At 38.2% G+C, this 576,716-nt stretch overlaps 2 protein-coding genes and 1 pseudogene across 3 annotated transcripts; 2 read left to right on the forward strand and 1 right to left on the reverse strand.

The window, feature by feature from the left end:
- Positions 1-25,385: 25,385 nt before the first annotated feature.
- LOC133047843 (5S ribosomal RNA) lies at positions 25,386-25,494 on the forward strand (annotated as a pseudogene).
- Positions 25,495-81,449: 55,955 nt separating this feature from the next.
- On the reverse strand, positions 81,450-360,738 carry CCDC102B (coiled-coil domain containing 102B). The gene is made up of 11 exons (XM_061130691.1): positions 360,658-360,738; positions 324,641-324,712; positions 312,977-313,583; positions 311,387-311,607; positions 302,739-302,847; positions 280,658-280,762; positions 259,508-259,717; positions 155,404-155,574; positions 121,901-122,004; positions 85,939-85,977; positions 81,450-82,059 (listed from the first exon to the last, which is right to left on the reverse strand). Exons 3-10 carry the CDS (start codon positions 313,565-313,567, stop codon positions 85,968-85,970), a joined length of 1,521 nt encoding a protein of 506 aa, XP_060986674.1. The 5' UTR covers positions 313,568-313,583; positions 324,641-324,712; positions 360,658-360,738; the 3' UTR covers positions 81,450-82,059; positions 85,939-85,967.
- Positions 360,739-409,394: 48,656 nt separating this feature from the next.
- On the forward strand, positions 409,395-449,365 carry TMX3 (thioredoxin related transmembrane protein 3). Of its 2 annotated transcripts, XM_061131231.1 has the most exons (16): positions 409,395-409,549; positions 410,448-410,502; positions 414,786-414,825; positions 416,061-416,184; positions 422,323-422,368; positions 423,646-423,726; positions 425,773-425,872; positions 426,541-426,618; positions 429,240-429,306; positions 430,716-430,814; positions 435,195-435,252; positions 435,452-435,505; positions 438,541-438,597; positions 443,046-443,175; positions 444,352-444,420; positions 445,940-449,365. In XM_061131231.1, exons 1-16 carry the CDS (start codon positions 409,504-409,506, stop codon positions 446,198-446,200), a joined length of 1,365 nt encoding a protein of 454 aa, XP_060987214.1. In that variant the 5' UTR covers positions 409,395-409,503; the 3' UTR covers positions 446,201-449,365. The 2 variants fall into 2 exon arrangements, with proteins under 2 accessions (XP_060987214.1, XP_060987215.1); XM_061131232.1 differs by lacking the exons at positions 409,395-409,549; positions 410,448-410,502; positions 414,786-414,825; positions 422,323-422,368.
- Positions 449,366-576,716: the final 127,351 nt, after the last annotated feature.

The raw sequence follows: 576,716 nt of genomic DNA on the forward strand, positions 1-576,716 counted from the left end.
TTCTTGTATGTTTTTTCTTACATCAATATGTACATGGATACATATGCATGCAGGAGTTTGAGGGGGGACTGAATATATTCTCTTTTCTCTCATTTAACACTTTAATAAGAGGACAGTGAGAAGTAAATGCTTCTAAATCTGTCAGTAGAGGAAAATTAAAAATTGACATTATAGAAAGTATTACCACTTATAGAATACAAGCTCTACAGACATTACCTATGACCTGCAATGGAATACACAGCCCTGGATTTGATTTAAATGAACAGATATCAAACTCCCTTACCACATGTCACCCAGTATGATTCCAAAAATCATCTTCTCTAAGAACAGGAGATAAAGACAATGTCATGATGCTACTTCATCTGTACAGTCCATCAAATGAACTTGCTTTTGAGGAATAAGAGAAAACTAATGTGCACATATTTTTATTATGTACCTGTAGACTTTCAGTATAGGTGTACCTTTTCATGCATATTTTTTGTAGTACATGACTCAGTTTAAATATTCAAGGAAATTACAAATACTATCATCTTTTATTTGTCATCATTTGGTAACGTAGAAGGCTCAGATGCTACCCAAAAAAAGGAGAAAGGACTTCCAAGGATAGCATCTGTCTCATTGGCAAAGCCTGCCCTTCGTGCGATTGTAGCCTTGGAATTGCCGTGGAATTACCATTGGGTTTGGCTCTTCTGAGATTACAACCCGGTGGATCTCTCTCTCTCTCTCTCTCTTTAAAGAAACCACTGACTTCCAGGTCATGTTCGTATTCTGACAAGTGAAATTGTGTTTTGAAAAAGGTAAGCAGACCTTCTTTACATTCTTGTGCATCTCACCATGATGTCAAGCCCTTTATCTGATAGACAATAACTAGAAGAGGACAGACCATGGTTGCCATATTCTTAACATAGAAGTGTGCTGTGTGGGCTGGGTGCCACTCACCCTCCCACCTGGCTTGGCTTCTTTTCCAGCTCACATGCTTCCTTTCTTAATTAGAATTCAAATACGCCGACAGTTTTCCTAGCTGTGAAATTGTCTCTTTTTCTCTCCTTAGTGTGGACATCTGCATGTTATTTTATTATAAATTAAATCTTGGATCTCTTACTAAAATTGGGTCTTTCTGACAAGAAAAATGCATGCCTGTCTGCAAATATCATCTCATTATTTCAGGTAGCTTACCTAATTACATATTCCTATGTGTATCTACTGAAAACTGAGGATATTTTTTCCTAATGACTAAACTGAATCAGAGGAAATATCTTCATATTCACCTTAGCTTACCTAAATGGATATTTCATAAACTTGGAATGACTTAGATGTTAAGATAGAAAGACAGCACAACCTGTAACATCAGATTTCTTGAGTCCTTTAATTTATTGCATATAGAATTAAAAGAGAAATGAAGACTAATGGTTAAAAATGAACATACTGATGAGGTAAAATTTACAAGCACATTTAAGAGCTTGTAAATTTTACCTCATCAGTATAGTAAAAACATTAAAGGAATGGTGGCACAATAGAACATCTGATTTCTGGTTTAATCAAGGAACAATAATGAAAGGAACTCACATTACTCCAAACTAAATAACTAAATAATGTAGCTGAGTGGTTTGGTTAGAACAAAAGACACTCTTTTTTCCCCTCTAAAGGCAATTTCATAACAACACAGAGATACCAAGATGGTAAGTGACATATCAACTTTCATGTGGATCTGCAGATCATAGATTCTTTTTGATGAGTTCTGAGTTATTAAGTACTTCAATATTGGGTTACATGTCTTCTGAAAGTCAGAGTATGTACCCTTCCGCTAAAATAACCCTCAAGAAAAGCCATCCTGAAACCTAACGGAAATTCACAAGCTTAAGAACAAAGCACCACCTTTGCAAAGTCCACTTATGCTCCACTTTAAAATGCAGCTCCAACAGAGAATGCATTGTCTTGATCTATTTTGAGAAGAGGTGTCTCTAATATCAACTGCCACCTCACGAGTCTTGGGGCAGAAAGAAGTGGAGAGGAAGCTGGACACACTTTTCAGAGCTAGTTTTAAGCAGCACAAATCTATCAGGTACAGTTCAGTCCTTTAGCAGATGAAGGTATTAAATCCAATCAGATTTCCATCAATGTCTTCCCTGATGTGCAAACAGCAGCTTTTAGACATTATCTCCACAGTCATGAGAACCTAACAAAACTGCCCCTGATGGAAGCTTTCAGTCCTAAAGAGCAACCGATTAATATAGCTTAAAAGAAAGGCAACTAAGGATAGCCCTGCTGACATGCTAGCCATCAATAACTATTTGAAGTAGTTATATTCAGTATGCTAGTACCTAGCATACTGAAACCTCCTTGTTTCTACTAAGAGAAAAACATAAACTGTTGTATTTGTTAGGCATGGAAATGAGGCACAAAATTGGTCTGTTTTGTTGGTTCTCTGAGAAGACACTTGGACCATTCTGAGACTTCACAGAAATTATGTACCTGAGGGGTACTCCTGTGTTATTAAACTGATAAAATAACAAGGGCAAGTTATTTTTTTTAAAGGCAGGTTACCCTCCTCATTCTCTATTTCAATTCAGTCTGTCTCAACTGTCTGGCTGGATGTCTGGTCTAATGAAACTTGCTTTTCATTAAGTGGCTGGTGACAGCTTGAGAGTCACTGTGCTGTGATGCAGCAAACGACCCGCTTTTAAATGGGTTAATGATCAAACGGTAATGGGACAACTCATTGAAAACAAGCCAACTTCTATTCGTAGTATTGACCACACGATGGTCAATTGCCTTCTTCCCACCTTTTAAAATAGAATGCTTCTTTTAACACACAATTCCAAAATGCATGCTTTCCAGGTTCTTGTCCACCCCATCTCTGTTTGAAATACTAACTCCTCTGGGTTATTAAACCAACCCCCTCGTGCCCTTTACTCTCACATAGGTGCACCTTGCTGGATCCTGTTCACTGCCATGCTAACCACATCACTCCCTTCGCAGAAATTTTTCTAATGGATTCCTCTCCACCTTTGCACATCTCTTTCCTTCTTCTGTCTTCACCTCTTGGCATACACAAGGAGAAGGACCACATTTTGACCCACAGGCTGCTTGCTATTCTGTCATTTGGATCCAGACATTGGATGCACATCTAAAAGTCTGGAGGAGGAGCTCATGTCGCTTTGATATGACCAGTGTGGATGGCTCTAACTGAGGACGTAGTTCCCATTTGCATTCACAAAGTAAACATACAAAGGAAGTTTTCTTTTCCCAACTTGTCATATTTTATAGTTCCAAACATGATATGACTTCCTCTCCCAACCCACTTTCCCATCATTTTGCTTACAGAGTATTTTGTGGAGCAAGAGACCTGGTGTGAGAGGGAATTCACCAGGTTGGAGCGGCAGTGAGGTAGGCTCAGACAGTCAGCTATATGGAGGTCGGGGGAGCCTTTTCTAGAGCAAGTGAACAAAAAGAGCATCCTTCTATCATGCCTTTCTAGAACAATATTTGAAAACTCTATTACATAAATTTCCCTCACCAAGAGAGCTTTTTGTGCTCTCCTGTGCTAAGAAAATCAATATTATCAGTGACTCCATTCCTTTGGCTGCCCAAAATATGGCAATCTGACTCATATAGAGTTACTTTCATCAAGAGATAGGAAAGTGAAACCAGTGTACATCCTTTCCTTTCATTACACGCTCCATGATACAAAGTGACAATATCTAAATTCTTTCTTAGCTTTAAAAAAAAGGCACACATGACTTCCAAATCCTAGCTGTTTTTCAATTCTCATTCTGTATAGAAAGTTTCCTTCCCAGATTTTGATTATGTACATGATGGGATCTATAACCAAGATTGGTTATAGTATGTTAGTAGAGTCAAGTCTTTTTTTTCCTTGATAAATTATTTACTTCCTTGCTTTGGGGTTAAGAATAAACAGAGTGACCTATGCATTCTTGGTTGTAAATATCAGATCCTTATTTTTGGATACTGTCAGCAGAGATGAAATTTATGAAGCATATCAGAATCTCACAGAAGCAACATAAAGCTGACAAGCTATTCTAAGAAAGTAGGGGAGAGAAAAACAAAAACAAGGGAAACTTGGCTATAGAAACCACATTCAACTCATGCTCTAGGAAGCATCTAAGGACACTGATGCTGGCATGTGGCCCCAGGGGCACTACCCGTGAACACATGTGACTGGCAGGGTGAAGGTTATATGGGCCCAGCCTGGCCACCAGGATGTAGAGATGAGTTAAGGTCCATAACAGGAGGTGGGAAACCCTTCTACCAATAGTCTGCCTGAAGTCAAATACCCACATATAGGAAAATACATTATGGGAGGCGAGCAAAATAAATCACAATCCATGAACACATACTAACCAATGGAAACCCTCAGGGCCTTTCCTTTCCACCAAATAGTCACACCAGTTACATGCTGGATAACTCTTCAATGTGCGGCAAGTTAAGAGAGGACTGGTCATCATCTGTGACTCCTTATGATTCCCTAGGTCCTGCCATCCAATGCGTGTTTGAATACATTTGCCGAATCAATTTGTTCATCTTCAAAAAACTCTGATCCTAAAATAACCCATTATAATGCATCCTTATAATAGGCAGAATAGTGTCTTACCCTCTACCCCCAAATCGCCTACCTTCTAACCTCCATGATAAGTGACTGTTTCACCTTACCTGCCAAAGGGACTTTGTTGATGGGGTTGATGTAAAAGAGTTGATGGGGTGTACCCTGGATTATCTGGGTGGGTCAAATTGAATCAGGTGAATCCTTCAAAAGCAGAGATCCTTTCTCAACTGTAGTCAAAGAGAGATATAATGAAGTGAGATCATATAGATGAAACATTACTGGCTTTGCAGATGAAGAAAGGAAGCCACAAGCCAAGGAGTGTGAGCAGCCTCTAGAAATTGGAAAAGACAAGAAAAAGGATTCTCCCTGGAAACTTCAGGAAGGAACACAGCCTTGCCAAATACCTTGATTTAGCCCAGTGAGACCCGTTGAACTTCTGACCCTCAGAACTGTGCTGAATATTTTTTTGAGATGCTAAGCTTGCGGTCATTTGTTACTGTGGTCATTTATTATGGCAGCAACAGAGAATAACATAATCTTTCTTCTATGAAGTAAACATGGTGTGTCTTCTGTGTTACAGCCAGAGTAGGTGAGTCTCAGGGAGAGTGAAGATTTACTTAATGACAAGTGAAATTCAGATAGAAGCAGCTAAAGTGATCTGCTTCTCTAGTAGTCTGAAACAAATTTGCAAGGGTTAAATAATGATATAAAATAATAGATAAGGGTTTTTCTAGTAGTCATGTACAGATGTGAGAGCTGGACCATAAAGAAGACTGAGGGCCAAAGAATTGATGCTTTTGAACTGTGGTGCTGGAGAAGAGTCTTGAGAGTCCCTTGACTGCAAGGAGATCCAACCAGTCCATCCTAAGGGAGATCAGTCCTGAATATTCTTTGGAAGGACTGATGCTGAAGCTAAAACTCCAATACTTTGGCCACCTGATGTGAAGAACTGACTCCTTGGAAAAGACCCTGATGCTGGGAAAGATTGAGGGCAGGAGGAGAAGGGGACGACAGAGGATGAGATGGTTGGATGGCATCACCGACTGAATGAACATGGGTTTGAGCAACCTCCGGGAGGCAGTGAAGGACAGAGGAGTCTGGCATGCAGCAGTCCACGGAGTTGCAAAGAGTCAGACACGACTTAGTGACTGAACACAATAGACAATAACACTCTCATGCTGGATATTATTATTATGAAATTATCAGTTTTGAGGATTACACATCATTAGATTTTCAGAAAAACATATTTTTGAAGTTTCTCAGTAAAAATTCAGAATTCTTAAGGTTTAATATAACTAATTACATTTTGTAATTAATGTACATACCTAATGTAATTAAATAGTGTAATTAATGCCATCAAATTTGGAAACTCAGCAGTGGCCACAGGACTGGAAAAGGTCAGTTTTCATTCCAATCCCAAAGAAAGACAATGCCAAAGAATACTCAAATGACCGCACAATTGCACTCATCTCACACACTAGCAAAGTAATGCTCAAATTCTCCAAGCCAGGCTTCAACAGTATGTGAACCATGAACTTCCAGATGTTCAAGCTGGATTTAGAAAAGGCAGAGGAACCAGAGATCAAATTGCCAACATCCATTGGATCATCGAGAAAGCAAGAGAGTTCCAGAAAAACATCTACTTCTGCTTTATTGATTATGCCAAAGCCTTTGACTGTGTGGATCACAACAAACTGTGGAAAATTCTGAAAGATAGGAATACCAAGACCACCTGACCTGCCTCTTGAGAAACCTGTATGCAGGTCAGGAAGCAACAGTTAGAACTGGACATGGAACAACAGACTGGAGTATGTCAAGGCTGTATATTGTCACCCTTCTTATTTAACTTATATGCAGAGTACATTATGAGAAATGCTGGGCTGGATGAAGCAAAAGCTGGAATCAAGATTGCCAGGAGAAATATCAATAACCTCAGATATGCAGATGATACCATCCTTTTGGCAGAAAGTGAAGAAGAGCTAAAGAACTTCTTGATGAAAGTGAAAGAGGAGAGTGAAAAAGTTGACTTAAAGCTCAGCATTTAGCAAACTAAGATCATGGCATCTGGTCCCATCACTTTGTGGCAAATAGATGGGGAAACAGTGGAAACAGTGACAGACTTTATTTTGGCGGGCTCCAAAATCATCGCAGATGGTGACTGCAGTCATGAAATTAAAAGATGCTTGCTCCTTGGAAGAAAAGTTGTGACCAACCTAGACAGCATATTAAAAAGCAGAGACATTACTTCGCCAACAAAGGTCAATCTAGTCAAAGCTATGGTTTTTTCAGTAGTCATGTATGGATGTGAGAGTTGGACTATAAAGAAAACTGAGCGCTGAAGACTTGATGCATTTGAACTGTGGTGTTGGAGAAGGCTATTGAGAGTCTCTTGGACTGCAAGGAGATCCAGCCAGTCCATCCTAAAGGAAATCAGTCCTGAATATTCGTTGGCAGGACTGATGCTGAAGCTGAAACTCCAATACTTTGGACACTTGATGCTAAGACCCTGATGCTGGGAAAGATTGAAGGCAGGAGAAGTGGATGACAGAGGGTGAGATGTTTGGATGGCATCACTGACTCAATGGACATGAGTTTGAGTAAACTCTGGGAGTTGGCAGTGGACAGGGAGGCCTGGTGTGCTGCAGTCCATGTGGTTGCAAAGAGTCACAAACGACTGAGCAACTGAACTGAACTCAGCTGAATGTAAATGTTAACACCAAGTTAGGGGAATTGCTATTATGCAGAGTGTGCTATTGGTTTTACTTGAAAACAAAATATGCAGACAAAAGACAACTGTAATTCAAGCTAAAATTTCAGTATTCCAGTTATGTAATCATATAGAATTATATCATCCCTTATGTAAAAATTTTCAGGCATGTAAAATTGAGGGGTGATCTCTACCTCAGGGTGCATGCTGCATTACAGGCTACGCACCCTACAGTACAGGCTTTTAGAGTCAGAAGTTATTATCTAGAAGCTAAACAAAGAAATATTAGTGCGTACCACATTTAATGAATCCTAGAGCTGGTAGGTTGGAGAAAGAAATGGCAGCCCACTCCAGGATTCTTGCCTGGACAATCACATGGACAGAGGAGCCTAGCAAGCTACAGTCAATGGGGTCACAAAAAGAGTCAGATATGACTTGGTGATTAAAAAGCAACAAGAGCTGGTAGGAAGCATAATGACAATTTGTCTCCAGTACTTACCCATGGTAAAATTATATTATATTTGGTAAATTCACTGTTCAAAGACTAAAATACAGACAATTATTCCTTCCTGTCAGTCAGTCCCTGATAATGTGAAATGTTGTGAATGGGTTCAATGTAATATCCTACACAGTGGCATTGTTAACACTTGAGTTTATGTATTCCCCTTCTGTTTTAATGTAGTTTTATAAATTTGTAGTAATAACCTCATTTCTCAAACTCAGGGAAAATACATAGGAAAAGAATACTTATACTGAAATTGCGGACTTTTTCTTGTCAAAGGAAGATTAACGGGTGAAATATTGACAGGTCAACTTCATTCTTAATATAAACAACATTTTAAAAAATCAAATTCTACTTAGCAAAACCTTGATTCATTATAACTGAGAATAAATCCATAGAAATTTAGTGAAATATACCAAAAGAGTATTACATACATGTTTTTCCCACATAACAACTATACAGTTTGATGCTGTGAACCTACATTCATATAATTGGAATAAATAATATTTTTGAAGTCATAGAGGTTTACATACTGCAACTATGGCTTTTTTCCTGTGTACCTGTGACTTAATTATACCATTAGTTTGATTGTTTTTACAGTTAGTTGATTTAAATAAGAATTTTGAAAACAATTTTATATATAAATCCAGGAGACCAATTCTATATTCCTCTGAGAATCTGAATGCCAAGCACGTTATAGTGTCTTGTTTTAATAATCTATTTTTTGGAAATAGGCTGTATATAGATAGATACAGAGCAGGCATCATGGTTGTACCGCTTAAAGAATTTTAACCACAAAATAACATCTGGATCAAGGAATGGAATATTTTCAGCACTATAGACCATCTCTCATACCTTTATTCTTTCTCCAGTCCAGAAGAGTATCCACTATCCTGATTTCTAACATCAGAGATGAATTTTGCAGATTTTTAAGTTTTGTATATGTCACATCTGTGTCTTCTTTCATCTCTGTCATCTTAACTGGATGCTTCTTGAGACATCATATTGTAGCAGTTTCTAGTTTCATTTTTATTGTTATTTTTCATTTTATGAATATACCAAAGTGTATTCGCCCTTTCTATTTTGCTGGGCATTGGCGGTGAGTTTTGTGCTTGTAGTCTCATTCACGTGTGTCTGTTGGCACATATAATACGTGTTTCTGTGTCCATATAGCCAGGAGTACAGTGCTGAGTCACAGGGTATACATTAGTTCCGATTCAGTAAATATTGCAGATGGCTTCCTAAAATGGAAATAATAACGTCCATTTCAACAGCAAGGCATGTGATTTCTGGCTACCCCAAGCCCTAGTTGACACATACATTCTGTGTTTTGGCTGCATGGTGGTACTTTGTTATTGATTCACTTGATACTGAGTTTGAACATCTTTCATATGTTTATTTACAAGTCCTGGGCAAAGAGTGTTTAATTCAAGCAAAATGGTGGGGTCATAGAAATTTGAAGGAGGTGTTTCAAGGGAGGCTGCATGTGTGTGTTGCATGGGGAAGAACAGAGACAAGAATTTGTTAGGCAAAAATGACATTGAGGGGAAGAGAGGAGGACTTTAGATATGAGATGGTTCAGAGTAGTAACGGTTGTGGTTTAATCACTCATTCGTGTCCAAGTGATAACTGGCATGAAAAAACCTCATGAAATGTTGTTGCACAAGGGTCCAAGGTGTCTTGAGCATAAAATAAACAAGGCAATTAATGGGAGAAAAGATTATGAAAGAAGATTTGAGCTTCTTTCAAAGGGGTCGAATGTCCTTAGTAAAGAGATGAGGTTCTACTATTTAGAAAATAAATATGTAAATTTGATGTTGTTGTAAATAACACCGATTAGAAAAACAATCATAATAATTGAAACCTGATATAATTTCTGAGGAATAAAGAACATATTTTATGTTCCTCTTAATGTTAGATTTATTTTGCTTATTTTTGCTGCATGTAACATTTCTATCTTGTAAAAATCTGTGCGTGCCCATAAAGTAGACAGATTTAGATCCCATTAATGATTAATAATGTTTCAAAATTGAAATCCGTGATTCATTGTTTGTACAGAGTAAGCTCTAATATCATGAATGAATAATGGAAAATACTACACAAAGGAATTCATACTCATTCTATGAATAAAATGGTAGACAGCTTTTGGATAAGCCACACAAATTACTTCACCAAAGAAACCAGTGTGAACACAAAAAGGAAAATTGAGTTTAAGGCTACTAGATGAAAATGTTAAAAAACAGTGGAATTTTCCATATAATGAATATTTAGATCAGTTCTGCTTTCAAAAACATTATCTTGCTTTAATTTGTCATAAATTTTTAGAGTTAGACCACCATGGATTCAGCTCTTACTAGCCATATATAAGTCTATGACCTTCAAAAAATTGCTTAAATCACATGAGCCTCTCAGTCCTACTTGTGATATGGAAATATGACCATTTACAGAAAGGTTTGCATTTTTAAAGAAGAAATGACTGGCAGAAAACAACATTATCATGTTAGTTGATGGTTCATTTTTCTAATTATTTTTTTTCTCTGATTGTTCAGGCAACCTCCATTTCACTCTCAAGTACTTCAGGAATTCTTGTTTGAAAGGAAGACAAATATAGCTGTCCTGCTTTTATTCCACAAAGTCAGTGACAGACTAGATATGTTGAAATTTTAGGGCTTTCAGTAAAATCCCATAACTTAATAAATGTGCCGTGGAAATACTATAAAGTTAAAATATCTGTTGATACTTGCCCAAACTTACAGGACTCAAAAAAGTGCTCTGCAATCACTATGTTTTCTCATTTCCTTAAAATTCTTGACTAGTAGAGGAATAGTTGATCCATAGTTTTATACAGTGATAAAAAGAATTTATAGATTTTCATTTTAAATTGCCAGTTATGGGGTTCTGATTTTTAAAAAAGATAGTGTGATGAAATGCTTCTCCTTTTTAAACCACTGGTTTTTATCAGCCTCAGGATAACATAGGATTTAATTTTTTAAAACCAACTTAGTATGTAGTAAGTAAAAGTGATTTCTGGTGACATATGGCAGTGTTTATTGTCTTCTCATTATCCAAACACCTCGCTGGGCTTATTTCTTTTCAATTCTCTAACATACCGTCTCAGTGTTCTTTGCCCAAACTTCTGTGTTTACTTCCTGGGAATTTGTCTTCTCACTTTATAGTGTCCTATGAAATCTCTTTTTCAGCCACAAGTCCATTTAGTATCTGCTCACTGATGACCCTGAAAAATGCCCACACTCTGCCCTTCCTCCTGAAACCTGGCTTTTACATCTCTCTTTGCACACCTGCACGTAGGTGAGGAGTCTCGGGTCCAACTGATCGTGCACAGGAGCATACCTCGGTGTCCTTGTGATCCATCCTAGAAACCAAAAGATGCCTTGACTTTCCATTTCCCCTCCCTGCCCATCCCCTTCGGCTCCGTTTTCTGAATCACTGAATCTTGAGTACCTCCTAATCCATCTTTGACTCTCAGACCTTGCTGTAATTGCCCAAATGACACGATTCCTTATCAGGTTTTGCAACAGACTCTATTCATTATTTGTATTCACACTTGACACATCACCCACACATTCTTCTCTCAATAGCCTGAGTGATGGTCACTATGTGAACAATCTATTATCCACTCTCCTGTTTAAAATCTGTACGTTAACTTACTTTTAAATTATTTTGAAACACAGCTAATATATAAAAGTATGTAAAACATGAAATAAAGGTAAAGAGCTACAGTAAAATAAACAGCTGTGTACTTACAACACCAGGGCTTCCCTGGTGGGTCAATGGTAAAGAATCCACCTGCCAAGGGGACACGGGTTCGATCCCTGGTCAAGGAAGATCCTCTGGAGAAGGAGATGGCAGCCCACTCCAGTATTCTTGCCTGGGAAATCCGTGGACAGAGGAGCCTGATGGGTTATAGTTCATGGAGTCAAAAGAGTCGGTCATGACTTAGCAACTGAACAACACATACAACCAAGTCAAAGCTTAGGAGATTAAATACCAGTTCCAGTATCCACTCCCAGATTACTCCTTTTCTCTCCTTGAAATCAACCACCGTCTTGAAACCTATCCTGCCCTACATCCTCTTATTTCCTTCCTCATCCAACTACGCCTCCCTAATTAAAACTCTATCAAGTGTTGTGTACCTTGGATACTGTATAACTGGAGATCACACTTTATCATCTAAGACAGACTTCCTTCACTCCATAATATGCTTCTGAGAATCAAGGCATCTGAGAATGAGGTTTTATTTCTTTTTTTTTTTTTCTATGATGTATCCATTCTAGACTGATATACATTCTGTTTGCAGTATTTTGCTATTATGACCATTTTTACTATTAATGCTCTTGTAACTATCCTGGTACACACATGTGAGAGATTCTCTAGCTACATGCTCCATAGTATGTAGCTGAGCGACTTCACTTTCACTTTTCACTTTCATGCATTGGAGAAGGAAATGGCAACCCACTCCAGTGTTCTTGCCTGGAGAATCCCAGGGACGGGGGAGCCTGGTGGGCTGCCGTCTATGGGGTCGCACAGAGTCGGACACAACTGCAGTGACTTAGCAGCAGCAGCAGCATCCAAAGCTCCCAATGCCCAGGTCTCATCAATTAAGTCAGATTTGCTGGAGGTAGAGCCACAAATTACAAGTTTATAAAGACCCCAGATGATTCCTGCGTGCACCCCTGTGGGAGCTGCTGAGATAAGGGTCAGCTTTGCAGGGTGTTGCCAAAAATGCTTTTCAAATCGGTCACATTCATCTCTCCAACTCTGGCGGCAGTGGGTAGGTGTTTAAGATTTTCCATATCTTCAACAAAATTTTGTATGAACTGATGTTTTAAATTTTTGTCAAGCTAGCAGATGAGCAATAGCATTTACAGGGGTTTTAGTTTGCATCGCCCTTGGTTTCTTGGGAAGCTGAACATGTGTTTTAACTTTTAGGTGGGCAGTTTCTGTTTTCTCATCCTTAAAAAATATTTTTAGGTGTCTGCTTGGCATTACAGAGGTTTCTTTCTCTAATTGATTTTATAGAAAATATTTGTATTTTATGGAAAATATTTTTATATTTATACATTTTTATTCAGCTATCAGAGTTCTGCCCTATTCCTAGGTTTTTAAATTCCTTCCCTCCCCAAATTATGAACTTGATCAATTTTCTGGAGACAGGAGAATTTGTTATGTGGATTATTATGCTTTTACGCCTCAAATCTCAGTGGAGTCTAACATTTTTAAATTGAACTATCCATGTGTTCCTTGAATAAGCCTTCTGTGTCTATCATATTATTTCAGTGTACAGCTAAATTCTGTTTGCTAATATGTGGTAAATTTGCATCTATTATTTTGAAGTGATATCTGTCAATAATTACATGTGCATTTACATGTGGTATTTATTTTTTCAGGTTTATTTTAATGCATATTACTATTTTTTTACTCCAGGAGGCTTTTCTTCTATATTTTTAAGAAAATAACTTATTTTCCAATGTGGAAAAGTTTTGTTTATAAGACACTGAAGTTAAACAGTTAGGTCTACATGATAGGAAGCATCCTAACTCACTAGATAAAAAGTCTAGCTTTATTTTCTAGCCATGCTACCTTCTGCAATTCACATACCAGCTGTATGTGGGTGGGTGCTATATGATAACAAAGCACGAAAAATTAGTTAAAAGCATTCTCCGTGAGCTTTTCTTTTTTGTCTGTTTGTTCTTAAAGGATCATGCTATGCACGCTAAGTCACTTCAGTTGTGTCCGACTCTGTGCGACCCTAGGGACAGCAGCCCAACAGGCTCCTCTGTCCACGGGATTCTCTTGGCAAGAATACTGGAGTGGGTTGCCATTTCCTTCTCCAGGATCAAGTAAAGGTAAACGTGATACATCTAACCAAGTGACGGTGTAGAAGGAACAGGGCAAAGGTTAAGACCGCGGATGGTGGAGCCACAGTGCCTGAATTTAAATACTATTTCTGCCATGTACTAGCGCTGTGATCTGGGGGAGCTTTTGTTCCTGCGTGCCTCTGGTTTCTCGGCTGTAAGATATGTCAGGTGGTAGTAGCCAGAATATACGTTGGCAACGTGGATTCAATGAGTTCTTACTTGCAAAGTACTTAAAATAGTTCTCTGCTGCCCTGGTGGCTCAGCGGTAAAGAATCCGCCTGCCAATGCCAGAGACGAGGGTTCAATCCCTAGATTGGGCAGATCCCCTGGAGGAGAAAATGGCAACCCACTCCAGTATCTTGCCTGGGAATCCATGGACAGAGGAGCCTGGCGGGCTACAGTCCATGGGGTGGCAAAGAGTCGGACACTGTTTAGTGAATGAACAACAACCACCACAAATAAAGTCGTTTTTGGCACAGAGTAGTACTCCATACACGTTGCTAAGTAACTAATGAAGAGAACGTGTGAATTCCATTTCGTCTCCCTTGTCTCCCACCTGAGGCTGCCTGCACCACCTTCTAGAATCCTAACTGGGAGATGAGTTCATACACTTGGCTTTTAATCTACATGTTAAGTTCTATAGGAGTATACCTAATACAGAATTTTTTTTTTTTTTTCCTGTACTGAGATAAGTTGAGTAGCTATCTGGCTTGTTTCTTGGCTTTTGAAGTATTTTAGAACTAAAATAATTTCTTCCCTAAGGATACTTCCCCTCTCCTTTCTGCCATTACTTGTTGAGGACACCGTTAGTTCCGGATGGTTATTCTCCTCGGCTGTTTCTCACTTTTTCTTCCTCAAAGACACAAGATGTGTGTCCAGCTCTTCTTTTGACTTCCGAGTGTTCACATCTTTGGCGCTGGTGAGCAAGGGCTTATTTGGAAAGAGACTCTCAGTCTTTGCACCAAGACTGAGTCTCTTCTCTTCCTCCATTTTTTCTCAATTAGAGGCGGGCATCCTGAGGTTTGTTAAGATTCTTCATCTGGTGTGGCTTTCTGATTTGGGATTAGAGAAGCTACTTGTCAATTCTGTCAGTTTGATTTTAGGATTAAAAACTGTATAAAACACGTCTACCAGAAAAAATACCCAAGAGGTGCCTAAACATATATAGCAAAACTAATGGTGTGTAAAATACTAAGTTTTATATCAGTTTCTCATTAAAAATAGCTAGGTCTGGTGAAATGTGCAGGTGAAATTTTTACCTAATATGTATGGAAAAAGAGATCTTTATTTCCTAGTGACTAATTGTTTTGTTTAGAGTTGCATATGCACACATGTGTTGTCCATCACAGTAACAATACCATTTTTATCTGATGTCCTACTTCTAAATAGAGAAATGTCACAATGATAAGTTCCTGGCAACCAGTGTATGTCCTTGTAACTTACATATTTACAGACTCATCCTAAGGCTCATCCTAAAATGTATTTCATTTTAGGAATAGAAATACACCGCTTGAAAATACCTTGCCTGCATTTGGCATTTTCAGAGTAAGGTATAATTATCTTCCATTGTCTCTTTTCTGACTTAAAAATAGTTTTAGCTCATCTATGCAGACTCTAGAAATTTCTGCTTAATGGTAAAGGTCAGTGAAACAACGGAAATAGAGATACTTAGAAAAAAGACAAAAACTCCTTTTACACAGGAAAGTAATCAAAACTTTTTATGATAGGCCAATTGTTGCAGAAAAAGAAACCTATTTTGAAAATGAAAAAAGAGAGGCTTCATCAACTTGGTTCTTACAGGGTACATTATCTTATCAAGTCTTTCACCAAGTGTTTCACTAAAGTTCATTTCCATCTGTGTCTAAATTTCAGTATTATTTCCATTTCCACAGTTCTTGAACACTGGTGCCCTTTCTTTTTTTTTTCAGCCCTAAAAATGGAGTTGTCAGAACAGCAAAGAAACATAGCATCTGACAGAACTGTAGGAGCCAACGTTACTTCATTAACTGAAAAGCTTCTTTAGTTATAAAATTGTGAATCTAAATCCATTTGAATGAAATTCTCCTCAGGCCAGATAAGAAATATAACTTTGAGGGCTTACCCTGTTCTTCGATCTATGATTGATCTCTAGATGTCCAAATGAAATAGGTGATTTTCCTTAAGACTCTAAAAATCACTATTCTTTCAGTTCACGAACTACAGAATTTGTTGTCTTTACAGGTACACTTGTGTTTTAACATAAGCTTTTGTTTTAACTGCTCCCAGAACTATTCAGTTATGTTAAGAAAGCTTCTAGCCTTTTTATTGTAGAAATCAGCCTTGCTCTTGATTGGCCAAATTAAGATTCAATGTAGTCATATATATTTCAGCTGTCTCACCAGGCAGTTAAAGGTTCAAGAGAAAACACTCATGGCCACAGATGAAGACCATGGATATGTCTTGCAGTAACTAGTGGAAAAAGTCCTGTATTCTTTTTAATTTAACATCATTGACCTTGAAGATAATTTTCTTGTATGACTATCTATACCAATTTGTATTTTCACTTCAAAGTTATTAGTTAAGAGATCCATAAAAGTGAACATATACAGTTGTATTCCTATTTATATAAAGTTCAAAACAGATAAAATGAATGGTTAAGGAGACATAGTGATAAAAGCAAGGAAGGGATTTCTGGAAAGATTAGGGAAGTGACTGTAATTTAATGGATGTGTTCAATAGCAGGAGCTATACTGTTGGAATGAAAGCTATATCTACTTCTTGACTTGGGTGGTGTGATAATGGTGTTCTCTATGTACTAATTTCTCAAGATGCACATTTTTATTTTACGATTTCCTCTATTTATATTTTCTTCCAATTAAAATTTTAATGGTAACAAAAGATTACCTTATAGAACAATTCTAATACAGTCAGAGCAAAAGTAAAGTAAATTTGATTGAAATGTTAAGCATTTTATTGATTAAAAACAGGTATAAAATAGAATAAAATTTCCAGCTCTATTTAATTTTAAAGAGCAGAAAAAGTAATCTAATGCCCTTATTTCTCCAGTTCTGGCTTGCCCTTAAAATTCAACATTATAAATAGAATTGATAAAAAAAAGTTGTAATTGTTGTCAACTTCGGCTATGTGTGTATGTGAGATTATATGCTGAGACTGGAATTATAGACAACAATATAAATTATTTTACCAGACAAGCATCTCTTATTATAGTTTAAACCCCGAGTCAAAATAAAGAAGCTTAAATTTAGACAAATATAGATCAATATTTGTTAGTTTGTTGATATAGCATCAGGTATCTAGGAACTAACCTTAAATTCCTCAATCTTTTTTTATATTTTCAATTTTTTTTCATAACTGTAACTCTCAACTGACAGAATACTAGATATCACATGATTAATAAAAAACACTAGCAAACATTTCCAAATGTATATATACTTTACAGATAATTTAGAGTGGAAGTTCTTAATGTCTGAATTAGATGTTTGAATTGATATTACATTTTATGTTATAAAATATTTTTGATATCAAAATAGCACAGCATTTTAAAAGGAAAATGTAGAATCAATGACTTGACAATTTAGACATTAAATACTTCAAAAGCTAATGATTAAATTACATTTATTTTTATTTTTTATTTTTTTGTGGTTTTTGTCATACATTGACATGAATCAGCCATGGATTTACATGTATTCCCCATCCCGATCCTCCCTCCCACCTCCCTCTCTACTGAGTTAAAGGACAGAACACATTTTTCTTGGCTGATGTTGATTTATATAAATGTTTCTTGATTGAAAACCTCTGTTAACTCCTATAGGATTTGTAGAAGACAGTGAGGTAAATGTAGTGTTCTTACTCAAGCATTTGGAGTTGTTTTTCCAGGCTGTATATGCTACTTAATACTCACTTAGATAGGACTTTTGAGCAAGAATTTTTAAGTGCGGTGAAGAATCTAAATTCAAAATTATAATTCATTTTAAAGGTATTTATATCATTGGTATACACATCAAAAACAAGTTAATGACTAAATAGAGGTCAGTTAAGTCCACTGAACTATTGTGATAATGATCAAAATAAGAACAAACTGCACACACTTTGATAAAGTTTCATATGGGACCCTGTACCTTCCAGTTTCATCTACAAACAAGCCAGAAAGTATCAGGAAGAAATGAAAATGTTTTCCCTGTATTTAAAGATGATTTTTTTCCAGAAATAAAAATAGTATTTATACTTTCACTTGAAAAATGAGTCCCCAGATCTTTCTTCAGTACAAAAATTAGGCATAAAAAGAGGCAGGGGGGAAAATTGAGTTTATGTTTGAGGCAGCCTAATGCAACAGAAAATGCCAAAAGCTAACGGTGTAAGGAAAAAAATTGCCTTAGGTCATACCTGAGACATCTCAGCAGAGGTGAAGAAATCTGCTTATCTGAGACTACATGCAGGGTGTAGGTACCTTGTGTATGATCTGAATCAGTTGTCCCAGGGGCAGTAAAGTTGTTGGTAAGGGGTGAGGATGCTTACCTTATTCTAGAGTAAGTGGTGACTAACTAAAATAATAGAAAGAAAAAAAAAAATAGCTCCCAAACCTGGAGTTCTTAATTAAAAAAACAAAAATGCTTGAATATTCTTTCAATCATAACAAATGCTAATCAGATAATAGGTTTAAAGAACTTACACCTAAAGAAGCATTTTTTAACATAGTAGAAAGGTATTGTTGAATTCTTCAATAATTTCAAGTCTTTCACTGATACTTGCATTCCTATATGACCAGGATCCTTGTAAGAAGAGACACAGGGAAGTCACATGAGGATGGAGACAGTGATGCCTAGACGATGAACCCCAAGGATGGCCAGTCGCTGTGAGAAGCTGGGACAGGTCAGAGAGGTTCCTCCGCTAGATCGCTCATAGCAGGAACCAGCCCTGCTGAAACTCTTTGTTTTGGACTTATGGCTTCCAGAATTGTAGGGCTTACAGTTCTGTTGCCTTAAGCCATCCAGGTTTTGTTGCTTTGATTTTTTCCTCCCCATTCTGTGTCACGTGAAACTAACCCAGAGCTGACACAGCTGCCATCGGAAACCAATACAGATACCTGGGAATATCTTCCCCATGAGCAGAAAAAATCTAGAATAATTGTGGTGGATGGATATATTCCTTCAGTGTCTTGTGTGCATGCTAAGCCGCTTCAGTCATGTCAGAGTCTTTGCGACCCTCTGTGGACTGTAGCCTACGAGGCTCCTCTGTCTGTGAGCTTCTCCAGGCAAGAATACTGGAGCAGGTTGCCATTTCCTTCTTCAGGGGAATCTCCCCAACCCAGGGATCAAACCTGCTTCTCTTACATCTCCTGCATTGGCAGGCCAGTTCTTTACCACTACCACCTGCTGAGAAGCCCAATCAACTCTAATTCCATAAAGGAAATCATTGTTGCTCCTCAGCTCCATCTTGAATGCCTCTGATTCTAAAATTCCCATGGTTTGAGCATTGCTTTGAGAATATTTTTGTATTAAGTAGATTTTCTGAGTTTTAGAGCTATAGAGCGTAAATTTACCTTCCATTAACATTACAGCTTTTAAAATATTTGACAGAGCACATTCTCTATGTCCTAACTTTTCTTTTTTTTTCCCCCCCTCAGGACACTTTGGATATAAAGGACTGAAATGTTTACAGTCATATATTAAGGGGTGTAACTCAGTCATTACTAGTGCATGCACATATAGGTACACACTTATTTGTTTTGTAAAGCAGATTTTAAAAGAAATCCATTCAGTCTTAGCAAGTGATATGAAAATCTGAAAGAAGAGCATGAAAATTTTGTCATAAATTTTTAAGTCTTTTCTTGTTACAAGAAGCTACTCTCAGCCTGTGGGCATCATGGAGTCAAGATTAAGACAAGCCTTTGAATACTTTTGAATATAGTGGTTTGTGCTGAGTGCATGCTAAGTCACTTCGGTCATGTCCAATTCTTTGAGACCCTCTGTGGATTGTAGCTCACCAGGCTCCTCTGTCCATGGGATTCTCCAGCCAAGAATACTGGAGTGGGTTGCCATTCCCTTCTCCAGGGGCTCTTTCAAACCCAGGGATCAAATCCCAGACTCTTAAGTCTCCTGCATTGACAGGCAGGTTCTTTACCATTAGTGCCACCTGGGAAGAACAGTGAATTCTCTGTAAGTGCCCATTCAAATTGATTGATAACTTGGGTCATATTTGGGGGGGTGGGGAAGAAATGCAAAGTAATATTTGCACTTTCTTTTGCATGATTATTTGTTAGAATCTATAAAGAATAAAAAATCATCCAAAAAAATCACAGTACTCTTAAAAATACATGGATATGGAAGGGCTACCAAGACAGATCGAAACCACAGGACTTTGCTCTTTACCCTTGGTACAAGCGTCTGGTTCTCCAGCCCATGGCGTGTTTAGACACAGAAGTATAAAGGGTGAATGTGCATCTCTGTTAACTACCAGATGGTGTTCCTTCATAGATTCATTTTTTTCTATATGAGATTCTTGATATATTCTCTTACTACATCAGTCTCTTATAAACGATCTTCAAATTATGAAGAGAAGCTGTGTGTATGTGTGGGTGTAGATGGATGGATGTGTCTGTGTTTTTGTAATAAATAGTCTTTGTTATGAGCATTTCCCTGGAGGCTTATTTTAGGACTGTCTGACTTGTGATCCACCCGCTGGATGAATCTGTGGTTTAATATCACTTGCCCAGATAGTCTGTCCTGCCTCGCTTTCATATGAACTTCTACTTCCTGCTTAGGTTATGCATTTTGACACTCCATCTGGTGTTGAGATCCTTCACAGAGCTCACAGTAGAACAGCCTGTCTTTTTAGAAGCTGAAAGTTCTGAATAATCTGTAACAGGGGTTACAGGGAGATTTGTTCCCTGTCCTTCTAATGATAGTGAGCCCTCAAGAGCAGCACATGTGATTGGATCTTTGGAATGTGTGAGGGCACACGTCTGTTTCTCTGATAACCTGCAAGTACCCTGGAGCGTGTGGAAAAAGCATAAAACCCAGAGGACTTGAAGGAGGCAGTCAGCTGGGAATACGCTGTTAGGGTAGATGTAACTGTTCATATTTATGCATAATGGAAGTTATTTCTTAACAAATGTTGGGTGTTTATTAGCTATCAAAGAAACATTTGTTTTATAATCTTTATTTCTGAGTTGTTGATATGTATGAATAGCACACTGAAGTCTTTGATCATTGGTTATTTTCTTATTATTGGATCAAAATATATGGCATGGATAATGTTCAGAATATTCCCAGTATTTTAAAAAGTTGTTATTAAATTTTAAGACATTAGTCAGCTATTCAATTTCCTGAGTTGCAGTTTGGGATATTTTATGACATACATTAATGATTTTAATTTTACTTATTACCCTTTTCACCTTTGTTCATTGAATTGGTAATAGCATCAAACCATTATTGCCATATTTTTTGCAGAAACTTTAATGATTTCAATAATGAAATTGCTTATAAAAATGTTACATGTAGCTTACTTTTCATTTTAAAAATTAAATTTTTGAAAGTTTCCTTATTCAGTTATAAGTAATGAAAATCAGTTTTTGTCTTTTTATGAGTTTTATATTATAACCATTTACCAAATAAAATACAGAATGAGCTTTCTCATATTTTAGCTATGGATATTAATAAGTGTATATCAAGTATGTTTCAGAAGATAAAGTGTTTTATTTTTTGCTTAGTTACATTTTTTCCTGATTACAAAATGTAACTTCAGAAAAACAAATTATATAAATAAAAATCATTCTGAATAACACCACTGAATGTTAGCTTCTATAAATCTTCTAGAATAGTGTTTTATTGCACACACATGTATGTGTATTTCTATCTGTATGTAAGTAATTCAGGATTTTTCTGGTCGCTTAAAAAACTTTTACTTCTGGTACTAACAGAAGATGTTAGCTTAACAAATTCCAAGACTAGAGATTTTTAACAAACTATCAACAATTATGAATCTTTATATCTTTTTCTTTCAGCTTTATTCTTTGGAATATTCATTTTGACTTTCAAAATCAGTCCTTGGAGTTCAATATTTTTTTATTTGAAAGTATTTTTCTTTTAATATGTTAGACATTTGTTGATATAACAGGTACTCTTGGGATTATATTTTATAATATATTATGCTTTAAAATATTTTTATGGGTTTAAAGTTTTTGGTTTGTTTTTATTATTTTGATTGTGTGTTTTGAAGGTTTGCATTTGTTTTCTATTTATTTATAAGTATTACTTTATGTAATGCTCTTAATCCTCTGTTTTAAATAGTATCTGTTAATTTCCTTCTATGAGTAATAAAATTAGGTAGTTCTTTTTCCTTCCCATTCTTTTATCCATTCTCTTTTCCATTCATTTTGATTGATCATAATATATTTCTTGGGGCTTCCCATGTGGTGCTAGTGTAAAGAACCCTGCCTGCCAATGCAGAAGACATTAGAGATGTGGGTTCAATCCCTGGGTTGGAAAGATCCTCTGGAGGAGAGCCTGGCAACCCACTCCAGTGTTCTTGCCCTGAGAATCCCATGGACAGAGGAGCCTGGAGGGCGCCAGTCCATAGGGTCACAAAGATTCAGACATGACCGAAGTGATTTCACACACACACACAATATGTATTTCTTAATGTTTAATTTTTACTGTTTCATGTTCTTATGACTCTATTATTTTCTACATCTAAGTAATGTACCTTAAATCCCAGCTACATTAAATGAAGTTGTCTAACTGCTATATTGTCAAAATTTATGCCACTTCCACTTGATTCTATAAACTTAATCCCCCATCTATGTTACTCTTGGTCCTATGGTTTTATAGGATAAATATTCACTATTTCTTTTCCTTATCTCTTACTTGGGTGAATTTCTTAATCTGTCAGTTTTTTTACATTTTCAAAATGGTTTATGTGCTGTTATATTAATATGTGGGTGATAAGATGGCCAGCTAAAATTTTTATTAGGTGGCATTGTCATTTTTCAGTTCTTGTAGACAATGCTCAATTTTTAATGACTGGGTCAATACGCGCATACACTCCTGCACGCACAGAGTGATGGTCATCAGAAACCAATCTAAATGCAATCTCTTGACAATTCTCTAGCGTCTCTCTGTCTAACCATAAGTCTGAGGACACTTGCATTCATATAATCACACAAACAAGGAGGACCTGATGAAACCATGGCAAGTTCTAGAGCCATGCTTCCTAAATAGCTGAATCTCCTGGTGATTTTATTAGAGTGTAGATTTTGATTCAGTGTATCTGCAGTGGAATTGCAGTTCTAAAATGCTGCCAGGTCCTACTGTTGCTGCTGATTCTAAGACCGTATTTTATGCAACAAAACGAAGTAAGGCAGTCCTGTTGAGTGGAGCCTGGATGGGCCTGTCATGCTCAGCACTTCTTTTCTTTTTTAAAAATTTTTGTTGGAATATAGTTGATTTGCAGTGTTTGTTAGTTTCTACTGTAGAGCAAAGAGAATCAGCTATACATATACATATGTCCTCCCCCCACCTTTTGTTAATTTCCCTCCCATTTGGTTTACCACAGAGCATCAAGCAGAGTTCCCTGTGCTGTCCGGTAGGTTCTCGTTACCATGTACACAGTAGTGTATATATGTCAACCCCAATCTCCCAGTTTATCCCACCCTCTCTTTCCCCCTTGGCATTCGTATGTTTGTCCTCTATGTGTCTGGCTCTACTTCTTCTTTGCAAATAGGTTCATCTGCACCATTTTTCTAGACTCCACACTTATGCATTAATATACAGTATTTGGTTTTCTCTTTCTGATTTCACTCTGTATGACTGTCTCTAGGCCCATCCACATGTCTGTTAAATGGCACAATTTCATCCCTTTTTATGGTTGAGAAATACTCTGTTGTGTATACGTACCACATCTTCTTTACCCATCCCTCTGTCGATGGACATTTTGGTTGCTTCCATGTCCACTATAATACAACACTATTGTAAATAGTGTTTCAGTAAACCCTGGGGTGCATGCATCTTTTTGAATTATGGTTTTCTCTGGGTATATACCCAGGAGTGGAATTGCTGGGTCATATGATGGTTCTGTTTTTAGTTTACGGAACCTCCATACTTTTCTCCATATTTGCTTTATCAATTTACATTCCCACTGACAGGGTTAAGAGAGCTCCCTTTTCTATATACCCTTTCTAGCATTTATTGTCTATAGATTTCTTAATGATGGCCATTTTGACTGACATCAGGTGATACCTCATTGTACTTCTGATTTGCATTTCTTTGACAATTAGTAATGTTGAGCATCTTATATGTGTTTATTGGTCGTCTGTATGTCTTCTTTGGAGAAAAGTCTTTAGGTATTCTGACCATTTAATAATTGTGTTTTTTGTTTTTTTGCTCTTGAGCTACATGAGCTGTTTGTATATTTTGGACATTAATCTCTTGTCAGTTGCTTCATTTGCAAATATTTTCTCCCATTCGTATTTTCATTTTGTTTATGATTTCCTTTGCCATACAAAAGTTTTTGAGTTTAATTGGGTCCCTTTAGTTTTTGTTTTTATTTTCAGTACTCTAGGAGGTGGATCAAAAAAGATCTTGCTGTGATTTATGTCAAACAGTGTTCTGCCTATGTTTTCCTCTAAGAGTTTTATAGTGTCTGGCCTTATGTTTAGGTCTTTAATCTGTTTTGAGTTTATCTGTGTGTGTGGTATTAGGGAGTGTTCCAGTTTCATTCTTGTACATGTAGCTGTCCAGTTTTCCTAGCAACACTGATTCAAGGGCTGTCTTTTCTCCATTGTATATTCTTGCTTCCTTTGTCATAGATTAGGTGGCCATAGGTGTATGAGTTTATCTCTGGACTTTCTATCTTGTTCCATTGATCTATATTTCTGTTTTTGTTCCAGTGCCACACTATCTTGATTACTGCAGCTTTGTAGGATAGTATGAAGTCAGGGAACTTGATTTGTCCAGCCCTGGTTTTCTTTAAGATTGCTCTGGCTATTTGGAATCTTTTGTGTTTTCCATACAAATTGTAAAATTTTGTTGTTCTAAGTCTGTGAAAAATGCCATTAGTAATTTGATAGGGATTTCTTTGAATCTGTAGATTGCTTTCAGTGGTGCATTCATTTTTATAATATTGATTTGAACATGGTAAATCTCTTCATCTGTTTGTGTCATCTTTGATTTCTTTCATTAATATCTTGTAGTTTTCTGAGTACATATCTTTTGCATCGTTAGGTAGGTTTATTCCTAGGTTGTTTATTTTCTTGGTTGCAATGGTAAATGGGATTGTTTCCTTAATTTCTCCTTCTGATATTTTGTTGTTAGTATATAGGAGTGCCAGAGATATTTATGCAATTTTGTATCCTGCAACTTTGCCAAACTCATGGATTAGCACCAGTAGTATTCTGGTGGTCTCTTTAGGATTTTCTTACTATGGTATGAATTTGAGCAAACTCTGGGAAATAGTGAAGGACAGGGAAGCCTGGGGTGCTGCAGTCCATGGGGTCACAAAGTGTTGGATAGGACTCGGCAACTGGAAAACAATGTATAGTATGCCATTTGCAAACAGTAACAGTTTTAATTCTTTTCCTGTTTGTATTTGTTTTTTTAATTTCTTTTTCTTCTCTGGTTGCTGTGGCTAGGATTTCCAAAACTATACTGAATCATAGTGGCAAGAGTGGACATTCTGTGTTCTTCCTGATCTTAGAGAAAATGCTTTCAGTTTTTCACCATTGTGAATGATGTTCAAGTCTACAGCCATGCTACCCTGAATGTGCCTGATCTCAGAAGCAAAGCAGGGTCAGGCCTGGTTAGTACTTGGATGGGTAACCACCTGGGAATACTGGTTGCTGCAGGCTTTAAAAAAAAATAAAAGAATGATGTTTGTTGTAGGGTTTTTTATATGTGGCCTTTAATATGTTGGGGTAGGTTCCCTCTATGCCCACTTTCTGGAGAGTTTTTATCATAAGTGGGTTTCAAATTTTGTCAAAAGCTTTCTCTGCATTTATTGAGATGATCATGTGGTTTTTATACTTTAATTTGTTAGTATGGTATATCACATTGATTTGCATATACTGAAGAATCCCTGCATCCTTGGGATAAATCCTACTTGATCATGATGTATGATCCTTTGAATCTGTTGTTGGATTCTGCTTGCTAGCATTTTGTGGAGGATTTTAGTGTCTGTGTTCATTAGTGATACTGGTCTGTAATTTTCTGGGGAACATGTCTTTGGTTTTTGTATCAGGGTGATGGTGACCTTTAGCATGACCTTGGGAGTGTTCCTCCCTCTGCAATTTTTTGAAAGAGTTTGAGAAGGATGGGTATTAACTGCTCTCTAAATTTTTGATTTAATTCACCCATGAAGCAATCTAGTCTTGGATTTTTGTTGCTGGAAGATTTCAAACCACAGGTTTCAACTTCATTATGTGTGATTGGTCTGTTTATATTTTCTATTTCTTCCTGGTTCAATATTATGAGATTGTGCCGTCCTAAGAATTTGTCCATTTGGGGCAGGTTGTCCATTTTATTGGTATATAGTTGCTTCTAGTCATCTCTTATTAGTAGATTATCAAATAAAAGCATCCACATTTATGGTTTTATAAATACAGTATGCATACAAAAGTCAATACAAGGGTATAGTGATTCTCATTTTGTTATACACTGTAAACAATGTAATAAACTGGTAAACATGGCAGAGTATGGAACATGGAAGTTCGGTTGAGGTTTTATGGCTTACAAAAGGAAGTTTGTGCACGTGCGCACACACACTCATACCCATGAGCTAAATTTAATGAATTCTCGGGAAGAAGTGGTTGGGATCATAGCATATCTAGCAAATGCCCTTTGGGGGTTTTCATTCATTTGGTAGGACTCAACGTGGGCTTCCCCAGTGGCACAGTGGTAAAGAATCCACTTGCCAATGCAGGAGATGCAGGAGACTTGGGTTTGATCCTGGGTGGGGAAGATCCCCTGGAGAAGGAAATGGTAACCCACTCCAGTATTCTTGCTTGGGAAAGCCCATGAACAGAGGAGCCTGGTGGGCTACAGTCCATGAGGTCACACAGAGTTGGACATGAGTAGGCATGCATTCATGCACAATAGTTTGTTCTCACTGAGATAAATACCAACCTGCCTTCTTACCTTTTGGGAAGAACTAGAGATACTTGAGATGTCAGGCTTAAGTTGTATCCTCCATCTCCTGATATCTGAAAGGGTGCATCATTTGAGTTTATTGCAGTCAAGTATAACCTCTGCAGATTTATATAGCAGATGCTCAGTTTTGGGAAGACTTCAACCCAGGTATTCATGGCACTTCATTTGAAAACCTAAAAATGATCTCTTGGTTTGAGCACTAGCAGGCTAAAGATAGAGAAGTGACCTCCTAATTTTTGGAGCGAACCTAAGTCTTGGACCCCTGGTAGCTCAAGATCTTAGAGACTTATTGGTACAGTGTCATGGGGAACCAATTATATAATTTATTTATGCTAGAGATTCAGTGTGATGTCTTTTACTGTGGATGTTCTCATTTAATATTTATAACAGACATATGGATATGGTTCTTTTTTATCTTTCCTTTTCTTATGAAAAGTCCAGAGTCAGCAAGATTGTCACTTGTCCAAACAGCATGCCAAGAAATAAGAGTTAGAACTTGACTAAGTATTTCATGTAATAAGTGGTAGTGCTTTTTAAAATGAACTATCCATTCATTGTTCATTTGATCATCTGCTTCCTTGTTGTATATTTGTATATTTATTCATTGATTTATATTATGCTTTGCTGTCTTTCCTAGTGTGATAATTGGATAATCTTTTACATACACACACACACACACACACACACTTGCTTTAATGAGGGTGGTAGCTTGGTAGTTGGGTTCATATAAAGGGAAATCTCCAAAAGGTGCCCATCCCCAAATATACACATTATAGATATATGTTGTCTAGTTAGAATGTATATGCTGCTTGATTAAAGATTTTTCAGATGATCCTACTGAAAGTTTCCATTCGTGCCCAAGAATGGAGAGTAGGTATTTAAGGAGAGGTTGTCAGGGGGCTTGTCAGAGTTCCCTCGGTACCAGCTGTCAGCCAGTAGGATGAGAGGGACCAGGGAGCTGCTCGGAAAGATGCTTCTGTACCACTCTGCCATGTCCCAAGACAGGCGGTGACATGGAGGCTGTGAAGCAAGGGCCCTGTGGTGCCTTATTATCAGTGCGCAGACCTAGTCTCGGACCAACGCTGCCCAAGTCTTTCTTGCTTCCTGTAGAACATTCATTAATAAAGGTGCACTGGTTTGAAAGTGTTGTGGGGAACTTTTACCAGGGTGCTGGATACAGTATTCAAAAAGAATAATGTGGAAAGGTACTTGGCAAAAGTGTAGGAACAAACAACTAAACTCAATTTCCATAAATGGCTAGCATCCATTTATAGTATAGTGTTTTATTCCCTGCAGATGCTGTAGCTCAATTTTCTCCACAAGATTCAACACATAAAGGTGGCTGGTTAGCTCAGTTGGCTATCACATGGTGCTAACAACAATATGTCAAAACTTGAAAAATGAGAATATTTGAGATGTAGTAAGCTTTAAAGACAATTTGGAGGAAGCTGCAATACTTATTTTTATTAAATGTACGTGTTGAAGTAAAGAAGAATAATCTTAGAAGAATGGCAATCTTGGTGTTGCAATGCAGTTTACAGGCAAATAATTTGAGACAAATGCACTTTTTCTATCTTATAATTAAGATAAAACTCTTAATCAGGAAAATATTACCAAATAGACAAAATTATTTCTATGCAAAGGCTACTTTAGGTTTCTTATGTGTAATAAATTTTGTGTAAGAAATAGTCCTTAATAACAAGACTGGTTATATGCTTTGTCAGTATCCAAGACCTTTGGCCACTTTTTGCTACTTCCTAAACCCATTGTGGGGTTGTGGGGGGCGGGCAGGCAGAAACTGCAGAATAAGTTATAAACAACAGTACACAGAAAAAAGAGTGGATAAAACTCAAATTCATCCATTTTGATATTTCATTAAAGATAGCAATAAATATCTAACAATAAAGACAATTGACAGTTTAAATGAATTTTCAGATATTTTGTGACTTTAAGTTTGAAACAAATGGAAGAGAAAATTCCTTTAAATCAGTTTAGAAAAGAGTATTATATAATAAAATATGCAAATATATTTCACATTTGTCATCACTGGTGCTAAGAATTCAACTCAAATGAGTGTTCCTACCTGTGGTTTGAGTCTGCACACAGGAATTCAAGCATCTGTTGTTTACAGCAAAGATATTTTTACTCAGAGAATATTAACAAAGTTCATACTTCTTGAAAAATAAATTAGTACGAGTTGCGAACATTTTATTTTATACTGCCGTATCATTTTTATACGTCTCAGTAGCAAAAAAGAACTGTCATAGATGATTTCCAAAATTTATGCTTTTTTTTCCTACTGCAAGGAAGCACTTACCTAAGCAATGGAAACTTCCAATTAATACTAAAGTATTTCTAATGAGGACATGAACAAATTTGGGGTACAAAAGCTCAAAAAGTGATTGAGCACGTAAACACTGCATTTAAATAAGGGACTACAAGTTCCCCTAAGATATCAAGCAACAACACACATACATATAGGATATTGCTACCCCGTGACAATCCTCCCCCATTTAGAGATGGAGGACTTATTTATTCATTTATTTTTATTTCATTTTCAACCTTTATTGATACATAATTGACATGAAACATTGTATCAATTTAAACAATGGTGTCAGTTAAACACAATGAAACGTGTACAACGTGATGATTTGATGCATGTATGTATTGTGAAATGATTACTGCAGTAAGGTTAGCTACCATCCCGATGAATCTCACTCTCACTAAAGCATGGTCAATTCAGTTCAGTCGCTCAGCCGTGTCCGACTCTTTGTGACCTCATGGACTGCAGCATGCCAGGCTTGCGTGGTATTATGGTTCAACCTAGTCCATTGTGTTCCGGTGGCTATGAAACAATTACTCTCAAATTAGTGCCATCAAACAACAACCTACTCAGATTCCATTGGTTAGGAATTCCAGAAGGGCACAGAGTGGGAATTGTCCATGTTCCTTGATGTGTGAAGCTCCTTCATAAAGTGTGAAGACTGAAGAGTGGAATCTTACAACTCACTCACGTGTCAGTGTCTGGTTCAGTACTGATGCTCTAAGACGCAGCTGGGCTGCGGGGGCATCTGTCTGTATTTGCGTTGGTCTTGGGATCTCTCCAAGAAGATCGCTTCAAGGTCACCAGATTTCTTACACAGTGACTCAGGGCTCAAAGTTGTATTCTAAAAGAGAGAGTCAGGAGGAACCTAAATCACCTTTCCTAACCTGGCATTAAGGCTGGCTCTCCTGTATTCATTAAATAATAATAAAAGACAAGAACAAATGCATGAGATGTTTTTCAGTGTTTATACATGTGCTCTTTTCCAACCTACTGAAAAAGCAAAAGTAATGGCATGACATCCCTGACAATCTTCCTGAGATAAAAGTGAGAGGTGAGTTATTTTGAGACCAGGAAGCTGTGATTAGATCATGCACAGGGAGAGAAATGCATTTTTGTTGCTCCTTCCTATCGTGAACTTGGGTGGGAGGATGGGAAGCTTCAACTTCTGCTGGAAATTAAAAAAAGAAACATTTCAAGGAAAACAGAGGCTTAAGAAATTAGAGTAATATCAGATCCTTATTTTCTGTTACCAGCAGAAAATAAAGGGAATTTATTCACAGAAACTTGCTGGACAACTGTAACTCCCAACTTTGACTTTTTAATTCATTGCCTTTAAAATATACCCACTGATTAATTTGTAACTTGCAAACTAGACTAGAGTTTCTCTTCATCTTTGGTGGTAAATTCCCATAAAACATGAGGGAGTTTGGCTAATATAAATATCAAGAATTTGTGCCCAAATTTGGACATTCCCATGTGTCATGTTTCAATATCTCAGACTTCGCCTCTGTCTCTTGTGCTATTTAGTAAGTAATCATTAATTACACGTGTCTTTCAAGACAGGGAAATGTAGATGTATAGCCTGATCGTTTTTTAGTTCATTGTTGTTGTTTAGTGGCTCAGCTGTGTCTGACTCTTTTGCAACCCCATGGACTGTAGCCTGCTAGGTTCCTCTGTCCATGGGATTTCCCAGGCAAGAATCCTGGAGTGGGTTACCCTTACCTTCTCCACTTAAGTAAACATGCTATTATTATTTGGTTACTTTGTATCTCAAATTAAGCAGTAGTATCTGGGAATGGCTATAAGAGCATGATAGCTTAAAAATTCAAGAGTTGTAAGAGCATTGCAAGTAAAAAAAAAAAAAGTTAAATGTAGATGGGCATTTATACAATTTGAAAAGTGATAGCGAGTTCAACTATATGCCCTGATAGTAGAATAAAATGTGAGATAAATAAAATTTATTTCTTTAAGGAATTTATTAAGAACATATTTTATCCTCAGTGTGAAATCCTGCTACACAAATATTACAAGTAAAAAAAAAAAAAAAGGATGTTTAAAGAATTTTAATGCAAATTATTGAGTGTAAGTTATTACATAAATACAGTTTCTAAAAAATCCCTATATAGGTTATATTTTTAATGTATCATATGGCCTTTTTCATACTAAATTAAATGTCAGAAATGTGAATAATTTGGGTCGTTTAGTTTTGCCAAAGGAATACCTGTGTATACAAACAGGTGGCCAAATATGCCTGTATATGTCAGCTTACTTTAAATTACATTTGTTTAAGTGAGTTTTAGATTTGTAAAGAATTCTTTTTTCCTAACTGTCAATTTTCAATTAAATAACAAATGTAATAGTTTATAAGAAGTCATATTGAAAAATGATACCTCTATAGGAAAGGATAGCATTAGTCCATCTGACACTAAATTGTGGAAACACAGACCAAAAATCATGGCATTTTTTGCCCACAAAGTGCTGAGTATACAGGAGACAAAATAATATCGAAATGAAAACATTTTCAATTGGACTACTTTAATTTTATGTAAGGGTGCAAAGTCTATTTATAATGACTAAAATATTAGATAGTAATATTCCTTATGATGGAAACAGTAGAAAACTCAACACTTCAAAGTCGGGAAGATCCCCTGGAGGAGGGGATGGCAACCGACCTCAGTATTCTCGCCTGGAGAATCCCGTGGACAGAGGAGCCTGGAGGGCTACAGTGCGTAGTGTCACAAGGAGTCGGACAGGACTGGTCACGAGGCACACAACCTGAGTGTTCACGCAGAACGCACATCCTGCATTTTTAACACAGAGTTCCTCTCCTGCAGTGAGTTGAGATCCAAAACGCCATAGAAAGTACGTTTTTAATGTTAAATCACCGGGTGATGAATAACTGCTCTCACTGTTATGCACCCATTTCCTCCCTGTGTTACCTTCACCTCAATGACCCCTATCTTTCAGCTTAATGGAGCACTTACGGATTTCCTGGAAAAAATTAAATTGACCAGACTGAAACCTCCTTGGAGGTAGAAAGTGAAGTTGCTCAGTCGTGTCCGACTCTTTGCAACTCCATGGACTGTAGCCCACCAGGCTCCTCCATCCGTGGGATTCTCCAGGCAAGAGCACTGCAGTGGGTTGCCATTTCCTTCTCCAGGGGATCTTCCCAACCCAGGGATCGAACTTGGGTCTCCCACATTGTAGGCAGATGCTTTGTTGCTAATAAATACTTATAATGACAACAGAAATATACTTAAAATTTAGTGTATTGTGAATTATTATTAGGTTTCTGAACAGAGCTTGGTTTGTTGAAAGTAGTTTGTATGTATATTCACCAGAGATATTGTCCTATGATTTTTCTTTTTGTTGTTGTTGGAATATCTTTACCTGGTTTGGTATCAGGGTAATGATGGCTTCATAGAAGGAATTTGGGAGTGTTTCCTCCTTTTCAGTTTTTTTTGAACACTTTGGGAAGGATAGGTGTTCTTTATGTATTTGGTAGAATTTCCTTGTGAAGCTGTCTGGTCCTGGACTTTTGTTTGCTTGGGATTTTTTTTATTACAAATTCAATCTCACTGCTAGTGATTGGTCTGTTCTGCTGACTTATTTCTTCCTGATTCAGGAAGATTGTATGTTTCTAGAGGTTATGTAAAATAAACTGTAGTATGAAAACTTGAGCTGAAATTCTTCATCCCCCTTTGGAGCACAGAGGAGCATCTGTGTCAGGGGAATAACCTTAGGTAGCCCTTCGTGATGATTATAATTGAAACAGTGAATTTTTCAAAGGCCACAAATTGAGCTATCAATGAAATTTACCTAAAAATCATGTTCCTTAAACCTACTTGTTTTTTGCCTTCACATCATAGGGAATTACTCTTAAATGTCTTTAATAAAAATAAATGGCCAGGCCAGCACAGTGTGGGCTGCAGGCAGTGGTCTCGTCACCATGAAGGTCACTTGATTCACACAGTTCAGTTCAGTTCAGTCGCTCAGTTGTGTCTCACTCTTTGCGACCCCTTGAGCTGCAGCATGCCAGGCCTCCCTGTCCATCACCAACTCCCAGAGCCTACCCAAACTCATGTCCGTTGAGTCGGTGATGCCATCCGACCATCTCATCCTCTGTCGTCCCCTTCTCCTCCTGCCCTCAATCTTTCCTAGCATCAGGCTTCTTTCCAATGAGTCAGCTCTTTGCATCAGGTGGTCAAAGTACTGGAGTTTCAGCTTCAACATCAGTCCTTCCAATGAACACCCAGGACTGATCTCCTTTAGGATGGACTGGTTGGATCTCCTTGCAGTCCAAGGGACTCTCAAGAGTCTTCTCCAACACCACAGTTCAAAAGCATGAATTCTTCGGCACTCAGCTTTCTTTATAGTCCAACTCTCATATCCATACATGACCACTGGAAAAACCATAGCCTTGACCAGACAGACCTTTGTTGGTAAAGTAATGTCTCTGCTCTTTAATATGCTGTCTATGTTGGTCATACCTTTCCTTCTAAGGAGCAAGCGTCTTGTGATTCACACAAGGGTTTCCCAAAGGACTGTTCCTAGAATTAGAATTTTAAGAAACCAAACTTTTAAACAGTTGAATAAACTGCTTGATGATAGATAAAGTAGAAATGATATTTATGATAGCAGTAGGTTTGTTGTCTAAAGTTTTGGATCCTGATACATATTTTACAAAAAAAAAAAAAAAGGAACAAAATAGATGGTTAGAGAAAACTTTGTCTTGTGTTGTCTTCATGCAGAGATAATTCAAAACTACTTCTTCAGATTTGGGCAGAAATGTTCATGTGTGATTAAAGACCAAGGATGTTTCCTGATAATAAAATGCTTGGACAGCTTCAATTTTGGTCTGAAACATATTTTAGACACATACATTCATTTCACATTTTTGTTAATTTTGGTTCTATTAGTGGTAGTGAAAGTCGTGTCCAACTCTTTGCAACCCCATGGACTGTATAGTCCCTGGAATTCTCCAGGCCAGAATGCTGGAGTGGGTAGCCTTTCCCTCTCCAGGGGATCTTTCCAACCCAAGAAAATAGCACTTTAACATATCATCACTCCGCTGTGGCAGTGTTGATTTAGATGCACACATTTCTTCATCTCTTTTCTTTACCGGGGGATGAAGTAGGATGCTAAATGACCAGCAGGCTTCTAGAAAGGAAATAATGTATGAAGATCAAGTATTTGTATGAACTTTTACAGATACTAATAATTAGTGGGAAAATATCTCAAACTCATATTTATAGTATGAGTCTCTTATATAGAGAGAATCTTATGGTTCCTTCTGACAACTTTCCTGAATTACGTGGCTGAATTTGACATAGTACCATTTTAACTCTCTCTGCAGGAAGGCTCATGCCTCTTATCTCTTGACCAAAATTTCTCTAAAAGGGAAAGAAAGCAGTAGATTCCTTGATTATAGAGCTGACATGACAAGTATCTGCCAAAGAACGGCACATATTATATGACTACATTTCACTGTCATCATTAATAATTCCATAAGTGCTTTGTTGTCATGGGTATTAAAGCATGGAAGGATAAAGAAATGCTAAGGAGGAAAATAACCAAAAAGAAAGATTGGGAGTGCTGATGGACTGAAAGGACTTATCAGTGTTCAACACTGAGAATATTGTTCAATCTTTTGAACATTCAAACAAGGTTCAATCTTTTCAAATGCTTTCTTCATCATCCATCCACGTCTGTGTACACACACACACATGCACACACACACACCTGGAATGACATTCACCTGATATTTATAAAGATTATCTCTCAATGACAGCATTTGGGGTTTAATTTGTTTGATGAGTCTCAGCATTTTAGAATACTTTTATGATTTTAATAGTGCAGAAAACTGTGGTATAAGAAACACATATTTCTCTAAAATGGTATGATTTTATTAATCTTAACATTTTCATTTAAAAGAAGTTTGTTACCCATTGTGTGCTAATTTTCATGGGACTGTTCTCTAAAAGTTTTCATAAAAGCTAACACAAAATTCATGGACAAGCACAGAACATACCAAACAGGATAAAGATGATAGTTTTAGAAATCTGTGGACCTTTCAACCTGCTTGACTTTCAGTGAAATAAAGACACTTCTATACCTTTGGTTAGTAGAAATCTTGCATATCTAACTAAATGTAGTCTTAACATCTTTAAGATATAATTAACGTATGAAAGTGAAAGTGAAGTTTCTCAGTCGTGTCCAACTCTTTGCGACCCCATGGATTGTAGCCTACCAAGCTCCTCCATCCATGGGATTTTCCAGGCATGAATACTAGAGTGGGTTGCTATTTCCTTCTCCAGGGGATCTTCCCAATCCAGAGATCAAACTCGGGTCTCTTGCATTGCAGGCAGAAGCTTTAACCTCTAAGCCACCAGGGAAGTCCAAATTGATGAGTAGTGAACTCATATTTAGATTGTAAAACTTAAACTTGTTGTCATATGTGTACACTGATAAGACCATTACCACAATCCGCTAAATGAGTCTATATGTCATTCCCCCAAATGTCATGCTCCTTCCCCCAAACACCCACCTCTACCCCAGGCAACTGCTCATCTGCTTTATTTCTCCATGACATTCTAGAATTCTATAGAAATGGAATAACATATACTTCAATTTGCCTGACTTATTTCACTTACCAATATTTAGCATAGATTAGCAACATCTTTTTTAAAGCAGGCCTTTAGACTAATGGTAACCTTATATTCCCAATTGCATATTACTTTTGTGTGTGATGGATTTTTGTGGTGGGCAGAAAAATGTCATGAAATGTTATTCTCTTGGACAGAACAAAGTATTGAAATAAAACAGTTTCATAGCTACCTTACAGGCTATAATTACATTAAGAAAAAATATCAACTCTATTAGTTGGTGAAAGATTGGTTCGCCTTAAAGCAGTGACTTTTTTTTTCTTTAAAGCTCTAAGGTATTTCAGAAAAAAGGTATGTTATTGGAAGGCCAACATATATAAATATATTTGGGCTTACTTGACAATTAAACCCACAAATTTATAAATGATAATTAAAGGTTCTTCCTATAATCCATAATTTCTGTATAGTTATAATCCTAAATTGAGGCTTCCCGGGTGGCTTAGACTGTAAAGAATCTGCCTGCAATGCAGAATCAGACCCAGGTTTGATGTCTGATTGAGAAGGTCCCCTGGAGAAGGGAATGGCTACTGCTCTAGTATCAGTGTATCAGTTCTTGTTTTTGTCCTGCTACCTGGCATTTTCTCCTGCCTTGTCCCAGCAGCATCCCAAATGGATTCTCTGCATCTGCATTCATCCTCCACGCTCTGTTCTCAGACAGATGGGTCCTTCTGAAATATGTTGTTAGGTCATGTTGCTGCTCAGCTCAAAACTCTGCCACAAGAGCTCTTCATTGTTCTCTGGATAAAAGTCAAATTTTGTCACTACCCTTACTTTCACCTATGTCAGTTTTGGCAATAAGATAGCCAGGTTTGACAGAATCATTTTATCCAGAGATGTATGGATCTTAAACAGGGTTGAAGAGCTAGTATCATTTTCACCAAATGAGATTTATTACTTTGTACTTTTCAGGTGCATTGAAACAAAGCAGAAACATAATTTTACAACTTTCAGAGAATTCCCTTAGCTTGCCCATAGATGAGCAGAAAAGTTCATTATGCAAATCAATTCACTTTTGATTCATATTAAGTGTTTTCCCCATTTGCAGAATGTTGGAAGCTAGTTTCAAAGCCATGAATGGTGACCTGGTTTTAAGAACATTCCCCAGGAAAATGTTGCATTTTCAATGATTTATTAACAGAATACAAGAAAGAAATCAGTGTCCTTTAGAATTAATGTGGCCTCTACTATGCTTCTCTCTTGTAAGGCATTTGGGGATTGGTAGATGCATGTTCATCAGGTTAGCACAATTACTTGGAGGTAAAAAATGAAGCACTGAAATGGAAAAATCAAAGTAAGATAGAAAACCTTAATAGAAAATACCATGCAACTTTAAGGTTGTTTATTTCTTGTGTGTTATCAATGTGTAAAGAAAAACACCAGTTTATGAGTGAAAAGCAAACACAATCTTCTTCCCTAATTTCCATTTATTTACCTCTCAGATGAGATCGGGTGCATTCAGAGTGATATGCTATTGTTCAATTGCTCAGTAGTGTCTGACTCTTTGTGACCCCATGGGCTATAATACACCAGGCTTCCCTGTCCTTCACCATCTCCTGGAGTTTGCTCAAATTCATGTCCATTGAATCAGTGATGCCATCCGACCATCTCACCCCCTTCTCCTCCTGCCTTCAATCTTTCCCAGCACCAGGGTCTTTTCCAATGAGGAGGCTCTTTGAATCAGGTGGCCAAAGGATTGGAGCTTCAGCTTCAGCGTTAGTCCTTCCAGTAATTGGAAAATCCTTCCAAAGGGTTGATTTCCTTCAGGGTGGTATGGCCATAGATTATTTATTTACCTCTTAGCATACATGCTGTCACACACACACATGTGCTCACACTTATGTGTAAGACCATGCAGACTGAAACTGGAAGGAACACAGTTTTCTTCAAGAAGTTTAACTTCACGAGTCAGTTGAAGGACTGATACATAGAAGTGTTTGTGTGTGCACGTGCGCACACACACACACACACACACACACACAGAGCTTAATTTTGTCTTTTTACTTTTGACTTTTCAAAATTCCTCATTCCAGTAATTCGCATGATTGAACTAGAACAAAAAAAAAAACAAATGCACACAAGAAACACTCAAATGTAAAGATTTACTGTGGTCTCTAATACAATGAAGAGAGAGGTGACTTCTAAAGTTGGTAATTGGAGAAAGAGTGAAAGAGCACGGAGCTCCAGTCTATGTGAAGCTGCAAATCCACACAATGCTTGCAGTTTGCATGGGTCATTTACTTTCTCTGGGTCTTTGTTTTCATACTGACACACCTTAAATGATGGGGGACAAATGGTCTCTAAAGTCCAGTTCAGCTAGGATACCCTCATGTCCCTGGTTATGCTGAAAAATGGCCTAAAACCTCAGCCTGTGGTCTGCGCGAAAAGTTCCCCAAATTCCTTGACTCCTCTTACTTCCTTGTGATCTTGCTGATCAGAGTAAGTATCTCAGTGATGCTGCCTGAAGATATCCACGCCTTCTTTTGTTAAATGCTTTTCTTAAAAATTGGCATATACTTGCCTTATAATGTTGTGTTAGTTTCCGCTGTCCCCCAAAGTAAATCAGCCGTATGTACACGTATATCCCCTCTCCTTGAGCCTCCTCCCCTCAGTTCCGACCCAGGTCATCACAGGGCATTGAACTGAGCCCCCTGTACTGTGCAGATGGTTCCCATTAGCTATCAGCTTTGCACATGGTAGGGTATATATGTCAGCCCTAATCTCCCAATTCATCCCACATCCCCCTTCCCACCCCACATCTGTTCTCCATGTCTGTGTCTCTAATCCCGCGCTACAAATAGATTCATCTGTACCACTTTTTTTAGATTCCACATACATGAGTTAATGTAGGATATTTGTTTTTCTGCTTCTGACTGACTTCACTTTGTATAACAAATTCTAGTTCCATCACATCTGTACTGATGACCCAGTTTCATTCTCTGTAGTATCCATTATATATATGTTATACATCTTCTTTATCCGGGCACCTGTTAATGGACATTTAGGTTGCTTTCATGTCCTGGCTATTGTAAATATTGCTGCAGTGAACACTGGGATACATGTATCTTTTTTCCTTTCTGGTTTTTTTCAGGGTATATGCCCGGTAGTGGGATTGCTGGGTCAAATAGTAGTCTTAGTTTTTCGAGGAACCTCCATACTCTTCTCCATAGTGGCTGTATCAGTTTAGATTCCCACCAACAGTATAAGAGGGTTCCCTTTTCTCCACACCCTCTCCATCATTTATTGTTTGTAGATCTTTTTGATGATGGCCATTCTGAGTGGTGTGAGATGATACCTCACGGTCATTTTGATTTGCCTTTCTGTAATAATCAATGATGTTGAGCATCTTTTCATGTGCCTCTTGGCCATCTGTATGTCTTCTTTGGAGAAATGTCTAGGTCTTCTGCCCATTTCTTTTTTCTTTTTTAAATTTATTTTTTAATTGGGGGAAATTGCAGTGTTGTGTTGATTTCTGCTGTGCCCTTGTTTTATTGGCTTGTTTGTTTTGATATTGGGCTGTATGAGCTGTTTATATACTTTGGAGATTAATTCTTTGTCACTGCTTCATTTGCAAATGTTTTCTTCCATTCTGAGGGTTGCTTTTCATCTTGTTTATGGTTTCCTTTGCTGAGCTGAAGCTTTTAAGTTTAATTAGTCCCATTTGTTTATTTTTCTTTTTATTTTTCATTACTTTGAAAAAGATCTTGCTGTGGTTTATGTCAAAGAATGCTTTTCCTATGTTTTCATCTAAGAGTACTGTAGTGTCCAGACTTATATTTAGGTCTTTAATCTATTTTGAGTTTATTTTTGTGTATGGTGTTAGTGTTCTAATTTCATTATTTTGCATATAGCAGTCCAGTTTTCCCAGCACAACTGATTCAAGAAACTGTTTTCCATTGTATATTCTTGCCTCCTTTGTTATAGATTAGGTGACCATAGGTGCTATCTCTGAACTTTCTATCCAATTCCATTGATCTGTATTTCTGTCCATACTGTCTTGATAACTGTAGCATTCTAGTATAGCCTGAAGTCAGGGCTCCTGATTTGTCCAGCTCTATTTTTTCTTACTCAAGATTGCTTTGGCTATTCGGAGTTTTCTATGTTTCCATACAAATTGTAAAAAATGTTTGTTCTAATGTGAAAAATGCCATTGGTAGTTTGATAGGGATTGCATTAAATCTATAGATCACTTTGGGTGGTATAGTCATTTTCACAATATTGATTCTTCTAGGCCAGGAACGTGGTATATATTTCTATCTGTGTCATCTTTGATTCCTTACATTAGTGTTTTATAATTTTTAGAATACAGGTCTTTTGCCTCTGTAGGTAGGTTTATTACTAGATATTTGATTCCTTCTGTTGCAATGGTAAATGTGATGGTTTCCTTAATTTCTCTTTCTGATCTTTTGTTCTTGTATAGAAATGCCAGAGATTTTTGTGTTTTAATTTTGTATCCTGCAACTTTACCAAATTCATTGAGCTGTATTAGTTTTCTTATAGCATCTTTAGGATTTTCTGTGGATAGTAGCATGTCACCTGCAAACACTGACAGTTTTATGTCTTCTTTAGTCTTGTTATTCTGATTGCTATGGCTAAGACTTCTAAAACTATGTTGAATAATAGTGGCAAGAGTGTACATCCTTGTTTATTTCCTTACCATATAGGAAATGCTTTCAGTTTTTTTGAGAATGTTGTTAGTTGTGGGTTTGTCATATGGCCTTTATTATGTTGAGGTATGTTCCCTTTATGCCTACTTTCTGAAAAGTTCTTTTTTAAATCCTAAATAAGTATTAAATTTTATCAAAAACTTTTTCTGCATCTGCAGAGATGATTATATGCTTTTTATTCTTTAATTTGTTAATATAGTTTATCACATTGCTTTGCATATATTGAAGAGTCTTTGCATATATTGAAGAGTCTTTGCATACCTGGGACAAATCCCACTTGATCATGGTATATCATAATTTTAATATGTTATTGGTTTCTGTTTGCTAGAATTTTGTTGAGGATTTTTGCATCTGTGTTCATTAGTGATTATTTTCTGTAATTTCTTTTTCTGTGATACCTTTGTCTGGTTTTGGTATCAGGGTGATGGTGGCCTTGTAGAACGAGTTTAGGGATGTTCCTCCTTCTGTAAATTTTTAGAAGAGTTTGAGAAGAGTAGGTGTTAGCTCTTCTCAAAATGTTTGATAGAATTTGCCTGTGAAGCCATCTGGTCCTGCACTTTTGTTTGATTACAGTTTCAAATTCATTACTTGTGATTTGTCTGTTTATATTTTTATTTCCTTGTTCAGTCTTGGAAGGTTGTACCTTTCTAAGAATTTGTCAATTTCTTTCAGGTTGTCCATTTTATTGGCATATAATCGCTTGTAGTAGCCTCCTATGATCCGTTGTGCAGTGTCAGTTGTGATTTCTCCTTTTTCACTTCTAATTTTATTGATTTTAATCCTCTCCCTTTTCTTCTTATTGAGTCTGGCTAAAGGTTTATCAGTTATGCGTATCTTCTCTCAAAGAATCAACTTTTACCTTTATTGATGTCTGCTATTGTTTCCTTCATTTATATTTCATTTATTTCTTCTGTGATTTTTATGGTTTTTTCCTGCTAACTTTGGGGTTTTGTTTTATGTTCTTTCTCTAGTTGCTGTAGGTGTAAGTTTAGGTTGTTTATTTGAGACATTTACTGTTTCTTGAGGTGAGATTGTATTGCTATAAACTTGCTTTTTTGAACTGCTTTCGCTGTATCCCATAGGTATTGGGTTGTTGTCTTTTCATTATCTGTTTTCATGTATTTTTTATTTCCTCTTTGATTTCTTCAGTGATCTCTGAAGAATAAAATTAGCTTTTATTTAGTAGTGTATTGCTTAGCCTCCATGTGTTTGTGTTTTTTATATTTTTCCTATGATTGATTTCTAATTGTATAGTGTTGCTGTTAGAACAGATGCTTGATATGATTTCAATTTTCTTAAATTTACCAAGGCTTGATTTGTGATCCTAGATGTCATCTATCCTAGAGAATGTTCCATGTGCACTTGAGAAGAAAATATGTTCTGCCGCTTTCAGAAATGTCCTTTAAGTATCAATTGAGTCTATCTGGTCTGTTGTGTTTCCCTATTTATTTTCTGACTGGATGATCTGTCCAGTGGTGTGATGGGGTGTTAAAGTCCCTCACTATTATTATGTTACTGCCCACTTACCCTGGTTTGGCTGCTGGCATTTGCCTTATGTATTGAGGTGCTCCTGTGTTGGGTACATAGGTATTTACAATTGTTATGTCTTCTTCTAGGATTGATCCCTTGATCGTTATATAGTGCCCTTTCTTGTCTTTTGTAACAGTCTTTATTTTAAAGCCTATTTTGTCTATTTGAGTATTGCTATTCCAGCTTTCTTTTGATATTTGCATGAAATATCTTTTTTCCATTCCCTCACTTTCTTTCTGTATGTGTCCCTAGGTATGACCTCCCTATGTCTTATAGACAGCAGGTATACAAGTCTTGTTTTTGTATCCATTTTGTTTTGTGTCAATTCCATTTTGGTTGGAGCATTCAATCTGTTTATATTCATTATTATTATTGATATGCATGTTCCTATTACCATTTTTAAATTGTTTTGGGATTGTTTTGTGGGTCTTTTTCTTCTCTTGTGTTTCTCATCTAGAGAAGTTCATTTAGTATTTGTTATAAACATGATGTGATGGTGTGTTCTCTTGGCTTTTGCTTGTCCATAAAGCTTTTGATTTCTGTGAATCTGAATGAGGTCTTTGTTGGGTAGAGTAATTTGGTTGTAGGTGTTTCTGTTTCATCACTTTAATCCCACCACTCCTTTCTGGCCTGCAGAGTTTCTGCTGAAAAATCAGCTGATTACCTTATGGGGATTCCCTTGCATGTTTTTGCTTTTCCTTTGCTGCTTTACATACTTTTTTCCTTGAATTTAATTTTTTAAAGTTTGATTAATACGCATCTTTGCGTATTTCTCCTTGGTCTTCTCCTGTTTGGGACTCTCCGTGCCTCCTGTACTTGGGTGGCTGTTTCCTTCCCCATGTTAGGGGAGTTTTCAACTACAATATCTTCAAATACCTTCTCAGACCCTTTCTCTTTCACTTCTTCTTCTGGGACCCCTGTATTTCTCTTTATTGCTTTCAAAAACTGCTCATTATTATGGGACATGAGGACGTGGAGTTGATAGAATTCTATTATTCTAATCTCTGAATTAGAATAATAATATTCTAATGTCTGGGTAGGGCTGTTTTCTTACATAAATCTTCATACTTGAATATATAATTGTCAGACAATCTACATTCCATATTGTGTCAATGTCACTGGTTGAAAACATTCTTACTGACTCACTTTCTTTAAGGGACCTATAAAGTGTGAGATTCAAAGAAGTATAAAAATGTAAGGAAAAAAAAAGTCAAAAAAGACCCTCAACAAAGAATGTACAGTTTGGCTAAATTTTAGAACCCAGTGTATCTGCAGGAATCACAAAGGCATAAGAACCACTTTTTTGTTTAATTAAAATGAAGGAGTATTTAAGAGTTGACACCTCCTTAGAGGTGGTAGGTGCTGCAGGCATGCTGTAGTTTTATTAATAGTTGTACTGTGTTGCATATGTAAATTGACTTAGTCTGAGTCCATATGTATAATGAAGACTTATAAAAAGTTACATCAAGTTCTCAAAATCTTGGCTTATACTCTTACTCTGAATATAGATGGCTGTCTCCATTGAGAAATCATTAGATCTAAAATTGATTCAAGAAGTGGCATCTTTCTTTGTTTTTGCTTTTGTGTGGTTGTCACTTCTTAACATTCATATATATTTTTTAAAAAATTAGAAATCATTCAGAGTAAGTCAATCCGTCTCATTTTGCAAATTGGAAAATGAGGCTCCAAGTTACAGCTTGGTAACTATTCTGTATGGCTTGTTCCTAGAATGTGGGCAAGAACCCATACCCTATGCAGGGACCTTGCTAGCGTGCTCCCTCACCCTCCCAGCATATATCTAAGTATTCATACACATGAGCCATTCTCCTTGGCAACTTTTCTGCTCACACAGAGTTTACCTTTATCTATAGCTATAGTTATCTATCAAATATTGTTCTTATATGAATACATTAAATTTGCCAAATGTTTACATACTTACATATATATAAGATGAACGTACTTTTGTATTTATCTGCTTTTAAATACTCATCAACTTACCTATTTTCTAGAAGATACATTTATTTATATGTTTAATCTTATCATAGGAAGTATCCTTGAGGGAAACATGTAAGCCACCTGCAAATATAGGCTGATGTAATATATTCTTAAGAGCCCCCAGGGAATCAGCTAATAAATATTAAATATATGATATATATAATGTCCCTATGCATATAGGTATATAGAGGAATGCATGCACAATTATAAGCCAACTATCAAGAAGAGTAATAAAAATGCTGATTATGCTAAGTGGCACTCTAAATCATAAAGTATATATTCTTAAATTTAGTTCACAGATATTTCTATCACCTGTTTTCTTATAGCAGATCTGCAGAGCAACCCAGCTAGTAGGGTTTACTTGGATTACTTGGGTTTACTTTGCCTGCTTGGACATTTGCAGACCCTGGGGTACTATCTTATGTGCACAAAACAATCCACATGTTGGATTTACTGACCTTCAGTGCTGAGAAATGATAAAAAAAGCTCAGACCCTGTTCATTTTTTTTTCCATTTTATTCTATAAAAACTGAGCACAATAATGCAAAATACTCTCTGCTTTGTGACTAAGTTAAAGGCAAAGATAGCAGAACAAACTTGAAGGAATCAGGAACCCATTCTCTGCTATGTAAACAAATAGGCATGATTGTTCAGAATACATTCATTTTCAGAGAAAAGGGCAAGAAAATCACAGCCTTGAAAAGTGTACGCATTGTTAATTCCCCCATATAGACACATCTCTCTAGTTAAAGCATCCAGAGAGAGATGGAGACCTCAGAGAGCAAAGAGGGCACATTCTGGCTCATAGGGAAATGTTTTCGCAGAGATTGTTTGTGAGAGATGACATTTCCATTTTGAATTGAAAGGGAGGGAAAGTTATTATTTAAGTGGAGGTAGTGAAATTCTTTGATAACAAAATGTAGGGGTTTATAACTGATGTGGAAAATTTGGAACCATCTTAAATGTTAGTTGTGATTATGGCATTTTAACATTAATTTTAAAAATGCCAAAGTGGAAGAAATAATTCCTTAGTGGGTTTGAATAAGTTTTGATTAAGTTTACCATTACTGTATAGCAAAAGGAGAAGAGGGCAGCAGACGATGAGATGGTTGGATGGCATCACCAACTCAGTGAACTTGAATTTGAGCGAACTCGGAAATAAGGAAGGACAGGGAAGCCTGGCATGCTGCAGTCCATGGGGTCTCAAAGAGTTGGACATGACTGAGCGACTCAGCAAGAACAACAGATACTGAGAAGACATATTTTGGTTGTGTCAACTGCTGTTGCCTCTCAATATCCATTTTCACTTTCTTTAGTAACAGTAACATCCCAGCTCTTACTCCTGTGCATTACCACTTAATGAAGGCAGAATTTCCAGACTACTTGCTGTTCCCTGTGGCCTGTGCCTAAAATCTGGCCCCGAGAAGTCTGTGCCATTGTCAGGAGTGGTCCTGAGAAGGCCCCTTAGAATAGGGCACCTTCTTTTGCATTTCCCACCTCCTTCTCTATAGACAGACACACAACAGCTCTGTGTCTAGCAGCTATCAAAGATTATAGAGATGCAGAAATTTGGAAGCCTGATTTCCTGTCAACAGCATGAAACTACTTTGCCAGGAGTGGACTGCCAATCTGCGAGAGATTTTCACTGTAAAATGCTCTTTCTTATTTTCTTATTTAAGGGTTCCCTCCCCGCTTGAAGGTACACCTATCCTAGTTAGGTGTTACTGTCGATATCTCAAAAGATACAACACTTACAATCAGATGATAGTAGTTCTCTAACAAGTTCATAAAACAATAATATGAAAATTTATATTTTTATGGGGCTTTAGATTATGAGTTAGGTTACATGTAATATCTTTAAATTCCATATTCTGTCACTATGGGAAACTGGCAATAATACAAATTTATGAAAATGTACTAAAACTTCACAGATTCTGTTTCTCTGGAAAAAATACCCCTCAGAAGGGAAACTCAAGGCAAATCTGAATAATTTCCTGTTTGTAGTATTAAGAGGGTTCATTCTAGCAGATAAATCTCAATTATCACAACTAACACTTTTTTCCTCTGGAATCTCCTAAAAATACCCATTTCTATTCTGTTGGTTAATACCATTTAATTTTCAGTATAGTTGCAGATCCCTATAAATGGAAGGAATTGCCATTCCTTATAGATACAAGTGAATTAGGTCATCACATACAAAATACTATTTATATAACTGGGATTAAAAAACAAATGCTGAATCTTGTGTCAAGACCCTAGACACTAGGATATACCAATTCGATTTAATCATGAGGCATAATACATAATGTGAATGTTGACAAAAAAATGAACAGTGTGAGAGTTCTAGTTTTATTTGGGGCAAAATGAGGACTGCAGCCCAGGAGACAGCGCCTCAGAGATCTCTGAGAGACTGCTCCAAAGAGACGGTGGGGGAAGGTCGATCGGAAAGATCTTGGTGACGGGAGAGTTCAATGCAATCACGCCCTTATTTTAGGAAAGGCTTTTTGCTAGTGATGAGGAGCCTAGTGCTTTTCTAGATATGAAGAGATGCAAGGATTAGGATCAGGAAATCATTTCCTGAAAATATCTCTCTAAAGACCTGTTCCACCAGTTCCCTTGGAGCAGAGTGCCTTCCTCTCCACCCTGAACTCCCTCAGGGGGTGTTGAAGGTCATCAGCTGCAGCGGCACAGGATTCAGCTCCTGCAGAGGCAGATGGCAAATGCCCTTGGCAGGCGCCAGTTTGTAGTTGACATTAAAGAGAAAAACTAGCTCTGATACTAATGGGACTAGTAAAATCGTAGGATGTGGCTGTCTTATATGCAATTTGCCTACCCCTATTAAAGAATGTTCTGCTAGAGATTTGAATTCAGTGGAAAAGATAAAAGGGATTTTTGGACACAGTTAATCTTAAATCTTCCTATAGTTTGTTCACCATTATCATTAAGGTTGTTTTTTAATACCAAGAGCAGAAAATCTCCATCATTTCTGGTTTAACAAAGAGATCAATATTGTGATGCATATTTACATTTAAATTGACTTCAAAGACCCTATCACCACTCATGTGTTCCTTTTACTTAAAAAACTCTTATCTCCTGTTTAATTATGTGATTCTTGTGCTATTAGGAAAGGAGTATAGTCAATTAATTAGTCACTTCAATAGAATATGACTTTCTTAAAAGTTAATTATTAAATGGAAAATCAGAGCTGTCAGCAAAGTATCAGCTTTTCCTCTTGATATTAATTTTAAAGTTGATATGTCTTAAAAAAGATAGTTGAATACTTCATGTTATATTAGTTTTATTGTAATTTCCATTCTAAAATTAGATTAAGTTTTTAAAATCCCTCCTTAATACTAATTCAAAGACTGTAAAGCTTCTTAAAGACACACATTCAGTCTCCTTATCTTTATTGAAAAATTCTGTTTACTAGTTGTACCAAGGTAAGATTTCTAGAAAAACTGGTGAAGGATTAGTAGGCATAACATTTTTTCTGTAGCTTTAAAAGTAGTTAATTTTTACTTTTTATGCAAATAAAAAACTAAATTCCTTAACATTCAAATAATAATTTCTGGTCATTCCAGTGATTCCTAATGCATATCTACATTTAGAAAAAAAAAATACTTGTTATGTAAAATGAAACACTGACTTCTCAAGCTATGAGGATGATATTTAAAGAGAAAAACAAATGTGTATACCAGTGGTCCCCAACCTTTTTGGCACCAGGGACCAGTTTCATGGATGACAGTTTTTCCATGGGGAGGGGTCAGGGGATGGTTTAGGGATGATTCAAACACACTGCATTTATTGTGCACTTTATTCCCATCATCATTACATCAGCTCCACCTCAGATCATCAGGCATCAGATCCCAGAGGTTGGAGACCCCTGGTGTATCCAATGAAATTTTTTGTTTCTTGACTTTTTAAAACAACTTTACTGAGGTATAATTTACATGCCATAAATTCTCCCACTTGAGGAATAGCAATCCAGATTCAATAATATCTAGTAAACATTGAGTCATGCAACCATTTCACAGTCTGGTTTTATTTGCCAACACAAAAAGAATAATGTGGCCAAGGACCCTAGTTATTTCAGACGATATTAATAGAAATCCATGTGAAAGCAAAGTGTAGTCCTGGAGAGTCGGGGAACAATCTTCATTTGATAAATCAGTATATCTAATTAGAAGTTGTACTTCAGTGAATGATGCCAACTTAAATTTTATGGTGAAAACCTTATGGCCATGTCTCATGTAAAGATTAAAATTTTAAAAATAAAATCAAATGGCAGACTCCTGCTTTCCAGTTCTTCATGTAACGAGCTTGGAAGGGGCCACTTTATCCTAACAATAAGCAAAGAGCTGAACAGACTGGAAAATCAGCAACTCTTCTTTGGTTCTGTAAGAAAAGTAGCCATGTATGGATGTGAGAGTTGGACCATAAAGAAGGCTGAGCACTGAACTGATGCTTTTGAACTGTGGTGCTGGAGAAGACTCTTGAGAGTCCCTTGGACTGCAAGGAGATCCAATCAGTCCATCCTAAAGTGCTGCAGTGCATGGGGTCTCAAAGAGTTGGACACAACTTAGCGACTGAACAACAAGAAAGGAAAGAGGTGAGGTCAAATAACTGCCCCCAAGACTGGAGAAATTGATGGCTATGATGAGTCAGGGCTTCTCAGAACAGAGATGCAGAGGCAGAAACATTCTGGGAACCCAGGTTGGGGCATTGTGCTTGATGAACTGTTGCAAGTTCAGTGCAGTAAACTCAAGTTTTAAACACCAAGGAAACCCAGGCACAGGAGGGTTCAGATAGTATTGTGAGATTTACCTCTGGAACTTGACCAGGTTCCCCTCTGACTTCCTAGGGGGAAGGGGAAAAGGAAATGTTCAAAATATACCTGGGGCACTCTTCTTCCTATCAAATCCTGCCCTCAGGAGAAACTGGTTAGCTCCTGACTGCTGGGTGTTATCTGACCCTCATGTACCTTCAGAAAGGCAACACCCACCTCCAGTCTTCCTGTCCCACCTGAGTGGGGAGGAAAAGCCTCAGAAACTGAGTCTTACATTCCAGAGGCCTGTCAGGCTCACTGGTGACTGAGACCTGGCTGCAGGATTATAGAATGCGTCCCCTCCACGCGTATCTTGCTGTTGCGCTTAGTCACTCGGTCGTGCCCGACTCTTTGTGACCCTGTGGACTGTAGCCTGCCAGGCTCCTCTCTCCATGGGGATTCTCCAGGCATGAATACTGGAGTGGGTTATCATGCCCTCCTCCAAGGGATCTTCCCAACCCAGGGGTCAAACTGGGGTCTTCTGCATTTCAGGCAGCTTCTTCACCAGCTGAGCTACCAAGGAAGCCCCCTTGCACATCTTATCACCATGTAACTAAAGGTTTATTTGTGGGCTTCCATGGTGACTCAGACAGTAAAGAATCTGCCTGCAATGCAGCAGACCCAAGTTTGATACCTGGGTTGGGAAGATCCCCTTGAGAAGGGAATGGCTACCCACTCCAGTATTCTTACCTGGAGAATTTACCAGTTCATCATGTCCAGTGAGCAATAAAAAATTATAAGGCAAACCAAAAGCAAAAAACAATGTGAAGAGGCAGAGCAAGCATCAGAAACAGATATGGTAGGGATGTTAGGAGTTATCAAAGCAGAGATTTCAAACAACTATGATTAATAGAGTGAGGGCTCTCCTAGAGTAAGTAGACAGCATACAAAGACAGGTGAGAGAGGTGAGGATCCTAAGAAAGAACCAAAAAGATATACTAGAGATTTATAAATATATATAAAATAAATGAATGCATTTCATGGGCTTATTACTGATTAGTAGACTGGACATAACAAAGAACCTCTGATCTGGAGACTGTATAAAAAAAATCCTCAAACCTAAAAGTAAAGAGAACAAAAATTGTAAAAGCTAGAACAGATCCAAGGACTAGGAGATTAACTGCAAAAGGCTTACTATACTGGTCATGGGAATACAGGAGGAGAAGAGAGAAAGGAAAAGAAGAAACATATGATAAAATAATGCCTGAGGATTTCCCAAAATTAATGTCAGGTATCAAACCACAGATCCAAGAAGCTCAGAGAATACCAAGCAGGATAAATGCCAAAATAATAAAAATAACAAATTAAAAAACAACTATACATAGCTCATAAAGCATAAAGAACTTGCCTAGACAAAAATAGGAAAATACTGATCTTCTGTGTATTTAATATATTCCTATGTCATAAATTTAATTTTATATAAAAATGTCAAACCCCAAACCTCAAAATAGTGAAAAATGGTATATTTAATGACATAGTCCTTTTAAATTATCACATTAAAATAGAGGTGAACAAGTGTTTTTATTAAACAGTTACTGTTCCGATTTCTGACTCCCATGAGACCCCATGGCTGTTGATAAATGAAAGGGCCCTAATGCACTTCTAATTGATTCTACTTGAGAGGGTTTGTGCACCTGGTGAAATTCTAAGCAACATTTAAATGGTGCGAATCTTCAAGAATATAAATTGACAAGCAGCTGCCTCCAAACACAAGTTATTAAAACAAGCTGATTCACACAATTCCAACACCTCCGCACCTTGCACTGCTTGTCTGCTTGTCATTTATTCTTTTTGTAACAAAGTAGATAAAAATAAATTAATATTTCATCTTCTTTGAATTTACAGACTCTGTCCATGTGACTTATATTATTTAGATACCTCTATTTTAACATCTTGCATAAAACAAGATCTAAAGAAGGAAATGGCAAACCACTCCAGTGTTCTTGCCTGGAGAATTCCGTGAACAGGGCGTCCTGGTGGGCTACAGTCCCTGGAGTCAAAACAGTTGGACATGACTGGCTAACACTGTCTCATTTCACAAAGAAACATCTAAGAATTTAAATAGGATGTTATGAACAGCTTCTTAATACATGGACATTTTTCTTACAGCTGTCAATTCAACATTATGAATATATTTGTGCTCATTGGAATGTGATTTATAAGTGGAATTGGAAAATACATGCAATCTTGTGTAGATTAGGTAGGGAAATCTCAAAAACAATTAAAAGTGTAGGCAATAATAGGAAACACCAAATAAGTTGCTTTGATATAGGTTTGAATTACAGAGAAAATCCTGAGAAGCAGGACTGGGTGTCTTGAGAAAATTACAAGTTAGTTGACCTAGACAGAATAACCTGGGAAAAAGAAGGCAGGGCGCAGGAAAGGCTCGATAAACAAAATAGTGTAGGGGCTGGCCTGGGTTTCTGAACACATTGTGATAGCACCCTCGAAGGTGATGAGAGTGGAAAAGAGGGAATAACTTGATTGAACAAGCAGAGAAAGATTTCAGAGAGACCATCTTTACCAGCTGAACCTAACCAAGCAGGTTTCTATGAGTAAAATGTGTCTATGAATGGCTCATAGCACACTTTGTCCATCAAAAAAAAAAGAAAAATGGTTTCTTATGCTCTAAATAAATAACTGCATGAAAGATAAAAAGAATAAATACTACACCTTCTAAATTTGAATTTATAAATCTGACAATGTGTATTGTGGGTTGTTTGGACCCTCTATTAAAATATGAACTGGGTAAACACATAAGAACTGAGATGGAGTTGGTATTCCTTAAGGTTCAGTTTTCTCTTAGGGTAGAGAGAGCTCTGCATGAAAACAGCTCTCCCAAAGCAGAGAAATAATTTCTACTTGATTGTTTATGAGGCTGACACTGTTTACAGGCTTCAAGCATTTTAGCATTTGATTAGACAGGTACATAAAAGAAGAAAATGTAGGTGTATTGCTTGATGACTATTATTGGATGTTTTTATATACCATTCAGTGAAATGATGGAAATGCAGTTAAATTTCAGAAATTATCTGTTATGACTGCATGAAAAGAACAGATGGCAGGTACTGTGTGAATTCATACTGATGCTTCTGAAGGTTGACAATGACTGCTCCGTTTCAGGTTCTGAAGTAAACAGTAATCTAATTACCAAAATGCCTGCCCATTACAATGGGAGAAAGTGCAGTGGGACCACGCGACTTCATTTTCTGTAACAGCTGCAGACGCTAATCGAACCAAACGGTGCTAATTAAAACTGGAATAGAATAGAGCAGTGACCAAAAAAAAAAAAACTGTAGGATAACAACCACTGAAAAATGGACTCCTTCTGACAAAGAGCTAGCCAAAAATATCATATATAGAGGAATAAAGAGTAACATATTTATAAGTGAGTGAAATGGATTGAGCAGTAGTCTATAGGTAGGAAACTGTTTCAAAGAAAAAAACAATACAGAAAAAAATTTGAAGATTGAAAATAGCACTAGTTATAGATGGAATTCTATGAGCATTGAGATCATCAGAAGGCTTTGGAGAGTCATAAGAAGAGAGAGGCTTCAAGAGAATTATGCAAAGAAATTTCAAGCCTTCAATAAATAGCCATGCAAGTCTCAATTCGATTTTCTGAAACCGTGATATTCAAATCATGGATTGCAGATTGATGCTGGCCCTTCAGTAAGATAAGGAATTTGTGCCAGAATATAAAGCAACTAAGTATGGTGTTTACTTCATCAATAAACTTATTGTTTATTGATAGAGAAATTAGTATGTTGGTTTACATCCTAGAAGATCCCTATCTTGCTGCAGAGAACATTTAAGCAGTTGCCTCAGTAGTAGTACCTTTAGAATTCATTTTACTTCGTAATGACAGTAATAATACTGAAATATAATGCTCCTTAAGATATAGTCTTTATTTTTAGATAGCCAATTAATGCTTTAGGTATTGTAGCTTTTGTTACCCATCAGGGTTTATTTCTAAAGTCCCATTATGTGGTGTAAAGAAACAGGATGAGTAGTAAGAGATAACATTTGTTGAATATGTGTATCAGTTAGAGTCCAGTCAAGAGACAAAAAAACACCACCAGTATCTGAACAGAAAATTTAGAAATTCTAAACTTTTATGCAGTATAGAAATAGGAATAATTTCCTTTTAGGTAAATACAAAGAAAACAATTAGGATATGTAATAAACTTAATTTTTTAAGAAAATATTGACCATGAGGTCAAGTATTTCTGATACCTTGAACTCCAAAAGTCAGTATCATTGAAGAATAAATAGTTTCTCAGAGAAAATCAGAGTGACACCATTTTCAGTACCACCTCCCAGGTAAAATTTAGTAGTTTTTTAGATTTTCTATGCCATACACTGAACTTCACTTTTAATACATTAGTATCTCCCAACCTGGCAATTATTCTCCGTCTGCATTTTGCTTTAGTTGGAAGATCCTAGTACCTAAGGTCAGTGATCCTAGATCCAGCAAAGACATTCATTATATGAACTCACTATTTGTTTGAAAACAATCCATGACATTCTCAGTCCTTATACTTTTTAGCTACCTCAGATTTTGTCCTGGAGCAGATAACTCATTCACAAACAGAAAACCTTCTATATATTTATTGTAAGCCATCATCAAGCCATACAAAATGACTTTTCTATGACAGGATTTTTTGACAGAAGTCTCCTTTGTATTTAATTAATCCTCTTAGATTAGAAATTATCAAGTAAAACTTATATATATCAAATGAAGTACAAAAGGATTGTTTTGGTTATGCAGTCATTATGACCACATATGTGTAACACCTATGCCTTAACAAAGATATGTATAGACTTGGATCACCAGGGTTTCTTTTGAAATCAGTTACTGAATGAACATGCAAGTATGTAACTCATTCTCATGATCTCATCCAACCACACAGCAGAGGAGTGTCCACAATCTTATAATAAAGTCCATTTATTATAATAAAGTTCATTTATGTTCTAGTCCATTTGCCCAAGGCTCACCTTTGTTCAAACACCAGTTGTATTATTCCCTATTGATTCTTGTGCATCACCCTTTGATAAATTTACCATCCCCTCACACTTCTTAAAGAATTTTGAAACTTTCTGAAGAGTTTGCATTCTGTGGATCAGAATAGATCATGGGACTTTTAAGGCTCATATACTTTCTATGTCACATTATCCCCCAAGGGCCTGTGTCCGACATAGTTCTTGTATAGTAACCATCATAGGGCAAAGCGTTGGACAGATTACCCACAGCTAAACTCAGACTCAGAACCAAAATACCCTTAGATTTCCATATTGACCTGTATGATGGGAGATACTATACTCATCATAGACAAGTGGATTTTTTGTTTTTATCCAAAATGATAATATGTAGCCACTGCTACAGCCATTGGAAGCTCAGTACAAAGCAAGAGAACCTGTGATGTATCACTAGTTGTCATCATGTTACAGGAACTTGAAGAATAGCAGTAGAAAAAGACAGTAAATAGGGGTAGTTATCTCTCCATGTAATCAAGGCAAAATGCTTGTGTTAAGTAATGAATTCTGAGCATTTAAATAATTCCCAGAACTTTCTCATAGCATAGAGATTCTCTCAAAGCATTTCTTCATATAAAAATCTGTCATCTTTCTAAACACAACAGAATTTAGAGGAGTATATTGAAGTACTTTTTGGATACATATTAGGTGGGTTTCATTGGTGGCTCAAATGATAAAGAATCTGTCTGAATGTAGGAGATGTGGGTTCAATCTCTAGGGAAGATCCCTTGGAGAAGGAAATAGCTACCCATTGTGCTCTTCTTACCTGGAGGATCCACGGATAGAGAAACCTGGCAGTCTGTAGTCCATGGGGTTGCAAAAAATTGAACATGACTGAGTGACTAATACTAGCAGGTGCTTTATAAGGGGCTTCCCAGGTGTTTCTACTGGTAAAGAACCCACCTTCCAATGCAGGAGACATAAGAGACATGAGTTCAATCCCTGTGTTGGGAAGATCCCCTGGAGGAGGGACGGCATGACAACCCACTTCAGTATTTTTGCCTAAATCCTGTGGACAGAGGAGCCTGGTGAGCTACAGTCCATAGGGTTGGAAAGAGTTGAACACAACTGAAGTTACTTATCATGCACACACAGGTGCTATGTAAACAAGAAGATGAAATCTTTGTGTTATTTTTTATTATTAAAAAAAGACACAAAAGCAAATTTATTGATGTTAGATGTTAGAAACGTAAACCAACCAAGCAAACCCCATCGTAGCATGGATTTAATGAGGCCCATTTACCAAGCTTCCCTCATTGCTCAGTTGGTAAAGAATCCACCTGCAATGCAGGAGATTCCAGTTTGATTCCTGGGTCAGGAAGATCCCCTGAAGAAGGGCTAGGCTACCCACTCCAGTATTCTTGGGCTTCCCTTGTGGCTCAGCTGGTAAAGAAACCGTCTGGAATGCAGGAGACCTGAGTTCAATCTCTGGGTTGGGAAGATCCCCTAGAGAAGGGAAAGGCTCCCCACTCCAGTATTCTGGCCTGGAGAATTCCATGGACTGTATAGTTTATGGGGGTGCAAAGAGTCAGACATGGCTGAGTGACTTTCACTTCACTCACTTACCAAGCAATGTTAGTTTAAGTGTCTGAAGTGTGTTTGGTTGTGTATTAGGGGGACCTCCCTGGTGCCTCCGAGTGAAAAGAATCCGCCTGCAATGCAGGAGACCTGGGTGGGATTCCGGGCTCAGGAAGATCCCTTGGAGAAGGGAATGGCGACCCAATCCAGTGTTCTTGCCTGGAGAACCCCATGGCCAGAGGAGCCTGGTGGGCTACCGTCCAGTTCAGTTCATTCAGTTCAGTCGCCCAGTCATGTCAGAAGTCCATGGAGTCCCAGAGTCAGACACAACTGAACGACTAACAGATCGGTATGTATGTATTTACCAGGCAACTTACAGTGTCAGAATACACTGTGGTTTTACTGTAGCCGTGGCAATAACTGAATTACCTGGCACATCTCAAGCCTGCTGTTTCAGGTTTGGAAACTTTGGGAAAGACTCTATAAACTTCTGATCTTTTTTATTAAAGAAGTGAACACAGGATTGGAAAACAGTAGTGATCTCCAATCTAAGCTATGCAGCTTCAGTCCGTGTACTGTTTATAGTGACCAAGTCCATCAGTTCATAGTGTGGTCTTATAAGAAATAAAAAGAAAATGAAAAACAACGTGATGCCTCTCCTCCATTCTGGGAAGACTTCTGTGGCATGCGTGCAGAAGGTATATATTCCATAGAACAGACTGTATCTCACCCCCAACACTCTTTCATCTGCTCTTGGGTGTGATGTTTCCAGCTGCATGCTGGCGGTGTTCATAGCACAAATGGACGTTTCTAATATAAAGTTGTGCATTTCTCCATTCTCCACATGAAACTTCCTTTACTTGTTAGGTCTCCGTTTCTCTATCCTCATCCATTTTGTTGTTCAGTTGCTAAGTTGTGTCTGACTCTTTTGAGACCCCATGGACTATAGGGGCCTAAAATATAGGTTAATACTATAAGCTTGGTGTATTACTTCATTCTGTCATGTTAAAGTGTTTTAAAATAATTTGAGTCAGTGTTTACTGATGGAGGTAGCAAATTTAAAAAAAAAAATGTAGTTTTTTCATTAAACCACCTAAACTAATTGCTGCATGGAAGACTTCTAGCCACATAAGTATTATCATCTGTTTTTCCCTCAATAATCTTCTACTCCTGGGACCAAAACCTTGAGACTGGATAGTTTTTTATAACCAAGTTGCATTGATTACATGGGGACACTTTGCCATTGTTGAGTATAATAGAGTCAAGTGGATAAGTGTTGAGTTAGGAGCACTATATATATTTAGAATCAAAGGCACATATGTGTTCTTTATGGGCATTGCAATATAAGATTGGATTTTGATGTTGGTCAGATATTTTATCTGAAAACTGGAGAACTGGTGGAAAATACACTTTCCTACTTGAGGTTATAGTGAAACATAATAAGTGCAAATAATTGAAATAGTTACAATATTCTTCCAGTTCTTCATATACCTAGTTTTATTTTCAAAATAATGTAAGGTGAATTCATAAAGCTTGCCTCTAGATATAGAAATTAGGTTCTATTACATTCAACATATTTTTGCCAAATATTAGGTTCTTATATTAAGTGCTAAAGTGATACTGTTTAAGTATAATTAAAATGTGAGCAACATGATTTAATTTCACATTAAGTATTCTCAGAATGTTGAAACAGCAGTGAGCTTTAAAGGCTCAAATATCTATTATAAGAAAAAGAAGGAAACATTTAAAAAGAGAAGACAGGATTGATATTATAATCATTATTAATGTGTCCTTATTGTTAAAAAAGGAAATGACCTGAGGAAGTTAACCCCCAAATCATTGATTCATCTTCTGTTATGTGCAGTCCGAGGTGTGTATTTTGTGAGCTCCTCTTATTGGCTTCTGTCTCTTAGTTTGATTTATTTTAATCATGTTTATATAATATAAGAGATACTGAAATACAAAGGGTAAAATAAATTTCCTTAATGTTATACTTCATTTGTTGATTCAACTTATGTCCAGGTAAATAAATGATGATTCTTACAAAGTGATAATGGTTTTGTTTAATTACATCTCTGGGGGAAGAAATGTTCTTTGCAGCTAAGCAGTTTGTACAAACCTGGGCTGGGAAGAGAGGGTTTAGTAATAGAAAAGGTGTGGTGTTTGAACTGCATCCACTATACAGATTTTTTTTCAATAGTACATGCTATAGTACTGTATAATCCATGGTTGGTTGAATCTGCTGATGCAGAGAGCAAAATGTAAGTTACACACATGAACCTGGTGGATGGTTGGTGTCCATAAGCCCTGGGTTGTTCATGGGACAACTCTACTTACAAATATCCCAAGTATAACCAAACACACACAAGTTTGGGACCAGTGTTCTGTGCAGACTTTTTATCACATTTTATTGGAAGTGTTAGATTACTTTTCTTCTTCTTGCTCTAAACTATGAATTCCAAAAGCCTCAACATTTGTCACTGTTTGTTCACTGTTCCTTCCCTAGTGCGTAAAAAATCTTGGCCTATTGTGATGTCACAACAGTTATAGAAGGATGAATGGAAGAATGGAACATATGAATAAATGAATGGAATGTATTATGAATTACTCATAAACCAGATGCTTCCCACATAGTAAGTGTCTAGTACATTTTTTTTTGGACCTGTTTTTGGCTCTTTTATCCAAACTGAAAAATCCCAAGTTGCTTATCAAATGTGTAAAGAATGGGACATTAAAACACAGCTTTAATTTCATTTGCTTACTTATTTTTTAAAAATTTTCTTGGAGTGTAGTTGATTTACAATGTTGTGTTAGTTACAGGTATACAGAAGAGTAAATCAATTACAGATATACAGGTATCCACTGTTGTTAAGGTTCTTCTCCCGCATAGGTCAATCACAGAGTATTGAGACGAGTCCCTTGTTGAGACGAGTCCATGCAGTCGGTTCTTACTAGTTCTCTAGTTTATACTCAGCAGTGTGTATACCTCAGTCTCAGTCTCGAAATTTATCCCTCCTGCTTCTTACACCCTGGTAGCTATAAGTTTGTTTTTTACCTCTGTGACTCTGTTTTGTAAATAAGTTCATTTGTACCATTTTTCTAGATTCTGCATATCAGTTCAGTTCAGTTGCTCAGTCGTGTCCGACTCTTTGCAACCCCATGGACTGCAGCACGCCAGGCCTCCCTGTCCATCACCAACTCCCGGATTTTACTCAAACTCATGCCCATCGAGTTGGCATCGAGTGATGCCATCCAGCCATCTCATCCTCTGTTATCCCCAATCCCTCCCAGCATCAGGGTCTTTTCCAATGAGTCAACTCTTCACATGAGGTGGCCGAAGTATTGGAGTTTCAGCTTCAGCATCAGTCCTTCCAATGAACACCCAGGACTGATCTCCTTCAGGATGGACTGGTTGGATCTCCTTGCAGTCCAAGGGACTCTCAAGAGTCTTCTCCAACACCACAGTTCAAAAGCATCAATTTTTCAGCACTCAGCTTTCTTTATAGTCCAACTCTCACATCCATACATGACCACTGGAAAAACCATAGCCTTGACTAGACGGACCTTTGTTGGCAAAGTGATGCTGCATATAGGCAGTATCATATATTTGTCTTTTTTATTGCAGTATAGTTCCTTTACAAGGTTATTGTTAGTTTCTGCTATACAGGGGAATGAACCAGCTATATGTGTACACATATCCCCTCCCTTTTCAGCCTCCCTCCCACACCCCTCAATCCCACTCCTCTAGCTCATCACAGCGCTAAGTTGAGCTCCCTGTGCTGGGTAGCAGGTTCCCACTAGCTATTTATTTAACACGTGAGTGAATGAAAGTCACTCAGCTGTGTCTGACTCTTTGTGACCCCATGGACTATACAGTCCATGGAATTCTCCAGACCAGAATACTGGAGTGGGTAGCCTTTCCCTCTTCCAGGGGATCTTCCCAACCCAGGGATGGAACACAGGTCTCCTGCATTGCAGGTGGATTCTTTACCAGCTGAGCCACAAAGGAGGTCCAAGAATACTGGAGTGGGTAGCCTTTTCCTTCTCCAGGGGATCTTCTCAACCCAGATGTCAAACTGGGGTCTCCTGCATTGCAGGCAGATTCTTTTCCAGCTGAGCTACCAGGGAAGCCCTATTTTACACATGACAGTGTATATGTCAACCCCAGTCTCTTAGTACCACCCTCTCCTTCCTTCCGCTGTGTCCCCAAGTTTGTTCCCCACGTCTGCATCTCAAGTTCTGCAAATAGATTCATCAGTACCATTTTTCTAGATTCCATATATATATGTGTGTTAATAAACAATATTTGTTTTTCTGACTTCACTCCATGTGACAGACTCCGGTTCATCCACATCTCTATAAATGACCCAATTTTGTTCTCTTTATGGCTAAGTAATATTCCAATATTCCATTGTATATATGTACCATATCTTCATCTGTTCACCTGTCCATGGACATTTAGGTTGCTTCCATGTCTTGTCTGTTGTAAATAGTGCTGCAATGAACATAGGGGTGCATGTGTATTTTTGAACTGTGATTTTTCTCAGGGTACATGCCCAGTAGTGGGATTGCTGGGTCATATGGTAGTTTTGTTTTTTTAAAGGCACCTCCATACTGTTCTCCAAAGTAGCTATATCAATTTACATTCCCCCCAATAGTGCAAGAGGGTTCCTTTTTCTGCACACCCTCTCAAGCATTTATTGTTTGTAGATTATTTTACGCTGGCCATTCTGACCGGTGTGAGGTGATACCTCATTGTAGTTTTGATTTGCGTTTCTCTCATAATGAGTGATGTTGAGCGTCTTTTCATGTGTTTGCTGGTCATCTGTATGTCTTCTTTGGAGAAATGTCTGTTCCAATCTTCTGCCCACTTACTGATTGCGTTGTTTTTTTTGATATTGAGTGTCGTGATGAGTTGCTTGTATATTTTGGAGATTAATCCTTTGTCAGTTTCCTCACTTGCAAATATTTTCTCCCATTCTGAGGGTTGTCTTTTCACCTTGTTTATGACTTCATTAGCTGTGAAAAAGCTTTTAAGTTTAATTAGGTCCCATTTGTTTTTGGTTTTTTATTTTCATTGCTCTAGAAGGTGGATCAAACAGGATCTTACTGTAATTTATGTAAGAGTTTTATACTGTCTGGCCCTACATTTAGGTCTTTATTTTCTCAGGAATGTTTTGCTGAATATAATGTGTATTTTTAAGTGTTGCTGTTGGGTTAGACATCTATTATTTTCTTGGTGCCATCAATTTATTTGTTTGAATCTGTAAATTGGAGTGAATAATGATTAAAACTGACTTTTTACAAATGCTTTTCAAGAACAATAATTTAGGTGTTGAAAGAATTATATATATGTGTGTCAGCTTTACCAACTTGCTTGTTAAAAATTATTTACTCTAGCTGGGAGAATGGATAATACATATTTGGGGAATTAGGGAAAGATACATAGAAAAGCCTTGGCAACATTTTGATTAGAATATTAGGGGGTAAAAATAATGAGTAGAGGCAGATTGTATAAGTTTATTGCATATGTTCAAAAATTGGGTTTGAGAGAACAAGATGGTGGAGGAGTAGGTGGACGTGGAGTACGTCTCTCTGCAGTGATGCATCAGGAATACAGCTTCAGATACAGAAGTGCACGCAGAACAGCTGAGAGCGGACAGGAGGACCTGACCAGTGGAAAAGAATATATAGACCCACGCAAAACTCGGTAGGAGGAAGGAACTGGGGGGTGGGGGTGGGGGAACAGGAGTGTTAGTAGGACTGCACCTGCCTTCAGTGGGTGGGGGAACTGAAGCAGGCGTCCGATCCCCACATTGGGGCAATTATCTGAGTCAGATGAGAAACATTTAAGGCTGAGAGTGAAACAGCTGATCTGTGGCATCTTAAATGGAATGAAAATTAGACAGTCCTTGCCTCAGCCATACATACCCCAAACGGGACACAGATCCCGTGGAAGGTGCAGCGGCTAGGAGCTGAAGTTCAGAGATTGTGAAGCAATCCCAGGGCGGGGGCTGCTGTTGACTGTGGAGAGACGGATCGAAGGGATGTGAGGGAGGAGACTGTGGTGGGAAATGCCTGTGGAGGAAAGCCGGCCAGCCATGGAAGCCAGGCGATACTGCTGAGTCACACTAGGGGGTGGAGCCGTCACCATAGCCTCTCTCCCTACACGCCAGCATCAGCAGCTGAACGATGGAGAGGCTGGCCCCTCAAACGCCTGACGCACTGAATTCCAGGGTAGGACCCCACCCAGGGGGGCCCCTATGTGCCTGATGCGCTGAGCAACAGAGGAGGACCCCAGGCAAGGGAGCCCTCTAAGAGCCTGAAAGGGCGGAGTTACAGAGAAAGACTGGCCAAAGGGGCCTTCTGATCGCCAGCTACAAGAGGCTTGAAAAAAGACTCTGAGAGGGCCGTAACTCCTGCAGCGGAGACAATCCGCGACACCTTCATGCTCGACTCTCACTGGGGCAGACCTGCCACAGGCCGAAAAAAAACCTGCATCTATGCGCGCAGGCTCGCTTTGGTCGCGTACAACTCTTTGCATCCCTGTAGACTGGCCTGCCAGGCTCCTCTGTCAGGGGAGTCCTCCAGGCAAGAATACTGGAGCATATTGGCCAGTACAGGCTGCCATACCCTCTGGAGCACTATATTTCCTGCTGCCCTGGCCGCCAACTCCCCTGAGTTTCTGGTGCTGCCAGAACCCCTGCGACCCAAGCAGCTGCCCCACCTCCACGCCTGGCCCTCACAGGGGCAAACCCGAGTCCTCCAGGGCAGCCTCAGGAGCAAACCCCAGTGGACGACCCACATGCAGAGGTGGAAATAAAACCACAGTTGAAACCCAGGGGCAGTGGGACTAAGGAAGAAGACCCAAAACCTTCCCACCAGCTGCACAAGCTGCAGATTCACACGATCGGTTAGGCAGGCTCTGTGTCTGTGGGACATAGAAAAGGTCTCTGAGAGCTCCCACAGAAGAAAACACACTAGATCTGAGGTGTGGACGTTGGAGGCAGAAAACCAGAGGAGTAGGACCAGGTTAGAATCTGAGCTGCCCCCAGAGCAGGTCCACAGACCCGCGCAGGGTTGGAGGGCGTCCTAGGGAGGTGCTGTGGATGGTGACTCCCAGCGCGGGAAGGGGCTCTGACAGCAGTGATTCAAGTAAAACATTTATCCTTATGTTTTGACTTGTTCTGTAGATTCTTTTGGAAATATTTTTCCTTTTTATTCCCCCTCTGTTGTAGTTGTCGATTTTATTGGCACTCTGAAATCTAATTAAGTTTTTAAGCTTTTTTTCCCTCAGTCACATATTTTATTGTGGTCATAAACCTCTGCCTTTACATTGGGCTTTTGCAGTTCTGTGGACTTTTCCTTTATTCTTTTCTTTTCTTTTTTAATTTTAATTTTTTTAAACTAATTATTATTTTTTCTACATTTATTCCTTTGTTTGCTTTTCCTACTGTTCTTTTCCCCTTGCAGTTAATCTTTAATGTAAATAAATCTTTATTTACCTCTATTTAACTTTGCATATCTCATCTTTCTTTTCTTTCTTTCCTTTCCTCTCAACATATTTTTTATTTTCATTGCTTTATTCCCCACTTGGCACCTTGCTTTAGTTTTGTTTTCAAGTTTGTGCTTTAGTTAGTTTTATTCTTAACTGGTAGATATAATGTTTGGTTTCCTTTGTTCACTAGGTCAATCTATTTTACTTTATTTTTGTTGGACTGTTTTGATTTTACTTATGGGTGTATATGTGTATATTCAGTCACACTTTTTACTGCTGCTATAATTTTAATTTTTAATTTTTTTAAACCTATTATATTTTTCCTACATTTATTCCTTTGTTTGCCTTTCCTAATATTCTTTTCTCCTTGCAGTTAATCTTTAATGTATATAAATCTTCTTCATCTATCTCTATTTAACTTTGCATATCTATTCTTTCTTTCTTTCCTTTCCTCTCAACATATTTGTTAGATTTATTTTCATTGCTTTATTCCCCACTTGGCCCCTTGCTTCAGTTTTATATTCTGGTTTGTGCTTTAGTTAGTTGTATTCTTAACTGGTAAATATAATTTTTTATTTCCTTTGTTTGCTGGGTCAATATGCTGTACTTTATTTTAGTTGGACTGTTTTGACTTTGCTTATGGGTATATATGCATATATTCCATTATTTTAACTATTATTTGCCTGATTTTGTAACTGCCATTTGTCTGGGGTTCATCTTTGGTTTCTCACTTTTGGGTATTTGTTTTAATCTCACTTAATGCCATAACAAACCACTTGTGGAATCTTCATTCCTAACCAGAGATCAAGCCCTGAGCCTTTGGAGTGGGAGCGCTGAATCCAAGACTCTAGACTATCAGAGAACTAACCCTGGGGATATCAAATAGTGAGAACTCACACAAAGGAAACCACTTGAATACAAGACCTGGCATCACCCAACCACCAGTAGCACCCTGTGCAGGACGTCTCATCTAAACAACAAACAAAGCAAAAACACAAACCCAGTCATCAGCAGACAGGATTACCACTTCACTCAGCCCTGCCCATCAGAGGAAAAATAAACAAGCCAAAAACTCAGCACAAATCTCACCGTATATGAAGCTTACACAAACAACTGGACCAACCTTAGGAGGGCAGAAGCCAAAAGGAAGAAAGAATTCAACCCTCACACTGGAAAAAGGAGACCTCAAACACAATAAGTTAAAAAAAAAATAATGAAAAGGCAGAGAAATACTACACAAATGAAGGAACAAACTAGAAACACAGAAGTCAAAATAAATGAAGAGAAAACAGGCAAACTACCTGAAAAAGAAGTCAGAATAATGATAGTAAAGATGATCAAAAACCTTGAAGACAAAACGGAGAAAACGCAAGAATCAACTAACAAAGACCTAGAAGAACTAAAGAATAAACATACAGAGTCAAACAACACAATTACTGAAATTAAAAATACTCTAGAAGGAATCAATAGCAGAATATCTGAAGCAGAAGAACAAATCAGTGAGCTGGAAGATAAAATGGTGGAAATAACTTCTGAAAGCAGAATAAAGTAAAAAGAATGAAAAGAACTGCAGATAGTCTCAGAGAACTCTGGGACAATATCAAACACACCAACATTCAAATTATAGGGGTCCCAGAAGGAGAAGAGAAAAAGAAAGGGTATGAAAAAATTTTTGAAGAGATTATAGTTAAAAATTTCCGCAACAGGGAAAAGGAAATACTCAATCAAATCCAAGAGGCACAAAGAGTCCCAAACAGGATAAACCCAAGGAGAACCACAGCAAGACATATACTAATCAAACTAACCAAGACTAAACACAAAGGAAGAATATTAAAAGCAGTAAGGGAGAAGCAACAAGTAACATACAGGGGAAACCCCATATGATTAGCAGCTGATCTTTCAGCAGAAACTCTGCAGGCCAGAAGGGAATGTAAGGATATATTTAAAGTACTGAAAGGGAAAAATCTACAACCAAGATTACCGTACCTGGCAAGGATCTCATTCAGAGTTGATGGATAAATAAAAAGCTTTTCAGACAAGCAAAAGTTAAGAGAATTCAGTACCACCAAACTAGCTTTACAACAAATATTAAAGGGACTTAAATAGTCAAGAAATACAAGAGAAGGAAAAAGATCTACAAAATCAACCCCAAACAATTAAGAAAATGGCAATAGGAACTACACATCAATAATTACTTTAAATGGATTAAATGCTCAAACCAAAAGACACAGACTGGCTGAATGGATACAAAAACAAGACCCATATATATGTTGTTCACAAGAAGCTCACTTCAGACCTCATGACATGTATAGACTGAACGTGAGAGGATGGAAAAATATATTTCCTGCAAATGGGAAGCAAAAGAAAGCTGGAGTAGCAATCCTCATATCTGACAAAATAGACCTTAAAATAAAGAATATTACAAGAGATAAGGACAGTACATAATGATCAAGGGATCAATCCAAGAGGAAGACATAAGAATTGTAAATATCTATGCACCCAGCATAGGAGCATCTCAGTACATAAGACAAACAACTAACAGACATAAAAGGAGGAGCTGACAGTAACACAATAATAGTAAGAGACTTCAACACCCCACTTATACCAATGGACAGATCATCCAAACAGAAAATTAATAAGGAAACACAAGTCTTAAATGACACATTAGATGAGATGGATTCATTGATATCTTCAGGATATTCCATCCAAATGCAGAAGAATACACCTTCTTCTCTAGTGCACATGGAACATTCTCCAGGATAGACCACATTTTGGATCACAGATCAAACCTCAGTAAATTTAAGAAAGCTGAAATCGTTTGAAGCATCTTCTCCAACCACAATGCTATGAGACTAGATACCAATTACAAGAAAAACAACTGTAAGAAACACAGGCACATGGAGATTAAACAACACGTTTCTAAATAGCCAACAGGTTACTGAAGAAATCAAAAGGGAAATAAAAAAATTTCTAGAAACAAATGATAATGAAAACATGACAACTGAAAACCTATGGGATGTAGCAAGAGCAGTTCTAAGAGGGAAGTTTATTGCAATATGATCCAACCTCAAGAAACAAGAAAAACATCAAATAGACAACCTAACCTTACACCTAAAACAACTGGAAAAAGAAGAACCAAAAGCTCCCAAAATTAGTAGAAGGAAAGAAATCATAAAGATCTGAACAGAAAGAAATGAAAAAGAAATGAAAGAAACAATAGTAAAGATTAATAAAACTAAACCTGATTCTTTGAGAAGATAAACAAAATTGACAAGCCTTTAGCCAGACTCATCAAGAAAAAAAGAGAAGAATCAAATCAACAAAATTAGAAATGAAAAAGTTAAAACAGACAATGCAGAAATACAAAGGATTAGAAGAGACTCATGAACAACTATATGGCCATAAGATGGATAACCTGGAAGAAATGGACAGATTCTTAGAAAAGTTCAATCTTCCAGGACTCAACCAAGAAGAAATAGGATTTATGAAGAACCTAACTACAAGCACTGAAATTAAAGTTGTGATAAAAATACCTCCCAAAAAACAAAAACTCAGGACCGGATGACTTCACTGGAGAATTCTATCAAATATTTAGAGAAGAGCTAATGCCTATGTTTCTAAAACTTTTTTCAAAAAATTACAGAGGAAGGAACACTTCCAAACTCATTCTATGAGGCCACCATCACCCTGATATGAAAACCAGACAAAGACAATGCACAAAAAGAAAACTACAGGTCAATATCACTGATGAACATAGATGTAAAAATCCTCAACACAATTTTAGCAGGCAGAATCCAGCGACACATCAAAAACTCATACACCATCTTCAAGTTGGGCTTATTCCAGGGATGCAAGGATTCTTCAATATATACAAATCAATCAGTGTGATTCACCACATTAACAAATTGAAAGATCAAACCCATAGGATCATCTCAATAGATGCAAAAAGCCTTTACAAAATTCAGCACCCATTTATGATTAAAACTCTTCAAGAAATGGACATAGAAGGAACCTAACTGAGCATAGTAAAGGCGATATATGATAAGCCTTCAGCAAACATTATTCTCAATGGTGAAAAACTGAAAGCATTCCTCCTAAGATCAGGAACAAGACAAGAATGTCCATTTTTACCACTGTTATTCAACATAGTTCTGGAGGTCCTAGCTACAGCAATCAGAGAAGAAAAAGAAATAAAAGGAATCCAGATCAGAAAAGAAGTAAAGCTCTAACTGCAGATGACATGATACTGTACATAGAAAACCCTAAAGATAGTATCAGAAAATTACTAAAGCTAATCAGTGAATTTAGCAACATTGCAGGATACAAAATCAATACACAGAAATCACTTGCGTTTCTATATACTAACAATGAAAAATCAGAGAAATTAAGGAATCAATCCCATTCATCATTTTAACAAGAATAATACAATATCTAGGAATAAACTTACCTAAGGAGACAAAAGACCTGTACACAGAAAATTATAAGACATTAATGAAAGAAATCAAAGATGACATAAACAGATGGAGAGAGATTCCATGTTCCTGGTTAGGAAGAATCAGTATTGTGAAAATGATTATACTACCAAATACACGCTACAGATTTAATGTGATCCCTATCAAATTACCAATGACATTTTTCACAGAACTAAAACAAAAAATTTCACAATTCATCTGGAAACACAAAAGACCCTGAATAGCCAAAGCCGTCTTGAGAAAGAAGAATGGAGCCGGAGAAATCAACTTCCTGTCTTCAGACTATACTACAAAGCTACAGTCATCAAGATAGTATGGTGCTGGCACAAAAACAGAAATATAGACCAATGGAATGAGATAGAAAGCCCAGAAATAAACCCATGTACCTGTGGGTAGCTTATTTTTGACAAAGGAGGCAAGAATATACAATGGGGCAAAGACAGCCTCTTCAAGAAATGGTGCTGGGAAAACCGGACAGCTACATGTAAAAGAATGAAATTAGAACACTTCCTAACACCATATACAAAGATAAACTCAAAATGGATTAAAGACCTAAATGTAAGACCAGAAACTATAAAACTCTTAGAAGAAAATATAGGCAGAACACTCGATGACATAAATCAAAGCAGGATCCTCTATGACCCAACTCTTAGAGTAACAGAATAAAGACAAAAGTAAACAAGTGGGACCTGATTAAACTTAAAAGCTTTTGCACAGCAAAGGAAACTATAAGCAAGGTGAAAAGACATCCCCCAGAATGGGAGAAAATAATAGCAAGTGAAACAACTGACAAAGGATTAATTTCCAAAATATACAAGCAGCTCATACAACTCAATACCAGAAAAACAAACAATCCAATCAAAAAGACCTAAACAGACATTTCTCCAAAGAAGACATACAGATGGCTAACAAACACATGAAAACATGCTCAACATCACTCACTATTAGAGAAATGCAAATCAAAACCACAGTGAGATGTCACCTCACACTGGTCAGAATGGCCGTCATCAAAGTCTACAAGCAATAAATGCTGAAGAGGATGTGGAGAAAAGGGAACGCTCTTGCAGTGTTGGTGAGAATGTAAATTGATGGAGCCACCATGGAAGACTGTATGGAGATTCCTTAAAAAACTAGGAATAAAAGCACCATATGACCCAGCTATCCCACTCCTAGGCATATACCCTGAGGAAACCAAAATTGAAAAAGACACATGTATCCCATTGTTGACTGCAGGACTGTTTACAATAGCTAGAGAATGGAAGCAACCTAGATGTCCATTGACAGAGGCATGGATAAAGAAGTAGTGGTACATACACACAATGGAATATTAGCCCTAAAAAGGAACACCTTTGAGTCAGTTCTAATAAGGTGGATGAAGCTAGAACCTATTATAAAGAGTGAAGTAAGTCAGAAAGAGAAAGATAGATATCGTATTCTAACACATATATATGGAATCTAGAAAAATGGTACTGTAGAATTTACATACAGGGTAGCAATGGAGAAATAGACATAGAGAATAGATTTGTGGACATAGGGAGAGGGGAGGAGAGGGTGAGATGTTTGGAAAGAGTAACAGGGAAACTTACATTACCATATGTAAAATAGATAGCCAATGAGAATTTGCTGTGTGGTTAAGGAAGCTCAAACAGGGGCTCTGTATCAACCTAGGGGGTGGGGTGGGGAGGGAGATGGGAGGGAGGTTCAGAAGGGAGGGGATGTATGTATACCTGTGGCTGATTCATGTTGAGGTTTGACAGAAAACAACAAAATTCTGTAAAGCAATTATCTTTCAATTAAAACATAAATTAATTTAAAAAATTGGATTCTCTGCTCATTTCTGGCTTCATCTATTTTAAACAGCCTATCTGTGGCCAAATTATAATTCTGAGCCAAGCAAATACTGTGGTGGAAAGGTCATTCTGCAGAAATAATAGTATTTTAACTTTCTCTTCTCTGGGTGAGTTAATGCCATGATGTGGATACCTTTCCCATTTAGATAAGAGAAGATAAAAGAAATTGTATTGCAATTTTAATATTTCCTTTGTCACTTTGAATAAAATCTATTAATGCTTGGGCCTTACAAAGATGTCCTAAGTGAACAAAAACTACAGCCAGGTTATTAACTGAATGTAATTGCCTGGTGATAACAGACTCTTTGAGTCTCTATTTGACACTATTTCACTTGAAAAAGGCTATCAAGTAGGACCCCACATTTAAAGCAAGTGGAGAAATTATGCACAGACACTTTTTAACAAAAAGGTGACGCTTGCATAAAATAGTACATGTAATTTTCAGAATACCAAACCCCTACTGTAGCATTGTTTAAACAAGGAAAACCATGGTGCTTTTTTTAAAAATGTGTCCCCAAGTGCCAAAAGACATCAGCCCACTGAGCATTCAAGTGCCAGGAGACATGAGGTAGCTAAGTATGCCTGGGCCTCAAATGCTGTGTAGAACATGTACCAAGAAAGTCGTTTCCCTTTATCCTGGTGAATCTGCTCAAATAATTCAGATGAGGATGATAAAATGTGTGTGTGTTCTAATGGTTCTTAGTAATGAAGCATAATAATTAGAACACTGAAAGTATTATTGGCTTTGTAAGTCAGATATTTAATTTTGAAGTCTCGAATCCAGAGCATGTTGTGTTCACAGATGTCATTCATATTTGGATTCCTTTGGGGGGAGGCAGCAGAAATTCATGGAAAGACACTGACTCTGGTAGAAACCTGCTGCTGCTGCTGCTAAGTCGCTTCAGTCGTGTCCGACTCTGTGCGACCCCGTAGATGGCAGCCCACCAGTCTCCCCCATCCCTGGGATTCTCCAGGCAAGAACACTGGAGTGGGTTGCCATTTCCTTCTGCAATGCATGAAGGTGAAAAGTGAAAGTGAAGTCACTCAGTCGTGTCCGACTCTTAGCGACCCCACGGTCCGCAGCCCACCAGGCTCCTCCGTTTGTGGGTAGAAACCTAGGCCCAGACTATTAGCTCTACGGAATGCCTTTTTAAAAGTTTTGAGAGATTTGTCTGTTACCAGCTCTTTTGTAAACACGTAATAAATATTATATTCTGAATTTAGGCAAGTCTTTCTAAGTATGAGTTTCCTTTTTTATAAACCGGTAAGGGTATGTGAGGGGAGACATTCTGAGCCCTACTCAGTGTGATTCTTCCTCTTTGCACTTGTTTCCCACTCCCACCATGAAACAGGGAACTTAATCTGACCATCCCAATGGGCAAGCACCATATTCAATAGACATAGTATATGTTTAGAGCTCAGTTTGAGGTTATCATTTCCCTCCAATTGTGTCATGGCCTCTATTTATTGTTGCTTTTTTATGACCAGGCGTCCTGCTCATCTTTGGATGAATTGTGATTTGACATGCCTTCATGGTGTTGGGGTCTCTGTGTCACTCTTGCCCTTACAATCAGATTACTTTGTTGACCCCTGAACTGTTTCTCTGGGACAGACCTGGCATTAATCTTTCTTCTCTCCATCCCACTGAGTAACACACAGTGAAGGCCACTCCTTCATCACGTGCCCTTTTTATTCTCCATGGACCAGACCATGAAAAACTAATCCGAGCATCCTTATTTTGGGCAAGCTTAACAAAAAGAAAGATCTTAACAAATATTTCACATGTAAAATTGGTAGTTTTATCAAGCCATACAAATTAAATGGGCAACATATCCAGGCAGTAGTTTGAGATACATTTTATTCTAAAATCATTTTGTTGTTATTTCCTTTTCAAATCTAATTTTGGATTGACACAACACCTTCATTTTCTTTATAAGAGAGATAATAGGGTCTGTAGTTTTGCAGCTGAACAGTTTTAAACTTGATCACAAAGCAAAGTATCTTCTGGAGATGTCTAGAAGAACACATCAGGGTCTTGTAGGGAAGAGCCCTCAATCCAAAGGGGGTTAGCAGCAGCTTCCTGAGCTAATGGTGAACGTCGTAACATATTACCGTTAAGGGAGCTTAGAAGTGTAAACCATGACAGCCTGCCTATTTGAGAAGGCTCATCCATTTTTCTTTTCCCAGAAGCCTCTGCAGGGATGCCCAGCCCACACTTAGGAGCAGGATGATCTATGACCTCCATATGCCGTTGACATTCCATCCATCCAACCTCATATCCTGCTTTTCCTCCAACATCACACTGGAGCAGTCTGTTGTCCCTTTGTCATGCTTCTGCATTCTCCCCTCATTCTTTGCTGCAGGTCTCCATCTTTTTATTTACCCAAAGTTTTTCTTATATAAATTTATTTATTTATTTATTTTTGGGTATTTGTTGCTGTGCACGGGCTTTCTCTAGTTGCGGAAAGTAGTTCGGGGCTACTCTTTAGTTGGTGGTGCAGGGGATTCTTACTGTGGCGACTTCTCTTGGTGCCGAGTGAGGGCTCTGCACGCATGGGCTTCAGTGGTTATTGTGCACAGACTTAGTTGCCCTGCAGCATGTGGAATCTTCCCAGACCTGTGTCCCTCCCCTGCATTGACAGGCAGGTTCTCAACCACTGGACTCCCAGGGAAGTCCAACCCAAAGCTTTTTGATACTTAAGCATGCCGTTTTAACTCCCCTCCTCCACAGATCCTTTCCAAAACTGTCCATTCCACCTCGACCATCTTGTCTCTGAACTCCCATAACACCTGTTCCATATATTTAACACACAATAACCTATTTCTCTCTGACATCTCTTCTCATTCTGCCTTGTGGCAGAGTTTCTGGAATGTAATGGAAACTTACACACCTATACAGCTCATCTTCTCTGTCAGCAAAGGAACTCCTCAAGTCCTTCAAATGAGTGCCTGGAATACAGCTCCACTGTATTCTGAGACCATTGATAGTAATTTTGTTACTGTGATTCCAAACAACATGTTTCCAACTGTTTTGGATAGGCCATATTCAGTATTTATTTCGAACATGTGAGAGGCACAGACTCTCACAGTCAACATAGGAGCAGAACTGATGCATGCCTGTTTATTATACGCTGAGAGAATACAATTCTTTAAATACTAACAATAAGAACTAACATTTATTGAAAAGGATCCCTGGGCTAAGCTGTTACCCATTTTTAGGATGAGGAATCTGAAGCTTAATAAGCTTTAAGTCATTTCTCTAAGTCATACAAATAAGGAGGAGGCAGGACTTGAACCTAGGTCAGACTTTCTTCAAAGTATTTGCTTCTCCTTGAAAACAGTTCTCTAGGGCATAAATGTGTTGTTGAGACACAGGACACCAGATCTCCTGCTGACACTTAATCCATTGCTGCTGCTGCTGCTAAGTCGCTTCAGTCCTGTCCGACTCTGTGCGACCCCATAGACAGCAGCCCACCAGGCTCCACCGTCCCTGGGATTATCCAGGCAAGAACACTGGAGTGGGCTGCCATTTCCTTCTCCAATGAAGGAAGGTGAAAAGTGAAAGTGAAGTCGCTCAGTCATGTCCAACTCTTTGCGACCCCATGGACTGCAGCCTACCAGCCTCCTCCATCCATGGGATTTTCCAGGCAAGAGTACTGGAGTGGGGTGTCATTGCCTTCTCCACTCAATCCACTAAATCTGTCTAAAATCTAAGGTGATTTTTTACACTGCTGGCTGTTACTCACTAGTGGCTGCATAGACAGCTATCACTAACCCACTTTTGAACATGAGGAAACTAAATGATCAAGTAGCCACAGAATATGCCTACTCTGACTTTTCAGTCTGAGATGAAATCTTTCCATGATTCTATGCAGTTTTTCCAACAAATTGATGTACTTCATGTATGTCAAAAGCCTTTTCCAACCCTGCTTACCCTGACCTAATAATTGCTTCTTAATCCCCAAAAGATTAGTCAGATATCATTTTCATTATGTAATTTTTTCCTGAACACTTTCTACAAAGAAAGTGTCTTATTTATTTTGTATTGTCAGCATACAGCAATTCCACAATAAGCTTCTTGGGTTAAAAATGATCCTGTAATTTCAAGTGTGTACTTATTTAAAGTTCGTCTTTCTTTTTACTTATTTATTTTTGTGGCAAAGTCTTTTCTTAGTCACAGCTTTCAAGTTTAGATGAGGGCTGATTTTCCCCTTTAAACATTACTAACATTTTATTCAGGGATATTTTCCCTCAGTGAGAAACAGTAGAAATTGGCAGCATACCAAGTAGTCTGATTCAGCAAGAATGCACCTGGCAAACTCCAGTAATTTTGTTTCATCCTTTAAGATTTTTTGCTGTGAAAGCTATCATGGGTCACATAGTAGCTGGAGACAGAGTGCTCATGCAAATTTGACTTTAGTTCTTAACTGTCTTATATCAACTATGTTGATTCTTTCATCTGTGTAAAAGCCATACGTGTCTCTTGGCTATATGAGTCACGTAAGCAAGACTTTTAATTATTTCCCTGTATACATTCCTCCCTTTGTAGAATTAAAAATTAAGCTACACATAGGAGTCAATGGATAGGTAGTTGATTTTAAATATAGAAACACTGTTTTAAATACAGGGTTAAGTTTCATAAGAGACTGAGCTTTAAAATACATTTATACAGGCATATTCTAAAAGTCAAAACCCTAAAAAGCATTCTCTGTCGTTACTGTACACAGTAGTTCAAATATTTTCACCAGCTTTTGGTTAATATATAAGAGTGTGCTATAAGTCCTCAAAATAATCAACAGTAAACTAAAATGTATTGGGTTTCTGCAGTGTCCCAACAATTAGGCTACATTTTTAATATTTTTATACATTTCACTGTCAAAATAATTCATTATAGTAGATATGATATTCATATTACAGATAGAGAAGCAGAAGTTAAGATTAACTTCTTAAAATCTTGCATTTTCTAAGTAATCAGGTATGTTGGACTCTCGAATCTATGCTTTATGCCCTCAGTTTGTTAGAGAAAATGTGATACAGTTGTGAGATTGAAAATTTTTTGTTTCATGAGCATAAAGATTGTGACTCTGAGATTCATCTATTTTTTTGGAAATATGATTCTTAAAATGGTCACATAAGATAGTGATAAACAACATCCCTTGGAATCCCATTATTTCTTTGCTGGAAGAAGTGCAAATTCAGTTAAAGACTCTTAGTTAGCAGCACCACCAGTAGTGCTGAAAATGACAATATGTATGTCACAGAATAAGATGAATGAAACCACAGCCTCAACAATACAAAAGACTGCTGATAGTTCTTAACATTTCCAAACAGAAGTTAAGTATGGAATGGTGGCTTAAAAGTTAAACCTTTCAAGGTTAGTTGTTTTTTTATTTTTTAAATGTGTATGAGAGTGATGTTAACATTTAGAGGGATTTAATGTTGTTATCGAAAACAGCAGGTAACTCCTAGCTATGGGGAAGAGAGGATTTATTTCTGGCCAATGGGAAAGAATGTGGATATATATTTTGGTATTATACTACTGAAGAAAAAAGTGTCAGCTGGTCAAATTTTGAATAAGCAAGCCAATCTTTGGTTTATGGTCCTTAAAAAAAGTGCCCAATAATGCCATAACTAGTAAAGTTATTCTTAAGTTTTATCAATATGAATTAAAAACTTCCCTGCCAAAAAAATACGTTGATTTCCAAAATCCTTTTTATAAGAAAAAACTTAAATTGAATATAATTTGTTGCTGTTTTATTAAGAAAATCTCCATTTATTTAATGTAACTTCCCTTATGAAGCTTTATGATTTTAAATAGATCCTATGTAAAAGTAATATAGAATGTAAAGTTTCTAAAAATAAAATTTTGATATAAATTAATGCAAAACACCAAGGATTAACAATGTAAAGGATGATAAAATATCATTCATTAAAATTACTAATCACAGACCTGAATTCCATGCTGTTTATATTTTAACAGTTAGCATTACCTAATGTTTTTCTGGTGTGAAATTTTAATGTTGAAATAAAGGCTGTATACATTTTTGTATGTTTATTAAATGTAAATTTTGTTGGTTTAAAAGCAAGATAGAAAAGCAAAATCATAGGTGAGAAGCTAAGTCTAATTTTAATGGAGGGTCATATCTATGACAGATTGTTTTCAATAATTAGAAAATATTCTGAATCAAAGTAGAATTTTTTATTCAGTGGCTACAGTGTCACAGGGATTCCTCTCATAAAAATAAAACTGAGCATCAGATTTCCCACCATTCTTCCTCATATGGCAGGGTCTTTATACTGGACCCAGAGTTGTAGTGCAACAACCTGGATAGAAAATGAGCCATGGGATCTGGAAGACATGGGCTTGGAAGTCCAGCCCACAGTGTTCTACCCATCTGTAGCTGGCCAATTCCAGAACATTTGTGAACCTTGATTTATTTGTCTCCATAACATAACAGATAATAACCCTACTCCATGAAACCTACTGAGTTCAGTGGGCAGCACACAGAAGGAATTAAATAAGGGTGGCTGTTTTTAAAGCCTGTTGCAAAGTGGTCTTTTTATATGATGAGGTCACCTTGCTGCACAGGCATTTTATGCCTATGGCAGCTGTGAGGAGCATACAGAGGACTAACTTGGTCATTAGGTGAATTCTTAGTATGAATCCTTGTTCCCACATCTTGCCATATAAATACATGTTTGTGTGAGTCTTTCTAGTAGAATATTTATAAGTATAAAGTGAGCCTTACACCTGTATTTGGTATGTACAGCTGGAAACTCTTTCCAGAAAAACATTTTGTGTCATCAGCTCAGTGATCTAAAGGGAAGGCAAGTCTAACGGAAGCCATGATTGCCTATTGGTTAAGCAATATACATATAATCAAATACCAAGTCAACTGTACTCTGCTTTCAAAGTAATTATGAACAGGCTTATAAATCTTTTAAATGTTGTATAAATGTGTTATGCCACATGATACAAGATAGAACATCTGCTTTTCCAAGCAGAATAAGATGATTAAAATAATTCAATATGATAGATCCATGGTACCATTCATAAAATATGATAAAAAGTGAAATAAAACAATAACAATAAAGTTAATTATTGAGTCCCTAATATAAATCATTAAACACACAGAAAAACACTTAACAAGTTATTGATTATAAGTGAAGGGGGCTTCCCTGGTGGCTCAAATGGTAAAAAATCTGCCTGCAATGTGGGAGACCTGGGTTAAACACCAATATAAATCATTAAACATTCAGAAAAACTCTCAGCAAGTTACTGAACATAACTTCACCTGAATTCTTAGCTTATCTGAAAAGAGGAAATCTGCATAGAAGAATATTAGTTGACACTTGGTGATCTACAAACAGTGAGGTTGTAAAGGCAGCAATTCCGCAGAGGAGAAGCATTAACAGCACCAAGGTAACAACCACAAAATGGACAGTACTTAAGCTTTCCTATTCTACTTATTTTTCAGCTATGCCACATGGCACGCAAGACTTAGTTTCTCAACCAGGGGTCAAACTCGAACTCCCTGCATTAAAAGAGTAGAGTAATAACCACTGGACCTAGAGGGAAGTCCCTTTTCCATTCTACATTTAAACTTGGCAGAACAACAGTCTTACAGCCAAAGGCATCAGCTAAAACAAAAGAAAAATGTTAATGCACTTAAGCCAAAACATTAATAATGAAGTAGACAAATATAATTTCTTTATTGCCTTCATGAGTCAATGTCAAACTAAATTTTGCTGTAGCTTTAGCATGTATGTGCTCACAGAAACAGCTAGAGTCTCATCTAGATAACATTCTCCAACAGGGAATATGGCACAAGTAACCTGGAGGACATGCTGAATTTTAGACTAACTTATAATTGTCTATTTTGCAGATAGATATATCTAACTTTGGATTTTAGCTCTCTGAAAATCATATGTCAGAACAAAATGTAATCTTATGCATACATAGAAACAGCCTGCTTGTGGTTTTGAATACATTATCCAGGTAGGAGTAAAGCTGTTAGTCAGAAGATGGGCCTGGGACCCTGAGACAGAGGTGCTGTGAGTTCTAACTGTGTGGTGAGAAGAGATGCGTCAGCGCAGAAGCAGTGGTGTCAGAACATGGCAGGAGTTTGCTTTGGCCTCTCTATTTTGGATCTCAAATGACAGGTCTATTGAACTTAAACTTTAATTGGCATTGTGCAGCTTCTTTGAAACCACTCAGGTTAATGCCAGCCCTGAGAGGTAAGAAAGTAGAATAAGAAACGTTAGATTTAGGGAGGATGTTGCTATGGTCTGAATGTTTGTGGCCCCCAAAACTCACATGATGGAATTCTAATGCCCATTTTGATGTATTAGGAGGTGGGGCCTTTGGAGGTGATTGGAGCAGGAGAGTGGAACCCTCAGGCATGGGATTGTTGCTTAGTGGCTCAGTCATATCCAAGTGTTTTGTAACTCCATGGACTGTAGCCCACCAGGCTCCTCTGTCCATGGGATTCTCCAAGCAAAAATACTGGAGTGGGTTGCCATTTCCTTCTCCACATGAGTGGGATCACTGCTCTCTTAAGAGAGACCCCACATTGCTTCCAGCCCCATCTCAACCCATGAGGAGACAAAGAAGTCTGCCTTCCCCTGACCATGTGGGCACCTTCATTTTTGACTTCCATCTTCCAGAATTGTGATGAAATCACATTTTGTTGTTGATAATGAGCCCCCCCCCCCAAGTCTGTGATCATTGTTATAGAAGGCTGAGCACATTAAGGCAGAAATGGAGGTGGGGTTATTGAATGTATTTTCAGGAATGAAAGCAGAAAGAAAATGGGATGGGATATATTGATAATTTGTGCTAGCTGGTCTTCCCCGCCCCCCAGGATAGAAACAAAAGCATGAAAAAGGAAAAATGATTTATTTTTAATGATACTAATGCTCTATCAATTTGATCTTACCTTATTTCTTTACTAATTTTCACTTTAGATTGAGGAAAACTCTACTCATTGTCGCTAGAGTGTTTTGAACACTTTTTTTCATTGGAGGATGATTGCTTACAATGTTGTGTTAGTTTCTGCTATACAATGTGAATCAGCTACACGTATAGGTGTGTTCCCTCCCACTTGTGTCTCCCTTCTACCCCATCCGACCCCTCTAGGTCACCGCAGAGCACCAAGCTGCTTCCCACTACCTAGCTGTTTCACATATGGTGGTGTATATATGTCAACCCTACTCTTTCAATCTGTCCCACTCCCTCCTTTCCCCACTGTGTCCATAGTTCTGTTCTCTACATTTGTGTCTCTCTTCCTGCCCTGCAAATAGGTTCATCAGTACCATTTTTCTACATTCTGTGTCTGTGTTAGTCACTCATTTGTGTCCAACTCTTTGAGACCCCCGTGGACTGCAGCCCACCAGGCTTCTCTGTCCATGGGATTTCCCATGCAAGAGTCCTGGAGTGGGTTGCTATTTCTTTCTCCAGGGGATCTTCCCAACCCAGGGGTTGAATCTGGGTCTCCTGTACTGCAGGCAGATTCTTTACTGTCTGAGCCATGTTTGATATTTGTTTTTCCCTTTCTGACTTACTTCACTCTGTAAAACAGGCTCTAGGTTTATGGACCTCACTTCAACTGACTCAAATTCATTCCTTTTTAAGGCTAAGGGTCCATTGTATGTATGTACTACAGCTTCCTTATCTGTTCATCTGTAGATGGACATCTAGGTTGCTTCCATGTACTGGCTATTGTAAATAGTACAGTATGAGTACTATATCTTTTTGAATTGTGATTTTCTCAGGGTACCCAGTAGTGAGATCGCTTGGTCCACTAACTAGATCTTAAAGATTTCCAACACACATGCAGAAAAAGTAATTATGTGAGATGATGGAAGTGTTAAACTAACCTTATTGCAGTAATCATTTCACAACCTACACGTGTATCAAATCGTCACATTGCACACCTTAAAATTCCACAATATTACATGTCAATTAGATCTCAATAAAAGCTGGAATTTTTTTTAAAAAGTATCTTTTGATGCAAGAAATATTTAAGTATGTTTGACTTTGATAGCTTACGGTGAATGGTGTTGGATTCATGATCTCCAAAGATTTAGCTTTGGGACCAGAGACCAGGCTCGACCACTCAGGGCTCTCGTGTGGCAGTTTTATTACAGTGAAAAGGGGCAGAGAAATATTCTGACATAGACATCAGAAGGGGGTGGAGAATGCCCCCCTCGCTAGTCTTTAGCAAGGGTATTATATACTTTTTAATTAGTTATTACTATAAATCAAAAGAAAGTCTCAAGTTTGTGAAAATTTTACCAGACCCACTCCCACAATTTACGTTTTAGGGTAACAGGATTAGAATTTAACAATAGAAAGATCCTACCAGACCCACTCCCATAATTTACATCCTAAAATACCAAGATTAGTCAAAAGGTTTTCAGGAAGGAGAAACTGTCCTCAAGCAGAATACATTTTTGTTATATAATCCGTAGTACAGAGTTTAAACTGAGTTGTTTGTTGTAAAATCATCAGTTTCGAGCCTTTAAGCTTATGTGACTAAGACTAAGGAATGTAGAGAGGGGAAAATGTTCGTCCTTTCCTCCTCCTCATGCAGAATTCTAGACCCCTATCTCCTCCTTGAGAACCCCAGACCCCTCTCTCCTCGGGGACCCCTGGACTTCTTATCAACCTGCCTCGGAATTGACTCTCTCAATGTTAAGGCTATATATTTTGGGTAAAGAAAATAAAACTAGGAAAGGAATTGGTGTAGTAAGACTGATTCTGTAAGGCAGAGCAGGTGAGTTTTATAAAGATTAACAATGTCCTGTGTTCTAATGGGACATCCACAAGCTATTCCTTCCTTTGGTTTGATCCAGATTACTTGAATTCTTTACTTTTTGTAGTTCTGTTGTTCTCTATTTTTCTCTGCCTCCCTGAAAAATAATTTCTGTATGCTCAGTCATGGCAGAGTGTAATTTCCTTACAGATGGGAGCTTGTCTTCTGAAGAAATTAAACACACTGAGCAGACTCTCACCCATAATAAAAAGCTACCAGAAGGTCTAACTGCAGTCACAGACTCAAGGAAGTAGATGAAGCATCATTTCCTCTTTCTGCTTAGTATGTAAGAATCCAGAATAGTTTCTTGCTTCATGACTCTGAACATAAACACCATTTCCCTTTACAAAAAAGAAGCCTACGAAGAAAAAAAAAAAAAAAAACGTTGCTTTTCAAAACACTTTTTAGTGGTGGACATTTTATTCGTCTTGGGATGAATGTTTTACTTCCCTTGAATTGGGAAACCACTCTCAGGGAATTTGAGAATAATTATTTCAATATAAGGGTGTAGAGCTCCTGAACTTGCATAATTTCCCATAAGAAAAATTAAATCAGGATTATGTAAGTATATCACTGCAAGTCCAGTTGGCCCTGAGGCAATGCCTGGGAAGAAGTAAAGATGCCTTCCATCAGCCACAAAAATCAGGCTAGCCTCAAGCTCTGCTCACCCCCAACAGTCTTACTTCAGTGATCATTTGGAGTAAGACCACAAATACATAAACTGTCCATGGTGTTGAAGAGATTTAAACATGAAAAGCAATAGACTATTTTACCAAAACCCAAGCATAGAGCAAGAAAATGAAAGGGAAGAAAATCACTATATTAAAAGCAAGAGAGGTTGGATAATACCTAATCCATCTAGACTTGGCCCTCAGTGGAGCCAAGTGATTCATGGAAGAAAACAGAATCAACAGTGAGGCTAGGATTATTTGAATGAATAGCCTACATTCATCAACTTTTTCATATGGATGGTCATTTTTCCTTTCCTAAGACACCCCAGGAGGAATTATTAGAAGCCCTTTAGATTCCCTAGCTAAACTATAGTTCTTAGCCATGATATTTTCATGTTAGTACAAATGATATAAACCATCAGCTAGCTTCTCCTCTCTCACTACTGTCTATACAGTATACTGATACTTCCTGTCCAGCACTCAAATAGTATGGGATCTTACTCATATTTGCACCTGTTTTTTTCTCCCTTCCTGCCATCCCCCCACAAACTCCCCCCACACTGACTCACTAAAACACCCAAACATCAGTGACTGTGTCTGTCTCCTCTGTCCCCAGAGTATTCTTAAGTTAATAATGAAAAATTACAACAGAAATTTATATGCATAGATGTTTATTGCAATAATATGTATAATATTTAAAGATTTGAAAGAAAAATGTTTAACAATGGAATAACATCCAATAATATAATCATTCCTTAGAATATTATAATCCAAAAATGGTGCTTTAGTAATGTTAAATAGCAAAATATTTAAAAATAATTTTGGATAAAAAGCAGGGTCAAATCTACATAGATATAATTGTGGTTATATTATGTAATCATATAATTAGCATATAGATATATTTTTATTATATGCATAATTCTAAGAGTGTTTGTGTGTGTCCAGAGAGAGGTTGTATAGAACAGACATTATATACCTGGGTATGGACTCCAGAGTCTGGCTGCCTGAATGTGAATCCCAGTTTTGTACTTAATAAGGAAATTACTTAAGCTCTCTTTTCCTCAGTTTCATCCTTTTTGAAATGGGGAAAACAAACACACGGTTGATATTGAGATTAGATGGTTGAATTCTACTTGCTGTTCATTTGTCAAGTTGTGTTCGACTCTTTGTGACCCCATGGACTGCAGCAGGTTTCCCTGTCTCTCACTATTTCCTGGAGTTTGCTCAAACTCATGTCCTGTGAGTCAATGATATTATCTAATCATCTCATCCTCGGTCACCCTCTTCTCCTGCCTCAGTCTTTGCCAGCATCAGGGTCTTTCCTAATGAGTCAGCAGTTCGCATCAGGTGGCCAAAGTATTGCAGCTTCAGCTTCAGCATCAGTACTTCTACGCAGAATTCTACTTAGAACAATGCATAACAGAGAATAAATATGCAATTCTTAGTTCTTAGGATCATCCAAATACATACACACATTATAAGTAAACAAAATGAACCTATGCATACACATAGACACTTGCAAAACTATGCAAAATCGAGCAAAGTGTTACTAGTATTTTTGACTTTTGAGATGGTGAATAACTTTTGTGATTACATGTTTTTTCTATTTTCTGAGGTTTTCTGGAATGCAAAAATATACTTTCATAATCAAAAACAATTTTGCATGGTATTTAAGAACAGATGGATTGAGTTATACACATATAGTACATATGCTTAAAATACAATATTATATTAAAAATAAAATACTGCTTAAAGCAATGCTCAGCATATAGGATGCTGTATTAAGTTAATATAAATGGTAAATTGAGGAAATGGACATAGTAATTAGTAACTAGAGAATATTTAGCCCAAGGGATCTACAAGAAAGGAAGTTAAAAATGGAATCGTAGAAGGCGAAATCAGTCAAAGACTTAAGTATATATTTGATAGGCAGCATCAAAGAAACTTGTACAAAGTCAGAAAATCTGTAACAAGAAAAAATAAGCCTCATGGCCAAATTTAGATTCCAGATAAATTAGGAAAATAAGATCAGAGTAAATGGGGTTAAATTTGTTTGAAAGAGGAAAAACTTTTACATGATCCTGGAATAAGGAATATAGGGTGGGGTGTCGGTATGTAAAAATTTGTATTTTAAAAAGCCAAAAGGTAGTCCTATTTTTATTTTTTTGAGGAACGTGCATACTGTTTTCCATGGTGGCTTCACCAATTACATTCCCAGCAACAGTACTAAGCTTCCTTTTCTCCACATCATCGCCAATGCTTATTATTTCTTGTCTTTTTGAAAACAGGCATTCTGACAGCAATGAGTTGCTGTATCATTGTAGTTTTGATTTGCGTTTCCTCGATAATCCAGCAATTCCACTCCTGGGTATTTATCCAGAGAAAATGAAAACAGTAATTCAAAAAGATATATATGCCCTGACATTCATAGCGGCATGGTCAAGATATGGAAGCAACATAAGTGTCGTTCAACAGATGAATGGCAAAGATGTCACACACATGCGTGCGCACACACACACACACACACACACACACATACACACACACATACAGTGGTGTATTACTCAACCATAAAAGAGAATGACACTTTGCCGTTTATGACCACATGGATGAACCTGGAGGGTACTATGCTTAGTGAAGTAAGTCAAACAGAGAAAGACAAATGCAGTATATTTTCACTTACATGTGGAATCTAAAACATAATACAAATAAATATAATAGAAACAGGCCCAGAGAACAAACCTAGTGGTTACCAGAGATGAGAGTGAGTGTAAAGGCTGACAAGATAGGCAAAGGGGATTAAGAGGTAGAAACTACTAGGTATAAATTAAGATAGAAGTATATAATAGATAGCATAAGGAATATAGCCAGTATTTCATAATAGCCTTATAAACTATAAAAAGTCACTGCTATACCCCTGAAACTAATAGTAATAGTATAAGGCAACTCTACTTCAATAAAAATAAATAACAGAAACATTGAAAATGAATAATCCATACACTCTGAGAAATCAAAAGCGAGGTGGGTGGGTGCAGGTTGCCTCTGGAGAAGGGCAAACCTGCAGAGAATGCTGATGGCTCCAGGTGGAGACTGTGGAGAGGGGGCTAAGGATGGATGAAGACCTTCAGCTCCAGTAAAGATCAAGTGAGGACACTGGTCTAAACCAATAAACTTCAGAAGTGGTAACTCATGGATATATACATACATATGAAGAAAATACATAAAGGCAAGGCTGGACTTTCACGGGGTGGATCATTTCATTCCCATTTATATTTCCCTGACACAGTCATTCTGTAGCTAATTAATAGTTTTCAGGCTCTCAAATACCTCATATGATTCAATGAAAATCTAGCAAAGTTTGAAACTTTCTCAATAATTCTATTTGTTGATATTACTAACAGTATAATATATGTTTTTATAACAAGCGTCTAGACGTATTTTACATTTAATCCCCTGTCCAAATAAGTTTCTCTAATATATGACTAGTTATGAAAGAATTTCAGGAATTAAATAAAAAATATCAGTTGGCCATCTATAAGTTTTAATATACTAATATTATAGTCTCTTATTATCATAACCAATGTTTATTAGATCTGTAAATATAGTGCTAATAAAATCCACCAGATACCATTGGCCCCTCAATGAAAATATTTGTGGGAATTCATGGGTCCATGAAATTACATCTGAAAATTTTATTAATGCTAAGTCAACATTTCAGATTTTTTAATTTGATATTTTAATTTAATAAAAATACACACTAAATTTTAGATTCTATGGCAAAACTTTAAAATTTAAATTATGTGGCCAGAATTAATATTTGATTATTTGATTTAAAGGGATGAGATATTTATCTTTATATACCCAAAGGTAATAGATTTAATAAATTTAGTAAATAAAGCTAACATAATGAAATGAGGTATAATATAAGCAGAAGATTTGGTAGTATAGGTTGATTTTAATTCTTAACTATCTTAGAGGAGTTAAAAGCAACTTAGCTAATCTTCATTTCTTCTCTCCCTCCCAGAATCACATTTTGTTCTTTGTTTCTGCACTAGCAACTCTATTGCAAATAGATAAATGAGGCAAGAATATTATAGTGATTTGACTGGCCTTATTTTCCATAGAGATAAAAAGTAACAAATACAATTAAATATAATTTTGTGGGAGTTCTATCAGAAATCAGCTGGCATTTATGAGCTTGGTATTATTTTCAACCAAAGGGGAAATTCAGATTTGTATGGGTCTCTGAGATTTTTCTGCTTACAGTTAAAAAAATGCAAATTCTGTCAACTTCCTGCTTACACACATGCAAATCAATCTATATAACTTAAACTACTTCCTTTTTACTTAATCTCTTTTCAAAATGGGAATTTCTAAAAGCAGAAGACATGTTCTTAAGAGTTGAAATGACGTGTCATCATTAATTTTTGCTATTTGAGGTTGTCAATTGCATATGTCATAGAAATGATTAATCATCAAAATTTAGTAACCAGAAGTAAACACGGAACATCAACTGTGCTGCTAGAAAATTATCTGTGATTGAATCAATATTTTTGTCTTCACATTTGAATGTGTAAGCAAGTTTTACAGCCAGAGTTCTGTAGTGTTCTTGACAGACGTGGTGATAATAATAAGATCATATTGTAAATCGCAAAGAGCCGTATGATTCTACTACTCAGTTTCTTAGGCATCAACTCTGAGGTGCCAACTGATGATATAAAACTCAAATACAAATCTGTGCAGTATCAATGTCAAAATTAAATCTTAAATCATGAAAAACACACCAACAATGGAAATCACTTAAAATGTAAAATTCAACAGAAATAGTATAGTTCATTGACATGATCTGCATTTTCTCCTAATCAGGACAATTTCAATAGAAACATTTTTAAAATTATAATTAAGGTTATTTAGCATGTAGCTATGGAAGGAAGAAAATACCTTATGTAAAATATTTAAATAAGGAAATGTAAGTCTGCACATAAAGGGCATTTTCAAAGTGTAACATATGGAATTTATCAGAAAAATGAAATTAGAATGTACAGAGTTTCAGCTTAATTTTAAAAAGACAAAAATGTACCAAAAAGATGTTCATAAATATTATATAATAGGTTGCAATTTAACAATATACATTCTAGATGCCTTAAAGGATGATAGACAGTATTTAGGTGCTAATGGTTTATATTAGAATTGAAGAACAACACAGAATCTAATTGTTCCATATCCTGCATAATTTTTAGTTAGCTTAATCTGGTTATTGTGAAGAGTTAGACACTTACCCTTGAATTCAAGGCCATGTCTCTTGTCTTTAGAAGTCGCTATGGGTAAAAAAAATGGGGAGATATTCCCTTAGATCAAATGCCGTGCTTTCATATTCTGAAGCATATTTCCATGCAAAAATGTATCAGTGAACTAAGATATTATAAAAATGAGGATAATATATAGAGCAGTATTTAGCATTTTGAGGACCTAAGTAAATGGGAATACCATAGAAGATGAAAAATATAATGATAAATTATATTAATCCATCTATAGAGATAAGTTACATACTAACTATGTATATAAAGATCTTTTGTTTAAATCCATATCTTTTACCTGCCTCCAATCCTTTAATTCTTTTCACCAAGTTATGCTTTTATATATTAAAAGAATATCCTGGCTATTGTAAACAGTACTGCAATGAACATTGGGGTACACGTGTCTTTTTGAGTTACGGTTTTCTCAGGGTACATGTTCATTAGTGGGATTGCTGGATCATCTGGTAGTTTTAGTTTTTTAAGGAGTCTCCATGCTGTTCTCATAGTGGCTGATTCAATTTACTTCCCACCAACAGTGCAAGAGTGTTCCCTTTTCTCCACACCCTTTCCAGTACTTATTGTTTATAAATTTCTTGATTATGGACATTCTGACTGTTGTGAGGTAATATCTCATTGTAGTTTTGATTTACATTTCTCTAATAATTAGTGATTTTGAGCATCTTTTCATGTGTTTGCTGGTCATCTGTATATCTTTGGAGATATGTCTATTTAGGTCTTTCGCCCAATTCTTGATTGGACTGTTTTTTAATACTGAGTTCCATGGGGCTGCTTGTATATTTTGAAAATTAATCTTTTGTCAGTTGCTAAGTTTTCAAAAATGCTTTGGATCTAACAGAAGCAGAAGATATTAAAAAAAAAAAAAAAACAAAAAAAAAAAAACAGGCAGCAAGAAAACACAGAAGAACCATGCAAAAAGATCTTCATGACCCAGATAACCATGATGGTGTGATCACTCACCTATAGCCAGACATCTTGGAATGCAAAGTCAAGTAGGCCTTAGGAAGCATCATTATGAACAAAGCTAGCAGAGGTGATGGAATTCCAGTTGAGCTATTTCAAATCCTGAAAGATGGCACTGTGAAAGTGCTGCACTGAATATGCCAGCAAATTTGGAAAACTCAGCAGTGGCCACAGGACTGGAAGAGGTCAGTTTTCATTCCAATCCCAAACAAAGGCAATGCCAAAGAATGTTCAAAGTACCACACAATTGCACTCATCTAACATGCTAGCAAAGTAACGCTCAAAATTCTCCAAGCCAGGCTTCAGCAATACGTGAACTGTGAACTTCCAGATATTCAAGCTGGATTTAGAAAATGCAGAGGAACCAGAGATCAAATTGTCAACATCTTCTGGATCATCGAAAAAGCAATAAAGTTCCAGAAAAATATCTACTTCCGCTTTATTGACTATGCCAAAGCCTTTGACTGTGTGGGTCACAACTGTGGAAAATTCTGAAAGAGATGGGAATACCAGACCACCTTACCTGCCTCTTGAGAAATCTGTATGCAAGTCAAGAAGCACCAGTTAGAACTGGACATGGAACAACATATGGTTCCAAATAGGGAAAGTGGTATGTCAAGGCTATATATTGTCATCCTGCTTATTTAACTTATATGCAGAGTGTATCATGTGAAATGCCAAGCTGGATGACGCACAAGCTGAAATCAAGATTGCCAGGATAAATATCAATAACCTCAGATACAGAGATACCACCCTTATGGCAGAAAGTGAAGAACTAAAGAACCTCTTGATGAAAGTGAAAGAGGAGAGTGAAAAAGTTGGCTTAAAACTCAACATTCAGAAAACTAAGACCATGGCATCCGGTCCCATCATTTCATGGCAAATAGATAGGGAAACAATGGAAACAGTGAGAGACTTTAGATTTTTGGCTCCAAAATCACTGCATATGGTGACTGCAGCCATGAAATTAAAAGATGCTTGCTCCTTGGAAGAAAAGCTATGAGCAACCTAGACAGCATAGTAAAAAGCAGAGATATTACTTTGCCAGCAAAGGTCCATCTAGTCATAGTAATGCTTTTTCCAGTAGTCATGTATGGATGTGAGAGTTAGTCTATAAAGAAAGCTGAGCGCTAAAGAATTGATGCTTTTGAACTGTGGTGTTGGAGAAGACTCTCTAGAGTCCCTTGGACTGCAAGAAGATCCAACCAGTCTACCCTAAAGGAAATCAGTCCTGAGTATTCTTTGGAGGGACTGATGCTGAGGCTGAAACTCCAATACTTTGGCCACCTGATGTGAAGAACTGACTCCTTGGAAAAGACCCTGATGTTGGGAAAGATTGAAGACAGGAGGAGAAGGGAACGACAGAGGATTAAATGGTTGGATGGCATCACTGACTGGATGGACATGAGTTTGAGCAAGCTCCAGGAGCTGGTGATGGACAGGGAAGCCTGGTGTGCTGCAGTCCATGGGGTCACAAAGAGTCACATGACTGAGCAACTGAACGGAAGTTGGCAAATATTTTCTCCCATTCCGAGGGTTGTCTTTTCATCTTGCTTATGGTTTCCTTGACTGTGCAAAACTCTTAAGTTTAATTAGGTACTGTTTATTTTTTCATTATTCTTGGCGGGGGCGGGGGGGGTGGGTCAGAAAGGATTTTGCTGTGATTTATGTCAAAGAGTGTTCTCCCTGTGTTTTCCTTTAAGAGTTTTATAATGTGTGACCTTACATTTGGGTCATACAGAGTGAAGTAAATCAGAAAGAAAAAACAAATATATTAAAAGAATAGAAGTAATGACCACATGTGTGTGTATATTTCTGTATGTCTGAAAACAGAACATTAAAAAGTGTTTCTGGTAGCTGCTCTAAGAATGCTCTTAAAAGCATAGCTTCACTGAAGTGTGAATGTGAGTTTCTTAGCTATACTATAAAATACAAGACAATATTTAATGTACAATGTAGTTATTCATTCATGAGGTTGATGAAATTTAGCTCTAATTTCCTTTTCTCACTGTACCATGAAGAAATAAACAGTCACAAGATGATTTCATATTTTATAACTTCTCATTCATGGAAATAAGAAAAAATTTAGAAATATACAGACTATATAGAAAAGAGCAGATTAGTTCATTCACATTGAAGTTTGTCATCTCTAAATCAAAATAAGAGAATGATGAAGAAAATCTATTAAGAAACAATATAAATCAATATTAAATGCAAACAAGTAAGTGAGATGATTACCGGCTCATGTTCTTGTAAATAATGCAAGCATTTGTGTGCAAACACACACGGCCAAGAAAGATTAGAATCTTTGTTTGCTGTCTTGGAATTCCATCTTTTAAAATGTCAAAGCTTTCCTATCACAATATTCACTTTACCTTCAAAACTTAAATATAAGGCTTTACTCACATCAGCATTTGGATTCTGAACTCAGAAATAAAAGAACAGAAATTGTGCTTCTGCTTCTATAGGTCTTATATACTATTACATTTTCAACCTGAATAGTGTAGGTTTCGAATATCTGTTAACTTATAAGTCTAGAAAAATTGGTAAATTGACACTGAGGTAACATTTCCTTATTTCTACTCTCTGAAATGTCTTACTCAGTTTCGCCACCAAAAAGTTACCTTTTGCAAATGTGAAATACACAATATGACTTCTTTTATGAGATTTCAGCACAGAATTATCCAATCCAGCTGTCATGATAGTGTTTTTAAGTAAAGGGAATGCAGTTAAGTATATAACATTTCTTTAATGGTAAATTGGTATTTTTATATTAAAATATTTCTTACACATGTGGAATGTTCCAGACATTGTTCTAAGTGTTTAGTATAAAGGAATGAGCAAGACAAACTATATTCTTGAAATAATGGAATTACCTTTCTTTCTTTTTTCCTTCTATCTGTCTGTCCATCCACCGATCCATTTATTTATCTATGACATATATGTGTGGATAACTGTTTATCAAAATAGCAAAAACATTACAGTCACAGAGGAAAAAAAAAGAGTCGGTGTTTAGTTATGTTCACTGCATTAGTTCATTTTTAAAGTAATATAAATTGTCAGAAGACATAATGCTCACCACCTGGCCTTGTTTTTAAATTTGTGATTTTTAAAATAGCTAAAAGAAATGTTCGTTGGAAAATGTTGTAGACATCCTTATAATATATTTGATTTTAATTGAAATACTGTCCAGGGGTGTTTATCTATGAACAAGTTGAACACATTCTATTTGCTAGCTATGCAGTTTTCCACAAGGTCAGAACATGGCTTATGATCTATGAAGCCAACATCCATTACCTTAATTATCATAGCTCTAAATGATTATCAATATCTGATAATGATTGAAGGCACTTCCTTTTTTGTTTTTTGCTTTCAGAAATAGCATACCTATTTTTGAAACTACTTGCTTTACTCTCTTCTATGTGAATATCAATACAATTTGATAAATTCCATGCAGATTTCTGTTGATATTCTGATTGGAAATGCATGAACTTAAAGATAAGTCTGGAGAGAAATGATATCCTTATTATAACATGTTATCCATTGTTTTGGTTTGTTCAGAGCCATATTTTAAATATTTTGTTCATAGACTTTGAATTGTTATTGGAATTTTTTCTTATATCTTTAGTTAATTGAACTTTTATCAAGAAAATTTAACTTTTCGTATTATGAGTCTGAACCTTGTCTTGGATATATATTTTGTCTGTATATAATAGCACGATTGCCTCTCTCTTCTTGCTTATTCATCTACTGTGGTACAACTTTGAATAGCAGATTTACTGGTTATTTTTGCTATTTTGGTTTGTTTCTGAACTCATGAGTTTAAATGATTCCCTGTAAATAATAATATTTGATATCTTTAAAGTAGAAATTCTAAGTAGAAAATGGAACTTCTCAGATATTCTTAGTTTTAACCATGAATATGGGTTAACATTTTAAAATTGTTTTATTATTTTTTATAATAATCATCCCATTTTCTGAGTTGAATTGGTAGAATATATTAATACATTTTTGATAGAGAACCTTTCTTGAATTCTGAGGATAAACACCATATGGTCATGATGAATATTTTATAACACTTCTAGGTTCCATGTGCCAAAATTATCACTTAGAATTTTTTCGCCCATAATCATACATAAATCTGTAATACTCTTATACTATTTTTATCAAGTTTAAGTTTTAATAATTTCCTGTCTCATAACATATGTCAGGAAATGTGCTTTTGAATTTCTCTAAAATGTTCTTTATCTGTTTCTTAAAGTTGATAAAACTCACCTATAAAAATAGGTGTTTCCTCCTTTTTTCTTGATCAGTTTTGTACAGGCTTTTGATAATGATGAGAAATTTGGGAGATTCTTCAGGTGTCGTGAATGTCTTTTCTCCCTTCTTCCCCACTTTATAAGTGATTCTTGCCACTCTGAGTCATATTCATCATGGCCCACATTTGGATCCAGAGACAGGCAAACTCTTGCCTGCAGCTACACTGCTGCTTTATGTTTCTCTGTTGTTTCTGGCTAATGGAGAGTTTTATCTGTACCACTAAACATGCTTAGGTTTCTTAATGACTTTATAAAAACAGGTCTTATTTCTTACTGCTATGTTTAGAGGAAGCACGATCAATGTATCATCTCACCATAGCATTCTGAAAAGGACTGCTTACATAGTCTCATGTCAGCATTTTACATATGAATGTGTAAATGATTGGTGCTATTAGATTTCAGTATGATAGCTAAAACACCATTATATCATATATGGTTTCTATTTTTACTCACCCAGAATCTTAAAAGGATCCAATATGTAATTATACCACCAAACACTTCCATTTCCCCAGATTAATGAAGATCCATTGGCAGCAATTTGGAAAATGTAACTTACTGTGCTGAAATAATAACTCATATAGTGACCCATAAAAGTTAATACAATTTTAGAAGGGTCTAATATAGTCTCAAAGAAGAGCTGGGAGAAAGTGGGTCACTCTGTCAGCAAACCCAACAAATACATCCCAAAGAATAGCGGTAATAAAAATGATTCAGAAACAGGGACCACAGTAACAAAATAATTCAGTTTTGCAAATTGCTTCATGCATATAAAAGCAAACATCTGTGTCTATGATTAGTCTTTCATTTTACTTATTTTAAAAATATATATAAAAGTTCTTTAAAATTATTAATGATTAAGTGGGCAGTATTAGAACATTTCACTTGAAAACTAAAAATGCTTTCAAATGTGTTTTCTCACTTGACTGTTTTACAATTCTGTGAGACAGAGTATAGATACGTTTCTAAACCATGCACGCACACTGAGCTAAAGTGTGTTAAATAGATTTTCTATGTTTCATGAGTCTTCTCATTCAAAACAGTTACTGTTTACTGTAATGCATACATACACACAAAGATTTTCATTTCTTTTTTGACAATAATGGCCAGATGTGAACACTGTAGTTAAAATTTTTCACATATCTTTGTTAATGTTAGCTAAAAGACTCTCCTTTCATAAATTTGTCTTTTTAAGTCTATATCTTGACTCACATTCAAAATTCTTTAATGCAAATATGAATCATTAACTATGCACAGTGATAAATAGATCTAACATATAGCTCAAAGAATGCCAATAATGTTAAAGCATCCAAAATGGAATGTCACTTTGTAACACAGTAAGCTGTAAGAATAATTTCATTTTTAATTATGACTTTGAGTAGTTGAATTTCAGAACAAATACAAAAGGAAAAAAATGTGTGTATCATTGTTGTCAGAATTCTTTTGTGAAATGAGAGGCCACTTGCCATAAGATTATAAGTAAAACATTTCAATAGAAGGCTTAAATTATATAAATTTTAATAATTCTATAAAATTTAATAAACTATATAAATTTAAAATAATAAGAATTGTCTGAAAATATAATATAATTCCTTGTGAAATAGTGAGTCCCTGATTCTGGAATGATTCAACTATAGGTGATGTTATCAAAGGGGTTATTAAATCAGTATGGTGGTTGGATAGGTAATCTTTGCGATTTCTTCCAGTTCCAATTCTTAAAGATTCTTTGAAAATTTTAATTATTAAACCTCCAGATGTTGACTTTGGAACCTCCTTCTTTCTGAAGTTAAATATTATATATTTTTCTTTGATTCAGTGAATATTTCTGTAACACGTATTATGTAACACATACCATGTAATATCACTGGGCACAAAGTGGTAATTAAAACAAAGACGTGATCCCTGTCTTCATGATGTTTACATATGGAAAATATAGATATTAAAAGCATACACCTATATATAAGTGGGAAATCACATTATGATATGTGGCTTGAACTAAAAGATTAGGATGCTGTGAGATTAAGGGTAAAGTTCAATGGGATCAGGAAATGCCTCACCAAGAAAGTGACACTTAAGCTGTCACCTGAAACTACAGAAAGAAGTCAGGGAAAGAATGATGAGCATGTCACAGTCATAAAAAAAAATCAGGCTGCTAAAAGTATAGCTGTGGGTAAAATTTTGGAGATGCAGAAATTTAAAAAAAAAAATTGGTATTGCTGAAACATAAAGAAGAAACAGAGATGTACACAGAAAACCATTTAGAAAGCTTACATCATTCCAAGTATTGGAAGGAGTTCAAATATTTACTCATAAGTTTAATGAGAAGCTACTGAAAAATTTCACCCAGAGAGGGACATAATATGTTATATTTCTAGAATTCTACTCTCTAAAATATGTGCTGAAACTGGAGCTATGAGTTGAAAGTTAGTGTAGGAATCCAGGGAAGAGTTTATGATAATTTATTTTTTTTTTTTTTTTATTTTTTTTTTTTTTATTTATTTTTTTTTTATTATTATTTTTTTTTTCCAGTGGGTTTTGTCATACATTGCTATGAATCAGCCATGGATTTACATGTATTCCCAATCCCGATCCCCCCTCCCACCTCCCTCTCCACCCGATTCCTCTGGGTCTTCCCAGTGCACCAGGCCGGAGCACTTGTCTCGTGCATCCCACCTGGGCTGGTGATCTGTTTCACCATAGTTAGTATACATGCTGTTCTTTTGAAATATCCCACCCTCACATTCTCCCAGAGAGTTCAAAAGTCTGTTCTGTATTTCTGTGTCTCTTTTTCTGTTCTGCATATAGGGTTATCGTTATCACCTTTCTAAATTCCATATACATGTGTCAGTATGCTATAATGTTCTTTATCTTTCTGGCTTACTTCACTCTGTATAATGGGCTCCAGCTTCATCCATCTCATTAGGACTGGTTCAAATGAATTCTTTTTAACGGCTGAGTAATATTCCATGGTGTATATGTACCACAGCTTCCTTATCCATTCATCTGCTGATGGGCATCTAGGTTGCTTCCATGTCCTGGCTATTATAAACAGTGCTGCGATGAACATTGGGGTGCACGTGTCTCTTTCAGATCTGGTTTCCTCAGTGTGTATGCCCAGAAGTGGGATTGCTGGGTCATATGGCAGTTCTATGTCCAGTTTTTTAAGAAATCTCCACACTGTTTTCCATAGCGGCTGTACTAGTTTGCATTCCCACCAACAGTGTAAGAGGGTTCCCTTTTCTCCACACCCTCTCCAGCATTTATTGCTTGTAGACTTTTGGATAGCAGCCATCCTGACTGGCGTGTAATGGTACCTCATTGTGGTTTTGATTTGCATTTCTCTAATAATGAGTGATGTTGAGCATCTTTTCATGTGTTTGTTAGCCATCTGTATGTCTTCTTTGGAGAAATGTCTGTTTAGTTCTTTGGCCCATTTTTTGATTGGGTCATTTATTTTTCTGGAATTGAGCTGCAGGAGTTGCTTGTATATTTTTGAGATTAATCCTTTGTCTGTTTCTTCATTTGCTATTATTTTCTCCCAATCTGAGGGCTGTCTTTTCACCTTACTTATAGTTTCCTTTGTAGTGCAAAAGCTTTTAAGTTTCATTAGGTCCCATTTGTTTAGTTTTGCTTTTATTTCCAATATTCTGGGAGGTGGGTCATAGAGGATCTTGCTTTGATTTATGTCGGAGAGTGTTTTGCCTATGTTCTCCTCTAGGAGTTTTATAGTTTCTGGTCTTACATTTAGATCTTTAATCCATTTTGAGTTTATTTTTGTGTATGGTGTTAGAAAGTGTTCTAGTTTCATTCTTTTACAAGTGGTTGACCAGTTTTCCCAGCACCACTTGTTAAAGAGGTTGTCTTTTTTCCATTGTATATCCTTGCCTCCTTTGTCAAAGATAAGGTGTCCATAGGTTCGTGGATTTATCTCTGGGCTTTCTATTCTGTTCCATTGATCTATATTTCTGTCTTTGTGCCAGTACCATACTGTCTTGATGACTGTGGCTTTGTAGTAGAGTCTGAAGTCAGGCAGGTTGATTCCTCCAGTTCCATTCTTCTTTCTCAAGATTACTTTGGCTATTCGAGGTTTTTTGTATTTCCATACAAATTGTGAAATTCTTTGGTCTAGTTCTGTGAAAAATACCGTTGGTAGCTTGATAGGGATTGCATTGAATCTATAGACTGCTTTGGGTAGAATAGCCATTTTGACAATATTAATTCTTCCAATCCATGAACACGGTATGTTTCTCCATCTGTTTGTGTCCTCTTTGATTTCTTTCATCAGTGTTTTATAGTTTTCTATGTATAGGTCCTTTGTTTCTTTAGGTAGATATACTCCTAAGTATTTTATTCTTTTTGTTGCAATGGTGAATGGTATTGTTTCCTTAATTTCTCTTTCTGTTTTTTCATTGTTAGTATATAGGAATGCAAGGGATTTCTGTGTGTTAATTTTATATCCTGCAACTTTACTATATTCATTGATTAGCTCTAGTAATTTTCTGGTAGAATCTTTAGGGTTTTCTATGTAGAGGATCATGTCATCTGCAAACAGTGAGAGTTTTACCTCTTCTTTTCCTATCTGGATTCCTTTTACTTCTTTTTCTGCTCTGATTGCTGTGGCCAGCACTTCCAACACTATGTTGAATAGTAGTGGTGAGAGTGGGCACCCTTGTCTTGTTCCTGATTTCAGGGGAAATGCCTTCAATTTTTCACCATTGAGGGTGATGCTTGCTGTGGGTTTGTCATATATAGCTTTTATTATGTTGAGGTATGTTCCTTCTATTCCTGCTTTTTGGAGAGTTTTAATCATAAATGAGTGTTGAATTTTGTCAAAGGCTTTCTCTGCATCTATTGAGATAATCATATGGTTTTTATCTTTCAATTTGTTAATGTGGTGTATTACATTGATTGATTTGCGGATATTAAAGAATCCTTGCATTCCTGGGATAAAGCCCACTTGGTCATGGTGTATGATTTTTTTAATATGTTGTTGGATTCTGTTTGCTAGAATTTTGTTAAGGATTTTTGCATCTATGTTCATCAGTGATATTGGCCTGTAGTTTTCTTTTTTTGTGGCATCTTTGTCTGGTTTTGGAATTAGGGTGATGGTGGCCTCATAGAATGAGTTTGGAAGCTTACCTTCTTCTGCAATTTTCTGGAAGAGTTTGAGTAAGATAGGTGTTAGCTCTTCTCTAAATTTTTGGTAGAATTCGGCTGTGAAGCCATCTGGTCCTGGGCTTTTGTTTGCTGGAAGATTTTTGATGACAGTTTCGATTTCCTTGCTTGTGATGGGTCTGTTAAGATCTTCTATTTCTTCCTGGTTCAGTTTTGGAAAGTTATACTTTTCTAAGAATTTGTCCATTTCATCCAAGTTGTCCATTTTATTGGCATAGAGCTGCTGGTAGTAGTCTCTTATGATCCTTTGTATTTCAGTGTTGTCTGTTGTGATCTCTCCATTTTCATTTCTAATTTTGTTAATTTGGTTCTTCTCTCTTTGTTTCTTAATGAGTCTTGCTAATGGTTTGTCAATTTTGTTTATTTTTTCAAAAAACCAGCTTTTAGCTTTGTTGATTTTTGCTATGGTCTCTTTAGTTTCTTTTGCATTTATTTCTGCCCTGATTTTTAAGATTTCTTTCCTTCTGCTAACTCTGGGGTTCTTCATTTCTTCCTTCTCTAATTGCTTTAGGTGTAGAGTTAGGTTATTTAATTGGTTTTTTTCCTGTTTCTTGATGTAAGCCTGTAATGCTATGAACCTTCCCCTTAGCACTGCTTTTACAGTGTCCCATAGGTTTTGGGTTGTTGTGTTTTCATTTTCATTCATTTCTATACATATTTTGATTTCTTTTTTGATTTCTTCTATGATTTGTTGGTTATTCAGAAGCGTGTTATTTAGCCTCCATATGTTTGAAGTTTTAACAATTTTTTCCCTGTAATTGAGATCTAATCTTACTGCACTGTGGTCAGAAAAGATGACTGGAATGATTTCAATTTTTTTGAATTTTCCAAGACCAGATTTATGGCCCAGGATGTGATCTATTCTGGAGAATGTTCCGTGTGCACTTGAGAAAAAGGTGAAGTTGATTGTTTTGGGGTGAAATGTCCTATAGATATCAATTAGGTCTAGCTGGTCCATTGTGTCATTTAAGGTTTGTGTTTCCTTGTTAATTTTCTGTTTAGTTGATCTATCCATAGTTGTGAGTGGGGTATTAAAGTCTCCCACTATTATTGTGTTACTATTAATTTCCTCTTTCATACTTGTTAGCGTTTGCCGTACATATTGTGGTGCTCCTATGTTGGGTGCATATATATTTATAATTGTTATATCTTCTTTTTTGATTGATCCTTTGATCATTATGTAGTGTCCTTCTTTGTCTCTTTTCACTTCCTTTATTTGAAAGTCTATTTTATCTGATATGAGTATTGCGACTCCTGCTTTCTTTTGGTCTCCGTTTGCATGAAATATTTTTTTCCAGCCCTTCACTTTTAGTCTGTATGTGTCTCTTGTTTTGAGGTGGGTCTCTTGTAGACAGCATATATAGGGGTCTTGTTTTTGTATCCATTCAGCCAATCTTTGTCTTTTGGTTGGGGCATTCAACCCATTTACATTTAGGGTAATTATTGATAGGTGTGGTCCCGTTGCCATTTACTTTGTTGTTTTGGGTTCACATTTATAAAACCTTTCTGCATTTCCTGTCTAGAGAAGATCCTTTAGCATTTGTTGAAGAGCTGGTTTGGTGGTGCTGAATTCTCTCAGCTTTTGCTTATCTGTAAAGCTTTTGAATTCTCCTTCATATCTGAATGAGATCCTTGCTGGATACAGTAATCTAGGTTGTAAGTTATTCTCTTTCATTACTTTCAGTATGTCCTGCCATTCCCTTCTGGCCTGGAGGGTTTCTATTGATAGATCAGCTGTTATCCTTATGGGGATCCCTTTGTGTGTTATTTGTTGTTTTTCCCTTGCTGCTTTTAATATTTGTTCTTTGTGTTTGATCTTTGTTAATTTGATTAATATGTGTCTTGGGGTGTTTCGCCTTGGGTTTATCCTGTTTGGGACTCTCTGGGTTTCTTGGATTTGGGTGGCTATTTCCTTCCCCATTTTAGGGAAGTTTTCAGCTATTATCTCCTCGAGTATTTTCTCATGGCCCTTCTTTTTGTCTTCTTCTTCTGGAACTCCTATGATTCGAATGTTGGGGCGTTTCACAGTGTCCCAGAGGTCCCTGAGGTTGTCCTCATTTCTTTTGATCCTTTTTTCTTGTTTTCTCTCTGCTTCATTTATTTCCACCATTTTATCTTCTACCTCACTTATCCTATCTTCTGCCTCCGTTATTCTACTCTTGGTTCCCTCCAAAGTGTTTTTGATCTCATTCATTGCATTATTCATTTGTAATTGACTCTTTTTTATTTCTTCTAGGTCTTTATTAAACAGTTCTTGAATCTTTTCAATCTTTGTTTCCAGGCTATTTATCTGTAATTCCATTTTGTTTTCAAGATTTTGGATCATTTTTATTATCATTATTCTAAATTCTTTTTCAGGTAGATTCCCTATCTCCTCCTCTTTTGTTTGACTTGGTGGGCATTTTTCATGTTCCTTTACCTGTTGGGTATTTCTTTGCCTTTTCATCTTGTTTAGATTGTTGTATCTGGAGTGGGCTTTCTGTATTCTGGAGGTCTGTGGTTCCTTTTTGTTGTGGAGGATTAACCCAGTGGGTGGGGTTAGACGATTGGCTTGTCAAGGTTTCCTGGTTAGGGAAGCTTGCATCAGTGTTCTGGTGCGTGGAACTTGATTTCTACTCTTTGGAGAGCAATGGAGTGCCCAGTAATGAGTTTTGAGATGGGTCTATGTGTTAGGTGTGACCTTGGGCAGCCTGTATGTTGATGTTCAGGGCTATGTTCCTGCGTTGCTGGAGAATTTGCGTGGTATGTCTTGCTCTAAAACTTATTGGCTCTTGTGTGGTGGTTGGTTTCAGTGTAGGTATGGAGGCTTTTGGACAGTCACTTATTACTTAAAGTTCCTTGTAGTCAGGAGTTTTCTGGTGTTCTCAGGTTATGGGCTGAAGTCTCCTGCCTCTGGATTTCAGTTTTATTCTTCCTGTAGTCTCAGGACTTCTCCAACTATGCAGCCCTGATAAGAAAACTTCTAGGTTATTGGCTAAAAGATTCTCCCCCGTTAGGGACACCCAGAGAGGTTCACAGAGTCACATGAAGAAGAGGAGAGGGAGGAGGGAGATAGAGATGAACAGGAGGAGAAAAAGGGGGACTCAAGAGGAGAGAGACAGATCTACACAGCTGTCTGTTCCCAGAGTGTTCTCCGTAGCCCAGTCACCTACAAAGATTCACAGAATTGGATTGGGAAGAGAAGGGGAAAGGAGGAAATAGAGGTGTTCTGAGGTAGAAAACAGAGAGTCAAGATTGGGAGAGAATAATCTTCGGTTTAAAAATAGGGCTTCTCTTCTTTTTTTTTTTTTTTGTAAGGTTATAGTGTATTGAAAATGAAAATTAAGGAGTAATAGAGGAGTACTAGAGGACTTTAAAAGAAATAAGAGAAAAAGAAAAATAGAAAATAGAAGAGAAAAAGGAAAGAAAAAAAAGAAAAAAAAAAAGAAAGAAAAAGAAAAAAAAAAAAAAAAGGAAAAAAAAAATTGTTTTTTTCCCCCTAATTAAAAAATCGTAAAAATCTATGGAAATGAAAGTTAAGGAGTAATGGGGGAGTAATAGGGGATTTTAAAGGAAAATAAAAGAGAAAAAAGAAAAAAGAAAAAAAGAAAAAAAAAATAAAAAAAAATAAAAAAAAAGAGAAAAAAGTAAAATTATATCTAGGAGTTTCTCTGGAGCTGTTGCGGTCAGTGTGGGTTCGGCTCAGTTTCAGATAGCTCCTCGTTCCGGCTTACGCTCCTCGATATCTACAGGCTCCTCTGGTGTAGACAATGTTTCCTAGAGGGATTTTAATCTGTTGCACCAGTCCCTTCTGAAGCGGTTCCCTTTGTTTATTTGGCTTCTGTTTGCCGGTCTCCTCAGAGCCTCATTTCCGCCCTGACACAGGCGGGCGGAGGTGGACTCTTATTCAGGTAGCTAGTTCCGTCGCTCTGCGGGGAGGGGTTTGCGCCGCGGGGCTTGCGCCGCGGGGATGGGCTGGGGCTGTCAGGAGGGGCTGACGCTGCTCTCTCCTCTGCGCTGCTCAGGCTCCTGGCTGTTCTATATGGAGCGCGCACCGCGCTGCGCGAGGTTCCAGCCCTCGGGTGTTCCACAAAAGCGCGGAAGGAAAAGCTGCGCCTGCTCTCTGTGCCTTCCCCGTCAGAGCGGTCCAGGCAGCCAGGGGCTCGGTGGGCGCACTCTCCCCAGGTGTGGCGCGCCCCCGCCCTTCCGCGGACCCAGTCTCAGTTTCCGCTGGCGCCAGTCGGGTGCGCGCGCCTTCCGCCCTCCGCGTCCCCAGCCCCAGTCTCCGCCCGCGCCGGTCGGGTGCCTGCGCCCTGTGTCTCGCCGCGACCTTCCCCTCCCCCCTGCCTCCTGCCTCCGGCGGAGCTGGGCCGGTCCGCAGCCTGCGAGCTCCTCTCTGGGCCCTCTCGGTCTCTTTGTTCTGCGAACGGCAGGCAGTGTGTTCGGGCCGGCTAATTTACTCTCTCTCCTTTGGTCTCCCACAGTTCACGTTGGCAACTCACAGAAGCTCCCTCCGATTGTCCTCAGGGCACTCAGGCCCGGACCCTACCCCAAGCAATGCCGCCTAAGAGCTCTCGGGACGGAACTCCGTCCTTAGCTCTTTTGTCTCACTTTTTATCTTTTATATTTTGTCCTACCTCCTTTCGAAGACAATGGGCTGCTTTTCTGGGCGCCTGATGACCTCAGCTAGCGATCAGAAGTTGTTTTGCGAAGTTTGCTCAGCGTTCAGTTATTCTTTTGATGAATTTGTAGGAGAGAAAGTGGTCTCCCCGTCCTACTCCTCCGCCATCTTGGCTCCTCCCCCCCTATGATAATTTAGACCTGAGTAGTAGCAGAAAGATGGGGAGAAAATTTGAGCATAAAAGATTTAATTGAATTTTCCAATTTATTGGGAATGGCTGAAATATATGTGAAGAACTAATAGTTTCTGAGCAAGATGAAATAGCTGGTATCAAACTTACCCAATTGCTGTAAATAGTTATAAAAATGGGACAGAATGTATAAAATATATATAAAAACACATTTGAAAGCAATGGATTATGCTGTGAATTTTAGAAGGGAAGTATCTGAAGTGGGACCTACACTAAACCTGTACGTCTCATGAGGAACATTTTTCAAAATGCTGCACAGAGAATAGAGTCCTACAGAGAACACTGGTCTCGGTGAGTGCAGGAGACACAGATCAGAGTCCGGGGCTGTGGGACTGGTGGGGTTTAGGTGGCAAAGTATCATGAGAAGAGGAGACAGACACTCTCCAAACACCTGCATGGACTGTGTCCTAAGTTCTCTAACAGGTCCTGTGTTGACCATGTGCAAGACTCGACTCTGGAAGGTCCTGCAGAGAACAGATACCGAGGAGCTGAGAGCTTTAGAGATCTCACTGTTCTGGGGATAAGCTGAGGTTCCTTCCTGGTTGTCCTGGAGAAACCCTGATATACACATTAAGACTTGCACTTGAGACACCAGAAACACTATTCCTACAAGCAAAATCATGCTTTAGTTGTAAATTGTTGTTCAGTCACTAAGTTGTGTCCAACTCTTTGTGACCCCATGGACTGCAACATGCCAGGCTTCCCTGTCCTTCTCTATTTCCTGGAGTTTGTTCTAACTCATGTCCACTGGGTCATCCAAGCACCTCATCCTCTGGGGATCAATTAAAGTACACCAGTGCTAAAATGGATTAACACCAGGCTCCGACCATGTCTTAGTCTGTTGAGGCTGCCATAACAAGATACCACAGGGTAGCTTACAAACACACTTACTGAGATACCTTATAATGGATGAATATTATACAATTTGAGGGGCATGGAGTAAAATAATGAAATGGACATACACTTGAATTTGAGTAACTCAAAATTTAAATAATTCTGCATTTAAATAAGTATTTGTAAGGAATGCACTGTAAAATGTTATTGACATATATAACTTCCTTTTCCACACAATGTATTTCCGTTTTTCAGAGGACAGACATTCCAGAAATTCACCAGTCACAATCAAACAACTAGAACAGTGTTATGACTATATTTTCAATAGAATATAAGTAATCTCTACAGTTTATTTACATGCTCCCATTTTGGAGGAAGAGCACTGCAGACAAACTTTAACAAAACAATGCCATATGTTTTTTTTATAAGCGGTAGAAAGGGACCATTTTAGGTTGCCCCAGTGGAAGCCAAAATTAATAATAATTAAGGAACATAAACTTTAAAAGGTAATCCCAGACAATAAACTTCCCAAACAGGAAGGATCAGGTTGTTAGACTGTGGGTCTCCATCTCTCACTTCTTCAGTTCTTAAATAAGACAAAGGTCAGTTAAATCACAATAGCTGAACAGGGAAAATATATTTTCACCTTATGTCTTGATGATATCCATTTAGTATTACTGAAAATACATTGTCAACAGAAAATAAGAGGAAAACCTATAATAACATAATCTCCAAAAATAGATCTAATTGTGTTCAGTGATGACTGACCCAGAGACTTCTGCTCCACCATAGCTAAAACACAGAAAGGAACAGTAAACAATATGTTTCATATATGCATCCACTGAACAGAAGTATTTTTAAGTTCTAAAGATTATTAACATTAATTGATATAAAGACATTGCTTCGCTGTCTCAATACAGAGCAGACAGTAAGTGGTAGCTGTTACTTCCTCAGTTATAATTTCAGTTAATTACATATGTTTGAGATTTTAAAATGTGTGTGCATTTTCCTATTATAGATGCCTAGAAGTACTATAATACTTTAGAAAACCATTTAGTTAATTTAGTTTATCTAGAATAGAAACTGGCTGTGCTTTCTCTTATATGGAATATGAGAATTAGTACAAAATAAATTTTGCTTTTCCTCAAATGTTTATTGCTATTTCTAGAAGGAAAGGATTTAAATACTCTGCCTCACAGCTTACTTCTGCACTTCAAGTGGTGGTCATTAACCCTATTTGTCTATCAGGCAACAGTCATGAGGTAGTATAAATTGAGATGTATTGCTCTAAGTATAAAGTAAGTATCAAAAAATTACAGCAGCCTTTTGTTATTAAGGTACAATTGACATATTTCAGGTGTACAACCTCATGATTCAATATCTGTATATATTATAAAGTAATTGCCACAATAAATCTAGTTAGCATGTACAACTACACAAGTTAGAATTTGTTTCTTTCAATGAGAACTTTTAAGACCTATTTTCTTAGCAACTTTATGTGTGCAGTAAGTGTGCAGAATTATTAACCCTAGTCACCATGCTGCACACTGCATGCCCATGATTATTTATTTTATAATTGAAAGTTTGTACCTATTGACCCCCTTCACCCATTTGACCCCTTTCCTCACCCTTAGAATCTGTCAACCACCAGTCTGTTCTCTGTATCTGTGAGCTTCATTTGTTTGTTTAGGTTCCCATCTAAGTGAGACCATATGGTTTCTGTCTTTTCTGACTTCTGTCACTTAGCATAGGGCCCTCAAGTTTCATTCATATTTTCCCAAATGGCAAGATTTTATTTTTTATGAATACATAATAGTTCACTGTATATTTGTATACACAGTATTTTCTTTATTACCTTATCCAGTGACGGACACTTAGGCTGCACCCATGTTGTCTTGGCTCTGCTTCCCGGGTGACTCAGACAGTAAAGAATCTGTCTGCAATGCAGGAGATCCGGGTTCGATCCCTGGGTCGGGAAAATCCCCTGGAGGAAGGAATGGCTACCCACTCCAGTATTCCTGCCTGGAGAATTTCATGAACAGAGGAGCCTGGCAGGCTACAGTCCATGGGGTCACAAAGAGTCGGACACAACCAAGCAACTGACATTTTCTTTCACTTTCCTATCTTGGCTACTGAAAATCATACTGCAGTAAACATAAGGGTGAAGAAATTCTCTTGTTAATGTTTTCATTTTCTTCAGATAAATAACTGGAGGTAAAGTTGCTGGATCACATGGTAGTTCTATGTTTCATTTTTTGAGGAATGCCACTATTACTTTCTGTAGTTTCTGCGCTGATTGCATTCCTACCAGCAGAGCCCAGAGCTCCCTTTCCTCCACATGCTTGCTGGCATTTGGTGTTTCTTGTCTTTTTGATGGTACCACTCTAACAGATGTCAGGAGATAACTCACTGAGGTTCTATTTGCATTTCCCTGATGATTAGTGATGTTGAATAGTTTTTCATGCACCTGTTGGCCATCTGTATGTCTTCTTTGGAAAAATGTCTATTCAGATCCTCTGCCCATATTTTAATTGGATTGTTTGGTGTTTTGCTATTGAGTTTTACGAGTCCCTTCTATGCTTTGGTTATTACCCCGTAACAGAATGATGATTTGCAGATATTTTCTCCTGTTCCCAGACTGCCTATTTATTTTGTTGATGGTTTCCTTTGCTATGCGGAAGCTTTCCAGTTTGATGTAGTCTCACTTGTTTATTTTTGCTTTTGTTTTTGGTGTTAGAATCATTGCCAAGACCAGTGTCAAGGAGGTTACTGCCTATGTTTTCTTCTAAGAGTTTTATCATGTCAGATACTTACTTCAAGTCTTCCATCCACTTTAAGGTATTTTGTGTGTATGGTGTAAGATAGAGGTCCAATTTCACTCTTTTGCATTTGAATTCCCGGTTTTCCCAATACCAGGTATGGAAGAGACTGTTCCTTCCCGAACATATATTCTTGGCTTCTTTGTTGTAAATTAATTGACCATATATGTGTAGGTTTATCTGTGAGCTCAGCATTCAGTTCCATTGATCTGTGTCTGTTTTTATGTCAAAATCATAAATTTTTTTGCTTACTATCACTTTAATATAATTTGAAATCAGGAAGTATGATGCATCCAGCTTTGTTCTTCTTTCTCAAGATGATTTTGGCTATTCAAGGTCTTTATGGTTCCATACTAATTTTAGTTTTTTGGTGTGTATTTCTGTGGAAAATGTCAGTGGAATTTTGATAGAAGTTATATTGAATCTGTAGATTGCTTTGAGTAGGATGGCTGTTTTAACTGTTAATTCTTCTAATCCATGATTATGGACTATCTTTCCATTTATCTTTTTTATATTTATTGTACGTTGATAGTTGGCAATATGTTGAATATGTTAAGTTGAGTAAAATGTAATTTCAGAAATTCCTTCCTTTTTAAAATGCAGCTCGTATCTGGCTCACATTGTATTTCTGTTGCACGGTGACATTTGAAACTTTAATTTTTAATACTGAAAATAAGGAGAAGCAAGGATAGGTATTTTTCTGGTCAGCTCCTTTTCAGGAAACTCTTAACATTCTTTAGTAATGCTAATCTGCTGATCTAATCCATTATGGAAGCCACGTAAAGTCTTAGAAATAAGAGCTGATGATGTACATTAAACAATTTTCTGTATTTGTTTTTAAGGTCATTTATTACACTGTTTTATTATCTATTATTTGGTATTGACAATGCACTGCATTAAATCCCAAGTAACATTTAATTTACCTACAGCAACCACAGTGCAATTCTAGACCATAAACCATAGGAAAAAAATAGCAGTTGACTGTCATTACATAACACACATTTATGGCTATAAAAGACTTTTACTCCAAGTACCAATGGGATTATTATACCATAGTCTAGCTGTGGCAGTATAAAGCATACCACAGGGAGAGCCAAGGAGAAAACCTTGAACACAGAGGGTCTAAAGTCAACTATTTATGCCATATATCCTAAAGTCGTTCAGAGTCTTTTTCTTTCTTGCCAAGAGTTCCTGTCAAAATAGGAGGAGAGGATTATTCTGGCAGAAAAGAGATAGAAAGCATGGGTGGGAGTTGGAAGCCATTCACTGGGTGATAGAAGGGCTGCCAAACTAAATGATGCATGCTCCTCTGATACAAAGGGTGAGGAAAAAATTAAAAGTAGCACAGAAAGCAGACAGGCTAAGCAGGGCTGCGTGAGAGCCAGAACGACAGAGAAGGAAACCAAAGACCAGATGATGCTTGGGTGGGCAGCTGGGTCCTGCCATTTCCTAATGGAAACCCTGTCTTCTCTCTATACCAAAAATTACCCTTTCCCAGTGCTGCTCAAATGCTTTAAAATTTTGCAATGTTTAATAGGTATTTTAATAGGAAGGTGTCAGAGTATTTCAAATATGACAAAGACAGTGCTGCCAAATTGCTATAGATCTCCTTGCTTAAAAACCAACAGCTGGAACAAATTTTATTCTTCCCCTCAGTCTCTCTGACTCACTGTTTACATTGTCAAGGTAACTGTCATTTTGTGATACGCTGAACTAGTGATGTTTTCTCTATTGTTAGGATCACATGTTATGAAGGCTATGGAACCTTTAGAAAATGAATTGATAATAATGTAGGTACTTTGACCTGAATAAATATCTCCCCATATTAGAAGAGTTAAGTCAACAAAACACTTAATAGGAAAAAAAGAAAAAAAGTGAGAACATTTCATCCAAGGAAAAAATATCAAGATAAGGAAAGGATATAATATTGTGAGAAGTTAGAATAAAATAAAATAAATACCCAAAGGAAAGTTAAATTTTGAAATTCTATGTGTGTGTGTTTAATTCTGTTAGGCATCTCCTACAAGACGTGATGTGAGATGGCCTTTATGATAGAGACATGGGACATTATTAGGGAAGCTATTGTAGTTAATGACCAAAAGGGGGGCGAACCAAAAAAAACTGTCTAACATAAGAGAAAGACAAAAGAAAACCCATAAAACAGATTTTAAAATTGTCTTGAGTACAGAGTACTAGCAGCTACGAAAACTGAACCAAGTTGAAAAGCTGTCTCAGTATTCAGAGGAAACAAGTATCTAAGAGTTAAAAGTGCATGGAGATAATGTAATTGATACAGTGAAAAAACATGGCAAAGCAGACATCTACTGACACTTCTGAAGGAATAATGAATGGTCTTGAAGTGGAAAGAAAACATAGAAAAATAAAAATACACAAGAAATAATATCACATCTCCTCTCTTTCTCAACTGAAATTTAAGGACTTGCACATGCAGATTAAATGTACTCTTCACAATTACATCTAACTTAAATCAACTATACTTCAATTAAAAAAAGCTACATCTAACTCATTAGCTACAAATTTACCTTGGAATAGTTTCTTTTCATAGAGTCAAAGAATAAGACTAATGTTAGTACTTATGTAGCAAAAAAAAAAGAGAGACAAACATTAAATTAATGACAGATATCTCTTGTATAACATCAGCATAGCAGAACGGTGTTTATTGATGGCACTATTTTCTGAACCTAGAATTATATTCAACCCCAAGTTGTTTTTCACATATAAAAACAATTGGAGGTGCTTATCCTTCTTGGACAAATTTATGAGACATGTCTCCCAGAAAACTGAGTGAGGAGCCAAAATAAAGAGATCAGTAAGAGCCAGATCAAATGTCAGTTAAACTTTACTACTAATTAAGAGTGCAAATAAAAATACTTAAATATGCTTTCATTTAAAAAATGCAAATACCAAAACACTTAAAAGTATGGTCAACACAGAAAATATGGATCTGAGTCTGATCCCTGGTAAATAAATTAGCAAATATGAATTGGGAAGTGTCACACTTAGTCTAAGTTTAAATTTATATGAAATTATGACTTTATTTTGCTGTATGGAAAAGATAAAGGAATTGTCTCTCACACAGAGACCTCAATCACCTGAAAAGTGACATAAATTTAGGGGCTCAGAAATACCAAAAGTGTGGAGTAGGTTGACTACAAATATCAAAAATGGTGAGTCATTGATTTAAATCTAAAGTGTAACAATTACACGGGCTTCCCTGGTGACTCAGTGGTAAAGAATCTTCCAGCCAAGCAGGAGACACAGGTTTGATCCCTTGGTCAGGAAGATATCCTGGAGGAGGAAATGGCAACCCACTCCATTATTCATACCTGAGAAATCCCATGGACAAAGAAGTCTGGCAGGCTACAGTCCATGGGGTTGAAAATTGGACAAGACTTTGTGAGCAAACAACAAGAGTTATAAACTGAAAATCAGGGTAAATGTATTTAATAAAACTATAAATATATATATATATCTAGTTTATGTATTTTTACTCAATTTCTAGAAGGGCAGGAGGAACAAAGTCAAATATTACAACAGATAATTCTTCATGGGGGGGATATTTAAAAAACGTAATTTTATCCTTCACTTTAATTACAGAGATATAATCAAGGGGGTCAAGATTTTAAAAATAACTTAAATGACTTTTGTAGAAGTGAAAGCAAGAAATATAACTCCCAGGCCCAGTGCAGAGGAAAAAACATAAAAGCAATACTGCGCGGCATGATCCCTATAGGAAAACACAGAATGCGTAGACAACATCAGGCATGCCAAAGTAATAAAGAAAAGAATGCATACTAATTTGTGAGTTATGACATTTTTGTTAATATTTCAAAACCTGTAGTAAAGGATGAAACATAGACTTCAAGTAACATTATTTATATTCCGTATAAAAGAGGCACAAGAGTGGATCTGGGGAAAGATAACATCTTACAGAAAAACCCGAAGAAACTTTAGGGCCACCCCAATGTGATGAGACAGGGAAAGAGTGGTTGAAGTTGTGGTGAAGAAGGGATTAAGTCTTCATCCAGTAACGAGTTCTCAAGAGAGAATATAAAAAGAATAGTAGGAAAATCATGTCATATCGGGCTTTCCTTGTGGCTCAGCCCTTTCATACTGTTCACAGGGTTCTCAAGGCAAGAATACTGAAGTGGTTTGCCATTCTGTTCTCCAAGGAGATCCAGCTAGTTCATCCTAAAGGAAATCAGTCCTGAATATTCATTGAATATTCACTGGAAGGACAGATGCTGAAGCCGAAACTCCAATACTTTGGCCACCTGATGCAAAGAACTGACTCACTGGAAAAGACTCTGATGCTGGGGAAGATTGAAGGCGAGCAGAAGGGGACGACAGAGAATGAGATGGTTGGATGGCATCACTGATTCAATGGACATGAGTTTGAGTAAACTCCGGAAGTTGGTGATGGACAGGGTGGCCTGGCGTGCTGCAGTCCATGGGGTCGCAAAGAGTCGGACATGAATGAGTGACTGAGCTGAACTAAGCTGCACCTGCAATGCGGGAGACCTGGGTTCGATCCCTGGGTTGGGAAGATCCCCTGGAGAAGAGAAAGGTTACCCACTGCTGTAATTCTGGCCTGGAGAATTCCATGGATTGTGTATAGCCCATGGGGTTACAAAATCAGACATGACTGAGCAACTTTCACTTTCACTTTCATGTAATATAGATACATGAGAATAACTAGCAGGAAAAGCACCTAAGATGCTTAAAAGTAGTTGGCTCTGAGGAATGAGCCTTTGATTAAAATAAATTTTAAAATTTCACGGAATGAAATGTTATAATTTATAGCTTCTGAGATGTGCATTTGCTTAAAAAGGCCTTTCCCAAATGACAACAAACTCTAATACTTTCACTGTTTGCTTTTGTTCTCTTTTTAAAATTTACTTGTAGTTTATTTTGTATGGCTCGTTATTGATGCTTCTTTAAAAATTTTTTATCTAACTCTTTCAGATTTATTTTTAATGTTACTAATTTAAATGATCTTAGGCAGAGGGCTAATGACCTCATTCTCTCTGTCCAAAATCATAACTCTATGTTGTAATGAGGAAAACATGAAAAATTTAATCTTTAGTGTTCAGCATTATTTTACAGGTATCATAAATATCACCAATGACATTATCATTGCCAAATAGATTTAGTCAAATTAAAGCATATTTTTTTTGTAGTTGTTGCAGAGTTTGAATTTTTAAAACGTAAAGGGAATTTTATGTAAGAGGGATCAGTAATCCTTCCTCAGAGGCTTAACTCTAGTCCTCAGTGGGTTCCTGTAAAAGTTTCTCACATTAGCCAAGTGTCAGTAGAATGATGTAATCCTACTGAAATCTGTGTTGTTCATACTTTCCTTCTAGATGTTTTCCAGTCTCTGAGGCTGGGGCATCTGCCAAGCTATCAGGTCACAAGCACTGATACTTCAGCACAAGTGCACTGAGAAACACCCAATTGCCTGGCGGCAGGCAGCACTCGTTGACTGTTTCCCAGGTCCCAAATGCTTGTACTAACCATTGCCATTTTGGGTGTGGTGACTGAGATAAAAAACCAGGTTATAACTGGCATCAGAGTCTGCAGAAATTATTCTCATTCCGACCATTTGATGGGAAATAAGTACAGTTGATTAAACCAGTCCATCCTAAAAGAAATCAACCCTGAATGTTCTTTGGAAGCTCTAATTCTTTGGCCATGTGATGCAAAGAGCCGACTCATTGGAAAAGACCCTGGTGCAGGGAAAGATTGAGGGCAGGAGGAGAAGGGGATGACAAAGGATGAGATGGTTGGATGGCATCACTGACTCAATGGACATGAGTTTGAGCAAGCTCTGGGAGATAGTGGAAGACAGGGAAGCCTGGCGTGCTGCAGTCCTTGGGGCTTCAAAGAGTCAGACATAACTTAGCAACTGAACAACAACAAAAGTACAGGTGATCCTTAAACAACTCAGATTTGAACTCTGTGGGTCTACTTGTATAAAGAAACTTTTTTGGTAATAAATAGTATAGAACTACAGGATCACTGGTTGGTTGAAGCTACTGATGATGAGAAACCAGATACAGAGGGCTCATTAAAATTATATATGGATTAACCCTAGAGTTGTTCAAGGGCCAAATGTATTGTCATTCTTACATTTTCAAAAATTACCTCAATTTTTGTTACTAATGTGTATACAGTGTGTAGGCTCAGGGTGATTGTGACATTTGAATGAGAGTATTTTTTAGCTTCCAAATAAGCTTTCATACTTTCCTTTCATAAATAATGAGTCAGATTCTGGAAAACTTAATCCCCTCATAGCACTGCAGGAATAACTATTAAAATTATATATCAAAGAACTGAATTCTATTCAACAGTTAGACTGAGAGCTGTTTCTTAGATGTCACAATTAATCTCAGAGAATTTAGGCCAAAATATATTTAATATCTAGATAAATTGTTAGATTTTGTATAAAAGCAGTATTTTCACTCAACCAACATATTCTGAGTTATCATTCACAGAGAATAAATAGACCTAAAAAAAGAGAACTGATAAAATCTGATTTTATGTAACTGAATTGATCATACCTCTAAGAGTATAATAAAATGTTCATTCACAAAATTCCAAATTACAGATCTGAATACTATTATCTATTTATGCTAAATTATAGCTTAATGTTAAAATGTCGTTTTAGTTTTTAGTTCAGATTCCTCTACTTAATCATCTCTTGTTACAGAGGATTGTTCAGCATCTTTCCAGAAAATATTTAATTTTGTTTGATGGTAACAGACAAATTGGAGAAACTGTTAAAAGTAACAAACTTAACTCCTTCTAATGTCCCTCTATAGAAAACATTCTGAAACCTACTCATCATTGCCATTCTTCCTGAGATCTTCTTACATTTATTTGTGGTGACCAGAACCAAACAGTATGGTTAGACTTAAATATTAAAGAAAAATGTATTACATGAATAAATTTTTTATTTTATTTTTTATTAGTTGGAGGCTAATTACTTCACAACATTTCAGTGGGTTTTGTCATACATTGATAGGAATCAGCCATAGAGTTACACGTATTCCCCATCCCGATCCCCCCTCCCACCTCCCTCTCCACCCGATTCCTCTGGGTCTTCCCAGTGCACCAGGCCGGAGCACTTGTCTCATGCATCCAGCCTGGGCTGGTGATCTGTTTCACCATAGATAATATACATGCTGTTCTTTCGAAACATCCCACTAAATTTAAAAAATTATTACTGAAATCTTGGCCAATGAGAAACATTTCATTGATGTAGTTCTCATCTTTATTTAATATCTTTAATTTAAGCCTCATGAAATAATAATTAAACACGCTGGACTTCTTTAAAAATGGCACAGTTCAGTTCAGTCGCTCAGTCGTGTCTGACTCTGAGACCCCATGGACTGCAGCACGCCAGGCTTCCCTGTCCTTCATCAACTCCTGGAGTTTACTCAAACTCATGTCCATTGAGCCGGTGATGCCATTCAACCATCTCATTCTCTGTTGTCCCCTTTTCCTCCTGCCTTCAATCTTTCCCAGCATCAGAGTCTTTTCCAATGAGTTGGCTCTTTGCATCAGGTGGCCAAAGGATTGGAGCTTTAGCATCAGTCCTTCCAATGAACATTCAGGGTTGATTTCCTTTAGGATGGACTGGTTTGATTTCTTTGCAGTCCAAGGGACTCTCAAGAGTCTTCTCCAGCGGTACAGTTCAAAAGCATCAATTCTTCAGTGCTCAGCCTTCTTTATGGTCCAACTCTCACATCCATACATGACTACTGGAAACACCATAGCTTTGACTATATGCTCCTTTCTCGACAAAGTGATGTCTCTGCTTTCTAATATGCTAAGTTTGTCATAGCTTGTCTTCCAAGGAGCAGCATCTTTTAATTTTGTGGCTGCATCCACCATCCGCAGTGCTTGTGGAGCCCAAGGGAAAAAAAAAATCTGTCACTGTTTCCACTTTTTCCCCATCTATTTGCCATGAATTGATGGGACTGGATGACATGATCTTAGTTTTTTGAATGTTGAATTATAAGCCAGGTTTTTTACTTTCATCAAAAGACTCTTTAGTTCCTCTTCTCTTTCTGCCATTAGGATGGTGTCATCTGCATGTCTGAAGTTGTTGATATTTCTCCCGGAAATCTTAATTTCAGTTTGTTCTTCATCCAGCCTGGCATTTCACATGATGTACTCTGCATAGAAGTTAAATAAGCAGGGTGACAATATACAGCCTTGATGTACTCCTTTCCCAATTTTGAACCAGTCTGTTGTTCCAACAGTTGCTTCTTGTTCTGCATAAAGGTTTCTCAGGAGACAGGTCAGGTGGTCTGGTATTCTAATTTCTTAAGAATTTCCCACAGTTTGTTGTGAGCCTCACAATCACAGGCTTTAGTGTAGTCAATGAAGTTGATGTGTTCTGGAATTCCCTTGCTTTTTCTATGATCCAACCAATGTTGGCAGTTTGATCTCTGGTTCCAGTTTGCACATCTGGAATTTCTCTGCTTACTTACTTACTGCTGAAGCCTAGCTTGAAGGATTTTGAGCATTACTTTGCTAGCATATGGTTTATAATAGGATTACTGAATATAGTTCTCTGTGCTGTGCAGTAGGACCTTATTGTTTATCCATTCTATACATAAAAGCTTATATCTGATAACACCAACCTCCCACTGCATTCCTCCCCAATCCGCTCTCCCTTGGCAACCACCAATCTATTCTCTGCATTTGTGATTCTGTTTCATAGATAGAGTCATTTGTGTAATACTTTAGATTTCACATTTGTAATATCATATGGTATTTATCTTTTTCTTTCTGACTTAATTCACTTAGTAATGATGATCTCTAGTTGCATTCATGTTGCTGCAAATGACATTATTTCATTATTTTTATGACTGAGTAGTATTCCATTGTATATCTGTAGCACATCTTCTTTTATCTATTCATCTGTTGATGGACATTTTAGTTTGTTTCCATATCTTGTCTATTGTGAATGGTGTGACTATGAAAATAGATGTGCAAGCTATCTTTTTGAATTATAGTTGTCTGGATATATACCCAGGAGTGGGTTTGCTAGATCATATGGCAATTCTATTATCAGATTTCTGAAGAACCTTTATACTATTTTCCACAGTGGCTGTGGGTTCCCTTTTGATCACGTTCTCTCTCGCATTTGTTATTTGTAGACGTTTTAATGATGGCCATTATGACTGATGTGAGGTGATATCTCACTGTTGTTTTGATTTGCATTTCTCTAACAATTAACTACATTGAGCATCTTTGTCTCTTGGCTATCTGTATGTCTTCTTTGGAGAAATGTCTGTTTAGGTCTCCTGTCCCTTTTTAGATAGGGCTGTTTGGTTTTTTGTCATTCAATTGTCTGAGCTATTTGTATATTTTGGAAATCAAGCCTTTGTCAGTTGCATCATTTGCAAATATTTTCTCCCATTCTGTAGATTGTCTTTTCATTTTGTGTATGGTTTCCTCTGTAGTGCAAAAGCTTGTAAGAGTGATTAGATCTCATTTGTTTTTATTTCTATTGTCTTGGGAGACTGACCTACAATAACACAGGTGTGATTTACATCAGAGAATGTTTTGCTTATGTCCTCTTCTAGGAGTTTTATGGTGTCATGTCTTAGGTTTAAGTCTTTGAGCTGTTTTGATTTTTTGTGTGTGTGTATATGGTAGGAGGATGTGTTGTAACTTTGATTTGCATATGGCTGTCCAACTTTCCCAGTACCACTTGCTGAAGAGACTTTTTCCTTTTTGTATATTTTCCCTCCTTTGGTGAAGATTTTGACCATAGCTATGTGGGTTTATTTCTGAGCTCTCTATTCTGTTCCATTGATCCATATGCCTGTTTTTGTGCCAGTATCATGCTGTTTTGATTACTGTAATTTTATAATGTAGTCTGAAGTCTGGAAGGGTTATGTCTCTTGCCTTGTTCTTTTTCTTCAGGGATGCTTTGGTAACTCTGGGTCTTTTATGTTTCCACAGGAATTTTAGGATTATTTGTTCTAGTTCTGTGAAAATATCATGGGTAATTTGATAGGGACCACATTAAACCTACAGATTGCTTTGGGCACTATGGCCATTTTAACAGTATTAATTCTTCCAATATAAGTGCTTGGGGATATCTTTCTATTTCTTTCAATCATCTTCAGTTTTCTTTATAATGTTTTATAGTTCTTAGTATATAAGTCTCACTTCATTGGTCAGGTTTATTCTTAAGCATTTTATTTTGGAGGTGCAGTTTTTAAAAGTATTTTTTTATGTTCCCTTTCTAATATTTTATTGTTGGTATAAAAATGCAATCAACTTCTAAATGTTAATCTTTATCCTGCTACATTGCTGAATTTATCAGTTTTAGTAGTTCCTATGTGGCATGTTTAGGGTTTGCTGTACATAGTATCCTGTCATCTACATATAATGACAATTTTACCACTTCCCTTCCACTTTGGAAGCCTTGTCTTTGTCTGATTGCTGTGACTAGTACTGTGGGTGAAGAGAAGAGGTGAGAGGGGCATCCTTGTCCCATTCCAGACTTTAGTGAGAAGGCTTTCAACTTTTCACAACTGAGTATTATATTGGCTGTGGGTCTTTCATAAATAGTTTTTATTGTTTTGAAATATGTTCCCCTGTACCTATTTTGGTAAGGGCTTTTATTAGAAATGGATGTTGAATCTTGTCAGATGCTTTTTTTGCATTTAGACGATCACATGGTTTTAGGCCTTTATTTATGTGGTGTGTCACATTGATTATTCTGTGTATGTTGAACAACCCTAGTGAACTTAGGATGAACACCACTTGTTCATGGTGTATGATCTTTCATACATGTTATTGATTTGACTTGCTAATATTTTGTTGAGAATTTTTGCATTTATATTCAAAGATATTGGCCTGTAATTTTCTTCTTTGGTGATGTTTTGATACTAGAGTCATGGTGGATTCATAGAATGTCTTTGGGAGTGTTCCCTCTTCAGTTTTTTGGATGAGTTTGGGAAGGATCAGTATAAGTTCTTTGCATGTTTGGTAGAGTTCACCTATGAAGCCATCTGGTCCTGGACTTTTGTTTATAGGGAGTTTTTAGATTACAGGTTCTGTATCATTTTTAGTGATTGGTATATTTAAATTACCTATTATTGATTCATTTTGATGGACTGTATGTTTCTAGATACTTGTCCATTTCTTCCAGGTCACTGAACTTTTTGGCATATAATTTTTCATAGTATTCCCTTGTAGTTTTTTGTGTTTCTGCAGTATCATTGCTGTGTCTCCTTTTTCATTTCTTATTTTATTTGGGTTATCTCTTTCCTTCTTGGTTAGTCTGGTGAGAGGTTTGTACATCTTGTTTATCATTTAAAAGAACAAGCTCTTTGTTTTATTGATTTTTTTTCTCTTGTTCTTTTAATACATATTTTATTCCCTCTCTGATCTTTATTATTTCTTTCCTTTTTCTGACTTTAGGTTTTGTTTGTCTTTTTTCTAATTCTTTTAAGTGGTAGGTTAGGTTTAACAGGCATGGTTAACTCCATTTTACAGGTGAGAAAACAACAACTTTAAAGGATGAAATGAATTGCTTAAATGTCTTATGCATGCCTGACAGTTTCCAACCATCACTTCTGTAATTCTGACAGGTCTAAAGTGAAAGGTCCTTTCCAGTCCACAGACTTGCATATGACACTTAAGTCAGTCATGTATTCATTAAAGCCACTGTTTCTCACCTGTAAAGTAGAGATTCTAATTTCTATCTCATAAAGCAGGTAAGATAGTGCCTATAGGGTGAAAAATGAAATCCAATGTTAATATTTTATTTGTGTTTCAGCAGCCCTTTCTTATGTCAGTATATTTTATTATGTGATTTATTCTTTAAATTTTGCCTGATTACATTCTCTTTAGAACCATTTTTATTTCTACTTCTAACACAATGTAGAATTATATATTTGCTACTTTTGTTTATCTGAGGCATCAATGTAGCTGCTGAACAGGACAGTCTCTTTCACATTATATCTGCCAAAGATTGATACCTCACTCTAATAAATATGGTTCAAGCTGGACGGAGGAGGTTTTTTTTCCCCAATAGAATACATTCAAAGGTGAGATATGTTCAACATTCAGTATAGAAATTGTTTGCCTAGTTAAACTTGCCAAGCTACTGGTAGAAATAATTATGTTGGTCTGTTGGTTTGCTTTTGAATAAATCTTTCTAGTGTTTTTGTTTTTTTGATGGATACATGCATATAATAGATGTATGAACACATCTCTAAATGTATAATACATCTCTAAAAATTATTCTTTTCTAACCAGCAGAATCTTCCTCCATGAGAGTAGAAATTTTCAAATGTTCCTTCACTAGTTGTGTTTCAAAATGAATATAAAATTCCTTCATTTGAAGATATAGAAACCAGATATTTGAAGGTAACATTAGAAAATATTACTATCTTCACAATTTATAAGGTGGAGAAAAATAGTCTGTGTACATCTTTAGAAATGGATCATGCCAACAAGATGAAAATGTATTCAGACTAGAAACAGTATCATTCTCATGCTTTTCACTGTGTCATACCTGAAGTCCAGCCACAGTGAAGAGAGTGGTACCAAGGCTACCCACTCCAGCATTCAGGCCTAGAGAATTCCATGGACTATAGTCCATGGGGTCGCAGAGTTGGACATGACTGAGAAAGTTTCACTTTTCTTCACTTCACTTCCCAAGGTGAGAAGGCTTTGGAGATCATTCCCTTCCCACACCAGTCACGGTTCTCAATTTTATTCTTAGGAGTGAGTGACGGCCAGGCCAGGGGGCACACAGAAGTTCTTTGCATTTTAGGTACAATGTGTATGTTAGTTGGATACCAATCTTTAAAGTCTAACCTTTAAGCTCCTCTTGGGATCTGAAGACAATATCGTATTTTCAAGTGTGATTTATTTTTTTTTAAGTTTTTTTTTTTCCATTTATTTTTATTAGTTGGTGGCTAATTACTTTACAATATTGTAGTGGTTTTTGTCATACATTGACATGAGTCAGCCATGGATTTACATGTATTCCCCATCCCGATCCCCGCTCCCACCTCCCTCTCTACCCGATCCTTCCACACATGCACCCCAATGTTCATCGCAGCACTGTTTATAATAGCCAGGACATGGAAGCAACCTAGATGCCCATCTGCAGACAAATGGATAAGGAAGCTGTGGTACATATACACCATGGAATATTACTCAGCCATCAAAAAGAATTCATTTGAATCAGTTCTAATGAGATGGATGAAACTGGAGCCCATTATACAGAGTGAAGTAACCCAGAAAGATAAAGACCAATACAGTATACTAACACATATATATGGAATTTAAAAAGATGGTAACGATAACCCTATATGCAAATCAGAAAGAGACACAGATGTACAGAACAGACTTTTGGACTCTGTGGGAGAAGGTGAGGGTAGGATGTTTCGAGAGAACAGCATCGAAACATGTATATCAAGTTTGATTTAAAATAAGCTAACAACCCATTTCCTATATTTCTCTAAATTTCTCCAAGAGCACTGTCATAAGATGGAAATCACATATTCTTATATATCATTTCACATTTGACATATATCAATGGTTTTGCAATATAATACTAAACATTCCCCATTGTGATATCATTTTTTTAGGTTGTTCAGTATAAACTATGCTTAAGTTACTATAGTTCTGTTTTTAAATGTTTATATTTAAAACTGGTTAATAATACAATTAATGCAAAGGGGTATTTTTTAAAATAGGATTGAGGTTTCTTCATTAATGTGATTATGAGTGTTCTAATTAATGAAAATATTTAATTTCAGTTTTCTTTTATTCTGAGAGTTTTCTGATACTTAACAATTCTAAGTGTTTCCTTTACAATGAGAGTTAACAATATTTAAACAGAAAAATTTGACATTTATTTTTACTGGTTAATGCCTATCTTTTTATATCATAATATTGTTCCTGACATTTTTCTAGCCTAATATATGGAGTTTCAGGTATATAATGTCAAGATCATTATTACTCTAAATGCTGTCTAGTGAAAATGTGAATAATCTTACAAAGACATTTCAAAATCAGTAAGAAAACATACCTAATGTTAAGATTTATGTAGTTGAATTCAAGGGCAAGTAGTATTAGTATTTAACATTTTTCTGGGAGGCATTTCCAAGATTTCTTTCCAGTATATTTTCTTTCCATAAAAATTTGCTTTCTAAATGTATTTTCTCTGGAGGAAATTGCCTCTTAAAAAGTAGAGTGAGATGAATAAACTAATATTTGTTGCATATTTATTAATGTCATGTGCTGTGGCAGATGTTCCTTAAACATTATTTTATTCAGTCCTTAAGGGGGTGTTCTAGCGTTTTATAATAAGTAACATGCTCAAGGTCACAGAAATAATAATATAGCAAAGCGTATCTGATTTAGCCAGAGGAATGTGGGTAGGGGCAAAGTCTAATGAGCTGGGGACTAGAACTGTGAGTTTTTGTTGGTCTGATAATGCATATAGCCATTTTGCAGGAAGATGTTTTTTAAAGAGATTTATAAAGTATTTTTGGATAAAATGTCATGATACCTATGCCAATAGAATCTGGAGGAAGGGGCACTGTGAAACTCCCCAGGGCAATTCCTCAGGACAAGGGAGAAACCCAACAAACAATGGCCATTTCTTACCCCTGCTGAAGTTTCAGGTGTAGGAGTGAGGTTATTTTGGACATTCTAGCTCCAGAGAGCTCCCTGTGGAATGCAGCTGCCAGAGGAAACCACCCCCTCATCTACGTGAAGGAGCAAACCCAAAGAACTGTGGTAAATGTTTTAGGCAATTAAATATTGGGGTTAATTCATTTTGTAGCACTAGAGATCTCAAACAGACACTGGTATCTGGATGTGAGATGCTGCCACAACAAGACAGGTGGCATTGGTTTAGGGGCATCACCAAGTAGACACTGGAAAGATGGTGAAGAGGCTGTTAGCGCTGGTGTCAAAGCGGTGACGCCATTGTCACCGGAGACAGGGAGACATTTATGCATTGCTGCAATGATGAGCAACGGTGTCATCTGTGAGCACGTGGAAACTAAAATGTGATCAACCTGTGGGTCTACTCCGCAAGAGTCCCAGGCAGAGTGTCAGAGCCTGTAGGATGAGTGTTGGTAAGAGAAAAATAAATGAAAAAAATAAAATTTTAAAGCAGATTTCAGAGGAACTAGAGAAGGCAGTCTCAAAGTAAGAAAGTCTCCAGGTAAAAATAAAATCAAATTGGCCGAACAAGTTTTGTTAAGAACTAACCGAGACTGAAGACAAGGCTTAATAGAACTTTACAGGTCGTGGGACCCATCCTGGGACCCCACCCCGGCCAGTGCATATGCAGTGGTCAGTGGAAGGTCACGACTGGCCTCTTTGTCCGCAGGCCTAGAGGTAATGATACAGTCTTTTACAAAGAGACAAACTAGGTGATCAAACAATAGAAAGCTTTATTTACAAAGCAATTAGTAAATGTTCATTCCCACTAATGGGAAAGGAGGAAGACCAGGTATACTATTGACAAATTTTACAAGTCTGCTTCTTTGGAAATAGCTATTTGGGATTACATAATGTCGTTTAAGTAAATTTCTTTATCTAACAACTAAAATATGAATGAAGCAGTAAACTATACTGTATAAAATCTCAAATACTCCTATATGTGCAATTTTCCGCTTTGCTTTTGTTCATGCAACTGAAAGGAAATCACAGCTTTGTTTCCACCTGATTTATACCTTGATACTACTTTCCAATACTGGAGGACTTTTCCATGATGTTACTGCAAACTGTTTACCCCAATGAAAGTCAGAAGTCCTCTCAGTTTGAGGAACTTTGCTTTTCCCTAACATCCCTCCCAGGTGATTCGCTACTTTTCTGAGATTATTTGTATCAGCTGGAGTGCAAATCCATAGTGTTTTGACACCTCTGTCCACTTTTACCTTTTATGAAGAACTATACCAAACGTTTTCCACAGAACATACCCCTTCTACCATGTAGATTATGCATATGTGTCTTTGTCTATCAGTTACTTAAACCACTGCTTTTCTTAAGTACAGTGATTCTCATATCAACTGTCCAGCAAACTGAATGGCTTACAACTTATATTTTCTTACAAGTATTATAATGCCTTCTATTTATGTAAAATGTATTCTGAAAGCTCCTTTTGTCTTTCAGAAATTTTATTCCTTTAGAACTAAAATTGATTTTGTGTGATATTTAAACTATCATAATGTAACATTTATTAGGGAAAATATTAAGAGCTAAGCAGCCTATATATTTAAGTTTCTTTTAATGTTTCTAATATCTATAACACATTACTTTTTTTTTTGTTTGTTTTTTGTTTTTTGTTACTGGAAAAGCTTTACAATGTTAGTGTCTGCTCTATAATGAAGCATACATAAGTCCCCTCCCTCTTGGGGCTCCTTCCCTCCGCACCCCATCCCACCCCTCTGGGTCATCACAGAGCACAGGCGGAGCTCCCTGTGTTTACAGGTCCCCACTAGCTGTTTTACACACGGCAGTGTGTATATGTCAATCCCAACCTCCCGGTTTGGCCCACCCTCCCCTCCCCCCCACCTCATATCCACATGTCCATTCTCTATGCCTGTGTCTCCATCTCTGCCCTGGAGATAGGTTCATCTGCACCATTTCTCTAGATTCCACATGTATGCGTTCATGTATGACATTTGTTTTTTCTCTTTCTGACTTAACTTCATTCTATATGGATGGATGGACTCTGGGTCCATCCACATCTCTACTAATGAACCCGTTTCATTCCTTTTAGTGGCTGAGTAATATTCCATTGTATATATGTACCAAATCTTCATTATCCATTCATCTGTCATTGGATATTCAGGTTGTTAAGGAAATACGAGGGAAAAAACCATCAAGATTTCCTTATCTAAGGTCCCAATCTTGAATTCAACATGTTTTATGAAATAATTACCGATTTTGTAAGTGCCTGAGTTTAATTTCCAAGTTTTCATTTGTTTCTTTCTGTTCATTCAAAGATCTCTGGAGCTTATGGATCTGATTCAGGAAATCATCAAGCTGAAAGCAAAATAGAAAAATGCTTCAGGTATGATGACTGAAATAAGAAAATCTCTAAAAGCAAGCTCTATTTTTTGTGTAACACAGTCTTAGGCATGAAATTATTTTGTATATATGCATGAATACATAGTCATATTATTTTTAATTATAAAATTAGTTCACATAGTTAATAATAAACATCCACATGGATTCTAGAATATTTGACAGAATCTTTTCCATATTGGCAGTCTTTCCTTGTTTCTAACACAGGCTCCCCTACCTTGTTATTACCATGACTTTGCAAATGGTCTGTCTTCATATGTATATTTATACATATATTTAAGTATAGTATATATATATGTGTGTGTGCGTGCTCAGTTGTGTCTGATTCTTTATGACCTCATGGACTACAGACCACCAGACTCCTCTGTCCATGGGATGTCCCAGGCAAGAATACTGGAGTGGGTGGTCATTCCCTTCTCCAGGGGATCTTTCCAACCCAGGGGTCGAATTCATGTCTCTTGCATCTCCTGCACTGACAGGTGGGTTCTTGACCACCGCATCACCTGGTAAGTTCATATATACAGGGTACAAAATGGTACAAACAGAAACATCCTTTAAAATGTATTCTTTTAGTTGTTTTTAACTTACACATTAAAAAAAATGGGTATTATGCTGTTTGTAATCATCTGATACTTCAACTGCTAAGACTCATCTACATGAGCATCTCACTGTAGCCTTGTTGTTCTGTTTTACACAATTATACTGCACAATAATGCTAAGACAGCAACCACCCTCCTGTTCATGAGTAGTAGACTGTCTGCAGCCTCGAGCTGCTGTGGATTTTTGTGTGTGTAACTCCTGATGTTTATGTGCAATGTAGTCTCTGAAGACATATGTAGGAGAACTGTCAGGTTATATTTTTTAATGTTGAATTTTATAAAAGATAAAGCTAAAATGTCTCCCAAAACAGTTTACTAACTTACCTCCCAAAGGCAATTAGATGGTCTCCTGATTGTCACGTATTGGCAAAGATGTGCTCAATGTGAGATATGAAAATTTTGCCAATCCTTGCTAAATAAATTATGGTCAATACCTCTTTATATTTTTATTGGTTCAGTGTTTTTCTCTCATTCCTATTCAGGTCTCCTGCTCATGGCTCTATTTGGAGCTCTTTTCTTTTCTTGTACATGTTTATGTTGTAATCTCGATACTAACACTTTGTTAGTTGTAAGTGTTCCAAGTATCTTCACCAAGTATTATCAAGTTTTATAACTTATTTTTTCAATTTTATTTAAGAGATCTTTGGGTGAATAAATGTTATTTTACTAAACATAATTTATCTATTTTCTTTTACAGTTGGGATGTATGTAATGATGCTAAAAATACTTCCCTATTCAAAGCTTAGAAAAATATTAATCTATATTGTCAACTAAAATTTGTTAAGGCTTTGTATTTGTCATTTAAGTCCTAGATCAGGATGGGATTTACTTTTCTATATGATATGAGGTATTGTATTATTGATACAATTTTTTCTCTAAATAAGTACATTTTAATAGTTAATTGTCAAGTTGTTAGCCTGATGAAGTTTCCATGGGGTAGGTTTTAGATAGTTTTACTGTCATCTTCACAAGATCTAGCAACCATATTCATCCAGTTGAATATTTCAAAGTCTTCTGGACATTTTCATGGATATACATACAACTTTAAGACAATCTTACCTCTCCACACAGACTGCTGAGCTATGGCACTATAGTAAAATAAGGTCAGTATGATAATTTTGATTATTCTTATTATTTTATTAAATATGAAATCTTTCTTAGTATTGTACAGAGTCAAAATACTGCTAAATATGAAAACTGATCCCAATTCTCTGATTCCTTGGCCAGTGTTACTCAAGTTAAAACATTTTAAACAACAGAATTCTATAGAGTTGAGTAGGTGTTATTATCTTCCAGGAGTAAAAAGCTATTTCTTTTCATAACTTCATGGAGTAATACCATTCTATAAACCCTTTCCTATCAATTATTTGTGCCCATGAAGTAAACATTGTTAAAGTATATCAAAATTAACTCTGAAATAATTTTTTATTTCTGAATGTCAACCATTCAGACAGTTTTAGTAATACCCACACTCTTTTGACATCCACAATTCTTAAGTTTATTTATACACCTAATAGAGTTACTTTTATACACTAATCCAAGTTTATTTTCTTACCATAAAAGTTCTCTCTTATCTATCCTGTGCAGGTTTTTGTGGACTTCACTTTTTCTTGTTTCTATTTTATATAAATGTTGAACCAGAAAATTTTTTCAGATCTTCTACATTTCTCTAGTTCTCATTTTTATGCAGTTATGTAACATGTATTTAATATATTAGGCTTATGTTGGATTTAATCATTGTATTTTACTTGAAGTTACTCAAATCAATAGACAATGTTGTCTCTTTTGTTAGATAAGTGTTACAGAAGTACTTATTAGAGTACAAATATCTATGTATTACTTAAAAGTTCTTATAAAATTTTAGTTCAGTTGCTCAGTCATGTCCGACTGTTTGCAACCCCATGGACTGCAGCATGCCAGGCCTCCCTGTCCATCACCAACTCCCAGAGTTTACTCAAACTCTTTTCCATTGAGTCGGTGATGCCATCCAACCATCTCATCCTCTGTCATCATCCCCTCCTCCTCCTGCCTTCAATCTTTCCCAGCATGAGGGTCTTTTCAAATGAGTCAGCTCTTCATATCAGGTGGCCAAAGTACTGGAGTTTCAGCTTCAGCATCAGTCCTTCCAATGAAAATTCCAGTAGGCCCAGACTATTTAGCATACAGACTAATTTTGCCTCTTCAGATACAGTCTTATAACCAATTTCTTTATTTAGGGAGGAATCAATGCTCAACATTCATGCCTCATTAAATATTTTCTATCAGGATAAAAATTACAAGAATAAAGTAATAGGCTAATAATAATTGACAATTATTATTCTGGACTATTTGATTATTTCACATTTTTGTACCTCTCCAAATATCTACTTGGAAAAAACCTGTCTATTTGGCATTACCTGGGGCAATTCCCAGATGATTTAATGAATCAATGAGAAATATTACCTTTTTGTATTTTTTTTCAGTTTATAAATTTTCAGCTTTTATTCTACTCTTTTGGACTTTAGGAATGCCAATGTGGGAATATACAGGAACTAACTGGAAAACTTAATTACAGATAGGTATTATGAGATATTTAAGGAATATTTGGTATAACTAAGAATAAAGAGCTTAACGTAATACTTAAGTTATTATATTTGAAATTGGGATAATCAGAATAAATTTGTAATGCATTTTGGAAATGTATGCCAAAATTCTTGACATGTTTTTAAGAAATCATGTATTGAAATGTCTGAAAAATAATATGAGACACACAAAAGCTCTTTTGCACAAATATTTTTCATTATGTTCATGAAAAAGTCAAATTGACCTGAATGGTTACTGAAAGTTTCATGTTTAATTATAGTTCATCATTCTGATAGAACATTCTGCTGACATTAAAATGTTTTATTAGGCTTCATAATGCTATTTTATGATATTTAACTTCGGAAAAAAAGCTCACAATATTATGAGTAATGCATGACATTTCTTATATGAAATAACATATAAAGAAAAAACAAAATGATACAAAATACTGGTGGAAATGTTATTTTTCTAAATCTGTGTTAAACCTTTATAAAATTTACAATAAAAAAAAAAGGATGTTGAAAATGCAATGGAAAATGCCCAAGGTGGAATTCAGTCCTTACCTCAAAGACTTGGCTACCATCTGATACTAATCACACATGCTATGCCACTTCAGTCACTTCTAACTCTTTGCAACCCTATGGACTGTAACCCATTAAGTTCCTCTGTCCATGGGATTCTCCAGGCAAGAATACTGGAGTGGATTGCCATGCACTCTTCCAGGGATCAAACCCACATCTCTTATGTCTAATCACACACCTATGGTCAGTTAATCTACAACAAGGGGGCAAGAATATATGATGGAGAAAAGAGTGTCTTCCATAAGTGGTGCTGGGAAAACTGGACAGCTGCATGTAAAAGAATGAAATTAGAACATTCTCTAACACCATGAATGCATGGAAAGTTGCTTCAGTCATGTCTGACTCTTTGCCACCCTGTGGACTATAGCCCACCAGGCTCCCCCATCCATGGGATTCTCCAGGCAAGAATACAGGAGTGGGTTACCATGCCCTCCTCCAGGGGATCTTCCCAACTCAGGAATTGAACCCAGGTCTCTTAGTCTCCTGCACTAGCAGATGGGTTCTTTACCACTAGTGCCACCTGGACTCAAAACGGATTAAAGCCCTAACTGTAAGCCCTGATACTATAGAACCCTTAAAAGAAAACACAGGCAGAACACTCTGACATAAATCACAGCAAGATCTTTTTTGATTCACCACTGAAAATAATGAAAATAAAAACAAAAAACTAAACAGGATCTAGTTAAACTTACAAGGTTTTACATAGCAAAGGAAAAAATAAGCAATAAAGACACAACCCACAAAGTGGGAGAAAATATTTACACATGATAGGACGAACAAGAGATTAATCTCCAAAATATACAAACAGCTTATGTACCTCCAGAGCAAAAAAATAAAAAATGGGGAGAAGATCTAAATAGACATCCCTCTAAAGAAGACATACAGATGGCCAAAAAGTAAGTACATGAAAAGATGCTCAACATCTCTAATTATTAGAGAATGCAAATCAAAATGACCATAAGGCATCACCTTGTACTATTCAAAATGGCCATCATCAAAAATTCTACCAACACTAAATGCTGGAGAGGGTATAGAGCAAAGGGAACCCCCTACACTGTTGACGGAAATGTAAACTGGTGCAGCCACTATGGCGATCAGAATGTAGGTTCCTTAAGAAACTAAAAACAGAGCTACCATCTGATGAAACAATCCTACTCTCAGGCATATATCCAGAGAAAGTGATACTTTGAAAAATTCATGCACCCCAATGTTCACTGTGGCACTAATTACAATAATCAAGACATGGAAGTAACCTAAATGTCTGTAGATAGATGAATGGAAAAATTAGATGTGGTACATATGTACAATGGAATATTACTGAGGCATAAAAAGGAGTGACATAATGCCTAGATATGGATAGATCTAGAGATGATCATATTAAGTGAAGTAAGACAAAGACAACTATCCTATGGTATCACTTGTATGTGGAATCTAAAAAATGATTCCACATACAAATGATTACACTACAAATGAACTTATTTACAAAATAAAAAAGACAGTCCTAGAAAACACACTTATGGTTACCAGAGGGGGCAGGGATAAATTAGGTTGGAATTAACATATTTATCCTATTATATATAAAATAGATAATCAACAAGGACCTACTGTATAGCACAGGGAACTCCATTCTGTAGAACCTATATGGGAAAAGATCTGGAAAAGAACAGATTAGATATATGTATATGTGTAACTGAGTCACTTTGCTGTATACCAGAAACACAACATTTAAGTCAAATATGCTCCAATATAAGATTTCTTAAAAGTGAAAATAATCTAATTAAAAAATAAAATCTCTATCAAATAAAAGTTACAGAAGTTATTTTCCTCATTCACAATTATAAATTCTGATATTAAGTAAGAAACGAACTGTTGATTAAGGTCTTCTGACATTTACTCTGTTCTTAGGCATAATATATGAGAGAACATATATTGTTGTGATCCCAAAGAAAGGCAATGCCAGAGAATGCTCAGACTATTGCATAACTGCACTCATCTCACATGTTAGTAAGGTAATGCTCAAAATTCTCCAAGCCAGGCTTCAGCAATATGTGAACTGTGAACTTCCAGATATTCAAGCTGGTTTTAGAAAAGGCAGAGGAACCAGAAATCAAGTTGCCAACATTCGCTGGATCATCGAAAAAGCAAGAGTTCCAGAAAAACATCTATTTCTGCTTTATTGACTATGCCAAAGCCTTTGACTGTGTGGATCACAGTAAACTGTGGAAAATTCTGAAAGAGATGGGCATACCAGACCACCTGACCTGCCCCTTGAGAAACTATGAAGGTCAGGAAGCAACATTTGGAACTGGACATGGAACAACAGACTGGTTCCAAATACAAAAAGGAGTATGTCAAGGCCATATATTGTCACCCTGCTTATTTAACTTATATGCAGAGTACATTATGAGAAATGCTGGACTGGATGAAGCACAAGCTGGAATCAAGATTGCCGGGAGAAATATCAATAACCTCAGATATGCAGATGACACCACCCTTGTGGCAGAAAGTGAAGAACTAAAGAGCCTCTTGATGAAAGTGAAAGAGGAGAGTGAAAAAGTTGGCTTAAAGTTTAACATTCAGAAAACTAAGATCATGGCATCTGGTCCCATCACTTCATGGCAAATAGATGGGGAAACAGTGGAAACAGTGACTGACTTTATATTTTTGGGCTCCAAAATCACTGCGGATGGTGATTGCAGCCATGAAATTAAAAGACGCTTACTCCTTGGAAGGAAAGTTATGACCAACCTAGATAGCATATTAAAAAGCAGAGACATTACTTTGTCAACAAAGGTCTGTCTAGTCAAGGCTATGGTTTTTCCAGTGGTCATGTATGGATGTGAGAGATGGACTATAAAGAAAGCTGAGTGCCGAAGAACTGATGCTTTTGAACTGTGGTGTTGGAGAAGACTCTTGAGAGTCCCTTGGACTGCAAGGAGATCCCACCAGTCCATCCTAAAGGAAATCAGTCCTGAGTGTTCATTGATGTTCGACTGATGCTGAAGCTGAAACTCCAATACTTTGGCCACCTGATGCGAAGACCTGACTCATTTGAAAAGACCCTGATTTTGGGAAAGATTGAAGGCAGGAGGAGAAGGGGATGACAGAAGATGAGATGGTTGGATGGCATCACCAAATCAATGGGCATGAGTTTGGGTGGACTCCAGGAGTTGGTGATGGGACAGGGAGGCCTGGCATGCTGCAGTTCATGGGGTTGCAAAGAGTCGGACACGACTGAGCGACTGAACCAAACTGATATTTTTGTGAAGAACAAATAAAAGCGTCTTTTTGTTAAAAAAAATACTGCTATCTCTGTTTACCTTTACCCTTGATATTAACCTTCTTAAACTAAATTATAATAGTCATCTGTATCTCTCAGAGACTGTGAGCTTCTTGTAACTGCTGCATACATATATACTTTCGCTGTCCCCACTTGGGCAGCAGATCCCATCCTCTTTCACCTACTCAAGGGCACACATACTTTCATCAATACAGGATGCGCTCTCATATATTATCCTGTTTTTTCTTTTTGTTTTTTTTTCTATTTAGTCATTCTCATCAGGGACTTTGTACTCACTGTTCCTTTTTCCTGGAACCTCCATTCAACAGTTATCTAGATGATTAACTTTCATTAACATCTTCCATGTATTTATTCAAATCTGAGGCCAGACATCATATTTAATATTGCAGCCTGCACCAAAAGCAAGAAAACATATTTTTTTTCCAGGAGTCATATGATTTATATATGAATTGTCTTGGTCTCTCTCCATTTGAATGAAAATTCCTTGTAGAAGGGATATTCATTTTTTTCATGTATAGATTTCAAGTGCTTAGAATAGTGTTTGCGTGTTTAAAAAAAAGAATAAATTGATGCTTCATAGGCGGCTAAAGCAGCAGATGCCCTTCTACTTTTGTTAAATGTCTTTGCCAAGAAAGACCATAATTTGCAAATTCTATAGCCATGGTGTCCTGAAACTTCCATATGACAGATAAATTCAGTTCAATATTTACTGCTGAGTACATAATAACTGCATTGTTCCAATTGCTTCTCTGGTAAGGCCCTAACCAGTCTGGCCAAAATCTGGGTAGATTCCCCAAAATTTACAATTCAAGAAAAATATTCTTAAACCATGTAAAAAAGCTGATCAAAATGGCAATATAATAAGGTCTGGTCATAATCTAAGACCTGGTAATATGGAGACAGTGATTTCAACAAAAAGGACTTGCAATTTATGTAAACTATTTATCTCCATCATTGAAAAGAGAGGAAAATGAAACAATGACTAGAAAAGGAAAGCCTGTTAGATGCAGCAGACAACAGCTGATAGACCCATTTTTATTTTTACTATAAATCCTTACCTAAATCTAACTGGAAATGAATGATAATCAGTTTTGATTCATCTTTCCATTAGTAATGGAGCAGGACCCATTCCTGTTAGTGAAGTGACATGTTTAGTATTGGGTCTTCCGGCCAGTCAGCTCCAGGGCATCCATGGTGAGATGTCCTCATAAACTCTCAAGTTCAGGATTTGATTAAGGTAATGAAGGATGCCACAAATTCAGGTTAAGTGTTGTTGCTGTTCAATAGCTAAGTCATGTCCGACTTTTTGTTGGTGGGACTATAGCCCACCAACCTCCTCTCTCCATGGAGTTTTCCAAGCAAGAACACTGGAGTGGGTTGCCATTTCCTTCTCCAGGGGGTCCTCCTGGACCAGGGACTGAGCTTGCGTCTCCAGCAATGGCAAACGGATTCTTTTACCACTGAGCCACCAGGGGGGCCCTCAGGTAAGTGACCTGTTAATAAATTCCCTGAACTCAACTCATGGAGTGAAGAGTCTTTGTAAGGAATAAGTGAGCACAACTTGCTGACTGTAAATGATTAATATAGACTAATTTTCCAGATATTTTTCATTGGAACTGAAATATTCTAAACCACTTAAGGAATATACCACAATATGCTGTTTACCTAGGGGAAAAAAGATCAAAATCAATAGGAACATTTTATTGAAACTTCTTGGTGATCTCTGATGGAAAGTGGTTGTTGCCTTTTGAGAAGTTTGCTAAGTATATAGCTTATGTTACATAATTCTACATATTTTTCAATATCAGAATTAATTTCAAGTTACAAAATATTGCTACCTATATGAAAATGATGAAATGATTTATTGCCTACTAGATCATTGTTAAATGTTTTAAAAAATGTGAAACAAGTAAGCTGTGCATTAATGTAATTGTTGAAATAATTTGTTGAACTTGAGGTCTGTAAACTATAAATTTGCTAATGAGGTAAAGTAACAGTACAATTGCTCTAGGGTTCACAAAACTAGTATATCTCAACTGAGTAACAATTAAACTCTTTAAAGCAAAAGGAATGTTCACTTTTAAGTGACCAGTTCAACTGAGTAATTTGATAAAGTGAAACATGGTTCAGATTTGAGAGATTACCATTTTATGGAAACTATATTTTGGGAAACCTGGAGACAGTTTCTCTAAGTGGATCTTATAGTGAATGAAAGATAAAAATTTTATTCCCAGTAATTTAAATCAGTTGCTTTCCCCAAAGGCTTTATTGTCATCTTAGTGACAAAAGCAAACAGACAAAAAAAAAAATCCAAAAATACCAACCAAGCCAGAATAATTTACCAATTGACTATATTTTCTTCTTTTGGGGAACACATGTGGATATATCTGTGAAAAACTCAACATTCTTAGCAACAACAGAAGTATAAAAACAGTAATAGAGTTAGACAAGAAGAATAAATGTGGAGAACTGACACTTTCTGAATTCAGTACTTACTAAAACTGTAGTAATCAAGACAATGCAGAAGGATAGACATTTAGGTCAGCGGAATAAAAGTGTATCAAGAGTCCAGAAAAAAAGGATTACATTTAGGGTCAACTGGATTTTGACATGAGTGTCAAGATATTTCAATGGGATAAAGAATTATCTTTTCAACAAATAGTTCCAGGACAACTAGATAGTCACAAGCATAAATTTGAAGTCAAACTCCTATCTCACCTCAGTTAAAAAAATTAACTCAAACAGGCTTCTCTAATGGCTCAGCAGTAAAAGAAGCCACCTACGATTCAGGAGACAAGGGTTTGATCCCTGGGTCAGGAAGATCCCCTAGAGAAGAAAATGGCAACCCACTCTACTATTTTTGCCTGGAAAATCCATGGACAGAGGAGCCCGGTGGGCTACAGTCCATGGGGTTGCAAAAGAGTTGGATATGACTTAATGACTAGTAATAAACAACAACAGGTCAAAATGAGTCATAGACCTAAATATAAAATCTAAAACTGTAAAATGCTAGGAAAACAGGGTAGTACATCTACAGGGCATTGAACTATTCAATCTTCTTTTACACAAAACACCATGAGCACAAGCAACAAGAGGAAAAAATAAACTGGACTTGATTAAATTATTTCTAAAAGTTTCAAATGAAACTATCAAGAAGTTGAAAAGATAATATAAATAACAGAAAATATTTATAAATCATGTATCTGAGAAGGGGCTTACATTTAGAGTATACAAACAAAAGTCAATTTTTTAAAAAATGGGCAAAGAACCTGAATATAAATTGTTCCCGAGAAAATCTACAAATAACCGAAAGTCATTAAGGAAATTCAAATCAAAACCACAATAAGATACCACTTCACTTCCATGACGTTGGCGTAATAAATAAAAGATGAATTCTGATAAGTGGTGGTGAGAATGTAGAGAAATTGGAACCCTCAAACATTGCTTGTGAGAATGTAAAATGGCACAGTCACTTTGGAAAAAAGTTTGGTGGGCCTTAAAAATGTAAACACAGTTACTATATGATACAGCAATTCCAAAGGAAATAAAAACGTACATTTACACCAAAGCTTGTAAATAAATGTTCATAGTAGCGTTATTCATGGTAGCCAAGGAGTACAGCAACCGATATACTTACCATCTGAAAAAGGAAAAGCTGTAGTATAGCCATACAAAAAGGAAGTACTGATCTGTGCTACAATATGGATGAACTTTGAAGACATTAGGCAAAGTGAGAGGAGTCGATTACAAAGGCCATCTATTCTATGACTCTATGGAGTGTCTAAAACTCCACAGAGAGAGAGAGTAGACTAGTGATTGCCAAGGGCTGGGGATAAAGAGAAGATGGGGAATGACTGATAATGGAAAGCTGGATTATAGTAATTGTTAGACAACTCTATGATTTACTAAAAGCCATGAATTGAACACTTCAATGTATAATTTTATGGTATGTAAATTAGATCTCAAAAATGTTAAAATAGACAATAAGAGTAAATATGGCATATTCCCATTGCTGTAATATTTATAAAAATTAATTTATAAAATTATATTATGAAATTAATTCTAGGGTAGCTATAATAGAAGCCAATTGAATATATCCAGTAATTCCAGATCTCTTAAGAATGTTATCTTAAATAACTATATCACTTGAATCTAGAATATTTCATTGCTTTACCTCTAAATAATGAACTTTTGAAATATTCAAGAATTGGATGGACTTGATGCCTTAAAAGTCTAATAGTTACTGGCACTGCTTGAAGATGTATTGACCTACATAATCTTATGTGCCTATTTATTTATATACAAAGCATTCTATTAAACAGTTCATTTTAGCTCAGTTATTTTTCTTTTCAATAAATTAAAGCCACATGATGGTCAGTGAGAGCTAAGCGTTTGGCATCCTACAAGGCTGATGAGTCTTAATTTATGCCCTGAGGGACTAATTCTGAGAATTTGTTCAGAGTACCATAGCAACTGCAGAATCAAAGCCATGATATTATGTGACAAATTTGTAGTTGAGAGAAAACTACAGGATTCCATTGGATCACCTGGGGCAGCAATATTACAAGTGTTTACCGTGTAGCATCTTGATAAGGGAGACTTAATTGGTGTTAATTTTATCCAAATTACAGACAACTATAGAGCATCTCTTTCCATAGAGTGGAATAGTCTCATCAAAATGTGTGACAAAACGCTAAGGGTATTTAATTTGTAAGCAGTATCTCACAAGGGTTTTGATATGGATCTTTATTAAAACTGACTTCAAGTTGCATTAACCTGACCAATATCTAATATGCACAGAGAATAATAATATCTTGTCTAACAACAAAGGAAGGCAAAACATTGTCACGTAATATTAATTTTCATGACAGCAGTGCTTGTATTGGATCAGCGTCTTGATGTATATATTTCCCACTTTCCTCTTTGAGAATCTCAACAGCTGAAAACATTATAAAAGTACCCAGGGAGCCAACAGTCCTTCCTTCCCTGTTGTAAGTTACTTAATTAACACACAACAGATGTCTACTTTCAGAAGGAAGCTTTTCAAGAGCAGTGGACTATGTGCCTATTTGCCCTTGGGTATTGGAGTGAATTCCAGCATCATGAAACTTAATGAATAAATGAAATTGCCATTTTTATCCCAAGTTTTAATCTCTTATCACAGGTATAGAATCAGCAGGTTTAAATCCCAACTAATATTGAATATGGGTACAAAAATACAATTATTCCTCATCATTTTAACTGAAAGAAAAGGAAATTGCAGAAACATCAGTTATAGAAATGCAAAGATGAAATGTGATTAGAACTGGAGAACTCTTAAAGTAATATAAGCATTAAAAACAAGAGAATTCAGTACAAAACCACTCAATTTTACCTAACATCGTTTGAAACCTCTTTATACTCAAGCAATTTAGCCCACTTGAAACAGTGCCTGCCACCCTATCGGCCACATATACTGCTGACAATATACTAGTAGTCAGAGAAATCTGTTTCTATTAATACAAATGTGTGGTGAGACCTTCATAAAACAAAGGAAATAGCAGCCTTATAAAAAAAGCCACATGATTTCTATCCAAAAAACCCCAAATGAAGAAAAACTTAGAAACTAATGGAACATTTAAAAACCAGCAAGTACTCTTGGTTAATTGATTACAACTCAGGTTCAAACTCTTATTAAAAATAATTAGATACCAAAAATTAGAAAGAGAAACAATGCTATTTCAAAATGAAGTTTAAGTAGAAAAGAAAAAGCCTTCAAGAAGATGTTTTATAAAGACTACAAAAATATAGTAAGATTTATAAATTAAGAGGAGAAAACAAGTGATATTTTAATTGCTAAACCAAAGACTAATGCTTCATTTTCCACAGAGGGTAGGGAGAGTATCATAATCTGATAATCAGTTTTGCTAATTTAGAAGAAAACGTCTAAGTGTCTGAAATGGACCACAAGGACTAGAGAGATAACTATAATGATAAAAGCAAGTAATGTTTTCCTCTATGATACAAACACCTTTCCAGATTACAAGTTTTCCAAAAAGACAAAAATGTATGGAGAGGAAGTTACTTATCCTGAAACTTCCCTAAGAATGAAACCAGTTCACCAATACACACCTAACTATATGGGCCATGTTCCTGGCATAGAAAATAAGACTAAACAAATGAAATCCTTCTTTAATAAGATTCAAATAAAAAACTCTATAATTAAAATATATACTCTTCCATTAAGGGAAGATACAAGCTGACTAGGGCATGAACTTCTGCATACATTATTAGCCCCTTCTTATGAAAGTGTCAAAGAACTAGAAGAGATTCCAAAAGTGCAGTGTTTCTAAAAATATTGCTGAAACAGAAACGGACACCTCATCATTTGTTGAATTACATTTAAGTTTCTGAGTTCCAAACTTCTGCAATTGCCTGTATTACAATTTTGGTTTATTTTGTAACTGAACCAACAACCATATCGTTCCAGAAATTGCTTCACCAAGAAACTTTAATTTTGTCTGAATAATTTTGATGACTATTATCTAAAATAATCCACAGTTACAGCAGTAGCTGAACTGTTTAACATAAGAAAAAAGATTAATGGCACATCAGGATAAGTGTTTCAGACATAGGAAAATATTGTATTTTGTGTATTTCCTAGTAAAAAAATAAGTTTATGATCAACTTAGTTTCACAGTGATGGTAGGGAAGTAACTATTTAAATAACAGCAAGGAATAAATACATGGAAATGTAGTCATGATTTACAAAACTTATACAATACTGAAATAAAGACAACATTTCTTCCATTAAATAGTAAGTAGAATGAAGTTAGCACACTTTGATTGCAATGCATCATTACCACCATGGCCTTAGTAATACTACAAGTCAGTGGGGACTTACAGGTAGTGATGGAATACAGGTGGGGAACCAATATTTAAGGCACGTTCCTTAAAACAATATTCTGATTCTGTACATACGAAAACCAGTGACACAGTAGTAAGCATTCCTTCACTAGAGTAACACTGAGATTCCAGATTTTCAAAAAATTTATTTCACCTTTCTTTGAATAGAATCACTGCCTACCATCTGAGTCACTAAAACCAACTTTAAACAGTTTTGCTGTCTCAATCACTGCAGATGCTGACTGCAGCATGAAATTAAAAGACACTTGCTCCTTGGAAGGAACGTTATGACCAACCTAGACAGCATATTAAAAGGTAGAGACATTACTCTGCCAACAAATCAAAGCTATGGTTTTTCCAGTAGTTATGTATGATGTGAGAGTTGGACCATAAAGAAAGTTGAGCACCAAAGAATTGATGATTTTGAACTGTGGTGTTGGAGAAGACTCTTGAGAGTCCCTTGGACTGTAGGGAGATCCAAGCAGTCCATCCTAAAGGAAGTCAGTCCTGAATATTCATTGGAAGGACTGATGCTGAAGCTGAAACTCCAATACTTTGGCCACCTGATGCAAAGAACTGACTCATCTGAAAAGACCCTGATGCTGGGAAAGATTGAGGGCAGGAGGAGAAGGGGACGACAGAGGATGAGATGGTTGGATGGCATCACCAACTCAACGGACAAGAGTTGAGTAAACTCGGGGAGTTGGTGATGGACAAGGAGGCCTAGCATGCTGCAGCCCATGGGGTCACAGAGTCGGACATGACTGAGAGACTGAACTGAACTGAACTCACCATTTATAGTGTGGTGGTGGTGGTGTTTTAGTCGCTACGTCATGTCTGACTCGTGCAGCCCCATGGACTGGAGCCTGCTAGGCTCCTCTTAGTACAAAGTCATTTTACAATCCCTAAGATTCTTACAGGCTAAAAATCTACAAAGTCTGTAGTCAAATATTTCTAAGTCTTAGGTTAAGACACATGCAGAGCTGAAGACATGAAAACAAGTTTGAGATCAGGAAGCACAGCAGAAGGTGAAATCCAAGAAAACACTGATTTTTCTAGAAGCCCGGAGAGTAAGTTACTTTAAGAATGGGATTGATTGTGTCAAATTACTATGATATTTTGAGAAAGATGAAACCCAAGAATGGAGCTCTGGCTTTAAAAATGTGGAGTACATTTGTGACCTTGACAAGTTTGCATTAGTAAAGCTGCAGAGATCAAAAGTATCACTGTTATGATTAGAGAGAGAATGAAGGCTCTGGAGATAAGTTAATATCATACATCTCTTTCAAGGATTTGCTGTAAATGGCGGGAGTAAAATTTAATAGTGGCAGCAATGAGGTATGTAAAGGAAATTGGTTTAAACATTATATACATAAAATATACACACATATGTATATACATGTGAATGTGTGTGTGTATATATATATATGGTATCTATTATATATAGGTATATATAAAATATTTGCTGACCACATATAGATATTGAGAAATTTCATCCATAGTGCCAGATACACAGGCAGAATATAGGTGTTCCAGTTGATATAAATTCGTTGAGTAGATGTGATGGTGAGTGCATATTCTGTATTCCACATTCCTGTTTGTCTTTTTCCCTCAGTAAATTCAGCAGAAAGATTATCAGCTCAGAATGTGCAGGAATGAGGAGGGATTAAAAGAGAGAGAGGAAGTGAAACAGTCATTTAGAAAAGTTAATGCTAGAACACTAAGATGCTACTTGAGGTGAATTTAAACCAAGACCTGTTAGCATAGCGCTCGGTTCTCTAGTGCCACATGCAGCTGCAGACAACGCAGAGGGCTGCATTCAACCAGAGCGTGAGTTTCACAAGTGACTGTCTGCCAAAGACATGGAGGCAAGGAGATGGAGGTATAACGCAGAGAAAGGATTGTAATGTTGAAACATCACAATTACACATGAGGATTGAAAGAAAAAATGGAGGTAGATAAATGACAGTGTAAAGTGGTATCAATAGACTGTATGCTCCAAGGGGTTGAAGTTTTGTGCTCGATACTGAAGAAATTAAACTGGAAAGATAAGCTTATGTTTGGAGAGTTTGAGACCCTGAAGAAGGTGTAGTAATTGATGAAGGCAATGTCTAAGTGTGACCTCAGGAGTAGGTTGGTAAAGTCGAGTGAAGAACAAGATAATCAGAAAGAAAGAATTTGAGGAACTGAGAGGGCAGAGCCCTAAAAGCTGATGTTTGGGAGACTGTGCTCAGTGATAGACTCAAAAAGAAGAGAGGACTGACATCACCAAGATGGCGACAGAGGGTGTTTCTGATTTCACACCCCTCACAGGATGAACCACTGGCAACTCTTCATGGACAAGGCACCACCAGAGAAAATTCCAGGACACAGGAATGAGGCTGAGGTGTCCCCTGCACCAGAGACCGAGACAGACAATGTTGGAAGGTAAGAGGACCCGCCCCACACTGACCACACTGCCCTGCCCCAGGCTAGGGCAGTGCCAGATTCCTGTCAATCTGAGGCCATGATGGAGTGTGACCGTCGTCTTCTCCTTCAGGAGAAAAGTGAAAAGTGAAGTTGCTCAGTCGTGTCCAACTCTGTGTGACCCCCTGAACTGGGGCCTACCAGGATCCTCCGTCCATGGGATTTTCCAGGCAAGAGTACTGGAGTGGGTTGCCATTTCCTTCTCCAGGGGATCTTCCCGACCCAAGGATTGAACCCGGGTCTCCTGCATTGTAGGCAGTTGCTTTACCATCTGAGCCACCAGGGAAGTGGAGATCTGCCCTAAAAACCCCACCCACATGACTGCAAAAGCATTTTGTGATGGCGATGACTGCACACCAACTCCAAGGACTCCTGGATGCTTTAGAAGCATAAGAACAGGCATTTTGGATTTCTCTGGTGTAGACTCTGTACCAAAATGGTCTCAGTCTAGATCTGACATCCTGGTTCTGACTTCCCCCACCCCAGCCTCCAGAGAAGAGTTCTGGATCTCAACTCTGACTCTGCTCTACCTTCTACTGCTCAGTAGAGTCCTGCCCCATTGTATTCGGAAATATGATGATCACCTCTGAAACATACAATTCAGTCATTTGATGCACCAATTTAACTCCCAAAAGTGATTGCTTTCAATCAAATATACAATTCCCAAGAAGGAACAGAATTATACCTCTTCCTTTCCGAAGCTAATCAGGTACTTGAAGCAAACAAAAACACCAGAACTCTAGTGTGCTTTTTTAAATTTATAACTTTAACCAAAAATAAAATATTTTCTGCAAATTAAAGCAATAAAATATGAAGATACAGTAAGAACATAGATATTATATCTTTAGGGGATGGCTGTATTTATTCATCTTGCATCAAAAAACACACATTTTTCCTCCCATGAAAGGAAAAATAGACCTGTTTGTTGTGCCACTATAAATTTTAGTTTTGCATTTATAGTCATTAAGTTTGAAATGCATCAAATTACACATTTAAATATGCCTAAATTTGTGTGGTTTATAGTTTATCTGCTTTTTGAATTACAGCAGAGCCACAGAAATGAATAGTTATAGATCTGGTTTGTCTGTTTTTAAGCTTCTCAAGTTGTTAATTTATTATAGCATAATGGAGAAATGACTCATAAGAATTTCATAGCCTTAGAGTTCTGAGTGCTTAAATACAAGTAGTCATTCCTTTTTTAATTATTCCAGTTTCAGCAACTCTAAAAAAATAATTTAACTTTTCACATTAGTTAAATAACCAAAATGTCTTATAATAAATGACTTATTAAATGTCTTTTTAAATGACAAAACTTCAAAATAAGACAAGAAACATGTATACTTGAAATATAATTCCACTTGACATTTGTTTTTATAAACATAATGTTAATACCCTAAATATATAATTTTTCTCATTATATATTCTATATGAGAAAATTTTAAGGATTTTAATTATTTTGACACAATAGAATGGCCCTTGTTTTATCTTACCAAAATATTTGGAATGCTTTACTATTAAGCTCAATTATGATATTTGCAAGGCAAGAATATTCTGATTACAGCAGGAAGAAAAATTATTCCTGAATGTTCCCTTTAAAGTGGCTTACTAGGAACTTGAAACACTAACCTTTTATCAAAATGCTTTGTAATCCAATATAGAAATCAAGATCCTAAATAAAACTCTCTCTTTAAATGTTCAATTACAGAGAATAATATTGAATGCAGTGTTGCAAAATTACTGTGCAAAGAATACAAAACTGTATAAAACCAGAGGATATATTTTTAATATGTATTTCAGCACCTGAGTTGGCATCTTAACTCTTCCTCTCCATGTGTGACTATAGTGTTGTCATTTACTCACTCAGATTTCTATAATTGCTATAATTAAGGGTATAATTTCAGGACTGTAGTAAGATTTATATGAAATAATAACATATTAATATCTATATTAATGAATGAGTATAATTTATGTTTAGAAGTTTATAATTAAGATTAAATATTATAAGATATTATGTTAAATACTGGAACATTCAATTAAGCACTGTTATATACTATAAGATTACACCCTGAATATTTGATCTGAGACATAGATTAATTATGCATAATTTTTCACATTTTAGGAGATGGTGTTTTACTTTTCCCAAAGGTTTCATTAAGTCAACTACCCCCATGTCAGTGGTAGAATTTATGTAATTCCACACATTATTCTTCACAGACAAGGAAAGGGTATCCATCCCAGAGAGGCTAAGTGATTAGCTTGAGATCACACCACTTGTAAATGCACGTGTCAGTTTTTTTCCAGATCTGAATCCAATCCCACTCTACCATACGTGGTATCAAATACTCAGAAACTAGATATGAGTAGTGTTAAGACAGGTGAAAAGGATTTACTCAGTCATGGATCAGGAAGATATTACCTTTTATAAAATCATCTGCATCTCTTTTCACTACACACGACTTAAGATCCCTGGGCCTTATGGCGGGTGTGTGGCATCCGCTCTAGAGCAGAGTACCCCCTGGTGCCCGTCACAGATGTGATGTGTCCACTCACCCTGTGACCAGAGGCCCAGGTGCTCCTCTTCTCAGCCCCCGGAACATCCTGTACTGATCCCCTCTTAGATCTGTGTGAGGCTCTCCCTGGGGTATGGGCCACACAACGAGTTAACACAAGTTAAAACACATATACATGACACAAAGAACATAATATACAAAAAACATGTTTAAACAAAAGCATTCGCAAAATCTCATTAAGTGGCTGCACCTGGAGAGAAGGGGATGGGAGCAGGATGTCAGTATAAAAGGAAATATGTAAATAGAAAAGATAGATTTGCATGGTGCTGAGAAGTGAGACTAACTCAACCAAAGAGAAAGAAAAAAAGTGATTATTCTTTGCTGTGTTGTCTATTGGTATTGTTTTCCTAATGAGGTTTATACCACTTCCATTTTTCAGAACGTAAATGAGTGGGAACAATAGAACTGGATGAAAAATGCTAATAAATCAGACATTGTTCAAAAGAATAAAAATATATTATTGTTGTTGCTCAGTTACTAAGTCGTGTCTGACTGTCACCCCATGGACTGCGGCACGCCAGGCCGCCCTGCCCTTCACTATCTCCCTGAGTTTGCTTAAACTCATGTCCACTGAATAGGTGGTCTAAAAGTGTTGCCTAGAGAGTTAAGAAGAGACGGAAACACTAACGAACGATCATGCTCTAAAGTCTTCCATGGAACCTGTCCTTAAAACATGCTGATTTTACTGAGTTTTTATCTCACACTACATTTTCTACACACAAGTCAAAAAAGTTTCAGCTTAGAATACAGCACACATGATGCATTTGGTTTGTTATTAGGTTCTGAAGGGGATCTGACTTTCCCTTTTTTTTCCTTCTAGTTTTTTGATTGGCAGGTAAAATAATAGAAGGTATTTAACATGAGAAAATACAATTTATAATATGCACAGCACGAATGGACGTAAGTATAAAGAATTCCAGAGCAAGGCAAAGTGAAAGTCACTCAGTCATGTCCGACTCTCTGTGACCCCATGGACTGTAGCCTGCTAGGCTCCTCTGTCCATGGGATTCTCGAGGCCAGAATACTGGAGTGGGTAGCCATACCCTTCTCCAGGGGAGCTTCCTGACCAGGGATCTAAGCTGGGTCTTCCGCATTGCAGGGAGATTCTTTGCCACTAGTGCCACCTGGGAAGCTCCAAAGCAAAGCAGAGAGAGAGAGGTATATATTATTCTGGATTAAGAGATGGAGGATTACCAAAGTAATGCTCAAAATTCTCCAAGTTAGGCTTCAACAGTACGTGAATCAAGAACTTCCAGATGTTCAAGCTGGATTTATTTATTTATTTATTTATTTTTTCAAGCTGGATTTAGAAAAGGCAGAGGAACCAGAAACTAAATTGCCAACATCTGTTGGATCATCAAAAAAGGAAGAGAGTTCCAGAAAAACATTTACCTCTGCTTTATTGACTAAGCCAAAGCCTTTGACTGTGTAGATCAAAACAAGTTGTGGAAATTCTTCAAGAGATGTGAATACCAGACCACCTGACCTGCCCCCTGAGAAAACTTTTTGCAGGTCAAGAAGCAACTGTTAGAACTGGACATGGAAAAATGGATTGGTTCCAAATTGGGGAAGGAGTACATCAAGGCGGTATACTGTCACCCTGCTAATTTAACTTATATGCAGAGTACATCAGGCAAAATTCTGGGATGGATAAAGCACAAGCTGGAATCAAGATTGCTGGGGTAAATATCAATAACCTCAGATATGCAGATGACACCACCCTTATGGCAGAAAACAAAGAGAACTAAGGAGCCTCTTGATGAAAGTGAAAGAGAATGAAAAAGCTGGCCTAAAACTCAACATTCAGAAAACTAAGATCATGACATTTGGGTCCATCAGTTCATGGCAAATAGATGGGGAAACAATGGAAGCAGTGACAGACTTTATTTTCTTGGGCTCCAAAATCACTGCAGATGATTTCATCACTGCAGCCATGAAATTAAAAGACACTTGCTTCTTGGAAGAAAAGCTATGACATACCTAGACAGTGTATTAAAAAGCAGAGCATTACTTTGCTGACAATGGTCTGTGTAGTCAAAGCTATGGTTTTTCCAGTAGTCATGTATGGATTGGAGAGTTGGACTATAAAGAAAGCTGAGCACCAAAGAATTGATGCTTTTGAACTGTGGTGTTGGGGAAGACTCTTGAGAGTCCCCTGGACTGCAGGGAAATCAAGCCAGTCAATCCTAAACAATCCTAAAGGAAATCAGGATTTCCTGATTATTCATTGGAATCTTAATATTCACTGGAAGGACTGATGCTGAAGCTGAAGCTCTAAGACTGACCACCAGAAACGAAGAACTAACTCATTGGAAAAGACCCTGATGCTGGGAAAGATTGAAGGCAGGAGGAGAAGGGGATGACAGAAGATGAGATGGTTGGATAGTTTAAGCCAAATTCAATGGACATGAGTTTGAGCAGACTCCAGGAGTTGGTGATGGACAGGGAAGCCTGGTGTGCTGCAGACCATGGGGTCACAAAGAGTCAGACATGACTGAGCCACTGAACTGACTGAAGGAGATGGAGGTAGGGGCTCTAAGACTTCAGGGGAAAGTAAAACCCAGGAAGAAGCTATGTTGTATTCTTTTAGATAGTTAGAGGGGCAGTTCAAAAGTTCCAAGTCTTTGGGCTTGTTTTCAGTTCTAAATAATACACATGCCAGAGTGGCACAAATTGGGATGGTTTGCCCTAAACCCCATTAAGGACAATCTAGGTGGTTGGTAGGGTAAAGAAAGAGTAAGATTATGATAAATAATCTTACTGCAGGAAGTTGTACCCTTCAAACTATCCACAGAAAGAGGGTTTATTAGGATTGAGATTAGCTGTGTCCAGTGATGAGAATGCAAGACTTCTGCTCATGTTATAGTGCCACAATGTCTTCATTTTAGGGGCACTTGAGACAGTTTTGGGCTTCCCTGGTGATTCGATGGTAAAGAATCTGCCTGCAATGCAGGAGACCTGGGTTCAATTCCTGGGTCAGGAAGATCCCCTGGAGAAGGGAATGGACAGTTTTACTGAAAGCTGGCCCAGTTAGGGGCACAAACTGTACTGGTCTTTGCCCATAGATTCCAGTTGCGATGACAGATGATAAATAATTAAAACAAACACATAAATAGCCCTTAGGCACTGGAAGGAAAAGAAATATGGCCAATTCTTTCTTTCATCCTATAAATACAATCATCTTGACACTGATTTGGCACATTTAACATCAGACATTTATGTTGGGCTATCCCTAGCCACATTATAAACCTTTTCTGGGGAAGAACTCAAGTGTATTCTAACATCTAACAGAGAAATTCAGTTCAGTCATTCAGTTGTGTCTAACTGTTTGAGACCCAATGGACTGCAGCATTCCAGGCTTCCCTGTCCATCACCAACTCCTGGAGCTTGCTCAAACTCATGTTCATCGAGTTAGTGATACCATCCAACCATCTCATCCAGGAAGTAATAAATGGACTGGGCTGGTTTTTGCAGTTCAGTTCAGATCCTGAGTCAGTGGTCACTGCTTCTGTCCCCACATGAACCTGAAACTGGCCTCTTTATTATTTATTTTTAACCTTAACCTGAAACACTTACCACATCTTTTTCATAGATAAATGCAAATTTCAGTCTATCACCATTCTCACAGTCTTAAAATTAGCAGAGTGTAAGTTAATGAGATTTCACCAAAATATATTTAGGGCTAGGAAAGAAGGTCTGTGTCCTTCCAAATAAAGGCTTATTTAAAAATCAGCTGTTAATTTAGATAATTAATGTTCTGTAGGTTTAAACAAAGTGTCTGTCACATTCATCATTGCTGATGATATCAGACTTTTGAAAAGATACACCTTTTTGACACCAAGAGCATTAAAATGCAAAGCCAGAATTAGCCAAACTGTAATAAGGTGATTAAGGTGATAATTACTAAGTGTAAAGCTACACCGACAAATGCATTTAGCAAAACACTAGCATTTTGAGTGTGAACTTACATTGTTCATAGTATCTTATTCATTCCATCTGTTTAAGTGATTTTCCATTTTTGAACTTCTCTCAGAACTAGAAGATCATATCAATCAGTTTTGCAAATTACTATGATACAGGTACAAACTACAATGGACTAAGAGCCTGGTTTCTGTAGCAAGCCATTTCATTTATACTCTGCTGGTAAAATCTGTTACCATAAATGTGTGTATTCGGTGGGGACCAAAGTTATGAATTTGAGTTTCAATGATGGCAGTCTTTTCTCCTGAGACCAGTGGTTCTGATAAATCACTAGAAAACAGAATCATTTAAGAAGTTTTTTAAAAATACTCATGCACAGGCCCCACCCATAAAAATTGACTTGGCTACTAGAGATAAGTCTTGAGTATTAATATTTTTACAACCCAATCAGAAAATGAGCAGAAGACCTAAATAGAGACTTCTCCAAAGAAGATGTACAGATGGTCAGCAGGCGCATGAAAAGATGCTCAACATCACTAATTATAAGAGAAATGACAGTAAAAATTACAATGAGATATCACCTCACACCAGTCAGAATGGCCATCATCAACGTCTACAGACAATAGATGCTGGAGAGGGCTTGAAAAATGGGAACCCTCTTGCTCTGTTGGTGGGAATGTAAATTGGTGCAGCTGCTCTCAGCAGCAGTACAAAGGTTCTTTAAGAAACTAAGAATAGTTACCATATGATCCAGCAATCCCACTCCTGGACATATATCTGGAGAAAATCATGGTTTGAAAGAATACATGTACCCCAGTGTTCACTGTTGTGCTGTATACAATAGCCAAGACACGGGAGCAACCCAAATGTCCACTGACAGATGAACAGATAAAGAAGATGTGGTATATTTATACAATGGATGTTATTCAGCCATTAAAAAGAATGGAATAATACCATTTGCAGCAATATAGATGGACCTAAAGCTTATCATACTAAGTGAAGTAGGTCAAATATTATATGACATCATCTCTATGTGGAATCTTAAAAAAAAAAGAAGTTGTTTACAAAACAGAAACCAATTTACAACCTCAGAAAACAAAATGATTACCAAAAGGAAAGGTTGGAAATTTGACCTTGACATAAACACACTATTATATTTAAAATAGATAAGCAGCAAGGACCCACTGTTGGCACAGGAAACTGTATTCAAAATTCTATAATAAACTAAATGGGAAAAAATTTGAAAAAGAGCAGATACATGTATATGTGTAACTGAATCATTTTGTTGTACACCTGAAACACACCATTGTTATTCAACTGTACTCCAATATAATTTTTTTAAAAAAGATCTAAAGTTGAAAAAAGTAAAATATTTCAAAGGGTTTTTATTGTGCAGACAGGTTATACAATCTATATTAGACTGTGACCTTTACACTGGGAATATATTTGATTTATAGCTGAGTACTTACACCAAATCTTAGTTCAGTGAAGAACTCCATGAACTCCTGGAAGTATGAAAGTCATCTCGAAGTTAACTAATTCTTCTTTCCCTCACCAAAGAGCTTTTATTTGTCAGTTACCATAGGCTCCTTCTCACCTGCTTCGTTTGTGAATTGTAGGTATCTAGGACTTCTCTGGTGGCTCAGACAGTAAGGAATCTGCTGGCAATGCGAAAGAACTAGATTTGATCCCTGTGTTGGGAAGATCCCCTGAAGAAGGGAATGGCTACCCAATCCAGTATTTCTGCTGGAGAATTCCATGGAGAGAAGAACCTGGCAGCTACAGTCCATGGGGTCACAAAAAGTCAGACATGACTGAGCAACTAACACACAGGGACTAAGAACTACTTGATCCCTGATTTACATTTCTTTTAACACAGAAGAGTCACTAAATATTTTCAAAGTCCTCTTATTAGTAGAATCTATCATTAAAAAAATATATATAAAAATCAAGAGTAGGTATTAAGCTACAATAAGGGAATAATCACAACAGATGGGACTGCAGACATGAAGTTAAAAGACGCTTGCTCCTTGGATAAAAGGTATGACCAACCTGCTGCTGCTGCTAAGTCGCTTCAGTCGTGTCCGACTCTGTGCGACCCCATAGATGGCAGCCCACCAGGCTCCCCTGTCCCTGAGATTCTCCGGGCAAGAGTCCTAGAGTGGGTTGCCATTGCCTTCTCCTTTGACCAACCTAGACAGCATATTAAAAAGCAGAGACATTACTTTGCCAACAAAGGCCCATCTAGTCAAAGCTATGGTTTTTCCAGTAGTCATGTATGGATGTGAGAGTTGGACTTATAAAGAAAGCTGAGTGCTGAAGAATTGATGCTTTTGAACTGTGGTGTTGGAGAAGACTCTTGAGAGTCCCTTGGACTGCAATGAGATCCAACCAGTCCTTCCTAAAGGAAATCAGTCCTGAATATTCATTGGAAGGACTGATGCTGAAGCTGAAACTTCAATACTTTGGCCACCTGATGTGAAGAACTTATTGGAAAAGACCCTGATGCTGGGAAAGATTGAGGGTGGGAGGAGAAGGGGATGACAGAAGATGAGATGGTTGGATGGCATCACTGACTCGATGGACATGAGTAGAGTAAGCTCCAGGAGCTGGTGATGAACAGGGAGGCCTGGCGTGCTGCAGTCCATGGAGTTGCAAAGAGTTGGTCACAACTGAGCAACTGAACTGAACAAAATAATATAATAATAATATATACAATATATAATATATATAATAATAATGGCCACACTAAGGAAAGAGTTTAACAAAAAGAAGAAGCTTGACAGTAAATCCAAATAACAAGTTGGCAAACTGAACAGTTAACTTCTTAGCTTTATAAATACATCATTTGAGATTTGAACTTACTTTCCCAACAGTTAAGATGCAGTTAAGATTTTACATAACAGCCAATATTTCCACAGTTTGACCTGTCATTCAGAAGCAAAGAAAATTAGTAATTCTGAATGTATCAAGAGCCATATTATATTCATATCCTTTAACTCAATAATCCCACTTCTGTTCATTCAGTTCAGTCTCTGTCGTGTCTGACTCTTTGTAATCCTGTGGACTGCAGCACACCAGGCTTCCCTGTCCATCAACAACTCCCAGAGCTCGCTCAAACTCATGTCCAATGATTCGGTGATGCTATTCAATCATCTCATCCTCTGTCGTCCCCCTCTCCTCCTGTCTTCAATCTTTCCCAACATTGGGTCTTTTCCAATGAGTCAACTCTTCCCATCAGGTGGCCAAAGTACTGGAGTTTCAGCTTTAGCATCAGGCCTTCCAATGAATATTCAGGACTTATTTCTTTAGGATGAACTGGTTGGATCTTCTTGTAGTCCAAGGGACTCACAAGAGTCTTCTCCAACACCACAGTTCAAAAGCATCAACTCTTCAGGACTCAGCTTTCTTTATAGTCCAACTCTCACATCCATACATGACCACTGGAAAAACTATAGCCTTGACTAGATGGGCCTTTGTTGGCAAAATAATGTCTCTGCTTTTTAATATGCTGTCTAGTTTGGTCATAGCTTTTCTTGCAAGGAGTAAGCATCTTTTAACTTCATGGCTGCAGTCACCATCTCTCACTGTTTCCATTGTTTCCTTGTCTATTTGCCATGAAGTGATGGGACTGGACGCCATGATCTTAATTTTTTGAATGTTGAGCTTTAAGCCAACCTTTTCATTTTCCTCTTTCACTTTTATTGAGGCTCTTTAGTTCTTTGCTTCTGCCATAAGGGTGGTGTCATCTGCATATCTGAGGTTATTGATGTTCTCCCGGCAAACTTGATTCCAGCATGTGCTTCATCCAGCCTGGCATTTTGCATGAATATTCTGCATAGAAGTTAAATAAGCAGAGTGACAATATACAGCCCTGATGTACTCCTTTCCCAATTTGGAACCAGTCTGGTGTTCCATGTCCAGTTCTAACTGTTGCTTCTTGACCTGCATACAATTTCTCAGGAGGCAGATAAAGGTGATCTGGTATTCTCATCTCTTTAAGAGTTTTCCACATTTTGTTGTGATCCACACAGTCAAAGGCTTTGGCATAGTCAATAAAGCAGAAGTAGATGTTTTTCTGGAACTCTCTTGCTTTTTCGATGATCCAGCGGATGTTGGCAATTTGATCTTTCGTTTCTCTGCCTTTTGTAAATCCAGCTTGAACATCTGGAAGGTCACGGTTCATGTACTGTTGAAGCCTAGCTTGGAGAACTTTTAAGCATTCCTTTCCTAGCATGTGAGATAAGTACAGTTGTGCAGTGGTGTGAACATTCTTTGGCATTGCCTTTCTTTGGGATTGGAATGAAAACTGACATTTTCCAGTTCTGTGGCCACTGCTGAGTTTTCCAAATTTGCTGGCATACGGAGTGCAGCACTTCCACAGCATCATCTTTCAGGATTTGAAAGTGCTCAACTGGAATTTCATCACCTCCACTAGCTTTGTTTGTGTTGATGCTTTGTAAGGCCCACTTGACTTTGCATTCCAGGTTGTCTGGCTGTAGGTGAGTGATCACACCATTGCAGTTATCTGGGTCATGTAATCCCACTTAGAAAACTTTTTTTTTTTTCCCTCAGTGGGGGATAAAAGGTCTGTACCTTTGAATCTTGAAAAACATGGAAGTTAATCATCTTATAACTTAGAGTTGGCTGTATATGTCTGCACTTTCAACCAACCATGGACTGGGTTGTACTGTAGTATTTTCTATTGAAAAATATCTTCATATTAAGTAGACCCACACAGTTCAAACCCATGTTGTTCAAGGGTCAACTGTACATGAAAATAGTCATGGTAAAGTTACGTTGAGAAAAAAAAGTCCAAATGACATTCAGTAAAGAAGGGTTGGTTTATTAAATAATTTATATCCAAGGAGATAAATATTACATGCTCCCTCCTTGAAATACCAAGAATGAAAAGTACACAGCACCAAGAAAGCTATGGTAACTGACTGAGTATATTACTTGCAAATGATGACTGCAATTCTGCATAAAATTGCCTGGGCATTTGAAGTTAATATACACTGAAGTAATAGGAAATACCATCTTATGATGGTAAGATGATAGTTGATTTTTTTCCTTTTATTTTTCCTACTTTACATGATATGGCATTGCTTTGAAAAACTTAAAATAGTCCTTGGCAAGCCTTATCTCATTCAGCCCTTCAGTCTTCTTGATTCTAGTCATACAGTGTAGAGTACCCATGTGTCTTAGTAACTGTTTATATTATACTCCTTGCTTCTTAGGTACTGCCTTTTTTGTCTCTATTAACTTTGATTATTGCATCATTATATTATTCATTAGGCTGCTTTTCACATCATATTTATTACAGTGGTCAGTTATTTTGGTATTTTAATGTGGATATATATGTAATTATTTCTGCCTTACAGTAGTAAAGTCTCAATTAAATTTTACCATCATATAGTGTAATATATATATTCACAGAAAGATTTCAATGAAATGACAAGAAAAGAATGTTTAACTTCTAACAAACACATGTCAAATTAGATTTGGGGGGTAAATTTGCTTAAAGAAAACCAACTTGTTCAAGAAAAGAATTTTTAAATTTGCTCCTTCCTTTAATCAGACCCTGGGTTTTCTCTCATGGGCCTCCAAATATCTATTTCTCTCTATTGTATAGAGGATTAATATCTCATTTTCATTTATTTAAAATTTGTTGACTTGTGGGAGTCAGGAACTTTGTATTTGACAGTTCCAATTAAACATTAATCTCAACTAATTGCAATTTGAAGAATTTGCTACTGTGAAATTAAAAAGCTCAGCAGTGAAACTGAAAGAATTTTATTTGCTTCTCAGTGATAAGTCAAATTATAGAAATGTTGACTGCTATCTAATGCGAAATCTTATTTCCACAAGGAATATTTTCATGCCCAGCCATCAGAAAGAGGGATGACCTTTAATCAGAGAAAAACTGAAGACTGACAACTGCAATTAAATAATCCAGATGACAAAACCCATATGAGTTGATCCTGCTTTGGATCAGTCACCTCCAGTGATCAACTGGATCACCTCCAGTTGGCTGGATGTAGAGGTGCAGAACACTGAACTATTTTATGTTTTGAACATGTATTTTTAATTTTCAAACATGAAGAATATCCAAATACTTATCCACATGGAATTATAGTTCCAAAAGATTCTATTTCAAAGCCCCACAAATTCCATTTGCCAAACAAGTCACAGGACTATGCCCACCATTTATGCTTAGAAACTGTATTCCTTGCACAGATGGGGCAACAAATAGTAAAATACACACACATACCCTTTCACTCCTTCCCCAAGAGAAATTACCCAAGCAACCTTCCAACCACAGCCTAGGCCTCGAAGATCTCCTATCTATATCACATCTCAATATGCCTTCTCTTGTTCCAGAAATGTATGTGCTCAAAAAGCAAGTAATTCATATACTCAACATACTACAGTGCAACTAAGGCAAGAAAATTGCAATAAAAACTTTCATACTGATAAGAGAAATAGAAACTATTTATAAAATCTAACTTGGCAGATATTTCAAGAAGCTCATATCCTATTCATGGGGAAAGCTGTTGTGTTTTGCCTGGGCCTTCCCAGGTGGCTCAGTGGTACAGAATCTGCCTGCCAATGCAGGAGACCCAGGAAACACAGGTTCGATCCCTGGGGCGGGAAGATCCCCTGGAGGAGGAAATGGCAGCCCACTCCAGTATTCATGCCTGGAGAATCCTGTGGACAGAGCAGCCTGTCAGCCTACAGTCCATGGGTCACAAAGACTCGGACACAACTGAGCAACTAAGCCTAATGCATGCTGAGCAAGCCTCCTGATGATAGCTGCCGTCACTGGTTTTCTAATGTGCTTGGCTTTGCTCTGTAGTTGGTCCTTCCTCACTACACACTGTGTCCGTATTTGAATACAGCTCTGGACATTACTTCCTGTGTTCTGGTGTTGACAGCATTGCTCAGCGCACAGGCTTTGGAGAAATTGAAGGTTCTTTTAAATCTTGAGAAATCAGTCTCTTTTATGCCAGGCTGGAAACTCATTTGTCAGCATATTTTTTTTTTTTTTTTTACAGTTCATAGGATTTATTTTATTTTATTTTTTTTTAATTTTTTTATTAGTTGGAGGCTAATTACTTCACAACATTTCAGTGGGTTTTGTTATACATTGATATGAATCAGCCATAGAGTTACACGTATTCCCCATCCCGATCCCCCCTCCCACCTCCCTCTCCACCCGATTCCTCTGGGTCTTCCCAGTGCACCAGGCCCGAGCACTTGTCTCCTGCATCCCACCTGGGCTGGTGATCTGTTTCACCATAGATAGTATACATGCTGTTCTTTTGAAACATCCCACCCTCACCTTCTCCCACGGAGTTCAAAAGTCTGTTCTGTATTTCTGTGTCTCTTTTTCTGTTTTGCATATAGGGTTATCGTTACCATCTTTCTAAATTCCATATATATGTTAGTATGCTGTAATGTTCTTTATCTTTCTGGCTTACTTCACTCTGTATAATGGGCTCCAGTTTCATCCATCTCATTAGGACTGATTCAAATGAATTCTTTTTAATGGCTGAGTAATATTCCATGGTGTATATGTACCACAGCTTCCTTATCCATTCATCTGCTGATGGGCATCTAGGTTGTTTCCATGTCCTGGCTATTATAAACAGTGCTGCGATGAAGCATATTTTTCACAAAACCTTAAAGCCTTTTTGTTTTTCTTTTGATTTCAGTAAATTCCACAGGTCAGCTGTCCCATGTATAATTCTTTGGGAAACGTTGATTGTTTCTGAGCTACCTGTAGTTGCCTTGATCTGTGGGATATTCTGGGAGAGTCACGATCTGTCTTCTCCCTGTGCCATTTTATTCAACTTCAAGGATTTACAGAAAATGACCTTAATGAAGAGCTTTTAACAACAGGCTTGAAAGCCACACCACTGAATTGGCCCTTGCCTAAAAGCTCAACCTTAAATAATGTTCATTGCTCAAAGCCATGCTCAGTCTTCTGTCTGAGCACTTGCAAATGAAAATCAGAGCCTGGCAGTCACAGAAGTACTTAAATTTCTGTATTACCTTACACAGCTCTTTGAAAATTCAACCAGTCTTTTCTGAATTCATCTTTCCTTTGGGCACTTGTCAAATGCAATAGTAGCAAACAAACAAACCAAAATATTAGCCACATACCTATTCATCTAAAAACCACAAGCTCATTCTGTCCATCATCTGCTTTCCAAGGCATTATAGGAAATAATGTACCAAAGCTTTTGAGACTCCACAAAAAGGGCTGTCTTCATTCTCACCTGCAATAAGCTTTTCTTACCACTTGCATATAAGCACTGGAGCCAATGCCATGTCATTTTAACAGTCTATTTTTGTTTGAAGGACTGTACCAGTCAGCCTTAGCTAAGTTTTCCTATGGTAACAAACAAATCCAAAATGTCAGTGGCTTACCACAATAAATATTGATTTTTATTCTACCCATGTGGATCCATCTGGGTCCACAAGGGCTCTGCTCCATAGCCTTCCGATTTCAGAATTCGTGCTGAGAGAATGATGTCAATTTTGGACCTGCTGGCCCCATGACATGAGACACGGCAGGAAAAGACACATGGGAGAAGAGGCATGTTGGGTTCACAAAGCTCTGGATGGTGAGTGGTACATGGAGCTTCTGCTTCTTGGGCAAAGCAAACATCACACGTGCCAAGACTGACATTGATGATGTGGGAAGACTGATTCTCTTACAGGGAGGGGCAACTAATATAATTCTTCTGAAGACCACAGCTGTTTTTAACATTCCACAAGTAGACGGCTGAATTGGATCTCTGGGAACTAGTACTTCATTAGCCCTGGAACACTGTGTATTATCACAGTTTCTTTCCTGATGATTCAGTCCCAAGCAATTTCTTAAAGCCGATACTGGCAAACACAAAGGGTTATTTACCACCTCCTGCAACAAATGCATGTATATCAAAACTATTCCCAGGAATAAAGGCTACAATCAAATAAAAGCCCCAAACCACTCTCTTGAGACTGCCTCTCTTCCTCTCCTGACTTATTCTTCCACAGTCCAGCTTCACCATCCATGTACATCATTAAAAAGAACATGTACGTCTTCATTAAAAGAGACATCAAGGATAAAATGCCCATGGACAAGTCAGCTATAGTAAGATCAGGGGGTGATATATGAGCGTCACGCTGGCCAAATAATTCTATTTTCATGGATGTTATTAGATAAGAAGATCTGGTTTGCTTGACTGCAACAGATTGGATGAAAAATTAAATCTTCAAAGGGGGACTGTGCTCTGTTATTGAATCACCCCTTGGAAAAACAATTTCCATTTTCTTTTTTTAATTTCCAACTGTTTGGCAGTATCTGCAAACACTCTTTTTAACCAGCGAACTAATTATTTTTGCCTCGAAAGTTGGCCGACAGGAGCAGACGCACTGCCTGGAACCCCATCTGAAGTAGCTGCCGCCATGGGTGATGAACGCACTCACACTGATGGGGGACTGTTTCTCTCAAGAAAACTCTCTTTGTTGTTTGTAACTGTAGCTGAAATCCTCCCGGTCACAGGTGTACCATCAAGGTATCACATTCTCAAACATGCCATAGACCATTAGGTAGGTGGTGTTTCACAACAAAACTGAGATGCCTATGCTCTCTGAACATCAGAAAGCACTGGAGAGGATATATATATATCATAACATAATCACAGCATACATCATGTTTCTATAATATGTAAAATTAAAGCTTAAAACACCAACTTTTTTTTTTGCAAAACAAATAGGAGATATTTATTATGTGAATGTGTAGGAAGGACAGGAGGGACTGTGCAAGGGGCTATATTTTAGTAGACACATTTGCCTGCAAATGTAGGAGACCTGGGTTCAATCCCTAGGTCGGGAAGATTCCCTGGAGAAGGGAATGGCAACCCACTTCAGTATTCTCGCTGGAGAGTTCCATGGACAGAGGAGCCTGGTGGGCTATAGCCCATGGGGTCGCAAAGAGCTGGACACAACTGAGCCACTAACACTTTTTGTTCAAAGAGTCCCAAGGATTTTATCTATTATTTGTTCTATTAATAATCTCAGCCAGTCTTGTGGTTTTAAATATTGTGTATTAACACATGATCACCACCAGATTTATATCTCCAGCATTAACTGCCCCTGTGGATGTCTCTATATATCTGATTTCCATTAAAACATCAAGTTTTAATGATACCATGCCCACCCACACACAGCTCCAAGCTGAAACGCATTTGAAGCTATAGGGCATATGGAACAAATGCCCAACTAACACTACAAAAAACAAGCATGTTGTCTATGTAATAGTTTCCTCTTTCCTTATGCGTTTTAGTTGATTTCAAATTTAAAACGTGAGGTTTTTATATCAAGTAATGCCATTTGCTAATGAAACAGAAAATGCTTTTTCTATGCTATCAAATACTATTTTGAATCTATCTACAATGTGTCCACTTAAAGAGTACCTTGTCTTCTTTTTGGTTGAGTCCCCATTTTAGTTCTTCTACTTGAAGTCTCAGTTGTTTCACTTTGGCTTCATTTTGATCCACGAGGTTGTTGGCGTGAGTCAGTTCTGCTGTCTTTGCCTGGTACTGTCTGCTTAGCTTGCAGTAAGCATGCTGAAGGTCCAAGAGTTCCTTTCAAAAGAAAACAAGGATCCCATTATTTATAGCTTGCTCTGATAAAATCAGAAGATGGGCAAGTTCTTTTGAAGAAACAGAAAAACACTTCAGGAAGAATTCAGATGGGCATCTTTTCATCTGGAACATTTCTGCAGTTAAATATTATGATTGTCATTGTTCAGTCACCAAATTGTGTCCAGCTCTTTGTGACCCCATGGACAGCAGCATGCCAGGCTTCCCTGTCCTTCACCATCTCCTGAAGTTTGCTCAAATTCCTGTCCATTGAGTCAGTGACACCATCCAACTATCTCATCCTCTGTCACCCTCTTCTCATCCTGCCCTCAATCTTTCCTAGCATCAGGGTCTTTTCCATATTTTCTATATTATGATTAGCATATGATGATACGTGGAAGATGTATTTCTGTATGGCTAGAATACAGTGCAACTCTTTATGCACTTGAGTGAATGATCCATTTTTCATATTATGCAAATTTAGTTTTTATGTATGCTTTCCAAAAGAGGAAATCTTGTACCCATTAAGGAAGAATTAGATGTAATAAAAATAAGAACAAGAAGAACTGTTCATCTGATAAATCAGTCTAAGTATTAAAAGTTAGCAGACTATCTGCTTTTAATTATTTCTCTAAGAAAAAAGTTTTAGTGCTGCCATATTCATGCTGAAAGCACGTGAATCTGGCTCAGAGATTTGAAGTAAGGGACCCATCTGGGAAGAAACCAGAGTGAATACACCATGAAGGGACTGATTCCTAAACAACTTTGTTATAATCAATACTGAAAAGAAATGAATTAACAGGTTACATTAATTGGCCTCAGATTGGAACTAACATAGCTTTTCATTTTTCGTTCAAGTTTGCTGTGCAAAATTAACAAAATTGTTATTGTTGAAAACATCTTTATTAATACTATGAAGAAAAAAAAATAACCTCTAGTTCCTCATAATGTTATAGTACTTTAGGAAAGTCTTAGAACATTTAACTTCCTGAAAATCACTGTCATAGTACTTATAAAAATAATGCATACAAAATACAAATAATATATAATACACATAGAAAAGCACATGAGAGGGCACTCGTTAAAAATGTGTGGTCAAAAATTCGGGGACAACTAGGTAGACAAGTGGAGACCTTTATTCATATACTACTACTATCGTTGCTACTAATAAAAAAGAATCAGATTTAATAGTTTTAAAAAGCCATAAAGTATTGGAAAACCCTGGAAAAAATTTAGATACCTTCTTTAAATTACCAAATGGGGGAAGGTTTTCTATATACCATCATGAGATTACAGAAAAATAAATTTAATCATAATGGGTATACAGTGTGTGTATAGCTAAAAAAATAGCCTGTCCTACACAGAAAATGCTGTAAGAAGGGACAGGTCTCTTCCTAATGAGTTATATGACGTCTATACCAGTTAACTTGATATAAAATACGGAAGGTCAGAGTTCACAGGAAAACATCATTCATCCTCACCCAAAACTCAGGAAACTCCTTTCCAATTTCTTTTTTTTTTTTTTTTTCATTTATTTTTATTAGTTGGAGGCTAGTTACTTTTCTGTAACATACTAACAAGACAAAACTATAGAAATGGAGGAGAGATGCATGGCTGCCGGGGATCAAGGGTGGAGGGAAGGGGAGTTTCAGGGGAGCAGGGGGCGTGGTGAGGGCAGATCAGGGATCCTTGTCTTGATGAAAAGTTCTGTGTTTTGACTGTATTGATGTCTATATCCTGACTGTAATATCTGACCAGAGTTTTGTAAGGTGATACCATGGGAGGAATCTAGAGAAAATACACACAGATCTCTCCATACTACTTCTTATGTGAGTGCATACTAAGATGTTTCAGTCATGTCTGACTCTTCGTGACCCCATGGACTGCAGCACGCCAGGCTTCCCTATCCTTCACCATCTTCCAGAGTTTGCCCAACCTCATGTCCATTGCGTTGGTGATGCCATCCAACCATCTCATCCTCTGTCACCCCCTTCTCCTGCACTCAGTCTATAATTATAAAAAAAAAAAAGTATAATGAAATGGAACACATGAAGATGCTATTCCTTATGTCTTCAGACTGGCAGGATTAAGTGTGATAAGATAACCTGTTGGTAAAATGTCAAGAAATCATGATTCATTAATGGAAAAATGTTGTCAAATTCTTTAAAAGGAAAAATGTATGTAAACCCCAACCCAGCCATTCTGCTTCCAAGAATGTGTCCTACAGATAGACAACACGGCTGGGTGAAATGCTGTGTCCATGTGGATATGTAGTACGGCATTCTTTTTATGTTAATAGTGAATGATTAGAAACTAACGTCATATCATCATATAGAGCTGATTAAATAAAAAGCCATTAAGCCATTAAATAGAATATGGCAGCCTTTTGTATATGGACATGAGATCTCCAAATATTCTACTAGGGAAAACACAAAAGAGTGTGAAGTATGTGTTATTACAGGGAAGAAAGCGGGTGTGAAGTGAACTGTGTTATGACACCATTTATTACTGGCGGCCTCTCAGCCTCTATGAGATTCAGAACTCCAACTAGAACAGGGGCAAGTCCTGCAGAGGTGGGAAGAGGGTGTGGACTGGAGGGCAGGACCTGGGGAGAAAGTCCCGACCACTCTCAGGAACAGGCAGAGAAGGGCTCCATGCCAACCAGTCACCCATCACACCTCCCGGTGTCCCCTGACAATGTGAATAGCAGACAGCTGAGAGACTCCTGGAGTCCTGCTGCAGTCCTGCAAGCCCTGGCCCCTCACAGGAGGCAGAATCACAAGCAGTGATATTTAAACCTCAGCAATGCGGACGGGCAGCTGGAAACAGACCTCGGCAGGTAGCTGGACGCTGCTGACAAGGCAGACCACGGTCCCTTCCCCTGCCTCACCGTGACGGTGCAGGTTATGGTTCACAGCAGTGATTTGTCAAATCATACCCCAAACCACAGTTATTAATAGGACACAAACAGACTTCTCCTTTCTTCCCTTCCGAATACAATTTCCCAATGCCAAATTATATACCTGATGCTTTCACATTGAGATATGCAACAGGGAACACAGTTCTATTATTTGGAATAAAAATGGAGCATTTAATGAAAGATTTTCTTGATCTGTCACAAACATAAAGAATCTGCCACAAAAATAATGCAGAGCTTAATAAGGAAGAGTTGTCACAAATTTGTAAAAGGATGACTTTTTCTCAGGAATTATGCACCTAGTTGCAACTACCTAAATACCTTTGCAATTTAGTAAAACTATTTCTCCATCCATGCTGTGGGTTTAGGCTTGTACAGTTCCCTTAATTTGGTTTAAATGGAATTAAGTAAACATAAGTGGCTTCTCAGGCGGCACTAGTGGTAAAGAATCTGCCTGCCAATGTAGGAGACTTAAGAGACGTGGGTTCAATCCCTGGGTCAGGAAGATCCCCTGGAGGAGGAAATGGCAACCCGCTCCAGTGTTCTTGCCTGGAAAATTCCATGGACAGAGGAGCCTGGTGGTCTACAGTTTGGGGGTCACAAAGAGTCAGATAGAACTGAAGTGATTTAGCATGCACAAGTAAATATAAACAACCTTAGAGATGTGTATATAGGAAGAAAGGAAAGAAAAACTTTGCTGTTTGGCAATACAAATTCCCCCCAAGCATGTGTCATCCTTGTAGGTAGATCTGTGGCCTTTGCGCTCCACTGTGAGGCCATTTTCTCAGGAAAGATCACCTTATTCTCAGACCCATGAGGTGGGTGTGTTAGTCAATGTCTATACCCTGTGAGTGGTCCCCAAGCCTGCAGCATGGGAACGCCATCCAAGATTTACTTAATTATTAATAGAAGCTCAGGACTTGGGACCCAGCAACACTGGGTTTGACAAGCCCTCCAGATGTTTATGACTCAACATAAAGTTTGAGGACTGCTAGTATATGCCAATTGTAGTAAGCTTTACTCTTAACAGTAATTGTTTTAGAAAAGTAGACAAAATGTAAGTGAGCAATGAAATGTGAGCAGTCTCCTCAGATGGGAAGAGGTGATGTAGAATTTTTAGCACTTAGAAGGAAGATACATGCCTGGAGGTACAACAGTCTGGGCCAGTAGGAGAATCCTGCTTACAGCTGAGGTTGAGCAAACCTGGCCTGGCCTGGGCACATTTGTTATGGGGAAATATATCAAATGGTATCTACAGTCAAAATATTTAAATTATGTTCATAAGACACATTTTACTTTCTGTTCTAAAAAAGATGAAAACTGAATTTCACTTTGGGAGAAAAATATTTCATTATTAAAGATATTTTTTAAAAATCAGTTTAAAAATACAAATATAAAAATAAGTTCAGGGTGACGGTATGCTCAGTCAGGTCTGACTTTTTATGATTCCATGGACTGTAACCCACCAGGATCCTCTATCCATGGAATTTTCCAGGCAAGAATCCTGGAGCGGGTTGCCGTTTCATCCTCTAGGAGATCTTCCCCATGCAGGGATTGAATCCAAGCCTCTTGCATCCCCTGCATTAGCAGGTGGATTCTTTACCATTACATCACCTGGGAAACCCAACTCCTAGACTATTTACTTAGGGTGACAGATTTACCTGCCTCCCGAGAAACTGTATGCAGGTCAAGAAGCAACAGTTAGAACTGGACATGGAACAACAGACTGGTTCCAAATTGGGAAAAGAGTACATCAAGGCTGTATATTGTCACCCTGCTTATTTAACTTGTATGCAGAGTACATCACTTGAAATACCAGGCTGGATGAAGCACAAGCTGGAATCAAGATTGCCAGGAGAAATATCAATAACCTCAGACATGCAGATGACACCAGCCTTATGGCAGAAAGTGAGGAGGAACTGAAGATCCTCTTGAGGAAAGTGAAGGAGGAGAGTGAAAAAGTTGGCTTAAAGCTCAACATTCAAAAAGCTAAGATCATGGCATCTGTTTCCATCACTTCATGGCAAATAGATGGGGAAACAATGGAAACAGTGACAGACTTTATATTTTGGGGCTCCAAAATCACTGGAGATGGTGATTGCAGCCATGAAATTAAAAGATGCTTGCTCCTTGCAAGAAAAGCTATGACCAACCCAGACAGCATACTAAAAATGGAGACATTACTTTGCTGACATAGGTCCGTCTAGTCAAAGCTATGGTTTTTCCAGTAGTCATGTATGGATGTGAGAGTTGGACCATAAAGAAAGCTGAGTGCCGAGAATCGATGCTTTTGAACTGTGGTGTTGGAGAAGAATCTTGAGAGTCCCCTGGACTGCAAGGAGATCCAATCCATCCTAAAGCAAATCAGTCCTGAATATTCATTGGAAGGACTGATGCTGAAGCTGAAACTCCAATACTTTGGCCACCTGATGTGAAGAACCGACCCATTGGAAAAGACCTTGATGCTGGGAAAGATTGAAGGCAGGAGGAGAAGGGGATGATAGAAGATGAGATGGTTGGATGGCATTACTGACTCAATGGACATGCGTTTGAGCAAACTCTGGGATCTGGTGATGGACCGGGAAGCCTAGCGTGCTGCAGTCCACGGGGTCGGAAAGATTCAGACAGGACTGAGAGACTGAACTGACTGATCAGGTATTATCACTAAATTCTTCACATACTTTCTCCTTTTCATATTTTCCCTATTCAGTTTCTGAGAGGCTATGCAAATTGCCTATGACTAAACTAGCTATAACCATTCCTTGCTCTTTTCATTGTTTCAAAACAGTATCTCAGCTGTGTGGCATTAATCTTGTTTTCAGGCCTTATCTTCTAAGACTTCACAAATTCTTTGACATTTAATTCCATTAATTCATCACCTCCCCCATTTTACTTTCTGGAGAGAAACTGATTTCTTCTGTAATTTTCAAAGCTATGACCTTCGCTGCTATAGACTCATACTTTTTTTTTTTCCTCGAGATGAGATTCTCCTACTACCAGTTCTCTCTGTATATATGAAGGCACTCAGGATCACAAACCATATAATCCCACGCATATGTTGTGTTTGACGCTTTTATCTGAAATCTCAGTTTCCCCTGTGGTTGCTGACAGGCCTTCAGTTGGAAGGCATCCAAATGGATATTCATTTAAAAAGTTAATAAAATGCAAATTAAAAGAATAAGTCACTAATAAAGATCCATATGGACTTTTAGAGCAAGCTTATTCTAATATATTTTTAAAGGTAGAAATACATAAAAATCTAATGTGATATATTCATATTTTATTTTGGCAAGGAAAATTCTGAATAGAAATTAAACATATGTAAAAATATACAATACTAGAGAATATTTGTCAGTATGTAATCCTCCATAAAGCCAAAGCTATAAAACTGAACAGTAAATAATTCATGCTCATTTTTTAAGTCGATATAATTAATAATGTTGGGTCTCAATACAGAAAATAAGCATACACAATATGTTTGTATACATATATTTTTGATAGGGTAACATTAGTTCCTCAAATAGATTGACTCTATTTCTAACAGTGTGAAAAATTTGATAGCAAGTTTAAAAGTGACTTATAAAATCATGTATTAGTTTCTGCTCTTGTAAGTAAGGATATATTGCTTTCTGAGAGTGAGGTGTTAGTTGCTCAGTTATGTCAGACTTTTTATGACCCCATGGATTGTAGCCTGCCAGCCTCCTCTTGTTCATTGATTTTTCCAGGCAAGAATACGGGAGTGGGTAGCCACTCCCACTGAGAAGAACCAGGGGAGAAGAACCAGGAAGAACCAGGGGCTCTTCCCGACCCAGCGATCAAACCCACGTCTCCTGCATGGCAGGCAGATTCTTTACCGTCTGAGCCGCCAGAGAAGCCCATGGTGCTTTCTGCCTAGCATTAACATTGTAGTTAATACATGAAGTGTTGAAGTTTAACTGATTTCTGTTTTTAAGATTTTCTTTTTAATGTGGGCCATCTATAAAGTCTTTATCGAATTTGTTACAATATTGCTTCTGTTTAAGTTTTGTTTTTTTTGCCATGAGGTATGTGGGATCTTAGTTCCCTGACTAGGGAACCCACGCCTGCTGCATTGGAAGGTGAAGTTCTAACCACTGTACCACCAGGGAAGTCCCTGAAGTTTAACCGATTTTGATTGTGCCAAGCTGGCAGAATTAAAATGCATTTTCTTATAATATTAAATAACAAGTGAAAGGCTGGTAAAATGTATCAAATAAGCTCATTTGCATGCATCGATTTGAAGGAAAAACAAAATGACATTGGCAAAATTTTAAATTATCATGTTATTTTGTTCAATTTTTTAAAATAATCATAGAAAACTAGAAAATTTTGGCATCTGTAATTTCAAACATGCATAACAATAGTGTATTGATATGTAGAGAACTTGAAATTCACAGTACATGATTCAACTATATTTAAAAGAGAGAAGCACTTAGAAAATTGGAAATAACTTGCTCATGGTCTGTTGATAGCCTTGTTAGACTCCAGCTGTGAGTAATAATGCTATCAACAAGAGCAGATTCTCTCTTCTCAAAACTTGACTCAGACACATTGGATGGTTATTACAATCAAATCCATGTACTTGAATAAAGAATTCACATGCTCATCCAAATTGAGTACATTATAAAAATATCTTGCACCACCTGCTTATTAGGATAAATGTCAGTATCTATTTATATCTTCAATTCTGACCTCAAGAAGTACAGAAATCAAAAGAATGTATATTTATGCAGAATTCAGTGTTATCCGTAAATATGTATGATACTTGGTGACCAATAACACGTGTAAAATGAGAACATTTTTGTGGTCTTAAGTGGCGTCTTTAGAGGACTCACTTAATATCTGATAATATCTTTGTCTAATATAAATAGAGTGGTTTTAGTGTTCACTGTAGAATTGACACAATATCAGTCATTCATTCAATGCACATTTACTGTCTACCATGGGCCAACGACTGGCTTCTACATCCATGCATAAATGTAAACAAGGCAGACACAATCTTTAACCTCACAGATGTTAAATTCCAACAGAAATAATAGGTAGAGACAATCAAACAAGCAAATTTTCCCATTATGACAAGTACTAAGAGATAAGCCAATAAGTGGATAGGAGGGAGTGATTTATGAAAGGTGGTTGAGAAGCAGGGAAGACCTGGGATGAGAGGATGCTGTCCTGGGCCCTCCAGGGCCACCTTCAGGAAGGAGGATGGATTCCACCAGTTACTGGAAATGTCTAATCACTGCCCTTTCCCCTTGGCTGTAAGAAACCTCCTTGCTAAGCCTCATCCCCTCCCGGGGCAGCCTGGTCATTTGAGAGCATGAAGGAGCTACTCTTCTTACCCCAGTTTGGTAGCTCCAGAGATCTGTGTGCTTCCAGTTGACTCAGATGGTAAAGAATCTGCCTGCAACGCAAGAGACCCAGGTTCGATCCCTGGGTCAGGAAGGTCTCCTGGAGAAGGGAACGGCAGCCCACTCCCGTATTCTTGCCTGGGAAATCCCATGGACAGAGGAGCCTGGTGGGCTCCAGTCCATGACATCGCTGACGCAATGGACACGAGTTTGAGGACACTCTGGGAAGACAGTGAAGGACAAGCATGCTGCAGTCCATGGGGTTGCAAAGAGTCAGACACAAGTTAGTGACTGAACAACCGCCACCGAAGATCCACCCCAGCTTCAGAGGTGCCCAGAGGTACTACTGTTATCACTTTACGCTGGCCCTATTCTCTCAGCCCTTTGCCACTGGTCTCTTTCTCCATAGGTGCTGTCCTCCCTCATAAACTTCCTACAGTTTGTTATCTGTCTCAGAATCTGCCTTCCAGCTGGCACAAACGCCAACACTCATTTTCCTATGTCTGTCACTTGGGGAGATATGACTATAGTCAAAATACTGTATTATATACTTCAAGGTTGCTAAGAGACTAGATATTAAATTTTCTCACCACAAAAACTAAACAGTTATGTAATATAATGTTTGTGTTAATTAACACTATGGTGGTAATCATATTACAATATATAAATGCATAAAATCAACACATTATACCCCTTAAACATTTGAAATTATTAAGTCAATTATATCTCAATAAAAACTACTCTTTCTACAAGAAAAAGAAATGTAATACAAACACCATGGATGGAAAGTAAATGATGGAAACTTTCCTGAGAAAGTTATGCAAAAAGTGTGCAAAGTCACAATATAGTAGCTACATGTGACATCAGTCTTTTGTATGTATAGATGTGTGTGTGTGAGGGCCACAGGTTGCAAATCAAACACTGGAGTTTGTGTGAATTCAGTGCCATTAGTGCTTATTCAGTACGACAGATAACTAAGCAACTAATCAAAAAAAATGTTTGCTGAGCATCTACTAATCTCTTAAATAGTCATGCCAATATTCCCAATAATATTCAATTTTTTTAGAAAATATAAAAAAGCTTCATTAACTTTGATTTCTTTTTAACTCCCAGTTTCCTCATCTGTAAAATGCATACAAAAGCAATTTCACAGAACTGTAACCTTTAAATGACACAATAGGTATAAGTCATTTGTGAAACATTAAATATAACAGGCTAGGAAGATAAACTGGCTAGGCTATGTTAGTTAATTATCAAATGAAATAATAAGGCGAGGTGTCAGTAATGCAGAGGGAACAGAACAACTCAGCGATTGCCACCAGAGGTTGGGTTCTTTTCACCTTTCTGCTTGGTCACCCTTAGCTCCTATGTGGACTTTGTTCTTAAGCTTTATGTATTATAATCCCAAAATATCTGTTGAATCTTGCTGGGAAGGAAACAGGAAGGAAAGAAACAAGGATAAAAGTGGTTTTCTCCAAGTGAAATTTTGCCTTTTTTTATTGACAGGGCAACCTGTCAATGCTAGGTTATAGGGGGGGAAAAATGACCAAAAAAATTTGCACAAAAATACTAAGCAGAATAAAAATATAAAAATATACTCAAAGTTAGTCATATTGTAAACAAACTGAAAAACAAAAAAAAAAAGCTAGGAGAGATTATTGAAGCATGGACAGATAGTGGGAAATAAAAACATATAAAGAAATGAACAGTAGACTTATAATCTGCAGCAACAAGAAACTTTATTACAATAAATACAATAATGTCTTTAGTTGCTGAGTAACCTAGAATTCTAAATCCAGCTAAACTAATATGTGAGAGGCAGGGAAAAATCAATTTAATTTTAGGCAGAGACAGGGTTTTCCATCCACATTCTCTTGATGAAAGAACTCAGACAGGATGTTCTTTGGGAATTTATCTTTTCACAGTTCTTGGAATTCATCAAATCCTTTCCTGTCTCAGAGTATTCAGAGATGCTTTTCCTTTTGCCTACAAAGAGCTTTTGCAACTCCATACTCATCTGCCTCCTAATTATCATTCAGGTCCCAGTTTAAATATGATTTACTCTGAAATGCTTTCTTGATTACCCAAATGTGAATAATGACTGGCAGTATTATTTTCACTTATTGTTCATTTCCTTTGTAGTTTTTATTGTATGTTGAAACTTATACCTGTTTTTGCATTTACTTAAGATTCTTTTATCCTATAGGTAGTCCCTGGTGGATCAGGCAGTAAAGAAGCTGCCTGTAATGCAGGAGACCTGGGTTCCATCCCTGAGTTAGGAAGATTCCCTGGAGGAGGAAATGTCAACCCACTTCAGTATTCTTGCCTGGAGAATCCCATGGACAGATAAACCTGGTGGGTTACAGTCCATGGTGTTGCAAAGAGTCGGACATGACTGAGCAACTAACACACATAGTCAATGTATATTTAATGCACCTATCTACATAGAAAAGAAACAATTTAGAGTCAGGTGGGAAGGTGAAAATTAATTAGTTGTCAGGTCAACAGAAAATTTGAGCTTTAACTGTAAAATTTTGGAAATAATGAAATACAGTACAAACTTTATAGAGATAGTCAAAGCTGTTACTAACAGAAATATATGATCTTAATTTAATGACAAAAAGATAAATATATATACACACACATATAAAGGTGTGTGTATATATATATATATCTTTGTGTATAAAGAGCAATCAATTCCAACTGTTGGATACAACATATCAAATTATCTGAGGAAAATTGAAGGAATGAATTATTAAGAATAAAAATACTCTATTACAACAAAAATACAAAAAAATAGATTAAGGAATAATTAGCATATTGGAAAACAAGCAGAATATTACAGAACAACTATGAGCTAACCTAAAGAAAATTTAAGAAACAACACCTTGGGAATATTCAAAATTGGAAATGAACTGGTATATATATCAAATTAGTAAAAACAGGAGTTATTTTGTTATGCCTTGCCTTTCAGTGGGACACCGAGATTAAAGTCTGCCTGCTAAAATGTGGAAGGACGTGGTTTCTATCTCTTCTAGCTCTAAAAAGGAGACACCCCATGGGAACTTCCTTACCTAAGTATCTGGAACTGAAGGGCTATAAAATGATGAAGCTAAAAAGCTGACAATTACAGATTTCTGAGTCACTACATGGAGAAGATACAACACAGAGAGCCTCCTGACTTCACTGGATTAAGAAATGAGCAAAAAGTAGGCTTGTCTCAGCGGCAGAGATCTGGACAGTTGTCATGTTCTGTCCTGACTAACGCATGAACGCGTGCTTAGCCGTTTCCGACTCTTTTCGACTCCTTGGACTGTAGCCCACCAGGTTCCTCTGTCCATGGGATTCTCCAGGCAGGAACACTGGAGCAGGTTGCCATTTTCTTCTCCAGAGGGTCTTCCCAACCCAGGGATCAAACCCACGTCTCCTGCTTCTCCTGCAATGGCAGGCAGATTCTTACTGCTGAGCCACCTGGGAAGCCCCATCCTTACCAACAGTCTAGCACAATAATATTAAGTGAAACCAACTGACATCTTTAAAAAAATTTGGACTTAATTCACTGGCAGTTTTAGTGCACATCAAAAGGTACTAGGCTTTTAGTCATTTTTAAATTGACTCATTCTGCAAAAGAAAAAAAATGTCTCTCAGATACACCATCAGGGTTATTAGGATAGGGCTTTTTCTTTTTGTGGTCTTTCCCTTTTAACTGTATACTCCATTGATTATCTGAAGAGTATAAAATAGTGTCTGGAACAAGGAAGGTGCTCAGTAAATGATAAATGAGTGTATGAACAGATGAATATATTTACAATGTCTCATTGATTGATGAAGCAAACAACAAAATGTGTTTATGATTCTAGACTATACGCAGGCTGGATTGTACAGTGCAGGGGAAAAGAAAGAAGTTTCCTCTCAGACGGTGTGAGGCAAGTCAGAGGCAGTTAGGTGGTGTCTATCAAATCTGAAGAGGGTTATACACAGCTGGCCCCAGGCCAAGTGAAAAGAAATCGAAGAAGCAGAAATGAACGTGAAGAGTCCAGTCAGAAGGCGTCTCAGCTAATCTAAGAGGTGACTCGGATCATCCCCCTCAGGTTATGTCAATGTATTTTTATTTGGTTTGGCATAAGGATAGCGGCCAATAACCACTCAGGACCTGCAGGAATGAACCAACGAAGGAGACTAACGGAAGCACAGCGGCTCTGTTCCTTACAGCGGGCTTCCCAGGGCTCAGTAGAAAAGAATCTGCCTGCAACGCAGGAGATGCCAGTTCAATCCCTGGGTCAGGAAGATCCCCTGGAGGAGGAAATGGCAACCCACCCCAGGATTCTTGCCTGGAGAATCCCATGGACAGAGGAGCCTGGCGGGCTACAGTCCAGGGGGAAGAAAAGGAGTCAGACATGTCTGAGTGCCTAAACAACAGTGGTGACAGGTAATTATTTCCCTTTAGTCAGAGAACCAAATCAAGGAGAAAGCAACAAGAAAAAAACATCAAGATATTCTATCTGGCAAAAGTAAGACCTCTGTATTGGTGTTCAAATGTACCTAGAAAAGTTGCAGAGAAAAACTGTAGGACCTAGTCAGTAAGAATATATTTATATCACCTTTATGTATGTGTTTGTATGTGTACATCCTGAGTATATCTCTAATGTAACTCATATGCAGACACAAATTAGTTCTTATGACATTGGCTGAATAAAAATGTCTCCTTAGACTCATTTTCTCTTAATAGCAGGTGCTAATCACCAATTCAATCTACACATAATAAGGTTTTCTAATAGTTGGCAATATATTATAATCTCTATTACAACATATCCTGACTCTGTGATATTTAAATATTTCCAAAGAATTGCAAATATGACTGTTTAAACCCTAGAGCTAAACCATAAGTTACAAATATAATTTAGTAGGCATACAGCATTTCGTGTCTCTAGAGAACATACAGATATTAAGTTAAACCCTTAATGGTTAGTCACCAAAACGGTAGATGGAATCAGAAGTTCTTTTTCTATTTTACAGGCCCCCATGGGGAAATAAAAGGAGAGATCACTGACTCACCCTCAGTGGGGAATGCTCACTCCCACACAGTTTTTTTCTTAAAGCCGTGCACACTTAGCTAAGTAATGCTTTATAACCAAGTTTCCAACCCTCTCTCTACCCACACTGAGAGCCCTGTAATTGCACAAAGCCACAAATGTTCAGAGAAAATACTTTCCTGTGGAAAATGCTTAATTTCATTCGATAAATCAGGCTTTCTCCAAGTCCTCTGTGCAGCCCTTTTATATGAAAATGGCTCTGCACAAACTCTCTGGATAGATAAAGGCTATTATTGCTTTTGCTCATAATTCTAGAGAAATAAATTATTTAAATAAAATAAATAGACTTGTGTTTTGAAATTTACAGACCCAATAGCCAAACAACTCCTTTCATTTGTGTAAGAGAAAGAGCATAAGGAGTCAATAATGGAGAGAAAAAGGAGATGATCAGAAAGGCCAGGAGACTGACGGGAATTTGCTGTAAGGCTCAGGAAACTCAAACAGGGGCTCAGTGTCAACCTGGAGGGGTGGGGTGGGGAGGGAGGCGGAGGGGGTTCAGGAGGGAGGGGATATATGTGTACCTGTGGCTGATGCATGCTGAGGTTTGACAGAAAACAGCAAAATTCTGTAAAGCCATTATCCGTCAATAAAATAAATAAAAAGACAGACGCAGGGAGTCAGAGTCAGTAGTGGATGTGACGACAGAAGCCACACAGGCAGATACCAGGGAAGGGCCACAGTCAAGAAACAGAGGCATCTCTAGAAGAGGAAAGGACTCTCTAGAGCCTTCCGGAGGGACTCAGTCCCACTGACACCTGATTTTAGCCCTGAAGATGCATTTTTGGACAGTAAGAGGAAATCTGCTTTCAGTCACTGAGTTTGTAGTGATTTGTTGCAGCAGCAGTTAACACAACACTGTAAATCAACTATACTTCAATAAAATAAATTACAAAAAAAAAAGGCCAGGAGAAAGAAAACCAGAGTAAGTGTTCATAAAAATTAATAGGAAGTAACTTAAGATAGACAAAGGAAAGAAAATTCTCAGAAGAGGAAACCCAATAATCCAAGAAATGAAAAAATAGTAATAAGAATGTCAGTACAGAAATGGTAAGAAAGACACTCTTATACTGCTGAAGGAAAATGTAAAATTTCAGGACATTTTGGGGAGGATAACTTACCAAAATAGATCAGCAGGTTTAACTCTGTTCTAGATTTTATAACAAGAAAATTATTCTAGGAAAATACTATATAATATACATACATATGAATGAATGTGCATATAAATAAAAGTTTTGAGTCCAAAAGTATTCACTCTGCATTCCTCCTAACAACGATAATATGCTAGAAATAATCTATATGATTGGGTTCTTATTAAATAAGTAATAATTAATCCTTATACTGTAATATTATGAGCATTTATATGGGAAGAATTTTGATGACACAGGAATAATGAGGCTAATAGAATGTAGAATAATAAAGCACAGTGCGTTTTATATGCATAAGGATTCCAATGATGTATGTATACACCACAAACACACAGTAATAAGATATACGTGAAACAGGGGTTTAACTTTTGTCCAGTTTTGCCTAAGACCTCAACCCTGAGAACAAAATATTCTTAAGTGCCTCTCCTTCTAAAGCAAATGACCAGAAAGAAAAATAAAAGTGTGGTAGAAAGCTGGTCCCGCAGCCATCAGGCCCCGACCATTACAGGTGGGCAGGGAGACGCCGGGAAGGCCTGTTACCGGGCCCTGGGGCGGGTTCAGTCCTGAGAAGCAGGGTGAAGTTCCTTGCCCCACGTGAAGACAGCGAGGGGCGAGGAAGCAGAGAACCATGTCACATGTGCCACCTGGCGTCTGGGGGACAGAGGGATGCATACTAGAAAAAGTACAAGCAGATGTTGCCACGGAGCAGGGGCGGTCTCTCGTTGGTAACTGCCTGTGCTTTCGGAATTTCTGGGAGCAGGAAGGCGTGAATGTTTGGAATGAGTCTGAGCGAGTGGTCCCTGAGACAGGAGCTGGAATTGCTTCATTAAAAAAAAAAATCCCCCACCCCAGTGGGATGAGTGAGATGACCGCAGCAAAACAATCCCACATGAAAGGGTGACGGCTGGTCAGGGACTGAGTGAGGAGGATGCCAGGCAGAAAGAGCCGGCACGGAGCACTAGCTCACGGCCTGCCTGCTCCCCCGTCCTTGCTTCCAGCCCTCGGCCACAGCCCTGAGAAGCGAGAGGCAGACAGGTGGGGGGAAGGAGGGACCAGCATCCTCACCGCTGGGCCACCGGCCTGATGGCAAACTCAGGCAACGCTGCTCTGACCCCAGCGCCTACAGATGGAGGGGATTTTTTTCTTTACATTAAAAAAATTGGAATATAATTGCCTTACAATGCTGTTAGTTTCTGTTGTACAATGAAGTCAAGTCAGCCATATGATTACATACCCTCCCTCCCTCTTGGACCTCCCTACCTCCCCATTCTAGATCATCCCAGAGCAAGGAGCTGGGCTTCCTGTGCTTAGAGCAACTTCCCATTAGCTCTCTCTTTCACACATGGTGGTGTGTGCACGTCAATCCCAGTCTCCCAGTTTCCTCACCCCCCGTCCCACTGCATCCACATGTCTGTCCTCTATGTCTGGTTCTCTATTCCTGCCTTGGAAATAGGTCCATCTGTACCATTTTTTCTAGATTGCACATACCTGTGTTAATGAATGATACTTGTTCTCTGACTTCCTTCACTCTATATGATAGATTCTAGGTCCATCCATGTCTCTACAAATGGCCCTCTTCCAATCCTTTAAGTGGTGAGTAATATTCCATTGTACATATGTACCACATCTTCTTTATCCATTCATCTCTTTACAGATGGCCAAGAGGCACATGAAAAGATGCTCAACATCACGAATCATTAGAGAAATGCAAATCAAAACTACAAGAGGATATCACTTCATAACCGTCACAATGGCCATCATCAAAAAAATCTATAAACAACAAATGCTGGAAAGGGTGTGGAGAAAAGGGAACATTCTTGCACTATTGGCAGGGATGTAAATTGATATAGCCACTGTGGAGAGAAGAGCTGAGGCTCCTTAAAAAACTAAAACAGAACTGCCATACGACCCAGCAATCCCAGTCCTGGGTACATGCCCTGAGACAATCATAATTCAAAAGGACACATGGACCTCAATGTTCACTGAAGCCCCGTTTGCAACAGCCAGTGCCCTGTGATAACCTGGGATGGGGAGGTGGGGAGGTCTGAGAGGGAGGGAATATATGTATACATATGACTGACTTCATTGTACAGCAGAAACTAACACGATATTGCAATGGAAGCAACCTAGATGTCCAACAGAGAGGATTTAACAGAGCATTTTCCATCTACTTGACCAGGCCCTCACAGATACCAACTGCACGTTTTATGATGGAAGTGGTTTCCTTTTAACTCATTTTTGAATTTTTAAATCTCTTTCAGTGTCTACAATGTATTACATGTGGATGATATTTCAAAAGGTGTATATCAAGTTGAAAAATGAATTGCTGATATAGAAAAGACTGAAATGTGTAAATCTATGGCTGATTCATATCAATGTATGACAAAACCCACTGAAATGTTGTGAAGTAATTAGCCTCCAACTAATAAAAAAAAAATTAATCCAGGTACCCTCTCCCCCAAAATTAACAATAATATTTTTAATATTATCATATAATATTAAATGTTCAAATGTCAAAAAAAAAGACTGAAATGGACTTTTTTTGCTATTGTAGTCCTAAAAAATATTGTAAAATTTGTTATTAAATAAATATTGCCCTCTAAAATTTTACTCTTTCCTAGAATACCAACGTGCCATCATTTTTGACAGAGTATTTGCTTTAGAAACAAGATGAGTGATCACAGGTGTACAAACTGAGTGCGCCTTTTACTTTCTGTTGAAATAACCAACCATAGATATAGAAGCCCAAGGTTAAACTCAGTTTTCCAATCGATCTGAGAAAGATACAGCATGTTTTATTCACAACCTCTGATTGTCTCAGAACTCGAGAATTAAACACCTATTCATACCATTTATTAATATTTAATTCTCGAATGCCTCCAAATCCAGAAATCAATATCTATTACCTACATGAAATTATCAAAACTACCCTATAGGTTAACATTGATTGGCACGTTCAGGCAATCTCACAGGGGGTCGGGAAGTATACACCTGTTTAATGGGTGATCAACTAAGGCACACAAATAAATCCTTAAGTGTGGAATAACTGAATTGTTTCTCCTCTCATTGTGTTGGTGTTTCTAAGAGAGAAGCATTAGAGGCCAAAGTTAGGTACGTTAAAACAAAATTAGGAAAACAAATAAGTTAGCTGATCTAAAACTAAAAGTATCCCCATACTTTACCCAAAGGTGGCCTCCTATTCAAAGAAGGTCCCTCTGTGGTGGCCGTCATGGGTCATGAACTCAACAATGTGGTGTTGCATGGCTTAAGGAATAGAGTTTCCTGGGGAAGGAGCCCGTTAGGAAGCTTGGATCAACAACAGAAGAAAAGGCGCGGGTCCCACACATGTCAAGGGAAACCTCTGGAGCTAGCAACACTGTCGGGACAAGCCCTCCAGTCGAGGGATGGCACTTGCTTCTTCTCTGCTCAGCGGTGTGTGGCGATGGGAACCTGGGTGCTGGCTGGGGACACAGACAGGTTTCCCAGAAGGTCGAAAGTCTGGGTGTCTCAGAGAGCTCATTAGTAACTTTGGAAAATGTCGTCAGCCCTGGGTTACACATGTTACACATTTCTGGCCTAAGGGAGCTCACATTCCATTTGTAAAATGAGATGAGTTAACACACATGAAAACAGAATACGGTTGAGAGCTGTGTCAGGGCTGGGAGTGGTCGCTATAAACACAGTGGAGAAAATCTGAATAACTTTGAGCTTCCTTGGAGGCTCAGACAGTAAAGAATACGCCTGCAGTGCAGGAGACGGGGATTCCATCCGTGTGTTGGGAAGATCCCCCTGGAGAAGGGCATGGCAACCCACTCCAGCACTCTTGCCTGGAGAATTTCATGGACAGAGGAGCCTGAGAATGGCTGCTATAAACACGGTGGAGATAATCTGAGTCACTTTCCTAGACAGAGAACTTATTCTAACTCCTGTTACTTATGTTACATTTACCTATGTGACTGGTAATAATCATCTCATTTGTTCTTTTTAAATTTTGATGCTAAAAACAGGAATTTGAGTGATTTTAATATCTGTCATCACTACCTGATAAATGTGCTTTATTTGTACATGTTCTTGTCATCTTTGCAAGATGAATAGTCCTAAGTCTCAGGAGGGAAAAAGTGCTTATACAAATACGTTCTTGATTTCTATAGGCCACTTTAAGCATTCTCCCAAGTTCACAATTGAAAATTAGGCTACAGATAATGTTTATATATTCTCTTTTTATATTCTCATGCTATAGCTATTCAACAAAACTCAGGGAAAGCTTATGTAACACACTTTTAAATATAACTCTGTACATATAATATTGAACAAGGTTCAAGGGTCCCATACTGAACATTATACAAGCATTCTGAGTTCTGGATGCTGCCTTATATGCCCTGTTTATATAAGCCTCCCAGGTGGTCCAGTGGTAAAGAACCCACCTGCCAATGTAGGAGATACAAGAGGCTAGAGTTCAATCCCTGGGTGGAAAATACTCCTTGGAGGAGGAAATGGCAACCCACTCCAGTATTCTTCCCTGGAGAATTCCATGGACAGAGGAGCCTGACGGGTTACAATCCATGTGTTTATAGCACCCACTCTCAGGCTCCCCTCCCCTGTCTTAAATACACATTCTCTGAAAATAATTTCTCAACCAGCTATGTTTTCAATAGACTCAAGATTTTTAATTTCAGTGGAATTCTGTTCATAATTTTTAAATAAGTGAAATATATTAGGGGCTATCTCAGTCTGTGTAAACCCAAGTGTTACACAGACAGATACTAGCACAGTCTAGCCCAGTTGCAAGAGCTCCCAATAGAGTATTTTGAGCCAGTTGTAATGAGGTAGATGAACCTAGGGCCTGTCATACAGAATGATATCAGAAATAGAAAAACAAGTATCAGATACTAACATATATATATTCCATATACATATATATATATATATATATATATATATGGAATCTAGAAAAACGGTACTGATGAACCTATCTGCAGGGCAGGAATAGAGACTCAGATGCAGAGAACAGACTTGGACACACAGGGGAAGGAGACGGTGGGACGAAATGAGAGAGTAGCACAGACCTATGTACGCACTATATGTATAGCACATACAGCACCACATGTAAATAGACAGCTAGTGGGACTGCTGATTAGCCAGGGAGCTCAGCTCGGCGCTCTGTGATGACCTAGAGGGTGTGATGGGGGTGGGCTGAGAGGGAGGCTCAGCTGGAAGGGGATACGTAACTACTTATAGCTGATTCACACTGTCATACAGCAGAGACTAACATAACATTGTAAAGCTATTATCCTCCAATTAAAACTTTTTAAGAAAGGTAAAAAAAGAAAAAGTTCCTTCTACCATGAAAATGGTATATTTCTGCCAAAGGCATAAATGCCATTACAGATGCAAAAGTAAGGCAATGATAAGTGCAATTCTGTTAGGCAATTTTCCTCTAAACTCCTTAATGGGGAAAATTTTCTTGAAATGCTATAAAAATCAATATCATTGGATTCATATTGCTTTGATTATGCCTTTGTGTTATTCTTCAGAATAATTTTCACTCTTTCAAAAATACAGCTGTAATCATTCCCCAGTCAATAATTGCACAAAATCAGTTTTGTACCATCCAAAAATCAGATGACTTTAATTATCTAACATTTTATGAAACTAACTTCAACTTGCATATATGAAATGAAGTTCATTTTTAAGGTTAAAAAACAATCAGTGAATAGGTTTTCTTTTGTCAATAATAAATGTTAGCTGCTACTCAACACCTGGTAATTGAGTATTTTAGGTGATCCCTCCATAATACATTTTTTTTCCAGAACTTTTCACTTTAGATCATGAAAGAAGAGGACTCTGTCATTATATTGTTTCACGTGTAGTTGAAAAAGAAATATGCATATCGTTGCATATGTAGTTGAGATGGAGCCAATGCATTTGATCATAGGCTTGTAAAATAAGAAAAGTTGAAAACACTTGCTTGAGCTGCAAATGTCCAACTACCGGCATTTTCTGTGAATTTTATAGGGTCAGTTCATCTAAGGTTAGGAATAAACTCTCCCTGCAGTTGCATCAAACCATTTGGTCCATTAAGACCCGAGTTTAGCTGCCAAGTGACATTTTCCCCTGCATAATGTTGTCTGGTGTCTGCATTGATCAAATTAACTGGTCACTTGCCAAATGTCCACTCCACTTTGGCACAGAGATAAAGACTATGGGAGTAAGAGAATGATTTACTAAATGTCTGAAGTTTACTAAATGTCTGAAAGAGTTTATATATTCACCCAGATTACATAAATTAGACTCAAAAATAACAATCACCCAATAGAGTTCCTCTCAAATTAATCAATACTTCCAATTCTAAGGAAAAAAATAGTAAAAATGGAAATTGAGTATTCTGGACACAAACAGATGATAAAAAACACTTATTTTAAAAACTGTATTTTTTACTTATGGTGCAAATCTTTGTGGTTTGTGGTGCTAAGTAGAAAAGACATGCATACATTTAAAACTTTTCCTCTACAGAGTCAGTTCAGTTCAGTCGCTCAGTCATGTCCGACTCTTTGCGACCCTATGAATCGCAGCACGCCAGGCCTCCCTGTCCATCACCAACTCCCGGACTTTACTCAAATTCATGTCCATCGAGTCGGTGATGGCATCCAGCCATCTCATCCTCTGTCGACCCCTTCTCCTCCTGCCCCCAATCCCTCCCAGCATCAGGGTCTTTTCCAATGAGTCAACTCTTCACATGAGGAGGCCAAAGTATTGGAGTTTCAAGTTCAGCCTCAGTCCTTCCAATGAACACCCAGGACTGATCTTCCTTAGGATGGACTGGCTGGATCTCCTTGCAGTCCAAGGGACTCTCAACAGTCTTCTCCAACACCACAGTTCAAAAGCATCAATTCTTTGGCCCTCAGCTTTCTTCACAGTCCAACTCTCACATCCATACATGACCAGTGGAAAAACCATAGCCTTGACCAGACGGACCTTTGTTGACAAAGTAATGTCTCTGCTTTTTAATATGCTGTCAGGTTGGTTGTAACTTTCCTTCCAAGGAGTAAGCATCTTTTAATTTCATGGCTGCAATCACCATCTGCAGTGATTTTGGAGCCCAAAAATATAAAGTCAGCCACTGTTTCTACTGTTTCCCCATCTATTTCCCATGAAGTGATGGGACCAGATGCCATGATCTTAGTTTTCTGAATGTTGAGCTTTAAGCCAACTTTTTCACTCGCCTCTTTCACTTTCATCAAGAGGCTTTTTAGTCCTTCTTCACTTTCTGCCATAAGGGTGGTGTCATTTGAATATCTGAGGTTATTGATATTTCTCCCAGCAATCTTGATCCCAGCTTGTGCTTCTTCCAGCCCAGTGTTTCTCATGATGTACTCTGCATATAAGTTAAATAAGCAGGGTGACAAGAGACAGCCTTGACGTACTCCTTTTCCTATTTGGAACCAGTCTGTTGTTCCATGTCCAGTTCTAACTGTTGCTTCCTGACCTGCGCAGGTTTCTCAGGAGGCAGGTCAGGTGGTCTGGTATTCCCATCTCTTTCAGAATTTTCCACAGTTTATTGTGACCCACACAGTCAAAGGCTTTGGCATAGTCAATAAAGCAGAAATAGATGGTTTTCTGGAACTCTCTTGCTTTTTTGATGATCCAGCAGATGTTGGCAATTTGATCTCTGGTTCCTCTGCCTTTTCTAAAACCAGCTTGAACATCTGGAAGCTCACGGTTCGTGTATAACTCCTCTATAGAGTAGTTATGTACAATTTTGAAAGAAAGCAGGTGTATATATATATATATTTATGATACATTCTTTTATATGATTAAGAAATATGTGATTAAATTGTTGCTGTCATATTTCACTAGGTTCTTAGTCATTTAACAAAAGTTATTGATTGGCAACTATTCTTAAGACTGTAAACCAGTCAATACTAAAGGAAATGAACCCTGAATATTCATTGGAAGGACTGATGCTGAAGCTGAAGCTCCAATGCTTTGGCCACCTGATGTGAAGAGACGACTCAATGGAAAAAAACTGTGACGCTGGGAAAGATTGAAGGCAGTAGGAGAAGAGGACGACAGAGGATGAGACAGTTGGATGGCATCACTGACTCGATGGACATGAGTTCGACCAAACCATGGGAGAGGGTGAAGGACAGGAAAGTGTGGCATGCTGCAGTCCATGGGTCAGAAAGAGTGGGACACAACTGCGTGACAGAATAACAACATGACTGAAAGAAAAGCAAATTGGTCTTGTAACAAAAAAGTGGAACTTATTTGTAGTCTTATTTGTTTAAAATATAACTACCCAGTTTTTACTAAAAATAAAAAAATTATGTGTACTAGAAGATAGAAATTGCATTGATATGCAGACAGAGAACATTTAGATGCATCTGTTGTCTTTTAAGAGGGTAAAGCAATTTTCCTGCAATTAAAAAAAAAAAATATGTTCAGAAAAAAAGAGGAATACACAGTCCAAGAGAGTATGTTTGGCTATAAGAACACCACAACCAACGTGTTTAGATATGTACACATGCATGTGTGTGTAATTCTTCAAGTCACCATATCATATACATATAAATGCATATATTAATTCTGATAAATCATAAATTAAAATATCCACATATTGGACTTAGCTTTTTCTTACACTGTTGGCAATATATAAAAGAAGATAATATTTTTGAGATATTGAACTGTAGCAGTTAAGCATCTCGCATGCTTTCAGAAAAAAATTTGTAAGAAGTTTTCTCTAGAATAGGCTATAATCTTATCATGAACAGATAACAGTGATATCTCACACCACACTAACTCTTTTTCAACCTCAAAAGAATCTCCTTTCTGTTTGAAACGTTCTCTGACCTCCCCACTGTTTTTTTTGTTTTTTTTTCCCTAAATGATTCTAGATTCTACTTCTTTTCAAACTCCAGCTTAAATGTCAGCATCTCATCTCCTGGCCAGGATGAAAAGGTTATGATATAATCTCAAAAAACTCTGCATTGGTTCCTTTCAATACACTGATGAAACAGTAAGTTTTATGAAGCCAAGGGTGTCATGCATTCTTTCATGGCCAAGTTCTTTTGCTGCCAAGTTCTTTCATATAACACAAACAGCTATTATAGACACTAAAAGATGCTTGCTTTGTTAACGAGTTAATGGCTTAGTTATAATAAATCTTGTTTTCAAACCCCTCTGGTCAATAAGTCCCAACAGTTGGGTTCAACGATTCCAGTATTCCCATGTCAGCAGTTCTCTGACTGTATTGAGACCTGTCAACAGTCAATACATTTTGCTTTACTTCCCTGTGGCCTTCATATCTCTTCTTAACCAGCATAAGTGCACGTTAGTTCAACAAAATTTCTATCTTGCAAACAAAATAGTTTTTCTCTGAATCTTTCTCACCACTGGTTTGACAAATGTCAAACCAACTGTGCTGAACGCTGCTCACTGCACATTACTGGAAGATTCATTTCCCTAACTTCTAAGAGATTTTGTCATCAAATCTCCACATTTTCTCAGCCTCACTCTCACTAATCATTTAAGTGCATACATCACAGAGAAATGGAAACAGACAAGAAGTCCCTCTTCTTTCTGCTCCCAAGTCCACTCCAGACCTGTACCTGTATCTTTCTTTCTGTCTTCTCTCCTATGGCAAAGGAAGAAACATATTTTGCTGTTAAGACCATGTACCCCTTATGGTCTGAGGACTTCTCTTCTCACCTGTAACATCACGGATTTTTCATTTCTCAGGAGACTAATCCTCTTGAAATATATATTTTTAACACCTTTAAATACTTTAGGGAGATATATTTGATATATTTAAATATACTAAGATATCTAGGTCATTAAATATTTTTAAAATATCAAAATGCCCTTTCAAGAATCAACCTGATTTCCCTGCCATATTGCAACAAAACTCCCAGAAAATACATATTCACTGTACCATTGTCTTTCTTCTAATGATATTATCAATCAATATTAATCAGGGTTTATTGTCTCTTCTCCAGCAAAACAAGTCTTATCCCGATCACTGTTGTGTTACAGCTAGCCAAGATCCTGTCCTTGTTCTAACCCATCTAGCTGAACTTGAAGATGGCTTTGGTCCTTCTTTTTTTTTTCATTTATTTTTATTAGTTGGAGGCTAATTACTTTACAATATTGTAGTGGTTTTTTGCCATACATTGACGTGAATCAGCCATGGATTTACATGTGTTCCCCATCCCGATCCCCCTCCCGCCTCCCTCCTCATCCCATCCCTCCTTCTTAAAGGATTTTTGCCCCTTGATTTCTGAGGCAGCTCTTTTGCCTGGTTTTCCTCTGCCCCCGTGTCTCTTTCTCATTTGCTCTTTGTTCTTTCTCTACTAAAATAAAGGATGTGATGCTCACTAAATTTCCCAGCTTAACCTTGCAGTTAGTCTGAAGGTTAACTGATCTGGTCTAGCAGTCTGTCAGCATGGTTCAGAGGCGGGCGCCGGCCTCAGGGAGCTCGGAAGAAAATGCTAAGATGGCTGCTTCTCAGAATGGTCTAAGGATCTCTCTCAGAGGGTCCCTGAGTGAATAAGAGAAAAACAGACCGCCTCCACATGTAGTGTACAGTGAGCAAGAAATAACCATTTGTTTGGTAACTCTTGAAATTCTGAGGTGGTTGTTATTGTTGTTATTATTCACCAGCGCAAAGGCTACCATTACCATTTAAAATGGGTAAGTTTTGTGGTAATTGCACTTCACTGTTATTATAAGCTTTGTTTCTTTCATCTCTTCCCTTCTCCTCCCTCCCTCAATGTCCATGCTGAATTTTACATTATTTCAGAGTTTAAGTGCACCTGTATTTTTCATCCAAAGCAATTATAAGTTTCAAAGGACTGTAGCTAATCGTAATAGAGTCTAAAGAAAATCATGTTATATTAATTCACTAATTTATATAAAACCAAATCATAACTCTCCTTTTCAAAAAGTAATCAAGTACATTAAAAGGTTGTTGCTATAAATAGTATCTCATGTACTGTCACATCCAGAGTAAATTTGGCTGTTAATGTGATGATAAAATGCATTTTCTAAGCTATTCAACAAATATTTCAAATAAAAATAAGCTTTTCCAACTGCATATGGAAGCAAATTAAGTACAAATTGATAAATCCAAACTAAAATAGTAGCAAATTGAATTCATCAGTAAATTAGAACATGACAAAGAAGTGCTTACTCTAGAATGGCAGAAATAGATTATTACTATTAGGAGGTTATTTAATTTATTCTATCAAATTTTAAATGTGAGGGAAAAATCCTAAATTGTCTTAAGATAAGCCTAACAGCATTTGATTTTTTTTTTAGCCATGGACGTTTTTGTTTGAATATCTGCAATTATTATTCTATACACAAATGTTAATTTCTTTCAAAACTCTGTATTCCGTATTGCTAGGTCATTTCACTCTTCATTTTATGCCACATTTCCATCGAGAACTATTTCTCCAAATCACAATCTGCCTGATCATGTGTTGTTGTTGTTCAGTTGCTAAGTTGTGTCCAAGTCTGTAATGCCACTGACTGCAGCCCACCAGGCTCATCAGTCCATGAGATTTTCCAGGCAAGAATACTGGAGCGGGTTGCCATTTCCTTCTCCAGTGTGATTAAATTTTTTAAGGATAGTTTGCACAAACATAAACTCTTTAGTATCAAACAAGCAGGAAAAAAATCCAAATTTCCAGCAAACATTAGAAAGACAGTCTTTTTTGCTTTGTTTACAAAAACAAATCTACATCAAAGGCATCACAGCTGCCTTGTTCTAGCATTGCATATACGTTAATAATGATCACTTTTTAAAGAATGATAAAAATTATTTTTGGGGTAAAAATTCCAAAAGCTATTGGCCGTGGCCTATCAGTTTCTGAATCACTAGACTATTATAGAAAAGAATATCATAGCAGCCGCAGACCAACACAACAAATTAAAAAGTCAATGGATGTGGATAAAACAACCTCTTTCAGCAATAAAGAAAATTCCCAAAGCAAAACTAATTGTCCTTTACATTAAAAAGGAAAGTTAGTAAAATAATTTTCACGCCACCAACTTCTGACATAGCTAACAAATGTAAAACAAATGATTAAAAATCAATATAGTGACTGAGAAATTTGTTCAAAGAAAATACACGGCTTTGTTTCCAGTTTTACTGCTTAGTCTTTAATATAAAGTCCTGATTTAGCACTGAAGCTATTCATTTTCCTTTTTATCTATTTTGTGTGATCTCATATTTGTCCTGTTTCATCAGGACTTCTTTGCTGTACCATCTTACAGGTGTGAAATTACAAAATTCAAATGACTTGCGGTAAAAATCAGTGTCAGTCCAAAATATAAAAATTCAGTAAATTAGAAACAGGATATTTAGACTCATAAAGTCTCCACAGAGAAAATGTGTTAGTCACTCAGCCACGACCAACTCTTTGCAACCCCATGGACTGTAGGCCACCAGGCTCCTCTGTCTTTGGAATTCTCCAGGCAAGAATACTGGAGTGGGTAGCCATTCCCTTCTGCAGGCGATCTCCCAAACCCAGGGATCAAACCTGGGTCTCCTGCATTGCAGAGGGATTCTTTACCATCTGAGCCACTAGGGAAGGCCCACAATCAATCATCAAATCACCTCATCATCACGTTTGTTAAAACACAGTGGGAGGGAAGCTCAAGAAGGGACGTGTGTGTATTTACAGCCAATTCAGAGTGCTGTAGAGCAGAAACTAACCCCACTTGTCAAGCAATTGCCCTCCAATTTAAAATGAAAGAAAAAGCACCAGATAGCTAGCCTAAAATACCAGAGAGAAGCTTAGAATGCCCCTTTTCAACCCTAGTTTTTAGTGTTGCCATTTAAACTTTGGCCAGGCAAATACTTAAAAGTTACAAATATTAAAATACGGGGGAAAATCACCATTTTTTGCATGTGAGTATAAGAACATGAAAATACATTAGGATCAATCTGATTATATGTTAGAAAATAAATATATACAAACCATACCATTTTTTGTGATCCAGAACTGACCTGAGAGGAACTATAATTAAAAGAAGATACAATTAATATAAGCCAAAAAGGTATAAAATACCTAAGAATAAATTGAATAGGAAATTCATAGTTCATAAATAAAGAACCTTCTCTAAAGGGGGAAAAAAGACCTGAATAATGTAACAGTTATTAATGATATATACAGACAATCTCCAAATTCACAAATTTACTAAACCAGTCAATCCTAAAGGAAGTCAACATTGAATATTCTTTTTTTTTTAAATTGCATGAAATTTCTAATTTTTAATGAAAATTAATAGTGTTCTTATTAGACTATATAAAGAATCAACCAGGAAAAATATCTGTATGGACATGTAAAACAATCTATAGAGAACAAAACCTGAAAAAGAAGTCTACCAATAATAGCACAGTCTATATTAACTGGAAAAAAATTCTTGAATAAGAAGTATATCTTGAATTTAAAGTAATGTAGGATATAAAGTAACCCTTTAGAAATAGCCTCTTTAGACAAAAATCCACTAAAAAACAGCTTCATGGATGATTATCCACAACTGAAGGCACAAGGAAATCACTAACAATTTATTTGAACCTGCCCAATGGATGATAAACTAGGTCAGTTCTGGGCAAAACTTAAATCTGTGAAGTTTACTCTTTTTTTTTTTTTTTTTTTTTTATTAGTTGGAGGCTAATTACTTCACAACATTTCAGTGGGTTTTGTCATACATTGATATGAATCAGCCATAGATTTACACGTATTCCCCATCCCAATTCCCCTCCCACCTCCCTCTCCACCCGATTCCTCTGGGTCTTCCCAGTGCACCAGGCCCGAGCACTTGTCTCATGCATCCCACCTGGGCTGGTGATCTATTTCACCATAGATAGTATACATGCTGTTCTTTTGAAATATCCCACCCTCACATTCTCCCACAGAGTTCAACAGTCTGTTCTGTATTTCTGTGTCTCTTTTTCTGTTTTGCATATAGGGTTATCGTTACCATCTTTCTAAATTCCATATATATGTGTTAGTATGCTGTAATGTTCTTTATCTTTCTGGCTTACTTCACTCTGTATAATGGGCTCCAGCTTCATCCATCTCATTAGGACTGGTTCAAATGAATTCTTTTTAACGGCTGAGTAATATTCCATGGTGTATATGTACCACAGCTTCCTTATCCATTCATCTGCTGATGGGCATCTAGGTTGCTTCCATGTCCTGGCTATTATAAACAGAGCTGTGATGAACATTGGGGTGCACGTGTCTCTTTCAGATCTGGTTTCCTCAGTGTGTATGCCCAGAAGTGGGATTGCTGGGTCATATGGCAGTTCTATTTCCAGTTTTTTTAAGAAATCTCCACACTGTTCTCCATAGCGGTTGTACTAGTTTGCATTCCCACCAACAGTGTAAGAGGGTTCCCTTTTCTCCACACCCTCTCCAGCATTTATTGCTTGTAGACTTTTGGATAGCAGCCATCCTGACTGGCGTGTAATGGTACCTCATTGTGGTTTTGATTTGCATTTCTCTAATAATGAGTGATGTTGAGCATCTTTTCATGTGTTTGTTAGCCATCTGTATGTCTTCTTTGGAGAAATGTCTGTTTAGTTCTTTGGCCCATTTTTTGATTGGGTCATTTATTTTTCTGGAGTTGAGCTACAGGAGTTGCTTGTATATTTTTGAGATTAATCCTTTGTCTGTTTCTTCATTTGCTATTATTTTCTCCCAATCTGAGGGCTGTCTTTTCACCTTACTTATAGTTTCCTTTGTAGTGCAAAAGCTTTTAAGTTTCATTAGGTCCCATTTGTTTAGTTTTGCTTTTATTTCCAATATTCTGGGAGGTGGGTCATAGAGGATCTTGCTGTGATTTATGTCGGAGAGTGTTTTGCCTATGTTCTCCTCTAGGAGTTTTATAGTTTCTGGTCTTACATTTAGATCTTTAATCCAAACATTGAATATTCATTGGAAGGACTGAAACAGAAGCTCCAATACTTTGGCCAGATGAGTTTAAAGAAAGGAGAAACCCAGAAATATGTCTAAATAGACATAAGATTTATGTTAGTTGTCTGTTGCTAATGAAAGTAAATTCACACTTTTCAAGTGACAATTTGGCAATGCAAATATAACTAAAATGGGTCCAACTTTTGATTCAGTGATGGCAAAAGTAATAATCAGGTATATGCTAAAGAGAACCTAAATATTAATGTCACTTATTGAGTTTTAGTTAAATGCATTACTCTATGCACACTATGGGGCTTCCCTAGTGGCTCAATATGGTAAAGAATTCGCCTGCAATGGGGGAGACCTGGGTTCGATCCCTGGGTTGGGAAGATCCCCTGGAGAAGGACATGGCAACTGACTCCAGTATTCTTGCCTGGAGAATCCCACGGACAGAGGAGCCTGGAGGGATACAGTCCACGGGTTTGCAAGGAGTTGGTCACGACTGAGCGACTAAGCACAGCAGAGCACATGCACATTATAAGGCATTCTTTACAAATAATTTTAAAATCATTGTAATTTCAGAAGAAAATGCAGTGATTTTATAAAATACTCCTTTTAATTAATGTTTGTGATATTTTCTGTAATTTTGAAAAATTTCTACTTAAATTTACCTTTTTGTTATCGAAATTAAAAAATTTAAGAGTTGTTTAAAAATAATCGATTACTATTCTGGGAACACTTAAGTAATTTTTTAATGTTGATACTTAAGGTTTGTAAAAATGTGTTAGATTTTTAGTACAATATTAAGTTTCATTAGTAAAATAGTTTGCTGTTTTTGTACAGATCATGTGCAAAGAAATAGGAATCCAAAATCAATTATTTGACAGCTAAACCAAACCTAAAGAGAAAATATTTTATACTTTATAAAACTTATGCCATTTAGCAATGAATAAAAAAATGTCCTTTAACTAAGGAAAGGCAATTTTTTTTTTTTTTTTTTTTATAATTCAATGTAGGTATCTTTTATTTATTTTTTTTTTTTTATTATTATTTTTTTTTTCCAGTGGGTTTTGTCATACATTGCTATGAATCAGCCATGGATTTACATGTATTCCCAATCCCGATCCCCCCTCCCACCTCCCTCTCCACCCGATTCCTCTGGGTCTTCCCAGTGCACCAGGCCGGAGCACTTGTCTCGTGCATCCCACCTGGGCTGGTGATCTGTTTCACCATAGTTAGTATACATGCTGTTCTTTTGAAATATCCCACCCTCACATTCTCCCAGAGAGTTCAAAAGTCTGTTCTGTATTTCTGTGTCTCTTTTTCTGTTCTGCATATAGGGTTATCGTTATCACCTTTCTAAATTCCATATACATGTGTCAGTATGCTATAATGTTCTTTATCTTTCTGGCTTACTTCACTCTGTATAATGGGCTCCAGCTTCATCCATCTCATTAGGACTGGTTCAAATGAATTCTTTTTAACGGCTGAGTAATATTCCATGGTGTATATGTACCACAGCTTCCTTATCCATTCATCTGCTGATGGGCATCTAGGTTGCTTCCATGTCCTGGCTATTATAAACAGTGCTGCGATGAACATTGGGGTGCACGTGTCTCTTTCAGATCTGGTTTCCTCAGTGTGTATGCCCAGAAGTGGGATTGCTGGGTCATATGGCAGTTCTATGTCCAGTTTTTTAAGGAATCTCCACACTGTTTTCCATAGTGGCTGTACTAGTTTGCATTCCCACCAACAGTGTAAGAGGGTTCCCTTTTCTCCACACCCTCTCCAGCATTTATTGCTTGTAGACTTTTGGATAGCAGCCATCCTGACTGGCGTGTAATGGTACCTCATTGTGGTTTTGATTTGCATTTCTCTAATAATGAGTGATGTTGAGCATCTTTTCATGTGTTTGTTAGCCATCTGTATGTCTTCTTTGGAGAAATGTACCTCCCAGAATATTGGAAATAAAAGCAAAACTAAACAAATGGGACCTAATGAAACTTAAAAGCTTTTGCACTACAAAGGAAACTATAAGTAAGGTGAAAAGACAGCCCTCAGATTGGGAGAAAATAATAGCAAATGAAGAAACAGACAAAGGATTAATCTCAAAAATATACAAGCAACTCCTGAAGCTCAATTCCAGAAAAATAAATGACCCAATCAAAAAATGGGCCAAAGAACTAAACAGACATTTCTCCAAGGAAAGGCAATTTTTTATGGGCAGTGTCTCTTCAGAGCAAACTTTCTGAAAGGTATCTGAATTTCTACTGAATCTTAATAACATAACACTTCAATTGTTGCTAAATATCCCAGGGAAGAAAAGAAAAAAAATACTGATTATGAGAAAGTTTGAAGAACTGAGGTCCCATGGAGTTAGTCTACACAGATTCATGGAGGGAATTTTTTTTTTAATGGGCCACTTTAGGAGATGAGATGTTCTTTTCTTCTGCACATAATAGGTAAGGGGTTATTTAATTACTGAATGAAAGAAATCATTTGTATAATGGCCAAAGACAAGTGAGTGCAAAGTTTCTAGGCAACTGCTACGAAATTATATTATGAGGTAACAATGATGGTACACAGAAAGCCCATCAACCTCAGAAAATATTCTCAAACCACATACGTGAACTTGGAACAGGCCTGGAGTTCATAGCCTTAATTTATCATGTTAGCATCCTCTCCACAAGACAAAAATATCCAAAATATCCCAATGATGCACTTCAAAAGACTCAGAATCAGTTTGACTACATCTATGATAATAACTGTTTGGAGATTAAATTAGAAAAATTAATTCAGAGAATTCCGAAACATTATTATAAATTGCACAGTAGGTACCCGCTTCCCTCCTCCAACATTTGGTGAGAGTCCAGATGCACAAGGCTTCCCAGGAAACTCAGTGGTAAACAATTTGCATGCCGATGCAGGAAACGCCCAAAGCGCAGGTTTGACCCCTAGGTCAGGAAGATCCCCTGGAGGAGGAAATGGCAACTCAATCCAGTATTCTTGCCTATAAAATCCCATGGGCAGAGGAGCCCGATGGGCTATAGTTCTTGGGGTTGCAAGGAGTCGGACATGACCGAGCAACTAAGAACCAGACGAATATACAATGAATTGCTCTATAATCTTATTGTTTCCTTAAGACACAAGTAATAAATGAAGTATTTCATAACCAAACTTCTGCTTTCCCTTGACCTATGGAATGCTCATGAGAAAATAGTGACTACAAACTTTAGCCATAAGAAGACAGGGGCGTTCAAAATTCCCAGAGTTAATCATGAAAGATTAATCTCATAGTATAAAGGTATAAACAGAGTTGGCATTGGTGCCTTGGGTAGATGCTTGTATTTCCCATTTTACTTTTGGGGCACTGCTTCTTGTAATCTTTCCAAGATGATATGTTTTAAATTCACAACTCATTTGTATATCCCTGGAGGGACTGTGATGTCTTATAAACCTTTAAATTTCTCATAGCTTTTAGCACAGTGCTCTTCAACATAGCGTAGGGATGAAGGAGATAATTTTGACAGAGTATATATATTGCCCATTAAAAAAAAGCCTATCTAAATGTTGTAAATGATTTCTATTAAATTTTACTTTTAATAATGATTTCTAGAAAAATATCTGACAGTGTTTATTTCAGATCAACAACTTCGATATTTTCTTTTTTTTAAAAAAAAAGGTTTCAAAAGAACAGCATGTATACTATCTATGGTGAAACAGATCACCAGCCCAGGTGGGATGCATGAGATAAGTGCTCGGGCCTGGTGCACTAGGAAGACCCAGAGGAATCGGGTGGAGAGGGAGGTGGGAGGGGGGATCGGGATGGGGAATACGTGTAAATCTATGGCTGATTCATATCAATGTATGACAAAACCCACTGAAATGTTGTGAAGTAATTAGCCTCCAACTAATAAAAAAAAAAAAAGGTATTCAGTAGTTGAATTTTATTTTAAATTTTATTAATAAAATGGTTAAATATAAATTAAATTAACAACATAAATGACGATAAAAGTTTGTAAAGTCAGCAGTGGTTCAGATTTGGTTCCATGTAATAAGCTTGAGTTTTTTTTGTATCTTTTATATAGAGTGGCTCAGACCTTGCAAACATTAGGTGCTGCAGGAATTAAAGATGCAGTGGATTCAACGTTTCTGGATTTTGCAAAACAGCAAAAAGCAAATCTGTGACTATTTTGTGTTAGAAAAAAAAACATTGTTAGCACTTAAAAACTAGTTCCAAAACAGTAGGCATCTTTGTCATGATTTTGAAGGTTTTATTTTTTTTTTTTTAGTAGTAACCTTTGTGTGGGGAAAAATGCTATTTATGCAAAAATAAAACGGCTGAAAGAATCTTAAATGTTATATATTTGTGAGAACTAGCAATTTAAGGTCTTGTGAAATAATAGTTACAAAAAGTTTTAATAATATGTTATATTAAGAAGTGTATATAAAACCAGTTTTAAGCCTCCTGGACTGATACTGATATCAGATATCTTGCTTTTGGTTGCTCATCTTTATGTTGTTTTCTTCTTAGGCTTGTTGAATAAACAACAAGTCTGTTTTGAGTCTGGTTAATCCCAGTCAACTATATCCCACAGTATTATAACTATTGCTAAGATAAAAGCAATTTACTATAATATTTTGTGGTTGGATCAATGAAATATACCATTTATTAAGACCATGTCTAATTCTGGATACAAAGCAAACTGGAAGATAAGGATCAAATACAACTCAGAGAAATATATAAATGGTTGTATGCTCAGTCGCTAAATTGGATCAGACTCTTTTGCCACCCCATGGACTACAGCCCGCCAGGCTCCTCTGTCCATGGGATTTCTCAGGCAAGAATACCAAAGTGGGTTGCCATTTCCTTCTCAAGGGTATCTTTCCAACTCAGGGATGGAACCCATGTCTTCTGCATTGGCAGGCGGATTCTTTACTGCTGAGTGACCAGGGAAACCCATTACCAGACTACTATTATGCAAATCTCACTAAAAGAATATTAGAAATCTACTGCTTGTGTATGAAATCCCTTTTTAAAATGAACACAGTCCATGACTAAGGAATTCATAAAAGTCCTACATGAGATTGAAATATATGTTCTTTTTCCTTTACTATAGGGGATCTGTTAGAAGTTCTCCTTAACCTTTAAGCAGAGACAACACTTGTTCAAATAGCCAAGAAAACTATACAAAGTAAAGAGACAGTGCTTTCAAAAAGAGCAAAATTCACTGTGTCAATATTTTTTCAGTTAAATATGAATATGATCAATATAGAATCCCCCAAATTTTTATTGTTACTAGCATTAAGTTAAACTTACAGTAATAAGTATTATGCCACTAATATCGAATGTCTTTTCATGCACATTTCTGAACCAAAGATCAATTTAGTGAAATGTATTGACAAGCTTGTTCAAAGTATTAGCACCTATTGGGTTAATGGGATTTTTAAGAGGTGTAGGGCTTCCCAGGTGGCTCATTAGGTAAGGGGTAACAAACCTTTCTCAATAGTTCACAGCTAGCTGAGACTGACAAGTTTGGACAAATGGAAATCAAAACAAATGGAAATCAGAACTCTGCTAGGGAAGCTGATTTAGTTGCAGGATAATAATAGAATTCCTAACATATGTGGAAACAAAAGACCACAGTTTTCCCTTGAAACCAGGAAGTGTAAAGGCATGTTCCTTTATGGCTCAGCTGAGCAGTCAGGACAGGGGCTGTGATGGCAGGCAGACCAGGGGAAGGGAGGCAGGGACCTGTGCGTGCCTCTCTCCTGCTGCCAGAAGTTATCATGAGATGACCTTCTCCTCTTCTATGACTATGGAGACTCACAAGGAAACATGAACCAAGGATAAAGAGTCCAGATCCCAAATTCCAACACTGCCTTTGAAGAAAGAATTAAAAATACTATTCCAAAATGTGGCTACGTTTTCAAGTATTTCTAGTCACCATTCTAACATTTCTAATGACTTTGTTCTGTGACAAAAGGAGAAGCATCACCTGCATGTTGACTTATCTTGGCCTTGGGTACTGGCATTAAGTTTATCTGATATATTTGCTGGAGACAGTGTATTGAAGGGGATAGAAAAAAAGGGGAGAGGGAAAGATAGAGGGAAACAGAGAAGAAAAAACTTTTTACAGAAAGTGATCCTATATTTTAATAATTGGCAGGGTCAAACTTCAAAGTATTGACTTTTCCTATGGAAGTACTTGTGTGTATTTACATGTGAATTTAACTTCACTAGATAATTGCTGGAAAGGACAGAGAAACAAATGGATGAAGACATGAAAGAAAAATTGTAAGCAAGTAGAAGTGAATGTTAGTATGAGAAGCAATAATGAATGATAGTGATAGTTGAGTGATAGTTGCTCAGTCATGCCTGATTCTTTGCAACTCCATGGACTGTAGCCTGCCAGGCTTCTCTGTTCATGGAACCAGTTTCTTAAAGCAACAGTCAGATGAAGAAGCAATTCTAATTACTTAGAAATAAGTAATTTGAATATACTATAATTATATAATTTGAAGATACTTTTGCAAGCACACTTTTAGGTTCATCAACCAGTAGCAAAAAGAAGTATGGAAAAATTGGAGCTAATCAGAATAAATTTGATAAAAAGTTCATTAAGAACAAATTTTGATAAAAGATATTTTAATATGACATTACTATTCCTACAGTGTTCTTTTCAGAAGTAATGTTTTTATATTCCAGGTACTTATTCCACTTTGTTTTTCTTGAATATTGCTTCCTTGATTGTAATATTTGTGTTTAGATTTATATATATATTTTGCTACACACTAAAATCACATTTAGTTTATTTCCCCCTTGAGTCAAATTACAAGATTCATACATAACATTTTTCATATTGCACCTTTAATCTAATATGCAAGGATTATCCCAGGTACCTACTACCAAAATCATCGCAAATTCCATACATGTTGTATTTAGCTTATTGAAGTATTTCATATTAAATAATTTAAAAAAAGAATTAAGCATACTGCATTCAGAAAATATTAACATCAATATATTATTAATCACTATGTGCTAGAGACTACTCTATGCTAAATACAAATGGGAAATCATTTAATTCTCATAAAAGAATCCTGGTACTATGAACATCACAATTTTACAGATGAGGAAACAGGTAAAAACAAGTTAAACATTTCCAAGGGAACACTGAAATTTTACAGGAAAGATAGGATTAGAAACCATCAGAAAAATAAAGAACACAATTTGAAAGATGAAGTCTATATGTACATATTTTAAAAGAATAACATATAAGAATCTAAGCATATTATCTTCCCAAGTTTGGTGTGAAAACAGAAGCATCAGTTGTTTTCCTAACAAGATATGAAAAAATATTTTTAAAAGAAAAAATATGTGAGATAGAAAAACATGAATATTTATACTACTTCTAATTTATAGAAGCTCTTGTTCCTTATGTTTTGATTTATTTAATCTAAAAATAAACCCCTAGCTGTATTCTTCTCATAAGAAATGGGATATCCAAAGAACTTGAAAGATAAAGAAATAAGTGCTCTTTAAAGATTTATTGCTAATACTGTATCTCTGTTTGCTGTTGAAATACAGTCAGTCTATGATTACCATAGCAATAAATATGCTAAGTATTTCTCATTTGCTAATATATTTTATGAAAGTCTCTCATCCTGACAGCTTAAAAGGAATCTAAATTTCTCGTTCTCAAATTCAATAAGGGAAATAGCCAGGGCTGATGGATTTACATGATATAAGATTTGCTGAAAAGTAATGAAATTATATTTCAAGGCTATATAATTTGCTCTTACCAGAATACATATGTATATGTAAGTGACAAAATATTTTTATTCTTGTTGAATTATATAATTTTTATACCTATGGATAAGGGGGGCACTGGTATTTTTGATGATGATAGATGAAAAAGATCATTTATCAAAAAAAAGTCTTGTTATACAAATTGATAATGCAAAAGAAAAATTCTAACTAAAGTACTAAGAATAGTTTTTGTCAACCTATATGTATGGAAAAAAATAAGACCCTGAAAAATAACACCCCAAAAATGAATTTGTGGCACATATTTTATCACTGTATATACTATGGTAATTAAGAGATACTGATGGGACTACCCGGGTAGTTCAGTGGCTAAGACTCTGTTCTTCCAATGCAGGGGGCTGGCCCCTGGTCAGTGAACGAAGATCTCACATTCTATGTGAGATCACACACACACACCAGAAAAGACACACACAGACACACACACACACCTTATTTGCTGGGTTAACAAACATTTAGGCAGCTACTGTGTACTAAGCCCTGTGTAGTTATGAACAAAATAATAGGAATTGACTTTTTATAGCTAATGACTGTGGATAGGGAATTGGGAAAAAACAATAAAATACAAATCTCTGCTGAGGGAGAGGCAGGAATACACGTGACTCCATTGTCTTTGGAGAAAGGACAAGAACCCTAGAAAAAGGCACTTCCCTCATGCCAAGTTCTCAGGGTGAGACTCAATCCCAGCCTGAGACTGAGGTTCAATCAGAACGTTACCCTCCCATTCCTCAATACTACACATAACAAAAGAACAGTCAGACATTCACGCCAAGCATCCAAGAGCTGAAAGAGCAGACTGTCTTTGGGGAGCAGTTCAGAGGGATGGACCAAAGTCAAGGGTTGATTAGATATTGAGATGAAACTTCTGACATATTAACCAGCACCCAAAACACCCCAAATCAGAACAGATTAATATAACACACTCTATGTATGTGTGTGTGTGTGCACTCCTTGTGTCCGACTCTGCAACCACATGGACTGCAGCCCACCAGGCTCCTCTGTCCATGGGATTCTCCAGGCAAGAACACACTCTGTAGGACTTATCAAAGGAAGGGACTGCTTATCTCCAGACATAAGAGAAACAAGAATGTATGTATTTATTGTGCTACACTACTTGTCCATCATTCAACAAAAGATCATGAGTTATACAGAATGGCTACGATCACAGTCTGGAGAGAGAAAGCAGTCCTCAGAATGACACGCAGCAGAGCTGTTGGAATTATGGAAAGAACCACGACACTGAAGACAGGCCATTAGAAATTAACCGAACTGAAACAGTAAGATTAAACATAAAACTGGGAAAATGACAGAATATCCAAGAACTGCAGGGAAGTGTTGAACAGTATCAAACACCAATGTGTCAATGGAGACCACGAGGTGTGTGTGTGGTGGGGGGTCCTCAGTTGTGTTGACTCTTTGCAGCCCTGTGGACTGTAGTCTGCCAGGCTCCTTGGTTCATGGAAGCTTCCAGGCAAGAATACTGGAGTGGGTTGCCACATTCTACTCCAGGGAACCTTCCTGGCCCAGGGGTCACACCCGTTGTCTGCTTCATCTCTTGCATTGGCAGGCGGATTCTTCACCACTAGCCTCACTTGGGAAGGCCCATCAACCAGTGTCAAACCACACCAAAGCGTCAATGGAAAGCAGAGGGTATGCAGTGAAAATGAAACCCTCCAGCCATCAGTGGATGCTAACAGAAGAGGCCTCACGGGAAGCCTGAATTTCTACCCCTGCTCAGCAGTAATGGGAAGCTGTGTCAATCCCATGTGAAAACAGGGGCTGAACGGGGAAACTGGGCTTTCTCCAAAACTTGGAAGTACCAAGGTGGTCTACCCCTCCACCTCCTGAGGTAGTGACAGATAAAGCCAGATTAAAACAAGTTTAAATTGAGATCCAGAGTCTTATAACGTGCCTCAAACGTTCAGATTTCAATAAAAGAAAAATCACCCATCCTCCCAAGAACCTGGAAAATCTCAACTTAAATGAGAAAAGATCATTAACAGACATTGGTACTGGGATGACAAACAGAATTTTCTGACAAGGGTTTATATATACCACCATAAAAATATTTCAACAAGCAATTACATACAGTTGAAACAAATGGGAAAAAAATAGAAACTCTCAATAAAGAAATAAAAATATAGAAAATAATCTAATAGAACTGTAAAGTGAAATGTATAATAAATAAAATTAAAAATCAATGGATGGGCTTGATGACAGAATACAGAGGAAAGAGGGGGGGAAATTATTGCATTTGAAGATGGAACAATAGAAATTACCCAATGAACAACAGAGAGAAAACAGGCTGGAAAGAAATGAACAGAGCCTCTAGAACTTGTGAGATGAACATGGAAGGTCTAATATTTGTTATCATTGGAGGCCTAGATAAGAGGAGAAAGAGATTGAGGCTGAAAAATCACTAAAAGGAGTCATGGCAACAGTTATAAACTTAGAGACTCAAGATGATGAGCAAAGACCAAACAAGATAAAGTCAAGGTAATTCATGCCAAGACACATCATGGTGAAACTTCTGAAAACTGAAGACAGAGAAAATCTTAGCAGCAGCCACAGTAAATAACCCCGTGCCTACTGGGGGGAAACCATAGAAATGACAGCAAATTTCTCAGAAGAAACCAGTAAACAGATAGAACGAGACTCAACATTTTTCAAGTGCTGAGGATAAAAAAGATTTGTCAGTCTAGAAATCTATTTTAAGCAAAACTGTCCTTCAGAAATGATGAAAAAATTCTCAGACAAAAGAATTTGTGTGCAGTAGACCTATGCTAAAAGAAGGCTAACAAAAGTTCTCTGAAAAGAAAGAAAATAATTTAAAAAATAAATCTTAGAACATGAAGACAGAAGAAAGCCTTTAAAGGAAGGGGGGAAATGTGAGTAAGTGTCGTAGACTCTCCTTCTCCTTCTGAGTTTCTCAGATTATGTTTGACAGTTGAAGCAAAAATTATAACTGTCCAATGAGGCTTTCAAGGTTTATAGAGAAAATACTCAGAGTTCTGCTATAAATGAATAGGTATACAGGGATGTAAAGGTGAGTTTCTATATACCAATTGAACTTTAAATGGTGACACCAATAGATTATGTTATATATGCATATGATTTTTTACTGTTGTTTAGTCACTAAGTCAGGTCTGATTCTTTTTGTGACCCTATGCTCCCCTGTCCATGGGATTCTCCAGGCAAGAATACTGGAGTGATTAGCCATTTCTTTCTCCAGGGGATCTTCCCAACCCAGGGATTGAACTTGCATCCCCTGCATTGGCAGGCAGATACTTTACCACTGAGCCACCAGGGAAGCCCTATGTTATTGATAATTTCACCCAAATAAGATTATTAGGAACTGAATGTTTGTGCACCCTCCCTTTCCCAAATTCATATGTTGACACCTTAACCCCTAATGTGATGGTATTTTTAGGCTTAAATAAAGTCAGAGTGAGGCCTCATGATGGGGTTGGTGGCTGTATAAAAAGAGGAAGATCTCTCCCCCTGCCCGAGCCCAGGCACAGAGGAAAGGTCACATGAAGACACAAGAAGCCTGCAGTCTTCAAGCCAGAAGAACGAGTCCTCACCAGACCCCAATCATGTTGGCACCCTGATCTGAGACTTCCAGTCTCCAGGGTGATGAGAAACCGATTTCCACTATTTGAATCACCCAGTCAGTCTATGGCATTTTGTTATGGCACCCTGAGCAGATTAAGACAGGGATGAAACTGGAAATCTTAAAAACGAAATTCACAACTGATTCAATTTTACTGAATTCAATAATTATACTGATTCAAAAATTTTACTGATTCAATAATCAGTAAAAGCCAAATCATATAAAAGAAGCACCACATTAAACACAACGTATTCCATTCAAAGAAATGGAGATAAAAGCAGAAAAAATTTAGATTAATATCAATAACCTCAGAGAGATGCAAAAGAAATTTATATCAATACATTTTTATTGACCTGAGATTTTGGAAACCGGGATTTTGGTCCTGGAGCTTACAATGATACAATAGGTGAGCTGAGTAACAGAAAGGCACAGCTGAAGAGTACTCTTGTTAGCTAAAAAATCAAGCCAAGGAACCCCCCTAGGGCCGTCCTGAAAATGACAACTTGTAGAAAGCATAAGGTGAGACTGGAAAGAAACAGAGGCCATATCAAGAACTTTAAATATCTACCTAATTGAATTTCCAAAAGAAGAAACATTGGTGGTTATACAACATGTGAAGCCACAGAGATAGAAGCTTTCCGTAACTGAGGACACAACTTCCTGTTCTGAAAGAACCTTCCACGTTTCAGATTTGACATCTCCGCTGCAACATATCTGGTGTTCAGGGCCTGAGAGTCGTCAGCAACATCTGAACCTTCTTGGGGCCGTCATTCAGCTCTCAGGTAGAAAAAGAAAGGCCTCTTTAGGTGCTTAGACTGTACCACTCTGGGCGACACCATCTACGGAATTTTTCCAGAAAAGCAATAGAAGATTGACTAAAATAAGCACGTGTATGAGAGAGTTTGTATCTCCAAATATAGTTGTTAGATGTTACTGCAACAGCTGCTATTTTTTTTTATTATTAAAAAAAATATTCTCTAAGTAGAATCCCAGATGACTGATGATGGAGCGCAACAGAGAACAGATGGAGATAGAAAACAGGAAGACGTAAATGACGCCGTGGTGGGCAGGAAATATGCTTATGAATTAACATGGGGTAATAAGAAATATACCTTTTATGTTAATATTTAAAGGTGATCACATATATATAGGATATATTATTTGCCTACTTTTAATAAACATATTCTATCTTTTTTTCTGGCTAACAGGAATCCCCTATATAGTCTATAGACACTTTTTCTTGCTGACTTTAAAACTGCAAATATCTTGTCCCAATTGGTGGATGTGTTTTAACTCTCACTGAAGTTTCATCCTACAGAAATCTTTCATTTTTATTCATACAAACAGGCCATGTTTTTCCTGTGATTTTTGCTTTAGAGTTTTCAGAATTTCCTCCTCATGACAAAGTCATGAACATATTCAACTAGCTTTTTATAACATTATGGTTCTGCTGTTCATAATCAAGCCCACAATAAATCTGGTCTATCTTCATGTACTATGTGACATGTTTTTCTCCATACCATCTCCTGAAGAATCCTTGCTTGTCCCACATGAATCAACTTATCAATTTTATAATGTATCAAGTTTCCATATACACGTGATCCATCTCCACTAACTTTAGTCTTCTCTGCAGTCATGAGCCAGCACTGCAATACCTGACAAAAGACAAAAGCTAATTCTCAAGGAGGGAAAAACAAAAAGGGTTGATGTGTGCCTGCAGAAAACCCAGTGGATCAGACAGTAAAGAATCCGCCTGCAATACAGGAGACCAGGGTTTAATCCCTGGGTCAGGAAGATCCCCTGGAGAAAGGAATGGCAACCCACTCCAGTATTCCTGCCTGGAGAACCCCATGGACAGAGGAGTCTGGTGGGCTACAGTCCATGGGGTTGCAAAGAGCTGGACACAACTGAGAGACTAATAACTTGTTTAACTTTCAGAGAAGAAAATTCAAATTTACTAGTCAGCAGAGAAACCCAAGTAAAACAATGAGATGCAGTTTTTGTTTCTATAGAGAAAAGGTCTGAAAAGATGCAAAACAAACTGAAAATACTGGTCAATTGCTTCTGAAATGAGAATAGAATGAAGGGTATTTATTCTCAAGGGTTAACTTTTGTTTAGTCTGTATTATTTGAAGTTCTTAACAAAAAGTTTTAATGTCTGACTTGCATGATTACATATAATGTGAAATTAACTCAGAGATTCTCTCCCTCCCTCTCTCCAATCACCCCTTCCCACCTTACAACTCATCCTCCCTCTAACCTCTCTAGTATGTAAGACTAGTACCTATTTTCTCTATATTTACTATGTCTCACCTCCTGGGAGCTCTCCATAACCTCCTGACTTATTGAAGTCACAGCACTCCAGATTTTATGAGCACAACCAATCTCTCACTGACCAGGCCTTTGGGTTTACAGATCTCCTCCACAAATACCACCAGTCCCCCCTCCAGCACCTGATATATGGATATGTACTAAAAAAAATGTAACAAATGAATGTAAGGACACAAGAATACAGGAGTGAGTCGAGGAAACAATGCCTTTAAAAACAGATACTTTGGATATGTTGGCAGGGTAGGAAATAGAGTGCCATGTAATGCCTTTGAGGACTGCCCTGGTGGTCCAGCGGTTAAGAATCCGACTGCCAATGCAGGTGACATGGGTTCAATCCCTGGTCCCGGAAGATCCTGCAAGCTGAGGAGCAACCAAGCCTGTGTGCCATAGTTACTGAAACCCGTGCTCTGCAAGGAGAGAGGCCACCACTGTGAGAAGCCTGTGCCCCACAACTAGAGAAGGACTGCCTGCAGCCAAAAATGATGCAATTGCTTAAAATAAATAAATAAATGTTTTTGATTAGAGGAAAGGCACTAAAAACAACTGCTGGAGCCAGTGTGTAGGAATCATCAGAAGCAAGCCTAGATCTTGCCACCAGAGATGGGCTTGAATTATTGATGGGAAGATAAAACGTAGAGGATGGACCCCTGACATGTAAGGAACACAAAAACAGGATTTGAACTGCACTTCCCCATTTGACTCTAAGCTCCATGAAAGCAACGACTTCGTTGGATTTACTGTTATGATCAATATATACTGGGCCTATTCCAGGACCTAAACGTATGTGGCTAATATATAATTATCGAACACTGACTGGAAAATGGGGATAGACTGACTAGGAGATGGACAAAATAATAATCAGTAAATCAATACAAATCAAATAAATTTCTGCAGATAGGCAATAGTATAAAAGGATGTTATAATAATAACTAAAATATTTTGAGTCTGAAATAAAGACGAGTATGAATGTCGTTATAAAGCATGTTTTGCATGGAGATAGAAATAAAGAATAGATCGTGTATTGACGTGTTAGTGAGTCACGCAAGGACATTCACTTCTTGAACAACTTGAGGTAGGGAGTTGACCTGAGCATGAGAAAACCAGACCGAAGACATGGGTTTTTAAGTTGCCTCCATCGAGTTCAGCTTCCCAGGTGGCTCAAATGGTAAACAATCTAGCTGCCAGTGCAGGAGACATAAGACTCAGGTTCGATCCCAAGGTCCAGAAGATCCCCTGGAGTAGGAAATGGCAACCCACTCCAGTATCCTTGCCTGAAACATTCTGTGGACAGAGGAGCCTCATGGGCTACAGTCCATGGAGTCACAAAGAGTGGGGCACAGCTGAGTGACTGAGCACCCGCACCTTGTAGAGTTCAGAGCTGGATCCAAGGAGACTCCAGGGGGTAAATGCAACAAAGCTATGTTTGCTTTCCAAAACTACATCACAAAACCAAGGAAACACATTACCTCAAAATACTTAAAAGAAACTAAAGTAAAACAAATCTTAGGATGGGGTACATTCTGGAATACATTGGAAAATATGAGAATTTTAGAAATGATTCAGAATATCACTTCAAAATAATATTTATGGCTGCTCTTTGGAAAAGCAAAAGCAAATTCTCCAGGATACTGTAGCAGAAACATCTAGTGAAAGAAATGTTTATACAACATATACTCAATATACAAAAATAATGTTTGCAGTAAAATGTTCAGAGATCCTACATTTTATGAAACTTAAAAATAAGCTTAGAGTCCCACAGAGGGAATTCAACACTCATTTATGATTAAAACTCTCCAAAAAGCAGGAATAGAAGGAACATACCTCAACATAATAAAAGCTATATATGACAAACCCACAGCAAGCATCACCCTCAATGGTGAAAAATTGAAGGCATTTCCCCTGAAATCAGGAACAAGACAAGGGTGCCCACTCTCACCACTACTATTCAACATAGTGTTGGAAGTGCTGGCCACAGCAATCAGAGCAGAAAAAGAAGTAAAAGGAATCCAGATAGGAAAAGAAGAGGTAAAACTCTCACTGTTTGCAGATGACATGATCCTCTACATAGAAAACCCTAAAGATTCTACCAGAAAATTACTAGAGCTAATCAATGAATATAGTAAAGTTGCAGGATATAAAATTAACACACAGAAATCCCTTGCATTCCTATATACTAACAATGAAAAAACAGAAAGAGAAATTAAGGAAACAATACCATTCACCATTGCAACAAAAAGAATAAAATACTTAGGAGTATATCTACCTAAAGAAACAAAGGACCTATACATAGAAAACTATAAAACACTGATGAAAGAAATCAAAGAGGACACAAACAGATGGAGAAACATACCGTGTTCATGGATTGGAAGAATTAATATTGTCAAAATGGCTATTCTACCCAAAGCAGTCTATAGATTCAATGCAATCCCTATCAAGCTACCAACGGTATTTTTCACAGAACTAGACCAAAGAATTTCACAATTCGTATGGAAATACAAAAAACCTCGAATAGCCAAAGTAATCTTGAGAAAGAAGAATGGAGCTGGAGGAATCAACCTGCCTGACTTCAGACTCTACTACAAAGCCACAGTCATCAAGACAGTATGGTACTGGCACAAAGACAGAAATATAGATCAATGGAACAGAATAGAAAGCCCAGAGATAAATCCACGAACCTATGGACACCTTATCTTTGACAAAGGAGGCAAGGATATACAATGGAAAAAAGACAACCTCTTTAACAAGTGGTGCTGGGAAAACTGGTCAACCACTTGTAAAAGAATGAAACTAGAACACTTTCTAACACCATACACAAAAATAAACTCAAAATGGATTAAAGATCTAAATGTAAGACCAGAAACTATAAAACTCCTAGAGGAGAACATAGGCAAAACACTCTCTGACATAAATCACAGCAAGATCCTCTATGACCCACCTCCCAGAATATTGGAAATAAAAGCAAAACTAAACAAATGGGACCTAATGAAACTTAAAAGCTTTTGCACTACAAAGGAAACTATAAGTAAGGTAAAAAGACAGCCCTCAGATTGGGAGAAAATAATAGCAAATGAAGAAACAGACAAAGGATTAATCTCAAAAATATACAAGCAACTCCTGCAGCTCAATTCCAGAAAAATAAATGACCCAATCAAAAAATGGGCCAAAGAACTAAACAGACATTTCTCCAAAGAAGACATACAGATGGCTAACAAACACATGAAAAGATGCTCAACATCACTCATTATTAGAGAAATGCAAATCAAAACCACAATGAGGTACCATTACACGCCAGTCAGGATGGCTGCTATCCAAAAGTCTACAAGCAATAAATGCTGGAGAGGGTGTGGAGAAAAGGGAACCCTCTTACACTGTTGGTGGGAATGCAAACTAGTACAGCCGCTATGGAAAACAGTGTGGAGATTTCTTAAAAAACTGGAAATAGAACTGCCATATGACCCAGCAATCCCACTTCTGGGCATGCACACTGAGGAAACCAGATCTGAAAGAGACACGTGCACCCCAATGTTCATCGCAGCACTGTTTATAATAGCCAGGACATGGAAGCAACCTAGATGCCCATCAGCAGATGAATGGATAAGGAAGCTGTGGTACATATACATCATGGAATATTACTCAGCCGTTAAAAAGAATTCATTTGAACCAGTCCTAATGAGATGGATGAAGCTGGAGCCCATTATACAGAGTGAAGTAAGCCAGAAAGATAAAGAACATTATAGCATACTGACACATGTATATGGAATTTAGAAAGGTGATAACGATAACCCTATATGCAGAACAGAAAAAGAGACACAGAAATACAGAACAGACTTTTGAACTCTCTGGGAGAATGTGAGGGTGGGATATTTCAAAAGAACAGCATGTATACTAACTATGGTGAAGCAGATCACCAGCCCAGGTGGGATGCACGAGACAAGTGCTCCGGCCTGGTGCACTGGGAAGACCCAGAGGAATCGGGTGGAGAGGGAGGTGGGAGGGGGGATCGGGATTGGGAATACATGTAAATCCATGGCTGATTCATAGCAATGTATGACAAAACCCACTGGAAAAAAAAATAATAATAAAAATTAAAAAAAAAAAAATAAAAATAAAAGAGTATAGAATAAAAAAAAAAAAAAAAAAAAAAAAAAAAAAAAAAATCAGGTACAACTCTAGTAAAACCTATAAAAACGTATGTTAGTTGATATCAAATTATACCCTTTTGGAGAACTTAAATTACCATAATATTTCTTCAAAAATGAAATTCTTATATGTGCATACACATAACACCATAGGCATAGAACATTCCATTTGAAAAGACAGCTACAATTTGTAGAACGATCAAGTATAAGACAAACTTTAAAGCCTCCTATTTAAGAATTCAATTTTGTTGGCATAATAGCTTGATTATTTTATAGGTACATTCTAACTTATAACAATAAATGCTATCCTAAAAATTCATATAAATTTAACCACATACTAAGAAAGTATTATGCAAAGAATATTGTTGTAAATTCATTTTTTAAAAAATTAATATTTGTCTTAATACCAAAGTGTGAATGTTTGATAATAACTGAAATTTTTCTCATCCCATTTTTATCTGTGTTTGAAAACATAAACATTATTTCCACATTCATGTGAATTATCTTGTACACAAACAATTCTGTATGAAAAATAACCCTTTCATACGTGGAAAGCTCTTTTGAGAAAATCCAAATTTGCATTTATTTCTATGTGTGGCAATGCATTTAACACATTCCTTTTAACAGCAAAATACATCTGTTTTATAACATCAGTTAGGTAGTAATTCATTTGTTTTCTAATATTTCAAACTTAGACAAAAATCTTTCACTCTTAAAAGCCAATGGAGGATTTGTTTTGGGGCTTAGTTCAGTGAGGTGAAGTTCAAAAAAGGAAAATGATGTGTCATCATGTTTTTCTCCACTAATGGAAAATATGGCCTTCTGCTCCTGTGATGAGAGGCAGGTGAGGGTCAGTGTCAAGGAGAAACATCCAAAGTCAGGCTCTTCTGCCAAGATTCAGGGCAGCAGCAATATTCATTACTAAAGGACCCGGCAACTTTAGTAACATTTCACTCCCAAAATGTTTCAGGAATTCAGTGAAATTCGTAAGAACATTTTCCATTTAAGTAAAAAGGTAAAAATCACTCCCTCACCAACTTCTAAAATGATTAAATAAAGTTTGCATTATTTATTATATTCAAATATAGAAGGTTGGGGGTAGAGACATGAAAGAAAGAATTAATTTCCTACATAAGTAGCCAAATGGAGCCCATATACTCACTGCATGGAACTCATGTGTGTGTTCAGTCGTCTGCCGCTCTTTGCAGCCCCACGGTCTGTCGGCAAGCTCCTCTGTCTATGGAATTTTCCAGGCAGGAATACTGGAGTGAGTTGCCCCCCATTCCCTACTCCAGGGGATTTTTCCCCAACCCAGGGACTGAAACATGAGTCTCTTGTGTCTTCTGCATTTTAGCAGGTAGATTCTTCACCACTTGTGCCACTTGGGAAGACCCTACTGTATAAAATGAATTGGTAACTGATAATGTGTAATACAGGGCTTCCCATGTGGTTCAGAAGACAGAGAATCTGCGTGCAATGCAGGAGACCTGGGTTTGATCCCTGGGTCAGGAAGATCCAGGGAGAAGATCTGACTGGAGAAGAGAATGGTTTCCCACTCTAGTATGCTTGCCTGGAGAATTCCATCAACAGATGGAAATGACAACTACTCCAGTATTCTTGCCTAGGAAATCCCATGGACAGAGAAGCCCGGTGGGCTACAGTCCATGAGGTTGCAAAGAGTCAGACATGACTTAGTGACTAAACAACAACACAATTTACTGATATACTCCATTGACTTTCCTGTATGTGCTTTAAAATACAAAGTAATCACTTCTCTGCCCCACTATGCAATCCTCTGAAAGTATACAGATTTTTTTAGTAGGATGCTTCCCTAACATGAAGTACACTTTTGTGTGACTATCTAGAGTACACCTAGTAAGCAAAATCTTTTTTTTTCATTTATTTTTATTAGTTGGAGGCTAATTACTTTACAATATTGTAGTGGTTTACAGTTTATAAAGAAGCAACATGCTTTGCTATGCAGCTGAAACTATCACAACACTATTAATCAGCTAGCCTCCAATACAAAACAAAAAGTTAAAAAAATAATACTAAATGAAGCAGAATGAGCTTTAAGAATGATTCTAAATCAATATTTGCTTTACAAACAGGTGCCTTTTCCAGTTTTAAATTCAAAGCCATATAGTATTGGCACTGCTTTCTGATGAAGAGGAAAGAGAGCTATTAGAAGCATTTAAGTTTGTCTTCGCAGGAGTCATCTTGTCTTATAATATAAATTAATATATACTAATAAAATGGGAAAATATAAACTATAAATGAGTATAATATACTAAATATAAACTATAATATAAATACTAAATATAATGGTAACTATAAATATAAAATACTATAATATAAATAAAATATGAACTATAATGTAAAATACTAAAATACAAACTATAATATAAACTAATATATACTAACATAATACTGAAATATAAATGAATCCCAAGTAGAGATTGTGGAAAATTATTTTATGCAGCAACAAGATAGGCTCACAATGTTAAAAAAGAAGATATACAAATTTTGGTTACTAATATTAAAATCTACATACATAAATGAAGGGGCTTCCCTGGTGGCTCAAAAGGTAAAGAATCTGCCTGCAATGCAGGAGACCCGGGTTTGAGTCCTGGGTCAGGAAAATCCCTGGAGAAGGGAATTGCAACCCGCACGACCCAGATAACCACAATGGTGTGATCACTGACCTAAAGCCAGACATCCTGGAATGTGAAGTCAAGTGGGCCTTAGAAAGCATCACTACGAACAAAGCTAGTGGATGTGATGGAATTCCAATTGAGCTATTTCAAATCCTGAAAGATGATGCTGTGAAAGTGCTGCACTCAATATGCCAGCAAATTTGGAAAACTCAGCAGTGGCCACAGGACTGGAAAAAGTCAGTTTTCATTCTAATCCCTAAGAAAGGCAATGCCAAAGAATGCTCAAACCACCGCACAATTGCACTCATCTCACACGCTAGTAAAGTAATGCTCAAAATTCTCCAAGCCAGGCTTCAGCAACACATGAACCATGAACTTCCAGATGTTCAAGCTGGTTTTAGAAAAGGCAGAGGAACCAGAGATCAAATTGGCAACATATGCTGGATCATTGAAAAAGCAAGAGAGTTCCAGAAAAACATCTACTTCTGCTTTATTGACTATGCCAAAGCCTTTGACTGTGTGGATCACAATAAACTGTGGAAAATTCTGAAAGAGATGGGAATACCAGACCACCTGACCTGCCTCTTGAGAAACCTGTATGCAGGTCAGGAAGCAACAGTTAGAACTGGACATGGACCAACAGACTGGTTCCAAATAGGAAAAGGAGTACGTCAAGGCTGTCTCTTGTCACCCTGCTTATTTAACTTCTATGCAGAGTACATCATGAGAAACGCTGGGCTGGAAGAAGCACAAGCTGGAATCAAGATTGCCAGGAGAAATATCAATAACCTCAGATATGCAGATGACACCACCCTTATGGCAGAAAGTGAAGAGGAACTAAAAAGCCTCTTGATGAAAGTGAAAGAGGAGAGTGAAAAAGTTGGCTTAAAGCTTAACATTCAGAAAACTAAGATCATGGCATCTGGTCCCATCACCTCATGGGAAATAGATGGGGAGACAGTGGAAACAGTGTCAGACTTTATTTTTGGGGGCTCCAAAATCACTGCAGATGGTGACTGCAGCCATGAAATTAAAAGACGCTTACTCCTTGGAAGGAAAGTTACAACCAACCTGACAGCATATTAAAGAGCAGAGACATTACTTTGCCAACAAAGGTCCGTCTGTTCAAGGTTTTTCAAGTGGTCATGTATGGATGTGAGAGTTGGACTATGAAGAAAGCTGAGTGCCAAAAAATTGATACTTTTGAACTGTGGTGTTGGAGAAGACTCTTGAGAGTCCCTTGGACTGCAAGGAGATCCAACCAGTCCATCCTAAAGCAGATCAGTCCTGGGTGTTCATTGGAAGGACTGATGCTGAAGCTGAAACTCCAGTACTTTGGCCACCTCATGCGAAGAGTTTACCCACTGGAAAAGACCCTGATGCTGGGAGGGATTGGGGGCAGGAGGAGAAGGGGACAACAGAGTTTGAGATGGCTGGATGGCATCACTGACTCGATGGACAAGGGTTTGAGTAAACTCCAGGAGTTGGTGATGGACAGGGAGGCCTGGCGTGCTGCGATTCATGGGGTCACAAAGAGTCGGACACAACTGAGTGACTAACACTTTCGCTTTACTTTCATACATACATGTATCAGCATTTGGAAGTGCTGCTTTAGCCAATGGTTACCATGGTAGGGCAGATGGTAACTAAAGCATTTAAAAAAAAAAGAAAAGAAAAGCTGAAGACATTTAAGTTTATAAATTCCTTAACCAGAAGCGAATTCCAATGTCTCTCCCACGGCAGCATGGAGAGCAGAATCTTAATTGGATTTAGCACGGAAGACTTTGTTCAGATGATTCTTTTTCCATTGTGTGAATAACTGTTGGCATAGGTCATTACTGTCTCTAAATCTCAAGTTTTCCTTTTGTAAATCAGACTGTTAACAACAGATCCACAGCGTTATTGTAGATTCATAAATATTAAATTATATAACATATGCAAAATGCCTACCACAGAGTATGGAAGATAATGGATGCCTGAAAGTGTCTTTTAATTTTACGTCTTCTTCTATGTAAATACTATTTCTGTATTATTGAATGTAAATATATCTTTGTTATAGTCTTCATGCCTATGAAAGGAATAAATAAAAGTTTATATTTTAATCATTTTAAAGCTAAATATAAATGCTGTTGTTGCTTAGTCACTAAGTCATGTCTGATTCTTTGAGATCCCATGGACTGTAGCCTGCCCATGGGATTTCTCAGGCAAGAACACTGGAGTGGATTGCTATTTCCTTCTCCAGGGTATCTTCCCGACCCAGGGATTGAACCCACGTCTCCTGTTTTTGCTGCATTTGCAGGCAGATTCTTTATTATTGCACCACCTGGGAAGCCCCAAAATACAGCCCTTTAAAAGTCATCATATTTGATGCTTCATTTTATAGGTATTGTCTAGTACATTTTTATTAGCTTTCAGACACATGGAGGAAGTGAAATAAAGCTGGGAGAGTAGCTCTAGTCTTTGTCAGAACAGCTGGCGAGATGTTTCCCCAGATCGCATTTCCTGTGGATGTTATGTCATTGCTATAAAGAGGCACTGCATATCAGCCCTGTGTCACTGATGGGATTGTACTCAAGGGTGTGATGTTTTCACACTGAAAACGTACACAAGTATCACTGCAAATATTCGAGTCAAGAATGCCAACGAGGAGGCAAAGAAGTCCTAAGTCCGACATTATAGGGTGAAGCAATTCAATGAAAACCACAGCATTTTAACGCCATGTAAATAGATTCAGATAACGCTCCAGAAGTTATGAAATTATCCTAGAAGTCAATTTTCTCCTTAGAGCTTCATGAAATCACCAGTTAATGGCGGGAGATAATCACAGGAAAGTAAGATTTCTTCAGGCGTCACCTGGTGTTCTTCCCCTTTGAAGATCATATTTGGTCTCCAGAGGAAGCATTTTTATGTTTACTTGACTTATTCCAAAACAGCAAAGTGGTTCAGATGGTAAAGAATCTGCCTGGAAGGCAGGAGACTAAGGTTCGATCCTGGGGATGGGAAGATCCGCTAGAGAAGAGAAAGGCAACCCACTGCAGTTTTCTTGCCTGGAGAATTCCATACACAGGGGACCCATGTGGGCTATACTCCATGCAGTTGATACAACTGTGGGTGACTAACCCTTTCTTTTCAACTTACTCCACAACAGCAAGTAAAGGAATACAAAACAAAATTTTTGCAGGCAAAAATAATGAAGCCAATTGATCTAAGCAAAGCTTAGAACAGATCCCAGAACAAGCATTTAAATTATTTGTTTCAATCTATCTCTTTCCTAGGATGCAAAAACTGATCATTTAAACAAAAATGAATTCCTAAATGTAAACATGACTCCCCTTTAGTAAAGACTCAGTTCAATTGCTCAGTCATGTCCGACTCTTTGCAACCCCATGACTGCAGCAGACCAGGCCTCCCTGTCCATCACCAACTCCCAGAATTTACTCAAACTCATGTCCATCAAGTTGGTGATGCCATCCAACCATCTCATCCTCTGCTATACCCTTCTCCTCCTGCCTTCAATCTTTCCCAGCATCAGGGTCTTTTCCAATGAGTCAACCCTTTGCATCAGGTGGCCAAAGTATTTGAGTTTCAGCTTCAACATCAGTCCTTCCAATGAACACTCAAGACTGATCTCCTTTAGGATGGACTGGTTGGATCTCCTTGCAGTCCAAGGGCCTCTCAAGAGTCTTCTCCAAACCACAGTTCAAAAGTATCAAATATTTGGCGCTCAGCTTTCTTCACAGTCCAACTCTCACATCCATTCATGACCACTGGAAAAACCATAACCTTGACTAGATGGACTTTTGTTGGCAAAGTAATGTCTCTGCTTTTTAACATGCTGTCTAGGTTGGTCATAGCTTTTCTTCAAAGGAGCAAGCATCTTTTAATTTCATGGCTGCAATCACCATCTGCAGTGATCTTGGAGCCCACGAAAATAAAGTCTGCCACTGTTTCCATTGTTTCTCCATCTATTTGCCATGGAGTGATGGGACCAGATGGCATGATCTTAGTTTTTTGAATGTTGAGTTTTAAGCCAACTTTTTCACTCTCCTCTTTCACTTTCATCAAGAGGCTCTTTAGTTCCCCTTCACTTTCTGCCATAAGGGTGGTGTCATCTGCATATCTGAGCTTATTGATATTTCTCCCAGAAATCTTGATTCCAGCTTTTGTTTCATCCAGCGTGGCATTTTTGTATGATGTACTCTTCATATAAGTTAAATAAGCGGGGTGACAATATACAGCCTTGATGACTCCTTTCCCGATTTGGAACCAGTCTGTTGTTCCATGTCCAGTTCTAACTATTGCTTCTTGACCTGCATACAGATTTCTCAGGAGGCAAGTCAGGTGGTCTGGTATTCCAATCTCTTGAAGAATTTTCCACAGTTTGTTGTGATCCACAAGGTCGAAGGCATTGGCATAGTCAATAATGCAGGAATAGATGTTCTTCTGAAACTCTCTTGCTTTTTGTATGATTCAGTGCATGTTGGCAATTTGATCTCTGGTTCCTCTGCCTTTTCTAAGTCCAGATTGAACATCTGGAAGTTCATGGTTCACGTACTATTGAAGTCTGGCTTGGAGAATTTTGAGCATTACTTTGCTAGGGTGTGAGTTGAGTGCAACTGGATGGTAGTTTGAGCATTCTTTGGCATTGTCTTTCTTTGGGATTGGAATGAAAACTGACCTTTTCCAGTTTTGTGGTCACTGCTGAGTTTTCCAAATTTGCTGGCATATTGAATACAGTGCTTTCACAGCATCATCTTTTAGGATTTGAAATAGCTCAACTGGAATTCCATCACCTCCACTAGCTTTGTTCATAGTGATGCTTCCTAAAGCACACTTGACTTTGCATTCCAGGATGTCTGACTAGGTGAGGCATCACACTATTGTGGTTAGTAAATACAATTACACAGTAAATTAAATTCTTTCTACTATTTAAAATGATACATAAATACAACAAGTTCTCCCATGACATTTATGGTGGTCATGAACCTAGTGTAAATTTTTTAATCTAAATTTTAAATGTGATATTGGACTCTTTTAAAATATAGGAAAGATATGATACCAAGGAGATCAAACCCATCCATCCTAAAGGAAATCAACCCTGAATATTCATTGGAAGGACTGATGCCTAAGCTGAAGCTCCAATACTTTGGCCACCTGATGTGAAGGGTGGACTCATTGGAAATTATCCTGATGCTGGGAAAGTTGAGGGCAGGAGGAGAAGAGGGCAGCAGAGGATGAGATGGTTGGATGGCATCACCGACTCAATGGACCTGAGTTTGAGCAAACTCCAGGAGAAAGTGAAGGACAGGGAAGCCTGGCATGTTGCAATACATGGTGTTACAAAGAGTTGTACATGACTGAGTGGCTGAGCAATAAATAAAGCACATAATGAATACTCACGAACCCAACCAGAGGCTTAAGAGCTGGAACCTTACCAGTGCTTTTACGTTTCTGTGTGCAGGTGTGTCCCATATTCTGTCTGTCCACTTTCTCCCCAAAGTAAACATGATATTCAATTTTATGTTGATCATTCTTAAGGTTTGTAAGCACCAGTTTCTCTCTTACATCTATTACATGTTACTAACAAACGCTGTTTGATATTGGGTTAACCAAAATAGTCATTTGCGTTTTTCTGCAACATCTTACAGAAACCCAAATGAACTTTTTGGTCAACCCAACATCTGTAAAACCGTAATTGTCATGGATGTTGTATTATGAGACTTTTTTTCTCGCTCAGTATGTCTCTAAGATGCATCTATGTTGCTGCACCCAGCTTTAGTTTATTTTGTTCTCATTCATCTAAAATGTCCTGTTGTATGTCTGCGTCACTATTTTTCCACTGTATTTTTAGAGGCGTTGCGGTTTTTCTATGTTACGCTGCTTTATACAGTACTTCCACATCTTTGGTCTCCATGTGCAAGGGTTTTGGTATGACTTGATGTCTAATGCCAAAATTGTTGATTCACAAGTAATGCAAACTGAAACAAAATAATTAAAAATTTCTCACAAAGTGGTTGCACAGTTTTAGCTTCCCAACACAATTATAACAGTTTGTTGACATAAATCCTTGATGGCACTTGGCAATAATTATAAAACTTGATAATGCCAAGTCCTAATAATACTGTGTCTCACTGGGGTTGACCAGGGAGTAACAATTGCCATATTTTTCTTTTACCTATTGAACTTCAGCTTGAGCAAACTTTAGTCCACCTTCTCTCACCACAGGCACTTAAACTTTCGTTTATCACCAAATGTGATCAAGTACTGAATCACGAATGGGGTAGATCATATTAACCCCCATACTTAACCCCCATAGATCATACTTAACAACAGCTCATTCTGAGAAATTTATTTCTTGCTCAATGATTATTTTATCCAAGACAGATGCGTACTCTGTTTCTCTGCTCATTTTTTGCAAGTGTTTTAAATGGTAACTAATAGAGCAATAAAATGCTTAGAAATATGTAAAATATATAAAATCTTAAACTCCAAAGAATTGTAGGAAAAGAAAACACTTACACAAAAAAACCACTAAGAAACTGCTCTCAAAAAAATTTAATCTATGTGGTGGTTTGACATTTCTTAACAAGGGAGTCAAATTATTAAATCGTTGACAATCAGTATTTCGCTTATGTGTTGATGAACTTAATTCAAAGATGAATTTGGATGAAACAAATTGCTTTTAAGTGAGAAAACAGCGATGTCCTCTTTTTCTTATTAAACTTGATTAATTTCCAGTTATGGAAAAAATACACATAATAGCTCTATAAGTGATGTTCAGAACAATTAAACTTTTTAAAAATATGAGCTAAAACTATAGTCCAAGCTTATATATAACAACAAAAAAATTGGTGGGGAGAAGGGGCTTTACAAAAGGACCTTGCTGGGTTTATTTTTTTCTTAATACTCTTGCAATTTAAAATTAAAATTTGTGCATTTTAAATTGCTGCAAATAGGGTGATAAAATATTTCATTTTCAAGCCTATTAAATTACCTCATCACGATATCTACAGGCATAGATTTAACAGTTGAAAATTGGCCCAAAATGCTTAATATAGAATATTAAAGCAAAGCAGTTACCCTCCAATTAAAAATAAATTTAAAAACTAGAATATTAAAATTACTTGGTAAAATGTATCCAACATTTCTCTAAAACTGAAACTAAACACTTTCTATTTTTTAAAATAAATTATAATTTAAAATATTTATTTACTAGATTATCAAAATTTTGAAGAGTTAATGTTAGCTGTGAGTAACCCCATTTTAAAGAGGGGCATACAATTTGCCATCCTTAAAGTTACACAGTTTGCTGAAAACTACTTCATGAGTCAGTGGGGAAGCAGAATTAAAATTCAAGGTGCCTACCTTTTAGCCTAATTGATCTATTACAGAGTAGTATAACAATATAGTTGTTTTTTTAAAGTTTATATGTATCTGTGGATACTGATGGAAGGGAAATTAAAATAAAAATAGGAAGATATTGACTTTATCAGTATCTTCCTGACCAAAAAAGAGTTTCAGTAAACATATAAAGAAATTATGTGTATGTACCTCATGTTGTTGTGTTGTTTTATGGTATAAAAGAGAAAACATTAAATGTTTCACTTTAGAATCATTTAATCTTTTCAAGGGGCTTCCCTGGTGGCGCAGACAGTAAAGAATCTGCCAGCAATGTGGGAGATGCAAATTTAGTCCCTGGCTTGGGAAGATCCCCTAAAGAGAATGGCTACCCACTGCAGTATTCTTGCCTGGAGAATTCCATGGTCGGAGGAGCCTGGTTGGCTATAGTCCATGGGGTCTGAGAAAACAAAATCATCCTTGTTTTAAAATATTTTACAAGTGAAATACTTTGAGTGCTTTCAAGTATTGTATTCATTAAGTGGATAAATTAAAACCTGAGGTCTGCTTACCACTCAAATTTAATTTCCCAAAGTAGACTGAATTCTCAAGTAGGACCAAATCCTCAATCAACTGCTTTAGAAACACCCTGTCTGAATTTCTCATTTCTGCTTCTTTCCTTATACTGTACATTTTTTTCCCCTGGGACCCTCTTCCCATCATCTGTGTTTATTTAAATTCTAATCATCCCCCAGGCAAAGTTAAAAATTGATTCCTTAACAAAATCTTGCAGCTAATTCTGTGTGCCCATTCCTTCCCTACAATGTTTGAACTCTGCACTGTCAATTGCACTCATCTGACTAATCAGTCTGAAATTTTTTATGCTCTCACACATATATTTACATTTCCAATACTAAGAGAGTATCCTTACTTAGCTGATGATGATTGTCTATATTTCATTGTGTGGAAGTATATAAATAATTCAAATTAGCTTATGCCTTATGTCCATAGTTAATCATTAGCATGTTTAATTTTCACACAAAAACATACTACTTAAAGAATGAGTTTGTTCTTTTAGGTGATTAACACATCACTTCTGTAATAAATCAACCTAGGACCTGTTGCTATTAATATATTGATAAACATAAGAGGCTTATGCATATTTTTTTAAGAAAGTGGACAGACTATAAGAAGGATTTTGCTTCTTTTACTTTTCCCACACACCTAGTTGTTGTTTTTCAGGTGTTAAGTTGTATCTGACTCTTTGTGACCCCATGGACTGTAGCCCACCAGGCTCCTCTGTTCATGGGATTCTCAGGCAAGAATACTGGAGTGGGTTGCCATTCCCTTCTCCAGGGGATCTTTCCAACCCAGGTATCAAACTTGGGTCTTCTGAATTGCAGGCTGATTCTTTACCACTGAGGCACCAGAATATATATATTCAATAGTTACCTAACATATAATGGAAAATATATATATATATATATATATATATATATATATATATATATGACTCACTTTGTTGTACACCGTAAGTTAACATGATACTGCAAATCAACTGTTTTTCAAAAATTTTAGTTATCTTGAACATCCTCATAATCTAATGAGCCAAGTAGGAAACTGATTTAGAATAAAGAATAAAAATACCATCATACAGAAATATAATAGAAATTCCAGAAAAGAAAATTAAAAGGCAAATTTTTAAAAAATAGTTCAGTTCAGTCGCTCAGTCATGTCTTACTGTTTGCAACCCCATGGAATGCAGCATGCCCAGCTCCCCTGTCCATCACCAACTTCTGGAGCTTGCTCAAACTCATGCCCATCAAGTCGGTGATGCCATCTCATCCTCTGTTGTCCCCTTCTCCTCATGCCTTCAATCCTTCCCAGCATCAGGGTATTGTTCAATGAGTTGGCTCTTCACATCAGGTGGCCAAAGTATTGGACCTTCACCTTCAGCATCAGTCCTTCCAATGAATATTCAGAACTGATTTCCTTTAGGATGGAATGGTTGGATGTCCTTGCAGTCTATGGGACTCTCAACAGTCTTCTCCAATACCACAGTTCAAAAGCATCAATACTTTGGCACTCAGCTTTCTTTATGATCTGACTCTCACATCCATACATGACTACTTAAAAAACCATAGCTTTGACTAGACAGACCTTTGTTGGCAAATAACGTTTCTGCTTTTTAATATGCTGTCTAGGTTGGTCATAGCTTTTTAAAAGTTATTTAGCTCAAATACATTATTTTTTAAGTCTGGCATTTATCTAATAGTATACATGATATCTGGAGAAGGAAATGGCAACCCATTCCAGTATTCTTGCCTGGAGAATCCCATGGACAGAGGAGCCTGGTGGGCTATAGTCCACGGGGTCGCAGGAGTCGGACACGACCTAGCAACTAAAGCACCATACATAATATCGGGCTTCCCTGGTGGCCCAGGAGTAAAAAGAATGCCTGCCAATGCAGAAGAATCAGGTTTGATTCCTGGGTCAGGAATATCCCCTGAAAAAGGAAATGACAACACACTCCAGTATTCTTGCCTAGAGAATCCCATGAACAGCAGAGCCTGGCAGGTTCTAGCCCATGGTGTGACAGAAGAGTTGGACATGACTCCACAACTAAACAACAACATATATGATATTACACCTTCTTCAACTTTAATTTTTACTACTTCTATAAGTTATATCACTAAAACTTTGTCTCTTGAGTATAATATAGAAAGAAGTTTTGCAGCTTTCAAATGCTGTGAAAACATACAGAAGCCCACATATAAAGCCTGTGGATGGAGGGTTTTAGCTTTTGATATTTTGAAATTTACTACTTCTCACATATTAACACCTCTGCACATTCAGAGGTGTATATTTTGAAGTTCTTCTATAGTCTGCAAAACTTTCTCATATCTACATTAGATAAAAACATTTTAGAATAGAAAATACCACCAAGAGCATTCAGCAAGATCCAGCTACATTCAACCCCTGAAAGTAAGGATCATAGGATTTAATGTCATCTCTCTTGCATAGAAAAGAAAGTGAAGTCACTGAGTCGTGTCTGATTCTTTGCGACCCCTTGGACGGTAGCCTGCCAGGCTTCTCCGTTCCTAGGATTTTCCAGGCAAGAATACTGGAGTGGGTTGCCATTTCCTTCTCCAGGGGATCTTCGTGACCCAGGGATCGAACCTGGGTCTATCCTTGCACAGAAACCAAGTACTTTATAGCTAATGTAACTAATTCTAGGTTGTCAGCTTCTTAAGTATCATCATGCCATTATGAATTGATAGGAAATTAAAATACTTTAGCAATGACAAAACCAATAAACTGGTTAAGGACATTTCTCTCATATTTTGACATCAGAAATGCTTCCTGTACTTCAAGAGGCACTTGGAGTTAGTATTTAATGTAAAATATATGTGGTTAGTCCAATAACTTATTTAGTAGTCACAAATTCATAATGGATGCTCAGTCAGAACTGCAATAGTGTGATTGAGGTATAAGCTTTTTAACATTTTATTTTTATGAAATGAGCATTAATAGGAAATATAGAGTAGAAAAGGATAGCATATATAAGACACAGAGAATTACATATGGGTGACACTTCTTAGTTAAAAAAAAGGGAGAGAGAGAAATAGTATTCCTCGTGGACCATGGCATCTAGTCCCAACATTTCATGGCAAACAGAAGGGGAAAAAGTGGAAACAGTGACAGATTTTATTTTCCTGGGCTCCAAAATCACTGCAGATGGTGACTACAGCCATGAAATTAAAAGATGCTTGCTCCTCAGAAAAAAAGCTATGCCAAACCTAAACAGCATATTAAAAAACAGAGACATCACTTTGCCAAAGGTCCATGCAGTCAACGTTATGGTTTTTCCAGTAGTCGTGTACAGATGTGAGAGCTGGACCATAAAGGAGGCTGAGCACCGAAGCATTGATACTTTCAAATTGTGGCACTGAAGAAAACTCTTGAGAGTCTGTTGGATGGCAAGGAGGTCCAACCAGTCAGTCCTAAAGGAGATCAACCCTGAATATTCATTGGAAGGAGTGAAGCTGAAGCTCCAATACTTTGCCACCTTATGCGAAAAGCCAACTCATTGAAGAAGATTCCGATGCTGGGAAAGACTGAAGGCAAAAGGAGAAGGGGGTGGCAGAGGATGAAGTGGTTAGATAGCATTACTGACTCAACAGATACTAATCTGAGCAAACTCTGGGAGGTAACGGAGGAGCGGGGAGCATGGTATGCTGCAGTTGGACATGACTCGGTTACTAAACAACAACACGTTTCTCCCGGAGGAACTGGCTTCTGATGGAAGGGTTCTCTTGTCATCAGAGCAGAAGGTAAAGAGGAGAGAGTGGATGGCATCCATCATGAACTTGGGAGATGAAGAGATGATTAAATACTCACTTGAGGGAGCCTGTTTTCTCTATGAAATATAAAACAACATCTCCTGTTGCTCAGATGAACCAAGCATGGTCCCAACTCACAGTATCAGCACTTGCTGCTTCTTCGATGTGAAACTACCCAGACCTGGGGAATGGCATGGATTGCTCCCTCCCTTGCCAACTGTACTCAGGTGACAAGATGCTTTCCCTCACCCTCCAGCGCAAAAGGCATGACCGTCATATCCTATCTCCCACGACTTGTCTTCATCTCCCCTGATTGATCACCACCTAGTATATGAGTCCTTCCTTATGAATGGACCATAATCTGTATGAGAGCGCAAACTCCCTGCAAAGTTTGAGTCACATGTATAACCAGCACCCAGCACCACCAGTGCCAGGCTGACAGGTATTCAATAAATATTCTGCTACTGGTAGAGAGGACAGAACGGAGGAGAGGAGGGAGAGGAGGTTGTTCAGAAGATTTGAAAAGGTTTTAAATGGAAGGGTGTGCAGTCAGTGGGGAAGCAGGAGATCTGGGGTCAGTTTTCCAGGCAATTTGAGGATGGATTTGAGCCCCTGGTCATACAGTGATCACGCATTGATGGTAGCATCATTTTCCATGTTTCATTAATTTCTCCAGATATACTTCAATTATTTGGCTCAGCATGGATAAGGCCAGAAATGGAAGAAAATAACATAAAGTGACAAAAAGGGATAGCATAGGTTAGATAGCAAATAAAAGAAAAAGGCATTATCACTGAACAGTAAAACCTATAGTTGGTAGAATTTAAGTAGTGCCTTAAAGGAAGTTATGCATTTTAGTTTTAATGGACGAAGGAGATTGATATCCTGAATTTAAAGGGGGGAAAAATAAACAGGTGCAAAGCAATTTCTCTGTACATCAACAATGGGACTTTTATTGTAATTCTCATTTATTTTTATAATAGTTACATGAAAGCAAATGCGCTAACTTCTTTCATATTGTCATGCGACAGTTCAGAAGCCGTAAATTTCTAGTTTAGTTTAGCACATAAATACACATACTCACACATGTTCTAATTAATCAGAACTAACTTAAAACATATCGAGCTCCTCTTCTTGCAGAAAGAAAAATAAATATGTGTGGAATTACTGGTAGCAGGTGTGGGAGCTTACAGAGGAAAGGCTAAAAATGGTTATTTGTCTATTAAGAGGAAACCACTTAAGCAAATATATCACACTTAATTTCCTGAACTTTACATGACTAATAAGTAACTGTGAAATAATACAGAGTCAAGAAAACTGCTGGATCCACTGTAAACTAGTGACACATGGCCATCTCTTGTCTTTTGCTTATTTTTAAGCTCCACAATTCCACTGTGTGTGCAATCACTATATTTTGGACCCTATAAGCAAGCACCAGGCATATTGCAAATGGGAGCTACAAATTCCATTCAGAGCTCCTAACCTGAAGTCTCTTTACTTACTCCAGTGATTCTATGACTTGATCGCCTATATCACTGACCATATGTGAGTGACAGGTAGCATTAGATGAGATGACGGTTTCAGAAAGTGTAGGTCACTGATACTCCTTTCTCTAGAAGGGTGCAAAACTACGTTACCCCAAGGTCAGTTCTGTCGCTGAGTCTGACTCTGCGACCCCATCGACTGCAGCACACCAGTCTTCACTGTCCATCACCAACTCCCGGAGCTTGCTCAAATACATGTCCAGTGAGTATGAGAAGGCTCAAACCATTCACCCATCTCATCCTCTGTTGTCCCCGTCTCTTCCTGCCCTCAATCTTTCCCAATATCAGAGTTTTTTCCAATGAGTCAGTTCTTCACATCAGGTGGCCAAAGTATTGGAGTTTCAGCTTCAGCATCAGTCCTTCCAATGAATATTCAGGACTGATTTCCATTAGGATGGACTGGTTGGATCTCCTTGCTGTCCAAGGGACTCTCAAGAGTCTTCTCCAAACACCACAGTTCAAAAGCATCAATTCTTCGGCACTCAGCTTTCTTTACAATCCAACTGTCACATCCATATGTGACTACTGGACATGACTACTCTGACCCCAAGCTCAGAGAGAAATAAATGCTTTGGTGGTGGTGGTTTAGTTGCTAAGTCGTGTCCAACTCTTGTGACCCCATGGACTGTACCCTGCCAGGCTCTTCTATCCATGGGATTTCCCACGCAACAGTACTACAGTGGGTATTTGTTCCTTCTCCAGGGGATCTTCACAAGCTAATTATCAAACCCAGGTCTCCCGCATTGCAGGCAGATTCTTTACCATCTGAACCACAAGAGAAGCCCATTAAATGCTTTATTTCACGTAAAAATGCCACATTTATATTTGCTCCTTTTCTCAAACCAGTGTTAAGGCATTGTTCATATTATGTTTATATAATAATGTGGGTTTTTTCCTGAAACACACATTATGTATCTAATTCTACATTTCCCCTAAAAATACTGCATCATGTATAATTGACAGGCCCATGGTGTATCCACTGGGGATTATTATCACAATAATTAAAGTGTAAAATGCAGATGACACCACCCTTATGGCAGAAAGTGAAGAAGAACTAAAGAGCCTCTTGATGAAAGTGAAAGAGGAGAGTGAAAACGTTGGCTTAAAACTTAACATTCAGAAAACTAAGATCATGGCATCTGGTCCCGTCACTTCATGGCAAATAGATAGGGAAACAGTGACAGACTTTATTTTTTTGGGCTCCAAAATCACTGCAGATGGTGACTGCAGCCATGAAATTAAAAGACACTTGCTAACTGGAAGAAAAGTTCCGACCAACCTAGATAGCATATTAAAAAGCAGAGACATTACTTTGTCAACAAAGGTCTGTCTAGTCAAAGCTATGGTTTTTCCAGTAGCCATGTACAGATGTGAGAGTTGGACTATAAAGAAAGCGGAGCACTGAAGAATTGATGCCTTTGAACTGTGGTGTTGGAGAAGACTCTTGAGAGTTCCTTGGACTGCAAGGAGATCCAACCACTCTACCCTAAAGGAAATCAGTTCTGAATATTCATTGGAAGGACTGATGCTGAAGCTGAAACTCCAATACTTTGGCCACCTGTTACGAAGAACTGACTCACTGGGAAAGATTAAAGGTGGGAGGAGAAGGAGATGACAGAGGATGAGATGGCTGGATGGCATCACCGACTAGGTGGACATGAGTTTGAGTAAACTCTGGGAGTTGGTGATGGACAGGGAGGCCTGGCATGCTGCAATCCATGGGGTCACAAAGAGTCGGACATGACTGAGCGACTGAACTGAACTGAAAGTGTGAAAGCAAAAGGGTTAGTCGTTCAGTTGTGTCCGACTCTCTGTGAGCCTGTGGACTTAGCCTGCCAGACTCCTCTGTGCATGGGATTTCCCAGGCAAGAATACTGGAGTGGGTAGCCGTTCCCTTCTCCAGGGGATCAAACTCCGGTCTCCTTCACTGCTGGCAGATTCTGTACTGTCTGAGCCCAGGGAAGCCCAGGCTGTCCTCCAGAGGCTCTTCCTGACCTGGCATCACACACACGTCTCTTGTGTCTCCTGCGTTGGCAGGTACATTCTTTACCCCTAGTGCCACCTGGGAAGCTCAATAATTACATATATGAATACAAAACTACTGAAGCATAATTCCAGTCACAGAATGGATTTTCCAAGTAAATAGTATATGATTGGCTGGTCCAGTTTGGAATGAAAATCTTTATCTTAGTAGTTTAATTTTTAGTTTTAAGAAGCCATACTGAAATATAATACAACAAGTATTTCATCTTCAGAGCTCTTACATTCAGCCAGATAACAGTTTATCAGATGGGAACACCTTACCATAGGTATATCCAAAATGTAACCTTTCCATGCCTCAAATAATCAATAATATCTAGCTTGATTAGTTATATAAAAATGGAGAAATTTTTCTAAAGTACTTAGATATACACTCTATGTAATTTATAAGTTCAGTTAAAAGTTATTTTAAATGGTATCAAAATAAAATGGAAGATCAGTTTATACTTGTGTGTGCATGTATATATTTACATGTGTGTATAAAGCAAGTACATGAATTTTGGTTACAGGGATATATATTTCTAGATGGAAATCAGAGGCTAAACTCGAGTTTTTTTTTTTTTTTTTTTTGAGTATGTGTATATGTATATGAGAAATAATTTGTACACATCAACACAGAAAAGTCCTAATAGAATATCTAACAAGTTTAATGGTGGTTTGGTCTAGATGATAGAATTATGTATGAGTTTCACTTTTGCTTTAGTGTATTCTGATTTTTTAGTCTGCTGTTATTTTGGAATATGAAAAGTAATAAAGCCACAGAGAAACTGCAAAGTGTTTATCGGCCAAAGATACTTAAGAGCAACTAAGCCACTAAACCAAAATTTCAATAAAATGTATTGGGGAAAAAAAATAGGAAAATGATTACACACACTATGTGGTAGAGAAGCAGAAAATAAAGTGATCATTTAAGGAAGCCTATATTTAACAATGCCTCTCCTCCAAGGCAGCCATACACAAGGTCAATCGTTTTAATATCTATGAATTAGATCAGGAATATAGTGGTATCAGCAATATCAGGCTCCTATTACAATATCGACATTAGAAAGGGCAATTCTGAAAGGATCCTGTCATCAGAACAGAGTATATGGATGTGCTCTCCAGGGAATAAACAAGGACAAATTGCTCTACTGCTGTTGTACAAGAGATTTTCCACCACATTTATGAGGGTACCTTGAGGTTACATTGTAACCGCATGCTTCAGTAACCAACACTATTAAAAACAGCTTCAATCCATTATCTACTGAGAATCAACAAACTATAAAATACAAAGTCAGGTCAAATAAACTAGGTGGCTAACTTTTATATTTGTGTTTCTTAATTGTGGAATTAAAATGGTCAGTAAGAAATGATTTGTTCTGCATCAGAGATGTGGGTGGTGAAAATGAAGATATGGCTTTTAAAATTTTCATTTGCTCATGATAAGAAAACCATACACATGACCTTGAAGGTACTCATTTTGCAATTTTATTTGGTTATTTACACTGATTATTAGATTTTTAACTTAGAATAGAGCTTACAAGGCAGATTATTCAGAGTAATTCTTTAATCAAAAGAATTTTCCCATACTTTTTCCCTAACTCAATTTCACACCTGTGAAATACGATACTGATACTGATTTCACCGTTACTATTGATATGATTAATCTTAGATGACTGAATCCATATAATGCACTAATAGCTGCCCTCAGTAAGGTGGATGTAAGGAAGCTTTCGTTTTTGTGCATGACTCAAAATGTCTGTTTTATTCAAATTTTTTAATAAATCCGTGTCATGTTATAAAGGAGAAGGCAATGGCAACCCACTCCAGTACTTTTGCCTGGAAAATCCCATGGATGGAGGAGCCTGGTAGTCTGCAGTCCATGGGGTTGCTAAGAGTCCCGACTGAGCGACTTCACTTTCACGCATTGGAGAAGGAGATGGCAACCCGGTGTTCTTGCCTGGAGAATCCCAGGGACAGAGGAGCCTGGTGGGCTACCGTCTATGGGGTCGCACAGAGTCAGACATGACTGAAGTGACTTAGCAGCAGCATGTTATAAAAGAGACACCTATCCCCCCTAAATTTTGTTTATGAATAGTTGTAAAGTAAGCAGGAAATGTGTCCTGACACTGTAAACATACTCTAGAGCCTAGTAAAGTACCATACTAGACATTCAATAAAAGTTAGAGAACTGGCAACACAATTGTTTGCACAAAGATATGGGTAATATCTGCCCAGTAATACAACAAGCCACTCGAAAATCAACTTAATATATATACTGATTCTATCAGAAACTTTATAAGTCATTAAGAAATACATGTACCCTTCAAGTTGAAATACTAGTAACTCATTATTTGGTTCAAAAAATATGTCTCTACAAAATCAAGACATCTCCACCGGAAATTGAAATTGCTTTCTGCCTTTTAAATTTTATGTCCACAAAATCATTTCATGCCTACATAGTTCACTCCACTATGACTTATGGTTATTTTAACAAGTAGTAGGGGCTTCCCAGGTGGCGCAAGTGGTAAAGAAGCTGCCTGCCAATGCAGGAGACCTAAGAGACACACGTTCGATTGCTGGGATGGGAAGATCATCTGCAGGAGGGCACGGCATCCCACTCCAGTATTCTTGCCTGGAGAATTCCATGGACAGAGGAGCCTGCTGGGCTACAGTCCACAGGATCACAGAGTCAGACACAACTGAAGTGACTTAGCATGCACACAGGTGACCTTTTTTAGTATGACCTGGCAAGTGTAGGGGTCTTCTTTTATGGTAAGAGGCAGAACAATTAATAAGACATTGCCCTTGCCTTAAGTAGGCCACAAACCACTGGGAAGGCAGACAATATACAAATGATGGTCTAATAAGGTAAAATCAATAAAGGAAACATGGTCTTTTTATCCTCTCGTGAATCATTCTCTTGAGTATAAACTGCTGTTGCGTTGGTTATCCTGCATTGTGAGAAAATGGGGTAACTCCTCTGCATCTCACATTTATAAAATTATATTGCATTTTAATTTTTTTGTATCTAATCCATGATTTCTCAGAAGTATTTATGCTGTCTATTGAGTATGCAACAAGTAAATATGTCAATACTGAACATCTATCTAAATTAAAACTAACTTACAAGAGTGACTTCTCAAATACCCAACAGGCCCTCATTCACGGTCAAGTATACTATGGTTACCAAGGAGTTCTGCTACCTTGGGAATTAATGCAAGAAACTTGTAGAAGCAGAACTATGTTAGACGTAACAGATACATTTCACAAGTAATTTGTTCACACTTTGTTATACAAAAATATGTTTGGAAGAAATGAATTTAGGTTTAGCTTTTACCACATTCTCTATTCAACCTTTGGCTCACATCTTTAATAAGGTAAGTTCTAATTTAATTAATATACTAAATATTATGCAATGATTTACCTGCCAAATGAATCTGTAATTATCTGACTCATAATTAAAGCAATGGTTTACATTTCTAAACTCTAAAGTTTGGCTCAGCATGGTTATAAATGAATTTCTTAGTTTTCCTCGCCTCTCTACAACCAGTTTTAAACACCATGTGCTTTCTTAGAGTTTAGTTAATAGGCACATGTCTCTAGATTTTTACTTTTTCTTCCTATTAAAAATTACACATAAATATTATGTGTAATGCTAAGTGCAGGCCACTGTGACTAGTGCTATGATCTGAAGGAACAGAGGATAGCAGATATTTTCTCCGAGTTTTGAAATTTGTTAAATGTAATATAATTATAATGATTATAATGCTGTCTGGTCAGGGGAGTTGGCTTTTTTTAGCACTTGATCTAACCTGGATGAATCATTAATTTCTTGAAAATAAGGCTCAGTCTTGGGAAATATACTGACCTCCAGTTTATCTCTGTTATTGAGTCACCTGTGTTTTCTATTTTCTGTAAGAGGTACTTCATTGACTACTATAAGCCAAAGAAATTAGCCAATTTATAATAAGTGCAATAAAATTAAATTGTATACTTAGATCCCATGCTTCTATGACTTAAGTGTCTTATTATATTTTTTTGTCATAAAGATGAGTGTATATCCTTTTCAAATGCCCACTGAAATAATAATTATCAACTTTATAAATCTATAAATTATAATAATTTAGGTTAGATTATGAATTATAATTTATAAATTATAAAATTTTGTAAATTATAAACTCTGCTCCAAGTTTACAAAAGCAAAGAAAATTCCTATGTAATGAGGAATGACCAACTCCTAATGAGAATTCATTAATTTATACATCACAAGCTTCTTTGTGAGACTTTTCAGAGCAAATTTATATATAATCAGAGTTAGTAAGCATTTCCTGTAATGGACCATGAATTAATGTTAGCTTTCAAAACATGACTTTTCCTGTGTACAGTATGATTCATTAATATAAAGAAATAGCTTTGCTGAAAGATGGAATTATCTGTGGAATACTTCTGACTATAAATAAAAAGATGGAAAACATAGAAAAAGAAAAGATAAAAGTATGACCAGTATTATTTTCTGCTTTATTTGTAATACACTTGAAAATTTAAGCAGTTTATAAATATATTTCAAGGGATAAATATTTATGATAATAAATGCTTAATATATAAAACTACATAATTCATATGCCAAGCAAATATTCAGTAAATCATTATTAAATGTACTTTAAAAAATTGTGCCTCTTTGTAGAATTCTTATTTCACTACTTTTGTTTTTCAAATATTTCTAAATTCCCTTACTTGGTGTCATTTAAGCTTTCTTTCTCTATTCTCCAGAAAGATATCTAAAAGAATACTGAAAATGGTACTTGAATTTTGATGTGGAAAAAGCAAAAACAAAACTTATTAAATTATGTCACAAATAAAGTTATCCACATGGTCACTAGATAAGTAGATACATTTGTGGTAGGCAAAAATATATGTGAGAATTGGCAAGCCGGTATGTTCAAATGATTCATTATTACTCAAGGGTTTATGTATACTAATCAAGTGAGTTATTTAATACTGCCACTTAATCATAAAATATTTTTAAAAAGTCTGCATGTTGAGTGCATTGGGTTAATTTCATTAGAGTTTTAAACTATTGAAAAGGCAACTTAAAAAAAATGAGACTTCACCTCAAGAATGACTGCCCCAATCTTAAGGACCTGTGGCTAAATAGCCTGTCAAAATTACCCACTTTCCCAAGAAAGTCAAATGTTACCAGTTAAAATATTAAGGGATCTAAAATTTTCTCATGGAGAAAATAAAAACCCTGTATTATTTTGTTTAAAATTCAGAATATGTGTTCTCCAAAACTCTGGGTAAAAATGAATTTATCTCCTTAAAATTCAACTTTAAATTGTGAACAAATTCACAAAAAAGAAACACGAGAGTTGCCTTTAAGTGCTTACAGAAAGGTTATGGAGGAATAATTCAGAGTTATGGGGAGAGTGGCCTTTAGAATCAACCAGCCTTGAATCCAAACTTCACTCTCCTCTGACAAATTTGGGTCTTCCTTCTACCTCACCTTCCTCCTTTATGAAATGATGATGCTCAAAGAAAAACCTCTCCAGAAGATTTGATGAGGAGTAAATAATACTTTTTAAGTATTAATATGGAGCTGAGGAAACTGTAGTCATTCACCATACATTGGCAGAAATACAAAATAAAAAAGAAGGTGCACTATATTTTCAGCTGAAACACTGAATACCTAGCTTAACGAATAAGAGTAAGTGTCTGCCCTCAAGATGCTTAGTAGGCTTTAAATTTATTTCTCTTGCCATCCTAAAGCAGAAAGGAGGTTTAGAAAGAGCAGGATCTTTCTGTATCACCTGTCAGTATAGCAGTGTGAGTATTCCCAGTCATGTCTGATCCTTTGCGATCCCATGGACTGTAGCCCGCCAGGCTCCTCTGTCCATGGAATTCTCCAGAAAACAATACTGGCGTGGGTAGCCATTCCCTTCTCTAGGGAATCTCCAACCCAGGGATCTAACCCATGTCTCCTGTGTCTCCTACATTGGCAGGCAGATTCTTTACCATTCCATCACCTGGGAAACCCATTCAATAAAGCAGAAGGGATTATAAAGTTCATCTGAGTGCAAAAGCTTTTAAGTTTCATTAGGTCCCATTTGTTTAGTTTTGCTTTTATTTCCAATATTCTGGGAGGTGGGTCATAGAGGATCTTGCTGTGGTTTATGTCGGAGAGTGTTTTGCCTATGTTCTCCTCTAGGAGTTTTATAGTTTCTGGTCTTACATTTAGATCTTTAATCCATTTTGAGTTTATTTTTGTGTATGGTGTTAGAAAGTGTTCTAGTTTCATTCTTTTACAAGTGGTTGACCAGTTATCACAGCACCACTTGTTAAAGAGGTTGTCTTTTTTCCATTGTATATCCTTGCCTCCTTTGTCAAAGATAAGGTGTCCATAGGTTCGTGGATTTATCTCTGGGCTTTCTATTCTGTTCCATTGATCTATATTTCTGTCTTTGTGCCAGTACCATACTGTCTTGATGACTGTGGCTTTGTAGTAGAGTCTGAAGTCAGGCAGGTTGATTCCTCCAGCTCCATTCTTCTTTCTCAAGATTACTTTGGCTATTCGAGGTTTTTTGTATTTCCATACAAATTGTGAAATTCTTTGGTCTAGTTCTGTGAAAAATACCGTTGGTAGCTTGATAGGGATTGCATTGAATCTATAGACTGCTTTGGGTAGAATAGCCATTTTGACAATATTAATTCTTCCAATCCATGAACACGGTATGTTTCTCTATCTGTTTGTGTCCTCTTTGATTTCTTTCATCAGTGTTCTATAGTTTTCTATGTATAGGTCCTTTGTTTCTTTAGGTAGATATACTCCTAAGTATTTTATTCTTTTTGTTGCAATGGTGAATGGTATTGTTTCCTTAATTTCTCTGTCTGTTTTTTCATTGTTAGTATATAGGAATGCAAGGGATTTCTGTGTATTAATTTTATATCCTGCAACTTTACTATATTCATTGATTAGCTCTAGTAATTTTCTGGTAGAGTCCTGCCCTGGTCTAGAAATAAGGTTTCTTACTTCTCATAACAGTGTTATTTTTCTCCCCAAACCCCATTACCTCAAATCTAATTCTAAACATTTTTTTGAAATGGATAGAATTAGTCTCTAAAAATTTTTTCAGAAGATTGTGTTACATAAAATAGAATAAAGGAGAAAGAAATATTAACCCAAGAAATATACTTGAAGTAATTATATGCACCAGTATGCATACCACAAAATTACAAAATGGAAGGTGTCAGAGTCCAAGTTAGATGGCTAGATGAGCATGATGTTCACTCCAATAATTCAAGTCATTATACTTTTTAGGTCCAATATGTTATAGCAGTCTAGACTACCCTAAGTAGGCCAGCACAAATGGAAGAAAGATCAACAACCTCAGATATGCAGATGACAACATCCCTATGGCAGAAAGTGAAGAGAAACTAGAGAGTCTCTTGATGAGAGTGAAAGAGGAAAAGTGAAAAAGCTGGCTTAAAACTCAACATTCAGAAAACTAAGATCATGGCATCTGGTCCTATCACTTCATAGGCAGTAGATGGGGAAAAAGTGGAAACAGTGACAGATTTTATTTTCTTGGGCTCCAAAATCACTGTGGACAGTGACCAAAGGCATAAAATTAAAAGATGCAAGCTCCTTGGAAGAAAAGCTATGACAAACCTAGACAGTGCATTAAAAAGCAGAGACATCACTTTGCAAACAAAGGTCTGCGTAGTCAAAGCTATAGTTTTTCCAGGAGTCAAGTATGGATGTGAGAGTTGGACCATAAAGAAGACTGAGCTCTGAAGAAATGATGCTTTTGAACTGTGGTGTTGGAGAAGACTCTTGTGAGTCCCTTGGACTGCAAGGAGATCCAACCAGTCCATCTTAAAGGAAATCAGTCCTGAATATTCATTGGAAGGACTGATGCTGACGCTCCAATACTTTGCCCACCTGATGCAAAGAGCCAACTCACTGGAAAAGACCCTGATGCTGAGAGACATCGAGGTCAGGAGAAGGGGATGACAGAGGATGAGATGGTTGGATGTCATCACCAGCTCAATGGCGATGAGTCTGAGCAGACTCCAAGTGATGGTGAAGGACAGGGAAGCCCAGCGTGCTGCAGTTCATGGGGCTGCAAAAAGCTGGACATGAGTTAGCAACTGAACAACAAGAACAGATGTCTTTAAAATGCATTTATATGAAGTGCAATAATATGCCTTGTCTGCTTAGTTATACAATCTAACAGTTGGCCAAAAATAACAAACTGCAAAGCCTCTAAATATAAAACAAACAAAATATAAATTTTCTGGATAATATTGATGTACAGATCACATTGGCCTTTAAAAGTTAAAGTATGACTACAATATCATCAGGCTATTAGTTTCTCCATTCAAACACAGAACTCTCTTCAAAACTAATGTAAGGGGAAGGTGCTTTGGGAGATGAAGGCCTTAATTACCACCCAGTAACTTTGTTAATCTCAGTGTCCTCAGAACTGTCTCTCTGGAAAATGAATCATCATTTCATAGACTGTCCAAGAAATTGTAAACATAGTAGTAAAAATATTCTGCATTCTGAATAGTTAACTTTTATATTTCCACAAAAACATTTCCACATATACATAGAACAAAATGAAATAAACTTAAGAATCCTTTAGGTTCACATTTACATTAATTTTGGAATATAAAATAAATGCAACATTTATAGAGATTATTGAAATGAAAGTAACATTACTTTTAAATTTTAAATTAAATTGTATAATCTAAGTACAATGAATGCTTCCTGAATACAAATTGTCCTGATAAATTTAATTAGGTAATGAAATATTATATCTTATTACTTTTGACAACTAAATTTCTGTTATTAATGTTTTCCTACATCACTTTAATTTTTCAAATATAAACGCAAACGAAGGTTCAGCTGAAATTCTATCAACTAATGGTAATTTATGTCATTTTTATTTTAACTGGGAGAGAGGAATGGCAGATTTCCCAATTCATCTAATTATGGCTTCATGAGTGTGAAAAAAAATATTAAGCTTAAGAGTATATGTCACTTAAGGAACTAAATTTATTGAATAAAAGTGACCCTTTGATTTTCCAAGTATACAAAAATGGTTTCAGATTAATATAAGAAAAATCTATACCAAGAACTTGCGTTATGATTAAGAAAGTTGATAATCTCATGAACAAACAGTAGAACCGACCTTAAATTGTAAGATGGCTGGACTATTGGCATGTAAAAAAACTAAACTGATTGATCACGTTTCTAAATGAGCTATGTGATGTAAAAGGAAATCAGAATAACTGGAGGGTTCTCTAACTGGTAAAATAAAACAGGCTTTTCAGTTATATCACTTGTTTGAGAAAAATAAAGTGTGTGTACACATGCATACAATTGCTATAGTGATTAGTGTTTTCTACAGATTTCTTGACATTGTACCTAATCAATATTCACTTTTACTAGGCTTTAGTAATATAGTATCCCTAGCTGTAACCAGAGTCATTTCTGGGATATAGAAAAATGAAGTAACCATCCCAAATGCTGACTTCTGATAATTTTCAAAGGAAATCCCTTAGTCAGTGCTAAAATATTTTGACCTTTATATTTATACAATTTGACAGTTATGGGCAGGTAGCTGACATGGTGCCTTACATTGATTAAAACAAGATATTCCCCAGGCAGCACAGAGTAGAAGCCCTGAACCCATGACAGGAGGAACTCAGTACATCCTTAATTTAAGCCCCTTCACTACCTGGACCAGGTGTCCTTCCACAGACCCAGCCAGCGCCAGTGACACAGAGCAGATCCACCTGCATGTCGGTCATCACCACCTTTTTCCAACATGAATTATTTTCCTCCAGATAGTGACTCTTGCCAGTTTATCATACACTAGGATCCACCTTTACTGATGTTCTGAAAATATCTGTAATAAAAATAACCTGTAAAAATATTAATATGTCTTGCATACTTAAATGTGATGCAAATATGAATCAAAATACCTGGGTCCTTATCAACTTGCATTGCCCTAAGTTTACTCATAGATCTTTCCAGCAAGGTCTGTGTCATAACCACAATTCAGCCCTAGGAAACTTCTGATGTTACAGGAGAAATTAAAGAGCAAAACAAAAACGATAAACCAGACAAGTAAAAAAACTAATGCTGATATAGGAGAAAACATAATTATTCTTTTGATTTTCAGAATTATGTGAAACTATAGTAATAAATTTTGTCACAAAATATTAAAGATAGGGTAGATTTGGGGGTTCTAGGTATACTATATGCACACATAATTTGTTCACTCTTAGAAGTCCAACTATGTTCCATATATTCCACCCCTAGTTGGTCTAACAAAGGTAGGATCCAAGACAATTTTATCGAATTATCAGAAATTTATTGTCTGAAACACTTAGCTATTCAGATGGTTTCTGCTTGGAAATTTAAAATCAAATGACGTCAGTGTAATTGACATACTAACTTCCAGAAGTTTCCAAATAAGGTGGAAAGAAGGATTTAAGTTGAAATACCAACTTAAATTTCACACTGTTTTAATGCTTAAAATACTCAGGTCTCCTGGTGTTTCTTACTTGCTGAGGTGGGAACTGAAGCTTCACCGCATCCACCAGCAGGGGCTTCCATAAAAGCCACTTTCTTGCCTCAGTAAGGCCAACACAAAGGCAGTCTGATGGAAAAACGGATGCCTTTATTTTATAAAGTGGAAAACTTGGCGGAAGGTTAAAATGTTTCCATTTCAGGTAGGAAACTCTTTATACAACCTTTCCATCCATTTGCTCAAAACTGATGTTTTTAGTCTTGTGAGACACTGAAGGGTGAAATTAAGGCTTTACTAGCTTTGATACCCCTGCTGGGTGGAGTTTTTGAGAGAGAAAAACCTTCTGTTAGGCTAAATTTTCTTCTCAAATTAAGACCTCTGTTCCAATCCAATAAAATTTTCATTGAGTTTTCAACGTCCTTTATAGGTTTGAAAAATGTATAACTTTATATCTACTAATCTTTAGTTGTGATTTCAGAAATATCCGATTAAAATCCTAAATAACTCACTGAAAACCAGTTTCTCATCTTCTAGCTGATCTGCCTTATTGCTCTCACCACTACCGCTGAGCACACACCTATTCTGCCATTTCACCATGACTTCCAGCCCATCACCCTGTAATTCCTCCATTTACATTATTAAGCTTAAGTACCAAAAGCCATCAGTTAAACTAAGTGCCCTACAGTAACGGTTGTTCCTTCTATTCCACATGCCCAGAAGGGATCAGTCAAACTCTTAATGGAAAGATGCCTGTATCAGCCCAGGTCCGCTCGTCCTCCCAATTTTCTCCAATAGAACAGGTGACAGCATCTGACTGGGGCCAATGCATCCATCTACGTTCAGAAACTTGAAAGTGAAAGTTGCTCAGTCGTGTCCGACTCTCTGCAACCCCATGGACTATACAGTCCATGGAATTCTCCAGGCCAGAATACTGGAGTGAGTGGCCTTTTTCTTCTCCAGGGGATCTTCCCAACCCAGGGATAGAACCCAGATCTCCTGCATTGCAGGCGGATTCTTTAGCAGCTGAGCCACAAGGGAAACCCAGGAATACTGGAGTGGGTAGCCTATCCCTTCTCTAGTGGATCTTCCTGAACCAGGAATCAATCAAACACGTGTTGCCTGCATTGAAGGCAGATTCTTTACCAACTGAGCTACCAAGTTCAGAAAACTTGAAGTCTTGGTTATCTCCTTTCTGCCCCATAATTCTAAACACTACCTCTCTATGCATCAGCATTAAAAACTCATGTCTCTAATAAAAATTTACTCTACTACTTAATATAAACTGTTTCATTTCATTTCAAAGTGTTTTCATTTTGTAAAACTTCACAATCAAGGGCTTCTCTAGTGTTTCAGTGGTTAAGAACCTGCCTTGCAATGCAAGGGACACTGGTTCGACCCCTGATCCTGGAAGATCCCACATGCCACAGGGCAATTACCCCAAGCAGCAAAACTACTGAGCCAGTGCTCTAGAGCCAGCAAGCTGAAACTACGGAAGCCCAGTCGCCTAGAGCCTGTGCTCTTGAGAAAGAGAAGCCACGGCAATGAGCAGCCCGGGTACTGCAACAGAGAAGCCCCCTCACCTCATCTAGAGAGAGCCAGCATGCGGCAACGAATAACCACCACAGTCAAAAAAAAATCTTTTAAAAAATTTCACAATCAAATATCTTCAAATAGTGGTGTACCGTAGTGTCTTCCACTTCTTCACCTCTGCCCCAGTCTATTCCTTCTCCATTCCAATGACTTCTGCCCCTGTTTCCTCTCTGAGAAGCTCCCACCAAGTTCACCGCGGACTCCTAAGTCCTCAATCCAGAGGACATCCTTCGTTCCCCATGTTCTGTCTCAGCAGCACTTGGCAGAGGTGACCACTTCCATTTCCTGGAATCAGGGTTTTCCAAGCAAAACCACCTTCTTCAGTTTGCTCCTGCTTCTGATGCCCCTCTCTCTTTGACCACCTCTACTATGAAATGAAAATATCTCCTGCCATATTAACAAGAAATGTCTCAGCCATCAGCGACTTTGGCCTCCAAATGTGAATGAGGGCTTCCAAAGCTGCGATCCAGGGGACGCTGCCACCCCCAGGGTGACTGCTGAGGAGCTGGGAAATGCGAGAAGCAGCCCTCTACCACTCCTTAGGTGAACAGGGAAACAGGGTTGGCCCCAGAATGGCCCCTGAGGTGCGTTTGAAAGGGATGAGTTCAGTGAGCCCAGAGGCTTACATCTCCCATATACAGAATGTTAATTCCTTCATTTGATATATCATCTTTGACGTTCAGACTGCCTGCTCACTTTGTTACAAACTTGGATACAGCCTGACTTCCCCACTGCCTCCTCAAAGCAGTCTGTCAGGGCTACTGAGATGCTGCCTCCGGGCTTGGAGTCCCTAACATTCCCACCAAACAATGTAACTCTCTACTTTCAGGTTTTGACTGTATTTTTCAGTGGCCACTACCTCCTGTAACTTATCATATATGATTTCTGGGGGATCAGGGCCAGTCTCTTATTTTTGCTTCCTCCGTTGTCAATTACTAACCTTTCCAACTTCCCATAGGATCATCACCTGTTTGAGTCCAAAATTCAAATCCATACTTATCAACAAGAGAACACTTCTCACGTCTAAGCCTATATAATCCAATGATAATGATGATAATACAATGATAACTTCATAGACAAAACGTTCTGAGCCCTTCGTTTCTGTTTAATCATGAAGTCATGTCCAACTCACTGCGACCCCATGGACTATAGCCCTCCAGGCTCCTCCGTCCAAGGAAATCTCCAGGCAAGAATACCAGACTAGGTTGCCATTTCCTCCTCTGTGGGACCTTCCTGACCCAGAGATTGAACCCACGTCTCCTGCTTGGCAGGCAGATTCTTTACCACTGAGCCCTTACTCTGTGCTAACTGAGAGGAGGAGTGCTCTGAAGTTATCTTGTGTAATCCTCACTAATGCCCTCTAAGGTAAATGCTATTATTATCACCCCTTTATAAGGAGAATACTGAGTCTCAGATCAAAGATGTCCTGGTGGAGAAATCAGAATTCAGTGGCATCCCAAGTTTGAGTAGTTAAAACCTAACCGCCCACTTATTGTCTGCAAATGAGATGTTTGTTGTGCTCCAAACCAAACCCACATAGAGAGAGCTGGTGCATGCCTTGATCCCCTCTCCCCATTCCCTCAGAAAAAAAACCATTGCCAAGTCCTGTTCTTTTTTTTTTTTTTAATTTAAATTATTTATTTATTTTACTTTATAACATTGTATTGGTTTGGCCATACATTGACTTGAATCCACCATGGGTGTACATGTGGTCCCCATCCTGATCCCCCCTCCCACCTCCCTCCCCATCCCATCCCTCTGGGTCATCCCAGTCCACCAGCCCTGAGCACCCTGTCTCATGCATCGAACCTGGACTGGCGATTCGTTTCACATATGATAATTTACATGTTTCAGTGCCATTCTCCCATATTATCCCGCCCTCACCCTCTCCCACGGAGCCCAAAAGACTGTTCTATACATCTGTGTCTCTCTTGCTGTCTCACATACAGGGTTATTGTTACCATCTTTCTAAATTCCATATATATGTGTTAGTATACTGTATTGGTGTTTTTCTTTCTGGCTTACTTCACTCTGTATAATAGGCTCCAGTTTCATCCACCCCAAGTCCTGTTCTTACCAACAGACCACTCATTTCTCATCCTTAAATTATCTGCAGGTTATATAAGACCCTGCTTCTCTAGCAAGCTTTACTAACCAATAGTGCATTTTCTTTCTTGGTCACCAATATATTCCCAGAGGGAGGGAAAATATTTAGAATTACTTGACTTAAAAAAAAAGTCTAACCAATAGACTAACTCTATTTACTATTGATGTTACATCATGTGTAACTATAGAAAAGTAGAACTACAACCTCTCATCATTTTTAAGAGCTATCAGGCCATTTCTCAGGTAGGAAAATTTTGGCTCAATGTATCATATACTAGATAAAATAGACCAGCTACATGAGGACAGGGAACAGGGGAGGTAGAAACCAGAGTATTGTCATTTAAACGCTCTTAGGCAGAAACTAAGTTTATCTTATTAACACAGAGCCTTCTGTGCCTGCCACAGTGTTCTTGCATTAGAGAGGCTCACACCCATTGAATAAATGAATACAGGCTTACATAAGTGAATGAAAAAAACTTTGTGGCAAGCATTATTGGTGTAATAGACATGATCTTATTTCATGCTCACAATATTTCTATGAGAATTTTTAATCAGGTATCTAAGACTTGATGAGGTTTAAAAAAAAATCTATCGAGATTCTAAAACAACTACATGTCCGCTTCTGACGTCTACATCACACTGCTTTGCATTCCACATGCCACTCCACTCATCTTGCCCAAATATTTCCAGGTAGTAGAAACTATTGAAATGTCAAATAAACTCTAACCTTTGATTTGTTTATTGTGTGGACTTTATATTGTAAACCATCAGCAGGAGAATATTATTTTATTTTATTTTTTTAGGAGAATATTATTTGACCTGTAAAAATCTTAAAGAATGAGCTAAAATTGAATGTTTTCCAGATTCTTTCTTTTTTTATCTTCCAAATGCTTTGGATAATAATTTGTAATTTAAATTTAGAAAACAAGCATACATACTTCACTTTAATAATGTACTCTATAAAGAATGGACACAAATTAAGCCTGAATAAACCTTAGAAGGAAAAGTATTTCAAAAATGAAATGCACCTTAAAGAAGATATGGAAAAAAGGCAGCACCACAAAGATATGCATTACATAAGGAGATTTAATAATAACAAGAGTCACTCATAGAAATAAGGGCAATCATTTTCATTATTTTCACAGTACCACGGGTATTTATGACTTTTAATGTATGTGAAAGAACACTCATTTTCTAACTTTAAATCAATTGAACAATTACGTCTATTATTGTTCTAAAAGAGAATTATATACTCATTAGATCTTATCTCCTTTAAAAGAGGTAAACAAATGGGACCTAATGAAACTTAAAAGCTTTTGCACAACAAAGGAAACTATAAGTAAGGTGAAAAGACAGCCCTCAGATTGGGAGAAAATAATAGCAAATGAAGAAACAGACAAAGGATTAATCTCAAAAATATACAAGCAACTCTTGAAGCTCAATTCCAAAAAATAAATGACCCAGTCAAAAAATGGGCCAAAGAACTAAACAGACATTTCTCCAAAGAAGACATACAGATGGCTAACAAACACATGAAAAGATGCTCAACATCACTCATTATCAGAGAAATGCAAATCAAAACCACAATGAGGTACCATTACACGCCAGTCAGGATGGCTGCTATCCAAAAATCTACAAGCAATAAATGCTGGAGAGGGTGTGGAGAAAAGGGAACCCTCTTACACTGTTGGTGGGAATGCAAACTAGTACAGCCGCTATGGAAAACAGTGTGGAGATTTCTTAAAAAACTGGAAATAGAACTGCCATATGACCCAGCAATCCCACTTCTGGGCATACACACTGAGGAAACCAGATCTGAAAGAGACACGTGCACCCCAATGTTCATCGCAGCACTGTTTATAATAGCCAGGACATGGAAGCAACCTAGATGCCCATCAGCAGACGAATGGATAAGGAAGCTGTGCTGTGGTACATATACACCATGGAGTATTACTCAGCCGTTAAAAAGAATTCATTTGAACCAGTCCTAATGAGATGGATGAAACTGGAGCCCATTATACAGAGTGAAGTAAGCCAGAAAGATAAAGAACATTACAGCATACTAACACATATATATGGAATTTAGAAAGATGGTAATGACAATCCTATATGCAAAACAGAAAAAGAGACACAGAAGTACAGAACAGACTGTTGAACTCTGTGGGAGAAGGTGAGGGTGGGATGTTTCGAAAGAACAGCATGTATATTATCTATGGTGAAACAGATCACCAGCCCAGGTGGGATGCATGAGACAAGTGCTCGGGCCTGGTGCACTGGGAAGACCCAGAGGAATCAGGTGGAGAGGGAGGTGGGAGGAGGGATCGGGATTGGGAATACATGTAAATCCATGGCTGATTCATATCAATGTATGACAAAACCCACTGAAAAAAAATAAATAAATAAAGGAAAAAAATAATAAATAAAAGAGGTAAGATTATATGTTTATAATCTTGTAAGTTTAAAAAATTATATAAATAGATACCATTCATCAAGAGCAAGTCAAAGAAAAAAATAGAGATTTTAAAACACTCCCTAACATCATACACAGAAACTCAAGATGGAATAAAGACCTAAATGTAAGACCAGACACTATAAAACTCTTTAAGGAAAACAGGCAGCACATTCTTTGATATAAATCATAGCAATATCTTTTTTGACCCACCTCCTACAATAATGAAAACAAAACCAAAAATAAATACATGGGACCTAATTAAATTTAAAGGCTTTTGCACAGCAAAGTAAACCATAAATGGGACAAAAAGACAACCCTTAGAATGGGGGAAAATACTTGCAAATGAAGCAACTGACAAACTATTAATCTCCAAAATATACAAACAGCTCACAGAGCTCAGCATCCAGAAAACAACCCAACCAACAATGAGGGGATGACCGAAATTGACATTTCTCCAAAGAAGACAGAAGATAGAGAGATGGCCAACAAACACATGGAAAGACGCTCAACATCACTAATTTATTAGAGAAATGCTGATGAGAACTGACGATGAGGTGTCACTTCACACCAGTCAGAATGGCCATCATCAAAACAGTCTAAACAACAAATGCTGGAGGTTGTATGGAGAAAACGGTACTCTCTTGCACTGTTGGTGGTAATGTAAATCGGTACAGCCACTACGGAAGTTCCTTAAAAACTAAAACTAGAACTACCATACGACTCAGCAATCCCACTATTGGGCATAGACCCTGAGAAAAGACAAGTGTACGCCAATGTTCACTGCAGGACTATTTACAACAGCCAGAACACGGAAGCCACGTAAACATCCACTGACAGATGAATGGAAAAAGGAGATGTGGTGCATATATACAATGGAATGTTACTCAGCCCTAAAAAGGAACACATCTGGGTCATTTGTAGAGATGTGGATGGACTTAGTCTGCCATACAGAGGGAAGTAAGTCAGGAAGAGACAAACATCACATATTAGTGCATGTGTGTAGGCTCTGGGAAAATGGTACAGATGAACCTATCTGCAGGTGGGAACAGAGACCCAGATCGGGGGAGCAGACATGTGGATACAGGGGCAGCGAGAGGGGTGGGATGAACTGGGAGACTGAAACTGACTTCTGTCCTGCCCTGTGTAAAACAGCCAGCCCCTGGGAGCCTGCTGCCCCAGGAGCCACAGCGAGCTTGGCCGGGGGCTCCTGAGGACCTAGAGAGTGGGTGGGGCAGGGGTCCATGAAGGGGGACACAGGTATATACACACGATCCACTCTGTCGTGCAGCAGAGACTAGCGAACACTGCAAAGCAACTATACCCCAACAAAAATAGCTAAAATAAAATCCACTTCTCCCTAATGCATGTGTTATATAGGTATCTGATCTCATAATCTGATTCATTATTGATGATACAAAGAAATAATAGTCATTTTAAAAGGCAGAAGTACTAATTAATATAAAATTGTCAAGATGGGGACCACATTTGACTAAAAGGCAAAAAAAAAGTTTACATTTCCCCTTAGTTACCTTTCTAGGTTACAGTGTGAAATTTTTCTAGCTCTTACATATTTAAAAATAGTCTACATTGCTAGAGCCATTATTATAATGTACAATATTTAAGAAAACATAATGGAATATTCCTGCACTACATTTCTCACCAAATGCTGGCAAAAGCCATAATATATCTGTGTTGGCTTGCTTTCTTTTCATCCTGATTTTTCATCCAGTTTTAGCAACGTTTTGTTAATTTATTATTCCCATTAGAGGAAACTCTAAATTTATAAATGTAATATCAGAATGTTTCTGCTTTAAGTGGTTTGTTTATAAAATGCAATGTGTTAAGACACTGGTATTTTATCAGTTCAGTCTTTTAAGAATGTCTCATACCTTTAGTATAGCTATTACGCTACCAAAATAACTGAATGATTAGAACAGACGTGTGTCCACTGCAATGGAGCTCCCCAGTTTAAACAAAATTAAATAAAACAAAAATAAACAAAAATGTTAAAAAAATCAATGCGCCTCATCTGAATTAGTGTAACCAAGCAGGACCCTATGGGACCATCTTAGAAGACTCCCACCCACATCCTTCACCTTCCTTTTGTCTGTAGAAAAACATCAGCCAAAAATAAACTTGAGAGAAAATGCAGAAGGAAGAAAATAGTCAAGCAAGATGAAATAATAATAATTTAGCCATTAAACAAAGATAAGGACCTTTAGTCCTTCCTCAAGGACTATAGATGACGTTCTGAGAGATGTCCTTTGAGCTATTCTGCAGATGCTTTCCTGCTTCCACCAGGTGGAAGAAGTTCACTGTCTGCTTCTCCAAAGCACGCAGAGCCCAGATGGCTTAGAACCGAAGGTTGAGGATGCTGACTCCCTCTTACCTCACCATCAGCCAATCAGAACAATGTCCACGAGCTGATCACGTCCAGCTCCTCCAACACAAGACTCCTCAATACCCACTCCTGGATGGGTCATACAACCTTGAGGGCACGGGCTCGCCAGGGCTCCCCCTGCCAGGCAAAGCAATGAAACTCTTCCTACTTCACCCCAAACCCCGGCTCTGAGATTTAACCTGACACCAGTACACTCCAAATTTTGGCAGCATTAAAACCACACATGAATACAAAATGGAATACTTGATGCTACAGTCTGGGGAAGTTCTGGCACATAATAGAGGCTCAGGAAACAAGAATAAAGAGATGTTATTCACAGACACAGAAGGGAGGATGCTTTGGGGTCTAGAGCACCATGAATGAAAACTGGAATGAGGACATAGCTTACCTGGGGCTCCGTTTCTTTTTCTGATTTGACACCCGCATCCCTCAGTGGAGGACACGGTGAGCAGAGAAGAGCAATCCTAGAGAGGAATAGCGTCTGGAGACGCCCACTCAGAAGAGGGCTGGAGGGACAAAGAAAATGGAGACCCGCGTCCTGGGTTCTTTTCAGCCCTCTCCTGCCCCTCCCTCCCAGTGCGGGCTGGAGGGCAGTCTACTGGGCGTAGTGTGGTGATTGCTAAAATAAAAAACAAATGGAGCCTGACCTCGAAAATTCCCCGAGCAGACAAAATCAATTTAGTCACACACACAAGCTGAATACACCTTATTTGGCCAGATTAGCACGACTTGGGTGATTTCTTGCCTATGTGCCTGGAAATCATAAGAAAAACTTAAAACTGTTCCCCTCAAATTGATACAAGGTAACAAAAAACCAGAAATGGTATGGACCTAACAGAAGCAGAAGATATTAAGAAGAGATGGCAAGAATAAACAGAAGAACTGTACAATAAAGATCTTCATGATCCAGATAATCATGATGGTGTGATCACTCACCTAGAGCCAGACATCCTGGAATGTGAAGTTAAGTGGGCCTTAGAGAGCGTCACTACGAACAAAGCTAGTGGAAGTGATGGAATTCCCGTTGAGCTATTTCAAATCCTGAAAGATGCTGTGAAAGTGATGCACTCAATATGCCAGCAAATTTGGAAAACTCAGCAGTGGCCACAGGACTGGAAAAGGTCAGTTTTCATTACGATTCCAAAGAAAAGCAATGCCAAAGAATGCTCAAACTACCACATAATTGCACTCATCTCACATGCTAGTAAAGTAATGCACAAAATTCTCCAAGCCAGGCTTCAGTAATACGTGAACCATGAACTTCCAGATGTTCAAGCTGGTTTTAGAAAAGGCAGAGGAACCAGAGATCAAATTGCCAACATCTGCTGGGTCACTGAAAAAGCAAAAGAGTTCCAGAAAAACATCTATTTCTGCTTTATTGACTATGCCAAAGCCTTTGACTGTGTGAGTCACAATAAACTGTGGAAAATTCTGAAAGAGATGGGAATACCAGACCACCTGACCTGCCACCTGAGAAACCTGTATGCAGGCCAGGAAGCAACAGTTAGAACTGGACATGGAACAACAGACTGGTTCCAAATAGGAAAAGGAGTATGTCAAGGCTGTATATTGTCACCCTGCTTATTTAACTTATATGCAGAGTACATCATGAGAAACTCTGGGCTGGAAGAAGCACAAGCTGGAATCAAGATTGCTGGGAGAAATATCAATAACCTCAGATATGCAGATGACACCACTCTTATGGCAGAAAGTGAAGAGGCACTAAAAAGCCTCTTGATGAAAGTGAAAGAGGAGAATGAAACAGTTGGCTTAAAGCTCAACATTCAGAAAGCTAAGATCATGGCATCTTGTCCCATCACTTCATGGCAAATAGACGGGAAAACAGTGGAAACAGTGTCAGACTTTATTTTTGGGGGCTCCAAAATGACTGTGGATGGTGATTGCAGCCATGAAATTAAAAGACGCTTACTCCTTGCAAGGAAAGTTATGACCAACCTAGACAGCATACTAAAAAGCAGAGACAGGATGTGAGGGCAATGTGGTTGCAACATCTGTCACCCCATTGATTGCCAGGGTTGATTCGGCTGATCTGGCCAGCTAGGCTGGTGTCCCCTTCCTCCCTCACCGCTCCATGTGAGTCCCTCCCGAAGCTGCACACTCGGTCGAAGAGGATGACCATCCCCGATAGAGGAGGACCAGTCTTCGGTCAAAAAAAAAGAAAAAAAAAAAAGCAGAGACATTACTTTGCCAAAAAAGGTCCATCTAGTCAAGGCTATGGTTTTTCCAGTGGTCATGTATGGATGTGAGAGTTGGACGGTAAAGAAAGCTGAGCGCTGAAAAATTGATGCTTTTGAACTGCGGTGTTGGAGAAGACTCTTGAGAGTCCCTTGAACTGCAAGGAGATCCAACCAGTCCATCCTAAAGCAGATCAGTCCTGGGTGTTCATTGGAAGGACTGATGCTGAAACTGAAACTCTAATACTTTGGCCACCTGATGCAAAAAATCGACTCTTTGGAAAAGACCCTGATGCTGGGAGGGATTGGGGGCAGGAGGAGGAGAGTACGACAGAGGATGAGATGGCTGGATGGCATCACCGACTCGATGGACATGAGTTTGAGTAAACTTCGGGAGCTGGTGATGGATAGGGAAGCCTGGCGTGCTGTGATTCATGGGTTCGCAAAGAGTCGGACACGACTGAGCGAGTGAACTGAACTGAACTGAACCACTAACCAATTCCCTATCACTTAAAGAAAACTCTAACAGTATAACCCACATTAGTGAAGCATCAACTGTCACCTTCTCCTCACTTATATAAACTGCTTTTCAGATGGTAAAGAGTCTGCCTGCCAATGCAGGAGACACAGGTTGGATCTCTGGGTCGGGAAGATCCCCTGGAGGAGGGCATGGCAACCCACTCCAGTATGCTTGCCCGGAGAATCCCATGGACAGAGGAGCCTGGTGGGCTACAGTCCATGGGGTCTCATAGCATCAAACACGACTTAGCGACCAAGCATGCATGCATGCATCACAGTATAGTCCTGAAGCTCCATCCATACTGGTTTGAGGGCTCTTGGTTTATGAACCGTCTCTGGTCTGCACACAGTAAGCTTTTACTAATTGCTGCCTTGGTGCTGCGTGGGTTTCCTTCTGCTATTACTAGACTTTTGACCTGATATGCGGTTACACCTTTGCAGATGAGCTCTGCACTCAGGAGAGGGGCAAAGTCTCCTTCTGAGGTCATTCACTGTGTCATCCTTTAGGGAAGAAGCATCTCTAGGGAGAGAATAAACAAGTGAAAGAACTTTCAGCTTGGGGAAACCTTGGATGTCTGGGCCACTGTGATGGGAGGAGACCATGGAAGGTCCTCCAGGATGAAGGAGGAGGAGGGAGGAGACCATGGAAGGTCCTCCAGGATAAAGGAGGAGGAGGGCTCGCTGCTGGAGGTCCCCTGGCTGTGCACTAATTAGAATCCCCTTTAAAGGAGGGGTCCTTTAAAAAGTGATTGACTGGATTGAACTAATGACCATCTGGGGAGTGGGATCTGAAACTTAATATCTCCTCCAAGTGCGTTTCATATGAAGCTAGGGCTGAGGACCAATGGGATGGAAGACACTTCTCAGAGAGGCTGCGGGTGCGTGGAGGGTGGGAGGACTTAAAAGAACGCTTATCCATGGCAGGATCAGAGGACTGTCACGTGGGGGAACGTTTGTTCTTCCTCATTTTTCCATGCTGACTCTCTGAATGCAGCAGCTGTAGCAGTGGTTCCTAACGTGTGGTCTTTAGACCAGCAACATCAGCGTCACCTGGGGCCTTGTGAAAAACACAAATCCAGTACTCAAGCCCCACGACAGACCTCAGCAATCAGCAAGCCTGCGGATGGGGACTAGTAATCTGGGTTTCAGGTGCTTCCCCGGCGGCTCAGTGATAAAGAATCTGCCTGCAATGCAGGAGTCTCAGGAGATGCAGTTTTGATCCCTGGGTCAGGAAGATCCCCTGGAAAAGGAAATGGCAACTGACTCCAATGTTCTTGCCTGGAGAATTCCACAGACAGAGGGGTCTGGAGGGCTATGGTCTAGAGGGTCTCAAAGAGCCAGACAGGACTGAAGCAACTTAGCATGCACACATGCACAATCTGGGTTTTAATAAGCTCTCTGGGTGCTTTTGGGCATCACTAAAACTTGAGCATCACTGGCCATAAGTAAGAGGTTGCTACAGCTCAGCCAGGTTAAGGCAGAACAGGGTCAAGAGAAGAATTCATTTCTGCGGGGCTTGGCCAGAGCTCACAGGTAGAGAAAACCCAGTGCGAGCTAAAAGGTAACGGCAGTGGGACTCGACATCAGAGACCAAAGCGGGGGCCTGGTGGATAAGAGTCAGTGGTCTGCCTGCATCCTCCTGCATGAAAATGTCCTTTCGAGTCTGAAGAGCTGTGGACCCAACATGTTTTGATGTTTTCCTATTGTTGATGTTGTTGAGTCGCTAAGTTGTGTCCAGTTCTTCTGTCCCAGGGACTGTAGCCCGCCAGGCTCCTCTGAACATGGGATCTCTCAGGCAAGAATACTGGAGTGGGTTGCCATTTCCTTCCCCGGGGGATCTTCCTGACCCAGGGATCAAACCCACATCTCCTGCATTGGCAGGCGGACTCTTTAGCACTGAGCGACCTGGGAAGCCCTTACTATTGTTGACATTGCCATCCAAATCTGCTATATAAGGATAAACAGGAGTGAGTCAGTAGAATTAGAGAATCTGATATGTGTTGGGGAGAAGGAGGGAGAGGAGGGCAGAGACTGTATCAGAAGTTATAAGACTAACTTCAGTAAAGGAGGCAGTTCAATAATTTCACTCCCAGGAGAGCTCCCCGATGGTTATGCCACCGACAGCAGTAAACAGCACAGAACAAGCACGTCACGAAGCCAGCTCTGCACAAACAGCACGTTTTGCGGATGAGCCCTTGTCATGGTCAGTAATTTAAAAGCCTCCCCCTGGAATCCACGTATTCATTACTATGAGTCCATCCACAGCACATGCAGGCAAGTCAGATCCCCGGATGCCATGGACTCTGTGTTGGCGGCTACTCATGGGTGACATCATTTTCCAGGTGATATACACACAGCAAGCTTAATGTGATTCTGTTACCAAAGTTGCTTCAGCTTTTTAATTTCTAGTTCACAGGAAAGCAACATGATTCAAATAATGCTTTTTCCCCTCATCATCAGTGTAAACCTGCCTTTGAATACAGGTTCCTTATTTATTGACTGTGTTACTTAATGTGTTACAAGATGTCAAAAGCAAAAGGAGAATGATAAGAAAAACACCTATCAACATATTTTATACGATGTCATGCTCGGACTGTACCTAGCTCAAGGCATGGTACCTAATGTGTGCTCAATTAGTGGAAGCTCTGTTCTGTATATTATTCTGGTGGCTCAGACGGTAAAGTGTCTGCCTGCAAAGTGGGACACCCGGGTTCGATCCCTGGGTTGGGAAGATCCCCTGGAGAAGAAAATGGCAACTCACTCCAGTACTCTTGCCTGGAAAATTCCATGGACTGAGGAGCCTCGTAGGCTACAGTCCAAGGGGTCTCAAAGCGTAGGACATGACTGAGCGACTTCACTCACACTTTGTGTAGTTTGCAGCGGTATTACAGATAGGTACATCCCAACCCCGGCAGAGCATCAAATTCAAGGGGAAAGTCATAGTACCACATAGTTCCCTCTTGTTGCTGTAACAAATTTTAACACACTTAGAGGTTTAAACCACACAAATATATCACCTTAGAATTCTAGATAGCAGAAGTTTGACAAGGATCTTATTTGGCTAAAACCTCCACTTTGAACTTCAAGCCTCCAGAACTATCAGAGAATAAATTTCTGATGTTTGAGCAACCAGGCTTGTGATGATTTGTTATGATAACCCTAGAAAATGAATATAGTCTTCTCCTTGGGAATCCTATTACTTCCAGCTACAATCATTAAGTTGAGGTTCTTCCTCATAGAGAATACACACTGACTTACACATTTGTAGGTTGTTATCTGTATCACTATAACGCTTTTCCCTTTTCTGTTTATATACAACACACACTTGAGAGCTAGAAGCCAAATATCACTTGTGTATCCTAATTCCCTGATTTTTCTTGAAATAGAAGAGTTTTTTTTAACTTACTTAAACTACATTTTCCTTAAAAAACCACTTCTTGTAAAGAATATATTTGCTATTAATATTGCAATAGTTTTAATTTATTGGGAAATAAATTTTGAATTATGGAATTTTATTGGGAACTCAAGTCATTCTTACATGAAGAAGAAAATTCCTTGACCCAAATAATTGAAAATCCCAGGGATATCTTTTTAAGTGTGGTGACCTCTGTTCCAGGCTGGAACTGGGGAGACATCCATCTCCTCTGGGTTAGGGTGAATCCTGACAGTAAGATGCTTGGGGCAAGAGGGCAGGCCGCTTTCTTATTTTAACTTTATTTTTTTTTGGTCTTGCTCCACGGCATGTAGGATCTTAGTTTCCCAACCAGGGATTGCACCTGTGCCTCCTGCAGTGGAAGCAGAGTCTTCACCACTGGACCACCAAGGAAGTCCCCCACAGACATCTAAATGCAGACCACGCTGAAGCCAGAGGCTCAGTGTTTCTCCTGGGCCGGTCCCTCTTCCGGCTCCTGCTCTGTCTTTCCCAGGTAGCTCCATGTGATGATAAGCTACAGTTTCTCAGGCCTAATTTTAACTGACAAGAAAATGTGTCTCTCTGAAAAATCTAAGCATCATTACACTTAATCGTCTCTGATATGGCTACTTGCTCATACTAGTGTGTGTGCCAAGGAAACTTAAATATTTTAATTAGCTAAACATGAATCACCTACTCAACCTGGAGGAAGAAGGGATATAAGTCCTAATCCCAGGTTTGGGGATGGAGTTGAACATAGAGGAAAATCAATGCATGTTTTAAGTAGAAGCCGGTGAATAGAAATGCTGCTTACTCGCTAGGTTTTATTAGACTCTTTGGGACCCCAGGGACTGTAGCCCACAAGGCTCCTCTGTCTATGGGATTTCCAGGCAAGAATACTGGAGTGGGTTGCCATTTCCTTCTCCGGGAGATCTTCCCAACCTAGGGATCAAACCTGTGTCTCCTGCATTGGCAGGTGGCTTCTTTACCACTGAGCTATCAGGCAAGCCTGAATAGATGTGAGAGGCCCCAAAATACCAACCATCCCCGAGGCTTTAGAAAATAGAATGGGTGCTGAATCTCCAAATGTATTTCATTTTGTAATTTTTGCTTTGATAAAATGGAGATTCATATGTACATTTTATATCTTCTGATCTCAGATGACAATATCATTCATTATGTTAATAAAAAATTAGGAACTTCCTAATTGTCTTTACCACCTTAGATTTATTAATACTTGGCCTACCACATTGTCATGTGCATATGTGATGATTTCTTGTGTATATGTAGCTCTGCATGTCTGTGTACATAAAGAGAGGGGAAAGGTAATATGTGTTTCCATCCTGTGGGTGTGGCAAACAAAAGGGGTGGGCAGACTGTCCCGCACTGAGTGTCGGCCTGTCCTTTTTCTACTTGGTATACAACTATACCAATAAAAACAACTGTATTTCCAGAGTAAGGCAAACACTGATTGTACTTTAGGATGTTTAGAATAAAAATAGATGAGGATTCAGAGCAAAACATAGCCATTCTTAGGTAAAGAAATAATCGACAAGTATTTTGCAGAGCATGCTAACAGAAAGCTTTCAAAATACCCATTTGACACAGGCTTGATAACTCAAGAAGCTATGTTATATCATTATCATACTCCAAGAATAATCTGAATTGATGGAGAAAGTCCCTACACCAACCTAGAAAGGTGCTCTAATTTCAGGGCTGGTATATTTACACAGAGGAACAATAGGATCTGAGGGTAAAGTAACTTGAAAAGGTCATAAAATGACAATTCCTTAGCTGCAGCAAGTATAACTGTCAGATACTCCGAGGGGAGCACTTCGGAGCTTAATTTAGGAAATCTCCCGACCCTTTCTTTGTGCTTGCCCTCCACTTCCACAGCACGTGAACTTGGCCGAGCTCGTCTCCTCCCTACACTCACCAGCCTTCCCTGAAATTCTCTCACCCACTCAGGGACTTGGGAGGGAGTAGACACAGATTGTAGAGCCTCAGAGCCTCGGTTTTCTTCCAAGTTTCTTCCAAGTTCAAGTCGTTAGCTTTCTTTGGGGAAAGATTCCTCAAATCCAGCGCTCTCCCCCTAACCCTGAGACAAAATGATCTCAGGAAAGAACATCCGTAGTCTTCAAGGAACTTGTTTTCTCCCCAAGGGTATGAACTTTACCAGCAGCCATGGAGCTCTTGCCCCTCTTCATTTGGTGTGGAATGCTCTCCTATCACTCTTCCAGGTAACAATTTCCTATCATCTTTCTCATCTCCCTCTGAATCATCATTGCCCAGGAAGAAGCAATGACATGAATCTACGAATTTGCAGCGTTTAACAGAAATGCTGATTCTCCATTGCAGATATCTTTGCTGAGGATTCGACTTGACTGTAGTTTTCAGGACAGCAGTAACAGCTGTAACACTGCATGTCTTGCTACCCTTAAATCCCCATCTAGGCTGTGACTGTCTAAAATATACAAATAGATGATGATACCTACATTTTTTTTCCAGACTCCTTCTAGTTCTCCCTCTTGAAATGCCAGACATTTGTATTTTCCTGAATCTCTTGTAGCTAGAGCTTCAGATTCAGATTCAGATGCTAGAAAAGAGATGCATTCAAGCCAGACTTGGATTTGGAGTTGATTTCAGTGGAGAGAGAGGCAACAGAAATTACAAGGCTGGGAGGCCCAGTCCTCTGGGAAGTCCTCTGACTTCCTACCTCAGCTTGCAGCTAAGTGAAGGATCATGGAGGTGGAGGAGGAAACAGGGACATCCAACCCCTGAATCCTCCTGATACCTTCCTAGCAGCGGGGATGGGAGACCAGTTTTCTAGTTACGTCTGTTGCATGGTAGTCTACAAGGAGTCTTTCCTGTATGTCCATAGCAGAGTCTGCTTCCTCAATCTTTCAAGATCATCTGATTCCTTGCATTATATGCTTTTCTGTTATTTAATCTATTTTCTGATACCTACAGTCAAACTCTGACTGATATAGTACTTGGTAAATGTTTATTGAGCAAATCAATAGACTAATGAAATGGTAGATGCTACCTGACTTAAAATGAAATATACTATACTAGACGAGATGAGATAATTTGAACCTTTTATAAAGTTGTGTCTTAATATTCTTCTCTTATTCTTTATAAATTATATTTCAAACACATGAAATAAGTAGTAAGATGGATTACAACATTTGAAACTTGTAGTCCCCACATCACAGAAAAAGCTGAAAATCTTTTAAACTCATTTTTAAAAATTTTTCATTTATAGTTTCCTTACAACCATTAAAACTAAAAGCAGACTGGAGCTGATTTTTCTTTCTTAAAATGGATTACATGCTAGTAAGCAAAAAGTGAATAAGACAAATCTAATCAGAAGAAAGAACGAAAGGAATATTTCTATATGGTATGAGTTAGGCTAATAAGCAGTAACTCATTCAAATATAAAGACTAGAAAGCAATAAAACTCAAATAATTATCTCAAGAGTAGGACACATTTGGGTTTTAAAAATTTGTAGATCTGAATTTTCTCCTTTCCCTATCCTGTGTATAGATCCAAATGATAGGTCTAATTATAAGATGCTTGTTAATATCACCTAAAAAAAAACAAACAAACAATCCAGCTACACCCCTTTCCCAGTCATTGTGCCAAATAAAGTTTCTTTGGGGAGAAACTGAATTAAATCTATGTGTCTTAAAGTAGGATAATTAATTTCAACTGGCTTTAGGTAAAATTATTCTTGTAATACAGACTCTGCCACCTAATTATTTCTCCATATGCTACTGCTCCCTACACCAGCCTCAGCTTGGCACCGTGGGCCTCTCACATGTCTCTGCCTGTCCCCCACACTCTCAAGGATGCGGCGCCGAAACAGCCCCTAGCCTGCCTCCACTGCAGAGAGAATCAGGTGGTCAAGCAGCGGTGCAGTAGATCAGAAAACAAATTTCATTTGTGATGTTTATTTCAATTAACCATAACGTGTCTAAAATGTCCTTGAAAAGAAATAATTTAAAATTACCATTAACAGAAGATATTTATCCCAATCACCTTCTTTCCTAAAGTTATACACACACATACACATACATACATACACATAAATACACACACATGCACACACTCTTGCACATACATATATACACACACACGCACTTCAATAACGCCGTATCAGAAACAACCTGGAGTCATTTACAGTTATTACAAAGGGTAATATTACAAAGTATCTTGGGAACATAGATGTTAATGGTGATTTTCCAAATCTTAGTGCACATAAAAATCACCTAGTTTATTGTTTTAAAATATATACATTTCTAATTCCCAAGTCATATGCCTGTTAATTCAGGATTTTTATTTTCAGACAGCAGCCTATGTGGGACAGATAGGATCAGGATCCAATGTTAAGAAACACTGCTCTAGGAGATCAGAACATCTAATCTATTTTTAAATTCCTTCTTTTCACCATGTAAATTCTACCAAGCATACATGGAGTAACAAGCTTTCAGAATAATAGAAAAGAAGTGAATGTGAAATATGCATGTGATATGTAATTATTGCTTCTTGATTGATTTCCTATTCACTTTGCACTGAAATAGAACCACCCACACAAAAGAAGGAAAAAAAAGGAACTACATAATGGAAAATTAATCAAAACTGGTTTAAAAGCAAAGAAATGATTCTTGTTAGTTAGTGATGTATTGGTGCTTCCTCTCCTCTTTTTTCCTAGAATTTAGAGAGAATTAGAAACGCTGCCAAATGCTGTGGATATTTAAACACCATTAAATTAAGCATAATAAAATAATAGGGAAACAAAGTGATGGCCAGTGGCAGAGAAATATGAAATGAAAAATCTCTCAATTATGTCAACAACCATATTAAATTTAACTGTGTGAATTAAAAAGAAATAAATCCAGAAAGTGGAAAGAGTACACGAAATTGTACTAGGAGCCAATAGCTATTTTAGTAAAAATAAACTGAAATTCCAAAGAAATATTACATTGTCCTCATGAATCTGAATTAATGTCTTTATTTAACCAGTAGCTAAATTTTCAAAAACATAACAGGATTGTGAATTTGGATGTTGGGAGCATCTCAGGTATTTTTTCCAAACTTTTTAAATAAAGTTTAAAAAAATTAAACAACAAAGATTATTCCTTGACCAAAATCACTCAAATATTGAACATGGACCCAGGATAAGAGTTTCATTGTTTCACTCTTTAATATTTGGTCCTATTTACCTGTTATATATGAGTTGAATCACACATTTAACAGTTACCACTTTCATTGAATAATAATGCAACACGCTCTCTGGAGCCTCTTTCATAAGGGCAATAATTCCTTTCATGAGGGCTCTGCCCTAAGACCTAATCATCTCCCAAAGGCCCCACTTCCAACACCATCACATCAGAATTTAGGTTTTTATGTCTGAATTTTGGAGAAACACAAATATTCAACAGATCTCAATATTTCCACAAGTCATCTATAGATTCAACGGAGTCCCTATCAAAATCTTTATGGCATTTTTTGCAGAAATGGAAAAGCTCATCCTCAAATTCATAAGGAATTTCGACTGTCCTTGAATATACAAAATGATGTTGAAAAAGCAGAACAAAATTGGAGAAATCACATTTCCTGATTTTGAAACTTACTATAAGGTGAATTCTCTGATATAATAGTAAACTTGTAAACCAATGGAATAGAAGTGAAAATCCAGAAAATAAACCCATACATTTAGTAACAACTGATTTTCAACAAAAGTGCCAAGACTATTCAATAGGGAAAAAACAGTCTGTTAGACAAGTTGTGCTGAGGTAACTGGAAATCCACATGTAAAACAAATAAGTAGGACCCCTACCTTACAGCCATACATAAAAATTAGCTCAAATGAGATCAATGATCTAAACATAACATGTAAAATTATAAAAGTCCTAGAAGAAGACATAGGAGTAAATTATCATAATCTTGATTTAGTGATAGATTCTTAGAAATTACACCTTAAAAGTACGAACAACAAAAGAAAAAATAAACTGGCACTCATCAGAATTAAAAACTGCGTGCAAAAAAAAAAAAAAACTGCATACATCAGAAGACACTATCAAGAAAATGAAAAGATAAGCTAAAGACTGGTAGAAAATGTTTGCAAATCATATATCTGAGAAAGGTTTAATATCCACAGTATACAAAAAACTCTCGCAACTCAACAACAAAAAGGCAAACTGCCTTATTTAAACATGGGCTAATGGCCTGAATAGACATTTCTCTGGAGAAAAGACAGAAGTATCCAAGAAGCCCATGAAATATTTCCAACATTGTTAGTCATGAGGGAAATGCAAATCAAAACCACAACAAGATTTGCCACTTCACACCCAGTAGGATGGGTATAATTTTAAAAAGACAGAAACAAAACCAAAAAAGAACAAGTGTCACGGAGGATACGGGAAAATAAGAATTCTCACATGTTGTACTGGAAAAGTAATGGCTTAGTCAATGTAAAATAAACACTGCTGGTCTCTCCAAAGTTATATAATTACCATATGACCCAGAAATTCTACCCCTGTCTATACCAAAAAGAAGTGAAAACCAGTACCCAAATAAGTACATGTACACTCCTGTTCTTAATAGCCCTGTTCAAAAGAACCAAAAGATGGAAACAATCCAGGTATCCATCAGCCCATGAGTGGATGAACAAATTGTGGTCTATCCAACAATCAAATACTATACAGCCAACAAAGAAAGAAAGAAAGAGCTGATGCTTGTTGCACAGTTCCGGGACCCGGGAAACCCTGTGTTAAAGAAGCCAGCTACAAAAGGTTACATGTTGTGTGATTCCATTCATGTGAAATAGCCAGAACAGGTAAATCCATGGAGATAGAAAGGAAATCTGTGGTTCCTGGCATCTTGGGAGAATTCCTATATAATGCTTACTGGATTTCCTTTGGGAATGATGAAAATGTTTTAGAATCAGTAGTGGTTGTACATCATTGTGAATTTATCAAATGCCACTAAGTTATTCACTTTAAAACAGTTAACTTCAGGGCGTCCCTAGTGGTCCACTGGTTGGGACTTCGCCTTTCAATGCAGAGGGTGCTGGTTCGTCCCTGGTAGGGAGCTAGGATCCCACATGCCTTGTTGCCGATACACCAAAAACAGTTAAAGCAGAGACAATATTATAACAAATACAATGAAGACTTTAAAAAATGGTTAGCTTCATGTACTGTGATTTCACTATAAGAAAAAAAAAAATTGGGAATGTCTCAGCCCCATTAAAGCTATTTGAATTTTCCTCTAGTCTTATAGCTTTATTTTTAATTTGGTTTTTAATTTTAAGAAATATTATAACCATAGCATTTTGTCATTTTAAATAAGAAGCTAAATATTATTTTTAATCACTGTTTTAAATCAAACTAATATATAAATCAACTGATAACAGCTATGGGAACTGCCAATCATTTTATAATAATGTAGCAGATTATTAGTATGCCAGTCATATAAAATACAAAATGAGATGTAATTTCATATCTGAATATCACAACCTATAAAATTTCATGAAGTTCTAATTCTGTAAAATATAAGTGACCTAAAGAGTCAAAATTTGCATCTTCATTTTAATTGGTTATGGGATAAATATTATTTATCTGATACATAAAAAGGAGGTTTAAAAGACTGATAAAAGATCCCATTAACCCTACAGACTTTGTTGCCCTCTCACACTTGCCTTGTAATAGAATAAAAGAGAGAGGATAAGAATTGAAGATAAATGAAAATATACAGTAAAATTTAAATAATGAAAATCAAAACATAAACACACACATTCATTTAATGATCTGCTAGACATTTGTGAGGATGTGCCAAACACGTGGCCTGAGATTTAATGTTCATGATTTTAATTTCACAAGACATGACAGCATTTGGTGTTTTAGGAAGAGAAAGTAGAACTCCACACGCAAATAATTTATTCCCAGAAATGCTGCTTTGTGCATATAAAATCTTACGTGTGCACTTTTGCTCCAGTAGAGAATCACAAAAGGGGAAGAAAACTAATACTCCTAGTTTAGTATTAGTTTTGTAGAAATCAATTCACTTTGTGCGTGTGCATGTACGTGTATGCCTGCTCATGTGTGTGTATTTGAGAGGAGGTGAAAGCAATCATATTACATTAAAGTAAATGCCACCCTATTTTGCAATATATTGATTTATTTCAATTCAGTGGGACACTTTCAGTAGATATCATCCTTATGATATTTGTAAATGGTACTTAAGTATCTTTATCTCTGCTAACTTCAGGATTTCTTAGGCAAAACAACATTGTTTTGCTCAATCTACATAATTCCATTCACCTTTGTTAAAGTGGACACAAAACCGTGGATGTATTTTTCAGTTTCATGAGTAAATAATTTATTTTGAAGAATGTCTTCTGTGTGGCCTAGGGTTTAATAGGGTGGTATGCATGCTATTCTTCAAAATAAATTATTCATTTTATTAATAAGATATAGCATATTTAACATACTTTTGTTATATTTTTCCATATCTAAACGTCTCTATAGCTATATACGTACTTACACTTGATCTTAGCCAAAAGGCCCGAGAAGCAATACAGTTATATAAGTATTTACTAATAACTATTTTAAAAGTTGAAATTTCTAGTGTATCTCAGAGCAAAGTGGAGTAAGAACAGCTAAAGGAAAACATAAGAAGATAATATAATAAATCTAATAACATCAAATTATAGTGTTCTATATTTATTACTCCAACAACAAAAGAATAGGTATAATTATTGTTTATTCTTAAATGGTTCAGCAAATTTATGAGTAGAAGAAAGCTTTGAAAGAATGATAATGAATGGAGGAAAGTTAAAGTTAAGAGCCTGCTACACCACTGAATGGAAATAATACGTTTCTGAAGACAAAGTTGCTAAACAAAATATACATAATGCCAATTCTGTTCAAAGAATGGACACTTTCATTAAAGTAAATTCATTAGGAATTGACTTTGATGGCCTTTCCACTTTGGGATTAATTCATCATTTTCCTGAGACACATCAATTACCACTCTGTCACATTAACTTTCTGAGAATGACCCCGTATGTGACCTGAATGAAGGGAACCAGTTGCCAGAATGATTTAAGAAAACAGGCTTCCAAAGCCCTTCATGAGAGGCATGTCGACTAGCCATGGGGCCTTGCTCGGTAGAATACTGACCACTTTTTCCAATGATGTTTCACTTGAAAAAGTATGGTTTGCAGTGGAAAATACCTATACTGCACATCAAGAGAATTAAGGCTTCACAAGCACAGACATCTCCGCCATACGCTGAAGAAACCACATGAGCCCTTATAGGGTACTCTATTTTCCGAAATTGTTGGGAATTGCACTTCTACTTTTCCCCGTTACAGCAAAATCATGACATATTTTGATAAATATTAGGTAATGCGTGCTTGTTTCCTCTTCGATTGTTTTATGTTTCATCACTTTATGGTGGTCGCAAACCCCACTTTTCCTTTCCTTTCCTTTCAATCAAGTTCTCTTACCTTATTCTCTGTCCTGAAGTTCAAAGACATGAACAGGAGGGAGAAACAGGACAGGTAAGAGCTCAGAAAAGGATTCAAACTAGTGAAGTCCTTACAGCTGTTTATTTGGCTTTTTTTCTTCTCACTGAGCCCTGGGAAAGATGGCCCTTTCTAACACCATTCTCCAGCTAGGGTTTTATCACTCTGAGGGGATCTGCAGCTTTCACTGTCTGTAGGCTATTGTACACACAACCGTGTACTTTCTAGATAACCCACAGCAATGCATATAACTCTCATCCACAGAGATGCAGACTAATTTTGCCTGGTGGAAGTGCAATCTATTTCTTTATCCCTTGTGGGAAAAATAAATCAGCTTTGCATCTGATAACCAAATTCATTTAAACATTTCTGGTTGCCCTGTCTGTTACTTAGAGCCTTCTTTCAACTGGCTATATTATCTTACTGGTTGACTCAGGAGTGGATGGATGAAATAAAACCTTTCACATGTGTTCATTTTATGTTTGTATGAGATTTATGAGTTTATCATTTTAAAAATGACCATATTGATTATCACTCAGTCGTGTCTGACTCTTTGACACCCCATGGACTGTAGCCCACCAGTCGCCTCTGTCCACTGGGCTCTCCAGGCAAGAATATTGGAGTGGGTTGCTATGCCCACCTCCAGGGGATCTTCCCAAGCCAGGGATCGAACTCACATCTTTTACGTCTCCTGCTTTGGCTGTGGGTTCTTTATCACTAGCACCCCTGGGAAGCCCGTGTCTCTTATATGCCAGCATCCATTTCCTCATCTTATTCATACACAGTATTTTTATACATTTAGATATATGCTAATTCTATAGGGCACTTATATACATATGTATATATACATATATATACAAACATGTTATTCCTATATGGTACTGATGCACATAATTTTACACATACAGATTAGTTTTATTGAAATAATGTTAAAACCACAATTTGGATTTGTGTTATAATAACATCTACATGATTTCCTGGACTTTGGCTTGTTCTGTATGAAGCTTTGATTCATTTGATATTGAGAGACATCCGAACCTTGATATTTTGATCTGGAAAGATTTCTGTGGCCCCAAGGATTATGACCTGCAGCTGCTCCACGACAGGTAATTGTTTTGGTTTAAGTGAGTGCATGCTAAGTCGCTCACTCCTATCCGACTCTCTGCAAGGTTATGGACCATCGCCTGCCTGGTTCCACTGTCCATGGGATTTCCCAGGCAAGAAGACTGGAGTAGGTTGCCCATGTCCTCCTCCAGGGGAACTTCCCCATCCAGGGATTGAACCCAAGTCTCTTATGTTTCTGGCATTGGCATATGGGTTCTTTACCACTAGTGCCACCTGGGACACCTTTAATTTAAGTAGTGAGTCTGAATTCTTAATGAAGAAGGTTAAAAAAAATTCACTAACACCTTCTCCCAGTCATCAAAATGCTATCAGTGCAGTTCAGTCGCTCAGTAGTGTCCAACTCTTTGCGACCCCATGAATTGCAGCACGCCAGGCCTCCCTGTCCATCACAAACTCCCGGAGTTTACCCAAACCCATGTCCATTGAGTTGGTGATGCCATCCAGCCATCTCATCCTCTGTCATCCCCTTCTCCTCCTGCTCCTAATCCTTCCCAGCATCAGGGTCTTTTCCAATGAGTCAACCCTTTGCATCAGGTGGCCAAAATATTAGAGTTTCAGCTTCAGCATCAGTCCTTCCAATGAACATCCAGGACTGATCTCCTTTAGGATGCACTGGTTGGATCTCCTTGCAGTCCAAGGGACTCTCAAGAGTCTTCTCCAACACCACAGTTCAAAAGCATCAATTCTTTGCCACTCAGCTTTCTTCACCATCCAACCCTCACATCCATACATGACTACTGGAAAAACCATAGCCTTGACTAGACAGAGCTTTGTTGGCAAAGTAGTGTCTTTGCTTTTAAATATGCTATCTAGGTTGGTCATAACTTTCCTTCCAAGGATTAAGCGTCTTTTAATTTCATGGCTGCAGTCACCATCGATATACACTTAAGGAATAGTCTTGTGATTGATGAGCACACCCAATGAGTTGTTCATATCTTCCAAAATCTTCCTGGTTTCCAAGCTCTGTCTACTTCTAAAGCAAAGAACTACACTGGTCCCAAGAGCCCAGGTCTAAACTCAGAGTGGTCTGCTAACATGATAAGGCACACTGGCATATATACTAGCTCACTGGGGAACCGGTGGCTCGGTGGAGCTACAGGAGACATGGGTTTGATCCCTAGGTCAGGAAGATCCCCGCAGGAGGGCATGGCAACCTACTCCAGTACTCTTGCCTGGAGAATCCCATGGACAGAGGAACCTGGTGGGCTACAGCCCACAGGATCGCAAAGAGTTGGACAAGGCGGAAGCGATGGAGCATGCACACACACATCAGCTCCAAACAGGCCCCAGTCAGCCCTCACACTTCCTAACTGACATGCTTTATGCTATACCAGCTGGATATAACCAGAAAGGCATCAAAGTGGAATAGAATGAAGTACTTCTTCTTTCATGTTCCCATTCCACTTTGCTCTTAGCCATCATCACAATGTGTTATTGATAACAATGGATGTGTAATATCTTCCCAGACAGACGCTAAGCCCATGCTGGTCTAGGATAATGATTCAGTCATCTCCACATCACCAGCATCCAGAGCAGTGACTGGCGCAGGGTATAATATAAATAAGTGCTTGCTCTGCTCAGTGAATCAAAGGGAAACAGATATTTTGATGATCGAAACTTGCCCCATAATTGAAATAATTCTGTGCTTTCATGAGTGGCAAGCTGCAAAACAGTCTCTGCAGATTTATCCATTGTGCATATGTTAGAAGCATATACCATTACTGATGGCTTATGAATCTGTACAATAGAAAATTATGATCACTGACTATAACACTTAACTTTAGATATTTGCATCACCAAGTCATGAGACACTAATTCAATTTAATCTTATATTTGCAATAAATCCCTAAAATCACAAAGAATAAAGAAAAGTAATATGGAATTCAATTTTTCTGCCCATTTAGCTTTTACAGCTGATATGAATATGAACTATTTATATGACTCAAAAAATATGAACTTTTCAAACTCATTTTTAACTCATCGTTAAAGGAATTGAGTGAAAGGAACATTAAGGTACCATAGCTACTTTCATGGGAGAAACAGAAACAAGCTGTGTGTGTTTTGCAACATATTGACACTAACACATATACATTACAACTGCCGCTAAGAGAATGTTTGAAAAGTCTAAAAGCCACGTATCAAAAAAATTACATCCAGAGCAGTAAATATGTCTATTGGCTTTAGGACAAAATTCCAAAGCAAGCTAACTTTTCCAAAGTCAAAATGTGACTGTAATTCAGGTTTTAACATTTATGTCATAGCCTATAAAGGTTATTTGTAACATGATGTGTTTAATTGACTTAAAAATAATTTTTCTGAGACTAAAAAGAAATCGAAGAGGAGTGAACCAGCTATGTTTAAATGTTTATGTGGCTATTTACCTTAGCCTCCAATAAATCCGAATTGTATAGTTGCCCAAACTGATGGAGAAAAATACTCACTGAAAAATAAGATCAACTGCTTGGATAACTGAGACAAAACTGTAACAGGAAGCCAAACAAACACACAGAGGTCGTTTCCTAAGTTCATGCTTTTCTTACTTTCGAAAAAGCTTGAAACTCTCAGATTTGTCATACTCTTAACATGTTCACACAAAATTAGTCACGCTCTCTTTTCCTATGCATGAACAACATTTTAGATATACTTTATATTACCATGGGAAAAGATCAAACGATCAGATATGAGATAGCACAAAAAAATGTATTCAGACTTGAAGTTGTGAAAGGTAAGGTGGTGCCCACCAGGCCTCAGGGCAGAAATACAAAGGAAGTGAGGACATTTGCTTCCAGAGAGCTCCCATACCTTGTTTTTCTCCTGTAGTTCAACTCCTGGTGTCTTGGAATCAGGACCTTCGGAGCTCTCACCGAATCTATCTCTCCCGTGCAGGAGCTCTTCCATTTCTTTCACCCGGACCTTCAGCCTTCTATTTTCTCTCTCCAGGCCTTGTTTGTCCTTTTCAAGTAGCTCCCTCTTGTCCCACTCAGATGTATGTTCAGCCTGCAATCTCTCTAGCTAAACACAGAAAACGCAGAAAAGCAACACGTAGACTTTGCAATTGCCAAAGCGAATATGTCCATTTACACATTAGTTTTTCTATGTTTTGGCCACACCCAAGGCATGCAGGAAGTTAGTTCCTCAACCAGGGGTTGGACCTGTGCCCCCCATGCAGTGAAAGTGTGGTGTTTTAACCACTGAACCACCAGGGAATTCTCTACACAATTTTAAAAAAGAGAACTCTATTTGTCTGAAAAGTTGAGAACGACACAAAAGCCCTAAGACCAGATCATGCACTAGATAAATTTACCCTTTCTCTTGGTTCATGGGACTATTTCTAGAACCAAACAGACCATATTTGTCAAATAAGTATATTAAATGAAACATTGATGATATTTTGCCATCAATCTCAACTCAGCTGATGAGAATTTACCAGTTGAGAAGGAACAAAATCACTTCTTGGGCAATTTTGGTTGGATGGATATAGTCCGTATATTCATTCACTCATTCACTTATTTACTATACCTTTCAACTTCCAGGTACTATGCTAGTCATTGCAAATATAGACAACTGAATGTAATATCATAAATGCCATGATTAAAGTACTGTACAATATAGTCAAACTCACCTGAATAAATGTCCAATTTGATTTTCAGGGAATGGAGGTTGGCAACATGATAAAAATCAGAGGTATTTTAAAAGTATTTGTTATGGATCAAGGTTGAAAATTACTTACTTTTACATTGTTAGTTTTAAATGGCTTGATGGCAAAGTATTGAATAGTATTGCACTATTATAAAGTAGTTTCCATGACTTTAAATTTTCAAAGAGAAACCAACATTAAGAAAATGTTAGACTTCAATAATATCTTTGGAAATTAATTTTGATTAAAAAGTCTGAAAACTGCTTTTTCATACACACATAATTGTGCCACTATTGTAGAAAATGTTCTGTTCCCAAATCTAAGTGAGGCTCTGGTTTCTGAAAAAATAGGAAACTAAAATTACATTCTTGGCACTACACCTTCTCTACCAATTAAACATAATAAACTAAGGGATCAAATTTTAGATGACGTGATTTGACATTTGGGGTGCCTGTTTGGGCTATGAGGTGAAAACAGTATTTCACAATCCAATTTAGAACATGACATGACTTTAATTATTAAGATTAATGCTTAAACTTTTTGACTAGCATCACATCACTTATCAGAACGAAAATAATAAAGTTGTAATAAAAAGTCATCAACTTAGTGATGAAAAATTAATTTTATGAGAATAAATGTATTCTTGGTCAAGGACAAATAGGATACTATGTCAAGTCTTTGTAAAACTTTAGGCATTTAAAAGACATTGATGAAGTTGAATTTATACCTAATAAGAGATAACAAGTAGAAATAGGATTTTAAATAAATAATAGATGGCTTGAACGAAAAAAATCTAAATTAAAAAAGTTGAAGAAAGGAATTATATTAATGGCAATAACAATAAAACTTAAATAATGATGTGTTATTATTTACTATTTGAAGGTTCTTATTGACATACCAATTATCTGATAAATTTAGACATACAATAAACATCAAAATAGTATGGGTTTGTGAAAACTGGATCATAAATTTTATTAGCAGTTTTATTTTTTATTTCATTTTTAAAGATTCTTTCTTGTCAGATTATTCTTTTCTAAGAATCATACAAAATCTACCACCTTAAAAGCCTTTCAATTAAATGTGAGTTAAAAAGATGAAAGAACTATCAGGTACTACGTTAAGCTTTCAGAGTATTTTGTAAGTAGTTCTAACAACTGGTCAAGTTGAAATGGAATTCTACTGATTTACTTCCAATGATCAACAGAAAAATTCTAAAACATTTTAATTCTACCTGTAAAACACTATGAATTTTAACTAATAGTCAAAGTGTTAGTTTCTTAGTCAAGTCTGACTCTTTGCAACCCCATGGACTGTAGCCCACCAGGCTCCTCCATCCATGGAATTGTCCAGGCAAGAATACTGGAGAGGGTTGCCATTCCCTTCTCCAGGGGATCTTCCCAACCCAGGGATTGAACTTGGGTCTCCTGCATTGTAGGCAGATTCTTTACCATCTGAATAGCCAGGGAAGGAGAATCAAGCTAAGAGTATCTCAATAAAAGGAAGTAGGAGATGGATTTGAATATTCTAAGAACCAAGAGTCTAATCATGACATATTAGAAGCTTAGGAGAGTAGGTATGAAAGCAAGTTAAACAAGCAGATACTTAACACTTAGAAGGAAGTGTGATTTAAAGGATCATTTGAATTTCTTATGAAAAAAATACAATATTGTGATTATTCCCAAGGGCCAAATTGAGTCATTTCTTTTATTCATATATATGTATATAAGTGTTTATGTATTTGCTTCCTTCCTTCCTTCCAGTTTTATTGAGATATGAGTGACATGTGTACACAGCCTAACAATTTGGTCATTTCTAATCATATTCATCTATAAACTCAATCTTTGCCCCTTGTCATTGCTTAATACTGCTGAAAGGACATCGGTAATAGATTGCAATGAACTAAATAACTAGAACATAAGTTTTATGAAACCAGAGTTGGGCCATTTTGCTCATCATCTGGCACCTGACACCTGCAAGGTCTGTGCTTCACAAGGACCTGTTGAAGGAAGGAAAACACATTCCATGTCTCTAGGAAGAAGCTCCTTTGTATTTCAGTCACAGCGACTGGCCACAAAGTGAAATTAAGATAGCATCCAGCAGAGCCAGTTATTCACTCACCAATTCAACTGCCAGCAGAATTTCTCAGGACATTTACTCTTAACTCTTATTACTGTTGTCATAGTTGCTTTGTATTTTGTGATAGAAGTGAGGTAAAGACAGGATTTTTCAGTAGAATGACCTAAAGTTGAGTCCCAATTCTTTTTATCCCGAGACACTATTTTTCATTTATAAAATATGGAAAGTATTTCCTACAACTTAGTATTATGACATAGGAATGATTAAGGGAAAATAATCATTAAAACTTTCAAACTCAACATAAATATTTCTTGTCATAAACATGTTTTCTAAAGAACAAAGCATACCAGCAGCCAATTCAAATAATAACAGGTGAAATAGTGCATTATTTTTCAGCACATGTCATCAAGACAACAATCATTTTGTAAATGGACCTTGTCGACTGAGAAAACCCCCCATCAGAATGCACTATGTGGCATTCTTCAGGCCAGCGAGTGTCACGTAAAAACAACGCCCATGTTCCAGTAAGAGATGTGCAAATATTCAGAGTTTTCATTTCAGACAAGTTAGCTATAAAACCTCATCACAAGCATGGTGCTTCTGAAAGGAAGAGATAAAAGGCAGGAAGCTTGTTACTCCCTAGCAGTAAAAGATGATTACCCTTTTACTGAGGACCTAGTATGTCCCTGGTAAATAGCTGTATAGGTTATTTCTCATCCTTACCACCATCCTGTAAGTTTGTGTGTGCTATACACGAGGAGGGAAACTGGGATTCTAACAGTAGAAGTAACGTCAAGGTGGACAGAGAGTTCAAGCCATGGTTCACCTAAGGCTCCTCTCTGATTTCAATGAGTTCATCCCACCCACAAGACTAACAGATACTCACTTATATATGGATACAGCCACATTCTGAATCCACTGTGCCGCACTGTAGTAAGGAGATCAAACCAGTCCATCCTAAAGGAAATCAACCCTGAATATTCACTGGAAGGACTGACGCTGAAGCTGAAGCTCTGACATTTTGGCCACCTGATACAAAGAGCCAACTCATTGGAAAACACCCTGATGCTCGGAAAGACTGAAGGAAAAAGGAGAAGGAGGCAACAGAGGATGAGATGGCTGAATGACATCACCAACTAGATGGACTGAAAAGCTGTGTAAATATAAAATACGTAATAAAATCTGCACAGGAAATTAAGCAAATCATAAGGGTAGATCCTCTTTATTCACAAAATCTCTCCTAAAAGTAATTTTAGAAGTAGATAAACTGGATGGTATTACCGACTTGATGGACGTGAGTTTGAGTAAACTCCGGGAGTTGGTGATGGACAGGGAGGCCTGGCATGCTGCAGTCCATGGGGTCGCAAAGAGTCGGACATGACTGAGCGACTGAACTGAACTGAACTGAGTAACAGCTTGTGGTCATTCTAGTCATCACTTCCTGGTTGACCTATACATTTTGCAGGTCATGAGATGGTTCCTTATGATTTCATACCTTTTAGAGTATCTTTATAATAAGTAAACATGAACTTGAACAAACTCTAGGAGACAGTAAAGGACAGGGAAGCCTGGCATACTGTAGTCCATGGAGTTGCAAAGAGTTGGACACAACTTAACGACTCAAAAACAGCAACAACTAGGAAAAAGCTGTGTAAATATAAAATACGTAATAAAATCTGCACAGGAAATTAAGCAAATCATAAGGGTAGATCCTCTTTATTCACAAAATCTCTCCTAAAAGTAATTTTAGAAGTAGATAAACTGTCTTGCTCCAGGGATGGTCTTCTCAGAGATTTTGACAGTTCTCAGTGTCTAAAGAACACGAAATCTGTGCAAATCACCTAAAGTAAGGTTTTCCACTCAACTGAGATTATGTTTCATGTTAATCAATGTATTTATTTTTTCTAAAGGATTAACCACCATTTTAATTAAAAGTTATATTGACTATTGTATTATACTCTGATGGTTCAAATAAAATAGAAACTTAATTTTAATTATTAACACTGAGCTGTAAAGAAGGAAAAAGTAGATAGTACATGATTTATTTGGGGGAAATAGTAGAAAAGGAGATGGTAGAATGAATTAGATCTAAAGGATGATGATAAAAATGAAACAGTGACAAAAGTATTAATGAGAAACCCCTAAATTACCACTTTATGTCAAGAATGACTTAGTGTAACAATTTTATGCTTTAATATTGCTTTTTTAATATCTGCTTTGGGGGGAAATTTGACAAAAGAGATATACTGATGAACTCTTTCAAAAAACTTAGTGAAGAATAAAAAATGAGTTTGTTTCGTTGATCAAACCAGAATCACACAAACTTTTTAAGTATTAAAACAAGACTGTTCATTAAGAAGGCTAACATTAATATTGTAATAAGCAAGTTAATTCCTTCCATTCATCTTTAATCTAAAGTCAGTACATCTTACAGCCTCCTCTACTTACCACCAGCTTCCAGTGACAGCTGTTGATAGATAACTGTCCTTATGTGGGTGATGTTGGGTCTGGGCTCTTACTCTGCTCTTTCTTTAGTCTCCCAATCCTTACCCAGGTACTACTATATTTATAATACATATATATTATATTTATAAATATGATTTTTTCTGGATTTTATATATATATATGTATATTTAATTGGTCTTATATCCAGCAGTATCCTTAAACTTTCACAAATTATATTTTATAGATTAGTTTGTGTTCTCTAAACAGATAATTACACCTTCTGTGATCATTACAATCTTGTATCTTTCCAATTCTTATCACTTTACTACTTTTCTTCTTTTGTTGCTGCCTGGCATCTGAAATAAGAATATTAAATAAAAAGTGGTACCATGCTTCTGATTTTGTTGTTCACTCACTAAGTCATGTCCAACTCTTTGTGACCCCATGGACATACCAAGCTTTCTTGTCTTTCACTATCTCCAGGGATTTGCTCAAATTCATGTCCATTGAGTCAGTGATGCTGTATAACCATCTCATCCTCTGTCGCCACCCTCTCCTCCTGCCTTCAATCTTTCCCAGCATCAGGATCTTTTCCAATCAGTCAGTTCTTCGCATCAGGTGGCCAAAGTGTTGGAGCTTCAGCATCAGTCCTTCTGAGTGTTCAGGGTTGATCTCCTTTACTGGTTGGATCTCCTTGCTGTCCAGGGGACTCTCAAGAGTCTTCTCCAGCACCACAATTTGAAAACATCAATTCTTCAGCGCTCAGCCTTCTTCACGGTCCAACTCTCACATCCATACATGACTACTAGAAAAACCATACAGACCTTTGTCGGCAAAGTGATGTCTATGGTTTTTAATATGCTGTCTAGGTTTGTCAAGCTTCTAATACTTCATCATTAAATAAAATATTTGCTCCACAATTTTGTTACTCTTTCAGGTTTAAAAAGTTCACTTTGAGTCCTAGTGTGCTAAAATGTTTTTTCCAATAATCATGAACTGAGTTGTAGCAACAGTTTTTTTAAGCAACTTTAGAGATAACTACATAATTGATTTTTTCTTGTACTCTGATTTGTCCTGACTTACATAATAAAAGATCTAATGTTATAGTATACCTTGTATTCCTGTGACAAATTTTTTATTCATCATAATATTAAGACTACTCATATTTGGTTAATATTGTTGCCATTATATTTATGTGTGAAATTGATTATAATCTTCCTTGCTTTTATTACCCTTGTCTAGAAGTATAAGGATTAAACTAATACAATAGAAAGAATTGGGAAGTCTTCCCTCTTTTTTGGAAGATGCTCTATAAAATTGGAATTATCTACTCGGATGGTAGAACTTAACCATAAATATTCTGATGCTAGAGTTTTATTATAAAAAGTTTTAATTCATTAATTTTTCATTTACTTTATTTAATGTTATAAATCGATTTCAGCTTTCTATTTTTACAAGAGACATACTGGGTAAGTTATATTTTCTGGTCAATAATTCATTTCATGTAAGATTTTAATTTTTATTAGAATTCTCTCTGCAGCGTGGTTTCCTATCTTTGTAAACCACTGCTCTATCTAAAATTTTGTCCCTTTTTTTATTACTAGAGTTTTTAAATTATAGCTCTTAATTAATTTTGCCTGATTGCTTTTTTTTTCCCCGAAAGACCAACTTCTGTCTTTGCTAACTCTATTCTACATTTTTTTGGTATTAATTTCTCATATTGACTTTCCCTCTTTCTACATTCATTGTGTTTTTGTTTTTTTCCTGCTAGGATTTAGTTTGCTATTTTTTGTCTTTGATATTGGGTTAATCTGGATATTTCAAGAAGCAACTCTTACAACCGGCATTTAAAATACCATAAATTTACTGTGGGGACTGCATAGGAGAGAGACTGGGGGGGAGACAGGAAAGGCCAAGAACAGTCAGATTGGGATCAGGAATGACACCGCGTAAGGGAAACAAAGGGAAGGAAGGCAGATTGGGTTCAATCACCTCGGACATCAGTGCCTTCCTCAGAAAGGTAGGTGAGGACACAGAGGAGCTTTTGAGTCAGTCATTAGTGAGAAGGGTTGCATGTCCCAACACTAGGCGGCCCGTCTTTGGCTGGGAGTTGTCTATGAGAAGCGTACTGTCATTCCCTGGATTTCAGACGACGGCAGCTGGGGTTCTGGGTTAATTACACTCATTGTAATTGAGATCTGAGAAGCACTGTCCCAAGGAAGACATAACCGTTTCCTAATATAGCCACTGATGTTAAAAATATCCCTGAATTCTGCAGCATCCCTCAAGATTTCAGTGTTTTTATCCTTCAGCCTTAAATTCCATTAAATTTCTCTTTGACCTATGTTACTTAAATGTCTGTTTTACAATATCAAATAAATGAGTTTCTTATAGTTATTTTTCTGTAAGCAATGCTATGATAAATGACCACCTGGGGTCAAAAAAGAGTATCCTTTGGGGATCACATCGTTTAGAAACATGACCATAGACTAAATCTTTCTCTTTCAACATAGCCTGCAAAAATCAAAAATGGAAAGAAATAAAATCACCTATTCCATGAGTATAATTGGGAGATGGTATAGAAACCTTGATTCACATGCAACAGAGGAAATAAATATCCAAGAGTCGCAGAGCATTCTCTGGAGACCAGGTGGCACAGTCAGAGAGAGACTGTGCAGAAGAGAGTACAGCAATCAGGGGGGACTTCCTGCAGGAGGAGACACACCACCTAGAGAGGGAAGTATTGATACTAACAGGGGACTTGAGACCTGGAGGATCAGAACTAGCCACTGGTTTCTCGACATGTCTGGCCCTTAAAACATTATACTCACCAGGTGGTATTAATAGGCACATAGGAAACCAATGTATTTTGAATACATCGTGCATGCTTGCTCAGTCGCTCAGTCAAGTCCAACTCTTCTGCCATCCACTGGACTGTAGCCCACCAGGCTCCTCTGTCCACAGGATTTCCCAGGCAAGAATACTGGAGTGGGTTGCCATTTCCTTCTCCAGGGGATCTTCCCGACCCAGGGATCAAACCCAGGTCTCCTGAATCTCCTGCATTGGCAGGTGGATTCTTTACCACTGTGCCACCTGGGAAGCCTATTTTGAACATATCAAATGTAGTCAAATATAAACACATCAAATCATACTCCCAAGGAGTATGTTATGCTCATTATGCGCTCCTCCCATTTTGATATATTTTTTTTCTTTCAACCTCACAGAAGTTTGAAACAGAAGGCTCTCGTCTTTTGGATATGTACCTTGTCTTCTCATCTACTCATCTAGTTTAAGGCACATGTTTCCACAAGGTCTCTCTTGATACGAAAGCATGTTTTCTAAGGGAAGCATTTTTGAGGATGATAATAGGAAAGTTCTCAATCAAATGCCGCTAGCATGAAACAGAGTATTTCTCTCTACTGGAGATTTGAATCCTGATTCAGTGCAACTATATTGTAACACATGTAGGAAAGCCATTTTGAATTTGAAGCATTGAGGGGAATATGAAGACACAAAAATGCTAATAGCATTTTTAAATGAATTAGCTAAATTCCGTTATTGCCCCCATGGAAAGCAGTAAGCAGGATCTTGAAAAAATTGTACAGAACCTGCAGGCCAAAGGAACAGAAGTCCTAAATGCATATGTGTGAACCAAAGAGAATAAGACCCAGAGGGCATCACAGTGGAAATCTTAAGCCAGAGGACACTGGGAAAACCCAAGGTGCCTCGAGGTTGGGATTTCAGAAATGCGCAGGGATTTCTCAAGACATAGGCTGATCCTGAGACTCTAAAATATAAGAGTTTTGATTAACCCAATTTCTTCTATTACCTCCCACATCCCAATCTTCAGTAGACTGTTCTCTACCCAACGAAAGTTAGTAAAAAATTTACAGTTAAATACATTAAATCTCAGACTGTAATTAAACCATCAGCTCAATGGATGTGAATTTGAGCACACTCCAGGAGACACTGGGCTTCCCTGGTGGCCCAGACAGTAAAGAATCTGCCTGTAATGCAGGGGACCCCAGTTCAATCCCTGGGTCAGGAAGACCCCCTGGAGAAGGAAATGGCAACCCACTCTAGTATTCTTGCCTGTAGAACTTCAAGGACAGAGGAGCTTGGCATGCTGCAGTCCATGGAGTTGCAAAGAATTGGACATGACTTAGTGACTGAACAACAACAATTAAATCATCAATCTAACTTAGCCAGAAAACTTTCCCAAAGATCTAGTCACCCAGAAAAGATATTGCTGTTGAGATACCCAAGCAAAGACATTCAAATCCTGCATTTCACTACACATCATTTAAAACCCTTTCTGAAAAAATAAAATCTGTTACTTGAGGCACTTAACACTTCCCGGATAAATGATCTCTGGTTTTCATCCATTATTCGGTTTTATATTTATCAGCTTTCTGTAACTCCAGGACAAGTGACAGGTTTCATCTTGGATAATTGAACTATTTAGACTCATATTTGTCTAAATGACCAGAATGCATATCCATGTGTGACAGTTTGATTTTCACTTTTCCCAGAATATTATTTTTCTCTGATGGTTTACTCATATCAAATATCTTTTTATAGATCCTGGTTCCTGAGTTTCATCAATAAGAACTCAGAATCTGCCAGAATGCTTAAATCCATAACACTAACAGGCTTCTAAATTAACCTGCTTGCAAATGTCAATATCCTCTTTCAAAATTATATAATCATTTCTGATACATTCATCGTATTCTCAGTAATCTAGGTCTCTTTGCTAGAACATGTAAAGTCAATAAGAGGTACGTGATACAAGTGATTTAAATGAATTCAAATCAACACCTATTGTGGCAAGCTCAGAAAATTAAATTATGACGGCACCAGATTTCTAATTATATGACACCCTTCTCATTAAAGAAGATTCCATTTAACTATGTCAGTAAATAAAGTCTCAGGCTTTTCTTCATCTAAAATTCCTAACTAGCCCAACTCCCTCACCATCACACACCTCGACTTTGTAGCTCCCCTAGAGTTGAACATATGTATGATTTTTTGATGAATGCTGTGTCTCTCATTGAAGGCAGTTCTCTGAGGTCAGGCTCATTTCTACGTTGGACACCAATGAATTACTAGCATGTGCTAAGTCGCTTCAGTCCTGTCTGACTCTTTGTGATCCTAAGGACTGTAGCCCACCAGGCTCCTCTGTCCATGGGATTCTCCAGCAAGAATACTGGAGTGGGTTGCTATTTCCTCCTCTAGGGGAACTTCCTCACCCAGGAATCGAACCAGTGTCTCCTGCCTCGGCAGAAAGATTCTTTACCTCTAGTGCCACCTGGGAAGCACAGTGAAAGTCACTCAGCCACATCTGACTCTTTGTGACCCCGTGGACTATACAGTCCATGGAATTCTCCAGGCCAGAACACTGGAATGGGTAGCCATTCCCTTCTCCAGGGGATCCTCCCAAACCAGGGATCAAACCCAGGCCTCCTGCATTGCAGGCGTATTCTTTACCAGATGAGCCAGGGAAGCACAGGAGGACCATACACTATTTCCAGAATTAAAAAATTGAATTTATAATGTAAGAAAACACCTTGAAAACATTTTCTCTTTTAAAACAGAGGACAAAACACTTTCTACCCTCTGTGTTCCCCCGCCCCCACCTTACCTCGAAAAAAAATTGGAAATGAATTGCTCCTCATTAGACTATGTTCTTCTCCTAGTAATCAAATTATTTGCACAAACAACATAATGTATAGTTGAGTAAGAAGAAAAGGAGAAATTTTTATTTACTGTCAATATCCCAATATGTTAAAAAAACAAAACCCAACTCTTCAATATATTCTCCTACTCAACAAAAATGCTCTAATTTTTTTTTACAGGTCAAATTATGAAGTTAGACATGAGCAACACAGGGTGGTCTAACAGAAAAAGATTCAAGATAATCTCTAAACCCCACCCCAGATACCCTGCAATGTGGCCCAGGAGAGCTCATGGATAGGCTATTAATATAAAATAACCACATATTTTTTCAACTCTGGGGCTCTCTAGGCACACAGTGGATAAAACTAACCACAGGGGCTTCTCCAACTTGGGCACATGACAACTTGATGCACAGCTGTGTCCTCAAGTGACCTTAGGCAGCCCGGAGCCTATAAAAGGCTCATAAATATTCTATACATGCCTACGTCTAATTAGGACAGACTGAATTATGGGAAAGACATGAGCAATAGAGCCTGTTGCTTTGCAACTTGCAACAATCAATCAAAACTGTCATTCCCCACCCACCTATATGAATATGTAAAAGCCTTGTCTTAGAAACCATGTATCTTATTCCGTTGCCAGTCCCTCTTCTGGCTTGGCCCACTTCTTCCTTGAGGTGTTCTTTAGTTCTTTCTTCAATGAACTAGTTTTTGCCACTGTAAGATTTCAGATTCTTCTTTGCGTCCTTACTAGGAACAGAGGCCCACGAGGAAGGGTCCTCTTCGACCCTCCCTGTTGGGTAACAGTCAGAACATCCTTTGTATTACATTTATTTGCTGGCAATACTGCAGTCTTCAGCTGTCTCACCTGCTACTCCCTTTGCCACGCATAGTCCTTACCTCTACCTTTCCTCTTTACGTAACTTAGATGCTATTCATCCTTCACATCTCATCCTCAACACCTTTTCTATGAACTCACATAGATCACTATTCTGCACATCTAAGTATGTAACACACTGGGTTTAACTGTCTCGGTTGGTTGGGTTTGCTTCCCAAGGTGGCAACCACTCTACTGAACCCCAGTGCTTAATTCTAGTGCCAAGAATACCAGATATTATTGATAAATATTTGCTGAATAAATGATCGAATTAGACAATGAGTGCATGAGCATATAAACTATGACTTCATTGCCTGGCTTTGCTTTTCATTTCACTGTCATTTTGAGAATCCAGTTGGTACGCACACTTGGAGAAAATCTGCCTTAAACCCCAACAATGGCACAATTGCTGAACACAAAAAAAATCTTATGTTACAAAATGTTTATGTTTTATCCTGCATAAGCAAAATAAAGAGGACTACTTATATAATCACAAGTTAAATTTAACATGTTACCCATCTGGGCCTTTTTGTCTTAATAAGCAGCATTTTAAAAGTAAATAAATATAGACATTCTGAAAAAGAGAAAAATGAGTATATTTGGTTCCTTCAGCTTATGTCATACTGCATTCAGTTAGGATTAAGAAGAAAAAGAAATCATTTAAAGAGCATTGGTGGGAGGGAGGCTCTAGAGAGAAGGGGTATGTATATTCTTATGGTTGATTCATGTTGTACGGTGGAAACTAACACAGCATTGTAAAGCAATTATCCTCCAATTAAAAATAAATTAAAAAATAAAGAGCATATTCTCACATGGTGTGGACAGATTTTAATCCTAGGGAAGCATCAGAGACAATGTGTCAAAGGCATGGGGAGGTGGACATATCCAGTACCACTGTGGGTAATTCACTAAAGTCAGAAAGGGACCCTGTGAAATGAAGGACTAGGTGGTAACTTTTAGGTTCTTTCCAGTTCCAGACTCTCATGGTCTTTGTCCATATAATCACTGAAGATTTGCCTAAGTGTCAATGCATGAAAAGATACAATTCAAAGCATTTAGTGACTGAAGAATGGGAAAGGATTCTACTCCTTTGGAAGGTATACAGACTAATTTGGGAGCCAGATTATTCACATTAAAAGATGCAATCCCCCCAGCAAACATGTATTGGAGACCAATTTGGCACCAGAAACTGTGGTCAGTGCAGTACTGTAAGACAGTGCCCTTGATTTCAGAAAGTTTACAGCTGAGGAGAGGAAGAACACACGCATACTATAGAAGTATTCTGAAGTCTTCTATGGGATATCACAGAATTATCCAGTGTTACTAATGTGTAAAAACCTGATTGTCATTCCAATATAGGATCTACAAAATGAAATTTGAATGACAAGGGAGAAACTGTGTATTCCTTACGTGCCTACTACATATATATAATGTACAATGTTTAGTACTTCACACATACGGATGAATTAATCCTTTAGATGAGCTATTACTTAAACTCTATTTTGCAGACAATCAAACAGACTCAGAAAGCCTACGTAGGGACTTCCCTTGTGGCTCAGAGGTAAAGAATCTGCCTGCCAATGGAAGAGACATTCGTTTGATCCTTGGGTCGAGAAGATCCCACAGGCCACGGAACAACTAAACACGAACCCCACAACTACTGAGCCTGTGCTTTAGAGCCGGGAGCTGCAGCTACTGAGCCACACGCTGCAAGTACTGAAGCCCATGTGCCCTGAGCCCACGCTCTGCAACGAGAGAAGCCACTGCCTTGAGAAGCCTGGTCACTGCAACTAGAGAAAAGCCCTCACAGCAATGAGACCCAGGACAGCCAAATATAGATAAATAAAAAGTGTTTTTTTAAAAAAAGAAGAAGAAAACCTATGTAGTGGTTAGGAAGCCAGATGGCAAGAAAGTGCCAAGATAAGAATTTGGACTCAGGTCTCTGGGACCCCAAAAGTGGAAATAAAGCTAAAGATGCCTATTTTCAGAGGGGTATATAGAAAAGGTGGAACTTGTCATACATACTGTATGACATATGTCATGAGAGAAGACTGGAAGTTTTTAACTGTATTTTTGACATAATTGTACATTCTTAAGCAGTTGTAAGAAATGATCAAAATAAATCCCAAGTGCCCTATATCCTGTTTGGCCCAGTGGTAACATCTTATAACTCTATAGTTGTGAGAATATAACAACCAGATGTCAACAATAATATAGTAAAAATAGGGTCCATTTTCATCACAAGGATGTATCATGTTGCCTCTTTATAGCCACACACACTCCCCTCCCATCCCTCCTTCATCCCCTGAAACCACTAATCTGCTCTCTGTTTGGAAAATTTTGTAATTTCAGTACTGTAATACAAATGGAATTATGGGCTTATGTTATCTTCTAAGATTTTTCACTCAAAATGCTTCTCCAAAGATGCATCCAGATTGCTGTATAGATAAAGAATTCATTCCATTTAACAGCTGAGGGGTATCCCAAGGTATGGTTATAAAGGCTTATTGTTTCCTCATTGAAGGTATTATTTTTGTATCCAAGTTTTGGCATTTACAAACAAAACTACTTTAAAGATCCATGCGTAAGTTTGTGTGGATATATGTTTGCCAGTGTACATTCTCATTTCTCTGAGAGACATACTCAGGAGTGCGACTTCTTGGTCATACGAGAGTTGTCATTTGGGAACCCACCAGACTGTTCTCCAATGTGATTGCATCATTTACATTTCCTGCAGAAAGCTGCGCAGCCAGTAGCTCTGCATTCTCACCAGCATTGCCGTTGCTACTAATTTCTATTTTAGCCATTCTGATAAGTATGTAGTTACAAGCCCACTGTGGTTTTCATTTGCATTCCCTTGATGGCTCATGTATTGACATCTTTTCATGTGCCTACTTACTGGAGACAATTCATCTTAGTTTTCTTTCATCTGAGAATGTCCTAAAGGACACGTTGACTGGATATAGTACTTTGAGTTGACAATTCTTTTAGAATTTGGACAAGTATGTGCTACTTGTTTTTCTGGCCTCCATGGTTTCTGATGCAATTTCCACTGTCATTTGGATTATTTCTTGCCTATAGCTGAGGTGTAATTTCCTTCTTGTTGTCAAGATTATTTTTTCTTAATTCTCCACACATTGACTAATGTGTCTTGATGTGAACTTGAGGTTATGCTGATTGGGGTTTGCTAATAAGCCTCTTGACTACAGATTTGACCCTTTTCCTAAATTTGGGAAATTTTCACTCTATTTCTTTGAGTAACATTCAGCCTACATAATTTCTCCTCTCACACTGGCCTCCAGTGGCTTAAGTGTTTGATATTTGTTAGCATCCCACAGGCCCCCTACCACAATCCTTGTTAGCAAAGGCTTTTTCTCTTCCAGACTGTTTCAGATTGGATCCTTTCCCCTCTCCCTTCCATTCATAATTTTTTTTTAAATTGTGGTTACTATGCTTTTCCCTTCTAACCTTTCCATTTGTTTCTTCTTTGTATTTTCTAATTCTCTGGTGGGATCAGTGGTAAAGAACTCACCATCAATACAAGAGACGTGAGACTTGGATTCGATCCCTGGTTTGGGAAGATCCCCTGAAGCAGGGCATGGCAATTCACTCCAGTATTCTTGCCTGAAGAATCCCATGGATGGAGAAGCCTGGTGGGCTACAGTCCATTGGGTCGCAAAGAATCAGACATGACTGAGCGGCTAAGCACAATTGGCTAAGCACGGCTACTTCTTCTATTTGTTTCAAGCATGGTTACTATTGCTGATTAAAGCATTTTTATGATGGCCACTTTAAAACCCTTGCCAAGGAATGCAAACATCTCTGTCTTTGTAGTATCAGCATTTGTTACTTGTCTTTTTCATTCACTCTGAGATATTTTGGTTCTTGATATGATGAGTAATATTCGGTTGTGTTCTGAACATGTTCGGTATTATCTTATGAGACTCTATTTTATCTAAACATAGGTGGGTTCCTCTGACACACCATTCTGGAAGGCAAAGAGGCAGCACTAACTCATTACTTCCAGATGAAGGGACAAGTCCAGGTTCCCCACAAACCTCCACTGATTCCTGGGTGAGGTCGCCCCTTGGCTCCTGCTGGAGGGGGATGGGAGATCCCGCTTCCACCAGACCTTGTTAGCTGGGAGAGGGTAGAAGTGAAATACAGGCCCCACACATGGTTTTCACTGACACCGGGGAAAAGGTCTGGGGGTCTCATCATAGCCCAGTGGGGATGAGACCCTGGCTCCAACTCAGTCTTCGATGCCACCACTTCAGAAGACAGGACTTAGCAACTCCCTGCTGCCTTGCAAGAGTGGAAGTGTAGGCTCCCAGTCAGCTTTATTAACGGGGGTTCAGGTAGCGCACCACTGTTTTCTGTAGTTATTTGGTGGGTTAGAACATTTCTCATCTGGAAGTTTCCTGTCTTGCTATTCCCTAGCTGGCTATTCCCAAGCTAGCCATTCCCTAGTCCTTTGATTACAGCAAATGGATTTCAGATGCGTTTTGTCGTCATCTGGTTCTATCGTATTCCCATGTTTCTGGCCTCTTCAGTTCCAATTCTGGGATCTATGCAGGGGAAACAAAATCAGGCAACTCACCTCACCTCATTTCTTAGGTTCCAAGGTAGCTGGCTGAAGGCCACTTCTCTTCAACTTGGAGAGTCCTTTATGTTTGCTTTACATATAGTGTTCAGAGTTTCTATGTGACTTACTAAGTAGGGAAAACTATGGGAAGATCCCCTGGAGTGGGAAATGCCGACCCGCTCCAGTATCCTTGCTGGGAAATTCCATGGACAGAGGAGCCTGAGGTTACAGTTCATGGGGTCACAAAGAGTTGGACACGACTGAGCAACTAAACTACAACAACTGAGGGAAAAGCATATCTGCTTAATCTTTCTGATTTCAAATGAAACAGGAATAAGATATAAATGTGTGAATAGGTGAGAAGAAAAAACAACAAACCACAGAAAAGAAATACGAAATGAAAACTCCTGAAAATTTGAAACAGAATTGTAAGTGATACATTTTTTTTTTTAGTAATATGAGATAAACTATTTTCTCTTGGAAAATAATTATCCCAGTGATACATTTTTTTTTTTAGTAATATGAGATAAACTATTTTCTCTTGGAAAATAATTATCCCAAAAATTTGGCCTAAAAATGTAACATGAGTGTTTCCTGATTATGAGTTTGCTTTCAAGCAGGATCTAGGTTGTAGAAAGAAGTAATGATTTCTTCACTTGGAATGCCAGTCCATGTCCATTCTAAATAAACTCTCCTTTCTAGTTCAAGGGGTCTTGATCTTAAATGTGGAGAAAAGATGAAATGCAGCAGTTATGCATATGCATGTATGCATGGTGGTGTTAGTCTCTCAGTCCTGTCCGACTCTTTGTGACCCCATGGGCTATAGCCCGCGAGGCTCCTCTGTCCATGGAACTCTCCAGGCAAGAATACTGGAGGGGATAGCCACTCCTTTCTCCAGGGGACCTTCCTGACCCAGGGATTGAACCCACATCTCCTGCACCGCAAGCAGATTCCTCACTGTATGAGGCACGAGGGAAGCCCCATTAGCACATGTACACGTGCACATGTTAACATACATTTATCAGACACTCCTTGCCTAGAGAATGCACCTCATCACACACTGACCAGAAGAGTCAACTATTTAAATACTGCGGAGCCTTGTTATAAATCAGGGCTGCATTTTTAATTTCTTTGACCAATCCGATTTCCAAGAGCATCATCAAACTACTTCTGAAAGAGGCTGGGCAGATTGAGAGACAAGAAAAACACACTCAAAGAGTCAGACACGACTGAATGACTGGACAACAGCAATCTCTGACTCAATGCGCCTGAGTTTGTGCAAATTCAGGGAGATAGTGATGGACAGAGGAGCCTGATGTGCTGCAGTTCATGGGGTCGCAGAGTCCGACATGACTTAGTGACTGAACAACAGGTGAAAACAACATTGTTTTCAAATTGGTGAGTGTTAGCAACAAACAGTTTCAAAAAAGGTGTCCACGATATGTAAGAATCATCAATGGTTAGAAAATCATGATGTTTGATATGAAAATACTATTTTTTAATTCTGACAATTAAAATCAATCACATTTCCAGAGTCATTGCTTTAGTAAATCCACAGGAAGAGGAGAGACCAAGGTAGCCATGTCAGATACTGGCTGCTGCTAACACATGGCTTCAGGATTTAACTCAGAGCTTTAGCCTTTGCTAACTAAGCCCCTAACCTGCTGAACAATCTGACCTGAGTGTGAACTCCTGAGAAATTGGAACTAAAGGAGAACAGGAGTAAAAGATGTCTCAGTAACATTTGAAGGTGTCTTTGGGACCATGAGCAAGGTTAAGTTTTCTAAGATGCTTTCCATTAAAAGTAGCTAAGAATACACAGGACCTAAAAGTGTTAAAATATGAAATAAGGTTTTATATTTCAACAACCCAGCAGTATATATTGATGTATGCAGTAAGTTCTCAACAAATGGTAGCTATTAAAATAAACATTATACTAATAAAAATGAGCAAACAACTAGAAGTGTATATTTAGCTCAATAAAATACAAATTAAAATGATCTTTTTGGCCTATCAACTAGAGAAGTATTAAAAAACAATAATATATATTGTTGGCTATACAGTGAGCATGCTTATACATTGCAGGTAAGTATGAATATAAATTGATACAATTTTCTAATGGACAATTTGGCAGTGTGTATAAAATACTGAAAAAAATAAACATCCTTTTGAAAAAGCCTACTATTTCTAGGAATTTAACCTAAGCCATTTTTTAAATGTCTAAAGATGTATCTGCCCACGCATGTTTCCTGCACTGTTGATTATGTGTGAAAGTGAAAGTGTTAGTCTGTCAGTCGTGTCTGACTCTGAGACCCCACAGACCATATCCTGCCAGGCTCCTCTGTCCATGGAATTCTCCAGGCCAGAATACTGGAGTGGGTAGCCATTCCCTTCTCCAGGGGATCTTCCTAACCCAGGAACTAAACTCAGGTCTCCCACATTGCAGGCAGATTTATATGTCTAATAATAAAAGTAAGCAGATTTTTAAAAAAATAATTATATTAAATTACAGTATAATCACCCAATGACTTTTATGCAAACATAAAAAGTCATGATATGATCTTAAGACCTAAACATAACCAGTGTAAAAAGTGAAACACTGCAATGGTTATGTCTTCTTTTAAAAAAAAAAAGATCATAGCTACTATCCTGGTTTAAAATTCAAATGAACACATACACCCACCTCCACACCACACACACAGGGGCTCACTGTTTCTCTAGGAATTTGTCCCAATATTTGTTTTCTTTTGAACAAAGTCTTCTTTCTTCGGTTTAATTCAACTGAATATAGCATTCAAGTGCACACAGCCAAAGACACAGCCAATTCACGTCTACATTAGCTTTCAGCATTAAGAGCTTCACTAAGAATTTCAAAATAGCAAAATTATGTCTCATAGTGCTTGAATGTCTTGTGGGAAAGTATCTTTAGGTGGGCAAACTGTATGTGAATTTAAGATACATAACTGAGCTCTATAGAGGTGAAATGGTTTCCTCTGAGTCTCAGAACTTTATATTACACCAAACTAAAAAAGTTGCGCATCAGAGATCCTGTATTGCGATGGTTCCCAAAATATCCTGAAAATGAGGATCTAAGACAAAACGGCCAGCTTTGAGGAGAGTAGTAATACCCATATGTGACTTCCGTGCATTTGTCTCTAACTCCTAAATAAGCCTGTATTGTACCTGCTGTTCAGTAACTCATCAAAGATGCTTCTCAGATCTCAGGGCCAAGGAGAAGTGGTATCTACCCTGATGGTTTGCTTCTTCTTAGAAAACTAAAGTTAAAAGAGCCATCATTTTTTTTTCCCCCCTTTGACGTAATTGTTAGGAAGAGATGTTTTCAACAGTTCAGTCTTTCTCATCAGGGTGTCTCCATATGCCCTGCCTCACCCAACACCCCTTATATGACTCAGAAGAGGTGACAAGCGAAAAGCTAATCTCAGGCGGAGCTAATTACTTCGGCTAATTCCCAACAGTAAAGCACTCTGCCTCTGACATTTTTTCCCCTGCAGTGTGTGATCTTTTGAAAAATCCTGTGTGGTAACCAGTATTTCCTCTTACTTCCTTTATTACAACCCGCAAACTGAGACTCAGAGGCTTAAGCAGTGGACCAGGATAAAGTAATCAGTAAGTGATGGAGCCACTTTTGCTCCAAAATCTATGCATTTTCCACTGTGCTCTGTTCATCTGATATAAAACATACCATGGTGTGAATTCAGTCTTGACAGAATTTTATAAGGGAGAAATCTTCTAATACAAATTACTTTCCTCCCAGTCTATTTTTCACTTGCTTAATTCCATTTCCTGAATTGTTCCTACACATTTGTATCTAAGACATCTTCCAGAATTACCTGTTACAAAATAAATAATTTATGATTTCCCACTTTTAATGCACTAACACAATGTTCTATAAAGTACAAACAATTTATTCTCCCCTCCTATCTCTAAGGATAATTCCTTCTTTATCAACAAGGCAAATAAAACAAACTGTATCATCTGAAAATTAATTTGTTGTTGGTGTGGGAGTGGAATATAGAGATTTCCACTATTTCACTTGGTATATCTAAGAAATGGATTAACTATAACCAAAATGACATTGTTCTGCCTACAGCTAGTTGCCAAAGGCCATGTGAAATTCAACCAGGAACTATGTGCAACAAATCTTGTATGTCATTGTCCCAGAGAATACCTTAACATATCAGAACCCAGGCAGCTAATAAAAATTGTAATACGTGTTTATTTATAGTAAAATGTAGCAGCCTATAGTGTGGTTTTTTCAGTCAAATAATGTCTTTGTAACATTCAGATAATCCAGACATAGTGTTGGGCCAATATAATTCCACAGCATTTTAAATCACATTTTAAGTCACCGGACTTCTCTGGTGGTCCAGTGGTTAAGACTGTGATTCCACTGCAGAGGGCATTGGTTTGATCCCTGGACAGTGGACTCAAGATCCCGCATGCCTTGCATTGTGGCCAAATAAATAAGTAAATCATATGCAAACTGATATATTATCTTTTATTTTCAGCAGCATTCTTTTTCATAAAATAACCAAAGACTTCCCAGTTTTACTTCTTAGGACAGCATATCATTTAATAACCTTCAGATATGTTTTAGTACACTACCCTTTATCCAAAATCTTACCTCTGCTCTTACCTCATAGGCCACTCTGTCATTGCTGTTTGGAGATTTTGATTCTTCCCTTACAAGTCCTGATACTTCTTCCATTTCATTTTTATGTTGACCATGAAGAATGTCAAACTGCAAAAAGAAAAAGTCATAATCACAAATTACAAAGGCTGGTTCCATGATAATTCATATTAGTTTTTTATTTTGCTTTCAGTTTCTTTTTTTGCGATGTGGAGTCTGATAGGTTTTGTTGTTGCTATTACAGTTTTTGGAGTTGAACTGCGTAGTTTTCACACTTGCAGCTGAAAAATCCTGTATTATTGGAAAAGCAAATCAGCAGATCTTCATTAATCTAAATCCACCAATTGAAAATTAGACAAATCTTTGTTACCTCCACAGATTCTTAATAATTGACCAACCGGATTCTAAACTAATCCAATTAATTCTGATCTTTCAGTCTTGAATATTAGTACCATAGTACTCTTTGTAATCCTGCTTATGTATATTTGCTATGAAATATAAATAGTGCATAGATCATAGCAGAGATAAATTTAGGCACTAGAAACAATACATCTATATGACACTCAAGTTTGTTAAGACATACGTAGAACGTCTATAGAAGATGCCAATTAACTGCCATAGAAAACTGCGGCAGGAAAAACAAACTCTGGCACATGCAGACAACGGAATATTGTCCAACACTAAAAAGAAATGAGCTGTCAGACAAATGAAAGAGACGTGGAGGAAATTTAATACATATTACTAAGTAAAAGAAGTCTATCTGAAAAGGCTACATACTGTATGATTCCAACTTTATGACATTATAGAAAAGGCAAAACTGTGGAGACAGTAAAAAGACCAGTGGTTTCCAGGGACTGGAGGAGGAAGGGATGAATTGGTGGAGCACAGAGGATTTTTAGGGCAGAGAAATTATTCTGTATGATACTCTAATGACGGATACATGTTGTTACAATAGTTAAGGTTACTCAGTTGTGTTCAACTCTTTGAAACCCCATGGACTGTAGCCTGCTAGACTCCTCTGCCCATGGGATTCTCCAGGAAAGAATACTAGAGAGGGTTGCCATTCCCTTCTCCAGGGGGTCTTCCTGACCCAGAGATTGAACCTGGATCTCCTGCGTTGCAAGCAAATTCTTTAACGTCTGATCCAAGAGAGAAGCCCACGTAGTTATACATGTATAACATGTTGCTATATATTTGTCTAAACCAATAGAATGTATAACACTGAGTGAACCTTAAAGTAATTTGGGTGACTGTATGTCAATAAATGAATAAATGGGGTGAAGGATTTTGATAATGGGGGAAGCCACATATGAATGTGGGGTGGGAATTATATGTAAGTAAGTGTAAGCAAAAGTCACTCAGTCATGACCGACTCTTTGCAACACTATGGACCATGGTCAGCACAGTCCATGGAATTCTCCAGGCCAGAATACTGGAGTGGGCAGCCTTTCCCTCTCCAGGGGATCTTCCCAACCCAGGTATCGAAACTAGGTCTCCCCACTGCAGGCAGATTCTTTACCAACTGAACTATCAGGCAACACCACCTTCCATTCCATCCTGCTGTGAACCTACAACTACTGGGGAAGAAAATAGTCTATAGAAAGAAACATAAGAATGAGAAAAATCCTAGAAATGCAAGCAATGATTTTTCCCTGCAGCTGTTCTTATAATTAGAAGTTTTCAGCAGAATCATAACATTTGATATACATTTAATATGTGGATATATGCACATGTGCTTTTTGTTTTATTAACATGTTTTCCCCCATACTATGTAGGTAAACATTTCCAGAATTAAAATTACATAATTGGCATACAATCAGACAATAAATCAGAACATAAAAGCTATCATTATATCACTTACATAAAATTTTAAAATAATGTTACTCATGTTATTGTTAATAGTAATAGTGCATGCTCAGTCGCTCAGTCATGTCCAACTCTTTGCGACCCCATGGACTGCAGCTCACCAGGCTCCTCCATGGAATTCTCCCGGCACGGATACTGGAGTGGGTTGCCATTTCCTACTTCAAATAGTAATATTAAACATATACTAATCTCAAGAAACCAGGCTTGATATATAGTTCCTTACTTAATGCTGACAGTAATCCTTTGTGTTAGGTCTGATTATTACCCCTTAAAGAAAAATAAACCGTATTTTTACTAGGCTTAAGTAACATTCCCAAATTCACAAATAACTGGAGGAAGAAAATTTGAGAACATTCCTGCCAAATTCATTACCTGAGTTATTAATCATAAACCAACGCTCCATCTATAATTATAAAACTAAGTGTCTTAATAATTTTCTGATAGGCAATAAGCTTATAGAAATAGATAGCGGAAGGAGCTTATCAGAAGACACCATCACCCCAACATACTAGAAATGGACCACAGTGAAAGGAGGAGCTGATTTGCCAACTACAGAGGCTCCACGTTCAGAGCTGGTAATGTGGAAAGCACAGCATGCAAGGCATGACCGAAACAGGACATCATGTAACAAAGTCCACTAAAAGGCTGTCTCCACATGTTTCACTCCACTTTCATGTCAGTTAAATAGACAGCGTGGCATTAATCTCTGGCCAAAATAAAATAAGAGTCACTTTTCTAATAAAAGAATAACAAATTGCAAGCAACAGGTTTGGGACTGTGTTCACCAGAGTAAAATTTAACTCATGCTGGTAACTGAGTGCCCCTCACTTCACTTCTGAAATCTTGGTCATTACTTCCCAGGGAACTAGATCAATAATGAGCCCTTCCATTGTCAACATAACTTTCAATAAACTCCTCAAAGGAGAAAAGAGGTAGGAAAATACATTTTCACACACAGCAGTAAAGGGGATCCACACAGTTACCTAAAATAATTCCATTTTCATTCATCATTGTGAGTGGAAAATCGAGGATATCTGGACATAGGTAGAACCTCAAGAGTATGAAAAAAATGTGACCAGGACTAAGGAATAAAATGTCTGATGGAAAAAACAAAACAGGAAAAATGATACAATTTAAGATATGAATGAGAATGTTTTATTAAAATTGTAATCACGATCTTGAGGAAAAAATGGAAACATAATTGTTTTTGTTGTTCAGTTCCTAAGTCGTGTCCAACTCTTTGCAACCCCATGGACTGACACACGCCAGGCTCCTCTGTCTTTCAATATCTCCTGGAGTTTGCTCAGAGTCATGTCCATTGAGTCAGTCATGCTATCTAACCATCTCATCCCCTGCCGCCCTCTTCTCCTCTTATCCTCAGTCTTTCCCAGCATCAGGAAAGAATGCCTTTCCAACGAGTCAGCTCTTCGCATCAGGTGGTCAAAGCATTGGAGCTTCAGCTTCAGCATCAGTCCTTCCGGCATCAGTCCTTCCAGGGTTGATTTCCTTTAGGACTGACTGGTTTGATCTCCTTGCAGTTCAAAGGACTCTCAAGAGATTTCTCCAGCACCACCACTAGAAAGCATCAATTTTTCAGTGCCCAGCCTTCTTTATGGTCTAATTCTTACACCCATACATGACTACCAGAAAAACCATAGCTTTGACTATACAGACTTTTGTTGACAAAGTAATGTCTCTGCTTTTTAATATGCTGTCTAGGTTTACATATTTAATATGCTGTCTAGGTTTAAATATTTATAAATACATATTACATTCCTAAATTAAGGACAAAGCAATTTCAAATTTCAAAGAACAATAAAGCAATGTTTTTAGAATATGTTTAGTCATCCTTCCTTCAGATAAAATTTACTAGAAAAGTTAGAAGACAGAGTTAAATACTGGAGGGTAGCCATTCCCTTGATGCACTCAGTCCTTTGGACAGCTCATGCACACTCATGGTATTGCACGTCAATCAGAACTCTAACAACCTCCAAATGTCTAGTTCCATCCTGAAGGTGTTCCCCTGAACTCCTGATCCACACACCCAACTTTCTACTTGTCACTTCCATAGGATTCCAAAGCTTTAACACTGAAAAGACTTCTCCTTCAAATGTTCCTCTGCTGTGCTTAGTCACTCAGTCATGTCCAACTCTTTGTGATCCCATGGACTGTAGCCCACCAGGCTCCTCTGTTCCATGGAGATTCTCCAGGCAAGAATATTCGAGTGGGTTGCCATGCCCTCCTCCAGGGGATCTTCCCACCCCAGAGATCGAAGCCGGGTATCCTGCTTTGCAAGTGGATTCTTTACCATCTGAGCCTCCAGGGAAGGGCAAGAATACTGGAGTGGGTAGCCTATCCCTTCTCCAGGGGATCTTCCCAACCCAGGAATTGAACCGGAGTCTCTTGCATTGCAGGTGGATTCTTTACCAGCTGAGCTACCAGGGAAGTCCTGTTCCTCTGCTATCTTTGCCATCTCAGCAAATATCACTTTCATCCTTCCCTTTGAGCAAGCCCAAAATATTTGACTTATGCTTAATATTTTTTCTTTGATGTGCCATATTCAGACTAAAAACAAATCAACTGAACTTAGCCTTCACATAATTTAATAAATCCATTCACTTTCTAACTTCACCACTACTGCCCTGGTCAACCACCATGACCTCGGTTATTTTAATAAACTGCCACACTCTCTGCTTCTCTTTGTGGATCTGCATTTCCTTTCTCAAAACAGCAGTCAAATAAAGCTTTTTATAAAGTGAGTCAAATTATGTAATTCCTGCATTCAAATCTTTCCTCAGGCTTCCCAATCCAATCAGAGTATAAATCAAAATCTTTATTAGCCTCTTGGTTCTATAACCATCAGTTCTGGTCTCCTAATCCAACCCTTGATTCTAAACCAGCCACTCTGACCTCCTGTTTCCTACAGACTTCAGACAAGCAAGAACAAAAAAGAAAATAAAAACAAAAAGTAAAATATTATAGAGCTAAAGCAATTAAAACAATATAACAGAAAAAATGATTAGCATATTAATGAAATAACTATACTCCCTCCTATTAAAACAGTGAGTTATTTTCTTTAACAGGTTCTTGCTGGGGGCAAATCACTGAATTCTTCCCAGCCTTGTTCCAAATAATGAAAACGAAAAGAGTGGAAAACAAAATGGAACTCTAGTTTCCTTCCTACTCTGAAAGATTCCAGAGTCACATATTTAAGTTCCCCCACCACATTGCTACATTATAAGTATCTTTGCTACAAAAGTAAAGAAAAAAATGAGTTATTTTGATCATTTAAAAATACTATGAACTCAAAACCACCTTAATTTTGCCACTTAGCTCTTCAATTTAAAGTTTAAATTAATGGTGTGTGGTTAGTCGTTCAGTCTTGTCCGACTCTCTGCAGCTCCATGGACTGTAGCCCACCAGGCTCGTTCATGGAATTTTCCAGGCCAGAATACTGGAGTGGGTTGCCATCTCATACTCCAGAGAACCTTCCAGACACAGGGACTGAACCCATGTCTCTTGTGTCTCCTCCAGTGGCAAGTGGATTCTTTAACACTGGCACCACCTGGGAAACCTTTAGATTAATGGAGCTGTAACTAAAAATCTCTGTTTAGCAACTGAAAAGTTAAAAGTCATGGACAGGCAGATGCTAAAGGTTATTAATTCAGCAGAATTATGAATGTCATCCACAAATGATATATCACATTAGTTAAATTGGATATGACAGACATAGGAGGTGTCTGATGAAGTGAATGAGTCAGCATCAGAAAACATTTTCCAAGTTTATGTCCTTTTATGTAAAATTCATTTAAGTGTAGTCTCTTGCTGCAATAGTTTTTTTTTTTTTTTGAAATTGCATCATAATTCCAAAATTCCTCTTTAAAGTTCCTCTTTTCGTACTGTAGTATTTGTGAACGGTTAAATCAGGCAACTTATCATATCTCTGACTTCAGAAATATCTGCCATAATTTGCTTCTGGAAAATTAGCAACATTACATGTAAATATTTACTCTAATACATTTAGATTAGCATAGAGTGGAAAATCTTTCTGGGGACGATGTCTAGAAAACAAAAATATTGTATAACATAAACTAAAATATTTTCTTATTTAATCAGATAATACAGGAGAAGGAAAATGCATGCAACATTCAGTTAATCACCAAACATCATGATTTCTTTCACTTGTATATTTCTCAACTTTCCACATCTCTGTACATCCCCCACAAAGCTTAGGGTATCTGATTATTTCTTTCTGGACTACCATTTTTTCATCATCCATGCCTCCCAATTTCTTCTTTACAAGAAACTTTGAGTCATTTTTTATTATAATCAGATTGACCTTGGTCAACACACTTCAGTAGCTCTTCCCATTGCCTTCATGTTGATACATACATTTATAATTTGGCTCTGGGGATAAGTGTTAATTATCATCCAGTTCAGAATATATGACCAAGTGTTTAACAGTTAGGCAGGTGAGGATACCAGATTCTCATGAACAGTGAGGAATGCAGGATGGAGACTGCCCCCCAATATAAGGCCACGCAGGCACCTCCCTGGTGCTCCAGGGCTTATGACCTCACCTTCCAATGTAGAGGGCGCGGGCTGCATCTCTGGATAGGCAGCTAAGATCCTACATGCTCAAAGCCAAAAAAAAAAACCCAAAACAAAAGTAGAAGGAATATTGTGACAAATTGAATGAAGACTGAAAAAAAAAAACTAGAAGAAGGCTCTACAAATGCCATGGACCCAGGGAGAGCTAGCAACAAGGTTCAGTTCAGTTCAGTCGCTCAGTCATATCCAACTCTTTGTGACCCCATGAATCGCAGCACGCCAGGCCTCCCTGTCAATCACTAACTCCCGGAGTTCACTCAAACCCATGTCCATTGAGTCAGTGGTGCCATCCAACCATCTCATCCTTTGTCGCCTCCTTCTCCTCCTGCCTCCAATCTTTCCCAGCATCAGGGTCTTTTCAAGTGAGTCAGCTCTTTGCATCAGGTGGCCAAAGTATTGGAGTTTCAGCTCCAACATCAGTCCTTCCAATGAACACGCAGGACTGATCGCCTTTAGGATGCACTGGTTGGATCTCCTTGCAGTTCAAGGGACTCTCAAGAGTCTTCTCCAACACCACAGTTCAAAAGCATCAATTTTTTGGTGCTCAGCTTTCTTCACCGTCCAACTCTCACATCCATACATGACCACTGTAAAAACCATAGCCTTGACTAGACGGACCTTTGCTGGCAAAGTAATGTCTCTGCTTTTTAATATGCTATCTAGGTTGGTCATAACTTTCCTTCCAAGGAGTAAGCATCTTTTAATTTCATGGCTGAAGTCACCATCTGCAGTGATTTTGGAGCCCCAAAAAACAAAGTCTGGCACTGTTTCCACTGTTTCCCCATCTATTTGACATGAAGTGATGGGACCAGATGCCATGACCTTAGTTTTCTGAATGCTGAGTTTTAAGCCAACTTTTTCACTCTCCTCTTTCACTTTCATCAAGAGGCTCTTTAGTTCTTCTTCACTTTCTGCCATAAGGGTGGTATCATCTGCACATCTGAGGTTATTGATATTTCTCCCAGCAATCTTGATTCCAGCTTGTGCTTCCTCCAGCCCAGAGTTTCTCATGATGTACTCTGCATATAATTTAAATAAGCAGGGTGACGATATACAGCCTTGACGTACTCCTTTCCCTATTTGGAACCAGTCTGTTGTTCCATGTCCAGTTCTAACTGGTGCTTCCTGACCTGCATACAGGCTCCTCAAGAGGCAGGTCAGGTGGTCTGGTATGCCCATCTCTTTCAGAATTTTCCACAGTTTATTGTGATACACACAGTCAAAAGCTTTGGCATAGTCAATATAGTAGAAATAGATGTTTTTCTGGAACTCTCTTGCTTTTTTGATGATCCAGCAGATGTCGGTAATTTGATCTCTGGTTCCTCTGCCTTTTCTAAAACCAGCTTGAACATCTGGAAGTTCACAATTCACGTATTGCTGAAGCCTGGCTTGGAGAATTTTAAGCATTATTTTACTAGTGTGTGAGATGAAAGTTCAGCTCATTCAAATAACTTGAATTAACCATAAGCATACAAAGAAGCCTCCAAAATTTCATCACTTATAGATTCAAAACTTAGTCAAATATTCTTTTAAGTAAACTTTACCTAATTCTCCCCCTCAGCCTGAAAGAATGGCAGTAAACAGACTAAAGAATGTGTAACTACCATTAACACAAATGTTATTGTATCTTTCTAGTAAAAAAAACCCACTGATTTTAGTGGTCTTTAAACACTTTTGCTCTCATGCTAAAGTATCCGTTACCTTTTTAAAGTGTGTCTTAAAATATTATATTTATTTAGATTCAAAAAATAAAATTTCTGGTGAATTTTAACTACTGACATTTTAAGTAAAATGGTTATATCATGCTTCACGCAATGACATCTAAAAACCACAGAAATGTGATATTCACTCTCATCTGTTAAAAAAATTATATTGTTAATTTTATTTCTTAAACTTTTATTTCTATTCTATCTCTTTCATGTCATCATATTGTAGCATGTTTATACTCGAAAAGGTTTTTACTCTATAAGATGCAATAGAAATATGTACATGAAATATGTATGCATATATTACGATTGTAAGGTTCCAAATGTTAAAAAGTGTATTTTGGATTGAATTATCTTAAAGATTATTTCAGGTACATGGTTTCGTAAAGATAAGATCCAATAGCACATATTGTGATACATAATTGTTAAATATAAATTAATCACTTACTGGCAATGTATCTTTTAATGAGATGGACACATTTTTCCAATTAGTTTGTGTATCCATGGATGAAATTACTTATTGATAGAAATGAAATAAGAATTATCATCAGTTTTATTTATACTTTTTTAAATATGAACCCTGAGAAAGTTGATCACACATCAGTTTGTTAGCACTACGGGGACATCTGAAAACCACGGGCTTCTTAGGGAAGAACACACTGCCTAAGAGAACTGCCTGAAACAATTACTTACATTAAACTTCTTGGTCCCACCAACCTTTTACGAGAAATACAGCGGGCAGAGAAACATATTAAACAGCACCACAGGATGCAACCTCTAAAATCCAAAATAAAACTTTGTAAGATAAATGACTTGGCTTTTTAAGTAAATTATAAGACAGAAAAAAGGATAAAGAACTATAAAGAAAAACCTATGTATTAAAACACACAAAGATATATCCAATTAAAATGTCTGAGCTTCATTTGAGTTTTTATTCAAATGAGTCATCTGTGAAAATAAAATTGATGCTTATTTAAAAACTGGACATTTGAACACTGAGTATTTGATATTAGCAAAGTAATGTTAATTTCTTAGGTTTGAAAATGATATTGCTGTGTTTAATAAGAAAAGAGGCCTTATGTTTTGAGATATAAATGAAAATGCTTCCAGATGGAATAATACAGTTGGGAATGGGGATGAAGATCATAGAGGTAAAAAAAGTGTGGCCATGAGACAATAATTATTAGTGTATGGGGTTCACTGGGGTTCTTTTGTATATAGAACTGGGTTCTGTTTTTGTATATAGAACGTGAAACTACAGAACATTAAAGTTTTTAGGGAGGCAAAAGCGTGTTTTAGATTTTTAATTTTAGAAAACAGGATTTTTAAGGATTAGCATCGTTTAATTCTTAATTAAATATTGCCTGAAGCTGCACATAATTACCATAGTGTAAGACTAGGAAAAATCAAATACTCATGTTTGAATACATTTTATTAGGGCTAAAGTTGTGATTTAACTTCACCAAATAAGAAATCAGTACCAACTTTGGTAATAATGAAAGAATATCTTTTTTTTCTGCAAAGTTTTAGAAACTGAAATGTTTTCTTTGTTTTCCGGTTTAGTCTCGGTCTCTTGATGACCTATACATCTTGATGACCTATGTATCAAACCCTGGTAACTCAGTTCTTTACCTTTAGCTTTACCTGGTAGCTCAATTCTTTACCCTGGTAAAGAATTCTCCTGCAATTCAGGAGATCCCAATTCAATTCCTGGGTGGGGAAGATCCCCTGGAGAAGGGATAGGCTACCCACTCCAGTAATCTTGGGGTTCCCTAGTGGCTCAGAGGGTAAATAATCCACCTGCAATGTGGGAGATCTGGGTTGAATCCCTGGGTCTGAAAGATCCCCTGGAGGAGGGCATAGCAACCCACTCCAATATTCTTGCCTGGAGAATCCCCATGGACAGAGGAACCTGGCGGGCTACAGTCCATGGGGTCCCAAAGAGTCGGACACGACTGAGCAATTAAGTATATGCACCCGAACACCTGTCAAAATCAAAGCTTTCATTTAGAAAAATCATATCATTTTAAACTGTTAACCTCTTGCTTCAGACATGCACAAAATAGCTAAATGTTAATATATTTTCTTATGGGAAACAGATGGAGTAGGAAATGGCAACCCACTCCAGTATTCTTGCCTGGAGAATCCCGTGGCCAGAGGAGCCTGGCAGATTATGGCCCATGGGATCACAAAGAGTTGGACACGACTGAGCAACTAAGCATGCATGGGAAACAGAAGATTATGCCTCCTGATTTTTTTTGTAAATGAGGTTTCCATTAAAAAAATCAGCATGTTTATGTTCATTATTGAGTTGTCATAGGAGTAACTGGTAGGAAGGCAGATTGTAGAAACTCAATTTAAAAATCTACATAAGCTGAAAGAAGCCATTTAAAGTTGCATTGCTATGAGATGTCCAGCATGGGTAAACCTACAGTATTACATTAGATCAGTGATGACCTAAAGCTGAGGGGATTTCAGGGAACTAAGAAGTGACTGCTGAAAGATCCGCTTCCTTGGTGGCATAGATGGTAAAGAATCTGGCTGCCAACACAGAAGACATGGGTTTTATCCCTGGGTTGGGAAGATCCCCTGGAGGAGGAAATGGCAACCCACTCCAGTATTCTTGCCTGGAGAATCCCATGGACAGAGGAGCCTTGTGGGCTACAGTCTATGGGGTCACAAAGGGTCAGACAACTCTAAGCATGCATGCATGCTAAGGGATCTAGGGTTTCCTTCTCAACCGATGATGATTATGGTGACAGATGCACAAGTCTGTGAATATATTAAAAACCACTGTATTATGCTCTTTACAATGAATTGCATGGTATGTGAATTATATCTGTTGTTGTTGCTTAGTTGTTAAGCTGTATCTGACTCCCAGTGGGCTTCAGCCTGCCAGGCTCCTCTGTCCATGGGATTCTCCAGACAAGAATACTGGAGTGGGTTGCCATTTCCTTCTCCAGAGGATCTTCCCAACCCAGGTATTGAACCCACATCTCCTGCACTGGCAGCTGGATTCTTTACCACTGAGCCACCTGGTAAGCCTGAATTGTATATAAATAAACCTATTAAAATAGGTAAAAAGGAAAGATTAATTTAATCAAAAGAATTACAGCAATTAAATCTTCTCATTTAAGTCACAAAGAGTGTCTGTTAGAAGCATTCTTAATCAAACAATCTGAAACACAATACAAGTTTTCACCTCTTAATTTGTCTCCTTGGCATCCCTATTTTAGGAAGAATCAAGAGGCCTCCTCATCCATTTTTCTTTGTAGATAATTTATCATTGTGAATGTGATTCAAAATCAATTCAAAGATTTCATACTTAAACTCTCTCTGTCAATATTAAAATGGCACTTGAACTTTTGCATATGATGCTGTTTGTAATGTAATTATGCTACTCTTGGAAACATTCCATTTTACATGATTTTTCACTAATTTGGTGACTTGAAACTTGTTAATATGTTCTTCCTTTCCCCTAACATATGGCATTTCAAATTCATTGGAGATTTGAACCTGATTTGTATAAGTCTTTCCCACGATGAAAGAGCTGACAAAATCAGTTTTCTTCTTTGGGACTTTGTGGCTTTTACATAAACAATGCATTATCTAGAATCAGCGAAAATTACCTATATAGTGAAAAAAAGTCAGAACAATGGAAAATAGGCCAGAAGTAAGATGTCATAAACTATATAAAGTATTTATTTCTTTTTATTATTGATGTCACTAACTAGGAGTACATGTAGCTCTTTCAATGCCAGTTATATTAATACAACTGGAAAAGAGAAAAAAAATCATTGAGCAGAAAGAAACTAGGACTTTCAGAGAGAAGATATGGTCAGGTTATAGCTTTTTTGGTAAAGTTGATGTATTAAGGTTCTTTAGAGAAACAGACCAAGATATGTGTATGTGTGTGCATGAGCACACACACGCTTAGTCACTCAGTCGTGTCCGACTCTTTGCAACCCCATGGACCCCTGGCAGGCTCTTCTGTCTATGGGGATTCTCCAGGCAAGAACACTGGAGTGGGTTGCCATTTCCCTCTCCAGGGGATATTTGTGACCCAGGGTTGAACCCAGGTCTCCCGCATTGCAGGCGGATTCTGCCATCTAAGCCACCAGGGAAGCCCAAGAATACTGGAGTGGGTAACCTATCCCTTCTCCAGGGGAACTTCCCAACCCATGGATCAAGCCAGGGTCTCCTGCCTTGCAAGCAGATTCTTTACCAGCTGAGCTACCTGGGAAGCCTATATATATGTCCATATAGTCAAAGCTATGATTTTTCTGGTAGTCATGTACAGATTTTAGAGTTGGACCATAAAAAAGGCTGAGCACTGAAGAATTGATGCTTTCAAACTATGGTGTTGGAGAAGACTCTTGACAGTCCCTTGAACAGCAAGATCAAACCAGTCCATCCTAAAGGAAATCAACCCTGAACATTCTTTGGAAGGACTGATGCTGAAGCTGAAGCTCCAATCCTTTGGCCACCTGATGCAAAGATCCAACTCACTGGAAAAGACCCTGATGCTGGGAAAGATTGAGGGCAGGAGGAGAAATAAGCAACAGATGATGAGATGGTTGGATGGCATCAATGACTCAATGAACATGAGTTTGAGCAAACTCTGGGAGATAGTGAAGGACAGGGAAGACAGACATGCTACAGTCTTCAGAGGTCATAAAAAGTCAGACATTACTGAGCAAATGAACTGAACTGATACATACATAGAATTTCATTTATTTTTATTTTTCATAAAAATGTTCATCATAGGGAATTGGCTCACTTGATTATGGAGGCTGACAATCCCCAGTATGTACAGTCAGCAAGCTGGAGACCAAGGAGTCCCAGAGGTAAAAGCTCCAGTCCAAGTTAAAAGGCCTGAGAACCAGAAAGGCTCATGGTGGAGCTCCAATCTAAGCCCAATAGGCTCGAGATCCTCCATGAAAACTGGTTTCCATTTTAGTCCAAAACTAGAGAACTGGTATTCTAGGTTAAAGACAAAGGTAAAAGGAATTCCCTGTTACTTGCATGTAGGTCAAACTTTTTGTTTATTCAGGCCTTCAGCTTATTAGATGAGGACCACCCACATCAGGAAGGGCAATGTGCTTTACTGAGTCTACTCATTCCAATGCTACTTTCATCTCAAAACACCCTCATGGACACACTCAGAATGTTTGACCAGATACATGGGCACGTGGTGGTGGCCAAGCCAAGTTGAGCTTTAATGTAAAATTATCACAATGGGTTTTGGGGATTTCCACACTTCCCACCCTCCTCTCCAAGTCATGTTTTAGAGCAGCAGATATCAATTTAAGATGCACACCAGGATAATGAGCTTCTAAAAACACAGATATATAGTCAGCACTCCTAACCAATTAAATCAAAATCTTTCAAGAGATACCTGGGCATACATATTTTATTTTCTTTTTGGACATACATATTTTAAAAAATTATTTTCAGTTGAATCTAATGCATTTTGCTAACTTGGTACAACTGAAGAAAAAGATTATTTACTATTCTTTTTATAATATCCAGACTATCCATGTGAGAACTCTCGTGAGATTTCATCAGCACCTCCTTTTGTGTATACTAGATGATGTTAACGCGAATACAGAATTATATATTCCATTGGCTTTGATCGCAACCTCAGAACTATATTACAAAAGAAAATTGCCTCAAGTGACAATTACACATTCTAAAGTGCATTTCAAAGAATCCTCTTTGTTCTGGTATGTCATCTGTGCCTTCTCAGTTCTCCCATATGATCTCTGTAAAAATACCAGCTAAAGGAGCCTTCTGTCCTTATGATTTCTCCACTCTCTTGAAAACTACTGGTACTAATTAGGATGCACCAGAGCCCAGCAGAGGAGGGCGTGATGCTCTGAGTCTCCACCACGTCCAGAGCTCCCTCTCATCTGAGCAGCTACGCTCAGGGCCTCCCACATAACTTGCCATACTTGGAGCTGCTATCCTGGACACAACCCTGAGGATGCCTCATTCAGATGCTGCAGTCTAGAAGGTGATCAGTGACCTAGAAAATAATCTAAGACAGGAACCCATTTCAGCAGGGGGTAATAATTAGGGGACACAGTGGGGGAAGGAGAGGGGGTACCAACTGAGAGAACAGCATTGAAACATATACATTATCATGTGTCAAATAGATAGCTTCCCAGGTAGCACTAGTGGTAAAGAACCTGCGTGCCAGTGCAATAGACATAAGAGACTCAGGTTCAGTCCTTGGTAGGGAAGATACCATGGAGGAGGACATGGCAACCCACTCCAGTATTCTTGCCTGGACAATCCCCATGGGCAGAGGAGCCTGGCAGGCTGCAGTCCACAGGGTTGCAGGGAGTCGGACGTGACAGAAGTGACCTTGGCTAGTGGGAAGTTGTTGTACAACACAGGAAGCTCAGCCTCACACTCTGTAATGACCTTGAGGGGTGAGATGAGGGGAGTGGGGTGGGAGGGACGTTCCAGAGAGAGGGGATACATGTATACTTATGGCTGATGCATGTGTGTTGTACGGCAGAAATCAACACAACATTGTGATTATTCTCCAATTAAAAACAAATGTGTGAAAACTGAAAAGGGACTGTGGAGGTGGTGGTTTAGTCACTAAGTCACGTCCGACTCTTGCAACCCTATCAGGGTCCTCTGTCCCTGGGATTCTCCAGGCAAGAATACTGGAGTGGGCTGCCATTCCTACTCCTGGGGCTTTTCCCAACCCAGGGATCAAACGTGGGTCTCCTGCACCACAGGCAGATCTATTAATACAAGCCATGGAATTCTCCAGGCCAGAACACTGGAGTGGGTAGCCTTTCCCTTCTCCAGGGGATCTTCCCAACCCAGGAATCAAAGCGGGGGTCTCCTGCACTGGCTGAGCTATCAGGGAAAAGAGATTGAAAACCACATAAAACCCTGGACATAGAAGTCCACACCAGCCTTGTCCATAATTGCTAAAACTTGGAAGCAACCAAGATATCCCTCAGCAGGTGATTGATAAACTTTGGTACATCCTTTCAATGGAATATTATTTAGCAGTAAAAGAAAGGAGCTATTAATCCATGAGAAGGAAGACATGGAGGAAAGTATATCATTAAATGAAAGAAGTCAATCTAAAAAGGTTACATACTGTGTGATTCCAACTCTATGACATTCTGAAAAGGCAAATCTATGGAGACAATAAAATATCAGTGGTTACCAGGTGTTGGAAGGGGTGGGGCAAGGAAGGATGAATGCATGGAGCAGAGGATTTCTAAGACGGTAAAAACACTACATTTGATAGCATCATGGTGGATATATATCAGGTCACAACCCACAGAACATATCCTAAGGTACATTCACACTGAGACTGAACCCTAGGGTAAATGGTAGACTCTGGGTGATTATGTGTCAATGTACCTTCATCCTTGGTAAAACGTGTATCATTCTGTTGAGTGATACTGACCATTGGAAAGGCTTGTATGGGTACGGACAGGAGGTATATGGGAAATCTCCACTATGGAGAACAGTTCAGGGGTTCCTTCAAAAATTAAAAATATCAGTACCATGTGATCCAGCAATCCCACTTCTGGGTACATAACCAAAATAATTGAAATTAGGGTCTCTAAGAGAAATCTGCATGCACGTGTTTGGGTGCATGCATGCATGCTGTCACTTCACTTGTGTCTATTTGCGGCCCCAGGGGCTGTAGCCCACCAGGTTCCTCTGTCTAAGAATACTGGAGTGGGTTGCCCTGCTCTCCTCCAGGGTATCTTCCTGACCCCGGGATTGAACTTGCAGCTCCCGCATTGCAGGCGGATGCTTTACTGCTGAGCCACAGGGGAAGGCCATCCTCCTGTTTACTGCTGCGTTATTCACAACAGCCAAGACAAGGAAACAAGCCAAAAGTCCACGACAATGAATGAATAAAGACAATGAGGTATATACATACAATGGAATCTCATTCTGCCTTACAGGTAGGGAAATCCTGCCATTTGCAACATGGATGAACCTAGAGGAAATTATGCTAAGTGAAATAAGTCAACAACAGAAAGACAGATGCGGCATGATGCTCATATGAGGTATATCTAAAACAGCCCGAAGTACAGAAATATAGAATAGAATGGTTACCAGGGGCTAGGAGCAGGGGAGGGCAAAATGAGGAATTGTGTTTAAATGAATAGAAAGTTTCTGTTGAGCAAGAAGAGTAAGTTTGAGAGGTCTGCAGTACAGCATAGTACTTGTAGTTAACAATAAAATATTGAGGTGGTTGTTTAGTTGCTAAGTCACGCCCAACTCTTTTGGACTGTAGCCCAGCAGGCTCCTCTGTCCATGGGATTCTCCAGGCAAGAATACTGGAGTGGGTTGCCATTTCCTTCTCCAGGGGATCTCTGTGACCCAGGGATTGAACCCACATCTCCCACTTGGCAGGTGGATTCTTTACCACTCCGTCACCTGGGAAGCCCAACAATATGGCATTGCACCCTTTAAAATGTTCAGGTTTAAATCTGAGCACACCTTTAGGTCAACCCAATGTGTTAAAAGGATAGATCTCATGTGAAGTGTTCTTACGACAAAACAAGCACGCACACACAAGAACACAAGAGAAATGTTGGAAGTGATAGACAAGTTTAGTGCTATGTCGTAATAATGGTAACATGAATGTCTGTCTAAACTCATCAAAATGGATACATTGTGTGCAATTTTTTGCAGATCAATTATACTTTCATAAAGCTAAACAAAATCATTAGAAACACTTGGAACTCCCCCCACCAAAAAACATGCCACCTTCTACCCCCAAAATATCACGAATTCCTAACTCCAATCTCTGTCTTCAAAGTGTATATTTGAAGAAAAAGAGATGTTTACAGAGTTACAAAATGATAATGTAGATGAAAACAATGGACACAAATTTTTCATATTTTTTTATATCACAGTTTTTTAAATGGTGTACTACGCATTCCTGTTTTATAGCTGCTTCCTTCACTCAAGTGTATACAATCAATACCTTTGGTGTCAGTATATACACAGCAGAGCTGACATGAGCAGAATGCCTTGATTCAATCTGCTTTTCAACATGAAAACTGCCTTGCTGGTAAAAAAAAAAAAAAAAAAGCTCATGCTGTTTACTAAAAGCAGGCTCCTTATCTCCAGAATGGTCTTAACTAATGGTCTTAACTATCCCTGTATAGGGATTTCTTCTGGGAAAAGATAAAACCAGAATTTTTGGATTTATGAGGCATGCATCGCTGGAAAGTGTCCCATCAGCTGGAATGGAGAATAAAAATGTTCACAGATAGACTATTCCCCACTGTGTGGGGCAATGGCCACTGTGTAACTCCCTTAGAGACCTTATCTTTTATCTTTTCAACCTACTTTAATCATCATTTTCAAAGTATTCGTTTGTGTAGATTAATTAAATATCAGTTGACTTTTAAATATATTACAAATCTTTGTAATATATTTAAAAATTTAAAATAGTATTGGTTAACTTAATCAGATGCTAAAACATCTGATTTCAACCTAACATTTTTCTTTACCATTTTATGTTTCTATTAGTACAAGTAAAGTAGGTTCTGAGTAGCCTAATTTTCTTTCATAATACTTATAATAGCCTCAGAGTTAAGTCAGTCATCTCAGTGTTCTGAGGGTTACCTTGACGATGTCTATAAATTATCCACTAGTAGTTCAATTAATTCTGACTTATGTAATTTAGTGCTTACATTATTCTTAACTATGTTTGTTTTAAAGGTCTTGAAGGCACTTGTATGAGCAAAGTGGTGTCCCATAGGCTTCATTGCTCATATACATTTATAGAATTCTAATATGGTATTTTATCAGTCTCACTCTTTCTCCTGATAAGCTAATTTATGTCTTGCAAAGAACAAGCTGAACAGATTTTCATGATGCATAAAATGATAGATGTGACGGTTCACTTCAGTGCCCTGGAAAAATCTAAAATCTTCAGCAATGTAGGGCAGTAGCCTCTCAGGTAATAAAAAAAACTAGTCTAGGATTTCACCTACTCTCCCCGGTGCTACAGTGTTCAAGAACCTGCCCGCCAATGCAGCAGACTCGAGAGACTGGAGTTCTACTCCTGAGTCGGGAAGACCCCCTGGAGAAGGAAATGGCAACCCACTCCAGTCCTCTTGCCTGGAAAATTCCATGGACAGAGGAGCCTGGAGGGCTACCGTCCATGAGATCACAGAGTCGAACACGACTGACCGACTAACACTACAAGTATTTAATACAAATATTTATAAAAGAACACTGTAAATAATAAGCTACTAGGAACATTGCTATTATCTCAAGATAGAAGATTTCTAAATAAAGTCCCTAAAAAAAAACCAGGTAAAAGAATAAAACTTTCAAAGACAGATTAAAAAGATACAATTTCATATTTTAGCTTAAGGCCAATTTTATTTCTCTACATATGGTAAAAAAAATCTTCAATTATGTAAAGAGTGAGTCATTTATTGTTAAAGCAATGTATCATACTTATTTGTAATTGGTAATACTTACCTGAATATTTGATTCTCTATATCATGAGTTTCATAAAAATGGTCATTACAGCACTCTTGGAATTCATAATCTAATTTCAAATCAATATTCACAGACTCACAGAGGGAAGCTAAGTATTAAATTCAGCATGGGAACAGCATTTCGAATATAACCATCTCTACTGCTGCTCACTGTCTTAGTTGCATTTTAAATACCTATTAGATTTTACAATTAAATTCTCATATTTACTTTTCTCTAAATGTCAGTGATTTAAGAATGATTTCCCTCTAAAACACACCACACTTTAAAATACATTTTTAAAAAACCCGGTCTATTAAGCACATCTGTTTCCAACTCTAAAAATTGCTAATCTTTCCATCAGCAGTTTTTAGCCAGGCATGTATTTGTTTGTAAGTTTCAGGCATTTAAAAAGAATTATGCAATATTCAAAAACTTTTATAGATGAAAAGCTACAGTGAAAGGAAGGGTAATTTATCAGAATTGTTGAGAAGTAGAGCAGGAAAGGAGAATTTACATGAAGTTCCAGAGGATGTATCATGCTAACTTTTTCTGACTGTCAACCAACTTATTTGAATTTTAAATATTTCACACTTATAACTACCGTACAATGACCTTTCTAAATGTACTGTAAGATTCCTGTCTCTGACAATCTATCACAAAACAATTAAACAAAGAATATATAAAAATTACATGTGACTAAGTATGTTTTATAAAAGTAAATGATATGTATATACCACATGACTTCCAAAGTCTCTGAATATCACAAATTCCCTTTTAGGAAGTGGAAAGAAATATTAAAAAAAAAAAAAATCCCATGTAGGGATTTCTCCAGTGGTCCAGTGGTTAATACTGTGCTCCCAATGCAGGAGGTGTAGGTTCCATCTCTGATCAGGGAACTAGCTCCCACATGTCACAACTAAGGCCTGCTACAGCCAAATAAATAAACAAACATATTTTAGAAAACTAATTCCCTGTAAATAATTCAAACGATATTTTTTTAAATCTCTGTTAACTTTTCATCCCCTGCAATAAAAACTCTTTTTTTCATTCATTGCCAGTTTTCTTCATTTTTCAGATTTTTAGTTCATTTAACTGAAAGATGCATTCAAAAGTTCAAATATTTAAACAAATTTTCCTCAACAATTTTGAAGCTTCCTCTGTTCCAAACATTCTGTCATTTTATCTAGTAAAAGGATCACATATGTTTTAATATATATTCCTGCATGGGCATAAAAATATAGACCCTATTTACACTGTGAGATGCTACGTTGGTTTTATTTTTTCTCATCGACAAAGCTGTGTTAAGCAATTTAAAGTATACATTTTCCAATTTGAAACCCTCAAATATCATCTTTGAATAGAAATCACTAAATGTTTTAAAATATAATTATCATTTTGTAAACCAACTCAAAACCATGAGCTTTTTCAAAAACAGTTGCTTTGGAAAAGCTAAATTGATGTTATCAAGTCTGCACTGCCTACTAGTGGCAGGAGATTGTAAATGCATGGTTTCAATTAAAGATGCATTCTATCTTAAGCATTAATTTTCTCATTCAGATTTAGAACTCATTCTAAGACAAATACACATACATCCTAAGCATAATATGGTTTTTGCATTATGAGATATTTTTCCTATAGAACATCAATTTACTTTCAGTGTTCACACCCAGAGACATCATGTTCACTTAGGTACCTGTGAATATAAATACGGTGAATCCATCATAAATGTGTCTGTATACACGCATACATCACATACATACCCACGGTTTAAGATGCAAACAAACCCCTCTGACAGTATAACATGAATCCATAAGGCAGAAATAAACTTTATCTAGCTTAACTTTTTCAAATTTACGTCTCATTGAGAAATGTTCCCAAACTGTCTGTGGTTCTCACAGTTTGAAATTATCTTTATTTAAAAAATAATTTTTAGGCAGGAGACGTTGGGTTGAAGGAGCAGACTAGTTGTAAACCTGTGAATGATGATAACTATGCTCTACGCACATCAGGATGCCTGCAAATGACCCATAATAAGGAAGGCATGTGCGGGCAACAGAGGTTCGTGCATATATTCCCTCACTGTATCTCGGCAGACTTGGGTCAATGACTCCACACTTTATCACTTGCTGGAAAAAAACCTGCAGCAACATTCACATGGAATTTCATAAACAGAAACTATTGCTTCTGATGAAACTGGTGGAGGAGTGTTTTAGATTAAGGCATAGTTACATAATATTTTGATACACAGCTTCTTTAGATAGCTGTCAGCACACCAACAGATCTTATGTGTATTGGTTGCTGTTCAGTCACTCAGTCGCGTCTGACTCTTTGCGACCCCATGGACTGCAGCATGCCAGGCTTCCCTGTCCTTCACTATCTCCTGGACTTTGCTCAAACTCATGCCCATTGAGTCAAGGATGCCATCCAACCATCTCATCCTCTGTCGCCCCCTTCCCTTCTCCTCCTGCCTTCAATCCTTCCCAGCATCAGGGTCTTTCCCAATGAGTTAGTTCTTTGCATCAGGTGGCCAAAGTATTGAGCTTCAGTTTCAGCATCAGTCTTTCCAACCAGCATTCAGGGTTGATTTACTTTAGGATTGACTGATTTGGTGTCCTTGCAGTCCAAGGGACTCTCAAGAGTCTTCTCCACCATATATGTGTATGTATGTATATAGCACACATATGAACTAAACTGTAATTCATTTGAGAGCATTTAGCCTGTCAGTGCTTTTGTTCAATATTTTGCTTTACTTTGGTCTCCTTATTATTCTGCCTCACACACTTGCCTAGCACAGTGTCTTAGCACACAGAATACACATAATATTATTTAAATAATGAATATTAATAAATCATGGAAAGCATTCATGACAGCATTTTACTGATGAAAGCACAAAGGAACTGTATAAAGGCTAATGGCTAATTCTGAATAACTATAATGCCAATATAAAAAGAACCTAAATACATTTAAGATAAATGAATATTTTCAGACAGCTTTATAAAAGAGTAAGATAAAGCTGTTTATTATAGATGCTCGGATAAGACGGCATCTTCAGCTGTCTATCTCCTCATGTGTGCCAGAACTGGATAGTTAATTGTGTCATGTGGTTGATAATTTAAACTGTGTGTTATTTTTAAAATATTGTAGAACATTTATATATTTATATAAATATATAATATATATATAATATATTATATATATTTAAAATCTTGTAGAACAAGATTTCTTATGGCTCAAGTTTGATTCCACGGATTCCACTATTGATACAGGAGTTGAAATCTCTCTCTTACAGAAGGAATTCAATCTGTCAACCTCCTTTCTCTGTCTGCTCAGCCTTCTGCCCACCAGGTTACACATGGAACAGAGAAAATACGTTCATGCTCCCTTTATATCGTTCACCTCCCTACCTGTTTCAGACTTTTTGCCTTTGATTCTTTCAGTTCTTCATACTTCCATTTCCACACAGACAAAGCCGACTCCAGTCGTTCTATCTCTTTTTCCAAAGATAAGCGCATTCTAAACAGAGAAACAAAAGCGAAATAGTCTTACAATTTAAAAACAATTTTAGGAATGCATTCAATTTTAGATTTTCTATTTTCCTAATTTCTGATATTTGCATATGATCATTGTCATGACAGAAAACTTTCTTTTAGCTTATTAAAAATAGCAAATATTGGATAAAAGTCAGTTTAATTTGTTTTTCTGCCAACTGGCTTTACAGTAGTTTAAATATATTTAATTTGGCTTTGCCAGTATCAAATAATTGACTTTCTGCCTACTTTCTCCTGCATTGTTCATTCATTTCTTTCAATGTTTCTTATTCATATTGTTTCCTTACACAGGAGGTATATATGTTTCTAAGTTTAACATGGTTTTAATCCAACTTCATACTGTGACTGTATATGAAGAATTCTTTGATATGACAAAGAATACTAAGGAGCCCACCTAATGATTTAAGTAATCAATCATTTATTGGAGATACAAAAATACTGTATTTTTTGCAATTCTGTTTTAATAAAGTAATTTCCCTGGGATCTTTAAATTAGTTAAAATAATTGAAATTAATTTCTCTATTTGTAGAATAAGTGACAAAACTTGAATTAAAATCTGGTCCTTTAGTATCTCATCACTGATTATTTTTCCCATGCCCACGTCTGTTACAGTGAATCACTGAAAATAATTGTTTATTTCCAGTTGTAATTAACAAAGGTCAACCTTTGCAAATGGCCAGTCCTCATCCGTGTAGTAGATTGTATGGGGTGCATGGTAAATTGCTTCAGTTGCGTCCGACTCTTTGAGACCCTATGGACTGTAGCCCACCAGGCTCCCCTGTCCATGGGATTCTCCAGGCAAGAATACTGGAGTGGGTTGCCGTGCCCTCCTCTAGGGGATCTTCCCGACCCAGGGATCAAACCCGCATCTCTTATGTCTCCTGCATCTGCAGGTGGATTCTTGACCACTAGCGCCACTAGATTACTGTTACAAATACTCATTCTCTCTCCTCTACTTCTATGGACAGAGTTGCTTTCCCCAGCCCTCGATTCTAGGCTTTGACAATGAGATATTAGCCAAAGTGACAGACTGCAGAAATCTGAACTGAATTTGTGTGGTTAGGCTTCTTGTCTTATGCCTCAGCCATCACTGTGGAAAGAGCTTCCCCGGGAACTTCTGTCCCCTAAATAAACATAGGAAGCAGATCTGAGTCCAACCTTAACAAGAAGCCACGCCCATCTGGGCCAGTGGAGGTCAGCTGACCTTGCATCCACCTGAACAAAATACAATGTTGTCCCAAGCCACTGAATTATAATTATCTTTTTATGCAGCTGAAGAGAGCTGATAAAGGAAATGATTCTTACAGAGGGTGGCTGCAATAACAAAATGAAAAATACACAGACTTAATTTGGGGATCAGATGGTGGACAGAGGCTGGAAAAAAAAAAAACAGTGGTAAAACTTAAGAAGCTAGAAAAATAATGATACATGTTATTTTAAGGTGAACACATGGCAAAATTGTCACTTGCTGTGACTTGGAAACAGAAAATGTGCCTGACATTACCAACGGAATGTCATTTCCATATTTACAAGAAATATGAATCTTCCAGCTAGCAATACTACGGAAATAATTTAAAATAAAGCTAGGCCATAAACATATTAGTTTAATTCAGTCAATGGGTAAGAAGCCCACTGAGGGTGCTCCCTGATGACTCAGGGATAAAGAATCTGTCTGCCAATGCAGGAGGCACAGGTTCAATCCTTGGGTCAAGAAGATCTGCTGCAGAAGGAAATGGCAACACACTCCAGTACTCTTACCTGGGAAATTCCATGGACAGAGGAGCCTGGTGGGCTACAGTCCTTAGAGTTGCAAAAGCAAAAGCGACCAAACAACTAAAGTTGTTCATTATTATATTTGCATTAATCAAGTCATAAAATGAGAGGACGTAAAAGAATTTGTTATGGCTTTACTTCACCTCAAAAGACTCAATTGTAAAAAAAAAAAAAAACAAAAAAACACCAGCACCATTTATAGGACTATATTTTGGAATCCCTTATTAACACAGAAAATATATTATAATGAACAAAGAAAAATGTTCAATATTGAAGTTGAGGTCCCACAAGGACTCCAAAAATTCTGACAGATAAACAGACTTAGCCAGCGGATGACACCCCAGCTGCTTACCACACTATGATTTTTGCCTTAGCAACTCTGTCTGGGATTTCAAGAATAGCACCAAGTACAGAAACAATGAACAAGCTTCCAAATACTAATATTTTGTGTTGAATATAGAAAGAATATATAAAGTCAATTGTACATCAACATATATGTTTGGCATTTAGCTTTTGAAGTTTTAGATGATAAGGCATATTTAAATATTTGGAAGTATTGACTTAAACTTGGAAATTTAAGTTGAAAATATAATAAAATTATACTGTTTATGATTTCATTGAAATGTTTATGAATCACTGTATTTACAATTTTAATTTATCAGAATTACGTGAGGAGAAAATGTTTTTATCAGTAATTGATAATTTTTAAAAGGAAAAGGAAAATCTTAAATTAATAAAATAAGTTTATTAAGGGATATTAATCAACTATATTTGTGTAATGAAGTGTACAGTGATAAATTTTCTCAAAATTAATTTTGAGAATTATTGTTATTTATAAATAGAATATATAAATTATACTTGAAAATTTGAGAAAAGTCTAAATTTATAAACTCAAAATTACATGTGTTGAGAAATCATTGTCAGCTTATAACATTACACTTTAATAAATCAGATTATAATGTTAGCAAAAGAAGCTCATATTCACATTAAAATGATTCATAATTACTGTAGAAGATGTGCTGATCCTCAAAAATATCATAAAAATTATTGGGGTAACTATTCTCTCAGGAATTTTATAAGAAATTCAAGAAGAACCTTTCAAATGATATGTCAAGCTTTTAATCCTAGTTTGATATATAAAATATAGATATAGTCTAAAGATACAACTATATTTAGATTATATCTAGACTCAGAATAAGTAATCAAAGCCAGTTCATGAAAGAAAAATAATGGAATTTTGCAAAGCATATTAAAATGAATTACATAACCATTTGTATTCTTTATTTAAGGTAGATTAGTCACATTTAAAATACTGTATTATTTCTCTCTTTAGGTATGCATCTTAAATAAAAACACTAATATTTACTAAAAGTTATTATTATCTACTTATTATTTAGTAAAAAATAGAATAATAGATTATTTCTGTTATTTAGTAAAATAAAATTATACATTTTATTATGTAAAATGGTACAATTTACTCAGAAAAGTGAGAGAACAGACAATTCATTAAAATGTATTTAATAGCAATGTGATACTTGAATTTCTTTTTAGCACAGCTTTATTAAAAAAATTTGTGACTCTTTGTTTCAAGCATTAGGACATAAGGGCTGTGAATACTTAAATTTATGCAACAAAGTGCATTCTTTAAATCTTTAATTTTCTGGCCTAATCCATTTATTCTACATTTCAGAGAGATTTTCAAAGAATTTAAACTATCATCATATTATTTGAACTACAAGAAGGCAAAAAAGAAAAAAGTAAACCTAATTTACTTTAAAGGATATTGCATCTTTTATGTACAGATTCTTTAAAACAACAAAATTACTAAGACAAAGCTCAGAAAAAATAAAATATTTTAATATGATGATATAAACTTTTAAAAATCAAACTGCTAAAATATATATTTCATGATCTAAAAATAATATGTGAACCAAAATGGTTTTATAAACAGATATGAATATATGATTCATATATTCATGAATATATGAAATCTTTTGATTTCATGAAATCTTTTGATATTTTGTTAACTATCCCATGATGATCTCAATAAGTGAGCATAAATTTTAAACATCTAGATAAGATTAATCAAAATATTTTTCAGAAATAAAATCCTTGAAACATTACTATCTGGCAATAGATATTAATTCATTTTTGAAACCTGTGTGAAATTGCATTGTAAAGTATCTAATCAGTATTTTCTTAGAGACCTATAAACGTCCAATTTTTTGCCAGGCAAAAATAATTAATTTGTAATAAGATCTAGATATACATTTTCTGTTAGTCTAAAAGTTAATATTACATGATGGATAATAAAAAATTATACAAGTATACTTTTAATAAGTAACATATTTGTCACTTTGTGTTTCACTATTTATAACTACATCTTTCAGCAGTAACATCTCTTAATACCTTTCATTTTCAGCATTTTCAGCATCTTTCAACAAACAGTCAAAGCTATATATAGGTAATTTAATTAGAAAAGAGATGACTTTAAAAAATACTGTTAAGCTCGGAGATGCCCAAGAGGATCAGAGGCCAAGGCGTGGAGGCACACAGCCAGGAGAAAAACCACCTCACGTCACAAAGGTGGTCCTTAGATGCCCCCAACTGCCTGTTGCCTTACATTATCCTGATATCAACTATGTGATTGACAAACAGTACACTCTAATCAGCTCATTTAAGTAGAAAGGGATATTAATGGCACAAGGCATCCCTGGGAGAGCCAGAAAAGCAAATGGGGAACATGCAGAATCAGAAACACCAGAGATAAAGCCACAGAAAATCTTCCTGTCAGCACCACACTGCAGCCACCTTTTAGGCACAGACATCACAGCACAACCTCAATACCCCCAACTCAAGTCATGGGGTGGTGTCACCAGATCGGCTCTGAAAACAAGATGTGACCACATCCACTGTCTTCCCCCCTCACCAGGTTGAATTCCAGTGCACTCTTCCTTTTGGAGTAATGCCGTCTGCTAAAATATCCAGACGGCTATGTCAAGGGTCTGCAGCCTACCTGCAAAGGAAACTGAGGGAGAAACGTACTAGCGTTTTTATAGTCCATGCAGAGAGACAGACTCTCTCATAGGTATAGGACTGCCCAAATACAAAAGAGATACTTTACAGTAAAAAAAAAAAAAAAAAAATACAAATATTAACTTGAAATAGATCAAAGGCTTAAATTTAAGTTGCACTTAAAGAAACAGAGATGTACATATATAACCATGGCTGATTCATGTTGAGGTTTGACAGAAAACAAGAAAATTCTGTAAAGCAATTATCCTTCTGTAAAAAAATTAAAAGAAACAGAGAATAGAGTGGTGGATGCCAGGAGCTGGGAGGTGGGCAAAGCAAGGCGATGTGGTCAAAGGGCGCAATAAAATGGGCTTTCCCTGATGGCTCAGCAGGTGAAGAATCCACCTGCAATGCGGGAGACACAGGAGATGCAGGTTTAATCGCTGGGTCGGGAAGATCTCCTGGCGGAGGGAATGGCAACCCACTCCAGTCTTCTTGCCTGGAAAGTCTCATGCACAGAGGAGTTTGGCAGGCTAGACTCCATGGGGTCGCAAACAGTCGGACACGACAGCACACATGCACATTACCAGACTTGCATGAAATTTTTCACTGTGTTAACTGAGGAATACACATGTACATTCACATCCGTGTGTGTGTGTATAGATCTATATTTCTATCTCATGCTAAATCATTGGAACATTTTCAACTTGGGATACCATCTCACCAAGATTTAAAATCTAATTTCATTAAGGAAAAACACAACACTTAATGAAGCAAAGCAAAACTCTTCTTCTATTGAAAACAAATCAAGAAACATGGGTAAACCTATGGCTGATTCATGTTGATGTTTAGTAGAAACCAACACAATACTGTAAAGCAATTATCCTTCAATTAAAAATAAATAAATTTAAAAAAATAAAATTAAATAAATAAATTAAATTAAATTAAAAGGGAGACTAAAACTCAGATTAATCAACACAAAGCCAGCATTTTTCTAAGGGATGCAGGTGCCATCTGCAGTTTAACTTTAGAACTAATTCTAAATGCTAAAACACTGCATCAGAATAGTTCATCTCATTGTCTCTCTTACTTACAATGTGATTTGCTAAAGTTCCTCTTCCTAAATGTTTAGGTACACCTGTTCTATGTGAGGATCAGTTTTCCCTCTCTCATCTCAAATTTTCTACCTGTGAAGTCATTTTTTAAAAGAGATCATAAATATACAAGTTCTCAGTACACAAGCAACTTCCAGATACTGAGTGATTATTTATCAAACTGAACAATACTCAGAGTACAAATAACAGATAAAGTTAAGTGTTTTCCATAAGGAGGTTCTGGTCAGTGACAGTGTTGGGAATGAGTCCCTGAGTTCTCTAGCTTAATTGTTGTACTCTAGTCAAGAGAAGTTTCCCACTAAGTGGGAACATAGAAAAAAATACATTCCCATATTCTCAACTCCAGCCACCCACTCAGTGAGATTCCAGGAGGAGGAATTTCAAAAATTAGACAGATTTATTGTAACAGCGTATACTATATCCTTGGGAAACATTCTCTTGTATAGAAGAAAAAAAAAAGACTTTGCAATTTCCTCCTGTGGATTGCTGGCTAATGTTAATTCATGGACTCATGGGACTGTTTCTTAAAGGGGAGAATAAGAAAGCAAAATGGAATCAAAAGTCCCATTTCCACCTTCATTCTCTAGCCTGTCTTCAGTTTATATAGAGAAGGTGCTAAGAACTGGAGGATTTACTTACTATGGGAATTACTTATCCCAGGAAGTCAAACATACACAATTGTATACATGAGTACATGTGTATAGTGAGAGTGTAAAGACACAAAGGTGTATCACTCAAGCTGGCACCTTGGGGAGTTTACATGTCGGAAACAGCATTTTCACATTATTCCTGTTACGATATGTTGGTGAGGTAACGTGAGTGGGTTGGAAAGAAGTCTATAACCACTAAAAAGTTAAATCCTTCAAGAGATGAAGCCCAGAGGTTAGAACTTGACTGAGACTTGTAGTTCCAGAGTAAATTAATTGTTAACATGGGTGCAGGACTCTTGCCCGGAGAATCCCCATGAACAGAGGAGCCTGGCGGGCTACAGTCCATGGGGTCACAGAGAGTTAGACATGATGGAGTGACTAAACATGGCACATGGGTGCAGGCATAAAATTCAATCTTATTCTCTTTTGCTACTAATGTTGATCACCTCTGTTAGGAATTTACACTTTGTAGTAGACTAATAAATATTTATTACCTACACAGATACTTGTGTTATCACAATCTGCATATGGTGAGGTACAGACAAAGAATCAGAAAAAGGGAATTAGAGGTAGGAATAAATTTCAGAGGGACTCACGAGAGGCTTGTGGCTGACAGAAAAGGATTGACAGGTATAGAGCTTAGAGTATTTGTGAGAGGTCTGTGTGCATACTTATCACCGTTTCAATCCATTTAAACCAGGGGAATTAAAACTATTATATAATATATAGTTATATGCATACTTAGTCATAACATACATTACTCCCAGTATTTTTTTATTCTGTCCATTAAGAATCTTATAACAAAAGAGAATTGAAAATTATTTTCAGATCTAGGGGCCACATTTTAAAGTACCATCGAATACTCCACACAATGCTAATAATTTCCTAGGGTAATCAAGAGGGAACAACAACAAGAAACTCATGTTGAGGCTGCTTTCTCAGGCATCGTGTTTGATCCTCATAAGATTTCAGTGCAGAGGGCAGAAGTGGTACTATGTGACTTGTGAAGCAAAGTCATTAAAATACCATCTATTTCTCTCTGTGCCCTTCAGATGTTCACTTTCAGCCAAGCCGTTATGCCACGAGGAAGCCAAGCAGCCTCACAAATAGGCCACGTGAAGATGTTCCAACTAAGACCCAGATGAGAAAAAAAGATCAACTGCCAGATCTGGGAGTAAGTGAGGCTTCAGATGATCTACTACACCCCCACACACCTAAAGTCACCCTGTCCTTTGAGCCATCCCAGCTGAAGACACCTGTAGCAAGAGATGAGCTGTCGATACAGATTCACGCTCATGATTCATGAGCAGAATACCTGGTGATTGCTATCTCAGTAATAATCATCATTTGGGAAATTCTGTTATAAAACAATAGACCATTGGAACACAGGCATCACTATCCATATTTTTATGAAGCTGACAATAGCACACTCTTGGTTAATTCACTATCACAGAGTTCAGAGTATGTCACAACAAAATGAATGTCAGGGTATATTAATCTCAAGTCTAGTGTCCTTCCTCTATAACCCAAATGGTAAATGAAGAAAGCATCTTTTTTTGGCAATCAATACCTCACAAAATTGTGAACTGTCCATTATGAATATTAACATATCCAATTTTATTGATTCACTGAAATCCATGAGTGCTGTAAAAGTTAGATAATACACAGGCTACTTTAACCATATACATTAGTAATTCAAATATAATAAAGGTGAATCTACCAGAGATGATGAGAACAAGGCTATGATAAAAAAAAATGATAAAAACTAACATCTTATAACTTTTCAAAATTCAAAAAATGAATATAAAATTCAAACACATTTTTAAATATTAGTAATTAATATTTTAGTCATAGGCAAAATACTTTCCCAAATGGTCAGCTTACTAGACTTAACAATTTTAAGAAGTTTGAAAGACAGACTTGATTAAGGAAGACAGTGATTAGCACTTACTCCCTTTCTTTCCATATGACTTTTTGGAAATCTTCCAAATGCCCCTGCAAAGCTGAAATTTCAGGCACTTCATTCTCCAGAGGCAGATTTATTGCCTGCAGTCTTAATCCAGGTCTCACTGTACAATTTTCAGAACCGCCATTCTTGAATAAATCAGGACAGTCTAGACTGAGTTTCATCTCCTCACTTAATTTTAATGGGTCAATAATCAAACTTCCTTCCTGAAAGAAAAAAAAAATACAAAACAATGATTAGTGTTGAATTTTAAAATTCAATGTAGAGAAAACATGAAACAAACATTTTTGAATGGAAATAAAATGTTATGATTCAACATCAAATTTTTATTTTCATTTATTTATCATTCTCTAATAGTAGTATATGGTCAAAGTTTAACTTATAATTTCTCAGGCTTTTTTTCCCTTTCAATGTTCTACCTTATTCTAATAAAACAAGTATCCCCACAGTGTTTTAAAAGTTTTCATTTACAATGAAATCTACATTATATCTACCATAAACCCTACATATCACAGAAAAGCTTAACATTTTAGATGGACTCATAGAAGAGCAAGATACTAATTTATTTTTTTTTGTTTTAGAGGTAGAATTAAATAGAAAGGAGTAATAATATAAACAGTAAATAGTGTAAACTATTTAAGGAGATAACATGAATTCCTAGTTTCCTTAAGCATGTTCTGTGAGTTGTTAATGAAAGAAAGTGAAAGTGAAAGTCGCTTAGTCCAGTCCATCTCTTTGCAACCCCATGAACTATACAGTCCATGGAATTCTCCAGGCCAGAATACTGGAGTGGGTAGCTTTTCCCTTCTCCAGAGGATCTTCCCAACCCAGGGATCGAACCCAGGTCTCCTGCATTGCAGACGGATTCTTTTACCAGCTGAGCCAGAAGGGAAGCCCAGTATTTATCAAATTACCACATGACTCTACAATCCCACTCCTGTGAATATACCCAGAGAAAAATATGGCCCAAATTATACATGCACCCCAATGTTCACTGCAGCACTGTTTACAATAGCTAAGACATGGAAGCAACCTAAATGTCCCTCGACAGACATGGATAAAGAAAATACATGTATACAAGGGAATATTACTCAACCATTAAAAAGAATGAAATAATGCCATTTGCAGCAACATGCATGGACCTAGAGATTGTCATGAAAAACAAAGCATGTATATGTATAACTGAATCACTTTGCTGTACAGTAGAAATTAACACAACACTGTAAATCAACTGTAACTCAAAAAAAAAAAATTTTTTTTAAAAGAGGAGGAAATTTGGACAACAGACACACACCGAGGAAAAAGCATGTGAAAACACAGGGAGAAGACGACTGTCTGTGAGCCAAGGAGGCCTCATGGGAAGCCAGCCCTGCTAACACTTTGACCTCAGACTTCTAGCCTCTAGAATGGTGAGAAAATAAATTCCTGTTTCGCAGTCACCCAGTCTGTGTGACTTAGTTCTAGCAGCCTAAACAACAAATCCAGTCACCACTGGCGTTGCTCTCTTCCCGCCCCCTCCTTATGACTAGACCCAGCATTCACATATGCACGCAATCTCTGGATTCTTCTCCTGACCTTACTATTTGCGTTCTCCTTGGTGGGAAATTCTCTTTTTCCCAAACACTCTCTGACGGACTCACACGTTTTGGGACCAATTTGCAATGGGTCTCTGTGTGGACGGGCCGCTTCCGGGAAACCGGGCAGCTTCCGGTCCTGGGCGGCGTCCGCCGGATGCGGCAAAGGCCGCTTCTTTTTCAGAGCACTCAGTTCCTTCACGGCCATGTCTAACTTGATTCTGAGTTGCCTGCCTTCCTCCCTGGCGCTGTTCCTTTCGGCTCGAACTTTACTCCACTTTTCTCGCCAGTTAGCGGTGCAGTCCGACCACCACCGCATGGTCTTCTCCATCTGAGCGGCGCGGGCCTTGACCTCCTCCAGCTCCCGCAGGCGGAGCTCGGCGCCGATATCCCACTCGCTGGTGCTCCAGGCGGGAGCACGGCCACTGGGAGCGGCTGGAGACTGCTGCCCGAGAGGAGACGGACAGGAGCTACCGGGGCCCCCGGGGGACGGGGCAGGTGCCGCCAGGTTGCACGGTGATCTAACCCCCGACTGCTGCATCCCGAAGATGTGTGTTTCCTCAATTAACCGATGAATGGAATCTAAATTCATGTTTATCTTTTCAGGCCTAAGAAAGGACAGAGAACATAATTGCATTTGAATTTTCTCTGCAATGATAAGAGCAAGACCTACCTTAAGCTGACAGAAACAATGCATCTTTTCAACACTGCATATTTTTCTTTTCACTGTAACTAAAAATATACAGGAATTTGTGCGTTCGTAACTATCCTCAAAGAAACAGAAATTGCTCCCATTTAATTTTGCCGAATACAAATAAATACGCAGAGACACAATTGGGGCTAGCGTGAGACTTGAATAATTTATTTTAACAAATCCGGTTCTATTCAGGTGATATTTATTGCAACACACATTGTCCGTTAACTGCTCAATGGGCCCCCTTTCCCTGCTGACTAAAGCACGATTTGTTCAAGTAGAAGGCAGAAGCTATTGATCTCTGGAACGGTAAAACCCTATTTCAATCCCAGGAGGGGCTAAATAATGAGTGATCTAAGTCTTCCATGACAGACCCTCATTTAACTCTTAAAGCAACATATGACTTGGTTCTGGCTGATGAGATGTGAGGGGAAGTCTGCTAGAAAAATGTGAAGATGTGAGAATGAGAACGCTTTCCTTCTGCCTTCTTCCTACCTGAACCAAGTCATCATCTAGAAAGACAGCAAGTGTAAAAGGCGTCCTGCAACGTTAAAAATGGTGGAACAGGAGAAAAAGCACCTGATGTAATGATGGAGCTGCAGCATGGAACATAGAAGCCATGCCTCTAGTCTCCTTGCTATGCCAGAACAAGTACCCATATTTATTTAAGCTATGATGAGTTTTCTGTTACTTGCAGTCATAATAACATCTAACTGATACATGAACTAATTTCCTGCCATGGCTCATATCATTATAAGTTCAAAAAATAAAATATTATGAGTAAGATGTAGTCTTTGTCCTTAAAGATTTTATAGTCTAAATTTAAAATACTTAATATGCCTGTAAAAATACTTTTAACCAAATTTAGTATTACATTATGTGTCAAATCAGTGTTAGCTTCCTAGGGTGTTTACAGGGTCCTCTAGAGAACACTGCTAAAGAAATGATGGACTGTTCTCCAGAAATTAAGAGGCTTCACAGATGACATAGAACAGAGTCTCAGCAATTTCAAAGCTTTAAAAGGGAATTAAAAACAGCTTCAAGTATAAGTAGCAAAGACAAATTAATTGGTAAATGTAAACCTTTCTTATCAGTATGTACACCCATTACCTTATTCAATATAGCAGCATAGCCACATTGAGGATTTAGCAAGTGGAACATTTTCTTTAAAATAAATGCTCAGAACATGCAGGTTACTTTACAAATTCATAAAGTTCTGTGTTTGTATGAGATTACCCATTTTTATTATCAAAGAAGATTTTTCTGGTGTAAATAATCTTAGATAACATTTTATATTCATGACATTAGTTACTTTTTCATTTCCTTTTATATAGTTACAGATCATAAACTGCCTTTTTATGAACCATCTATTTAATCAACTGAAGGGGTTTCACTATCTCAATTAAGTTACAAAATAAACTTTGATTCACTGGAAAAAAAAAGACGATATAATATTAAATGCATATTACTTTCAGTTGTAGTAAAAAAAAAAAACCACACATTTTAACAAGTATTCTGTAGAGATGCCAAACCAATTCACTCCTTATTATAGCATTTATGATAATAATACAGATTCATGGTAATTATTTTTGTTAGTGTTAGTATATGTCCAATCATATTTGAATTAGTGTTGACTTGGAGTAAATGTTCCTTTCATTCACTGTAATTTGAGGTAATGGTAATATAACTGACCAAGTTTCTTGGATCTTTAGTAAACCAAGACCAATATTAAAAAAAAAAAAAAAGAACTCTTAATTACAAGCATGTACTGTGCCATGCTCACTTGCTCAGTCGTGTCTGATGCTTGGCAACACCATGAACTGGAGCCCGCCAGGCTCCTCTGTCTGTGGGATTTTCCAGGCAAGAATACTGGAGTGGGTTCCCATTTCCTTCTCCAGGGGGTCTTCCCGACCCTGAGACTGTGACTTGTTTCTCCTGCATTGGCAGGTGGATTCTTTACCACTGCACCACCTTGGTATCTGTATATGTATATTTTTATACATATAAATATTTAATGCTGTATTTCTTTTTTTTTTTTAATGCTGTATTTCTTTTGGTAGAAATTTCCAAATGAAGACAGAAATTTTATTTCAACATATTAAACTTAACCTTACTATTTTAAAAAATAAATCAGTATCATAAAATTGTAATGTCCTTAAAATATCTCATTAACTTTTATCTCACTAGTTTTCTGATGACTCGATAATTGGATTCTGGTACATAGAGATCTTACCTGTCAATTAACTTTGTATTTTTTCACATCTGACTAAACAAAATTGAGTGGGATTTAATTATTCAGCCCTTGAACTTGAACAATATTTCCTGTCCAAAAGTGTTTCTCAAGCAAGTGGGGATATGTAATCCTTATGCGTATTTATCAAAGCATTCCTTCTTCTCTATACATTTGTACCTAATCTTCATGTTTTATTTCAGATGACTATGAAAGCATTTGTCAGTGTTTGTAGCATTTGATATATGGGGAAATATTCTAATGCTTTTGAATCTGGTTTCTTATATTGATTTTTGCATAGTTTTTACCACACACAAAAAAAGGAGTGAGGAGCACCAGGAAACTCTTGGAGAAGATAGACATGTTTATTATCTTGAAAATGATGGGTTTCATGAGTGCACACATAGGACCAAGCTCATCAAATTGTGTACAGTGAATACATGCAGTATTTTATACCAGTGACACCTCAATAAAGCTGTTTTTAAAAATATTAGGCTGCCATCATTACTGCAAGTAGTTTTGGGTGCAGTATATAGCCATATTAATAAAATTTGATGGGTGCACAATGTATAGACTATATTACTAAATGTATTATTTCTTGCCCACGAGGGGTTTTCTATATGAGACATTGGACTCCAGAATCTATTGGTGTGAGTTCTGATTGTCATTTTCTAGGTAGGTGATCGTGGACAAATCACACAAATTGCCTTTGACTCATATCCTTATTTGTAAAGGAAAACAGAATTATCATGTGCCTTGTTGAGTTCTTGTGACCATTAAGTGGGAAGCTGCGTATGGAATGGCTAGCCCAGGCTGTCTCTTAGGCAAGGTGACTGTTATTCTCAATACTACACAAGTCACTCATATGTCACCGTGGACAGTTGTACTATTAAATTTTTTCAGTTTCTTTCCTCTATTTTGGTTTAGTTTAAAAAAAAAATTGGCCACATTGTGTGGCATTCAGGATCTTAGTTCCCCCACCATGGATCAAACCCATGACCCTAGTACTGGAAGCAAGGGGCCTTAACCACTGGACTGCCAAGGAAGTCCCCTCCTTCCCTCTCTTTGGAAAGAGAAAAGTAAAAGTGAAAGTCGCTCAGTCATGTCAGACTCTTTTCAAGTCCATGGACTGTAGTCCACAAGATTCTCCAGGCAAGAATACTGCAGCCTTCCCTTCTCCAAGGGATCTTCCCAACCCAGGGATCGAACCCAGATCTCCACATTGCAGGCAAAAAGCTGTGTTAAAGATTAGGGATAGCAACAGATAAATGTGATTTATAAGAAAGGTCTTAATGTCGTGGAATAAGGGGGTATAATCTCAATTTTTTAACCTATGAATATTATTCAGTGAAATGTTCAGTACTATAATTATCTCTATCCCAGATATGAAGAAACTAGGGCTAAGGGTCCTGATGCAGGTCAGACTTGGTCCCAGTCCAAGTCACAGTCAGAAGGAGTCAACCCACAGAAAAACATATCGTTATCTAAGTGAAAACAGAGCCAGGGGAGAAATAAATTAGGAGTACGGGATTAGCAATATAAACTACTATACATAAAACAGATAAGCAACCAAAACTTACTGTATAACACAAGGAACAATATTGAATATTTTATAACAATGTATAGTGGAAAATAATCTGAAAAAATGCATGCATATACATATAACTAAATCACCTTGCTGTGTACCTAAAACTAACTCAATATTATAAAGCAGCTTCCCTTGTAGCTCAGTTGGTAAAGGATCTGCCTGCAATGCAGGAGACCTGGGTTCAATCCCTGGGTCAGGAAGATCCCCTGGAGAAGAAAATGTCAACCCACTCCAGTATCCTTGCCTGGAAAATCTCATGGACAGAGGAGCCTGGTGGGCTGCAGTCCATGGGGTTGCAAAGAGTTGGACACGACCGAGCGACTAACACACATACTTTATTAAGGGAAAAATTAAAGAAAAATAAAAGGAAAGATTAAAAAAAGAAGAGGTCAGTCCGTTTGGGGAATTAAGAAATCCAGGGTCAATGCCTTTCCATATCCACTCTGGTGAGATAATCTTTTAGGTTAATTCATAAATACGTTGGGCAGAGTTCCATTCTGGATATTTTCATGTTCAGATAGCTCCCATTAAACCATCTTACAAGTAGTCAGCTGATCCTGATGTTGTGTTTTGAGTGAATTCAATCTCCTCCTCATTGCTTAAAGAAGCTGCAAGGTCTGGCTTGTCCACTGCTCCGTGCTTCGACCACCCTGGTGTCTATTCCTTGCACAGACCTCGCCTCAGTGATCTCCTCTGTGCAACCCAATTGCTAGGCAGGAGCCCGGTCCCCTCTCCCCACACGCCCACCTCCCCACCCTTCAGGTAGCAGCTCGTGGGACCTCTTGCCTCTGTCCCATCCCCTGGAGGCCCTACATCTGAGGTCCTCCCTTTGGCTTCCTCTGTGATAGTGACATGTCTTCTGCCATCTTGGGATCTTGCTAATTACCAACACCAACCAATCAAGCTAACCATCACAAATTTTAACTCTCTTTGAAAGAAATAAACAGTGTATTGTGATTTAACACACACCTACGTACTGAAAAAAAGTCTCTCTCAAGTGATGTCTTATGTTATCAGAAGAATGGGGTGGACTAGAAATAAAAGCATTTTTGGCAGAGGTTACTTTATCAGAGCAGAACAAAACCAGGTCCAAAGAGATTTTTGTTTCATTGTTTATACTTATTGCTTTCCATTAACCTATAGGAAATGAATTCTAAATGAAACCTGTCTTGGGTTTTTTTTTTTCTTCCTAAGAAGTATAGGATCTCTAATGCACATGCAATAATGTTAATAAAAGCCATAAGCAAGGAGAAAATAGATTGATTCAGATACTAAAGATAATGCTAAGGAACATTTGTTGCTATATACATGACACCATTCACTGGGATAAAAAGAGAAAAAGAAGAACCAGTTTTTAATATTCAGGAAAGTAAAACATCATATTGCACTATAAAATGTGGCCTGTTAAAAATGCACAAGTGATTAGCATGAAAACCTATGCAATTTGTACAGGTCAAAGCAGAAAATACAACACATTTTTAGGAGTGTTTTGCAAGAGAACACTAAATATTAAATGTAAAGACTGCAGTTGTGATAGTCAGGTAAATGAAACAATTACAGTGAATGACAATATAACATCACATCAAGATAGATCAGGTGTTGCCCACAATATTTTTAAAATATAATATTTTAAAAATCCATACACAGTGTCAAATTATACAGACAGTTATAGTCTACATTTGTTGATGTGAATGCAAGATTTTAGAATCATATAGAAGCAGGAAATACTTGAACAAAGAAGGCAACTAAATAATATAAAATAAATATGTACAGATTGCCTATAAAGTGTACTTTATTTTCTAAAATCAGTATAGCATAAAATAAGCACAAATGTAAACATTTTAAAACACGTATATTTATGTTTTCCAAAAGTCATTATTGAATTTAAATTGCATTATCTGATCAAATAGAAATTATCTTTCTTTTAAAGAACTGGAACTCAAAAAAAAAAAAAAAAAGAACTGGAACTCATGTGATAAGCCCTGCCTTTTCTTAGCTAACTATTCATTGCTTCCTATCTTTCTAACTTCTTACTATTCCTTAGAATTGTTGAAGCCATGTATCACTATTTTATGTCAATGACATGTCTTTTGTTTAGATTTTCAGGAAAAAATATTTGAGAAAAATAATGTTTCTAAGATAATGCTTCATGATAAAAAAATTAATCTCATTTCTCATAAAATAAATTATTTGAGAATAATCTCTCCACATGGCATCTTGATATTATTGTTACCATTTCCAAATAATATCAATGTTTTCTACATTTTTAGAGGCTAAAAAAAAGAATTACTGTTACACATTAAAAGAATAACCTTTTGGGTCACAGGTAAACTTATCAATCTTACTTCTTTGGAATGTGATTGTAGACATAAAGAAAGATCCAAAATCCACAATCTACTTTATAAAGTACCAAGGTATCGTTTGTAATGAGTCTTGGAAAAATAAAACTTCTGGGGTTTGGCAGGCTGATCACCTTGAAGTTTTTGTAGTGCTCTGCCTGCCAAGCACAAATTTAGGTTCAGATAATTTAGAATTTCTTGGAGGATAGCGCATAATTTAACAACTCCTCTGTAGTACTGGGGACATCAATCAGGTTCAAGAAAGTCCTGGTTTAAAATATCTATGAAATGTCTCACTTGTAAACAAATATTAAGATAGAAAGATACTTTATCTAAGAGTTGAGCTCATAGCTTAAGTTTATTTCTTCTAACAATACATATAAAATCTATGCTACTTACTACCTATTTGTATAGAACCCTGACACTTGTTGAATTCCTTAGCATTTTCTAGTATTTACCTTATTTCAAGGGTTCTGTGAAGGAAACTACAAACTACCCCAATTTTCTCATGTAATATAATCCAATTTAATAGTGCCAAATAAATAAGCCAAAATGTCCATTGAGATTTTGAGTCAAAAACTGAAATTAGTATTAGCTGTGTTAGAACTAGAGAGCCCAGTTGAATTTTTTTTTTTTTCATGTAAGAATAATCTTGCTACAATTTCCAGGTGTCTCCAGGTGGCTAACAGGGTGCACATTTTATTGGAAAGAACAGCAAAAACCTGGTCATGTCAAAGATCCTACCACCTTCCAAAGCTGAGCAGGTGACACTGAGTCTGGAATTTACATCATGATGGACCTGAGTTTGAGCAAACTCCAGGGTCCCCCTGTCCAGTGAAGGACAGGAAAGCCTGGCATGCTGCAGTCCATGAAACAGCAAAGAGTCAGACACAACTGAGCAACTGAACAATGGCAACAATGTTTATACCATTTTGTGTAATTCCATAGACATTAAATACAGAATGGGAAAGACTAGAAATCTCTTCAAGAAAATTAGAGATACCAAGGGAAAATTTCATGCAAAGATGGGTTCGATAAAGGACAGAAATGGTATGGACCTAACAGAAGCAGAAGATATTAAGAAGAGGTGGCAACAATACACAGAAGGACTGTACAAAAAAGATCTTCACGACCCAGATAATCATGATGCACTCACCTAGAGCCAGACATCCTAGAATGTGAAGTCAAGTGGGCCTTAGAAAGCGTCACTACGAACAAAGCTAGTGGATGTGATGGAATTCCAGTTGAGCTATTTCAAATCCTAAAAGATGATGCTATGAAAGTGCTGCACTCAATATGCCAGCAAATTTGGAAAACTCAGCCGTGGCCACAGGACTGGAAAAGGTAAGTTTTCATTCCAATCCCAAAGAAAGACAATGCCAAAGAATGTTCAAACTACCGCACAATTGCACTCATCTCACACGCTAGTAAAGTAATGCTCAAAATTCTCCAAGCCAGGCTTCACCAACACATGAACCATGAACTTCTAGATGTTCAAGCTGGTTTTAGAAAAGGCAGAGGAACCAGAGATCAAATTGCTAACATCCGCTGGATCATAGAGTTCCAGAAGAACATCTATTTCTGCATTATTGACTATGCCAAAGCCTTTGACTATGTGGATCACAATAAACTGTCAAAAATTCTGAAAGAGATGGGAATACCAGACCACCTGACCTGCCTCTTGAGAAACCTGTATGCAGGTCAGGAAGCAACAGTTAAAACTGGACATGGAACAACACACTGGTTCCAAATAGGAAAAGGAGTACGTCAAGGCTGTATATTGTCACCCTGCTTATTTAACTTCTATGCAGAGTACATCATGAGAAACGCTGAGCTGGAGGAAGCACAAGCTGGAATCAAGATTGCTGGGAGAAATGTCAATAACCTCAGATATGCAGATGATACCACCCTTATGGCAGAGATTGAAGAGGAACTGAAAAGCCTCTTGATGAAAGTGAAAGAGGAGAGTGAAAAAGTTGGCTTAAAGCTTAACATTCAGAAAACTAAGATCATGGCATCTGGTCCCATCACCTCATGGGAAATAGATGTGGAAACAGTGGCTGACTTTATTTTTTGGGCTCCAAAATCACTGCAGATGGTGACTGCAGTCATGAAATTAAAAGACGCTTACTCCTTGGAAGGAAAGTTATGACCAACCTAGACAGCATATTAAAAAGCAGAGACATTACTTTGCCAACAAAGGTCCATCTGGTCAAGGCTATGGTTTTTCCAGTGGTCATGTATGGATGTGAGTGTTGGACTGTGAAGAAAGCTGAGCACCGAAAAATTGATGCTTTTGAACTGTGGTGCTGGAGAAGACTCCTGAGAGTCCCTTGGACTGCAAGGAGATCCAACCAGTCCATCCTGAAGGAGATCAGTCCTGGGTGTTCATTGGAAGGACTGATGCTGAAGCTGAAACTCCAATACTTTGGTCACCTCATGCAAAGAGTTGACTCATTTGAAAAGACCCTGATGCTGGGAGGGATTGGGGGCAGGAGGAGAAGGGGACGACAGAGGATGAGATGGCTGGATGCCATCACCGACTCGATGGATGTGAGTTTGAGTAAACTCTGGGAGTTGGTGATGGACAGGGAGGCCTGGCGTGCTGCGATTCATGGGGTTGCAAAGAGTCGGACACTAATGAGCAACTGAACTAACCAACTAACTAAATAGTGTAGAGGACTATAAAGCTGTGTTTATAGATATTAGTTAGAAAATTAAAATAAAATCCAGAAAAGCATATACCCAACAACTCAAAATTCTAATTATTAAGTCATAACATGAGCACAAATGAACCAATGAAATAACTCCTATCAGTTTTGTACAAGCCAAGTGGTACTGAGAGGACCTATGACTTAATGTTGTTTTTTTTTTCTGTTTGTTCTTTATTTAACAAAGTTATTCCCTTGTTAAAACTGTTTTAATAAATTGTTAATTTCCTTTAATATAGAATTTATCAATATTTTCCATTATTTATGTTCATTTTGCAGTGAATAAGACCACTTATTCAAGTGGTCTTGACAAACCATCCCAATTTTGCTATGCATTTCCTAAGCAAAATTCCTAAGCCATTTATGTCATTCCCACTTGCTCTTAAAGAATGTGTGCGGCTAAGTCAGAAATTCCTCATGGATCTGGTTACTACTTTGTTGTGAACAAGAGAAAGCTCTTCTCATGTCAGTAAGATTCAGTGTTTTCTCGCACCCATTTGATGGAATGTGTGTAGCTGCCAAATTGCTCTGCATCAGCTGACCAGCAAGTTTTCACAGGCTTAATAATGAAATTTGGAGCATACAACCCAAATGGCTTTCATATTTACTTTTGAAATGCAGTTATAAAAAATTTTAATAAAAATATTTATTCTCAGTCTGTCTGTTCATCGCTCAGTTGTGCCCAACTCTTTGTGACCCCTGTTCAATTTTCCCAACAGCATATTGTTTACATTAATAATCCAAATTGACTAAAATATATCCCACTTCAAAAGCCAAGAGGAAAAATTTAAATCAGAAGCAGAAATGTTGTAATGTAACCACATATTTGTGAGCTATACCTATACATGATATTGCTAAATACTTTGTTTCATTCACCCTATTTCTCACTAAGGGCTTCCCGGGTACTTTAGTGGTAAAGAATCCACCTGCAGTCCAGGAAATGCAGTAGATGTGGGTTCCATCCCTGGGTTGGAAAGATCCCCTGGAGGACGGCATGGCAACCCACTCCAGTATTCTTACCTGGAGGATCCCATGGAGAGAGAAGCCTGGCGGGCTGCAGTTCATAAGGTCACAAAAAGTCAGACACGACTGAAGTGACTGAGCATATACGCCCACTCTGCACACTAAAGCAAAACAATATTCACACAAAGGCTGCATGATATTGTTCGTGAGGCTCTATTTCTTAAACATGATCTGGAATTTAATTTTCAGTGTGAAGATCTATGACCATATTGGTGGCAGAGATTAAAATTCACCCTTTAGAATGATCAAAGTCTTAAAAAGCCCAACTCATGGAAATCACAATACTATCGATTCATCTTATGCTATAGGGAGCATATAGGCAAGATAAGTTTTATTCTGGACAAGAGAAAGACCAGACTTAAAGAACCCACACCCCGTAGAGTTCAAAAGGGAACTTGTCAGCCCTTGAATTTGCAGCTACTCTTTGTAAGAGCTAATGAGGACTTTGTACCCAAAATATTTGCCACAGTAATCTTCAGAAGTTTCAAAATTACCCCCTAAGAAGTTGTCGAAGGTTGACAAATAATGTCATCTTTGCCTTGATGGTCACGTAAAGCAGTATTTTAAACACAGAACTGAGTACTTAATTTCGGGCTTCCCAGGTGGCAGTGGCGGTAAAGAATCCATTTGCCAGTGTAGGACACACAGGACACATGGGTTCGATCCCTGCATCAGGAAGACCCCCTGGAGGAGGAAATGGCACCCCACTCCAGTATTCTTGTATGGAAAAAGCCATGGGCAGAGGAGTTCAGTGGGCTACAGTCCATGGGACCACAAGCAGTAGGACACAGCTGAGCACAATTTATTTATTCAGCGTAATCATTAGACAGTGCCATGATAAAATACACTTGCGTTCAATTCTGCAAATAACTACCATAGTAAAGGTGGTATATTGGGGGCTTCTCAGGGGGCTCAGTGGTAAAGAATCCACCTGCCAATGCAGGAAACACAGATTTGATCCCTGGCTCAGGAAGATCTCCTGAAGAAGGAAAAGACAACCCACTTTAGGATTCTTGCCTGGAGGGAGGAGCCTTGCAGGCTACAGTCCATAGCATTGCAAAAGAATTGAACATGACTTACCAACTAAACAACAACAAAGGTGGTATATTAGTTTTCTGTTGCTCCTGTAGCAAATGACCACAGACTTAATGCCTGAAAAACAACACAAACTTATTATCTTACGTCTCTAAAGTTCAGAAGCCTGAAATAAACCTGTCTAGCTAAAATTTCCATCCCTATTGGATCATTTCCTTTCACACATCAATTGCATCTTTATCACCTTCCTCACCAAGTAAACGTCCTATTTCTCTATTCTCAGGATCAAAGAGACAATTATCACTCATGTTAGTTTCCACTCTTTTCATTTCCTCATATCCCGTTTTCTCACCTACCCATTTCAACTGGAAATCTGTACACACCACTCCATAGAAATCCCACTTGTTAAGAACACAATTGCCAAGTCAGATACTCATCTTTTCCCTTGTCTAATGTGACTTCAGTAACTTTCAAAACAATTGAAATTTCTTGCTTTTTAAACACGTGTGTCTTTAGTTCTCCTTATCACCACCTTCTTCTGATTATTCCAGCACTTCCTCCTACTTGTTCCCCTTTGTTTCTCCCTGCTGCTCCTCCCCACATAGTGGAGAGTCAAAGCTTGTTGACACTGAAGAGAATGCCTTTGCCGTTGACTATCAAATTCCTAACTCCAGTCGCTCCATTTCACCTCAGCTCTAGACTAATGTAGTTCAGTTCAGTTCAGTTCAGTCGCTCAGTCATGTCAAACGCTTTGAGACCCCATGAATCACAGCACACCAGACTCCCAGTCCATCATCAACTCCCAGAGTTTACTCAAACTCATGCCCATCGAGTTGGTGATGCCATCCAGCCATCTCATCCTCTGTCGACCCCTTCTCCTCCTGCCCCCAGTCCCTCCCAGCATCAGGGTCTTTTCCATGAGTCAACTCTTCACATGAGGTGGCCGGATTATTGGAGTTTCAGCTTCAGCACCAGTCCTTCCAATGAACACCCAGGACTGATCTCGTTTAGGATGGTCTGGTTGGATCTCCTTGCAGTCCAAGGGACTCTCAACAGTCTTCTCCAACACCACAGTTCAAAAGCATCAATTTTTCGGTGCTCAGCTTTCTTCACAGTCCAACTCTCACATCCATACATGACCACTGGAAAAACCATAGCCTTGACCAGATGGACCTTTGTTGGCAAAGTAACATCTCTGCTTTTTAATATGCTATCTGGGTTGGTCATAACTTTCCTTCCAAGGAGTAAGCGTCTTTTAATTTCATGACTGCAGTCACCATCCGCAGTGATTTTGGAGCCCAAAAAAATAAAGTCAGCCACTGTTTCCACTGTTTCCCCATCTATTTCCCATGAGGTGATGGGACCAGATGCCATGATCTTAGTTTTCTGAATGTTAAGCTTTAAGCCAACTTTTTCACTCTCCTCTTTCACTTTCATCAAGAGGCTTTTCAGTTCCTCTTCACTCTCTGCCATAAGGGTGGTATCATCTGCATATCTGAGGTTATTGACATTTCTCCTAGCAATCTTGATTCCAGCTTGTGCTTCCTCCAGCTCAGCGTTTCTCATGATGTACTCTGCATATAAGTTAAATAAGCAGGGTGACAAGAGACAGCCTTGATGTACTCCTTTTCCTATTTAGAACCAGTCTGTTGTTCCATGTCCAGTTCTAACTGGTGCTTCCTTACCTGCATACAGGTTTCTCAAGAGGCAGGTCAGGTGGTCTGGTATTCCCATCTCCTTCAGAATTTTCCACAGTTTATTGTGATCCACACAGTTGAAGGCTTTGGCGTAGTCAATAAAGCAGAAATAGATGTTTTTCTGGAACTCTCTTGCTTTTTTGATGATCCAGCGGATATTGGCAATTTGATCTCTGGTTCCTCTGCCTTTTCTAAAACCAGCTTGAACATCTGGAAGTTCTTGGTTCACGTATTGCTGAAGCCTGGCTTGGAGAATTTTGAGCATTACTTTACTAGCGTGTGAGATGAGTGCAATTGTGCGGTAGTTTAACACAGTGCAGCATTTTCTCTGTATCTCCACTTGGTGTCTAAATTGGAATCTCTATCTCAACCTTAACATTGACTAAACTGAACTCTTGAGCCCCACCCTCTGCAAATGTGGGGATTTTCCCGTTATTAACATCACAGTAGGGCCTCCGTGGTGGCTCAGAGGGAAAGAATCCACTAGCAGTGCAAGAGTCACAGAAGACGCAGCTTCAGTCTCTGGGTGGGGAAGATCCCCTGGAGGAGGGCGTGCCAACCCACTCCAGTGTTCTTGCCTGGAGAATCCCTTGGACAGAGAAGTCTGACGGGCGAGAGTGCATGGGGTCGCGAAGAGTAGGACACGACAGAAGCGACTTCGCACTCATGCACACGAGCGTCACAAGTAAATGGCGCCACCATCCATCCAACAGCTCAAGTCAAAAACCTAGCTTCTCTCTGACCCACATGTAGCCAGCCATGTTGTCTTGTTCCTTCAAGTTATTTCCTAGATCCAAGCACTTCTGTCCACCTTTGCTGCCTCTGTCTCATGAAAACAATCACCCCTTCTCTCAATATTGCTACTATTGAAATGTCTGCTAACACTTTATCTAGCTGGTATGCAGCAAAGAATCCTTTAAAAATTTTAAGTATAAATGTATAACTCTCTAATCCTTGTAACAATTAGAATAAATGAAAACATTTAATCACAGTCTCAGTTTCACATGATCTGGCTCCAGCCTCCCTCTCAAACCTCAGTTTCTACCACTGTCTTCACTTTTCCTTCTTGCTTTAGTTAAGCTGACCTTCTTCCTGATCCTTGAAGAGACCTTACTCATTCCTACCCTTGAACCTGTGAGTGGAATGCTCTTCCCTAAAACCTTGGATCTCAATATGTGCTGCACTGAACATCTAAAATTTTAAAGGCATTGAAGCCGTGTGTGTATATATATATATATACACACACACACACATATATATATACACACACAGACACACATACATGTTATACATATATATATATATATATATACACCTATAATAAAATGATTTTAAAAACACCTTTAATGTATATTTTACATGATGCTTATGGAAGTTCTATTCAGTAGGTATGGGTGCCTTGACCAATGTCAAAAAACCTAAAAGTCGAAGACACAGGACTTAACTGAGATCTTTCATCTCAGAGTTCAGCACTATTGCCACCATATTGAATTGTTTCCTTTACAAACATTCAGGATCAATATCAGCACCCGAACCAAACACCACAGAAAAAGTGTGTGATCTCATTGTCTCTTAATTTAAGAAGACTGAGGGCTTGGGGGAAGAATTTAGTTTCAACCCTTTGAACCATCCACAAGGATACAGAACTTAGCAGCTAATATCACTTTCTGCGTTAGCCGTAACAGAAAGATCTCAATGCCAGGAGGACTGTTTGAAGAAGAAGGCTGTGTCGTGAATACTCCAAACCCTGTTCTCACAGCCTAAGTCTCAAAGCAAGATTTTCTTTTGGAGCTCAGCTTTCCGCCATCGACGTATCTTTATATATTGCTTGTTCAAAACCAGAAAATTAAGGTCTTTAGGCCTCAATACCCTTAAGGTGCTTCTACAAGTCACCTCAAAAGATATTTACCATGCAATGTGTATGTATATACATGTATACATATACACATGTGTGTACACATGTGTGTACATATATACACAATGTACACATGCATATCTATACATACACAAAGCACATATTTTAACTGCATTGTGTATGATTTTAATAGTGGTATTTAGGAGCTTGGACTACACTTTTGTGTGTAGTCAGGAATGTCAACAGTACTTGGAGAAAATGATTCCTTCATGGCAAATCACTTTGCTGTTTAATATATTTTAGCTATAATTATACAGGGGCAAAGACTTAAGGGAAAATCATAGTTACTTTCAGTATATTTTGGACATGAATTTCTGTTTCACTATTGTTTCCAAGGTTTATTTCACACTTATAAATTCTTTTTCAGATTCAAAAAACATAAGGCATCTGCAGAATCTGCAGAGACTATCAAACTCTCAGTAAATGTCCATTTCATTGTAAGACCATAAATTAAAAATCACTAATATACACCAAGATTATATTTTACATCCAAATCCTACATGTTTACTAAGCACAGCTTATGCTATGTTAGAAAAGAGCAAGGCCTATTTGAAAAGAGTAGACTTTTAAAAATTAGTTGACAGATCCAGTTAAACAGAGGCAGATGTGCAGTTGAGATAGTTTGCTGAACATTCGTTTCTGTTAAATAGTAAGTGATAAGACACAAAATTATTTTGAGAATAAGGAAACTAACAAATTTCAAAAATCAAGTACAATTTAAGATTAAGAAAATGTGTTGACTCTGAATTAACATTAACCAGAATTGTTTTCAACATCTTTCAATGCCACTGTGTATCTTCAACTCTGTATTTATGGCATTTAAATTCAAAATGAGAAAAATTCTTGGCATGGTACAGAATCTACACATTATTGATGTATGTTGAAATCCAAACTGAAAATTTTGGTTTCTGTCCTAGTCTAATCCTGCCAAAAGATCCTTGAAAGAAGTAGTTCAAGAGAGTTCTCAGACATCAAATATAATAAAGAAAAGAAAGAAGTCTAACATATTAAATTATAAACATGTGGATGGAATTTCCTTTAAATTACTCCTGAGTCTAAACCTTAAGGGAAAAGAATTTTTTAAAAACACATTTGAGGTTTCCATAACACAAAACATTTGAAAGTTAGACAGGGAATTCAACTACCCTAAAGACAGGAGAGATTTCCACTCTTAATATTGAGTAAACTGAACCTTATTGCCTAGTACTTAGAAATATCTGTACTTTACAATTAAAATGTCAATCCTTATTATGTAACTTTGTAATAAATATTAATGACTCTCTGTTAGTTGAGAGGCTTCTATTTGTTATTTGCTTGTACATTTAGGAGTCAGAAAAACTAAGAAATTAAGAGAAAATGCAAAATAAGGAAGGTATATACTTAGTTTATAATTGAATTTTTATTGAGATAATTGTAAATTCATATACAGTTAAAGAAACAATACCAAGATAACCCACGTACTTGCGAACTAATTTCATCTACTGATGACATCGTCGTCCAAAACCGTGTGCAATGTCCAAGCCAGGATGCTGAAATCAAAACAATTCACTGACCTTATTCAGATTTTCTCAATTTAGGTTACACCCATTTGGAAGTCAATCCTGAATATTGTATTTGGAAGACTGTTGCCGAAGCTGAAGCTCCAATACTTTGGCCACCTGATGCAAAGAGCCTACTCATTAGAAAAGACCTTGATGCTGGAAAAGATTGAAGGCAGGAGGAGAAGCGGGCAACAGAGGATGAGATGGTTGGATGGCATCACCAACTCAATGGACATGAATCTGAGAAAACTCGGAGATAGTGAAGGACAGAGGAGCCTGGTGTGCTGCAGTCTGTGGAGTTGCAAATATTTGGACATGACTTAGCAACCGCAACAGATCATCGAGAAAGCAAGAGAGTTCCAGAAAAACATCTATTTCTGCTTTATTGACTACGCCAAAGCCTTCAACTGTGTGGATTACAATAAACTGTGGAAAATTCTGAAGGAGATGGGCATACCAGACCACCTGACCTGCCTCTTGAGAAACCTGTATGCAGGTAAGGAAGCACCAGTTAGAACTGGACATGGAACAACACACTCGTTCCAAATAGGAAAAGGAGTACGTCAAGGCTCTCTTGTCACCCTGCTTATTTAACTTCTATACAGAATACATCATGAGAAACGCTGAGCTGGAGGAAGCACAAGCTGGAATCAAGATTGCTGGGAGAAATGTCAATAACCTCAGATATGCAGATGACACCACCCTTATGGCAGAAAGTGAAGAGGAATTGAAAGCCTCTTGATGAAAGTGAAAGAGGAGAGTGAAAAAGTTGGCTTAAAGCTCAACATTCAGAAAACTAAGATCATGGCATCTGGTCCCATCACCTCATGGGAAATAGATGGGGAAACAGTGGAAACAGCGGCTGACTTTACTTTTTTGGGCTCCAACATCACTGCGGATGGTGACTGCAGTCATGAAATTAAAAGACGCTTACTCCTTGGAAGGAAAGTTATGACCAACCCAGACAGCATATTAAAAAGCAGAGATGTTACTTTGCCAACAAAGGTCCATCTGGTCAAGGCTATGGTTTTTCCAGTCGTCATGTATGGATGTGAGTGTTGGACTGTGAAGGAAGCTGAGCACCGAAGAATTGATGCTTTTGAACTGTGGTGTTGGAGAAGACTCTTGAGAGTCCCTTGGACTGCAAGGAGATCCCACCAGTCCATCCTGAAGGAGATCAGTCCTGGGTGTTCATTGGAAGGACTGGTGCTGAAGCTGAAATTCCAATACTTTGGTCACCTCATGCGAAGAGTTGACTCATTTGAAAAGACCCTGATGCTGGGAGGGATTGGGGGCAGGAGGAGAAGGGGTCAACAGAGGATGAGATGGCTGGATGGCATCACCGACTCGATGGCATGAGTTTGAGTAAACTCTGGGAGTTGGTGATGGACAGGGAGGCCTGGCGTGCTGCGATTCATAGGGTCGCAAAGAGTCGGACACCACTGAGGGACTGAACTGACCTGAACTGAACTAGCAACTGAACAACAATTTTGTATGTCTGTGTGTTTTTTCCATACAATTTTATCACATATTTGGTTTGTGCGTCCACTCCAGTCAAGACACAACCCACCATCTTTATGGCCTTCACCCTGTCCCCAAACCTTGTAAACCGCTAAATTATTTCCGCTTCTAAATGTTCTCAGTTCTAAAAGTTTCTCATCACCAAAACATTATGAAAGTTTAAGGTTGCATCATACAGTCTTTAGATACAGTTTGACTCATTCACTCTGTGCAATAGTCTATAAATTCTCCAAGTTGCTGTAAGTGTGCACACTCTGGGTTTGGGGTTTTGCTTGCTTTTATTGCTGAGGAGTATCCAATGGTAACTATAGGCCACTGTTTGTTTATCCTGCTGACCTACTAAAAGTCATCTGAGCTGTGTTCAGTTTTTGGTTATTAGAGACAAAGCAGCTGTAAACATTGATATACATAGCTTTGTATGAACATAAATTTTCATGTCTCTAGCATAAATGGCCATGCGTTCAACCATTGGGAAATAAGGTAATAGATGTTTAGTTTTATCAGAAATTGCCAAACTGTTTTCCAGAGTGTTTGTACCATTTTACATTTTCATCCTCTCTAGCATAGGTGTTGTCACTTTTTTTTTTTCATTTTAGCCTTTCTGATAGGCATATCTTAGTGTGGTTTTAAACTGCATTTCCTTGATAGGTAAAAAATTTTTATTCTGTGTGTTTATATACTATATACTATAATGAAGAAGGCAATGGCACCCCTCTCCAGTAGTCTTGCCTGGAAAATCCCATGGACGGAGGTGCCTGGTGGGCTGCAGTCCATGGGGTCGCGAAGAGTCGGACATGACTGAGTGACTTCACTTTCACTTTTCACTTTCATGCATTGGAGAAGGAAATGGCAACCCACTCCAGTGTTCTTGCCTGGAGAATCCCAGGGACGATGGAGCCTGGTGGGCTGCCGTCTATGGGGTCGCACAGAGTCGGACACGCCTGCAGCAACTTAGCAGCAGCAGCAGCAGCATATACTATAATGTATATAATTTTTGATGAAACTTCCTGTCATGTCTTTTGTTGTTGTTGTTCAGTCGCTCAGTCATGTCAGACTCTTTGCGGCCCCATATGGACTGCAGCACGCCAGGCTTCCCTGTCCTTCAGCAGCTCCGGAGCCTGTTCAAACTCATGTCCATCAAGTAGGTGGATATGGATGGGTATCGGTGATGCCATCCAACCATCTTGTCCTCTGCCGTCCCCTTCTCCTCCTTCCTTCAATCTTTCCCAGCATCAGAGTCTTTTCTAATGAGCTGGCTCTTCACATCGGGTGGCGAATATATTGGCGCTTCAGCATCAGTCCTTCCAATGAACACTCAGAACTGATTTCCTTTAGGATTGACTGGTTGGATCTCCTTGCAGTCCAAGGGACTCTCAACAGTCTTCTCCAACACCACAGTTCAAAAGCATCAATTCTTCTGCACTCAATTTGCTTTATATTCCAACTCTCATATCTATACATGACCACTGGAAAAACCATAGCTCTGACTAGATGGACCTTTGTTGACAAAGTAATGTCTCTGGTTTTTAATATGCTCTCTAGGTTTGTCATGGCTTTTCTTCCAAGGAGTAAGTGTCTTTTAATTTCATGGCTGCAGTCACCATCTTCAGTGATTTTGGAGCCCAAGAAAATATCTTAACTGTTTCCACTGTTTCCCCATCTATTTGCCGTGAAGTGATGGGACTGGATGCCATGATCTTTGTTTTTTGAATGTTGAGTTTTAAGCCAGGTTTTTCACTCTCCTCTTTCACTTTCATCAATAGGCTCTTTAGTTTCTCTTTGCTTTCTGCCACAGGGTATTGATAGTCATAACTGTATATAATTCCTTCCCATGCACTGGACCTAGCCCTGATGACCTCATTCTAATAAATATAATCTTGTAAAAGTGATGGGGTATCACTTCTGAAATTATGTTAGGAAAGGACACCACCGCCATCTTGGTAGCACTCTACCAACCCCTTTCTTGGTCATTCTGATGAAGCCAAGAGCCACAACATAAGCTTTCCCACAGAAGGACTCACACAGCAAGGAACTGGGGGCTTCTCCTGGTCATCAGCTTATGAGAAAGTAAACCCTGCCCACAACAATTTCAGGGAGCTTGGAAGCAAATCCACCCCAAGTGGGACCTAAATATCACTGCAGCCCTGGCTGACACTTTAACTGAAGCCCTTTGAGAGACTCAGAGACAGGACACAACTGAGCCACACCTGATTCTGAAGCCACAGGAACGGTGAGACAATAAATGCTGCTTTAAGTCTCAAAATTTTGGTACAGTTTGCCATGCAGCAATACAGAAAGACAACTCATGACTATTAAATCATTTCCTCACATCATCAATTATCATGGCCATCAATGATAATTCAGTGTCACCTTACACAAAAGTGTAAGTACTTAAGAAATAAAATGTGAAATTGTACCAATTAAAGTCAGTATCAATGGAAAATTTAAATCATATAAATGAGGGAAAAGAAAACAGTAAATATTAATCCAAATGCCAATCATAGGTTAAGAGAAAACACATTTTATGATGTTTCTTCAGACAGTGCTAAAATGTAAAGGGTTCATGGCAATACAAATATGTTGTATTTAAGGAAATAAATGTAACAAATATTATATTATGTTTTTGCCTATTATACTTCAAATGAAACTTAGTGCAACTTTAGAACCTATAAACAGCTTCAGTTTATTAATCACTTTTCTAAAGCTTTGGTGTTAGACAGCAGAGAAAAATTTCTTTACAGATTACATTGAAACAGCTAAAAGACTGCAGTCGGCATGAAACAATATTGAATTGTCCGAAAAATCAATTCTTAGTCTCTCTTGATATGTGGGAAGTCAAAAACCACAAGGGATAAATATTTGGGGTTTTGGGGTTAGTATATTTTGGCCCTTTGAGGAGGTAATGGTAACAGGAAATATAAACTGACATTCAACAATGCCTGTAACAAGTTAAAATTAGAAAATGAGGGCAGAGTACAATTAAAGGTTTCTCAAGAGCACATGACTGTCTACAATTACAGAAGACTTGAAGTTGCTAGCACATTTAATTCAGTGCACATAATTTTCTTCTTAGTGTTAAGTAAAAATGGGCATGCTTATTTTTACATTTTAACATGCTGATAAGTTAAATTATTAAAGTATCTTTTCCAATTGACAGCAAGATTTTGTTTTGCTTTTGGAGAAAGAAAAACTGTCTACTCGTTGTTTAGAATTTTTCATTCTTTTTTTTTTAACCACACCATTCAGCATACAGGATCTTAGTTCCCTGACCAGGGATCCAACCTGTGCCCCCTGGACTGCACGAGGCACAGAGTTGTAACCACCGCACCACCAGGGAAGTCTCATCCATTTTTTGAGTGTGAAGTACAACCATATGAGAAAAGCTTTCTATTCAATAGCAATTTCTAAAGTCAAGTACCGCTTATTTTGAATACATAAGGCAGCATTAAAATGATGCAGTTTTGCAATTTCATTCATCAAATTTGATTTGAGGATAACTGGTTTTCTAATTATGAGCCACTTAAAATATTTTATAATTATCTTTAAATAAGAATAATTTTTGCAAATCAAATGATAGATAAACTAAATTATTTGCATCTTAAATTGAAATTTGGAGACAGAGAAAAAGAGAAATGTGAAATTGTCAAGAATTTTCCTAAGCGTTGCACATTTATTAGCCTTTATAGTCTGACTATTCTGTATTATTCAAATGATGACTTGGGCACATTTCAATATTTTTATTTTTCTGGATCAACTTTTTTCCAATAAAATCTAATATGCTTTCAGTTCAGTTCAGTCGCTCAGTCATGTCTGACTCTTTGTGATCCCATGAACCGCAGCACACCAGGCCTCCCTGTCCATCACAAACTCTCGGAGTTCACCCAGACCCGTGTGCATCGAGTTGGTGATGCCATCCAGCCATCTCATCCTCTGTTGACCCCTTCTCCTCCTGACCTCAATCTTTCCCAACATCAGGGTCTTTTCAAATGAGTCAGCTCTTCACATTAGGTGGCCAAAGTATTGGAGTTTCAGTTTCAGCATTAGTCCTTCCAATGAACACTCAGGACTGATTTCCTTTAGGATGGACTGGTTGGATCTCCTTGCAGTCCAAGGGACTCTCAAGAGTCTTCTCCAACACCACAGTTCAAAAGCATCAATTCTTCGGCGCTCAGCTTTCTTCACAGTCCAACTCTCACATCCATACATGACCACTGGAAAAACCATAGCCTTGACCAGATGGACCTTTGTTGGCAAAGTAATGTCTCTGCTTTTTAATATGCTCTCTAGGTTGGCCATAACTTTCTTTTCAAGGAGCAAGCGTCTTTTATTTTTTTAAGCGTCTTTTATTTTATTTTATTTTCCATTTATTTTTATTAGTTGGAGGCTAATTACTTTAAAATATTGTAGTGGTTTTTGTCATACATTGACATGAATCAGCCATGGATTTACATGTATTCCCCATCCCGATCCCCTCTCCCACCTCCCTCTCCACCCGATTCCTCTGGGTCTTCCCAGTGCACCAGGCCCGAGCACTTGTCTCATGCATCCAGCCTGGGCTGGTGATCTGTTTCACCCTAAATAATATACTTGTTTCGATGCTGTTCTCTCGAAACATCCCACCCTCACCTTCTCCCACAGAATCCAAAAGTCTGTTCTGTACATCTGTGTCTCTTTATAATAACCATATGATTATCTCAATAGATGCAGAAAAAGCCTTTGACAAAATTCAGCATCCTTTTATGATTAAAACTCTCCAGAAAGCAGAAATAGAAGGAACATACCTCAACATAATAAAAGCTATATATGACAAACCCACAGTAAGCATTACCCTCAATGGTGAAAAATTGAAAGCATTTCCCCTGAAATCAGGAACAAGACAAGGGTACCCGCTCTTACCACTGCGTCTTTTAATTTTACTGCTGCAATCACCATCCGCAGTGATTTTGGAGCCCAGAAAAAATAAAGTCAGCCACTGTTTCCACTGTTTTCCCATCTATTTGCCATGAAGTCATGGGACTGGATGCCATGATCTTAGCTTTCTGAATGTTCAGCTTTAAGTCAACTTTTTCACTCTCCTCTGTCACTTTCATCAAGAGGCTCTTTAGTTCTCCTTCACTCTCTGATGTAAGGGTGGTATCATCTGCATTTCTGAGGTTACTGATATTTCTCCCGGCAATCTTGATTCCAGCTTGTGCTTCCTCCAGCCCAGCGTTTCTCATGATGTAAATTAAATAAGCAGGGTGACAATATACAGCCTTAAGGTACTCCTTTTCCTATTTGGAACCAGTCTGTTGTTCCATGTCCAGTTCTAACTGATGCTTCCTGACCTGCATACAGGTTTCTCAAGAGGCAGGTCAGGTGATCTGGTATGCCCATCTCTTTCAGAATTTTCCACAGTTTATTGTGATCCACACACTCAAAGGCTTTGGCATAGTCAATAATGCAGAAATGGATGCTTTTCTGGAACTCTCTCGCTTTTTTGATGATCCAGCAGATGTTAGCAATTTGATCTCTGGTTCCTCTGCCTTTTCTAAAACCAGCTTGAACATCTGGAAGTTCACAGTTCACGTATTGTTGAAGCCTGCTTTGGAGAATTTTGAGCATTACTTTACTAGCATGTGAGATGAGTGCAATTGTGCGGTAGTTTGAACATTCTTTGGGATTGCCTTTCTTTGGGATTGGAATGAAACTGACCTTTTTCATTCCTGTGGCCACTGCTGAGTTTTCCAAATTTGCTGGCATATTGAGTGCAGCACTTTCACAGCATCATCTTTTAGGATTTGAAATAGCTCAACTGGAATTCCATCACATCCACTAGCTTTGTTCGTAGTGATGCTTTCTAAGGCCCACTTGACTTCACATTCCAGGATATCTGGCTGTAGGTGAGTGATCACACAATTGTGATTATGTGGGTCATGAAGATCTTTTTTGTACAGTTCTTCTGTGTATTCTTGCCACCTCTTCTTAATATCTTCTGCTTCTGTTAGGTCCATACCATTTCTGTCCTTTATTGAGCCCATCTTTGCGTGAAATGTTCCCTTGGTATCTCTAATTTTCTTGAAGAGATCTTTAGTCTTTCCCATTCTGTTGTTTTCCTCTATCTCTTTGCACTGACCGCTGAGGAAGGCTTTCTTATCTTACCTGGCTATTCTTGGAACTCTGCATTCAAATGGGAATATCTTTCCTTTTCTCCTTTGCTTTTCACTTCTCTTCTTTTCACAGCTATTTATAAGGCCTCCTCAGACAACCATTTTGCTTTTTCACATTTCTTTTTCCTGGGAATGGTCTTGATTCCTGTCTCCTGTACAATGTCACGAACCTCCATCCATATTTCATCAGGCACTCTGTCTATCAGATCTAGTTCCTTAAATCTATTTCTCACTTCCACTGTGTAGTCATAAGGGATTTGATTTAGGTCATACCTGAATGGTCTAGTGGTTTTCTCCACTTTCTTCAATTTCAGTCTGAATCTGACAATGAGGAGTTCATGATCCAAGCCACAGTCAGCTCCCAGTCTTGTTTTTGCTGACTGTATAGAGTTTCTCCATCTTTGGCTGCAAAGAATATAATCAATCTGATTTTGGTGTCGACCATTTGGTGATGTCCATGTGTAGAGTCTTGTCTTGTGTTGTTGGAAGAGGGTGTTTGCTATGACCAGTGCGTTCTCTTGGCAGAACTCTATTAGCCTTTGCCCTGCTTCATTCCATACTCCAAGACCAAATTTGCCTGTTAATCCAGGAGTTTCTTGACTTCCTACTTTTCATTCCAGTCCCCCATCATGAAAAGGATGTCTTTTTTGAGTGTTAGTTCTGGAAGGTCTTGTAGGTCTTCATAGAACTGTTCAACTTCAGCTTCTTCAGTGTTACTGGTTGGGGTATAGACTTGGATTACCGTGATATTGAATGGTTTGCCTTGGAAACAAACAGAGATCATTCTGTCATTTTTGAGATTGCACCCAAGTACTGCATTTCAGACTCTTTTGTTGACTGTGATGGGCTACTCCATTTCTTCTAAGGGATTCCTGCCCACAGTAGTAGATATAATGGTCATTTGAGTTAAATTCACCCATTCCAGTCCATCTTAGCTCACTGATTCCTACAATGTTGATGTTCACTCTTGTCATCTCCTGTTTGAGCATTTCCAATTTGCCTTGATTCATGGATCTAACATTCCAGGTTCCCATGCAATATTGCTGTTTACAGCATCGAACCTTGCTTCTATCACCAGTCCCATTCACAACTGGGTGTTGTTTTTACTTTGGCTCCATCCCTTCATTCTTTCTGGAGTTATTTTTCCACTGATCTCCAGTAGCATATTGGGCACCTACCGACCTGGGGAATTCATCTTTCAGTGTCCTATCATTTTGCCTTTTCATACTCTTCATGGGGTTCTCAAGGCAAGAATACTGTAGTGGTTTGCCATTCCCTTCTCCTGTGGACCACATTCTGTCAGACTCTCCACCATGACCTGTCCGTCTTGGGTGGTCCCATACGGCATGGCTTAGTTTCATTGAGTTAGACAAGGCTGTGGTCCATGTGATCAGATTGGCTAGTTGTCTGTGATTGTGGTTTCAGTCTGTCTGCCCTCTGATGCCCTCTCGCAACACCTACCATCTTACTTTAGGAATGTGATTAGCAATCAGTTTTTAAAAATTCCCTATTTCAAACTAAAATGGCAATTTGCATGTGTAAAATCTGTTTTACACAATAAAAATATCCATTGTTGGAAAACCTCACAGCAGTTTTTGTGATATTTGGAATGGGCTCCACAAAAAATGAGTATCCATGCTGGATAATCAGTTATTCTCATTTATAGCATTCTAACTGTATGAATTAGATGCCAGTTCAAATTAATTGATCTATTTCTGACTATTTGCTTCCACAGGAAGCTTCCATAGTCATGACTTTTATCACATCCCCTCCTGTGATCTCTGAACCTTGATACTCATCCTTCATAAATGTACAACAGAGTTGTGGTCCATGTTTTAAAATGATTTGATCATTTTCTATCTCCCCCACTTCCCTGGTGGCTCAGATATTAAAGAATCTGCCTGCAATTCTGGAGACCCAAGTTCAATCTCTGGGTCAGAAAGATCCCCTGTAGATGGGAATGGTAACCCACTCCAGTATTCTTTCCTGGAGAGTCCCTGGACAGAGGACCTTGGCAGGCTACTATCCGCGGGGTTGTGAAGAGTGGACACGACTAAGTACTAACACTTTCTTTATTATCTCTCCCACTGACTAAACCGTGAGTTCACTATGGGTAAGGACCATATTTGCTTATCATTCCATGCCCAGGGGCTAGCACAATGCCTGAGTTAGAATGGACTTTAACTAAATATGTGTTGTATGAATGAATGAATGAATGAGAGATATTTGAGAAAAGAGTCTCTAAAATCCAGCAAAGATTATTTATAAATAATTTATAAAGACAATATATTCAAACCAGGAAATGATACTAAACACACCCCAATACACTTTATGAGGTCAAAACAACCTTGATATGAAGACCTGATTAGAACTTTATGACATATATCTCCCATGAAAAACATACACAAAAACATTAGCAAGAAAAATCTGGTGGTTAAAAGGATTTATATAAGGCAAAGGAGTTGATTATATTCCAGGAATATAAAAGTGACTTAGCATTTGATTACCAATCATTGCAATTCATGTAATAAGCCATATTAACAAAATAAACAAGAACAATCTCAAAAGATAAATAAAATGCTTTTGAAAAAAATTGAACATCTGTTAATTTTTTTTTAAACTTTAGCAAACCAAAAATAGAAGGCGAAATATGTGAGATGATGGTTATCTTTCAAAAACCTAAAGCAATAATCTTTAGTGGTGAATTATTGAAAGCATTCCCTGGCAAATCATAAATGAGAAAGGGGTACCTGCAAAAACTACTACTGCCCAGTATTATACAAGGGGAGAGGTCTTAGCAAGTAGAAAAGAAATCAAACAGAAGTAGAAAGGCAGAAATGAATCTGTCATTTTCCTACAATATATTAGTAGAAATTTCAAAGCAGTCCACAAACTATAGAAATAATAAGTGAAATTAGTAAAGTTACTGGATATAAATTCAACATATGTATTTCTCAATTCTAGAAACCAATACTTATATATGGAATATCCAATGTTAAAAATCAATATTATTTTACAATGCCATCAAATACATCAAAATAGGGATATAACAGAAGATGGTAAAGCATATGTTCTATAAACTGCAATATGTTATTGGGAGAAGTTAAAGGCTAACTAAATAAATAGAGGAATATATCATCTTTATGAATTGGGAAGCTCAAAATTGTAAAAAAAAAAAAAAAATAGCACAATTCATACAAATTAACCTGTAGATTCAATGTAAATCCAATCAAAACCCTCATAAGGTTTATTTTTTGGAAATTGAGAAGTTGATTCTAACACTCATTTGGAAATACTGAGAGTTAAAAATAGCCAAGAAAAAGTTAAAGGAGAATAAACTTTGAGGAATTAAATGACTGGATGTTAGAACAGTATAAACATATAGTAATTATGACAGTGAGGTTGTTGGCCAGAGGGAAGCCAGATGAATGGAAGAGAGAGGGTCCAAATACAGACCCAGACCAGTGTGGTCCCTGATTTATGGCAGTTCTGTTTGGAAATTTATTTCCTTTTCTTCAAAAAAAGTGCCAGCTCAAACATCTATCCACATGGAACTAATTCCTACGTCACACCAAATAAAAGATCAGTTTCAAATAAAGCACTGACCTACAAATGTAATAGAAAACAATAAAGCTCTGAAAGTTAACTCAGAAAAATCATTACCTTTCAGTAAGCAAAGATTTCCAACTAGGAAAGTCAGTGCTGACCATAAGGTAAATAATTAAAAATAAAGCTTTATTAAAACTAAGAATTCTGTTCAAGAAAAGATATTGTCAACAGAATGAAAAATGCCAACAATAGCTTGGGAAAAGGTGTTACCCATAGGGATTCTCACTAGGGATTCACATCTAGAATGTATAATGAATTACTATAAATCTTCAAGAAAAAGTTAATGTGATTTCTTGAGACATGCTAGCTGGGAAAGATTGAGGGCAGGAGGAGAAGAGGGTGACAGAGGATGAGATGGTTGGATGGCATCATTGACTCAATGGACATGAATTTGACCAAACTCCAGGAGATAGTGAAGGATAGGGAAGCCTGGCATACTGCAGCTCTTGGGATCGCAAAGAATCAGACACAACTTAGTGACTGAACAGCAATGGGAAATTTAAAAATATATACTTCATGAAAAATGATATTCATATAGACAATAAACACATCAAATGGTCTGTCATCATTAGTTATCAAGGAAATGCAAATTAAAACCACACTATAAAACCACTACCCATAAGAATAATTATACCTAATTGTTCCTAACTGTTCAAGCTTCCCTGGTGGCTCAGATGGTAAAGAATCTGTCTGCAAAGCAGAAGACCTAGGTTCAATCCCTGGTCAGGATGATCCCTTAGAGATGGCAATGGTAACCCACTCCAGTATTCTTGCCTGGAGAATTCCATGGACAGAGGAGCCTGGTGGGCTACAGCCCATGGGGTTGCAAAGACTGAAGCAACTTGCACGCACGCACAACAGCTCAGAAGTGATCTTGTTTATAGTCTGCCAACTAAAAATGGACACATAAATTTTGTTATAGTCATGTGACAGAATGCTATGTAAGAGTAAAAATGTTCATGGGTGCCAGAGAAAGAGGCATCTCACAAAATGGTAAGTGAAAGAAGCTGGTACAAAACGATGCATTCTGCATGATCCCATTTATAATAAATTCAAAAAGAAGTAAAGCTACTCTCATGACAGGGGTCAGAACAGTGTTTACCTCTGGGGAGAGTGGGACTGACAGGCAGCAGGCCGCAGGGAAGGTCAGAGAATGCCTACAAGTTCCTATTGTTTATTTGCAGTGGTGGCCAGATAGCTACGACCTTCCTAAAAATTCATTGAGTGGCTTATGGTTACAGTTTGTTCACTTCACATGAAGTCATCGAGGCTGAACACCATCATTTAGATCATCAGAAAGAAGCCAGTGGCCAGGTGCTATCTTTACCACATCTACCCGGAGTTCCAGGTGTCAAGAAGCAGCTTTTAGGTGAGGCAGCAGAAGAAACATAACAAAGAGAATATTATCATCACAACACAGTGACGGGAGCTCTAAAAGGAGTACCGAGCATAGGGGCAGCAGAGGAGAGGGGACGTGTCGCTCTAGTTGCTGGCTGAGAAAGAAGGATGATTGTGTGAGTAAGAATGTGTCAGTCATACAAGGGGAAGAACATGACAACACGGACCAGTCCACGTGGTTCACAGCCCTCACAAATTGCAGAGCCAACAGTTCTTCCTGAAAGGAGGTTAGGCCATGGAAAGACAACTCCTTGCTTGAACTCCGTGTTTCTCAGTTAGTTGTGGTGGACTAGAGTGATTTAGTGTGGAGATTTAAAATGGGCCTAAAATCCAGAAATGTCCTGTAAAGTCACTGTGTTTAATTCCAATCAAGTGGTTGATGAATACAATTAAGACATTGGCCTGTTTTTTGTTTTTGTTTTTGTTTTTTGCCTCAATCTTGTCTCTTTAATACAAGTGAAGGAGGAACCAGAACAGGCTCCATCTTGAAAACAGGACTGCATCTAGGGCGGGACTGTGGACTTTGAGCTGTCTGCCCAGTATCTGTGGAAACGACAAACCAATTGGAAAACCAGCCCCTTGGAAGGAAGAGCCCCAGGGCTCTCCATCGCCTAAAAGAATACCCTAATTATCTGTGTAACCGAATACAATCATACATTCCATTATGCTTATTGGGGTGTGACCAAAGACCTATTGATAATTGTCCACTGTTAACTACCTAGGCTTAAGGCATATGAATCACAGGTTAACTTTGATTGTAACTTTCTTTTTCCTTTGTTCAGACTAGTTTAAGGGAATTTGGGGAGGTGGGCTTGGGCACGTACACTTAGGGTACATAAGGTTTTCACAAAAATTGGTCGGGGTCCTGGCTAAGAGGAGACTCTGCCTTGGGCCCCCCAGTGTGATAAACTGCACTCCACCATCTGCACTGTCCTTCTGAGTGAGTTTGTTTCCCCGAAAGCGTGGCTACAATACAAGGGGACATACCGTAATGCACTAGTTGACTCCTAGTTTAGTTATCTAACTACTCAGATTAAGTTCTTCAGATGTTTCTTTGCCTTAAGAAACTAAGTCTCATTAAAACAATCATGTTCAGATGATCAGGATTTCATTATCAACGGAAACAAAGACACAAGTGAGAGCAAAAAAATGGTTTGTAAAGTCCTCAACAAGTCTCATGACAGAGTAGTCATTCAGCCTTTTCCCCTCATACACACACATACACACACACACACACACACACACACACACACACGACCCCCCATGCACCCTTATGATCATTTGCTTGATAACATCTCCTCCAGTTATCTTTCTTGCATTTTTTAAACTATTCGATTTAAATAGATCACCAATGAAACTATCTAGGCCTGCTTTAAACTGGTGTGCATTAACAGCACAAAGAAAACTGGACTTGAGGGAAAAAGAAGAAAAAGCAGACTCAAGCACTTCCTCCATCTTCTTGGAACTCACCTCCTTTCTCAAACATTTGGGAAACATAAAAACAGAATCCAGATAATTATTTTGCTATTCAAATGCTAAAATCAAAATGGAAAATGTGAAAAAGAAAGTAACTGATATTTTGGAAGAAGACTAAATTCAGATGTCAATTTCCGTTTGTACATCATGTTTATAATGACCAGATCTACTTTTAAATTTCTAGTAATCTTTAACAGCATAAAAAAATCTAATCTCAGAGTCCCTGGTCTCCCGGATCTCTGTTGAATAAAATCTAGAGAACTAACTCATATACTTTTCTACTTTGAGATTATCTGTACTGTTACAAGTCAAAAGAATTCTCAAACATAATAAGCATTTCATAAAAGTAATAATAAATGGAGATAGAAAATAGAAAAACACATGTAACATTTTGTAGTAACAGATTGTCCCTACTAGTAAAATAAATTCAAGATAACAATTTTAAAAAACTCCTTTTTTTTCCTAAACGGCAAAGGAGTAAGTGTTCTGATTACCTTGGGAACTGTGCTGGCTTGAATACAATGCACAGTTTTTTTTTTTTTGTCTATTTTTGTTTTCTGCCACAGGGGAAACAAGAGAGGAGTCAAGCACTTCTTGTTAATCATAACAAGTTAACATGAATACAAAAACATTTTCTTTCTTTTTAAAAAGTGAGAAAGAAACAGGTGGAAAGGTAGTGATTTAAGGACTTGATTTAACTTCTGACTGGGTGTTAAAATTTTGGAGAAGTTAGTTAACTTTTCTCAGATTCAGTTTTAGCTCTAAACCTGAAGAATACCTTATCAGTTTTCTGTGAGAATGCAACACTCTCATATATGTAAAGATCTAGGCACGATGTAGACATTCAATAAATGGTAGCTATTATTTTATGATTCTTTTTACTAAATAAAATTTCTTTTCTGTATGTCATGAATTTGTGACTGAAATGAACATGCATGATATAGAACCAATGTTCACACATTTCTAATCACTTAGTACCAAAACTTCAGTTGAAGCTAGAGGATATTATCCTGAGAATCAGTTTTTTGAACAATCTATTTTCTATCCCTCCTTTGGGCAATAAAATATCTGGTAAAATGAAATCAGGGGAAATGAGATTATTAAAATTGAGAAAGCAAAGCACTTAAAGATGAAACAAAGAACAAGATATAAGAATGTAAACAACCCCACTTCTGAATTACTGGAAGCTATGGGAACAATGAAATGATAAATTGAAGTAAGTAACTCAAACTGATTTTTCCTTGGTTCTGCCCAGATAAGATTCATGTTTCTTAGAGAGTGTATAAACAGAGGCAAGGCTACCCTAATCCTGTCATCAACAATCAGCTTACACTTGTACTCTATAAGGTACGCAGTCTAGATAGACACGTCTTGTGCCTTTAAAAAATGTGGGTGAAAAAGTTAACAATAAACATAGAGTTCCTTTGTGACTGTGTGTGTAATGGTGGTGAAGGCTGGCTAATATAATGAGAGAACAATGATCTACACTATATTTCATTGCCAGACTGTTCTTCCTTTATCGGTGGCCCCACACCCTGGTTAACAGCTTTATTCTGAATTTATGATACCAAAGAATAATTTTAATACATCTGTTTCTAGCACTGCCTATGAGTTTGCATCTTATTTTTTCTTGTCCTTATAGTGACTAGAACATAGAACATATTCATCCGATTATCCCAAAAGGGACTAATGCTACTCTTTTCATTCTCTTAGAAATGAGTTTACAACTGCCAAAACGCATAGGCATGTGATTATGTTTATGTATGTCCATTGTGCCACAACAAATCTTATTTCAGTAATCTGGAATCCTCAGGCTTGTTGGAAATGAAAAGGGCATTTCTTGTGTATTTATGTGGAAATGGAAAGTGTGAATTTTGCTGTTTCAGGGAGGTTAGAGCACACTCTATATTTCTTATTCTGTAGAAGATTAACTCTGGCTTTCCTCCATTTTTTTCTATTAGTTAATGTCACTAATACCCCTTCAGTTTGCAAACCAAAAATTTAGACTTCCTTAGTAATTGTTCATCATCCCCTGTACTCAATTACCATATCCTGTTCATTTTACTCTCGAAGAAGTTTTACCTCGATGTTCACTTTTCTCCATCTCAGCCCCCTTGATCCAAGTACAGTCATCTCACCCTTAGGTTACTGAAATAGACCTGTGACTGTTTCCCTTTCACCACTGTTCACCACTCAATAACCAGAGAGATATTTTTATATTTTTCATTTGATTATTTCACCTTTGCAGAAAATCTTTAATTGCTTTCCCATTATTTTTTATTGAAGTATAATTGATCTACAGTGTTATGTAAGTACTTTCCCATTACAGTAAGACCCCTTACATATGAATGAGTTCTGTTCTGAGAGTGCATTTGTTTGAAAGTCCAATTTGTTTATAAGTCCAACAAACTTAGCCTAGGTACCTAACTAACATAACAGGCTATGTAGTACTGTACTGGAATACATTTATAATGCTTGTTCCACAAATAATACAAAAGAAACACACACAAAAACAAAGAAAACACATTTATTCTCACAGGAGAATAAGTACCATACTATGGTACTTGAAAAGTACCATAATAGTGAAGAAGGAATTCATGGGGCCTGGACTCCATCTCAGGCCTGTCCATGCAGATCCTGCTAGGCCGCCTCTCCAATGGACTCTGAACTCTGTGTTTAGCACCTGTGGGAATGACAATGGAAGGATAAGACCCCCCCTCTGGGCAGGGGAATCTTGAAGATCACATCCAGGTTAAGAGAAAACAGACACTAATCACCCCTGCCTCCGGACAGTATCTATCAGAATGTAACCACAGGCTTATCAGTTATTAACTGGTTGGAATATAACCGCATGCTTATTGATTATTAACTGTTTGAACACATAACACGTGAATGATGGGGTTACTGTGATTGTATTTACCCTTCCTTTGTAAGCCTCAAGGGATTTGGGCTGGTGGGTTTGGACACGTACACATGGGGTATAAAAGATTTTCACAAATGCTGGTAGGGGTCCTTGGCTAAGAGGAGACTCTGCCTTGGGCCCGCCGGTGTAATAAACTGCCCTCCACTATCTGCATTGTCCTTCCGAGTGAGTTTGTTTCCCGGAAAGCATGGCTGTAACAATAGAAACAACAGCTAGCATACAGGGGCTGGCACTGGGTGAACAAGTAAGAAGAGTTACTGACTGCAGGAAAAAGAGGAGGTCAGAGATGACAGAGCTGAAGGAACGTCAGCAATAGGAGACAGAGGGCAAGCTGCAACTTCAGTCACATGGGAAGTGACTGGACATACAAACACACGCTTGCATCTTTGAAAGTTTTCAACTTGAAGGCTCATATGTAGGGGACTTACTGTATCCTTAGGGTTAAGTTCAAAGTCCTTTGTACAGCTGCACCTGTCTTACCTGCTGGTCTCCTTTCTATGCCTCTCCTTTTCAGAATTTCCAAGTTTCCTTTGCTTGATATCACTTCTCATTCTAGCCAAGCTTTTAGTCTTGGATTATTAAAATAAATTCCTCTGGTGTCAATGCTCAATTCCTATATATTAATTCTTCAGAAGGAATATTTCTTGTATGAGAAATGCAGTTCTAGTTTGAACTAGAACATGCATGTTTCATAATTTCAAAATAGAAAGTTATGCACAGATTATGCATAATTTTTGCTTTATTTTTTGCTTTTATGCATTTCCCCAAATATTTTGTAGCAAACAAAAGCAGAAAAAGCCTGATGATTCATTAGCTTTAATATTATTCCTTTTTGTATTTTGTGCTAAGTGCTAAGTTACTTCTGTTAGTCTGACTCTTTGTCACTCCATGGACTGTAGCCCACCAGGCTCCTCTCTCCATGGAATTCTCCAGGCAAGAGTACTGGAGTGGGTTGCCATTTCCTCCCCCAGGGGATCTTCCCAACCCAGGGATGGAACCTATGTCTCTTTTGTCTCCTGCGTTGACAGGCAGGCTCTTGACCACTGGCACCACCTGGGACAAATTTATTCAAAACATTAACCTACTCAGTGAACACTCATCATCTGAAAGACGTAATAGGTTCTACACATAAGCAATGCTAACATATAGACCGACTATTCAAATTCTTATGTTCTTTAAAAACTCTTCTATTATTTTAACTTCACCACCACATGAAAGTTATTTTCTAATATTTTATAACATCTATAGTCCAGTGATCAGATATAGTCATCATTTCTAAATGAATATAAAGCTCAGTGAACTTAAAAGGAAACATTTTTCTGAAATAAATGCTTTGGTTAACATTTAAATTTTTGTCACAACACACATTTTAAAATATAATACTTTTCATAAAGTAGAACAAAGACTATTTGACATGTTAATGTAATTTGGATTTTGAATTTATTTTAAATGAAACTATATTTTCCCATTAAAATACTGAAACTTCCTATTGGAAATATGGAAAGCCTCTTTTCCTTTCTATAAATCCCAACCATGACTTAAGCTTTTGCAATCTTCTTTAGTTTCTACACTAGAGTGTCTAAGAATAAGAGATTAAGGACTCATCATGTGATGATGAAAATCTAATAGTATATTTTTGCCTATACCTCATGAGAGTTTTACTTTCATTTGGGGTCAGTAGGAGAATCTTAAATTTATTTCCATTGTGGAAAACTTAAAAGGTACCTACATTTGGTGACTGAATCATTTATCTATTTACATGAATATGCTCAGTTCTTTAAAGCCAAACTCAGTCTAATATTTGTCTCTTCCAGATCCACACATTCATTATCTGATTCAGCTTCTCTCTCTACCTGTAAGAGTCAGATGGCTGTCCATGCTCCATGAAACCCACTGTCTTCGCCTGTCATCTCTCCCAAAAGCCTTGTACCTTTCAATCACTTTATCACCTTGGCTATTCCTTTCAAAACTCCCCCTTTCTTAAAGTCTGCATCATATCAACACAGAAAGAAAACTGTTCTCCTGAACCTTTCCATGGGGCTCTATACAGTTTTATACATTTAGTCTTCCTAATGAAGAAAATTCTTCAAAAGAGTCTCTCTAAAAATTGCTAAATTTATACACACCTAGAGAGTAACCTGCACTCCGTAAGCACCCCAAAATATTGCAGACCTAAAACACGCCTGGGAGAGATTGAGGGCAGGAGGAGAAGGGGCGACAGAGGATGAGATGTTTGGATGGCATCACAGACTCAGGGACCAAGAGTCTGAGCAAACTCCGGGAGATACTGAAGGACAGATGGGCTGTGGTCCACGGGGTCGCAAAAAGCTGGACATGAGTTAGTAACTGAATAATAACAAAACACAGTCACACTAGAGATTTTATTTTCTCGGTTATTAAAGCAGATTAAGAGTAAATTCTGCCTCAATTTTCTTTCTAATCACATTGTAGAACTGAAAAAAGCAAAAAACTTTGGGAAATTTTGTTGTCCCATTTTCATTTTAATCAGATAGAAGCCATATGTGATGCCTAACCGCCTCCGAGCAGGGCTTTACCACCTGCTGAGTACGTGGATGCAAAGGCCTGTTCATTACCAAAGTTCTTCACTGAAGTTTTCAAATAATTTCTTTGGTTAAAAAAACAAGTAGGTAGAATCTAATTCCTCTGAAAGATGCTGCTCACTACTTTTCTAAGTTTTGGTCCTATTAGGGTTTTGTTTTTGTATTTTTTCAGCATGACACACCCTGTTCCAAAATGAACACTCTCCCAACAGCTCTAAATGTAACCGGAAAATTATTACACAATCTAAAATACACATACTTAAAAACAAGCAGTGGTACATAGATAGTGTTAAAATATAAACTGAGGCATATTAAAAATGTTAAGACTTTATTTGAGCCAAAAAATTTGAGCTGGAAATTTAATTCCAGCCAGGTAGTACAAAACCAGAAGATTTCACAGATGGAGGCTGAGAAGAGACTTTTACAAAGAAAAAGTGGAAGCAAAATAAGGAAATGATTGATTAGCTGTAATTTACCCCAAGTTGCCTGTTTGTGATTAGTTGTCCTTATGTTTCAATTCAGTGACCTTGAGGTATTAATGGGCTTGGATTTTGTTTTGCGTCCACAGGCCACCACGGCATTTGAACCCCTTCATCTAAAGACCTCCTTGTTTAATTAATTTAATGATAGTAATTTTAAGATTTCTAAAGTACCGTATTTATTTCCAGTTGTCTTTACTTTTTTTTCATTCAGTTAATGGTTTTAAAATTATTTCTGCAACTTATATGAAGCAAAGGCAAAATGAGACACACAAACCAGTAAATGGATGTGAAACAATACACTCTGAGGATCGTTTTACTAAAAACATACACACGCTTATGCAATCATGTCTACTCATTTATGCATGCTGCTAAAGTAGAACAAGGTAATTTTTTAGCTTTTGAGCCTTGAATATTCAGACATTCACTCACCTAAGTGAAGTGTTAGTTGCTCAGTCATTTCTGACTCTTTGTGACCCCATGGACTATATAGCTTGCCAGGTTCCTCTGTCCTTGGGATTCTCCAGGCAAGTGGGTAGTCATTTCCTTCTCCAGGGGATCTTCCCAATCCAGGGATCAAACCCAGGTCTTTTGCATTGCAGGCAGATTCTTTACTGACTGAGCCACAAGGGAAGCCCATCCATTTACCTAATAGTTACTGAATTTCGACCAGGTGCCAGGCATACTGTTCCAGGGGTTGAAGATGTATCAGTAAATAAATAGATTTAAATGTCCATCCTCATGGAGCTTACATTCTGATTACACATGAAATATGTTCATGGAAATTCAAGTCAAAGTCAAGTATATTAAATTTTTGTCTCCAAAGATTTACTTGTAGCAAATGATCTAGATGCTTCCACTTTTTTAAATATAACAAAATGTAGGTCCTGAACCAAACAAAACTAATTACTTTAAACATGTTGAAAGAACTGGAAATAATAGAATTGCATAAACTATAACACAGACTAACCCAATTCTTGGAGTTGAATCACATATCCCTGATTAATCTTCCAAATATAAATATTTACACGTGTTCAGTTCTTCTTTCTTGATGGAAAATGAAGAAACTTTGGGCTGAGAATGAACTGAACTTTCAAAAGTTCTCAAAAATATTTTAAACAGGAAACCAGCTGCCTCCACCCACCCATAGCAATATGTTCAAAGTGCAGAACTGCAGGAGTTCAGTGAAGGCTCTGACGGCTCCAAATTACTACAACTCAGATGTAGTCCTTGAATTGTATGCCCGTGCAAATAAGATTACAGAAGACGCTGAGAAAATAAAATTATTAGTGAATATGGACCTCTCTACTTTCACAATTATGTTGTTTTCTTAAAATGCATGGTTAATTTCATTTGAAATCACAAGGTTCTGAATAGGAGTATTATAAACTGCAGAGAGTATATTATACTGCTTATGACATGAATGGAAAAAAATATAAAAGGAACATGCAAAATTGATCTTGTATATAATTAAAACTATGCATTTATAGTACTATATTTATTTATGGTATTAAGGATGTTAAACCAATTGTTTTTTCTTGCTAAGGAGTATTTTAACTCTAAGAAAAACAGAATTGAAATAACACGTGATTTAGTCACTGATTCATGTCCAACTCTTGCGACCTCATGGACTATAGCCTGCAAGGCTCCTCCATCCATGGGATTCTCCAGGCAAGGATACTGGAGTGGGTTGCCATTTCCTTCTCTAGGGGATCTTCCTGACCCCAGGCATCAAATCAGGGTCTCCTGCATTGCAGGCAGACTCTTTACTGACTGAGCTACAAGGGAAGCCCCTGAAATAACATAGAAAAAGCAACAGAGCAATGAAATTGCTCAAAACTGAACATTCTTATGTAACAAACTGAGATATATTAATATAGGCATATATTTCATCGCAAATTATCAGAACAGCAGCTAATAAGATGTTGATGTTTAGAAAAAATGTTGACTTCTTATCTTAGTCACTGTCACTAGATTTATAGCCTATAGATCTATGGACTCTACTAAGATAAAAATATTATCAGTCATACATTTTGTTCTAATTCTTTAAATTTTAATTAGTATAAAACAAGTAATCAGTTTTCAGATATATCACTGGGGGGGAAAAAACCTTAGCCTCAAAAAATAGGTATGATGGTTGTATAATACTTAAGCTACTCTTATAATAATATATCCAAAATCTTGATTTCACTGAGAACATTTCGTTTGTAAGGTTCTATAATCTTAAGAGGGGCTTACACAGTGGCTCAGTGATAAAGAAATCACCTGCAAGGTAGGAGAAGCAAGAGATGTGAGTTTGATCTCTGGGTTGGGAAGATCTTCTGGAGGAGGAAATGGCAACCCACTCCAGTATTATTGCCTGGAGAATCCCATGGACAGAGGACCCTGGCAGGATATAGCCCATAGGGTCCCAAAAAGTGGGATATAAGTGAGGATGCACGTGTGTAATCTTAAGAAAGAGAAGACATGAACAATTTAAAGATATAAATATTAGATTTCTATTTGAAGATCAGTTACTCTCTGAGATTGTGTAACTTCTTCCCTGGCTACACTTTCTCCATTTTAGCCAAAATGTATTAGTGATTTGTTTAGACATAGAGTCTCTCAACTTCTCCAATTATCTTTCTAAGGGCTGATGATTTTTTTTTTTTTTTTTTTTTTTGGTCCTTTGGCATAAAAACAGATAACACTAAAGAAAGAAACAATTTAACCATGAAACAGATCTTAGCACAATTGTTAATTGATCCAGAATCAGTTTTCACGTGTTTATTTTATTGTATGCTTAGTTTTCTTATTTCCTTAGTAAAGACAAGTAAGGAATTAGATTTAAAATGTCAAAATAACAGGAAGTTAATAGCCAGTGTTTATATTTCTCAAAAGATCTGGCATTCCAGCCAGATCTTCTATTTCTAAAATAGAAAACATAAGACATATACAAGGAAAACTGCAAAAAGCTGAAACCAGATTAAACTCAGACTTTTTTTTTAAACTTGCTTTGTTTATATTTACATTTCAATCATATAAAAATTTTTTTCTTCAACTCTTTCCCAGGTAATCCTGATGATGCCACAATTTTAAATCGTCTTCAAAAACTCTATTTTTACTTTTTTTCCTCTCTGCTGTCCCAGATTTTTATCTTTTGCTTAATTTATAAAAAGAAGGGGAAAAAAAGCTAAGAAATGTGTGGATTCCTAGAAACTGTGTTTCATCATTTTTATCATTTCCTGCTCTTCACATCAATTAGGTTTTCTTAAATTGTGGCAAGGAAAGAACATACTGGCACCAGTGATTTCCACAGGTCACCATATGTCACATACTTCTCAGCATCACAAAAATATAGCTATGGAACAACATCAGAATGGTATAGTGAAACCCAGAGAATACTGGGTTCAGAATCAGAAAACCTAAGGTAAACCTGGTCCTTGAGAAGGTCACCCAAAGACACATCTTCATTTATTTACAACACAGACATAAATATAATGCCTAAATATGACCTATGGTTGCTATGGGAACACTTTGTTTATACTTTGGGGTCTGCACTGTCCAACATGGCAGTCATTGGCCAGACAGAGCTGATGAACCCTTGAAATGAGGCTCATCTGAACTGTGTGTGTAAATTAGGCACAGCATAGAAAATTAAAATGTAAAATATCTCATTCAAAAATTTATATTGATTATATTTTAGAATAATATTTTAACATATGAGTTACAGAATTTTCCACATTTAGCAAATTGGGACTTTCCTGGTGGCTCTGTCCATGATGTCAGAAACACAGGTTTGATCCCTGAGTCTGGAAGATCCCCTCAAGAAGGGAATGGCTACCCACTCCAGTGTTCATGTCTGTAGAATTCCATAGACAGAGTAGCCTGGTAGTCTGAAGTCCATGTGGTCTCAAAGAGTTGGACACGACTAAACAACTAACAAATTCACTTTCATTGAGTTAAGTAAACTATACTATTAAATTACTTCCATGTTTATTTTCTCACTTTTTAATGTAACTTTAAATTATATATGTTGCTTGAATGATATTCCAATTAAACAGTTCTACTCTAAAATATCTAAAGAAAAAAAACTAAGGGGTTTCTTTTCCATAGAGAATTGTACAGGAGTAGAAAATTACATTTCAATTTTTCTTTAAATTAAAAAAAAAAAAACGTTCTGTGCCTTTTGGCAATATTTTTCTATCTTACAGAGGTTTTCAACCTGTACTTCAAGTTGACATGATTAATAACAATGGTATTTACAAATATATGCTTAGAAACTGCACTCTATCGATAGTGGGAATACAGATGAAAGAACTAAAGCCTGTTGTTGTTCAGTCGCTCATTCGTGTCGACTCTTTGTGACCCCATGGACAGCACACCAGGCCTCCCTGTCCATCACCAGCTCCCGGAGCTTGCTCAAACTCATGTCCATCGAGTCAGTGATGCCATCCAACCATCTCATCCTCTGTCGTCCCCTTCGCCTCCTGCCTTCCATCTTCCATCAGGGTCTTTTCCAAAGAGTCAGTTCTTCGCATCAGGCGGTCAAATTTGGAGCTTTAGCTTCAACAATATGCAAGCCTCGATCTCTACAAAAACAATGACTTCCACATTGCTAAATCTACTTAACATTTAATTCCAGGTTTGAAATTCCTATCTTACTTGACCAGTTAGTAGCATTTGTATAACTGGCCATTCCAACTTTCCAGATCACTCATTTCCTTGGCTTCTAGAAAACCCGTTTCTCATGGTTTTCTACCTTACTGGTGTTATGTGCTCAGTCATGCCTAACTCTTTGTGGCCCCGTAGACTATAGCCCACAAAGCTCCTCTGATCATGGGGTTTTTCAGGCAAGAATACTGGAGTGGGTTGCCATTTCCTCCTCCAGGGTACCTTCCCGACCCAGGGATCGAACCCACTCCCCTGCATTGGCAGGTAGATTCATTACCATTGAGTCACCTGGGAAGCCCCACCTTGCTGACTGCTGCTTCTCATTCCACTTTAGTGAGTCTGTCCCATCGCAGACCCCTGAGGTGCAAGTGCTCTAGTGTTGAGCCTTCGAATTCTTTCCTCTTTCCCCAGTGGCAATCGGTCTAGCTGAATGCATCCAGTCCTTTGCCTTCAAATCCACCTACTTCCTGATGTGTACCACAATTATTTCTCCATCCTGAGATCTTCTTTTAGCTCTTGATTCATGTATCCAGTTGACATCAGCATTTCAATATTTAATTGACATCTCAAATTTCACACATCCAAAAACAGATCCTTAAACACCACCCTCTAATCTAAACCACTCTTCCTCCTGCCCTTCCTCTGTCAACAAACATTTTATGATTCCACCTTCTTGGATCAAGCCAAGAGATCATCTCTGATTCCTCGTTTTTTTCACACTGCACATGTAAGCGAGTGGTCCTGCTTATGGCTCCATGAATACTGGAGTCTTTCCCACCAAGCTGTGCTAATAGGTCAAATGTATCGTAGTCCCACATCCAAGCTTCCCTTGTGGCTCAGACGGTAAAGTCTACCTGCAATGCAGGAGACCTGGGTTCGATCCCCGGGTTGGGAAGATCCCCTGGAAAAGGAAATGGCAACCCACTCCAGTCTTCTGGCCTGGAAAATCTCATGAAGAGAGGAGCCTGGAGGGGCTACAGTCCTAGGCGCCACAAAGAGTCCGACACGACTACGCGACTTCACTTTCACTTTTACTTTGATCCAAGGTTCGGAAGCCGCTAAGTAGATTCATACAGTGTCAGCATCCTTAGAGCCATTTATTAAGTCTTAGTGGCCACAATCGGTGTTTTCAGTCCTCACAATCGTCAGTTTTATGACTTAGTCTTTGTCGTTGTAAACAGAACAGAGAAGCCCGGGCAGCCTCTGAGAATGAGATGAGAGCAGCTCTACGCTGTCTGGTTTTGGCCCGACTCAGTTGCTGTCAGGTGAACCTCCGGGAGATCCTGAACTAAGGATGAAATGAAGGCTGGTCCAGTGGGTAAGAGTCTATCTTGCAATGCAGGAGACACTTCGCCCCTGGTCGGGGGAAGACCCCACAGAGCAACTGAGCGCATGCGCCACGTCTGCTGAGCCAACTCGCTAGAGCTGTGCCCTGCAAGGAGGAGCCCAGACACTGCCGCTAGAGAGCAGCCCCCGCCTGCCGCAGCTAGAGAAAGTCCACACGTGGCAATGAAGACCCAGTGCAGCCAAAAATAAATAAAGTTTTTAAAAAATTTAAAAAAAAAAAAAGATGGAATGAAGCACACCTGAATCTTTGCACAACGCCTGCAATTACTCAAGCTTCTACCTAGAAAAAGCTTACGAACAGAATCTTCCAGAACTATGTAAAACTCCAGGGGTTGTCTGATGCTTCCACTGTCACCTCCCACCACCCCTCCCCACCCCCGTCTTTCTTACAAAGGGTTACTATCCCCTGAGCACTTACAATATGTGAGTTATGTTTTTACCTCGTTCAGATGATGAGCAAACAGAAGAAAGCAATCTATGAATATACACTGAATAATAAGGCCATTAGATCTTTGGCAGCCGTCATAAATTCAACTTTTGACATAATGCCTTCATAATCCTAAATTCACTAAGGGAGGAAATGAAAGACTGTGAAAAACCCTCAGAACTATTTCCATAAAAACTAAAGTTGTTTCAGGCTCCTCTTCGTTGAAATATTGTCACTTTACCTCCTGTTACATTTCTAAATGGTTCCTGCATCTTAGAAACATATGTTCATGAGTCAGTGGCTGAAAGACTCACTTCTGGGTTTTTTTTGAAACTTTAATTCTACAAATTAAAAGCAAGCATTGGGATAAAATACCATTTGTAAGTTCTGCAATGAGCATATTTTTCCTACCCAATACTAAGGATATCTCTGTCTTCACATACCAAAAAAATGCTTCTATCAGAATTTTAATTTCAAATATCTTTATATCTTTGTTACACCCAACAGCAATTCTTGGCAAATGCCATTGACTATAAATCACCCAGGTAATATTTACACATACAGAAAGATGAATAATCCTCTGCAAAGCTATGATTTCAGTGAAATGGCCATGAGCCCAACCCATCTTCTCTTTGATGGTCTGATTTTCTCCAATAAAATACCTATTTAATTTTCTTTTTTTTTAATAACCAAATTCTCAATTTACAGTTGATCACAGATGACCATATATAATCAGTGAGGCCACAAAGGATGGGGCTATACAAAATCCCCTCTTTGGGAAATAGTCTTGGAAGTCAGCCTAGATCTAGTTACTTAATTAAATTAAATAATTATAATATCATAAAGCCAGTGACCAAAGCATTTGAAATGACAAATTATTTTAACAATGAACAGTTTAAAAGGATGAATCTTTACATTTCAACTATCTTTATCTCTCTGGATGTTTGGCAAAAGATATTACTTCAGTAAAGCCTACTTGAGTGATAGCAAGTTTCTAAAATAGTACATTTATAAAATGATATCATAGAAATTATACATATATATTCAAAACTCATTATTATAACATAAGGAACTTTTATAATTTTATTTCATTAAAAATACCAAAGAATAGAAAAGAAGAAAATAAATGCTATTGAAGAGACTAGTTCTGTGCTCTTTAGAGGAAAAGCAAAATAATACATTTAAGGTTTGGCTATTTAAAGGGGAAAGTGTTGTTAATAAGTTCTATTCTTTTTACTACCTATACACTGTTCTCAACATAATCTATTAACAGCATGAATTTTATATATGCTCTTCACCCACTGAAATAAAACTTATAGGATAATTTTCTTTAGTAATAATTATGTCTCCATAATTTTAGGAAGATGTGGTCCCTAGGCATTCATTCATAGCTATCATCAAGGAAAAAAAAAAAGGAATGGCAGTGTGTTCCCAATGTCATTTCATTTCCAGTCACTTCATTTATTTCATTTGTGAATAAGTAATATTAGATGAAAATCAGAGATGAAATTTCCTTTGAGAAATCAAAATATATCTTCTTTGAGTATGAATACAACATTCAAGAAAATAACGGAGAAAATCAAAAGAGCTGAATACAAGAACAGCCAACTTAAATGTAAAGACTGCTTATTTTCTTCTTTCTATTCCCAAGGCAAGAGCGGGTCACCTGAGGGGGCTCTGATTGGCTTGGTCTACAGTTGCTGGAATTGATCTGCCTGTGGTCTCACCACCCGCTCTCGGGGTTCACTTACCCCAAAGCCTACTCCCAACCATCTCGCTAACTCCTGCCAGATTCACATTCCTAAAATACCAGTGCAGCAGAATGGAAGGGCTCTGGAGCCAGAAAGACATTGTTTGGAATCCTGCTTCACTTACTATATCTGTGGCTTTAAAGAAATCATCTAACATTTTTGAACATCAGATTCCTTCATGTATAACATGAAGATACTGTGTAAAATGAAGCTCATTTGATTGCATAGCTGTCAAAATTGCAGATATGTATGTAATTACCTTGCACACAGAAGCATACTTATATGTTGAAAGTATTCCAACGATGAAGAAGAAGCTGATGGTTAAGAAGAATAAGATGATGAAGAAGAAGAAAGAAGAGGATGAGTAGAAGAAATTTGCATCTTCAGAAATTTGTAATGGCCATCTCTGTACAATATATAAGGACAAAATTAATGTGTGAGTTGTAAGATGCTCCATAGCTCTGTCCTGCTGCTTCTATTGAGCACAGTGTCTACTACTCACGAGGTGTATTTTTTTTCTGCTCCAGTGAGATGGGTTACTCATCCCTAGCCTACCTGGCTCTATATTAATTTTTGCCTCAAAGACCTTTTGCTCCAACCACTTCTACATCGTAGGAGAGTCTTTTGGGTTTTTAGCAACTATTCCAGTTCCACTGATTTTTTTCTTTTTTAGATTATGAAAGTGTGATAGCAGATTTACAGGAGACTTGGAAAATACAGAACAAAGTTACATGTAGTTCCACGATATATTACAATAAGTTGTTTAAGTAGATAAGATTTTTAATTGGAGTTTCAGCATCAAATGCTCAAAAATTAACAGAAAGAAAAGTAGACAGAAAAGTAGAAGGATACAGTAGACCTGAAAAGTATTCTGAACCAATTCAACGTAACTAAGGTTTATACAATTTTCACAGAACACTAGGATACAAATTCTATTCAAGTTCCCATAGACTATAAACTAGGAGACACTGGAACATATCCAGGGAGATAAAACGAGGTGCAAAATTTTCATGGTTTAAAGGCATTAAAATCCTACATAGTCTATTCTCTTATCACTGTGGAAGTTCCACTGATTTTTTAAACCTCAGCTCAGGCATCCAGACTTTTCTTTCAAGGTGTCTCTAAAATCTTGCTTAAAAGGGGGGATTCAGAAGGTTTTGGCTTTATGGCAGAATTCAACTGATCTCGTAATACAAATAGAGGAGAGATGATGTTTCTCCAAATAGAAGTGGCCTGAGATCATTTTCAGTTATAAAGAATTACTGCCATTACGAGGATAGCTCTAATAACTAGATGAAACCCTCATAAATTTCAAGGCTACACCCATAGTGAAGCACCATGAGCTATGTCCCCTTGTCAAGCAAATACTGAATCCAATGAAAACACATGAAAGCCTCAAAAGAGACCCCACTGAATGACGTTATCTCCAAGGAAACTACTTTTTAAAGTTTTGGGGGGAAATGCAATTCATATAAAACATTTTTCCAAATACTCAAATACACATTGATATTTTAAATCAATATTGAAAAATTACACAAAACTTATACAACTGTTGTATCACTAGCTTTTCAAGATTCCTTTCTAATCTAATGCTTCTGTAAAACTATGGAGAAAAGTCAGAATTAGAAACTAATTTATATGTGAGGATATTTGACAATAAAATGATTAACAACAAAATATTTAGTCAAAAGTTGTAACAATACTCTATCCCACAAAAATATTAGCAAAAATGTATTCAGATGATTGTAGAAAATAGGAAAACTAGTTTTTCTCTAAGCAAGAATATCAAGAAACATCACTGTGCATTTCAAAGCTGTGTTACACATTTTTATTTTTTAAAAGAATATCTCCTTTTTATTTCTATTTAACAGCTTTGCCCATTCAACCTTCATTTCATAATTTATCTTTGCAGAAAACACAAGCAAATACTTCCCAGAGGCTATATTTTCTTCAGTTCTGTAATGACTTTCTCTAAATATCCATTTCCTTTTATTTTATACAGGATTGTATTATTTTATGTCTCTTCTCCTCCACACTACCCAGGTAACTTACATAGAGAAATCAATATTAGTGCTAAGTTTAAAGTATACTTTCCTGCTAAGAGTGACAGGAATTCAGCACAAGGACCAGCAAAATGAAAATAATTCTAAATGCATGAGGCATGCGTAGGAGGATTTGCATAGCAATTCTACTTTATTTTTACTCTAAGAATATAAACTACTTCAAACACATTGGCTAACTCATATTCATTTGGAACTACAAGACAAGGTCTTATTATCAACATATTATCTTACTGTCGAAATTTAGAGTTGAAAAATCTTACCTGAGATTTGTTAGTGTACAGTTATTCTTTTTTTTTTTTTTTTACAAAACGAAATGTATCACAAGCTGCCAGGAGAAATAATACCAACGTGGGAAATATAAGAGGGAGGGAAGAAATCACGTCTACTTTAAGAAGAAACGTCCATTCCCTCTGTTTCCCAGACCTACGGTAGTTTTGTTTTGAATCTTATAAGCAACTGTCTTTTTCTTTGCTCCGAGAACAACACAGGTTCTGCCCCAGCAGGAAAATATAAAAATTAAATAAAAAGCCACAAGGTTATTAAGCATCTTACCCTCTGGGCTGGCTGGGCTGCTCCGTCGGCTCAGTGTTACAGACACATGTGTAAACAGGAGAATTCCCTGCATCCTTTTCTCATCTGTATAGCTCTGGGGTCTAGGCCAACAGGATTATTTCCAGCATTAAGGCCACTCCGCACTAACTCGAAGAAGATTCTCATTGGTTGTGAAGTTTTATCAAAACCAATACCACAACACCCTCTGTGGATCACAAATGAGCGATCCAAAAGGAAATCGTTTTATTGTTCCCTAACTCAGCACCGTAATCCAATGCTTCTACACAACCTATTTGAAATTTTACTGTGCATAATAAAGGGAGAAACACTCGCCCCTTCATCATCCACCAGTGTGTTTAATGTTTAATAGCAATTTGCATAACTTGCAGCAGTAACAGAATTGGCAAAGCAAAAAGAATCTATCTGCAAAAGATTTAAAGAAAGATTATAATGCAGATGACAGGAACAATAGGAAGCATCATTGGTTCAATCTGATCTTTATTAGACTGTGCCTCAAAAGAAAAAAGAATATGTAATAAACTATTTGGGTATAGAAATCAAGATACAGAAACTGTATGTCAGAACCTTTGATTTCAGTCGTGTAGACAAGAACTGTAAGCTGCAGTCTCCTGGGCCCCCAAAGAAAGCTCTCTGACCCTTGCCCTGGGGGAAAAAAAAAAACAAAAAACAAATGGAGTGACCTTCCAGCAACATGATGCAGCTGTCAGGAAGTGTCCTGATGAATGGGTGATGGCAGACCACGAAAAAAAAAAGTTTCTCTAGTTGAATTAACAGCATAGAACGTCCAAAGTTTTTTTCAGAGGAGAGGGCAGAAAAAACACAGTCACTGTATTCATATATTAATAAATAGCATGAAAACAGCATTTGAAAATTAGGGAGTTAATGTTTTCAAATGATTTTATTCTTCTTCCCTTTTTAATCCAGAGGAATATTCTTGGCTGTATCACCTGCTTAGCTGCTCAGTCATGTCTAACTTTTTGCAACCCCAGGGACTGTAGCCCGCCAGGCTCCTCTGTCCATGGGATTTCCCAGGCCAGAATACTGGACTGGGTTGCCATTTTCTTCTGCAGGGGATCTTCCCGACTCAGGGATCAAACTTGCGGCTAGTGTGTCTCCTGGATTACAGGCAGCTTCTTCACCTGCTGAGCCATCGGGGAAGTCCCAGCTGTATAACAGATCCGTCACCTGTTTTCCAGTGAAGAGCAACCTTTCATTCTTCCTGACACAATGGAGGGGTGACCGCTCCCCCAGAGAAAGGGAACTGACCCTCTGAGGGTTCCTTTCGTCCTGTCTTTTCAGAAGATGTGCTCAGTTACGATACCCTTCTCTCACTGAACTCTCCTTTCCTCTCGGTTTTCCCCATGAGATCTTAAACACCGTCAGTTCTTTGGTGAGTGTCAGGTTTGCCGATGGATCTTGCTTTCAGGTGGGTCATGTTCCCTTATAGTTAGCATTCTCTTCTGTTTCAGGGTAAGATGACTGAAAGACCTCTTTCCAGCCAAGAAGTCCACTTAATCTGCCCGCTACTCCCTTTTGCTCACCGAAGTGACTGTCTCTGAAAACACCTACTTGCCCCTCCACACACACAGGCACACGCATTCACACAAAGGCACTATTTTTTGTTTTAATCTCATAGACTCCTCTCAGCCTCCATGCTACTTGGCATCTATGTAGCCTTTGATATTGTTCACCACGGCACCGACCTGAAGACTTCTCGGATCTCAGCACCACATCCTCCTGGTATCCCTTTTGACCACTCACTTTTCTCTCCCCTCTCTCTGGGGGTGTCCCTTTTCCCCCTCGTCCTTACATCCTTCAGTGTGCTTCATGTAAATCTATTACCTCTCTGGAAAATATCACCCATTCTAATGGTTTCAATGATCACCTTTCCTTCCACCTGATTTTCAAATATTTACATTTGGATCCAATCCTCTTCTGAGTCTCCAACACTCATATGTATCAACAGACTATACTCTGATACTAGAAAAGATGACAATATAGCCTCAAGGTATTTAAAACTGGAATCATCATCTTTCCATGGACTAGCTGCATTGTTTGCCTCAGTAATGCCAACCTGTCTTACACTTTGCTAAAAAAAAAAAAAAAAAAAATCTTCTGGATGTCATCCTTGGCTTCTATCTGTATTCAATGCAGCATCACTTGCTTTTGATTTTACTTCAGTAATCTGCCCAGTCCTCTCTCTTCCCCCTGCAACAATCCTGATTCAGGCAACCATCATAACCTGTCTGGATCACTGCAGGGTCTTCCTAAATGATCTCTCTGCCTCCAAGCTTGTTCCTCTACATTTTTAGTAAGAGTTCATGTTGTGTGTGTTAAGTCACTTCAGTCATGTTTGACTCTTTGCAACCCAGTGGGCTGTAGCCCACCGGGCTCCTCTGTCCATGGGATTCTCCAGACAAGAATGCTGGAGAGGGTTGCCATGCCCTCTTCCAGGGGATCTTCCTGACCCAGGGATCAAACCCATATCTTTTATATCTCCTGAATTGGCAGGTGGGTTCTTTACCACGAACACCACCTGGGAAGCCCTTAGTAAGAGTTACAGTTGCTTATTTCTAATACTCCTGCTACTTGAAATCTCTCATGACTTTTAACTGTCTTATCAAATCCCTTCTTCAAAATACATTTGCCAGAATGCAACTTTTCTTGATTAATGTTTAGTCTTGTATGCCACCATCCAGTCTCTCAAGCTAGAAACAATTTTATTATTCCTAAGTCCTCGCTCCTCTTCACCCTTTGAATATAACGACACACTTTCATAGCAAATCCTAAAAGAATGTCTATTTGTCTATCTCCACTTCATTTCCCCCAGCTCTTTTGAATTCACACCAATCAGATTTATGTTTTAACACATTAGTTTTTTTACTGGCAAATTTGTCAATTAAACCAGTAAAATCTGTGTATGGAGGGCACTGTCTCAGTTGGAACTGTTAAGTGAAGGCTCTTTTGTTCCACACAGCTTTACTTTCCTTGGGGTCAGAAAGTGGAGAAGGTGTCCTGCTTTGTCCTTATGGCCAAACCTGCCTCACAAATGCTTTGTTGACTGATAGCATGGTACCTTTTAGCGTCGTAGAAACGAGGTTATCCCTCACCTCCGTCTTAGTTCAGAGACTGCAGTACCACTATGACTTATCACACACACACACACACACACACCCACACACACCCCATTATGTTAACATTCCATATCCCATAAAAAGGAAGAGGCACCTAATTAATAAAGAGGAGAAAATTCAGCCTTGGAGTTTTCATCATTTGCTGGCCAGCTCACAATAGCTTAAGGCACTCAGCACACATCACTGAAAGCTGATTTTTGTGCTTATTCCAGTTCCACTTTACATGTTAGGTCTTCCCTGTGAATTCTGATATTTGCTCACCAGTATTATTTCTCTACTTCCTCCCTACCGAAAGAATTTTTATTTCTGTCTGGGGCAACAGTGTGGTCAGCTTAAAACAGCAGAACAGAAAAACACCTTATGTTACCAAGACTCCCAGTAAGAACACACTTGGCCACACTGTACGGTTTTACAAGTGAGATGCGAGTGAGAGTCTGACGAACATTCTTGGGACGCTTTGTCTTGCTGATGGGGCTGCGTCTTCATTCTTTCCTCTTCTTCCTTCCGTGAACAAGGACAGGCGGCTCGAAGTGGAGAAGCGGTCTTCTCTTCTTTTCCTACGTATTTATTTAATTTTAGCTGCGCTGGGCCTTCACTGCGGCACAGGGCTCTCTCTGGTTTCGGGGAGCAGGGGCCTCTGGGGGCTGGCCTTCTCGCTGTGGACCAGGGGCTCTCGGGCACACGGGCTCCGTGGTTGCGGCTCGGGGCCCCAGAGCACAGGCTCGGCAGTCGTGGCGCTCAGGCTTAGCTGCCCCGAAGCTCTTGGATCAGGGGTCCTACCTGTGTCTCCTGCATCGGCAGTGGGATTCTTTACCACTGGGCCACCAGGGAAGCCCGGAGAAGCGTTCTTTAACCGATTGTAAGGTCACAGGGTCAGGACTGAGATGGAAGTCACGGTGGGAAGGGCAGGAGGAGCTGGGCCCGCGGTTGGCTCCTGTCGACTTTGGGGATGGGAGGAGAAGAGAGGTCATCTGTGTAACCCACTGGCATCCGGCCTTCTTTATGAGCGTGGGAGCTGCAGGCCAATAAAGAGCTGTAACGGCATCTAACGGCAGGATCCAAGGGGAATAAGTCCTCATCAGAACAGACTTTCCTGGGGATCCTTATCACCCAGCCGAGGAAGGCTGAGGAAACCGTGAAACCGAAAACCCCCGCAGCGACCTTTACCCGCTTTTACAGCCGCTTCTCACCGTCGCTGCGAGGCCTTCCCTGATTCCCATGGAAAGAGCTGACGCTACGGCCAAAGGCGGCGTTCCTGACTTATTTACAAATGTGTTTCCTCAGCGAACCGTGCATGTCTTTTTTAAAAACATTATTTTTTCTTTATGTTTTAAAGCAGTTTGTTTATCTCGGCTGTGCTGGGTCCTCGTTGATGTGCACGGGCTTTCTCCGGTTGCGGTGAATAAGATCTACTCCAGCGGCCGCGGGCAGGCTCCTCGTCTGGCGGCTGCTCTCGTTGCAGAGGAGGAGCTCAGAGCGTGGGCTCAAGGGCTGTGGGGCACCGGCTTAGCTTCCCCAGGGCGTGTGGGATCCTCCCCGACCAGGGCTCGAACCCATGACCCCTGTGTTGGTGGGTGGATTCTTAACCACTGGATCACCAAGGAAGTCTTGTAAATTTCTTAAGGACACAATGCTCTGTTTGTCTTCCAATCTTTTGCAAATAGGAAAATAAGTCAATGAGTAAATGAACGAAGGTATAAATGGATAGGTGAATAAATGTATGGATGATCTATAAAAGCAATGAAGAAAACAAAATTAATGAGGGTATCTCAAGATGGGGCAACTTGTAGAGAAAATGAATTAGAAAGATATACTCTAAAACACTGAACTAGTGTTTGGCGATTTAAAATTTTTTCCTAATTTTTTTTCTTTTTATAATTTAAAGAATAGTGCCTTCCATGGCTAATTCATGTCAATGTATGACAAAACCACTACAATATAGTAAAGTAATTAGCCTCCAACTAATAAAAATAAATGAAAAAAAAAAAAAAAAGAATAGTGCCAAACATTACACATGTATGCCTCTCACTGACCAAGTAAGAAAAACAGAAATATTGACAAAGTATGACAAATGGAAAGATTTTCCTGTGAACCTTGGATTCAGTTGTTTTGTTAACTTTTAATTGTTATGATTTTAATATCATTAACCGTATTTGTAGGTTATCCTAAAGCATCATATAATTGCCTCAGTAATGTTTTATGAATGAAGGGACTGACATTCCCAGAGATGTGACTTTGAGGTCTGTCTGATACCAGGGCCTCTTCTTTTTAAAATATGTTCTATCAGGGATCTGATTTACTTTTATTACATCTTTCGCCTTAACTTTTCCCTCAATTGAAAAAATACAAATGGAGTTGGCTTTGTATTACAAATTGTACATTGTGCTTGTAAAGAAATTCTGGATACTGCGAGACAATAATTTCCATTTCTAAAATAATGAGAGAGAAGTAATACTTTCTCTAACGCAGCAGTGAGTCTCACACATTGACATGCAGATTTATGTGACTGACAGACGTGGGTAGGCACAAGTTAGTTTAATAAAAGATGTGGCTTCCCCGCCTGTCTCTTGATTGATGGAGGATGTATTTGTAGAGTGACAGTGTGCTCCATGATTTTGTGCATACACGTTTCTAATCTGATTTCAAATCACCTAGTGCATTTCAATCAAAAGCAAGATTGGTTTCCTTGCAAAAAAAGGACACTGTACATAAAGTGCTTAAAACAGACTCAACATTAAATAATTAAAGCTATCGTTAGTGCTAATTATCTTTTAAACTTTTTATTTTCTGTTGGGGTATAGCTGATTAACAAACAATGTTGTGATAGTTTTAGGAGACCAGGGAAAGGACTCAGCCATATGTATATGTGTATCCATTCTGCCCCAAACTCCCTTCCCATCCAGGCTGGCACATAACATTGAGCAGAGTTCCACCGGCTATACAGTTGTCGGTGGTGATTTCATTTTAAATATAGCAGTGTGTATATGTCCATCCCAAACTCCCTAAATATCCCCCTTGTTAATTATTTTTTAAAGTAGTCTGTTGACTTAATTCCAATGTCTTCAAAATATTTTGAAGCAATTTTTTATGTTCTAAATAGGAGCAAGAAGCAGATATGAGCACAATCAGTTTGATGATACCATTTATTTTGTTGCTTCTCTGCATGGGAGCTTCATGATCATGATCTTGCTCTGGTGCCCAACTCATAAGCCTAATGAAAACTATTAGATATATTACTTGGGCTTGTATTAACCATGTGGTAAACTTCTCAGTGAGACTTTGTCAAATTATAATAAATTCATCTCTGTGAGACTTTGTGAAATTATAATAAATTCATCTCTGTGAGACTTTGAACAGTCCTTGAGAATACTTACTTATGAGACAATGTTCCAGAGACAATACTTTCCTTTTAAATCATCAGATATATTTTACATGATTAGGATTAAACATTTAGTCATTGGATTTTGATCAAGCTCATAGTAGAAGTCAATTTATAACCTCTTAATTAATCTCGGTGTGATGTACTTCACATTTTGGAAGGATTTCTCAAACTCAGCACTGTCTGGACATTTGGACCAAATAACTGTTATGTGGAGCTGTCTTACGCACTGTAGGGTGTTTAGCAGCATCCCCGGCTTCTGGCCATTAGTTACCAACAGAACATCCAAACTGTGATGACCAAGAATGTTTCCAGACATTGCCAAATGTCCCCTAATGGGCAAAAATTCTATTGGCGGAGGTTCTTTGTTTAGAGTGATGGAGCAGTGGGAGGGTGAGACTAAGACACGGCTTTGCTCTGCGAAAAGGAGCTTCAGCTGTGGGTAAGGGGACTCCCTCATTCCCAACCTTGTTTTCCCCATGTGTTATGACCAACCTAGACAGCATGTTAAAAAGCAGAGATATTCCTTTGCCAGCAAAGGTCCATCTAGTCAAGGCTATGGTCTTTCCAGTGGTCATGTATGGATGTGAGAGTTGGACTATAAAGAAAGCTGAGTGCCAAGGAATTGATGCTTTTGAACTGTGGTGTTGGAGAAGACTCTTGAGAGTCCCTGGGACTGCAAGGAGATCCAACCAGTCCATCCTAAAGGAGATCAGTCCTGGGTGTTCATTGGAAGGACTAATGCTGAAGCTGAAACTCCAGTACTTTGGCCACCTGACTCAAGAACTGACTCATTGGAAAAGACCCTGATGCTGGGAGGGATCGGGGACAGGAGGAGAAGGGGACAACAGAGGATGAGATGGCTGGATGGCATCACCGACTCTATGGGCATGAGTTTGAGTAAACTCTGGGAGTTGGTGATGGACAGGGAGGCCTGGCGTGTTGCGATTCATGGGGTCGCAAAGAGTCGAACACGACTGAGCGACTGAACTGAACTGAACTGAACAGCCAGGAAATTAGATACTCTCATTAAGCATCTTAATCTCTCTCTCTCTCTCACACAGAGACACACATAGACACAGACACACACACCCCACCACTCTGCTCACACTTTTCAAACATAGTCCCTCAGGCAATTCTGTGCATGTTAGGGAATGAAAACAAAAGTGTTTAAATGTTACAGAGACATTTTTTTTTTTTAACAGGCAGCAATGTATTTATTGGAAATGAACTAGACATTACATTAACCAAATGAAGATGTAACAATGCATGAAGCATAATTGGTGCAACATTTAAAAGATCACAAAATAAAAAGAAAATTCATTTTCAAAAGAAATATTGTATCCAAGGCGAGCCCTGAACACCATAATACAACTGATAACATTGACTGTGAAGATCCAGAATAAAATTTAAATAACTGAAAGAAAAAGTTTCTTTTCCCAACTTGAAGGTTCCCTGGCTACCACCTGTGTATCATACACACTAGGTAATTTTCATCACCAGACAGTAACCAGATGATATTTATCATATTCCTCATAAGAAAATACCTCTCCTACAAATAGAGAAATTTGAGAATCCAAGCAACAAAACAGAAGACATTTTTACAGCAGGGAACCCATTTCTAATTAGTTTTACAATGTTATGATCAACGTTTTTTGGTAACAAACTCCAGAATGACCACATATTCAAAAACTAAAAAGCTTCTCTTTGATGCATCTAAACTGATAATGCCAAGAATCATTTTTTCTTGAAAGAGCACAATTTACATTCAGCGAGTGAAGTGTAACAAAGTGTAAAAAGTGTGGCAAAACTTCAGGAAAATCGGAGACCCTGAAGAATGAAGAAAAGAGACCCCACTGGTAGTGAAGTACACTGAAATAATCCACTCAAAAGACTTAAAGTAAAGAGCCTGTGGTATCCAGAGCTTCCTTTCCTCATCTCCATGCACATACCACAGTGGGAAACCTCCTGAATCAGGCTCACAAAGTCCTTGTCCAGGGGTCCCTTCAGGGGCCAGGTTTGCTGGGTAAACAAATATCCCCTCTACAGCAACCTCCACTGACGCCAACACCTCGCCTGCAACACGGGGAGGTAAGGATTCTTCTGAATCTGCAAAAACAGAATCCAGCAGAGTCGGGCATAAGCATGCTCGCATGCGTGCTAAGTCGCTTCAGTCATGTCTAACTCTTAGCGACTCCATGGACTGTAGCCTGCCAGGCTCCTCTGTCCATGGGATTCTCCAGGCAAGAATACTGGAGTGGGTTGCCATGCCCTTCTCTAGAGGATCTTCCTGATCCAGGGATCGAACCTGCGTCTCCTGCGACTACTTCATTGTAGATGGATTGTTTACTGCTGAGCCACCGGGGATGCACCTAGCATATATCATACACTCAATTAAATGGCAGGTATAAAAATAACAGTAACACCATCATCACCATCATCATATAGATTTGATTATACAGCAAACATGAAAGAAGTAAATGATATTCTTTTTATTCTAAGCACTTTAAAGGAGTAAATGTCCCTCAGGATTTCATTTAATTCTGGCAAATCACTATTGCAGAATTCAAATCTTTTTTTATTTCCAGCTATTGTAAATTAGAGTGTTACAATGGCAACTCTGAACTGCCAGAGGGGAATTAACCTCTGATAAAGATCAAGCATGACTGAGAATATTAAACTGTAACACAGAAGCAAAAGATAAACAAAAACATTGGTTTAACTTAAGTAAAAATGAACTATGTAGAACCACTAGCTACTTAAATAAAGGCACTGATATTTTCAATGCATATATCCCATTACCCAGGCTAATTTCTACTGACTTTGGAAAACTATGGGAGAAAAGAAATAAAGAATTGAGGTTCATATTTTTTTTTAATTTTTTTAGGCAATTTTATTTTGGTATATTCCTACACAATAAGTATGCAGAGATGTATATGTTAATTTTTTCATGAATTTTTAAATGTCCCAAATCAATAAAAACAGAAACAATTTGGTGATGAGTCAAATGAAAATGTATAGTTTAATCCAGTCCTGGAAGTTCAAAAATAAAAATATGCTAAAATTGTGCCTATAAACATGATTAAACATCTTCCCAAGAGAATTCAATGATGACAATGTATTTGGTAGGATAGTATAAGAATAGGACTATAATTGCTTCTTCAAGCAGACACTGCATTGTTACTGGTTCAGATTGGAAAATTCAGACCAGAAAATTTATCTTTCTGGTTACACAACAGAAAATTAATAAAAGATAACTGTAATAAAGGAAGTTTGTGTTTTTACAATCTTTTATTTGTTGATTTTTTATAAACACTCAAAATACTTCAAGGACTATTCTATTTATAATATCTCTTAGATCTCAAAACTAAAATTAACTAAAAATAATTAATTAAAAATAATTTTAGTGATAATGTATATTATCACTTTACCTGAAATAATATACAAGGCTTGGCAATAAGTGTTGTTATGAAAATCTTTTAAAATACCCATACTGGATACTTTTGCCTTCTATTTATTTCCCAAATCTTTATACAGCTCAAAGTCAAATGACACTGCCAGCAATTTAAAAAAAAAATTATATTTTAGTACTTTGACAGTTTATAGTCAGAATTAACCCAAGAAATTATTTTGCACACTGGCTTTCAAAATATTTTTAATGTAGTAAAAGTCTTTTTTTTAAAGAATATTTTTATTCTTACTGTATTTTTATACAGTAATATTACACAGAAGTCTTGTATGTCAAAAGTGGAACTTCTTCCATTAATGCTTGGAGGAAGGCTTGGATACCTGCCCATTTGGAAAGTCTCCTCATATCTAATTTCCTCCAACATTGGCCCTTGGAGGTCATCCACAGACTCCCCAGACTCTAAGGAGCACTTTGGAAAACAACTAATATAATAAAGTCATTATTTTACAGATAAAGAATCTTGACTTCAGCAAAGAAAAATTACATGTCCAGATTTTTTTGTCCACCCACTCAGCTTTCTCATATTAATTTCTTGAGTACTTAAATATGTTTTGGTCAAAAACATTTATTACATAATTAATGGATATTTCTTTTTAGAGATTAGAAAATACAAGTAAGCACAAATAAGACTATTATCCCTGACTTCCATGATCAAATAAGCAATGAAGACATCTTGTTATGTACCATTCATGATATCATTAATTAATCACTACGGATGACCAATAGATAATTTGTGTTTCCTTTATCATGGTGGTGTTGCCCTGTATACCTAAAACTTTTAGTGATGTGGTAGAGTTTCTCTTCGATTCTTGGTAGAGCATGTGTCTTAGCAAGGTCATCAATGAACTAACTACTTCTCCCTTATCTGATGTGATTAGCAGAGTGTCATTTTTCTGACACTGGTCCAGGCCTCTTCAGAACATATTATGATAGAGAATAGATGAATTAACATAGATCTACAGCAAAATTGTCCATTTCAAGAGAAAACAAAATGTTTCTGTCTCAAATAACAGCAAAATGGCAGGGTAGGCAATTTTTGAAGTTAAAAAACCACTGACAACATGTTAAAATTGTCAGAATCCACCTACTGGAACTCTGGAAGATAGGCAAAGGTTTATGGTAACCAAGCAAATAATTAACCAGGAGAATGTCCATTGAAACAGAGTAGATCTTTGTGGCTCCAATCAATACCTTTACTCCTTATGGAAATTTATAAAGAAAAGAAAACTAAACCCAAAGCTAGCAGAAAGAATATAAGAAAGATTAGATCAGAGATAAACAGTATGAAGAATAAACAAACATAGAGCATGAACAAAACAAGTGTCTGTTCTTTAAATGGTCAACATAACTGACAACCTTTAGTCAGATTAATTAGAAAGAGAGAGAAAGAAAAGAATAGAATCATATTAATGGAATAGAAATAAAAAGTGGAGACATTTCTACCAAACAAACAAATTTTAAAAGGATTGTAAGAAAGTCCTATGAACAATTATACATCAACAAATTAGATAGCCTAAATGATATCTACAGATTCCTATAAATTCCCAAACTACCAAAACTGACTAAGGAAACAATAGAATATCTCACAGATCTATAATAAATAAAGAACAATGAATCATCAAAGACCTCCAAACAAAATAAAACCCAGGACAAAAAATGGATTCTAAAAAAACACTGAAAGAAGAATTAATACCAATCCTTCTCAAGCCCTTCCAAAAATAGAAGAGGTAACACTGCCTGATTCAAGAAAGCTAGCATTACCCTAATACCAAAGCCAAACAAAGACATCCCAATAAAATGCAGCACAATGTCCTTTATAAGTATGAATAAAAAATTCCTGAATAAAATTCTAAAAATTAGAATTTAATGCATATTAAAAAGATTGTATACCATAAGCAAGTGAGATATACTCTAGGAATACAAAGAAATTTCAACATATGGAAATCAATCAATGTAATACACCACTAATAATAGAAGGATGGTAAAAAATACATATGATCATGTCAATAAATACCAGAAAAAGCAGTTTGCAAAATCCAACAGTCCTTTATGATGGAAACATTCAGTAAATTAAGAATAAAAAGGAATATCTTCAACATGATAAATAGCATACATGAAAAGCCCAATCATAACATAAAGCTCAATCATAAAACACTAAGTTTTCTCTCTACTATCTCTCTAATATAATGAGAATGTTCACTTTCACCACTTCTGTTCAATATTGTGCTGGAAGTTCTAGCCAGAAATAGTTAGGCAAGAAAACTAAACTGAAAGGCATCAAAATTGGATATAAACTATATCTCTATTCATAGGTGAAGTGGTTTTATAAGCAGCAAATCCTAAAGAAACCATATTAAAACTGTTGGAGCACACAAACAAATTCTGCAAATTTTCAGGCTACAAGATTAACACAAATATCACTTATTTTTCTGTAGAGTAGCAACAAACAATCTGAAAGGATATTAAGAAAACAATTCCATTTACAGCAGCATCCAAAAGAAAAAAACTAATAATAAACTTAAACAAGAAAGTGCAAGTACTGTACACTAAAAACCAAAACACACTAATGTCAAAACAGTAAAAAAAAAAATTTTTAATTGATGACAGATAATAACAAATGTATAAATAAATGGAAAGAATATCTCATTCTCAAAATTAGAAGACTTAATATTGTTAAATGGCAATGCTTCTCAAAATGATCTACAGATTTAATGCAGTTACTATCAAATCAAAATCATAGCAGCCTTTTTTTCCTGCAGAAGCAGAAAATATAATCCTAAAATTCATATGTAATTGCAAAGTATTCAAACAGCCAAATAATCTTGAAAAAAGAAAAATAAAGTTGGAAGACACATACTTCCCAGTTTTAAAATTCACTACAAAGCAATCCTTATCAAAACAGTGTGGTGCTAGAATAAAGATGAACATATAGATCAGTGAAATAGAATTGAGAGTCCAAAAAGAAAGTTACACGTCGATGGCCAATGATTTTTGTCAAGAGTGCTAACGTGGGGAAAGGGCGATCTGTTGAACCAACAGGACTGGGACAAGTAGATATCCACATGCAAAGAAATGAAATCGGACCTTTATCTCACACCAAACATACAAATAAAACCCCTCAAAACGTACCAAATACTTACATTTAAGAGTTAAAACTATAAAGCACTTAGAAATAAACAGGGACGAATCTTCATTTCCATGGATTTTAGCAGTGGCTTCTTTAATATGACATCAAGCATAAGCAATAACAAAATAGATAAATTGAACTAAGCCTGAATTTAAAATTTTGTGTTCATGAAAGGACACTATAGGGTAAAAGAAAATAAAAAACAACCCAGTGTACAAGAGAAAATATTTGCAAATCACATATGATATGTGATAATGACCAAGCATCCCAGATGTATAAAGCAGTTTTACAAGTCAACAACAGAGACAGACAACCCAATTAATAAATGTTCAAAGAACTTGGATATATCTTCAAAAACAATATACAAATAGATAAAAACACATGGAAAGATGCTCAGCATCTTAGACATTGCTGCTGCTGCTGCTAAGTTACTTCAGTCGTGTCCGACTCTGTGCGACCCCATAGACGGTGGCCCACCAGGCTCCGCCGTCCGTGGGATTTTCCAGGCAAGAGTATTGGAGTGGGTTGCCATTGCCTTCTCCGTCAAAAACAATATACAAACAGATAAAAACACATGGAAGGATGCTCAGCATCTTAGACGCTAGGAAATGCAAATCAAAGCCATAAGGAGATACTACTTTATATCCACCAAGATAGTTAATATGAAAAAGACATATAACAACAGGTATTGGCAAGGATGTGAAGAAATATGATCCTCATATCGTGTTGGTAGGAATGTGAAATGGTGTGGCTGCTTTGGAAAACAATCTGATAGTTCCTCAGAGTTTTGAACACAGAATTTCCATATGACCCAACGATTCCATTACTAGGTATATCTGCAACTGAAATAAAATCCTCAGTCAGTTCATTTCAGTCGCTCAGTCATTTCCAACTCTTTGCGACCCCATGGACTGCAGCACACCAGGCTTCCCTGTCCTTCACCAACTCCTGCAGCCTGCTCAAACTCATGTCCATTGAGTCAGTGACGCCATCTAACCATCTCTTCCTCTATTGACCCTTCTCTTCCTGCCTTCAATCTTTCCCAGCATCAGGGTCTTTTCAAATGAGTCAGTTCTTTGCATCAGGTGGCCAAAGTATTGCAGCTTCAGCTTCAGCATCAGCCCTTACAATGAATGTTCAGAACTGATTTCTTTTAGGATTGACTGGTTGGATCTCCTTGCAGTCCAAGGGACTCTGAAGAGTCTTCTTCAACACCACAGTTCAAAAGCATCAAATCTTCGGTGCTCAGCTTTCTTTATAGTACAACTCTCACATCCATACATGACTACTGGAAAAACCATAGCTTTGACTAGACAGACCTTTGTCAGCAAAGTGATATATCTGCTCTTTTAAAGCTGTCTAGGTAGGCCATAGCTTTTCTTTCAAGGAGCAAGTGTCTTTTAATTTCTTGGCTGCAGTCACCATCTGCAGTGATTCTGGAGCCAAAGAAAATAAAGTCTCTCACTGTTTCCATTCTTTCCCAGCCACACAAAAACTTGTACTCAAATGTTCATATCAGCATTGTTTATAATAGCCAAAAATACTTTAAAAATGCTCATTGACTGATAAATGTATAAACAAAATTTGGTATACCTATTTGTTGAAATATCACTTAGCAAAGAAAAATAAAGAAGTGCTGGTACCTACTATAACACTGAGGAAGCATGAAAAAATTATGTCAAGTAAAAAGGCAGAAAAAGACATGTTGCATGACTGCCTTTCTGTGAAATGTCTAGAATTGGAAAACATATAGAAAGTAGACTATACTCTGCATACAGGTGAGGTTGGAGGGAAATGAAGGCTAACTGGTAAAGGGAACAACATTTTTTTCTTTCCTTCATCTTAGGTGATAAAAACATTTTAAAACTGATCATGATGGATGCACAACTGTGCATCAACTAAAGCCACTGAATTATACATTTTAACTGAGTGAAGTATACGGAATATGAATTATATCTCAACAAAGCTGTTTTATTAAAAAAGAAAATCAGTTCATTTTCTTTTTTAGAAAAGGCAGCGAGTTTCCATAAGTTATCAGAGCTCCTTATAATCAATAGCAAGACTCTGTAGAATTACTAATATAACTCATCTGTATAGTTGGCTACATTTTTATTGCTTTTTTCCTTCCCTCGCTGCATGATTGTCTGTTTCTCTACATTAGTCATCTGCAAGCATTTTGATTATGCAATCACCAACAAGTCAAATTCAATGTGAACCCACAATATATGAATCAATCTATAAAATATAGATTTCTACCACTATGGCAATATATGATGTGTATTATTAGACTACTATGAAAACACAAATTTAAGAAAAATAAAATTTTAAAATATAAATATTTATTATTCTCTCCGTACTTTCCAGTCACCTTAAGCAATCTACTGACATAGTACTTGGAAAAAATATAATTTCCAAGATGCACTGCTAGTAGCCTTGCCACCGTCACACTGTTATAATTCTTTTGTGATGAAGACTATACTTTTCATAATTTCTTGTTACACTGCAAGCTCACATACCTCTATAAAGACACAAACATATGTGTGTGCATAAAACTTTCCTACAGAGTAAAGTGTTGGCATTTGCATTCTTTGTTTACCAAGCTATTCGGGGATGAGGGCAAGGTATGTGGAAACAACTTCTGTCACTATCGTAGAAACACACTCAAGAGTAACTGCCCAGTTCTCTGGATGCTTCAGTCAGTTCAGTCAGTCAGTCATGTCCAACTCTTTGCGACCCCATGGACTGCAGCATGCCAGGCTTCCCTGTCCATCACCAACTCCTGGAGCTTGCTCAAACTCATGTCCATCGAGTCAGTGATGCCATCCAGCCATCTCATCCTCTGTCGTCCCCTTCTTTTCCCACCTTCAATCTTTCCCAGCATTAGGGTCTTTTCAAATGAGTCAGTTCTTTGCATCCAGTGGCCAGAGTATTGGAGTTTCAGCTCCAGCATCAGTCCTTCCAATGAACACCCAGGACTGATCTCCTTTAGGATGGACTATTGGATCTCCTTGCAGTCCAAGGCACTCTCAAGAGTCTTCTCCAACACCACAGTTCAAAAGCATCAATTCCTTGGCACTCAGCTTTCTTTATAGTCCAACTCTCACATCCATACATGACCACTGGAAAAACCATAGCTTTGACTGGATGGACCTTTGTTGGCAAAGTAATGTCTCTCCCTTTTAATATGCTGTCTAGGTTGGTAATAGTTTTTTTTCCAAGGAGCAAGCATCTTTTAATTTCATGGCTGCAGTCACCATCTGCAGTGATTTTGGAGCTCAAGAAAATAAAGTCTGTCACAGTTTCTTTTGTTTCCCCATCTATTTACCATGAAGTGATGGGACCAGATGCCATGATCTTAGTTTTCTGAATGTTGAGCTTTAAGCATCTCTGGATGCTTAGTATGTCGCTAAACAGCAACATGAAAAGCAGCCTCATTTTATTATTCAGAATAACCCCTATCAAAATTCAGGCTAAGTCAGATGCTGAAGATGAGTTTTTCACATACAAACCGTATCTACCTTATAAAACTGTCTTCGATTCTTCAAAATTCCAGCACAAGATTTTCTCAGTTTCCGTTTTGTTCTGGTGCTTCCTTGAGTTTTCTCCTTTTTCTTCTTTGCAATCATGAATTTGGAAAGGCTGCATTGAAGGTCAGAACTAGAAAGTGTTTTCACCAGAAGTCTAAACTGTTTCTTTACAGTTACACTCCTCTGACTGAATTCCTTGAAAGCAGTTCCCATGCCTTGCTTACCCTTTATCTCCAATTTCCAGTACACTGCTTGAAAAGGACTAGGTTTTCAATAACAGTACAAATGAGCATATGATTTCCTTCTTCAGTTATGCATCAGGGATTTGATCGGTTTTTACATATAAACACATTTAAGTAAATGACTTCGGAAAAAGTTCTTCAAATCCATCACTGTGACTTGGTCTTTTTTTGTCTGCTGTTTGCTTTGTATTTTTTTCTTAAGGATTTGGTCTGATAATATCCTCAGTCCTATTCATCTCTGATATTTGATGAGGAGTGAACTAAAACTGAGGAAATCTCTCACCAAATGGTAGCGGCTACCAATTACAAATCCAAGACTGTCAGAGGCCAAAGAAGTCACTCTTGGATATCCGATTCACACAAAATGCAATGTGAACTCCAAAGGAGTATATTGGTTGATGAAAAGGAAATGGCAAAACTTAGATAAAGCTAAATGATGTTATATGTGGAAGATTAATCAAGAAAATTTCTTTGGCAAATAAAGATTTTTGGACTCAGGAATTGGTAACTTGTGTCATTAATTAAAGGACAGTTACACATACGGAGAGGGGAAATATTGCTTAAAATTCTCAAGTACATCAAACTGTAATTAAGTTGTTTTTCTACTGTTAGACTATAGCTGCAAATATCGTGAATTGTATCTCTCCCTTTCTTACCAGAAAGGGTTGCCTCCCATGTTAAACATGTGCATCAGTGGTTTAATTACAATAAGACCCTCACACAAGTCCTATCATTTCTAGTTTCTAATCTAGTACCTTTAACATGCCAGCAAATGATAACTTACAAACAAGAATTTTTCTTTAAAATAGTAAAGAAAAAATTCCGTTGAGTTCAGAGCAATATGCTTGTCAACCCTGAAGCTTTCTTTTGTTCCTAGAGATTCAAACAATCAGATTAACCATGTTTGATGTATTTAGGAAACTGTTCTTAGCTTTTGTTTGTTTTTTACTTCCAGGCAAGAAACTCTCTGTAACCTGCTTACTTTAAATTTCCGTATACCATGAAATAGTGCTCTCTGGCAGCATGGAGATCTAAATATCCCCTGAAGACTACTAATGATGAGATTTTAAATAGCTGGTATGATTCTAGGAAAGACTGAAGGCAGGAAGAGAAGGGGACGACAGAGGGCAAGTTGGTTGGATGGCATCACTGACTCGGTGGACATATGTTTGAGCAAGCTCCAGGAGATGGTAAAGGACAGGGAAGCCTGGCGTGCTGCAGTCCATGGGGTCACAAAGATTTGGACACAACTGAGCGAATGAACAATGATAAAAAGAAACAGTGTTTTGAAGTCCAGCAAAATATTAGGCCAAATGAGACGTGAAAGTTAGAAATCAAGGAATAAAATGGTAATGTCGGCTTTCATTGTGAGATTATTTTCCAAAAACCAGTAAACTTGAGCCTAGAATCTGTCAAGGTGGGGGTCCATTAGCATAGACAGTCACATTGAGCTGTAACTCCACACAGCTATCATTTCAACACAAAAGTAAACGATCAATTAGCTGGCTGTGCAGGATGTAAACATTCAATTAACCTCTGCATCTCTTGAACTTGTGTTAAATGTTAGAGGTGGAAATAACCTCGGAACATCTGGAAGCAGAATTGGACCTGTATGAGTTTACTGTGAGCCTTCCCATGACCCGCTCAGTCTAAAATTTCTCAGCAAATCTATTTTAAAATGATTCTGACCTGAAAATACCCCTAGGACCTCAAACAGCTCTCACAGACAAAGTTTGAAGGCAAATCATCTGCATACCCACACGTGTGTACAGACAACACAGTGCATAAAGGTACATGATGCGAAGTATGAAACCAGGAAGGAAAAATGAAGTGTAATGATGACTACAAACGCTTCTGTCATAGAACAACTGAGACAGACACAAAACAAGTATGTCCAAAGTGTGCCAATATCTTAAAAATAGAAGCAAAATCAAGCTATGAAAATTGTCCACATAGCTTTAAAATAAAAAGACATTTTAAGTGCAAACCTAAATGACTGAACATTTAAAACTTCATTGGAAGTGGTTAACCAGCAGATTAGACTCAGCTGAGGTGACAATTAGTGAACTTGAAAATAAAATCAAAAGAAAATCTAGAATACGCCCCAGAAATAAGATATGGAGAATATGAAATAGAGGTTACAAAATATACACGATAATGAGGGGACATAGAACACATATCTAATCCTAATTCCAGAAAGAGAACTCAGGGAGAATGGAGTGAAAAAAATAGTCACAAATACATTACAATAGAGTTAGAGTGTCATTCTGTGAGTCACTAATAATGAATCCAGGAAATTGTTATCAGTGACTGTCAACATCACGACATCACACAGACAGCCATTTAGTTGTTACATATCTTCTCGTGGAAATACCCAACACCTTTTGTATAGAAGTTTTTGGCACTTCATGATGAGAAAAGAAGACCTAAATCAAATCAAACCTTTAAATCAACCAGTGAGTTTATAAGAAATACAGGGAAGAGAAGAAAATGAAATTCTATACATGGTGACATCCATAAATACATTTTCAAGGGAAAAAGAAAGAACAGAGATATGTAGATTAAAAGAGACATAAAATACATATCAATCCAATGTAACACATGAATCTTATCTAGATTTAATTCTAGAGGAGCAACATAAAAACTGAGTTCACATATAACAAAGGGAACGTGACACTAGTAGCAAAATCAAAGGTACCTTTTACCTTTTCATACAGCAGCAGTGCCCCTTTTATAAATACATACCGAAGGGAAACTAGTAAAAATACAAACAGACATATACCCAATGCCATTAATTATAAGAATGATTTTAAAAGCATTGATTGGAAATAGCACAAGTAAAAAAAAAAAAAAAAGAAAGAAAAAGGAAATAGCACAAGTATGTGTCAATACTAGAATGCTAAGTAGTAGCATATTAACACAATAAAGTACTGTCCGGTTATAAAAAGGAATGAAGGGACATTTCTATACATGACTATAAAGTGACACCTAGAATCTAGTGCTTAAAAGATGAAATAAAAACCAGAAAAGAAAATACTGTATGCTACAAATTACCTACGAAGGATATGAATATATACATATAATTTTTATAAAATATGTATATATTATATATTAAAAATAAATAGATAAAGTAGACTAAGTCACAAAATATGAGTAGTATTGCTTGAAAGTGAAAGTGAAAGTCAAAGTCGCTCAGTCATGTCCCACTGTTTGCAACCCCATGGACTACAGAGTCCATGGAATTCTCCAGGCCAGAATACTGGAGTGGGTAGCCTTTCCCTTCTCCAGGGGATCTTCCCAACCCAGGGATTGAACCCAGGTCTCCCGCATTGCAGGCAGATTCTTTACCAGCTGAGCCATAAGGGAAGTCTAATATGCATATATTGTATATTAAAAAATAAAGTAGACTATTTAAGTGACAAAATATGAGTACTATTGCTTAAATAGTCAAATATATTAAAAATGAAAGGATAAATAAGGTTTTTAAAATGACAACTATTGGGGTTCTTCGATGAAGAGAACAGAATTTAAAGTTGTTTGCATGGTCTTTGGTTAGTAGATTCAACTTTGGGAACATGTTACAATAAATGAAAAAGTAATCAATTGCTAAACTCCAAAGTAAAATGGAACACATGAATGAACATGTATATCCAGTTAGAGTTATAACCACAGAGTAATGAATAATTCCAAGATATTTAAATCATGATAATTTGACCCCCCCAAAAAAAAACTGCAAACATTTTAAACTATTTTCAGTGGTCAAATTCTTGATGGCAGTTGTTAATATTGTTATTCTGAGACTGTTACATGTGTATTGTGCATAAAGTAAAAAATTATGTCATCTGTGATATGCTTGTTATTATTCCAGGAATTGCAAAATGGGAAAAGAGAGATATAAATGCAAGATGGAAGAGGTTAGTATAAATCCCAGTCTTGATTGTTAATGAATGTATCAGTGAAAATTTATTCTGTATTTTATATAAAGTGAAAGTCACTCAGTTGTGTCCAGCTCTTTTCGACCCCATGGACTATGCAGTCCATGGACTTCTCCAGGCCAGAATACTAGAGTGGGTTGCCATTCCCTTCTCCAGGGGATCTTCCCAAGCCAGGGATTGAACCCAGGTCTCCCACATTGCAGGCAGATTCTTTACCAGCTGAAGCCCTTAAGGGAAGCCCTTAACAAATAATAGATACCATTTAAAGAAAAGGTGTGCATTTTGGCAAACATATTTTTCTCTTAAGTACAAGCAAAATTTCAATCATGGGCAAAATTTGTACTGAGTTGATATAATATTTGGTTACCTTAACTGTGGTATTATTATTATTGTTTTTATTGTTCAAAGAAAGGAATGGATGTCTGAAGAGACTATTTAGTCAAAACTAAGTATATGTCTATGTGAAAATCAGTTATAACATCTTAGTGTTTTTTCACTCAAATATTTTAATACCAATCACATCAAACATGCTTATATTTCAAGCGATTATTTTTAAAATGAATGTTTTTACACTTCTCAGAATCTTCACCCTTAGTGGCAGACAGTGAAGAATATGCTTTATAGTTTTACATATTTGAAAAGTATATTTTAACTAGAGAAAATTGTATTCAACTTTAAGAAATAAAATTATTCTAAGGAAAGCAACTTAAAAATAATCATACTTCAGTATTTATTTACTATTAAGATAAATTTATATTAGGTTATCATGCAACAAAGAGTCAGTCATTTAACTTCTTAAAAATTCCAGTGGGTAGGTTTAAATTAAAATTTTATGGAAAAAATAAGATATAGAAGATTAACTTTAAAAATATTTATTTTGGGTAGATTTGTATCTGCTTTTACTACACATGAAGTAAATGTTCTGGATCCTGCAGGACGTATCAAATTAACCTTCCCTTTCTCCCCAGCTCCCTTCCAGGGTCACTAGCACTTCACGCTACCTCATTCTTAGCACTTTTAGAGTACAAATTATTTACAGCTGTAGACATCCTCTTACCCTAAAAACAATGATTTGGTTTAACAGTTAAGGGACAGGACACACAATCTGATTCCATTGTCTTGGCATTTTTTCATTTCTAGTTATGAAGATATAACTTCCAAGAATGAAAGAGTGTTTCATTACAAAAGTAGAAAGCATTAGTCCCTCAGTCTTTTCCGACTTTTTGTGACGCCATGGACTGTAGCCCACCAGGCTCCTCTGTCCATGGGATTCTCCAGGCAAGAATACTGGAGTGGGTTGCCATTCCTTTCTCCAGGGGATCTTCCCAACCCAGGGATTGAACCTGGGCCTCCTGCATTGCAGGCACATTCTTTGCCGTCTGAGCCACCAGGGGAACCCTGCAAGAATGAAAACACACTCTATTACTTTGGAAGAAGTTCTCGCAGCTAATGATACATCTTTGAGTGTATGTTGATGTTAACTCAGTCCTTTCCTTCACTTGATAATTCTCCTTTAGAGTCCATCTTTCATGGTCTCTGTCCCTGGAATCAAAATTCTGTACCATTCATTTGCCCTTTCTTTACTTACTACAGAGCTTTCACTCTCTTTTCCAGACCCCTGCTAGTTACTTTTTTCTCACTCTCTTTCTCCCTTAAATAAATTATTCATGTATTTTATATTCTTCCAGAACTTTTTTCTGTTAAACTTGAATGCTCTGGCAATCTGCACTAGCTGGCTCTCCCAAAGAAAATAATAAGCGTATTCTTTTAATTGGGCTGTTTAGAGTGATCAAGACAAAACTGGCTCCACTGTTAACATTCCTTCTTTCCTTGGACTGGACAAATTGTTTCCAAATCTCTAATTCCAAATAAACCTAAAATTAATATTTTGATTATTCCAATCATTTATCAAGAGACAGTATATCTCAACGAATAATAAATGACTTGTTAAATAGTTCAGCTTTGTTTTACAGAATTAAGCACAAAATTATCCCATTTCTTAGCTGTCCAGATTTTGCCCAAGTCCATAAAGTACAAAGCAAAATGGAAAGTTGGCCATCACGCTTGGGGAGAGAGCCAAGCCAGACAGTTTGGGTCAAAAAAGTAAAAATTTTACCCAAAGCTTAAATATTAGAAGCTATTCACAGCTGCAGATAATTTGTATTGTATGAGTTCTAACAATATGGTGCTGAGTGTGGCTCTCTCCTAATTATCTGGTTTGGCTGCACTCTGTGGACCAGCTTTACAGGTTTACTTCCAATCTTCCATTTCACCTTGTGCTGGCAACACAAAGAGATTTCAGTAAAATATCAATAAATCCATTTCAGCGGACACGTCTTCCTTCTGCTGAATGGTACTAGACTGTGTACAAGGCTCTGGCTGGCTGTTACTTTCATAGTCGAGCCAGTGTGTTCAGATTTGGGGTCAAGAAGTCTTGGATCTTTGGCTGACACTGCGGGAGAAGAATTTGATTCTGCTCCTCATTACACTGGGTTGTGTACTTTGTTACATTAATCTCTAACCTTGGAAATGAAACAACAGAAATTGAAACAACTGCACATAATCCTAAAAGCATTACAAAACAGGAGAAACCTATTTACCTTAAGAGGCTCTGACCAGACATTTAGGAACTCAGCAACTTGGGGATTCTTATTTCCAAATGGTATGTGTGTGTTTCTATGTCATCGTAACAACTCACATGTGCAGAAATGTGACTTTCTCTCTAATGAAGAAACTCAGCTTCCAAGTGACTTCAGTTTTGACCTCTACTTCCACTCATGACAGAAAGCTCTTATTAAAATTTGTCCCAGTTCAAGGACACTCAGTAAATTCCAGGTTGAAACTTTAGATTCTGTTGGTTGACATCCAAATGTGTTATGGCTACATGTCTGCACAGCTCCAAAGCCCGTGCTCCCCGGACACCACCCCGCCTCATTCTGCAGAGCAAGTGGTCCCACTGGTCCCTGTTTTACAAGCTGGCCCCATGTAACACAAGCCTGAAAGAGCTGTGCTCAAGATTTCTCCAGATTTCCTTCTCCTTTCCTTTTCTCTAGGAGTTACCTAAATCACAGAAAGCAGGAGGTAAGGAGAGGCAGTCTAGTAAAAGGTGTGTGACTTGCACTTCTCCTGCATGGAGAGCTCCTTTAGCTCAGTTTGGTGGACTGACATGGTACATCGTTGATGATTTTCGGTATTTAGAAGTGGGACGGGCTTCCCCGGTGGCGCTAGTGGTAAAGAATCAGCCTGCCAATGCAAGAGACTCAAGAAACACAGGCTCAAGCCCTGGGTGGGGAAGGTCCCCTGGAGGAGGGCATGGCCACCCACTCCAGTATTCTTGCTTGGAGAATCCCGTGGACAAAGGAGCCTGGTGGGCTACAGTCCATGGGGTCACAAAGAGTCGGACAAGACTGAGCACATATTCATGGTGAGTATCACCACCCCTTTATGGCTGCTTGTCTTGACCAGTCATACATTCTACATTTTCTCATTTGGATTCAAGGTCTTATCTAAGGATTTCTTCTCCCCTTTATGGGACTCAGGAACTTCTTGGCTACTTTGAGCACACGCCCTTGGAGTATGACGAATTCTGTGAGACTATCTCTGAGTCCATTTGCCTAAACACCATCCCTCAGCTGTTGCTAGTTTAAAGAGATTTTACGTTTTGCCCCTTGTCTTCTGGAAGGCCAGGCCCAAAACCTCTAGTCCATGAGCCCCCCAAATCTAACACCTCACTCAGAGGCCTTCTTAACCTACTAGCATTGACAGCAGTCTAGGAACCCTCAGAACCATCTCTTCTAACCTACTGACAACTAACTGTTCTTTCTTTCAGATACAGCAATTCGTCTTTTGTGTAGAAGCCTATGCTCCGTACTCTGGACTTGGCTCTCCATTTTTAAAGTGTAGCTTTTTAAAATCACAGAAAATCCTTTCTGCTTTCTACAAAGCCTGGCTCTAAGGAATCAAAATATATTTGTCTTTGCAACGGTTGCTGCAAACTCAAATCTGAGAAACACCTTACAAAAGTATATAGATTTCTCTGTGAAAGAATTTATCAACCATCCCTTTAGCAAAAACATACACAGAAAACAACTGCTTTTGACTACTTTAACCACCTGATGCGAAGAGCCAACTCATTGGAAAAGACCCTGATGCTGGGAAAGATTGAAGGCAGGAGGTGAAGGGGACGACAGAAGATGAGATGGTTGGATGGCATCACCGACTCAATGGACATGAGTTTGAGCAAACTCAGGGGGATCGTGAAGGACAGGGAAGCCTGGCGTGCTGCAGTCCATGGGGTCACAAAGAGTCAGACACGACTCAGTGACTGAACAACCACCACAAGGGATTGGAGTAAAATAAACTGTCAAAATTCTTTCAGGTTGTGTGGGGCAGAAGAAGACCTCGTTTCATTTCTGTGAAGGGCTGGCATCAGCCACAACCCTCCCCTCCCGATAAGGGCGGTCTGTGTCTGCAACCTGCCTTGACCTCTCAGAGGCGGAGTACGGTTTCCCCAACTCACTGGTACTGGTCTTCACCTTGAGACCCGCTTCCTCCAGCAGAAAACGCTAGAAGCTTCAGTTATTTCTTCTTGTGCTTCTGTCGCTGCCACGAAGCATCTCTCCCTGAGTGGCCCCTCCAACTGCAGTCAGACCTCAGAATGCAGATTATTCACGGATCACACCTGTGAGCCCAGCCCCCGGGCAGGCTCCAAGCCCAGACAGACACACACCTTGAAGGGTAACCACTGCTGCACCTCGGCAAGATCAGCTGTCCGCCAGCTGACACACGGATGCACAAGAAACACACACTTAACTGGTGTATGCTCCTGGAGAGGCTCGGGGGCTGGGTAAGCAGGCTGATGATTCTGTTTAGAATGGAGAAATACGGATATTGTTGTCCTTGTGTTGTACCAACTAGTGGAGATTTAACAGCACAATAAAACTGAGGAAATCAGGATTTTTATTTTTATTCAATGGTTTTCTTGCCTGGAGAATCTCATGGACAGAGGAGCCTGGACTGCAGGTGAATTCTTTATAGTCTGAGCCACCAGCAAAGTGCATGTCAGGGCAGGATTTCTTAAACAAGACAAATAAATCTCCAATAAGAAGGAGAATGTTGTCAAATGTATATTAAAAACATACCAGATTTTCAATAATTAAAAATTATCAGTCGACTTAGGCTGCCATAATAAAACACTACATACTGGATGACTTAAGCAAGGCCAATTTATTTTTTTCCCAGTTCTGGAGGCTGTGAGGCCTAACCCAAAGGTGTGGCTGGTCTGACTCCCCAGTGGGTGAGTGTACCTTGGCTTCAGGTGGCCCTCTTCCAGCCATGTCCTCACCACGTGGAGAGAGAAAGGAAGCAAGGTCCCTGGTGTTTCTCCTTATAAGGTCACCATCCCCACCATAAGGAGCCCCATCTCCATGACCTCATCTGAATCTAATTACCTCTCAAAGACTCCATCTCTGGGTGCTCTCACACTCAGGGTTAGGGCCTCAATGTATGAATTTTGAAAAGGACATGACCCTTTCAGAGCATAGCCTACTTTCCATTTTCTACCTCTCACTCTTGCTGCTGCTCCTCTTGCTGCTGGAATCTTGCCCACCAGGTAACCTAACTGCACCCAAACTTTTGTCTCAGGTTCTGGGCATCCCTGGGGGCTCAGACGGTAAAGAGTCTACTCTCAATGCGGGAGACCTAGGTTTGATCCCTGAGTCAGGAAGATCCCCTGGAGGAGGAAATGGCAACCCACTGCAGTATCCTTACCTGGAGAATCCCACGGACGGAGGAGCCTGGCAGGCTACAGTCCATGGGTTAGACACTGCTGAAGTCAGTTAGCACAGCACATACAACATTTAAATGAAATGTTCAAAACAACACAAATGAACCTGGAGGACATTGTGCTAAGGGAAATAAGCCAGTCATAGAAGGACAAACACTGTTTCTACCTAGATGAGGACTCTAAAATAGCCAAACTCACAGAAGCAAGAATCAAATAGTGGTTCCAGGAGCTGGGCAGGGGTGTGGGAGAAATGGAAGTTGTTGTTCAATGGCTATAAAGTTTCAGCTTGCTCGATGGATAAGTTCTAGAGATCGGCCATGTAACCTAGTACCTACCATTGATGATATGGGATTGGGCGCTTTGAAGCTTGTTAGAGGTAAATCTCGTGTTAAGTGTTCACGTGTGTGTGTGCGCTTCATCACTCAGTTGTGTCTGACTCTGTGTGACCCCATGGACTATAGTCTACCAGGCTCCTATGTCCATGGGTTTTTTCAGGCAAGAATACTAGAGTGGGTTGCATTTTCTCCTCCATAGAACCTTCCTGACCCAGGGATCAAGCCCGCATCTCCTGCAGTGGCAGGTGACTCTTTACCGCCGAGCCACCTTGGAGGCCCGCAAGTGTTCTTACCACCAGAAAAAAAAAAAAGGGAGGTGGAGATGTAAGAAAACCCAGAAAGATGTGGGAAATACCTGTTCTTTTGATGGCGGTATTTGCCTGTGTCCAAACTCATCAAATTGTACACATTAAATAAGTTTGGCTCTTTGTGTATCAATTATTCCTCTGAAAAGCTGTTAAAAATTGTATAAATCATTTAAGATTTACCTTTAAGAAAGAACCAAATATATTAGCAATTGCTTTTTAAAATAAAAGATGATAACCTTGAAATAGTATAGATTCCGTGGGGCTAAAGAGAAAAAAAAATAAGCAGGTAATTTAAGGGCTAAAGTATAAAACCAAACACTTGGAAAGAGAATTTCAAAAGTACATTTTTGCCTATAGATGTAAAAATTTCACGATGTAAAAATTTCATGATGGCATTTACCTTAAGACCAAAGAAGACACTGGGTTCTTGGTAGCTCTAAAGCCAGACCATCACTACTCCTCAGAAATGCTGTGATCAGGGACCTTGTCATTCCTTTGTGTGGTCTCAGCAAGGTTTGGATTAGAAAATAAACATAGCCCATTGGGTAAGATGCTTTCCTGAGAAGAAGTTAATAAATCTTCCAACAGTCCTTTGAAATTTCTTTTTGATAGACTAGGATTCTCAGCTGAGAAGACTTAGCACGTCTTTTACTGTAATCTCCAAATGTTTCATCACCTCTTCAAGTGATTAATTGTATTCAGATATAGTGGCCATAAGGGTAAGTCTAAGGGCCCAGAAATAATGCAAAGTTTGGTTCTTTTGAAAGAAGCCCTTAATATGGTGGTAATATATCCAGAGTCCGGTTCCAAGCATACATCTGGAGCCCATTTTAAAGGATTAAGACAAGATGTTGCACACGGTATATATTTTTAAAATTTGCTATACGTTAGCAAAAACATGAAAGGTCTACTCTGCCCTGTGTTAGGTAATTCACATGACACTGTAAGTAATAGGATTGAGTGTATGAGATAAACACAGAGGAATTGTCTCAGGATCTTAAGAGAGCCCAATAAATAGCCCCCTTCATTCCCAGCTGGTAAAGAACCCACTTGCCGATGCAGGAGATGTAAGAGACACGGGTTCAATCCCTGGGTTGGGAAGATCCCCCGGAGAAGGTCATGGCAACCCACTCGAGTATTCTTGCCTGGAGAATCCCATGGACAGAGGAGCCTGGGGAGCTACAGTCCACAGGGTCATAAAGAGTGAGACAAGACTGAAGTGACCGAGCATGCACGCATGCAGGCTGCACTGTTGAATATGACAGCCACCAGCCACATGGGGCTACCGAGCTCCTGAGATGAGACACGCTGTTCACAGGTGGGATTTCAAAGACTGAGTATGAAAAAATGGAAGCTATCCCATCAATAGGTTTAATATTGACATACACTGAAATGACAATATTTGGTTTAAGTAAAATCTGTTTAAACCATCTGTTTTGTTTTATCTTTTATGTGTGGCTACTAGACAGCTTAAAATTACATACGCAGCATGCAGTGTATTTAATGTATTTCTTCTAGACAGTGTTGCTCCAGAGCTTTCCCGTGAGATCAGTCGATGTCAAGTCTCCAGCTAGGACCACACTGCCCTGGATTCTCCTGCTCTGTCCCTCCTCCCAGTGCTCTTCTCCAGGGAACACTCCTTCACTATGTCATGGAAACAAAACCTCCATCTCAGGCTCTCCTAGGAGCCAAACCTAAAACATGTGATGTCTTGTATGACTTAAGTTTGTGGTGCTCTGTAAAGAAAGAGTTATGATGTAAATTGTCAAGATAAAAATGCATGAATAAAACATAATGCAAATAAAGTAACTAGGACTAAGGCATCAAGAAAAGCTTCCCTGAGACCTATGTGCTAACCCACAGCATTAGGACACAATGCCAAGCGCACTGACATGAATATGGTTTTGGCCAGAGAGCTACAAAAACACTACTTAAATCAGAAAGGTCTTATGTTGGGTCACACTCAGTTAGCATGAACTGGGGGAGAGATCTCAAGTTGGGGAGAAATTTTTGTGTTTTACAGATGTCATTCCTGGGCTCAATATTTAAGAGTATTGTCGTTTGGTGAACAAATAAAAATCTGCACTTCTTTGGGTACTCACAGAATAAAATGGGACTAGGTTTTGAATTTTAAATAACCTTAATTTTAAGACTTTCTCAAACGTGATAACCACTGGCGAGTTTTAATCTTTTGATCGGTGTTTGTCTTAGGGACAGCCTTTTGTTACTCCATATGTTTATTTTAAAAAAAAAAAAATTTTTTTTTTTTTTCTAAAAAGTCCTGTTCAGTTTAACTCTATCATGCAGTAATAAAATATTGTTTAGGTATAAAAAGGTAATGCATGTGTCATGAAAAAGCTGTTAATAATATGAGAAGTGTATCCGGTTACAAGCCCTTCCCTGGTGGACCAGGTGATAAAGAATAACAAGACTCCCTGCATTGCCTCACATCACCACATGGTGGCGCTCTAATACAAGGTTCAAAGGACGGAATTAAACTCTTTAGAAAAAATGTCACTCTTTGCAAATAAAAATGTTCAGTGATAACTATTGTAAGCAATACAGATGCTACATTAGCCGTTTCTATTGGTGAGTTTTCCATGTAATCTCACAGATCACTTATCTAAAGAGGACTTCTTTTTAGAGAGCCCTCGACATACAGCAACCTGCAGCTTGGTGTGACCCCACCCTGGTAAGAAACGTCTAGGAAAGTCATGAGTGTGTGTGCACTTTCTTATCGGATCTGCCTTCATGTCAAACAGGTTATATAAAAAACAAACAAACAAAAACACTGCAGCAGGAAATGCTACAGTAGGTCAAGGACCTAGATAAATTTATACAGCTTACAGCGTGTTAGAGATCACCTAAAAGGAACAAAGATCAGAAATACCTCAGGGTCGACAACAAAAATGGATGCCCGGAAACAGGAAGTAGGACCAGCCGGAAGAGCCGCAGAGCCTGTCTGGAGCGCCGGTGAAGATGGCGGTGGTAGGCGGCAGAGGCCGTAACTATGGAGGTGGCACTGAGGGCGGCCGGGCCTGCAATGGCTCAAGAGTGACAACGCCGGCGACTAGTATGAAGGAGGCTGCAGCAGTGGCGGTGGCAGGCGGGGGTGGCGGGGAGAATGAAGATGTCCTGCATAAAACCTTGCCTTCCCAGTTGTTCACATCAGGGGCCCAGGTGACGGCGTGGTCGAAGCGGACCTTGTGGAAGCCTTGCAGGAGTTAGGACCCATCAGCTCTGTGGCGGTGATGCCTAAAAAGAGACAAGTGTTGGTGGAGTTTGAAGATGTGTTGGGAGTTGGAGGCCGTGACTACGCAGCCAACGATCAGGTCTATCTGGCGGGCTGTGCAGCTTTTGTCAGTTATTCTACCCGCTAGAAAATATCCCACCCCCGGGACTCGGAGGACTCTCGGAGCGCCGACAGTGGGCTTCTCTTTACCATCCCAAACCACATCTGTTCCATTACCAGGGACGTTCTTTATACTATCTGTAACCCTTGTGGTCTTGTCCAGAGAATTGTGATTTTCCGGAAGAATGGCGTGCAGGCCATGGAGGACTATGTGCAGCTTGCCGGGTGAGCTAAGGCCTCACTCACTGGGGCTGAGATGTATTCAGGCTGTTGCACTCTGAAGATAGAACATGCGAAGCCTATAGCCTTCAGGCTGTTCAAGAATGATCAGGATACTTGCGACCACACAAACCCCAATCTCAGCAGACAAGGTATTACCCACGTCCCCTGGAGTCTGAACACACCTGCCTTGCGTTCACTTGATCAGCACACTTCATAGGCCTGGGCTCGGGAGTATGCCAAGCTCTTGGGCTCCCTGTGGACATGGGAGGACCTTGGGGGATCAGCTTTTGGAGAATGCACTCTGGTGGAAAAGGGTGAAATAGGGGCCACAAGGTAATCCAAGTCTATGCCCTAACCAGTAACACTGAAGAAGCTGAAGTTGAAAGGTTCTATGAAGACCCACAAGACCTTTTAGAACTAACACCCGCCCCCCCCCCCCGCAAAAAATCCTTTTCATTATAGGGGACTGGAATGCAAAGCTAGGAAGTTGAGAAACAACTGGAGTAACAGGCAGATTTGGCCTTGGCATACAGAATGAAGCAGGGAAAAGGCTAATAGAGTTTTGCCAAGAGAATGCACTGTTCATAGCAATCACCCTCTTCCAACAACACAAGAGAAGACTCTATACATGGACATCACCAGATGGTCAACACTGAATTTAAATTGATTATATTCTTTGCAGCCAAAGATGGAGGAGCTCTATACAGTCAGCAAAAACAATACTGGGAGCTGACTATGGCTCAGATCATGATTGCTTATTGCCAAATTCAGACTTAAATTGAAGAAAGTAGGGAAAACCACTAGACCTTTCAGATATGACCTAAATCAAATCCCTAATGATTATACAGTGGAAGTGAGAAATAGATTTAAGGGACTAGATCTGATAGAGTGCCCGATGAACTATGGATGGAGGTTCATGACATTGTACAGGAGACAGGGATGAAGACCATCCCCCAGAAAAAGAAATGCCAAAAAGCAAAATGGCTGTCTCAGGAGGCCTTACAAATAGCTATGAAAAGAAGAGAAGCAAAAAGCAAAGGAAAAAAGGAAAGATATTCCCATTTGAATGCAGAGTTCCAAAGAATAGCCAGGAGAGATAAGAAAGCCTTCCTCAATGATCAGTGCAAAGAAATAGAGGAAAACAATAGAATAGGGAAGACTAGAGATCTCTTCAAGAAAATTAGAGATACCGAGGGACCATTTCATGCAAAGATGGGCTCAATAAAGGACAGAAGTGGTATGGACCTAACAGAAGCAGAAGATATTAAGAAGAGGTGGCAAGAATACACTGAAGAACTATACAAAAAAGATCTTCATGACCCAGAGAATCACGATGGTGTGATCACTCACCTAGAGCCAGACATTCTGGAATGAGAAGTCAGGTGGGCCTTAGAAAGCATCACTATGATCAAAGCTAGTGGAAGTGATGGAATTCCAGTTGAGCTATTTCAAATCCTGAAAGATGATGCTGTGAAAGTGTACTCAATATGCCAGCAAATTTGGAAAACTCATCTGTGGCCACAGGACTGGAAAAGGTCCATTTTCATTCCAATCCCAAAGAAAGGCAATGCCAAAGGATGCTCAAAATACCACACAATTGCAGTCATCTCATACACTGGTAAAGTAATGCTGAAAATTCTCCAAGCCAAGCTTCAGCAATATGTAAACCGTGGACTTCCAGATGTTCAAGCTGGTTTTAGAAAAGGCAGAGGAACCAGAGATCAAATCGCCAACATCTGCTGGATCATAGAAAAAGCAAGAGAGTTCCAGAAAAACATCTATTTCTGCTTTATTGACTATGCCAAAGCCTTTGACTGTGTGGATCACAATAAACTGTGGAAAATTCTGAAAGAGATGGGAATACAAGACCACCTGACCTGCCTCTTGAGAAACCTATATGCAGGTCAGGAAGCAACAGTTAGAACTGGACATGGAACTACAGACTGGTTCCAAATAGGAAAAGGACTACATCAAGGCTGTGTATTATCACCCTGCTTATTTAACTTATATGCAGAGTACATCATGAGAAACGCTGGGCTGGAAGAAGCACAAACTGGAATCAAGATTGCTGGGAGAAATATCAATAACCTCAGATATGCAGATGACACCACCCTTATGGTAGAAAGTGAAGAAGAACTACAGAGCCTCTTGATGAAAGTGAAAGAGGAGAGGGAAAAAGTTGACTTAAAGCTCAACATTCAGAAAATTAAGATCATGGCATCCAGTCCCATCACTTCTTGGCAAATAGATGGGGAAACAATGGCTGACTTTATGTTTTGGGGCTCCAAAATCACTGCAGAGGGTGATTACATTCATGAAATTAAAAGATGCTTACTTCTTGGAAGGAAAGTTATGACCAACCTAGATAGCATATTAAAAAGCAGAGACATTACTTTGCCAACAAAGGTCCATCTAGTCAAAGCTGTGGTTTTTCCAGTAGTCATGTATGGATGTGAGAGTTGGACTGTGAAGAAAGCTGAGTGCCGAAGAAATTATGCTTTTGAACTGTGGTGTTGGAGAAGACTCGAGAGTCCCTTGGACCACAAGGAGACCCAGCCAGTCCATCCTAAAGGAGATCAGTCCCATCTGAAGTTTCTGTCTTGGTCTGACTGCTTGGACTAGGCCATAGGCTGAGGGAGATGGCTGGTCGCTGACAGCTCACCGGCCCTGGGAAGCCAGAGGCTCCTGTTCCTAGGTAGACCTGTGCTGCTTGCTCTTGCTGCTGGGAAGCCGTGGGCTGGGTGGGCTAGACTCTTCCCCAGGACCCTCACAATGGGCGCCGTGGGGCAGGCTGCCCCCTCCAGAGATCAGAGGCAAATTGGTGACCAAGTGAATGTACCAAAGCAGGCTATGGCATTCCATGACTGCTAACAGAAACATGGCAACCAACCATTTCTTCTCCAAGGAACATAAGTAGAAGATGTGTAGACCAGCATATTAAAAAGCAGAGTCATTACCTCGCCAACAAAAGTCCATCTAGTCAAAGCTATTGTTTTTCCAGTAGTCACATATGGATGTGAGAGTTGGAGTGTAAAGAAAGCTGAGCACTGAAGAATTGATGTTTTTGAACTGTGGTGTTGGAGGAGACTCTTGAGAGTCCCTTGGACTGCAAGGAGATCCAACCAGTCCATCCTAAAGGAGATCAGTCCTGAACATTCATTGGAATGACTGGTGCTGAAGCTGAAACTCCAATACTCTGGCCACCTCATTGGAAGAATAGACCCTGATGCTGGGAAAGATTGAGGGCAGTAGGAGAAGGACACAACAGTGGATAAGATGGTTGGATGCATCACTGACTCAGTGGACATGAGTTTGAGTAAACTCTGGGAGTTGGTGATGGACAGGGAAGCCTGATGTGCTGCAGTCCATGGGGTCGCAAAGGGTCAGATATGACTGAGCAACTGAACTGAACTGAGACCAGCAGGGGCTAGTGGCGGGGACTGGCTCTGCATTGGTTTTGATGCTTCTCAGCTTTGGCTGCCGCCAGGCCCGGGGCCAAAAAGAAAAAAAAAAAAAGAGAGAGAGAGAGCTGATGAGGTGACCTGGAGTGAGGATGGTGCTTCCTCTCCTCCTTGGGAACCAGACTTCAGCATCTCTGCCTCTGCACATTGCTCACCAACACACAAGGTAGAAACCACTAGCTCTTCCTGGGAGAACAGAACATGCAGCCTCCACCACGTCCCCAGAAACAGCTGCAGACCTGAGCTCACTGCAAGGACACCACCGCACTGTGCTCCAAGGAACAGCTGCAAGCAGGGACAGAGGCAGACAGAGACAAAGAAAGAGATGCAACATGGCAGCAGACACTGCATTTTCACTAAACATTTTTTAAAAAACATGAACCTGAAAATGTACACAGAAGTACGAAACTAGAGAACAGAGCTCTCCCAGCCAGCGGCGCTCCTTTTGGAGAAAGAGTCATAGACTGAAGTAGATTCTATGAGCCTCCAAGACAATAGCATCCTCTCCATTCCTTGCCACGTGGGTTTGGCTTTGTTTGTTTGTTTAAGTCTTTTGGTTTGGAGAGGGCCTTTTTTTTTTTTTCTCTTTTGTGTTTTGATTTTTTTTTTTCCTGCAGTCATCGGCTGCCAACATGATCTGCACCTGCTGAAGATCAGAAACAGGAAAAAAAAAATAAAAAAGCCAAAAGAGACCTAAAAGCAAACAGGTCAGAGGTACACAGTTATCTGCTGGCGGTAACTAGGCGTGCTCTGAAGGCCAAAAGTGCGGGCATAGTGGAGCCACCGGCATGCCTCCCAACCAGGAGACACGCACCCCGGCGCTACACAGCCAGAAGCACCGCATTGTGAGGAGGTGCAGCTCGGAGGGACACTACCCGCTTCATACACCTTTATTTTCCACGTTTCTGATCTCTTCTCAGGACAGAACATCTGTGAGCCATTTTGACTTAATCAAAACATTGACTTTTAAAACAATTCTTTAAAAAAAAATTATAGCAGATGTGTACCGTAACTGTTATTTATGACTGACTGTAAAACCATGTGATGCAGGGTCTCAGTGTATGGTGGGACGCCATCTTTCAGAACTGTGCTAACTCACTGTTGAAGCATTCAATGGTAAGAGAAAATAGATTTGTTTTTTCTGATAAATAAGAAGAAAACGGGAAGTAGAATTACTTTTAATAGTTAAGGAATAGAGTTTTGGATATAAAAGTATATACCCAAGTAAATGTCCTTTTAAATATGTTGCTATGTATATATGTCTCAACAAGATAAGGCTTCAGAAAAGTGTCCAAATTAGGAAGCCCTTTATAAACACTCATGAAGGAAATACTAAAATGAACTGCTTCAGAGCTATGGGGATGATGATCACTTGACATGGTCAAGTACGGTGTGAAAAACCAGAAGCCAGAGAAATTAAAAAGCAAGAATAGCCATGAAAACTCTGTTCTAAATTCTAGAAAATATGACCAGGAAGAAGACAATGTAACTACTTGTACCTTTCGCTTGCTCTGTCTTTGTCCTGCCAGGCTGTGGTAAATAAGACAGAACTGTATTTAGAGAATGGTACCCAAAGTGATCTAGTGTTTCTTTCAAGAAAATGCACATACATGGTTGTGCTCTTTGGCCTGAAGAAGTAGTTGAAAAGGCTGACATTGCTGAAAGTCTTCATGTAAATAAATGGGAGGGACTCATTTTGAGAAGACCGAGTTAGGAGGCATGGCTTTAAACCTAAAACAGACTGAAAATTGTGACTTTTGAGTCACTCCACATACAACCCTTGGCGTTTGTGGATTCCTATTTGGAATGCATGTGATGCATGAGATGCCTCCCTAATCAAGGTGGTGACAGTAATCTGTTGCTGTTGTCATCTTGCGGCATTCAAAACATACTGCATTGCACTGACCCTAAAATGCAGGCTGGGTTTAAAATAACACACATATCGGTTCCCTGCTGTTTTGGTGAATCTTGACCTCTGATGCTGCAGCCATGTGGAGTAAACAAACCTACAGGGGACACTTCTCGAGTTGTTTGTCTTTTCAAAGCCACATCTCTCCTGTCACCTTGGGCTCCTTAATGAGCCCTGAAAACAACTTCCCAGGGGCAGCAAACGATGCTTTTCAGTTCTTCCCAGAGGACAGGTTTATTTTTGTAACTATAGCAACCACTGCTGTTTTCTCTGAGTTTTTAAGCTTCTTAGTATTATGGGTCTCTTTACAGAGATATTGTAGAAGCTTTCGGGTCTTTCAAAACCTTGCCTTAAAAAGCAAGGCTTCGTCCATAAGAAATCTTTATTATAACTAAAGCTGGACTTTGTTATTCACCATTTATTTGCATGTGTGTCTGTTGTCTCTCCTGGGAAATGCAGGCACGACCTTGGCAAATCCTCAGTCAGTCGCTCATCGATGCTGAAACCCATGTCTCCAGCAGATGTCGCTATGTTCATGCTTAACCAAAATCTGAGCCTAAGCGTTCTTCCAGTCTGGGGAAAAAACACCTTAACATGTTAGAAGGAATTATCACAAAACAGAAGTAAACATATGCAATCAAGTATAAAATTTCGTTTTTATAATTGAAATTATAGAGACGGTTGGTTGGAAGGCCTCTTAAGCAAGTTCTCATTTTAAGAAAGTTACTGGTAGTTTATTTTATACATCTCGGTTTACTCACCTATAAAGAAGTTACTGACTCAAAACACTTGAAGCTGCTCTAAGTGTTACATGGTTTTTCTGGTGCCTCAGATGGTGAAGAATCTGCCCTCAATGCAGGAGACGTGAGTTCGATCCCTGGTGTTGGGAAGATCCCCTGGAGAACCCACTCCAGTATTCTTGCCTGGGAAATCCCATGGACAGAGGAGCCTAGTGAGCTACAGATCCATGGGGTCGCAAAGAGTCAAAACAGTTGAAGTTGCCGTGTTACACGGTAACACATGCGATGATCCCAGGATGCCTTTGACAAAGGCACATTTATTGTGCTTCAAAAGTAGGACTTGTAAGGCAAAGACAAATTATTAAGAACTCAACCCCTAAAACAGTCAGTAGTTTGAGCAATTTGAGCAACACAGTCTCAACAAAATGATAGTTCCTTAATATTTTATTAGAAAAACTTTTTGACCCCATTGAAATCTACATTTTCAGTGCCTGTTTCAAAGAACTTTTTGAAGTTTCTGAATTTTTGAAGTGTCTAACTCAGAGTTCAGCCTTCCTCTCCCTGGGTTACTAGCACGGCATCTTCTCTTTCCTGCCTGCTTCTGGTAACCAGAAGGTAATTCTCAAAGGGACTTGATCAGATTTGTAATTTTGATAAATTAGGAAGCAATATGTAACACATATTGCACTCCTTTCTTTCATTTACTTTTTCATGTGTTTCTTAGCAAATACTACTTATATTAAGTCTGAGTCTGTGGTCTCATTTTCCAGGAAAAAGACAAAAAGTGCCGCCAGAGGTATGAGTAATTGGTTTCTACTCTCAGGCCCATTTCATTATCTCCCCTTCACTGTCCAGGGCTGACCTGACCAGCCTTTGACCTCATTTCTGAGCTGCTTTTGTTCAGAAAGACTTGGGAATTCCCGTAAGGACCACAAATTGAGTTCGTTTAGCCTCTGCGTAACCTTTTCCCCAGTTCTTACTTCTCTGTATCCTTCTCCTTATAACATGGATGTCTTCTTTGCGTCTGTAGTCTAGATCACTCCAGGGAAGGTACCGTGGTCCAAAGATCAGGTCAGATCAGGCCCTGCCCCTGCTCCACTGATGTTGAACCATTATAGAGCCCGGATTGTAATCGTGTAATTGGCACGGCAGGAGGACTCAAAATGACGGATTCTATGTACGATTCTGGGAGCCACAGGATTCTGAAACATATAGGAGAAAACTGGAAAATGTCAACCCTGAACAGATGGAATCATATTATCTGTGAGAGTTTTAAAAGAAAGATAACATCAGAACGTTTCATAGGAGACATTCCTATGAAAAGCCCTCAAGAAATGCCAAGCACCGATTTATAGGAAATAAGACCTCACAGTACGACTCCTATAACCTGAGCTCTCTGTGAGGTCCATCCTAGAAATACCAGACACCCTTAAAGGACACAGGGTGCTTGTGCTTAGTCCCTCACTCCTGTCCTACCTTTTGCGGCTCTTTGGACTGTAACTTACCAGGTTCCTCTGTTCATGGCATTTCCCAGCAAGGATGCTGGAGTGGGTTGCCATTTCCTCTAGGGGATCTTCCCAACCCAAGGATCGAACTCATGTCTCTAGTGGCTCCTGCATTGCAGGCAGATTCTTTACCTGAAGAGCCACTAGGGCTTTAAATACACAGGGTTCTCCATACAAAAGCCCTGAACTCCAATCAACTCTGCCTGGACCACATAAAAGAGATTCAGAATCTCTTCCCTGAAGCAATATATTTTATTGAAATTAACTCTTCTTTAATGTTTGACTGACTAAACATGTACCAAAATGGAGATAGTTCCTCCAAGTGATCCTAGAACACTAAAGTCAGAGGCTTGAGAAATTATTTTTATTTGAAAGAAAAATAACAGGAGATATATATATATATATATAATTTCTTCCAAAAGAGCCTGGACTACAATTCAAATAATTTTCTGAATTTTAATTGAAGTGCAAACAGTGTTCAGAGATTTAAAGTCTTAACAATTGTCTGTTTGAACTTTCCTTTAAATGAATTTGACAATTGATATAAGCCTGAATTAATATTATTATGTAATTATATAGTATATATGTACATATATAATTATTAATAAAGTTAATGGTTTCTCCTTCTGTCCAGTGAAATGTCCTAGAGGCAACATCATCTCAGATGGGACCAGCTTAATATGTAAATTAAAGCCCAGATAATAGTCTCTAAAATTAACTTTCCATGGAAAGGAAGCAGGATTTTTTGGAAAGATAACTGATTCTATGTATAGGAAAGGAAGGTATAAAAGAAGGCAGAACTTTTTTTTATCAGAAACCAAGGTTTTATTCAAGGGTTAGTGAAATCAGATCAAAAGAGACTCCTTGTCATCTGAGCCACCAGGGAAACCAAACTTCTGCAGACATCTGTGAGCAGACGGAATTACATCCATCTTCTGTTGAAATTAGGAAGGAACTGTCATAATAACTATAAAGCTTTAAAGTGTTTGTCTTCAGAGAGATGAGAATCTAAATTTATTCCCCTGGGCAAACTCTCTAGAAGCAAATAACCTAATTAACTGGACTGTTAACTGACTTCCGTAATTGGGTTAGCACCTTTTAACCCTAGGGACATTTGGAAGTAAATGTAGGTATTTTTGTGAAAATTATAATAGAGCATTGATATTTTTTTGCATTTCTAATGGATAAAAGAATCTGACCTAGTATACTGATAGCCTGGAATATAATCTGAGATGTGCAATCAAGGAGTTTACTTAGATGAAACTTTACATTTAATTTTAAAAGTTTTTGTTAGAGTATAATTGCTTTACAGTGTTGTGCTACTTTCTGCTGCGCCGCAACGTGAATTGGCTGTTTGTATACACATCTCCCCTCCTTGGGCCTCTCTCCCATGCCACCCCCATGCCTCTAGGTCATGACAGAGCACCGAGCTAAGCTCGCTGCACTATCCTGTAAGTTTCCCCTAGCTATTGATTGACCTGTCAGTCCTTTAGTCCTGTCCGACTCTTTGTGACCCTATGGACGGTAGCCCGCCAGGCTCCTCTCTCCATGAAATTCTCCAGGCAAGAATACTGGAGTGGGCTGCCATTTCCTTTTCCAGGAGACCTTCCCAACCCAGGGATTGAACCTTGGTATCCTGCATTACAGGCAGATTCTTTACCATAATGTGTTTTACATAGTGTATTTATGTCAGTGCTAGTCTCTCAATTCATCCCACCCTCCCAGTCCCCCAAAACTTTACATTTTATAATTCAGTATTAAAACATCTAAGAGAACTTTAGGTCTCCATAAATATAAATTTTACTTGTAGGGTGTGAGAATTCCCTATGTTCCAAGGTTTCCAAAAAGAAAGTCAAAATGGTACACCAATGAAGTTAATTCCTTAATATGAAGTAGAGCATTTTGAGAATTGTTTAATATTTATGTTTCCTTTTCTGTAAAATGCCTGGTCGTGTATTTTATTCATCATTATGTGCTTTGTATTTTCTCCTATTGATTTTTTAACTAACTCATCCTTAGTTATCTATGTTGCCCATAAGGTTTCCAACTGTTGCTTGTCTTTCCATTTCACTTTCTCTAGAGTGTCTTTCAATCATTCTATCAATGTTTTCCTTTGGACTAGCAATTTTGAAGAAATCCTTTGATTCGAAGTTCTTCTAAAGGTTTTAAAGTATTGCTTGTCCACTTGTCTCCTTTCAGGCTGGAGTTCATTTTTGTTAACCAGGTAAGATTTGGATCCAAATTATTTTGCCTTTATGGATATGAAATCGGCACAGAGCAACGTGTTCTCTTCGGCATCCTCTCTGTCACATGTCGTTTCCATTCATACACAGTCTGTTTGGGGTTGTCTCTTCTATCCCGTTGGTCAGTGGTCCCTGTCCTGATACCACGTCATCCTCTGATGGCTTTAACTCTTGGTATCTAGCAGAATACATTCTCTCACCTTAATCTTTTTCTGTATGAACAACTTGGGTATACTTGGAGGTTTGCTCTTTTGTACAAAGTTTTAAATCAGCTTATCAAGGTCCTTATAAAACACTTGAGATTTTCAATGAAATGTCAACGAATGGATAGGTAATCTGTGGATCACAGATACCTGTGTGATGCTGAGTTTTCTATCCATTAAATTGTTTTATCTTTCCATTTATTTGTGTCTTGTTTAGATTATTTAAATAAGGTTTGTAATTTTCTCCATATGGTCATATCTCTTAGTTTTACTACAAGGCAACATTTTTGTTACTATTAGAAATAATATGTTTTTTTAAATGTATGCTTTCTCTTTTTGCTAGTTTAAAGAAATACTTTTGATTTTTGCATAAATATCTTAACCTGGACACTTTGCTGAACCTTGACTAGAGCTAATAATTTGCATGAGATCTTTAAAAAATTTTTAATATAGATAATCCAGGATTAATTACTATTTCTTTTTCTTCCCATCCTATGCTATCTCCTTTTCTTTATTTTACTACATGAGCTAGGACTTTCAGTGAAATATTTAATGTGCTATATGTGCTCAGTTGTGTCCGACTCTGCAACCCCATGGACTGTAGCCGCCGGTCTCCTCTGTCCATGAAATGTTTCAGGCAAGAATACTGGAGTGGGTTGCCATTTCCTCCTCTGGGGGATCTTCCTGACTCAGGGATCGAAGCTGCATCTCTTGCATCTCCTACATTGGCAGGCAGATTCTTTACCACTGTGCCACCTGAGAAGCCCACAATATGTAATAGGTGTGGTGATAATAAACTTTTACTCTGGTTCCTGATAGTAAAGAAAATTCTTCTGTTTTTTGTTTTTATTTACACTTACAGCCTCTGCAGTTTCAAGAAGACTTGTGTTAATCAAGCTTCTAACCGAGAATGATCCTTTCCAGGTAATAAAAATTAATTGGGCCCAGCAGTGTCCTTAAGTGGGGGATATGATTTCTCCAAGAGCAAGAAGGCCTGTAAGATTTCAGGCTTCTTATTTAGTCTAACAAGGGAGGTGGGGAGCAAGAAGGTTTCATTCCTATTGGTCTGCAATGTATCACAGGGCATGCCAGCCCATGGACTCCTCCCAAAGTTTACAGCCTATGGAAGGTTCTGGATTTTGTGGGGGGTTCATAAACCATTTTCTATCGGTCATATGATCATTGTAAATTTACTTTTAGGTTGATCCTCAGTTTCAGAAATAATCATAATGTCATCTGTATCATGTACTACAACTCTATAATCTAGTAATATCACACCAGGTCTGCCTCACTGAGCTGTGACAGTACACAGGAAAGTTCAAATATCTTTGAGGCAAAAGTACGTTGGGAACCATTCCACATGAATGCACACTGTTGATGACTCTCCCTAGCAACCAATATAGAAAAAAGGCCTTAGCCGAGTCAGCTATGGAAAACCGGTCATCTTTAGCTTGTGGAAAAATCTGTGTAGCAGCTGAATACTCTGGACCATATGAGGACTGCAGAAGCTATTAGGGATGCTGTTTACTGGCATCCCCTGTAGTCCAGGGTCAGCCTCTACAATCCATTCGTCTTCCTCACCAGCATCATCTCGTTACTGTAAAATGAGGGTGTGGGGCCCACTCGGCTGCATCTAACATGTCCTTCATTAGGGCAGTAATTTTTTGTGGCTGTAGGTATAGGATAGTGATTATAATTAACCATTTGAAAACTCTAAGGGTTCCCATCAGGCTTCCCTAGTGGCTCAGATGGTAAAGAATCTGCCTGCAATGCAGGAGACCCAGTTTCGATCCCTGGGTCAGGAAGATCCCCTGGAGTAGGAAATGGCAACCCACTTGGCTACCCAAGTATTCTTGCCTGGAGAAGTCCATGGCCAGCTTGCCAGCTACAGTCCATGGGATCACAAAGAGATGGACACGACTGAGCAACTCACATGCACACACACACACACACGTACACAAGGGCGCCCATTATTGAAATCCAGTTAGTACTGGATTTAGGACAGATTTACAAGTTATTTCTTTTTGTTAGTTTCCTCAGCACCAGGACGGAGTTTCAGCCAATCATTATATTGATAGCAATTAGACATTCAGGTAAGGAAGACACTCCCACAGTAGACTTTTATTAAAAATCACTTATTTCAATTTTAATAAGAGTCTAATTTTTATTCTTAGAGGAGCATCTCCATGTCCACCTAAATTAATTCTACCACCTGTGTAAGGGGCTCATGAGCAGGCCCAGGCTGAGTTCCTGTGTCCCCCTGACCCCAAAGAGCTTCTTCTCCATCTACAGGCCATTTCACCCATGCATTTAGAAAAGGCCTTGGTCCTCGCATAGGAATTGGTCAGGAGACCGCATCCTTCATGTCATGCCCTTCCTCTATTACTGTCTGTGGTTGGCAGAATTCTAAAGATCTCCTACCGACCTTCCCTGATGACTCATAGGAGGAAGTCGAGATTAAAGATCCCAAACTGCCTCTTTTCCATCCTCTGGGGTCTCAAGAGCAAAATCACATGTTGGGTCCATGGTGGTGGCGCTCCTTCTCTCCTGACCTGGGTGAGGGGTATTGAATAGGAAGCTCGTTTCACTGTCACAGAGCCAGCTCAGCAGCGCCTGCATCAGCAGCATTTCTGCAGCTTCAGTAGATACATTTCAATGACAAGGGAAGGACAGGGCAATCACCCTTCTCTGGGAATGAATGGCCTCTGTGCTAATCCATTCTAGTCAGCAAGGATTTTTCCTAGAACTGTCCCCACAAAGGCAGCAGCCACAGAAGATCCAGGGTGAGTGCAAACATCCCCCTCTACTCGACAGTCCACAGCCAGAGACACTGCAAGTTGATCCAAAATTCTCAGGAGGGGCTTTCCCGGTGCCTCAGTGGTAAAGAACCCGCCTGCCAATGCCGGGGACACGGGTTCCATCCCTGGTCCAGGAAGATCCCACTGAGCCCATGCACCGCAACTTCTGAGCGTGTTCTCTGGAGCCCTGGGAGCCACAACTACTGAAACTAGCGTGTGCTGGGGCCTGTGCTGGCACTGAGAAGCCAGCGCAATGAGAAGCCCAAGCAGCGCAGCTAGACGGCAGCCCCCAAGCCGGTGTAGGGCAACAAAGAGCAGCCCCCGCCTGCCGCACACCTGTACGTGTGTGTGATAAACTCACTGTGTTGTGGTCAGAGAATATATTGATAATAGCACATTTTTTTCAATCTGTTGAAACTTACTTTATGATACACTAAGCACATGATTTTCTCTTACCTTTTCCATGTGTTATACACTCCCTGCTTGTTGAATGAAGAGCTCTATAAATGTCCACTTTGTTTCAAACTCTTGGTCTCGGGACCTCTGTATATTCTTAAAAATGCACTGAGGACACCCGACAACTTTCTTTTATTCTGTGGGTTCTATCTAACAATATTTCCCATATTGGACATTAAAACTAAGGCATTTTAAAATATCAATAAAAGTTTTCATTTTCATTTAAAATTAACAAGAAAACCATTATATACAACATCAAGAAATAACAACTATAAAAAGGTAATTTTTTTCTAGTTTTTCTCATGTATGTTATGCAAAGGAATCTAAAAATGAACAGCATATTCTGAATTCATTTTCCCTCAACACCACTAAATGAGATCTGCAGACCAGAAGCAAGAGCATCAGCCAGAAACTTGTGAGACATACAAATTCAGAACTACTGACTCAGATTCTGTACAGAATGGTTGGAAATGGTGTTTGACCAGGCTGTCCCGCTAACTGATGCTTAGCTCATTTGACAAGCCCTACTTTAATGATCTTTACATTAAAAATACAGTTTTATTCTTACTTTTAAACTTTTATTGATGGAGTCTACATACAGAAAAGTACATCAACCATAAAGGCAGAACTCAGTGCTGGTTTACAAAGTGAACACATCCGTGTAAGAGCGTTCAGATCAAGAGAGAAAACACCACCTGTACCGCTGACTTTCCACGCTCGAGGTTAATTTGCTTGTTGTTTGAGCTTTACATTCAAACCGCACCAGACAGTGAGTACCTTTCTTTGGGTTCTCATTTTTGCTCAACATTTTGTTCATGAGATGCATCCATGCAATGCCCTCCACAAAAGTGTATGCCTTCTCATTGCCATAGCAATATAGCACATTGCTATAGCATCCATCTGGAGGAGGAAATGGCAGCCCACTCTAGTATTCTTGCCTGGAAAAATCCCATGGACAGAGGAGCCTGGTGGGCTACAGTCTGTGGGGTTGCAGAGAGTCGGACACAACTGAGCAACTGAACACACACACACACACACACACACACACAGTATCCATCCTGATATTAGACATTTGAGTTGTTTAGTTTTTTACAAGCAGACTTGTTACAGACATTCTTGGACTTGCCTTTTGGTGAGAATGTGTATGCATAATACATAAGGCATCTCTATATATAATATGTAGTTCGCTTGAAAAACTTTCTAAGAACATGTCATATTTAATATAGAACCTTCTACACGTCAAGGAAATTCATCACCACTGGAGACACATAAGCAGGAAAAACACACTTTTTTATTAATATTTAAAATGTACTTCATATTATACTGTGAGTTTACTAAATACAAGTTTTAGCATTTGTAACTTTAGCCTGTTTTCTTTTAATATTTTTTTTCAATTTTGTATTGGGGTATAGCCAATTAACAAGGTTGTGATAGTTTCAGGGGAGCAGCAAAGGGGCTCAGTGATACACACACATGTATCCATTCTCCCCCAAACCCCGCTCCCATCCAGGCTGCCACCTAACACTCAGCAGAGTTCCCTGTGCAATACAGCAGGTCCTCGTCGGCTATCCAGTTTAAATGTGGCAGCCTGTTTTCTGTATAAAAAATCTCTTTACAGATTTTTTTTGGCCATTTTCAGTCAATGCTCTATTCTGATCATTTTCAGATTGTCTAGGTCAGTGGTGTGCAATGGAAATATAATGCAAGCCACATATATAGCTTTAAATTTTCTAGTCACTGAAAAATAAAAAGAAACATGAAATTAATTTTAATGTATTTTATGAATTCATACATAAAATATTATAATTTCAACATAATTAAGATGAGAAACTTTACTGTCTTCATAGTCCAATGCATTTTACATTTTTCCAGCCACATAAACATTTTCCAATAACTGAATCAAGTATCAGATTTAACATTTATTAAAATTAAATAGAACTAGTTAACTCCATCAGACTAGTCACATGTGACTAGTGGTTGTTACTGGAAAGAACAGGCCTAGGTCAAGAGTGGTTTTGTTGTCCTCCCCACACTAACTTAAGCTGTGATAAAAATTAAAGAATTTTTTCTTTTACATCCTTTGGAAGGCAAAATTTTGAAATAGAAATTTTTAGCCTACTTCTTTTGGGAAGATTCCTTTGTGCTTTCCTCTCAATTATGCTGTGCACTTAAAACTGCTCTTAAAAAATAAAGCCTTTTTAAAAAAATGCAACATAGATTTTTGCTCGTGGCACACACGCTGATGGTGGTAACATTCAATCCAGTGATGAAGTTTGTTTTACACAAGGTACAAGAGATGAAGACGGCATGGCTAGTTCACCAGGGAACGGTTGCTAGTGGTACCTCGGGAGGGGAGGATGGGACTAATGGGAGCGGCTAGAGGTAACAACAGACAATGAAAATACTAGCACAGAGTGTAGAGCTGAAATTTTATCCTGTATCCCAGTGAGCAGCGGTAAAGTGAAAGTAATCTGACTTTGTAATAAAATTCTAAATGGTATTTCTGAAACATTCATCTAGGAAGTGATGCACAGAGTGCCTTAGAAGGGAAACTCGAGGCTAGGAGCCCAATTATTCAAGCAAGAGAAGGTGAGGCCCTGACCTGGGGATAATAGAGATGGAGAAAATGGGGGCGGACTGAAGAGACACTGAGGTAATAAAAGCAACAAGATGTTGTGAGCAGTCGGATATGGAAAATATTCAGTAGGGAAGTACCTAGCCTAACTTCCAGGGAAATTGGCCAAACATTTGTACCATCAGCCAAAATAAGGTGAGTGAGAAAGGAGACAAGGGAGAGAGGGAGAAAATTCTAGAGTGGAAAGGAATCCTAAGAGGTAGTGTCCTTTTACAGAAAGAATTCCAGCTCTGGAATCTGAGACTTGGTTTTCAACAGCAATTTCATCATTTTCAATTGTTAAGCAAATTACCTCTGAGCCTCTAGACCCTCATTTATACTATTTCTTACTTTGAGAACTTTCATGAGGAATGAATATTTACATATGTAAAACTCATAGAATAAATTAGATGCTCAGTTTAAAAGTATATGTATTTGGATCTGCTGAATGCCTGCACTGGATGCTATGCTGACCGCGTAAACAAGATGAAACCTAGAGTTTGCTCTTGATCAGATTACAACTTAATCTTCTGGTCTTTAGGAATAATAGTGTTTTATTTTCTTGGGCTCCAAAAAATCACTGCAGATGGTGACTGCAGCCATGAAATTAAAAGACACTCCTTGGAAGAAAAGCTATGACAAACCTAGACAGCACATTAAAAAGCAGAGACATTACTTTACCTCCAAAGCTCTGTCTAGTGAAAGCTATGGTTTTTCCCGTGGTCATGTACAGATGTGAGAATTGGAACACAAAAAAAGCTGAGCACCAGGAGAATTGATGCTTTTGAATTGTGGCATTGGAGAAGACTCCTGAGAGTCCCTTGGGCAGCAAGGAGATCAAACCAATCTATCCTAAAGGAAATCAGTTCTGAATATTCATTGAAAGGACTGATGCTGAAGCTGAAGCTCCAGTACTTTGGTCACCTCATGTGAAGAACTGACTCACTGGAAAAGACCCTGATGCTGGGAAAGATCAAAGAGAAGGAGAAGGGGAGAACAGAATCAGATGGTTGGATGGCATCACCAACTTGATGGACATGAGTTTGAGCAAGCTGCGGGAGTTAAGGATGGACAGGGAAGCCTGGTGTACTGCAGTCCGTGGGGTCGCAAAGAGTCTGGCACGAATGAGTGAACTGAACTAATGAGCCTTCTGCCTCATAGAATTTTGAACCTATGGTGGGTGAATGGGCTGACATCATAATCCATTTTTGTTCTCATAATACATATTCAATAATTGGTAGAAGTAGTTCCTGCAGCGATCACTATCATATAAAACTAAATAGCTTTTACGAATAACTTTTATGTAGAAAACCACACAGCAATATAAATATTTTATAGCAGGTAGTTTACTTATTTCAAAAATCAGGAAACTGGAACAAATCGTAAAAAAATTACATCCCATGATTAACTTCATGTTTTCAAGTTTCAAGGGAAACACTTTTTAAAAGGAAGGCTTAGCTGGCAAAAACGCATTACTGAAGTTTACTCCTGTGAAACAGATCTCCCAGGTTGCAAACGGGGGTCAAAGAAAATTCCAAATGCATTCTGCAAATACATGTAGGGTCACTCGACATCCAGTCTTCCATCTTTCTGCCCACTGTTAAGACCCGTCTTTTTTCAGGAATCTAACTACCAACTGAATAAGAGCTGCAGGTGAAAGAGATGGCAGGATTACACCCCTAGCGTTGCCAGTCTGCCTCGTCTTCCGTTCAAAGTCTGGCGCGCATTTAACTTCCGGGAAAGGACCCCCTGGCACCCACGCCCGCACCCTAGGTTCCCACGCTCCCGGAGGCAGTCCCGGGCGCAGAGGCTTCGTGGCCGCGATCGCGCATGCGTGCCAGCCCGCTCCTGCGTGCCGGCCGCGCGCAGGCACCACGGCTCCGCGCATGCTCAGAGGCGGAGGTAGGCGGGGCCTGGGCGGGTGGCGGAGGCCGGCTCGCCCCGCCCGCGCCCACAGCTCCGCGCTTCCCTTCCGCGGCCCGGCCGGCCGGTTTCCCCTTCCGGGCGCGCAGGCGGCGGCCGCCGGTGCTCGTTTCTGTGGCGGGCGCTGAGTCGGCTCTGGCAGCGCCTGTGCGGCGAGCATGGCAGCTCGGAGGCGCGGGCCCGCCCTGCGGCTCTGCGCCGCAGGTAGAGGCCGCGGGGGCGGTGCGGGTGGGCGCGGGGACCGTCTCCAGGTGGGGAGAGGCCTGCGCGGCCGCCGAGATACCTTCCCGTCCCGGGTCCCGGGTCCCGGGTCCCCGGTCCCGACACCCGACACCGAGCGGGCGCTGTGGGGCCCTTAACCAGGCGCGGCTACGCCGGAGACGCGCGCCTTCCGACCGGCCGCTCCGGCCGTCGGGGCGGAAGGGGCTTCGCGGAGCGCGAGCTCCTTCGGGGGCGTCCAGGGCGCTCCTCCCCGGCGCGCGCGCACACCTGCTCAGAGGCATCCTCGCCCGCGCGGGCGCATCCTGGCCGGGCCCCGGGGCTGTGCGGTGTGGCCTGGGGACCGGCTGGTCCTGCTCAGTCTCGGCCCCGCGTCGCCGTCCTCCCCACGACGGGTCCACTCGCACCGTTTAGCTCCCACGGCCTGTCCGACGCTGCTCTGTGATCAGTGTTAGGAGTCCAACCCAATTTTGTTTCTGTCAATTTGGAGGTGGGGGGGGACATTATTTTGGATGGGGTTTGAAGTTTATCTCTGAGATCATTGCTTCTAGAGGAAAAGAAATACAGACAATGTTCACATCTACCCCAAAAAGATGAGATGGTGAAAAACAGGATGAAAGTAAAAATATATCTAAAAGGAACTTCCGTCTTTAGAATTACTGGCCTAGGTAGAACTTGCTGTCACCACATGGTCATAAATATTTATTAAACAGGTGAACCACTTATGCTTTTGCCTAATTTGTGTCCTGGGATGGATGAATGGTGTGTTTTTTGGGAGGTTGTAAAAAACCAGAAACATTTTATAGGTGAATAAGCATATAATGTAAGCCACAAGATAAATTAGCATGTATTTTACTGTATACATTTTGTCTTTTGTTTTCAGTTTTTCTACTGGATCTGGCTTTCTGTAAAGGACATGTGGAAGATCTAGATGACTCGTGAGTTTATCTGTTTTTAAATAGTATCTTCATTTCTTCCAGCTGTGATGTTATCTGAATACTGGTATGAGTCCACTAGTTTTTAAAATAACACTTGTTTTATTGAGCACGTAAATCTGTGGTACGTAATTTGCTAATTTTGTTTGGAGGTAGATTTTTTTTTCCTTTGAAGTGTAGTTGATTTATAATATTACATTAGTTTCAAGTGCACTACGTTGTGTGATTCTAATCCTTTAATAGCAGACAATGGCCAGTGCTTAGCTAGCACCGGTTTTGCTCCAGGAGTTGCACAAAATGGGATTGCACTGGGCAGAGTTTTATGAGCACGGTTTTGCTCCAGGAGTTGCACAAAATGGGATTGCACTGGGCAGAGTTTTATGAGCAGTCATAAGAGTAAAAACTGGCAGAGTCTTCCGTTTTACCTGTACAGTGTTAGTCACTGCTGAGTGGGTGCTGGAGTTTAGTAACCATCCAGTCACACAGCAGGAATCACCAGGCCTTGCTTGTCGTAGGTGAGGAGTCCGGCTTCAGACCAGCATCCTGTGTGTGGCTTTGGGGCCTGAGCATGGGCAGTGACACGGCTTCTCCTGGCTGGGCCCTGGGGGGAAGCTGCCCTGCCCGCCCCAGACGTGGCGCAGAGACAGTGCACCGCGGTCTCTGGCGTGGGGTGAGCCCTAGTCATGGACTCGGCCCCCCAGCCGTCTCCTGTGTGTGCGTCTGCATTCTCAGCCTGCAGGCCCCTTGTGGAGACCTGCTGGTGGGGGCCTCGCCTCAGGCATTTCTTAGGGAAACCTTCTTATTGAGGGGCTTGGCTGAGACCCTTTCTGCACGTGGACCCGGTACCTCTCCTCTCCTGTCCCTTCCCTCCTCCCTCCCCTCTGCGCGTGGGTCCTCCTCGAGGAGGCAGACGCCTTTGGTTCGGGCCTCCTCCGGGGTGAGATGCATCTCTCAGTGCTGAGGAGCTGGCAGCTCCTTTCTGCCTGCTGGCCTGCACTGGCGCAGTGAGTGAGTCAAGTCTTGACTCTCCGTTTGGCTGGTTGTCCTCGTTCGCCACCCCTGCCCACAGCAGGGTGCTCTGCCGAGCAGAGAGCCCCAGGGTCCCCAGGGACGCTCAGCAGCCTTCCTGGTGGGTATCAGGCGCCCTCGTGGATTGTTTACGGGCGCTTCAATTCTCAGAGAAGCCGCTGGGAACTCAGGTGACTTTGTTAAAGTGCGTGGTGCCTAGAAGGGTGTGGCACCCCAGACCTGCCCCTTTCGGAGGAGGAGGAAGCGGGGTGAGCCGCTTCAGGAGACCGGACCCTGACTCACCTCAACGCTGCTGAGCTGACAGGGCTGGCCCTCCTGTAATGCGCTTCCCAGGTGGTAAAGAAGCCGCCTGCCAGTGCAGGAGACACAGGTTTGATCCCTGGGTCAGGAGGATCCCCTGGAGAAGGGAATGGGAAGCCACTCCAGGATTCTTGCCTGGGAAATTCTTGCAGAGGAGCCTGGCGGGATACAGACCACAGGGTCGCAAAGAGTCGGGCATGACTGAGCGACTAAACAACAACAGTCTCCTGTTAGTGAAAAGCTTGTCTGGCCCACCTTCCTAGTGTCCGTGGCCACCCAAGCCTCCTGTGAGCTCGGGGTCTGCGGTGAGGGATCAAGGACACTGGGCAAGGAGGCCATTAACTGGGCCCAGGTTCTGGGTTTGTGCTTTCTGCTCCTGCTTATTACTGGGCCCCTGTGAAGATGAGACACTGGGTTTCTGTGTCTCTGCCCTAATAGACACTCTGTTCTGTCTGCGACACTCACCAGAATGGCCCTGTGCTGACTAAGGGACTAAGGGAAATAGCCAACGAGCATTCCGTGCTGTCAGCTGAATGCGGGGACTGAATTATTCTTTATCCCAGAGCGAGCGGACGTGCAGCTTATTGCCTCCTGGGCCCACAAGAGGATGGGCCTTGGAAATTCAGGCACCGTCCTAGCTTGGGCGGGTGAGCAGGGATTGCCTCGGCTGAAGAAGACTGAACCGGCGTGAGAAGGCTGCCCTGCTTGTCTAACCCTGGCCAGGGCTAAAACACCTCCCCAGGGACTGATGACCACGCTGGGCCAGTGTTCTCGGCAGATGGAGCGCCTTGGCTCCTCATCCCCCCCCCATAGGGACCCCTGGATCCTGACTGCAGATGACTCTGTCTCTGGGTTGGGTCCAGCCAGCCCCATGCTTTGCACTGACTTGGGCTGCACTGTCAGGCCTCGTGAGACCTTGTTTGTTTGCTGTGCAGGTTCCCCGAGGGCGCTGGATCTGGTGATGCCTAGGCTTTGCGGCCCAAGCCGCGCATCAGCGAGCGCAATCATGGGTGTACAGGGCACCCTCCATATTAGCCCTGATCCTCAGGGGTGCTCAGCATCTTAGTGAACAGTTAAAGGACCAGTCTGACCAGCTGATGTAGGGGTCAGGGTCACATGGCCCAGATGACACCTCTCAGGCGAGCAGTCTGGGGTCTCACGGCAGCAGTTTCCTAGTTGGGTGCTTCCCGTTAGCCCTGCGTGTTTGAACACGCTGTCTGCCCTCTTCCTTTACTTGTTGCCCGTTTACAGTTACTGACACCTTCCTCTCCACGTGGGGCCCCGTCTGGGATTCCGTACCAGTCAGCTCCTTCCCATCGACGGGAGAGGAGAGAGGCTATTAAGCATCAGATGATGGGAGACAGTGGCCCCCGCCGTTTACCTTTGGGTGCAGAGCTGCCTGCAGACATCAAGAATAATGGCCATCAGTGAGAGCGTTCTGGCTGAACAATTTGCTTAAGGCGGCCATGACACCTGGGTAGCCCCACAAGATGAACATAAAATAGAATTTTTTACCGTAAACCCCAAGGGAGTAGAGTGAAAACATTTGGGTTCCCCAACCTGGGAGCCAATTAAAGGCGCTGTCCTTGTCCACAGACGGCTGGAGCTGGGTGGATGTGAACACCCGGGAGCTCCGGTCTGGGAGTGTGTTCTCTCTGTCTTACCTGTAAGGTTAAGAATCTTACTAAAATATTCCCCTAGAGAGCTTCTGTCATTCATCCAGTATAAATTGAATACAGATCACTGTGCGAGGCATGGGTTGTTGAAAACAAATGCACTTCTTTCTCAATTAGTGTGTCTGTGGTTTGATAACATGTATATAACCACAACATGTGGAAATTGATGAGATCATAAACAGGGTAAGGTGATACGGAGATATTGTTTCTAGCTTTGAGTAGTTTAGGAAGGCATTATGGAGTTAGCAGTGCTTTTGACTGCTAGGATTTGAATATGAAAAACTACAGTAGACGCTCAAATAAACATTGTGAGTTTATCTGTGGCAGGTGCCAGAGTCTGAAAATCTTAGGGGGTGTCTGTCTGAGTGGAAGGGTAAGCTGGAGTCAGACTAGTGTAGCCGTTTGTACTTTTTTTCGTAGATGGGGGAAGGGACCTAGAAGATAACAAATATGAGTAACATGGTCAGAACTGGGTTTTAGGAGAATTCTTTGACTGTAGAGTATTGTGTTGGGGTTCCCAGGGCACCCTTAGGCTCAGCGGTCGACTGGGAGCCCTCACGGGACTCAGTCGAAGTGAGTGAACACACAGCACCATCAGCAGAGGGAAAGGGCTCGTGGGGCGGATTCCAGGGGAGGCAGGAGCAACTTCCCAAGAGTCGTCTCTCCGTAGAGTCGCACAGGACATGCTTAATTTCTCCACTAGGAGTTGCAGCCACGTGTGACATGGTACCCACCGAGGGGGCTCATTGGAGACTCTGCCCAAGAACTTTCTTGGGGATTGGCCATGTCAGCACCCCTCTGCCTAGCCATTACGAGCCTTCCTGAAGGAAGGTGGCTGTTATCATGTAACCACACTGTTTGTGCGGTGGCGAACCAGTGAGCCGCCCTTTACAGGAAATGGGGGGAACCCTCCTGAGAGTCAGGTTCCCAGATCCCGCCCAGCGGCCAGGCCTGCCAGCAGACTTCCTAAGGCTCACCCCTACCCCCGCCCCGCTCTGTTCCCTGTTAGGCCCAGGTGTAAGTGGAGGAGAGGGGCTCCAAGCTGAAGCATTTACATTTCTACAGAGTCCCACTCGAATTTTTACTCCTAATTTATCATTGCTCTTGTTTTATTAAGGTGTTTATGGATATGATCTAGAGGTCACTGGGTAAAACTTTTAAAGTAAAACTTATTGAAAAATTTGTCCCGTGACCCTGTATTTATCAATTTGTTATCTTTACCTGTGCTGTTCTGTTGTAAAGTGGAAACCTACAGTCAAGATCTGTGTTCTTGTTTTTTAGATTTAAAGAAAATCGAAAAGATGACATTTGGCTTGTAGATGTGAGTATGTAAATTTTTTGTACAGATCAACCATCCCTCCCATTTTAAATGTGACTTCCCATTCTCCTCACCCAAATATGGTAACAGACGGTACCAGTGTGCATAACCCACTTTGTCTTCTCGGGTAGTACTATCAGGGATTTTATATTAAAGTGAACCTCAGAGCCTTAGGATCTCTGGCAGGGGAACCTGTTTTTGATGAAATTCTCACGAGGTCCACTTGTGCATTATGTCAGAGGGCGATTATAGTATGGTTTTTATCACAGAATTCACTCTCAGTGTTTAATTTCATCCAAGAGATTGAGTATATTAGTATCACTTGGCAATCAAAGTCATTTTTTCATCTTGATAGTGAGAGAATCAGCTTTCCATCTTTTCCTTGCTGTGACGTTTTGAATGTGTTTAAACCTGTGATGTCTGGGGTGCATTTTGACATGCCTCAGTGAGACAGTGGGGTGAGTGGCAGCGAGAGAGATGGAATGAGACGGGCAGAGCTGACGGTCATTGAAGCCAGGCAGCGAGGCGTAAAGGTCACTGGTTTGTCTGTCTCCCTAGATATAGGTTTGAACATTTCCATAGGCTGATATTACAAGAGAGTTAAATCTTACTTCATAAAAGTACAACACACAGTTTTTGTTATGCTACCTAACGGGAGGCACCTAAGTACCACCCCAACCATCTGGTGATTCTGAAGAAGGAAGAACCAGGATTTTAGTTTCATCAGCCTGACTTGTCGCTGTGCCAAACTGTCTTACCAGGGGTTATACTTATAGGAGCAGAGTCACCTACTGTGTTACAGTTTTTGCAATAGAAATAAGTTGATGTTTGTCATTAACACTTAAGAGGTGTGCATGTGATATATGAAGTGTATTTGATGGTTTAATTTTATATCTAACATGGACATACTCATTTGGGAGCAAAGATGTTTTTATTTTATTTAATTTTTTTTTGCAAAGGTGTTTTTAATCGTAAATCATCTATTTTAAATAGATATCAGTAGCCATTTAAACTGACTTTAAAGTAATATCAGTATTGAGTTATATCCTAGAAGTTGACATGCCTAGGTTTGTGTGTATATGTTTATTTTGTAACCACTTTAAAAATTATGTTTAGACTTTTGGTCCAAAATAGATTATTATCCAATCGTTTAGTGAAGAAGATTCTTGTACAGTTAAGATTGACATCCACAGTAGTACAGCATCTTAGTGGTTTTCTCTGTTTTTTTTTTAAACAAGTTTTATGCACCATGGTGTGGCCATTGTAAAAAGCTGGAACCGATTTGGAATGAAGTTGGTCTTGAGATGAAAAGCATCGGTTCTCCAGTGAAAGTGGGAAAGATGGATGCTACTTCCTATTCCAGTAAGCAGCTACTCGATTTATTATTTTTCTGTTCTCATAATGCAAGTGTTTTAATTACAGGAAGCAGTATTTAAGGTAACAGGAAGAAGAGATTTCAGACTGTGTATTTTACGAGTTAGATGGGTTAACCATTGAGTGTGTGATACGCAGTCTGTGTTAATCTTATACTTAATACAGTTATAGAACCCCTGTTCCTACTGGGAGCCCACTTGAGATAGTCAGTTGCCTGAGACAGCTACAGGAGATGGAGTGTTGAGGGTGTAGAATGAGAGTTGGTTGTCTGAGCGGCTGAGTGGCGTGGTCTAGGAGTCCACGGGCGCTCGAAGGATGAGGCGAGCTAACATGCGAGTGGGGATCAGGAGCGTGCTCACGTTAGAGAGGGTATTACAGTGAAATCGTAGCGCTGTCGATGAGTTCAGCGAGTCTGCACCAGACACGAGAGTGTCTCAGGCAGAGGCTGGCAGGCCGCAGCCCTGGACAGGCGGCCCCGCCGGCTTTGTGCACGGAGCTCCTCTGAAACAGTCTCTCCTGTGTTTACTGTTGTCTGTGTGGCTGTTTCTGTGACCCAGAGGCAGAATCAAGTAGTTACAACAGAGACTGTCGCCCCAGAAAGCCTAAAATGTTTATTATCAGACCCTGTACAGGTGAAGTTTACCAATACCTGTCTTAGAGGGTTTGGGAAAAGGCAGAATTAAGTTCAGAGAATATGAGGTGTCACACAGACTTGGGGAGAGCACGGCTCAGAAAGTGGATCAGATCCCGCTCTGCCTGCTGCTGTTTCCTGTGGCCCGAGGGACGTTTCTTAACATTTAACAAATTGCCAAACTTTGATTTCTACACCAGTGAATGTTTAATCACGATGCATTTTGCCGTGGTTGTTCTGAGACTAGAATGATACAGCATATGCACAGTCCTGTGTAGTGTGCGATAAAATGTGGGTTCCTTTTTCCATTAATTAATGAAGGAAGCGGAAGTATGACATATGAAATGCATATTTCATTTTAGGAAGTCAGCATTGTACTCTAGGTATAAATTTAGGAGAAGACAGACCTATGTTTTAAATCCAGGTCAGTCATTTCTTACTTTTGTGCCTTTGGGGGAGCTCCTAACCTCTCTGAATGTTAGCGCCCTTGTCTGTAAATGAGAGAGGGATAATTCTCAAGGTTGTGAGGATTGTATTAATATTTCTTATTCAGAAGCCCTAGCACAATGGCTTGCACTTGTTAAGTGCTGAGGGATAATACCAGACTTTAAGAGCCTCTCAGGTAGGACAAGGTGTTTTGGGTTTTGTCAGTTTTCAATAGAGAGCTAACACACATTTTTGAGAAGGCAGATGATTTGATAATGCTTTTGGGAGAAACATGTAGGATGAAAAGAGCAGTTAGAGACAAAAAGATTATCTAAGCTGGCTTTTGTATGCATCTTGATATAGGATACTGGGAGGCCAGACTTGAGTGGTTGGCAGGAGAGTAAAGAGACAATAATTCTTAATAGACATTTGCAAGGGTTAAATCACAGATTTGATAGATTAGCTCTGGTATAAAGAAAAACAATTGAAAATAATAGTGTAAGAGTCTTAGCAAAACTCACACTGGAACTATATTACCATTACCAGGAAAAAAACAGTTATATGTAATTCTGTATTTATGTGTTAGTAGCTGTTTCAGCTTTGCGGTTTTTGCTTTATTGTGCTTGAGAATATGGGGAACTAGAGTGCAGGTGAGATATTAGAACTAGAGTTGTTGAGTCACACAAGTGAACTGCTGTGACTTTAGGAGGGGTGAGATGGATGGTAAGAAGTTAGAGAAGGTAATATGGTCAAGTGGGTATTTCCTGAAGTAATCTTCCACAATGTTTAAGGAATTACTCCTTTTAACTTGTGAAAGTAAATGCTTCTGTCTAGGCATGTATGTTGACTAGATGGCATACATGTACATTTGTCTGTGTTGTAATGCATTTGTTTCACTGAGTCAAAGGGTAGTCAATAAACAAGTAAATTGTCTGCTGTTTAGTGTTTGATGCCAGCGATGGATGCATTTTTCACCTTATTATAGAATCGAGATGTTTTGTTTGCTATGGAAGAAAGAAATGCCATCTTCTTTAAAAAAAAAAAAAGTTGTTAAGTATTCAAAAACTACTGTTTAGAGATTGCAAATATATTTTTGGCACATAATTCTTAAAGCTTTCTTGAATATTTCAGGGCAGCTCAAATACAGGCATTTTAGTAGAACTTGGACTCAAACAGGTGAAGAAATTGATTGCCTTTTCAGGCCAGCTGTGGGCAGTGCTCTGCCTCTGACGGTGGAGCACTGGAGGACTGGCAGTTTCCGGCACGTCTCCTCCATCCCCCTGGGGAGCTTTGCAGGTGGTCACGGCACCAGTGTTCCCAGCGTTTAGTCTGCAGGCTACCTGTGTTAGGATACCCGGGTGCTCAGTATGAATTCAGATTCCAAAGGCCCACACCTCCCCTACCAAATGAAAATCAGATTGAGTCATGAGAATCTGTATTTTTAACATGGACTTCAGGTGATTCTGCTGCATACTTGAGTTAGAGAATCATTGAAGTAAAGTATAATTTTGATGGATCGTCCTAGGATTTCAGTTTGGCGTGGGATTGGATTATTCAGTGATCAAGTAGAGAAAATCTCTTAGACGACTTGAGGGTAGCTTAGTTCTCAATCATTTAATTGCAGTGATTGAAATGAACACCATCATATTCAATCCAGCAAGTTTCTGTGTATAGAATTGTTGAATGGGAGAGATTTGAACTTTCCTGATTTATCCTGCAATATGTATTTGGAATTTTATCAGATATTTCTTGATGGCATGGTTTTAACTTATTATACAACTTCTTAATGTTATTTGATGTATTATGTCCAGTGCAAATTCATATGTTACTTTGGCCTTTCTTTTTCTACATATTCTTTAAAAAATGAGGACAAAAATGTTCTCATCCAAAAGTTAAAATGTTACCATGTTACCAGTAATCCCGTACTGATTTCTATTGTGAAACCACTGAAAATTCCACTTATTCCTCTGCCTGAGTGTGACATCATTTTATATAAAGGTCATATTTTACCTCCCTGTGATGTATAAACTTTCAAGGGCATTTGACCAGTAAGATTCTTATTCTCATTCCGTGATTCCAGATATATTTGCAAATCAGTCATACGTTTCTAGATTATAAGCCCTTCTAGTCAGTGACTGTTTTTCAAGGTTGTTCTGACTTGGTCTGGTGGACATTTGGGGCCAGATAATGTTTTGTGGGGAGAAGAGTTTCCTGTGCATTGTTGGGTGTTCAGCCCCGTCCTTGGTCTCTGCTTCTGGGATGCTGGTAGCTCCCTTCTCCCTCCCCCATCACTGTCAGCTGAAATCCTATCAGGGATGGAAGTTAACGTTCAAAGAACCGAGTGTTTAAAGGGTGGGTGGCATCAACTCCATCTTACAGGCAAGAAAACTCAGGTCCAGGAGATTAAGTGATGGTGCAAAGTGTGCAGCTGGGATTCTCTCACTGCGGCCTATTAGGAGAACCGTAACGTCAGCTATAAAATTCCATCGCCATTTTTCTCATTGATTGCATATTTCATTTTATTTGACTTGTGTACAAATATTACACTGAGTTATGTAAGCAGTTGCTACTAGCTCTACCCTCCCTCTCCAGATCAGTTACGTTTGTCTCTATATTTTGGCACTTCTTAATGAGGTGCAGTTGAAGGTAATCAGAGTCTATGTTTGCCTGCCTTCTTAATTTGAGGTGAGGAGCATTAAGAACATATTTACTCATATAATCTATATTTTTACTTGGAAGAGGGCAATCTTAAGAACAACAGTATTCAGTTAGAATATCCTTGATCCAGAAGTATTTGCAAATGATATGACCAATAAGGGTTTAATACCAAAATATAGAAACAGCTTATATAAAAAAAAACTCTGTATCAAAAAAACTACCTGATTTAAAAATGGGCAGAAGACCTAAATAGACATTTCTCCAAAAAAGATATACAAATGGCTAACAGGCACGTGAAAAGATGCTTAACATCATTAATTATTAGAGAAATGCAAATCAAAGCCACAAAGGCATGTCACCTCTCACCTCTCAGAATGGCCATTATCAAAAAGTCTACAAATAACTAATGTCAGCAAGGATGTGGAGAAAACAGTTGTGTACTGTAGGTGGGAATTAAACTGATGTAGCCACTTAGGAAAACAGTATGGAGGTTCCTTAAAAAACTAAAACTAGAACTACCCTATGATCCAGCAATCCCACTCCTGGGTATATATCCGGAAAAAATGGAAAACTCTTAATTTGAAAAGATACATGCATCCCATTTCCCATTTGCAGCACTATTGCTGCAATGGAAACAGTCCAAGTGCCCATCAACAGGTGATTGGTTTAAGGAGATGTGAAACACACACATACATATACATACACAGTGAATATTTAGTCATGAAAAAGAATGAAATTCTGCCATTTGCAGCCACATGAATGGACCTAAAAAGTAGCATGCTTAGTGAAATAAGGCAGACAAAAAACGATAAATATTGTATGTTATCACTTGTTTGTGGAATCTGATAAATAAAACCAATGTATATGTTAATATCAAAACTGAAATGGACTCACAGATAATAGCAAACCAAGTATGGATGTCAGTAGGGGGAGGGAAGCAAGGAGGGGCGAGATAGGAACGTGGGGTTAAGAGTTACAGACCAGTGTGTAAATAAGCAACAAGGTTATGTACAGCACAGGGAAATGCAGCCGTGTTTTATAACAACCTTAGGCAGAGTATAATCCGTGAAAATATGGAGTCACTATGCTGTAACTAACATTGAACGCCAGCTATCCTTCAATTATATATATGTATGTGTGTAAAACGTGACAGAATTAAGTGCTAAGTTAGAGGGAGGTGCAGATACATTGTGTAATTGGTCTCAGCTCACAGGGCTGTTCAGACAGGACCTGTATCCTCGTATATATGCACCAGGTTCTTATTTCTGTCACCCCGTTCTTTGTGTCACCTCTGATAAAAGCTGTTGTTGATCACTGGCCAGAACCTTCTGGTCACCTCTCTCCATGTGTAAGGGAGAAGGTCTAGAGTTGAAAAAGGAAGGAGGAGAGATTTTCTGTACTATTTGCCACAAATTCACTTTGTTTTTTTTCTTGCGTATTGCTGTGGGGGAGAGAAACCAAAATTAATGATTACTAAAGTGATTGGTAAATCAGCGCCCAGTTTTTTTATACCCAACTATCATAAAAAATATTCTGGAAATAAAACAGGGAGTGATTATATGAGTAAATAAAGCATACTTTGCATAAATTAGGATAGTTGTATAAATATATTGTATTTTGTCTACTAACTGAGAATATTTTATTTTTTCCTGTCCTAGTTGCCTTAAATCTATAAAGTAGTGTAGTTTTGATTTTCTATAGTGATTACTATGCCTCTTAAAGTCCTCTAATTCTCTGTTGTTTCCTTATTTTTGTTACTATTTTTTGTTTTCCTTAAAAAGATGCCATTGTAGTGACTGTATCTTATTTTAATTAATGTGAGGATTTCACAATAATCTTTGAAGTAACTGAAATTATTAATACTCTAGGTTATTAGAAAAGCAGAAACTTTTAAAACAAGTAATGTTGCTTTTAGATCATAAGTTATTTTTGCAATTACAGTTCATGTTTTTAAAATTAAAGGACAAAGCAGTTCTTTTAAGACTCAGAAAACATTAAAGGGAGAGATGGGCCTTTTTTTGGAGAAATAACGTGTTCTGTAAATGAAGTCAAATAAAGAGTGAGACTTTATTTATATATGTGTGGGTATATATATATATATATAATTTTTTAAAAAAACAAGAACATCTTTTAAAATAAGTACTTTAGAGATAAAATTTACTCTCTTGGAATTTATTTTTTATTTTGTCATAGTATTTTTGTGTAAGTCATAAGTTGGATTATCAAGTAATTATTTTGTATGAGAGTGTCATGTTTTTTCCTTTTTGTGTGTTTACGTTATTTTTTAAGAGTTAAGAACAACATATTTATATGGGTTTGTATAAGTATTTTTTTTTAAGTAAAAGGCTCATTTATTACCTAGTTTCTCATTTTTAAAAAATTTAGAATTATTTATTCTTTTTCTTATCAAGGCATTGCTTCAGAGTTTGGAGTTCGAGGTTATCCAACAATTAAGCTGTAAGTTGAGTGTTGTATGTTTATATGTGTATTTTTATTAGTTCACTCTACTTACATTTTATTACATCAATTTCTAGTAGCTTCCTTGGAGAATTGAAGACTTGGGTTCAGCAGTTCCTTTTAGGTGCAGTGTGGTCCAGGGAGAGGGGTCCATCTGTGCTTCTCTTTGCACTTAAGTTAATGTGTGGTTTAAGGCTAATCCACCCAGTATGTTTTGAGTTAGACTGTGAGAGGCGCTTAGTGGGACAGGGTGTACAGTTGTAAATTACAACAGGTCTTTTACCCCTCAGGCGCTCAAGAGTGTATTCTGTTTGACTTGTGAATCCTGTCTCGTAACAGATTTTACTTTTCTATACTTAAAGTAGACCTATTTCATTAGAGGTGAAAGAAAAAGAAAATAAAATTGATGGATATTAGTTATCACCTGTAGATTTGACTGCGTCTGACACAGAGCATATACAGTAAAAAATATCTTGTCATAATTCTAAAGGCCTTGTTTTGTAATCATGATTTTATTGAATTTTCTCATGAGTTTAATCCTGATCTCATCCTTATTTTGGTAATATGAAGAGTTGAGGAATTACTTGGAAATTTATTTTTGTAATAAAGTAAGTTATTTTTTTAATTCTTTGGGTTCTGTGTTGGCCTCCCTCCTCCCACTGTTTAAAAATGTTTGCTAAGCCTCTTAGTTTCCTGTGTTCAGTTAATTATCTTTTTCTTCTGGTTTAATTATAGGTGTTCTGTTGCGCTTTCACAACTTTTAAAATTTCAGTTAGTTGGACACAGTTCATTGGCCAGATTTTAGAAGATTATGTAATTTTCTAGAAGAGCTGATTTTAATGTGTTGTTTTACTCTGCAGTCTTGGTGCGTTTATCACGTTACTCTGTTGTATTGCTTAAAAATGGTTTTATCTTTACCAAAATATTTTTAATTCCCGTCCTTTCACTGACCTTTTAGTAGAGAAGATAGTAAGACTTATGCTTTGAGTTCCTTACCATGAATGTGTATGTTTTTCCTTTATTAGAAGGCATAAATATATGCAGCTGTCAAACAGTGAAATATTTTCACATAATTTTAGAAAAATGTAGTCTTTTCTTTGCATTTTGAGTTGTTGATCCCTTGAAGGCAGTGTTCAGCTGTTTTTCCCCATGACTATGCTGCTTCTAAAGCTCCATTTACTATTTTGTATGCTGTGATTTGTGTAACAATAGAGAGTGATTATCATTAAACATGAAAACAATTAATGCAAGCTTTTATCTTGTTTTCTTCTTTTAAGATTAAAAGGGGACCTAGCATATAATTATAGAGGACCACGAACAAAAGATGATATAATTGAGTTTGCTCACAGAGTGTCAGGGTAAGTTTGTATTATGACAGGCCTTTATGATATCAGTATTTGAAAATTAAATGTATTTTAATAAACCGCACTGAATATACATATTTTTAGGTTTTTAAATGAAATTTGTCTATGAGGAAAGGTAGAGTTGCATAGCATATGCAAAGAGCTTCTCTAGAAAAATAAAAGGGTCCATGATTTATGTTACATATTTGTTGACCTCACTCACATTTAAATTTATTTTGTGTATAGAAGAGCTTTTCCCCAATGGATTTTTTAATACATTTTCAAGACTTGATTGCTTCTAACAGCTTTGTGAATCTCAATTTTTATTTTATGATGATTCTGCCTTTGTACTACCTGGTTTACATTATTTTTCACATTGTCTAGTTTCAGTGTTAAGAGAAACCCCACAACATGATATTCTGAATAGTCTTAGACTTTAATCCCTAGCCTGTGATATGTGAAGATGTTTTTTAGATGTAGCCAAGATTCTTTCCCACATCTTTTCACATCTTTCACATGTATGCCAGCTGTGAGGTATTGTTGCACGTTTTGCTTAGAATATAATGTAATAGAACCCAGAGATTTTTTTTGAGTTTCAGATCCCTGAAGTTTTACTGCTAAGAAAACAAATTTTGTCTTTCCTTTTGGTTTGAATTTGGTGAATTTTTGTTTTTTAATCTACATCTTGCTGGCATATATAGAAAGTTGGTGCATATAATTATTCAGTGGGATTATGTATAACTTCTTGAAGAGAACATTTATCAAAGTAGGTTACTTTGAAAGTATAGTAGCTTATGAGTTTGACAGGATGTAATATATTGATAGCTCTGAATATTTTTAAGTTAAATTGAAATACTGGAATGGATTTGTTGGGTGGCATGATACTACCTAGCTTAAATTGTTTGAGAAAAGACACAGAATTAGGAATGATCTTTGAAGATTAAAGTTTGCAAAGCTTTGATAAAGTATAATTTTTACTGTATTTTCTTACTGATTGCATGTTTCATTTTATTTGCTTTGTGAATAATTTTGAGGTAACTTTATATTACATGAGGGGGTCTCTAGTAGGATTACTTTATTCCCCTATGGTTTAGATTAGTCTTTATGTTTTGGCAATTTTAAGATGGCCTTCTCCTGATGTAACTAGGACTGAGTCTACTGCAAAGGAAATTTCAAGAATCACTTCTGGAGTTGCGTCACTTACCAGTTAATTACTTACGCATTAAAATAGAGACTTGAATAGAGTGATGCAATGCATTTAAAGAACTGTGCATTTTGAAAATATGTTTGCCTTTGCAGAATACATCTTGTTCCTTTTGCAAATGTGATGGAATAAAAATCTTATAGACCACATTTAGAAGACGACTGCCTCTTCGCTTTTAATAAAATTTCATAAGTCATATGTTTTATAGTCACCTTTGATGTAGTTCATTTCTCAGTTTATTTGGCTTTGAAATATCTAATAAAACTTCTTACAGTTTTGTTTTCATAAAATTCTTATATGCTACCATTTTCCATTTTATTTTTCCCAAGAAGAATAACATACTTAGGAACATTTTAGATTTTATTCTTTATAGGGTGTTTTAAAACTACATAGCATTTAAATGGACAGAGTAAGACATAAATGTTCTAAATATAATATTATTAACTCCTGGAATAGTGTTTCACAGTGTGAATGATCTTTTGAAAGGGAGAAAAAAAATCACCTCTCACGTGGATGGTTTTGTTCTTAGCTGAGGATTCTAAATGGATTGTAGTCCCATCTTCGCCTATCCAAACATTGGTTCAGGTGATATTCTCCAGAGGGACATATTTAAAGCTTATTTTTTAAACTGGTAGATCAAATTGTAGGTACTGTGTTTTTATTATATGGGTTTAACAGTGGTCATGGGCTATAGTTCATAAGATTTATGTGGATTGAATGATATACTTAAAATGCAATTCATACAGTAATAAAAGTTTGTGACGTTAGACATGATGGGCTGACATAAGTAGAAATAAAGTATGTACTAGTCTTAGTTCAAATACAAGATTTTTTTCATTTGTTCTATTTTCAAACAGGGCTCTAATTCGGCCACTTCCGAGTCAGCAAATGTTTGAACATATGCAGAAGAGACATCGTGTATTTTTTGTTTATATAGGTGGAGAGTCACCTCTGAAGGTATCAAATGATTTTATTTTTTAATCCATAAGAACAGATGTATTGTAATTTAATTTTCTGTATAATGAAGACTTTCATGAAAAACTCAGGACTTATTTCACCCTTATTAGGAATACTTTCGTTCAATCTAAGTGTTTTTATAATAAAAGCACTTTGTCATATACCCTCTATAGTATTTGCCTTCATGAAACAATTGAGTAAAAAGTGGGTGGATGTTGCCTGCCTTAGTCTTTCTTCTGTTCCTGACCTGTTTATTTAAATTCTGTATTGCTTTTCAGCATTTTGAGACTTTGAGACCGCCACACACAGTTGAGTGTAGTAGGCAAAGGCTCACTGTTTTAAGATTGTTGTATACATGTATGTGCATGTTGGCATGTGTGGACATGCACTTCTCTCTTCATTAGCAAATTAATAAATATGATTTGAGGTTGTTTTATTTAATGAACGTTATTTGAAGGTGTATAAAAGCACTTAGTTATAATGGTCTTTTGCCTAAGAAACAATTTATTTACGTTTAATCTTTCCACATGAAAGGATTTAAGGTAGCAAATTTTCGTGATCTGTTAATATTAGCAATGATACTACTTGCTCTGAATGTTTAATGAGGAATGAATTTTGATCTTGGTTACTATTTAAAAGTCACCTTTTTTCTGTTTGTATCTTCACAGGAGAAATACATTGATGCTGCTTCAGAATTAATTGTATACACGTACTTCTTTTCTGCCTCAGAAGAAGTCGTCCCTGCGGTAATATTTAAAGTTGAATTTTAAGTAGTGTGTTAATATGTATATTCAGCAACTGCTTATTGTCCTTTAATCGTTGTGGTATGCAGTTTTAAGTCCTGGATTATTGATGACAGCCAAAGTCATCAGGACCCTTGTACGGTAGAGGTTATGTTCTTGTGGATGGGGAAGTGGATTAAATTTTAGTATTGTAGATGAGTCCTTCTTTGCTTGGGTCCTTGGGAAACAAAGCTATATACACAAGATATCATAACTGCTATAAAAAAAAATAATAAAGCAGCAGTGTGGCCATTTAGAGGTGGGCTGGCTGCTCTTGATTGGTTAATCAAGAAGTGTCTGTCTGTGGAGGAAATTATCTGAACTGGGACTTACGGGATGTGAAGGTCCGTGGCCAAAGTAGACCAGGAACAGGGACCAGGTGATACAAGCGCCCAAGATGAGGGCCTGCCTGGCACAGTGGAGTAGCCGCAGTCGCCAGCCTGGCTGTACCGCAGTGACAAAGGAGACGGGAGGTAGGCCGAGCCTGGTGGGAGCCTTGCAGCTCAGGGCCACGCCTGCGAAGAGCTAGGGAAGGGCTTAGGCTCAAGTTCCTTTTAAGGACATTCCTCTGCTAAGTGCAAAAAGAACTGGATCAGGATGAGACTCAATCAGGAAGATCAGTGGAGCTCTTGAAACAATCTAGGGTTTAGGCTTGAAAGGTAGTAGAAGAATTAGGGAGAAGGGAAAGAATTATGTTTGGAGATGGAATTGTTTGAGCTTGTTCTAGAGGAAAAGAGATGAATAAGAAGTCATAATACATGTTCTTTTGGTTGTGATTCATTTTGATTGAGAAATAGTTGTTCAAGTTCAAACGTGAAAAAACCCTAGCCGTGACTTTGAATTGTTCAAATGCAAAATAAAGATGTCCTTTAGTAATAAAAGGATGACTCTAGGTTTTTGGTTTGAACAACTGGGTAGATGGATGGTGGTATTACTTATGGGCTTGTAAATACTGGAGAAGGAACAAGTTAAGAGTGTGGGAGGAATGGTCAAGTTTTGAAGGTTTGTTTTAAGTTGACATACTAAGCATTCAAGTACAAACATCAAATAAGTTGTTGGATATAAGGGTTGGGAGTTAAGTGATAGCTGCATAAATAATAAACTTCTCAGACATGGAGTGCAAATTTGGGGAGGGTGGCGGGTAAAAGGTCCCAGGTCCTAAAGACAGCAGAGAACAATGAGAAAAACTCACCAGTGAAGTAGGAAAACAAGGTGAAGGGGAAGCCAGAATACAAGGTGCTTAAGAGAGGAGTGGCCAGTTGTGCAAGATGCTTGTGAAACACCAAGATGCGGAGAGGAAGGAACAGTGGTGTTTGTCCCCGTGGAGGTAGTTGATGGTTTTAAGAGAAACGGTTTCAGAGGAGTAGTGGGGACAGGTGCTTCACTGGCGTGTGATTTCAGAGAATGGCTGGCTCACCCAGGGATGCCCTTGGAAGGGAGAGACGCGGGGTGTTCTGAAACGCTCCGGGAGCATCAGTGTGGATGGTGACCAGCGGCGTGCTTGGCAGCAGAGCCTTTCCCGAGGGCTTTTCTGCTGCCCTTCAGGGGCTGTCTTCATGGTGCTGTGGCATTTTTTAATGCAGGGTAACCAGATCATTCTCTATCACCTGAGACATACCTCCCTCCCTTTTAATCCTTCCAGGACAGCTGTCCTTCCTTTTGTTATTTCTATTTTGTTAGTCATCTACTGATTTGTTCATTGTTACGTCCAGCGTTACCACATTCATGTAGTAATTCCCTGTGGCTTACCCAAGTTACATCTTTCCTGCTCTGATGCTGATTTCTCTGCTGTAATTTTAGTCTTTTGAAATTAGTACAACACAGCTCCCTTGGTAGCTCAGCGGGTAGAGAATCCGCCTGCTGTGCAGGAGACCTGGGTTCAGTCCCTGGGTCGGGAAGATCCCCTGGAGGAGGGCACAGCAACCCACTCCAGTGTTCCTGCCTGGAGAATCCCACAGACAGAGGCGCCTGGCGGGCTGCAGTTCGTGGGGTCGCAGAGTCAGACTTGACTAAGCGCAGCACAGGGATAAGAAGCAGGCTCCCACTGCATGAATTTCTTCTTATTAATTGCCGTTAGGAGTTCTCATTCATGAGACAGGTTACTGTCTAAGCCCGCCCTTGCCTTTCCCGGATGTTAGCAGCTCTCACCCTCCGGGGAGGTGGTGACGCGTCCTGGACTCACAGGAAGCTGACTCCTGGGTGCAGTGACGGTGTCTCTGCCGCACAGCCTGGGAGTTTTGGGGAGGGCGGGCCTGTGCTGCCTGCTACCTCCGCCCCAGCTCCTCCGCCATTTCAGCGTGCCGCCTGGACCCCACTTCTTGTGATATCTTTGTCTGTTAGCAGCTCTAAGAATATTCCATGGTTCCCCCATAGCAGACAGGGCACCGTACCAGGGGATGTATCAAGAGGTAACAAGCCCAGTCACTGGATGAGCTTGAGATTGGCTGTGTTCTTTTTAACCATTTGTAACTTTTTTGTTAGCATTGTGAGTTTCCCCCCAAGTATCTTCCAATACTTTTAAAACTCATGGTGACCAACAGAAAATTTTTAACTGTCAGACTCATTTACCCTTCTGGTTTATGCAGTATGTGACCCTGAAAGAGATGCCCGCCGTGCTTGTTTTCAAAGATGAAACCTATTTTGTTTATGATGGTAAGTTCCAGTGCTTTAACTGATGTAAAACACCTTATAATTAAAACGCCGTGTCTATTCCAGGCCTTAGATGTTGACATCAGATGCTGCTGCTGTTCAAAAAACCCATTAGTTCAGTGACTGTTGGGTGTTTCTTACCCTTCAACTTCATGTTTTCCACTCAGCGGTCTTTCATTCTGAGTTTCCTTACAATAAATTTCTTTTTCTTTTTTTTTTGATCAGATCATTTGCCTTCTCTAGAAATGAGCCCTATGCAGTTTCTCTACATTAAAACATTAAGAATTCATTTTAAAAGGGTCTGACATTTGAGACACACAAAGAAGTGGAAGAAATAAGCCATCTTCCACAGTGAAGCCTGCTTGTCTTACCTTTTCATTGTTGATAATGTCAGGAGCATGCAGATGAAGCTCAGAGGGGTGGTTTATTTCCTAATGAGTTTTAGTTTTATCACTTTCGTGTATAATCTTTAGAAAATTTGACCTGGAGTGGAGATTGTGACCCAATAATCAACTTCTAGTTTTATGTTTACCCTCCTATGTCATCAATCTGAATCCATAAATACTTTCAGATTTGCATTATATTACTTATTTTATAGGTGTGATAACTTGAAAATGTTCTGTTTAGCAAATGACTGAAAAAGCACATCTTTCAAGAAGTCAGTAAAATCCAGTCTTCCTCCAAACATATTGGTAGGCGTTTCCATCAGCTGCTTTTTCATGCAGTTGTGATCATTTTTCAGAATTATATTTCTAATCAGGACATAATTCTCTTGGATATTATGTTTCCTGTTAGAGGAAGTATATGATGTTAGAAAAGGGCTAAAATACTATGTTTGACATTATATGTGATTTTTTTTTTTTACATAAGAAAAAGGATGTCACAAAATACGGAAGAGCAAAGAAATTAGAGTAAAAAATTGCCCATAAGGACATCATCCAAGAGTAATTCATCTGCCCAGGAAAACTATTTAGTAGGAGTATATATATGCCTTCATTTTATCATTCTGTCAGTTTTCTTACATACTTCATTTTTTGCAGTATTACAGTCATGTTGTATTATTTTGTCACCTGCTTTACCCCTTAATTATTGTAATTTTTAAAAATCTATAAATGGCCTTCGTCAGTTTGTACCGTAATGATTTAAATTACTTCCTGTTTAGGGTATTTCAGTTATTTCCTATATTTTTATTTATTTATCTTTTGCTGTGTTAATGATGCTGTAATGATGAATTGTTTTGGGTATTAATCCTTTTTTTACATTTGATTGTTTGCTTCGAATAGCTTTCTAAAAATGAAGTTTATGAATTTGATTATGGTCCTGTGTCAGGCATTTTATAAATATTGCTAGATTAAACACTGTAACATTTTAATGTCATATTTATACTCTAATTTATTAACTTTGTTTTAAAGAGTACGAAGATGGTGATCTGTCATCTTGGATCAACAGGGAGAGGTTTCAGAATTACCTTACGATGGACGGCTTCCTCTTGTATGAACTTGGAGACACCGGTAACAGCATATGTGCAACTCCATCACTCTGCAAAGCTTTTCCTTAACTGATTACATAAATCTATAGGAAATGAGTTTTTAATTCCTATTTCATAATAGCATTCCTTCTTTCTGACCTGAATGCCAGTTCAACTTTATGAGAATATAGATGAATATTACCAAAGAACATACATGTGGAATAAAGATTAGCTAGAAAGGGTTCATTAAAGAATCAATAGTGACAGGGAAAACAGCCTGGATAATAAGGAAATTAGGAAAAAATAATCACCAGAAACCTGTCCTCAGAAGACTGATTTTGTGATAGAATTTGGAATACAAGTTATCCCAGCCTTTGAAAGCACAGTTCTACTTGTGCGGAAAGTAAGGGTGTCAGGTTGGCATGGTTTCTTGAAGTTACATGCTCGAAAATGGTAAGCAAAGCAAATATAAATATAGGTGTAAAAAGAAAGCTGTAAGAAACTAGCTGAATGGTCTCAAATAGATGTAAACTACAAAAATTGTAAGAAGCCAACCATATAAGTGTTAGGAAGAAGTGCTTTGTATTAATTTTCAACAAAATACTTATTTTCGTCAGTTTGTGAGTTGTGTGAAAGAATGCAGTTTGAGTATATGAATTGTTAAGTATTTACCATTATTGGGGCTTTCCTGATAGCTCAGTTGGTAAAGAATCCGCCTGCAGTGCAAGAGACCCTGGTTCGATTCCTGGGTCAGGAAGGTCCCCTGGAGAAGCGACGGGCTACCCTCTCTAGTATTCTTGGGCTTCCCTTGTGGCTCAGCTGGTAAAGAATCCGCCTGCAATGCAGGAGACCTAGGTTCGATCTCTGGTTTGAGAAGATCCCCTGGAGAAGGGAAAGGCTAACCCACTCCAGTATTCTGGCCTGGAGAATTCCATGGACTGTATAGTCCATGGGGTTGCAAAGAGTCGAACGCAACTGAGCGACTTTCACTCACTAATTGTTTTTTTTAAAATTTTTTTTTCCTTTATTTATTTTTTTTTTCAGTGGGTTTTGTCATACATTGACATGAATCAGCCATAGATCTACATGGATTCCCCATCCCGGTCCCCCCTCCCACCTCCCTCTCCACCCAATTCCCCTGGGTCCTCCCAGTGCACCAGGCCTGAGCACTTGTCTCATGCATCCCACCTGGGCTGGTGATCTGCCTCACCATAGATAATATACATGCTGTTGTTTCGAAACATCCCACCCTCACCCTCTCCCACAGAGTTCAAAAGTCTGTTCTGTACCTCTGTGTCTCTTTTTCTGTTTTGCATATAGGGTTGTCGTTACCATCTTTCTAAATTCCATATATATGTGTTAGTATGCTGTAATGTTCTTCATCTTTCTGGCTTACTTCACTCTGTATAATGGGCTCCAGTTTCATCCATCTCATTAGAACTGGTTCAAATGAATTCTTTTTAACGGCCGAGTAATATTCCGTGGTGTATATGTACCACAGCTTCCCTATCCATTCATCTACTGATGGGCATCTAGGTTGCTTCCATGTCCTGGCTATTATAAACAGTGCTGCGATGAACATTGGGGTGCACGTGTCTCTTTCAGATCTGGTTTCCTCAGTGTGTATGCTCAGAAGTGGGATTGCTGGGTCATATGGCAGTTCAATTTCCAGTTTTTTAAGAAATCTCCACACTGTTCTCCATAGTGGCTGTACTAGTTTGCATTCCCACCAACAGTGTAAGAGGGTTCCCTTTTCTCCACACCCTCTCCAGCATTTATTGCTTGTAGACTTTTGGATAGCAGCCATCCTGACTGGCGTGTAATGGTACCTCATTGTGGTTTTGATTTGCATTTCTCTGATAATGAGTGATGTTGAGCATCTTTTCATGTGTTTGTTAGCCATCTGTATGTCTTCTTTGGAGAAATGTCTGTTTAGTTCTTTGGCCCATTTTTTGATTGGGTCATTTATTTTTCTGGAATTGAGCCTCAAGAGTTGCTTGTATATTTTTGAGATTAATCCTTTGTCTGTTTCTTCATTTGCTATTATTTTCTCCCAATCTGAGGGCTGTCTTTTCACCTTACTTATAGTTTCCTTTGTAGTGCAAAAGCTTTTAAGTTTCATTAGGTCCCATTTGTTTAGTTTTGCTTTTATTTCCAATATTCTGGGAGGTGGGTCATAGAGGATCTTGCTGTGATTTATGTCGGAGAGTGTTTTGCCTATGTTCTCCTCTAGGAGTTTTATAGTTTCTGGTCTTACATTTAGATCTTTAATCCATTTTGAGTTTATTTTTGTGTATGGTGTTAGAAAGTGTTCTAGTTTCATTCTTTTCCAAGTGGTTGACCAGTTTTCCCAGCACCACTTGTTAAAGAGGTTGTCTTTTTTCCATTGTATATCCTTGCCTCCTTTGTCAAAGATAAGGTGTCCATAGGTTCGTGGATTTATCTCTGGGCTTTCTATTCTGTTCCATTGATCTATATTTCTGTCTTTGTGCCAGTACCATACTGTCTTGATGACTGTGGCTTTGTAGTAGAGTCTGAAGTCAGGCAGGTTGATTCCTCCAGTTCCATTCTTCTTTCTCAAGATTACTTTGGCTATTTGAGGTTTTTTTGTATTTCCATACAAATTGTGAAATTATTTGTTCTAGTTCTGTGAAAAATACCGTTGGTAGCTTGATAGGGATTGCATTGAATCTATAGATTGCTTTGGGTAGAATAGCCATTTTGACAATATTGATTCTTCCAATCCATGATCATGGTATGTTTCTCCATCTGTTTGTGTCCTCTTTGATTTCTTTCATCAGTGTTTTATAGTTTTCTATGTATAGGTCTTTTGTTTCTTTAGGTAGATGTACTCCTAAGTATCTTATTCTTTTTGTTGCAATGGTGAATGGTATTGTTTCCTTAATTTCTCTTTCTGTTTTCTCTTTGTTTGTATATAGGAATGCAAGGGATTTTTGCGTATTAATTTTATATCCTGCAACTTTACTATATTCATTGATTAGCTCTAGTAATTTTCTGGTAGAGTCTTTAGGGTTTTCTATGTAGAGGATCATGTCATCTGCAAACAGTGAAAGTTTCACTTCTTCTTTTCCTATCTGGATTCCTTTTACTTCTTTTTCTGCTCTGATTGCTGTGGCCAAAACTTCCAACACTATGTTGAATAGTAGTGGTGAGAGTGGGCACCCTTGTCTTGTTCCTGATTTCAGGGGAAATGCTTTCAATTTTTCACCATTGAGGGTGATGCTTGCTGTGGGTTTGTCATATATAGCTTTTATTATGTTGAGGTATGTTCCTTCTATTCCTGCTTTCTGGAGAGTTTTAATCATAAATGGGTGTTGAATTTTGTCAAAGGCTTTCTCTGCATCTATTGAGATAATCATATGGTTTTTATCTTTCAATTTGTTAATGTGGTGTATTACATTGATTGATTTGCAGATATTAAAGAATCCTTGCATTCCTGGGATAAAGCTTACTTGGTCATGGTGTATGATTTTTTAAATATGTTGTTGGATTCTGTTTGCTAGAATTTTGTTAAGGATTTTTGCATCTATGTTCATCAGTGATATTGGCCTGTAGTTTTCTTTTTTTGTGGCATCTTTGTCTGGTTTTGGAATTAGGGTGATGGTGGCCTCATAGAATGAGTTTGGAAGTTTACCTTCCTCTGCAATTTTCTGGAAGAGTTTGAATAAGATAGGTGTTAGCTCTTCTCTAAATTTTTGGTAGAATTCAGCTGTGAAGCCATCTGGTCCTGGGCTTTTGTTTGCTGGAAGATTTTTTATTACAGTTTCGATTTCCTTGCTTGTGATGGGTCTGTTAAGATCTTCTATTTCTTCCTGGTTCAGTTTTGGAAGGTTATACTTTTCTAAGAATTTGTCCATTTCATCCAAGTTGTCCATTTTATTGGCATAGAGCTGCAACCTAACTCTACACCTAAAGCAATTAGAGAAGGAAGAAATGAAGAACCCCAGAGAAGGAAAGAAATCTTAGCAGAAGGAAAGAAATCTTAAAAATTAGGGCAGAAATAAATGCAAAAGAAACTAAAGAGACCATAGCAAAAATAAAGCTAAAAGCTGTTTTTTTGAAAAAATAAACAAAATTGACAAACCATTAGCAAGACTCATTAAGAAACAAAGAGAGAAGAACCAAATTAACAAAATTAGAAATGAAAATGGAGAGATCACAACTGACAACACTGGAATCACTCACTAATTGATATTTACATTTTGGGGGTGGGAGGTAGGTTGGAATTTATCACTTGATGTTAAATAATTCAGGGTTTCACTCTGCTAAACATAGCATGTTTAAAATAATTGGAATTGGATTTAGAAGCAATATACTCTTTTCCTGTTTGTAAGTATAGTAATAATTGGAAAGTTTGTATAATGAGGATTATTGAATTTAGATATGTCATTCTTCATTTCAGGAAAGCTTGTGGCTATCGCAGTAATTGATGAGAAAAATACATCAGTTGAACATACCAGGTATAGTGTCTTGAAATAGTTTTAAGCTTCAACTGTCATCCAGTTCAGACTTTACATGGCCTTCAGATAAACTTGATACAGTAGCTTACTTTTCCTGCAGCGTTAAACATTAGATAAGGCAGCAGATACTATAATTGAATAATTATGTTTTTTCAAATTGACAAGATGGAATGTTCATGTGTTTTTTATTTTCTTACAGATTAAAATCAATTATTCAGGAAGTTGCTAGAGATTACAGAGACCAGTTCCACAGGTAGGTGTTTGCATTCTGGAAAGTACCATTATCTTTGTTTCATTATGTTTTGTAATACAGTAAAGCAAAAGTAAGGAGCTGAAATGAATTACAGCATGTTGCATTTTATTATGAATTGTTTGGACTTGAAGTTTGTTGATATATGTCTTACAAGTTAGAAAAAAAAAAACTTCTAATTTGAATCATACCTGCGTCTTAGGATTTAGGGTAAGTTTGTGGTAAGAAAACATGCCCATATACAAGCATATATTTCAGAGGTGTTGCGGACTTGGCTCCAGACCACTGCAATACAGCAAGTCACACGAAATCTCTGTTTCCCTAGTACATGTGAAAGTTACGTTTTGATACATACTGTGGTCCATTAAGTGTGCAGCGGCACTGTGTCTAAAAAATGTCCACACTTTAAAAATGCCAATCATCACCGAAGCCTTCAGTGAGCTATAATCTTTTTGCTGGTGGAAGGTCTTGCCCCAGTGTTGAAGGTTGCTGACTGACCAGAGTGGTCGAGATTGGGGTTTCTTTTTCTTAAAATAGAACAGTAACATCTGCCTCATGGATCAACTCTTCCTTTCCTGAACAGTTTCTCCATAGCACTGACAGCATTTTATCTTTCAGAATCTGAGGTGATCCTCTCAAACCTGGCTCCTTTGTCAGCTAAGTTTATGTAGTATTCTGAGTCTCCCAAATGTTGTGATTTCAACAGTCTTTGCAACCTCTTCCCCAGGAGTAGATTCCTGGAACTGCTCTTTTCTGCTCATCCATAAGAAGTAATTCCTCATCCACTCATGTTATCACAGGATTGTAGCAGTTCAGTCTCCATTCCTAACTCTGGTTTTCTGACCGTTCACTACATCTGTAGTCATTTCCTTTTCTGAAATCTTGAATGATTCAGAATCGTCCACAAGGGTTGGAATCTGCTTCTTCCAAACTCCTCTTGGTGTTGATATTTGACCTGTTCCCATGAATCATGAATGCTGTCAGTGGCATTTGGGATTGTGACTCCCTGCCGGAGGTTTGCAGTTGACTCTGCCCAGATCCACCAGAGCTCTGTGGCAGCTGTGGCCTTAGGAAATGTGATTCTTCAATAATAAGACTTGAGAGTCAGAATGACTCCTTGATCCATGGGCTGCAGAATGGGTGTTGTGTTACGTTAGCAGGAGGGAACACAACATTCATCTCATTGTACCTCTCCATCACAGCTCCTGGAGGACCCAAGTGCATTGTCGATGAGCATATAGTTTGAAAGGAACCTTTTTTTTTTTTTCCCCTGAGCAGTAGGTCTCAACAGTAGGGCTTAAAATATTATTAAACCATGTTGTAAATAGATATGCTGTACCCAGGCTATGTTGTCGTAAAAAAGGCAGGGTAGATTTAGCATAATTCCTAAGGACTTGTAATATTTTTAAAATGATAAATGAGCATTGGTTTCAACTTAAAGTCACGAACTATGTTTGCCCCTAACGAGAGTCAGCCTGTCCTTTGAAGGTTTAAAAGCCAGGCATTGAAGTCTTCTCTCTGGCCCCAAAAGTCCTAGATGGTATCTCCTTCTGATAGAAGGCTGTTTCATCTACACTGAGAATCTCTTCTTTAATGTGGCATGTTCATTAATGATCTGAGCTGGATCTTCTGGATAGCTTGCTGCAGCCTCTACATCACCTCTTGCTGCCTCACCTTGCACTTTCCTGTTATGGAGAAGGCTTCTGTCCTTAAGTCTCATAAACTGCCCTCTGCTGGCTTCAGATTTTCTTCCCAGCTTCCTCGCCTCTCTCAGCCTCCATAGAAATGAAGAGAGTTAGGGCCTTGCTCTGGGTTAGGCTTTGGCTTAAGGAAATGTTGTAGCTGCTTTGATCTATCCAGAACCCCCAAAACTTTCTGCATGTCAGTAATAAGACTGTTTTACTTGCTTACCATTTGTGTATTCACTAGAGTAGCACCTTTAATTTCCTTCAAGAACTTTTCCTTTGCGTTCACAACTTGGCTGACTGTTTTGCTGCAGGAGGCCTAGCTTTCAGCCTGTCTCAACTTCCCTCCCCTTCCCTCCCCTGAACTGGATCTTTTATAGCTTTTGATTTAAAGTGAGAGACACAGGACCCTTTCACTTGAACATTTAGAGGCCATCATAGGGTGATTACTCTGTCTGATTTCAACATTGTTGTGTCTCAGGGAATAGGGAGGCCAGAGGAGAGGGAGAGAGATGTGAGAATGGCTGGTTGGTGGAGAAGTCAGAACACGCACAACATTTATTACTTAAATTGGAAGTCTTACATGGGCACAGTTCATGGCACCCCAAAATCACAGTAGTAACATTATAGATCACTGCCTACAGATCATCAGAGAAGATATGAAAATAATGAAAAAGTTTGCAATATTGTGAGAATTACCAAAAATGTGACACAGTGACACAAAATGAGCAAATACTGTAGGTAAAATAGCACCGATAGACTCACTCAACAGAGTTGCCAGAAACTTTCAATTTGTTAAGGGAATAAAAAGAAAAAAAACATACTATCTGGTAACTACAGTAAAGCAAAGCCCAGTAAAATGAGGTTGCCTGTTTAGTCATGCATTTGAGGTACATTTGAGTGAGCGAGCAGTCACAAGTCAGATGCAGATAGATGATGATTTTAACAGGAACTCAAAGAAAATGGAATGTAAAAAATAGGTGGTATTTTTCCTGTGTGCTGAGTCAGTTTGTTACTGTCACAGGACGGTCAGTATAAATCTGTCACATTACTTGCTTATTATGCCCTTTTTATGCTGAGTCTCTTAATGATGTGTCCATATATATATATATTTTTCCTATTACATAGTATGAAACAAAATAGAAATGTCTTAAAATTTGCTTGTTACATCATGTTTCTACCTCCAAAGCCAATAGAATTTATACTTTTTAATAGTTATTGTATATAATCTATATGTTATATGTTTACAGTATTTACATGCTTAGCAAGCAATAAATTCAGTGCTTTGTATTTATTCTTTTTTTGTATTTAATATTGCTCTTTTTTTCTCTCTTCTTTTTGGTGGTTGATTAGGGATTTTCAGTTTGGCCACATGGATGGAAATGACTATATAAATACCTTGCTGATGGAGTAAGTAAAATGCTAAATTTTTGCTACCAACGCTTCTTTGTTTTTTTGGTCACACTGTGTGGCTTACAGGATTTTAGTTCTTCGATCAATGTTTGAACTTGTGCCCCCTGCAGTAGGAGTGTGGGGTTCTAACCATCAGATCGCCAGGCAGTCCTGACTATCAGTTTTTAAATTTCTCTTTTTCAAAGACAGGCAGAAGGACTAATAGCTCAAAGAAAGCAAACCTTTGTATATGTTAATAAAGATACATTCCCATTAAATATTTTACTTTAGTTTTTAAAATCTGTACTTGAAACTAAACTTTAAAATTCTCTATTCTAAAAATATACTCCCATTTTAATGTTGATAACATAGTATTTTGGAAACAATATCATTCAGAAATTTGTAAACTTTGTAGTTTCTGTCTAATATGCACCTTAGTTCAGTTTTAATGAATAAAACTTAATTAGAAAATTTTCAGCATTCAGGGATTAATTACGATTCTAAAAGAATTTATTTTAACAGACTATATAGGAAAACTATGCAGTTTTAAAATAATACTGATTATGCTTATGGTATTAAGATATGATTTGTCACTTCAGAAAGTTGATATTAGAAAACATTTACCAAACCTATACCAAATTAATAAATTTCACATGAAAGCCTATTCTATTCAGTGGGCATTTAGTGACTATTTGCTGTATGTCACACGCTGTGTTCGGCACTGCACTGTTGGTGCAGAAAAGTGAGTAGATTATGGAGTCCCCGTCTTCAGATGTTTCCAGTTTGCTGGGTTAGACAGGATGACGGTTGCAGACTGTCTGAGAACATGAGAGACCCCCACTGCTGCCCTCACCCCAATGACAGAAGGTACAGGGGCTCAGAAAATGCTTGCCAGAGGAGGCAGTAATTAAGAGAAGTTCTAAAGAATGAGAAGGTAGCTGAATGAAGAACGCAGAGAGGTCATTTCAGGCAGGGAGTAATAGCAGATACACGAGTGTTTGGAAAATGGGTCTTAAAAAGAGCGCGGGCATGAAAATGGGGAAATCCCTCAAGAGCCTAAAATTATGAAGTTCAGTTCAGTTGCTTGACTCTTTGGCCTCCATGAACTGTAGCACACCAGGCCTCCCTGTCCATCACCAACTCCCGGAGCTTGCTCAAACTCATGTCCATTGAGTCAGTGATGCCATCCAACCATCTCCTCCTCTGTTGTCCCCTTCTCCTCCCGCCTTCAATCTTTCCCAACATCACAGTCTTTTCACATGAGTCAGTTCTTTGCATCAGGTGGCCAAAGTATTGGAGCTTCAGCATCAGTCCTTCCAAGGGTTATTCAGGATTGATTTCCTTTAGGATGGACTGGTGGATCTCCTTGCAGTCCAAGGGCCTCTCAAGAGTCTTCTCCAACACCACAGCTCAAAAGCATCAATTCTTTGGTGCTGAGCTTTCCTTATGGTCCAACTCTCACATCCATGAATGACTACTGGAAAAACCATAGCTTTGACTGTATGGACCTTTGTCGGTAAAGTGATGTCTCTGCTTTTTAATAGGCTGTCTAGGTTTGTCATAGCTTTTCTTCCAGGGAGCAAGCATCTTAATAATCTCAAAATTACCAAGTAAAGTAGCTTTATTCATTTATAATCAATTCATTATCCTTATTCCAGTAAGAATTTGAGAGGGTTTACCAAAGATATAAAGTACCAGATTTAATACATAATGAAGAAATCGAGAGAAGATAAAGTATCTATACAATTATTAAAAGTACTTATTTGAATTTTTAATATTCAACACAAAGTATAAAAACATGGTTTACACATTTCCCATCACCTATAAAATGACTGTTGCTTATAGGAGTTTGGTTGACCTTGTAGAGACCTAGGAGAAATTGCTATGCTGTTTAATCTTATAAAGGGGGCACAATATAATGTGCTTAGTCATGTCCAGCTCTTTGAGATCTCATGGATGGTCGCTCACCAGGCTCCTCTGTCCATGGGATTCTCCAGACAAGAACACTGGAGTGGGTTGCCATTTCCTCCTCCAGGGGATCTTCCCAACCCAGAGATCAAACCTGCGTCTCCTGCACTGGCAAGCGGATTCTTTACCATGCGCCACTTGGGAAGCCTCATGTTACAATAGAAATATGTTTTAATAGGATTTCATAATACTGTGTATAGTAAGGATTTCGATACAACCACTTTTTATAATGTTCTTGGAGGCAAGCCAATAAAGTGATGCGATAAAACATTGTGAGCAAGAGGCCAAAGCCATTTGCACCTGGTAAACACCTCCTTGATTCTGGATAATACTCAGAATTTCTAGAGATGGATGGACATTCTGTCACGAGTATTATTTCCAATGTGAGTTATGTGATAGTGGAAGTTTTGCTACTGCTATGGTCAGAAGTTTGTACTTTTTTTTTTTTTTTTTTGAGAGAAGAGAGCATATAATGATGGTTATATAGTAATTGAAAGTCCTCAGTGAACACTTCTCCTGTGACCAACACTGGACTGGGTGGTCAGCGTGCGTGTTCTGACTTTTACGCTAACTCAGTAAGGTGTAAGAACTATTATTCTTTCCATTTTATATAGATGAGGAAATTGAAATTTCTTAGAAGAAACTCAAGGAAGTTAACTAATAAGCCAAATGATGCCCAGCAAGTAAGTCAAAGAGACCCAGGCCCCGAATCCAGATCTCTAACTCCAAAAGCTCCTCCCCACTGTACCATCAGTACTGACACATAAGTTAGTGGAATTTAATCAGTATTTATGCCTAGAAGATTTTAACTTAGGGCAAAATGCATGATATTATATGATAGTTTAACACTGTAGCTTTGACTGTGTTTTTTACTTTTTCTCCAAGGAAATAGGGTCCGCTCAGACCTTTGGTCTGTTAAATTATTTTTTATTAGGTTTCTGTGAGCATTGTTAAGAGGGGATAGAGTGAGGTGTTATTTTTCATCATTATTCAAATTGAATTATCTCAGAAAATATCGTTTCTAGTTCAGCTGTGTATTTTAACTTCTTCATAAAATCTATTTTTGTAGGAAGACCAGGTTCTTAATTCATTCCATAAAAATAGAATTTTGCTACTGATCCAGTATAATGATAATTGCTATAAGTCAAAAAGTCGTTTCCTGTTTTTGTGAACAAGAATGAAGCTAAGATTATTTTTTAATTACACAGTTAATTATTGCCTAATAATACAGGATAATAAAGTACCCCAGTACCCAGTGGCGTAAAACAGTAATCATGTATTCTCCCACTTGTCTGGGCTTGGCTGACCCTCTCTGGGCACAGCCCCACGTGGCTCCAGGCTGCCAGTTAGGTCCAGGCCTCCCCTACCTCTCACCCCCATCCCAGGCGGGTATTTTCCTGGGGATCCTCTGCTCGTGGCAATCCCGGAAACACGTGAAGATGCGCACGTGGTCTCCCTGGCGGAAGCATGTGGTGCGGGGAGGGGTCAGTTACTCATGTGGTGATCATACAGGGCTGTGAATTGTTCCTACTGTAGAGTTCTGTACTTTTGTATAATACGAGACACACGAATACCCATAAATGGATACAGATAGACACATGAATAACTGTAACCTGGTAAGTAGGTGACGTACAGAATGAAGCCCCTTTCTATAATTATGCAAAATCCTATCCTTGAAGGGAAAAAAACAAGTTATTTGAAGTAAATGACACATTAGTAATATTACATTACGGTTTTTGTCTGCAAACTGAATTGACATCTAGAATGTCCCGGGAGCACCCAAGAGGATGGGGTGATTGTACTGTGGGGTGGTGGCAAGTTGAGAGGCTTTGGAATTGTGTTTATTGAACCACTGTTATGTACAGGGGATGTGCTGGATATTTAACTTGAATTTTCTCATTTAACTTCTTTTACAAGATAAGTCCCCACACCCCCACCTTTCAGCTCAGTTCAGTCGCTCAGTCGTGTCTGACTCTTTACGACCCCGTGGACTGCAGCATGCCAGGCCTCCCTGTCCATCAACAACTCCCAGAGTTTACTCAAAACAAAGTCCCCCACCTTTATTCACTTTTAAATGAAAAATATTAGATTGAAGCTGCATTGTGGGAAAGCATCAGAGTGGACCACAGGCAGTGACTCTGGAGACGACACTTTCACTGAAGTGGGCTGCGTGTGATTAACAGTGATGGTATTTAACATAGACTTGTGCAAGAAATTACACTGCCCAGAAACGGGTGCTTCATACATACTAACTTTTATCTTTAGGTTTAATTGTGAATATTTAGCTGTCTGATATTGTATGCTAGCAGTTCTCATAAATGTTAATTTAGCTATTTTTTTAAATTGATGCACAATTTGAAATTATATAAGCAGAGGAAGGCAAAACTATTATAGCTCCCTTTTGTACTTTTAGTTATTTGGATTTAATTCAAACATCAGAATATTTGTTGTCTCTGTGTTTAACATGTATTTTGACTTCTCTGTTTTTCTATTTTCAGTGAATTGAAAGTCCCAACAGTGGTTGTACTGAATACTTCAAACCAACAGTACTTTTTACTAGATAGACAGATTACGAATGCAGAAGACATGGTCCAGTTCATTAATAACATCTTGGATGGCACAGTAGATGTGAGTTGTTCACTATAATTTCAAAGGGGTGATGGGAGGACATAGAGATGAAATGAGTTCTTCTCCTCTGATTCTGAGAAGAAGATTCGTCCACCCCTAGGGTGGGGCAGACCTCTGTCCTCCCCAGTTCTCTCACACTGTAGGTGGAATTGGTTCCGCAGGCTGTCGGTGGCAGGGGGCACTGATGGGCCGAATGCTGTTAGGAGGGCGCGTCAGGTTGTCAGGAGGTGCTTGACGTGGAGTCAGAGTCGGGGCTGTGGAGGCTGAGAGGTGTGCGGGGTACAGAGCCATCCGACAGTGAACTTCTCGATTCTTAGTATCTCTCTGGATTCACAAATACAATTGAATAACGTCACTTGGATTAGTTTTCTTAAAAAGCCCTGTGAGTAACACTACAGTTTCTTAAAAGATCAGGAAATGTATTTAGAACCAGCCTGAGTGGACTATCCCAAATATAATTCTATAAAACATTTCTCAGAATGATGAATGGATAATCTAAACTGTTTTTTAAGAGAAAATATGAGATTTCTGTGCTTTCGTGAAGCTTAATTATCTTGTGAGACTGGTTTCAGCTTTACACAAACTGTATTTGAAAGTTGGCTCACAGGGTAACAAGTAGTTCTTCTTTGGGAACGCTCTTAACCACATCATTGGAGTTTTGTTTGTAAAGCTAACAGTTGTTCAAGTGAGGCTCACTTGTGTGAGTGAGAGCCCATCTGTATCAGTTAGTGAGATTCGGCGGGGGGAACAGACTTCAGGGGGTGCTGAATACAGAAACTGGATGGGTTTTCGTCAGGAATTTTGCCCCCTCTGCCTTCCAGCCGTTTCCCTTTGGGTTTCATCACCAGGGGGGCTCTCCGTGTAGGGCAGGAAAGATGCCCTGCAGCAGCTCTTACCACGCTCAGCTAAACTCAGGAACGGGGCAGGCCTGACCCATGGCGGGTCAGCCTCAGCCAGAGCGCTAGGGAGGACGTGTTCTCAGAGAATCAGACCGTGTTCATACAGGAGGACAGAGGCAAGGAGGGACGGAGGAACCAGGAAGATTACTCCACGACTCCTCAGGTGTTCTGTGTAATCTTTTGTAGTCAACTCTTGACCTACCATCGTAAGAATGATTACCTAACAGATAAATGATAGTACTGAAATAACAATTTGTTTTTTCCTGTTAACTTTAAGGCCCAAGGAGGTGATAGCATTTTGCAGAGATTGAAACGAATAGTATTTGATGCCAAATCTACTGTTGTGGTAAGTTGTGACAGCATGTTTGGTGTCATTGATGATTGAGAACATAGGGATATAGGTTTTGTCTAACTAAGATATTAATAAAATTTGGAGTTTCAAAGGATTTGATAAAAATACATCTTACAAGATGAGATCTAGTACATATTTATGTTAAGAGAAGATACTGATCAGATGGAAATTAAGTTTCTCCAGTTGTTTATTTCTGTATGATTGGTGAGGCAACTGGAATTCAGGATCACTTAACTCGATAGCGTAACTTGGTGTTTTTCAGAGTTTCTTTCCTCCTCCTGCCCTTCTCAGTCCTTAGATCTGAAACCCTCTTGCTGAGAGGTCTCAGAAATCTCTCTTACTGTCCCAGCTTCCGTTGTCAGCTCGGCTGCAGAGTAGCCCTAAATTTGTTGGAGCCTTAAACATAGTTCTCTCTGTCTATCTTGAGCTACTCCATGGGTGTTTTCATTCATTGTGGCCTAAAGCAACTAAAACAGAACTGACCTTCTGGTGAGAAGTAGCCGCTGCTGATCCTTGCCCTGCCCCTGCGCCTTCCGCTTGCCGCGCCCTCTCATGGGCTGGGCCCTGCTCACACGTGTGACTGGCCTCCGCATGGTCTGCTGCTCCCGTCCTCCTGCCCCGTCTCCAGGTCCTCTCTGCACCTCTGCGTAATCACTGTTAGTGCAGTAATCGGTCTGGTCACTCTCCTCCCCTTTTCCAGTGACTCCTGTCACCATTCTCTGTCCGTCTCACGTTTTCTCCTCAGTCTGGGCCCACCCTGGACCCCGGCCTGCCTTGTCCTTACTCACACTGAAACTTCTGCCTCACGGCGCCTTGACTCCGTGATGCCGCTTTGCATTATCTCACTCCCAAGTGACCCTGCTCTGCTTCGAATTTGTTTAGTTCTCAAGAGTTAGAGTTACAATCCATAGACTACAGTATAGTTGAAAAACTCAGTCACGTTGCTTTTACTTCTCTGGGATCTGAGGGAAATTACTAAGTTAATTTTAGTAAAATTACTAATTAGTAATTTCTAACCAGGCAAGTAAAAAATGTTCCATGAAGAGAGTATTACCTTCCTTATGGTAAATAACCAGCCTTCTCAAGCCAGGATACAGCTGTAAAACTATTGGCACATAACAACCACCTCAGAGAACTTTGTGATTAATGGGAGGAAAACAAATGTCTTTTGAAAAGGGAATGGATTGGTGTCCACCTGAGACTACCAGCAGCATTGTTAATCGGCTATCCTCCAAAACAAAATAACAAGTTTTAATTAAAAAAAAAAAGATAATGGAGAATTTCGTGCCCTTTTTTTGCTGCCAATAGCTTGGCTCCACATACTCACATACACGGATATAAAATGTCTGAAGTGTCTTTCACAGGGTATTACTGCAGGAAAAACTGACATTGATTCAGTGGAACCGAAAGCAGGTTGGCTGGCCGCAGGAGGAGGAACTCTGTAGCTGCTTCCCAGTTCCTTGAGGGTTTCTGTATCAGGCGGTGTCTCAGGGGCCTCCTTGTTTCTCCACAGTCCATATTCAGGAGCTCCCCACTGATGGGCTGCTTCCTCTTCGGCCTGCCCCTGGGCGTCATCAGCATCATGTGCTACGGCATCTACACGGCTGACGCAGACGGAGGCTACATCGAGGAGCGGTACGAAGTGTCCAAGAGCGAGCCTGATGGCCCGGAGCCGGCAGGAGAGAGCCAGGAGCCCCCGGAGCCCGGAGCTGGGGCGTCTCCGCTGCCCGCCCCGCAGGAGCCCAAAGACATGCTAGAAAAGAAGAAAGATTGAGGCTCGACTCGGTTAGACTGTGTGATAGGATTTCACGTTATTAAAAGAGTCTATTTATTGAATTTAGACATTTAATCATGACCTTTCCAGAAGACAACGTGGTATTTGTATTTTGCTAACATCAATTGCATGGGTTATAAAATAGTCCTTCCACAAACGGGGAGATGTTTGGAGCAAAGAGATGGAAAGTTTGTCTAAAACGATCAGTCAAAACACTCCGTCAGAGTTTACCTTGTAGATGTTCTACCAGACCAGTTCTATTTGCATGTTTCTCTATCTGAATATTCTGTGACAGAATTAAGATTCTTGGGCAGAATATTTAAATCGGCCAGTCAGGTAGAAGATACATGTGTCATAGAGAAAAATAACACCTCCACCTCGCACCATGCATTCTCCTCGTGTTTTGGATAAGATTTATATGGACAAAATTAAGTCTTTGAAATTTAGGCACTTTAAAGAGAACTAGTAACTTTTTCCAAGGATCAAATTAAGATTATGAGATAAAACAATTTGGTTTTATATAGCATAGTGATTTTATTTTGTTATTATTTTTAAAGGAGAGGAACTGTTACTTTTTACCTTTATACTCAGTTGCATTATAAACTTTCATAGGGGCCTATATTGTGGGCCTGTATTGTCTTATGTTTAATCTTTGCCGTGTAAACAGGATTTGCTTGGATCAGTGATTTCAGATGACAGAATCGGTGTCTCAGCCAACACTGCGGGAGGGGCGGGGCTCTCTGTTACTCCTGCCTCCCCCACTTTAGCCAGAACAGCCTACTCTTGTTTCTCTTTTATATATTGGGATTTCATCTAAAATTTTTCTCTTATAAAAAGCTCCTGCTGCTTTTTAAAAAGTAATGTATATCACATTTTTATGTTTATGGCATAGTAACTTTATGATAACTTATGATCTAATGTGTGTGTACATGGGTGTGTGTGTATATATACACATACACACATACAGAATTTATTGACATCTGTTATATAATGCTATGGGTGTGCCTGTTCCTAATGAGTGACATAATCAGCCTATGAAGAAAATTCATGTCCGGTAATTAAAGAGATCTGCCAGTTGCTTTCTGCATCCTCCCAGGTGTTACCCATTTCAGCCAATGCCCCCTCACCTCTCCACAATGGAACAACACAGGAATTCTATCCTAAGTAATGTGCAAAATTGGTATTTTTTTAAAATAATAGTATGGTATGTTTATCATAGATTAGCTTATTTTTGAGACTTTTATTTTTGAGCTAAGTTTAGGATTTTTATTAAGTGACTATTATTTGAGTGATTATACATTGAATTATGAAACATTTAAAAATGTTTCATCACTTTAAAAATCTGTAATTTATGGTCCGATACTGAAGCTGTTCAGGGCTACGGTCCCCAGGGCAGCCTGGGGTTATTTCTGATGCCATGCTGATCACTACTAACCTGAAGCTCTTGCGTCTTAAGTCCTAAGGAGCCACTAGTAATTACTTTCTTGTACCTTTTAGTATACAATAATTATTTATTCTTAAATTTGGTACTTCATCATCATCATTTTTATAAAGGAAGCACATAGGCAGTCACAGGAAATTGCAGGAAACACTAGAATGAAATGGTATTCTTAAATGGAAATGGAATATAAATACTGTTAATTTAACAAGGAAATTTCTCTCTCAACGAGTTAACAAGTGAGTCTTTTGGAAAATAGGTATTGATGTTGGCAGTGGTCAGGCTTGTTTTGTTTTGTGGGTGTGAAAGCCCTAGCTAAACACAGATCCTTGGGCTCAGCCTGGCAGGGACGTTGCAGCTTAGCCACTACCAGTGACAAGAGGAGGTTGTGAGAGTGTTAAGGCTTTTTCCTTCATGTTTATCACTATCAGGTGCGTCATCTGTGTGGTTTTGTCTTTTGTCAAGCACACCTGTAAATTAAACAGCAAAACAGGAAAAAGAAAAAGCAAAGCTTAGTATGTATCAGCATAGTTCAGTGATACCTTTGTATTCTGAGATTTTTCTCATCTATTAAAGCCTTAGTTCTTTGTTACCTTTTCACAACTCTCTACTGTTGCCTCATATTCTATTTGTGTTTTCAAAATGTGATGTTGGGGAAACAAAAAGTATAGATGGTTTGTAAGTGATTTTTTTTTTTTTAATTTTGCTTTTTAGTTGTCTCTAAGATACTGTCACAGTATCTTCACAAAACAAACTGAAAATTTTTGCTCACTAGTATGGTTTTCCCTTCAGTGTGATAGCAGGGTTTATTAGGAATGTTGTTTTCATTTTAGGAAAAATTACTTCAAAATAAAGGTAGGTTTCTTAATGAATCTTATAGAACATAGATACACTGAACATCCTAATTCAGTGATGAATCTTACTGTTATCACATGTCAGTAGGGGGAATATCCTTTAGTTAAGTTGGACTTCTGCCTTCTCTTTCAGTTGCAATAAAGTTCTCTTTCTAACTTCTGAAGTCCAGGATCCTCTATGCTTGCCATTGCTTAATCCGGTGCTCACAGTTTTTAAAGATGTTTCAGCGAGAGAGTGTTTTTATCAGCAGCGCACTTCATTATAGCTGGCAGTCCTTTTTGTTTCATCATATTCATTGCATTAGTATTTCTGAAACTGCCATCTGAAGTCGAGGTGGATTCGACCGGGGATTTCCATCTTCTTTACACGTGTGCTCCCTGGTGTCTGACGTAGAAATAACATGAAGAGCTAAATGTCTAGAGGCTGAAGGACTGGTCTGTATGAATAGTAAACCAATTAGTTATACTGTTTTTATTTAGTGGATATTTGTTCTTACTGTTTCTTGCGTTTTGTTTCAGGGATGTTTTTGATTTTGCAAAAATATTTTCATCATCATATGATATGGAGGTAGGGCAGGGAAAAATCACTCAGCTATTCTTATTACACAGAGGTTGTTCAGACAAACTGATATTAAGACTATCAGTTTATTGGTGGGATTAGGTTTGCCGTTTTATTTTTATAAATATATATTTTTTCTGAATGTGTCTTGAGTCCAAGAGTGGGCAGAAAATAATTTTCTACTTTGGACTAATCTATAAAGGTTTTTGAAAGTCTGTATTATTAATACTAACTTGTTGAACTCATGGTCTCCTGCCTTAAGGCACCAATTGTAAACCTTCATTTTTCTAAATAAATTAATTGAAAACATGTAACCATTTTATTTTTACTATTTATTTTTTGGTTGTCTGGGATGTAAGTTTTTCTCTGTGCAAGCAAAAAGGGCAGTCAAGACTCATCTTCCACAAAGTAATTTTTTTCCCTCTTGTTAATTGTAAGTTATTTGTAATTATAGAAACATAGTTTTTAAAAATTTAAACAAATTTGATAGAGATCAGGTTGTAATTAATTATTTCGTATAGAAGATGAAAAACCCGAGATCCATGAGTTTGATATATTTTGTATTTGTAAAACCTGATCATATTAAGTATTAATTGCAGAGTTTAAAGCTAGAATAATTGGATTTGAGTCCTTGATCCAACTGCTAAATTGTAGTTTTAGACCCAGCACCTCACTCTCACTATCAATAAAGTGGAAATCTAGAGTCTCAAGGTTTCTTCTCTAAAGTAGCATCAAATGGGGAGAGTGTATTATCGAAAAAACAGAGATTTACTTTGATCATGTATTTTTCACACTGGATACACCATGAGCGTATCTCTTGGTGAGAATGTCTCTGGCGCAGGAATGGCCCATCTGTGTTCAGGCTGCCGTGTCCAGGCCCGTCACCAGGCTCCGCTGCTCCAGCCTTGCCTGACTGCAGCCCAGTGTCGAAGGAGCTGCGAGAGGCGTCCTCCTATAATTTAAGGGGGATCGTGGCATTTGTCTGCTCAGAACATTCCAACGGCTGCTTCTCTCATTTGGCAATAACAGCCATGTTACTGATTGAAATATGTCCCCCCAAATTCATAGAATGAAGTTGCAACCCCTGGTACCTCAGAATGTGACCTTACTTGGAAGTAGGGTTGTTACAGACATAATTAGCATAAGCGTGTGTTTATCACTCAGTCATGTCTGACTCTACGGCTCCATGAACTGTATAGCCCTCCAGGCTCCTCTGTCCATGGGATTCTCCAGGCAAGAATACTGGAGTGGGTTGCCATGCCCTTCTCCAGGGGATTATCCTGTCCCAGGATCAAATCCAGGTCTCCCGCACAGATTCTTTACCGTCTGAAGGGAAGCCCCAGTTAGCATAAAGCCATACTGAAATGGGGTACGTCCTAATTCCATGTAACTGGTGTCCTCACAAAAAGGGGAGATCTGGAAACAAACACTTACATGGAGAATGCCAAATGAAGATGAAGGCAGAGGTTGGGGTGAGGCTTCTGCAAGTCAAGGAAGGCCGAAGATCACAACTGCAAATCTCCAGAAGCGGGGAGAGAGACATGCGACAGAAGCTGTCTCATGGCCTCAAGAACTAACCCTGGCGATGCCCTTATCTTGGACTGCTGACCTCCAGGGACAGTGAGAATGAAATCCTGTTGTTGAAGTCAGCCTTGGTGTGGTGTTCCGACAGAGCCTCTGGTGCTTTCCCACGGCCCCCACGTTTTCCCACCTGCATCCCTGTCTCCCAGCTGCTTGTTCACGCCATAACAGCCTCTGCCCCTTCCTGTCTCCAGACCCCCCTTTGCCTGGAATAATCTGGATATCCTCAGGGCTCACTCGCTGTTTTAGGTCACCTACTCTGATGCCAGTCTTGATGAGTTTATCAGTTACACCTGCTGGCCGCCCACTCTGCCTAATCCCTTCATCCCGCAGCTTTATTTTGTATAAGCTCTTCTTTATCATGTATGTTGTTTGTTGACTGCTTCCCCTCTCAAATACACAATAAATGTAAGCTCTGAATGGCCTGACTGTTTTTTCAGGGCTATACTCCCAATTGCTAAAACATGCTTGGCAAGAGGTATGCATTCAGTGAGTGCTCATAGAATGAGTAACTGAATATAGTGTATTTATATAATGATGTATTTATCACTAGCGTGTTTCAGAGTTGAAGGTTTCTGATTTTTTTAAAAAAAGCATTCATGTTATTTTTAAATACATATTCCAAAAGTATCTAAATACTTAATAATGAAGCAATAAAAAAGATAATTAACATAGAATCATAAGCTTTGGAAATTTTTTTGTATTTATAAAATATGTATTAATGTGGAAAATTGTTACATTACTTAGGATCTAAAATCTTAAAATCTATATAATCACTGACAATAAGAATAGATTAGGGGTCAGGAACTATGGGAAATTTTAGGTAATCTTATTCTCTGTCCCTCAGTAACAATGAAAAAATAATTATCTATTTTGCATATGTCTGTCTAAAATTGTTAGCCTTTGTAATAATTACTATGGGCTTCCCTGGTGACTCAAGACAGTAAAGAATCTACCTGCAATGCAGGAGACCTGGGTTTGACCCCTGGGTCAGGAAGATCCCCTGGAGGAGTACATGGCAACCCACTCTAGTATTCTTGCCTGGAGAATCCCATGGACAGAGGTGCCTGGTGGGCTACAGTGCATGGTCTGCAAAGAATCATATTTTTAAGTTAAAGATTCTTAACCAGTAGAGCTTTATCAGGGACTTAAACAGCAAGCTTATCAGAATTACAAGAGCATCAGTTGCCTCTGATGAAACACGTATAAATCCTAGAAAATCTATTTGGCTGGTCTGGGATGAACGTCTTCTTGAAGCCAGAACAAAGTGAAAAAACCTTCCCTGGTTGATTTTGACATGTCTTCTTCCATGTGGTGAACCAATAGCTTAACTGATTACTAGGAGGGGTCAGAGTGTCAGTGCCTTTGAGAGAAAGTTGTAGTTTTTGTGATTTCCGTGTGAGCTTTCAGAAGTCAAAGACGATGCCAGAGTGTGATGTGCTTCAGTAGCCCCAGCGTGACCCCTTGGCCCCCGCCAACCAGGAGTCATCTTGCCCGCATAACAGTAGCAACTTCAGGGAAGTGTTTTTTATTCTTGAAGATAAGAAAGTAGGTTATGTCCAGCTGAGATCATTTAACTCTCATTTCCCCTCGAGATGAGCAGTGGCGCAGTGGACTGGAATCTGCCTCTCCTGGTGAGGGCGTGCAAGACGGGGGAGCTCAGAGAGGTGTGACCAGCCCAGCAAGGTTTCAGACTTACTGGCTTCATCATCATGAGTCGTGTGTGTGGAAAACGGAACGTAAAATGCAAACGTGTATTCACAGTGGCACTTCTTCTACACTGTCTAATGTAGAACGAGATTTTATGTGACCAATAACTGGTCCCAAATATAAATTGTGTACCAAGATGTTCACTTAGCAATGTAAGACCAAAATTCAGAAATAGCCAACGCACAGTTCCGCAGTGGGGGGCATTTCTGCTGGACCGTCTAGAATGCGCTTCCCTGGTGGCTTAGTAAAGAATCTGACTGCCATGCGGGAGACCTGGCTTCGATCCCTGAGTTGGGAAGATCCCCTGGAGGAGGGTGTGGTAATCCACTCCTGTTTTCTTGCCTGGAGAATCCCCATGGACAGAGGAATCTGGTGGGCTACAGTGCATGGGGTTGCAAAGAGTCGAACAGGGCTAAGTGACTAAGCACAGCACATCCAAGAATGTAGTTCAGTTCCAGACAGGGGGACTTGTGTGATCAGAGCAGTTTCCTCACTAGGAAATTGGGTTATTTGACTCTAGATTGTAGAATAAGAAGAAGAAAATGAGGAGAACTTAATTTCCAGGTGCCCATGGAGTGATACCGGCCAGAAGGGAAGAGACGATACCACGGCTCTGTCCCAGTCATTCTGCTTTTTATCAGGTTTGTGTGTTCTAGCTTTTTTTTTTTTTTTTTACAAAACCATGTTATAAAGACTTCTTATTGTGTATACATAGAGGGAAATAAGTAAAGCAAGTATGGCTCAGTGTTTACAATGGGTAATTCTAGGTAAAGAATATATGGGTATTATGTACCCTTTACCTAGAACCACCAATTGCACTATTTCAGCAACTTTTATGTATGTTTAAACTTTTAAAAAATAAATGTTAAGGGACAAAGCAGAGTAAGCATTCTAGTAAACTCTTGTTTCCTTGTCACAATCTTGGAAATACAGCCCGAGGGTTTTTTTTTTTTTTTGCCTAAACACTCATAAATTACCCTCCAATACTTGTTTTCAGCTCACTTCCCAAGTGTGAGTAAAATTGGCTCTGGAAGTCCTCAAAACACAGCAATATAGAAACATTTTCTTTAAAGCCCCACAAGGGGTCAGCAAACTTTGTTTTCTGTAAAGGGCCGGATGATAAATAATTTAGGCTTGGAGGACCACATATGGACTCTATGTCACATATTCTTTACTTTTTTTTTTTAAACTCTTAAAAAAAATGTAAAAAAAAAAATATTTTTTAGCTCAAAGCCTCTTCAAAAACAAGCTGCAGGCTGGATCTGGCCAGCACGCCACAGCTTCCCTGGTAGAGAGTAGTTACCAGATCAACAGCTAATTCCAGATACGAGGGGGTGTGTTCTGTGCCCCAGTGAAGAAGCCACATCTGGAACAGAAGCTGCTGGTGGAGTCGCCACCTGATTCAATTTTCAATAATCCACTTTCATTCTTCAACACCCATCTGTTTTCTATATAGGCACAGCAGGCGATTTGAATGGAACCCACACCCCTGTGTTTTTTATGTCCTTGATGACGGCAGTAAGTCCTGCGGTCCTTCCAGGAATGTGGTATTGCCTTTGGTTTACTATTGTTCAAAGGCAGAGCCTTTGAATCAGGGGAGGGAAGGATTGGGAATTTGGGGTTGTATACAGGATGGATAAACAACAAACCCAGAGAACTGTATTCACTATCCTGTGATAAACCATAAAGGAAAAGACTGAAAAAGAATATGTATATATATGTATAAATGAACCACTGCTATACGGCAGAAATTAATACAACACTGGAGATCAAGTATATACTTCAGTGAATGTTAAAAAAAAAAAAAAGAAAGCAAAGGCAGAGCCCGTTTCAGGGACTTCCATTTAACTCTCCCTGTTAAATGGCCCTCAAGCCATGGTCAGATGACCATGTGGAAATCCTGAGAAGTGCTATACATTATTTCTAATTATCCATTCCAGAACCAGGAAAATAATCACAGAGATGCGAGAGCTGCTGTGAGATAGACTTGAGACCAAACCCTATGGCTTGTCTGACCTGCTAGCGCCTTGCTCTTTCTGGTGGACCACAGGAAGTGCTGAAAATTTTGAGTCAATGTCTGTAAATCCCTAATAGATGTCTGATTATTTTTTCTTCCCCAAAGCTTTCATCCTGGTAACAGGACAACAGGACATTTAAAGACCAGCAAAGAAGATGATTTACACTCTAACTTTTTTTTTTTCTTTGCTGTGTAGTAGCGTCTTTTCATCAATGGAACGTGGTTTCCCCTGAATTTGAGGGTCTCTGGATGTGTGAACTGGGAATTGATTGAGGGCCATTGGCCCTCTTTTGGGGGATTCAGTTCAGACTTCAATTTGTCAGGCTTGCGTGCATGCTCTGTCACTCAGTCATGTCCAGCTCTTTCTGACCCCACGGACTGCAGCCCGCCAGGCTCCTCTGTCCGTGGTCTCGCCAGGCTCCTCTGTCCGTGGTCTCTCCAGGCAAGAATACTGGAGTGGGTTGCCATGCCCTCTCCAGGGCATCTTCCTGACCCAGAGATTGAACCCATGTTGCCTGCATTGGCAGGTGGATTCTTGACCACTGAACCAGGCCTGCAGCTGGAACTAATGGGAAACATGCAGAAAAAGGAATTGTGGAAAATGCTTTTCAGCCCAGTCCAGTAGATGCTTAACAAAACCATCCCATGTGGTTATTCACGCAAAGCAGCACTGTCCTGAATTGCATGTTTCATTCCTTCACACTGTTAAAAAGTGATTTGTCATGTATATATTTATATATATGCCTATACAATGTTATTTAGTTTTGCATGTCTCCAAGCTCCAGTACTCTTGCCTGGAAAATCCCATGGACGGAGGAGCCTGGTAGGCTGCAGTTCATTGGGTCACTACAAGTCAGACACAACTGAGCGACTTCACTTTCACTTTTCACTTTCACACAGTGGAGAAGGAAGTGGCGACCCACTCCAGTGTTCTTGCCATGAGAATCCCAGGGACGGGGAGCCTGGTGGGCTGCCGCCTATGGGGTCACACAGAGTCGGACACGACTGAAGCGACTTAGCAGCAGCAAGCTCTGTGAATTCTTCTGCAACTTTGTTTTTCACTCAAAATTGTTTTTGAGGTGAATTATCCTAGTTTTGATTCTCTCAGAAGCAGACCCTGGAACAGGGTCTGAGTGAAAGCAGTTTTTGTGGAAATTTCTGAGAACACCGGTGGATAAATGGACTGATACAGGTGGGCAGAGGCAGCCAGTAAAGGTTGTGTGTTAAAGCATCAAGTGGAGTGGGTGGCTGAGACTTAATTATGTAGGAGCGCAGACACTTTCTGCAGAAGGCAGGCTCTGGCAGCTGAAACCTGGCTGAACTCACTCTCTCTCTGAATGACTGAGACAACCTTGAGAGGACAAGTAACTAAAGTTTATTTCTCCTCAGAGAACCAAATGGAACATTAAAGGATAACACTTAGAAATTTTGACTCCAGGTGACGCTACCTGGGCTCCCCAGGTGGTGCTAGTGGTAAAGAATCCACCTGTCAATGCAGAGGACGTTAAGAGACATGAGTTCAATCCCTAGGTCAGGAAGATCCCCTGGAGGAGGACATGGCAAACCACTCCAGCGTTCTTGCCTGGAGAATCCCAGGGACAGAGGAGCCTTGTGGGTTACAGTCCATGGGGTCGCAAAGAGTTGGATATGACTGAAGCAACTTAGCATGTCACTACTTACTGGGAAAAAAATTGGCTAATCGATTTGAATGTGTCTGTTTTCTCATATGCAATACGGAGGTATTAATCACACTTACATCATGGGGTAATGATGAGAATTAAGCATGGTCATCAGTGTACAACACGCCCCATATGTGTCCAAGTGCCTCTCTGTCTGTGTTGCCCTCCTGCCAGCACACGTCTGGGGCTCCCTTCCCAGCCACACTCTCTGGGACGCTGCGACACCAGCCAACGGGATGGGAGTGAAAAATGACTTGGATCATTTCCAAGCCTGGTTCAGGAGGACCGTATGGTTTGTCCCATGCTCTGTGCCCATTCCAGCAGGCTGGAAGAGAGATAACCCCTAGGGAAACTTGCAAAGTAAAGATAGCGGAAACTTTCTTATCCTGGGTCCAGAAATGGCTGCATGAGAGTGAGCCACGTTTTGCTGTTGGCTGACAAGTACCGTTGGGCAGGCTAGAAACAGACTTATCTGTTTTTTGTCTTTTTTTTTTTTTTTTAACTTTATACATTTGGGGACTAATTACAATTATAGCAGCTTGCATTAAACTAAATAAAACACTATTTATTATTTTGAAATTCATGACTGGAGGCAAGTTTCTTATGCCAAACCCTAGAGAGAGTCATTTTATTTGACTTATTGTATTATAATGGATTGTGAAAAATGTTCACTGCATATCTACTTTGTGTATAATGAAAATACATAAAGGATTTTGGAATTTAGTTTGTAGAAGCAAGCATTAAAAAAAAAGTACAGGAAGTGCAGCTCAGTGCTCTGTGACGGCTTCTAAGGGTGGGATGGGGGGCTGGGGCTGGTGCTGGGAAGGGGGCCCCCAGAGAGAGGGGATGTGTGTATGTGTGTAACTGACTCACGTCACTGTAGCAGAAACCAACACAACATTGTAAAGTAATTACACTCCAAATATACATATATGTGTATATATTTAGTTGAAGACTCTTGAGAGTCTCTTAGAGAGTGAGGGAATCAAACCAGTCAATCCTAGAGGAAACCAACCCTGAATATTCACTGGAAGAAATGATGCTGCAAAGAACTGACTCCTTGGAAAAGACCCTGATGCTGGGAAAGAGTGAAGGCAGGAGAAGAAGGGGACAAACAGAGGATGAGATGGTTGGATGGCATCACCAACTCAATGGGCATGAGTTTGAGCAAACTCTGGGAGACAGTGAAGGAGAGGGAAGCCTGGCATGCCGCAGTCCATGGGGCCGCAGAGAGTCAGACGCGACTTAGCAACTGAATAGCAACAACAAAGAACAATTAAGCAGTGTCTCAATTGTTTATTATAATTTGCTTCTCAGAGTCTATAATGTTCACAATTATGCCATGGAACTACCCAAAGGATATTGGTATGCCAGAGAATGAACCCATGACAAATACCGTGTGATATCGTTTATAAGTGGAATCTGACAAAAGTGGAGAGTAGAATGGTGGTTTCCAGGTGCTGGGGAGTGGGGGAAACGGGGAGATTACTCAAAAAGGACAAAGTTTCAATTATGCAGGATGAATAAATTCTGGGGAGCTAATGTATTGCATGGTGACCATCATTAATAATACTGTATTACATACTAGAAATTTGCCGAGAGTAGATTCTAAGTGTTCTCCCCACACACTGAAGGAAACTATACAAGGTGATGGATGTGTTAACTAGTTGACTGTGATAATCATTTCACAGTGTATACACATATCAAAATATTACTTTGTATATCTTAGAGATAAACAATGTTTATTTGTCAATTACACCTCGATAAAGCCAGGAAAAATTTTTGCTTTTCAGTTACATAACAGCCACTGATGGTGCCTGCAGGATTTATCCTTAGGAAAAGATGTTGATTTATTCCTTTATCCAGTTTCTTCACTTGTCCCCAAGTTAGTCTTGGTAATCCAATTTTCCTTGCCAGTGATTGAAACCACCCACCCATTAGAAATGGGCTTGGGGCATATTTTCTGTCATTTCTCCCCTCAGAATGCTTACTCTCAGAACAAAAGACACACAGGAAGAAATTTCTTGTCTTCCTGCTGATTGTTGTGGAGTCAGCATGAGACTACTGGAGCTCTGGCATCCATCTTGTGTCTATGAGACATTATGCTGAGAGCCATGCAGGCAGTGGGAAAGGATGAAGAGAACTTTGGGCTTAAGCTCTCCTACGTTCTGCTCTCCTCAGAACTTCTTGCTATGTGAGATAAAGCATTTTTATTACTGTTTAAACTGGCTTGGGATGAAATTTTCTGTTACTGTTAGCTGTATGCATCTTAAATCTTCCACTATCTTCAAAATGTTTATGAAGAACGTTTTGTTTATGATGAGCAGGTAGACACAAATAAAACACAAATACTTATTTCTGAATAAAATTTCCAAATCTATTCTCATTTAATCTCTATTTTCTACTATTTAAATAAAGAGGAGAAAAAATTATTTAAACAGACATATTTAAGAAAATAAAAATTTTATACCGTTTTTCCTAATTTAGTGTGATAAGGATGAGTAGTAAGGATGAAGGTATAAGTAATCACTGTCATATTGATCAAGGGAGATACCAACTTCATATTCATTGATGTGTTTCTGCTTTATGATCCTTCAAGATTGACTAGCAAGTTTAGAATTTCTGACAACTGAGTCAAAGTTGAGCAATCTTCTTAATATACACATGAATAAAATAAGTCACTTTTCGGGGGTTAAAAAAAAAAAACAATGTCTAACTTACTTGTTAAGTGTATAACATTTTTTGCAGCAGATCTTTTCAAAGTTAGCTTTTAAAGAAATCATCTCTTGCCCTGGTCTTGAAGGAAGGCAGAAACTAAATCCCTAATGCCTCTGTGTGTGTGAATGTGTGTATTTCTCATTGCTGCTGGTGTATCTTCTGTTGGTTGATTATCGTTATTATGATGCATAAGGTGTCGTGTGTGCTAAGTCGCTCTAGTCGTGTCCCACTCTTTGCCACCCCATGGACTGTAGCCCACCAGGCTCCTCTGTCCATGGGATTTCCCAGGCAGGAATACTGGAGTGGGTTGCCATTCTTTCTTCAGCAGATCTTCCCCACCCAGGGAAAAAACCTATGTTTCCCATGTCTCCTGCAGTGCAAGTGGATTCTTTACCTCTGAACCACCAGGGAAGCTCTAGAAATTATACAGTAACTATTTCCAAACAATTCTGCAGTCTGTTTTATTAGACTAAAAAGTCAATTTTTATTTTAATACACCACAAAAGTGTTATTTTTGAGAATAAAACTTAACATGTAAGTATACAGAAGTGGCTTAAATTTACCCTTTTTGAGAAAATAGGTGAGTACCATCTAAATACATTTTTGCCATATTCTAGTTAATGCCAAGAAAAGGGCCCAGAATTTTTACTGCTGTGTTCTTTCAAGTTAAATAGAGACAGGATACAGCCAGGAATCAAAACCAGAGCAATAACATGAATTAGAATCAGGTTACGATGAGCGTGGAAATAAGGAATTTGAAAACCAATTTTTAAAAAGGCTGCAAACAGGAATGAGGTCAGGTATAAAGAAGGCTGGACACAGTGGGGTTAAGGCAGTAAATGTTTCATGTTCACAGGTGAAACTGGACAGGCTGTGTGGAACCTTCGTGACTTGTGGGACCTGGTCTCATCTCTTTCATCCAACTCAAGCTCAGATGTTGACACTCAACATAACTAGCTTGGCATTTGTCTTGAAGTTATCAATGATTTATACTTATATGTGCCTCTCCAGATGTCTTACTAGAGTTCTTTTAAAAGCAAACAAACTGTATTTTTTAGACCTGTATTTTAGACACGTATTTTAAACTGTATTTTTAGAACGGTAGGTTTAGGTTCACAGCAAAACTGAATGGTGAGTATGGAGATTTCCTGTCCACCCTCTCCCCCTCACCAGAGCACAGTCTCCCCTGTGATCCACATTCCCAACCAGAGTAGTGCATTTGTTACCAAGCATGAACCTACAGTGACTCATCATAATCATCCAAAGTCCATAGTTCACCTTTGGGTTCATTCTTCATCTGTACATTCTACAGGGTTGGACGAATAGAAATATCCAAACATTTCTCCATCACTGTGGGATCACATGGAGTATTTTCACTGCCAGAATCCTCTGTGCAGCACCTATTTTCTCCTCTCTCCCCATAACTCCTAGAAATCACTGGTCATCTTACTTTTCCAGAGTGCCTTATAGTTGTAATCGTAAAGTATTGTAGTGCTTTCAGATTGGGTCCTTTCACTTGGTAATATGCATGTACGTTTCCTCCATGACTTTTCATGGCTTGATGACTCAGCCCTGAATAATCTTCTGTTCTCTGGGTGTACCACAGTCAATTCATCCATTCACCTTCTGAAGTACATCTTGGTTGCCTCCAAGTTTCGGCAATTACAAACAGCTGCTGAACACATTCATGTGCAGGTTTTTTGTACACGCATGAGCTTTCACCTCCTTTAGGTAAACACCAAGGAACATAATTGCCAGATCATGGGGTAGGAAGTATACTTTGTAAGAAACTGTCAAATTGTCTTCCCAAGTGGCTGCCCATTTACATTCCCAACAGCAGTTAATAAGGGTTCTTATTAATCCACAGCCTCATGAGCATTTGGTAAGTGTTTTGGATTCCACAGTCTAATAGGTGTGTAGTTTTAATATTTAATTGTTTCAGTTTGTGTTTCCCTGATGATGTATCGTGTTGAGTGTCTTTTAAATGCTTATTTGCTATCTGTATATCTTCTTTAGTGAGGTGTGTATTCAGATCATTTGCCCATTTTCAAACTGGGTTTTTGCTTTTCTACTGTTGAATTTTGAGTATTTGCATACTGTGGAATCCATTCTTTTATCAGCTATATCTTTTGCAAGTATTTTCTCCCAATCTGTAGCCTGTCTTTTCATTCTATTGGCAGAATATTTAATGAAGCAGAAGTCTTAATTTTAATAATTCTAACTTATCAATTATTTTTTCATTAATCATGCCTTTGTATCTTAAAAGTCATTGTCATTCCCAAGGTCATCTAGACTTTCTCTTATATTATCTTTTAGAAATTCTATACTTTTGCATTTATGTCTGTGGTACATTTTGAGTTAATTGTGAATGCTATAATCCAATGAATTTTTAATATACATTTTTGTATTTTATTACATGGAATCATTACAGATTATTGAATAATTTGTCTGGTATTAGGAAACCGTTTTTTAGAAAACATGTCACATAAGTAAGAGACAAAGGTTTAGTTTTCAGTTGATCATAAAGAAAAGTCAAGACCTTGGTATTGGCTTAATTATGTTAGTTAATTACCTACTTAGATTTGATCATTCTAGTTCACTCCTCTTAAGACTAATGTTTAGAGGAAATTTCCAAAGTTAGGGAACCAGTGAGAGAACTTGCTTTTTGATAAGATTAACAGTTGTTTAAACAATATTCCCTACTCTTACGAACAAAATGTTATTATGCCCCATCTTAGAGATGAGGAAACTTGAGTAAACAGAATTTAACCTATTTGTGCAAGATCTCAAAGCTAGATTATGATGGTCACCAGAACTCATTTCCCTATAGCTCCCCAATTGCTCTCAGTGTAGCAGCAACTTGAAGTTGTCCATTTTCAAATTCCTCTGTTTCCTTTCTTGGCTGATTCCTACTCAGTTGTAGTTTTCTGTCTATGTGATCTCCTCTTCAGTGATTTTTATTATTGCTTTGTCCTAAAACCAGGTTTCATTTCCATCTCAAGACAGTCCCTGCTTTGTTTGTTTATTTACTCCTCCAATATTTTGTTCCAGAGAGAAACTCTCTTAAAGAAATCACTCAAATGCTTTAATCGCTTTTGAAGAAAAGAGGTAGTGAAATGTCAAGTGAGAGCCATCAAGTTAAACACATTTGTTAATCTATTTAGTCATCTAGTTGAAAGAATAAGAAAAAGAACCCATCTATCTCTAAGAAAATTTTACTGAAATGGGTATTTGTTTAGCACTGTACTCACAACATGTTTTGCAGAAGACAATAAAATTTCTCTACAAATTTTTTAGCATCACTATATATGCAATCTATTCTGGAAGGTAAGACAGACAGAATACACTGTGTTATTCAACTGCTAGGTCCTAAGCCTAGACTCCAAGTGTAATAGTAGCATCTAGACATTTAATGTCTACATGCCCATGGAAGAGGGCATGGCAACCCACTCCAGTATCCTTGCCTGGAGAATCTCCATGGACAGAGGAGCCCGGAGGGCTACTGTCCATGGGGTCACAAAGAGTCGGACACAACTGAATGACTAAGCACAGACATTTACAAACAATTTACATGTTATATAACTTCTGATGATTACTTGTTTTAAATTATTTCATTATAGAATAACTGTATACTTGAGAAATAGGTATAATTACCATTCAGTTTTACAAATGAAGAATCTAAGGCTAAAGTGAAACAAACAATGTGTCCCGTGTTATAGAAGTAAACATTTAAGCCAGGACTCAATTGCAAAGCTTTTCATTATGTTTTCATTGCACACTTCTGAAGAATTTCATGGATTACTACAGTTGGGGTCGGTTTTTGAAGTCAATATTGGATAAGAAATGATTGCTGGGATTTAAATGAATATCGGTAACAAGGAAAGAAGTCCAAGATCATAGAATAAAATTAAGGCAGGTCATGAATCAATGTGCCGCTAGTAATACATGAATTACTGTGCAAAGTCTGAAGGGTTTATGACTGAGAGTAATGGTGAATAATACTGTATTGTACAAATAGCAATCACCACTGGTTGTTGATTTGCAGTTTCAGTTTGTAACACTATGTCGTTTACTGCTTCTGAATTCTTGAGATGTATTGATATATAATCTGAGTATATATAAGCAAATGATGCTGAAAATTGCTAAAGGCGACATGATTCATGGCTGATATATTTCTGAAACAGTGTAATTATTGAAATGTACATTCTATTTATTCAGATTTTTATTCTTTCTTTAGTTGAAGGTGAAATATGATTATCTCAAGGGACCCAGAGTGATGTGATATAAATGAAGAGAAAAAAAAAAAGTCATAGAATTTGAAAAATCATCAGTGGATTAGTGATTTACTGACAAGTCTGATTTGGCAGAAAGTTGGCTTTAGGAGGTTGGGTAGCCAGCAGTTTCACATGAATAATAATAAATCTAAATTATAGGAAAGGAATGATGACTTAATTCACATTATACTATTTGTTCCAAAGTTTTCCACTTGGTTGAAATATTAATACTCTGAATAAAAACTCTGAAACTACTACTACTGTTCAAGGACATCCCCTCTGATTCCTTATTTCTCCTCCTTAGTGATGTATGTGTGTGCTCAGTCGCTCAGTCGTGTCCAGCTCTGTGCGACCCTGTGGACTATAGCCCGTGAGGCTCCTTCATCCATGGGATTCTCCAGGCAAGAAGACTGGAGTGGGTTTCCATTTCCTTCTCCAAGGGATCTTCCCGACCCAGGGATTGAACCCGGGTCTTGCACATTGCAGGCAGATTCTTTACCATCTGAGCCACCAGGAAGACTAGAAGCAACTATAAGGTAATAAAGTATGTTTGAAATATGGTTACTCCTCAAGAATATGATAGCCTAGAGAATAAAAAGTATTTTAAAACCCTTGGCAAATCCAAAGCACTATAAGAATACCAAGTGGTTGGGCAAAGCTTGCTGGTGGGGAGGAGGAGGGCAGTGACTGTAATTTGTGAAGCAATTCAGAATGTATTTCATTCTTTGAAAGCCAAATGGGCATAAGTAGTTGAATTCAAAGTATATCAAAGGGCTATAAAAAGAGGATGTGGGTTGTGTGTTTGTATGTGTTTGGGCCACGTTGATGAAAATGCATAGAAAAAAATAAACAATTTCAGTTATTTTATTTTAAAAGTCTGTATAATGAATAAGTTGGGTAGATTGAATTCAAGTAGACTTTATCATCCCCTACACATTAAATGCTATGTTTGGTATTAAGAATTTTTAAAGATTTAGACATTAGGGGCCCCTCTCAGTTTTGAGGGAAACATATGTGGGAAAATTATATAATCAAGTTGGTTAAGACTATAAGGTAATTCTTCAGCTATTGAAGCACAGAAATCAATACAGCTTCCCTGACTTACACCTGTGCCCACTTTCAGGCACATGAATGGGGGTTGAAGATTGCTTTGGGGTTTGTTGTTGTTTTCCGGGCACTGTTTTCATGATCTCTTTAAACTGTTTTTGTTCACACTGTTGAAAGTGTACCTTGGTGATAATTTTGAAGGTAAGAAAATACTTATCACAAATGTCAGAACAAACTGTGAAAAGCTTACGTTTACAGATAGACCCAGCACCAAGAAAATCTAGAACTATAAATTGCTATTATTCTGGTTGCTTGTGTGACTTAGAGGAGACAACTTATCAAAAATGTTTATCAACTAAGCATTTTTAGAGTAGAGAGGACCTCCCCCCCCAGCCCTCTTTTTGTATACAGCACAGAGGGTATGCTTTGCACTTTGACATAATAGTGTTTTTTCCCTAGCTACCCGTTCTGCATGCCACATAGCTTGTTACTAACGTGGCTATTGAAATAAGATAAATAGAATATTCTCAGCCTTCTGAAGAGGAAAGGAAATGCTTCAAGGTAATTCTTTAATATTTAACTAAAAATCTCCTCATTGGTAATAAATGATAAGTAATTTTTAATAGCTTGCCATATTTTATATTTTTCTCTCCACATCCAGGAGCTGGACCTTATAATAAAACAGACTGTTGTTATCTAATAATATAATTAATAAATATATCATTTAATTGTAGCCTTTTGTCAATAAAAATGATCAAAATTTGATTTCTTTGTCATTGGTCTTAAATCATAAAGAAATGCATTCTAATAACTTCCATTCTTTACTCCTTGCAATTATTTTGGTCTTATCATTTGCCGCTCATTTTGATCCTACTTGAAATTTTAGGATTGGCTCTTGACATCTGATTAATTAAAAATCAGAGGTACAGCTTATGTTATTTTCAAGAGGAAAGGAACTCTCTGGGGTGCCCAGAATTTCCTCCTGTTGTTTATACTCATTTTTAAAAATGGAATCCTGGCAGCAAATAATACCACAATCTGTAAGTAATAACCTGCTGGGATGGCTGGAGGGGTGGCAAATTGATGACAATGATGATAATCAATACTGTGGGAGTTGGTAATGTTATATGAATTATTTAGTTTTATATTTCTTTCTTAGGAAAAAAAAGTTCAGTGGTTGAGCAAACAAATGTTCTCATTACATCCTGTCAGTCATCTATAACCACACATTGTTGGGTGGTTATTTAGAGAAAGATTATATCTGGAGGAACAAGTACCAACTCAGTGACTTTCCAATAAAACACAGCAAAACTTTGAAAGAGCAGGTTTCCGGGGACAAATCAGCCCCTGTGGCTCCCCAGTAAAGTTTATTATCTCTAAGCCATGCTGAGCAATATTTCTTAAATAAAAGGGTAGCTCTGCACAGATCCTCTTGAAAGAGCAGATACGATATCAGGCCCGTGTGCTGACCTTCGGTGACCAGCTGTATTTAAAATTATGAATTTGGTTATGAGGGAGTAAACTCCGGGTGAGTTCAGCTACCTTCCAGTTCCTCTCCAGCTCTTAGCCAGCTCAGGGTGTTCTACTGAGACCAAAAGGAAACAGACTATTAAGAAAGACAACCCCTGGGGAGAGGCACGGAATCTCCCTGGAGGACATTCAAGAGGACTCTCCTCTTATGACCTTGGCGCCTCCCAAAAGGCCCCACCTCCTAATGCCCATCAGCGCTAGACTTAGGATTTCAACGCTTGAATGGGCGTGGGGGAAGGGCACAAACGTTCAGAGTGTGGGGCATCCAGAGGAAGGTGAAAGCAGTTCTGGCCTACAGCATCAGTCGGCTCCGTCTGAGGAATGGGAATACAGTAACAAGGCTCAGGGCACGGGACCAGTTGATCCCTTTCCTGCATTTCGATGAGACCAGCTCTCTGGAACGGTAAAATTTACAGATTACCATATTTCTCCAGATGTGACCAAAATGACATTTTTATCAGGCATGGAATGGCCTTTTCCAATGAACTCAGTTCCTGCTGACATACCATGTAACAGCATAGTTATTCTGTGATCAAGTTAGTAGATAGTTCTGTTTGTTTCACCTAAAAATCAGTCTCAGCTATTAAACACAAATTCTTAGCTAGAAAATCATGGTATTTTTATGTTCCAATGTAATATGGTTGATACACATGGGTAGGCTATTTGTCCTTGACAGTTGGTAGAAAGAATTGTAAAAGCCTTAACTAAAATGCTAAGAAAAATACTTCCACTAATTTTCTGTAGAAATAGCAAATATCAAGGCTTATCCCATGATATAACCAGCTGAATCATTTTCACACTTTTTGTAGTTTTATTTCTCTGGGGCGGGTTGCCATTTCCTTCTCCGAGGGATCTTCCCGACGCAGGGAACGAACCAGTGTCTCTTGCATCTCCTGCGCTGGCAAGCAGATTCGTTACCACTAGTGTCATCTGGGAAGCGTGTAACTGGTCTATCTTCCTAACAGGGCCCTTCACTGAGCAAAAGTTTAAAATCCAAATTAGATACAGCTTTACAGTTTTTCCTTGCTTATTGTGCTTTGGGTGTCAAGTCTAAGATCTTTCTGCCTAGTCCTAAATCGTGACGTTTTCTCCATTTTTTTTTTTGAAAGTCTTATAATTATACATTTGTCCAGGATTTATTTTAAATTAGTTTTAAAATAAAATGTGAGATGTTGGTCTAGGTAATTTTCTTTTTCTTTTTTGGCCTATGGATGTCCAATTGCAGCAGCACCATTTACTGAAAAGACTATTCTTTGTTGAATTTCTGTTGCATCTTTGTCAAAAATCATTTGGGTGCATTTGGTGGATCTGTCTCTCGGTTCTCTATTCTGTTTCATTGGTCTCTGAATCTGTCAATACTACACTGTCTTAATCACTGTAGCTAAATTGTGAACCATGGCATTGGGAGCAGAGGTTCCTCCCACTTCATTCTTCCATTTCAAGATTGCTTTACTGTTCTAGAATGTGTGCTTTTCCACATAGATTTCTGAATAAGTTTCTGTATTTCTACATAATTGAGTCCCAGATTTTTATTTCCAGCCTGTAGTCCATGTGGGAGAGGGGAGGGGGTTGGTGCTTTCATTTCCTTGTAGCTGCTTTAACTAGAGCTGATAAGTTGAGTTACTTTTTGAAACAGTTTCATACATTGTTTCTGCCACTTGTGTTGCTTTACTCTTCTTGGAAGACTTGTCTAACCTAATGAAAGGTAAGCTAAAACTGTGGGTGCAGAGCTTAAGTTCTGTATGTCATCTTCATCCCTACAAATGTTATGACCAGCTTAATTTTCTTTTATTCATTTAAAAATTGATTTCCTCGTTTAATCGCATCTCTCTTCTCTTCCCTTATCTTCTTGAGCCCACTTTAAAGGATTAAGTGAATAAAGAGTTAGCAATAACAATAATGATAATTATAAATCATAAAATTTTAAAAAGACTATGCAGACACTGAGCTTGTTGCTTTAAATGTATCAGACATTCACTCAATAATATTATGAGGTAAATACCATTATTATAAATATATTATTCAAGATTTTTATTATGACTCAATAACAGACTAAAAGGTTAAATACAAGCTCCCACTGGCTTAACACACTGAGTTTTATCTCTTGCTTATAGTTCCAAAGCAGCTTGGGTCAGCAGATGGAAAGCTCTGATCTACATAATGAGTCAGGAGCCCCGATTGTGGGAGACTTTGCTGTCCTGTGCTACGCCATCTTAAACAAGAGGACTCCTTGGTTGCCAATGCAATTTATGCTCAGACAACTGATGAAGACCAGTTCTACAGTCCTGATCTATTTTAGGGTTAGAAAAAAATAATCTGACTACATACCAAAACGAGAAAAGAATTGGTGTGGCTAACCACGAGACATCTCTACACGCTCTATTTTACAGTTTATAAATGTGTTTTGGTGACTAGGTGATTCTCCAAAATCTAAATGTCCACTGTGTGACCTTCAGTTCTGGTAAGCTAACCACTTTAACAAATTGAGCTACTGGAACTTGAACACGAGTCTGTCTGTACTTAAGATGTGACTACTTATTATGGTTTAGGAACAACTATGGTATTAATAGAAGAATCTGTAATGTGATTTCTACTGAAGAATTTAAGATAAACTTTCTAATACTTCTACATATTCTGAGATAGGGTAATGAGAATTACAAAGATCTTCATTTAAAATAACACTGAAAATCACTGTATCTGTCCAATGTATACTTCCAATGAATAGTATAAATTTTGGTTGCTAGATCACATGTCCTGGCACAAAGTCTAGTTCTTTGTAGTTATTTCAATACTGGAATCAATTAAAGGCCACAAATACAGTTTTTTGCAAGCACTTGCATGCAAAAATTTTAAGGTGCATTCTTAAAATTTTAAGCCATATTCTTAACATAGCTAACATGATAACTCCAGGAAATAATACCTTCCTTCTAAAATATATCTTTATGGCAGGTAACACATAACATATGGTTATAACTTGCAGATTCATGCATTCAATTTATTTATTCAGCAACTATTTAGTGAGCTCCAAATATGTCATGGTCACGTTGCTAGGATCTGGGAGTACAGTAATAAAAATAAAGTCCTTCTATCATTGAATGTATATACTGGTGGGGAAGACAGACAATAAATAAGTAAGTAAAATATAGAATGTTAGTGAAAGTTAAAGATAAAAAAGGAAACAGGAAAGAGGGCTGAGAAATATGGGCTCTGATATGTCCAGGAATAGTTTGCCCTTCTCAGGGTGCTGTCCACAAGCCAAACCCCTGAGTCAAGGAGTTAGCATGTCTTGTTTTTCTTTCAAGTCTTCAGGTATGTGTTCCAGAGTCAAACTGATGACATAGGAATGGTCATGCATTGGTCCTTTTCCTGGTTAAGAAAATTCCTAGATGCTTATGTTAAATAAAACTATACTGTTATCATCATGGAAATATTAAAGTTCTAGTCTCTGGCAGTAATAGATTAGGGAAAAAAATATCAATTAATTTCATGCTCTACCAGATAATTATATTGTTGAGTAGTAAACAGTTGGTATAAGTGTCAATGAGTGCAGCAAAATGTCAAAGAGACAATGATAAAAAAAAGGATAGTCGAGAATGACTTAACGTTTATCATATTAGACCTGGCTGTCAGTAACAGGTCAACACATCATTGTGTAGGGGTTAATGCTGCGGATTCCTTTTCTTTCCTAAAAGGTAATCTTCTGGTTCAGCAATGATTGCCTTTTCATGAAAATGGACACCGTAAAAAACTGAAAAGGTTTCTAGAAGCCCTGAGATTCTTCCTTCACCATTATGTGGTTTTCTTTGGGATGAATAACAAATTTAAGGATAAATATTAACTTCTTTAAACAATTATTTTTAAAAAATGCGATAAGAACTTTCATATATACAGTTTTAAACTGTAAGTATAAAATTATTTCTCCTGAATTTCCATATGGATCTGAAGGAATAGATGAAATTCAGGAAAATGATTTATTTTAGGAGAGATTATTTTCTAAGCAATTCCTCTCAATTTAAGAACAAAGGCTATGAACAAAATTGGAGGAGGTTAGAGTCAATTAATGACTAGAGACAAGTCTACTGTCTCCTTATGAAAAATGGGGAAATCAATGTACTTCAACTTCCTCCCACATTCAGTCTCCTAAACTATTGATTTTGCTGCATTTTACTTTTTAATAAACTTTATAATTTTTACATTCTGTTCTGTAACCATAGTTGCAAGAGTTGTTTAGTTATGGTTTTATATGTAAATCAATTTAATGCTCACCCCCAATCCATTTACCACAGATTTCCTTTCCTGAGTTCTTTGTTTTATATCTGCTCTGGGTTGACTTGATTTCACCTTAAAATAGATCTTTCTTTTCAAGAAGAGCTCATGGGTCCTATGTTCCATGAGTTATATGTGCTTGAAAATGAATATCTATTTCCTTAATGCATTTAGAGAAAAAAAATGAGTAGGAATAAAACTCTCTTCACACTTTCTTTTACTTCAAAACTTTGCTGACATTGGCAGTTCAGAGGAACAGTCTGAGATACCTGATTTTTTTCCTTCTCATAAAAAATTTTTTTTTCTACCTCCACCCCAACATCAGTTAAGCATATGTACTAGAATGTTATTCTTTACCATTTTCTCCTCTTTTAAGATGAAAATTCGAAAATTTATTTTAGAAAAGTTACTTACTTTTTAAAGTTGAAGTATGGTTGATTTACAACATTTTATTAGTTTCACATGCACAACAGAATGAGTCAACTTAAAAAAATTATTTACTTATTTCGTTGCATTGGAGTTGCATTGCAGCACTCACGACCTTCCTTGTGTGACCTCTGCTTGTGGGGCGTGGACTCAGTGGTCGCCACGCAGGCTGAGCTGACCAGCGGCATGTGGGCTCTCCATTTCCTGACCAGGAATCGAAACCATGTCCCCTTAACAACTGAACCACCAGGGAAGTCCCTGATTCAGGAATTTTATAGATTATCCTCCACTTAAAGCTTTGATAAAATATTGACTATACTCCCTTGTGCTGTATAATACATCCTCGTAGCTTATTTATTTTATACATAGTAGTTTGTATCTCTTAACCCCACACCCCTATCTTGCTCCTTCCTGTTTCCTTCTCCCTTCTGCTAATCACTAGTTTTCTGTATCTGAGTTTGTATCTGTTTTCTTGTGTTCATTCTTTTTTTTTAAGATTTCACATATAAGTGGTAATACATAGCATTTGTCTTTCTCTGTCTGACTTATTTCAGTTAGCATAATGCCCTCCAAGTTCATCCATGTTGTTGCAAATGGCAAATTTTGCTTCTCTTGTATGGCTGAGTAATAGTCTATTACATACATGTCCCACATGTGTTTTCCCATCAATCTGCTGATGGACATTCAGTTTGCTTTCATGTCTTGGCTACTATAAGCAATGCTGCTATGAACCCTGGGTGCATGTGTCTTTTTGAATTAGTGATTTCATTTCCTTCAGATACATGTTCAGGAGTGAAACTGTTGGATCATACGGTAGTTCTGTTTTTAGCTTTTTGCAGAACCTCCATAGTTTTCCATGGTGGCCACAACAGTATACATTCCTATCAACTCTACATCCTCTCCAATATTTGTTATTAGTAGTCTTTTAGATGACAGCCATCTTGAGAGAGGTGAGGTGATATCTTATCGTGGCTTTGACTTGCATTTCTCTGATGATTAGAAATATTGAGTATCTTTTTATGTGCTGTTAACCATCTGTATCTTTTCTTTGGAAAAATATTTATTCAGGTCTTTTACCCAGTTTTTGACTAGGTTTTTTGATATTGAATTGTATGAACTGTTTATATATTTTGGCTATTAACCTATTGTATCATTTGAAAATATTTCCTCCCATTCAGTAGGCTGTGTTTTCATTTTGTTGATGGTTTCCTTAGTTGTGCAAAAGCTTTTAAGTTTAATTAGATCCCATTTGTTTAGTTTTTCCTTCATTTCTTTTGCCTTAGGAGATAGATCCAAAAAAATACTATGAAGATTTATGTTTGTTCAACATGTGAACTGTAAAGAGAGTAGAGAACTCTTCTTTTTCTTTAAATTGTATTTTCTTGTTGGTGTTCTCATCTCTTTTTGTGTCAGTCCTGACTCTGCCTTTATTAACTTCTCTTTTACTTGCTGCTTCTCTATTTCTCATACAGCTCTTTGTATGTCCTGTAAGTTATTTAATCACCTTTCAAGATGAGGTGCTTTTCTGGTGCAATTTTGTATAGAATTTCTATCACACAGTCTAATTTGTGCAGAGTACAGATGGTTGTCATCATTAGGCAGTCTGGTCTGTGGGTGAAATCAGGTAAGAAAGCAAGACGATGCACATGGTGGGACCCCTCACACCTGCCTTCTCCATGGGAACCAGAGATGGGGTGGCTCTAGAGCCTCATGGATCCCACTGAAAGGGTTACTTTATATACCACGTAAATTTGCCTTGGAAATATTTTACAATCAAACCCTTTTAATTTTGGTTTTTAAATGCTTTGTATTTTTTTAATTCTATTTCTGTAGAGACCGACAGAGGGCAGCAAAACCTCCTGAGAGAGGAAGCCAGCCCCACTGTCTGCAGTTATGAGTCTGTTGTGTTTTGTCTTGACATTTCAGTTCCTTTCCCATTATTTTTTAAAAATAAGGCTTGAATCTTTAAAATGATCAACTTTTTTTTTCCTTTTCATACATGATTACTTTGCCTTTGCAATATTAAGATTTGTGTGCCTGTTTTCTACACAAATTTGGATTTGACAGATTTGGACCTTGGAGTCTGATCAGGAAAGAGAGATCAAGTATAAGATAACTAGGTAATTTTCTGTCAGACAACCTTTATTTTAGAAAGGAGGCTTTGAATCATAGCTACAATTCTTCTGAAATCATAATGCTTGGATAAAATACAGATTCATGATCTAGATTTCTACAAGAATATTTTAAATTTAAGATAGAAAAGATATTTTGGTAAACTTTAAAAAAAATGAAATTAATTTCATTTTCCATTAGCATAATTTTGCCACAGGTTTTATTATTTTATGAAAAGGATAAAAGACAGAGTGAGAGAGTGAGGGAGCAAGGATGAGAAAGAGAAAAAGAGAGAAGAAAAACTACTCTTAAAATACTTACATACTTCAAAATATCAGATTTAGCAATATTATTTCATAACATAGGGTTTTATACTGAAGGCATTTAAAAGTCCAGAGAGATATTTCATATTGACAGAATATAAAATCTAACAAGAGAGTATAAAATCATCAATGTTTATGTGAATTACAAGTTTGAAATGTCTGAAGTAGAAAATGATGAAAATATAAGAATATGAAAACAATGTGATCAGGCTGGGAAACTTTAAGTAGTTTCTGGGCAATGCATAGACTGAGTTGAGAATTAAGGATACTATGGATTTAAATCATGCAATTAAGAAGTTTAAGCATCCATAAAAATAAACATCTAAAAGAGACTGAATATCATTTTCAAAAATTGATGGAACAATCACAGAAACTGACTCTGTAATATCAACAACCTTAGATATGCAGATGATACCATTCTAATGGCAGAAAGTGAAGAGGAACTAAAAAGTCTCTTGATGAGGGTGATAGAGAAGAGTGAAAAGCTGGCTCAACATTCATAAACATAAGATCATGGCATCTGGTCCTATCACTTCATGGCAAATAGAAGGGGAAAAAGAGACAGTGACAGATTTTATTTTCTTGGGCTCCAAAATCACTGTGGACAGTGACTATAGCCATGTAAATAAAAGATGCTTGCTCCTTGGAAGGAAAGCTGTGACAAAGTTAGACAGCATACTAAAAAGCAGAGACATCACTTTTCCAACAAAGGTTGGTATAGTCAAAGCTATGTTTTTTCCAGTAGTCATGTCCGGATGTGAGAGTTGGACCATAAAGAAGGCTGAGTGCCAAAGAATTGATGCTTTTGATTAAGGTGCTGGAGAAGACTCTTGAGAGTCCCGTGGCCTGCAAGGAGATCAAACCAGTCCATCCTAAAGGAAATCAACCCTGAATATTCACTGAAAGGACTGATGCTGAAGCTGAAGCTCCAATACTTAGGGCACCTAATGAGAAGAATAAACTCATTGGAAAAGACCTTGATGCTGGGAAAGATTGAAAGAGTGAAGGCGGGAGAACAGGGCAACAGAGGATGAGATGTTTAGATGGCATCACCGACTCAGTGAATGTGAATTTGAGGAAACTCCAGGAGATAGTGAAGAACAGGGGAGCCTGGTGCAAAGAGTCGGACACAACCAAGCAACTAAGCATGATGCGCTATATTTAAAATGTTTTTCTAAAAGTACTGTCTTACAGTTTGTCACATTAAAAACTCCAAGCTACCTAATTACAGACAACAGAGATAGGACTAGAAGAAATTATAAAGTGTGATCAAACTGATACCGAGAAGAAACTGTCCAGTTTTAAACACAGTTTTTGGAAAGGGAGGATGAAGTATATAAAGTAAGTATTCAATTTAACAAAGTAACAAATGCACAAGAATAAATCCTAAGAAAGTATAATGTCTAAATGAATCGGGAGAGAAGCAGAAATGAATGAAACAGAAAATAAACAATTACAAAATTCAAATAATGAACTGAGCCAAAAAGAAAAATAAAGACCTTAAAAATAATTGGTGTTAGGAGAGGAAATGCAATGCTTGGTAAGAGAAAGATGTTAATTAAATATATGGTTATCTGGGGGGGAAAAAGGATTGGAGAATCTTTATCTTGACTATTTTATTAATATATTTGAATTTTATAATTTTAGATCTAGTGGATAATTTCTAAGAAAATGCAAAGTACCAAAAACAGAATAAAATGTCAAGTTTAAGCAGCCAAAAATAGGAAGATACTTTAAAAGTATTCTAGTTTGATCTAAAATTATGGAAATTGGTTAGTAACTTAAAAAGAAAGCTTTATTAAACTTTCAAGTAAAATAAATTCCAGTGTTATTTAGTCTTCTTGATGATAGAAAAAGTTAGAAATTTTCTCAGTCTGGTTTGTTTGCTGGCCTATCTCTAATCCCAAAAGTGAACCAATGGCAAAATTAATAGTAAAAAATACAGTCCACACTTAATTCTAAACAAAGATGTAAATTCAGTTACGCATTTAAAGGATTACATCATGACAAAGTAAAAGTTATCCCATTAATGATTTCCTTTTTGCTTCCTGAAATTTCTTAACCCTTTTCTTAACCTTAACTATTTTTTAAAACACTTTGTTCAGTTTCTATGCCACCTGCTCAGTGATTTTCACTCTTCATCATGTAACTCATATACATGATTGCTTTCATATCACTTTGTTTTACCTCTAATAGTAAGTGGGGGAATAGTAAGTGGGTGAACTTACCATTATTTATTATATTTTTAGATGATACATGTGTGTATTTGTCTTCCTGCAATATTGTATTCCACTTGAGGATAAAGATATAGTTGTATATGCCTTTGTATTACTTATAATACCTAGCATGGGATCTGGTAATATAGTAGCTATTTAAGTAATTCTTGCTGAGTTTAATTAGGTTGAAAATTAGAAAAGGAAAAGAAGGAAAATATTTAATTAAAAAGGTCATAGAAAAGAAGAGGAGAGAGGATGAGAGTTCATAATGATGTTTCCTAAGGATGTGGCACATAAGTGCCTGAAACTTCATAAATGTCCAAATGAGTAAGCGAATATTATGCAGGAGTTAAAGTAAAATTATTTTCCCCTTCCCTCAGTGCTCATGAAGATAACCACAGCTAAAAGCATTGTATCCTTATATAAATATTTTATTAGGTTTTTGCCATTGTTTTCTAACAGTATTAAATGAAAAAGCTGAAACATGAAAGTGGTTAGAAAACAAGAGACATTCCCTTCTTTCCTGAGTGCCATTATTGCTGAGCCCTCCTAAATAAAAATGGATAGGAATCTAGGCACAAAACCCAGGTGACATCATTTCGGTTCAGTTCAGTCACTCAGTTGTGTCCAACTCTTTGTGACCACATCAACTGCAGCACGCCAGGCCTCCCTGTCCATCACCAACTCCTGGAGTTTACCCAAACCTATGTCCATTGAGTTGATGATGCCATCCAGGCATCTATCTCATCCTCTGTTGTCCCCTTCTCCGCCTGCCCTCAATCCCTCCAAGCATCAGGGTCTTTTCCAATGAGTCAGCTCTTCGCATTAGGTGGCCAAAGTATTGGAGTTTCAGCTTCAAAATCAGTCCCTCCAATGAACACCCAGGACTGATCTCCTTTAGGGTGGACTGGTTGGATTTCCTTGCAGTCCAAGGGACTCTCAAGAGTCTTCTCCAACACCACAGTTCAAAAGCACCAATTGTTTGGCGCTCAGCTTTCTTTATAGTCCAACTCTCAAATCCATACATGACCACTGGAAAAACCATAGCCTTGACTAGACGGACCTTTGTTGGCAAAGTAATGTCTTTGCTTTTTAATATGCTATCTAGGTTGGTCATAACTTTCCTTCCAAGGAGCAAGTGTCTTTTAGTTTCATGGCTGCAGTCACCATCTGCAGTGATTTGGGAGTCCAAAAAAATAAAGTCAGCCACTGTTTCCACTGTTTCCCCATCTGTCTGCCATGAAGTGATGGGACCGGATGCCATGATCTTAGTTTTCTGAATGTTGAGCTTTAAGCCAACTTTTTCACTCTCCTATTTCACTTTCTTTAATTTCCCACAAAGAACAATACACTTGTTTTCAGTCCCAATCTTAAAAAGTATTTCATTACAGTATCATAGAGATAGTTACACTACCTTAAAAATCCCATGCTGTACTTATTCATTCCCCCAGGCCCAAATTTCCTCAAATCCCTGGCAACCCATTGATTTTATTTGCCTTCATAGTTTTGCCTTTTTTAGAATGTCATTTAAATGAAATCATACAGTATGTTGCATTTTCAGATAGGCTTCTTTCACTTCACAATGTGCATTTAGTCTTCCTCCATATTTTATGGCTTGTTCTTTCATGGCTGGGCAGCTCATTTCTTTTTGTTGTTGAATATCCCATTGTCTGGATATACCCAAGCTTGTTTACCCACTCACCTTCATCACCGAGATTAAGGACATCTTGGTTGCTTTCAAACTGGCAATTACAAATAAAGTTGCTGTAAAATTTTAGTACAGGTTTTTGAGTGGACATAAATTTTCAACCAACTTGGGTAACATAAGCCAGTTGGGGGATCATATGGTTAAAGTATATTTAGTTCTGCAAGAAACTATCAAATTGTCTTTCAAACTTTCCCAGGAGCAAAGAGTTAGCATTTCTATTGTTCCACATCCTGGCCAGCATTTGGTGTTAATGTTTTGGATGTTAGCTGCTCTGACAGATGTGCAGTAGTAATTCACTGTTGTTTTAATATGCAAATTGCTAATGACATAACATTGAGGATCTTTTCATATACTTATTTGCCATCTGTATATCTTCTTTGGTAGGGTGTCTGTTCAAATTTGTTGTTCATTTTTAAACTGAGTTGTTCATTTTCTTGTCATTGAGTTTTATGATTTCTTTGTCTATTTTGGATATTGGTCCTTTATTATAAATATGTTTTGAAAACATTTTCTCCCAGTCTATGGCTTGTCTTTTCATTCTACTAACAATATCTTTTATATAGCAGAACTGTGTTTTTAAAACACAATTTTAAGACAATTTTTAGAGCAGTTTTAGGTTCAGAGTAAAATGAGACGAGGGTGCAGATTTCTCATTCATCCCCTGAAACTGTGTATTTTTAAAGAATATAATTTATAGGCAAATAGGGTCCAGGCCCAAGGTCCTATCTCATAGGGAGGTGATGAGGGCCATCAAGTCACTTGGGTGCTTGTCAACAGAATCAGTGACCCCACACTAATGGCTGTACACGTCTGTCTGTGTTTCCTTGGGGTTTTTGCTTAGTCAGCGAAATGAACTAAATTACAGTATTACTCTAAAACTGGCTTCAAGCCCAAATTTGTAAGAGATTTTTGCTTGCAGTTTTACTGTTTCCCTTTTCTTCTTTCTTTTTGAATAAATTCCAGGTGAACTTTTTGTATTCATTAACTCTAGGTGTGACTGGAAGCAGAAAATACCTAACGGGAAAAGACCTATTAATTTTCTTACCAGTCTGCCATCAGCAGAAAATGTCAAGTCATGTGGCAGACTTGAAAACTCACCTAAGGTATGGGAGGATGCTTACTGAGGCGTATCAGTGTCAGTGCACCTGCATCCTACCCGAGAAGCCAAAGATTAAACCGTTTGACTCTTAACTATTAAAAACATGCAAAATAGAGCCAGCAACATAAGCTAGTCCCTTCCAGCCGAATACATTTGATTTGCAAAGTGTATAAAATGTTTTCACACTCTGAAATCATTTTCAGATATTATATTCAACAATTTCCTGAAATGGTTAGCAGTTCCTTTAAAGAGATAATCACCAGCCCTTGAGCTGTATGGCATGAAAATATGTATATACAAGGACTATTTCAAAGGGCAGAATACAAACAGATCCCGTTGTGTCCCACACATCATCAAACAATTGCTTCCTCCTAATACATATTCGCCTACTGGGGAAAGGCACACAACCCTTGTCTGCTCTATTATATATTTCAGACGACCCACTCCAGTCTCATCTTAGAGCTTCTGAAATGAATAAGACATTTAAGGGCAATTACAGGAGTAAATATATATTTGTACCATTTAATTTTAGTTACAGTGTGTTGAGCTTTCTGTTTAGAAATGGCATGAGAGTCCTTCTTTTGATGCATGTAGTAACTAACTCTGCTTTTTTTTTCCTTCTAAATATGAAGATAGCAAAATGTGGTTTTATCACTAAATGGTTTCTGTGTTTCTGCATCTACATCTACTTTTTATAATTATGTAATTTTCTGTACCTCATTGCCCCTACATGAATATATAGTTTTATCTTTCATGTAGATGCTGTCCCAACGTCCCAGGCATTAATGCCAATATTCCGGACATCAATTGTGGCTGTGAAGAAATCGCCATTTTGGACTAAGATGTGACTCAGCCCTTGTACTGTTCTGCTAAGGCTGCCGTAAGTAAGTGCCACAGACTGGGCGGCTTAAACAACCTAAGTTTATTTTCCCACAGTTCTGGAGGCTCGAAGTCTAAGATCAAGATGCCAGCAGGGTTGATTGCTTCTTAGGGACATGAGAAACGCTTTCTTTCAGGTCTCCTTCTCTGCTTTAAAGATGGTTGTGCTCCCTCTGTGTTTTCACGTCAGCTTCCCTCCATCTGTATCTTTATCCAAATAGTCCTGTTCTTATAAGGGCACCAATCATATTGGAATAAAGCAAACAAACATCTGTGACCCTACCTTAATTACCTCAACAAAAACCCTATCTTCAAATACTGCCACGTTCCAAGGTACCTGGGGGTAGGATTTCAACGTATGAATTTCCTGCTAGGCTATAGTTACGGGGCATTGGTGGGGGTGATCTCTAAATAGGGGCTGACAGCTTTGACACCGTCTTGGAATAGTTTTTCCTTCCTCGTGGAGCACAGCAGCAGTAGGTTAACACTCTTGCTCTTAAGCATGTTTGCTATGGTCTGTATGTCTTTCTTAAAACACAAGTGCATACAGGCACTGAGAGGGAATAAAATCTGCAAATTGCTTGTTTAAATTTCCCGTGTTTTAGGAATCTGGTTTTTGTGTCTTTAATGACAGATGCTTTTTGCTTTATATTCCAAATAACACAAAATAAAATCCTAATGGGATTTCAGCATGGGTTCCCAGGTTTTTGCTTTCTTCAAGGAAGGAACTATAATATGAATAAACTTTGTCACTTGTCACACAAATAACCTACAGGAAATTGCAATGGGATGCCTTTATTAATCACTAGAGTTATGATACAGGATCCTGGCAACCTCCAGTAGTGGCTGAATGGTTTATTTACTATTCTTGGTAGTAATAATAATAATAAAAATAGCTCATGTACTCTAGCATCTTTGATATTTTAATTCCTGCCATCATCATTCTTTCTGATGCTTGTGTATCCATCTATCTATCCATCTATCCAGCTTGATTGAGGGATAACTGACAAATAAAATGGTAAGATATTTATGTCTACAACATAATTATCTGATACAGAGAAATGTCATAACAGAAGTACTTCCATGGAATTAACTAACACATTGTACATCATGTATTTATCTTTTTTTTTTTTTTTTTTTTTGCCATGGCACGCAGCATGTGGCATCTTAGTTCCCAACCAGGGATTGAAACTGTGCCCCCTAAACTGGAAGTGCAGAGTCTTAACCACTGGATTGCCAGAGAGGTCCCTATCTCCTTTTGTTTGTGGTGTGGACTTTTTTTTGTTGTTGTTGGCAACAACAAAGTAATGTCTCTGCTTTTTATTTTTATTTTTTATTTTTGTAAATTAATTTATTTATTTTAATTGGAGGCTAATTACTTTACAATATTGTTGTGGTTTTGCCATACATTGACATGAATCAGCCACGGGTATACATGTGTTCCCCATCCTGAAACCCCCTCACTCCTCCCTTCCCATCCCATCCCTCTGGGTCCTCCCAGTGCACCAGCCCCGAGCACTTGTCTCATGCATCCAACCTGGACTGGTGATCTGTTTCACATATGGTAATATACATGTTTCAATGCTATTCTCTCACATCATCCCACCCTCGCCCTCTCCCACAGAGTCCAAAAGTCCGTTCTTTACATCTGTGTCTCTTGCTGTCTTGCATATAGGGTCATCGTTACCGTCTTTCTAAATTCCATATATATGCACTATTATACTGTATTGGTGTTTTTCTTTCTGACTTACTTCACTCTGTATAATGGGGTCCAGTTTCATCCACCTCATTAGAACTGATTCAAATGCATTCTTTTTAATAGCTGAGTAATATCCCATTGTGTATATGTTCAACAGCTTTCTTATCCATTCGTCTGCCGATGGACATCTAGGTTGCTTCCATGTCTTAGCTATTGTAAACAGTGCTGTGATGAACACTGGGGTACACGTATCTCTTTCAATTCTCGTTTCCTCGGTTTTGTGTGTGCACTTTTAAAGCCTACTCTCTCAGCAAATTTCAGTTAAACAGTACCATGTTATCTGCTATAGTCATTGTGTTGTACATCAGATGCTCAGAACTTACTCATCTTATGAATAAAAGCCCGTACCCGTTTACCAGCTTCTTGCTTTACCCATGCCCCCTCACAACCAGTTTGCTACTCTCTGTTTTTGTGAGTTGACTTCTTTTCAGATCCCAAGATAAGTGATACCATTTAGGTTATATTAAAACTTAAGAAATAGATAATAATGCCTTCTTTTCAGAAGACAAGAGCCTGGGTCACAGAGAAGTTAGCTACCTCAGCCTACTGCACACAGAGTTGAGACTTGAATTTGGTGCGTTTCCCTCCAAAGCCCGTGCCCTAACATATTCATATATCGGCTTCCAGAGTTCTGTTTAGTTGGGAGTCAAAAGATACCCGTTTAAATAGCAATCATGTACTTACGTTGCTGTAAACCATAAGCCACTATACAAGTGCAAAGTATCACAAGCCACACATCATATAAAGTTTGTCATCTTTTAACTTTGTCTGTATCACTTACTGCTGTGTGAAGTTTTGTTTTTTTTTTTTTTAATTTCTGAATTATGTGACCATACTAATCTATCTTTTTTCTCATTGCTTCTGGTATGGTGGTACTGTGAGGTGTGCTGACTTCCACACGGAAAAACAAATTTTCCTGAATCTGATGTTATAATACTTTAAACTTGAAATCAAGTTGAAAAACAACATAAATAGGGACTAAAGCTGAGTAGAGTTAGCAAAAACAAGTGCAAAAGCCCACAAAGAGAGTTACTTACTTCTAAGATTAGAACAATGTGATGAAAATAGTTTGGGAGTGAAACATCCTTGTGCGCATGAGGGAAAAATGAAGTGAAAATACCAGCAACTGTACCTTTGAGGCCTGGTAAAGTTAACTAACTGCAGAATATGTTAAAACGATAAATCACTCTGCAAACTTGGAGTGTTATAACTCATAGTGTCAGATGAAGGTGCTATCTTGAGATATATCTGCTAATGTTTCCACATGGTGCCGATCAGGCACTTCCCCTAGAGGGACAGAAAACCGAGATAGAGGTAAGTCGTACTCCTTCTTCAGCAAGTTTTTTGGCATCAGTCAAAATCTATCAAACAGCCGAGTGCAGTGAGAGGCCATGTGCACCAGAACAAAGGAGGATTTGCTAGAACTCTTTTATCTGAACTCCACTTAGAGGGAGAGTTTGTTGTGTGACTTCACGGTAATCCCATAACAGCTATACTCAACATGTTCACACGCTTTCTCTCCAGATTTGGCCTTGAATAAATTTTCATCATCTTCAGAAATCATATCCATTTTTAAAAGATGAGAATGCCTCAGTTTCCCAAATGCAAAAAAATAAAAAAGTCACACAGATTGTGAAGAAATTGTCCACTGAGATTTGAAAAATAAACAGCATTGGAATACTTGAAATACACAAACGACTTTCCGGGACTCCCTTGAATTGAACATTTATCTAGACACAAAACTTTATTCTTTTATTTATTAAAGACATATGGAGCATTCAGTTAAGCACAGAGAATGCAAAAACAATAATTCAGAATTTCAAATTTGGTGCAGTCTGTTCTGGTATGTTTATGAAAATCCTTGCATGTATATTGAAAAATCTCTTGCTACATTATGGTTAGTACCTGGGCAGTAAAGTGAAGACAAGTGGATTTGACATGTATCAACCTTGTTACTTGCCTTTCTAAGCCTTAAATTTGATCTCTGTAAATTTATTCACAGATTGGTTTTGAAAGGTACATAAGGTGATATCAAATTCCTCAGCCTATTGCCAGGCACACAGTAAGCCCTCAATAAAAAACCAGCATGAGAGCTATTTGTTATTCGTTTTAGATTTTTTAATCACAACATTTTTTTTATCCATCATATTTTTGTACTCTATTTAGTTTTTGGAAGCAACAATTAACTTACTTGTTCTAATGAAGTGTCTTGTTTTAATGAAGGTGATATATACATATATATCACCTTCATAATTTCAAACAGATCAAAAGATTCATTCTTTCTTTCAGTAATGTTTAATTCCTTAAGTAATGTTTACTTACTCAGTGTAAGTAAACTTTGCATTCCAGTCCCCTATAATGAAAAGGATATCCTTTTTGAGTGTTAGTTCTAGAAGGTCTTGTAGGTCTTCATAGAACTGTTCAGCTTCTTCAGCATTACAGGTCGGGGCATCGACTTGGATTACCGTGATATTGAATGGTTTGCCTTGGAAATGAACAGAGATCATTCTGTCAGTTTTGAGATTGCATCCAAGTACTGCATTTCAGACTCTTTTGCTAACCATGATGGCTAACTCCATTTCTTCTAAGGGGTTCCTGCCCACAGTAGTAGATATAACGGTCATCTGAGTTAAATTCACCCATTCCAGTCCATCTTAGTTCGCTGGCTCCTAGAATGTCAATGTTTACTCTTGCCGTCTCCTGTTTGACCACTTCCAATTTGCCTTGATTCATGGACCTAACATTCCAGGTCCCTATGCAATATTGCTCTTTACAGCATCAAACCTTGCTTCTATCACCAGTCCCATCCACAACTGGGTGTTGTTTTTGCTTTGACTTCATCCCTTCATTCTTTCTGGAGTTATTTCTCCACTGATCTTTAGTAGCATATTGGGCACCTACCGACCTGGGGAGTTCATCTTTCAGTGTCCTATCATTTTGCCTTTTCATACTGTTCATGGGGTTCTCAAGGCAAGAATACTGGAGTGGTTTGCCATTCCCTTCTCCAGTGGACCACATTCTGTTAGACCTCTCCACCATGACCTGTCCATCTTGGGTGGCCCTGCAGGGCATGGCTTAGTTTCACTGAGTTAGACAAGGCTGTGGTCCTGTGATTAGATTGGCTAGTTTTCTGTGATTGTGGTTTCAGTCTGTCTGCCCTCTGATGCCCTCTCTCAGTGCCTACCGTCTTACTTGAGTTTCTGAGAGTTGGACTATAAAGAAAGCTGAGTGCCAAGGAATTGGTGCTTTTGAACTGTTGTGTTGGAGAAGACTCTTGAGAGTTCCTTGGACTGCAAGGAGTTCCAACTAGTCCATGTGAAAGGAGATCAGTCCTGGGTGTTCATTGGTAGGACTGATTTTGAAGCTGAAACTTCAATATTTTGGCCATCTAATGTGAAGAGCTGACTCATTGGAAAAGACCCTGATGCTGGGAAAGATTGAGGTCAGGAGGAGAAGGGGTCGACAGAGGATGAGATGGTTGGATGGCATCACCGACTCAATGAACATGGGTTTGGGTGGACTCCGGGAGTTGGTGATGGACAGGGGGGCCTGGCGTGCTGCAGTTGATGGGGTCACAAAGAGTCAGACACGACTGAGCGAATGCACAACTGAACTGAAGTAAACTTTGCATATATTACATTAGTTAAGCCTCTCCAGAAACCTAAAAAGTAGATAGTAATGACTTCATTTCACAGGTTAATAAAGTAGCCACAGAGAAGTTAATTGACTTGTACCCTGCTTCACAGAGAGCTGAGACTTGAATTAGGTGCATCCAACTCCAAGATTCATGCTATACTTAGCACAACATCAGTTCAGTCCCTCGGTCGTGTCCAACTCTTTACGATCCCGTGGCCTGCAGCACACCAGGCTTCCCTGTCCATCAGCAACTCCCAGAGCCTGCTCAAACTCATGTCATTGAGTCGGTGATGCCATCCAACCATCTTATCCTGTGTTGTTCCCTTCTCTTCCTGCCTTCAATCTTTCCCAGCATCAGGGTCTTTTCCAATGAGTCAGTTCTTGAGTCAGGTGGCCAAAGTATTGGAGCTTCAGCTTCACCATCGGTCCTTCCAATGAATATTCAAGACTGATTTCCTTTAGGATTGACTGGTTTGATCTTGTAGCCCAAGGGACTCTCAAGAGTCTTCTCCAACACCACAGATCAAAAGCATCAATTCTTCAGCATTCAGCTTTCTTTATGGTTCAACTCTCACATCCATGCATAACTACTGGAGAAACCATAGCTTTGACTAGATGGACCTTTGTTGGCAAAGTAATGTCTCTGCTTTTTAATATGCTGTCTAGGTTGATCATAGCTTTTCTTCCAAGGAGCAAGTGTCTTTTCATTTCATGGCTGCAGTCACCATCTGCAGTGATTTTTGAGCCCAATAAAATAGTCTGTCACTCTTTCCATTGTTTCCCCATCTATTTTCCATGAAGTGATGGAACTGGATGCCATAATCTTAGTTTCCTGAATGTTGAGTTTTAAGCCAACTTTTTCACTCTCCTATTTCACTTTCATCAAGAGGTTCTTTAGTTCCTCTTCGCTTTCTGCCATAAGGGTGAAATACTTAGTATAACATATTGTTTTCCATATAGTTTCTGTTTAGTTGGAGGAGGTCACATCCAAAGATATGGATTTGAATAGCAATTATATCTTTGTTCTTTTATTTCCCATTAAAGCCATAGTTCCAAGAAGGCAAGAATGTTTTATGGATACTATATGGCTCCAAGTAACTCCTCAATAAATATATGTTTAATAAATAACTGAAATAGAATAGTAAGTTATATATGATCCTCAACTTTTTATGAAGTTGATATAAAAAACTGTACTATAGGGAATTAAAAGAAGGTAGGGCTTCCCTTGTGGCTCAGCTGGTAAGGAATTTGCCTGCAATGCAGGTGACTCAGCTGGTAAAGAATCTGCCTGCAATGCAGGTGACTTCCCTTGTAGCTCGGCTGGTAAAGAATCTGCCTGCAATGCAGGAATCCACTTGGATTCCTGGGTTGGAAAGATCTGCTAGAGAAGGGATATGCTACCCACTGAAACGCCAATACTTTAGCCACCTGATGTGAAGAACCGACTCATTGGAAGAGATCCTGAGGCTGGGAAAGATTGAAGGCAGGAGGAGAAGGGGCGACAGAGAATGAGACGGTTAGATGGCACCACCGATGTGATGAACGTGAGTTTGAGTAGGCTCTGGGAGTTGATGGACAGGGAAGCCTGGCATGCTGCTGTCCATGGGGTCACAAAGAGTTGGACATGACTGAGCAACTGAACTGAACTCACTCCAGTATTCTTGGGCTTCCCTGGTGGCTCAGACAGTAAAGAATTTGCCTGCAATGCAGGAGACCTGGGTTTGATCCCTGGGTTGGGAAGATCCCCTGGAGGAGGGCATGGCAACCCACTCTAGCATTCTTGCCTGGAGAATCCCCATGGACTGAGGAGCCTGGTGGGCTACAGTCTTGTGGTCACAAAGACTTGGACGTGACTGAGCGACTCAGCACAGCACGGCCCAGGGAGGAGAATGATGCTGGCTGGAGCGTTAAGAGAAGAGAGTATGAGTTAGTCTGTGGGACTTGTTGGTTGGGGAGCATAGAGCAAGGAGAATGGAGGGCACATTCCATGAATGCATGTTCAAGATAGACCAGATGGCTTGAGTAATTCCTCCACGTGGCTAGAGAAAATAATACCAGATGGTAATCTGCAGCTTGACTTCTTGAACATGAGGCAAAGAGGGTTGATATTACCCTGTGGAGATGGAGGGTGGAACTATAAAGGGAGTCCGTGGAATTCTCCAGGCAAGAATACTGGAATAGGTAGCCATTTTCCTCTCCAGGGTATTTTCCTGACCCAGGGATCAAACCTGGGTCTCCTGCATTGCAGACAGATTCTTTATCATCTGAGCCACCAGGGAAGTCCAGAAAGGGAGTGGAGGAGTCAAGTGGTTATTCAGAGCTTACAGAGCAAGTTTCTTTCTCTGACCTAAAGTGCTCTGGGATTGTGTCAGTATAATCTAAGGATGCTCACTATTAGTTCTATTGATACAGATGCCTAGTACCATGTATAAAGACTGAGACAGGAAGTGATGCAACTGTCTTCAAAGAAAAGGAAAGGCAATGGTTTCCTTACCCCTTGCAGAGCTTTCTTTCTGTCCAAGGGAAAGGATTCCTTGTAGTTATTTGTGATGCAGTTTTTTCTGAGGAAGGATGGGCTGGGAGATCAAACTGCTCATATTTTGTTGGGCAAAGCACTGCCCACGGGGGCTATGCTGGGCCTTGGGGCTTCTTTCACATTCGCAGAGGTCAGGGTTCTTTGTTTTCAGGAGTGTGGCACTGCTTCTGTCGAAGCACTGCAGTGCTCCTTGGCAAGCACCTGTTCTGAGCAGGAAATCCGGATGGAGAGGAGAATTATCTTTGTGAAAATACAGTAGGTCACATTGATCATGTGGAAGACAAGGGGTGTAAAATCCTGAACACTAACTCATTCTGATCTGTCTGATTGTATGTTTCTTAGAGTGCGTTTAGTGCCTTGTGGCTAGAATATTCTGCACTACTTCATGATTACAAAATGTGCTGTTATATTTCCTGAAGTTATTTGCTTGTCTCTCTTATCTTAATGAAAATATGCATTTGTCCATCTGGACCTCATTCACACCTGCCTTCACTGTCAAGTCCATGGATATGGAGTCGTTCATAACTCAGGAATGCTCCTTGTTAACCCACTGCAGTCACGAGCCATAGGGAGGTTCAGTTAGTTTCCCAAGATGACTAGCAATCCCTTTTTCTCTACTCTGAATCCCAAAGATAATTTCTATACCTTTCTTATGGTCATTTATAGTAGTTCCTTTTTTTTTCTTATTTCTTCCTCACCTTCTCTGCTGCCACATTCTCCATGTGTCCCACATGCTGGCTACTCCCTTCCAGTCTCTGCTTCTGCTTTTTTTTCATCTCCACCCCTTAAATGCTGGTATTCCTTAGGGTTCCCTCTCTGGTCCTCTGACTCCTCATAGGGAACCCCATTTGCCTCTGCATGCTACTAATTTCCAAATCCCTGCTTAGACTTCTGATTTATCTCCTAAAGTCCCATAGACAAAGAAGTGCAGTATTTCTAATTTTAGCTCACTTTTTTTTCTTTAATCTAGTTGATATTTCTATTTCTCTAACTCATGGATATAATTTTCCTAGCTGTACTACACAGATCCAGAGAATCTTTTTAACCCTTTCAATCTCTTCATCCACACACCCATTCCCTCCATATACCATCATGAGCTCAGCTAGGTAGAACACCTTTCCAAGATATTTTTATACTATAACTACAGTTATCTTTCTTTTTTACTATTATCTTTCAGCTTTCAAATCTTTAGTAGCTTCCTTTTGCTCCAGGATAAATCCTGACTTCTTAAAATTCCTTTCTATGCCTATCCTTACACTTATGATCTCACACTCTACATTCTGGCCACACTCAACATCTCTTGACATTTTACTCTTATTTCAAATACCTCTACCTCCCACCATAACCATTCAGGTTTGTGTGAGGAGCCTGTGGTTGACATCATGGCATTCTTTTTTTTTTTTTTTTTTATTAGTTGGCGGCTAATTACTTCACAACATTTCAGTGGGTTTTGTCATACATTGATATGAATCAGCCATAGATTTATGTGTATTCCCCATCCCGATCCCCCCTCCCACCTCCCTCTCCACCCGATTCCTCTCGGTCTTCCCAGTGCACCAGGCCCGAGCACTTGTCTCATGCATCCCACCTGGGCTGGCGATCTGTTTCACCATAGATAGTATACATGCTGTTCTTTTGAAACATCCCACCCTCACCTTCTCCCACAGAGTTCAAAAGTCTGTTCTGTATTTCTGTGTCTCTTTTTCTATTTTGCATATAGGGTTATCGTTACCATCTTTCTAAAGTCCATATATATGTGTTAGTATGCTGTAATGTTCTTTATCTTTCTGGCTTACTTCACTCTGTATAATGGGCTCCAGTTTCATCCATCTCATTAGGACTGATTCAAATGAATTCTTTTTAATGGCTGAGTAATATTCCATGGTGTATATGTACCACAGCTTCCTTATCCATTCATCTGCTGATGGGCATCTAGGTTGTTTCCACATCATGGCATTCTTTCTGAAATCTTGCTATCATTCTCCAATGCTATGCAGTTTGAGAAACTGTACCTAACTCTAGGGTTGGACCCTGATAGATCTAAGCTCTTGTAGCTCAGTCCTCAGGGAATCAGGGACTCCTCCACTGGCCAGTCATAAAACAAATTTAGTTTATGGTGACTGGAATGTTCTACAAAGGAGATAGAATTGAAAATATGTGTTCTATTATCACCAATACACGAATTCCCTTATAGTCTTTATTATACTGTCATAACTACTCTTTGGTTTGTCTGTGATATCCACCAGCTACAACACAGTGGTTGGTACACAAAAGGCTCTCAAAAAATACTACCACACACAAAGATGAGGATCCAGTGTTGAAAAGGGAGAATAAATAAACTCACTTTAAAAGGCACCAAATATTGATTATTTAGGGACAAAACACAGGGTACACACAGCAGTGCTAAAAGAGAATCTGATAGCTTTAATGTATACATTAAAAAAGAAGAAAGACCTTAAATCAACAAACTAACTTTCAACTCAAGAAACCAGAAAAAGAACAAACTAAACTCAGAGCTAACAGAAAGAAGGAAATAAAGATTATAGCAGAAATAAATCAAATAGAGAATAGAAAAAAATCAATGAAACTGAGTTGATTTGTTGAAAAGTTCAACAAAATTGAAAAAATCTTAGCTAGACTACCTAATAAAACAGGGAGAAGACTCAAGTAACTAAAATCAGAAAAGAATATATATAATGAACAATTATATGCCAGCAACTTGGACAATTGAGAGGAAATGAATAAATTCCTAAGAACACACAATCTATCTAAATACTCATGAAGAAATAAAAAACTGGAGCATACCAATAACAAATAAAGAAACTGAATTAGTAATCAAAAACTTCCCAGCACAGAAAAGTTCGGGGTCAGTTTGACCTCCCTAGAGAAGACTATGACATTTAAAGAATTAATACCAATCCTTCTGAAACTCTTCAAATATAATACTGGAGAGGAGGGAATGATCCCAAGCTCATTCTGTAAGGCCAGCATTACCCTGATACTAAAGTCAGACACAGACACTGCAAAAAAGGAAAAAAAAAAAACTCATACAGACTAATAACCTTGATTATATTGATGCAAAAGTCCTCAACAAAATACTATCAAACTAATTCTGACAGCATATTAAAAGATTATACACCATAACCAAGTTGGATTAATTCACGGAGCCTGGTAGCAGTTACACATTTTAAAATGCAATTACTGTTATAGGATAAGTTATAAAGCTATTAGCTACCATTTATTGAATAGTGTGTTCAGATTTAATGGATGGTTAATATATTCTAAATAACATTTTTATGATTGTAAATGTAGAGTATGCTCATAGTTGAAAACTAAAGAAATGTAGTGAGCTTTAGAGAAGAAAATATGACTTCCCATCTTCTGAAATGTAGGCTAGATTACAGTGTTGATTTTCCTCAAATGAACAAGAATGCTTTATTTTCCATCAGGCAGAAAAGGTAACGGAAATTAAAACGGAGGGAAGAAAGGTCCCACTCTTCCTCCGGGAGTCAAAATTTGATGTTGGTGAAGATTTAAATGCCAGCGGAGGCTACTCTATTCCTGTAGAAACTGAAACTAGCTTTTGTCCTGCCTTAACTTATGTAGGGCTTCTTCCTGGATTTGCTCTCTTAAGGCCACCAAAGCAGTGGCTCCTTATGATGATAGTATTCAGGTATGGGTGGGGGATGCTTCCCAGGTGGTGCTAGAGGTAAAGAACCTACCTGCCAATGCAAGAAACATGGGTTTGATCCCTGAGTTGGGATGATCCCCTGGAGGAAGGCACGGTGACCCATGGAGAGTCATGGGGGTCACAAAGAGTCAGACATGACATAGTGCATACACATACCTGAATGTGTGTGCTTGTTGGGTTGTCAGTTAAGTTGTGTCTGACTCCTGGGACCCTATGGACTATAGCCTGCCAGGCTCCTCCGTCCATGGGTCTCCAGGCAAGAGTACTGGAGTGGGTTGCCATGCCCTTCTCCAGGGGATCTTCCTGACCCAGGGATTGAACCTGCATCTATTGTATCTTCTGCAATAGTTCATAGTGGTTAATGTTTATTTTCCAAAACATAAATATAAATCAATAAAGTATAATATATAAATATTCATCTATATACGTACATATGAGGGATACCTGATAGAAAAACAAGCTTCTGAACAGAAGGATGAAAACTTAGCCAGGTTTTGTTTCTCAGTTATCCAAATAACCAGGTTGTATATGATTATTAATTTTTCAACACTTTATGTATGATTGTATCAGTCTCAAGCTTAGAAAGAAAAAACTGCAAGAATAGCAAATAGAACTTATTTTAAAGAAGATGGCAATGTGATGCTCCATCACCCCTCCACACGAATGCTGTTTCCTGTAAACAAGGGCATTTTCCTACATGATTTTGATTTAGTCATCAAAATCAGGAAGTTAACAGATAATCACTACTGTCTAGCCATCAGATGCCATTCAAGTTTTGCCATTTTTTGCCATAATGTTCTGTATAGCAAAAGGATACACGTCCAGAGTCTTGTGTTGTGTTAGTCAGTTACATTTAATTGCCTTCAATTTGTGACACTTCTTCAACTTTCTTTTGATTTTCTTGATCTTGCTACTTTAAGATTACAGGTTCGTCAGATTATTGAGTGCTCCTCAATTTGGGTTTGCCTGGTGTTTCATCATGACAAGATCCAGGTTATGAATGGTTTGAAGGTAGGTCAGAGGAGGGATGCCAAGCTCTCCTTGCTACATCCTATCAGGAGACATTTATTTTGATTTGTCTTATTACAGTAGAGCACTTGGTTAAGGTGAATTCTGCCCAGCTTCTCTGTAAAATTACCATTCTCCCCTAATTAAATAATCATTATGTTTACTTTGCAAGTGTAAGTTAGTCACTCAGTCGTATCTGACTCTTTGTGATCCCATGGACTGTAACCCACCAGGCTCCTTGGTCCCTGGAATTCTCCTGGCAAAAATACTGGAGTGGGTTACCATTTCCTTCTCCAGGGGATCCTCCCAACCCAGCGATCCAACCCAGGTCTCCTGCATTGCAGGCAGGCACTTTACCAACTGAGCCACCAGGGAAGCCACGTTTACTTTGAACAGTGCTTATTTAAAAAAAAAAATAAAAAAATAAACACTTACTTTTAACAGTGCTTATTTTTTCACTTAATATTGCACTGTCAACATTTTTCATGATATTAATATCCCTAAATTTTTTAATGCTGTGTAACATTCTATTGTACACCTTTGTATACCATTATATAAACTGTGTCTGTGTGTATTACTATCTACATTGTTTTTAGCATAACAATGTATTATCACTATTAATGTTAGGGTGTTGAACATATCATTAATATTGAGTTTTACCTGTAATTCTCATTTTAAAGCAAGCATGTTTTTAGTTTTAATTTTTTTTGTGTAAAGTGATATAGTTGCATAAAAACACTAAATTATAATTAATGGATTGTAAAACGAGGCTTCTAAGGATTGTTAAAGGAAGCTTCAAAAGTTATTAGATGTAGATGAATAAAATCAATTTTGCCTTCACAGTATATCCCCCCAAATATTAGGAAAATCCAATTAGAAAAAAATAAGGGATACATTATTACTCTAAAGAAAAAGGTTTTCATGATCATTATTACAAACTCTTTATTGACATCTTACAGTGATGCCAATGTGCTGGAGTTTTGTAGGCTAAGGTTACATGATGGGGAAATCTCATGTGCAGACTTGTCATCAGCAGAATTAGAAAGCAATTCTACACACCCATCTCTCGATGTTATTGCACTAACTTACAACACTGCTGGGAGCTTTTCATCTCCTCGCTGAGACCGCTGCTGAGTTATTAGCTATTGCCACAGGCCACACACTAAATGAAATGGTTTTATGTCAGAGGGTAACTATAGAAAATTTTAGAAACAAAGAGGGTTGCAGAATTTCCTTTATGTAAATCACTGTGCACTTAGAAGCTTTATGTCTGAAATAACAAAGGAGTACATGAAAATTGGGCATTTCATTAGAAGATGTAAAGGTTTATGTATGAAAACAGCATTCAGTTTATGTTAATAGAGAAACAGTAGAAAGGAGAAGAATAATAAGATTACCATTTTAACCTCTGGAATGTCAATTTTGAATATTAAGTATTCCTTTTATAAATAATACCTTCATACTTTTTTCTTAAAAGTAACATACACATTTTAAAACCAGGGCATTTCTATGTGAAATAACATAGCATATGATGATTTTTTTGTATGTAAAAGAAAGAGGTGCAATGAAAGGATCTGTTTAGGATGTTATCCTTAGTTTGTATTGTATTTTTAAGTATTTGATCATTCAAACTTTCAAAACAAGATATTTATTTTTCTTTATAAATGAAATAAAGATTTTCTTAACTATAATATTAGGGCTTTAATGTTTAAAATCTTGCTCTGAAATATAGAAACCTGTCTGTTTAATTGCTGGTTATCACTTTTAGGAGAACTCTACTGTTAAAAATCAAATTACTCTAGATTTGGGTATATCCTGAATCAAACCACAGTTCCTAGCTCACTAAATATATATGTACATATTTTCAATTTATATAATTTTATTATCCTTGTAGGACTTTTGTTAAACTTAAAGACTTTTTTGGTGAAATAGCCATCATTAATTTCAGCTGTTCATAAATATTTGAAGTTAATTCAAAGTTATATTAGCCATGGGAGTATAAATAATACACAGGTCTTATTCTTCTCTCTGTACTAATTAACACATTTTTGAATAAATAATCTTCCTTTCTCATATCTCTGGTTGATGTAGTGTCTGAGAAGCACAATTAGCAAGAGAAATATACAATTACCATTCAATCTCATTTGCTTGAGGTAAAAATATTTGGGAATTCAGTCTTAAATTTCCTTAACAATGGGAAAGAATATTTGCGGTAGAGAAATTTCTGCACCTGTTTAATCAAATAGGTGGATCCTACAATACATTCTTGGTCTTCCCAGGTGGTGCAGTGGTAAAAAATCTGCCTGCCAATGCAGGAGATGCAAGTGACAGAGGTTCGATCCCTGGGTCAGGAAGATCCCCCGGAGGAGGGTAGGGCAACCCACCCCAGTATTCTTGCCTGGAGAATCCCATGGACAGAGGCGCCTGGTGCGCTATAGTCCACAGGGTTGCAAGGAGTCAGACATGCCTGAAGCAGCTTAGCACAGTACAGGTAACTGCTCAGGATAGAGACTAATTTCTGCATCTGAGATGATGTGGTCAAGTTCAGGTCTGGCTTTAGGGTATCTCTCAATAGCAGTCACAGCCATATCCTAACTACTAATCATACACACAGTGTCTGTCTTTCATAAATTAACACTAAATGCCTGAGTAGTGTTAGATGCTACACACACTATCTTCATGCTTCAGCAGATCATAAAGTTTGCAATCATTATTTCCATTTTTCAAACGATCAGATAGGTCTGTAGGTGTTGGATAATTTGCTCAAGGGCACTCTATAGAATGAATATATTCCAGGGACTTCCCTGGTGGTTCAGTGGTTAAGACTTTGCGTCCTAGCGCACAGGGTGCAGGTTCAGCCCCTGTTCGGGGAGCTGAGATCCTAAGCCTCGCAGCCAAAAGAGGAAAATGGAAAACAAATTCAAGAAAGACTTTACAAATGGCCCACACACAAAAAAAATCTTTAAAAAAAAGAATAAGCATATTCCAATATGGTATGGGACATCCTTATACTGCTATAGCACTACGCTTTTTTTTTTTTTTTAAGTCTTATCTTCTAGGATAATTTTCCCTTCTAGTTTTATTGAGATATAATTGATGTACAGCACTGGATAAGTTTAAGATGTACAACATAATGATTTGGCTTACCAACGTCATGAAATGTTTACCACAGCAAGTTTAGTGAACATTCATCATCTCATATAGACACAAAAATTTTGAAAATACAAAAAAAAATTTTCCCTTGTGATGAGAGCTCTTAGGATTTACTCTTAACAACCTTCACATACTGCATATAACAGTGTTATTTATAATTATCACGTGCATTACAACCCTAGTACTTATTAATGTTATAACTGGAAGTTTGTACCTTTTAATGACTTTCATTCAATCCCCCCTCTACTCACCTCCACCTCTGGTAGTCACAAATCTGATCTCTTTTTCTATGGATGTTTGTTTATTCACTTTTGAAGTACAATTGACCTTTAACACTATGTTAATTCCTGGTACACAAGAAATGTATTTCTATACATTACCAAATGATCACTATATTAAGTCTAGTTACCCTCTGTCACCATACAAAAGTATCATGTGATTACTGACTACATTTCCAGACTGTATTTCATACCTGTGACTCAGTGATTTTGTAACTGAAAGTTTGGGCCTCTTAGTCGCCCTCACATATTTCTCTCCTCCTCCTGCCTGTGCCCCTCTGACAACCACCGTTTGCTCTCTGTCTCTGTGACCCTTTTGGTTTTGTTAAGTTTGTTTTATTTTTCAGAGTTCACATATAAGTGATAACAGAATATTTGTCTTTCTCTCTCTGGTTTAGTTCACTTAGCATAATCCCCTCTAGGTCAATCCATGCTGTCATAAATACAGGATTTCATTCTTTGCATGGCTGAATAATATTCCATATATATAATAGATAGGTAGACAGATAGATGCCAAATCTTTATTCATTCATCTGTCGATGGACACTAAAGTTGCTTCCTATCTTGGCTGTTGTAAATAATGCTGTAAGAAACATAAGGGTGCATATACACTTTTTTCAAATTAGTGTCTTCCTTGTCTTCATATACCCAGGAGTGAACTGCTCGATCATATGGCAGTTCTATTTTTAATTTTTTGAGGATCTATACTGCTTTCCATAGTGGCTGCACCAACTTACACCCCACTGTAATCAATTTTTCAGTTCAGTTCATTTAAGTCGCTCAGTTGTGTACTACTCTTTGTGACCCCATGAACTGCAGCACGCCAGGCCTCCCTGTCCATCACCAACTCCTGGAGTCCACCCAAACCCTTGTTCATCGAGTTGGTGATGCCATCCAACCATCTCATCCTCTGTTGTCCCCTTCTCCTCCTGCCCTCAACTTTCCCAGCATCAGGGTCTTTTCCAATGAGTCAGCTCTTCACATGAGGTGGCCAAAGTATTGGAGTTTCAGCTTTAGCATCAGTCCCTCCAATGAACACCCAGGACTGATCTCCTTTAGGATGGACTGGTTGGATCGCCTTGCAGTCCAAGGGACTCTCAAGAGTCTTCTCCAACACCATAGTCCAAAAGCATCAATTCTTCAGCTCTCAGCTTTCTTTATAGTCCAACTCTCACATCCATACATGACCACTGGAAAAACCATAGCCTTGACCAGACGGACCTTTGTTGACAAAGTGATGTCTCTGCTTTTTAATATGCTATCTAGGTTGGTCATAACTTTCCTTCTAAGGAGTAAGCATCTTTTAATTTCATGGCTGCAATCACCATCTGCAGTGATTTTGGAACCCCCAAAAATAAAATCTGACACTGTCTCCACTGTTTCCCCATCTATTTGCCATGAAGTGATGGGACCAGATGCCATGATCTTAGTTTTCTGAATGTTGAGCTTTAAGCCAACTTTTTTATTCTCCTCTTTCACTTTCATCAAGAGGCTTTTTAGTTCTTCTTCACTTTCTGCCATAAGGGTGGTGTCATCTGCATATCTGAGGTTATTGATATTTCTCCTGGCAATCTTGATTCCAGCTTGTGCTTCTTCCAGCCCAGCGTTTCTCATGATGTACTCTGCATATAAGTTAGATAAGCAGGGTGACAATATAGAGCCTTGATGTACTCCTTTTCCTATTTGAAACCGGTCTGTTGTTCCATGTCCAGTTCTAACTGTTGCTTCCTGACCTGCATACAGGTTTCTCAAGAGGCAGGTCAGGTGGTCTGGTATTCCCATCTCTTTCAGAATTTTCCACAGTTCTTAGGGTTGGTTATTTTAGAGGAACTCTTCTTTAAGCTTCTTTCCACTACCCAACCAGTAGAAAGTCTTATAAATTCCGTCTGTAAAAAAGTGCTGGACTCTACACTTTTCTCTCCTTACCAATTGCCGCTTCTTAACTTGGGTTCAACTTCCTCCCTGTCTTCTACTATTTCTGTTACCACCATCTTCATCCTCATCACCCTCAGTGGGGTCTCTGAATGAGCTCTTCTTTCTGCCTGAAATGACTGCTTTTCCACTTTGCTAATTCTCTTTTGTTTTTTCATTTTTGTCCCAAATATTCCCTCCTGGGACACCTCCTTTAACACTAGCTATACCATACAAATTTATACCACAGATCTTTCCTCAGTATAATTCTTCCCAGTTTTGTTTAGTGACTATGAACAAATAAAAGTGTGTATGCTTAACGTTTAACATGTGAAATTTTTTATAAGTCTACATTGTGAAATGATTACCACTATCATGTTATTAACATATCTGTCACCTTACATAGTTACTATTTTTGTTACTGTGGTGGTGGTGAAAACACTTAAGATCTACTCTTTTACCAAATTTCAAGTATACAGTACAGTACTATTAAGTACAGTCACCATCCTGGACATCAGATCTCCAGAGTTTATTCATTCTGCCTAACTGAAACTTGATACCCTTTGACCAACATCTCCGCATTTCCCTGACCCTCCAGCCCCTAGCCACTGTTGTTCAATTTTCTGCTCTCATGAGTTTGGCTGTTAGATCATTTGGTGTTTAAAATTTTGCTTCAGTTTATTCTGCTTACCATAATGTCCTTCAGGTTCATAGGTTCATTCACATTATTGTAAATGACAAGATTTCCTTCTTTTCTGTCCATTTTTTAATCCGGTTGTTTGTTGTTTGGTTTGATATTGAGTTGTATGAGTTTGTACATTTTGGATGTTAACCTCTTATCAGTCACATCATTTGCAAATATTTTCTCTCATTCAGTAGGTTTTTATTTTGTTGACGGTTTCTATTGCTGTGCAAAAGTTTTTAAGTTTAATTAGGATCCATTTACTTATTTTTGCTTTTATTTCTTTTGTCTTAGGAGACAGATTCAAAAAATCATTTCTACAACTTACATCAAAGAGTGCTCTGCTTATGTTCTCTACTAGGAGTTTTATAGTTTCAGCTCTTACATTTACATCTTTAATCCATTTGAGTTTGTTTTTGTATATGATGTGAGAAAATGTAATTCCATTTTTTCACATGTGTCTGATTTTCCCAGAACCACTTATTGAAGAGAATGTCTTTTCCCCATTGTATATTTTTGTCTCCTTTGTCATAAATTAATTGACCATAAGTGTGTGGGTTTATTTCTGGGTTCTTTATCCATTTCATTGACCTGTGTCTCTGTTTTTACACCAGTACCAAACTGTTGTTTACTGTAGCTTTATAGTACACTCTGAAGTCAGGGAGTATGATGCCTTCAGCTTTTTTTTTCCCCCCTCAATATTATTTTGGCAATTCAGAATCAAGTATTAGCATTTTAGCAATGTTACTTCTTTATATCCATGAACATAGGATATGTTTCCATTTATTTGCATGTTATTTAATTTCTTTTATCAATGTTTAATAGCTTTCAGCATATAGCTCTTTCATCTCCTTGGTTAAATGTATTCCTGAGTGTTTTATTCTATTTGATTCTGCTGTAAATGGGATGGTTTTCTTAATTTCTTTTTTGGCTAGTTTGTCGGTGTACAGAAGTGCAACTGATTTCTATATGTTGATTTTGTATCCTGCAACTTTATTGAGGTCATTTATTAATTCTAACAAATAAGTGCTGAAAATATGTATTCTGTCTTCTTGCTGACATCACTCTTCTCTGCTTACCCCAATATAATTTTGAGTTTTATGTCTATATCTATGTAGACAGTATATTTCTCCAGAGAAGGGAGAGTGTGCCTGCTTCTTAAATTTGGGGCTAAGCACAAGTCCTTAAATCGTTGTTAAATCAAGATTTCAGAAACTAAAGATTCCCTATTTCTGTCCTTAAAAATTATGTTGTGAAAAAGACTGCTTTTATAATCTCTAATAACATCTAATTCACTGACCCTAAGAATGTATGATTGGTGTGTGTGTGTATGTGTGTGTGTTCACTTGTGTCTGACTCATTATGACCGAATGGACCGTAGCCAGCCAGGCTCCACAGCCATGGGACCTTCCCAGCAAGAACACTGGAGTGGGTTGCCATTTCCTTTTCCAGGGGATCCTCTTGACCCAGGGGTAGGACCTGTGTCTCCTGCATCTCCTGCTTTGCAGGTGGATACTTTTCCTCCTGAGACACTGGGGAAGCCTGTATAATTGGTACCACTGGATAATTATTTTCAGGAGCAGACAGTGATTTCATAGTGAGATGAATAATGCTGATGATATACAATTTGGAAGCGTACATTTTATAAGTTAAGTTTTTAGGAAGATTTATTTATTTTTAATGGAAAAGGGTGATATTCCCATCTCATTTTGTTAGACTGTCCTGGTTATAGTATCTTTTGAACGGTTTAATCAATTTTTTTCTTTATTTCATGAAAAAGTGAGTTAACATTTTGGTTTTTCAATTCCATGAATTTTCTGTGATTATAAATAGGCTTCTAACATACTTACATCACAGCAAGTGTATGTGCAAGTATTTTCAAAGTGAGTATAATTTGTGATGTCAAAGCAACATTAAATTCAACTGACATTTACTGACAGTGCTTAAATAGGGCTGAAAAAAAGATGTTGAACTAGGATTACCAACCAATAGTTGAGGCACTTTTTTTTTCTAGATTTGAAGGTACAAAGACCTGAAGGAAAGACATCATTCACTCTAGTTAGTACAGTATACAGGAACAAACTGAGATGAAGTTGCTTGATTTTTTCTTTTTAACTCCATAGTTTATATTCAAAACACAATGCCTCTAAGTCCAAATCAGGGAAACATTCTCTGATATTAAATGACTACCACTGCATTTGCCCCATCCTATATCTATTAATACAAAATATTAAATGAGGAAGTGAAAAAAACCTCAGATCTACACATTTTCATGGAAAACATTTGCCTCTTGCACTATATATTTTTTTCAGAAATAACTGCATAACTCCTACCTATTTGAGGAAAATACTGTCTTAAAGTACATACTAGAGTGTGAATTAAGCTCCCCCAAGCAATCCCAAGTTTTTAATTCTCATTCTCCTTTAAGCACAACTCTTGGTTGTCTGCAAGTTAATATTTAAATCTTATTTCACTATGTTTAATTAATGCTCCATCTTTAATATTTTAAAGTGACATTGAAATAAAGTTAAAAGCCTCAGGGTTCTTTTATAATCAAGTGCCTTTACTTCTAGGGGCAACATTTATTTTATTTAATGAAATGCAAGTCTCTGTAGCAACAAAATGTTGCAAGAATTCTATTAATTTTGAACAAAATTTTTCCTGTTCTAGATAGAGATTTTATTAACAGGCATGGAATTTTTTTTATCATGTACTGTATCTATTCATATGTATGGTTTTTCTTCTTTAATGTGTTGCTGTGGTAAAATGTCCTAAACAGTTTCCAACATTGAACAAATCCTGCAGACCTGATAAGGCACTGAATATGTATTTTTGTAATTCTTGTATGTTTCCACTAATATTTTTGTTATAGCTGCGTGTCTACTCTTATGTCACATTAGTCTTTGGCATTACTTTTGTCAGGTTTGTGGTATGTTATAATGATAAAACAAATTAGAAGTTTTTAGTTTAGTTTTTCCCATAGCCTGGAATATTGTAAACAATATTGGAATTATCTGCTCTTTAGGAGACAGAAACTCATTTGTGAATCCATTTGTTCCTAGTGCCCTTTTCAATGGAAAAGCTCTAAAAAGTCACAATTTTGGCAGTTGTAACAGGCTTATTCAGTTTCTCCTGTTTTTTAAACTTGACTCTGGTAACTTGTATTTTGCTAAGATATATTTTTTTCCTCAATTTTCAAACTGACTACCATATAGTGCAGAGTATTTGTCTCTAATCCCCCTACTTTCTTTTATATGTACTCTTCCAATTCCTAGTTCATTACTGATCTTGCCCTTTAAGATCACTATCTTTTTGCCTTGTTAAGTCTTCATGGAGTTAATCTCTTATTAATCTTTTCAAAGCATCATATGTCAGATTTATTTAGTTTTTTGAATAGCTTTTGTTTATATTTTGGTTTGTATTAGCTTTTATCTTTTTAAATCTTCTATTCCTAGTTTATTTTTTAAAATTATTTTTAAAATTTTAATTAATTTACTTTTTGGCCACTCCATGTAGCATATGGGATCTTAATTCCCCAACCAGGGATTGAACTTGTGCCCCCTGCACTGAGGGCAGAGAGTCGTAACCACTGGACCACTGGGGATGTCCTTCCTTTGTTTTTTCAAAATTGTTCTTCTAACTTCTCAAGATAAAATTAACTTCCTTACTTTTCATCTTTAGGCTTTATAAGCTAAAGTATTTGGGATATATAACTTATTTTAAATCCATCTTTCTCTGTGTATTATAGGTTATGGTATTAATCATCCTTTTTTATTTTTTCTTAATATGTTCAGTCAGCTGTTAGGATTAACTAATGTTTTGAGTCTGCATTAAATATTCAAGTTAGATTCTAGGCTTATTATTAGTAACTAATTTAGGAAAATGTATAGTTTCACTTCATTCCTACATAGTTTTTCTTTATGTTATTTATACTTTTCCCGACTGTTTTTCCATACAGTTATGTACTGTTGTTGACTGTTGTGGTTGCTATTTAGTCACCAAGTTGTGTCTGACTCTTTGTGACCCCATGACTGTTGCCTGCCAGGCTCCTCTGTGCATGGGATTTCCCAGGCAAAAGTACTGGACTGGTTTGCCATGTCCTGCCAGGGGATCTTCTCAACCTGTGTTTCCTGCTCTGCAGGTGGTTTCTTTACCACTGAACCACCTGGAAAGCCTAGAGTTAAGTATATGCCTTAGTAAATATTATTGTTACCTTTGGCTTCTTTGTTCCCCTCCTTTGACTCATCTATGTTTTGATCACAGATCTATAGTTGTTTGCTCTTGAGCCTATCCCATTTGTATGTAACAGAGTTGCTAGCACGTGGTATTTAGTATATTCTGGGTTCTCTTCTAACTCATATCGCTGCAGGGAAGTTGTTCTGGTGCCTCAGGTTCAGGGCCTACCTGGAACTGTTGCATGGCTTCCATTCAGATCCACACACATCGCCAGGTCTCTACTGTGGGCATTAGGAGCCTTGGTGGCTCAAAATGGGACTCAAAATGTTGAGAAGGGGGATGTAGGTAGACATAAGGCAGACTGAAAACTGGGAACCCTCCCAAATCTTAAATCTTCCTTGCTGGAGAAAACCACCTACCATATTCCTCCACCATTTTCACCCTTGACTTCTTTCTGAAAAACAAGAGCTCACCTTGTCAAAATTCTCAATGATTACATTTGAAGACTCATTTCATAAAAGGGTAGATATTGTTTCAGGGCTAAATTCTCCCCACTTCACACTACATTACTACCATGGATATTAGAACTACCCACATCTATAGGATCTTATAAGAAATGACATAGCTTACGCACTGAAATGGTTGCAAGACCCTGACAATTTGGACTCTTGAGCACTATCTTAATGAGAGTCGATTCTAAAGGTATTAAGCAATGTGAAATCTCAGACTAAAACAACTGAATGTGTTGACGTGGGTCTACTCTCCTAGGATGCAAGATTTAGTATTTTATTTCTGAGCACCTGGCAGTATCTCAACAGTTTGCATGGATAATTTATTGAAGACATGTCTCAGAAGGATTTCTAATTTCCTTTCTCCTTTATTTAAATGTTGTTCCAGATTCCTTGTATCTCAAGGGGATACATACCACTGATAGAGACTTTTGTATGTATACTAAAAGTTAAAGTGAAATATAAGGTACAGTACTAATTTTTTCATTATATAGCATAAGTTGTATTTTTTGAAATATTTTGCCTGTATATTATTAAGATTACATCATTATTTTTTAAGTAGATAAATTAAGATTTTTAGTTGGAGTTTCAATATCAAACTCTCAAAAATTAATAGAATGAATACACAGAAAAGTAGAAGAATACAGTAGACCCAAAAAGCACCATTAACCAATTCAACATAATTAAGATTTATACAATTTTCACACAACAGTATATTTCCTACCCACTTAACAAAAAATCCCTGGAATCTAACATCTTCCATAAATAAAGTGTCAACACTAAGTGTCAGTCAGGTGATCATTTGATTATTTTGAATCTGATCTCCAAATTATTTGTATACTTGCTTGAGTCACCTTAATTGTTTTAACAATTGACATAAATTTATTGGGAGTTTTCTCTACCCTCAACAAACTTATGTCCCCAAAGAGAACAATATATTTATATAAAAATCTGTATTATGAGATAGCATTAGTACAAGCCAAATAAGCAAGACAGATGATAAGTGAACAGGGGGTTTGACAAGAGAGACATCACTAAACTCTGTGGTCCTAATGTTCATCACGGGCTTCCCTGGTGGCTCAGATGGTAAAGAATCTGCCTGCAATGCAGGAGACCTGGGTTTGATCTCTGGGTCAGGATGATCCCCTGGAAAAGGGAATGGATACTGACTCCAGTATTCTTGCCAAGAGAATTCCATGGCCAGAAGAGCCTAGGGGGCTAACATCCATGGGCTCGCAGAGTCAGACATGACTGGGAAACTTACACTTTCACTTTTTCAACCCTCATCAGTGTGGGGATTGGTTGGAAGGAAAAGTAGGTGTAGACAAGGAGAATGGTTATTTATGCAATAAAATCTTGAGGGCTTGGAAAAATATTTTCAATGTTTGCTAAAAGACCAGTTCAGAAGTATGGAGATTTCTTATAGGAGACTAGTAGGAATAGTTTAGCAAACAATTTGTTATTTGATCATGGGAGAGTCTTGAACATCTTGTTTTGACAGACCTGTATTTTATAGATAATAATAAAGCATGAAGTACTAGACCTTAAAATCAGCCTCAACTGAGGGTATTTTAGGAAGACCTCTGTGGCAATCGTGTTGAGGATGAGATGAAGAATGATGAGCTTGGAGACAGAGAGATGAGGAAACTGCAGAAATGTGGGCAAGAGATGAAGGAGGCCAGGCCTAGCCTGGTGAGAGTGGACTTTCCCTCCTGGGCTACCTTCTCATCACCTGTGTGATGGTGACAGACATTATTTGTCTTCAGAATAAAATATATTTTGGCATATATACCACTGTACTTTCAAAGTTTTAGACAGTAAGAGGAATTAAATATAGATTGACAAATTTAACATCTATGAAATGTCAGAATTGTCAGAACTCCATGTGATCATCAAGAGTTCTCTAATTTTGTGGTTGAAGATGCACATGGGATCAACCGCAGAAAGGGGCTTACTATTATCATCCAGGTGGCTGGAGGCCCATGAAGAGGAGTTGGTCAGAATGAAGTAGTTAATTAAAGGAAGGATTGAGGAGTTGGAAAGATACAGGGAGGGTTCAATAGATTGGTTCTTGCATGGTAAGTAGGAGTGTGGGAAGTTGCAAAAAAGTTAAAAATGAGAGACTACAATATGGCGGGAACAGAGGTAGCAGGAAGGAGCGGGCGGAGACCGACAGGCTCCTCTTGGCTTTATGCTGTGAGCTAATCTCGGCCAACCGTTGCCACTCAGTTTCCTGCAACAAGTTTTAATTGGTAAGCAACCCCCGCAGTCCCGTTTTCTAAAGTGTTGGCTTTTAGTTATGTTAAATGTCTAATATGTAAAATGCCTGTCATCTTAAAATGGCCAACTTAATGTGTGTAGCACAAGATAAGAAAATTTTTTTTAATTTTGTAAAAAAAAAAGGAAAGAAAAAACAAAACCAAACAAACCCTTGGAGGTTACAGAGAATAAAAATAGTAGCAGTCTTATTTTTTTTAAAAGTAAGTGCTTTAGCTTTTTGCTTTTTTCCACTCTTATCTATGATCCACCACCAAATGTAATATAGTGGACCAAAATGTCATTTATTTAAGCATTTTCCATTACCTGGAAGAAAAAAAAAATATTGAATTTCACAATTTGATGAACAGGACTCATACTGCACAACACTTAAAAGCAAATGAAATTCAATATAATATGTCAGGTTTCAAGTTTAAAGATATGTGGCATTCAGTTTATTCCTTCTGTGTAAATATACCACACATTTCAAAAAACCAAAATGAAAAGAGCAAACCTAAGATAAGAAATTTTAATGCACAGTCTAGCAAGAGACATTTTATTTTGTATTTTTCTTTGTACTTTTCATTATAACATAAGTGAGGGCTCATAATAACTTGTGCTTTCAATCATCTTTTCTCTAATTTCTTTATAATTTTAAAATTAAAAAAATGTGTTTTTAAAGCTGTTAGCATAGAATGTTGGAAACAGCACAGGCTTTAGTGTGCTGATCCTATCCCTAACTGTATATATGCTACATCATAAATTATATATTATTACAACTATATAAAATTTATTGATATATTATATATGATGTAGTAATATCTAAACACATATTCATATCATTATGTTGTATAATAAACATACAATGTATAATAATTATATGTATTTTAAATTATTCTTTGTATATTGCCAGGAAGAATTTAACAAGAGGCTTCCTGTGTGCTGTTTTGGATCTGTCAGGAACCCTCTGGCCCTTATTGATTCCTGAATATTCAGGAATTAAGAGGAGAGGCACGCCTTTCCCGGGGCTGAGGAATTCAGGCATTTCTCACTACGGTGGTAAGCACCCTCTTCCTTTTTATGAGCCATACGGTAAAAGGTGATTGTTTGCGACTCTCTCTTTGATAGGGATCATCTTATGTTTTGTAAGTCTGGAATTTTAATCTTTATCTTTGCTGAGAATAACTACAGTATATATGCCCACGCCATGTTGATTAAAACACCTTTGCTCCATCAGAGCTTTGGTCCCCGTGTCTTTCTTTCTTTCTTTCTTTTCTCTCTCTCTCTCTCTATTTCTGGCTAATTCCTTGGAGCGCAGAGGCCCACTGAGCTCACTTTCTTGCCCGGACTTCTAAGCCCCTCTCAAGAAGGCGCACTGTGCCTTCACCCACTCGAGAGGGTGCCTGGTGCCTACGTGCAGCGGCGCGAGCCCTAACAACAGGACTCTATTGGCTTTCCATGTAAACCAGGGGATATCGGCCTCTTTCTCTTTCTTACTCTCGGAACCAACATGTTCCGGTCCATTAAAGGACCAACAAGCGCTATCAGCCTCTCTCTCTCTTGCTTTCTTATCGTTGACTCCGGACCACCAGGTTCCGGTCCATTAAAGGACCACCAGTATATTGTATACATTGAGCGGTGACATCACTTTGCCAGCACAGGTCCATCTAGTCAAAGCTATGGTTTTCTAGTAGTCTTGTATGCATGTGAGAGTTGGACCATAAAGAAGAAGGCTGAGTGCCAAAGAACTAATACTTTCAAATTGTGGTGCTGGAGAAAACTCTTGAGAGTCCCTTGGACAGCATGGAGATCAAACCAGTCAATCCTAAAGGAAATCAAAGTCCTTCACTGGAAGGACTGATGCTGAAGCTGAATCTCCAATATTTTGGCAACCTGATGCAAAGAGCTGACTCATTGGAAAAGACCCTGATGCTGGGAAAGATCGAGGGCAGGAGGAGAAAGGGACAATAGAGGAAGAGATGGTTAGATAGGATCACCGACAGGAGTTTGAGCAACCTCAGGGAGATGGTGAGGGAAAGGGAAGCCTGGCATGCTGCAGCTCATGCGGTCGCAAGGAGTTGGACACAACTTAGCAACTGAACAACAACAATAATTATATATACTATAATTATTATATATATAAAATCTTGAGAAATTTAATTCCAATACTTATGAACTTTATCTGTCTCCTTTCCAAATGAAGTCCTTGTACTAATGTGATAGAATTTTTGTAAAGATACAAGAGTGTAGGAAAGCATCCAAAGCAAAGCACTAGCAAATACTGCTGCTGCTGCTAAGTCACTTCAGTCGTGTCCGACTCTGTGCAACCCCATAGACGGCAGCCCACCAGGCTCCCCCGTCCCTGGGATTCTCCAGGCAAGAACACTGGAGTGGGTTGCCATTTCCTTCTCCAATGCATGAAAGTGAAAAGTGAAAGTGAAGTTGCTCAGTCTTGCCCGACTCTTAGGGACCCCAGGGACTGCAGCCCACCAGGCTCCTCCATCTATGGGATTTTCCAGGCAAGAGTACTGGAGTGGAGTGCCATTGCCTTCTCCAGCAAATTCTAGGAGTAAATACTAGGACCATAATTAGTGTAATTTGAAGATACTTTTATTTACTTCTTGTTCTCCTTAAATCTCACACTGTTGCGAATAATTTCTCCCCACAGTCAACAGAGTAGCAAATTAAAGTGCCCTCAGGACTCTATTGATAAGGTCAAAGCTTGAAGACATTGCTACAATGAAAACATCATGAATTGGTTGTTACTCCTTTATTCACCTCAAATCCACAGACCCATAGGTGATAACAATTGGGAGCACTGGGAGTCATATTCTATCTACTTTCATTTTTAGGTCTGTAAGATGTGGTTCAGGGTGAAAGTGACTTCTCCAGTTTCACACAACTATATATACATTGGTTTGCTGTTTGTTTTTAATAGCTGTATAGATTTTCAGATATATATGTACAATAATGCAATGCAAAGATATTATAGTGAAGAAGGAATTCATAGGGCCTGGACTCCATCTCAGGCCTGTCCGTGCTGGCCGTGCTCGGCTGCCTCTCCAGCGGACTCTGAACTCTCTGCTTAGTGCCTGTGGGGACGACAATGGAAGGATAAGACCTCCTCCAGACAGGGGAATCTTGAAGATCACATCCAGGCTACTCATTGCCTAAGAGAAAACAGACATTAATCACCCCTGCCTCCGGACACTATCTATCAGAATGTAAGCACAGGCTTATCGGTTATTAACTATTTGGAATGTAACTGTGGGCTTATTGATTATTGACTGTTTGGACACGTACACATGGGGTAGGTGGTGGGTTTGCACACGTACGCATGGGGTATAAAAGATTTTCACAAACGCTGGTTGGGGTCCTTGGCTAAGAGGAGACTCTGCCTTGGGCCCGCCGGCGTAATAAACTGCACTCCACTATCTGCATTGTCCTTCTGAGTGAGTCTGTTTCCCGGAAAGCGTGGCTATAACAATAGTATTTTCAGAAAATTAGGGTTGCAAATTCAGTCTTAAATTCTCAGAGAGGTGACTACTTTGTCAATACATACAGACAGGTAATTCTATTAGTAAAATCTGGCTTTGTTCCAATTATAGAATTTTTATAATTCTAATTCAGTATATTAATTGTCACAGTGAATGTGCAGGATATAGAATACACGGGGTTTACAAAACCAAATGTATTTCTTCTCATCCAAAAATTTTATCCTGTTATCTGTGACAAGATAGCTATAAAAATATAGTGCTCTAGAGTCAGGCAAAAATGAATTCTATATATGGTGTGCGGAGGATGCAATGATATCTCATTTTGGATCAATGTATTAGTCAAGTCAGGTTGCCAAAACAAAATATCATAGAATGGGTGGCTTAAACAACAGAAATGCATTTTCTCACAGTTTTGGGGCTGAAAATCCAAGATGAAGTTTATGTGGAATTGGCTTTCTGATGAGAGTTCTTCTTTTTTGCAGGTCTCCTCTTTGAACTCACATGGTCTTTCCTCTGAGTACTTGCAGAAATCTCTCTCTCTTTCTTTTCTTATACGGCCAGCATGGATAAGTTTGGATATGGACCCTGTCTTTATGATTACATTTAACCTTAATAACCTCCTAAAGACCCTATTAGGGGCTTCCCAGAAGGCACTAGTAGTAAAGAATCTGCCTGCCAATGCAGGAGATGTTAAGAGATGTGGATTCAATCCCTGGGTTGGGAAGATCTCCTGGAGGAGGGCATGACAACCCACTCCAGTATTCTTGCCTGGAGAATCCCATGGACAGAGGAGCCTGGAGGGCTTTGGTCCATAGGGTCGCAAAGAGTAAGACAGAACTGAAGCGACCTAGCATGCATGCACGCAAAGACCCTATTACCTCCAAATACACCAGAGATTAGGGCTTCAACATATGAATTTAGGGGGAACATAGTCTGCAGCAATCAGGAAAGGTTAGATAAAGAACGCACCACTTGGGGAAGAGTGAAAGCATATATAAGAATGTAGAACATGGATGTGGAAGTCTTACTCAAAACTAAGGGGAAGAAAGACCAGGAATGAATAGTAACTTGAAAGTTCAGGGATATTTGCAGAATAACAAATATTACAACTCTGGTGTAGCATAGAGTATGTGTTGGGGAACAGCGGAGAATAAATGGGAAATTATACTATTTATGTTATATGTTGAAGGACCATGAAGCCAAGTGTGAAGAATTTTATATAATTTAAACTACACAATGAAGTTGTCAGTATGTTTGAAAAAGGAAGTTACTATTTGATCTTTGCATTGGAAATATTCCTAAAATGAGCTGTTTAGGATAGAGTCAAATGAGAAGAGTCCGGGATATAGGAAACCGATTTGGATAAGTATTGCTATAGACTTTATTGAGATTAAATAACATCATGGCTGGGATAATTGTTTTATTTCCTTTTCACCACCAAAATGCCTGATAACATGACTCACACCTTTCTTTACTGTTTAAGCAATTTAATTTCCACCTACACCTCTCCATAGAAATCTCTCTTTTAAATTTTGTGGTTGGGTTCTTAGTCCCCAAATTTAAAGGTCTTTTCTAACTTATCCTTGGCTTCTCTTCAGTCTCAGTGAGTTATTTTGTCCCAAACTCACTTTCACTTGCATCAAGAGGCTCTTTAGTTCTTCTTCGCTTTCTGCCATAAGGGTGGTGTCATCTGTGTATCTGAGGTTACTGATCCTGAGGTTACTGATCCTGACAATCTTGATTCCAGCTTGTGCTTCAGTGAAAGAGGAGAGTGAAAAAGTTGGCTTAAAACTCAACATTCAGAAAACTAAGATCATGGCATCTGGTCCCATCACGTCATGGGAAATAGATGGGGAAACAATGGAAACTGTGACAGACTTTATTTTTTTGGGCTCCCAAATCACTGCAGATGGTGACTGCAGCCATGAAATTAAAAGACACTTGCTCCTTGGAAGAAAAGTTATGACCAACCTAGACAGCATATTAAAACACAGAGACATTACTTTGCCAACAAAGGTCTGTCTAGTCAAAGCTATGGTTTTTCCAGTGGTCATGTATGGATATAAGAGTTGGACTACAAAGAAAGCTGAGCACCAAAGAATTGATGTTTTTGAACTGTGGTGTTGGAGAAGACTCTTGAGAGTCCTTTGGACTGCAAAGAGTTCCAAACAGTCAATCCTAAAGGAAATCAGTCCTGAATATTCATTGGAAGGACTGATGCTGAAGCTGAAGCTCCAATACTTTGGCCACCTGATTGGAAGAACTGACTCACTGGAAAAGACCCTGATGCTGGGAAAGATTGAAGGTGGGAGGAGAAAGGGATGACAGAGGATGAGATGGTTGGATGGCATCACCGACTCGATGGACATGAGTTTGAGTAAGTTCTGGGAGTTGGTGATGGACAGGGAGGCCTGGCGTGCTGCAGTCCATGGAGTTGTAAAGAGTTGGACACAACTGAGCTACTGAACTGACCTGAAACTCACTTTGGGAACTTCTCTTTCCTTCCTTGCTTCCTATACCATTGTCACCGTCACTTGTTCTTTTTTTCAACCCCATAGAATGCCTGTTTGCCTAAGGTTTTCATTTGGACATTGTTACCTTCCATCCATTGGTAAAACCACCCGTACTCTACTTTGAGAGTTACCACAAAATTAACTTCATCCATAATTATGTGCCATATGAATTGTACCTGTGTCTCAAGCCTGGAGTTTTAGCCAGATATTTGAGTAGAGTAGAATTCAGGATCCGGTTCAATTTATAGATACATAACAAAACCTCAAAGACAATGAACAGACTAGAATGGACTAGAATCTGACATCCACAAGTTGTTTTTACAATTTTCTATTGAAACATCGTTTTTTACCTCAGTTTAAGCACCCTCATTTTAATCAAATATGATCACAGTAAGACTAATTTGTTTGAAGAATAAGTTGAATATCATTAAACTTGGCCTAATTATTTATATAAGTGCAGTAAGAATAGTGATTGACCATATAAGGCTTTATAAAAATCACCCTTGCAGAACTTCTCACAATGAATCTTAGATTGAACTTTTAAGACACACATAATATCATACATCCATAACATACATGCATAGACATACAGAAACATACAGACAGAAAGCAAACAGAGATAGCTTTCATTTTAAAATTTTAGCCATAAGATGGGCACGATAATGCAAAGCTGACTAGTTTATAAAAGAACAGTGGAATATAGATTGTGTTCTGGCAGATGGCATAACTTACATATAACTGCTTAGATGCCTTTAATGTTTTACTAGTATTTGTGGAGCTTTTTAATATTTTTCATTTACCTAGTTTTCAAATAGCTTTTCCTTTTTCTTTTTTTCTTCTGATAACAGATGACTCTCAGTTCCTAAAGAAATTTGGGTAAAACATTTACATCTCAAAAGCACTGGGAAGGAATTTGAGTTCCCCCAAGGACCTTTGTTACCTAAATCCAGAATTTTAATAGTACCTACAAGCTTTTAAAGATGACAGGGCTGGGGATTGGTAAAAAAAGATAGAAGGGCTTTGAACTGTTCCTAGAGCTGGATTTCTGTTCTTGTAAAAACTTGATTCTTAAGAAGAGCGCAGTTGGCGCTAGTAGTAAAGGACTTGCCTGTCAATGTAGGAAATGTAACAGACTACACAGTTCAATCTCTGGGTCAAGAAAGGATCCCCTGGAGGAGGAAATGGCAATCCACTCTAGTATTCTTGCCTGGAGAATTCCATGGACAGAGGAGCCTGGCTGGCTGCAGTCCATGGGGTTGGAAAGTGTCCAACACTACTGAAGCGACAGCACCCATGCATGCAAGACAGCGCAGTTATTTTTTAAATTTCTCAAGGAATTGAGTTGCAACCTGAAAGCTACTAAGGATGATCTGCCATCTAGCTACTTATTCTTCAGTTTGCTTCTTTATATCAGGGAGAAAATCTTCAACTATGATAGACGTCTAGGCTGGAAAGATTCCTGATTCCTATGTTCTAGATTTAGATATATTTGTCTTCAGAAAGTTTTTCTTTCTCTCTGGGTGCCTAATTTTATTTTAGCTCAGAGTAGAATGCAAAAAAAAAAAAAAAAAAAAGAAAGAAAAGAAAAATCCTATCAGGCTGTTGAATATCAGCTTGTAATTTTGCCAACTTCTGATCTCAGCGCTACTATAAATAAATAAATAAATTTTTGTCAAGTGTCAGCTAGGAGAAACAGGAAATATTCCTAGCAGTATTAAACAACTCCATGGACACAGGAAGGGTCTGCAAAGTGGGTGAAAAGCTTTCACCCTTCCAAGATTCAGAAATGGTTTCAAAAATAACTGAAAAAAAGAAAAACTCTGATGATTCCCGAGAACTGATGAAAGCTGGTAGGATTCTAGCTGCAAACGGGGTGTAAACCATACTTCTTTCTAGCCATATTCAGGGGGCCTCCAATCTGCCAGTTGCTAAACCAAGATCTCAGGACACGAAACAAGATCGACCAGAAGGTAACAACTGTTTCTGAGAGAGAAAGAAGACAACCAATGGGTACCCAAATGGAAATCCATAAATCACAATTCAAAGATCTAATTCTTAGAAATTCCTTTTGCCAGACAAGCTGAATTTGGAAAGGAAGGTGCAATATGAAATTTTACCTTCTCTCAGTCACCCAGGCAGAGGTTTAGGAGGGCAGGCCTTGGTAAGGATTCTTACCTTTCGTGGGCTTCGCCAGTTTGCCCGGGATGTGGTCTGCAGAGTGAGTGGGGTGTCCCAGCGACTCTCTTGGGCCCCGGAAACTGCAGGGAAGGAAAAAGAACCGTCCCCCTACCCTTCACAGAGATGCTTGACAGCCCTTTTCCTGAGGGGCTGCTCGTAAATGGACACGGTTACGAGTTTTCTCGGTTACCAGGTCTCCGCTGTGACAACTGTGATTCAAGATCATCTTTGGTACTCACCTGCTGTTCAGGCTTAAAATAAAATTTTAGTCCCCAGAGATGTCACGTGGGTCCAGTCCACTTTTAGTCAGACCTCGTCTGAGGCCGGAACCAGTCTGACCCAAGTCCGGTCAGAACCAGAACCCGGACTGCTTTCTAAGTTGGACTTTCTAAGTCCGACCCTGGAACTAGTCCGGTTTCTAAGTTAGACCTAAGCCAACGCCAGCCAGTTTCAAGCCCCAGTTTTCAGAAAAAGTTCATACTTTTGTCAAAGTGTGAAAGCTCCCGACGCAAAGCTGCTAAACGAGGACCGGGATCCGAAGGGAGGGGACGTTCCCATGACTTCCGCAGGCCGCGAGGACGCAGCAACTCCGCAGGTAACTCCGCCTGATCGCTCGGGGTTCCTGGGGAACCTTGGGGTCCCTTTGGCTTGTTTTTCTGGTGATAGGACTTCTAAAATATAAACGGAGGCACATTCAAACTTTTAAGAGTTTATTTGATCAAAAATCCATTCCAGTAAGGTAGCAGCACCTGGAAGCCGTTAGGACCGCTCCACTGAATGAGCGTAGAACCGACACTTTATAGAGAAAGTGCTGAAATGAAGTGAGGGCGTTATTTATTGGCTGTCATTTAAAACCTAGCTGGCTCTTTGTGACTGGTTGTCCTTAGCCTAGTTAGCTCTTTGTGATTGGTTGTCCTCAGCGTTGGCGTCTTATAACCTTGAGGCATTTACAGGCTTAGGTATTGGTTTGCTTAAGGAGGCTTCCGCGTCTTTAGAGCCACGTGAGTCTAATAGTCTCCTTGTTTCACAAATCTAACAGATCCCACCCCTCAGGTTCGAAAAGCTGGTACAATTTTGGTGCAGTCTTTAAGGAAAATAATACATAGTTTTGAATACATAAAGGGCATGTGTAACAAGGGTTCTGAAGCTTAAGCTTCCTGGTCTTCATGGAGCTTCAAGGGATCTCTGAAGTATAACATGACTTACAAATGTGGAACAGTCTTGGGTAATGGTTCAGCTTATTGAAGTATTTAAACTCCGAGAGCCGCAGACTCTGTTTCAGTTAGGGTATACTGGAGTGGGTTGCCGATATCTTCTCCAGGGCATCTTCCTGACTAGGGGATCGAACCGTTGCAGGTAGATTCTTTACTGTCTGAGCCAACAGGAAAGGCTTTCCTGTGCAAAGCCTGACTCTTTTTGAGCCGCTGGGAACTTTAAGCAAGTAGAACAGATAAAGCGAGGGTTATGGATTCCAGAGTGCCGGCCCTGGCAGTTTACTGGGTGGTCACCACCACTACCCCCAGTCCACTTTTCATTGTCTCTTAAAGTTATTTCCCAAGTGTTATGATCCTATAACTTGAAGGAACCCAGGTGTTACGGTTCCACAGTATAGATTCCAGAAGACTCTCTTCTTATAACCAGTTTACATATAATGACAGTTTTTATTGAAAGGTTTTATTCTTACGTTTTGCATGAAAAAAAAAAAAATAGTGTGGTTCAAATTGATAAAGACTTAAGAAATGCTAGCACATTATATCTTACTGGAACTTATCTTGTTATTGATGTCTGGAGTTCCTGCTGCTCTGCTTCTTGCTTTGATGATCTGGTATTATTTTGTTTTGATGTTTTCATCCTCCTATTTGGGGCAAGTTTGACAGTCAAGCTATAATTAAGTAGATGCTTTTCATATGCAAATATCCATGTGATTATTACATTAAACTATTTATTCTGGAAGGAAGTGAAAAATTCAAAAGTTTGGAGAAAATAGCAAGATTTCAAAATCTTTCTCTGCATAAATGAATTTTTTTAATATAAAGATACCAATAGCTAAGTCCTTTTCTATTTCAGATCATTCTAGATCACACTCCCCTGTTGAGGTTCTGTGTTAAAAGTAATAAAAATGCAAAGGACATTCACTGTGCAATTATGTTTCCGAGTAAATATGTATTGTACTGTTGGTTTCCACAAAAGAAAATATTATTCTGTGATATTTTGTGTACCGAATTTATAAACAAGGCTTAGATTAGATGAAAGGTTAAAGAAGAAAGAGTTAAAACAAATTATTTTAGGGGCTTTATTGATCTTGGAATATGGTTCCATCTTTTTCTTTATTTTTGTTTCTGTTCTCCCCTGACAAAATGGCATCTTCAAGTGTTAGTGTCATTTCAAATGACAGTGAAATATGATCTCTTTTTCCTGTTTCCCTATTCCTGTTTCTCCTGTACCATGGTAAACAATTATATAGTGTTTCATCTGTATCCTTATTTTGCGTGAGTCCTTGAGAAACATGGTAGCATTCTGGGTGTCTGTTTTTAAACTTGTTACATTTATTTGTAAAATTTACAAAGCTATAGAAATGTTGAAAGGTGAATAAAATGAAGAACTTAGATTAGCAGTTGTTAGCATGTCCTCTTTGGTCTGTCATCTTCTTAGTCTGTCTCTTGGGAGTTGCAAAGCAATTATTTTCTATTTTCCTAGCATTCATCTGTAAAGAAGAGTTTTTCATCACTCTTTTTTTTTAAGTGTAGTTGATGTAAAATATTGTGTTAGTTTCAGATGTACAGAAAAGTGGTTTATAGATGTATATTCTATTTCAGATACCCTCCTCCTCTTTTGATCCATTCATTTCTTAAGATTCAATGTGTCAACATCCCTTGCTATAATTTTTCTTCTTAATGTTCCAATTGACCTAAATTTGGATGTGGAATCCCTTCAGGTGGCTTCTAGGTGCTTTTGATATGACCCTGTCATCTCTTTAAGTGTTTTCTGGTTCAAAAAGTTACTGAACTTTCACTTATTCATCAGTACTTTCTCTATTCTAGAGAAATTACTCCAAGGAGCCTTGGCATAGTCACCAAGATCTGGGTTTGTTAATTACCATTAAGGTCTTGTCGCTCCTGGGCTATTTCTGTGGACAACACTAAAATATACACATATTTTAGAAAATATGAGTTCATGTTAATACCAATAATTAAAATTCAATGCTAAATTCTTTCTCACCATCTTCCCTTCTACATTTATATCTCCCTTCTTCCCCAATGAAAATGCTCACACCCAACAATATATATTATTCATTTGCTCAATATAACTTACAAACATAATTTGAGAACTACAACTGTGGTATCACTAACAGTGCTTAGTAAGTTCAGTATTTTTTTGCAATTTGTGTTGTCCCATCCAAATATATATTTGTGTGTGTGTGTGTATAGTTCATGCTTTAATCTTTAGGTGTATAAGTTTTCCTTCTGTAAATGTTGATGGGCATGTATTTGTAATTAAAATATATTATTGTGGTATAGGCCTCATTTTGTTTCTCACTTGTTCCAATCATGTTTATATTATAATCATTTTATGATCTAGTCATGTCGCTGGCTTCATCTAGTCCATTGCCTAACTCTTCCATGGCATCCCAAACCCTTTTGTTTAGCCTTTTGCTTAGCCTTTTCCCCCAGAGATGGGTGAGTAGTTGCCTCAGTCTTTCTGATACTGCATACAAAACTGCAGTCAACAGGGCCAAAGTATCTCCTTATGAACCTTTTGAGGATTTCTCTAGAGTATATATAGCAACAGGTTTAGAAAGTTATTAAATGCAGGTTTATTTACTTTGGCTATCAGATTATTCTCTAGAATTGATGTTATTAGCTTGACTTATTAGGTTGCTACTCTAAAGTATTTTCATTTCACTAAAATTTGCAATGGCGTATGAATTTCTAAAATTGTTAAAAATTGGTATTTCAGGAAAAACACAACAAATACTATATATATATTTAGACTTTTAAAATATATTAAAAAAATCAGATTCTATGTCAAAATACTTGACAGAGAAAGTCTTTTATTTACATAATTGATGCATCCAAAAAAAAAATTTAATAGAAATCTTTTGTGAATCTTGTTTACTAAATGTCCTTTTCATTTTCTTTGTTTTTAAAGTGGTTTGTTTTACTGGTTAAATAATAGAGGGCAATGATAGAAAATTGCTGGTCAGACTATATCAGTGGCATTTTTAGAGAGCCTTAGTTCCTAATCCAGTGTTGAGAATAAGATACCTCATAATCTCTAGATATAAGGTATGGTTTCTTCTTCAAACCAGCCTTGGGAAAGAGGAAGATGCCTCATATGAGAGAGTACTTACAAAGTCATTCATATAAAGAATGAATGTGGTGATATTATTGTTAACAAAGTAATATTTAGAGAACACAAATTAACCTAAAATAATCTCAGTAGTAATATTTGATTGTTTACAAAGGTTACCTGAAATAACCAGGAAAAAAATGTGTCAAAGAAATTGAACATGGGTTTAGTGATTATTATTGGGAACTTGTTCTAAGGATAAAAGAGCTTGGATGTGATGTGAATGTGTCTTTAGAAAATGGCTGTGAGTTGGACAGGGGAGATTTTGGCTTTGGGTAAAGCTCCTAGTGGCAGCATCCATGCCTCTGTTCAAAAGGTTATCCTGACAACTTATGTGGAAATCATGGTGCTGTGCTCTGGAAAACTGGGTTAGATAACTCACATATTGATCTTTAGGGGATGATAAACAATAGATGTGAAATCCATGTTGGAGGCCTGTGCTGCCTCCTGGGTGCCTTGCGGGCTCTGTGGGACCTCTGGGGCCCTGTGCCACCCCGCGCTGCACAGCTGGCCCTGCTCCTCCTCTCCTTGACCACCGCCTTCTGGTGCCAGGAGCAGGCTCAGACCACTGACCGGAGGACCACCTTGAAGACTATCTGGAAGAGTATTTGCAAGATAGACGCATCCTTGAATGCTACCTTGGGTCTCACCTGGGAGGCGTGGTCGGGCTCTGCCAGTAGAAGTGCAGCAATTGAAGTCTTCCCCATGTTATGGTTATAAACCTTCCCCACCGAATGGATGTGTCTCTCCACTGTGTGATGATCATCTTACCATGAGCATCTCTTCCCTGACAAAGTGTTGGAACCACCACACAGGGGCTATGAGACCTGGAGCAAAAGCAAACACAACGGTGGTGAGGAGTTCCAGGATCGCCTCTCCAGGGTCCTCTGAGATGGGTAGAGAACACGAGGACCAGCTCAGGTGTTCAGGCATGTGACACCACCGTGGAGCCTGGTTCTCTAAACCTTCCTGGACAGCCAGCGAGTGGCATGCAGGTGTTGGGAGAAGAAAGCTGATATTTAAAGGAGGTGCTGGTGGGTGGTGACTGCAGAAGAGGACAGAAGAATATAATCTTTGACAAAGAACTAATATAATTACAGCATCAGTCAGCCTTGTATTTGTGAAAGGATCATATTAAGACCTTATTTTGACATTAAAACTTCAGACTAAAGACAGAAATGGGGGAGGTTATCCTCCTGAAATTGCTGCCTCAGTGTGCCAAATTGTCTACAGCCATCTTAGAAAGAGGTGCATGGTGAGGGGAGAATTTTTAAAAATGAAGAATCTGTAACTCAATTTTCACAACTGCATTTACTGAAAAATAAGGTCAAATATAAAGTTTATTCATAAGGTATGTTCAGCATTTTCTGAAAATATGGGGAAATCTTCATTTGAGGTATATTTGCTTACTGTACAATTTTTTGACCATTCTTTTATTGAAGTATAGTTAATTTATAATGTAAAACTTTAAATATGCACTTATGCTTGGGAAGGGCTAACTTTAATTTTTTTCTCTATTTTAATTAACACATGAAAAGAAACAAGTGAAAGTGTTGGTTGCTCAGTAGTGTCTGAGTCTTTGTGGCTGCATGTACTGTAGCCCACCATGTTCCTCTGTCCATAGAATTCTCCAGGTAAGAATACTAGAGTGGGTAGCCGTTCCCTTCTCCAGAGGATCTTCCTGACCCAGGAATTGAACCCTGGTCTCCTACATTGCAGGCAGATTCTTTACTGTCTGAGCTACCAGGGAAGCCCCATATAATGTAGTATTTTTTCCATAACTCATTGAGCCTTTGTATAAGTCAAAGTTCTATTCACGACATGACTAGTTACAAGGACAAGGTTTCCATGTCTTTTTCTTTTGTAAAATTGGAATCATCTGCTGGAAACTCTTAGGGAACAAAACTAGGATGTCTGTTGCTCAGTCATGTCCAACTGTTTGTGACCCCACGGACTATAGCCCACCCACCAGGTTCTTCTGTCCATGGAACTTTCCAGGCAAGAATACTGGAGTGGGTGGCCATTTTCTACTCCAGGGGATCTTCCCGACCCAGGGATTGAACTTGAGTCTCCTGCATTGCTAGATGGATTCTTTACCACTGTTCTACCTGGGAAGCCCCCAAACTAGGATATCTAGGTATTAATGTAATGTGCCTGGAAGGTGAGGTGAACATAATTCAGAAGCATAGCCACTCCCACTGTATGAGTCACTCATAACAAATGTCATATTTTGCTATAACTTTTAGCCTAAATTGGAGAAATGATAGATTTAATGAGAGAAAAGCTGTTTAAACATACACATGAGAGCATTATATATGGTTATGCTTTGGTATTTATTCCCCAGTACTTGCTCCTCATCGTGGTTTCTGGGATATTTTTAAAAGAATGTAAACTGTTTGTAAACAGTAAACTGTTTGTAAACAGTAAAATGTAAACTGTTTATATTCTTTTAAAAATATCCCAGAAACCATGATGAGGAGCAAGTACTTTTAATTTAAGGATTTCCTTGGTGGTACAGTAGATACAGACCTGTCTGCCAATGCAGGGGACACAGGTTCGATCTCTGGTCTGGGAAGATTCTACATGCCAAGAGCAACTAAAACCTGTGCACAATTACTGAGTCCCACTGTAGGGCCTGCAAGCTGCTACAGTGAAGCAACTACTGTGTATTGTAACTACTGTGTATTGCAACTACAAGCTGCAACTACTGAAGCCCGTGTACCTAGAACCCTTGCTCTGCAACAAGAGAAACCACCGCAGTGTGAGACCTGTGCACTGCCATGAAGAGAAGTCCCTGATCTCCACAACTAGAAAAGCTCGTGTGCAGTGATGAAGACCTAGTACAACCACAGATAAATAAATTAATTAATTTTTAAAGAGATAATTTAAGCTGAGTTACAAAGCATTATATACAAGAACTCATTTTCTAGATTTTTAATAAAATTTTATCCAAAATAGAAAAAAAAAAAAAGAATGTAAACTGAGTGGTCCTAATAAAAAATTGTTCATGATAAAAAAAGAAAAATATTCAATTGAAGGGTTTAAATAAATTATTACACAGATAAAAGTTAACATTTCATATTTATATATTGTTTTACACTGTAGGTATATATTACTAAAATAGTGTAGTAAACCGTGTGAGGGGGCATTATACTTCATCTACATCCCTAAAATTTAATCTATTCAAATTGATCCAAAAATTGCATTAGGAAAAGAACAGATCATATAATATTCAGACTCTCATTATATTTAGCCATTTAATGGAGGTTAAAATAATAGACTGATTAAAACTTTTAAAAAATTATCTTTATGAGTTATGTATTTGTTGAAAAGTCACAATTCATTGGTGGTATAATCATATTTTTTTTTTGATTCAAATAATTTTTTCAAATAATGTATTCCAGGAGTTCATTTTCTTCTCATCACTTGATATTGTCCAGGGAGTGTGTAATTTCCTTGGTTCTGTCTCACCACAGCAAAGATTTGAAACAATAGACCAGTGTCACATATCAGTTATAGCTCAGTTTTATTTGGCAAGCAAAGGAAAATAAATCCTCAAGGTATGAGGGTGGGCTCACCCAAAAGAAGAGAGGGGCTCAATTTTGGCTCCTCTTTATATATTTTTTCTCCTCCCCCTGAGCCTGCCCTATGCAAATTGGGCTAGCCAGGAGGGCTGTTTGTTTCACCTGAGTTTCTCACTCTGGTCCTCAGATTTTCTTTTCTTCCATTTTCACAGGCTTTTCCATTCTTTGTCTTTTAGCCACTGCCATTTTGGACTCCTTTTTCCTCTTCTAACTACCTAGCAATTTCACTTTAGGGAAAATTCTAGAATATTCCAGTAATTTTTGTTTCCAGTCTACTTTGAGATTTCCGTCTCATACTTTTCAAAGTTCCTTCTCTCTACTATATTAAAGTAGGCTTCAGTTTGAACTCTTATTTAAGGTTGAAGAGTGTGTTTGAGAGAGAGAGAGAGAGAGAGAGAGAGAGAGAGAGAGGAGAGAACATATATGTTTTTCTAAGTGAAAGAAGTTTAAAAGTTCCCTGCATTATCATATCCCACATGGAATGTTGTTTGTGGTCTGGAGAATAAAAGATGGAATATTCAAATTCAAGGATACTACAGGGTCAAGTAAACAGAAATATACCTGAGTAGGGTGAATAATTAAAACAACTGTCAATATTTTACACCCAAAAAAGATGTCCTTTTCATTATAGGGGACTGGAATGCAAAAGTAGGACGTCAAGCGATACCTGGAGTAACAGGCAAATTTGGCCTTGGAGTACAAAATGAAGGGTAAAGGCTAACAGGGCTTGCCAAGAGAATGCACTGGTCATAGCAAACACTCTTTCAACAACACGAGAAGACTCTATACATGGACATCACCAGATGGTCAGTAATGAAATCAGATTGATAATATTATTTGCAGACAAAGATGGAGAAGCTCTATACAGTAAGCAAAAATAAGACTTTGAGCTGACTGTGGCTCAGATCATGAACTCATCGCCAAATTCAGACTTAAATTGAAGAAAGTAGGGAAAACCACTAGACCATTCAGGTATGACCTAAATAAAATCCCTTATGATTATACAGTGGAAGTGAAAAATAGATTCAAGGGATTAGATCGGATATTCAGAGTACCTGGTGAACTATGGGTGGAGGTTCATGACATTGTACAGGAGGCAGTGAACAAGACCATCCCCAAGAAAAAGAAATGCAAAAAGGCAAAATGGTTGTCTGAGGAGGCCTTACTAATAGCTGAGAAAAGAGAAGTGAAAGGCAAAGGAGAAAAGGAAAGATACACCCATTTGAATGCAGAGTTCCAAAGAATAGCAAGGAGAGATAAGAAAGCCTTCCTCAGTGATCAGTGCAAAGAAATAGAGGAAGACAATAGAATGGGAAAGACTAGAGATCTCTTCTAGAAAATTAGAGATTCCAAGGGAACATTTCATGCAAAGATGGTCAATAAAGGACAGAAATGGCATGGATCTAACAAGCAGAAGATATTAAGAAGAGGTAGCAAAAATACACAGAAGAACTGTACAAAAAAGATCTTCATGACCCAGATAATCACGATAGTGTGACCACTCACCTAGAGCCAGACATCCTGGAATGCGAAATTCAAGTGGGCCTTAGAAAGCATCACTACAAACAGAGCTAGTGGAGGTGATGGAATTCCAGTTGAGCTATTTCGAATCCTGAAAGATGATGCTGTGAAAGTGCTGCACTCAATATGCCAGCAAATTTGGAAAACTCAGCAGTGGCCACAGGACTGGAAAAGGTCAGTTTTCATTCCAATCCCAAAGAAAGGCAATGCCAAAGAATGTTCAAACTACCACATCTCACACACTAGTAAAGTAATACGCAAAATTCTCCAAGCCAGGCTTCAAAAGTACCTGAACTGTGAACTTCCAGATGTTCACGCTGGATTTTGAAAAGTGAGAGGAACCAAAGATCAAATTGCCAATATCCGTTTGGTCATTTAGAAAGCTAGAGGGTTCTAGAAAAACATCTATTTCTGCTTTATTGACTATGCCAAAGCCTTTGACTGTGTGGATCACAGCAAACTGTGGAAAATTCTTAAACAGAAGGGAATACAAGACCACCTGATCTGCCTCCTGAGAAATGTGTATGCAGGTCAAGAAGCAACAGTTAGAACTGGACATGGAACAACAGACTGGTTCCACATTGGGGAAGGAGTATGTCAAGCCTGTATATTGTCATCTTGCTTATTTAACTTATATGCAGAGTACATCATGAGAAATGCTGGGCTGGATGAAGCACAAGCTGGAATCATGATTGCTGGGAGAAATATCAAGAACGTCAGATACGCAGAAGACACCACCCTTATGGCAGAAAGTGAAGAAGAACTAAAGAGCCTCTTGATGACAGTGAAAGAGGAGAATGAAAAAGTTGGCTTAAAACTCTGCATTCAGAAAACTAAGATCATGGCATCCGGTCCGATCACTTCATGGCAAATAGATGGGGAAACAGTGGAAACAGTGACAGACTTTATTTTTTTAGGCTCCAAAATCACTGCAGAGGGGTGACTGCAGCCATGAAATTAAAAACACTTGCTCCTTGGAAGAAAAGTTATGACCAACCTGGACAGCATATTAGAAAGCAGAGACATTACTTTGCCAACGAAAGTCTGTCTAGTCAAGGCTGTGGTTTCTCTAGTAGTCATGTATGGATGTGAGAGTTGGACTATAAAGAAAGCTGAGCACTGAAGAATTGATGCTTTTGACCTGTGGTGCTGGAGAAGATTCTTGAGAGTCCCTTGGGCTGCAAGGAGATCCAACCAGTCCACCCTAAAGGAGATCAGTCCTGAATATTCATTGGAAGCTGAAACTCCAATAGTTTGCCCATGTGATGCGAAGAACTGACTCATTTGAAAAGACCCTGATGCTAGGAAAGATTGAAGGTGGGAAGGGAAGGGGAAGAGAGAGGATGAGATGGTTGGATGGCATCGCTGACTTGATGGACATGAGTTTGAGTAAACTCCCTGAGGTGGTGTCGGACAGGAAACCCTGGCCTGCTGCCGTCCATGGAGTCACAAAGAGTCGGACATGACTGAGCAACTGAAATTAACTGAACAATGTTTTATAGCTCATATTAGGAAGAGAAAACATCTCAGTGTAGATTTTGCTTATGTTACATTTTTAAGATGTGAAAAGCCAGAATTTTAAAACTTAAAAATAATTGCAGACATATTTTTCTAGGTCTGTATTAATAGAAAGTACTCTTCTAATGCATTTTACTTTAATCATCTTAAAAATCTTCAGGAGAGACCATCTTTTTTTCTTGTGTTGTTTCAGGTTAGTGTGTCTGTTAAGTTTCTGGATCAGTTTACCATCCAAATCAATAGACTGAGTAGGGCAGGTTGCTCTCCCCAATGTTAGTGTGCCCCCCTGAGGAAGAGAATTTTCCTTCCTGACTGTCTGGAGCTGGGAGACTTGTTTTTCCCAGCCTTCAGAAGCAGAGGGAAACATCCGCCCCTCTAGGGTCTGAAATCACTGGAGCGTGCATTGTTGGGTTTCTTGCTTCTCAGGCCTTTGAACTTGGACTAGAAGTAAAACATAAACACCGCTGGGTCTCCAGATTGCTGACTGCAGATCTTGGGACTTCTTAGCTTCTCTAATTGCCAATTACTTTGAATAAATTTTCGTTCTATACAATACATACATCCTACGGACTCTGTTAGATGCCAGGAATAGAGCCAGGTATGGGTTCATCAGTTAGATGCCAGGAAAAGACAAGATGGCCAAATCCTAAGCACTTCCAAGGTAGTAGCATTATTACCAAATAATTTCATAAATTCAAAAATAATTTAAATTTGTCCCAGATGTCTAAAGGAAATTCATTCTTTTTTTTTTTTTCAGAAGGAGATAATGTTTTAGAATAAGGCATTTTTTCTGACTGATGCAGATATTTCAGTAATATGAGTTCCCAAGTATTCTTTGCCATATGCTTTCCATATTAGCTATTTAATCCTGCTAATTTAATTTGAATTTACCCAGGTTTAAATTTGAACCAAAATTTTAATCTATGCATTGATAGAATAATTCTCTATCCTAATGAAGATTCAGATTTGATGCTGTTTTAAAAATGGGAATATTTTAAATTTACATTTTGGAGAGATATGGCCCTAGAATGAGCAAAACCATAAAGGAGATGGAAAAAGTTTCTGACTTCTGTGTAACAAAAAATAAGTCCGTAGTTCACATTCTGTTTCTGATGTTAGCCAACTCAGTAACCTTTAATGATTCACTTTGTTTCTGAATTTATAATAATGAGATTTTACTCTTTTCTGAAATTGTTTTTTCTCTGCCTCAAGAAGGTAGACTTATTTCCCCCTTGGTGTATTTCTCTACCACTTATTGGCCTATATTACTGTGCTGTGCTTAGTCGCTGAGTCGCGTCTGACTTTGCAACCCCATGGACTGTAGCCTGCGGTCTCCTCTGCCCATGGGGATTCTACAGGCAAGAATATTGGAGTGGGTTGCCATTTCCTTCTACAGGGGATGGTCTCAACCTAGGGATCAAACCCAGGTCTCCCACATTTCAGGCAGATTCTTTACCATCTGAGCAACCAGACCAGGTAAGCCCTTTATAGTTAGATGTCTTAATGTGTTTATGTGTCCTGTGTGCCTCAAAGGGGAGCTGGGGTTTCTCCAGGCAGTCAGCATTCATGCTCACCGTTTCCTATTTCCAGAGACCAGTAGAACCGGGCCCACATTAGTTGTGCCAGACATGCTGCTGGCACTAACCTGAATAGGAAAGACCCCTTCAAGTGCTGACAGTGGGATTAGGACCCACAAGACACTTCAGATTTAGCAACAGCATCTCCCACTCTCTGGAGCCTGAGCTCCTTTGGATTCCTTATGAATGTTGTATGTTCTTTCTGACCCTTTTCTTGTTTTGATTATCTTTTTCATGAAGGTGGAACAGTCAGAATATAATTACCTAGATGCTTTTCATATGTAAATATCACAGTGATTACAATACCAAACGTCCCTGGGTGTCAGAGAGAATGACTCTTTTATTCACAGAGATTCAAAGATAAAGTTGCTATGACTTTCAGATTTCTTTCATCCTTTTCTGCAGGAAAATCCTCTCTCCTCTCACCCCCCCCTTTTTTTTTTTTCTCTCTTTTGAACACACATACTACTTTGTAAGGAGTCTCTTTCCAGTCTCCGGGCTCTTCACATAGTCCCTTCCTGTGCTTTCTGAGGGGCCATCTGCCAATCTGGAGTCTCTGTTCCTGAGGGATCTCACGCTCAAAACAAATATCCTGACACAAAATAATAGTCGGGGAAGGTTCAAGAATAAAGAAGGGCGACAAATTTTATAAGTAGCTGCTGATTCTGTCACCTCCCAGGTATGCTTTTTAGCATAACTAGTGCTGACTTCCCGAAGTAAAATGAATCATGGAAATAGCATCAACTCTGCCAAGTGCTTACCACTATTCTACCTATGCTTGTTGTTGTTCAGTCGCTAAGTTGTGTCTGATTCTTTGTGACCCTGCCAGGCTCCTCTGTCTGTGGGATTTTCCGGGCAAGGATACTGGAGTGGGTTGCCATTTCCTTCTCCAGGGGATCTTCCCGACCCAGGGATCAAACCGCAGTCTCCTGCATTGGAAGGCAGACGCTTTATTGCTGAGCCACCTGGGAAGCTGTCTGGGGATGCTCCAGGTATTAATTCACTTCATCTTCAGGGCAAACTTATCTCTCAAAATAATGTCAGTAGCTGCACATTAGGAAATGAAGGTGAAGTGAGTAAGCCTTTCAAGGTGAGACCCCCAGCAAGGAGACTAACACCTTCAATCCCGTCTAAGAGGCCATAACTGATCTATACAACCAGCGCACATGCGTAAGAAACCACTTTGCCCACGTCCCAGGCGTTGTAAGCCCGTGGTTCCTTGGTGGTTGCTTTATTCCCGTCGGTCTGGCTGAGGCATGTCCTCTTGACAAGCATGTTGTCAGTCTCCCGGCAGAAGGAAGAGGAGGTCTCGGCAGCAAGCTAGCTCCCGCTGGAAGTGACACGCAGCACTTCTGTTTACATGTCATTTTCCACAGCGAGTCACGTGGCCACTCCTGAAGTCAAGGGTCTGATCATACCTCATTGCCCCTTAGCGTGGGGCCCGCTTCCCATGGCTAAGCCTGACGTCAGGGAGAGACTCACTAAGCCACACATCGGTTCACATCAGGTACCAAGCCCAGCATCAATGGGATAAATATGCTCCTCTGTTAGCAGGAGGGGAGCATATTTTGAACAGAGTATAATCTGTTACTCTTATGACATTCATACCTATGAAATGGTATCTTGTTGGGTGTCTTTTATATGTTTAGTGGCTATTGAAATTTTGTCTTTTGTGAGTGTCATAGGTGTAGCATTTATCTATTTTCCCATTGGTTTGGTTGCTTACTGAAGATCTAGATTTTTTTTTTTTTTGTATTTTATACAAAGTAAAAAGGGCTGTATTTTTAAAATGGGTACAATAGTGAACTTAATTATATGGCTATAGTAAGTAATACATGATGAGTGGAAGAATCTGATCATACCTGGCAAATGGTAAATGAGTTATTTTATTTTTATTGTTAAGACTCATTATTATTTTCAACAAATGAGTTATTTAAAAAAAATACTGTCAGATTTTAGGTCACCAAACCGCAACCTGCGGGCAAATCTGGCTTTTGTATATTTTTGTAAATAAGGTTTTATTGGAGCACAGCCACACTCATTTGTTCAGGTATTATCTATGGCTGCTTTGGGTTACAAAGGCAGAGTTGAATGATTATGGCAGAGACTGAATCTGACTAATCTGTTCCTTTAGAGGAAAACTTTGCCGACTGCTGGTGTACATCAGTGAATTAAATGGAGGAATAATGGCGTGCATCCCTCCAGTAAGCTTTAGGTCCTAAAGGTTGGTGTAGATCCCTAACCTGGACCCAGGATGCAATCTAATGTTTGACCTCTTGGCAGAAGAGGGTGGGAATGGTTTTGAAAGCTTCCACCTGGTCTTTCCCACTATGAGAAGACAACACAGCAAACCAAGCTAACTCCTCATATGTCCAGCCCACTAGTAGAGTGTGCTGTCCCAGTGGACGCAGTGTGAGTTGGACTTAGGCTGGGTGTCCATTTATTACCTGGCCCATATATTCCTTCTGCTGTCTTATAGAGGGACCTGATGATCCTTTGTGTTCCCGTCTCAGTGTGCAGGTCCTCTGCCCAATAGACCTCACAGTATATGAGCTTTTCCTTTTAGGAATATGTGGCTACCTGAGTAAGTGGCTAAAGGTCTTCTGGGGGTGAACTGGAGGGATTATTACCTTATATGCATATCATAAGGGGCTTCCCAGGTGGCTCAGTAGTAACAAATTTGTCACCTGCCAAGGCAGGAGATGCAGGTTCAATACCTGGGTCAGGAAGATCCCCTGGAGAAGGAAGTGTCAGTCCACTCCAGTATTCTTGCCTGGGAAATCCCACAGACAGAGGAGCATTGGGCTGCAGTCCATGGGGTTGCAGAGTTGGACATGACTGAGCACACAGACTTATCATGGTGTTTCAGGGGCCATACTGCTTGAGATTCAGCCTCTCCTTCAGAAAATGGGCTCCAGACTTGAAAACTGGCTAATGTCTAGCAACTAGGCAAGAGGTTGTGTCTTCTCACAGAAGTGGTTGCCCACAGCCTCCACAGCATCCATGCCTTAATAGTAGTCATTGTATATGTGCTCCCATATTGAAACATTCCCTTATCTGGCTGTCAATTATTCCCCTATTGATCCACTATTCTAAGATTTATTCCAGGCTCACACAAGTTCCTACGGGTTATCTTAACCATGTCCTGCGGCTCTTCTGGTAGGTGGCCCTGTCTTGCTTGGCAGATCCCACAGTATCCTTTTCTGATGCCCATATATCTGGAAAGGTCATCTGCTGTTGATGGTTCAAATACTCCTGCAGCTCATGTGGCTGCCACATCATTTTGTCTGCTCATTATGATAGTCCCACCTGTGGAGGTCGATCTGTCCACCTACTTTGAAATCCTATCATTCCCACTGCTATCAGGGGGCTTAGTTCTGTAACAGCCTCTTCTACCATCCTCCCTACCTGAAGAAGACAGGCACCGGTACTTAGTGATGCTGGTAAGACATCGTATATTCCTCGTTACTCTGATAAACTGAGACAAGCATCCCTTACTGCCTGGATATGGGGAGTATCAGGCAGGTCCTTTCCATCACAGGGTCATTTGGGAGGTGTTTAGGTCTCATTGAGCAGGGCCAGTTCGGCAAGCCCTCTTCAACAAGCCTTTTGATTGCATCCTGCAGCGTTTGCCACCGCAGTCCTACCATTTTAACTCCACTTAATACGAGCTGTCACTTTTTCTAAGCCTCCAGTTGTCATCGAGCAGTACTATTAAAAATGTCTCCTGAGACCTCTTCTATGGAGCTAAATTCCATCCCTTGAGAGTGCTCCCATATTGAAACATTCCCTTATCTGGCTGTCAATTATTCTCCTATTGATCCACTATTCTAAGATTTATTCCAGGCTCACACAAGTTCCTACGGGTTATCTTAACCATGTCCTGCGGCTCTTCTGGTAGGTGGCCCTGTCTTGCTTAGCAGATCCCACAGGCCCTTTGTTGGTTATTGATCTGGTGTCTAGGAGAGAGAAGGGACTGAACTGAGGATAGAGTTGCTGAAGAAATACAGTGAAAACCAAAATTTCCTTCCAACCCGGAAAACCTCTCTGCAAAGTTAGAAAGGAAAGAAACAATTTTATTATTGAGTAAGCATTATAACAGAATGTAATGTGCATCAGAGGAAATCCATTAAGAGATTGCCAAGATGGGAAACCGCATCCTTTTATAGGGCCAAGCAAATGTAAACCATTACACGTGTTACTAAGATAAACTATAACTAAATCAAGACAGAGGACATGACAGACTGTTTGTCACACACAGTACATCTCAGATTCACCTGGTAATTGGAACCATCATCTGTATTTGATGGTTGACTTTATCCAAAGGGACAAATAAACTCCTTATATCTTTGACATTAGAAGTAGTTTTGCAGCTTGGAATGGGGGCCTCTGAAGTTAGGTTCCTTCTCTTTCACAGAAACTGGGAGATAAGGGAGCTGTATTCCTCGAAGATTACATTTCAAAGAGATGGTTCTGGGGGTGCTTAAAAAAGACATTATTGGATTGTAAAGCTAACAAGAGGCTTATTTAGTTTTTAAAAAGATTTACATACATTTCAAAGTGATAGAGAAAGAATTTACAAGACTCCTTAAAGTCAATGCTCTAAGAAAAGGAAGTGGAGAAAACTTTCCTGTTTAGCAGGCAGAAGTAAGTCTTATTTTTCACCTGTGTTTGTCTCTACATTGCCACTTATTTACCTGCAAGGCAGAGTCCATCTTGTGTTCAAGCACTGGTCAGTGTGGCAGGACTAGAGGGTTCAAGGGCGTCTGGAAATTTGTGTTTTTTGAATGCCTCAACCCAGATGCCCTGGCTTTTAACCCATACTGCCAGTCCTCATTTGGGATTCTGACCTTGTACAGAAACCTTCCAGAGCTGAGAATACAAGATTTTCTTCAGTTCTGCTACTCCTATGATGAAGTCCTGGGATTCAGCCTTTTCTGTTTTCAAATGCTGCCATGATTTCTGACTTTCACCTTGAACCTTAATTGCTAACCTCAGGCTTTCTCAAGACATCTATTACTCCCAGCAACAGTCACTCAAGTCCACCATCTTCTGAATTACTCTTTACCCCTCTGACTTCCCAGATGCCTGATAACTTTCTTCATCCTGTGCATCTTCTTACACATGTTTGCCATCTCAGTTTACTACTGGTGAACGTATTAACAGTTATGCAACTACTGTGTGCAGAGGTCTGTCAGTACCCCACCTACCGCCAGGACGTGGCTGTCACTGTCAGTCACCAGAGTGCGATTCTGTTCTGAAATGTCATGTTAGAGTCTGTTGCTCAAACCACACCTGGCACCAACTTTTATAGTCAGTTTCTTGGACGCTGACCCTGAAACGGAAATTTGCATGTTCAGGAGCTTTATTGGAGAACGATGGCATCAGGATAGAGCAGAGATGGAAATGTTGGGCTACTGGGAAGTCACATTAAGGATCTCACCTGTGCATGAGCTGTGGCGCTGGGTTACTTCTGCGTATTGTCTCTAAGAAGAGGAAAAAGTGAAAATGAAGGTGTTAGTCGCTTCAGTTGTGTCTGACTTTGAAACCCCGGGAACTATAGCTTGCCTGGCTCCTCTGCCCAATGCAACTCTCCAGACAAGAATATTGGAATGGGTAGCTATTCCCTTCTTCAGGGGATCTTCCCAACTCAGAGATCGAACCTGGGTAACTCATAATGCAGGCAGATTCTTCACTGTCTGAGCTACCAGAGAAGCCCAAAATAAGGTGAAGGGGGTGCATTTTCAGGTCAGTTCAGTTGCTCAGTCATGTCCAGCTCTTTGTGACCCTATGGACTGCAGCATGCCAGGCTTCCCTGTCCATCGCCAACTCCTGGAGCTTACTTAAACTTATGTCCATCGAGTCGGTGATGCCATCCAACCATCTCATCCTCTGTCGTGGCCAAAGTATTGGAATTTCAGCTTCAGCATCAGTCCTTCCAATGAACACCCAGGACTGATTTCCTTTAGATGGACTGGTTGGATCTCCTTGCAGTCCACGGGACTCTCAACAGTCTTCTCCAACACCACAGTGCAAAAGCATCAGTTCTTCCACACTCAGCTTTCTTTATAGTCCAACTCTCACATCCATACATGACTACTGGAAAAACCATAACTTTGACTAAATGGACCTTTGTTGGCACAGTAATGTCTCTGCTTTTAAATATGCTGTCTATGTTGGTTGTACCTTTTCTTTCAGGGAACAAGCGACTTTTAATTTCATGGCTGCAGTCGCCATCTGCAGTGATTTTCGAGGCCCTAGAAATTTTGGATGTATGACCAGTTGGATGCAGGATTCTTATAGAAAGAGGACATGACCTTGACTAAGGTAGTTTGTTAATTATGGGTAGAGGGACTCAGCTGTGAGCTGTTATGGCTGAACACCCTCAGCTTCAATCCTGAAAGGGAGAGTATTTCTACTGCTCATCACTTGGCTTTTGAATTGATTTCTTTTCTCTGAAGTTTTGGAATGTGAGTAGATAACTAAATTTTTAAAAAATAATACATTGCAACTAATATTTATGTAGTTCTTGTCATGTGCTTGGAATTTTTATCATGATTACTCAAGGGCACAACAACCCTATAGGTTAGGTGGTATTATTATCATTATTGTAGTATTATTTTAAGAAGTTTTTGCATAAGTATGAGCCAGTCACCATTCTAGGCATTTGGGATCTATCAGTGAAAAAATGAGACAATAAAATTTTTAAGCTTTCATTCTGATGGAGAAAAAAAGTGAATAAACAATAACAGTAATTAGAATACCAGGTATACTAATTAGTATATTTATATACTAATCTATATTGTTTATATAGTGATGAATAGCACTGTGGGTAAATACAGAAAGTCATACACAGTGCACGGGTCTGGAGTGATGGAGAATTGGGACTTCTGAGCAAAAACTTAATGGAGGTGAAAAAAAGGACAATGCAGATATTCCAAAAGAAGTTATATCTAAGCTGGAACTTGCAGAATGATTAGGGAAGATTGGACAAGTGAAAATTTGCAGAAGTTCATTCAAAGGGCAGAGGTATTGGTGACTTCTCGATACAGCGGGATCTGTGTGAGCACCATGTGAGTTCTCTAGAGGGCACCATGTAGTTGTGAGTGAGGAAGATGAGAGAAGTGACCAGGGAGATAAACGAGGGTGAGACCATATGGCATCTTATCCTAAGGCAGATGGGGGATCATTGATCCATTTCATGGGAGGAAGAAAACACGTTCCCACCAAAGTTTCAGAAAGCTTTCTGATTGTAGAAAATAGAAAACAATAACTATTTATTGAATATCCCACAACACCTAGCACAGTACTATGTACTAAAAAGATGCTAACTGTGCTCATATAACTCTACATGTTCATCTATATATGTGTCTATTTCTACACTTACAAAAGAGTCTCTTGATAAAAGTGAAAGAGGAGAGTGGAAAAAGTTGGCTTAAAACTCCAATATTTGGAAAACTAAGATCATGGCATTTGGTCTTATCACTTCATGGCAAATAGATGGGGAAGCAATGGAAACAGTGAGAGACTAATTTTTTGGGCTCCAAAATCACTGCCAATGGTGACTGCAGCCATGAAATTAAAAGACACTTGCTCCTTGGAAGAAAAGCTATGACCAACCTAGACAGCATATTAAAAAGCAGAGACATTACTTTGCCAACAAAGGTCTGTCTAGTCACTGCTGTGGTTTTTCCAGTAGTCATGTATGGATGTGAGAGTTGGACTATAAAGAAAGCTGAGCACTGAAGAATTGATGCTTATGCACTACGGTGTTGGAGAAGACTCTTGAGAGTCCCTTGGACTGCAAGGAGATCCAACTAGTCCATCCTAAAGGAAATCAGTTCTGAATATCCATTGGAAGGACTGATGCTAAAGCTGAAACTCCAATACTTTGGCCACCTGATGCGAAGAGCTGACTCATTCGAAAAGGCCCTGATACTGGGAAAGATTGAAGGCAGGAGGAGAAGGAGACAACAGAGGATGAGATGTTTGAATGGCATCACTGACTCAATGGACATAAGTTTGGGTAAGCTCCAGGAGTTGGTGATGGACAGGGAGGCTGGCATGCTGCGGGGTCGCAAAGAGTTGGACAAGACTAAGCAACTGAACTGAACTGAACTAAGTTAATTTGATGAATAAAATGCTGTCAGAAAATTGCTCTGGTCTCCTTTTTTTTTTTGTTAGCCCCTCATCATTGCATTGTGTGCATGTTCAGTCATGTTGGACTCTGTGACCCCATGGATTGTAGCCCTCAAGGCTCATCTCTCCATGGGGATTCTCCAGGCAAGAATACTGGAGTGGTTTGCCATTTCCTACTCCAGAGCCCGGACATCAGCAATGCCACACCCTTTTATAAGACCTGCATACTCTTCTAAGGTCAATTCATTATAAGAAATTTATTCCTATAATTGTGTTTATACCTTAGATTAATATAATAATTTTCTTCTAAGGAAATTCTTCACACTTTTGAAATATAGGGCCTCATTTTAGTTGAAGTATTCTTTGTCAATGCCAGGATAACTCCATCAAGCTTAAGATAACATGTGACCAATACCTGGGACCTAGAAGAGAAAAAAATCAGCAAAGTAATTAGAAATATTATAAGGGTTTATAATAACAGGTCTTTCTATGCACCCGTTTCCTCGTTACCAACCCAGCCTCTCAAACCCTAGATCCAGCTCCATAGAAAGGGCTGCCCTAAATGCAGTAACTAGCACTCACTGCATCACCTTCTGTATTTTATTTTTGAATTTTCCACTTGGCCACCCTCAGATCCACTAGACATGTGTGGTAAGTTGCTTCAGTCCTGTCTGACTCTTTGCAACCCTATGGACTGCAGCCCACCAGGCTCCTCTATCAGTGGATTCTCCAGGCGAGAATACTGGAGTGGGTTGCCATGCCCTCCTCTGGGGGATCTTCCCAACCCAGGGATCAAACCTGAATCTCTTGCATTTTCTCCTACATTGCAAGCGAATTCTTTACCAGTGAGCCGCCACCAGGGAAGCCCTAGATCCTCTAAGAGAATGAACAAATGTTGGTAAATGCTGAAGCTGTGAAGTCAGAGGCCATTTTTAAATGTCTTGAGGAGTGAAAAATAGGAACAGATGATTTGAGAGAATAGCATTGAAGCATGTATATTATCATATGTCCAGGTTTGATGCATGAGACAGGATGCTCAGGGCTGGTGCACTGGGGTGACCCTGAGGGATGGCATGGGGAGGGAGGTGGGAGGGGGTATCAGGATGGTGAACACATGTAAATCCATGGCTGATTCATGTCAATGTATGGCAAAAACCACCACAATATTGTAAAGTAATTAGCCTCCAATTAAAATAAAAATTTTTAAAAAAGAGAAAAAAGAAAAACAGGAACAGACAACTTTCTGAAGACTTGCTGAAAAGGTAAAGTGAAAGAGAGAGATGGATAGCTGGAGGAACCAGTATGATTCAGGATCCGTTTTTATTTTTAACATAGAAATGACTGGAGACTGTAAAAATGTGGGTGAAAAGAGAGCAGTACCAGAGAAGGGGTGAAGATGTACCCTGACATCTAATTCATAGTATTCACACGCAGAAGTAAATTTTTGAGAATCCAAACAGTTAACCAAGTTGTTGATGTACTCATAGATATATTTATCGGCCATGCTGGTAGTTGCTAAGTAATTTACACAAGTGGTTCTGACCCAGGGACTTGTAATAGGACAATACTGGGGACTGAGAAGCCCACACATGCATGCGTATACTGGGAAAGCGTTTCTAGTAGCTGCTGACCCACCGATGATGCCCTAAGATTGCAGCTAAGACCAGGTTCTACACAAATTTGAAGTCTTTGATCCTCACAAGTCTCTATTTAACATGACAATTTTGGTTTAAAAAGGAAAAAAAAATATAACATCAAAACAAAAACCGTAATTGAGGGAAGTGAAAAATTCAGAAAAAAAATCAGTTGATCATTTGATATATTTGTAAACATTAGATTGCAGTTACTTTTTTCTGTAAAAGCAAACTGATTCATTTTCTGCTGTTCTATTGGATTTGAAGGTATCTGACAGCTGTTCCTCTCGAGAGTTTTGATTTTAAAGGAGGAAAGCATGGGGCAGGATAAAGGATCTTATTTGTAAGAAGCTTTTGCTGATGGAACTCGTTTGCCTTGCTGTGAAGTTAATTAGAAACTTTCTCACTAATGTAAATTGTACATATTTCTTGGCTTGCTTTTCTATCTTGGCCCAGATTGAAAAGGTTGGCAGACTACTTGGTGTTTTCTTACTGTGACCCCAGAAGGTAAGTTCTTCTGACTCTCTGTGGACTGAGCCTAGGTGGGTTTGCATACTGTGTGTATACCGTATATTTACAAATACACCTGACCCTTGAGAAATGCACGGATTAGTGATGGGGACCCTTCCCACAATGAAAACTCTGCCTCTCTTTATAGTTGGCTCTCCACATCCATGGTTTCTCTGTTTCTGTTGTTCCGCCTCTAATAGTTCAACCAACCTCAGAATGTGTTGTACTGTAGTATTTACTTTTGAATAAAATTTATGCCTAAGTGGTTACATGCAGTTCCAACCCATGTTGCTCCAGGGTCAACTATGTATAGAAAACTGTATGTGTGTGCTCAGTTGCTCAGCTGTGTCTGACTCTTTTGTGACCCCATGAACTGTAGCCTGCCTTGTTCCTCTGTCCATGGAATTTCCAGGCAAGAATACCTGAGTGGGTTGCCATTTCCTGTTCCTGATATATAAAACTATTCAATGTTAATTTTGCAAGGAATAAATCAGAACGATAATATCATGAGCAAAGCCTGATTCTGTCTTTCAAAAAAAGGAAAAAGTAACTTTCCTATAAGTCTTAGAGAAAAAAAAAATTTTTAAGGGGCATGTGCTCTAAAATCCAAACTTCTAAGATAATAAGCAATAACACTCTCCTTAAGTTTATTCTTCTTTAAGGAGAGAAAATGCTATTTCTAAAATGACCACTGTGGGTGTTGTTTCTACTTTTCAGGTAATAAATAGATTCTAAGGTTATGCATTTTCAAATCTAAGAAGATTATGTAATAGTAAACATTTACTATTTTAGTTAACTATAATATACAATATGAACTGCTTATAACATCCCATTTTTCTAGTGTTGATTATCTTCAACTATTTCAAAATATTTTCTAAATTAGATTTTTATTTTTCTGTTTGGTTTTGTAAGTTAGTAGGGTTAATTTTACATAAACAACAAAGACAGATTATTGAAATTGTAAAAATTGGACTTATAACTCTTATTGCTTATTACATTTGATTATTTCTTGTTTTCCTAGTTGGACTGTAAATTTGTAGCAGACAGATATTGTGTATTGTATCTGGTTTCTCTCCTTTTACTTGATGGTAAATATACAGAGTTCATTTTCTACCTCTTGGTCACTATACTTAAAAGTCTTTTAGAGATCTTTGATCATTTTTTCCTCTCGTAGACATTGGACATTGACTACTACTTCTTTTTTAGGCTTCCTTTTAACTTACTCAATGCTGTATTATCCTTCTGTCTCTTTGAAATCTTCTATCTTCTTTGCTGGCTCCCTTTTCTGTTTCCATTCCCTAAATGTGGATGTTCTGGTTCTCAAACTCATCACACATCTAAGAAGGGTGTCTCCTTTGTGTGGTACTTTATTGATGCTGTAGTAAAAACAAAATGAATAAGACATGACTTTGGCTCCTGGAACTTATGACATGGTGAGGAAATAGTTCATGTCCTTGTACAAAGTCAAATTCAAACAACCTAGTCTTGGCCTGAATGGACCCTTTTCTAGCTAAAAGCACTTAATTACTCTTTTGTGAAATGGTTTTGTTTATGCTGTTGGCTTTTTATTTGCCTAGATGGATGCTCAGTCTTGTCTATCTTTTCAAACACTGTATCTCTGGAGTTTATTTGATCTGTCCATAGAAACCAGAGAGTCATGAAGGTGGAGAGTCTTCTAATTAGATCCAGGGCACCATGAAGCATTGACCTGGGGTAGGTTCCCAAGAGAAGAAACAGTGTCTGGAAACACTGGTGACCAGTCCACTCCTTGGTCACTGAATGGATTTAACCAATTTATTTATCTTCTCTATGCTTATTTTCTTCACCAGAAATAATTCTCAATTCAAATGGATGTGAGAGTGAATTGAGATAATATACATTCTTTTTCCAACTTGAGGAGTCATATTTTCGTTTAGTTCTGGAAAATTTTCAAATACTATTTTATTTTATTTTCTTTGAAATTTCTTTTAGAGAAATATTGAGGATTTTTGATCTAATATTTTTCTAATATTTGAAATTTTTCATATCTTTTCATATATCTATGTTTGGCATTCTGGTAATTTCTATCTACCTAATTTAGATCCTACTCCTCTCTTTAACTATGTGTGGTCTATCTACAAGTTACCTGTTGTCATTTTTGTTTCAATGACTATATTTTTACTTTCAGGATTTTTAGTTGGTCCTTTCATTATCTCCCACTTCTGTTTTATGGTTCGATTATTCCTTTTATATCTTTAGACATTTTAAACCTCTTTCATTTAAAATCTCTTTCAACACAGTTTAGCTGTGAGAGTCAGATCAGTTCACAGATATCAGCAGTTGCTTTTTTTTAATCTTAGTAAAAAATTATAGTAGAATTTAAGCTGAGACTGCTACTGTTACAGTGATCCTTTTATAAAACCAGACTTATAACTTCAGTGGTAAGAAAATGATTCTTTGTAATCTCATGTATTTTTAGGTGAATAAATAATAACAATAAAATGCTCATGGTTTCTTGTTTAGCTACACCAGTTACAGAGTATCCTTTGCCATGACGAAATAAATAATTGTTAATACTTTCTTGTAGTAAGGGATTGCCAGGCCTTTATAAGTATTTATTACTTGGGGATTCAAGTACCTTTGAGACTGTGAGTTAACGTCCATTATTTTATTTTACAATTAAATTAAGTGACTCCTACACAAACTAATGGGAAGATAAATCTTAACATTTTATGTGATCTAGTCCTAAAATAGTCTTGCTAACAAGTAACACATATTACCAGCTCCTGAGGGGTGTGTGTGTATTAATTTATAACTTTTTCCAGGAATTAAGAAAGTGTTGAAATCAGTTTAGTCACTTCTACTACTTACCTGGTGGAAATCATTACCTTTGAAAAGCAATATTACACCAAAGAATGCTCAAGCACAAGTTATTATTCTCACATCATCTTGTAACAGAAATAAAGACAGACAGGAAAACTACCATTATCTTCATTTTTCTAGGTAGTAATTTATAATTGTATGTTTTGAAAGAATAAATTTTCCTTTATCAAATATAACCAGTTATCTATGATTAAGAGAATGTCAACATATATCATGCTATCTATGGATAAATGATTTGTGAAAATATAAAATAAAATGCAGAAAATAGTAAAATGGCCTTTCACATGATTTCTTCTTTCTCTGGATATTTAGAAGGTATTTTGTGGTAATCTAAGACCTCATTGGCATCATCAAGAAAAATAATTTTTACTGAATATTTTATTGTAGAAGCAAGGTCGATAGATTTTTGATGGTTAGGCTAACAGATAGCCCTACTTTAATTTTGCCACAATAGGTTATTATATTTCATTACTTCTTCATCTCTGCAGAAAGCTCACAAATGCTGTAAAGAAATTTCCAGGGAAGGATGCTCCTTCCAGGCAGTCAGTATTTTCATGGGGAAGGACGTAGCCACACTGCACAGTGTTCCTGGTAGGTTGGAGTGCAGACCACTCTCTGTGCTGACTCCACTCCAGGGATGTGCTTGATGGAGTTTTTCATACATAGGATGGATCAAGTTAAATGATACACTCATAAAAATCTTATATGGAAGCAAATTCTAGCCAATGCAGTACTGGTAAGTGTCTAAAAGCCGCCAGAAGGGGGAAAAACAAGGTTCTGATTGGTAGGTTTGATGATTGTAAATGTGCGTGCGTACTCAGTTGTGTTTGACTGTTTGTGGCCTTATGGACTGTAGCCCTCCAGCCTCCGCGGTCCATGGAATTTTCCAAGTGAGAATACTAAAGTGGATCCTACTCAAGGGGATCTTCTCAACCCAGGGACTGAACCTGCATCTCCTGGACTGGCAGGCAGTTCTTAACCATCTGGGAACTATGGTGCAAATTCTCTCACAATAGCTAATTTCAACCACCAACGCTTTAGCAATCAGTTTACAAAATTCCTGAAAATTTAATATTTGACTCTAGCAAGTCAGTACAAGCCAGCTCCAACACTCCCCTGAAATTATTCCCTGTGTAAGTGTAGTACAGAAAAAAAAAAAAATAAAAGCAACTTGATTTGGATTGATTCCCTCAATTAACAGAAAATCGCTTGAAAGTAAAGACTAAATTTTGTACCCAGAAAGCTATATCCTCACAAAAGGAAAAAGATGAAAGAAAAAGGAAAAAAAAAAAAAAAAAAGAAACCAACAACAAGGATATGGATCTTCTTTGGTTCATAGTGGCTTATGTCGTTTGTTTTATTGCTTTTATTGGACTTTATATAGAGAGAGTATGAGTGTTTGTTGTGTATCAGAGTCTTGTTTTTTTTAATACCTAAAAGAAAATTCTGTCTGCTTCAACAGGGGTAAATCAACAGAAGTCAAGAGAATCACTGTCATTCCTTTCTACCTCCTTAACTCTAATGCCTCAGAGACTGATAAAAAGATGTTTCTGCCAATAATTAATTGACCTAAAAATATAAACAAGTTAAAAAAATTATATGACATTGTTTGAATTATTACAATTAATGTATCTTTAAAAATTTTAGAGAAAGCATGAAAACCACTTCCTCTTTGTATGACATTCTATCTCTTGTTTAAATTCTTCCAAGTTTAGTTACAGAATAGTTCCAATAGTTCTACAATTTTACCAATATTTCTACAATTTTACCAATATTTCTACTATTCAGTCAGTCAGTCAGTCAGTTCAGTCACTCAGTCGTGTCCGACTCTTTGCGACCCCATGAATCGCAGCACGCCAGGCCTCCCTGTCCATCACCAACTCCCAGAGCTTACTCAAACTCATGTCCATTGAGTCGGTGATGCCATCCAGCCATCTTATCCTCTGTCGTCCCCTTCTCCTCCTGCCCCCAATCCCTCCCAGCATCAGGGTCTTTTCCAGTGAGTCAACTCTTCGCATGAGGTGGCCAAAGTGTTGGAGTTTCAGCTCCAACATCAGTCCTTCCAATGAGAACCCAGGACTGATCTCCTTTAGGATGCACTGGTTGGATCTCCTTGCAGTCCAAGGGACTCGCAAGAGTCTTCTCCAACACCGCAGTTCAAAAGCATCAATTTTTCGGCGCCCAGCTTTCTTCACAGTCCAACTCTCACATCCATACATGACCACTGGAAAAACCATAGCCTTGACTAGATGGACCTTTGTTGGCAAAGGAATGTCTCTGCTTTTTAATATGCTGTCTAGGTTGGTCATAACTTTCCTTCCAAGGAGTAAGCGTCTTTTAATTTCATGGCTGCAATCACCATCTGCAGTGATTTTGTAGACCCCCAAAATAAAGTCTGACATGCTTCCACTGTTTCCCCATCTATTTCCCATGAAGCAATGGGACCAGATGCCAAGATCTTAGTTTTCCTAATGTTGAACTTTAAGCCAACTTTTTCACTCTCCTCTTTCACTTTCAAGAAGCTTTTTAGTTCCTCTTCACTTTCTGCCATATGGGTGGTGTCATCTGCATATCTGAGGTTATTGATATTTCTCCCGGCAATCTTGATTCCAGCTTGTGCTTCTTCCAGCCCAGCATTTCTCATGATGTACTCTGCATATCAGTTAAATAAGCAGGGTGACTATATACAGCCTTGACGTACTCCTTTTCCTATTTGGAACCAGTCTGTTGGTCCATGTCCAGTTCTAACTGTTGCTTCCTGACCTGCATGTAGGTTTCTCAAGAGGTGGGTCAGGTGGTCTGGTATTCCCATCTCTTTCAGAATTTTCCACAGTTTATTGTGATCCACACAGTCAAAGGCTTTGGCATAGTCAATAAAGCAGAAATAAATGTTTTTCTGGAACTCTCTTGCTTTTTCAGTGATCCAGCAGATGTTGGCAATTTGATCTCTGGTTCCTCTGCCTTTTCTAAAACCAGCTTGAACATTTGGAAGTTCATGGTTCACATATTGCTGAAGCCTGGCTTGGAGAATATTGAGCATTACTTTACTAGCGTGTGAGATGAGTGCAATTGTGTGGTAGTTTGAGCATTCTCTGGGATTGCCTTTCTTTGGGATTGGAATGAAAATTGTCCTTTTCCAGTCCTGTGGCCACTGCTGAGTTTTCCAAATTGGCTGGCTTATTGAGTGCAGCACTTTCACAGCATCATCTTTCGGGATTTGAAATAGCTCAACTGCAATTCCATCACATCCACTAGCTTTGTTTGTTAGTGATGTTTTCGAAGGCACACCTGACTTCACATTCCAGGATGTCTGGCTCTAGGTGAGTGGTCACACCATCGTGATTATCTGGGTCGTGAAGATCTTTTTTGTACAGTTCTTCTGTGTATTCTTGCCATCTCTTCTTAATATCTTCTGCTTCTGTTAGGTCCATACCATTTCTGTCCTTTATCGAACCCATCTTTGCATGAAACGTTCCCTTGGTATCTCTGATTTTCTAGAAGAGATCTCTAGTCTTTCCCATTCTGTTGTTTTCCACTAATTTTTTGCATTGATCACTGAGGAAGGCTTTCTTATCTCTCCTGGCTATTCTTTGGAACTCTGCATTCAAATGGGAATATCTTTCCTTTTCTCCTTTGCTTTTTCGCTACTCTTCTTTTCACAGCTATTTGTAAGGCCTCCTCAGACAACCATTTTGCCTTTTTGCATTTCTTTTCCATGGGGATGGTCTGATCCCTGTCTCCTGTACAATGTCACGAACCTCCGTCCATAGTTCATCAGGCACTCTGTCTATCAGATCTAGTCCCTTAAATCTATTTCTCACTTCCACTGTGTAGTCATAAGGGATTTGATCTAGGTCATACCTGAATGGTCTAGTGGTTTTCCCTACTTTCTTCAATTTAAGTCTGAATTTGACAATAAGGAGTTCATGATCTGAGCCACAGTCAGCTCCAGGTCTTGTTTTTGCTGACCATATAGAGCTTCTCCATCTTTGGCTGTAAAGAATATAATCATCCTGGTTTTGTTGTTGACCATCTGGTGATGTCCAGGTGTAGAGTCTTCTCTTGTGTTGTTGGAAGAGGGTGTTTGCTATTTCTATTGTTAGGAACACTATTTTAGTAGCATTCATTAAAATGTTAAGACAATGATTTACTCATAATTTTACCATTGTAGTGAGATATTACATATTTCTTTCTTGTCATTCTAAATGCATATTTTTATATTGCTAATATCATTATTGTTAGATCACTGAACTTTTTTTCTTATTTTTAGTTTTCATAATATCATAGCTCACAACTATAAATGACATTGAGGCTATATATTATTTGGTCACTTATGATTTAGTTTTACTATTATAGATATACTGTAATGAATATTTTCCCAGATGGTATAGATTTTTAAGTATTTATTTGAATTTACCAAATGGGATTATTTAGACTAGAACTTGTCATCGTATGATGAAATCATTCAGTGGCATCTATTTGTCAGCACTTAGGTAACAGTACAGATAGTTTTATCAAGTTCTCAGAATCATATTTCTTGGAAAAATAAAATAAATATTTTTTTCAAGAGGCATTATCCCTTATGTAAGTTTCTTCCTCAAAAGCAAGATTGTTTTATAATTCATGAAAACTTATAATCTTAGTTAAAATATTAAAAATTTGAATTAAAATAATACCCCAATAAAATATTTCATAAATGTCACTGAACATTTTTCCAGTTTGAATAACATTAATAATGATAGCAATGTGTATAAAAACTTACTGTACTAGCCCTTTCCCTTTAATTTTCACCATATTAGGTGAGTAGTAGTATTAGCCCCCATTTTCAGATGAGAAGTTAGAGGCACAGAGGAGCTGGTTAACACAGTCCAGCGTTCCCGCTCGCTGTTGACAAAAGTAAGATTTCATCAGGGTCTTCCCTTACACGAGGGCTTTACCAATCCATGTCATTTAACCCCATAGCTAAATATTGAAACAATCTCAGGAAATCTACTGCTAGACTTTGGCTGTATTTTCAAAAAGCTCTAATTCAAAGATCATAAATGTGAATGGTATACTCATGTGAAGAATGTATTCTTTGTAAAATTTTTGTTGATGGGTTTATTATTGTTTTATACTTATGAACATTTGGGAATTCCTAGCTGTGTTCTGTTCTGCTAGAATACCAGCAAAAGACTGCTGTAGATGAGTGTTATGACAGTGTCGGGTGGTATCCCAGGGGATCACAGCTTGTGGGTGTGTTAGCAAAGATCTTTCTGCCTGAAGGATCCTAGTTTCACCTAGTAAGCATCTCACCTCTAAATTTACTAGATTTCTGTTCTGAACAGTCCCAATGTTGCCTGTGTAAAGACATAAAAGATACAGAGTCAGTCCCTAAGAACTTAGCTTGGGGAAACACTGCTTTATCCAAAATCGATATTGGAGAATGGCACAATTGTCGTTTTATGACTGCATCCACATCTCTTTAGAAATTTCATGAAGGAGGTGATTTCCTTAAAAATACAGTTTTTACCACTTAAATAACTTATATTAGTTTCTATATAAAAACTTTGGACCATATGTTGACTTATATTAATAGCTAAGTCTTTGCTACTTAGATTTATGCCAATGTTACTGAAAATAATCGATCACTGCTTGTCCTTATGTATTCAACTTTCTTTGGATCACCTTCTCCCTGAGTTGCCTTAAAAATTATAAATTTTTAGAGCCCAAATTCCTCTAGTTTCTAATTTCTGCTAGGTGATTGACTGACCTGCCACATAATTTTCTAACACGATAGGTTTAACAGGGCTTTTTAGCTCTGTGTTAGCAGAGCTAAATAATTGGTTCAGCTTTAATAATTATTTTATAAAAACATTCATAGTAAAATGTCTATCTTGGCTAAATAACATTTAGCTTATTTATTGGCCAATCATCTATTTATTCAGAAACATCACAGCTGGAATAAACAATGATAGGTCAGGGTTGCATGAATTAAACCTCAGTTTTTATTTTTGTATTAAATTTTTTAAAATTTAGAACATCAGGATTTATATACTACATCAACAGAAAGTGAAAATGGTAAAAGAGACCGTTTCTGTAGCTTAATGATAAACTTGCATCTGAGTGCCTAACACAGTATTATTTTTAATTTTTTTTCCGGTGTATGTGTGTAGAATAAATTTTTTGTATTAACCTAAGGTTATCAAAAGGTTTTATATTAACCTAAGGATTATCAAAAAAGCAAGAGAGTTCCAGAAAAACATCTATTTCTGCTTTATTGACTATGCCAAAGCCTTTGATTGTGTGGCTCACCACAAACTATGGACAATTCTTGAAGAGATGGGAATACCAGACCACCTGACGTGCCTCTTGAGAAACCTGTATGTAGGTCAGGAAGCAATAGTTAGAACTGGATGTGGAAGAAAAAACTGGTTCTAAATAGGGAAAGGAGTACGTCAAGGTTGTATATTGTCACCCTGCTTATTTAGCTTATATGCAGAGTACATCATGAGAAACACTGGGCTGGATGAAGCACAAGCTGGAAACAGGATTGCTGGGAGAAATATCAATAACCTCAGATATGCAGATGACACCACCCTTATGGCAGAAAGTGAAGAAGAACTAAAGAGCCTCTTGATGAGAGTGAAAAAGTTGGCTTAAAGCTCAACATTCAGAAAACTAAGATCATGGCATCTGGTCCCATCACTTCATGGCAAATAGATGGGGAAACAATGGAAACAGTGGCTTTATTTTTCTGGGCTCCAAAATCACTGCAGATGGTGACTGCAGTCATGAAATTAAAAGACATTTGCTCCTTGGAAGGAAAGTTATGACCAACCTAGATAGCATATTAAAAAGTAGAGACATTCCTTTGCCAACAAAGGTCCATCTAGTCAAGGCTATGGTTTTTTCAGTAGTCATGTATGGATGTGAAAGTTGGACTATAACGAAAGCTGAGTGCCAAAAAATTGGTGCTTTTGAACTGTGCTATTGTAGAAGACTCTTGAGAGGCCCTTGGACTGCAAGGAGATCCAACCAGTTCATCCTAAAGGAAATCAGTCCTGGGTGTTCACTGGAAGGACTGATGCTGAAGCTTAAACTCCAATACTTTGGCCACTTGATGCAAAGAACTGACTCATTTGAAAAGACCCTGATGCTGGGAAAGATTGAAGACGGGAGGGGAAGGGGCTGACAGAGGACGAGATGGTTGGATGGCATCACTGACTCGATGGACATGAGTTTGGATAAACTCTGGGAGTTGGTGACGGACAGGAAGGCCTGGTGTGCTGCGGTTCATGGAGATGCAAAGAGATGGACACAACTGAGTGACTGAACTGAACTGAATTGAAGGTTAAGTCAAAAATAACCCGTCTCATATCATGATATTCTCCTTATAACAACCTACTGCAAAGCCAGTGGTCCTTGTGTGGCACCTGTTGAGATATTTTTGTCTGTACTATTTAGAATGTATAATGCATACACTTAGTTCTTTGTTTTCTGTGTAATACTCCATAGTATATATATGTAGGAATGTTATTCTTTATTGCATAAAAGTTAAACCTGAGACACTTTTTGTTGTGTTTTTAGAAGACACATTGAAGTTAATTTGTCTCCTGAGGCATCTTAAAAAGTAATGTGTGTGAACTAATTTTAGATGGTTTAATAATAATGAAGCAATGTAAAAATATCATAGATAATAAAGGTTGCATAGAAATCTGACAAGGAAAAATTCCTTTTTGCAACTTTAGAAGGAAGGAAAAGGACAAAGCAAAGTTAAAAATAAGCCAAACAAAGGGACAAGATGAAGATTTAAACAAGGTAGATTCATTTATAATAATTTTGAATATAATATCATTCCCAAATTACTTCATTGTATATTTTTTAAAACATGTTTATTAAAATCTAACTTCCATATTATTCCATTGATTCTTTTGGGTACCAATAACAGAAGAATAATATACGGAGTATTAGAAAACAGTTCACTCCACTAACAGTGTTTACAACTGAGCTATTTGTTCCCGTGTCTGGATCCCTTTCGTTTCCCCCTACCCTCCACATGGGCTCCTTTTGTATGTTAAAAAAAAGTGGTTTACTTAGCTTAATATGTGTTAAATATTTTGGTTAACATATAGTAGTTTTTCAGTAAATACTTTGATGATGAATGTTCATATCAGTAAGAACTTTCTGAAAAATGACAATTGTGACTCAGATGGTAAAGAATCCATCTGCAATCAGGAGTCCTGCATTTGATCCCTAGGTTGGGAAGACCTCCTAGAGAATGGAACAGCTCCCCACTCCAGTATTCTTGCCTGAAGAATTCCATGAACAGAGGAACCTTGGTGGGCTACAGTCCATGGGGTTGCAAAGAATCGAACACAACTGAGCCACTTTCACTTTCAGATAAAATAGAAGAGTTATACTAAGACATTTTCTAAAGTGTGGGCAAGGTTTCCTGGATCAGTAGCTTTGATGCTGTACAACGTCCCAAGAGACAGTTGTCAGCTAGCCGTAAATCTCTTTAGAATCCTTGAGTTCCTTCAGAAGATAACACCTTTTTGAATAGAGAAAAACTTCAAATCTTTGGAAAACTATTCATCCTAGTTTTCGATCCCACTTACTTGAGCTGCTGACTTATGTTCACAGTTCAATCATGTCTTACTGTTCTACTTGTTAATGTTCATATCTGTGAGAGCGTTATCCTATATGTATGTGTATAGTGGTCATTGTAAACAGATTTCCTCAAATTCTGTTTGAAATTGGGTGGAGTAATTTCTGAAGAATAAGCATATGTGATAAAGCATATTGGGATTTATTAGAATCCATATTTTCCATCAGTTTAATGGCAATTGTATTATCATATTATTTTAAAGACTAAAAGATTCTTCTGTATTTTCAAAGGAATCAATGCCTAAAATGCGTGCTGCAGTCCATGGGGTTGCAAAGGGTCGAACACAACTAAGCGACTAAACAACAACAGTAATAACAATGCCAGAAAGGACCAGTATCTTTCTGTAAACATGTGTTGGTCTGTGGCAAAGGCAGCCAGAGTTGTTAGTTTCTTTCCTTTTTTTTTTTTTATATACTGCAATGTACTTTCAATTATACATAGAAGAGTGCGTAGGGTACAGACCTTGCTTCCTTTGTCTGTATAAAGCAATGTAACTCTTGAGCTTTGGAATGGGAATGAATAGGGCAAACTTTGTGTCTGATAACATGTTCAGTTGCCAAAATCATTTTCTGCATAATTTGTGATTTTATATGGTATTACCTCTATGGGCTTAATTACTGGATTTTTCTTTGCACGGTATGGGACTAAAGATGAATAGTTTAAACGAGAAAACCTGCAACCTATGTTATTCTTTCAAGTTTAAGATTTCAAAGATCCTTGAGAGAAGTAAAACTTCCCCAGTGATTCTAGCTGAGAAACTATTCTCATTCAAACTTCCTTCTACCCATTACCTCTTATCCTTTATTTATTTATTTATTACCAATCTAATACAAAGCCGTTTCTTTTGAATAAAATACCTTAGTTTTCAACAACAACAACAAAAAATTTAACTTTCTTTTTCTCTGTACTCCCAAAGGGAAACTGAACTTGCCATCAGAGTCAATCTTTCACCCATTAATAATCCATGTATCTCTTTTCTTACTTCTAACAGAATCAGTCCTCTGCTTGGTTAAATTTAAAGTGAGAATTTTAAACAGTTTCTAGACAGTAATGTATTTTGTACTAAATAAGGCCAATTGGGGCAACATATTGTTTCAATGCAGTTCTATAAGTCTCCTGTCAAAAAGTTATATTTTATCAGAGCAGCCCCAAGAAATTCACATACTCATTAATATTTGTCTTTAGTTCAGAGTGAGTTCCTTTAAACAAAAAGCTCTACTTTTTCCTACATAATATTAGAGATCTATTTACTATGCATAAGGCAAAGTATATGGTTGTTTATTTTCATTATTAATCATTTTGTTGAAAACTATGCCTTGATTTCCTCATCTATAAAGAAAACTGGGTTACTTGAATTGAATGATTTTCAAGTTTTCTTTCAGTCTAAAATTATTCTATGTACTATGTGGGTAAAGACCACCGTGAAAATAATACAAAGAGTCTTCTTAGGAAATTAAAAAAGCAAGACGTAAGACATTTTTAAGTCTTAAGTGCTAGAAATAAATTGAGTGGAAAATCTTAGAGACAATAAAGCGTGGAAGGGAAAGGGACAGAGGAGAGGAATGCTGGCTTTCTTAGATAACGCTCGAGTGCTACCCAGTGCTAAATCCCTTTTGCGCTAACAGAACAGCCGTGTTCTTGAAAGACTCTGCTGTGTTAAGCTGTGAATATTTGCAAAGTTGCTGACTCTCCACATCAGAGGACACTCAATCTCCCTTTTCTAGCTTTGCCTTCCACAATTGCCTACACGCAGTGCTCTAGCAACCCCAGGTAGCATCCTGTTCTAATTGTATATCCCGGACATCTCAGTTTACATCAAGCTCTTCCCTTTGTTTGAAATTTGTACTCTACCCCAACCTTTCAGGTTTCTAGCCACCAGTCAGTCCTGGCTAAAATGCCATCTCCTTCATAAAGCCTGGCATGATGTGATTCCTCTCTCCAGTCCAATTCATATGATTTTACTTCATGATTATTTGGGCCTTGTTTTTATTTCCCTTCGTAAATTCAAGTTTTTATTTCCTCAGGACTATAAAAGTGTATCTTACTCATTTTTGTCTTCTCTCTCCTCCCTTGCTTTATAGCTCCTAATACCAAGCAGGTAGATTAAAGATTTGTTCAGAGAATATATGTCCTTCAGATCTTCTCTTCTTTAATGATTTTTTTTCTGCTGAAGTTTACAGGTATGAGAGATCACAGCAGGGCAGATTGCATCTAATAGGTGGTGATGGAGTGAGTGGCTGGTATTTTAACAAGTTGTAGAACTAACCATATTTTCTCTAGATAGAATGTACGTTTTCCAGTTAATGTTATAGTTTACAGATCTTTTCATATAGACAATGAGTTTTATTTTCTTTCTAGATTTTATGGTATGACTTTTGACATATCATCTAAAGATTGTGCTATTTATAGATGTGACTTCAAAAATTATTGGTTTTGCATACCATATAAAGTGAACATTTTTTTTGTAAAAAAGATTTCCAAAAGGGGACATAGTGGATCTAAAGTCATACATATATTTTATTGACAGATTTTGTTAAATTCTCCATTCAGAAGTCTTAATAATGGTGGGTGAAAGTTCCCATTTCCTTACCTATTACCAACCCCGGTTATTATCAGCCTTCAAGCTTTCTGCAGTCTGATGGCAAGACATAGTGTCTCATTATGGTGTCACTAAGCAGATGTCTAAGTACTTATGATAATTATTTCTTTTTCTGAGTTGTTCCTGTGATGAATCTCCTCTTGTAACTTGCCTTTTTTCTTCTCGATTTTAAGATTATCTACTATGGATGAATAATCTATGGATATCTTTTTTTGTTACATGTGTTGTACATATCTCTCCCCATTCTTCTCTTTTATTTTATTTGTAGTGTTTTTTTTGAAGCATGAGAGTTTCCAAATTATGATGTACTAAAATTTGTCAATATTTTACCTATGACTTTTGCCATGAATCTTCCATAAGATAAGAGAATAGACTAGTGTTTTTCACTGCTTCCATCTATTTTTTTAAGCATAAAAATATTTAGCTCATTATTCTGCCTAGAATTCACTTTTACAGACAGTATAGCTATATGATCTACATTGCACATGTATGTGTATACGACCTCCAACAGTCCCAATTCTATTATTGAAGTCCACTTATTTGAAATAACAGCTTTATCCTTATTTATATAAAATTCCATATATCCTTGGGTCTGTTTCTGTGCTTTGAATTCTGTTACGTTGATATATTTGTCTGCTCTTATATCAATATCACGTTTTAACTTTTTCCAATAACTTTTGAGTATATTTTTAAAAATGTTAGGACAAATCATTCCTTGTAGTTCTTACAAAATAAAATTGATAATCTTATTTACTTTTTTCAAGTGAAATTTTATGTCATCTTTTCAAGTTTTTTTTTAAAAATCCTATGGAGGTTTTCATTTGAAGAAAAATTTCAGAGAAGACTGATATATTAATCAGGTTGAATGTTTTCACCCACAAACATAATATGTCTTTCTTTGTATTCAATACTTTTAAATTTCTGAATGAAATTTTATAATTTTCCTCTTTAAAGTCTTGAACATTTCTGGCTTTCATCATTTCTACATATTAATGCAACTTAATTTTACTATTATAAATTGGATTTTCACTTTTATTGTTTTTTCAATTAAATATTGCCATTTTATAGGATAATTATAGGTTTTCATCTATAGGTTGATTTCATCTATAGGTTGATTTTATACCTAGTTACATTATTTTTATTTATTATGATTATCTTGGTCAGTTTTCTTGGATTTTAGGTACGCAATTAAAATGGTTACCAGCTATGCCAATTTGGACTATTTTTTCATAATTTAAATTTTATCTATATTTATATTCTTTTTGCATTTGTTGCAGTTCTAGAGAAATGCAAGATAATGATGGTAATAATGGGCATACTTAAAATTCTTCTAATTTCTCCAAGTAGTTATGTTGTTTATAATCAGATTTAGCTATAAAACCTTTATCAAATTAAGGAAATACAATTTTTTGTGTTGGGAATGTAGGTTGGGAATTTCACCAAATACTGTCTTGTCATTTAGGAGAATATTATATGCTTTTCCCTTAAAATTGACTAGTGAATATAGTAAATTACAGTAATAAAACATCTTTGTACCTTTGCTTAACCTTTTCAATCCTGATGTGTTTTTCTTTTAATATAGTCCTGGATTTGATGTTTTACTGTGTTATGTTTAAGACTTTTGCCCGTGCATTCATAAATGAGATTTGTTCGGGTACGTTGTCTGTGATTATGTACACCATCATTGCTTAGCTTTGTGCCAGTGTCTAGTGAAGCTTATAGAACGAATCAGAAGGTTTTCATAATTTTGAAAGTTCTGATCTGCTTGTGTTTTAGCCTGGCCAGAGATTATTTGCTTCTGTATAATAAAGTCTCCCAGGGGTGCATTAGTTTATATTGCTAGTTCATCACATGATTCCGTTATTTCCTTAGCTGCATGTAATTATGGTCTCTGTTGATGTGTAGGAATGCACTTATATTTTAGAGTTAGCATATAATTAACTTGCCTTTTAACATTTCAAGACAGGTCAAATCTTAGATTACTTGTTTATAATAAAAAGTAACAGAATTAACATTTTGGCATAATGTGCTAATTTAGTCATCATATATATTGAATTGAGTTGTGATATTTACAAAAATATTACTGCAAAATACGTTCAAATGATATGTGATGCATTACCATGCCTTGTGGTGACAAGTGTTTCTGTCTCCCTTTTTATTTGTTGTTTTTCTCTTTTAAGTCAAGTGGAGTGAGTGATAATTAATTTAACTACATAGCAGTAGCTCCCTGGACTTGACTCTATACTGAGGTTGTCTCCCTGATCTCTAATTGAGTTGCTCATAGTAACCAATTGTCTGATTGTTTTAGGGGTAGTTTCCCTTGGAATAATTTATCCACATACTAAGACTATCACCACAATGTGGTGTGATCCTCATGGATCTTTGCTTCATCACTACATTCCTTCTGCCTTTTTCTCCCCATTCTCAATTAGAAGTGGGAAGTGCTAAGTGCAATGCTTATTATCAAAAGAGAATCTTAATTTGTGTTGAGTATCTAAGACACAGAACAAAAATTAATATTGATTTTTGCACTAATTTAAAATGTATCTGTAATATGTATGAACTCTGAATAAAGAAAACCATTTTAATTCCTTGGAAGCTTTATAATGTACTAAACACTGAAGTTGGTCTCTTTACTTGTACAAAAGTTATACAGTTATTCTTTTTCATAGGCTGAAAGTTTTGCCTTTCTCATCTTCAAAGCTGGACACTAATCCTCTCTAGAATTTTCACTGTGAATTTTGAGAAAGAAAAAAATATATGTACTTTTGAGGTTTGTGCAAAAATGTGAAATAGACATATTAGCAGCTTAAATAAATCCAATGTCAATGCTTAATAAAAAGATGATGTTGATTTAAGTGAAAAGTGAGATATAAAGTAACAATAGAAACATATGTCTATAAATATTATAGAGACTATATCTAGGAAGTGAGAAATGGATCTCCAAGGATTTTAGGGAGATATATGAAAAAACAGTCAACATTTGCGGAAAATATTGGTGAAATGGAATTAATATAAACCTTTTCTTTACATATCACTTAAAATGAGATTGTCAGGTTATTAGAGGCAGATAACATTCTTCTAGTCTTTCTAAAATAATTTTTCATGATTACAAAAAAACAACATGGGTTACCATGTTGTTTATCCAATTGGTCCTTAAAGTACGAATCCAGTTTTCCTGTCTTAAAGCCATAAAGCAATAGGTACACAAAGAAACTTAGAGATCAATGAATAAAGTTCTCTAATATTCTAGATAAACTTGAATCATAATCAAAATCTCCATAGGTAGGGAATTGGAGAGCCTAGGTTCTAAGAGATTCGAAGACTCCAGATTAGTCTTTGCATTAAAGCATCATAACCTGTCACCATAGGATCAGTCAATGCATGCAGGAACTTTAAGCATTTTCTGCTGAAAATGTTGATATTACCATTACTGCTTCTTATTTGTTAAGGGGTAATCATTCTTTTTCCTTGCTGGACTCTATCCCCTAATTCCCTTCTCTCCATGGTTACATATCAGGTATAACCCCTAATGAAAAATCACATACTTGCAGATAATCACTGTCATATTAAAATGAAAAATGGGGTCTATTTAAATACATTAAATGATTTATTTTTAAATATTCAATTATCCCCCAATTTAAAAAAATATTATTTAAATATGGAAAGTGAAAGTTGCTCATTCATATCTGACTCTTTGTGACCCCATGGACTATGCAGTCTATGGAATTCTCTAGGCCAGAATACTGGAGTGGGTAGCCTTTCCCTTCTTCAGGGGATCTTCCCAACCTAGGAATCGAACCAGGGTCTTCTGCACTGCAGGTGGATTCTTTACCAACCAAGCTATCAGGGAAGCCCAATTTGGGGATGTTTATAAATGTGATATACATGTAATTTATATGCAGCAATTTTTATGTACATGTTCCCTCAACTCAAATATACTACCTTCACCCAACCATCACTGTATCTTTGTACTGAGCATTGCTTTTAGTACAACCTAAACAGAAAAAAGGACTTCCTGATGGCTCAGTGGGTGAAGAATCTACCTGTGGTGCAGGAGACACCGGAGACTCAGGTTTGATCCCTGGGTCAGGAAGATCCCCCTGGAGGAAGAAATGGCAACCCATTCCAGTATTCTCGCCTGGAGAATCTCATGAGCAGAGGAGCCTGGTGAGCTACAGGGCCGCTACAGCTACAGGTGAGGCCACAGGGCCGCAAAGAGTAGGACACAGCTGAGCACAAGCAGAAACTAAAACATAAAAACATAGAAAAGATAGATTTAGATTGATTCAGTCTTAGGATATGTATTTATGTGTATAAATAGGAACACATTTCATAAAATGTATGTATTTACATAATACATGTGCTTTGTGAGAATATGTGTATAGAAGAAGATATTATAAAAGATACTCTGGCTATAACCTCTGTCATTAATGCATTTGTCTCAAGGGTTGGTCATTTTTAATTCAAGTTTCTCCTAGATTGTAGTGATTGTCTTGAAGTTGTTCAGTCAGTAAAACACAGTTTCTTTTTTTTCTGTCTCTACAGATTGCACTCATGCTCTTACCACCATTTATAATCCCATAATAAAGCCACACATATAATCCAATCTGATGCTTTTTTTTTTGCCAGAAATCAGGAAATTCTTTTTCTAAGTATGAAAGGAATAGTTTGTAATTCTTTTATGCCTCCAGTACTCTGTCTCATGAAAAAAACTTACCTATACGTGTGAAGAATTTTTCACACAAGTCATGAAGCATTCTCACCACTCTTGTTATTTTTGGAAAGATAGTGGTTTTAAATATGAAAAGATGTGCTGAAATTCCTCCACTCATCCTCTTTATCCTCATGGTTGAAATTCTTCAGTTATAAGTCATTCACTACAAGATCAAAAAAGCAGTAACTGCAAAGTCTAAATTATCCGGTTTGCAGGTTGCAGATCTAAGTGTAAGAGAATTGGGGTGCACACTTCATTGAAAGACCAGATTAGACAACACTGTTGGTGGGCAAGATGGGGAAGCTGAAGGTCAGAAATCTTGAGCCTTGGGCCAATGCAACACTACCCTTCTCCACCTCAGAAGTGTGTGAAGTTGAGTCATGAGTTGTCCATCTTGGTTGCTCCCTGATGTGGATCACTAACCCATAGTGACCCTGTATCAGTATCATTCTCTTGATGTGAAAGAATATTTGTCTGTGCCCTGAAATGCTGCATAGGCATTTGTGGAGCTGGGCAGAGAGCCCCTCAGTCCCCAGTTCAAGGACACGTACACACATTCTCCAGGACTGAGGGTGGGCACTCCAGGCAACTTGAGGCACATGCGGGACGTGCAGAAGAAGGTGGATTCAGCAGGTATAGTTCATGACTTTCTAATTGTGATCTATATAATCAGGCTCTTTTTGGCAAAACGTTACTAATTATTGGGCTTTCCATTTGATCCCTGAGTTGGGAAGATCCTTTGGAGAAGGGAGTGGCAAGCCACTTCAATATTCTTATTTGGAAATTCCCATGGACAGAGGAGCCTGGCAGGTTACAGTCCATAGTGTCGCAAAGAGTTGGACACGATTGAGCGACTTTCACTTTCACTACTAATTATCAGAGGGATTCTTTTTTATTATTGGTAATTAATTATTTTCTACAATGAATATGTATTTAATTTGAACCTGGAGAAAATTGGAACTAACATGTAAACCTATTGCATATCACCAACAAAATTCACTGCACGGTTTTGCTTTTCAATGATTTCATGCTACAATTGAGTGATCTACAGGCAAAAAAAGGTTTATGTAAACGTGCCCTATCTGTAACTTTCCAAAACTCATTCTGTGTCACGTTATTATAATTAGTAACTTTTGAGGTTTTACAGTATTTTCAAAAAGTAAAGGAAATGTGGATGCAAATACAAATTATTCTTTTCTGGCATCTATAAAAGGGGATCTGAGAACTTGTCTCAGATTTGCTCCTGGTGGTAAAGGACCCACCTGCAATGCGGGAGACCTGGGTTCGATCTCTGGCTTTGGAAGGTCCCCTGGAGAAGGAAACGGCTACCCACTCCAGTATTCTGGCCTGGAGAATTCCATGGACTGTATAGTTCATGGGGTAGCAAAGAGTCAGACACGACTGAGCCCCTTTCACTTTCGCTTTTCTGTATACTGGACAAATAATTCCCTGTGGTATCATTGTTTCTCTAACAAGGCCTTCAGGGCCTCAGTCACTCATTTATTTCAACTTTGTATCTGTAGAGTAAATGAAAAATTGTTAAGCAAATTGATATCTTTTTGAGAGAGAATTGAATAGAAATTACAATTCTTTCAGTTATAAAGCTACTATCTTATTATCATATGAAAATTTTGATGCTAACAAATTATAGCCATGTTCTAAGTAAATTGAAGACACTTAAGTTGAAAACGTGTCAAAAGTAACTGGAGTACACGTGGGAAATGTAAAGCCGTCTGCCAGGGGAGCCTGCCCAGGGCCCAGATGCTGCCACTGGAAGAGCCGCCCTTAGCGCCTTGGCTTCTGGACACACTGATCTGATGAGCTGCCACGCTGGATCATATTGAACTTTGCTATTTTCTTGGTCACTTATCCTGGGATGAGCACAGGCCAGCAGACATGGAGGAAAACATGAACACACCTCTACGTAATCCAGAATTGGTGTTGAGAAATGGAAAGCACCCCCTGTCTTGTTTCAGTTGGGCAAATGACACAGAAAAAGATACCTGAATTATAAATTTAGTATTTCTCCTCTGTATTTACATTCTTTATAGCTACACGAGTGTATTTTTAACTCACATATCCTTGTCACTATCTTTCAGTGCAGTTCAGTTCAGTTGCTCAGTCGTGTCCAACTCTTTGTGACTCCATGAATCACAGCACGCCAGGCCTCCCTGTCCATCACAAACTCCCGGAGTTTACTCAAACTCATGCCCATCGAGTCGGTGATGCCATCCAGCTATCTCTTCCTCTCTCGTCCCCTTCTCCTCCTGCCCCCAATCCCTCCCAGCATCAGGGTCTTTTCCAGTGAGTCAACTCTTCACATGAGGTAGCCAGAGTATTGGAGTTTCAGCTTCAGCATCAGACCTTCCAATGAACACCCAGGACTGATCTCCTTCAGGATGGACTGGTTGGATCTCCTTGCAGTCCAAGGGACTCCCAAGAGTCTTCTCCAACACCACAGTTCAAAAGCATCAATTTTTCATTGTTCAGCTTCCTTCACAGTCCAAATCTCACATCCATACATGACTGCTGGAAAAACCATAGCCTTGACCAGACGGACCTTTGTTGGCAAAGAAATGTCTCTGCTTTTTAATATGCTGTCCAAGTTGGTCATAACTTTCCCTCCAAGGAATAAGCATCTTTTAATTTCATGGCAGTAGTCACCATCTGCAGTGAGTTTGGAGCCCCCAAAAATAAAGTCTGACACTGTTTCCACTGTCTAAAATGATAGAACATACAAAAATTAAAATCACCAGCATTTTATAATTATTAAAATATTAAATGATTAGTAAGTAAAATAAGTAACATTTAAATATTCAGTTCAGTCAGTTCAGTTGCTCAGTCGTGTCTGACTCTTTGGAACCCCATGAATTGCAGCACGCCAGACCACCCTGTCCATCACCAACTCCCAGAGTTTACTCAAACTCATGTCTATTGAGTCGGTGATGCCATAGGGCCATCCCATCCTCCATCGTCCCCTTCTCCTCCTGCCCCCAGTCCCTCCCATCATCAGGGTCTTTTCCAATGAGTCAACTCTTCACATGAGGTGGCCAAAGTATTGGAGTTTCAGCTTCAGCATCAGTCCTTCCAATGAGCACCCAGGACTCATCTCCTTTGGATGGACTAGTTGGATCTTCTTACAGTCAAAGGGACTCTCAAGAGTCTTCTCCAACACCACAGCTCAAAAGCATCAATTCTTCGGCACTCAGCTTTCTTCACAGTCCAACTCTCACATCCACATGACCACTGAAAAAACCATAGCCTTGACTAGACGGACCTTTGTTGGCAAAGGAATGTGTCTGCTTTTTAATATGCTATCTATGTTGGTCATAACTTTCCTTCCAAGGACTAAGGGTCTTTTAATTTCATGGCTGCAATCAACATCTGCAGTGATTTTGGAGCCCAGAAAAATAAAGTCTGACACTGTTTCCACTGTTTCCCCATCTATTTCCCATGAAGTGATGGGACCAGATGCCATGATCTTATTTTTCTGAATGTTGAGCTTTAAGCCAACTTTTTCACTCTCCTCTTTCACTTTCATCAAGAGGCTTTTTAGTTCCTCTTCACTTTCTGCCATAAGGGTGGTATTATCTGCATATCTGAGGTTATTGATATTTCTCCGGGCAATCTTGATTCCAGCTTGTGCTTCTTCCAGCCCAGCGTTTCTCATGATGTACTCTGCATAGAAGTTAAATAAGCAGAGTGACAATATATAGCCTTGATGCACTCCTTTTCATATTTGGAATGAGTCTGTTCCATGTCCAGTTCTAACTGTTGCTTCCAGACCTGCATATAGATTTCTCAGGAGACAATTCAGGTGGTCTGGTATTCCCGTCTCTTTCAGAATTATCCACAGTTTATTGTGATCCACACAGTCAAAGGCTTTGGCATAGTCAGTAAAGCAGAAATAGATGTTTTTCTGGAACTCTCTTGCTTTTTCAATGATCCAGCGAATGCTGGCAATTTGATCTCTGGTTCCTCTGCCTTTTCTGAAACCAGCTTGAATATCTGAAAGTTCACGGTTTACATATTGCTGAAGCCTGGCTTGGAGAATATTGAGCATTACTTTACTAGCATGTGAGATGAGTGCAATTGTGCAGTACTTTGAGCATTCTTTGGGATTGCCTTTCTTTGGGATTGGAATGAAAATTGCCCTTTTCCAGTCCTGTGGCCACTGCTGAGTTTTCCATATTTGCTGGCATATTGAGTGCAGCACTTTCACAGCATCACCTTTCAGGATTTGAAATAGCTCAACTGGAATTCCATCACCTCCACTAGCTTTGTTTCGCTTTCTAAGGCCCACCTGACTTCACATTCCAGGATGTCTGGCTCTAGGTGAGTGATCACACCATTGTGATTATCTGGGTCGTGAAGATCTTTTTTGTACAGTTCTTCTGGGTATTCTTGCCACCTCTTCTTAATATCTTCTGCTTCTGTTAGGTCCATACCATTTCTGTCCTTTATCGAACCCATCTTTGCATGAAACGTTCCCTTGGTATCTCTAATTTTCTAGAAGAGATCTCTAGTCTTTCCCATTCTGTTGTTTTCCTCTATTTTTTTTGCATTGATCACTGAGGAAGACTTTCTTATCTCTCCTTGCTTTTCTTTGGAACTCTGCATTCAGATGGAAATATCTCTCCTTTTGTCCTTTGTTTTTTGCTTCTCTTCTTTTCACAGCTATTTGTAAGACCTCCTCAGACAACCATTTTGCCTTTTGCCATTTCTTTTCCATCGGGATGGTCTTGATCCCTGTCTACTGTACAATGTCACGAACCTCCATCCATAGTTCATCAGGCACTCTGTCTATCAGATCTAGTCCCTTAAATCTATTTCTCACTTCCACTGTGTAGTCATAAGGGATTTGATCTAGGTCATACCTGAATGGTCTAGTGGTTTTCCCTACTTTCTTCAATTGAATTCCGAATTTGGCAATAAGGAGTTCATGATCTGAGCTACAGTCAGCTTGTTTTTGCTGACTGTATAGAGCTTCTCCATCTTTGGCTGTAAAGAATATAATCATTCTGATTTTGTTGTTGACCATCTGGTGATGTCCATGTGTAGAGTCTTCTCTTGTGTTGTTGAAAGAGGGTGTTTGCTCTGACCAGTGTGTTCTCCTGGCAAAACTCTATTAGCCTTTGCCCTGCTTCATTCTGTACTCCAAGGCCAAATTTGCCTGTTACTCCAAGTGTTTCTTGACTTCCTACTTTTGCATTCCAGTCCCCTATAATGAAAAGGACGTCTTTTTTGGGTGTTAATTCTAAAAGGTCTTGTAGGTCTTGATAGAACCGTTCAACTTCAGCTTCTTTAGTGTTACTGGTTGGGGCATAGGTTTGGATTACCGTGATATTGAATGGTTTGCCTTGGAAATGAACAGAGATCATTCTGTCATTTTTGAGATGCATCCGAGTACTGCATTTTGGACTCTTTTTTTTGACTATGATGGCTACTCCATGTCTTCTCAGGGATTCCTGCCCACAATAGTAGATATAATGGTCATCTGAGTTAAATTCACCCATTCCAGTCCATTTTAGTTCGCTGATTCCTAGAATGTCGACATTCACTTTTGTCATTTCCTATTTGACCACTTCCAATTTGCCTTGATTCATGGACCTAACATTCCAGGTTCCTATGCAATATTGCTCTTTACAGCATCAGACCTTGTTTCTATCACCAGTCCCATCTGCAACTGGGTATTGTTTTTGCTTTGGCTCCATCCCCTCATTTTTTCTGCAGTTATTTCTCCACTGATCTCCAGTAGCATATTGGGCATCTACTGATCTGGGGAGCTCCTCTTTCAGTATCCTATCATTTTGCCTTCTCATACTGTTCATGGGGTTCTCAAGGCAAGAATACTGAAGTGACTTGCCATTCCCTTGCCCAGTGGACCACATTCTGTCAGACATCTCCACCATGACCCATCCATCTTGGGTGGACCCACACGGCATGGCTTAGTTTCATTGAGTAAGACAAGACTGTGGTCCTGTGATCAGATTGGCTAGTTTTCTGTGATTATGATTTCAGGGTGTCTGGGCTCTGATGACCTCTTGCAACACCTACCATCTTAGCTGGGTCTCTCTTACCTTGGACATGGGGCATCTCTTCACAGCTGCTCCAGCAAAGCACAGCCGCTGCTCCTTACCTTGGACGAGGGGTATCTCCTCACGCCTGCCCCTCCTGACCTTGAACGTGGAGTAGTCCTCTCGGCCCTCCTGCACCCACGCAGCCGCTGCTCCTTGGAGGTGGGGTAACAGTAAAATCTATATGGAATAATTCATAATGAAAGATATGTGGATAGTAATAAATCATAATACCTGTAATATTTAATAATGATTACATACAATATCTTAAATCTTTAATAGCTAATAATAATTAAAAATATATATGGAACTGAATATTTTGGTGACATTTTCTGTAAGGTAAAGAGTTCTTGAGGTGAATGAAGCATGTTGAGCTATTTCTTTGAATATACTTGCTGGCATGTAGTTAACTTAATAGTCAATACTGTATTTTCTCTTTTTATGTTTCATAAAATATAATTCGTTGAACCAATTTTTGCTTCTTACATTGTATACGCAATTGATCTTAGATACATTTTAATATTTTTCTTCGACTTCTGCAGATGTTTGTTGTATGTATTTCAAGATGTGCTCATCATGGGGGTGCTCACTCACTAGCCATTTCTTTTCTGTAAAAAAGTTTTTATTGAAGCACAGTTGGTTCACAGTGTTGTGTTAGTTTTAGGTGTACAGCAAAGTGAGTCAGTTATACATATTCCTATGTCCACTCTTTTTAAGATTCTTTTCCCATATAGGTCATTACAGAGTACTGAGTCGAGTTCCCAGTGTATACAATAGGTTTTCATTGAGTGTGTTCTCAGTCACTCAGTCATATCCAACTCTTTGTGACCCCATGGACTGCAGCCGGCCAGGCTCCCCTCTTCATAGAATTTTCTAGGCAGGAATACAGGAGTGGGTTGCCATTTCCTACTCCAGGAATTTAACCTGCATCTCCTGAGACTCCTGCATTGCAGGTGGATTCTTTATTGCTGAGCTACTGGGGAAGCCTGTTTTTCATCATAGGTTTATTCAAATCAGTGGTAGTATTTTGAGAGCTTTAAAAAATGTTATCTTCCAAGTAGCCTGTGGACTATGCTACCTACAAAGTTGCTTTCTGAGAGGCAGGGCTGGGGCCAGCCTGTGTTCCATGCCAAGATCAGAGCTTGGGAACAGCCAGTGGAAGTGGCCACACAGGAATTCTGAGGCTGCACCACTGAAGGAAAAGGTGAGAAAGATATGGGCTGCATTATATGCTGCTGGGCGTCAACTGATCTTGGTGGAGCCTCCTCTTCCACAGTTCCCATGCTGTTAGATCAGTTCCATGCTTACTGAACATCTTGTAGGTGCAAGATATTTGAGCTATGACCGTCCAAAGAAGCTGTAGCTATTAAAACTCACAGGTCACTGGCTTTTTCTTCACTTGTTAGTAAAATTGGTGAGGAATTTTTCATTCTTTTCTGATGTCCTGTCTTCCTTTGTCCTTTCTTCTGTAAATAAATACAGCCCCACACATTTCTTCTCATCAGATCTTTGGAAGGGGATGGTAAGCTACCTCCATCTAAGGGGAGTTGTAAGCTTCCCTGGTGGCTGAGATGGTAAAAATATGCCTGCAGTGCAGGAGATCCAGGTTCAATCAGTGGGTTGGGAAGATCCTTTGGAGAAGGAAATGACAACCCACTCCAGTATTCTTGCCTGGTGAATCCCATGGACAGAGAAGCCTGGTGGGCTGCAGTCAGTGGGGTTGCAAAGAGTTGAACACAGCTGAGCAACTAACACTTTGACTTTTACCTAGAGGCTAGCAGTAGATCTGGCATGTAGGTAGTGGAGACAAGAGCCTGTGAAAGTATACGGAGAAGACTGTTTGACGTATCTTCAAAAGAAGAACTTGTGGCAGAAAAGAGGAGACAGTGGATTAAATGAAACAGGGATGGCTTGGGGCGTGTCTTTTTTTTTATGTGTCTGAATTTTCAGATACAGATGCTTTGTCATTGGTATATCACTGAGACCTCACAAGATGCCTGATCCATAGCAGCTACTCAGTAACATCTGACACATTGAGTTAAATTGAACTGATCAACTCATGTAAGTTGGATGAGAAGTTAAAGCTGGCAGCACTGAAGAAAAGCAAGATATGGAGTATGTGACAAGATTTTCTTGAATTGTTTGGAAGAACGCACTGGGGAAATCAGTAGAAATGATGTTGATGAGATGGTAGCCTGGAGTTTAGTGAAAGGTCTTGAGAGTCATACAACTGTTTGCATTTAATATGATCCACAGTGGGTCCCAGGACAGGAAATTTGTCATACCCGCGAATCCATTTCCCTGCATAACTGATGGGTTCCACAAAGGATGTGCAAGGAGGCGATGACAGTGATGAGTTGTGGGTTTTTTCCCCTGTCACAGGCTGGCTGATGGAGATGAGCAAGCCACTAGGATTTTAAAAGAGCAACCCTTCACTAAGAGCAATCTTTGCATTCTAATCACCGTGTTCTTCTGGGCCTTCTATTAGCTTTTTCTGTTCAGTTATTTACTGAGTGTATAAAGAGTTGTCAAAATATGGACCTGTGTTTGTAAAGCATTTCTAAGCCAAATTCTCTAGCCTCTCTCCTCAAGAACTTGTTTACAGAATTTGAACACCAAATTCAAGTGGCTGTGAGAAATTTTCTCTCTCCCTTGGGCACTGGGTATGTTTTGCAAATGGGCCATTGTTCTGAAGTACAATATTTTGTGTCTTCCACAGAAAATTATTGAATATGCCTTAAAGAAGTCAGGGATGCTGCTTTTAAACAGAAACATATTTTATTTATAAAATTTATATGCAATGAGTTTATTGAGGTTTGGGGGGAAGTAACATGATTTCCATAGCTTTAATAGCTCATATTTTAAATTTTAAAATAAACATTGGGGTTATTTTTACATTAAATATGATATTTAGATTGGGAGAGATAAAAGAGTTGACACATTGGAAAAGACCCTGAGGCTTGGAAAGGTTGAAGGCAGGAGGAGAAGGAGGTGACAGAGGATGAAATGGTTGGAGGACATCACCGACTCAATGGACATGAGTTTGAGCAGGCTTCAGGAGATGGTAAAGGACAGGGAAGCCTGGTATGCTGCAGTTCATGGGGTCATGAAGAGTCAGACACGACTTAGCAACTGAACAACAATATGAGTATTCAGTCTTTGAATGCTGTAGATGAAAATTGGTTCTAATTAAAAAGTAGAATAAGGTAGACAATTCAAGATACTGGCAAAAGTCAACTAAAATCGGAGTGAAGTGAGTAGCACTATTAGTTGTACACTAGCTGAGTATTCTTCCATGTGGCTCAGTGGTAAAGAATCTGCCTGCCAATGCTAGAGTTACGGGTTCCATCCCTGGGTCCAGAAGATTTGCTTGAGGAGGAAACCCACTCTAGGAATCTTGCCTGGGAAACTCCACAGACAGTGGAGCCTGCTGGCCTACAGTCCATGGGGTTGCAAAAGAGTCTGACACAGCTTAGTGACTAAACAATGAAATAAACAACAAAACATTAGTTGCATAAACATTTTTAAAGTAAGAGCATCCATAGTGATACCTGAAACACAATGGCCTGAAAACAAGGGCATTTAGTCCTATCCTCAGATTGACTATGTGATGGCAGGAAATCTCTTAGCGGAGTTTCCTTATTTGTGATATTAGATTCATAAGAATAGAATGAGGATCAAATGAAACAATTGATAACGCCTTCAAATATCCCAGGCACCAGGAACAATTCTTAATCATAACAATAGCCATGTCTTTAATACTAATATAAAAGTGGTCCTGTATAAACTAGGAAATCTCTCCTCCATTTGATATTCTGAAATTGTAATGGGATTTCTTTCATATTTGCAAATATATTTAATGTACTTCCTTTATATTCATATATAGGATTTCTTACCCATTATCTATCTTTCGCTAAGACTGGCATGAGTGTTTGTTGAGGGAGTGTTTCCAGTATGGTTAAGAAGAATGTTGTCTTGTCTAGTCCGATCTTCACTTTCATGGTCTAGTCCCTCGATACAGTGGCTGGTTTCACAAGGAGAATGAATCATTAATCAGCAAATTTTTACAAAGCATTTTCTGAGGGTGTCATGCTTTACTGAGCCCACTCATGGCAATGCAGTAATAAAGTAATAATGTAATAAAGTCTGGTATTTAAAATTACAGAATGAAAGTATTTCACCTTTCTGAAGGTCAGTTTTATTCAATAGGTTAGAGAAAAGGTTAAATATTAAAATACAGCTTTAAATATCAAGCAAGATGAGAGCATTGTGAAATAAAATTAAAAAATTATATATATGATAAAGCATGAGGCTAAGATTAACCTTAGGACTCCTAAATGACAGTCACTGCTGGCTTCCTGCTCCATGAGCAACTCTGGGATATTCATCGAAAAATTATGACACACAGTTAGGCTTCTGAATCCAGTTTCAGATTTCTTTGAGGTTCTTTTAGTTCTTAGATAATATTCCTCTAAGGATCTGCAACCAAAAGTTTGCTAAATTCACTTGAAGTCATACTTTTGCCTGGATTGTTGAATTATTAGCTTCATATACAGTGAGCTTTATTCATTTCAGTTTCTTTTCAATTTTTAGTGATTGATTTTTTTCATTTCTTAAAAGCAGAAACCTTCTGTGTATTTTGAAAAGCAAAACGATATCCACAAGGTACATTTAAGAGAATTCTTACTTCTAGCTTGTCCTCTGCTCTACTTCCTGTCTCTGCCTTTAGGGAAACATTTTAGAGTTTTTTATTTCTCCTTCCAGTATTTATTTTCAAATATTATAAGCGCTGCTCTGTATTTTGTTTTTGTTTGATTTTTTTCCCTCAATATTTATGGTCTTGATGGTGGTGAGATTACATGGGTGCATACTTATCCCCCAAGTCCACTAAGTGTGTGCAGATTTTTGCATGTCAATCATGTCTCAATAAAGTAGTTAAGATAATAATACATAAAGAAGAAGAAAGATAGTAAAAGTGTAATTTTAAATTAAAAGATTTAGTCTAAAGATCATTCTATATCAGCACACAGATATTTTCACCTTTTTGAGTCTACATAGTATTCAGTTCTACTGATGTTCTATATTTTACATAACCATTTTCCTATTAATGGACATTTTAGTTTTTTCCCAATAGTTTCCTTTGGAAATAATGCTGTATTAAAGGCCTTATTATTTCGTACTTCAGCCATTTTATGTTTGGGATTGTTGTGTCGGGGTACATTCACATGTTTATCATTCTCTTGCAATATTTAACGGTTTCTTCACATTACGTAGTTATGCCTGAAAAATGTACTGTTTGTTTGAGTGGCTTTGATATCTATTGATGAAGAATGTCAAACTTTTAAGTATTTTGGGACGTTATACTAGTAAAACTCATTTTGCTTTGAGTTTCTATAGTTCGTCTGTTTTTATAGTCTGAGCTGTTGTTGCTATGAATGTACTTGTGCCTTTGTCTGGTGCGCATTTGCAAGAATTACCGTGTGTGTGTGCATGCACAAACCCTATGTAGACATTGTTACCATCCTCTGCTTCATCTATAGTGATGGTAGTTTACTATCTACCAGATAATGTAGTAAATTATAATACGGCAAACATGTCTGACTATTGTTTTCAGCCATTCTCCCATGAACAGCTGTTGGTAAACTTTGCCTTGCTGTTTCCCATCTCTATTACTTGGGACATGCCAGCTCCTTTGCCTGAAATGTGCTTTAAAAGTCACTCAGTCGTGTCCGACTCTTTGTAGCCCCATGGACTATACAGTCCATGGCATTCTCCAGGCCAGAATAGTTAATACTAATCTTCTACTCATCTTTCAAGACCCAGTTTGAGCATCTCTTTCACTATTTTCAAAGCTGAGATGCTTAACCTTTCTTGACTGTTCTTGTGTTGAAACCCCCATTTGAATACTAAGCACCCTGTGTTGTGTACATAGCTGCCTCTACCACTTAACCGAGAATCACTAAAGATAGAGCAGTTTCTAGTTTTCACTGTGTTACTAACATCTAGCACAGTGTTTGGCTTATAGCAGGCACTCAAAATATTTTTTTAATTGATGAATCAGTATTTTAAAACTACTGAATTTGCATTATGTGACATAAGATCTTAAATATTTATCTGAAAATTTCTCCCAATTGTCTGATCCTGAGAGGAAGCAAGCACCCAGAAAAGAGTTAAATATTGAGCTAATACTTTAACAAAGTTAGAGAAAATGAGCCTTTCCTGGTAAATAAGGCCCTTGCAGAGTCTGGAAAAGAAGTAGAGTTTCTAGAAAAAAGTCAGTGTTAGTCGCTCAGTCGTGTTGTGTTTGTCTCTTTGTGACCCTATGAACTGTAGCCCACCAGGCTCCTCTATCCTGAAATTCTCCAGGCAAGAATACTGGAGTGGGTTGACATTTTCTTAGAGATAGAATTTAAAAACTTGTTTTTCTGCTCTTTTTAACTGCTTACAGTATTAAGATTTATCTTTCTAATATGGAAAAATGTTTTTCCTTTACAATGACCCTGAGAAATTAGTATTATTCACATTTTTCTCATAAGAAAACTGAAGCTTAGAGAGTTTAACTCACTGAGTCAAAGTCACATATCTAGTCACTGGTTGAAACAGAGATTGAAACTCATTGTTGTCTGGCATTATTCCAGATTTATGTTAAATCCTCCCCCTTGAGTTAAATAAAAAAGCCATGAGATGCTTAGTGTGACGGCGCAAGCATTCACCGTGCTGGGGGCACTCAGACCACCGCTTATCTGCGTAGAACGCGTCAGCAGGCGAAGTGTGACGACTTAATGCATTTTGCTTTAGACTTAGCTGTGTGTTCCCTGACGGAAAGTGACTTTTCCTCTTCCTTTAGAAATGGACTATTAGACAGAGGGAAGAGAAGAGCATGGGTTTAGACACTGGAAAATTGGAGAGTGTTTTACTGACTTGACTTTTTGGGGGCCGAGGGACCCAACTTTGGTTCTTATGCTCCTCTCCAAAGAGAAGATACAGTATGAGTTGATTTCATATTTTTGCGGTGGTCAAGTGAGATGGTGTCCATAAAACCACTGTGAACGTAAAGCAGTGAATTAAATTCATTCAGCACATTTATTTTAGCTACATATTTATTAATTGACTACAAACATGAATCATATGCATTGGCCTCAAAATGCTTTATTCCATGATCATGACAGGACATGCACAGAAATAACTATGAAAAAAGATGAATAATCAACAAAGATGAAAGAAAGCAAATAAGAAATAAACATGTTAGAATAGTTCTCATGAAACTGTGAAGAAAATTACTCACTTATAATGTAAATCTTGTTAGTATTTAAAATGTCTATGTGGCAAAAGGGCAAAGTTATTATTTTTACATAATAAATAGGCTACCATTGAGAAAAACAATTTCCTGTTCTAAGACTGATGGAGTCTAACTGTTGCCACATCAAAGAAATGCCATGATTTAAATATCTTACATTCTTGAAATACCAAGCCTAGGAGATTTCTACTGTTAGTATTATTAACAATATATAATAATGTTAATGACATTTTAAGTTGATTGAAGATATTTTCTGTTAGCTCTTACAAAATTGATAATTTATAGAAGTGACAATTTACTTATATGTCAGTATTGCTGACAGTGAAGGCAGTGAAAGGTTTTGCTAATTTTTCAGTGAAACAAATGCAAATGGATAGGAGGATTAGTTGTTAAAGTACAATATGCCATGTCCTTCATGGAGACTTGTTATGAGTTATTGATTTTTCAATCTCAGTGATAGATTTATTTTGAAATCAGAGTGTGTGTTTGTGTTGCATTTTTGCCGAGTGGTAAGGGGGATAAGAATAAAAGTAAAACAAAAAATTAGTTGTGACATTTCAGCAAAGAAATGTTCATCTCAGTGATTTGAATCCAATTCTCACCTTGTACCTCTGAGCCAGCAATAATCCCCGTTGTTTTTACCTGCCTTCTCTATGCCCCCGGGTAGCAGTTGTAGCATCCGATTTGGTAATATAATTAAAGACGGCAAGTCAATAAAATCAGATAAAAACAAAATTGCTATTTTACTTGGTAAAATTTCTCTAGAGGAATCAGCATTGGATTTTATAGAACTTTGAAAATTCCAACCCATGCCTTTCTTTTGACAGAAGCCTGAGGCTTCTTTCTTCTGTGTTACATTTTAATTTAGAATCACATGTCTTAGAACAATATTAAAATTTTGTGACTATCTTAAAATTGCATTCTTTCATTTTAAACTCATCAACTTAGGGTACATGTAGGTGTGTGTGTGTGAGAGACAATGGTAGGGAGAGAAATCCATGTACTGACCTCTTCATGATTCTGGAGAAATCCTCATAAAGACATATTTTCATAAATTTATTATTTAGAATAAACAGATTTGTAAACTGGTTTTCCATTTCTGCCTTAAAAAAAGTTTTTACCCAAGACTTTGAAATTCTGTGTTAGTTTTCTCACCTCAAATACAAAGTAGTAATAGTGATTTCATTAATCTTAATTTTCATTGAATTCTTAGAACAAGGTAATTTATGTTTAAAGGATATTTTGAAACTTCTCAATGAAAGTATTTCATGGTTACGAGATATAATTTTAAGATGTTTTTCTTTGAAATTTATTCATTGCTTAAAAAATTCTATTATGTTCTTGAGAACAGTTCTATTTTCCTGTCACTTGAAAATATATTATTTTCCTGGCATAAAAGTTTCTATGGGTTATATTAGTGAATATCTTATTTTGTGCTTCAGTTGATATTTCTTATTCTTTTGGGAAAATAAAACTATTACTTAATTATTTTTTAAAAAGTGTTGAATATTTTCTAGGCATGCATTGTATTGAGCAAATACTTGTCTATTTACTTAAGAGGCAAAGGAAGTACTTAGTGGAAGCAGAAAGCAGAAAAAAGTTATTATTAAGAAGAACAAATAATGCAAAAAGTAAGTAAAAGAGTATTTATCTTGTACTAAACATAGTTCTACCCTGACTACCCCAGTGATTTTCTTGAAAATTAAAAAGTTAAAGTAAATATAATAATGCCAATTTTGTAACAAGAGATACATAAATGATAATTCAATAAATATTAATAAATATAGCAATGATATGCTTTATTAATGTTAATAATTAATATGGTCAAGTGAGATATCTCTATTTAACCACTATTGTTGTTGTTCTTTAGTGGCTAAATCACATCTGACTCTTTTGTGACCCCATGGATTATAAGCCCGTCAGGCTCCTCTGTCCATGGGATTTCCCAGGCAAGAATACTGGAGTGGGTTGCCATTTCCTCCTCCAGGAGATCTTCCCAATCCAGTGATTGAACCGCATTTCCTACATTGGTGGGAGATTCTTTACCACTGAGCCACCAAGTAAGCCTATACATAATCACTATGGGCAATATTAAAGATTTTAATAAAAAGATAAAGCATACTAGAAGAAAATAATACCAAAATCTAAATTCAGTCTTGATAGTGGATATTAAGAATTGAAGAGACATAGAGTTTAGCATTGTTTTTACTCTGGCTTTTTAAACAATCAGGAATCTTGTATATCTTAAGACAGGAAAGCAGTCCTTTGGAGACTCAACAGGAAGCATTTCAAAATAGCCCACTGCTGGCAAAGTGGTGTAGAGGAGGATTTGTCTTCCAACATTTTGCTGAGAATTCCAACATTTTCACTTTGTCTCATAAAATTCTCCCTGATCCTGAGTAGAACCATGTCTTTTGCTTTGCCTCACAGTTTCAGCTACCTTTGATACTCTTGGCTACTGTCCAGTATCGCCTTTAAGGGAAATCATACTGTGCCATATGTAAAATAAATTCCTGGGAAAATATTCAGGCTATATGAAATACACTCAAAAACTGTTGCCAGCATCACTTGTTCCTATCGCATTTATTTCTTGGTTGACTTCGTTGAGTCTTGTTATTCTTCAGTTTCTCTTTTGCCTATTCATTCCACCTTCAGGTGACTACAAAATGAAAGTTTATGTATTTATTAATTAAACTAATGGAATTGTTTATATCCAGCAAAATTATTTATTTAAAAATTCACGTGCAGAATTTTCATCTGGAGGTATGGAATAGTTGTAGTTTTCCCTATTCCTTCTAAATACAACTAAAAACAGGGATATGATGTATAAAATAAACACAAGAAGACTCTGAAGTGTAGAGAGAAGAAAGCAGGCCAGATAAGACTCTAGAACCTGGGTAATGGTCATGAGTTGTCAGGATTTTCTTTTTACCGAATGTTTCCTAGATTTGGAGCTGAAGAAACTGGCAACCTGGAAGAGCCAATGGATGTGTGGTAGGGGGTGGAGGGAACGCTGCTTTCTCTAATCAGAAGAATCAGAAAATCAACAAAATAGCAAGATAGGCAACTTTGAGACAATCACTACTCTGTTCCAACCAAAAAACACAGAGAAAGTGTAACCTTACCCCACTCATGCCAGACAAGCCACGTAAGGTGCCTGACATGTTGTGAAGTTATAGAGAGGTGAACAGACATGGCCTTCAGGGTGGTGTTAGAAGACCAGGTAGGGGTCAGAACTTTGTCCACCAGCTGGAAGGAAGCCCCTCTGTGGATTCACCTGCCCCACATGGCAGGAAGGAGGCACTCTTCCCTTAGAGTAAAAACTACAGTAGCTTATCACTTCCCTTTGTACACAAGCATCCTTCAATCTGTTAATCCTTTTATCTATAGTTAGATAACATCACCTACTCAATGGACATGAATTTGAGCAAATTCCAGGAGACAGTGGAGGGCAGGGAAGCCTGGTGTGCTGTAGTCCATGGGTTTGTAGAGAATTGGAGGTGACTTAGCAACTGCGCAACAATAACAAAATCCTTTTATCCACACGTATCAATTTATTGTTACGAAAGAGAAAAAAATAAACTCAATAACATTCCAGTGAATAATGATAGGCACCAGAAAGCAGAACTGTTTTCCTGAAAGAAATCAATCCATTGAAATCTACATATTGATGGAATAACATGTGTCTGGGAAAATCTAACCAGAACAAACAACACAGATATATGTCCTGAAGAACCTATTGGTCTTTAAATAAAGGGGAAAAAATCCTTTACTTATTCAGACAAAATATCTAAGGGAAAGAAATCAGATAATTTTTAGAATTTTACTCAACTTTATGCCAGAAAAATACATTTTAAAACACTCAAGGAAAGAACATTAAAAAAATCCTAAGTATATCAGCAAATACATATCAGTCAAATAAATGCAAATAAACAGAACAGAATAGATCACAGTCTTGATTAGATAGAATTAGGGTCATAAAAGCATTTTATAAGACAAAGTACAGTTTATAGTCCTATAGCATTCAATTCATATTGATGATAAATCAGTTATCAGTGTTTGTGAAATAACAGAGCAGCCATTTGTATGCAGCATAATTTAAGGAATGCAAGGAGAAAGAGATTGAACCACCATCAATAACAGAGGATTTAACATACTTGTCACAGGCCTAAATGCATAGTGGACAAAAATTTAGTAAGGTCATAGAAGATCCAAACAACTTAGTCACTAAAAGTTGATAAAGATGGTGAATACATGTACACATAGAAAAGGCAGGAATGAGAGAGAGATGCATGATGTGAAAAACATATGTCTATACATATATTTAAAAATAACTGGGGAAATTATGGCAGAATTTTAGGTGCTCCTAAGGGATTCTTCATTTTGTTAGGTGTGAAAATGACATTGCGGTGACATGTGAATGTGTTTGTGGTTTTCAGAAATGCATACTGGAGCTTGTATTGAAATAACCTGACAACTCATTTAAACTACCTTTAAAAAGGCATAGATAAAACAAATGTTCAATTATTGATAACTATTTTACATTGGCTATATGGCAGATTGCTTAAATTCCAGTCTGTGTCCTTCTAACTGAAGACCCTGCCTTTCAAACTGTGACTTTATTTACACTCACTCTTCTAGACTGAAAAATGGCTTCAGAATAAATATGCATCCCTTTGGATGGTTGTGGTTACTCTCCTAGACAGCAGGTTACCTGCTCACAAGGGACCTAACATGATTTGCTGAGGACGTTGCCTTCCAGTAAGAGAAATTGCCCGCAAAGAACAACCTCTGAATTCTGTCTCAGGTTACACCATGGGCTTCCTTTCCATTGACCTTTCTTGGTTTTAATGTAACTTTTATTAGATTAAAGAAAACAGACACTTTGGTGCCATGACGCATTCCTGACCTTCCAAGCAGCACAGTTCTGTAGGTGTTTTGACCTCTCATTTTAGTAGCTGACAGAGCTCTCCAAGCAAACCATGAAAACCTGTGCCGAGTTTCAGAGCCGGAGCACCTCAGTCTTAGAGCTTTAGTTCCGATTACTGCTTTGATTTTCCTTTTTTTTTTTTGTTCATGAGAGTTTGCATTCCTATTGGGCAGTGCTTCCAAAAAATATCTGATGTAGGTCCGGGACTAAGGTTGACTGAACTGGGTCTGGGACAGGAGCTAAAATAAAAATCTGAGATTTGCTATTCTTGGGCTATGACTAATATAAAATTAATTACCTGAGACACCCAGCAAGAAGCGGCAGAAGTACCTCAGCCAGGATTGGGTGAGTCAGCCCGCTCTAGCTTGGCAGTGATCAGTGACTTCCTGACAACCATTTTGAATGAGGGCTCCATGCTGCTATCTGAGAAGTGTTCCTGACCTCAGGAGAGGGTCTTAGATTTTAGGAGGCCAGACAGGTCCAGGCAGGCAGAGAGGATAAATAAATAAATAAAAATTTATTTATTAATAAATAAAACCCATCCCTTTAAGGAGTAAATGTAAAAAATATAAAGAAAACTAACATAAGAAAGAGTCCTGTTGTGCCTTGCTCTGAAAAGATAAAAATAAACTAAGGAAAGTAATCTGGTGGTTTTGTTGTTTTAGTTGCTATGTCATGTCCAACTCTTTTGCGACCCCATGGACTCTAGCTCACCAGGCTCCTCTGTCCCTGGGATTTTCCTGGCACGGATACTGGAGTGGGTTGCTGTTTCATTCTCCAAGGGATCTTTCCAACCCAGAGATCAAACTCAAGTCTCCTGCATTGCAGATGGATTCTTTGCTACTGTGTCACCTGGGAAGCCCAAGGAAAGTAATCTAAACATTGCTTTAAGAACGGTTAGTATCCTTGAGGAGACATTAATAAAATAAAGAACGTAGTGATGAAATGATGAATGGGTGTGAAAATCTAACGGAAATCCTGAAAAAAACTCTGTATGTAAATCTTTCAAAAGGCAAGTTGCCCCTGATTGAGTAGAGTTAAAGAGATAGGTAGTGAACCTGAAGGAATTAGAATGAAACTTGTACCAAATGTGGTAAAGATGGAGGAAACGATCCAGGCAATGACTTTAGACTCAAGGCAGGGGAGAGATGGATGGAGAAGCTTGTGTATAAGTCAAACAAAAGTTTAAAAAATAATAGATTTAAGAAAGTCGAAGAGAAATGGACACTTGCCAAAAGCCACAGTAACATACAAATTCTTGTGCCTTTATGTGAGAGGAGGACCAGCACACGCTCTTGGCTGCAGCGAGGTGTGGCCCTCGGCTGTTGGAGGATGCATGTCAGGTCTGTCTCCTGGCTCAGACCGGGGGGCTTCCCTCTCAGGGCATCTTCCCCACCTCGGTTTTGTCTGGCAAGGGCTCCCCGTCCCACTTCTGTGTGCCTTGGAGAACTGCAGGATGATTTGACATTGTCGGTGTGAACAATCTGACACTGGAAAAAACTAGGAAAAGTAGGTAGTGTTTCCCATCTGGGTTCCTAACCGCTTTATCCTTAGACCTGCGATTCGCCGCTGCATCCCCAGTGCCCACTGAACCATGTGAAGGGGTACCATTGACTGGACTTCCTGCTCTTTAGCTCCTCTTTTCAGAGACGTGGTTTTTTGCAAAGTGTGGGGTTGTCTTTACCAGGCTTTTCCGTTCTAGGATCCAGACTGATGACCCGTTCTAGCCAAGACTTGTTAATCACTCCATTCTCCTCCACATTCCCTGCCCTACATTCTGGAGATTCCGTGTCTGTTTTTTTCCTCCCATAGCAGAAACAGGCATTTCTGACATATGTCCTGGGTTTTAGTACCCCGAAGCTTATATCCATCCTTTAGAGGCAGTCATGTCTCAAGTAATTAATGGAAGACATTTCCTGCCAGAGCTGGTTCTGGGAAACGTTTTCTTGAAAGAAGGGAGACCTTCTCACCCGGTCTTCTCAGGAAGCTCCTCTGAGGGACCTGAATCACAGCTGCCACGCCGGCCCCCACATCTTAACAGAAAGCCTCTGAATCTAGCTCTTCTCCTCGGTTTTATTCTCTGAGGCTGTCAGTGTGACCTCCTATTCATCCTCCCAAATTAGTTTCACTAATGGTGAAAGTCCTTGGGTCTCCCTGGCTTCCTGTGAAGTCAAAGTTGCCTCTGCAAGGCTTCCCTTTAAATCAATGCTGTAGTAACTTCCATCCCCCAGGCCTGATTTTTCCCAACTCCGTCACACCGTGCTGTGTTTTACAGCTCACAAAAGAGTTTGTACAAAATCTCAACACACACAAACAGGTCTTTTCTCCTTCCTGTTGATGTATGGTGAGAGAGATGTATGATGAGAAAGTTGACTTCAAAATCTCGGCAGTGTCTCGTATAAACAATTGCCTGTCCCAGTCCTGGTAGTCATTCATCTGGAGATCAAGGGATCTGCTGGTTGTGACTATAAGTCTTAACTTCAAGACGTGTGTGAAGGTTTCCACAAATCTGTGCCTCCTCCAAGACCTGTCCTCCCTTGTATTTCAGCAGCGTCTCTAGCAGCAGCATCTCTAACTAGAACTCGAATCCCCTTGTCTTGTCTCAGAGGCCTGCATGGTATTCTTTTTAGCTGAAGCCTTTACTGCAGAGTAGTAGATACTGGGACCTCCATCCACACCCCATCCTCAGGGCTGACACACACATCCTCGCCTGGTGTTGATCGCTCCGCCCTGAGCCCCGCACTCGGAATTACCCACATCAGAGATAACCCCCGCCCTCAAACCTGGGCCTCCTCCCCGGGTGCTGTGGCCATGGATTGCTTCAGATGGTGGAGAAGGCCCTGGCCCTTTGCCTCAATGTAGAGTAACTTATCATCTCAGCTCCCAAGTTCCCTGGAGGAGCATCTTAGGCTTCCTCTGTAATCACACAATGATTCTCCCTCTTCTGAATACTACCTTATTCATTCCCTCACTCGTGTATTCCATCCAAAAAAAAAAAAAACCCAGGGAGTTTTCTCAATGGAATTTTCCATCTCAGTGTTTATTTCTAAGGAACCCAGTCTGAGACAGGTGGTATCAGAAGGGATAGCCTGCTCAAAACGGAGCCTGGAGATGGGTCACTCTGTGGTTAGTAGGCAGGAGGAGCAGCGTGGCGTGGAGGCAGATGAAGCATTGGCAGCCCACAGCTGCCGTGGCAGGGCAGGAGGTGGTGAACGGCTGCTGCACTGTCTCCGGCAGAAATAAGAGGGAAGCGGTAACTAGGGATTGTGGAATTGCATGACGGCTGCTAAGCATCACTGACACTTTGTTGGAGAAAGATAAGGACAGGCTCAGAGTGATTCATCAATAGTTCAAGGCAAAATGTGGAAGCCAGATAACCTTGTTGATTACACTTAATAAACCCCTAATATCCTGCATCCAGAAGGCAGATGGAACAGAGGAAAGCTCAGCATCTAATTATGAGGGAGACTTAGGGTCTTAGGTGAGGGTAGTGGAAGCTTACAGAAGGTTGAAATAGCCCCAGCTAAGCTTCTGTACCAAGGTCATGACCTTGAAACTTGAAGTGGGGAAGCTGGGTAATGTAGGCAAGAGCCTTTGACAGTGTCCATGTGACTCTTGCCTCCGGATTATGTTAACTTGCCCTCCATCTCTCACAATATAGTCCACAGGCGCCTGGGCCATCCAGAGAGTCTGCTGGACATCTTATTGGTCCATTATACCCATGCCATCATGCTGTGTTAATCACACTGCAGGGCGATGAGTGACCGGTATGCTGGAGGTCTTGATATACATACTACACAGTGTAGGAAATAAGCCCGAGGATGATTCAGGGTGTTCCCACATGAGTGAGGGTCATAAGAATTCAACAGGTTTGTAGCCTATGGGACTTTTCTTCCCAGGTAAGGGCAGGTTGCTACAGCTGACACCACTCAAAACTAAAACAGGAAGCAGAGACAGTGACAGACCTCTTTGGGCTTGCACTGCAGCATGTTTGACATGTAGAGCTTCTGCTCCAGCCTGTTTAGTGGCTACACAGAAGGGGGCTAGGTTTGACTGGGGCCAAGAAAAGGCTAGGCGATGTGAGTCCTTTGTTCCAAAGGCTGGGCGAGAGCAAGTTCCATGTATCACTGCAGTCTCCTAGGAGCTCTGCGTCCACGGGAGGAGCAGGGCAGGGCCCCTCACTCAGTCTGCACATCAGACCACAGCCACGTTTCCTGAAGAGGAAAGATTCGGCTTTTTATAAAATTGTGTATCACTTGAGGCTAAGGTTAAACTTTTAAGTTCCAGTTGGTTATTCTATAGGGAAATGCCTTGCCTCTACTCTGTCCTATG

Source organism: Dama dama, chromosome 27, assembly GCF_033118175.1.
Source record: "Dama dama isolate Ldn47 chromosome 27, ASM3311817v1, whole genome shotgun sequence".
Taxonomy (NCBI): domain Eukaryota; kingdom Metazoa; phylum Chordata; class Mammalia; order Artiodactyla; family Cervidae; genus Dama; species Dama dama.

Coding starts and splice junctions, on each gene's coding strand:
- TMX3 (XM_061131231.1), top strand. CDS start 409,504: ATGGCAGCTCGGAGGCGCGGGCCCGCCCTGCGGCTCTGCGCCGCAG. Junction 435,253..435,451: donor ACATCAGTTGAACATACCAG/GTATAGTGTCTT, acceptor ATTTTCTTACAG/ATTAAAATCAATTATTCAGG. Junction 444,421..445,939: donor ATGCCAAATCTACTGTTGTG/GTAAGTTGTGAC, acceptor GTTTCTCCACAG/TCCATATTCAGGAGCTCCCC.
- CCDC102B (XM_061130691.1), bottom strand. CDS start 313,567: ATGAATTTAGATTCCATTCATCGGTTAATTGAGGAAACACACATCTTC. Junction 259,718..280,657: donor ATGACAGAGTGGCCTATGAG/GTAAGAGCAGAG, acceptor TTCTGTGTTTAG/CTAGAGAGATTGCAGGCTGA. Junction 122,005..155,403: donor TCAACCAAAAAGAAGACAAG/GTACTCTTTAAG, acceptor TTTTGCTTTCAG/CTTGATGATTTCCTGAATCA.